Source organism: Leopardus geoffroyi, chromosome D2, assembly GCF_018350155.1.
Source record: "Leopardus geoffroyi isolate Oge1 chromosome D2, O.geoffroyi_Oge1_pat1.0, whole genome shotgun sequence".
In the NCBI taxonomy this organism is placed as follows: domain Eukaryota; kingdom Metazoa; phylum Chordata; class Mammalia; order Carnivora; family Felidae; genus Leopardus; species Leopardus geoffroyi.
The window spans coordinates 20,504,241-21,080,956 of record NC_059334.1 but is presented as its reverse complement, the minus strand read 5'-3'; the positions used below and the strand labels follow the sequence as shown (position 1 = coordinate 21,080,956).

General features: G+C 37.7%; 3 protein-coding genes, 1 long non-coding RNA gene and 2 pseudogenes across 5 annotated transcripts; 2 read left to right on the top strand and 4 right to left on the bottom strand.

Moving 5' to 3' along the window:
• Positions 1-115,915: 115,915 nt before the first annotated feature.
• Positions 115,916-403,135, bottom strand: BICC1 (BicC family RNA binding protein 1). The gene is made up of 21 exons (XM_045437456.1): positions 402,622-403,135; positions 295,591-295,637; positions 227,080-227,149; positions 155,361-155,440; positions 153,338-153,496; positions 151,437-151,490; positions 150,800-150,994; positions 150,327-150,578; positions 148,132-148,263; positions 145,903-146,095; positions 143,909-144,064; positions 143,111-143,307; positions 142,841-142,973; positions 142,149-142,305; positions 139,988-140,153; positions 136,870-136,909; positions 136,256-136,410; positions 130,359-130,515; positions 126,701-126,861; positions 123,754-123,853; positions 115,916-118,578 (listed from the first exon to the last, which is right to left on the bottom strand). The coding sequence occupies exons 1-21, from the start codon at positions 403,091-403,093 to the stop codon at positions 118,448-118,450; spliced, it is 3,207 nt and encodes a 1,068-aa protein (XP_045293412.1). The 5' UTR covers positions 403,094-403,135; the 3' UTR covers positions 115,916-118,447.
• Positions 234,739-240,542, top strand: LOC123576538 (N-acetylated-alpha-linked acidic dipeptidase 2-like). Its single transcript, XM_045437455.1, has one exon. The coding sequence runs from the start codon at positions 239,168-239,170 to the stop codon at positions 240,494-240,496; it is 1,329 nt and encodes a 442-aa protein (XP_045293411.1). The 5' UTR covers positions 234,739-239,167; the 3' UTR covers positions 240,497-240,542.
• LOC123576539 lies at positions 248,417-251,526 on the bottom strand (annotated as a pseudogene).
• A 49,240-nt stretch (positions 403,136-452,375) lies between the features above and the next one.
• Positions 452,376-482,273, bottom strand: LOC123576537. Its single transcript, XR_006701475.1, has 4 exons — positions 481,793-482,273; positions 481,447-481,556; positions 480,632-480,700; positions 452,376-453,834 (listed from the first exon to the last, which is right to left on the bottom strand). It is a non-coding gene; the product is annotated as an uncharacterized LOC123576537 (long non-coding RNA).
• A 23,806-nt stretch (positions 482,274-506,079) lies between these two features.
• LOC123576536 lies at positions 506,080-506,789 on the top strand (annotated as a pseudogene).
• Positions 506,790-554,397: 47,608 nt separating this feature from the next.
• On the bottom strand, positions 554,398-569,340 carry TFAM (transcription factor A, mitochondrial). Of its 2 annotated transcripts, XM_045437452.1 has the most exons (7): positions 568,875-569,335; positions 568,194-568,312; positions 566,647-566,717; positions 565,814-565,963; positions 561,664-561,759; positions 555,929-555,985; positions 554,398-555,462 (listed from the first exon to the last, which is right to left on the bottom strand). In XM_045437452.1, the coding sequence occupies exons 1-7, from the start codon at positions 568,973-568,975 to the stop codon at positions 555,316-555,318; spliced, it is 741 nt and encodes a 246-aa protein (XP_045293408.1). In that variant the 5' UTR covers positions 568,976-569,335; the 3' UTR covers positions 554,398-555,315. The 2 variants fall into 2 exon arrangements, with proteins under 2 accessions (XP_045293408.1, XP_045293409.1); XM_045437453.1 differs by lacking the exon at positions 565,814-565,963 and having other exon boundaries at positions 568,875-569,340.
• Positions 569,341-576,716: the final 7,376 nt, after the last annotated feature.

The following is a 576,716-nucleotide window of genomic DNA, read 5'->3' as shown; positions in this document are numbered from 1 at the left end:
GGAGAATGAATAAAAATAGAATGCAGAGATTTTTATCTCCAAGGTCATGAAGGTTCCACATAACATAACCTCAGAAGTACCCTTCCTGTCCTGATAAGCACTGAAGAACTCCACCTAGGAGCATTTTCATAGATTTAACTATACAACCTTTTATTAGATTGTAACTATGGACAATCAAACAGAAAAACATGATCCCAAAGATAAGCCAGAAAGCAGCGATTCAAAAGGTTAGCCTAAGAATTGGAATATTAAGACTCAAGAGGGTGTAAAATATTTTTTTCCAAATAAACATTAAAAAGACAAGAAGGAAGCTCTTTTTAATGTAAAAATGGTGGCCATAGAAATATTTATTAGTTCACAAATTTCAGTTGGCTTGTAAGAAAGTTTTCCAAAATAATATCCAAGTGCTTATTCTCTTCCTCTTCATAGATCCTAACTCATAATATTCTGGAAATGAAGCAGGCCAGAAGAACACCACTTTTATCTATATGTTTATCTTAATAGAGTATCCATAACCAGAACCATTCAAATATACCTAAAATTGTTTGACACTGCAGTCGCTCAAAGTCTTATTTGATTGTGGTCTTTAATTTATTTTATAAGGAAAGTGCCAGTGGAGGATGAAAAATTTAAATCATCAAAGTTAAAAACAGCTATTTTGAGTTTAGATTATTTATTCTGTAGTAAAAAAATCAGAATTTGCCTTTGGGAATAGCCATTTTGGGCAGGTGATTTTAGTTATCTAGATTTAACACAAGTACCCATTTCTCTTGGAGAACACTGCTTCTGACTAGCAATTCGTAAGTAATATAAACTAGATATATAATTGCACCTTCACAGATTAAAACCTTTTTTTTTTTTTTTGGTTTTTATCTAGACATCCATATCCGTAAAAAGAATAGTATATTGTTCTTGAGGGAATGTGTGTATGTAAGAGAGAGAGAAAGTGTGTGTTCTAAGGACAACCCACAAGAAATTAGAAGCTGAGACTGGTTGATGGCAGGAAGGTGAGGCAGCAAATCGGGCACATCTTTACCTCCTGCTGGTGGCTGGATCATAAAACAGACTGTATGGGACTTGCCAGCACCCACTTTCTACGAGCCTTCTGAAACCCTCAAAAGTGGCATACTTTAATACGACTATAATAACTCTTGCTGTCAATTATTTTACTTGTTTTAGCCCATGACTTCAGGGCCAGATCACATCCTATAAATAGAGTGGGATATTCTCCTAAAGAAAATTTATGGCAGGGTGCCTGGTGGGGAGCTCAGTCAATTAAACATCTGACTTCGACTCAGGTCATGATCTTATCATTTCCCTAGTTAGAGCCCACGTAGGGCTCTGTCCTGACAGCTCAGAGCATGGGGCCTGTTTCAAATTGTGTTTCCCTCTCTCTCTTTCTGCCCCTCCCCTGCTCATGCTCTGCCTCTCTCTCTCAAAAATAAATAAGTAAACATTAAAAACATTAAAATGAAAAAGAAAATTTACTTTTTAAAAAAATTTTTTTAATGTTTATTTTGAGACAATGTGAGAGACAGAGTGCAAGCAGAACTCTAAGAACCGTGAGATCATGACCTGAGCCGAAGTCAGACGCTTAACCGGCTGAGCCACTCAGGCACCCCAATAAAAAAGAAAATTTTTCAAAAAAATACAGAAAATGTATGTCTTCTCTATCAAATCATCTAAAAGAAACTGGGGTAGGCCTTAACCTGGAGAAGAAAATGGCATTCTTCTCCCTGGGGCTATGAGCTGTTGAGCCAGAACGTTGGGAATTTCTGGTCAAAAGCATTGTTTCTGACAGGGTTTGTGCTTAGCTCTGGAACCTGGTATTGGGCCAATGTCAAGTAAAGAAGGGTGTGAATGGGCATACACAATGGCTCAAGAAAGAGTGAGGTCTATATCCTGCTCTATCCTTTTTTCCCCCTGCATTGTAGTTCTCTTCTCAGGTGACAAACAACCAGAGCCTGGTTTTAGAGTATTTAAATGTTCCTTGGAAATTCCCAGGAAATAAGTGGAAAGTATGGATTCCATTAGAAAAAAAAAAAAAAAAAAGATTTCCCAAGGCTCAGCAGATAGGAACTTAGAATACTTGTTTGGGTAAGGAAACTTTCTGAAAGCCAGAGAACTCGTGGAAATCTGGGGTACTCTTAATTATGTGGAGGTTGTCAAATTAAGAATTCTGAAGTCCTGGGGCGCCTGGGTGGCGCAGTCGGTTAAGCGTCCGACTTCAGCCAGGTCACGATCTCGCGGTCCGTGAGTTCGAGCCCCGCGTCGGGCTCTGGGCTGATGGCTCAGAGCCTGGAGCCTGTTTCCGATTCTGTGTCTCCCTCTCTCTCTGCCCCTCCCCCGTTCATGCTCTGTCTCTCTCTGTCCCAAAAATAAAATAAACGTTGAAAAAAAAAAAAAAAAGAATTCTGAAGTCCTAAAGCCTCTATGCCTTATCGAAGAGGAGCAATGCTCACCAATAAGTCTCATCTCTGACACAAAACACCACCTCAGGGATAAGATCACTGGACAGATTCTATAGTCACTTTGTACCAAGTTTAAGTGTGCAACCCAAATTCTGTTAGTTATAATGGCATCATTAAAACAGTAACAAAACACTACTTCTCTGGTTCTGTCCCACTAGTGTTTATGCAATGCTAGCCTGTCCCAACCACTTCCAACTGCCTCTTCAAACTTCCTTACAGAAAGCATCATATGCTTATTAGCCTAAGCTGGAGGCAACCATTTAAGTTCTGTCCTCTTTCTGCTCCTGAGCATGCCTTTGAGGTAAACTCTCCTTCCTCTGACAGAGCTTCTTGTGTGGAAACTGCCCCATGCTCAACTCCCAGACTTTTTATCTCCAGTCCAGATATAAGCCTGTGTATTCCAGGTTCCAAAGGCCTCTTCAAGAAGATTCCTTTTATCCCCCACTGCACATACTGCTAGATAGTATAGCCTTTTACTCTCCTGGTTTTGCTTAGGTTTCATTAGAATTGGGTTATTTTTTTTTCTTTAAACTTCCTCTACAGAAGTAATCTGTTTCCAGAAACCATCCATGACTTTGCAAGACATAATCAAGAGGACATATTGAGAGTCAGACACTACGCTATACTCAAAATTACCTCTGCCCTCTGACTCCAACCTATTTTTCTTGGCTTGAACTTGAAAACCTGACTCCCTCTTCCAGTTGGATGAGTCTCTCCTTTTGGATGCCCTGGGGATTGGCCTTCCAGGCCCTCCAAACATGCCCAGACTCTAAGCAAAGTGAGGTTCTGATGGTTCCAGGAGTGAGAGCACTTTGGGTTGGGAGAGAAACGTGTAAAACAGCTACCACTCTGATTGCATGTCTCACTGTCTGACCATTAATTTATTTTATTGCATATGTCACATAGCTTTTTCTAGAGCTTTTTGATGAGAATCTTAAAAAATCATTAGAAGATAATGTTTTGGGGAAAAGTTTTCAGAAATGAAATCATCATCCTCCTTCTTCCCAAGCTACCCTTCTGATTTAAATTCATCTATATTCCAGACAAACAGAGCTTGATTCAAACTCAAAATCCTGCCATAAGGAACATAAAAGATTTTTCCTGATTGAGTTTCTCTACTACATTGGACTGTTCACTAAGGGAGGGTAGTAGGTGGTACATGTACCCTTCAACCCCCTGACCTCAGTATTCCAGAGAGTATATTAGTGTGGTTGGAAGTTGGAGTTAAACCCTCAGGTTACATGGCAGTCTTCAAAGCTTGAATCCAGATGAACTAAAGAAAGCATAAGAGGCAGAGAGGACTGAGGAACATTTATCATCTTTAACATTTTATTGACCATTTAAAAGAAATCGTGCAGTGCACCATTTAGATATTAACCCACTATTACATGAGTCAACTTGCATATGTCTACATTTACAGATGCACAAATAATTTATGCTAAGCAGAGTTATATATTTTATTGGCAGGGACACTCAGTAGATCCTGGGAAATCTAGAGGACAAATGTGATAATTTCAAAGACTTTTTTGTTGGACCTTGGAATAGAATTATCTGATGGTGGTAACAGTTGTAAGATTTTGTGAGATCAGAAGTTTCCAGAAGTGAAGCACTTCATTCCCTATGAATTTCTGGCAAAACTACATCTGAACCATATTTTTTGTTCTGATTGAAAAGAAACTCATGATCAGAGTAAAACACTTTGAAAATACATAAAAGTACAAAAAAATAGCTTCCAATTCCAAAATCTAGTGATAAGAATTTATTGATATTTTGGTGTATTTTATTTTGCATGTTCTTTTATTGATTGACATTCTCTTTCACTTTTCTAACATCTCTGAAACAAATGCATCTTATAATTGATGACTTGTTAAAATAATAATTGGAAGTGTTTTTCTCTTTCTTAAAGGTAGGTATGTGTGTGAAATAATGGTGCCTGTTAAAATCAATAATCACAGATTAGATGGTTACAATAACTTCATATAATCTGAAGTACAGAATATATATGCATTCATTTGTGAATTATATTTAGGAAAATTTATCATGGTTCTCTCTTATCACTATTTTGTATTCAAATGAAAACACCAGCAATTGAAAATAATAAAAATTTTTATTCCATTCTCTTTAAGAACACCAATATATAACTCTAATTTATTTCTTGAAATTCTTTCCCAATTCCATGCTTCCAAGTCTTTTTCTCAAACCCTCCTTATTCTCCCTTTCACCCACCCAGTTTTCCTCACTTCTCCTTTCTTCATCCTTTATCAATTTTCTTGAAATTATTGCTCCTGAGAATTAAACTGGCCATTTCTGATAACTCCCTTCTGCATTACAAAGACCCAGAAACTTAAGCTTTCAAAGAGAATTTTCATTAGAGGTCTGATGAGAGAGATAGAGAGAAGAGGGGTGAGGGAGAGGGAGAGAGAAAGGAAGAAAGAAGTGGGGGGAGGAAGGGAGAGGGAGAGAGACAGCAAGATGGGATGGACAAATATCAAAAAGTCTTCAGTAGGTGAGGGGCACCTGGGTAGCTCAGTCGGTTAAAGTTCTGACTCTTGATTTCAGATCAGATCATGATCTCATGGTTTATAAAATTAATTCCTGAGTCAGGCTCTGCACTGACAACACAGAGCCTGCTGTTTGGGATTCTCTCTTTCGCTCTTTCTCCCTGCCCCTCTCCTGCTCATGCACTCTCTCTTTCTATCTCAAAATAAATAAATAAACTTCTTTTCAAAAAAGTCTTCAGCAGGTAAGGGGAAAAGAGAAACATTTATTATTATTATTATTATTATTATTATTAGACAAAACAAATACACAGATACAGAGATTTATAGTAATAGCCTTCTTCATATAAAAAATATTTAGCTTATCACTTTGAAGTAGTAAAAATAAAAAAACAAAAACAAAAACTCTAGTTTATACATAAGGTTTACCTTTAATTTCCTTTAATTCTTGTTCTTGCACGTGGCTTGTGATCAGGAAATATAAGTTAATAAATATATATCCTATCCTGAAGCACCAAAGCAACTTTGAAAAATAAAAGCAAACCCGAAAGTATCCCAATTCCAGTCTTCAAGTTATATTACAAAGCTGTAGTAATCACAACAGTATGGTATAGCACAAAAATAGACACATAGATCAATGGAACAGAATAGAAAACCCAGAAATGAACCCACAACTGTATGGTCAATTAATCTTCAACAAAGCAGGAAAGAATAGTCAGTGGGAAAAAGACAGTCTCTTCAACAAATAGTGTTGGGAAAACTGATCAGCTACATGCAAGAGAAGAAGATTGGACCACTTTCTTACACCATACACAAAAATAAACTCAGAATGGATTGAAGACCTAAATGTGAGACCTAAAACCACAAAAATTCTAGAAGAGGATGTCTCTGATGTTGGCCATAGGAACAGTTTTCTAGATATGTCTCCTGAGGCAAGTGAAATAAAAGCAAAGATAAATTATTGGGACTACATCAAAATAAAAACATTCTGCACAGCAAAGGAAACAATTAACAAAACTAAAAGGAAACCTACAGAATGAAAGTAAATATTTGCAAATGACATATCTGATAAAGGGTTAGTATCTAAAATGTATAAAGAACTTGTACAACTCAACACACACACACACACACACACACACACACACACACACACACCAAATAATCCAATTAAAAAATAGGCAGAGAAATGAACAGATGTTTATCCAAAGAAGACATCCAGGTGGCCAACAGACACATTGAAAGATGCTCAACATCACTCATCATCAGAGAAATGCAAATCAAAACTACAATGAGCTCTCACCTCACACCTATCAGAATGGTTAAAATAAAAAACACAAGAAACAACAGGTGTTGACAAGGATGTGGAGAAAAAAGAAGCTTCGTGCACTATTGGTTGGAATGCAAACTAGTGCAGCCACTGTGGAAAACATTATGAAGTTTCCTCAAAAAGTTAAAAGTGGAACTCGCCTATGATCCAGTAATTGCACTACTGGGTATTTACACCCAAATACAAAAACATTAACTCAAGGGGATACATATACCCCTATATGTTTATAGCAGCATTATTTACAATAGTTAAGATATGGAAGCAACCTAAATAAAGAATGAAATCTTCTTGCCATTAGCAATGACATGTTTGGAGCTAGAGAGTATAATCCTAAGTGAAATAAGGCAATCAGAGAAGGACAAATAGCATATGATTTCACTCATAAGTTGAATTTAAGAAACAAAAAAAAATGAGCAAAGAAAAGAAGAATCACTGTATTGTACACCTGAAACTAATATAACGCTGTTAACTATACTGAAATTAAAATAGAAAACTTAATAAAATAAAAAAAATGTTTTAAGGGGCGCACCTAAGTGGCTTAGTCGGTTAAGTGTCTGAATCTTGATTTTGTCTCAGGGTATTATCTCATGGTCATAAGATCAAGCCCTGACTGAGCCCCTTGTAAAGCTCCACACTGGGCATGGAGCCTGCTAAAGATTTTCTCTTTCTCTCTCCCTCTGCCTGTCCCCTGCACTTGTTAAAAAAATGTTTAAAACATATTTTAAAATAATAAAAATAAGAAAAGAAACAGGTATCATTCTCTTAATATGTAATTCTTATTTTATATAAAAACACGTGAGAATATATCATAGCATTGCTGCTCTCTTATCTGCACCTGAATAGAATCTGCTCATTGCTCCCTTGGTACCTTTGATGTCTGCTACTTTAAAAGATATAAGGTTTTAGGGGCGCCTGGGTGGCGCAGTCGGTTAAGCGTCCGACTTCAGCCAGGTCACGATCTCGCGGTCCGTGAGTTCGAGCCCCGCGTCGGGCTCTGGGCTGATGGCTCAGAGCCTGGAGCCTGTTTCTGATTCTGTGTCTCCCTCTCTCTCTGCCCCTCCCCCGTTCATGCTCTATCTCTCTCTGTCCCAAAAATAAATAAACGTTGAAAAAAAAAAAATTTAAAAAAAAAAAAAAAAAAAGATATAAGGTTTTGAAGGAGTTAACCAATTTTCATCAGACTTGACTTGTACCTCTTATCTTTTTCTAAATGCTTTCTCAGAGTACCATCTTTATATACAAAATGAGAGATGAGAATCACAAATGTGAATGAGATTCACAGAAACTTCTGTTCATGTTAAGGTATAAATGTCTGATACCAGTTCCTTCCAAAAGACAGGAGTACCTTGGAAAAGGAAAGATCCCTATCTTTTATCTTAGAAAGAAAACATCAAGAGGAAGCAAACAGCCAGACCTATTACATCATTCTTTTGTGTTTGGTCACCTCCGACCTAGAGTATGGAGAGTTCATTATATATTATGGCTGATTACCACACCAGTACTTTATTCTTTAAAAACGGAAATTACATTCCAAAGTTTACACACAAGCCTGAATTTTACATTCAACACAAAATAAGGGAACCTTCTTCTATATCTATTCTACAAAGTATAATAATCCTACAGAAAAATCTCCAGACACATTCCTCTCCATCTTATTCTTCACCTTTGTTTCTTTTTTTCAGATAATTTTTTATGAAAGACACAAGAATGAGAGTGACAGAGAGAAAGAGAGAGAACTTTAATGAAGATAAATACCAGACAAGTCAGAGAGGAGATATAATGCAAGCAAAAAGGGAGTCAGCATGGTACAGCATAATTGCTTTGTACACAACAGCACACTCAGAAATAATAAACTTTAAACATTCTTGAATGTCAAACAACATTCTCCCCAGGCTTCTTTATCCTGCTGAGCACCAAGAAATTGGCATCAAGTCCCAGGTGACACAGTTTCTAAGGCTAAAAGCGGAAAGCAAGACAAAGAAGGAAGAAAATACCCAAGTCAAGGTTCTTGCTAGATACATTTCATTGGCAACAGTATTCTCCAATAATTTCAGTGACTAGGCTGGGAAACAGCTTTTCATATAATATTTTGTAAGCATCTGTTATAGCTACCAAAATTTAATAGGATTTTATTATCCATGGGGTTGCATATAAGAAAATAGGGCATTGTCCATCACATACTGTGAAGCTCCTTTTCCTAACTGATATCTGGGAAAGCTTAGAAAAGCACCTGAAACAAGGGCTGTGAAGAACTTACAGAAAATTTTATGAAAAAAATGGCACATTTGTCAACTGCTGGCTGATGTGGATAAGCAGATGGAGGTAAGCAAACTTGGGTAACTTAGGAAAAAGTCTCACTAAGGTCCATTCACCTATAGATTTCAGTCAGTTCCCCATTAAAAAAAAAAAAAAAGGACAAGGACTTCGTCAGAGTTAGTTGTAAGATGCAATAGACCCAAGCAAAATGTTTAGGTAAACTCTAACAAACATGAATAAGAAAATGAAATAAGAAAACAATGATAAACAAAAAGGAAATAAACTGTCAGTAATCCCCACCCCACAGTTATAAACACAATAGATTTTTTTTATAGATGGATCCATCCATCTATCCACCCACAACTCACTGTGGAGTTTTGTGTCATATTTTTGTAGTAAATTTGTCATTTATGACTGACCACCTGACCTGCAAAGTCACCTCATTCTCTGTTTGTCACCCCAAAATTATTCCTTTTTGCTGCCACTGCTGGTAAGACCATTTCCTGCTGGTAAATGTCTTCACATTTCCCTCCTTTCTTCAGCTACTCTTATTTATTGATCCCACAAATATTGATAAAGTACATATTGCTAGTATAAACCAGACACTCTTTCCAACAAAGAGCCAGACCACTACCCCCTGTTGATGATCTGAACCCCTTAACCTAAAGACACAAAAGGTCTCTGCCAAAGGGCTGCCTGCTGTCCACTGCCCATACTCAGACTGTGCAAATGAACACCATGCTACCTCCTTGAAGACTGAACTGCACCCTAGCATCTCTATCACTAGACTCCACCCCCAAGGGCACTGCCAGTTTCACCTTGTCCCTCAAATTCCCTAGTCACCATTTCACAGCTATACTTATAATAATAGGTACTACCACTAGACTTGCATTGGAATAACCCAATTGAATATAGTCAGGTACTTCCTCAACATATACATTTATGAGGTGGAATCAGACCAGAAACTCTAAGAGATTTCAGAAAGAGTGCACTAGTGCACATCATCACAGAAAAAGTCAACAGCATTTAAAATCATTTTAGCTTCTGAATTTGGTGGAACAAAAGTAGGATGAAAAGAGATCACAGTAGCAGAAGGCTGATGAATCAGGTCCGTTTACTTTTTTTGTGGCTCTAGTACCAGCAGGACCTTTATATGCCTGGAAGGTACGTGTGTTCCATTTGCCTGGTTTTTATTTAGAAAGACAAGAAGAGAAGGGCTTATATGGGCAGCAAGACTGACCTTGAGGGTCTGAACATGGGAGACAGCATAAATGGTAGTGAGAGCATCAGGGATCAAGGCCAGCAGTGTGACCTTGGGGAAGTGATGCAACTTTCCTAAACCTTCAAGTCCTCAATTATACAGCATGGATATAATAATAATAGTACTCATGTCATATGTTCAGAGGCAGCATTAAGTAACACAACACAAAATCAGTACTCAAACAATGTTAGATGATACTGTTATTGATGTTAATTAATGAAAATGACAATGTGAAGCAAAGGCTGGATAACTCCTTATCTGAAAGGCTTTGTGCCTCTTAAAAAGAGTAGGATTAGAAAATTTTGCATTGCTTTCAATTCTATGGTTCTCGGATTCCCTGTGACACTCTTTGTGTAGGAACAACCACAACAACCAAATTAGTGATCTTCTATGGAGCATTGGTGAAGCAAGCAATAGACTAGATTCTTTACACATGTTATTATTTTTTATTTCAGCCCAAACCATATGGAGTGTGCATTATTATCCTTATTTTACAGATGATAAAACCAAAACTCAGGAGAGCAAATAAAGTGCTAAAGGCTATACTTCTTAGAAGTGTCATAAGTTGAATCTTATCCTGAGTCCTTCAAACCTTCAAAGCCTGTTATGCTGCTCTTCTGTATGGAAACAGAAAATGAAACATTCATTTTCAGATTGATTTCCAGGAGTTGAGTGTCTTTCCTCTCATTGATCTACACCCATTTGTTGAATTCCTTTTGTGACCAATGATAAGGTAAAAATGGCACTCCTCTGAAAATTTGTTGACTCTGGTGGGGCTGCCAGCTATGGCCAAGGATCACATCAGCCTAGACACTCATCTAATGCACTAAGTAGTCCTAGGGAAATCCTACAACAGATACTTGGATGATGAAAAAAGTGAGTAACAATTTTAATACAGTGGGTTTAGTGTAGACTTATAACTTTAAAACTTCTGTGAAAATGAAGGAACAAATATCTTCAGTGTTCCTGAATAGGGAAAGAGTGACACTTGAATCCATATTTAAGACTGACTCTACTGTCTATATAGCCACATGTTTCTAGGCCTTGGAAGCTGGGGGGAGGTGGTCAAGGGGAGAGACAACAATGACAATGGGAAATATCTTTGACTAAGTCTCCATCAATTATAGTCGCTAGAAGCTGGGGTATCCTTCCTTCCTTTAGCATGGTCCCAAATGCCTCAATGTGCCCCTTGAGAACTCATTACCTTTGTTTACTATCAACCTTAAAGTCACATTTCACCAAAGTGCCTGTCAGCCTGGTTGTTAAGCCACCAGTTCTACCAATAATGGTCCTTCAGTGTCACAGGTGTGGCTCCTACTCCCATAGGACTGCTACTCCTTTAGAGGCTAGGACTCCCAGACTGGGGGTTTATGTGTGTTTATATTGGGCTCTCTAAAGGGTGGTCACCTGTTTTCTTTTAATCCATTCTTAAGGAAACGGGGACAAGTTTACTTAGGACTGGGTTGGATTATATTTGAGTGGCACATCCCAGATCACAACCAAACCTGTCCTGACAACCTAACCATGAGAGAGAGAGAACTCTGGTACTTCAAAGCAGGTCCTGATTCAATCAGAATATTCCTTCTGGAGCATGATTCTCGAAGTGTATCTGGCTTTCTTCTGGTTAGCTGAGCAAGGTCCTTCTGAGGAGCCAATAACTGATCACTCACTTTTTTATGGATAAGTAATGAAAAACTCAATGTACATCTTTAACATGTTTATGTAAAACTAATTGCTCTTTACCAATAAAACTACTGGCTAGTGTACTAAATGTTTGATATAGAAACTATTTTTCCCCTATAACAGAATCGTGAGAAAAATAATAAAAAGGCAATTTTCTTCATGCCCCTCACAGAAACGGATTTTGTGTTTCCTGTTCTGGGGTTCCTGGCTTCAGGCAGTGGCTAACAGCCTTTTTGAGTTTCAGGATATATATAGAATTGTGCCAACCTAAGACCACTCCCATTCTGGGCTTGGTTTGGTTAGGTGAAGGATCCCAGACCCAAATGTCTTCTAAGGCTTTGTGACTAAATCAGAAGAACATGGTGTTTAAGGCATTTTGAGGAGGGGTGGCATCTGTGGTAACCTGGGGTTCACAACTCCTTTTTAAAAGAAATATGCAGCTACCACCCAGCTTTAGCCTATTGTTTCCATTTACAAACATAGGCCCAATATTGCCAGGTCTTCAACTTAAAATAGAAATCTTGAAATAGGGATGATATAGGCAATATTTTAATTTTTAAGTGCTGTTAAGCAATGTGCTTTTTCCTAAGCACTTCACAAGCCAACAATTTCTGGAACAAATAAAATACATCTGTAAGCCAGATGTGGCTTATATAATTTGGGGGTCAGTCCTAGTCAATGTTCCCCAAGCTATGGTCCAAGGACCATCTGCATCAATGTCATTTTTTAAACTGGAGATTTACATGCCCATCCCAAACCTACTGAATCCAAATCTCAAATTAAGACCCAGTGATCAACACTTTTAAGTAAATATTCATGATAGAAATAGAAGGGGAGTGTAGCCCAACATTGAGGTATTGGATTTTCTGAGACTGGGAGATCTGAGAAATGGACATGCTTTCATATCACAAATAATACATCAGGACACTGATGAGCTTTCTATCCTCTATTTTAGGTATTCCCTATCCTCTTCCTCATCATCATCGTTTTGGACATTTGATCATTGAACAGATACATATTGAGCTCCTATTATGTGCTAGGTTTTGTCCTAGCCACTGAGGATGCAGCTTTGAATGAAAGACACTAAAACCCCTGCTCTCATGCAGCCTAATTCTAGTGGGGAGAGGTGGGGGGGGGGGTGGAGGTAAAGTCGGTAATAAATGAAACCTAGCAGGTCAGGTAGTGAGAAAAATAAAGAAAAGAGGGAGGAAAGGAATTGTGTGTGAAGAGGGTATGAGAGAAGGGAGTTACAATTCTAGAAAGGAATTTTCAGAGGCTTCACTGCCTTAAGCTGAAGGAGAGAAGGGGACAGCCTTGTGGAAATCTAAAAGGGAGAAGGCTTTCCAGACAGAGGGAATAGCAAATGGAAGGGCCATCAGACATTTGCAATGTGGTGAGTTCAAGGAACAACAAGGAGGAGAACAATGAGCAAGAGGAACATGAAGCCAGAGGGAAGGACACCAGACTATGTATGGCCTTATGGGTCAGGGAAGGACTTCAGTCTTTTTAATTTCAGGGATCCTAGAGGATTTTGAGCAGAGAATGGCAGGATGTCTCTGGATCCTGGAAAGGAGGTGCACAAAGGGGGTATTCCAATAGTCCAGGTGGTTTGAACCATGGAGATAGTGGTGGAGGTGGTGAAAAGTGGTTGAATTCAGATGCGTTTTGAATATAGAACTAACAGGACTTGCCGATAAATCAGATGTAGAGTATGAGACAATGAAGAGTTTAGAATGACATCAAGGTTCAAGGCCCAAACAACTATAAGAATGGAGTTTAAAAAAAAGAATGGAGTTACTATTTACTGGAATGGGAAAGATTGCAGGATGAGTAGGGTTTGGTGGAGAGGATAAATCTGAAGCTCAGCTTTGGACACTTTCGACTAATAATGCCTGTTAGATATCTAAGTGGAGATTTTGAGTAAGCAGTTTGATATGGGTTCAGGTAAGCCATCTGTATTAAGGTTCCCCAGAGAAACAGAACCAACTGTGTGTGTGTGTGTGTGTGTGTGTGTGTGTGTGTGTGTGTGTGTAGAGAAAGGTGGGGAAGAGATTTACTTTAAGGAATTGGTTCACACAATTGTAGAGACTTGATGAGTCCAAAATTTGACGGGGTAGGCCAGCAGGTTAGATACTCAAGGAAGAGCTATAGTTCAAGTGCAAAGGTAATCTGCTGGCAGAATTCCTTCTTGCTCAGAAGAAGTCACTCTGTTCTCTTACAGTCTTCAACTGATTGGATGAGGCCCACCCACATTATAAAGGGTAATCTTCTTTACTCCACCAATTTATTTATTTTTTTCAATATATGAAATTTATTGTCAAATTGGTTTCCATACAACACCCAGTGCTCATCCCAAAAGGTGCCCTCCTCAATACCCATCACCCACCCTCCCCTCCCTCCCACCCCCCATCAACCCTCAGTTTGTTCTCAGTTTTTAACAGTCTCTTATGCTTTGGCTCTCTCCCACTCTAACCTCCTTTTTTTTTTTTTCCTTCCCCTCCCCCATGGGTTTCTGTTAAGTTTCTCAGAATCCACAATCTACATAACAGTGAAAACATATGGTATCTGTCTTTCTCTGTATGGCTCATTTCACTTAGCATCACACTCTGCAGTTCCATCCACGTTGCTACAAAAGGCCATATTTCATTTTTTCTCATTGCCACGTAGTATTCCATTGTGTATATAAACCACAATTTCTTTATCCATTCATCAGTTGATGGACATTTAGGCTCTTTCCATAATTTAGCTATTGTTGAGAGTGCTGCTATAAACATTGGGGTACAAGTGCCCCTATGCATCAGTACTCCTGTATCCCTTGGGTAGATTCCTAGCAGTGCTATTGCTGGGTCATAGGGTAGGTCTATTTTTAATTTTCTGAGGAACCTCCACACTGCTTTCCAGAGCGGCTGCACCAATTTGCATTCCCACCAAGAGTGCAAGAGGGTTCCCGTTTCTCCACATCCTCTCCAGCATCTAGGGTCTCCTGATTTGTTCATTTTGGCCACTCTGACTGGCGTGAGGTGATATCTGAGTGTGGTTTTGATTTGTGTTTCCCTGATAAGGAGCGGCGTTGAGCATCTTTTCATATGCCTGTTGGCCATCCGGATGTCTTCTTTAGAGAAGTGTCTATTCATGTTTTCTGCCCATTTCTTCACTGGGTTATTTGTTTTTCGGATGTGGAGTTTGGTGAGCTCTTTATACATTTTGGATACTAGCCCTTTGTCCGATATGTCATTTGCAAATATCCTTTCCCATTCCGTTGGCTGCCTTTTAGTTTTGTTGGTTGTTTCCTTTGCTGTGCAGAAGCTTTTTATCTTCATAAGGTCCCAGTAATTCACTTTTGCTTTTAATTCCCTTGCCTTTGGGGATGTGTCGAGTAAGAGATTGCTACGGCTGAGGTCAGAGAAGTCTTTTCCTGCTTTCTCCTCTAGGGTTTTGATGGTTTCCTGTCTCACATTCAGGTCCTTTATCCATTTTGAGTTTATTTTTGTGAATGGTGTGAGAAAGTGGTCTAGTTTCAACCTTCTGCATGTTGCTGTCCAGTTCTCCCAGCACCATTTGTTAAAGAGACTGTCTTTTTTCCACTGGATGTTCTTTCCTGCTTTGTCAAAGATGAGTTGGCCATACGTTTGTGGGTCTAGTTCTGGGGTTTCTATTCTATTCCATTGGTCTATGTGTCTGTTTTTGTGCCAATACCATGCTGTCTTGATGATGACAGCTTTGTAGTAGAGGCTAAAGTCTGGGATTGTGATGCCTCCTGCTTTGGTCTTCTTCTTCAAAATTTACTTTGGCTATTCGGGGCCTTTTGTGGTTCCATATGAATTTTAGGATTGCTTCTTCTAGTTTCGAGAAGAATGCTGGTGCAATTTTGATTGGGATTGCATTGAATGTGTAGATAGCTTTGGGTAGTATTGACATTTTGACAATATTTATTCTTCTAATCCATGAGCAGGGAATGTCTTTCCATTTCTTTAAATCTTCTTCAATTTCCTTCATAAGCTTTCTATAGTTTTCAGCAAACAGATCTTTTACATCTTTGGTTAGGTTTATACCTAGGTATTTTATGCCTCTTGGCGCAATTGTGAATGGGATCAGTTTCTTTATTTGTCTTTCTGTTGCTTCATTGTTAGTGTATAAGATAGCAACTGATTTCTGTACATTGATTTTGTATCCTGCAACTTTGCTGAATTCATGTATCAGTTCTAGCAGACTTTTGGTGGAGTCTATCGGATTTTCCATGTATAAGATCATGTCATCTGCAAAAAGCAAAAGCTTGACTTCATCTTTGCCAATTTTGAGGCCCTTGATTTCCTTTTGTTGTCTGATGGCAGATGCTAGAACTTCCAACACTATGTTAAACAACAGCGGTGAGAGTGGGCATCCCTGTCGTGTTCCTGATCTCAGGGAAAAAGCTCTCAGTTTTTCCCCATTGAGGATGATGTCAGCTGTGGGCTTTTCATAAATGGCTTTTATGATCTTTAAGTATGTTCCTTCTATCCCGACTTTCTCGAGGGTTTTTATTAAGAAAGGGTGCTGGATTTTGTCAAAGGCCTTTTCTGCATCGATTGACAGGATCATATGGTTCTTCTCTTTTTTTTTTTTATTAATGTGATGTATCACGTTGATTGATTTGCGAATGTTGAACCAGCCCTGCATCCCAGGAATGAATCCCACTTGATCATGGTGAATAATTCTTTTTATATGCTGTTGCATTCAATTTGCTAGTATCTTATTGAGAATTTTTGCATCCATATTCATCAGGGATATTGGCCGGTAGTTCTCTTTTTTTTACTGAGTCTCTGTCTGGTTTAGGAATCAAAGTAATACTGGCTTCATAGAATGAGTTGGGAAGTTTTCTTTCCCTTTCTATTTCTTGGAATAGCTTGAGAAGGATAGGTATTATCTCTGCTTTAAACGTCTGGTAGAACTCCCCTGGGAAGCCATCTGGTCCTGGACTCTTATTTGTTGGGAGATTTTTGATGACTGATTCCATTTCTTTGCTGGTTTTGGGTCTGTTCAAGCTTTCTATTTCCTCCTGATTGAGTTTTGGAAGAGTGTGCGTGTTTAGGAATTTGCCCATTTCTTCCAGGTTGTCCAATTTGTTGGCATATAATTTTTCATAGTATTCCCTGAGAATTGTTTGTATCTCCGAGGGATTGGTTGTAATAATTCCATTTTCATTCATGATTTTATCTATTTGGGTCATCTCCCTTTTCTTTTTGAGAAGCCTGGCTACAGGTTTATCAATTTTGTTTATTTTTTCAAAAAACCAACTCTGGGTTTCATTGATCTGCTCTACAGATTTTTAGATTCTATATTGTTTATTTCTGCTCTGATCTTTATTATTTCTCTTCTTCTGCTGGGTTTAGGCTGCCTTTGCTGTTCTGCTTCTATTTCCTTTAGGTGTGCTGTTAGATTTTGTATTTGGGATATTTCTTGTTTCTTGAGATAGGCCTGGATTGCAATGTATTTTCCTCTCAGGACTGCCTTTGCTGTGTCCCAAAGCGTTTGGATTGTTGTATTTTCATTTTCGTTTGTTTCCATATATTTTTTAATTTCTTCTCTAATTGCCTGGTTGACCCACTCATTCTTTAGTAGGGTGTTCTTTAACCTCCATGCTTTTGGAGGTTTTCCAGACTTTTTCCTATGGTTGATTTCAAGCTTCAAAGCATTGTGGTCTGAAAGTGTGCATGGTATAATTTCAATTCTGGTAAACTTATGAAGGGCTGTTTTGTGACCCAGTATATGATCTATCTTGGAGAATGTTCCATGTGCACTCGAGAAGAAAGTATATTCTGTTGCTTTGGGATGCAGAGTTCTAAATATATGTGTCAAGTCCATCTGATCCAATGTATCATTCAGGGCCCTTGTTTCTTTATTGACCGTGTGTCTAGATGATCTATCCATTTCTGTAAGTGGAGTGTTAAAGTCCCCTGCAATTACCGCATTCTTATCAATAAGGTTGCTTATGTTCGTGATTAAATTGTTTTATATATTTGGGGGCTCTGTTATTCGGCGCATAGACATTTATAATTGTTAGTTCTTCCTGATGGATAGACCCTGTAATTATTATATAATGCCCTTCTTCATCTCTTGTTACAGCCTTTAATTTAAAGTCTAGTTTGTCTGATATAAGTATGGCTACTCCAGCTTTCTTTTGGCTTCCAGTAGCATGATAAATAGTTCTCCATCCCCTCATTCTCAATCTAAAAGTGTCCTCGGATCTAAAATGAGTCTCTTGTAGACAGCAAATAGATGGATCTTGTTTTTTTATCCATTCTGATACCCTATGTCTTTTGGTGGGCGCATTTAATCCATTTACATTCAGTGTTATTATAGAAAGATATGGGTTTAGAGTCATTGTGATGTCTGTATGTTTTATGCTTGTAGCGATGTCTCTGGTACTTTGCCTCACAGGATCCCCCTTAGGATCTCTTGTAGGGCCGGTTTAAGTGGTGACAAATTCCTTCAGTTTTTGTTTGTTTGGAAAGACCTTTATCTCTCCTATTCTAAATGACAGACTTGCTGGATAAAGGATTCTCGGCTGCATATTTTTTATGTTTAGCACACTGAAGATATCGTGCCAATCCTTTCTGGCCTGCCAAGTTTTAAAAGAGAGATCAGTCACGAGTCTTATAGGTCTCCCTTTATATGTGAGGGCACGTTTATCCCTTGCTGCTTTCAGAATTTTCTCTTTATCCTTGTATTTTGCCAGTTTCACTATGCTATGTCGTGCAGAAGATCGATTCAAGTTACATCTGAAGGGAGTTCTCTGTGCCTCTTGGATTTCAATGCCTTTTTCCTTCCCCAGTTCAGGGAAGTTCTTAGCTATTATTTCTTCAAGTACCCCTTCAGCACCTTTCCCTCTCTCTTCCTCCTCTGGGATACCAATTATGCGTATATTATTTCTTTTTAGTGTATCACTTAGTTCTCTAATTTTCCCCTCATACTCCTGGATTTTTTTATCTCTCTTTCTCTCAGCTTCCTCTTTTTCCATAACCTTATCTTCTAGTTCACCTATTCTCTCCTCTGCCTCTTCAATCCGAGCTGTCGTCGTTTCCATTTTGTTTTGCATTTCGTTTAAAGCATTTTTCAGCTCCTCATGACTGTTCCTTAGTCCCTTGATCTCTGTAGCAAGAGATTCTCTGCTGTCCTCTATACTGTTTTCAAGCCCAGCGATTAATTTTATGACTATTATTCTAAATTCACTTTCTGTTATATTATTTAAATGCTTTTTGATCAGCTCATTAGCTGTTGTTATTTCCTGGAGATTCTTCTGAGGGGAATTCTTCCGCTTGGTCATTTTGGATAGTCCCTGGAGTGGTGCGGACCTGCAGGGCACTTCCCCTGTGCTGTGGTGTATAACTGGAGTTGGTGGGCAGGGCCACAGTCAGACCTGATGTCTGCCCCCAGCCCACCACTGGGGCCACAAACTGGTGTGTGCCTTCTTTTTCCCCTCTCCTAGGGGCGGGATTCACTGTGGGGTGGCGTGGCCCATCTGGGCTACTTGCACACTGCCAGGCTTGTGGTGCTGGGGATCTGGCATATTAGCTGGGGTGGGTAGGCAAGGTGCATGGGGTCAGGAGGGACAGGCTTAGCTCGCTTCTCCTTAGGTGATCCACTTCAGGAGGGGCCCTGTGGCAGCAGGAGGGAGTCAGATCTGCTGCCGGAGGTTTGGCTCCGCAGAAGCACAGAGTTGGGTGTTTGTGCAGAGTGAGCAAGTTCCCTGGCAGGAACTGGTTCCCTTTGGCATTTTGGCTGGGGGATGGGCGAGGGAGATGGCGCTGGCAAGCGCCTTTGTTCCCCACCAAACTGAGCTCTGTTGTCCGGGGGCTCAGCAGCTCTCCCTCCCTTTGTCCTCCAGCCTTCCCGCTTTCCGAGCAGAGCTGTTAACTTATGACCTCCCAGATGCTAAGTCGCGCTTGCTGTTGCAACACAGTCAGTCCGGCCCCTCCGCTTTTGCCAGCCAGACTCAGGGGCTCTGCTTGGCCGGCAGGCTGCCCCTCCGCCCCGACTCCCTCCTGCCAGTCCGTGGAGCGCGCACCGCCTCACCGCCCTTCCTACCCTCTTCCGTGGGCCTCTTGTCTGCGCTTGCCTCCGGAGACTCCGTTCTGCTAATCCTCTGGCAGTTTTCTGGGTTATTTAGGCAGGTGTAGGTGGAATCTAAGTGATCAGCAGGACGCGCAGTGAGCCCAGCGTCCTTCTACACCGCCATCTTCCTTTTTCCCTCCTACTCCATCAATTTAAATGTCAATCTCATCCAAAAATACCTTCACAGAAAACACTTAGAATAATATTGATCAAATATCTGGGCATTGTGGTGCAGCCAGGCTGACACATAAAATTAACCATCACACCATCGATCACCATAATGATCATAGTTACAGTTTACTAGGTATCTATTATCCAGGTATGATGCAGCTGCCATATGTTATTTATTATTAAACTACTCCCCAAAACACCACAAGGTAGATATTATTCCCATTGTGTAGATGACAGAACTAGGCTCTCAGAGATTAAGCAATTTGTGTATGGTCACATGGCAGGATGCAATCCCATATCCAAATCTAGGGACTATAGTCTTCCCCCACTATACCATACTGTCTCCCAATCCACAAGCTTCTTTTTTCTCCAAACATGTTCTTCCTTCTGCTTGAAAAACTCATCCTCTCCTTCACCTGAGTAAGATTTACCTCTTCATCAAGACTCAGCTCAAGGGTCATCTCCCCTAGGAAGCCTTCCTTAATTCCTTCTCCTACCTGGATTTTAGAAGTTCTTCCTTTATACTCTCATAAACAGTGGACTTTACACATGTCTACAAAAGAAATCCTCAAAATACAATTGCTGGTTTCTGACTCTTTTTCTCTATGAAGCTGTAAACATCTTAACGGAGGGGAACCCACCTTATTCATCTTTGTATTTGTACAGCCTCAGCACTTAGCCTAGCACTGGATAAGTGCCCCCATAAATGTTTAATGAATGAATGAACAAATGGTGTGTGTAAAGGAAGAGAAGACAGCAGGGGGCCTGTGAAGAAGCATTAAGACAGGTTAAGGGGCCACCAAGAGAGGCCAGAATCATAGCAGACATGGGCAGAAAGATCTGGTGAACTGTGTTAAATTATGCAGAGATACTGATGAGACTAAATACTGAAAACAGACTATTGTATTCACTGGGGAAAACCTGATGAATTCCATAGAGTGCTTAGTGGCTTAGTGGTTTGGAAAAAAGTTTTATTTGTAGAAGTTTTAATGATGCTGCCTGGACTAGCAGAGATAGCATCAAAAAGATTTTACAATAGGATCTGGGACTTAGAGAAGGGGTTGAATTGAATCAGTGTATGTTAGGTGGACGGGGGGTGAGGGATTGCAATGAAATAACAGGGCCAGAAAGATCAAATTTTTAAAGAAATTAGGGAAAACTGCCCGACATCAGAGAGTAATTGGGTACCCAGGTGTAGAAACAAACAAAAAACTCAAAACAAAATATTACCCCCTCCTTGTTTCCTGGCAGGGTTCTTTTCCCCTTTAGCCAATAGGGAAGGGTAGATTGCAACTCTCTAATATTCAGATCACTGTGGTGTAGAATTTACGTGTCAATTCCTTCAATGAAAAGTGCAGTAAGAAAGTAATGAGTTTAGACACATTTCAAATGATGAAAATATCAAATCTGATAACAACTCATCTATTTTGCTTCTGTAATTTCCTAGCTAATTCATATGTGACCCAGACACTAAACATTTTTTTTCTCTGCCTATTTTGGAGCCTGAGAATAACTTTGCAATTGATAACAATGATAATTTTTCATTGAGAAATAAAATTAAATGGCACACAAGCAGTTGAGGCTAACCATTTCACATTCCTAAACTTCCAGTATAAGTGAATCATTATTTGATATCATAATTCTAAAGAAATGTGCTGCCTTAAATATATGCTCTAGCTTTTAGCTAAACCACTGCATTTCTTTAATACTCTCTAACACAAGCTATTTGAGCCAACTGCTTTTCATAAGAAGAGCAGTGAAAGACATTGGAGACCTTTGAGCCTTTTACCAAATTACAGGGCAGAGTTCAATCAATTCACAGTGCTAAGTGTGGTCATTTTTATGGTACTAAGAGAAATTATAGTGCTTTTTTCCTCCAGACCTGGTGTTTCCATGGTAACTGCACAAGATACCAACAACACACAGGTCATAGCATATACGGGTGTAGAATTTGTTTACTTCTTAGACAGATGGCAGTAGAAAATTTTCTGTTCAGAGGTTTAATGTTCTATGCATAATGCCCCCTGTGCTGCAAATATTGCAAAGCTAGAGTTCAGTACGCAAAATAGTGTCTAAATAATTTGCTAGATGTTGTGGTATAACTGCCAGAGCCCGGGAGACCTTTTTCAACTCTCTTAGTCTCTGTTGTTCATTTAGGAAAAGAGAACTTTAGGCTGAGCTTCCTTCATGCATAAATAGCCTGCAAAGGCCACAGAAGGTGCTCACAGAAGAATTCTTACCATCCAGGGTGACCTAATGAGAATTAGCACTTCTGCCAGAGCACCTTTGTTTTCTGGGGTATCTCTTCAGCCTGCTAGTAAATATAACTGGTGCCTGGTTTACTAAACTTGCAAACTGATGCCTTTGGGCAGAATTGTTTTCTACAGGCTTGATGAGAAATTCTAAGTGCAATTCACATTCCATATTCAACCATGACATGACATAATATTTAAAAGCCATTTTTAATACACAGTGACTTGCAAAAACCATGACTCACAATGACCTCATTTGCCCTGCACCCTACTAAAACCTTAAAAAGATGGAAAAGAATGCAGCTGCTTCTCATTATTTCTACTGTGTCTTCAGTTGAGGACTTGAGAGCCCAGAGCCACATGCTTTGGGAGTTCAAAATCATTAGATTTTTGGCTTTTACTCTAGTTCCCACACCTGTGCTCCCAGAACCCACAGGGTAACATACTGTCCAAGTAGCCTCAGCAGTTGGGAGAAACACAGGTGGCCCTTGCTGACATGAAATTATCAGAGGATATATATGCAGAGATTGGTTACCAGGGGACAAAAGTTTTAAAATATCCACCACCTCTGGTCCCATCTCCAAATAAATCAAGTTCCAACTTAATTCCATCCTAACCTAGTATAGAAGAGGAAAGATGTGGATGCGAATTAATAGACAGTCTTGAGTTCAAACCCTCACTTTCACTTACTGAATTTATGCTGAATTTTTATATTAAATATTATTGTGTTGAATGTACATTGAATTTTTATCTTGCTGAGGCTTTTTTTTCTCATCTTTAAAATCCCTTTCCCACCAAGGTGTTGGAAGGATTGAATGCCATGTATTGTATGCACCTGGAAATGTGGCATCCATATCAGATGCTAGATAAGCAACCAGGCCCATCTGAACCTATAGTAACTTGGGTGTCCACACTTGCTTATTAAGTAAGGAAGAAGAAACCACAGTGCCATGGCAACATCTAAACAAGGTTTTTATAGCATCTCAGAATTGGAAAACAGCTCAGTTGTGTTCTAGCCCTTTTTGATGAATGATTTGTCCCTACATCATCTCTGTCAATTACTACTCCTTCCAGCCTCTTAGGTATGAACATTTCCAATACAGGGAAATTGTCACTTCAAAAATCAGCCATTTAATTGTGAAAAATGAAAAGAAGAAAAATCAACAAGCTTGAGGATCAGCTGTATACCAAGTGCTATGTACATATTATTCTTATTCACATGACTACTCTGTGAAGTAGCTCCTATCCCAATTTCACACATTAGGACACAGGGGCTTAGGCAATAAGTAATTTTGCAAGCTCTCACAGATTTATGTAAAACAGCAGTGATCTCCAAAAGTGTTACTCTCACTGTAAAATGCCAGAGACTTGGGGCATCTGGGTGGCTTAGTCATTTGAGCATCTGACTTTGGCTCAGGTCATGATCTAACAGTTCATGGGTTCAAGCCCCACGTGGGGCTCTGTGCTTACAGCTCGCAGCCTGGAGCCTGCTTCAGATTCTTTGTCTCCCTTTCTCTCTGCTCCTCCCCCACTCACTCTCTGTCTCTCGAAAACAAATAAACATTAAAAGAATAAAATAAATAAAATAAAATGCCAGAGACTGGTCAAGTTTAGTAGAATTGTTCTCACCCCTTGCACAATTCCAACATGTCTGTGTTCTTTGTTTTTTTAATTGAAGTGTAGCTAACATATGTTAAATTAGTCTCAGATGTACAACACAGTGTTTCAACAATTGTATACCTTATGAAATGCTCACCACAAGCTATTCAAGCATACCATTACAATATTACTGACTATATTCTTTATGCTGCCCTTTCATCCCCATGAATTAGTTATTTTATAACTGCAAGTTGGTACCTCTTCATCCTCTTCACACATTTCACCATTTCCCAAACGCTTCCCTTTGGAAACAACCAGTTTGTCCTCTATATTTATGACTCTGTTTCTCTTTTTTTGTTTTTTTTTTTTTATTTGTTTGTTTTTATACTCCACATAGAGGTGAAATCATATGGTATTTGTCTTTGTCTGGTTTATTTCACTTAGCATAAGTGACAGACTGTAAGTCCATCCATGTTGTTGCAAATGACAAGATTTCATTCTATTTTTATTGCTCTTTTTATTTTTTTAAAGTTTATTTATTTTTGAAGGACAGAGAGAGACAGCATGAGCAGGGGAAGGCAGAGAGAGAGGTCGAAACAGAATCCAAAGCAAGCTCCAGGCTCTGAGCTGTCAGTACAGAGCCTGAGGCACGGCTCGAATCCACAAACCATGAGATCATGACCTGAGCTGAAGTCAGACGCTTAACTGACTGAGCCACCCAGGTGCCCCCATTCTTTTTTATTGTTAAGTACTATTCCATTGTATACATATACCTTATCTTCTTTATCCATTCATCTGACATTTAGGTTGCTTCCATATCTTGGCTGTTATAAATAATGCCACAGTAAACATAGGGATGCATGTATCCTCTTGAATTACTATTTCTTTTTCCTTGGGTAAATACTCAGAAGCTGAATTACTGGATCATCTGATACTTCTATTTTTAGTTTTTTGAGGAACCTTCATACTGTTTTCCATAGTAGCTGCACCAATTTACATTCAGTGCAGGAGAACTCCTTTTTCTCCATGTCCTCAACAACACTTCTTATGTCTTGTCTTTTTTAGCTATTCTGACAGATGGGAGGTGATTGACATATTGTGATTTTGGATATACAGTAAATAATAACAATTTGTAAAGTCTACCTAATAAATTCAGAGTAGTGTTTAAGCCCCATTGTGTTTTAATATAATCTTTTCTTAAATTTTTAAGCATGTCAAATTGCCTTAAAAAAAAAGAAAAAAGAGATTGGATACTTTGAACCAGAGCTGAGTTTTAGCTTTCTTTAGGAAAGAAATTACCTTCTCCCAGTTTTTTCTGGTTTGAAAGACACTGATTCAGATCCAATGGACTCTCACACTGTTATTCAGAAATCATCAATGTTTCCATACAGTTAATGAAACCATTTAGCTCTTAGCCCCTTATCTACTCAGTTCCCTGGCCTATAAAGAAAAAAATTGCTGAAAGGGTAAGTCTTATGTTAAGTGTTCTTATCACATAATAGTAATAAAAAGAGGCAGAAGGAAATTTTTGGAGGTGATGGATAGGTTTATGGCCTACATTGTGGTGGGTTTCATGAATGTTTACTTACCTCCAAACTCATCACACTGTATACATTAATTATGTACAACTTCTGTATGTCAAAAAATATTTTGCCCATAGTGGAAAAAAAGGAACTTCTTATTAGGTATTATTTCAAATAATGAAAAAATTTTCCATTATACTCAGGATCTGGGAAGACAAATTCTACAATGTTTAGCTTGAGGTTGATAAATATATACCTTGTTTCCTTGTTTCATCCTTGGGTTACATTTTCCATCACTCAAACTTCCCACATTTGTCCTACATGCTTAGGAATTTGGGGAGTGGGCAATCTGTGAGCACTTCTATTTGTGGTGAGCCTACCTTTCCTCAATCCTTTTTTTCTCAGCTCAAAACAACAAAATTAAAGGCCCTGGGGAATAACAAGTCTAGATATCTGTTTCCTTGTTTAAATTTTCTACAATATTTTCTTTGGAGAGGTCCTAGACCAAATCTTCTCAAGGCATTTCCTAACCCCTTGTCCTTTCCAGGCCTCCTGTTAGGGCAGGACCGATTTCTCTCACATAGGAATGAAAGGCTGACTCCTCGTTCTCATGTGGAGCAGTCTGGTTCTCCTGCTTCACAATTCACCACTCAATCCCAGCCACTCTCCCACTTCTTTCTTCTTACCTCTTTCTGATCTACTTTCAGTCTTGTTTCTCCCCTAGACAACATAAACCATGAGATTTCTACCAAGATGGGTTTGGCTTTAGGAATAAAAAAGGGTCCTACCACATTTCCCAGGGGATGGCAAGAATTCTTGAGCTCTAAGAAAGTGTATTGTTAACAGATATGTAAAGAGGGAAGATTGTGCTTTTTGAATATAAGGTTTGCACCTCAGAAAGTGAAATCAAATAAATCGTTGAAAAACAAAAAGTAGCTCTTTCTTATGTTAGGAGCATTTTTTCTTTCCCCTATGGTATAGTACATAAGTACAAAGGTTGGTAACAGTAGTATTAATGGGACCTTAGTAGTATTAATTAAGCCCTTTTGATTTATGACAGAACTATATATCTTTTCAAGTTTTTAGGTATATCCTGCCATTTTACCTCATAAGTAATATTTTTGTGAATCAGGATCAAGAATTTTTTCTCATCTCTTGCACTGGCCACTGGAAGACAGTAAGCTATTTATTCAATAAATATACACTGGATGGTTTCTATGTGCCAGTGAATATGTACAGAATGTCTTTGCATTGTTTCTCTGGAAACTACTTAAATAGTAGAAATGGGCACCTCTTATCTATCAACAGTGGTCCCACTATACACCAGTCCTGATTTAATCCTAAATTCTCCTATGTTTCTCTAAATATGCCCGTAGAGCCTATTTAGTGAAAAATAAGAAAAATTGAATAACCACAATCCTCAATGTTCCTTTGCAGCCCTGATATAAATCACTAGTCTGTATGGTAAATAGTTCAAAGACCTTGTTCTCACTTCCTCAAGCCTCTTCCACTTTCCCCTTCAATAGGAGAAGGAATCTTTGGTCAAAATCAAAGACTCCAATTCAGTCACATAGCCTAGTGACAAAGCTTTAAAAGGAGTTAAAATAGTGGTTCTCAAATTTGGTTGCAATTAGAATCATCTGGAGAATTTGTTTTTACTACATTATCGGAGCTTTATTTTATAAAAGATCATTGTGTACATGTCTACTCCTGTCCTTAGCATTCCTGGCCAATACTTTACCTGCTTGTTTTGTTGTCATTTTTGTTGTTGTTGCTGTTGTTGTTTTAATAGCATTTTGTTTTCAGACAATTTTAGATTTACAGAAAAGCTTCAGAGATAACGCAAAGAGTTCTGCCTCTGATCTGGTTTCAGTTTCCTGTCATATTATCATCTTACAATATTGTGGTACATTTGTCAAAACTATGAAACCAACATCAGTACATTACTGTTAACTATCATCCAAACTTCTTTCAGATTTCATCAGATTTTCAAGTACATCCTTTTTCTCTTCCAAGATCTAATTCAGGACATCAGTTTGCACTAAAATATTATGTCTCCCAATATCCTCTGGTCTGTAACCGTTTCTCAGTCTTTCCTTGTTTTTCTTGACAACCTCGAGGAGTGCTAGTAGGTATTTTGTAGAATGTCCTTCAATTTAGGTATCTGATATTTTCTCGTAATTAGACTGGTATGTAGATTTGTGGAGAGTGTGCCACAGAGATGAAATGTCCTTCTTACCACATCAGAGGATCCATGATAGTCACAAGACATTACAGGCAGTGTTAACCTTCATCACTTGGTTCATGTTTTTCAGATTCCTGTACCATAAAGTTACTGTTTTTTCCTTTCCCTATTTTATTCATTGGAAGCAAGTCACAAAGTCTGCTCATCCTCAGGCAGGTGAGGGAAAAATTAAGCTCCACCTTGTGAAAGGAGAAGTATCTATATAAATTACTTAGAAATATGCTGTAAGAAAGATCTCTTTCTCCCTATTTATTAACTAAGTCATTTAATTATATCAATATGGATTCATGCCTGATCATTTTATACTTTGGTTTACAATCAAATACTATGTTATTTATTTTGTTGCTCAAACATTTCCAGCTTCAGCTACTGGGAATTCTTTCAGATTGGTGCCTATGTTCTTTTGACATGACCCCATCATTTTTTTTTTTTTTTTGAACACTGCTTTATTACCTGGTAGTATAAGATGCCTCAAGCTTATTTTGTATTTTCCCTGCCTTGTCCCCAGGACCAGACATTTCTCCAAGGAGACCTTCTTACTTTAATTGAGGAATGGTAATTAGAAACCATGATCTAGGATCTAAGAATGGACAGTCATTGCTATTGGAATATCACTACTTTCAACAGAGCTAGGTAATATATATTTGCATATTAGCCTATGTATCAACACCTGTCTGTAATTCTATTTATCTCTGTGTGTGTAGCTAAACTTGAGTTCATACTGATGTCTCCAACTCTAGCACACAAAGTTTATTCTAGCTTTCGCTTCTTGTTTATCTATAATTTCCCTCTCTGACTGAGAAAACTGACTCTCACCAACCACCATTCATTTACTTATTTTTTGATTCTAGTATACAAAAGAAATAGTTTCAGAATTATTAATTCATATCCCAGCTAGGGAAATTTTCAAATGCCTAATATCCAATATACCTGAGAACAATTAAATCAATTTTCTGGAGATGCATCTCAGGCCTTAACAGTCTTAAAGTTTCCCAGACTATTTCAACGTATAGCCAGGCTGAGAACCATTGGGTTAATAGGTCAGCACACATGGGTGGGATATTTTTGCCTTTCTCTCGCTGCTGTTTGCTTCCATGTAACTGAAACAGGAAGGGCTAGGGATGGCTTCAAAGTGGAGGAGTTACAGGCAACTCACTATTACTGGTAAACTTTCCCTCCCTGCATCATTTTGGTAGGAAGGGAATTATTTCTGTTGGGCTCTGTCTCTAAGGCTTCAAATTCTCTGGTGATGACAGGTGTGCTTGGGATTGGACTTCTCTATTCCATCTGCGTGTATGATCTGAATTTGGCATAGGCAGGGAAAAACAGATGAAGTCTGTGTCACAGCCTGCTTGGCTGACTCCCTACTTATTTAGAAAGAAAGTGCCTACCAAATGTGTCAAGCCCAAATAACTAGCATCACCGTATTCGGCATGTTTCTCAAATAAAACCACAGATAAAACTAAAGTGCTATTTTGCTTTCTGTTTTGCCTCCTGGGTGCATATTTCATACGTGTGGACCCTAGGGGAAGAGTCATTGGTCAGGAACGAGATCTGGAGATTCCTGAATATCTGAGCCCAAATGAATATAATTTCTTAGTTAAAAATTGAACATAGGCAGGTGTTAACTAATATCATTTGTATAATACAAACAATATTATTATTAAACTAGGTTTAATTTTTAATTAAAGTAATACCTTGATGTGGTTTAAAAAATTCAAACCATGCAGAAGAATCTAAAATCTCCCTCTCTTTTCATCTTCAAATCCATGTCTCCCTGAAGTAGTTGCTTTAGACAGTTCCTGGTTTTTAGATTTTCTGGTATTGACTATTCAAGACCTGTTTGTGAAATGAAAGATTGACCCATTGTGAGCTTTACGTGAGTGGGACATATCAACAGGAATGGAGAAATCAGGCAAACCATGAACCCCAAAATTGCCAAAACAAAGAGCACTTTACTCTGTGGTAAAACAACTAAAAATATTTTACTCTTGAAAGGATTGACCTTAAAAATAAAAAATACAGTTTCTGACAGGTAGGTCTGAATTACCTTAAGTTTTGCTCTGCTTTCATTTTAGGCCAAAGCATCTACTCTAGAAATTCTCCTCCAGCTGATTAATCAATTTTTTTTAAAGAATAATCCTTCAGCTTTAACTTTTTGCTTAATAAATTAATAATGAGGACTTGTCCCAGAGGCCTTTGTTAAGGGTAAGTGAAAGGCTTCTCTGGCATGGCTTTTCAGGGTGGGAGTGGTATAGACTGAATGTGTCTCCCCAGAATTCATATGCTGAAACCTAATCCCCACTGTGCTGGGATACAGAGGTGGGGCCTTTGGGAAGTTATTAGGTCACAAGAGTGGAACTCATGAATGAGATTGATGTGCTTATAACAATGACCTCTGTGGGACACCTAGGTGGCTCAGTCGGTTCTGGCCACCATTTTGGCAAGATTCCAAAAGTCTCTTACTATCATTATCTATCTGTAAAAGCATCCACTTCCCCCCTTTCCATAATTTTAACAGAAATAACAAGCTATTAGCCAAATGACTGAACTAGAACACTTTTATATTAGATTGTTCTTACAATACATGATAACATTACATTGAGAAATTTTTTTTCATTAGTAGTAACAAGGCTAAATTGCTTTTACTTCCTTTGACTTTAGTGCAATACTCTTTATTTTAGCTAAAGACTGCCAAAGCCGAATATCTCCTTTCTTTCAAAATTATCTTACTTGGTATTTTCAGACATCTACTGTCTAATAATTTGTTCATGTTGGCCTAGACAAAAATGTAAGCCCTTTAATAAATCTTAAATCCAAGGAATACTAATCTATCTATACTGTAATTCAGCATCATTTTATATGTATTTTAGTATATTCTTATGTTTGGCAAAAATTCCAAATACCAGGTATATTAAATATGAAAAACAAAACTATAAAATTTTTATAATAAAGTAGTGAAACACATTAATGAACTGTAGATAGGAAAGTCATAACAAGTCATAAAGCACGTAAATTTTTTAAAAGATTAAAAATTTTATTATACAGGGGCACCTGGGAGGCTTAGTCGGTTGAGCTTCCGACTTTGGCTCAGGTCATAATCTCACAGTCTGTGAGTTTGAGCCCTGCGTTGGGCTCTGTGCTGACAGTTCAGAGCCTGGAGCCTGCTTCAAATTCTGTGTCTCCCTCTCTCTCTCTGACCCTCCCCCGTTCATGCTCTGTCTCTCTCTGTCTCAAAAATAAATAAAAACGTTTTTAAAAATCTTTATTATACAAAAGTTTTCTTTTTTAAAAATGTTTTTATTTAGTTTTTAGGAGAGAGAGCACGCATGGAGGAGGGGCAGAGAAAGAGGGAGACACAGAATCTGAAGCAGGCTCCAGGCTCAGAGCTGTCAGCATAGAGCCCCATGCGGGACTCAAACTCACAAACCATGAGATCATGACCCAAGCAGAAGCTGGACACTTAACCAACTGAGCCACCCAGGCGCCCTAGTACATGAAAGTTTTCAAATCCTATATGGCAAAAGACATACAGAATTAAGAAAATAAGCCACAGATTAGGAAAAGGTGTTTGTAGTAGATATTAGACATTTGGGGGTGTGTGTGCGTGTGTGTATATATATATATATATATTCTGACCAATCAATAAAGACAACAAAAATAATACAGCACAAAAATGGGCAAAGAATATAAGTTCAAAAAGGGGCATATATTACAATGACAAATATATGAAAATATGTTCATCTTCACTGGCAACCAGCTAAATGTTACTTTAATTATGCTACTTTAAAAATGTTACCTTAATTTTATTTTTTACCGGTTAAATTAGTATAAATGGAAAAGTTTGAGTATTGGGTCAGATTGAAGGGGAAATTAATTATACACCAGTATACTACTAGTGTAGTTTAATTGGAAATTTCACTCTAAAATGGATAATTCACATATACTGTGATCCAGAAATTTCACTTCCAGCTGTATACCCTTAAACAATGTTTCTCGAGCTTTGGTCAGCATCAGCTGGGTTATTGTTAAAAGCACAAGTTCTCAGGTTCTATCTCAGGTGTCCTAACTCAGAATCTCTAACAGAATCCTCCTAGGTACCTTCTTTTCACTCATCCAAAGCCACTCCCTACCTCACAAACCCTACTCCCTGTCCCAGAAGACTGGACTCCATGATAACAACAGAACTCCATTTCCCCTAGCTTCAGGGTTGGCTTGGCCAAATGGAGAGCCTTGGCAGGAACTCAGAGGAGTGGGGTTATATATTTAATTACTTTCTGAAGGGTCTCTGTAGGCTGGCTCTCTCACAGTCTCCTTCAAGCAGTGCACCTGACTCTAAAGAACATCCTTTCTCCTTTCAAGTCCTAGTAACCTCTCTCATCCTTCAGGTCTGAGGAAGGAAAAGTTCTGTTGCTACTAGCTGCAATTGACTGTACTGTTCCTTTCTTCACCAAACCAGGAGTCAGTGAACTACTAGCCTATTTTGTATACCCCTTAAGTTCAGAATGGTTTTCAGTTGTAAAAAAGAAAGATGAATATGCAACAGACTACATGTGACCCACAAAGCTTAAAATATTTGCCATTTGGCCCTTTTACAGAAAAGTTTTCCCAACCATGACCTAGTCTCTTGTAATTAAACTTGTTTCAATTATTTTGTTTTGAGTTCTTCAGGTTTCCAGCTTGCTCTTGACTCCTAGAGGAGCCTGGGAAGCTATATTTGTAATAAGCGGCCCCAGGTGATTTTACCTCTGGGGACTTAAAAAAAAAACTCTATCTTAGAGTAATTTGAATAAATATGCCTAAGGAAATGTGTATAGTGATATTAATTTTACTAGTCTTTATAAAAGCAAAAAATAAATAAGTAAACTAAATATCTATCGAAAGTGAATGAAAAGAAAATGGTATATATTCAGATGGAAAGTACCAATGAACAATATATCCAAATGAATAGGTTTCAAATATGTGAAAAAGAAAAATCAGCTTATAGAAACATGTCAAGAAAACGCAATGTATATAAATTTAAAATGTATGTTGTTTACAGATAAATATGTACATTGGTTACTTCTGGAAGTGGGAAAGGTTACAGGGAAAAGGGGCCAGAAGTAGTAGTCAAGGGACTGGAGAAAACACTGTTGATTGGCTGTTCCCTACTCATGCCCTCCCTTTCTGGTTTGTCTTGCACCTGGGATTCCTTACAGGGCCCAGGTTCTGCCAAGCAGAGACCTCCTGTAATTGCAAGAGGGAAGTGATCAATGTGAGATGGTGGTTCTGCCCAGGCACGTGCATGAGAGGTAAAGCACCTGATTCTTCTGAAGCATTGTGGCATAGTTTTAGCTTTCAAACCTTAGCACTGTAGGTGCTGAGTAATGGGTGGCAACAGCAGTGGTGCTTCTGCTACAAGAGCCCCACAGTATGATTGGTCAGGCCTTCTAGCTTCATTAATCCTGGCTGCGTAGCATCCAAACCTGGTTCTCTTCCCTCTTCAAGATTGTATGTATTATCTTTGTTACCTTTTTTAAAAAAACCCTTTCTGCTTAAACTTAATAGAGTAGGTTCTGTTGTTTACAAATAAGAACAGTGACATACATAAAGCCTTTTGTTTTACTGATATTTAATTTCTCTTAGAAAAGCAAATATGATAAAACATTAATTGTTAATTATGTGTTATGAAATAGTTTTATTTAACTGCTCTTTGTAATATTAAATTTTTTTTGATCCTCCTCAAAAAAATCTAATCTTAGGGCACCTAGGTGGCTCAGTCGGTTAAACGTCTGACTCTTGGTTTCAGCTCAGGTCATGATCTCATGATTTCATGAGTTCAAGCCCTGCATCAGGCTCTGTGCTGACAGCACAGAACCTGCTTGGGATTCTCTCTCTCCCTCTGTCTCTGCCCCTCCCCCACCCACCCTGTCTCCCTCTCTCTCTCTCTCTCTCTCTCTCAAAATAAATAAACAAACTTAAAAAAAACTAATCTCTATATGCAACCTAAATTAATTCTCTACTACTGACCTACTGATAAAACCATTCAGGACTGGAAGCTATTTGTCAACCCAAAACAGAAAACAACTATTATACTCCTATATTTAAGAAGTGTCCTAGATAATATCCATTTTTTCCCTGTCTTCTCATCTTTCCTGTACCATTTGTTTATTAATAATTTCTCCAAATTAAACCTATCCTAAAGATGTTCCTCTCTTATTGAGATATAATTTACATATAACACCACATTAGTTTCAAATGCAACAAATTGATTCAATGTTGGTATATATTGCAAAATGATCACAAGTCTAGTTAACATTCATCACCACACAGTTACACATTTTTTCCTGATAATAAGAACTTTTAAGATGTACTCTTAGCAACTTTCAAATATACAATTCAGTATTATTAACTATAATCATTATTCCATACATTATATCTCCAGGATGTTTTTATTTTATAACTGGAAGTTTGCAGCATTTTCCCATGTTCACCCGTTTCTCCAACCTTCCACCCCCCACTCCTACTTCTGCCAACAAATGATATATTCTCTATGAGTTCATTTTTTTGTTTTGGGGTTTGTTTGCTTTTGGTTTTGGTTTTTTTTTTTTTTTTTGAGATTCCACTTATAAGTAAAATCATAAAGTATTTGTCTTTATCTGGCTCATTTCATTTAGCATAATGTCCTCAAGGTCCATCCATTTGTTGCAAATGGGAAGATTTCATTCTTTTTATGGCTAAATAATATTCCATTCTGTACACACACCACATTTTTTAATCCATTCATCCTTCTGTGGACACTTAGTTGCTTCCGTGTCTTGGCTATTGTAAATAACACTGCAATAAATTTGGGGGGGGGGTGCTATGTTTTCTTCAACATAATGTTTTAATTTTCTTTGGATAAACTCCCAGAAGTGGAATTGCTGAATTGTATGGTAGTTCTCTTTTCAATATTTTGAGGAAACTGTATACTGTTTTCCTTAGTGACTGAACCAATTTTCTTCACATTCTCACCAACACTCATCTTTTTGGTAACAGCCATTCTAACAGATGCAAAGCGATATTTCATTGTGGTTTTGATTTGTATTTCCCTGATAATTAATGATGCATTTGTGTGCCCATTGGCCATCTATATGTTTCCTTTACAAAAATGGCTATTCAGGGGCGCCTTAGTGGCTCAGTGGGTTAAACATCATGACTTTGACTTGGGTCATGATCTCACTGTTCATGGGTTCAAGCTCCACATCCGGCTCTGTGCTGACAGCTCAGAGCCTGGATCCTGCTTCAGATTTTGTGTCTCCCTCTCTCTCTGCCCCTCCCCCACTCATGCTCTGCCTCTCTCTGTCTCTCAAAAATGAAGAAATGTTTAAAAAAATTTAAAAAAGAAAAAATGTCTATTCATATATTCTGCCCATTTTTAATCGTATTGTTTTGGGTGTTTTGTGGGTTTGTGGGTTTTGTTTTGTTTTTTTTTTTTTTGCTATGGAGTTATATGAGTTTTTTTTATATATTATGGATATTAACCTCTTATCAGATAAATAATTTACAACCTCCCATTTGGCAGGTTACCTTTTCCTTTTGCTGATAGTCTCTTTTCTGTGCAGAAGCTTTTTAGTTTGATAAACACTCACTTAATTTTTGCTTGTGCTGCTTTTGCTTTTGGAGTCAGATTCAGAAATTATCACCAAGACCTATGTCAAAGAGCTTGCTGCAGATGTTTCTTTCTGGGAATTTTATGGTTTCAGGCCTTAGCTTCAAATTTTTATTCTATGTTAGATTAATTTTTGTGTATAGTGTAAGACAATGGTCCACGTTCATTCTTTTGCATGTAGCTGTCCAGTTTTTCCAAGAGTGGACATCTTTGTCTTATTCCTGATCTCAGGAGAAAAGCTTTCATCTTTTCTCCATTGACTATGAGTTATCTGTGGGTTTTTCATATATGACTTTTATTATGGAAAGCAGCATTCCCTCTATATCCACTTTGTGGAGAGTCTTCATCATAAGTGGACATTGAATTTCATAGAATGTTCTTTCTTTATTCAAATGATCATATGATTTTTATTCTTCATTTTGTTAAAGTGATGTGTCACATTAATTTGAGAGTGTCAAACCATCCTTGTACCCCTGAAAAGAATCCCATTTGATTGTGGTACATGATCCTTTAAATATTTGTTAAATTTGGGTTGCTAATATTTTGTTCAGGATTTTTTCATCGATTTTCAAGGATACTGGCCTGTAAATTTCCTTTTTTGTGGTGTTCTTGTCTGGTTTGGTTATCAGGATAATACTGACCTTGTAAAATATTGTTGGAAGCATTCTCTCCTCTTCAATTGTTTGAGTGACTTTGAGAAGAGTAGGTATTAAATCTTCTTTGAACACTTATAAAAATTCACCAGGGAAGCTGTCTAGTTCTTGACTTCTGTTTTTTGGGAGGTTGTTGTTGTTGTTGTTAATTATTAACTTATTGGTTCAATCTCCTTACTAGTAATTGGTCTAGTTAGGTTTTCTATTTCTTCCTGATTCAGTCTTGGAAGATTGTAGGTTTCTAGGAATTTATCCATTTCTGCCAAATTGCCCACTTCATTAGCATATAATTTTTCATAGTAGTCTTTTATGATCTTTTGTACTTCTGTGATATCAGTTGTAACTAGTCCTCTATTATTTCTGGTATTTATTTGAGTCCTCTCTCTCTTTTTTCTTAATGAGTCTAGCTAAACTTTTGTCAATTTTATTTAGATTTTCAAAAGAAGTAGCTCTTAGTTCTACTGATTTTTTTCCTATTGTCCTTTAGCCTCTATTTCATTTGTTTCCACTCTAATCTTTATTATTTACTTCCTTCTACTAGCTGTGGGTTTGTTCTTCTTTTCTCTATTCCTTTAGGTACAAAAGTAAATTGTATATTTGAGATTTTTGTTTCTTGAAGTAATCTGTGTTACTATTAATATCCCTCTTAGAAACACTTTTGCTATATCCCATAGATTTTGGTCTACTATATTTGTTTTCATTTCATGTATTTTTTTATTCCCTCTCATTTCTTCAGTGGCCTATTGAAGTATTTTTGAGTACCCTGTTTGTTTTGTGGTTTTTCCAGTTTTCTTAATGTAATTGATTCCTTGTTTCAAATCCATTTTGGTTGGAGAAGATGCTTGATATAATTTCAATCTTCTTGAATTATAGAAACTTGTTTTATGACTCAACATTTGAACTAGCCTGATAAATGTTTTGTGTGCAGTTGAGAAGTATGTGTATTCTGCTCTTTGGGAGCAAATCTTCTGTATATATGTATTAAATCCATCCAGTCTAATGTGTTGTTTAAGACCAATATTGCCTTACTGATTTTCTGTTTGGATGGTCTATACATTGTTATAAGTGAAGTGTTAAAATCCTCTATCATTGGGGAGGATACTGGGAAGATGGCAGCGTAGGAGGACGCTAGGCTCACAGCGCATCCTGCTGATCACCTACATTCCACCTACACCTGCCTAACTAACACAAAAACTGCCAGAAGACTAGCAGAACACAGTCTCCAGGGCCAAGCACAGACGAGAGGCCCACGGAAGAGGGTAGGAAGGGCGGAGAGGTGGTGCGCGCTCCACGGACTGGCCAGAGGGAGCCAGGGCGGAAGGGTGGCCCGCCGGCCAAGCAGAGCCCCTGAGTCTGGCTTGCAAAAGTGGAGGGGCTGGACGGAGTGTGTTCCAACAGCAAGCGGGACTTGACATCTGGAAGGTTATAAGCTAACAGCTCTGATTGGAGAATGGGAGGGCTGGAGGTCAATAGGAGGGAGAGTTGTTGAGCCCCTGATGACACAGCTCAGCTTGGAGGGGAACAAAGGTGCTCGCCAGCACCATCTCCCTCGCCCATCCCCAGCCAAAATCCCAAAGGGAACCAGTTCCTGCCAGGGAACTTGCTTGCACTGCACAAACACCCAAAGCTGTGCTTCTGCGGATCCATCCCTCTGGCAGGTCTGACTCCTTCCTGGTGTCGCAGTGCCCCTCCCGAAGTGGATCTCCAAAGGAAAAGCGAGCTGAGCCTGCCCCTCCCGCCCCTGTGCACCTTGCCGATCCACCCTAGCTAATATGCTAGATCCCCAGCACCACAAGCCTGGCAGTGTGCAAGTAGCCTAGACAGGCCATGCCACCCCACAGTGAATCCCGCCCCTAGGAGAGGGGAAGAGACACACCAGTCTGACTGAGGCCCCGCCCACCAACACAAGTTATTCAAGACAGGACAGAGGAAGTGCCCAAGGTCCTACACCACTCCAGGGACTATCCAAAATGACGAAACGGAAGATTTCCCCTCAGAAAAACGCCCAGGAAATAACGACAGCTAATGAACGGATCAAAAATGATTAACAATATAACAGAAAGTGAATTTAGAAAAATAGTCATAAAATTAATTGCTGGGCTTGAAAACAGTATAGAGGACAGCAGAATCTCTTGCTACAGAGATCAAGGGACTAAGGAACAGCCAGGAGGAGCTAAAAAATTCTATCAACAAGTTGCAAAAAAATGGAGACAACTACGGCTCAGACTGAAGAGGCAGAGGAGAGAATAGGTGAACTAGAAGATAAAATTATGGAAAAAGAAGAAGCTAAGAAAAAGAAAGATAAAAAAAATCCAGGAGTATGAGGGGAAATTTAGAGAACTAAGTGATGCACTAAAGAGAAATAATATATGCATAATTGGTATTCCAGAGGAGGAAGAGAGAGGGAAAGGTGCTGAAGGTGTACTTGAAGAAATCATAGCTGAGAACTTCCCAGATCTGGGCAAGGAAAAAGGCAATGAAATCCAAGAGGCACAGAGAACTCCCTTCAGACATAACTTCAATCCATCTTCTGCATGACATATCATAGTGAAACTGGCAAAATACAAGGGTAAAGAGAAAATTCTGAAAGCAGCTAGAGATAAATGTGCTCTAACATATAAAGGGAGACCTATAAGACTCGTGACCGATCTCTCTACTGAAACTTGGCAGGCCAGAAAGGAATGGCAGGAGATCTTCAATGTGATAAACAGAAAAAATATGCAGCCAGGAATCCTTTATCCAGCAAGTCTGTCATTTAGAATAGAAGGAGAAATAAAGGTCGTCCCAAACAAGCAAACACTGAAGGACTTCATCACCACTAAACCAGCCCTACAAGAGATCCTAAGGGGGATCATGTGAGACAAAGTACCAGAGACATCGCTACAAGCATGAAACCTATGGACATCACAATGACTCTAAACCCATATCTTTCTATAAAAACACTGAATGTAAATGGACTAAATGTGCCAACCAAGGACATAGGGTATCAGAATGGATAAAAAAAACAAGACCTATCTATTTGCTGCCTACAAGAGACTCATTTTAGACCTGAGGACACCTTTAGATTGAGAATGAGGGGATGGAGAACTATTTATCATGCTACTGGAAGTCAAAAGAAAGCTGGAGTAGCCATACTTATATCAGACAAACTAGACTTTAAATTAAAGGCTGTAACAAGAGATGAAGAAGGGCATTATATAATAATCACAGAGTCTATCCATCAGGAAGAGCTAACAAATATAAATGTCTATGCGCCGAATACAGGAGCCCCCAAATATATAAAACAATTACTCACAAACATAAGCAACCTTATTGATAAGAATGTGGTAACTGCAGGGGACTTTAACACCCCGCTTACAACAATGGATAGATCATCTAGACACATGGTCAATAAAGAAACAAGGGTCCTGAATGACACATTGGATCAGATGGACTTGACAGATGTATTTAGAACTCTGCATCCCAAAGCAACAGAATATACTTTCTTCTCGAGTGCACATGGAACATTCTCCAAGATAGATCACATACTGGGTCACAAACAGCCCTTCATAAGTACACAAGAATTGAAATCATACCATGCAAACTTCCAGACTACAATGCTATGAAGCTTGAAATCAACCACAGGAAAAAGTCTGGAAAACCTCCAAAAGCATGGAGGTTAAAGAACACCCTACTAAAGTATAAATGGGTCAACCAGGCAATTAGAGAAGAAATTTAAAAATATATGGAAACAAATGAAAATGAAAATACAACAATCCAAATGCTTTGGGATGCAGTTAAGGCAGTCCTGAGAGGAAAATACATTGCAATCCAGGCCTATCTCAAGAAACAAGAAAAATCCCAAATACAAAATCTAACAGCACACCTAAAGGAAATAGAAGCAGAGCAGCAAAGACAGCTTAAACCCAGCAGAAGAAGAGAAATAATAAAGATCAGAGCAGAAATAAACAATATAGAATCTAAAAATCTGTAGAGCAGATCAACGAAACCCAGAGTTGGTTTTTTGAAAAAATAAACAAAATTGATAAACCTGTAGCCAGGCTTCTCAAAAAGAAAAGGGAGATGACCCAAATAGATAAAATCATGAATGAAAATGGAATTATTACAACCAATCCCTCAGAGATACAAGCAATTATCAGGGAATGCTATGAAAAATTGTATGCCAACAAACTGGACAACCTGGAAGAAATGGACAAATTCCTAAACACCCACACACTTCCAAAACTCAATCAGGAGGAAATAGAAAGCTTGAACAGACCCATCACCAGCGAAGAAATTGAATCAGTCATCAAAAATCTCCCAACAAATAAGAGTCCAGGACCAGATGGCTTCCCAGGGGAGTTCTACCAGACGTTTAAAGCAGAGATAGGGGCGCCTGGGTGGCGCAGTCGGTTAAGCGTCTGACTTCAGCCAGGTCATGATCTCACGGTCCGTGAGTTCGAGCCCCGCGTCGGGCTCTGGGCTGATGGCTCAGAGCCTGGAGCCTGTTTCTGATTCTGTGTCTCCCTCTCTCTCTGCCCCTCCCCCGTTCATGCTCTGTCTCTCTCTGTCCGAAAAATAAATAAAAACTTTGAAAGAAAAAAAATAATAATAAAATAAAATAAAAAAATAAAGCAGAGATAATACCTATCCTCCTCAAGCTATTCCAAAAACTAGAAAGGGAAGGAAAACTTCCCGACTCATTTTATGAAGCCAGTATTACTTTGATTCCTAAACCAAGACCCAGTAAAAAAAGAGAACTACAGGCCAATATTCCTGATGAATATGGATGCAAAAATTCTCAATAAGATACTAGCAAATCGAATTCAACAGCACATAAAAAGAATTATTCACCATGATTAAGTGGGATTCATTCCTGGGATGCAGGGCTGGTTCAACATTTGCAAATCAATCAATGTGATGCATCACATTAATAAAAGGAAAGATAAGAACCATATGATCCTGTCAATCAATGCAGAAAAGGCCTTTGACAAAATTCAGCAACCTTTCTTAATAAAACCCTTAAGAAAGTCGGGATAGAAGGAACATATTTAAACATCATAAAAGCCATTTATGAAAAGCCCACAGCTAATATCATCCTCAATGGGGAAAAACTGAGAGCTTTTTCCCTGAGATCAGGAACACGACAGGGATGCCCACTCTCACCGCTGTTGTTTAACATAGTGCTGGAAGTTCTAGCATCTGCAATCAGACAACAAAAGGAAATCAAGGGCCTCAAAATTGGCAAAGATGAAGTCAAGCTTTCGCTTTTTGCAGATGACATGATCTTATACATGGAAAATCAGATAGACTCCACCAAAAGTCTGCTAGAACTGATACATGAATTCAGCAAAGTTGCAGGATACAAAATCAATGTACAGAAATCAGTTGCATTCTTATACACTAACAATGAAGCAACAGAAAGACAAATAAAGAAACTGATCCCATTCACAATTGCGCCAAGAGGCATAAAATACCTAGGAATAAACCTAACCAAAGATGTAAAAGATCTGTATGCTGAAAACTATAGAAAGCTCATGAAGGAAATTGAAGAAGATATAAAGAAATGGAAAAACATTCCGTGCTCATGGATTGGAAAAATAAATATTGTCAAAATGTCAATACTACCCAAAGCTATCTACACATTCAATGCAATCCCAATCAAAATTGCACCAGCATTCTTCTCGAAACTAGAAGAAGCAATCCTAAAATTCATATGGAACCACAAAAGGCCCCGAGTAGCCCAAGTAATTTTGAAGAAGAAGACCAAAGCAGGAGGCATCACAATCCCAGACTTTAGCCTCTACTACAAAGCTGTCATCATCAAGACAGCATGGTATTGGCACAAAAACAGACACATAGACCAATGGAATAGAATAGAAACCCCAGAACTAGACCCACAAACGTATGGCCAACTCATCTTTGACAAAGCAGGAAAGAACATCCAGTGGAAAAAAGACAGTCTCTTTAACAAATGGTGCTGGGAGAACTGGACAGCAACATGCAGAAGGTTGAAACTAGACCACTTTCTCACACCATTCACAAAAATAAACTCAAAATGGATAAAGGACCTGAATGTGAGACAGGAAACCATCAAAACCCTAGAGGAGAAAGCAGGAAAAGACCTCTCTGACCTCAGCCACAGCAATTTCTTACTTGACACATCCCCAAAGGCAAGGGAATTAAAAGCAAAAATGAACTACTGAGACCTTATGAAAATAAAAAGCTTCTGCACAGCAAAGGAAACAACCAACAAAACTAAAAGGCAAACAACGGAATGGGAAAAGATATTTGCAAATGACATATCGGACAAAAGGCTAGTATCCAAAATGTAAAGAGCTCACCAAACTCCACACCCGAAAAACAAATAACCCAGTGAAGAAATGGGCAGAAAACATGAATAGATACTTCTCTAAAGAAGACATCCGGATGGCCAACAGGCACATGAAAAGATGTTCAACGCCTCTCCTTATCAGGGAAATACAAATCAAAACCACACTCAGATATCACCTCACGCCAGTCAGAGTGGCCAAAATGAACAAATCAGGAGACTATAGATGCTGGAGAGGATGTGGAGAAACGGGAACCCTCTTGCACTCTTGGTGGGAATGCAAATTGGTGCAGCCACTCTGGAAAGCAGTGTGGAGGTTCCTCAAAAAATTAAAAATAGACCTACCCTATGACCCAGCAATAGTACTGCTAGGAATTACCGAAGGGATACAAGAGTACTGATGCATAGGGGCACTTGTACCCCAATGTTTATAGCAGCATTCTCAGCAATAGCCAAATTATGGAAAGAGCCTGAATGTCCATCAACTGATGAATGGTTAAAGAAATTGTGGTTTATATACACAATGGAGTACTACATGGCAATGAGAAAGAATGAAATATGGCCCTTTGTAGCAACGTGGATGGAACTGGAGAGTGTGATGCTAAGTGAAATAAGCCATACAGAGAAAGACAGATACCATATGTTTTCACTCTCATGTGGATCCTGAGAAACTTAACAGAAACCCATAGGGGAGGGGAAGGAAAAAAAAAAAAAGGAGGTTAGAGTGGGAGAGAGCCAAAGCATAAGAGACTGTTAAAAACTGAGAACAAACTGAGGGTTGATGGGAGGTGGGAGGGAGGGGAGGGTGGGTGATGGGTATTGAGGAGGGCACCTTTTGGGATGAGCACTGGGTGTTGTATGGAAACCAATTTGACAATAAACTTCATATATTAAAAAAATATCCTCTATTATTATCGTATTAATTTCAGTTTTTCCCTTTAGGTCTGTTCATAGTTGCTTTATATGTACATAGTTGCATATGTATTTATAAATGTTACATCTTCATGCTGGATTGACTCCTTATCTGTATGTGGAAACCTTCTATATCTTTCATTACAGTCTTTCTTTTAAAGTCTGTCTGCTAGACAAAGTATAGTTACACCAACTTTCTTTTCCATTTTATGCAAAATTTTTCCATCCCTTAACATTTAGTCTGTGTGTATCCTTACTTCCTAAGTGAGTCTCTTTTCGACAGTATACAGACATGTTTTGTTTTTATCTATTCAATCACTGTCTTTTGATTGGCAAATTTAATCCACTTACATTTAAAATAGTTATTAATGGAAATATACATATTGCTATTTTGTTCATTATTTTCTGGCTGTTTTTGAAGTTCTCTATTTCTTCTTATCTCTCTCTTTCCTTATGCTTTGATGGCTTTCTTTACTTTTATATTTTTATTTTTTTCTCATTTTCCCTTGTGCATTTACTATAAGTTTTATCTTTGTGGTTACCATGTGGTTCACATATAACATTCTATATATGTAACAGTCTCTTTTAAGTTGAAAGCAAATTAAATTTGAACCCACTCCAAAGCTTTACATTTTTATTCCTTCCCCATGTTTTGTATATTTTTTAAAATTTTGTATTGAACTGTAATTAACATAAAATATTGTATTTCAGGTGCTCAACATATCAATTCAGCAACTCTATACATTACTTAGTGCTCACCAAATTAAGTGTAGTCACCATCTGACACCATACAATGTTATTATAATATTATTGACTTATATTACCTATGTTTTACTTTTCATCTCTGTGACTTATTTATTTTATAACTGAAAGTCTGTACATCTTAATCCCTCTTATCTATTTCACCCATTTCCCCACCCACCTCTCTTCTGGCAACCACTACTTTGTTCTCTGTATTTGAGTCTGTTTGTTTTTGTTTGTTTGTTTGTTTTCTTTTGTTTTGTTTTTTAGATTCCACCTATAAGTGAAACCATATGGTATTTGTTTTTCTCTGTCTGACTTATTTCATGTAGCACTCCATCCAAGGATGGACTCCAAGTCCATCCAGGTTCTTGCAAACGACAAGATCTCATCCTTTTCATGGCTGAGTAATATTCCAGTTTTTGTGTGTTTCTGTGTGTGTGTGTGTGTGTGTGTGTGTGTGTGTGTACACACCATATCTTCTTTATCCATTCATCTATCAATAGATGCTTGGATTACTTTCATATTTAGGCTATTGTAAATAATGCCACAATAAACAGGGGTGCATATATCTTTTCAAATTAGCATTTTTGTTTTCTTTTGGTAAATGCCCAATAGTTAAATTACTGGATCATGTGGTATTTCTATTTTTATTTTTTTGAGGAATCTCCATACTGTTTTCTACAGTGGTTGCACCTGTTTACATTCCCACCAACAATGCATGCAGGTTCCCTTTTCTCCACATCCTCACCAACATTTATTATTTCTTATATTTTTGATACTAGCCATTCTGGCTATGATAACCATAATGCCCATACTATCCAACACAATCTACAGATTGAAAGCAATCCCTATCAAAATACCAAAAGCATTTTTCACAGAACTAGAACAAATAATCCTAAAATCGTATGAAACCATAAGAAACCTGGAATAGCCAAATACTCTTGAGAAAGAACAAAGCTAGAGATATCCAAATCCTAGATTTCAAGATATACAACAAAGCTATAGTAATCAAAATAGTATGGTAGTTGTACAAAAATAGGCACATTGACCAATCCACACCTATATGGCCAATTAATCTATGATGAAAGAGGCACAAATGTCTTTTCCACATTGTATAGTCTTTTCAATAAATAGTGCTGGAAAATAGTGCTGGAAAATTGGACAGCTATACGCAAAAGAATGAAAGCAGACCACTTTCTCACACAATACACAAACATGAACTTAAAATGGATTAAAGACCTACATGTGAAATCTAAAACCATAAAATTCCTAAGGAAAAAAAAAAGTAGGCAGTAATCTCTCAGACATCACCTTAATAACCTATTTATGGATATGTCTCCTCAGGAAAGGAAAACAAATGCAAAAATAAACTATTGGGACTACACCAAAATACTGAATAAAGATTTTTCCAAAGAAGACATGTGAAAACATACTCAGTATCACTCATCATCAGGGAAATGCAAATCAAAACCACAATGTCACTTCACACCAGTCAGAATAGCTAGTATCAAAATACAAGAAATAATACATTTTGGTGAGGCTGTGAAGGAAAGGAAACCCTCATGTGTTGCTGGTTTGTATGTAAATCAGCGCAACCACTGTGGAAAACAGTATGGGGATTCCTCAAAAAAATAAAAATATAATCCTGGATATTTTTTGTTGGAGTTTATTACTAATTTAATTTCATTACTAGTAATCAGTCTGTTCAAATTTTCTATTGGGAAGGTTAGATGTTTCTAGGAATTTATCCATTTCTTGTAGGTTGTCCAATTTGTTGGCATATAATTTTTCATAATAATCTTTTATAATCATGATGTTGGCTGTTATTTATGCTTTATTTATGATTTTATTTATGTGCATCCTCTCTCTTTTTTCTTTGATGACTCTGGCTAAAGTTTTACCAATTTTGTTTCTTTTTTCAAAGAACTAGTTCTTGGTTTCATTGATCATGTCTATTGTTTAGTGTTTATTTCACTTATTTCTGCTCTAATATTTATTATTTTCTTTCTTATACTAGCTTTGGGATTTGTTTGTTTTTGTTTTAGCTCCATTCGGTTTAATGTTAAGCTGTTTATTTGAGATTTTTCTTGTATCTTGAGGTAGGCCTGTATCACTATAAACTTCCTTCTTAGAACTGCTTCTGCTCTGTCCCAAAGATTACAGACCAGTATAATATCATTTTTGTTTGTCTCCATGTATTTTTTATTTATTTTTCCATTTCTTGGTTGACCCATTCATTGTTTGATAATATGTTATTTAGCCTCCATGTATTTGTGATTTTTCCAGACTTTTTCTTGTAATTGATTTTTAATTTCATATCATTTTAGTCAGAAAAGATGCTTGATATGATTTCAATCTTCTTAAATTTATTGAGGCTTGTTTTGTTATCTAACATGCGATCTATCCTGGAGAATGTTTTGTATGTGCTTGAAAAGAATTTATATTCTGCTGTTTGGGAATGGAATGCTCTGTGTATATCTTTGAGGTCTATCTGGTCTAATGTTTCATTCAAAGCCACTGTGTCCTTGTTGATTTTTCTATCTGGATGGTCTATCTTTTGATGTAAGTGGCATGTTTGAGTCTCCTACAATTACTGTATTACTGTCAATTTTTCCTTTATGTCTGTTAATATTTGCTCTATGTATTTAGCTGCTCCTATGTTTGGTGTATAGATATTTACAGTTAAATTGTTCCTTTTATCATTATGTAGTTCCCTTCTTTATCTCCTCCTACAGTCTTTGTTTTAAAGTCTATTTCGTCTGATATTACTACCCGAGCTTTTTTTTCACTCCATTTGCATGATATATGTTTTTCCATTCCTTCACTTTGTAAGCAGCATATAGAGAGGTCTTAGTTTTTTATCCATTCAGTCACCCTACATCTTTTATTTGGAGCATTTAGTCCATTTACATTTTAAGTAATTATTGATAAGTATGTACTTACTGCCATTTTGTTAATACTTTCTAGTTGTTTTTGTAGTTCTTTGATCCTTTCTTCTTCTTTTGCTCTTTTCCCTATAGGTTGATGGCTTTCTTTAGTGTTATGCCTAGATTCCTTTCATTTTATTTTTTGTGTATTAAGGTTTTTGATTTGTGATTATCACTGGATTCACATATCACATTTTATGTGTTTAAAACTCTATATTAAGTGGAATACATTCTGAAAGCACTAAATTTTTATTTCCCCCTCCATGTTTTATATATATCATGCCATATTTTATACCTTTTAACTTTGTATATCCCTGATTTTTTTTACAGAATAATTGATTTTACTACTTTTGTGTTTTAAACTCCATATTGGCTTTATAAGTGATTAATCTACTACCTTTACTATATGTTTGCTTTTATCAGTGAAATTTTTTCTTTCATAATTTTTTTCTATTTATGGGCTTTCTTTCCACTTAAAGAATCTTTTTAACATTTCTTATAAGGTTGGTTTAATGGTATGAACTCCTTTAACTTTTGTTTGGGAAATTCTTCATCTCTCTTATTCTGAAAAATAACTTTTTTGCTGTTTTTTTTTTCCTTTCAGCACTTTGAATAAATCATGCCACTCCCTCTAGTCTGCACAAGTTCTGCTGAAAAATCAGGTGATATGGGTTTCCCTTATATGTAACTGCTTTCTCTTGCTGCTTTTAAAGTTCTCTCTTTATCATTACTTTTTATCACTTTAATTTTTATGCATCTTGATGTGGAACAACCTTAGTTTTATCTTGCTCAGGACTCTCTGTGCTTCCTGAATCTGGATGTTCATTTCCTTTCACCAGATTAGGGAAGTATTCAGCTATTATTTCTTCAAATAAACTTTTTGACCCCTTCTCGCTTTCTGTTCTCTTCCTGGGATCCCTGTAATGTGAATATTAATATGCTTAATGATCTCCCTGAGTTCCCTTAACCTATTCTCTTTTTTGCTCTTCAGCCTGTTTTTTTCCATTACTTTGTTTTCCATATCACTGAACCATTCTTTTACAACCTCTAATCTTCTGTTGGTTGCCCCTAGTTGCTGATTTTTTTTTTTTCAATTTCAGTTGCTGAATTATTCTGACTGGTTTTTTTAATGTATTTTCTGTCTCTTTGTTGAAGTTGTCACTGAGTTCATCCACTCTTTTCTCAAGTCCAGTGAGTATATTTATGATCATTACTTTGAATTATTTGCCAGGCATATTGCTTATCTCCATTTCATTTAGCTCTTTTACTGTGATTTTTGTCTTGTTCTTTCATTCAGGACACATTCCTCTGCCTCCTCATTTTGTCTAATTCTCTGTATTTTCTTGTATGTATTAAGAAGGTCAGCTACATTTTCTGGACTTGGAAATAGTGGCCTTATGAAGAAGTCCTGTGGTACCCTGTAGCACAGTCCCCTCTGGTAACCAGAACCAGGGCCTCCAGTGGTATCCCCCGTGTATGGGCTGTGTGTGCCCTACTGTTATGGCTAAACTGCAATTGCCTGCAGCCCAGCCAACTGCAAGGATCCACTTTTCCTGCCTGGGCACCTTTTCCAGTGTTTGGTCCCTGAACTGTTGAAAAGCCTGTCCTGTTTGAGAATACAAGAGGCTTTTTGATGGGTGGGGCTGGCAGTCAGACTAACTGTCTCCAATTAACCTCTCTGCCACAGTTGTGGGAGTGCCAAAGGCCAAGGTCTGCTCCCTGAGTGACCTGCGAAGAGGCTGGGCTGCTGGAATGGCAGGCACACTGGTGCATGGGGTTATCTGCTCCCTTTTCCCTGGGTAGAAATCACTTTGGATTGGTGCCAGTACCAATCTGGGGCTGCCTACAGGGTGTACTGGGGCAGGAAACACTTTGAAAGGATGCCTGTTGAGGTGAGCATGTTGGATGATGTGGCTCTGCAGTCGAACAGCAGAGCAGGGCCTGCAGTGCTGGCTAAGTAGATGGAGACTATTAATGCTGGCTCCAACAAGAATCTAGCTACCTTCCTTGGGCGGGGGAAGGGGGCACAGAAATGGCATCTGCCAGCACTTTTGTTCTTGGAGAAATCTAAAGCCCCTCCATTCCATGGTCTAAGATTAGTCAATAAGTCCTTTTGATGTATACATAGTTGTTGCTTCTGTGTTGTGTCTCCAGCTGAGTTATTTATTGTGCTGGCTTTTAAAGGGTGAGAACTCAATTTCCTATGGACCCTCAGTTATCTTGGAGTTAAGACTTGCTGATTTTTTTTAAGTTTATTTATTTATTTTGAAAGCAAAAGAGAGAGAGAGAGTGAGCTCCAACAGGGGCGGGGTAGAGAAAGACGGAGAGAGAGAATCCTGCTCCACATTGTTAGCACAGAGCCTGACAGGGGGCTCAAACTCATGAACTGTGAGATCATGACCTGATCTGAAACCGAGAGTTGGATGCTTAACCAACTGAGCCACCCAGGTGCCCCAAGACTTGCTGATTTTTAAAGCCCCTGAACTTAAGCTCCACTCTTTTACAAAGCCAGTTGTTATGGGGAATTGTCTTTCCATTGCAGGTTTCCAGAGCTAGGGGTGCCTGGTGTGGTCTGATCTCTCACTTTTCCTTGTTTGTGATGTCCCTCTCATTGGTGGTTAGTCTCACTGGGGGTTCCTGACCATGTCTCTGCCCCTCTTACCCTTTTCAGGCCTTCTGTCTATAATTAACTGTGTAAAGTCAATTCTTCCAGTTTTCAGAGTTAATTTTACAGATGTAGCTGTTATATCTGTGTGTCCATGGGATCAGATGATCTCAGGATCCTACTCTGCCATATTCCTATTCTCCCCCATATTTTATACTTTTGATAACCTTTTACATCTTTTTATTTTATATATCCCTTAACTAATTATCATAATTTTAGTTAATTGCACTACTTTTGTGTTTTGGCCTTCATACCTGGTTGATCCACTACCTTTACCATATATTTACCTATTCCAGTAAGATTAGTACTTTCATATGTTTTCTTATTAATTAGTGTCTTTTCTTTGCAGCTTAGAGAAATCCCTTTAACATTTCTTATACAGCTGGTGATGAACTCCTTTACCTTTTGCTTATCTGGACAACTCTTAAAACTCCTCTTCAATTGTGAATAGTAAACTTGCCTGGTAGAGAATTTCTTGATTAATTTTTCTTTTCAGCACTTTGAATGTGTTTCCACTCCTTTCTGGCCTTTAAAGTTTCTGGAAAATCTGTTGATTGCTTTACAGGGTTCCCCTTGTATATAATAATTTTTTTCTCTAGTTACATTTAAGATTCTCCCTTTATCCTTAAATTTTATCATTTTAATTATATTGTGTTTTGGCATGGTTCTGTATGGGTTCATCTTAGTTAGGACTGTCTGGGAATCTTGGACCTGGATGCTCTTTCCCTCCCAAGACTAGGAAAGTTTTCAGTCATTATCTTTTCAAATAATTTTTCTGGCTTTTCTCTCTCTTCTTCTTCTGGGACACCATTTCAATGTGACTTCCCTTAAGGTATCCTACTTTTTAAAATTCTTTTTCCGTTTTGCTGCTCTCTCTGGTTGAGATCCATTTCTTTGTCTTCCAGCTTGCTGATTATTACTTCCACTTCATTATTCTGCTGTTGAACCCCTCTAGTGCATTTTTCAGTTCAGTTATAACTTAGGTTTAGTACTCATATTTTCCACCTCTTTATTGCAGTTCTCACTGTGTTCATCCATTTTTCTTCCAAGTTTGGAATGCTCATGACCATTATTTTGAACTCTTTAGCAGATAGGTTGCATATCTCCTTTTCATTAAGGTCTTGGGAATTTGTTTTGTTCTTTGGTTTGGAAGAGGTTCCCCTGTCTCCTCACTTCACCTGACTCTCTGTGTTTGTCTATATATGTCAGGTGAAGCAGCTACCTCTCTGTCTTGAAGGAGTGATGTTGTGTTGGAGATGGTCTATGGGTCCTGAAGCACAATGTCCCCTGGCCTTCAGAGCCAGGCAGTCAAGTGGCATCCCTCATGTGGACTGGGTATGCACACAAGCTCCAGCAGGGATATGGCTATGGGATGGGTGGGCTGTGAGGCCCTTATCCTGTCTGGCTGTGGTTTGGCTACTGTGTGAGAAGGGTGGAGGCCCATGCACTCACCTAGCCCAGTAGTGGTGTGGCTGATACATGGGCAGGATATGGAACATGCCTAATGAGGCTAGCAGAATACAGGGAGGGAGGGCACTAAAAATGGTACATGTTATTTACCTCACCAGCAAGTTAAAATGAGGTTGCAGGGGTGCTGGGTGGCTCAGTCAGTTGACTGTACAACTCGATTTTGGCTCAGGTCATGATCCCAGGATCGTGGAATTGAGCCCCAGTGTGGAGTCAGGCTCCACACTGAACATAGAGCCTACTTAAGAAAGAATCTCTCTCTCCCTCTGCCCCTCTCCCCCCACTCATGCGTTCTCTCTCTCTCTCTCAAATAAAAAAAAATGAGGTTGTACCAATGGAATGGGAAAAGATATTTGTAAATGACATATCAGAGAAAGGGCTAGTATCCAAAATCTATAAAGAACTCACCAAACTCCACACCCAAAAAACAAATAATCCAGTGAAGAAATGGGCAGAAGACACGAATAGACACTTTTCTAAAGAAGACATCCAGATGGCCAACAGGAACATGAAAAGATGCTCAACATCACTCCTCATCAGGGAATTACAAATCAAAACCACATTCAGTTACCACCTCACGCCAGTCAGAGTAGCTAAAATGAACAAATCAGGAGACGATAGATGCTGGAGAGGATGTGGAGAAACGGGAACCCTCTTGCACTGTTGGTGGGAATGCAAACTGGGGCAGCCGCTCTGGAAAACAGTGTGCAGGTTCCTCAAAAAATTGAAAATAGATCTACCTTATGACCCAGCAATAGCACTGCTAGGAATTTACCCAAGAGATACAGGAGTGCTGATGCATAGGGGCACTTGTACCCCAATGTTTATAGCAGCACTTTCAACAATAGTCAAATGATGGAAAGAGCCTAAATGTCCATCAACTGACGAATGGATAAAGAAGATGTAGTTTATATATACAATGGAATACTACTTGGCAATGAGAAAGAATGAAATTTGGCCATTTGTAGCAACATGGATAGAAATGAAGAGTGTTATGCTAAGTGAAATAAGTCAGGCAGAGAAAGGCAGATACCATATGTTTTCACTCATATGTGGATTCTGAGAAACTCAACATAAGACCATGGGTGAGGGGAAGGGGGAAAAAAAGTTACAGAGAGGGAAGGAGGCAAACCATAAGAGACCCTTGAATACTGAGAACAAACTGAGGGTTGATGGGGGGTATGGGGGAGGGGAAAGTGGGTGATGGGCATTGAGGAGGGCACCCGTTGGGATGAGCACTAGGTGTTGTATGGAAACCAATTTGACAATAAATTTCATTAAAAAAATAAAATAAAATAAAATAAAATAAATGAGGTTGCAGAAATAGTACTGACTAGTCCTTCTGTCCCTGGATAATAAAGTCAATTCAGGTTTCTGTCTCTCTAGCAACCACTTTAGGTTTAGTAAGTAGATCTTCTTCTCTTATACTCTAGGTACTTTTCAAATTGTTACTTTTGCAATGAATCTCAAGATAAGTGCATCTGTGCACAAGCCTCCAGTCCCTACAGTTCTATGGTTACCCTGGACTTAATCCCTATTGATTTTCAAAAACAGACATTTGGGGGGTTCATTTTTCCAATGCTGGGCTCAAGGGTCAGGATGTTTGATATGAGGTGCTATACCTTCACTCATAAAGAAAAAATTACATATTTGAAAACCACTTCCCAATTGTGGGTAACCACACCTGGGATGGGATTTCAGGTGATACAAGTCTCTGCCTCTCTTATTCATTTCCATTTGTCTTTTGTATCTTTGTAGTGGAGGTGCTGTTCATCTAGCTCTCAGGTCCTTTACAGAGGACAATTATTCCATATGGAATAATACATGTGTATTTTCAGATTTGTTGTATCCAGGGGAAAGAGGAGAGTTCAGGGTCATTCTATTCCAGTGTCTTGAACCCGTCCACTCATAAGAGTACTTTACACATTGTAGATGCTAAGCTCTACAGTTAAGTAGAGCTCTACAGTTAAGCTCTAAGTTAAGTATATTTTTTTGCAAATATTTTCCCAAGGTTTATGGTTGGTTTTGCTTCAGTTCTTGGTGTCTTTTGATATGCAGTTCTTTGGGGGGTTTTTTAGTTTATTTATTTTGGAGTGAGTGAGTGAGAGAGAGAGAACATGAGTGGGGGTGGGGCAGAGAGAGGGAAAGAGAGAATCCCAAGGAGGCTTGACCTGAGATCAAACCTGAGATCATGACCTGAGCCAAAATTGAGTCAGCTGCTTAACTGACTGAGCCACCCAGAAGCCACCAATACACAGATTTTTAATTATATTTTAATGTAGTCAAATTTATCAACCTTCTGACATATTTTGTGCTTTCATCTTGTATAAGAAATATTTTCTCACCATTCCTAATATTGTAAAAATATTATTTTATATTTCCCTCTAACATTGTTCCCAATACCTTCATAATAATCCCATTTTCTACTTAAATTAGCCAGTGATGACTCTTGGAAAAGTCATCCTCACAGAACTTCAGGAGGGTTACTCATGGTATGAGGAGTGAGGAAGAGGACACGCCAGCCAGATCATTCACATCAACCCTGACAGAGCGCTAGCATGTACCACAGCTGTACCATCCTTAAGCTCTTATAATTACCAGAGGCCATCAGCCAGGAGGGAAAATAGTTTCTTCCCATTAAGGAGTTCTGGGTGCATAATGAAAGGGATAATATCTACTGAGTTCAGCTTTCCCAAATCTACCAGACTGTGTTTGGGAAACTATTTCACCAATGATAACAGGTAAGGGCCCACTGTTTTCAATGTCTGAACAGGAGCTGCTTGAATTTCCCCAGTTAGTATTCTTCAGTCATGATTCAAGGTGCTCCCTATTTTATTTCCTGACTCATCTTTTGGAGGTCATACTCAGTTCTTAATGTTCAGCTAGTCTGCTTACTCCTCTTTAAATAAATAGATAATTAGAAGAAGAGATGGAATCTTTACTTAGTCTCCAGGACAGACTCCAACAGAAGCAAAAGCAGACCAGAACAGGTTCTAGAGGTGCTGAAATGTCAGCTGTAACTATTACCTTAGATTGAGAACTATAACTATATTTTTGAAATCTCCTTTTGAAGTTCCTTGCAAATATATACTCCTTAATCTTTAACTGTCTCATTTCTATTTTCTTCTTGCATAATCCTACTGCCTTACATTTACAGCAGTTTAAACTTGTTATCCCAAGTGATTTTAGTGTTACTATCAAAATTATTGTGCAACATTATTTTGATTAGATTATTCTTCAAAAAGGAAATTATTTTTTCATCCACTGTTTCTTACTTCTATTGCTTAAAATAATTAGAATAGGTCTCAGTTACATAGTTTAGAAGTGCATACATTGGAAAAGGTGACTTTGACTAAAAGAAAAAAATTCCTTTAAATCATCTTCTCTCCTAAATTTCTGCTAATTATAATGTGCTTTATTTTATTTCTCTGTGTAATGGAATAAATTACATTTTTGTTTTGTATTTGAGTAGACCATGTACAAGGACAATATTTTAAATAATCACAGACAGTTTGTGGTTTTTGTTTTGAACTTTTCCTGCAGCATGAACTGAGGAGTGATGCAACATTTTCTCTAATTGGCCCTTGTATGAAATTCTAACACTGGACTCAAAATTCTATCCCAGCTCTGGATTTCTGGTAAGGTTATGTGAGGTTCTAAGACTCAGATAATGGTTAGTTATAGTCATAAACAGTCATTGAAAACTTGGCAAGAAGTTGGTATTAGAGAACTTCAGGCAAAATTGAGTCCCAGAGGACAGGGCCCCCCACCACCCCATCTGCTAGGCACATCCCTCTGCAGCTCAGCAACACTAAAACTTCAAACCCAATCAGACCTAGAAGACTGCATACAGTTTTTTAGTTTTCAAGGAACAATCGCTATTTCCAGAAAATAATCTCCTTCCCTAGAAAAAAGCTGGTAATTTGAATGGAAGTTCTTGCAATTCCACTACAAGTGTGTTTCTGTTGCTAAAGCATTCTTGTCTCCTGAGAGATGCTATGCCTCATTTCCTGCTGGCCAGAACAACTTAGCCAGTGACCTATTCAGAACCCTACAGAAATGCCCCAAGGCAGGCCAAGTTTATATTTAAGCTGCCTTATTGCCTTTATAAGCTCCCTCCTCCTCTTTTCCTGTATTCTCCTAGCATTCTGAGCCCTTATACTGTTCTCTGACTGCGCAGCCATTTCTTTTGCTATTTATACAAGCCTGAACTCTCCACACACAAAAAATCTTCTTCATGAAATTTGCTTGCCTTGTTCCCATGACTCACTGAGCAGTGCTGAAGATGAGGGTGTGAAGCAGTGTAGAAATAGTATGTATTCTAAAGCACAGAGATCCAGAGTAAACTACTCCAGCTATAACCCTAGTATCATGAGGAGTTGGTGGGGAACAAACAAAAACTAAAATTACAGGGCATGCTTGAATATAGGGTGGAGCAAAACTACCCTAAACAGTGAGTAACTGTTTTCTAAAGAACAGAGATTTTATTTTTTTTATTATACTATGGGAACCTGAAGGATTTGTATTCCTTTATGTGAAAGTTCTGGAGTCCCTAAGGCATAGAGATGTCAGGAATAAAGTACATTCTACAGTGACAAAAACAGAAGGGACAGAGGGCTAAGGGAGATGTGGGTCTCTCTTCCACCTGTCTTCATCTATCTGGTTTCTACGAAACACTGCTCCAGAGTCAGCATAGTGTGATTGTGTTCCAAAAGCTCTTCCTTGTTTTATCTTCCCCTGCCTTCAACTAGAATTCAATGTGATTCTTTCAGCATGCCTCTGAAATAGATTTTACTATGCGGTCCTCTCATCACCAATAAATTTCTCTCTCTCACCATAATGCAAATGTCACATGAAAATGGTGTTTCAATGGAGTACTATGTAGCAATGAGAAAGAATGAAATATGGCCCTTTGCAGCAACGTGGATGGAACTGGAAAGTGTTATGCTAAGTGAAGTAAGCCATACAGAGAAAGACAGATACCATATGTTTTCACTCTTATGTGGACCCTGAGAAACTTAACAGGAACGCATGGGGGAGGGGAAGGAAAAAAAGAGAGAGGTTAGAATGGGAGAGAACCAAAGCATAAGAGACTCTTAAAAACTGAGAACAAACTGAGGGCTGATGGGGGGTGAGAGGGAGGGGAGGGTGGGTGATGGGTATTGAAGAGGGCATCTTTTGGGATGAGCAGTGGGTGTTGTATGAAAACCAATTTGACAATAAACTTCATATATTTTTTAAAAAAAGAAAAAAAAAGAAAATGGTGTGTCTTATTTTGACCTGTTCTCACAGGGCTCAGCATAAGCATGGCATGCTGTAGGTAACAACAAATCTTCACCCAAAGAGTGGGATAAAGAGGCAATCTTGAGGCTGTAAACCAATTCCTCGGGGAGCTGGTAAACAATTTCCATAATTTTCATGAAAGTTTGCTTTTTTTTTAAGTTTATGTATTTATTTTGAGAGAGAAAGTGGGGGAAGGGGGAGAGAGAGAGAGGGAGAGAGAGAATCCCAAGCAGGCTCCAAACTATCAGTGTGGAGCCCTATGCAGGGCTCAAACTCATGAACCTTGAGATCATGACCTGAGCTGAAGTCAGATGCTTAACTGACTGAGTCACCCAGGCACCCCTCATGAATATGTTTTATTATGAAGTGAGGCTGTATCTTCTCAGGAGCTAAAGGGTTTAGAGAAATTTTTTAGTAGTTCTTGCCATTGAAGTTCAAAGAGACTGAATGTCAATTTCAATGAAGCATAAAGGTTAGTGCATGCTGCACCATACCAGGAATAATGACAACCCAAGGACCAGCTTTGATCATCCATTAGTGCCTTGTATGTATTTACCCAATTAACATGACTATATAATTCTGGCACCAAGTCTATGTTAACTTACTATGGGTGGAAAAAATCAACATCTGTCAAGCAAACAAGATGCCAGATATTTTGCTGAATATTTTAATTAGCTTTCTCATTTAGTTCTTATAACAAATATGAGGTATGAGTTTGCAGATGAAGAAAGTGAAGCTCTGAGGAGTGAAATTACCAACAACTATGTACCCAGCAAATAATAGGTGTATTTTAGAGCCATGTCTGCTAAATTCTTTTTACCTGCAACATTAATAGTAATAGTACTAATAGTAACAGCAAATGTTTATACAATGTACTCATTCTGTATTCTAAGTATTAGATATACACTCTTTGAGATGACATCTCACCAGCCTTCACCCCCCCCCCCCACCCCGCCACACACACCAAGATCAACAATTAGTTATCCACAAAGCAGCTCTGGGGGAGTTCTGGAGTTCACTTGGGAAACTTTAGCAACACAGTCGGAGGGAAAAAAGCTGAGGATAAGCACAGAAGAAAAGAAGAAAGACAGCTTCATTTTGCCTGCATTGTTATTGCATCCCCCAAGATGGCATTGCTCAAAGACAAGAAGGAACTTCCCAGCAAGAAAGAGTTCCCCTTGCCAAGGAAGTAAGAGCATGGTGAGCAACCTTCCTCAGCTTTTCTAGGCCCCAATTCATCCCACCTGGACTGGCAAAGATGAGATATATGGAGCCAGCCAGAACAAGGAAGAGAATCAGGAGTTACCAATAACAGCCACACAGTGGGAGCCATCTTGTAAACAGATTGACCGCTCTGCAGACACACCTTGCAGATTTTACTACTGAAGAAACTAATGGCCAGCACAGCTGATGTGGACCCCCTACAGATTTCACTATCTTTTGCCTCACAGATATTCACATACATTGATACCAGCTTCATGAGTACTTCTCCACTCCTTCCCTCCTGCTCCCATTAGAGTCCAGGAATAGTTCTTGCAGCCAGCCCAAGCCTCTGTGTCTCTGCAAATGCAAATGCCAGCTTAGACTCAATAGTTGAACCCTACTGCTATACATGTGCTTGGGGCTCATGCCTCCAGCTATGCACTGCCATGGTGCTGGCATAACAACTGTCACTGACCTCCACTACAATGTGCATACCTGAGGGGAGAGTGTTCAGCCAAGGGAGAGCATGCTGACAATTGCGTGTTGTCCCTGCAACTGCTTGTGAGCCCAGATCAAACTTTATTTTCTGTCACTGGCCAGTACCACCATGTTCACCTGTAGCTAGCCCCTCTAGCTGTGCACCTCAATGCCCCAGCCTAAACCTCCTCACACGTCTCCATTGCAGAGAAGATGCCCTATGGGATACTGTCTAGCCATGAGACAGCACATTGACAGCCAAAGCCTCCATAGTGGCCAGTAAGCCCATAGTAGGCCCTGGCCTTTGCTGAGTGTCCTGGCCTCCACTACTACATGTGTATCTGCAGCCAGCCCCTGCCACTGGATGGATACCTATGGCTGCCCCACAACCAAATATGTACATACCACCACCTCCAGCCATCACCACTTCCTGCTCTGGCCTATACCTGGAACCAGAGGTCCTCGTTTTTGGTGCCACTGAGAACCACAAAAGCTTGCTCAGCCACTGTAGACTCCCTGAAGTCCTCACCAAGAACCACCCAATTATCAATGCTGTGAGCCTCAACAGACTGAGAAAAAAGACATCATGCCCCTCCAGATCCAGTGCTGCCACTGCCACCACATATGGCACCCTGCACCATTAGACCTAATATCACAGTATGTTCCAGGATACTCCCACCTGAAAGTGAAAGCTTCCCTGTTCCAAAATCAGTCCATAAAGTCTGGAAGAGGCGACTACTTCTTCAAATTTACAGACACCTATTCCAAGGCTACAGGGATTATGAAGAATCAGGGGGAAAGGATTCCCCCAGAAAAATACAGCAAGCCTCTGGTAATTAGTCCCAAAGAAATGGAAATCTAGTTAGTACTCCCACAAAGAATTCAAAATAATTTTTTTACAGATGCTCAGATAACTACAAGAGAACACAAACAATTTAACAATATTAGGAAAACATTACAAGAACAAAATGAGAATTTCAACAAAGAGATTTTTAAAAAACATAAATAACTAAATCGAAATTTTGGTGCTAAATAACAGAATCATTGAACCCAACAATTCAATAGAGAGTTTCAACAGCAGACTTGAAGAATCAGGAAAAAAAAAAAATAGTGAACTAGAAGACAGGTCAATTGAAATTATCCAATAAGAGGAACAAAAGGAATGAAAAGGAATGTAGGAAGCCTATGGGACTTGTGTACATTTTTTTTCTTTTAATGGTGTTACATATCACTGGAGTCCCAGAAAGAGAAGAGAGAAAGGAGTAGAAGGCTCATTTTAAGAAAAAATGGCCAACTTCCCAAATGTGGAGAGATATTTGGATATCCAAGTTTACAAAGCTAATATATCACCCTAAGATTTCAATCCACAAGGTTTCAGCCCTCTCCAAAACACATTATAATAAAACTGTCAAAAATTTAGGACAAATAATTTGAAAAGCAACAGAAAAAAAATCTTTTGTAAAGGAAACCCCTACAAGGCTAAGCTCAAAGTTATCAAAAAGAAGGAAACAATGAAGATCAGAGCAGAAATAGAGAATAGGAAGACAATAGAAAAAGTCAATGAAACTAAGAGTTGTTTTTTTCAAAGAAACAAAATTTACAAACAATTAGCTAGACTAAGAAAAATAGAAATTTAGAAATGAAAGATTAGACATTACAGCTGATGCCACAGAAATACAGGCGATCAAAGAGACTACTGTGAACAATTATAGGTCAATAAATTGGGCAATCTGGATGAAATGGGTAAAATCCTAGAAACACATAATCTACCAAGACTGAATAATGAAACAATAGAAAATTGGAACACACTAATAATGAGTAAAGAGATTAAATCAGTAATCAAAAAACTCCCAACAAAAAAAAGTCCAGGACAAGTTGGCTTCAATGGTGAGTTGCATTAAATATTTAAAGAGTTAATGTCAATCCTTCTAAAACTTACTGAAATTTAAGAGGAGGGAACACTCCCCAACTCATTGTATGAAGCTAGCATTACCCTGATACCAAAGCCAGATAAGGACACTACAAGAAAACTGTGGACCAACATCCTTGATGAATACAGATATAGAAATTCTCAACAAAATATTAGCAAACTGAATTCAACAGCACATTAAAAGAATCATATACCATGAACAAGCAAGATTTATCCCTGGGATAAAAAAATGTTTCAGAATCCCAAAATCAATCAATGTGATACACATTAGTGGATTAATATGATCATCTCAATAGACATAGAAAAAGCATTTGACAAAATCAATATTCTTTCATGATTAAAAAAATCAATAGGTATAGAAAGAATATGGCCTCTTAACAAAGGCCATATGTGACAAATTCACAGCTAACAACATACTCAATGATGAAAGATTAAGATTGAAACTTTTCTTTTAAGATTAAGAACAAGACAAGGATGTTCACTCTCACTGCTTCTATTCAACATAGTTTTTGGAAGTCCTAGTAAGATCAATCAAAGAAAAAACATCCAATCAAAGAGGAGGAAGTAAAATTGTTTTTATCTGTAGATGACATGATCTTGTATAGAGAAAATCTTAAAGACTCAACCAAAACAAAGCTAGAAGTATGAAATCTGTAAAGTTGAAGTATACAAAATCAACATACCACTTGCATTTCTACACAATAACAATGAAACATCTGAAAAAGAAATAAAGAAAGCAATCCCCATCCATAGTAGCATCAAAATCAATAACATGTTTAGGAATAAATTAAACCAAGGCAGTGAAAGATATGTAGACTGAAAATCATAGAACTTTTTTTAAGTTTATTTATTTATTTTGAGAGTGAGAGAGAAAGCAGGGAAGAGGGGCAGAGGGAGAGAGAGAGAACCCAAGCAGGCTCCACACTGAGCATGGAGCTTGACACAGGGCTCAATCCCACAACTGTGAGATCATGACCTGAGCTGTTATCAAGAATCAGATGCTCAACTGACTGAGTCACTCAGGTGCCCCTGAAAACCATAGAACTTTAATGAAAGAAATTAAAGAAAATGCAACAAATGGACAAATATTCTGTTCTCATGGATTCAAAGAATTCAGATTGTTAAAATGGCTATACTACACAAACTATCTATAGACTTAACACAATCCCTATCAAAAATTCCAATGGTGTTTTTTTTAAGAAATAGAAAAAAACTATTCTAAAATTTGTTTAAAAACAAAACACAAGGGGTCCCTGGGTGGCTCTGTCAGTTGAGCATCCGACTTCATCTTGGGTCATGATCTCACAGTCCGTGAGTTCGAGCCCCGCATCAGGCTCTGTGCTGACAGCTCAGAACCTGGAGCCTGCTTCAGATTCTGTGTCTCCCTCTCTCTCTCCCCTCCCCCACTCTTGCTCTGTCTCTGTCTCTCTCAAAAATAAAGATTTTTTTAATCTAAAAAAAAAAACACACACAAAACCCCCTTAATAGAGCAATCCTGAGAAAGAAATACAAAGCTGGAGGTATTATACTTCCTGATTTCAAACTATACTACAAAGCTATAGTAATCACAACAATATAATACTAGCATAAAAATAGACACATAGACCAATAGAGCAGGAGAGATAGACCAGAAATGGGTCCTAACCTATAGGGTCAACTAATACTTATCAAAAGAGCCATGAATACTCAGTGGAGAAAGGATAGTCTCTTCAATAAAGGGTGCTGGGAATACTGGATAACCCACACACAGAAGAATGAAATTGGACCTCTATTGTATACTATTCCCAAAAAATTAACTTGAAATGGATTAAAGACTTAAACATAAGACTTGAAACCATAAAATTCCAACCAGAAAACATAGGAAAATCCTCTCTAACATTGATTTTTGGCAGTGATTTTTTTGGATGTGACAGTAAAAGCACAACAACAAAAGCAAAAATTAATAAGCAGAATACATCAAGTTTCTGCATAGCAAAAGAAACAATTGACAAAATGTAAAAGGTAATTTGCATAATGAGAGAAAATATTAAATATATAAATAACCCATTAAATACAAAAAATTCTGACTTAAAAATTGGTGAGGGAACTAAATAGACATGTTTCTAAAGAAGAAATACAAATGGCAAATGGGTACATGAAAAGATGCTCAACCTCATTAATCATCAAGGAAATGCAAATGAAAACCACAAGATACCACCACATACCTGTCAGAATGGCTATCATTGAGAAGACAAGAAATAACAAAGTGTTGGTGAGGATGTGAAGAAAAGGGAACCCTTGTACACTGTTGGGAATTTAAATTGGTATAGCCACTATGGAACACAGTATGAACAATCCTCAAATAATTAAAAATATAGCAACGTATGTTCCAACAATCCTACTTCTGGTAAATATTCAAAGGAAGTAAAACAGGATCTCAAAGAACTATCTGTATTCCTATGTTTATTGCAGCATTATTCACAGCCAAGATATAAAAATAACCTCAGTGTCCATCAATGGATAATAAATAAAGAACCTGTGGGGTGTGTGTGTGTGTGTGTGTGTGTGTGTGTGTGTATAATGAAATAATATTCATTCATGAGAACAAAGGAAATCCTGCCATTTGCCACAACATGAATGGACCTTGAAGGCATTATGTTAAGTAAAACAATAATATTCCATGATATCACTTATGTGGAATCTAAAAAAGCCAAATTCATAGAAACGGAGAGTGGAGTGGTGGTTACCAGGGACTGGGGTAGGAGAAATGGAGAGATATTGGTCAAATGGTACAAATGGTTTTGTGCCAGTCTAAATCTATCAATAACGAAAGTTGTGGCTGGACTGGCCCTCATAGTTCTTATGATTGTGAGATACCCTTTCTAGTAACCATCAGGAACCTTTGGAGAAAAAAGTTTATTACTCACCAGGCCTGGGAAGCACACAGCACACCTAGGACCATACAGCAAGGAACAGGTAGAGAAAAAGGTTGTGGGCCTGGGGTATTTTATTAGGATTGTGTGTAGAGGCTTAGGGCTTCAAGGACATACTCTGTTGGTGAATTTAAAACCTAGAATAGGAATTGAAAGTGTGGGAAGAGGAAAAAAAAACACCCCAAATGATCCATAACAGAAATCACTAAAATATGGGAGCCTGATTGGGGGAAGGGGGGATGGCACAGCCTGGCTCTTTATCTAGTCATGTGGCTGGCAATGTGTTTATTTGAGATAACTGACTTTGAAGTGGATGTCTCTTTGAAGTGGATGCCTCAGCAATCAAAGCTTAAGTAAGACCCTTGTATTACAAAAAAGAAAAACTGTTAGGGCTTAAACTACAGATACAAATTTCCAGTTATAAGATGAATAAATTCTAGAGAATCTAAAGCACAGCATGGTAGTTATTGTTAATAATACTGTATTATATATTTGAAACTTGCTAAGAGAGTAAATCTTAAATGTTTCAATCAAAAAAAGAAATTATAATTATGTGACATGATGGAGGTGTTAGCTAACACTTAGTGGTAGTCATTTTGCAATATATAAGTGCATCAAATCAACACATTGAATACCTTAAATTTACACAATGTTATATCAGGTTCATTTCAAGAAAACTGGAAAAAAAATGAAATTAATTTTTTTATTAGTTTTTAAGAGAGAGAGCACACATGCACAAAAGTGGGGGAGGGGCAGAGAGAGAGATGGAGACACAGAATCTGAAGCAGGCTCCAGGCTCTGAGATGTCAGCGCAGAGCCCGACATGGGGCTCAAACCCAGGAACCGTGAGATCATGACCTGAGCCCAAGCCAGATGCTTAACCAACTGATCCACCCAGGTGCCCCCAAATTAAAAATTTGTAGTTAAAAAATCACTTTATATATATTCACTCACTTTATTCTCACAGCAACTTTATGAAAAAGGCACTATTATTATGAAAAAGACACTATCCCCATTTTACAGGTAAGGAAAGTTCAGAGAGTTTGAGTAAATTGCCCACGGTCATACAATTAAAGGGGAAGAGTTAGGATTCAAACCCAGGAAGTGTGACTCTAGGCACTATATTCTCAATACATTCTACTGTTCTATTTTCAAATATTCTGAAACTAAGTGCTTTTCAGGACTTTGGACTTTCTAGACCGAGAATCTCACAAAGTCCAAAATAGCATTGGTAAGTTTCTCATGGGAAACATGCCTGAACAGAGTCCTAGGGATAAGAGAGGTGATAAACCTGAAAACTGAATGAGAAGATGCTGAAATGTCTTGCAGTATTATAATTGCATTACCCACTCCTACTGTGAAATCTCACTTCATCCCAATATCTCCTGCTGGAACTCCAGAGGTTAAGGACAGGCACCTGGAGAAGCCTCAAAGGACCTGGGAAAATCTTGTCTCCACTGTTGAGGCAGTCTCTACTTCCAGCATGAGCACCTATCGCACTGCTCTACTTGTTGCTTCCCTGATATAGATCTGAAAAGTGGGAAAAACACAAAATCTACAAACACCAAAAACAAATTACATAGGGAGAAGAGAAGTTCATATATAAGTAACTTACTTGGCTCTCTTATTTTCCTAAAATAAATCTCATGAAGAATTCAGCTATCTCTAAAGGGCCACTGTGGGAAGAATGTGAGTCAAGACTTTCAGAAGCCAAGTAAAGTGATCAACCATCTTGGTCTGCCAAGGACTGGGGAACTTCTAAAGACAGGATCTTCAGGGCTAAAACCAGGACAGTTCGTCACTCTCCACTCGTGTTAAGGTTAGCAAGAACCCTTGGGATTTTTCTTCATTCCAGTGTATCCATTCATGCCATGCTGTGTTGTGCACGGCTACAGAGGCATCTGGTCATGCAAATGTGTTCTGACTCAGCATTTTATTTTGACTCCCACTTCAGCTCTTACTGCTATAACCCCAACACCCATTTCCTCAGATTGGCTGCTTGATTCACTGACCTAGTCTGCTCAAATGAGAAAGGATTATTTTCACTAGTTGCTGCCTCACAAAGAAGAGGTAGAGCTTTCTGGTTTATTTAAAATTTAACCCCATCCCTTTGACCTACTTTCTGCTGCTTTTGACCTGGGATAGAGATGCCAGACATGAATAAGATGCATCTTACCATTAAAAAAAATGTCAGTTACAGGGGTACCTGGGTGGCTCAGTTGGTTAAGTGTCCAATTTAGGCTCAGGTCATGATCTCACAGTTCATGGGTTCAAGCCCCACGTGGGGCTCTGTACAGACAGCTCAGAGACTGGAGCCTGATTTGGATTCTGTGTCTCCCTCTCCATCTGCCCCTCTCCCACTCATGCTCTGTGTCTCTCAAAAATAAATAAAAAACATCTTTCAATTTTTTTTAAAAAATTGTCAGTTACAAAGCAGTACCTAGAACTGCCCCAGTGAAGAGTTTTGACTGATTGTTTTACATTGTTTCTCAATCCCTTACATAATTAGCTTCTCAAAAGTATGTGTCTTATAAGCTGAATCATCCACTGTTCCCTGGGAAACCTGAAGATGAGGTATCTTTGTGCATGAGCATTTAAAGTACACTCCATCCCATTTAAAAATCCTCATTATAAGCAAGGCTAAGCATGTGGTGAGAGGCACAGTCCCTGCCTTTAATAGATGCCGTGGTCTAATTGGAAAACTGCACATATGTGAACACACACACACACACACACACACACACACACACACACAATCTTGCAAACCACAAGGACTACAAATGTCAGGAGCTGTTAGTACAGGAACTCATTTCTGAACCACAGGGGAGGAGAAGAACCAGATGTGAGTTCAAGCACCAAAGTTCCTGGCAACTGCAGCTGTTCTCATCCAAATTGACCTTCTGACTTTTTGTCTCCTACACTCTGAAAGGCATCTGGGTACCCTGGTTGTCCCATATGGAGGAAAAGCTGAGTTAGCCTTCAAAGGTGCATGTAGTCCCCCACCTAATCTTTTACTCTGCTCATAGCCACCCATGCAGTTCAGCCCCAGGGACCTTGCTTCTCTTCTCTCTGGCAGAAGTGCCTGCTAGAGGTCTATAATATCTAATTAGATCAAAAGGATCCATTCCTGAACAGATGGCCACCACTCACAGTGGACTTCATATCTGGCCAAGATAGGGCATTATCTATCTAATGAGCAATATAGCAAATGAGGTTGAACATGCAAGCAGTACTCTTCATTTCAACATCCCAGCTGTTGGCTCTCAGGCCATGGGATATCAATCAGGCTGAGCTGAGCCTCACTGTAAGGTATTGGCATTGGAACAGCCTCTAAGAGACCAACCAGGGAACCAGATGGAGTGGGATAGCATTACACACATTTAGTTTGTGAAGGTTCAAAATCTCTGATGAACAAGCGGCTGGCTGGCCAACTCCCATCAGGGAAAAGCCATTATAGAGTGAATGTCCAGGGTCTAGCCATTTATATGCTGATGAGAACAGTGTTTGTTCATTTTTATAGTCTATTGAAGTGGTTCTCAAATTTTAGCTTTTGGAGGATCATGTAGGAAGATTTTTAAATACAGAATAGGTCCAGGTGGCACCAGAGAATTTGAATATCCAACAAGTTCCCAGGTGGGGACCACAGGTTCAGGGACCATACTTAAGAGGATTATATAGGAAATAATCCTATATAACAAATATAATACTATACTTTTTACATATAATGAGTACCTTCTTCAGGTCCAGCCCATATAGAAATTGTTGTGAAGTGACATATACCAATATGCCCAGATATTTGTTTGAAAAAAGAGGTATGGAAATTTACAAATAACAATCAGCCAACTACCAAGTATTTATTGAGCACTTGCCATGTGCAAAACTATATACTAAATTCTGTAACGATTAAAAAGAATTGTCAAATTTGATAGGAATCTAAATCCGAAAAGCCTTTCTTGAAGTCATTTAGTCCTTAGAGTTAACTTTAAAGCTGCCATTCTTTCACCAAGCAATTCCATGTCTAGGAGTCCAAGAAAATAAAGATTTTTTTTAGATTTTTTTAAAGTTTATTTATTTATTTTTGAGAGAGAGAGAGCATGAGAGGGAGAGAGATAGAGGGAGACAGAATTCCAAGCAGGTTCTGTGCCTACAGCACAGATGTGGGCTCAAACTAACAGAACTGTGAGATCATGACCTGAGCCGAAATCAAGAGCTGGATGCTTAATGAACTGACCCACCCGAGTGCCCCAAGAAAATAAAGAAAATAAAGATACTAAACTAAGGAAATTTTTTTAAAAAGCTTTTTTAAAGTAAAAAGGTAGAAGTATAAGTGATCAATAAATATAAATGTAAATGACAGATATATTTGGTTTTCTCTACTACTACTACTTACCACTACACACATTCTTCCCATATTTCTCTAGCCCAGTGGTTCTAAAAATATCTGGAGATATTTTTAATTGTCAAAGCTCAGGAGAAATGTATATAACTGGCATCTAGACAGTAGAGGCCAGGGATATTCCACAATGCACAGGACAGCTCTCACAACAAAGGATCATCTGGCCCAGAGTCAATAGTGCTGATCATGAGAAACAAAGCAGCCTGGAGATTCCTCCTCCACACCCCACCCCTGCTGCCACATTGGCCAGGCTAGTTCTGTTCTTTTGCCTTTACTTATCTTCCAATATAAGATCCCTCCACCTCCTTTCTGCCTGCCTAAATCTTACCATCTTTCAAGGTCTAGTTCTTATCTTCTATAGGAGGCTTTCAAAATCAGCTAAAATCCTTTGACTATAAGTGGTGACATTTTTTAAACAATTAGTGCTCTTACTACTTCATATAAAAAGCAGTGTGAAGATAGAAAGTTCCAGAGTTGAGCAATTTGACAACTCAGTGACTTCTCTCCAATTCTCTTGGTTTTTCTCTCATGATCACAAGATGGCTTCCACAGCATCTCAACATCATGAAAATCTCCAAAGGCAGGAAGCAAAAGGGAGTTTCCCTGTATCTCCATTGCTTGGGGCACAAGAAGGAATTTGACTGGAAGCCTTTCTTTTTTGGTCATGGAGGAAATTCTTTCCTACAAATCCCCAACAGATATATCTTTATGTTTTACTGGCCACAACAAAAATGATCATTGAGATTATTGTGATGAGCTTTAGTCATTCCTTAGGCCTAGAGGAAGGGCCCATCTTAGCACATTGAAAAGCATGAGTGTTTTGGCAGAAGGAGACTGGGGCTACTCCTCTAGAATGCAGAGTAGAGCTATACTATCTTAAATACTATGCAAAGTAAAATTCAGAATTTATTTGAACTTGTTGATGACGAGAACACATCAAGAGAGATAGGGATTTAAGTTCACCAAATTTTCCTTGCTCCTTTTCCATTGTTCATCATTTAACTCTCTCAGTGAAAGGCACCACAATGGAAACAGCAAAGTTAGGTTTGAGTCCTAACCTTGACATTAATAAATAACCTTGGGCGAGTCACTTACTCTCTCTGAATCTCAATTTCTATCACTCCTGGAAGTTTATTATTCTCAAATACAGAAAATGACACCATGCAGAAGCTGGAAGCTGAAAACAAGTGTTCTCCATGGGCTTTGCCTACTTATTTCTCTACCCTTCCTCAGCATTCCCCAGGATGGGAAGCTGTCATGAACCATGATCCTGTCTACTCAGAGTTTATGAGTCCCAACAGCAGAAGCTACAGACTCAACACTGAAGCACTGAATCCTAGAACTCAGGAACATTATACAGAGCAGCTACAAGGGCCTGCCAAGACTAGAAATATTTGGAATTTCTAAGCCACCAAGCCCAAGAAAATTACTATATTCAGGACATTGGTATCTTTTTAAAACTTTATCTTTTAGAGTAGTTTTAGGTTTACAAATTGAGAGGAAGGTAGAAAGATTTCCCATATACCCTTTGCCACTACATGTGAATAACCTCCCCCATTATCACTCATCAGAATGGTACATTTGTTACCAAGGATGAACCTGCATTGACACTCGTAATTACCCAAGATCCATAGTTTATCTTAGGGTTCACTCTTGGTGTGCATTCTGTGGGTTTAGACAAATGTATAATGATATATATCCGTCATTATAATATCATACAAGACATTTTTACTGTTCTAAAAATCCTCTGTACTCTATTTATCCCTCTCCCTTCCTCCCAACCCCTTCCAACTCACCTTTTTATTGTCTTCAGAAAGTCATATAGTTGGAATCATAGTTGGAATGATATGCAGCCTTTTCAGATTGGCCTCTTTCACTTAGTAAAATGCATTTAAGATTCCTCCATGTCTGGGGCGCCTGGGTGGCGCAGTCGGTTAAGCGACCGTCTTCAGCCAGGTCACGATCTCGCGGTCCGTGAGTTCGAGCCCCGCGTCGGGCTCTGGGCTGATGGCTCAGAGCCTGGAGCCTGTTTCCGATTCTGTGTCTCCCTCTCTCTCTGCCCCTCCCCCGTTCATGCTCTGTCTCTCTCTGTCCCAAAAAAATAAATAAACGTTGAAAAAAAAATTAAAAAAAAAAAAAAGATTCCTCCATGTCTATTCATGGCAAGGTAGCTCTTTTTTTTTTTTTTTAAATGAGAACTCAGGATTTATTCTCAACAGCATTCATATAGATCATATGGCAATGCCAACTGTAGTTATGTTGTACATCACATCCATAGTGCCTATTTATCTTCTCAGTGGAAGTTTGTATCTTTTGACAACTTTTCTCCAATTCCCCCTCCTAGCCTCACATCCCAGGTCTAGTAATCACAAATCTGATTTCTTTTTCAAGTTTGGTGGGTTTTTTGTTTTGTTTATCTTGTTTTATATTTTGCATATAAGTGAAATCAAACAGTATTTGTCTTTCTCTGACTTATTCTACTTAGCATAATGTCCTCAAGGTCCATTCATGTTGTCTCAAATGGCAGGATTTCCTTCCTTCTCATGGGTGAATATTATCCCACTGTGTGTGTGGTATATATATTAATACATATATATTACACTAATTATTGTCAGTGGTGTAAAATAGCAGGCTAGTTTCATATATATATATATATATATATATATATATATATATCACACCCATCTATATATATACCACACCTTCTTTATCCATTCATTTGTTGATGGGCACTTAGGTTGTTTCCATATGTTGGCTATTGTAAATAGTACTGCTATGACCATTGGCAGTGCAGGTATTTTTTTCAAGTTAGTGTTTTCATTTCCTTTTAATATATTCTTAGAAGTGGAATTGTAGGATCGCATGGTAGGTCTATTTTTAATTTTTTGAAGATCCTCCATACTATGTTCTATAGTAGCTGTACTATATTACAATCCCACCAACAGTGTACAAGGGTTCACTTTCATCCACATCCTTGACACATTTGTTATCTCTTTATCTTTTTTATTATGGCCATCTAACAGAAATGAGGTGGTATCTCATCATTGTTTTGATTTGCATTTCCCAAATGAGTAGTGATGATGTGAACATCTTTTTATGTACTTATTGATCATGATGTATCTTCTTTGGAAAACGGTCTATTCAAGTTGATTGCTAATATTTAAACTGGATTATTTTGGGGTGTTTTTTTTTTTGCTATTGAGTTATATAAGTTTTTAATACATTGTGGATATGAACCCCTTATCAGATATATGGTTTGCAAACATTTTTTTCCCACTCCATAGGTTGTCTTTTCACTTTGCTGTTATTTCTTTTGCTGTGCAGAGGCTTTTTAGTTTGATGTTGTCTCACTTGTTTGTGCTTTTGTTCCTTGTGTTTTAGGTACCATATTTAAAAATAAATAATTTCCAATACCTATGTCAAGGAGATTTTTTCCCATATTTTCTTCTAGAAGTTTCATAGTTTCAGGACGTATATGTAAGTCTTTAATCCATTTTAAATTAATCACTGTGAGTGGTGTAAAATAGCAGGCTAGTTTCATTCTTTTACATATGAATATGCAATTACAAGCATCATTTATCTTTTCACCATTGAGTATTCTTGGCTCCCTTATCAAATATTACTTGACCATACATATACTTGGTCTCAAACTTCTGATGGTTTGCTTTACTTTTTTTTTTTTTTTTTTTTTTGCTTTATGATGTTGCAAAAGTATACATATTCAGTAGAAATGATACTTCAAATTTTGAATTTTGCTTTTTTTCTTGGCCTAGTGGTAAACAGCAAGATACTGCCTCATGATGCTGGAAGGAGACCACCAGCTGCAGCTCTCAGTAGATAGATGATCATAAGACTAGACAACTGATGCACTTATAACCATTGTGCCCATGCAACCATTCTGTTAATTTACTATCAGTACAGTATTCAATAAATTGCATGAGATATTAAACACTTGATGATGAAATATCCTTTGTGTTACATGATTTTGCCCCACTGTAGGCTAACATAAGTGTTCAGAGATTGAGGTAGGCTAAGCTAAGCAGGTTAGGCATATTAAATACACTTTTGACCTATATTTTCAAATTTTTATTTTTCAAGTTTTTATTTAAATACTAGTTAGTTGACATATGTGCGAAAATTGGTTTCAGGTGTAGAATTTAATGATTCATCACTTACATATACTACTCAATGCTCATCACAACAAGTGCCCTTCTTAATACTCATCACCCATCTAGCCCATCCCCTGCCCATATCCCTCCATCAACCCTGTTTATTCTCTATAATTAAGAGTTTCTTGCGGTTTGTTTCCTTCTCTTTTTCCTCCTTCCCCTATGTTTATCTGTTTTGTTTCTTAAATTCCACATATGAAAGAAATAATATGGTATATGACTTTCTCTGACTGTTTTCATTTAGCATAATATACTCTTGCTCCATCCACATCATTACAAATGGCAAGATTTCATTCTTTTCGATGGCTGAGTAATTTTCCTGTGTGTGTGTGTGTGTGTGTGTGTGTGTGAAATACCACATCTTTTTTTTCCATTTCTATTTTTTTTGTTCATTTTCAGTTGTTTTTTTTTAATTTATCCAAATCAGTTAGCATATAGTGCAACAATGATTTCAGGAGTAGATTCCTTAGTGTCCCTCCCATAACGCTCAGTTTGTTCTCCATATTTATGAGTCTCTTCTGTTTTCTCCCCCTCAGGATTTTTATATTTTTTTGTTTCCCTTCCCTTATGTTCATCTGTTTTGTCTCTTAAAGTCCTCGTGAGTGAAGTCATATGATTTTTGTCTTACACTGACTGACTAATTTCACTTAGCATAATACCCTTCAGTTCCATCCACGTAGTTGCAAATGGCAAGATTTCATTCTTTTTGATTGCCGAGTAATACTCCATTGTATATATAACTACAATTTCTTTATCCATTCACCCACCGATGGACATTTGGGCTTTTTCCATACTTTGGCTATTGTTGATAGTGCTGCTATAAACATGGGGGTACATGTGTCTCTTCGAACAGCACACCTGTATCCCATGGATAAATGCCTAGTAGTGCAATTGCTGGGTCATAGGGTAATTCTTTTTTTAATTTTTTGAGGAACCTCTATACTGTTTTCCATAGTGACTGCACCAGCTTGCATTCCCACCAACAATGCAAAAAAGATCCTCTTTCTCTGCATCCTTGCCAACATCTGTTGTTGCCTGAGTTGTTAATGTTAGCCATTCTGATAGGCATGAAGTGGTATCTCATTGTGGTTTTGATTTGTATTTCCCTGATGATGAGTGATGTTGAGCATTTTTTCATGCGTCGGTTGGCCATCTGGATGGCCATCTTCTTTGGAGAAGTGTCTATTCATGTCTTTTGCCCATTTCTTCACTGGATTGTTTTTTGGGTGTTGAGTTTGATAAGTTCTTTATAGATTTTGGATACTAACCCTTTATCTGACATGTCATTTGCAAATATCTTCTCCCATTCTATTGGTTGCCTATTAATTTTGCTGATTGTTTCCTTCGCTGTGCAGAAGCTTTTTATTTTGATGAGGTCCCTGTAGTTCATTTTTTCTTTTGTTTCCCTTGCCTCTGGAGGCATGTTGAGTAAGAAGTTTCTGCGACCAAGATCAAAGAGGTTTTGGCCTGCTTTCTCCTCGAGAATTTTGATGGTTTCCTGTCTTACATTTAGGTCTTTCATCCATCTTGAGTTTATTTTTGTGTATGGTGTAAGAAAGTGGTCCAGGTTCATTCTTTGGGATGTCGTCCAGTTTTCCCAGCACCACTTGCTGAAGACTGTCTTTATTCCATTGGATATTCTTTCCTGCTTTGTCAAAGATTAGTTGGCCATATATTTGTGGATCCATTTGTGGGTTCTCTATTCTGTTCCACTGATCTAAGTGTCTGTTCTTGTGTCAGTACCATACTGTCTTGATGATTACGGCTTTGTAGTATAGCTTGAAGTCTGGAATTGTGATGCCTCCTGCTTTGGTTTTCTTTTTCAAGATTGCTTTGGCTATTCAGGGTCTTTTCTGGTTCCATACAAATTTTAGGATTATTTGTTCTAGCTCTGTGAAGAATGCTGGTATTACTTTGATAGGGATTTCATTGAATATGTAGATGGCTTTGGGTAGTATCAACATTTTAACAATATTTGTTCTTCCTATCCAGGAGCATGGAATCTTTTTCCATTTCTTTGGTCTTCTTCAATTTCTTTCATAAGCTTTCTATAGTTTTCAGTGTATAGATTTTTAACCTCTTTGGTTAGATTTATTTGTAGGTATTTTGTGGTTTTTTGTGCAACTGTAAATGGGATCGATTCCTTGATTTCTCTTTGTGTCACTTCAGTTGGTGTATAGGAATGCAACCGATTTCTGTGCATTGATTTTATATCCTGCAACTTTGCTGAATTCATGAATCAATTCTAGCAGTTTTTTGGTGGAGTCTTTTGTCTTTTCCATATAGAGTATCATGTCATCTGTGAAGAGTGAAAATTTGACCTCCTCCTGGCCGATTTGGATGCCTTTTATTTATTTGTGTTGTCTGATTGCAGAGGCTAAGACTTCCAATACTATGTTGAATAACAGTGGCAACAGTGGACATCCCTGTCTTGTTCCTGACCTTAGGGGAAAAGCTCTTAGTTTTTCCCCATTGAGGATGATATTAGCGTTGGGTCATTCATATATGGCTTTTATGATCTCGAGGTATGCTCCTTCTATCCCTACTTTCTTGAGGGTTTTTATCAAGAAAACATGCTATATTTTGTCAAATGCTTTCTCTGCATCTATTGAGAGGATAATATGGTTCTTGTCCTTTCCTTTATTGATGTGATGAATCACGTTAATTGTTATGTGGATATTGAACCAGCCCTGCATCCCAGGTATAAATCCTGCTTGGTCGTGGTGAATAATTTTTTTTAATGTATTGTTGGAGTTGGTTGGGTAATATCTTGTTGAGGAATTTTGCATCCATGTTCATCAGGGATATTGATCTATAATTCTCCTTTTTAGTGGGGTCTCTGGTTTTGGAATCAAGGTAATGCTGGTTTCATAGAAAGAGTTTGGAAGTTTTCCTTCCATTTGTATTTTCTGGAATAACTTCAAGAAAATAGGTGTTAACTCTTCCTTAAATGTTTGGTAGAATTCCCCTGGAAAGCCATCTGGCCCTGGAGTCTTGTTTTTTGGCAGATTTTTGGTTACTAATTCGATTTCCTTACTGGTTATGGGTCTGTTTACATTTTCTATTTCTTCTTGTTTCAGTTTTGTAGTGTATATGTTTCAGGAAATTTGTCCATTTCTTCCAGATTGCCCATTTTATTGGCATATAATTGCTCATAATATTCTCTTATTAATTTTATTTCTGCTGTGTTGGTTGTGATCTATCCTCTTTCATTCTTGGTTTTATATATTTGGGTCCTTTCCTTTTTCTTTTTGATCAAACTGGCTAGTGGTTTATCAATTTTGTTAATTCTTTCAAAGAACCAGCTTCTGGTTTCCTTGATCTGTTCTACTGTTTTTTTGGTTTCAATAGCATTAATTTCTGCTCTAATCTTTATTTTTTCCTGTCTTCTGCTGGTTTTGGGTTTTATTTGTTGTTCTTTTTCCAGCTCCTTAAGGCTGTAAGGTTAGGTTGTGTATCTGAGATCTTTCTTCCTTCTTTAGGAAGGTCTGGATTGCTATATACTTTCCTCTTATGACCGCCTTTGCTGCGTCCCAGAGGTTTTGGGTTGTGGTGTTATCATTTTCATTGACTTCCATATACTTTTTAATTTCCTCTTTAACTGCTTGGTTAGCCCATTCATTCTTTAGTAGGATGTTCTTCAGTCTCCAAGTATTTGTTACCTTTACAAATTTTTTCTTGTGGTTGATTTTGAGTTTCATAGCATTGTGGTCTGAAAATATGCACGGTATGATCTCAATCTTTTTATACTTACTTAGGGCTGATTTGTGTCCCAGTATATTCCATGTGCACTGCAGAAGAATGTATATTCTGCTGCTTTAGGATGAAATGTTCTGAATATATCTGTTAAGTCCATCTGGTCCAGTGGTCATTCAAAGTCATTGTTTCCTTGTTGGTTTTTTGATTATATGATCTGTCCATTGCTGTGAGTGGGGTGTTGAAGTCTCCTACTATTATGGTATTACTATTGATGAGTTTCTTTGTGTTTGTGATTGCTTTATATATTTGGGTGTTCTCACATTTGGCGAATAAATGTTTACAATTGTTAGGTCTTCTTGGTCTATAGACCCCTTGATTATGATATAATGCCCTTCTGCATCTCTTGATACAGTCTTTAAAGTCTAGATTGTCTGATATAAGTATGGCTACTCCAGCTTTCTTTTTTGACCATTACCATGATAGATGGTTCTCCATCCCCCAATTTTCAATCTGAAGGTGTCTTTAGGTCTAAAGTGTGCCTCTTGTAAACAGCATATAGATGGATCTTGTTTTCTTATCCATTCTGTTACCCTATGTCTTTTGATTGGAGCATTGATTCCATTGACATTTAGAGTGACGTTTAGAGTGAAAAATATGAATTTTTTGCCATTATGATGCTTGTAGAGTTCAAGTTTCTGGTGGTGTCCTCTGGTCCTTTCTAATCTTTGCGGCTTTTGGCACATATATATATATATATATATATATATATATATTCATCTTTCCTCCCCTCAGAGAGTGCCCCTTAAAATTTCTTGCATGGCTGGTTTAGTGGTCACAAACTCCTTTAATTTTTGTTTGTCTGGGAAACTTTTACTCTCTCCTTCTGTTTTAAATGACAGCCTTGCTGGATAAAGAATTCTTGGCTGCATATTTTTCTGATTCAGCACACTGAATACATCCTGTCACTCCTTTCTGGCATGCTAAGTTTCTGTGGATAGGTCTGCTGCAAACCTGATCTGTCTTCCCTTGTAGGTTAGGGACTTTTTTTCCCTTGCTGCTTTCATGATTCTCTTCTTGCCTGAGTATTTTGTGATTTTGACTATGATATGCCTTGTTGATGGTCGGTTTTTGTTGAATCTAATGGGGGTCCTCTGTGCTTCCTGGATTTTGATGTCTGTGTCTTTCCCCAAGTTAGGAAAGTTTTCTGCTATGATTTGCTCTCATAACCCTTCTACCCCTATCTCTCTCTCTTCCTCTTCTGGGACCCCTATGATTCTGATGTTCTTCCTTTTTAATGAGTCACTGATTTCTCTAATTCTTAAATTGGGCTCTTTTGCCTTAATCTCCCTCTTTTTTTCTGCTTCATTATTCCCTATAAGTTTGTCCTCTATATAGCTGATTCTCTGTTCTGCCTCATCCATCCTTGCCACCACTGCATCCATCCATGATTGCAGCTCAGTTATAGTATTTTTAATTTCATTCTGGCTATTTTTTACTTCTTTTATCTCTGCAGAAAGGGATTCTAATCTATTTTTGACTCCAGCTAGTATTCTTATTCTCGTGATTCTAAATTCTGGTTCAGACATCTTGCTTGTATCTGTGTTGGTTAAATCCTTGGCTGTCATTTCTTCATGCTTTTTCTCTTGGGGTGAATTCCTTTGAAAAAGGAATTAATGAGGTAGAAAAATTAAAATTAAAAAATATTAAAATTAAAAAGTATTAAAATTAAAAAATTAAATACACACACAAATCGAATAAATGATGCTAGATTCTAGGTGTGTTTTGGTCTGGGTGTTGGAAGTGGTTTGACAGATTAGAGAAAAAAAAGATGGGGAGAAAAAAAGGGAAATCATTTGAGAATTTGAAAAAATGAATACACTGAAGTAGGCTAAAATGAGATTATGGGAGTAAAATAGAATTTGAAAAAAAAAACCACAAAAGTAAAGAATAAAGTAGAAAAAAATTAAAGAAAATTTATAAAAATTAGAAATAAATTTGAATCTTTTCTTTTCCTGTACTCAAGAAAAAGAAAAGAAACAAAAAAGAGAAAAAAGATTTTAAAAAAGAAAAAAAGGAAATCATTTGAAAATTTTCATACAGTGTAGTGGACTGTAGTGGACTAAAATAAAATTATGGAAGTAAATAGAATTTGAAAAAAATTTACACAAAAGCAAAAAATATAGTAAAAAAATTAAAGAAAAAATTTTTTAATAGAAATTGAGAGTAAAAATGAAGTTTTTCTCTTTCTGCATTCAAGAAAAAGAAAAGAAATGAAAAAGAGAAAACAAGAAAAAGAAAGAAACAAAGGGAAATTGTTTGAAAATTTGAAAAGGTGAATACACTGAAGTAGACTAAAATAAAATGATGGAAGTAAAATAGAATTTAAAAACATTTTCACAAAAGTAAAAAATATAGTAATAAAAATTAAAGAAAAATGTTAATAAAAATTGAAAATAAAAAATGAGTTTTTTTCTCTTTCTGTATTCAAGAAAAAGAAAAGCAGTGTAAAAGAGAAAAAAAAAGAAAGAAAATTGAATAGATGGACCTGCTAACAAATTGAAGTAGGACTCAAATTACTTCGTTTTCCCCTAGAAGTCAGTCTATGTAGCACTTTATAGTCCATAAACTAAGCCGGCAGTGAGACTTTTCTTGAGAGCGAAAGTTGGCCCAGTTGGGCGGGGCTCAGTGTAATGGCTCCATTCTCCACTAGGTGGTGCTGCGAGACTACTGGGGTGGATTGTTGCAGCTCTTCTAGGTGCATATGCGCATGCGCAGGAGTGGTGAAAATGGCGCCACCCAGCCACCCAGTCTGTTCTCCCAGATCAGCAATCACGCACCTGTCCTCTATCTTCAGCTTTCATCCACTCCCCGCTTTTTCACTCTCTGTGACCAGGCCCCAGGCAGTACCTCTCTCCCAAGTTTTGTCTCAGATGCAGCTATTTTCCCTGGCCCCTTACTTCTGAAGGACTGTGGCTTTGACCTGTTCTGCCCCTCTTCGGGAGGGTCTCACCGAGCAATGGCCAAATGCACAACGGCCGAATGTCGGCTGCACCCAGGAACGCTTGCTGGACCCTGCTGCTGCCGGTGCCCCGAGACTACGGCCAGGTGCCAGCCCGCCCCAGAAAAAGTTCGTGAGATACTGTAGCAGCAGTGTTTCAGGGATTATGGAAAATCACAACACACATCTGGCACCAGGCTTCACCTGTAATGACCTTGTTCCAGCACCAGTGAATGTGGCTGTTTTCTAGGGTCTGCTGGGACCAGGTGGCTTCAACAGTCTCTACCAAGTGTCCTCCCAGCAGTGGAACTGCTTTTCCCCATGTGGCCCAAGAACCTCCTGGACCCCACTCTGTTCCTGGGTATTCGCCCTTCCCACCAGAGCACCTCCAGGTATCAAGCTGCGGAGTTGCAGACTGCACTCCCCCTGTGTACAGTCTTAATGGAATTTAAACCCTCTCCTTTCTCTTTTCTCCCTTTTTAGTTTAGTCCCTGCAGCTGTTTCCAATTTTCCACTTTCTCTCCAGCTGTTTTTGGGGAGGGGTGCTTTTCCGGTATTCTCCCCCCACCCCAGTCTCCGTCCTCTCTCCACTCACACAAGCACCTCCCTTCCTGCACCTTCTCGCTCCCCAAGTTCACTTCTCCGTGCCGTGTACTTGCTGAATTCGTGTTCAAGTTGTGCAGATTATTGTTTTAATCCTCCAGTCAATTTTCTAGGCGTGTAGGATGGTTTGGTGTTGGTTTGGCTGTATTTCATGGATGCAAGACACACAAAGAAATTTCCACACTATTCCATCTTGACTCCTCCCCTCCCCGAATACCACATCTTCCTTATACATTTATCAGTAGATGGATATTTGGGCTCTTTCCATAATTTGGCTATTGTTGATAGTGCTGAAATAAACATCAAGGTTGAAGTCCCTTCAACTCAGTATTTTTGTGTCCTTTAGATAATACCTAGTAGCACAATTACTAGGTCATAGGGTAGTTCTATTGTTAATTTTTTGAGGAGACTCCATACTGTTTTCCAGAGTGGATGCACCATTTTGCATTCCCACCAACAGTGCACAAGGGTTACCCTTCCTCTGCATCCTTGTCTACATCTGCTGTTTCCTGTGTTGTTAATTTTAGCAATTCTGACAGGTGTGAAGTGGTGTCTCCTTGTGGATTTGATTTGTATTCCCCTGATGATGAGTGATGTTGAGCATCTTTTTCATGTCTCTGGAAGTCATCTGCATGTCGTCTTTAGAAAAATGTCTGTTTATGTCCTCTGCCTATTTATTAACTGGATTATTGGTTTTAGGGTATTGAGTTTGATCATTTCTTTATAGATTTTTGGATATTAGCCTTTTATCTGATAAGTCATTGCAAAAATCTCCTCCCATTCCATATGCTGTCTTTTAGTTTTGTTAATTGTTTTCTTTGCTATTCAGAAGCTTTTTATCTTGATAAAGTCCGAATTAGTCATTTTTCCTTTTGTTTCCATTGCCTCTGGTGACCTGTCTAGTAAGAAGTTGCTGCAGCCGAGGTCAAAGAGGTTCCTGCCTATGTTCTGCTCTAGGATTTTGATGGTTTCCTGTCTCACACATTTAGGTCTTTCATCCATTTTGAATTCATTTTTGTGTATGTTGTCCTTTCTTATGAAAGAAACTTAGGAAAATTTAATTCTTCTGTTTGTTGCTGTCCAGTTTTCCCAACACCATTTGTTAAAGACACTGTCTTTTTTCCATTGGATATCCTTTCCCACTTTGTTGAAGATTAGATGAACATATAATTGTGGGTCCATTTCTGGGTTTTCTATTCTGTTACATTGATTTATGTGTCTGTTTTTGTGCCAGTTTAAGTCTGGAATTGTGATGCCTCCAGTTGTGCTTTGCTTTTTCAGGATTGCTTTGGCTATTTGGAGTCTTTTGTGGTCCCATACACATTTTAGGATCGTTTGTTATACCTCTGTGAAAAATGCTGGTAGTATTTTGATGGGGATTGCATTAAATGTGTAGATTACTTTGGGTAGCATAGACATTTTAACAATGTTTGTCCTTCCAATCCATGATCATAGAATGTTTTCCCATTTCTTTGTGTCATCTTTAATTTCTTTCATAAATATTCTATAGTTTTCAGAGTGTAGATCTTTTGTCTCTTTGGTTAGATTTATTCCTAGGTATCTTATGGGTTTTGGTGCAATTATAAATGGGATCGATTCATGGATTTCTCTTTCTACTGCTACATTACTGGTGTATAGGAATGTAACAGATTTCCGTACATTGATTTTATATCCTGTGACTTTGCTGAACTCATGTATCAGTTCTAGTAAAATTTTGGTGGAGTCTTTGGGTTTTCTACATCACATCATCTACAAATAGTGAAAGTTTGTCTTCCTTGCCAATTTCTATGCTTTTATTTCTTTTTGTTGCCTGATTGCTGAGGCTAGGGCTTCCAGTACTATAATAAATAACAATGGTGAGATTGTCTTGTTGAACAATGTCTTGTTACTGACCATAAAGGAAAAGCTCTCAGTCTTTTCCCTATTGAGTGTGATATTAGCTATGGGTCTTTCATATATGGCCTTTACAATGTTGAGGTATTTTCCCCTCTTTCCCTACTTTTTCAGGATTTTTATCAAGAAGGGATGCTATACTTTGTTAAAGACTTTTACTGCATTTAGTGAGAGGATCACATGGTTCTTATCCTTTCATTTATTAATGAGTATATCACATTTATTGATTTGTAAATATTGAACCACCCCCAGCAGTCCAGGAATAAATCCCACTCGATCATGGTGAATAATTTTAATGTATTATTGTACTCAATTTGCTAGTATCTTATTGAGAATTTTTACATCCATGTTCATCAAGGATATTGGCCTATAAATTCTCCTTTTTAGTGGGGTCTTTGGTTTTGGAATTAAGATAATGCTGGCCTTGTAGAATGAGTTTGGAAGTTTCCCTTACATTTCTATTATTTGGAACAGTTTGAGAAGAATGGGTATTAAGTCTTCTTTAAATATCTGGTAGAAGTCCCCTGGGAAGTCATTTGGCCCTGGACTTTTAATTGTTGGATTTTTTATTACTGACCTAGTTTCTTTGCTGGTTATGGGTCTGTTCAAATTTTCTCTTTTTTCCTTCTTCAGTTTTAGTAGTTTGTATTTTCTAGGAATTTGTCCATTTCTTCCAGATTGCCCAGTTTTTTGTTGTATAATTTTTCATAGTATTCTCTTATAATTGTTTGTATTTCTGTGGTGTTGGTTGTGATCTCTCCTCTTTCAATCATGATTTTATTTTTTTAGATCCTTTCTTTTTTTTTTATAAATCTGGGTAAGGCTTTATCAGTTTCATTAATTCTTTCAAAGAACAAATTCTTAGTTTAATTGATCTGTTCTACCTTATTTCTTTCTATATCATTTATTTCTGCTTTAATATCTATTATTTCCCCTCATCTGCTGGCTTTAGTCCTTATTTGTTGTTCCTTTTCTAGTTCCTTTAGGTGTAAGTTTAGGTTGTGTATTTGAGACTTTTCTTGCTTCTTGAGGTAAGACTGTATTGCTATATACTCCCCTCCCCGCAACCCCCAGGACTGCCTTTGTTGCATCCCAAAGGTTTTGGACTATTGTGTTTTCATTTTCATTTGCTTCCATGTATTTTTTAATTTCTTCTTTAATTTACTGGTTAACCCATTTATTCTTTAATAAGATGTTCTTTAATCTCCATATATTTGTGGTCTTTCCAAATTTTTTCTTGTTGTGGACTTCAAGTTTCACAGTGTTGTAGTCTGAAAATATATATGTATGACCTCTATTTTTTTTGTACTTGTTGAGGACTGATTTGTGATGCAGTACATGATATTCTGGACAATGTTCTATGTGCACTCAAAAAGAATGTGTATTCTGCTGCCTTAAGATGAAATGTTCTGAATATATCTGTTAAGTCCATTTGGTCCAATGTGTCATTCAAAGCCATTGTTTCCTTGTTGATTTTCTGCTTCAATGATCTGTCTATTACTGTAAGTGGGATGTTAAAGTCCCCTACTATGCTTGTTTCACTATCAATGAGTTTCTTTATGTTTTGTGTTTTCTTTATTAACTGATCTATATATTTGGTTGCTTCAAGTTGGGAACATAAATACCATTGTTAGATCTTCTTGTTGGATAGACCCTTTAATTATGATATAGTGCCCTTCTTCATCTCTTGTTACAGTCTTTGGTTTAAAACCTAGTTTGTCTGGGGCGCCTGGGTGGCGCAGTCGGTTAAGCGTCCGACTTCAGCCAGGTCACGATCTCGCGCTCCGTGAGTTCGAGCCCCGCGTCGGGCTCTGGGCTGATGGCTCGGAGCCTGGAGCCTGTTTCTGATTCTGTGTCTCCCTCTCTCTCTGCCCCTCCCCCGTTCATGCTCTGTCTCTCTCTGTCCCAAAAATAAATAAAAGTTGAAAAAAAAGTTAAAAAAAAAAATAAAATAAAATAAATAAAAATAAAACCTAGTTTGTCTGATATAGGTATGGCTACTCTGGCTTTCTTTTGATGTCCACTAGCATGATAGATAGTTCTCCATCCCCTTACTTTCAATCTGCAGGTGTCTTTAGGTCTAAAATGAGGCTCTTGTAAGCAGCATATAGATGGGTCTTCCCTTTTTTTTATCCATTCTGATACCCTATGTCTTTTGATCAAAGCATTTAGTTCATTTACATTCAGAGTAATTATTGACAGACAAGAATTTCGTGCCATTTATTATCTGTAAAGTTGCTGATTCTGGAGATTTTCTCTGTTCCTTTCTAGTCTTCATTAGTTTTTGTTCTTTCCAACACAAGGTGTCTTCTTTAATATTTCTTGCAGGGCTGGTTTACTGGTCATAAATTCCTTGAGTTTTTGTTCGGGAAACTCTTTCTCTCCTTTTCTGAATGACAACCTTGCTGAATAAAGTATTCTTGGCTGAATATTTTTCCCATTCAGCACATTGACTATATCATGCCACTCCCTTTTGGCCTGCCAGGTTTCTGTGGTGAGATCTGCTGTGAACCTGATTTGTCTTCCCTTGTAGGTTAGGGATTTCTTTTCCCTTCTGCTTTCAGGATTCTTTCCTTATCTGTATATTTAATTTTTTTTTACTATGATAGGTCTTGGTTTTAGCCAGCTTTTTTTTTTTTAATTTGAAGGGAGTTCTCTGTGCCTTCTGGATTTCAATGTCTGTTTCCTTCCCCACATTAGGGAAGATTTAAGCTTAATTTGCTCAAATAAACCTGCTCCTTTTTCCCTCTTTCTTCTGGGACTCCTATGATACAAATGTTATTATGCTTTATGGAGTTGCTGAATTCTCTAAGTCTGTATTTATGATCCAATACTTTTCTTTCCCTCTTCTATTCAGCTTCATTATTTTCAATAATTTTATCTTCTATATTATAGATTCATTTCTCTACTTTGTCCATACTTGTTGTCATTACATCCATTCAGTTTTATATCTCAGCTACAGCATTTTTTTTTATTTCAGCCTGAATAGTTTTTAGTTCTTTTATCTCTGCAGTAAGGGATTCTCTAGTGTCTTCAATCCTTTTCTCAAGCCCAGTTAGCATCCTTATGGTTATTGTTTTAAATTCTCTTTCAGGCAAATTATTTATATCTGTTTTGATTCAATCCCTGGCCACTGACCACTTCCTATTATTTATTTTAGGTTGAATTCTTCCATCTTGTCATTTTGTTTATGTCACTGTATTGTGTGTGTATGTATTTGGAAAGCCTGTTATATTTCCTGCTCCTGAGAGTAATGGTTATATTAAGAAGTCCTATATTTTCCAGGAACTGGAGCTTCAGGAAGTGTTTCAGAGTCTGCACTCTGCCATTGTTGTGGCTTCTCTTTTCCTTGGGTCAGTCCTCTGCAGAGTTTCTCCTTGTCTGAGGAGTGTTTGGACCTTGTCCACTGTATGGCAAGTTTTTACTAGGTGTATTTTGATCTGCTTATTAAAAGAGGCTAGATCCTATTTCATCTAGAGCTGAAGCTTTACAGCACTCCATGATCGGTAGACTTGGTGCATGCGAGGGGTTTATGCTGGTCTTCTGGAGGAGTGGCCTGATGCACTGATTCTCAGGCAGACTTGCCCTAGTAAAGATGCACCTGCAGGGAACAGGGGGGCGGGGCTTGGTGTAAGTGGCCCCAGCCTCCATTGTGGGTGCTGTGTTGCTCACTGATGTCTGTCCATGCTGATGCATAAAATGGCATTGCCCTGCTCTCTCACCTCAGGAGCAGGGAATTCATGCCTGCCACTGTTCAGAAAGCCCTCACAGAAGAATGAAGAATCTCCCTTCTTGTGTCCCCAGCTTCTGTCAAATCCTTACCTTCGCCCTGTCTGTGTCTAAACTGTCTGTCTTCCAGGCAGCACAGTACTCCTGTGTTTTATCTCGAGCACATGGCTGGGTTTCAAAACTCCAAATATAACGATCTGGTGTGGAGCAAACCTGTGCTAATCCTCTGGGGGAGGGTCATGCCATGTTGTCACTGGTGCCAGTTAGTGCCAGAATAGCAGTCACGTGATTGCATGGGGGTTAGAATTTATGATAAAGCACAGCAAAAAGCTGGCATCAAAGTTTGCTGCCTTCAGCAGGTGTCTATGTTCCTATGCTACTGAACAGGGCAACACATTGGCACCCGCCATTTCTTTTGCCCCCTGAGAGGCAGTGCTGCCTCTCCCAAATGTCAAATGCACTCCAAGAAGAGGAACTGTCTCTCCCAGAGCCGCCCAGATCCTCAAACCACACTGCCTGTTCCCAGGCCTCTGTTTTCCTTCCCCACAGGAGTACCACTATGCCCACCAGGTTCCATCTGGTGGTGGCATGGATTTCTAAGACTTTGGACTTTCAGCTCTGCTGCTTGTAAAAACTTGTGATAATCAACTACTCTCTCTCTCTCTCAAAATAAACTTTAAAAAAAAGAGTAAAGTGAAGTACAAGTGCTCTTGTAAGCAGCATATCATTGGATCTTGTTTTTTAATCCATTCAGCCATTTTGTGTCTTTTGATTGGATAATTTAAGATGTTTACATTTAACTTAATTATTAATAAGTAAGGACTAACAACTATTTTGTTAATTGTCTTCTGGTTGTTTTGTAGATCCATTGTTCCTTTTATCTTATCATGCTGTCTTTGTGTGTGTGTTGATATCTTTTGGTATCAGTATACTTAGACTTCTTTACCATGTTCTTTTGTGCAATTGCTACAAGTTTTTTCCTTATGGTTACTATGAGGATTACATAAAATATCTTAAAATATTTTAAGCTAATTACACCTTCAAAGAATTCCTAAACTTTATGCTTTTAATTCTTCTCCCCTTTGCATTTTAGATATTGATGTTACAATGTACATATTTTTTATTGTGTAACTAAAACAGATTATTGTAGTTATAGACATTTTTACTCTTTGTTTTTTAACTTTTAAGTTAGAGTTGTAAGTTAATTATGCACCATCATTACCACATTACAGAATCTAATTCTGACTGTATATTTACCATTACCAGTGAATTTTACACTATCTTCTTATGTTTTTATAATGTTAATTAACGTTATTTTACTTTCATTTAAAGAACTTCCTTTAGAATTTCTTGTAAGGCAGGTCTACTGGTAATGAACTCCCTCAGCTTTTGTTTATTCAGGAAAGTCTTTATCCTTCCTTTATTTCTGAAGTACAGCTTTAGCAGGTATAGAATCTTCTGTGGAATTTTTTTTTCTTTCAATATTTTGAATATGTCAGCCCTATTCTAACCTAAAATGTTTTTTGTTGTTTTGTTTATGAGAAATCCACTGATGATCTTATGGTTTATCCCTTGTATTTTCTCTCTTTTTTCTTACTGCTCTTAGAATACCTTCTTTGTCTTTGTCTTTTGACAATTGAATTCTAATGTGACTCAGTGAAGGCCTATTTAGGTTCAACCTATTTGGGGTTGAACATACTTCCCTTTCTTCTTCTTTTCTAGTCACTATAATGTAAATGTTGCTTGTTTTTATTGTATTCCAAAGGTCCTATAAACTCTCTTTGCTCTTTTTTTTCTCCTCTGACTGGATCATGTCAAATATCCCATCTTTCATGTCACTGATTCTTTCTTCTGAATAGTTAAGTATGTTTTTGAAGCTCTCCACTGAATTTTTTAGTTAAATAATTGTATTTTTCAACTCGAATTTTTATTTGTTTTGATGATTTCTATCTTTTTTTTGTTCATTCATGGTTTTCCTACTTTCATTTAGTTATTTGTGTGTTCTTGTAGTTCACTAATCTTTAATAAAATTATCCTGAATTCTTTGAAAGGCCATATATCTTCATTTCTTTAGGGACAGTTATTGGAGTTTTAATGGTTTCTTTGGTTGTGTTATATTTACCTGATTTTTTTTTTAATTCTTGATTCTTTACATTAGTATCTGTGCATTTGAGTAAATGGGCTCCTCTTCCAGACATTACGGGTTCATTGTGGCAAAGACAGTTCTTTACCATTCAGCTTAGTTGGGGTTTGGAGGCATGTCTGCCAGAAATGGTCTTTGGCAAGTGGGCCCAGCTATTAAGGTCTATTTTTGGACAAGGCAACTGTTTGAGCTTTCGGTCAGGGGTTGGGTGGTGTGCCACTGGTTAAGAGAAGCTAGGTAGGACTGTTGGTTTGTTCTCTGACCAACTAAAGCTGTAGGAAGGACTCTTCAATTGCCTGGATACTGTGGTCAGGCTTTCAATCCTGACTGGTTACTATACTCAGTAATAGGTGAGGCTGTGAATTAGCTTCCCTGTCTTGTCAGGGCAACAAAATAAGACCCAGGGCCAGCATAAGGGCTTGTTGTTTAAGGATTGGAATCAGGCAAAAATGTACACTAAATTTCCTGGTCAAGTGAGGTTACCAGTTTTGCTCTGCAGATGGGGAAAGCCATGGCTATGCTCTCTGTTCTAGTACCACTGTAATGAGAGTTGGAGAGACTACATAGCTTCCCATGTGTCCTGGTTAGGTTTCCTGGTCAGGTAGTCTGAAGGCTTATTCAGCAATAAGTGGGGCTATGAATTAGTTTCCTTGCCTGGGTACAGCAGGAGAAGGAGCTCTAAAGCCAATAAGGCTCTGTGTGCTCTTGAGCCACCCATGCTCCAAGTTCCCTCGCTGCCTAGGGCCACTGGCTTTGTACTGCATACCATCAGCTCTGCTTGTCTGCCTCTCACTTTGAGCATTGCTAGACTACAGAGCTTCCAGGTTTTCTCACCAGCCGTTCTGCTTATATGGGGCCAAGAGTCATGTTCCACAGCAGTACATGGAGACTGGGAATGAGCAAACCATGCTCTAGGGCCAGTAAAACTTGCTTGAGAACCTAAATCAGGCATACCTGCACCCCACTTTGTTCCCTGGTCACTATATACCACCAACTTGGTTCTGCAGATTGGTTGTTAGAAACTCCTCCCCCTTCTCTGTCATAGATTTTCCATGGTTGAAGCCACAGACTCCCCAGCAATCCTCATGGGTTAGACAAGAGTATGGGCTCCCATGAAGTGACACATAGCACTGGGAGGGGTCACTGGAATGCCCTCATTTTTCCCACTGGAGAAACCATAAGCTCTGGAGAGTCCTCTCCACATGGTGCTGTGTTGGCCATGGGGAGGGGCAATGCAGTCAGCCTGTAGCCACTTCTCTTAGCTTTCCAATGCAGGCTGTCTTGATTTCTGCGATGCAGGGTGCTTTAGCTTCACCTCCATGTTCTAGTTGTGTCTTGTCCATGACTAGTTGTCAGTTCTTTTTGTGAGCTAACACAAATTCAGGAATGATCTGTTTCACCCTCTGGTGATATTACTCTACAGCTCATTTTTTTTAGCACTAAATAATATTCCAAAAAATAATATTCCATTGTCTGAATGTACCACAGCTTATCTTAAAATGTTTTAGTGTTTATTTTGAGAGAGAGAGAGGAGGCAGGGGAGGGGCAGAGAGAGAGAAGTGCTGCCAGCACAGAGCCCAACATGGAGCTTACCAGCACAGAGCCCAATGTGGGGCTCGAACCCATGAACCATGAGATCATGACCTGAGCCAAAATCTAGACTTGGACACTTAACAGACTAAGCTACCTAGGTGCCCCTAAAAATTTTTAAAGTTTTCATATGATTAATTCATCTTGCTCTTTATGCCTCCCTCCAGCTCCCAGCTCATCTGTCATTCTGATACAATCAAACTATTATCACCATCACTGCTTACATTTGTTAGTGGCCTTCTATGTTCCAGACATTCTGTGGAAAGCTTTGCACACTTTTATGTTACATAATTCTTACAATTCTTTAAGCAGTATTCTGTTGCCATCTCACTTTTACAGATGAGAAAAAGGGCTTAGATATGGAAATCACAGTGGCCAAGTTCTCACACATAAAGAAGACTTGGCTAAAACCAAATACTATTTGACCTCAAAGGTGTCTGTCTTATTCATGTTTCCATTCCCAGAACATATTGAAGAGCCTGGCACACAGTTGCACCTTAGAAAATAACTTTGCAGTCAATGAACACAAATATTACTCTGGATGAGCCATTGTTCTAATAGAATTAAAGGCCAGAGGTTCTGAGAATATGAACTAGAAGAGAGTATCTTTTGTGTACTCTATATTCTCTGGGACATAGGTGCTTTGCAATATCTGGAAGCCATTTTGTAATTGGAAAAATGGAGACCAATTGAACCTAATTACTAAAGAAGATTAGAGCTATGAAAAGAACACAGACTTCCTGATTTCTAGTACCAACCTCTTCTCAGGCCAACAGAAGTTTTCACTACTAAGTACATTATTTAGCAGATCTGACTCCCAGTACACTCCAGAATGATCTTCAACTGTCAGCTAGTTCCCCAATTGCTCCTACTTATGTTTCATTTTTGTTCTAAGTGCCATTTCTCCCCTTCAATTTGAAGTTATTCTCACTAATTCATATCAGTTTTATCATTTGGTCTTTGACACACATGTCAGACAAAATATCAGAACAAGTGTGCACAAAGCAATTATAACAGACGGGTCATACTGTGAAATGGCACTGAGCTGCAGTAGAGCACGCTTTTTTCCCATTGCAAGAACAAGAAGCTCCACATTTACAAAAAAAAATAATAATAATTGGATCTCATAAGTCTTCCATCCTTCCACTTTCTGCCTTAATTTAGTCATCTCTAGGACCTCTTCCACATGACTGGGTATGAAGTGAAACATATTAAGCAGCAGCAGAAGAGAAATACTGGTCACTTCCACTCTGTAACCTTTCCTCGTTTTCCATACAATACCCTGGAATTTGATTCATGTTGGCAAATATTTGCCAAACTCTTACTATTCCACAGTCAATATCTTAGACATCATCTTAGGCACCAGTCAATACAAAGAAGAAATGAAAGCAAGCCAGCATCTCTCCTTTAACTGCATTATAAGGTAGCATTTGATCAACTATGTGAGAGAAGTAGACAGAGGTACAGGATTTCAAAGAATGAATAAGATACTTCCAATCATGAAAGCTGCAGGGTGGAGCTGCCATTTGAATTGGGCCTGCAGAGATGGATAAGATTTCTACAACCAGAGAGTGTCAGGGAGGACATTCCAGGCTGAGGAAATGGCATGAGAAAACTCATGGACATGGGGAATGTGCTCAAGGAAGGTCCAGCTGCTTAATTAGGCTGGTCGGAGCATGTGTCTTAGAAGATGAGACTGAAAATGGACTGTGGAAGATGTTGAAAATTATAGAAAGCTTGGATCTTGATCTGTAGAAGTGGGGAGTGTTGAGGTGGGAATAGTTTTCCTGTCACTTCATATTTCTAGACAGGCTCACATCTAAGGAAGAAGTGTACTTGCTTTCTCTTTTCCATTTGTCCATCCCTTCCTATGGCTCCTCCCAAGAGAAAATTTAGTTGTAAATTTAATTGGTAGAGCTTACAGCATTCAACCGATCTGCTTTTCCTAGTGGGATGCTACTAAGCCTCACAGACAGAATCCAGGCCTCAGACTACTTCCTAATCATTTCTTGTCCAATCCCAGTGGGCCCTCTTTCCACTGCCTCTTCCTACTTCCTTTGTCCATGTGATAAGTACCCAAAGTTTAGCCCTTAGGAATGAACTTAGACCATGCTCCAATCTAGTATTGCTCCAACCTAGACTGGCTCAACCCAGCTATCCACTGTCAATGGCGAGAGAACAGATTTCCCATTCTACCTCTTGGTTCAACCATGTTCTCAAACTCAGTTTTATATGAGAAGCCCTCTTTGGGAAGGGGAAATGGTGTTGACATTAGACACATAGCCAGCTAATAATAAAAAGAAACACTTCATTTCCTATTTTTTTAAGTTTATTTATTTATTTTGAGAGAGACAGAACAGACAGGGGAAGGGCAGAGAGAGAGGGGGGGGTGGAGAGAGAGAGAGAGAGAGCCCAAAGCAGGCTCCGCACTGTCAGTGGGGAGCCCGATGTAGGGCTAAAACCCACAAACCGTGAGTTCATAACCTAAGCCAAAGTCAAGCACTAGATGCTTCACCAAGTCACCCATGCACCCCTCATTTCTGACCCTTTTCTGGATGGGTCAAACCATTCTCCCAAGGAATAATAAAATCATGGAAAACCTATGCACCAAACACTGTGAATCCCATTGTCCTTTCACCGCACACAAGGGAAGAAGGTGTCCATCACGTCCTTATCCTGTGGGTTCTTCAGGTAGTGATGCTAAGTAGAACTGGGAAGAAATATGGGTATGCAACTGCATGATATATTTTTTAAGTTTACTTTTTTGAGAGAGAGAGAGCAAGTGGGAGAGGGGCAGAGACAGAGGGAGAGAGAGATAATCCCAAGCAGGCTCTGCACTATCAGTGTGGGGCTTGAACTCACGAACCATGAGATCATTGCCTGAGCTGAAGTTGGATGCTTAACCAACTGAACCACCAGGGATCCTACTACATGATATTTTTAAAAATTTTTAATGTTTATTTTTGAGAGAGAGTGTGTGTGAGTGAGGGAGGAGCAGAGCGAGAGGGAGACACAGAATCCAAAGCAGGCTCCAGGCTCTGAGCTGTCAGCACAGAGCCTGACATGGGGCTCAAACCCACAAACCATGAGATCATGACCTAGCCAAAGTCGAACACTTAACCAACTGGGCCACCCAGGCACCCCAGCATGATATTTTTAATATCTATCTTTACTTCTATGAAAGTGGTAAAAAAAATAAAAATAAACAGGCTATGAGATATACCCAGGAATCCTATGATCACAAAGGCTCCATAACTATTTGCAGAACTCATGTTTTCCCCCTTAACCTCATTTTTCATATCTGTGCCACTTGTCATGGCTCTATGTACCCCATGAAAATCGACAAGAGCATTCACCTGAAACTGTGGGAGAAATATGGGCACAAGATTCTATCCATGCAGAAAGGTGACCTGCATGTCTGTTAGGAACTTTTCAGACACTCCTGCAAATTCCTGTCACTTGCAGTTCCCTAGAGATGACAATGTGCACTCCAACTACCACAAAAAAAAAGCTTTTTGCAGCAGCTGAAGGTGTTTTATGATGAAGTGAAGGAGAGGGTTTAGCTCTCAACTGTCTGCAACTTCCTCAAGCTCTACACCCCATCCCTATTGCCTAGTTAATTGGCTTCCTGGACCTCATAGGGTAGGAGTTACGTATCCAGCTCCTTGCCTTCAAACACAAAATTAAAAACCTTGTGTGGACCAGTAACATCTCTTCCCTAAACAGCAAATTTCAGTCAGCTTCAAGGTTGACTTCTATATCGATAAGGACATGATCTACATCACAGACACCAAGGTCACTAGGCCTATGGGAATTTCTTCATCAGGCAGATACACAAATCTGAAGAGCTCAATCAAACCCTGAAGAAGTTAGGACAAAGATCTTGAGTATATTCACACTCTTGTGAATGTATTTCAATGTCTTTGTAGGTGGGACATATTTTTTTCACCATGAAACCCTGACCTAGATCAGACATCAACGATTCAGCTGAGTTGAAGTTTATTTGAATTAAGGACATTTCAGTTTTAAATAGGTCTCAGCAAAGGATCTTCTTTGGGAAAAAGAGAGAGAGAGAGAGAGAGAGAGAGAGAAGATTGGAAATGTATTGCCCTAGAACTGTACACTTACCATGCTCTCTAGCTCGAGCATCCCTAACATCGGCTTGCATTGTCCCTGTTGTCAAGGAACCAGGTCTCTGCTGCTGCCATCTCTCCTGCTACTGACTTCAGGTCCTGCTGAGTCAGCTGGTCCTGATCCTTCAGTATCTCTTGAACATGCCACAACAATATCTTGCTCATTCCCATACTGTATACCATCTATTTAGGGGTCACCCCTGAGGTATGAGATGCCAAAAGACTCTCTTGGAACCCAGAAGCATATGGGAATTGATATTCAGAGAAGCAAAAATGTGACCAACAACATACACGATGAGGATGAACTCCTCTTTCTTTCTCTGCCCCCTATCTCTAAAGGCTGGATTAGAGAGGCAGGAGATCCATATGGTCTCTCAAAGACTTTCTGTAAGACCCTTTGGTCATCTTGTTACAAAGCTGTGGTCAGCTTGGGAATGTACTACCTTGTCTTTTTCATCCTGCCTTCTCTGACTTTTATCTTTTTATCTTCACTCCTCCTTACCTGTGAATGCACTGCCAGTGAGGTATTAATAGATTTCCCTTTGTTTTGTAGGGAACCCAGGCTAAGAAAGGAGCCACAACAACCACTGGATATTTGGCCCTCTTCTACTTGTATTTTTACATTATTCTTACTGTAGTCATGAATAAGTGACTTCATGCCACATCCTTAATGATCCCTCCTCTAGGACTCCTATAATTTATTCTCAGGTTGGTCCTTAAATGAGGAGCATAATCATCCCAAAGGAACCTTTTCCATATATCTTTAGGTCTAATCCAGGAGGTTTCCATGTTGCATTTTGCAACTAAACCTTTCTTGTCCTTCTGTATTGACCTGAAAGCCTCATTCAGGATCATGATTCCAATTACCAGGAGAGCTATAAGAGAGGCTTCACTTCCCCCAAAGCAATTCAATGGCAACCCCTTATCCCAGATAATTATGTCAGAATTAGGGCACAACTTGACCTAAATCCACACAGCTCTCTATAAAAGTGTCTGGTTTCAGATATCTTTGGTGTATGTCCAATGTGAGTACTAGAGACTCTGTCAACTTTTGAACTGGCTGAAGTTAACACAATATTTTAGCTCAGATTGCCAAAGTATAAGGTAGAAAAGTCATATACTAATAAAAAGAAATTTGGATCACCAACATTGGTTACAGAAAGCACAGCAAGGACCAAACATATTTGTCCTGTGAGGACAGGATGCCCTGGAACGGAGGAGGGGCAAGTGGCACTCCCAGACACCAAATCCCACATGAATCTCTTACGTGGGATCGTAGCCTCAAGATCATAACCTCAAGTTTGCAGGTTGAATTACCTGAGACCAGTGTGCCATATGAGTAATAGCCAAAGTATGTGAAAAACAATTTAATAGATTATAATACTTGACTACCTTTCATTAAGCACTAACCATGAAATAGAATCTATGATAAGTACTTTACATATGCATTATTTAACTTGATGATCGTCAATCCTCCACAGAGGACACCTCCTATGAGGATTGAACAGGTACCCAGTTCCTTGGTACCATGCAAAGGTTTATGAAAATCAGATTGACAGTCTTTTCTAGGAAGGACAATAGTTGATGCTTGATATTCCAAAACTAGTTCTTCATCCCTTTGGATTAAGCCATTATTTCTGGACAAGATATTAACAGTCACTTTGAGAACTAAAAGCATTTCTTGCAGTTCACATTCCAACATGATTTGTTTGCCCTCTCTTCCCAAAGTGACTTTGACCGGAAAGCAAAACCAATTTGTTGAGGAAGGGATTCCAGGTTGGAGAGCCAGTGAAAGTATATCTAGGAGGGGAAATTGAATACTGAGGAAAAGCTGAGCACGGGGCCTGTCAAGGATTTTTTCCAACAGATAATTTTGCTTCTGTCTTATGACTAAGCCTGCAAAGAAGTGAATTAACTATAGCATGAGAGAATTAAGTGGGATATGAGGAAGAACTTCCTTCTAGTAGTTGCTACTAGATGGACTACTAGAAGGAAGGCAAGCTTTTTGTTCATGGATATTTTCCCTAAAATCAAACATCCTGAGTCTTTACCAGCTTTGAATTCATCTTTCCTATTTCCACATGCATTTGACATTTCCTTTTGGGTTTTTGTCTTCATTTTTTTGCCCTAGAGAAATACTACAGAGATTACTGATGGTTTTAGATTATAGCTTCAAGAAGAGTCTTAATTTTAATTCCTTTGGAGGATATACTGCCAAGAGAAGTGTCAACGAAAAAAGTGTCACTGTGTCTATAAACTGATCACATAGTGTTCTGCCTCTTTCCACTGTCTCTGACCCCAACATCCAAACAGCAGTAAGCATTTCATCTGCCAACATAATCCATCTTCCACTCTGTCCTAGAACTATTGTAGTGCTCTCTGGAATGTGAATATCTCATCCCATTTATTCAGGTGTTGACAACACAGAAATTGTTGTCAGCAGGTCTGTTACTTGATATGCCCTCAAGATTCACTATCTCCCTTGTCCACAACTAGACAGAGAGACAATGAAATAACCTGTCTCTTGCTTTGCATAAACAGATATCAGAGTATAGATTCTTTAACACAGGAGCATCAGAGAAGGGAGACTGCCCACAGGAGGCATGGAAACATTTGTATTACACACACACACTGTGTGCACACAGTAGGTACTCCATCAAGATTTTTTAATAAATGCAGAGAATCTGGGATCAATGATGGAATGAGAAGTGTCAAGAAGGAACAATTTTTTTAAAATAGCTTTAAAAAACCCATAAAAAACACTGAAGGCTGCCTTCTAGGACAAACACAATCCTGCCTTCCTTGGTATAGCATAGAAACCCTGAAAAGAGCCATATTGCCTGGGGTTCAATCCTAGCTCTGTCAGCCATGAGCTGTGTCACTTTGAGCAAGTTATTTTATCTGATTCTTAGTTTCCCCATTTATAAAATTAGGGTGATGAAAGTACTAAGTTTTTAAGGGTATTATTATTCCTAATGTCTGTGAAGCTCTCAGAACAATTCCTGTCATGTACTAAATAGTCAGTGCTATAAATAACTATGATAAAGCATATAACTAAAACAAAAAAAGAAAAAATCACAAGAAAGAGAAAGGTATCCCCTATCATCTGGAAGCTGGCTTGGTACTCATAGACAGATCTTGGTGTTCTCTTGTTGAACATAAACATCTTGTAAAACATCAACATCAGACAAGGCCATTCTGTGACCAAGATGGATCAAGACAAAAACAAGACCATCCCATAATCATATTTGAACACAGACAAAACATGAACATTATCCAAACTTCTAAATTCCAAATATCCCCCTCTCCTAGATAATATGAATTACTGCTTGTTGTTTCTTTACACATTACAGTTTTATCCTGTTCTATATCCTCTAGGTAAGATGTATTAAGAAGCCCAGTCAAAATTACCCCTGTTTCCTGACAGCATCCACTTTAGAGCAAAATCTCCTTTCCTTTGAAACTTCCCTCCAAATCACCTAACACTAGCCCAAATCCTAGAAGGCTTTCTAACACTCACTGAGACACCCTCACGGTTCTCCAAGCTGTGTCCTCTCCCTCCCTGCAGTGGAGAATAAATCCAATTTGTCAGCTACAAGTGTGTTCCCAGCAAACTCTGGCTGGAGGGCATCAATGACCACCTTCTGTGGAAAATTCATTTCAGGAGAGGCAAGGAACCCTGTAAGTCAGATTCTGAAATGTCATTTCTATGCAAATCACTTTAGCAATTGTTTTTTTCCAACTGTATTGCCCTAGAAAGATCACTGTACTGGGGCAAGAGAGAAGAAATCAACACTTATTGAGTACATATTAATTGAAAGACCCTGGATGAGATTGTTAATCCAAATTATTTTACTTAATCCTTAGGATAACCCTGGGCAGTGGATATTTGTTAATTAAATTTTATAGATGAGGAGGCCAAGTGTCAGAGAAGCCAAATAATTTGTTCACAGTAATGAAGATCTGATGAGTGAAGTAAATCCTACAGTAAAGCTTTAGTAGCAAAGCTAAATTCCCTCAGATCTCTAGGAGCAGCAGAGCAGAATATGTGTACACTTTCATAGCAATGCTACTGGAAGAATTCAAAGATACATGAGCGCGTCCCCTGACTGTGAAGAAGGGATGGAAATGGAGGGTAGAGATAGAAGTGGGATAAGGGAGACATGGCTCCTTCCCTGCCTTCTTTCCCTTTCTTGTGACAATTACAAGTTTTTCTTGACTGGTTGAGAAAGTCCACATAGGAACCAGAGCCTTACATTGTTTTCCATGCAAGACTTCTTTAGGTTCCATAACAATTGACAAATCAGAGCATGTGAATCCCTTAAGAGGGCTGAAGTGCCAGGAGAGCACATTTCCACATTTACTCCCCATGTGACACCCAAGCCAAGAGTTTTCAACACACAGTCTGGAGGTGCAGCACTTCTAAGCTTTGCACACTCAAGTATGACCCTCGTCTATACAATATGCTCTCATCAATACTTCTCAGCATTGCCTGGAATGGGTATGCTGCACAGAATTCCACCCACCTGTCTGCTCCCAGGGACAGAAAGATTGTTCTATTTTCAAGTCATTTTCCAATCTCTTGACCACAGCTCCCCTCTAAAAAGTTAATTCGTGACCAGCCTAATTAGCCCACATTGCCCCAGATCTTTTGCAGCTCAGCCTAGTGCAAAAGAGTTCCACTTCTAGAGTCAAAGAGCTTATATCTAAACCTCTCACTGCTATATGGCCTTCAGCAAATTAGGTAACACATCTCTGCATCCCCCATCTGCAAAAGGGGATGAAAATAGTGCCTACCTATATATAACAGAAGGTTTTTGTTGTCCTTACTGTCATTTATTCACCTTCTTCCAAAAACAGGCCCTCTTTTTCCTTTGGGTAACTACCCCTTCCCACTCATTCCATGTGGCAATCAACCTCAGAGGTAGGAACAACCATGCAAAATGAAAATGCAGGGTCTCTTATTCAAAGATTATTAAGAATGTCAAGACAGCGATAGCAAAGAATTAAACCAAGCCCAAGGCCCATCTAAGAATGGTATCCTGTGCAGCTGTACTGGTCACATGTCTATGAAGCTGGCCTGGCCCAGAATCAAGGAATCCATCAAGGTAGAAAGGATAACAAGAGTCACAATAATACAAATTCCCATCTCTACATCCTGTTTTTGAATGTTTGGGAACATACCCATCTTGGCTCAAAGAGACAGATTTAATGGTGGATGTCAGGTACCATGATAGTCCAGGAAGATAAATGTTTTCAGCCTCAGCAGGCGGACTCCCATATCTACAATGAGAGCTGCCTTCTTAGTGCATTCAGTGTCCAGAGCCCATTTTCTGCTATGGGTCACAACTAACATCTCCCTTCACAGGAAGAAAAGGAGAGAAAGAATATGGCTCTGATAGAATATAGCAAATCATTATTTCTACGATGAACCTAAACACATGGAGGTTTGAACTTTAGCATATAAAAAGAACTTCAGTAGCATGGACTTCAATTTTTAAGGGGGAGGAGTTTCACTGATTGGGCGAGGGGAGGCCAGTAAAGGGAAGAATTTTAATTATGTGATTTTTATTCCTTCCAAGTACAGTGTTCAACCTGCTAATCTACTCTTCAAACCACTATTTTATGCAAATCTTTAGGAAATCTGTGACTGGTTTTGGATTATTTTGCAACTAATGTATACATAGTAGTTGTTAGTAAAGCTTGAGGGAACATAAAGTATGTTTTCCTCATGATTGCTCCATTCAGAGCTCTTATTTGCCCCTTTTTATTTACACTTTGAAGAATGGATTTGCCAAACAAAAGCAAATTTGCAATTCATCCCCTGCCTGAAGTCTTTAAATAGTATATAAAAGATTCAAATTTAGAATCACAGAAAAGTGTTAAATTGAAAATAACACTTAACAGCAGTTCATTCAATGGTTCCAAAGACTGGGTTTCCAGCCCTGATGCCAAAAAACCATGCGGAAAGCTTTTAGGAAACTACAGATTGCCTCAACCTCCCCCCAGGAATTTTTCAGTCATTGGAGTGTAAATGGGGACTTTGTATTTCTATAAAACAGAGATTGTTTTAATTTAATAAACATTACAAATAAATATACAGGCAAAAACACCATAAGTGAAAAAGCCAAGCACAAATAGGCATTAATCTTTGTAAGTCACAGGCTGACCTGGGGCTGAGAGCCAGGAGTAAGAGCATCGTCATATTAAACCTTCCACTCAGAAACACACACACAACACACAGGCCCACACAACCAGGCAGAACTGTGGCTGCAGGACATGTATTTATTATAGAAGATTTTGTGTCCAGGCTCTGACCATGGCTCATTATCAAACTTGCCATGGCATCTCCCTCATTCCTCCCATTAAAGGACAATGGGGCTCTCATCTGTCCCCTCTCTTGCCCCCAACTAACTGGGGAAAATCCTGGAAGGCCTGAGTAACCCTTGGAAAGGAAGCCACTTCATGGAATCTCATTTCAGGAGTCTCTTTTGGGCTGAAGCAGTTCCCACTGCATTGCTGGAGGATCTGGGGAACCACAACATATCCAAGGTCCACAGACACAAACCCAAAGACTTCATTCCTTTTGTTTCTACGAATATAATTTATTGTCAAATTGGTTTACACACAACACCCAGTGCTCATCCCAACAAGGGCCCTCCTCAATGCCCATCACCCATTTTCCTTCCCCACCCCCACCCCTCCATCCACCCTCAGTTTGTTCTCTGTATTTAAGAGTCTCTTGTGGCTTGCCTCCCTCTCTCTCTGTTTGTAACTATTTTTCCCCCTTCCCTCCCCCAAGGTCTTCTGTTAAGCTTCTCACAATCCACATATGAGTGAGAACATATGATCTCTGTCTTTCTCTGACTGACTTATGTCACTCAGCTTAATACCCTCCAGTTCCATCCATGTTGCTGCAAATGGCATGATTTCATTCTTTCTCCATTGCCAAGTAGTATTCCATTGAATATATATTATAGCAGTGCTTTTAGCAATAGCCAAATTATGCAGATTTCATTCTTTTATGTTGTGACCTGTAGGTCTTGATGTAGTATGTTCCCCCAATTTCCCTCTTTTCCTTTTTCGTATTTTATTTGGTTCCTTTTCCTTCTGTGTGAATAATTGGTCCTCATAATCCCCAAGCAGCTTGTAGTTGGTTTGTTACCGTCACTACACATGGTTCCAGCAGGCACACTAGTTTGGACATCTTCTTCGCATAGCTGTCAACTCATTTCTCTGGGCTGTAAGCCGGAGTGGCCACTGTTTGGGATTTGGTTTCCTTTTTTGCTGCTGAAATTGTATCTTTATCATTGCCTGCTCTGAGTACTAGGATGATTCCTCTGCTTTAGCAGAACATTAAAAAATCAATTCCAAGAGCATCCTAAAAAAGGTGAAGTTCTCACATCTACTAATAAAGAATGGCTCCGAACAAAGTGGCCTGGATCAGCCTTGTAAGGGTGAAAATGGCAATGGGCCCACCTCCAAAATGCTATAATATTACATGCACATCCTGCTGGTCTCTGTCTTGGAACCCTACAAACCACCATCTTGAGAAGATCAAAGGAAATATTTTCCACTTCTAGAGCATGCCAGATCCTAGAGGTACTGCCACACAAAATAAACTCCCCTCCAAGTGACTGAAAATGCTATTTCCCCTCAATTGTGGGAAAGCATAAATAAATGGGACAGCGTGAGATGGAGAAACCAGAAGAGGGAGAATTTGATACATTAAACACACGGGAAGCAGCTGTAGTAGCCACAGGGCTGGCAAAAGAACAGAAATCAAAAGAAAAGCACATTTACATTGAGCACACATGTGAGGCACATTTCAAGATTTCTCCAAGAGATTTATACACAACTTACTGTATCTTAAAGACACTAGAAAGCACATCCAGGTTCTTTCTAGGCTGGTGCAGCTGATAAAACATGCGGATGACACTTGATAATTCCATGTATCTTTTAAAAATACATTTTGTAGCTCTTCTATTATGAAAAATTTATAATTGAGTACTCCTGTTAACAGTCATCTATGGACAGGTGTGAATACAAAAACTGTTCTCTGCAGTAAGTACAGGAAGTGAACAAAAGCATTTAGAAACTTTTATGACAATTCTATACTGCCATATCATTTTATCTTGCAAATGTATTAGTCAAATAAATTCATTTTTCAAGTGAATTTTTAAAAACTGGCTTTTCGGGGCGCCTGGGTGGCGCAGTCGGTTAAGCGTCCGACTTCAGCCAGGTCACGATCTCGCGGTCCGTGAGTTCGAGCCCCGCGTCGGGCTCTGGGCTGATGGCTCAGAGCCTGGAGCCTGTTTCCGATTCTGTGTCTCCCTCTCTCTCTGCCCCTCCCCGTTCATGCTGTGTCTCTCTCTGTCCCAAAAATAAATAAACGTTGAAAAAAAAAAATTTAAAAAAAAAAAAAAAAAAAAAAAAAAAAAACTGGCTTTTCATCACATATGGTTTGAGAAGTACTGGCATACCACCCAATTTTACATCACCTAGATTTAATTGTTTTTAACAAAGTGGCAGAAATATAGAATAACTCATAGAAAAATACTCTTTGAAGGGGACATAAAATTATGCAGCTAAAATTTTGCTTTTAAGTTATTTCTTTAACTAGTTTCTCAGTCTCATTAACTTTTCGTTGCTTTGAAAGTAGTGTGGCCAAAAAGTAATGGATCCATTTTGCATATTTCCACTTCCTAACATGGATATTCCATGGATATTCCAAAAAGTTTGTATTTACATTCGGCTTATAAAGATGCAAGGGAGATAAGTATTCTCATTCTGTTACCCTCTTTTCTAACTCAATTCTGTGTCCTCTGATATTTTTTAACAAGTCGGTTCTTTAATAATATCTTCATTATATTGCAGTGCTAATTTAAAGGTTATTACATGACAGGTAAGGCTAACTTTCCTTAAAGCCACTCTGTCCTCACATTTTCTGATGGAAATATTTAAAGTAGTTTTATGTGTTTTTAAAAGCTTTTAAACATATAAAGAAAATAATAAGATAGGATTTCCCTTCCTCATCTAGGAATTCAACTCAGCTTTGTAAAGCAGAAAGTGGTGTAATTTTTCATTGTGGAGACTTTTTCAACTTATAGGAAGAATTTATGTAGAGCAACTTCATGTGGCCCTTATTAATGTCAGCTTAAGATTCTGGCAAAGAGGGGTAAAAACAAAGGAAGTGTCACCCACCCACATCACCAAACTTAAAAAGCTGGAAAACTTTATCCATAGTTACTTTGTATCATATTGCATTGGCAGTTTGGACAAAGAGTCATTTGTGCTTCAGTGAAAAGTTTGTTTGAACATCCATTGTTTTCTAGATGTTTTGTTAAAGTCTTTTAATGTCTAATTCCCACAACCTCTTTATTAGAGATTGAGAAGCAGTGAACACTGTGAGTTAAGAATCATTTGTTTTCCCTGGACTTGGAGGGAAAAAAAGGCCACACACACCAAATTATTGAGCTACTCTTTTTTTTCCTCTTGTAACCCATCCAAACATTCTATTATGTAGTTGAAACATTTCAGTTACTGTAATTTTTTCCTAAAGGTTCTGGTTCCCACACTGAAATTCTGCCTCCAAAGTCAGATTCAGAATCCAATTCCCAAAATCTGCTCCAAAACACATTCGTGGCCTAACCTTTGAGAAAGAGATTTTTAAGCTCCACTTGTCTCTTTTCAGAATGAGTCAAAGCATTTTAAAAAGCAACAAAAATGTGAAATCCCCTGATGAAGTGTTTTTGAAGTGCCCTGGCCACATCTGTAGGAATAGTCAAATATTATCTAACTCAGTTCACTTTTTAAAGTGGAAAACAACTAAACTTAGCACAAATATAGGCAAATGGCTCCTTTCAACAGAAACTAAAAGCTTCTTATACACACACAAAGAAACGGGTATTAAATCCTGGGGTGGTAGACCCCCCCAAAAATGAGGGTGGGGAAAGTGAGCAGAACCACGGGGTAAGATTGAGGTGATCTTAGGAGAAATGCCATCTGGAAGTAATGACAACACTCCGAGAACATAACAATTAAACACAAAGTATATGACTCTTAGAATTAGCTACTAACCCTTTCCACAGGTGTGGGGAGCTTGGGTTATCAGTGTTCTAGTGAGTCAGAGATTTAAAAGAATCAAAATAAAAAGTAATCACAGTACAGATTTCTGTACAAAGTATGAGACCCTATCTATACCTTCACCTTCAGGAAAGTGTTCTGACTTTAACCCTATCAGTCTAGAGGCAGGCCCCTGAACTTGAGTTTACAATTCTCATGACTAATGTTCTGGCACGAGAAATGGGCTTCCCCTGTTGATGCAAAAGGCAGATGAACACAGTGACAATCCCTGATGGGGAAAAAAACTCCAGGCAGTGAAAAGAATAGCCAGTTAGTAATAATAGTAGCTGCTAATAATTCACTGCTCACTATGTGGGAGGATTTACATAAGTCCTCTCTCTACCATTTCAACCATTCTAGGAGGTATTATATCCATTTTACAGATGAGGATTCTGAGACACAGAGGAATTTTCCTGAGATCTAAAGACAAGATCTAAATGCACATTTGTCAAACTACAAATTCCAAGCTCTCATTGCTCAGCCAGATTACCTGAAAGGTATCTGAATGGCTGTTGGTGATGAGGAAAGGAGGGTGACTTACCTGGAGTAGGATTATAGGAGAAAACATAACCATGGCCTCTGGTATTGCCTGGAATTATATAATATTGAACAAATATCAGTTTATTAGCAAAATGAGGTTAAATGCACAATAACATATTCGAATATGTGTAGTTAATAAGTACTCAAGAAAAGGACAAATTCTGAGCTACTTTAATAATGTATGTCAAGATTTACATAGTCAAGCTCCCTTGGAAACAGGCAACTAAGGAGACTCCACTTATTACATTGTCCAATGTTTTTTGGGAGGTCTACTTTTGGAATTAATTTCCAAATATTATTACATTTTTTCCAGTTTTACTGAAACATAGTTGACATACATCACTGTATAAATTCAAGGTGTACTGCATAATGGTTTAACTTGCATATATTGTGAACTGATTACCACAACAATTTTGGTAAGCATCCATCATCTCACATAGATACAATAAAATGAAAAAGAAAAAATAAAAAATTTTTCCTTGGGATGATTACTCTTAGGATTTATTCTCTTAACAACACGTATATATATCACACAGCAGTATTAACTACAGTCTTTATGTTATACCTTACATTCCAAGTACTTAGCTAATCTTATAACTGAAGGTTTGTACTTTTTAACTACCTTCTCGAATTTCCCTTCCACCCACCCTCCAGGTCTGGTAACCTGGAGGTTACCAAATATAATCTCTTTTTCTAGGAGTGTTTGTTTGTTTTAATTAGATTCCACATGTAAGTGATATCATGCAGTATTTGTCTTTCTTTGGCGTTTTTCACTTAGCCCTTAGATTCATAGTGCCCTTAAGATTCATCTCGTGTTGTTGCAAATGGCAGAATTTTCTTGTTTTTTCTATAGCTAAATAATAATCCTGTGTGTGTGTGTGTGTGTGTGTGTGTGTGTGTGTGTGTATCACATCTTTATCCATTCATCCATCAATGGGCACTTAGGCTGTTTCCATGTCTTGACTGTAGTAAATAATGCTGTTATAAACATGGGGGTGCAGATAACATTTTGTGTTATTGTTTTCATTTCATTAGATGTATTCCCAGAAAAGGAATTGTTGGATCATATGGTAGTTCTGTTTTTAATTTTTTGAGATCCTCTGTATTTTTTCCATAGTGGTTGTACAGTTCACAATCCTACCAATAGTGCAAACCGGTTTCCCTTTCTCCACATCCTTGCCAGCATTTGTTTCTCTTGTTTTTTCCCTACCCATTATTATTATTCAGTTAAGGAACTGACTCTTGATTTTGGCTCACATCATTATTTCACGTTCATGTGATCGAGCCCTGCACCCAGCTCTGCTGAATGTGGAGCCTATTTGGGATTCCCTTTCTCCCTCTTTGTCCCTCCCCCGCTCATACTCTTTCTCTCTGAAAATAAATAAATAAATTCTTTATTGCTAAAAAATGCCAACCCTCATTTGAGCTTTCAGTGAATCCTAATTTTGCTGGTGGAGGGTCTTGTCTCAATGTTGATGGCTACTGACTGATCAGGGTAGTGGTTGCTGAAGGTTGGGATGGCTGTGGTAATTTCTTAAAATAAGACAGTGAAGTTTGCCACATCAATTGAATCTTTTTTTTCACAAATAATTTTTCCATAGCATATGATGTTGTTCAATAGCATTATACCCACTGTAGGACTTCTTTCAAAATTGGATTCAGTCCTCTCAAACCCTGCTGCTGCTTTATCAACTAAGTTTATGTAATAATCCTGAATCCTTTGTTGTCATTTCAACTATCTTCTCAGCATCTCCAGCAGGAGTAGATTCCATCTCAAGAAAACACTTTCTTTGCTCATCAATTGGAAGCAACTCCTCATCCACTGAAGTTTTAAGATGGCGTAAGATTGCAGCAATTTAGTCACATCTTCAGGCTTAGTCACTTCTATTTCTAGTTCTCTTGCTATTTCCACTACATCTCCAGTCAGACACACACAGTGTTTATTGATTAAGTTCACTGTCTTTTATGGACATAGTTCATGGCACCCCAAAAGGAATGACAATAGTAACATCAAAAATCACTGATCACAGATCATCATAACAAATACAATAATAATGAAAATATTTGAAACCTGCGAGAATTACCAAAATGTGACATAGAGACACAAAGTGGGCAAATGCTGTTGGAAAAATGGCACCAAAAGACTTGCTTGACCCAGGGTTGCCACAACCTTCAATTTGCTAAACACACACACACACACACACACACACACACACACAATCTGTGAAGTGCAGTAGAGCAAAGTGCAAAAAAACTAGATATGCACCTTTATCTCTTTCTTGGACCCCTGTAATGCAAATGTTACTCCACCTGATGTCCTGTAAGTTCTTCAAGTTGTTATTGTTCTTGGTCTTTTTTTCTGCTCTACCATCATAAGTTCTGTTGCTTAGTCTATCAGCTCTCTGATCAGTTCTGCTTTATCAGTCTAGGTGATTCTAAATTTGAATCTTTTATATACTATTTAAAGACTTCAGGCAGGGGATTTGACGTTTGTATATACTGTGAAATGATCACCACAGTTAATCTAGTTACTTCCTGCTGTCATATAAAGTAAATTCAATATTATTAATTATATTCCCCATGCTGTATATTATATCCCTATGACTTATTTATTTTATAACTGGAAGTTTATAATTCTTGATCCTCTTCACCCATTTTGTATTTCACTCAACCCCCCTCCTTTATGGCAACCACCAATCTTCTTTTTGTATCTATGAGTCTGGATCTTGTTTTATTTTGTTTGTATGCTTTATATTTTAGATTCTACATATAAGTGAAATCATATAGTATTCGTCTTTCTCTCTCTGACTTACTTCACTTAGCATAAACCCTCAAGATCTATCCAAGTTGTTGCAAATGGCAACATTTCATTCTTTTTATGGCTGAGTAGTATTCCATTGAATACATATAAAACATCTTCTTTATCCATTCATCCTTCAGTAGATACTCTGGTTGCTTCCATATCTTGGTTATTGTAATTAATGCTACAATGAACATAGGAGTGAATGCATCTTTTCAGATGAGTGTTTGTATTTTTTTTCAGATAGATACCCAGTAGTGGAATTGCTGGATCACACGGTAAAAATTTTAATTTTTTAAGGAACCTCCAAATGGTGTGCCATAGTGGCTGCATCAATTTACATTTCCACCAACAGCACAGGAGGATTCCCTTTTCTCCATATCTTAACCAACACTTTTTTGATAATAGCCATTCTGACAGATGTGAGGCATTACTTCACTTTGGTTTTGATTTGTATTTCCTTGATAATTAGTGATGTTGAGCATCTGTATGTCTTCTTTGGAATTATGTCTATTCAGATTCTCTGACCATTTTTAAATTGAATTGTTTAGTTTTCTGTTACTGAGTTGCATGAATTTGTTACATATTTTGGATATTAACCTCTTATCAGATGTATCATTTGCAAGTACTTCTCCCACTCGGTGATTGCCTCTTCATTTTCTTGATGATTTCCTTTGCTGTGCCAAAGCTTTTTAGTTTCATGTAGTCACGTGTTTATTTTTGCTTTAGTTTCCCTTGATTTTGTTGTCAGATATTAAAAACCATTACTAACACTGATGTCGAGTTGCTTACTGCCTGTTTTATTCTAGAAGTTTTATGATTTTGTGTCTTAATGTTCAAATTTTTAATTTTGAGTTAATTTTGGTATATGATATAAGAAAGTGGTCTTGTTTCATTCTTTTGCATATAGATATCCAGTTTTCCCAACACCATTTATCAAAGAGACTTTCCTTTCCCCATTGTCCATTCTTGACTCTTTTGTTCTAAATTAAATGACCATATATGCATGTGTTTATTTCCAGGCTGTCTGTTGATCTATATTTCTCGTTTTGTGCCTGTACCCTACTGTTTTGTTTACTATAAGTTTGTAATATAGTTCAAAATCAGGGAGCATGATACCTCTGGCTTTGTTCTTTCTCAACCTTACTTTGGCTATTCAGGGTCTTTTGTAGTTCCATACAAATTTTAGAATGATTTTCTAGAGTTCTGTGAAAAATGTCATTGGAATTTTGATAAGGATTGCATTGAATCTGTAGATTGCTTTGAGTTGTATGAACATTTTAACAACTTTAATATGTCCAATCTATGAACACAGTATATCTATTTGTGTCCTCTTCAATATCTTGCATCAGTGTCTTATAGTTTTCAGAGTACAAGTCTTCCATATCATTGGTAAAGTTTATTTTAGGTGTTTTGTTATTTTTGATATAATTGCAAATAGACTCATTTTCTTAATTTATCTGATAGTGTATTAGTGTAGAGAAATGCAACAAACTTCTGTATATCAATTTTATATCCTGCAAATTGACTCAATTCATTTATTCTAATATTTTTTAGTGGAGTCTTTAGGATTTTCTATATATAATATTACGTCATCTGCAAATAGTGAAAGTTTTACTTCTTCCTTACCAATTTGGATTCCCTTAATTTCTTCTTCCTGTCTGATGCTATGGCTAAGACTTCTAGTACTATGTTTAATAAAAGTGGCAAAAATGGACATCCTTTTCTTATTCCTGATCTTAGAGAAAAAGCTTTCAGCTTCTCACCATTACGTAGTTAGCAGTGAATTGGTCATATACAGTTTTTATTTTGTTGTAGTATATTTCATTGATAACCACTTTGTTGAGTTTTTATCACGTATGGATTTTGAATATACTCAAATGTTTTTTCTTCATCTATTGAAATGATCATGATATTTATTCTGCTATTGTTAATGTGATGTATCACATGATTATGTTTATTGAACCATCTTTGCATTCCTGGAAAAAATTCCACTTGATCATGGTGAATGATTCTTTTAATAATATTGTTGAATTCAGTTTGTTAATATTTTTTTTTAGGATTTTTGCATCTATGTTCATCAGGGATTTGGGCCAGTAATTTTCCTTTTTTATAGTGTCTTTGGTTTTGACATGAGGGTAATGCTGGCATTGTAGAATGAATTTAGAAACAGTTTTTCCTTTTCAGATTTTTTTTGAATAGTTTGAGAAAAATAGGTATAAATTGTTCTTTAAATGTTTGGTATAATTCACCTGTGAAACTTTCTGTTTCTGGATTTTCATTAGTTTTTGTTTTTTTTTAATTACCAATTCAACTTCATTATGAATATAATCAGTCTGTTTAGATTTTCTATTTCTTCCTGATTCAGTCCTGAAATATTGTATGTTTCCAGGGATTTATCCATTTCTTCTAGATTGTCCAGTTTGTTGGTGCATCATTTTTTGTAGTAGTCACTTATAATCCTTTGTAGTTCTGTGGTGTCAGTTTTAACTTCTTTTTCATTCCTGATTTTATGTATTACCTCTCTTTTTTTCTTGATGAGTTTGGCTGAAGGTTTATCAATTTTCGTTTATGTTTTCAAAGAAACATAAGTTTGTTGATCTTTACTATTTTTTTTAGTCTCTATAGCATTTATTTCTACTCTGATGTTTATTATTTCATTCCTTGTATTAATTTTGTGTTTTGTTTGCTTTCTTTTTTTGGTTCCTTTAAGGGTAAGCTTAAGTTATTCATTTGAAAGTTTTCTTGTTTTTTTTTAATTTTTTAATGTTTATTTATTTTTGAGAGAGAGAGAAAGAGAGAGAGAGAGAGAGAGAGCAGGGGAGGGGCAGAGAGAGGGAGACAAAGAATCCCAAGCAGGCTCCAGACTGAGCTGTCAGCACAGAGCCCACCACAGGGCTCAAACTCATGAAACATGAGATCATGACCTGAGTCAAAGTCAATGCTTAACCACCGACTGAGCCACCCAGGTGCTCCAAGATTTTTGCTTCTTAAGGTAGACTTGTATCACTATAAACTTCCCTCTTAGAATTGTTTTTGCTATGTCTCATAGATTTTGGAATGTTGTGTTTCCATTTTCCTTTGTCTACAGGTATATTTTTATTTCCTATTTGATTTATTCATTGACCCATTGGTTGTTTAGTAGCATGTTGTTTAGCCTCCGTGGTTTTTTTTCTAGGTTTTTTTCCTGTAATTGATTTCTAATTTCATAGCATTGTGGTTAGAAAAGAAGGTTGGTATGATTTTAATCTTCTTTAATTTATTGAGACTTGTCTGTGGCCTAACATGTGATGTATCCTGGAGAATGTTCCATATGCACTTAAGAAGAATGTGTATCCTGCAGCTTTTGGGTGGAATTTTCTCTATATATTAAGTCTATCTGGTCTAACATGCTGTTTAGGGCCAATATTTCCTTCATTTTCTGTCTGGATGATCCATTGATGTAAGTGTGGTGTTGATATCCCCTACTATTAATTATCCTCTACTATTAATATTCCCTACTACTGCTGTCAATTTCTCCCTTTTGGTCTATTAATATTTTCTTTATATATTTTGGTCCTCCTGTGTTAGGTACATACATATTTATACATGTTATATCTTCTTTCTGTGTTGACCCTTTTATCATTATGTATTACCCTTATTTGTTTTTTATTATAGTCTTTGTTTTAAAGTCTTTTTAGTCTTATAGAAATATAGCAACAATAGCTTTCCTTTCTTTTCTATTTGCACAGAATATCTTTCTTCATCCCTTCACTTTTAGTCTGTGCATGTCCTTCTGAAATGAATCTCTCATAGGCAGTATATAGATATTTTTTGCTTTTTCTCCATTCAACCACTCTGTGTCTTTTCATTGGCAAATTTGGGCCATTTAAAGTGATTATTGATTGGGGGCACCTGGGTGGCTCAGTCAGTTAAGTGTTTGAATTCAGCTCACGTCATGATCACACATCTTGTGAGTTCAAGCCCTGTGTCAGGCTCTGTGCTGTCAGCTCAGAGCCTGGAGCCTGCTTCGGATTCTGTGTTTCCCTCTCTCTATGCCCCTCCCCAGCTTCTCTCTCTCTCTCTCTCTCTCTCTCTCTCTCTCGCTCTCTCTCTCTCAAAAATAAATAAACATTAAGAAAAAAATAAGGTGATTATTGGTAGGTATGTACTTACTGTTATTTTTATTTTTATGTTTTAGGGCTGTTTTGTAGTTCTGTTTCTTCTCTTTCTCTCATCCCTTGATGAGTCTATTTAGTGCTATGTTTAGATATTTTTCTCATATTCTTTTGTGTAAAGTTTTGCTTTGCCGTTTGCAAAATTCACATATATCATCCTATGTATCTAACAGTCAACTTTAGGTTGACAGTAACTGAAATTTGAATACATTCCAAAACTCTACATTTGTATTCCCTCCCACCAACATTTTATGCTTCTGATGTCACTTTTTACCATCTTTTTATTTGATATATCTATTAATAGTTTTAGTTAACTTCACTACTTTTTTAAGTTTCATAGTACCTTAATATGTGATTAATCTACTATCTTTGTTATATATTTACCTTTTTCCAGTGAGGTTTTCTATTTTCATATATTTTCCTGTTACTTATTGGTGTATTAAGCTTTAAAGAAGTACCCTTAACATTTCTTATAAAGCCAGTCTAGTAATGATAAACTCCTTTAACTTTTGCTTATCTGGAAAACTTTTATCTCTCCCTCAATGATAATCTTTCCGGGTAAAATATTCTTGGTTGGAAGTTTTTTCCTTTTAGCACTTTGAATATGTCATGCCACCCTCTTCTGGCCTGCAAAGACTCTACTTAGAAATCTGCTGATAGCCTTATAGGATTTCCCTTGTTCATAAAAATTTGTTTTTCTCTTACTGCTTTTAAGATTCTCTCTTTAATTTTTGACATTTTAATTATACTATGTCTTGGTGTGGCTCTCTTTGTGTTCATCTTTTTTGGAACTCTTGGGACTTCCTGAACCTGGATGTCTGTTTTCTTCCCTAGGTAAGGGAAAATTTTAGCCATTATTTTTTCAAGTAAGTTTTCTGCACCTTTATCTCTTTCTTGGACCCCTGTAATGCAAATGTTACTCCACCTGATGTCCTGTAAGTTCTTCAAGTTGTTATTGTTCTTGGTCTTTTTTTCTGCTCTACCATCATAAGTTCTGTTGCTTAGTCTATCAGCTCTCTGATCAGTTCTGCTTTATCAGTCTAGTGTTGAAGCCCTCTAGTGTATTTTTCAGTTCAGCTATTTTATTCTTCAGCTCTGTGACTTATATTTGGTATTTCTTTATATTTTCTCTGTTGAAGTTATTACTGTGGTCACCTATTCTCCCAATTTTGTTGAACATTTTTATGACTATTACTTTCAGTTCTTTATCAAGTGCATTCCTTGTCTCCATAGCATTAAGGTCTTTTTCTTAAGTTTTGTCTTGTTCTTTTGTTTGGAACATATTTCTTGTTTTCTCGTTTTTGTTTGAGTCTCTGTATTTGTTTTTGTGTATTAGATAAAACAGCTACTTCTCTTTTTCTTGAAGGAACGGCCTTGTGTAGGTAATAAACCATCTCATTCAACCTTGTTCTTCATTGTTTTTGAACCTTTGTGATTGTGATTTATTCTTGATATATCCCTATTGCTGAGGTTGTGCCAAGAACGGGGGGTGTTACAAGGGGAAGAATCTCATTTAGTACCTAGTTTCAGGGTAATTGGAAGCCAGTCTCTCAGGGCAGCAGGTTTAAAGTATGCAAAAATATACAGTCCTGGAGGCTACAGTCAAAATTCATGCTGGCCTCCATTTCAGGAGATCATGAGGTATCCTCTAGGTGACAGCTGCAAAATTCTGGGTTCCGGATGAATGTATAAACTTTCTGGGAGGTCTCTTTGAGCTGTAGTGAGTCCAGGAGAGTGCACAACAATGGTGTCTCCTTGTTTACATTCCCTGGAAGCACCTCCATATGCTTTAGATGTGTGGGAAACCTGAAGTCTGCCTTCAGTTTGAAGTTTCAGGCTAATAGTCCTTTTCCTAGGTAGACTGGGGTTGTGTTTTAGTGTGCTGTCTGTGCAATGCCTGGTGCAGGGCAGGGTGGCCTGTTAAAAATTGTCTGCTACATTCCTATGGATCTCAAGCATGCCAGCTCCCTTGGCCACCAAGGCCAGGCAGTAATAGGGAATCTTTGTGTAGATTTTGCAAGCCCATTGGCTTTAGCTAACCAGCTGTGAATGTAGGTGGAGGGATTTACTGGCCAATTATAGAAAGGCAGTGGGAAAATATATTGACTGAACATATTTATGGGCTTCTGAAATGCAGCAGTAGAGTGTTTTGTCTATGTAGAATATCTGTATAGAATGCCATGACCACTCATACTCACCAGTCCAAGCCATCAAGCGGGGGAGGGTGACAACCACCTGTGGTTGCAGACTGTACCTAGGGAATGGGAGAATGCTACAACCATGCTCACCTGCCCCAGCCAGGAAGCAGGAGGTGCTACAACTGCCTGCTCTTTCATGCTTAAGCAAGATAGCACCATGACCTCTAACCCCTGACACTCTTAGCAAGCAACAGAATTGTGTGTCTGAACTTGCCAATTCATGCTACCGGGGTAAGTGAAGAGTGCAAAAATGGCATCCACTAACACCTCTTATCCAGAGTGATAATCAACTCTCCCCTCCCCCTCCAGCAGATGCTTTTAGACTAGCAAGTCAATCTCCTTCAAATATAGTCTAAGAGCTTTCAAACTGCTGGCTTTTTTTTTTTTACTGGGTCTCTAGGCAAGTGAGATCACATATGATCCCTTTGAAAGGGAAATATCAGTTTCCTATAGTACTTTGGATCCCTTAGACATTATCCCATTGTTTTTCTAAGCCAGATGTTTTGGGGGCTTGTTTCTTTGGTACAGACCCAGAAGTTGGGGTGCTTGATGTGGGATACCAGCCCCTTATTCCTCTGGAACAACCAGACTTGTGATATCCCTATTTTGTGTCACCAAACCAGGGGAGGGGGGTTGGCGACACTATCTCTGCCTCTCCTACATGTTTCAATGTTATCTTTTTATCTTTTGTTATAGAGAAAGAGTTCATCTACTCTTCAGGTCTTTTTTTTTCAGAAGGAAAAAGACATATGTAGCTATAGATTTGGTGTGTCTGTGGGAAAACTTGAGTTCAGAATCTTCTTAGGCAACATGGAAATCATCTTTCCTCTTTTTGAAGATGGACATTTTAACAGACAGGAGGTGATATCTCATTGTGGTTTTTATTTGAATTTCCCTAATGACTAGAGATATTGAGTATTTTTTGAGTATCTTTTGGCCATTGATATATATTTTTTGGAAAAATATCTATTCAGGTCTTTTCCCCTATTTTAATTGGATTTTTGTTTTGCTGTTGAGGGTGGTTGTTGCTACTGAGTCATAGTTCATTATATATGTTGGATATTAACCCTTTATATATGATTGCAAATATTTTTCCCATTCTCTAGGTTGTCTTTTCACTTTATTGGTCCTTTTGCTGCGCAGAAACTTTTTAGTTTGACGCTAGTCCCACTTCTTTTTGGTTCTGTTGCTGTACTGTGTTGACACTTAAAGGTGTCATACCCAAAAAATCATTGCCAAGACCCAGACCAACAAGCTTTTTTTCCTGTAATTCCTTCTAGGAATTTCATGGTCTTAAGATTGTACATTTAGTCCATTTAGAGTTAAATTTTGTGAGTGGTGTAACCTAAGGTTTCCTGCTTTTACTATGAATAACCAAATTTTTAAAGCACCATTTATTAGATCATCTTTTTTCCACTGAGTATTTTTGGTTCCCTTATCAAATATAGTTGACCATACATGCTTATGTTCACTTCTGGGCTCTAGTTCTATTCCACTGATCTGTATTTATGTTTTTATCCAGGACCATACTGTTTTGATTACTATAGCTTTCATAGCATAGCTTGAAAACAGAAAGTGTGATGCCTTCAACTAAATTCTGTATTCTCAGAATTGCTTTGGCTATTTGGGGTCTTCTGTTGTTCCATTTAAAATTTTAGATTGTTTTTTCTACTTCCGCAAAAAAATGCCATTGGAATCTTGATAAGGATTGCATTGAATCTAAAGATGTCTTTTAGTAGTATTGACATTTAACAATATTCTTTGAACACATGAACACAGAATACCTATTTATTTGTGTCTGACTTCTTTCATCAGAGTCTGTTGTTTTCATATTATAAAGCTTTACCTCCTTGGTTGTTTATTCCTAAGTATTTTATTGCTTTTGGTGCTATTGTAAATAGGATCATTTTCTTTTTCAGATAATTTGTTGCACATAAATAGAAACACAATTGGTATTTGTATATGAAATTTATATCCTGCAATTTTATTGAATTCGTTGATCAGATCTAAGTTTTTGGTGAAGTCATTAGGAATTTTCAAAATATAAAATCACATCAACTGAAAATAGAGAAAATTTTATTTGTTCATTTCCAATACTGATATTTTCTTTTTTCTTGCCTAATTGCTTGGACAAAGATTTTTCAGTACTTTGTTGAATAGGAGTGGTGCAAGTGGGCACTACAGTCTTGTTTCTGATCCTAGAGGAAAAGCTTTCAACTCTTCACCATTGAGTATGATGTTCTATTTCTCTCCCTTCCTTGGGAAAGTTTCAGCTATTTCTTTAAATACACTGTTCCTTTCTCTTCTTGAATTCTCATGTGTTTTTGTGTGTGTGTTAATATTGTTTTTATTGTGTTCCATATGTCCTCTAAGCTTTCTTCACTCTTTATTCTTTTTGCTCCTCTGACTTGATAATTTCAAATGTCCTATCTTCCAGGTCTCTGATTATTTCTTCTGCATAGTTGAATCTCCCTTTCCATCTCTTTCTTGAGAATTCTTCAGTTATTGTATTTTTCAGCTCTGGGATTTGTTTCTTATAGTTACTATTTCTTTGCTGAACATCTTATTTTGTTCATGCATTGTTACCCTAATTTTGTTTAGCTGTGTGTTATTCGAATTCATTACACTTCTTTAAGAGGATTATTCTGAATTCTTTACCTGATAGTTCATTGATTTACATTTCCTTAAGGTCAGTTATTAGTTTTAGCTTTGGGTTTCCTTTGGTGGTGTCATATTTACCTGATTTTGTGATCCTTACATTGGTATCTGAGTATTGAAGTTGTCTCCTCTTCCAGACTTCACAAGTTCACTTCGCAGAGACAGTACTACACCAGTCAGCTCACTTTGGGTTTCTGGACCTGTGTACTGGAGTAACATTCTTGGGCAGTGGGGCCTGCTATTGGAGTCTATTTAGGGGAAAGGTAATTGAGCTGTCAGTGTTGGGGTGGTGTGATATCGGTGTTCTAGGATTTTCTGAGTGGTGTCTTGTCCATGAATAGTTGTTAGTTGTTCTTGTGCGGGGGAGAAAAGTCAGGAACAATGTATGTCATCATATAGGTAGGCTCACTCTCTACTACTACATTCTCAGAGTGTCCTCAGTTGTAGCAGACTCATGTTCTCTCAAGGTGAACCTGACTTCTAAATATTGCAAAGTCACTTGGAGTCAAATCTAAGAAATTATGGGTCATATAACTATAAAGCTGTGGGTCATAACCCTTTGGCCACAATCCTTTTGAGGATCTCAGTAAACCTCTGAAAACACAAGGCAGATGACAGAAATACTGCATTTGAAAGCACAGGCACATTGCTACAAGATGGGCCCTTTCAGCAGTTTTATGAGACTCTGGGCTTTCTAGATGGATGCAGGAATCCTGGTGCCATAAACCTGTGGAGGTCTGTGTTGAAGGCTGGGGATAATTCATCCTCCAGTCCATTGGCTCCACCATTTTCCATTTCAAATGTAAGCTTCATAAGGACAAGGGTTTATGTTCCATTTACTGATGTTCCTAGAACAGGGCCTGGTACTGACTAATCCCTCTGTATATATGTAAAAAATGAGTAATTAGATGAATAATTTACTATTGGGTTTATAGGTAATATTTCAGTTTTCAAAGATTGTCTATTTTTAAAAAACCACTGGCACAGGTAATTCAAGTGGAGATATTTCTGGAAGCATAGTAACTGGAAGGTTAGGGTTTCTCTGAGAGTTCACAAATCTCAGGACTAGTAATAAGACACTGATTCCATCTGAGAATGAGTTCACACAGAATCTCAGGGCAAGGCGCAGTGAGTGTTCAGCGTGCAGTGTGACAGCACCATGATCAGTGTCTGGAACAGGAACCTGGGTCAAGAAGCCCAGCTGACTTTAGGAAGGAGCTCCTCTCCTGATGGATGAGATTGTCACAGTGGTCAGATATTTGACTCTTTATAAAACAAAGAAGAACAATAATAAAATCTGTTCTGTAATCTTACTCTTTTTGTATATACGTATGGGTGGCCAGAGAAACAATGATTGATTACTGGTCCTGGACTCCCTGGCTAAAATAAAGTACCTTCGCTTCTGGTTGAAAATGAGGATAGTCAACGCAAAACAACAGGAGAGAAAATGCAAACTCAATTCTACTGCAGAAACATCTTTCAATTCTGCTGAAAATGGGGAAAAAAAAAAGCTTTCTTAGAAAACAAAGACAGGCATAAGGTTTATGCATAAAGATTTTTTTCTTCTAAAGAAAGGCACATTTCATCTAGCAAGGGCAATACAAAGGAGTTATATAAATTTATTTTTCATATAACAATTGATTACTTTAGAAAAAATTCCCATTTTCAATGCTTAATTCCATCGCTCATTAAAAAAAATCACTAAAAGGACAAAAACCCACACAAAAATACAATCTGTATCTGTTCTCTATTTACAGATAACCGGTCACTATTAAGGCACAGACTGATTAAAAACTAACATTTATTCAAATAATCCAAATATTTTGTGCATCATATAACATTGACAACACCATAGACTGTAGTGTCATATTCCCTTCATTGCATCAAGAGAAAGTGAGAAAAGTAATTTCCAGTGTTTTTGTTTATTTTTAGCCACCCTATTTAATCTAGTTTAATTGGGACAGTTTTCTCTTTGGCATAGCATCAAAGCACTGTTCATAAAACCTGTATTGACTTAATACTGCAAATTCATTCCATCTTCCTCTATTGCAACTGCATGATAGAGAGCTTGGGAAAGAGCTCTAAATCATTAGGTTTTTTTTTTTTTTTTTTTTTGGAAGCTCTTATTAAGTAAAATTTAAGGCACTGAGTTGTTCAATAGGAAACAAATCTGAATTCCTACCCCGTGCTGAATGTGTGGCATGATGTGTTCATATAGCCATTTAAGGCAGGGAGCGACATGTTGCACAGGGTGATTCTGTTGTACTTGCAAAAGGAGCAACTTAGTTCTTATACTTAAGCACGTAAGATTTAGTTTAGAAATGGGCATCCCCTTGGTAATGTTGTAACTGACATAATTTTATGACAGGCCCATTATCTATACCTTCTAGGTTACCAATATTATTTTTTAAGGTGAAAATTTTTCTGTGTGCAAAACTTCTCTTCAACTCTTTTTCTTACTTTAATGGTAAGACTTAGTCATGGAAAAAGGTCTGGTGAATCTGTCTGATCCCACATTTGTATGAAAGTCGTCAATTATGTACGCTTATGTAATGCCTTCTGCTGAGAATATACGACAGTGGTTTATGTCCATGGAGAAAGTCTTGAATACTGAACATAAATAAGTCATTACAGTACAGGTAATTCACAACATTTCCTATGGGAAAGTTTTCCAACAAATTAATACACTTGGAAATAATATTGCTTTGAAGAAAGGAGAGGCACTTGGCGATTTTCTTCATGGATTGAAAACCTTTCATTCATCTACAATAAGATGTCTGAAAAGACCTAAGAAACAATGTTGCCTGATTTCTTGGACTTTCACAGTATAAGATAGTAACAATGAGTCTAGCCTCTTAGAAAACAGTCCTTTTTTTTTTTTCTTTTTTTTTTTTTACTTTTTGCTTTCCTTTGGAACTCAGCTGTTTTTATAAACTGTCACCCTGGAAACTTAAATAAAGCCTTTCTGTTCTCAACAAACACAAGTCTACTTCAAGCAGACAGATATGGTTTTAGAAAGTCCTGTGACCATATGGAGCACAGCTAATATGTACATGATAAGGATAGCAATTTATTTCTCCTCTTAATGGCAACAGTGCTGTCTTGTCAGATGATTATTTGTCTTTTTTAAATAAAGTGACAATCTAGGGCTCCAGTTATTGAATGCCGTCCATTCTCTACCATAAATCTCTAGTAGATATCAATTTAATCAGTTATGTACTGTATGCTTATAACATCTAAAAATAAAAGTTTGATATAAATAAGTGTCCTTTAGTGGCAGTATACTAAAGAATAGCCCTTTGCCTTCAGACAACCATTAAAATCATTTTAGCAATACAGGCAGCAGCTAAATATGATGACTGCAAAGGGTTAATATTGCAAAGTTCACTTGGTCTTTCTTTGCACCTGTTATGTGAAATAGGTTCATTGCTAATTGTTTCTAGGATGCTGACATCAATGAACAGAACTGGTCCAGAACCAAGTGGAGTCACTTGCATTTCCCAAAGTCACAGAATACTCAGCATAAAATAATCCAGTACCATTTCAAATAAAAATTTTACAGTCAGAAAAATATGACTAAATCTGATTTGTACCAATACATCAGGTGACATGAAAATGAGAGAAAGAGGGATAATTTCCACAGGACAAGAAATTAGAAAGTGTAAAGTGCTGAAAGACCTCAATAATTATTTTAAAGCAGTACCAGAAAATTCCATTTTGATTATTTTTTAAAATCCCCAAATGCCTAAACAAAACAAGCAAACAAAAGAACCTCTATGCTTTCTGGTATTCCAGATGTCAATTAATCCTTCATTTTAAGTAAAAAATCAGTGCATATGTTATTTAGGTAAATAAAAATAGGAAATAAAGCCCTACCCTCAAATTGCAAATTCTGTCCGATTGCCATTAAAAAAAAAGGCATCCAAGTGTGGCAGCCTGTATGATGACGTAAGATCATCTCCTCTCTTTTCTTCCTTTTTGGCACAAAGTTCAGGTGTGAATAAGATGCTTTGGTCCTGATACCAGACACCCAGAGTACTGAGGACGGTGTGCAGTGAAGGCAGTTCACAGATCTCCTGTGTCCAACTCGACAGAGGTGGTGGTGTGTACCTGGAGGTACGTACTGCTACCAGCGGCCACTGACGCTAGCAACATCTGAGTGATACTGACGGGGTAGCCTCCCACTTGCTCCGCCTTCCAGGAAAGAGGTGCGTGCAGTTGGTGGTTCAAAAAGCTTTCTTCGATTTTTATTCAGTTCTAGGAAGAAAAGGGGAGAATTGTTAGGAGATCAATGGAGAAGCTCAACGGGACATGGCAGTAGAGCTCAGAAAATGGTGACAGTAGGGTTTTGGAGGGGAAGTCAAATCTAGTATCAAAAGGAAAAGTTTTAGTTGCTGGTCAAAACATTTCTGAAATTGCTAGAAGGTCTGATATTAAATACAGCATTTTGGTAGCAGGAGAACCAAGGACAGGAAATCATTTTTATTGCAGTTTGTAAACTACCTGGGAGATGTCATTCTCAAAACCCTCTATACTCCAGATATACAAATTGAACAGTTTGAACTATCCCAAATGTCATTTCGGAGGCAAAGGGAGGGGCCCATCCAAGCTGGCAAAAGGCATAAGAGAGAATGTATTACCAACGACACAGAAAATTATTACAGCTATTGAACTCATCCATGTGAAACACAGCCATCACTAGATTATTGAAGTCAGACATGAAAAGAAGACCTCACACACAAACAAGAAAATAATGGAGGAGCACACTGAAGTGTTAAGCCACAGCCCAGTGGCTCCACTGATGCCTCTGCTCCTTGGGTCAGAAAGAGTTATATGAAGAAGTCTATCAGCACCAGTTTTCTTTGAATATAATAATCAACTTAGTAAAAATACTAACAGTTGAATCCAAATTCTGAGGAAAAACTAAGATGCTTTATTTTAATTGTAAAGAAACCAGAGTACTTAGAAAAAAAGTTTACTTTGTCTTTTGTCAAATAGAAACTGTTAATCAGAAAGGTAGAAAATTAACAGAGTCAGCCCATCTTGTTTATCCCTATGCAACATCACTCCTCCCCACCCTCTACCACATACATTTACAAATCCTCAAATAAACCAATGTAACTCTTGCTAATAAAGAGAACTGTCAGACTCTGGATATTAGGGTTCTGACAGCCACCAAACGCAAGTATCAAATAATGGGATTATATAGTTGATGTGCTTAAAGTTGTCTTTTTTTTTTCTTGAGGGGGTGAAGCCAATGGTTCAGCATGTGCATTTGCACAGTACTCAGAACTTTTTTAACCACACATACACACAATCTCCTTTTCCAATTCTGAGGTTGCATAAGCTATGGCTACATTAGTGCTGGAGCTGAAAACAACAGACTCAAGTTGCAGAGCAGTCACAGGTGGCTAAGGACAGCCATATGGCCAGATGTGCACTTATCTCCTGAGTTCTGGAACATGAACCAACACCCTAACACTTCACCCCACTGCCTTCCAAAATGTTAACATCTGCCCCATTGAGGTGATGCACGAGTGGAGATATCTCTCTTTTGTTCACAGTTAGGTCTTAGTGGAGAAGAAAAATAAGTGATTTAGTAGCGATTGTAACAACAAGCACTTTACAATTTGTTTTGTCCTATTTAAGTCCTCCTTAAGGAATAAATGATATTACCATTTTCCATTTTAGACACGAAAACTGAGTTTTCAAAATAGACAAGAGTAACCTATCCACACAGCTGTCAAGTGACAGGCTGAAACTCTGCCTGCCTATGCAAATGCTGTGCTCTGGGCCCTGAGCTCCAGTGATCCATCCATCGAGTAGAAAAGACCAACCAAGTCATTAGGAATACAAATCTGAAAGCTTGGTAGTTTCAGGTATGCCAGATAACAGAGCTGCACTTCATATTTTACTATACTAAATTTATTTTTTAAATAGAATAACATAGCTTTAAAACTCTGGAACAGCAAGGAAGGTATCTTTATAAGATGCAGGTATGCTTATAGATGGCTATTGTTTCAAATTTCTGCAAAAACACTGTAGCAATGACATTCCTACTAAAAGCTGAACACATGTATTGTTTTTAAAAAACAAACAGAAATTCATAAATCAAGACAGAATTTAATATATTTAAAGGCAACTGTAGGAAAGTTAAGAATAAATGAATCCCATTAAGCACACAGCCTGTGAAAGTTTTATCCACCTTCTAGTAAGAAGACTGTCTTGGCCTTCATTTTCTCCTGAGAGAGTAATGCATGAATCAGGAGAACATTCCCATGCTACAGAGAAGGAATAGGAATGCATCTACCCTAGCACACTTAACATGCACAATTGAAGAAATTGGGCCACTGAAGACATACACATTTTTTAAAAAGACATTGAAAACTTTATTCTGAAAAGTCACATCAACTAGATTTTTGAGAGAATAAAATGATCATGAAGGAATTCGGCCATTCCCTAAAGATATAATTTCTAAGGTGTATATTTCCAAATGTGAAGCAGAGATAAATCTACTAGAGAGACTATCAAAGATCAAGTCCTACTGAAGAGACTTTATTTTTGTTGTTGTTTTTTACATTAAAAAGTAAACTCCCTCCTGATTTTTTTTCAAGTAAGCCTAAGAGATAGTTTGGGAAAATACCAACCTTTTTCTTTGAAATTCCAAGGTTCACACAATCCTGGCAGCTCTCAGGATCTTGTTGCGGGTCTGAACAGAGTCACAAACTAAAAGAATAGGTCGGGAAATGTTAGATCTACCTGAGGCCGTGGTGGGAAGCTTGTCAATAGGATGTTAAAGTTCCTTTTACTTTGTCCCTGTACAATTTAGTTAATCACTCACTAAAATACTGAGAAAAATCAAAGAATTTTCAAAAAAATCACAGATTTGAAAAAAAAAGATCATTTTCTTCTCTATCTATACTAGAGATAAATCTCATCTCCTTCTATGACATTAAAAGAAATGTCTTCTGGCCCAAGATTAAAAACAGAATAAAACCTACACTGAAAGAACAACCCTGATCACAGATTAAAAATCTATAAAATTTTTAAAAGGAATTTTGAACAAACTCTGTACCTAACCAAACTATGTAACCACAAGACAAACGTGAGTAAAAGCTGCCCAGCTACCCTGCATCCACCCCTGGAAATGGAATTTTCTGAGACTAGAAATGGATGCCTTTGTGGTCAGATGAGCTGAACTGGAAAAAGAAGGCTTTTGATGAAGGGTTTCTCAATAAAAACTTATTACTTGCAGAGAAAACAATTTACCAGGTTCAAACAGATGCACTCAACAAAGTAAGGCAAAATCATCCTTAAAATAATCAAGTACTTCACACTGTGCAGAACATTCATAAGACATCTATTCAAAGCCTCTAATTCCCTTTAAAAGCAAGAAGACCTGTGAACCCCATTGAGAGAGGTGGTCTAAAGAAATAGTATGTAATCTCAACAGAACCACACAGAGGATGACTGGAGAAAAAAAAAAATTTTTAAAGAAGCTTCAAAACCCCTCCTTTCCAACTCTACTCCCCCAAACCCACCTGAAATACATCACAAATGTGTTCCAGAATAAAGATCCTGATGATTTAAAGAGATCTGCCTGTTGCTGGAGGCTTTACAAAGTTTGGGTGCACAAAGAATTTTCATTATATGGTCTCTGACATTCCATAAATCTCTAATGAAAAATTACCAAATTCTAAAACAGATACTTTCCAAATGTGTTGGCCCACAAGCATATTTTAACACTACAGGCTTGGTGATTATGTGAGTTAATTAAATTTCAAATAGTTATTTTTTTAATTAATAAAAGAATGTGAACATATACAAAGTTAATTTGGGTCTAGAAATAGCCCTTTAAGGCTGAGTTATAAACAAGTTGAAAACTATCCTATTGCTAGAGGTAGTAAAAAAAAGAAAGAACAAGAGAATATACTGCTAATAACCATACACTGTTAAAACTGTAGTTCATTTCCACTACATCTGATGACATACCATGGGGAAGGACAGACCTCAGAAATGGAAGGTAACCTTACACAATCATCTATTCCAATCCACCTTAATGCTTAAGAAACCAAAACCAAAAGAGGTTTGGAAACTCACCCAAGGACTAATGACTTGGCAGAGGAAAGCCCATATCTCTTTATCTGAATACAGTGCTCTTTCCACTCTACCAAGCTGATCTTATTAACAAGAAAAAGCATCCTCCCTGTGGAGTTCCATTAATGCAACCACTTGGTTGGAAGAAGGATGGAAGAAGACTCATCAAACTGATGCGTGTAGAACTCTATCCATGAAGAAGCCTAACAGGCTGCCCAATGGCTGAATTTCCACCCTTATTTCAAAGCTGTTCTGCTTATATCTGCTTTAGGTATTAGGTCTATATATAAGATATTCTTGTGGAGTTGGGAGGGGGATGCAATCTCCTGCTAAAATAAAATGGAAAACCAGTGGTTTCCATTTTATTTGCTGATCTGATTAGTGAATATTGTTTGGAAACGATTTGCACTTGGTTAGATGCCACTGTTGGCTTCACAAAGGCATAGCCTGCAAAATCAATGTTTTCAAAAGGCAAAGTCATTTTCCCACCACACCTGACACTTGGCTTCTGCCCTTGGTGTCTCTGTCTTTTTGAGAAACTGGTACATATATAACATTGACATTAATGAACTTTATCAGAACTTCTTCAAAAAGTAACCTCATTTTTTGCCCCTAAAATTTCTGTCATATTTTTCTATATACCATTTGGAAGTACATGGTTATGTACTTATCATGCAGCTCAATTCCTCATAAATGGAAGATACCCAGTAAATATACATAAAGCATTTTCTAATACCTAGAATATGCAATAAGTGCACCAAAAAAAGTGGTCTGGGACATTATTTTCCTTCATTCTGTGACTACATTCAGGATTCCATACCTTTCTGTGTCTCACAAATTCTATTAAAAGTTTGGGAAAAACTTAAAAGCATTAAGACAATACTACTAGATTCTAGCTATACCAAGGATCATTCTTTCTCTGGTGCAATTATCTTAGTTGGTATGCAAGGATACATGCATTTGAAACATGACAGCCAATCCAGAATAATTATTCACTAGTCCAATCATACTTGCTTAACACAACCACAGAAAGGAGAATTCAACTTCTCCCCCATTCTTATGTTCTGCAAAGGGCAACTTTGATTCGGTCTTTCTGAAGAGATCTGTTTTAAAGAACGACATTGTCAAGGCAGGTTTTCAGACAATGCCTTGAGGAAGGAGTAGGGATGTTCTAGGCATTTGTCACAATGTTAGTGGGAAAACACTCTAGAACCACAACCACAAGGTGCCAGCATAGTAAGCAAGTGGTTGATGGACAGAACCAGCCCCAGTGGCTGAGGCTACTGGCAGAGGTTATTCAGATTTTAAAATAGGAGTATGAGCATTTATATTCACCTGAGATTGCAAGCAGCATTTTCCTCCTGGCACCAAAAGTCGTAATTCCCAGCTCCTTCAGATCCTGATCTGTGAGAGTGAGGAATGTCTGCAGATCGATCTGTGGGTGAAAAAGTAATGTATAACCAATATATTAAGTACTTATTTTTGTGCATTAAAAGTTCAACTCATTACTAGACATATTTCATTTTCTAATTATGCTCTGCCTACTTCCAAAAAGGAATGATGGTGTCACAAATCTAGGGGACAAGAGACAATAAAGGTGGTGAAATGAAAGTAATGATTCTAGTAGGAGACTTAGTCTAAGCCAGTTATTTATTGCAATTGAGATTAAAACGTTAGGTCTTAGCATCCTGGCAGCCAGAGCAAAAAGGGAAACACAAATTCCACAGGTTTTGTGAACTGATAAAAGAATACATGCCTGTCCAGAAGATAGAAAACATTTCTTAGCTTTGGATTCTGAATTAAGTGTAGTTCTATAAAAAGAAACTGAATAATACCATAAATGCTATCCTCCATTGTGTTCTACATAAGAATGGTGGAAGAATTCCCAGACTACATGAGACCCATGATTCACTTGGCTCGGTCCAGCATGTTATCTCTGAAAGTGGCCTACAAGTATATATTGGTATATAATTGCACACTCTGGCATCAGCAACAAATTGTGAAGGGAGGAAGCCCAAGGATCCCACCCTTCCTTTGAAGAAAGGTAATAGGCTCTGAAGCCAGAGAGATTTGGCTCTCTATTCCGCCTCTGCTGTTACTAGTTGTGGGCACTCAGGGCTGACATACTGCACGCTGCAGGGCTGTAGTGGGCATGAAGTATGATCGCAGAGATAAAGCAGAGGGCTCACCACAGTGGTGAATAACTGGCAGTTATGGTTAGTAATTATGTATTTAGACATATCATCTGTGAAAGCGGCTAAACAAATCTTCAACCTGCTTATAGTAAACTAAATCCCACAAGCTCACTTAATAAATTCTTTTTAAGTCGTATTTGAGTATTAGAGAATATCCTACATGAAGGAAACAGAACCGAATTTATACTTTTCATTCAAATGATATAGAAATTAATTTGAGATTTTCTGTTTTCATTTTGGAAAGTACATCCAGATCTTGGAAAACCTTTTCATTTATCGTGTCTAAAGATATGCTTTTAGAAATTCTATTAAATATATATTCTTTATTTTAGGGATCCCCTCCTTTTAAAGTGCCAGAGATGAAATATTTTGGGTTTAGTGGGCCATACTATCTCTGTTGCAACTATTTGACACCGCTGTTTTAGCTCAAAAACAGCCATAGACAATATGACAATATGTAAATGAATGTGTGGCTGTGTTTCAATAAAACTTTATTAACAAAGGCAGGTTTGCAGGCTACAGTTTGCTGACCCCTGCTGTAGTGAATAAATATTAGATAAAGGCAGTCTGGTTTTATATTATGTTTTCTTCCTTCTTAGATTAATTCAATAAGAAGTACATTTAATATATTTATTTCTATGCTTCTTCAAATAAGAAATAAATATAAATTTTAAAAAATCCAGAATATCACTGAATAACACCCAGTCTTTTACTTCAAAACCTTCTTTTTCTGGACTAATTAAAATACTTCTGTCCTCGAGCTTCTCGATCAGCTACACTTGTCTAACCAGCAAAGCTAAATACGTAAATGCAATTTTTTAACACACTGATGAGTGCAACTTAGAAAATCCTCAGTTAGGGGCGCCTGGGTGGCGCAGTCGGTTAAGCGTCCGACTTCAGCCAGGTCACGATCTCGCGGTCCGGGAGTTCGAGCCCCGCGTCGGGCTCTGGGCTGATGGCTCAGAGCCTGGAGCCTGTTTCCGATTCTGTGTCTCCCTCTCTCTCTGCCCCTCCCCCGTTCATGCTCTGTCTCTCTCTGTCCCAAAAATAAATAAACGTTAAAAAAAAATTAAAAAAAAAAAGAAAATCCTCAGTTAAATGAACACTAATTCAGATTTCGGGAAAAGACAATGAAATCAATATGCTGAAATCCAATACACAGATGACAACCTTTTTTTGTGTTTGGTGTTAAAAAACAAAGTTCAGCAATTACACTTAATAAGTTATTGAACCATGGGCAATACATTAAATTTATGATACAAAGGCCTAACCTTAGATTCTTTTTGAGAGATACATGCTTGAGAATTATGGATTTAATCAGATGTTCTCTAACATGAAATAAGCCAAACTGGAATGAAACTTAAAAACCATGTCTGGACTTGAAAAATACATACATTTATTGAAGTGTTCTAATTTTATATTGCACTGGGTTAGCTATGCCCTAGCAATAATGACAGCATTATTAGAAAGAATTGTGTTCAGGGGCTCTTCTCTTTAAGTCAGTGCATAATAATTTGGCTGATCAGTTTGGTCAAAATCCATGGTAGTGATGTTTCAGAAAACATCTTATTTCTGTCTCAGTTCAGGCAAAACCCAAACAGTAAATTAATGAATAAATTAACATATATAAAAAGCACATTCTATTTTGTGAGAACAGATTCGGTAACATGACTAGGATGGGGTCAAAAACAACCACGGATATTTATTTCAGATGCTGTTATTTAAGAACCACAAATAAAGATAATACGGATTAAACAGTGAAATAATCTTAAATACAGACTTTGCTGTTAGGGGAGTCGTGAATCAAACGTTCCCATGAATCAATACACCGATTGGGTATTTTAGCTAAAACTAGTGGAGGTGTGTTTTTGGAAACACAGTTTTCTATATTTCTGCTAACCTGTGTTTACTAGTTGCACTAAATAAATAAGAAATGAGATGACATTTTTCTTAGCAGTGGAAACAAGTTATGAGGCTTTAATAAGTGCTCAGTGAAAGCACAGCCATAGGTCAGTAAGCCATTTCATTCTAGAAGTAGTCACACACAACCAAAACAAAGATGCCCAGGAAAGTAAATAATGACTGACCTCTTGTTGCTGGAAGACATCTGTGTATTTGCCCAGGCCCAGTTTGCTAAAGAGCTCAGGGAGGTCAGAGCCTTTGAAAGAGCTGTTCAAGTTACAGCCATTGCTTCCTGTCAGTGAAGAAATGCAGTCCATATAATTGCTACTGCTGAGATAGTGCTCCGCTGAAAGACAAAGGAGAGGCAGGCTTCAAGTGAAAATGCCCAGAGACAACACGGTCTAATTAAAAATTTTAATCACTCAAATATTTTAGATTTCACTGTTGGACTGAATAGAGCAGTAATTGCAGAAATACTGTAATTCCTTACTGAAACATTGGCTTTTCATTAATGAAATGCTGGTTATTGCTTTAGAGAGGCTCTTGCCATTAAAATGTTACACTTGGGAGGCAGCAATTCACCAACAGTGCCTCTGTAGTTAATAATCATTAATCATATTCTCCTGAGCATTCAGAAACATTTGCTCTTCATAATTGATTTGATGTGAATTAAATGAGAAACTGGAAGAAAGATCCCCAGGATACAATAAAGGTATGGGAAGTTACTGTGAGTCCAGGCTCCTTTTGGAAAGCAGGATAGCCCTCTGTGTCCACACTTGTGTTTTCCTGTGGTCAAAGGAATTGCCAGATATTGCAGCGTGTAAATCTCATCCCTTACAAAAATATAATTAGGCAGTGAGTTCACAAAACAGAGTGCTTCCAAAATTAAGAGCAAATGCAAAGTTTAAGAATGGCACTGGAGTTTCTGGATTATGACAGAAATGAATCTGTCTACTGAAAAAAATTCTAAGACAGCAAAACTAGACTTAACCTTGGCTCCGCCATTGATTTGGCGGGCAAAGATTTCTCCACATTGTCTGTGGTGCTCAGACCCAATAACACTCACTGCTGGGTGATGGACTGGTGAGTCATACCAAGTACTTGACCAAATATTGAATATTTGAAACACTCTCCCAGAGCTGCTTTGGAGAGCCCAGTAGAGCCCTGCAGCTATCCCTACTTCCCTGACCAACAACTAGCTCTTATCCATGTGGGAATTCTTCCCCTTATACCAAAGTTGCAGCTGCAGGAATGATTCCAAGGTTGATGAGGGCAGAGGATGCTCACCTAGCTAATCAGATACATCTTATCTCCTCCGGCCAATGCATTCTCCAGATCTAAGAATCCTGTTCTAGATTGTTTTGTTTGCCACTAATCACCTTCTCTGGTCATTTCATTTCCCAAATGACAGTACATATACTTTCTATATTTCAAGTGGAAGGAATTTCCTGATCAAGTTTCTCTTTCTCTTAAAAATAGGTGTTTTAGTGGTGCCTGGCTGGCTCAGTCTGTGCACCATGCAACTCTTGATCTCTGGGTAGAATTCAAGCCCCACATTTGGTGTGGAGCCTACCTAAAATAAAAATTTAAGGGATGCCTGAGTGGCTCAGTCAGTTAAGCATAGGACTTTGGCTCAGGTCATTATCTGGCAGTTTGTGGAGCCCCCAGGTCAGGCTGTCTGCACAGTGCCTGTCAGCACAGAGCCCGCTTCAGATCTTCTGTCTCCCTCTCACTCTGTCCCTCCCCTATTCACGCTCTATCTCTATCCTTCAAAAATAATAAAAAAAAAATAATAAAAACAAAAATTTTAAAATATACATTAAAAAACAGATGTTTTATCTTTTGTGGGGAGAAAGTGTAGATGAAAGAACCTAGGACCAAGCCCTGGAGCATTCCACCATTTAAAGGGAAGACCCAAAGTCATCAACCCAGTGAGGTATTGGCTCGAGGTTGACACAAAGCAAGAATGCAAAGAGCACATGGGAGTAACCACTGGAGTTGACAAGATGAAGGCTACTGAAAGGCTAACCATATAATTTACTGTTTAAACAATAAATTTACTTTCTTTGAGAACAGAAGAGGGAGTTACTGAGAATCACAATGGTACAACTCCTGTTAACAGGCTCTGAGAAAAACCTAGACATTGCTAACTTTGAAAAGGATGTCATGAAAAATCATCTACAACTGTGGTCTTCAATACAGTAACCACTGGCCACATGTGGCTACTGAATGCCTTGAAATGTGGGTAGTGGGAATTGAAATGTTCTGCAAGATTAGAAGATCTATTCGTACCAGATTTTAAAAACTTAGTACAAAAAAGAATGTAAAATATCTCATAAAAATGTCTTTACATTGATTACATGTTTAAATAATATTTTACATATGTTGGGTTAAGCAAATATGTTAGTAAAACTGGGGAAAAAACAGAGGTTTCAAAATTAAATGTTCTTAGTGATATTTATTATGACACATAATTTCCCTTATATTTCTTTTTATCATAACTATTTATAGTTTTTATAATCTCTTTTAAACTCCTTATGTTTTTAAAGCATCTCACAAAAGCCAAACACCTGTTTTTCCTTAATCATTCCTTTTTATTAATGAGTTCCCTATCTTAACTCTCATCCTGAACTTCAATGCAGCTAAGTTGTACAGTCAATTTTAATTATCCAGTGTTAAGTGAAGGGAAAGGAGATAAAGACTGAAAAAGAAGGACAAAACAAATTTATATTGAGCCACAGAACAGAGATCATTTCCACCCCTAGATCTGCACCTGGCACCAGCCTGCCTCACAGCTCCATGCTCTTGTCAGTGGTGAGGTGCCCTGCCCACACAAGTTTCCTGGCTACTACTGATAATACATTTGGAATGTGTTTTCTTTTTTAGAGCTGGCTGACACCATGACTGGCCTTTTCAAATCGGAGACTCTTGATAAAATGGCCAACCTAATTGATGGCAACAACTGACTGTTACTGAGTGTCCACTACACTCACTTAGATTGCCTTTCTTCAAGTATTCTTCAAATACTCCAAACTATGTTTCAGGATCCCAAATTCATCAAAAACCCTGAAAAACGCCACTAGGGGAATATCTTGTGATTACTATTGTCAATTCTTGTCTGCTTACCTATTTACACAGCCCAGAAGTGTGAGAGCTGTTACAGACAAAACCAATAGACGCATGCTGAGTCTTCACCACATTTGTTCAAAGCCAGAACCTGTATGCTTTAAACTTTTTCTTCCTATTTATGCCAACCTGGCTACATATTGTCATTTTAAAAAATTAAAACTTGCTCTTCACCTTTAGTAGCTACCCACTGGGCAGACTTTATTTTCCAAGATGCTAATTTGATCTCATTTGCCTCAACTCCTTTACATCCCTGTCTTTTCCTTATCACGTGGATGTTTGTGGGAGCATGACTCATCCATACATTCACTCAACAAACATTTACTGAGTGCCTATCTGTGTCAGAACTGCTAGATATTTGGGAAGAAATAACAAATAAGCCTCTGCCTAACAATGCTCGGCACACGGGCAGTTTGTAAGTTCTTACTGAATGGATAACTATGGTTGCTAGCTTGTAGAGTTCAAATTATCCACAGGTATAACAAGATGAGTGTAACAAGTGCTAAGTGAAAGCACAGACAAAACGCAGTGGAAACAGAGAACTCCACCATCTGCTTCACCTGGAAAAATAAGGAAGGCCTCATAGAGAAGGTGGCATGTGATGCCAAATACTTGAAGGCATGGGGTTCAGAGTTTATATTTGAGCATCACCCTAAATCAAATGGACAAATTCCAGACTGATTACATCTAAAAGTATGATGAAAAGCCAAAGCTCACTTGATTTGTTCTGTTTACGTTTGGGGCTGCCAATAGAACCGGCAAATTCACTAGGACTTGTGGGTCCTATTCCATTTCGGTCTCTCCAGTTATCAGATTCACCTCCACTTCCCAAGTGTTCACGACTGTTGGACCTCGAGAGGGACACTGATGAACCCTGTAGACAATCAAAGCCAGATGAGGAAATATTTAATAAGGTAGGTGTCCTGAGCTTTGAGGAGAAAAGAATGCACGTTACACCACCACCATTTACTTCTATTGTTCACCACTGCTGATTCTCAGGAAGAGGCCATGCCATCTGTCTATAGGCCTTCTATCCTCCAGCCACCAAGGACACCTGGTAATATACACAGTATTCATTCACTCCTCCTTCATTATGAGAGTCCCCAGCACAAAGACTGAGTCCTATAAGATTTGGAGCAATGGATACTGAGATTCCTCCCTATTATAGAGAACCACACAGTAAGTCTTCCATCTGGTAAAGCAGAGATTCTCTGCCTTGTATCACCTAAAAAGGACACATGGGAGGGGGTGTGCCTAGACCTAATGCTCTAACAAGAATACAGCTCCCAGGCTACTAGAGTCAGAGTGGAGAGAGGGTTGGCATTTCTTCCGTGTTACCCTCATCCAAACAATTATATGGTCTTTCTAATAAATTACAAATACCTGGAAATATTTTTAATTCCCCCAAATAAAAATTTAAAAGATCTCAAAGTTTGAACTGATTTGCATTTATTTATTCATTTAGTTAACCAAAGGCAATCTATTTTGTACTATATCTAGAGTTTTGAATTCAGGATTCCCCGGTTTTCAAAGTATCCTGTTTGTTAGATAAATTAAATTCTAATTAGTATATGTGCTGCCAAAGTGAGCACTGTTTGTTGGGGAATTCTAAGAGGATCTTTCACAATTCCATAAATTCACTTCATTCAGTCTCATAGCAGCGTAACCACAACTGGCCATGCCCTCCTTTTTTTTTTCTTCATCTCTGGCCATGCCCCCCTTTAACACCCTTTTCTTCAAGCACTCCCCATGTGTTCTGCCCACTTCCTGTAGCCTTGCAGGATCCTCCTCCACTTTTCCACTCTAAATATCACATTATCCTGGGGCTGGCCCTAACATGCCTTCTTGTCTCTCTCTACACTTGCTCATTAAATAATCTCAACCTCTTTCAGAGCTTAATGACAACCATGACTTTCAACGTTTTACTTCCAGATTTGACTTTTCTGTTGAAATTTATAATTGTGGAATTGCCTTGTAGGCATTTTAAACTTGGAATGCTTGAAATTTAATTGTTGATGACCCATTCCCACCAGCTAAACCCACACACACTCCTGCCCCAGAATTCCTACATCTCACCCAGTTGTTCAAGCCGAACTTCTGAGTCATCTTCATTCCTCCTTCCCCCAACCACAAACAATTCATCAGCAAATTCTATAATCTCTTAACATACCCCAAATCTACCTTCTTCTTGCCATCTCCACAACTGTAGCCAATAGTCAGCCTCCTTATGAACATTTTATTCTATTCTTGCCTCCCACCCCAATATCCATTATCCAGAAAGCAACTAGGCTGATTTTTTAAAAGCAAATTAGAACAAATGATACCTTCTGTGTAAAGTCTGATAATGCTTTTCCAGTACTTTGTCATGGGCTAAGATGCTCCCTAGCTGATCCTTTGCCTCTCTAACTCTGTCTTCCCTTCCCACTGCCCTTCCCACCCAACTTCTGCTCCATGAACTTACCAGCTGGTTCTGACTTCAGGATGATTATGCCAGGATGATCAAAGCCTATTACTGTTTCCCTAGATCTTCACAAAGCTGACCCTTTCCTGTCATCTAGGTCTTAGCTTGAATGCCATCTGCTCATTAAGGCCTGCTATGACTACCCACTCTAAAGCAGGCTCTGTTGCTTATTTATCAGGGACTTTTATTACCTAATGGCTTCTTGTTTGTTTTGTATCTCTCTGTACCTAACAAAAAGAAAGTTCTATCCATGAAACCAAGAACCTGTATTTAAGCACTGTATCCCTCAAATTGTGTCTGCAACACAGAAAATGCTCCATAAATATTTGCGGAATTACTGAATCTAGAGATACCTACCTTTTTATACATCTATGAAGAATTCTAATTCCCTTTGCTATGGGATGCCCTTTGTTGACTTTTGGGAAGGGGCAGAGGGAAGGAAAGCTCCTGAGACCAAAGAATGGTGTTTTCAGTTAAAACTATCTTTAACATCATACTTCAACCAAAATGAATCCAATGTAGCAAGGGAAATAAGAACATGCTCAAAACTGGCAATTACCAGAACGTCAATGAGATCATTATTATAGTATTTATATGTATATTTAAAATTCTACATCTAAACTCTTTGAATATTAAAAAAAAAACACTCATCTAAGATCTAAGCTGACTTAATGCACACAGCTATATCAGATCTGGCTAAACATGGTGATTTCTAAAACCATTAAGTAAAACATTCTCTTGTGATACCTACTAGTTCATGATCTACTCACTAATCCAAAGTGTCACAAAGCACAGCTCATCTCCATTCTTGGATTTGTAAAACTGAAAATAATCAGACAACTTCATTACTCTTAGTGGTGTAGAAATTAAAAATCATCTTTGATTCTCAAGGCATGTTTTTTTTTGGCTTTAGAGAACATGTAGCAGAGATGAGTGGCAAATAGAAAAGGAAAATCCCAGAGCTTTTGTAGATCTGTTGATGTTACAGAGATAATGCAGGTCAAAGCAGCCTTTTGTTCCACCTTTCATGTCTCAGTATATGACCAAGTGGATTGGGTCATATTTTTGAGTAGTGGAAAAAAAAAATGCCTCAAGCTGCCTGCTTCTTATCTAAAGGAGCTCTTTGGAACAGGCTCATTTCTCAAAGCTGCCCTCAAACTGGAAACAACTGCTTAAGTCTAGCTTCTCAGAAATCTGAATAAGAAGCTCAGAGCATCAACTTCTTGCCTCAAGCAAGCTTCCTAGAGCAGGAAATTCCATGAGCCTTGATCCCTGGCCCATACCCATCAGAACCTACTGGCTAAACAAACATGCTTCTCCTCATAGATCAGCATTCTACTTGTCTATTTGGGTTTGTTTTGTTTTCTTTAGAATGTTAAAAAAAAGTGTTTCATGTCATCTTCTAATTTCAAAATATTAGTGCTATATATAAGCAGAGAGGTGGTCAATCCTTCAATAAAGATTTTTAAGTTCTCTCTACTTTTCTTCTCTATCCCACCCTGTCTCCATGTCCTAACCCAAAGAAGCAATCCTCACTGCTCAGTTTTTAATCCTTCTGAGCTATAGCAGAATAAAGGGAAAGGCATGCATGTGCAGATAGCAACTGCTGCATAATATCAGATCATGCTATTGTAAAGGACTCTCTCATCCCCTTTCAATGGATTTGGGATGAATGAAGAAAAGTTCGAGTCCTACACAACAGGGAAAATCTAGAATGCTATTACCAAAGAAATCTTGGTTATATCTTTTCATCAGCATTGTTGAAGGGGCTATAAACAAAAACAGGTTATGAGGTGAAAGCCCATGCACTAATCTAGGTGTTCACACCCTCTCCCCCACCTTCCAGTGTGAATAGGTTGCTAGATATTAACTAGGAAGGTGGAACAGACTAGCCCAAGATAGCCAAAAGAAAAAGCTACAGGAGCCACTGTACTCAGCCACTGAGTCAGGACCCTGGCACATCCCTGCCCACAGAAGGTGGTCTATCCATCCTTTGACAAGTGCTGGAGCAGAAGAGTCTTTTAAGTTCTGAAATAATTTCTGCATTGTCCTCCTAGTGTTACATCTCTGTAAAGCAGTGTTTCCAGAAGGGTGTCTGCATCAGAATTGTACTAGGCTTTTCCTGAAAATGTAGATTCTTGGTTTTTGCTCCGCATCTAATGAATGAGATCCTGGAGAAAGTATCTTCATTTTTATCAAGCTCTCTAAAGAGAATCTTATGTCTGTTAAAGTATGGCCACATGGTTCTAGATCATTTACTTATCACCTTTGCTATGTACCCTCTTGGGTTAAACCATTAGGAAGAGAAGTATGAAGGAAATTTTTTAAAATAAATTCAAGTCTTTTCTGTGACACCTACTGCCATGATCTCATGTAAAACACTTAACTAATCAGGGCCATTCTTTCCTCACTGGGAGCTTGTAGGGACTGAATAAGCTTGAGGATGAAAATGCACCTTATTAACTACAAACAAATTATGTGATTTACGATAATTGTTACTAGCACATTATGTGTTCATATAATACTCCAAGGCATTCCTTTGGAAATAAAAAGCATATCTAGCTGGACATAATCTCAACTTTCAGCAGGTGGTTGGTCTTCTTCAGGGTAAAGTTCTCCAATTTGAAAGAATAGTACCTGTCAAATATTACTGAGAACTTACCACACACTGTGCTACATACTGGAGGGTTTCTTCCAGGTCATCTTCAAATTAACTCAAATTAGAAAACAAGTACAGAGGAGAGAAGTCACTCATCAAAGCTGAACATCTTATTAGCGGTGGGTGTCACATTCCACAGCCCCTTCACTTGACAGCTACATTATTAGAATGATCATCATTTCAAACTAACAGAGTGTTGGTCTTTAAGCACACATCTGAATTAGCATTTCTTGAGTAAAATATTTTATCTCTGAAACTAGAGAAACACGATCAACCACCTAACACTTCACTCTGCCAAAGGCACGCGTGAAAATTGGCCATAGGTGTATCAACTGAAAGCCTAAGAAGTAGCACAGCAGTTTTAAGTCTCTACCAACAAAAGGAAATGTTAATTTTCTGTCAGAACTATAATGGCAGAGAGTGGAGTATGCCTCATAGAACCTTGAAATTTTTCACAATGGTTCCTGTGTTCTAGCTGCTGACAGTAACTTCAACCTTTATATACAGCCTGCCAGGTTGCTACTAGATAGAAGTCTGACAATGAAATTCACATGAGACTGTTCTTTTTAGTATTTTCTTTTACACTAAAAAACAATGAAAAAATTGCATATTTCCTTTTGCCTTTCTTCAACAGTCTAATTTATTACAAAGAAAATTGGTGCAGAAAAAAGGTCAATCTACAATGGCTAATGATTTTGAAACCCTTAACCAGTAATTGTTTTGCAGCCTACAGTGTTCTGGTTGAACACTGTGATTCTTGAATTAATCATTTTTATCCACGTTTGGGTTTGCATTCTATCCCCAGTATTGTGTATGCATGTGTGTACTCTAATTCCACCCTGGCTCACAAAAGGCTTACAGCCAAAATCTGATACTGTCAGATTGAAAAGGCCTTGCTTAGCAAGTCACGTGGAGCCTGGCTGAGAAGTATGGAATGCTGGATCCTTTCCCCATGTGGCAAGGATGCCAGCTTCCCAGTCTCACCCTGAGCAGTGCAGCCAACATCTGGGAAACATAAAATTTTGGAGCTCTTGTTTATGATACTTCCTGCTGTGTTCCTGGCACATCTGAACATGCTGAATATTTAACTCATATCTGAAAACTTATTTTTGTTGAATATTTGCTTTTTCCCCCTTTGGTGCCTGCTAGTGATACTCTTAAATAAAGGGATTCTTTATATATTTTTATGGAATAGTACATCTGTCCTTTGGTTAATCTCAGCCCTGCTCTATCATTTATGACACTTTCTCCCCCTAACAAAAACACATTTATCCAAATTTACATCTCTGTAACAGCTTATCAACAACTTTTAAAGAAGGTATATAAAAATAGTAACATACTACGTTGAATCAATTTGATAGCAACATGTTCACAGGAATAGAAATTAGAACAAATCACCATTAACGACTTCTCTTTATGTAAATAAAGAATGGTACCTCTCTTGTTTGCTGAAAGAACAGACAGGAAGAATGGGTAGGGCACAACTGTACAAACCTCAAAAGTGGTTGTCATTGTGGGCTTATAGGACACATGGTTGGCCCTTCTCAGCTCCTTTATAGTTTCAGCTGGCATGGATTTAGAAAACCCAAGGCCACTCCAGGTATTTGTGGGTGTTCTGACCTCCGTCACCACTGGTTTCTTTAACATAGCTTTGGGAAACAGAACATAAAACAAATGTTTGGTATTTTTAATGTTTTTCTTAAATAAAATGTTGACGAATGTTGTTTCTTTGATAAAATGTAAAGAAATTATCACTGAAAATTATTTCTTAACATAAAATGCCTTAAAACAGCTTCATAAAACACTCAATACCAAGTAAACTGAAAAATGCTACATTATTTCTTAATTGATCTCATGCTATTCTAATCAACAAAATACATTCAACCTCAACAAAATGTGTACAACTTGAACCTAAACATTCTAAATTTCTTTTTATGAAGGTACAATTGCTCAATTCAACATGAATACTAGAAAACCTTTTATGGCTCTACTAAAAAAATATATATTATATATATATATTAATATTATTATATATAATTATATATTATGTTAATATATATTAATGTATATTAATATATATTAATATAGATCATTAATATAGCACAAACCTTTAGTTGCTAATAGTTTCTTTTGTTCATAGTCAAATGCCTGAAAATAAAACAGAAAGTATCTTTATTGCCAGTCTATCCAAATGTCATGCCAACACTCCATAATTACGAACAAAGGTTTTGACTATAGTCCATGAATCCGCCTGGGACACATGCTAAGCTTTGCACCACAATGTGAATCCAGTGCAAGTCTGATACATTTCAACATGTTTTCAAACTAATTAATTAGAATAAATTAACTACTTCTGACATGACAGTGATAGATTTAGAAATTTTCCTTCAAAAGAAAAAAATATCCTACTTACTGTGAGTATTTAATGCACTAGGGCCAATATATGCTAAAGTATAGTGAATAACCTAAAAGTATTAGGGCTAAGTTTCAAAACACGCATCTCCCAAATGCTTTCTGGTTATCTACTGGCCTCTTTGTTTCTGTACATCCTCTCCTCATTTAAGTAAAGGATGGCATGAAATGGGATGATGTTAAGATAACTTAAGAAATTATTTGGCCTAATTGGCATAGTCTTTGCTTTTGAAGTGGGATAAATGACTAATGTCTAGCTTTGATCTGTAATGACATTAAGCAATACAATAAAATTAAACCTAGTTACTTTTTATTGTACAGGACTAGGAGGTCATCATTCATTCTTTCCATTCATACTGAATAAATGAGTATTCAGTCAGTCATGCCTAGTAGGGACCAAGGCAGGGCATTTTGAAGAAATTAGTCCAGACATAGCTACATCTCAAATGCTACTTCAGTGTTCTCAGATCTCCAATTTAGGGGATAGCTAAGACTTAAGAATGTCTCAAAGGCCTACCAGGAGGGCCAAGAACCAACTAGGGAGAGTTCTTTTGACCCTTCCTCCAGGAGGACTATACCATCATATATAGGGTGCCCATGTATGTTGCAGTCTGAAACAGGATACTTCTGAGAGTGAAATGTGCTACACATAAAAATTAGGCCAGAATTATAAAAGTCAATGGGCTGATCCAGACAAACCAGGATGTGTGATTAACTCCAAGAACATGACAGTAAATCAGGAGAGCCAGGTTTTTAGATAACACAGGTCGATAATGTTTTTGAAATCCTAGGTCTAAAATGGCCTTGGGAATTAAAATCAACTTGTAATGATTAATGTCTATTGGTAAGGTGTGGGGAGATCTTAAATTCACTTGTTCAGTAAGTATTTATTGAGTGTCTTCTGGTTAAAGAGACTGTGCTGCTCTTTGTGGAAGAATATAACAATGCACCAAAAATTGTCTAGACCCTCAAAACATATAATCTTAAGTGGGGATGGGTAAAAGAAACAACTAAAATTAGGAAGTGAGAAAAGTGTGAAGAGAGAGCTGGAGATACAGCATTCCAAGAATGGTCAGGAGACAGAGATCATTTTTAGCTGCAGGAATCATCAGTTAAGTCTTCAATCTCTCCCTCTGTCAATGCTTGGTGACTATTATCATTCAGTTCTTAGTGACTTTAAAAGTTAGCTCTTCATTAATGACATACATAAATCTATTTAAGTTGAAACTCTATCACCAAGAACATTCTTATCCATCCCAAAAGAAAGGAACATGAAAATGATTCACTGTAGATGTAAACCTGACAGAAAAGAAGCACCAGATGGACAAAAATTAGAAAAAGGGATAATATAGGGGATTAGAAATTGCTTATGTAAGAAAATTTTAATTTATGTGAACTGAAAATAAATCCACCAGAGAAAATGTAAATGTTTTATTAAAACATTTATCTAAAAACTCATAAAAATGTTCAAATGTGAAGGATTAAAAAAACAGACAAACAGGCCTGAACTATAGCTTTCACTAACATCATAAAAGTATAATTTAGTTCCATGAGTTAATTTCTTTGACATACCTGTGATAGCTTGTTTTTAGGATTCTGTGAAAAGTTATGCCCTTCTTTGGGAGGTTCGGGGAGGGTTGTGGATAACACATCTTTTACTATGAAGTGTAGGAAAGTCTACCTAGCAATTCTGATACTGAAATAGGATGTTTATACAAATCTCTGAAAGCACAAAGTACAAAATCTTTACCTTTCATATCGTAGTTTATACGGAAATCAAATTTTCAACGTTTATTTATTTTTGGGACAGAGAGAGACAGAGCATGAACGGGGGAGGGGCAGAGAGAGAGGAAGACACAGAATCGGAAACAGGCTCCAGGCTCTGAGCCATCAGCCCAGAGCCTGATGTGGGGCTCGAACTCACGGACTGCGAGATTGTGACCTGGCTGAAGTCGGACGCTTAACCGACTGCGCCACCCAGGCGCCCCCAAATTTTCAAATTTCATGATCAATAGTCCACTCTGAATAACTAGCCTAATACTTTTTTTTTTTTTCAACGTTTATTCATTTTTGGGACAGAGAGAGACAGAGCATGTACAGGGGAGGGGCAGAGAGAGAGGGAGACACAGAATCGGAAACAGGCTCCAGGCTCTGAGCCATCAGCCCAGAGCCTGATGCGGGGCTCGAACTCACGGACCGCGAGATCGTGACCTGGCTGAAGTCGGACGCCTAACCGACTGCGCCACCCAGGCGCCCCAAGCCTAATACTTTTAAAATGGATAGAAAGAATATCCCTGCTTAGGAAATAATCATAAAATTCTCTCAACTAACATAGTCATCAATAATATTTAGCATTTACTTTCAAAAACCTAAAGCTTCAGATTAGTTATTTTTATAACTATCTAAATGACACTAAATTTATCATCTCCATTAAATAGATAGAAGAATATTATATTTACCCAAGACTAAGTCATGAGGCAGTAATACCTAAAAATAACAGCTTTCACATGTATGTAAACTTTTTTAAGTGACCGATAAGTGATGTCATTTGTGTAAGATACAGTGATGTAAAACATTTTATGTCAATTTTAATATTGTATTTTAAAGAATTCTTCTTGGTTAAGCTAACTCCTGCTTTTCATTTTTAACATTTATGGCATACCAATTCCTAACTATTGTGTATACATTTAAATTTAATTTTGACTACAATGCAGAAGGAACCCCTAATTCTGCTCTACTGTTAACCATTCACTGAATTTCCCATTCCCTAACCCAACCTCCTACATTTGGAAGACTCTCATTTTTTACCATTACCTGCATGTTGACATATGATGGCCTTGGGGCCAGGCAAGTCCTTTCAGAGTTCTGCTGGGCAGCTGCAGCCCTCTCAGCAGCACGCTCACTTCCAGGAGCCTTTTTGTCAGCCAAAGGGCTTTCTGTAGCACTTAGTTCAGGATCTGAGAGCAGTCTGTCAGTACTGCTGTGAAACAGTTTGGAATTTAACACTCCATATTTATATACAAATGTACTGAACATCCCCTATGTGCCACATTTACTATACATCTATACCACTGTCAGCTATTTATATGTATTATTTCATTTAGTCCTCACAATCCCTCTCTGAGGTAAGTAGTAGACAGATAAGGGAAGTACCTTACCCAAGGTCATACCTCTGATAAATGGTAAAGCTGAAATTTGAACCCAAGCATATGACTCTAGAGCTGCAGTTGAAATGATTTCATGATACACTTTGATAAACATTGTATGTATGGCATATTGTATATGGTACATACAGAATAGACACACAGACAAGATTTCTAATTTGCACATATCAAGAAGATAGCAATGAGTCATGCATGCGCAGTCTAAAAAGAGTCAATCTGAAGGCATGTAGATTATCCAATTTGTGTATGTGAAATGCATATGATATTGCTGACAAATCTAATAAGATACAGATAGCAGATAAATAAGTATTTCCAACACCTGTTCAGGGTGCATGGATGAACATAACAGGGCTCCGTAAAATAGGAAAAATGATCTGAATTACAAGATTGGTAATGCCCTATACCAATGCACCTCAAGTTCAAATCTAATTCCAGGTTAAGCTTAAGTAAAGGAGAAATAAGAAACAGTATTATTAGTCAAAGAGCTGATCTGTTCATTCATTCTTTCTTTTATCACTCACTATTATATCATGCCAGGGGATTCAGAAGAATTCATAACAGGCTATTGGAACAGAAGAGGAGGAGCAATGAACTCTGTTTGCTGACAAAAGTTCACAAAGGCTTCACATAGGACATCAGAACTGGAATTTAAAGGGCATCTGCAGGTTTACCAGCGTGAAGGACAGGAGAACAGCACAAGCAAAGGAAAGGAAGGAGGTAATGTGGACAGCTGGTGCATTTAAAGCCAGAGTGTAATAAGATGAGACTTGTGTGTTCAAAAAACTGCTGGAAGGAAATAAAGGACTGACTGAGCTGCTGAGAGGGTGGAGGAGGGAGACTGTTCTGGAGGTTGCAGCTTAATTCAGATGAGAAGTAAGTTCAGAACACACTTAATGATGAAAGGAAAAGGCATTCCCTTCAAATGCTTCAATACAGGGAAAAAAGCAAATTTACCTCTCTAACCTATGCTGAATAATGTTCACTGTGGCTCTTAGTACCATGTGAAGAAAAACACAGATAAAGCAGATTTGGACAAAATGGGAACAGTAATTAACTGACAAAAGGGTTTATAAAAGCAAAAAAAAAATTTGGTAAGAAAAAGAGGAAATAAAAATATAAAGGCTATATTTAAGATATTCTCCTGTAAGGATATACAAGAAAACTAGTAAGACAGTAGAGGAAATTGGGTGGATGGAGATGGATGGGAGCAAAACCTTTAAACACAGAAGCTTTCCACTGTATTTTTGAAGTATGAATAGATTGTCTATTTGAAGAAAATAAAGTAAATGGGAAAAGAAAATAAAGTAAGGATAACACATCTGTAACTGTGCTATGGTAAGGAGAGTTACAGTTAATACATTGTACTCACTGTGGTTTATAATAAATAAAATCATGAAACTGTCAAATATTTATTATCAAAATTAGCAATTAACTACCTTGAAATAAGGAAGCCATAGCTTAAGTTAAAGACTCAAAGCAAAATAGAAAATTCACAGCAGGAAAATTTCTAACAGAAAAATCAGAGAGTAAATATTGCCCTGCTAAAGTTTCAGAACAATAGGGATGGGTTTAGAAGACCCAGATATAAACCTAGCCAGTTACAGAGAAGACATGAGTGAAAATTACCAGATGCTATTCCTTAATACAATTTTTAAAAGGAAAAAGAAAAGTATAAAGAAAAATAAAAAACACTCTTGGAGAAGATCAAATCCACTTGATCCAAAGAACACAAACTACCAACTTTAAAACAAACTCAGCCCGTTACATTTTATTTCAAAGGATCAAGGGATTTTAAAGATTAAAATACATACTGTAAGTGTGAGTTTTTCGTGCCCTGTAATAGTTCTACTGTCTGCCTTTTGGCACAGGAAACTTTGGAGGGACCCATCATCTGTTTCAGGTCACCCGCATTCCCAGAATGGGAAGGACTTCGAGGCATGCCTACTTCAACAAAAGCATCGTTACAACCTGCAGAAGGGATAAAGTGAAAATCCAAGTGTCAGCTTATCGTCAACGACCACTTGTGACGGAAACAAATCAGAACCCAACTCTAGGAAGACCCAGGCATACCAGCTTTCAACTGCAAAGAAGGCAGCTTAAATTCAAGCTGTCTCAAATTTCACCCAAGATGAAATGTGAAGAGAGACCCTCATAATTTTTAAAGGATTATTAGGGGTGAAAGGGTTATAAAAAAAAAAGAAATAACTCTACTTGGAAAAAAATCACGTGTGTACATTTAGTAAATTGACGCCTTCCTCTTACATAATTACACTTCAATTTAGGAAGTTACAATGTAATGGGAAGTGATTTCTTTCTGTGGGAAGTGTTTTTCAGTTTATCTTTTCCATGTTCTTTGGAATTTTATTCAAGATGTCTTTCTGCATCCTTGAGGCAAGATGAGTCATAACTGGTTAGCAAAACCAACTTGAAATCACTGCAGAGACTTTTTACAACCCCCTTTATCCAAGTAACAGACCAGGCTGAAGTTCAGAAGGGAAGATACCTTCTGCAGGGTTTGATTTGGGAGATGTCTGCTCAGATCCAGTTGTTTGTCTAGATGGATCACTGTGATTCCCACTCAGTACTTTTTCTCCAAGTGATGAGGTGGATATTGCACCATATTTTATATTTGGAGACTAAAATAATAATAGAAAATAACATACAGATATGGTCACAATTCTAAAATTCATTGCAGGTGGAAGTTTAAACATATTACCAGTGGCTTATCTCTTAGAAACAGCATAGATCACACTACTCTAGCAAAGGACATTACCTGTGCATGTCCATTTAAAGAAGCAGAGATTTTTTTCCCTTCTGTCTGCATACTGTTGATATGGACATCAACAGGAGTCAAGCCAGGAGGGGGAGATGGAGCTGTGTGCCCATAGGTGGGCACTCCAGACAACAAAATATTGGTTAATGTGGCTTGGGCAGTAGATGGAATCATAAGATGTGGTATAGCAGAAAAACCTGTAACAACATTTCATGAAGACAGATATTAGACTGGAAAAAACTCAGATTCAACAAACATTACTTTATTATTTTCAGAAAAACAAAAAAACCCTCATTTTTTTGCTATAAATTCAGAAGAGAATTCTATTTTGATACCTTCTCTGTAAAAAGGTTTAACATTACTATAAAAACACAAAATAATGTTAAAATGGAACAAGACTTTAGAGAAAATTTAATCTAAGCTCTTCATAGTACTGATGAGGAAACAAGCTAGATTTAGCATGTCCATATGACTACCAAGCACATCTGTCCGAATGGAACCTACATTTCTTAATTACCAGGTCAGTGACCTTCTGGTGTCTTTGCCACTGCTTCCTGCTCATTGTACTCTTCTTCCTGATCTGCTTGTCAGGTCTGAAGACTGTATTTCACTTTTATGAAAAACTCACTGCTTTGTCATGCTTCATTTTAACTAATTTACACATTGGGGAATTTGTGTTTACCTGCAGTATGCTTTGAACCATAATTTTTCTCTAAGGAAACAGAGCCATTAGTGAATTTTACTTAAAAACTGATACCTAAGAATGCATGCCTTTGACTGTATTTGAATTATACTCACCTGTGGCACTTGAAGTGTTAGCAAGTGGGGGTGCCCATAATGTGGGACTCGGGGTGCCAGAACTTGGACTTTGCAAAGGACTGACTGAGCTATTAAGAGCGTTCAAGAGTGAGTTTGGGGTTGTTGATGTGTTTAGAGATAAGGTGGTAGGCCCAAAAGACCTGCAATAAATGAATGTAAAGTCAATATGCATAAATTCAAGATTTGAAAATACAGATGGCACCAATATTGCCAGTTGGAATGCACAGATATAATCTGATATTTTCCAAATATAAAGAACAGGTTACCTTCTTTCAAACATCCACGTGAAATATTGCATGATACAACTCCGACACAGAACTCAGACTATCTACAAACATATGCTGGTCAGAAAATGGGAGATAGGTGTGTGCAAACCAGGGAAACGATCAGGGTCCCTGAGCACTGCCAGCTACTCTGCATTCATCTCAACTAGCCAGGATGAACCAAATTCTGTTCAAGTGGAAGCTCATTTTTATTTCTCTGCATAACTCACTGTTTTTGGTTTCCAAACTAACTCTTTTCAAACCACCTGCAATTAGCAGAGAACAGGGGAATGTTCTCCTGCAGCAGAATAACTTCATTTGGCCCATTTGTGGATAGGCCAAGCCACTTGGAACAGTTTTCATTCATGTGTCAAAACAACCTCTCTGGTACTCCATCTCCATGTGTATGAAACTTTCCTCAGAAACGATTCTTTGTTTCTTGCTTGTTTAAAGGATTTAATGTTTGATTTAAGTAATGAAAATTTCCCTTCAGACATTTAAAATATATTCTAAAGTAAAATATGAAATTGTATACAATTTTCCAGGAATATTTAAAGTATTAAGTATTACAGGATAGGTACAGACATGAAAACATTTAAAAACCTGAGTAACTGAATCTTTGCTCACTTTTTTCTCTCTAGTGCAGGAACAACTTGGTTCCTGCTAAATTCTCTCACCGGCCACTTCCTGATTCACATGCATATGTTATTATGACTGTCCAGGTCTCCAGTGGAACGGACAACTTTGGGAGATTAGAGGCCAAGGGAAAAAGAGTCTGTCTTTACTGTAATGATGCCTAGACAGGGCTACTTGGAATCTTAATTATAACCATATTATAATTTTAAAAGCATGAAATAACCATTAGGAAAAAAGTTTACAGAACGCTGAGAGTATTTTTTCTGTCTCAGATCAACACTGAGTGAGGCAGAATGATTTTCTAGGGTTATTACATTCACTTTTTATATTAAGGCTACTGAAAAATGTGCAAGAAAGTAGTGAACTAGCATAACTGCAACATGGCAATGAACTTTAGCCTGTCAGATGGAAATCCATAAATGAGGTAGTACATATCATCACAACCACGAAACGCCTCACCTCACTTTATCAAAGAACTAAGGCACTGAGGGGGTGATGCTCCTTCATCTTCTATTTTTCTTTTTCATCTTCTTCACCTTAGATATAAATACAAGTCCATTTGCCCCTCTTGGTGGCCGCAGGCTAGATTTCCTCTGCATCTGGATGAGACAGTTCTGACCTCTGGGAGTGGGGGTTCTGCTCACTTTCACTTCCCCCTCTCCCTACCCCTTATACAGATCTGCAATTACTTTTTGAAAAGCACACTGGATAATCTTTACCTCTAGGGATGGATGGCAATATTGCAAATGCAAGAGAGAACAAACACATAAATTATAGTTAGCCTGCTCACTTCACTCTCAATGGCATTCTTAATTTAAAAGAACAAACACAGCCACTGAAAATGAAACAGTTAAACCTCGATTATTTATGCCGAAATAAAAAGAATCTGAGTAACAAAAATCTATATTCTAACAAAAAAACCCAAAATGGATTGATGTGAGTTTTGTTGCTTTTTCACTTGATCTTAGAGCCTGATGAGAGAAAAAGCCTTTAAAATGTAGCCCCAAAAGGTAGAAAGAAAGGGAACTGGCTAAGCAATCCCCCAGTGACTGAGAAGTGCTATAATAATAAATTTTATACCTAGTCCAGTGAGTCCAAGGCCTGCTGAAGCTAAGATGTCCAGGCTGGGACATGCCAGGCCGGCAGAGCACGATGCTGGGGATGGACTGGTTGCTATGGTAACCCCACTGCTTTCAAGTCCGAGGAGACATTTCCTTGCTTCATACATATTTAAGGCATTTCGCTCAACACTTTTCACAATCACAGACTATGAAAACACATAATGGGAAAGAAAAAGGTGATATGCAAGTAGTCTACAATGTATTGGGAGATGGGTGAGAAACGAATATGGTAAAAAGGATTCCAGTCAGGGAATTAATGCTGTTTTAAAATCAATTAAAAATTCTAACCGCTTATTTCTTATGTTTATTCCTTTTGGTAAAACCATAAAATGTTAGTGACATTTTATTGGGTATGTCCTGTGTGCCAGGCACTGTGATTGAAACTGCACATACATCTTAATGCCTGGCAGACACCTTCTGGGTGGGAATGAATATTCATATTTAGTGAGGATAAGGGACCTATCCACAGGCACAGCCTAGCTGAAGGGGCAGCGAGAAGACTGGACCTCAGGTCGTTCGCATCTACAGCCCATTCTCTTTATGTCCACTTGCCTTTTTTTACATTAAAGCTTTCTGCCCTTTATCTCATCTTTACAAAACAAATCAAACTAGTCACTACATACAGACTGCATAATAACAGTCACTTACATTTGACATTTATAGCCTACTAGTTAACTAATAGACCTTAAGGTACCACTATTCCTCACTGATATCTATGGCAAAGCTTATGGTAAAATAAATTTCTAAACAATATATTTTTTCTCAATGGACTCATCTAGAAAATTGGAAGTGTGAACTCAAGAGGGAGAGCCTCCAATGGGCAATAAAGAAAATTTGTGACTGAGAAAGCAGTTAATGCAGTAGTCAGCTTCAGGGTCAGCTAGGAAGAATTAAATGGCCCTGGGATGCTAAAAGGCTTTAGAATTCTCACAACCTATTTTCCCCTGATCTGTGCTCATTTCTTACTAAGCTCCAGGAATTTCTCGTGTGTTTGACCCTCTTTATATGCACAAAATCTCTTCTGTCTTTAGCTTTTAGTCCTGGTATCTACAGTGACTTCAGTCAACTCAAATTAGTCAAGCATGAAGCTTCAAGATACATAAAATTAATGTCCTGTTCTCTAACTCTAAACTCATTATATTAAGCTCACTTAGAATCAATCCTATCTTTTCCTTTAAAGTTTACTTTTGAAGAAGGCATGATTGTTTTTCTTTAGACACTGAACGCCATGTTATTTACATATATACAAAATTGTCCGTGATACATACTATACTTACACCATGATACACAAAACAAGATTAACAAAAATTAAAAAATGGAAAGCATAACTGTTACGTGTTTTAACTACTAGAATAAAAATTTTCATAAATGATTTCATTAGTACATGTTAAAAGAAGCAACTTGCTTCTTGTCTTCTGACATCTGGTACAAAGGTCTCTTCAGGGTGTATAACTAGGCATAAATACTGGGGGGTCGAGGCTATCAATATTTTCAGTGTGATCTGACAGTCGCTATTGTTCCTCAAAGTGGCTGTGCCAATTTACCAAACATTAATGTAGGAACATTCCTCTTCCCTCACATTCTCACTAGCATTTAACATCATCAGGTTTATCCTATTAAATTTTGACTATACATGTAATTATTGAAATTCTGCAAGATCTTAGAGGAGAAGTTCCAAGAAGGCTGAACTGGGAATACTTCATTATTTACTTTTGATCGTTATTATCACTTTATTTTCTTAAAGAGAACGGGCACCTATTCTTTAAATCTCCAGGGCCAGCAGAGTGGCCCACAGAGTACATAAGCTAAATATTTTTGAATTGCACTGGATATGTACACATACACATGCACACTTAACACAATGTTTAGCCTTATTTAACTCTCTGATAACTTAACAAAGCTGAAAGTTACCAGACTGCAAATTAATAAAAATGTATTTTCTCTTCTCATATATTTGTAAAAAATAATGGTCATTCAATATGGACTCCAAAACCAACCCATATTTAAATAAAATGATGATCAATAATGAATGGTACAAATTTATGCATTTAAATAAATAAGTATAATATATAATGATATATATATTATATAGAATATTTAATTCCGTGTATATGCAAATAACATTTATATGAAAACAGAACTAGCTGGAACGTGGTGCTCTGGGTCTGGACTCTGAACCCACCTTGCTTGGCTGTTTCGGCTTCGGTTTAATGCTGATGAAGACATCAAGCTGTTCCATCAGCTGGGCAGTGAACTGTGGGTCCACTTCAATTTCTTCCTTCATATCAAACATCAACACAAGAGGAAGACAACCCTACGAAATGTCACAAAAGAGAGTGTCAGAGGTAATAACATTACTCATTTAAACATCTGATAACTTAACGTGCCTACAAATAATGCAATATTCTATGGGCTTAAAGAATAAACCCAAGTATTAAAGCTAAATTACATACTTTAACAAAGCTTAGAAAACTGGTGTGGAAATAATACTGAGGGCACAAACTATTTTTTAAAAGACAACATTATACATGTCTGAAGTTTTCTGTTATTGGCTCTGAATTTTTTTACTCACTTTCCACCTTGGAAAACTCTTCCATTCTCTGACTTCAGTTTTGTTACAGATGCCAGAAATTAGATTCTCATCCACATCAAGAGTATGAATCTTGTGCTTTTGCTCAAAGACTTACAGTAGTGATTTTTTATCACCTTCTGAATGAAATCTAAACATGTATCAGTAGAGATGTCCACAATCTGGCCCTTTGCTTGTGCAATCACAGGTCTGTATGTCTATACATCTGTCCCTTCCCCAGGTTAGACCGGCCTCTTGACCACTGTTCAAACAGATACTGTACTTTGGTCTCAACTCACCAAAAGGCTTCTTCACCAACCAAAGTCCTACCTCTCTTCTGCTGCAGCTCCAACCTTATCTCCTTCCTGAGGTAAACTGCTACTACTGTTCCTTCTTTTAGCCTTCTCACTTTTTAGCACTGCACAGGTTAGCACTTGTTTCTTTCTCTGATGCTTTCTTCCTGGCCCCGAATCTACTACATATAGGAACCACATCCCATACTTAGTAATACTGATTCACAGGATGCTCAGTACTAGCCTGCCTAGTACTAGTTGGGTTCTGTATATAAGTATCAGGAGAAATAACAGCCAAATACACTGGAATTAAAGTGAAATTACTGTGCTTCATTTTCCTTGTGGATAAAAGTGATTTTTGGATTTAAAATATAGATTAAAAGCCTTTTAATTTACTCCTCTCTTCCTCACTTCTTTCAATATTGTACAATAATATATCTCATGGCACACTTGTATTTTTGACAGGTACGGTCAAAGCATGAATATGAACTCCTAACTGCATAGAATGCCTGAAAAAGGTCACTTAAAATAATACTTCAATAACTTAAAAATCAGAAAAAAAGAAAATTATGAAAAGTGATCATAATAATCTTTGGATACAAATATGCTACCTAACTAGTGATATTTTAAAAGTAGTCTGGTAAACTAAGCTTGGCTAAAAAAAATCATTCACAACAAAATAATTATGTATGCTTAATGACTGTAACAAGTTCTTATCTGTCAGAGGAATGGAATCAACAATAAAAATTTGGATTTTCTGAAAGTTTCTCAAAAACAAATTCTGTGAGTTAACAATAGCAAAGATCACACCCGAAGGTTACTGATTCAAATGTCATTATAGATCAAGTTCTTGAACAGAATAAAATGGTGTTTTTAATAAGAATATTTATGAGTCCACATTGTGTCAATCCACTTTGTTACTATGTATCAACCTACACACTGTGTTTTTAAATGAATATAGGAAGGACAGAAATATAGCAAATTTTAAATCGGAACCAGTATCAAATTATATAATTGCTATTCTCTTCAATGCGTTAAGACTCAAATTCAAGGCTTAAATTCCATTTTTTAAATTGTATCAGAGATTTTTGAAATTTTAAAATGTTTCAGGCCACTAAAATTTATGTCTTTGAGGGTAAAAAGTTATTTTTACTTTTCTGTTTAAACAGAAGACTTTTTTTGTCAAATGCAAACTAATATACTACGTGTCAGATGAAAATAATCACCTCCTACAAAATACAGCCCATTATTTCACTGTAACCTCTTTTGTGTTTAGTTTAAGTTAAAAAAAAATACAGCAAATAAATTACTCACCTATGCAATGAAATTAAGCTTGTGAGGTACTACATACTTTACTCTTATTTTATTTCCTTTTACCAAGAAACTTCCTTATCTGACAAGGCTTCCAAATGTTTTCATAAATACCAGTAGTATGGTATGTGCGCCAACATATACTGTACTCAAAGAAGTAAACGAAGTAAAATAAAATAGTAACACTAATATCAATAAACCTACCATGAGATATTGCCTTGCAAGACAGACAGACTCAATGGTGCCCTGGAGGTAGACGGTGGATTTCTTTTGTGGGTTACTGGGGTCAGGAAAGTGGATCTGAGCACCTGTTCTTTGCATGATATGTTTGATGTTGCTTCCATTTCGACCCATCATAAAGAGATGATGTTGAGCTGCAATATCTAGTTGTGTGCTCACAGGAATAGCTGATGCCAAGCTCCCAGCGAGATGTTCCAACAGCATAGCGGTTCCTTCCTAGGAGAAAAGGGTGGGAAATAATCCTATAAAATGACTGTCCATATACAAGGAAAGATTCTAGTGTACTTCTAATTGCTACAGAGAAATTCAAAGAATTCTATAACCCATAATGCAATACAAGGAAAAATTCTAGAAAATGGATTAGTCTAAAATCCTCTGAAAGTAAAACTTGCATAATTTGTACACTTACAATGTTCATAATTATCTCAATTACTTACCTTCACAGCGCTGGTGTTATTCTGAGACCCTCGTACTATCACAGTAGCACCATACATTCGGGAACGCTGTTTAAATGACACTGAAATGTTGTATGTTTGTGATATGTGCTGAATCGAGGGGGAGTTAGGATCGGGAACTGGCTGAAGAATCCCAGCGATTGGTAACTCAAACATCAGCACCAAAGGAAGCAGCTCCTAAATGAAAGTATTAGAGCCCGAGGCAGACAGTTGAGTCACTGCATGCTTAGATATATGCATAACTTGTTCTTTTTTTTCTGAGGATGGAATTCTAAAACATAAATTGCTTTTATTACAGATATAAGCTTGAGCAAACTAGGTAGTTTCTCGAATAAAAGGAGTCTGTGAAACCAGAGAGTTTGTAACCTAAACTGCCTGTGGTATTATTCTTCCTCGGGCCTCTTTCTGATCATCTCAAAATCATCAGAGAAACAGAGTCAGGTACAAAATGGAACATCACTAAGAAACATCTTCAACACATTAAAACAACTTCTGTCACTATTTCCTACCTATTGAACATATGATTTGGTTATAAACTGATACACTAAGATATTTTTATTGCCTTATGATGCAAACACTGCTGATACTGATTTACAGTATTAAAGTAATAAATAGTTACCCGAATTCTAACTCGGGCAGATTCTACTCCTGCTGGTTGTCCTGCTATAGATACCTGCAAAAATAAGAAAATACAGTAGATTTATTTTGAGCCCACATCTGCTTTTCCAGCTATCTACACCCTTGCCACTCAAAGTGTCATCCAGGAAAAACAGCACTGCCAATATCTAGGAGCTTGTTAAAAATGAAGGGTCTCAAGCACCAACCCAGACCTGCTTAATCACAATTTGCATTTTAACAAGCTCCTCAGCTGATTTGTGTCAACTGATTTACATCAACCCCCAGACTTATGTAAGCCTCACAGTCCCCATAATGCCATCCTGCTCCCCTTCTCATTTCTCGTTTACTGCATTTTCTACCTTTTGTTTAAACTCTGCATACTGTATATCAACTCTGTACAATATATCAATATACAATGATATTGCTGCAGTACTCAAAATATTGAACCACTTCATGCTAATTGGTTAAAAAAAACTATTTCTTCAACACCACCTCCAGCTCTCTCCTGGGATCCCCTGAACTTTCCCACGATCCATCAAGTAAAAAATTAATCTTGGTGGCGCCTGGGTGGCTCAGTCAGTTAAGCGTTCAACTTCAGCTCAGGTCATATCTCACTATCTCATGGCTCGTGAGTTCAAGCCCCACATCAGGCTTTGTGCTGACAGCTGAGAGCCCGGAACCTGCTTTGGAATCTGTGTCTCCCTCTCTCTCTGCCCTCCTCTGTTTGTGCTCTGTCTCTCTCTCTCAAAAATAAACATTAAAAAAAATTAAAAAAAAACAAAAAAAGAATTAATCTTGACATGAGAGTAAGGGTGTAGGGCTCCAGGACACTGCTCCTAATGGACCATGCCCCGTGCCATACCAATTGTCACATGTTTTGAATACTGCCCTTGCTTTCTATCTATCTTCCTTATGTGTGTGTCACCATCACCATTAGTCCTCATAGAGAAAAGACTACCCTATTCTTCTTTGAGGCTGACAGTTTCTAGTATTGTGATTAGAGAGAACACTTCCAAATAACACAAATAATTCTATCTGTTCTTCAAGTACTGAAAGTGCTTTGTATGGACAGGTAAGTTTCATTTGTTTTCAAATACAAGAACTAGAAAAAACGTGTATAAACTAAAGAGAAACATAATTCCACCAACGTGAGGAAGTCGGGCACTTGTGCGTGGCCTCTGAGCAGGTGATCTGGTGTACCCTGGAGAACCACGGGTATGATGCTACCAACAGAATCCCCACACTGAACAGGTTCTTGGACCAGGCAAGGCTGTAGGTCCTTTCCTAATGTAATGCTCCCTGGGTCTTTCCTTAGGGACTTCGTTTTATATTGCCATCGCATTTATGTTGCTCCCCTCTCTTCTACCAACCAGTTAGAGATAAGCACTTTATGGCCTACCTATAATTCATCTCTTTTAAAAAGTAGAGCACCTTCAATCTCCTGGGAAAGAGTCATACATTCTTATTTATTTTTATTTTTTAGTATAGTTGACACACAATGTTACATTAGTTTCAGGTGTACAACATCAGTGATTTGACAAGCTTATACATTATGCTATGCTCACCATAGCTACCATCTATCATCATATGTTGCTATTACAACACCACTGGCTATATTCTCTATGTTGTGCCTTTTATTTCCATGACTTACTCATTCCACTCCCCTTCACCCATTTTGCCCAATCCCCCCTCTCCTCTACGAAGCATCAGTTTGTTCTCTGCATTTAAAGGTCTGATTCTGGTGTTTGCTTATTCATTCATTTCTGTATAGTCACATATTAGTAAAATCAATATGGTATCTCCATGATTGTTTTTTTGCTTTCATCTCCCAAAAAAGATATGCATATGGAAAATCAAAGCTTTAATCTGTCCCATAACAGTTCATGTGAAAAGACAAAGCACCTGGTTGCTTTTTTCTGCTTGGTTATTCCTGTTGGAATCTGGAAAGTGGATGTGGCATCCTGTTTCTTCCATCACTTTTTTAATATTGTTGCCACCTTTGCCGATTACATGAGAATGTTCTGTATGTGAAACATCCATCTTCAAAGTGACTCGATTGCTCTACATGGAAATAATGTATTATTTCTTGATGCATGCAAAAGGAAGGAACAACTCCTTAAAACACATTTTATCCAAGGGGACAGTACTAAAAACAAGTGACCTGGTGGGAAATCTTACAGATTTTTTGGAATCATATTAATCTATAAATGTGCAATTTCTATCATTTCTCTTTGGCTATACAATATATTTATTTGGAAAATATCATTTAAATAAAGTCAGGCAGAGTTACAAATAAATTACTCATCTCATTTTTTTCTTTAACAGACATTATTCATGAAACATTTAATTCAAATAACTAAAAACAGATGAAAACAACTGCAAGACTGAATATATGTATGTTAGTAGGACTGTTGAACTGTGACAGAAAACAATAAAAATAAAACTCAAAACTAAAAAGGTATTTGTAAGCATTGTTTTCACAACCAGTCCATTACTATAGGCCAAACTACAGAGCAGATCTACTATTCTTGCTGGTAGGAAGAAGAGTGAGGAAAGGAAAACAAAGCACAGCTCTCTAGCAGTAACACGGCTTACATAAACCAATACAAAGTGTAAGATTAGTTATAATAAAGCAAAATGTAAAATTCTAAGACATAATGAATAACTGTGGTCATGTTAGAATCTATGTATTTAATTTTGGGAAATTCAGTATTGTACAATTATAAACACATGAAATATTTTCTCATTTATAAGACTAATATCGAAATTCTTCAGTCCTTCAGTTTTTAAAGTAAAATTAAAAAGTCAAAATAAGACATTAAAAATATCAATAGTTTTTACATCTTAATTCTTAAATTTTAAACATATCCATTAAATACTTTGGTCTTTAAACTTTGTTCTTCTTTTAGTTTAGCATTTAAAAAAATTTTTTTTTCAACGTTTACTTATTTTTGGGACAGAGAGAGACAGAGCATGAACGGGGGAGGGGCAGAGAGAGAGAGGGAGACACAGAATCGGAAACAGGCTCCAGGCTCCGAGCCATCAGCCCAGAGCCGACGCGGGGCTCGAACTCACGGACCGCGAGATCATGACCTGGCTGAAGTCGGACGCTTAACCGACTGCGCCACCCAGGCGCCCCTAGTTTAGCATTTTAAATACAGGGAACATACATTCTTTTTTGGGAAAAAAATTAGAATATATAATAATTAGAAGGTGAATAATTCCAAAAATTAAAAGAATAAGAAAAGGAAAAAAAAAAAAAGGAAGAGATCAGAAACTATTTCAATGGAATATCAGGTCGCAAAACACAGTGGTTAAGAACCAGACAGCCTGGATTTAAATCCCACTTCTCCATTTATTAGCTACAGATTCTGGGAAAATTCCCTAATATATCTGTGCTGAGTTAGTTATAAGCATTAAACAAATTAGTATTTGTAAAATGCTCAGCAAAGTGCCTGACATATACTAAGTGATTTAGAAATATTTACTAGAATAAATTCTCACAAGGGAGTGTATATTTTTACACATCTAAATTTCCCTATTATCTCTCTATACCTATACATGCAGAGAGAAAGAACTTACAAAAGAAACTGTCAGGTTTCATGCCATCACGCACAATTATATAGAAGATCATTCTGGCATCATAAAGGCAATATGCTAATTCTTCTAAACTTCATTATTTGCCCCACACTAATCAGGGTCAGTGTTGATTTCTGAAAATATCACTCAATTACCCAGCATGACAGAACCCATTCAAATTTTAAACAGAATTTTACATCCATTGTAGAAACACACATGCTTATTTTAAAACCCACCATTACTTTCTCCTGGTTTTTCTTCTCCAAATGGTTCTTTTCATAACAGCATGAAGTAGCCCTTGCAGAGACAAGGTTCTGACATCTGAGTGTCCTTAACATTCACTTACTTTTGTGTCTAAGACAGACATGATCATTTCCTTGGCCTCCTTAACATCTTCCTTCTTTCCAGAAACCTTAATATGGGGATCTATAAGAAATCAAAAAAGGGCTCATGTGAAACCCCTAAAACTCTTTGTTTTAAAATTGATGTTACAATATAAGAAAATAGATTCCATAAGAAATTCAATATTTGATTCATTCTAGGTGTGTTAACACTGCAATTAAGACAGGAATATGGAAAATCCCCAAGTTGTACATTTATCTGTGTGGTCTTTTCCTTCTGACAACTGGCCAAATCACTTACCTGCAAAGTAAGTTTATCATATAATTTTTTTTAAAACAAGAATCTATAAATTCAATTTATGACTACGTTCTTGCTATACTCCAAGCCCTTATCTAGGGCTTTAGATGCATGAGCTCATTTAATCCATAAGCTAATTTAATCACAGTTCTGTGAGGTTATTTCCAGAGGAAACTAAGGCATGGAGCAGGTTAGTAACTTGCCCTAGAAAACCACCAATAGGCTCATTCATTATAATCTCATGTCTTCCAACTCTGCATCCAGACTTTAAACCATGTGCTAACCTAATTCAGAAGGTATCTTTACAGGTCAAGGTTAACAGAATAAAACATAATCTTCATTCAGTAATATTTAATATTTATTCAGAATTAGTGTTAAATGGCTAATATATACTATATGTGTTATTTATTACAGCCACAGAATGTTATAAAGGAAAGCATTAATTCATTCAGCAAGTATTTCCTGTACCAGGCACTATTCTAGGGCCCAAGGGATATATTAGTGAAGAAAAAGACCTTTGTCCACATGGAGCTGACAGTCTTGTACAGGGAGACAAAACTGAATCAAATAAACAAATTATCTAGTGTATTATAACATAACTGTTATGAAGAGGAGAACGAGACAAAAGCATGAGGAGGACCAGCTGTGGGAAGGGGTCTGTGCATTAGGCCTGATTCAGAAAGCGAGGTCTGAGTAAAAGCTTTGAGGAGATGAGACAGCTGGCCAAGCTAGAATCTTCAGAAGAAGGGAAACATCACAGCTAAAACTCTCCGGTGAGGACGTGTCTCTTCTCTCTTTCTAAGTCTCTGCCATAATAAGGTGCTCTATTACCCCATGGGTAGCCTGACAGAGACCAAGACCATTTTGAGGTAAGCCAGAAGTTCCATACCACTAGCCTTATGATAAAGTGATATCACGAAAGCAATAAAGCTGGATAACAGAGCATCATCACCATCATCATTAGTGATGCCAATCTTACTGACTGCCTATAACACGCCACCTTCTCTGTGGAGTCCATCCTACACTGAACTACACCTCAGATCAACAACAGGGTCAGGAAATATTAGCTGAGAATTCCAAACCATCAATTCTCTAGGATAAGAAAAGAGAATCACCTGGTGGGAATTTTATCAAAGTACATGTACTTCCCTGGTATCATGACTTACCCATCCTCAACCAGCAGTCCATCTGAAAATCAATGCCATGATGAGCATGTCACATTAACAAGGTCAAAATGAGCAACTGAAGGATGGATGCATGGGTGGACGGATGGATGGATGGATGGATGGATGGATGGAAGGAAGGAAGGAAGGATTGATAGGAGAGATGGGAGAGATGGGAAGGAGGGAGGAAACCCTGTCCTAAAGCTACTGGCTCTTAGGACCGGGACAGAACAATCATAGTCAACAACAGTGCACCACCAAGCTTCAGAACTAAGGAATGCATCTGGTTTCCTGGGGAGACATTCCAGCAACTGTATTTTGAGTCAATGCCATCACCTCTAGCCCCCCACCAATCCCCCCAGACTGTCTCCTGGGAGCTGCCCTTGGCCTTAGACTCTTTTCCTTAACCCATTCTTTAATCCTTCCTCTGATACTTGCCATGTAACAGGGACACTGTGAAGATGAAAGACCTTACAATTTGTTTAAAGTATCAAGTATTATAAGGCAAGGGTCCTAAAAGTAGGGCAAAATCGATGTCCAACAAACTCAAGGTGGTATGGGATTGTGTCCACATTGCTTGCTCTTTGGTGCATTCTAACAGAAACCACTTGTTCTCTGTAGGATTATCACCAACTTTACCATAGTAATGTAAAAAAAAAGCATTTTCTTCAATAATTTTTATTATATGCATTATAACTCCTGTAGGCAATATTTATATTCCAAGCAGTCTACATTCAAAATTTTGATCTCAGCTATCTTTGACTTTGGTTTCAATTACGGTATGCTGATTCTGATGTTATTCTCTATTGAAAATGCTTACTCCTGGGGGATTAGAATCTGGCACTTCTCAAAACATACCTGATCACACTGAATTGTAGCACTTGCTAAAATATACGTTCCTGGGTCTCCAGGATCCAGTAATTGGCATTTTGTTTGTTTCCCAAGTCATTCTTCAATCAAATACAGGACACAACAGATGAAACCACATAAAAGATATAATTGTAGTGTCTTATGTATCAGGCAAGTATATATAACATAAAATGGTTCTACAGGGAAAAACATATATTTTCTTACTAACAAATTAACAGTTAAGTATTGAGTGGTATGCTAATCTGAAAACCTATTACTTTACACATTGGATAATCACATTAAAATTCCTATGCATCTCCAGGTGGACAAGGAGACTCAGATCCAATTTATTTCTACCATCTCTGTATGAACAAAACAATAAGCAAAATAAAAAGCAAAAGCCTCAATAGAAAATACATATTATTTCAGAGTGAAAGAGCACCATCTACTGACCAAAAATATAAATTATCAATGGACACAGAGCTACACACACAACACAGTCACCAACATGTAACATCAAATCGTATCCAGGACCCAAATTAGCACTTGTTTGGAAAATGGTTCTTTAAATAATCAAGTCTCATAAGTGTAGAGAAAAATAAACATGACAAAATTCTGGTTTATACTGCTAATGAACCAAAAATAGTGTCTTCTTCATTCCCTCCTTTGTCCTTGCTCAAAAGATATCTATAGAATGTGAACTCTGATTCCAAGCTGAACTTAACATGCTTATTTTAAATCCTGAAATCCAGTTCTCCACATTCAATGAATGTTCCATTTCACAGTTTAAATGTGTCCTACATGGGACTGAGGTTTTATTAAGACCCATTCTGGAAATACTTGATGGAGAAAAGCCAAAGAATTAACTATATTAATAAATATAAAAGTAAAGAAAAGTCCAGCTATAAAGATTGTTGAAAGATGGTACAGTAATAGGGAATAAATGTATAGTCTTCCCCTCCCTCAAAATAATTACTTTGAAGGACACCACCAATTTGGGCATGAAAATTTTAAGATATTTGCTCTAAAAATAATATTCATTGCTTTATAATCAACCCTCAAGTGCTCTAAACACAAGGATTGTCTTAATTGGTTTTATAACTTCCATGATGCCAGCCAAGTAGTAGATAATAAGTAAACAGTAGGTGAATGGACTGAAGGTGCCCCTATTTTTTGGAAATGGCTACCTATACAGAGGAAGGAGATGGAAATCGATAGGAAGAACCTAAACTTCATATCTAAGGTGATCGTATGTCCTGCACTTCCCCAGACGGTTTTGACTTCAAATATCCTGATCTCAGTACCTCTATAAAAATATAGAGAACTGTCAGATGTCCTTCCAGATTTTGGGGTTTTAGATTTCTGTCCCATCAATTTGTTCCCAAATCTGTGGTGTAACCCTATGGAAGAGAGGAAGACCAGAGGGTGGTCCAACCTTCAATAGGTTGTATGAAGCTGTATGAAGATGGGTATAAAATGGGTATTTTACATGTGCATACTGCAAAAGAGGTGAACCTTTGAGCAAAAAGGTTTCTATGACTTCCATGTGGAAATTCATAAGGAGTTGATAAGGCAACAATTGTTCTTATAAGAATACATGCTAAAAACCATATTTTCAGTAAAGATAAATATTTAAAAGAGTTGGGATGTTATATGAACTTAAGTGAAGTTTAGTAATGGTTTTAAAAGATTATCTCTTGGTACTCTGGTTGTACTCTCTTCTTTCCCATCCTTGGAATCATTCACGTTCCTGGAAACATCAGTGAAATTTTTATTGCCTTTTCCTTCTTTCCTCAAGTTTAAACTTCCTTTCCCTTTCATTCCTGTCCCAGAGCAAAATCTATAGAAAAGACTCATGTCAGCCATTTTCATTGTAGTTATAATGCTACAGAAAGTAATGAGGGGCGCCTGGGTGGCTCAGTTGGTTAAGCGTCCGACTTCAGCTCAGGTCATGATCTTACACTCCATGAGTTCAAGCCCCACGTGGGGCTCTGTGCTGACAGCTTGAAGCCTGGAGCCTGCTTCAGATTCTGTGACTCCTTCTCTCTCTGCCCCACTCTCTCTGTCTCTCTTTCAAAAATCAATAAACATTTTTAAAAAATTAAGAAAAAAAAGAAAGTAATGAGTTGTTGACATATGATAGATTTAAGCCATCACTGTTTCACCAATGATTTGTTTGTAGCTACTTTCTTGTCTCCATGATTGAGTACGGTTGAGAAAAGATTCAACACCCAAAATTCAATGCAATGCTTTCATTTCTCAGCATGTTCTCTTGAAGAGAGAAAACAACAGAAAATCCCTTGTTTAACTAACCTGACTCCTCCCACCCACAACACCCAAAATAAAAGATCATATTACAGTCATTTGTTTATGAAAAAAAGTTCCATATCATGGCCTGAAATCAAGATGGCTTTAGTACATTTTATGCATGTATATCAAACTAGCCTCAAATCCATAAGAGAAGAGTAGACAGAATTCACTTTCCTTTTTTTTTTTTTTTTTTAATGTTTATTTATTTTCGAGAGAGAGACGAGCGGGTGAGCGAGCATGAGCAGGGGAGAAGCAGATACAGGAAGACACAGAATCCAAAGCAGGCTCCAGACTCTGAGCTGTCAGCACAGAGCCAGATGTGGGGCTCAAATCCATCAGCCATGAGATCATGACCTGAGCCAAAGTCAGATGCTTAACAGACTGAGCCACCCAGGTGCCCCAGAATTCACTTTCTTTTGGCTGGGAGACCTCTTCAGTTTTATTTCAAGTTCTTTCTAAGAAGCCTTAGCCTTTAAAACTGTCTAAAAAGGAGGGCATTGGCTGGGACTGGATCCATCAACACCATCAGGAGTTGTCAGTGTTGAAAGGCAGAGAGGTATCTCCACCTTGCTCCAAAATTCCCCACAATACTGGGAATATATCCACAATTAGCAAGTAGTTCTAAAGCAGTAATGGGTCAATTTTTTTTCCTATAAGGAAGACTGTGACTGTAGGGTATGGATTTTATCAAACAGCAAATATAAACCAAAACTCTAAAAAAGCCCTGGACATCTGAAGGGTACTGATTGACTTGGATTACATAGGGAAAAGCCAGCAGATATCATGCAGGATGTATTAAAAGTTTTAATGACTGACTCTGCAAAAGTAAAAGGTTACGTTGTGGGGGGAAATATGTAAAGTCCACAATTATGATAATAAATTCTGAATTGTAAGTCATAAACAAGGTCTGTTACCTTGGAAAAGTCACTGAATCTCTGGAGTAGAGTTTCTTCAATGAGGGAGTTTGGTCAGAACATCATTATACTTCCAAATAAATCTAAATGTCTTCAGTGTAAAACAGTACTATAACATTCTTCAATAAAACTAACTTCATAAACAACTTTGTTCTCCAAGTTTTTGGTATTTCATGATAAGCAGCTTACCCAAGACATCATAATGTTAATGTTTCCAAGAGCCTTAAACTAGTAAGTAAACTATAGTTTACTTAAACTGGCAGTAAACACAAATGTGTGAAATAGTGATCTGCTGTGATCCATGACCGGCTTCAGAGTGGCAGCTTGGGCTTTCCTCTTGTTTTTCACACTCTAAGAATGCAATTAATTCTGCATCAATATAGGTGAAATTTGGTGTTCACTCCACTGAAATTTCGTGAATAATGTGCTTGTAGGCACCAAACAAATGCAGTGAAAACCCTCTATGGAGATGGGAGTCTACTTCAAACTCTTTCTGAGCCTTGTCACAGTTCAAAATTAGATACCACCCAATCCACGTGCTACTTTGATCACTTTTCCTTTAAGCTGGCAAATCACTGCTGATCAGCAAAAGTGAATTTGACTCATAATCATGGTGCCACAACCCACATTTTTCTGTGAAATAAAATTTTCCTTCTAACCTCTTGAGAAACAGACTTTCCTTTAAAAAAATGTTATAACAGGTCAAATAACATACCAATATCACATTTTTCAGTGAAGATATACTTTATCAACAGACAGAGAAAACCTGAACTGACTCATTAAATCTGACTAGAAATTATTTTAAAGGAATGAAACAGAATGACAGGAAGTCAACACACTTTAATTTTGAAGCCAGTAATACAGACTCCAGATTCTTTCAAGGAATGCTCTTTGACAAGAATTCTAATAAACTGAGTTAGAATAAAAAGGAGTATATTTGAAGAGTAGGTGAAAGAACTGAAGCTTTAAGTATTTAAGGGAAAATAGTGGCAAGCACCTATAACACATCAGATATTACAACTGGGATCAAGAAAAAAACAAATCTACCTGTTGCAGGCATTGCCCAAACTTACTGTGCTGCTTTAGAGTAAGGCATAAAATCATCCATATTTGCCTTATTTTAAAACAGAAAAAATCAATCTCCTTCCTAGTCAATTAGAAGAGAAGGGGAATGAAAAGAGAGAGAAGTGCAAAAGCAAATGTGTTTCAAAATAAAAACCTAGTTTTCATGAGAAAAATATGTTTCCATTGATACCCACAATCAGTTTACATGCCATGATGCCTCAGGATAACTTCCTATTCAAAATTCCATATGGCCGAATGAAACTTAATGCTCAACAGAGGAACTGTATTCTTTTTTCTTTAATGTTTGTTTATTTATTTATTTTTGAGAGAGAAAGAGATCAAGCAGGGGAGGGGCAGAGAGAGAGGGGGAGAGAGAGAATCCCAAGCAGGTTCAGCACTATCAGTGCAGAGCCAGATGTGGGGCTCAAACTCACAAACCATGAGATCATGACCTGAGCTGAAATCAAGAGTGGGATGATTAACCAACTGTGCCACCCAGGCGCTCCAGAGGAAGTATATTCTTGACATGATAGTGGCATACGTGACATGAACAAATCAAACAATAGAAAGTATAACCAGTTCCTGAAGACAATTCTCAGTTCAACTATTTGGCAATGACTAGGGAGGAGGTGCCTTCACACTATGGTAATGACAATTTTAGGCAGGTTCTTGCTAAATGAAAGAGTGTGTCCACATGCCAAGATGGAGCCTATGGAGCCTTTACCAACTAGGTAGAAAAGAGCTTTTAGCCAGAGAAAATTCACAGCTAGTTATAAGATATACAAGAACTTTTACTGATGGAATGCCTATATCTCCAATATAATCAGCAATAAAAGCATTCAAAATACAGTGACAATACACTCTTCTAATTGTTCTCTGTTGTTTTAACTTTAGGAGGAAATAAGGCAAGAGAGAAGGAAGAGGTAAACTGGCATATGTCTCTTCTCTGTTTAAGATTCCTATGTGCCTTATCAAAGCTTTTATGTAGTTAGAAACAAGTTTTATGGACTTAGAAACAATTATGGACTCTAGAAACAATTTCAGAGAAGAACAAAATGCAAACAAAGTATAAAACAAAATCAAGGCATAATAGGTGAAATAATCAAGAACAGATCGATTTAAGAAGTGTGAGAATTAGGAAAGAGTAAACTACCTTATCTTACAAACCACTTTATCTTATGCACTATAAACTAAACTCCAAGCATAACTGCAGATTTGCTGTTCAGGCAGAAAGAGGAGAGGAAAAATCCAAAGCACAAGAGAAATCTAGCTCTGGAACATGGAGCGTGGAAAAAGAAAGCTACAAACACAAAGCCTAACTCAATTAGTTTCTGAAGTCTTTTGCCATCTGAGCTTTATACTCCAGAGATAAGGACAAGGATTCTGGGAAGAGGGAGAAAAGGAAACTTAAATGCCAGGAGGAAATCTGGGATAGTCTGAATGATTTGTATGTAACAATTCTACAGAAAGCTTCTGCAGTGCTAGGTTACTGCAAAGGTGCTAGAGACGGAGGACACTTGTGACAGTGGGAACAAAACCCAAGACATAAGACATGACAAAAACAATAACCCAGTACCCAGGATGAGAAGGAGAGCCCAAATTGAATGCTGGCCCTCTGAAATGGAACAGGAGTCGCAGTGGTCAGTCTAATGAAGGAGGAAATGTTGCAGTGGGGATGAAGGCATGTGCCAAGATAAAGCCTTCCCAGGAGACTGTACTGAGATAACAGCAAGTTATGCAAGAATTTCGAGGAGCCAAATGTGACTAATTGTCATTCTCTCTCCAAGGAATACTGATGTTCACAGTGTACATGGCAGGTCCCCATGGTACGGCCTGTGGTCTAAACCCAAAGTGCTCTTATCTGTGGCCAGGGCAGACTGTTCTTTTTTACAACAGCTGGGACTATTCATGAACAATCCTAACATACAACTGCTGGCTATCATTACCAAAAGCAACTATGCATTTAAGGGTTCACACACATTAGACAAGGAAAGTCCTGTAAATGAAGACTTGACCACATCATACCACATGCACGATTTCTTTGTTTTATTTTTGGCCTACTAAGACAAGAAATTTAAAAACTAGAAATTCTGAAGATATTTGAGGTACAATTAAGAATGTATGTAAGAAACAGCAAAACTCTTAGGAATTCAGTTTCAATAATTTTTTAATGTTTATTTATTTTTCAGACAGTAGGGGAGGGGCAGAGAGAGAGGGAGACAGAATCTGAAGCAGGCTCCAGGCTCTGAGCTGTCAGCACAGAGCCTGATGCAGGGCTTGAACTCACAGACAGTGAGATCATCATCTGAGCCAAAGTCGGATGCTTAACCAACTGAACCACCCAGGCACCCCAGGAATTCAGTTCTAAAAGTAACTTGCCAGCCTGAGACTGGCATAAAAACTCTCCACCTTTCCTCTCTTCTTCGTTGTAAGATCTACTGAGAAATTTCCATAGCTTGCACTGAAGAACAGTTAATTAAGGGTAACTCTAGGTGTTAGACTATTCCCAGCTTGTTCATGGTATCAGGAAAGTTAATTTTTCATGAAAACTAAAAGTATCTAATAAGTCGGGGAGCCTGGGTGGCACAGTCGGTTAAGCGTCCGACTTCAGCCAGGTCACGATCTCGCGGTCCGTGAGTTCGAGCCCCGCGTCAGGCTCTGGGCTGATGGCTCAGAGCCTGGAGCCTGTTTCCGATTCTGTGTCTCCCTCTCTCTCTGCCCCTCCCCCGTTCATGCTCTGTCTCTCTCTGTCCCAAAAATAAATAAAAACGTTGAAAAAAAATTAAAAAAAAATAAGTAAATGAGCCTTAAATTATTTGGAAAATGCCTATCTGCCAATCCGTTCTTCTTACTCCCACTTTCTACAGAATAGCTGAATAGCTGTTAATAGTTTTTTTTTTTTTTTTAATGCAGTCACACATACTGAAGACAACTGTCATACCCCTGTCTTCAACTGCAACACTATTCTGTATATTATTTGTTTCTTCCATACTTTTTTGATGACTGTTTTGAGTAAGCTGGAACCAAGGGTCTTAATCTCTTAGTCCTAAGACATTTATATCTTCTGGGGCAAAAAAATATAAATTAAATTATCAAATAACTTCAAAATGGTCCTTTATTTTTCTTAAAAAAAATATCTAAAGTTACCTTGAAGTCTAAAAATTTTTAAATCAGGATTTACCAGACATTTATCCAAAGGTAATACTCCTTTGCCTCAGCCCACAGCAACCACCATTCTACTTTCTCTCCTCTATGATTCTGCCTAATCGAAGTGGAATCATACAGTATTTGTGAAATTGATCTTATTAAATATATTTGTTTCTCTACAAAGTGCTCCTATAAGTTAAAAACAAAACAACAACAAAAACCCCCACTAATTGTCCCATAGGAAAATAAGCAAAAGACATGGATAAATGATTCAAAAGAAAAATGGTCAATAAAATATATAAACTTAAATAAAGTTCAACCTTACTAAACATTTTTTATTCATAAAATTGGGGTGTGACTTTAAATTATAAGGCCAATGAAGATATAATTAGGCAAACTAACATAATTTTTATAACATATACTTTTTATGGAAATAAAAACTGGCACAAAATGTCTGGAGAACAATGAAGTACTGGAATTTTTTTTTTAAAGAGAGAACGACTGTGCGCAAAGGGAGAGAGAGAGAGAAAATCTTAAGTAGGGCTCCAAGCCAGCACCATGCCCAACATGGGGCTCGATCCCACAAGCCCGGGATCATGACCTGAGCCCAAATCAAGAGTTGGATGCTCAACAACTGAGCCACCCAGGCGCCCCACAATGGAAATATTAATAAAGAATCACAGTACCATAATTTTATTGTAGGGATACACATATATTGAACAGAATAAAAAGGAAAGCAACCAATAATGATTACTTCTAAGTAATAAGTTCTCAAGTCATTTTTATTTTATTTTATGCTTGAAACTCTTCTGTATTTCTTAACATGAAAAAGTATACATTTATAAGGGGAAAAAAAAACCTCATACTTTAAAAGAAGGTTATCTGTATCACTAAAGTCCTGAAATCAAATCACATTCTTATACTTTAAATATTAAGTCAAAAGTCCTTGTTTTCTAAGCATGTTTTAAGAATTCCCTTAAAAAATTTAGACCTTTACAAAGGTTAATGATAATGGCAAGTGTTTTTTCAGCTTGAAAAGTTCTTTCTTTCTCATCTACAATTCTGTGGCAGACTTTTTGCCATGCAGTTTATGAACTTTACCTCTTTTTATTTGTTGGGCCATTACTCTTAATATTTTATCAATGTAATTTGGCTCTGAACACAGACTTCGTCAATGAAAATGGAGCAGGAATATATAATGATGGGGTTCACAGCAGTTGAAAGACATGGTTGGAACAGAGTTCAAATACTTGGTGAAGGCCATATGTTTACAGCCACCACTAACTACACATGGAATTCTTTTAAACATTTATGGCCACATCTCTTTGTTTCTTCAGCAACTGTTTCCAAAATAAATGGAAATGACAACAATCCTGGTAATGGGAATTTAGTGCTCTTTCTTGAAAGAATTCTCCAACGTCCCCACAAGAAAAATATTATTTACATATCATTCTCAGGGTGTGATTAAACCACACATTAATATAAATAAATAATAACCTCAAAGCATGGTGCCCTCATAACAGTTTCACCAGGATGACAATAACACTTTCTTTGTCTTCTCAGCAGGGAAGTCCAAGAGTTGAGAATGTACATGGTTGTACTCTACTAGCCACTGTCTCAGGGCCATTCTCTCTCCATCATTGGCTTTGTCCCACTCTATGACCAGGAAGCTGAACCAGCATTTGCATGAGTGCAACTCCATTTGCTTGTCCCTTTACTCTGTCTGTCATTAGAGTTTATTTAAATCTTTTGGAGTTAATTCTATTTTCTCTCAGATCAAGACTGCTAACACCTTTCCCACCAATTCCTTATCTTCTCTCTTTTTTTTAAAATTTTATTTAAAAAAATTGTTTTTAATGTTTGTTTATTTTTGAGACAGAGGGAGACAGAGCACGAATGGGGGAGGGGCATAGAGAAGGGGAAACACAGAATCTGAAACAGGCTCCAACCTCTGAGCTGTCAGCACAGAGCCCGATGTGGGGCTCGAACCCACGAACTGTGAGATCATGACCTGAGCCGAAGTCAGACGCTTAACTGACTGAGCCTCCCAGGCACCCCCCTTATCTTCTCTTGATGACAAAATGCACAGAGGATTGGGCATGGTGAAGTAGAGAAGCTCCCATTCAATATTTGGGCTTGTTTCTTTTCTTCATAACAGCTCTAACTTTTAGAGGGTAGACTCCATGCCTTATATAGGTTAAAGAATACTATTCTTAGGTCTTAGCAGACACTCTTTTGAAAAGATTGATTTCTTCTTATTGTTCAACACAAGTCAATTCCACAACTATAGCAGAGACCTATAGTGCACTTTTCTCTCCCTTCCTTCCTCTCTTCTCCCCTCCCCTCCCCCCTTTCATCTTCTTTCTGGTCTTCACCCTGACCTCACAGGTTATTATGTAAATGTATTTTTATCTTATGGTCATGTTTATTCTGGTACATTACTGGAAGTATCTTGGCACCTTCAGATATTCCTTGATAAATGTGTTGTAATGTTTACAGGACCTTTGAGAAATATGTGCGGATTCAGCAGCATTGTAAAATTTCTTTAATTTTTTCTTGGCTTCCATATAACTTTTTACCTCTAAAGGCATTTGTTTGCATATTCCACCCCCCAAGAAAACCACCGTTTTAACTATATACATACATCTTCCTGTGCCAACTTCAAATCTTTGGAAGTGAGATTTCTGTAAACCATTAAATCCTTCTAAAGTCAGAGTTTCTTACTGAAGCAGGGGAACTCAATGGATCACCTTCGTGGGGCTGGTGAACTTGCCTGTAATTGCCTTCAAAGACTATTCACATACTCATTGGTAAATTTTTCTGAATGGATCTACAGATTCTCAAAAAGGCTGAAACAGCTGAGAAGTCTTCATCTAAGCAGTATGGAATTTCATAGAGACATTAAGAAGGCATATTTTAAAATACTTCAAGAATTCAACTTTGGTTTGGCATTACTGCAAGCTGCTGTTTGGCTTTTTTTCAGAAATGTTCAATAATTACATTTTTGGATATAATTTCAGCAATTATAATTAAAACATTAAAGTTGGGGCGCCTGGGTGGCTCAGTTGGCCGGGCATTCGACTTCGGCTCAGGTCATGACCTCATGGCTTGCGAGTTCGAGCCCTGTGTCGGGCTCTGTGCTGACAGCTCAGAGCCTGGAGTCTGCTTCGGATTCTGTGTCTCGCTCTCTGTCTGCCCCTCCCCTGCTCACACTCTGTCTCTCTCTCCTTCAAAAATAAGTAAACATTAAAAAAAGTTTAAAAAAAACATTAAAGCTAACCAAAAGGATGACAGCAAATTTGTGTTCATCATTACTTTCTTTCAGTTATTCTAAGAGACAAAGGAGAAAATAGCAACAGAAAGAATGAAAGGTCTGGAGAAGCAACAGTTGAATCAAGCAAACCCTTTTAAAAACAATCCTACATATTTTATTATAGTAAAAATCCTAGAACTTTTATCATTCTGCTACAGAAATGTATCTTTATTCAACAGATGAAATAAAATTTTGTTTCAGATCATCCCCTACAGTTGTATCAAAGACCATCAAAGATGTAGTCTTCCTTCATCAGGGTTCATGGAGTGCCCCCAGAATAGGCCAGGCACATCCCACAAAATACAGTCACCATGATGAGGACATGTCAGTCTGAGGCATGTAAGTGACCACAGATTTTAAAACCTTCCCCTTTCCAGCATGCCTCCTCCAAGTGTCATCTTGACTGCCACATTTTTAGTGACAGAAGTGCACCATTTTATAAAAAGCAAAACTTAGCTGTTAACAATAATTTCCTAAAACCATCTTTCTCACCATAAATACTCCATGATTTCCCAACCTTATAGAATTAAGAGTTGATAGTTTATTGTGGTCTTCAAAGCTCTCATGATCAGGACTGTACCCAGCTGTTCAGCTTTCACTTCCTTTCCTTCCCTTCAGATAGCTTGTGCCACAGCAAACCTAAACACTTCCCACTGACAAAATGTCAATGGCTTCTCACCTCCATCTCTGTGCCTGAAGCCAGCTGACACTACACTGTTCCTACTTTTGGCTCCATCTGTCTCATCCTCACCACCTTAAGGTCAACCCAAGTGTCATATTTTACCAGGTCCCTCCAGAGCAACATAAATCTCTGCTGGCTTCTCGTATCACTGCCCAGTCCCCAAACAGAAGACAAGCATCAGGTCAGTCCTCAGTCTCCTATCACAAGCTACCCTCCTGCCCACATACCTACTATTCTCCTTAAGTCTGCAGGTTTCTTGATCTCATGGCAGACACCGTGTCCAGTTTTTATATCCTCCACAGAACACACTATTTGTTGAATCTTCAAATTAGGTAACTATCTTCATTTCCCTAGAGTAACTGATATCTGCTTTCTGATCTTTTTATGCATTTATCCCCTCTTCCTCTGCACTGAAGAGCCACTCCCCCTGGCACACTCACAACAGCCCTTTGGACTCCAGCACAGCCATCAACTATGCTCCCAATCATTTTGTCTTTGGGAAATCACCCCTGCTTCCTTCAGCTCTTCCTTCTATGAACTGATTTTAAGTGAATCAACTTTAATTTTCTGAATCTTCAATCTCTGACACAGGCTATGGAGTAAAGGAGGTGTCCACACACACAGATAACTGAGAATTAAGTAACATTAAGTGGGATAACACAATGGGCTTAGCACAGTGTCCCTAACATAGTAAGTACTCCATAAGTGTCAGTTATTATTAATGAATGAAGGATTACCATTCTAGCTCTTCTCTAGACACATTCTTCTTTGCTCTTACTTCTTTTAGAGATGTGCTATGATTATCAGAGTCCAACAGGTCTACATAAGCTCTTGATCACCCTGATAAAGCTGTCTAAGACAGTGTTTGTCACAGTATCATAGACACTCATAGCTGGTGTACAGTGACTCTGAACAATGAAACCCTCAGAGCCTTCACATATCAACTGGTGTTAAGCCCTGCATTTCCCCTCTCTGGACTGTCCCATCAAGTGCAAACAACGTCTTTTTAACTATGGTTTTAGTATAAATTATATTAAAATGTCTTGGAGATCAGCTTTATTCTGTTAGTGTTTGTTGTTTTTTGTTTTGTTTTTTAATGGGAAACTCCTACTGGACATATGATAAGCGAGAATATGATCAACTGTTATTCTTGGTTTTTTAGGAGAAATTTTTATATGCTATTTGACATTTGATACGTTTATTTTTCCTCACTTTTTAAGGAGTATTAGGAATGCTCAACATATCAGCATGGTAACTCCTTGATGAAGATAGGTTTTCTCTGCAGCTCATGAGAGGAAAATATTTGAAAAGTTTAGAAAAGCAAGAATAAAAATGGAATGCATTCACTGTTTCACTTTGCCATCACCTCACTATTCCTTGAAGAAGAAGAAGAAGAAGAAGAAGAAGAAGAAGAAGAAGAAGAAGAAGAAGAAAGAAAGAAAGTAATTAATTAATTAATTAGATTATGGCCACAATAAGAATTCTAAAATCTAAAAATCAATAAAGACTAATTAAGCATAAACCTAACATCTCTACAATATTTATTTTCACAGCAGAGCCTACAAGTAATATTTCCATGTTAGAAAGTACAACAAAGGTATTTTAAGCAAGATTTCTAAAAAAATTAAACTAGGTCATATTTGCTAAATATTATAAAAGATTACTCAGAAAATGTTTTTCATCTTGCATTTTAATTTAAAACTTAAGAGAACTAATTTAGCTTTCAATAAACATATAATAAAGACACTTAAACTTGAAACACTTTGTACTCCTTTCAAACTTTTCTTTGGCAGTTCACACAATTTGGTATGTAAGTCCTCAACCCCCACTACTTAAATACTTCCTATTTTACTGCCTACTTGTAGGAAATGAGGCCCCAAATATTAATTATTTTAACTCCCTAGATGTTAAGATATAAACAGGGTGTAGTGAAGTACAATGTATGATGGGAGAACCTCAAACTGAATTGCCACCAATATTCACAAAAATATTTTCCAAGAAAAATAACAATTACTGAGTCCTTGAGTTCAGGACTGATCATGCAAATACGGTTGGGCCAACAACAGTTCAGAGAATACTAATTAAAATCAAAGAATACACACACAGGACATGGTACTTATATTCATGATGGTATAAAATCCTTCCCATATGAAATAGGAGCATGAAAGGTGGGATTTCTTTGAAAATGATGTACTTTCCTTGTTGAAAATATACCTTTATTAGTCCTTCAGTTGATAATTCTGAGATGATCCAAATTTTACTATGATTTACACATCACCAAAGAAATGAAAATGTGTATGCTAAGAAATTGAAACATTTCCTTGCCCTCACACCCACTTACTCTCCCCATTCCATTTTCAAGGGAATGATGAATGAAAACACTATGTACATGGGATCATTCTTCTACAGTGTTATCCCAGCAAGTTCCAGCTTTCCCACCTGGCAATGCCCCTACCATCACCCTCTACTCCCACCTCACAGAACTGTGTCCAAGACCAGATCTGGCCTTAATCTGGTTTACAGATTGAGTTTTCTTGGAACATAATGCAGCATGAGCCACTTCTGCAACTACTAGACAATAAGTGGTAACATAATTGGGGAGGAGTACCACTGCACTGCCAGAAATTATCAAAATTTTCAAATCTGCAGGGGCAGCTTTGGGGCAGGTGACTAAGAACTAAACTGAGTCAAATCAGAATATTTCTGTGCTGCAGCCAATAACACAATGCATACTCTAATATTATTATGGACTGGGAAGATTTCATATGCCCTGTGGACTAATTTATTGTGTGCCTGGAAAAGAGAGGGTATTTGGACTCACTTTCAGATTTCAACAAATCTACCCTTCCCTGTAACACCTGCTTTTGCTGATTAAATTTTAGTAAGATATTTTCTCTTAATAGGGTCAGTTCTTAATAGGGTGAGAGAAGAAATACAGTTGGCATCAGCTTTTCTGACATGATTATTAACAACTACAAAAGCATTAGAAGTATCCTTCTAGAGCAGGAGAGAAAGAATTTTCCCCTTGTGGGTCCTTATCTTAGAATCCAAAATTTTACTTGAAGAAAGGACGGAATGCTTCCCTTGACCTATGTGAATTGTTGCTTAGATAAGTTTTTACATTTTAGATATTAATGGAATTTTCATGCCCTTGATAGAGAACATGTTTCAGGATTCATATTGAGAGATTACTATGTGCAACCTCATTAACATGAATGTCACTAATTCACAACATGAAGGTTTTGAGCTATGCTGGGATTTAGCTTTTCTTTAGAAAGGAATAAAGTGCTTGATAAGTAAATGAATGTAAATAACATCTGGGCAAAAAGGTGCTATTCAAACACCATAAAGTCCCTTAGAAGCCAAATTTGTATATTTTAAACCACATAGTATCTATAAAATCATAATAACTAATCACGAACTGGTCTCCCCAGGAATATTAGGCCATAATATCCTTATGTAATCCAAGGGAGTGAAAGAAAGCTTTCTTTTAAAAAGAGCTTTTGCATTCAGATTTTCCTTAATTGACACAGATATCACTGATTATTCCAGATCAGTAATGATTTACTAAAATGTTTGTTCTCATATAATGTTGATTATCCTGACAGAACGTCAAACTTGCCTGAGTTCAGTATTCCATTTTCATTTTATCAGTGTCCCTGAATTTCATCTCACTGATTTTATGCTTTTATCTCCATCAGGAAAGGATTAAAGAAAATTAAAGGCATAAAATTTAAAACCTACCCCCTTTCCTGTTTTAAGAGGACAAAAGTGGGAAATGCTCAAACTGGAACCAAAAAAAAAGAAGACAAAAAAAGGAAATTACTGATCAATTTAAAGGCTGTGTGTTTCTCTCCCCTGAGCCTGGAGTGGGTTTTATGCTTACTCAGATCTTTTTCCCTTTCTGCTGTATCAGCATATACACACACATTTATCACCTTCTTCACTTTCTATATGATTTTATAGCCTTAAGCATTTATTTCTTTCCCTTTTTAACTACAAGTGAATTCCAGGTCCCTTCCAAGTTAATAGATCTCATTGCCAATAAGGTGTCCAGAACAGGATACAGCATTCCACATAGAGAATTTTCTCCATAGTCATATAAACCAGATTTTTTCCACTTCTGCTGCTCAGTCGAAGGTCTCTAGGTATGTAAGCTGAATTATTACGGATCCTTGATGGAAATGTGCTTCTGGCAATTTTCAGTAATTTCTAGCTCTTTTTGTTTGATCATTTATCTAATTAAACATTCAAAAGCCTGATGTAGGCAACTGGTTATTATCAGGTAGGAGTCCTTGTTCTGCTGATGTGAACTCAGCTTCCTCACTTAAAATGGTTTTGATAATATGGTCTATTTTATAATAAGTGCTTAGTAAACATTAGTATGTGTCACTGTACCTGTACCTTCTGGGGGCCCCAAAACAGCACTAAACTTAGACTTTGAGTCTTCGCTTGGTATTCCTTCCGGTGTCTTTTCCTGCTTCTCTTCTTCTGTTCCCAGGGTACGCCTTTGACATTCTTGTATGTCATTTACCTGAATAATCCATCTACTCATGTAGCTTTAACTCCCAACCAATACTCTGATGGTTTCCAACTCCAGGTTCCCAACCTTGACCTCTCTATACTTCCAGCCACCCAGTAAACAACTTCTCACTATCCTCATACTCTTCAATTTCAACATGGCAGGCCCCAAATCTGTTACGGTCTTCTATCCTTTTGGCAGCAATGGGGATCTCCACAGTTTAGACAGGTATATCCTTGTGCAAAACGCAATTCAAAGATTAACAGATCACCATCAGCATGTGATCCTGTCTTACTTTAATGCAAACACTAGTCTGTGCCCAGAACTAAACCCCCCCTGAATCTCTCCTATGTGAGTCATTCAATTTCAGTAGTACTGGTCAGGAAGGTATTGTCCATTATTAGGAATCATCATGGTTTCTTTTCTTTGAAAAATTCTAAAATTTATTGGGTTCACTTATATTTGAAAACATCTTCCTCCTCCATCTAACCCAGATTTAACCTGTCATTTGGGATGGTGTCTTGGGAAAAGCTCAAGGCTATACTCATGATTTTTAAATCACCTTTGAAGGTGGACCAGCCCACGCTATCGGCTACATGGTCTGGTGCCTAAACAATATTAAAAAAAAAAAAAAAAAAGGTAACATACTTTAGGCAATAACTTTTCCCAAAGTCTCTAATGTAACTACTACATCTTTTCAGGGCTTATTCATTATTGAAAGACTCTATTATTATTATTATCCCAGCTAGAGACGGTCAAGGTTGTACAAGTTTGAGGATTCCACAGAACTACATCTGCGTATTAAGAGGAAAATCATGTCACATTATCAGTTCAACACTCAACAGCTTCCCCTATCTTTTCCCTAAATCACAAAGGTAAAAGGTCACAGGGTCTTGAAACAAGCATAATAGAGCTGTCTCCATTTTACATTTAGAACCTATGAAATTCTGATAGACTTTCTATTCTACTCAATCTCACCAATATATGGAGATTTGCTTAGCAATGAAGACTGTGATGAGTGTCCTTTGTTCAGGAAGAAATTGCCCAAGTACTATGATGTACCTGTAAGGATAATCTAGAAAGAGATTAAAACTCTGTTTTTTTTAAGGTTTCCAAAGTACACCTGCAAGTCTGACCAATGCCTATTAAGTTCCACCTCACAATAAAAACTATGTCAATTGTCATGTAAAGAGAATGTACAGAAGCTTAATGTCATGTATGTCACCATTACCTGGCACTGAAATGGTCCGTTACAGTAACTAATCCTCTTCTGCAGCAGGGCTGACTCAGACTCCAGAGTCTGCAAAAAGAAATGCTGGCTACTTTACAATCTATTCCTCCTTCTTTTACCATATAGTGTAGAAAAAGAAAACAAAGTTGACTACATTTTTGGCCAGATTACCACAATATAATGTATCATGTTAAGACCTTATGGATCTTGATTTTGGCACTTCCACTGCATGCTTTAAACATTTTTTTTGCTGTATTCAGCAAACCTGACAACTACATTCCCTAATATGTCACAGACATTCCCATCAAGTTTGGCTTCAAATCAGGTCTCCATGTCTGACCCTGTTTCCTCACATCGGTGGCACCTCTTACACTCTCTCGTTTTGTTCTCTTCAAGTTTCTGTGATTTTTGTTTTTCTATGTTTGTACATTCTTCAGCTTTCACTTAGTTGGCCTCAGATTTGATCAGTCTGTGAGTTTCTGGCCACAAATCTCTATCAGAGTGAGAAGGAACTGGCCCACGTGAGGTTGGGTATGTAGCATGTGCAGGCTCTTTCTGGCATAAATCAACAACAAAGACATGTTGGGAAACTAGTGTCATGAGGGAATGTGGTGCCAAGCTAAAATGATCATTTAAAAAGGAGTCTAGTTTCAAACCGTAACCTGGATTACACCTACAGAACAAAGTTAACTTCTACAACTTGATCTATTTTCATTTAACTGTAGGCTCCCACTTTTTTTTTTTTTGATGGAAACGTTTTGTAAGCATTTTTTTCCTACAAAAATCATTATGGGAGTGGTTGCTTTTAATAGTGACTGATAGGAACTTCAAACAAATCAGTTTTTGAAATGTGTTCATGAGAAAGATTATACAGACACAGGCTTCCAGCTATGAAATGAATAAGTCACAGGAATAAAAGATATAGCATAGAGAATACAGTCAATGATATTGTCATAGTATGGTGACAGATGGTAGCTACATTTGTGCTGAGCACAGCACAGTGGACAAACTTGTCAAACCACTGTTGTACACCTGCAACCGATATAATATTGTGTGTCAACTATCCTCAAAAAAAAAAAAAAGGAAAAGGAAAAAAAACAGATTATATAGGCACTTACTCTAAACTCCTAGAAGATGAAGGCACACTCCCAAGAATCAAAGATTCCCATGCCAATGCTTGCTTTGCATTCCCCAGAAGCCCAAATCACCTCATTCAGTTATTTTTCTCTCTTACACAGACTTAAGAAATCAGCACCCTGAACTGTGTGTTAGTTGTCCATTCTCAACAACCTTTATCCAGAGGAACAGATCTCCCTTTCCAGCTGTATTATAATATTGAACCACAAATACTTCCACATTTTTCTAAGACATTTTATCAAGATAAATAGACAGAACTAATTAACACACATGGGAAGTCATAATAAATCATCTGTAAAACTCTAAATTGATGGGTATCTCTGCCAGTTCCTTTAAATGGAAGTTGATTTAGGCCTCATGGAGCTTAAAGTTCTTCACGGATTCATTTTGTAGTGTTTCTTGCATGTAAATTTTAAACTTTGTCACTGCCCCCTCATTGGTATACCTCCTCTTTCAACTAGAAAGGAATCAACTTTCTTCCCAGCACCATCCCTTTCCCTCTATAGACAGCTACAAAGTTAGAGTGACTTCATCTGTATCTCAGCATCCTCTAGTTTCACACAAACTCATCATCTCTTCATAAATTTCTAGTCTCTTATCTTATAAAATCTTAAATCATACCCTTAAAGAACAAACTTTACATATTTTATGAAAGTGAATGAAGAAGTCTTTGTCTGAAAGTAATTGAAATAACCTCTGTCTCTCAGGAAATAACTAAAAGATGACTATGCGTTACTTACTTCTCAACTCGTTCTTCTGGTACCATCAAATGTTCATTTATATCATTCATAACTAATGTAAGAAAATAAGCAAAGGATTACTGAATATCTATAATAGAAAACTACACATCATTTGGAAATATCCTTCCAGATTCTCTGATTCGACCTTTTCCATTCCCTTTGAACTATTTTATAACTCTTTTTTTTTTCCACGTTCACTTATTTATTGAGAGTGAGAGCGCAGGGAAGGGGCAGAGAAAGAGGGAAACAGAGAATCCCAAGCAGGTTCTGCACTGTCAGTACAGAGCCTGACATGGGGCTCGAACTCACAAACCATGAGATCATGACCTGAGCTGAAACCAAGAGTCAGACACTTAACCGACTGAGCCACCCAGATGCCTTACTATTTTATAACTGTTTAAATTTCATGTAACTGGGAGCAAAGCAAAATAAATGTTGCATGCAGACATGCAAATAAATTCTTTCCCTTGGTATTTCAATTGATTCCCTTCCCTTTTTCATTAGAAAAGGCCAGCTTTAGATCCATTTGTAAATTCATTTGACATTCCTTTACTCCAAATAAATTGATGCTTCTCCTTTGAAGGGTTCTATCATTCCCTGGTTTACTCATTAATAATGAGATAAATAAAATCCTTAACCTGTGTTCTTTTTTTTTTAATCTGTGTAAGAGTCATGATTTTCCATTTTTTGGGAAAATTATCCTTTAATACTAAAACAATTTTTAAAGCCATTAATAAGAACAGTTTAAATCCCATTACAATAAATTCCAAAAAGCCTTTTTTGGCTAACAAAAATTACTCTGCATTGAATATTAGTTTAAACAAATGGCTTAGAAAATCTATTCTCTGGTGTTTGGTGGTAATGTATCTATTGTAGCGAGATTTCACCTGCAATGAATATGGGAGCTTCTCTGTGGAAGAGATCATAATACATGAGTTCTACAGTTTAATAAGAAGCGTAACTATTAGGGATAGATACACTAAGGAGATGGAAAATAGTAGAAACTGTCATTTGGGGACTCAGCAATCTGCTGCATGAATGTAATTTACAGTAATTTAACACCTTTGATGGAATAAGGGTTTCTGGAGAAAACCATTCGCATTCTCAGACCTGGCAACAAGGAGGTTCCTTTTAACACCATTCGCTCTTTCCACAATATACAAATTCACCGTGGACTTATTATTAAAACCAAAAACAGAGCTAAGAATACGTTAGCTTAAAACGTATTTATGGAAAGCAGCTAACATTATGTCATTTTTCAAATGACCACAACTCCCTCCAAAAGTGACCAATTTTTCTCACTCCTTTGCCCTTCTTCTTAATATAATTCTATTTTTAGGTTTCACAAAGCAGAAGATCAACACTGAGTTTCTTTTACACCACAGAAAAGGAGTATGCAGAAAGCATTAGCTTAACAATAAAAAAACAATTTAGTAGTTTTAATTTCTTCCCTACTTTGATTTGTAATTTAGTGGAGAATGCTTTATGGCACTATACAAATACATACATTAATACCCAAAGCTGTTCATATCAATTAATAATTTCAATGTGCCAGCAAAAGAGCTAAATATTTCCAGATATTTAGCCTGATGTTCTTTCTCTGGAAAAGTTTGCAAAGATTTTAGATTTTACAGATTTTTTTTACTGAAATGTGCACAGTTCTTAAAATATTTTAATGACTGAAGCTGTTGTCCTTGGAATCTAAAATGGGCTTTCATAGGGGCGCCTGCGTGGCTCAGTTGATTGAGAGTCTGACTTCTGCTCAAGTCAAGATCTCACGGTTGTGAGTTTGAGCCCCGAGTCAAGCTCTATGCTGACAGCTCACAGCCTGAAGCCTGCTTTGGATTCTCCGTCTTCCTCTCTCCCTGCCTTCCCCCGCTTACACTCTGTCACTGTCTCAAGATAAATAAAAACTTTTTTTTTTAAAAAAAGGGCTTTCACCAAGTAACCAGCTTAAAAAAAAAATTGCTGGAATGAATGCTCATTTTTAATTTAATTTTAGTGCCCTTTCTCTGATCACAATTTACAGAACTTAATTGTTTTTATTCCCAAGGGCAACAGAAATTTTTAAGAAGAAATTTTTAAAAATCTGGTGCCATCTGTTCCATTATCTTGGACCTACAAATGGTGAGAAGAAATGGCTGGTAAAATTTTTCTGACACTTGTCAGTTTTGGGTAATGATCTATAGGGTCCAAATGAAATTACTATCTAATCTGGAAGTTTGGTTATTAGAATGAACCTTGTCTTTGCCAGCTGGAGGACAAGAAGGGATAATGGGCTTTTATGTCACAGTCCCAACAGGGGAGGGGAGAAAAACTAGATGAACTATGCCATGAAATACTTTGTTGCTGAATATCATACTCATGGTAGCAAGCCTAATTGCTTCTGCCAGGATCCAACACACATACCATTTTTTATTCAGTAGAATAGAACTGTCAGTTTGGCAGGGGAGGAGGGCATTAGAAATCATCTAGCAACCATGTAGCACCTACAGTGAGAGTTCTCACCTTTGACTATGTGCGACACACAAATTTATGAATAGGTTACATTCTACAGATGTTTTTGTGAATTGGTGTATGAAATACACAATGTTTTTGCAGCTCCCCCCCCCAAATTATTTACATGATGACTCTGGTCCTAGATTTGGCTCCCAAAGGCCTAATAATCCACGGAGTAAAAAAAAAAAAAAAAAAAACCTAGATACATATTTCTTAAAGATAGTAAACCTATTGCAATTTCATGTCAGTACATTTTGTGTTCCTCACAACAGCTTTAGAAACTAAGCACCTTTTCTAATATTGTTTGCTATGTGTTGTCTCTGAGCTAGGAGTGCAGGTCTCAGTGTCACCAAAATCCAAGGGCTTGAAACCTCTTGCTATGAGAATAAAGAGAGAAGCCTTTGATGTGTAAACCAGATGCATACACCTGCTCTGAGTTGGAGGTTTCAGGTTTAAGGACAAACTGCCCTGGTATTTATGGTATCTCTTGTTCTAACAAACTTTATTCACAAGCAACCTCAACATACAAACAATCACTGATGGAATTCCTACTGTGGTCCCAGTCCTGCCACATCCCTTATTCTTTAACTCAGAATACCTAGAATGACTGATGTGGATGCAGTTGTAGCCCTTCTGATAGGGCCAGAGATTACACAGGCTAAGGGAGTTAAGAAAAGGCCTGTGCCCTTCCTATCCCTCTTTGCAGACAAGACCTCTTAAAGCAACTGAAACAGTCAGAGACCCTGAATATATACATTCCTCATAACATCCATTTATTGATCATAAGCTACTCTTTGGCATAGACTCTCTGATATTTACTTTTGCATCTTGAATGCATAATGTGATGCTCACACAAGGCACTTTACTATTTGGTGTACTTTTGACCACCCAAATCTCAATTAGTAGAGTACAGAATGTAGAAATATAGTAATGTAACAGTTGGGCAGATGAATTGGTAGTACACCTAATGGTAATGTCAAATACTCGTCCTACAGGAAACATGCTATGATTTCAAAGAACTTATTGAAATTTGTGTTTCTCCACTGAGAAATGTCCACTTACTCATGAGCAAATATAAATCCACAGAACATAATAATATACATCATGCAGTATTAACATCCAACAAGGAGGCTGATTTTGTGCCAGAGCCATAGACCCCTTGCATATTCTAAAGTGATATATCGTCTAACTATACATATCAATTGTGTTCAGCATTGTGCATTTTCACAACATATGGTTATTTCTATGTATAATAAAATTTTTCCTATAATAACAATTAAAAATTAAAGCAGCAAGAAAATAAGTTGGAAATTTTAATGTCAGCACCTATGAAAATTCTTTGCAAATATAAGCACTCATCACTATCAAAGTCCATGATGTTGCTGAAATCCAACTGCAAAGGGTATGTTATCTGAATCTATTGGGTCCCTGAGTTTTTATTTTGATAGCATGATTTGCATAACACAGTACAAAGGCTAGAAAGTTATTTCTTTTGTGAAATGAAACCTTTATTTTTAGAGAGACTGAGAGACAGTGAGGGAGAGGCAGAGAGAGAGAGAGAGAGAGAGAGAGAGAGAGAGAGAGAGAGAACCTAAGCCGGCTCCACACCCAGTGTGGAGGCCAACATGGGGCTCAATCTCACAACTGCGAACTCATGACCTGAGCTTAAATCAAGAGTCAGACACTTAACTGAGTCACACAGGCACCCCAAGATAGATCCATTTTTAAAGCATCTCAATATTGTCAAAATACTAAATTGGAAATAATTGTTCAAATATAATTTTATGTATAAAATTTTCCTCACAAAGGAATTAACTGCTAACTTAATATGATACTATAGTTACTATGGAGAACATTATGGCAAAAAAGTGATAATAGGTGCTAAAAGAGTCCTGAAGACCAAGAACCTCCGTGAGAAGAGTGTGATCACATGGAAAACCTTTGGGGTGGGACCAGAACAAGAGGAAGCAAGCAAACAGGTCCCTTGGGTGTCCTGCCAGAAAGGGAATGAGAGGTGAACTCAGTAAACTAGCCCTAAATGTAGGAATAGCTTAAAATCAACAAAACGTTAATGGAAAGCCTGTGGGAGGCAAAGGCCAGTGACTCTAAATATTACCATGCCCCCCACATCAACCCACACACACAGAATCACAAAACAGGGAATTTAATTCCACACAGGAATGCTTGTGGTTTCTCAAGTAAGTGGCAATCCAGTCTACTTAGGAAAAGCGAAAAGCAGAAAAGCAAAAAACAGCCTTTCCAGCTGGTCTTAAAGTAAGAAAAGCTACTGTTTTCTAAGATATGAAAGGGAATAGAAAAAAAGTCTCCATCTTGATGATGTTGGAGCAGATCACATAAGAAAAAAGGAACATCTTTCAGAGGAAAATATGCAAAACCTCAAGACCCAAGTGAAAATGGAACAGGCAAAGGCATGATGTTCAAAGGGTAAGAAGAGGCAAAGGTTCAAAGAAATGTGAGGGGAACAAACCTGGAGGAAAATGAGAAAGCAAAGGTAGGTGAAAGCAGACACAGAGGGCTCGTGTGCACTGAAGGGCAATGTGAAATTATCTCATGGTGAAAATAGCAGCACTGAGGGGTGACTAATCACCAAGTAGTGGAAAATATCCACAAGCAGCATCTCTCAGGTTGCTCAAGAGAGCAGGTGTGGCCAATGGAGAGAGAAGCTTCCACTGTTCACTGTGGGATCTAATCCAGACTCAGCTGCTGTTGGAAAGATTTTCCCAAAACCCAATTTAAATCACCTTCCAGAGTGTCACTTAATACACCGAAAAGGAAAAAAAAAATTTTTAAAGAAAAAAAAGTATACACACTCACACAGGCACAATCCAGAAATATAATTTTAAAATTCCCTTTCAAACCTGAGGTGTTTCTTCATTTGTCCATTTCGAACTTTGGGGTTTCCACACACTTTGTGGAATTTTTCCTCAAGACCTCAGATGGAAAAATCCCTAACATAGAGAAAATGGTACAGAGTTGTCAGAGCTTAAGAAATAATTTACCAAATGTATTGTGATGTGAAAACCAGCCAAATGTAAACCAAAATCACATGAAGAGTCTCACTGCCCACCAAGCAACCAGCTTTGTTTTCAGTTTTTAATTTAATAGCCCCACTGACTTTGGGACCCTGGTGTGTGGAAACTATATAGTTTGATGATAAAAGCTCCATCTTTCCCCAAGATGACCAAAATCAAAACATTAGAGGTGGAATAAAAAATAAAAAGCAGGGTAGACACAAAAATGTGTGCCCTGGCAGTCAGAAAAAAGAGAAGGAGAAGGAGGAGGAGGAGAAAGAGGAGGAGAAAGAGGAGGAGAAAGAGGAGGAGAAAGAGGAGGAGAAGGAGGAGGAGGAGAAAGAGGAGGAGGAGAAGGAGGAGGAGAAGGAGGAGGAGAAAGAGGAGGAGGAGGAGGAGGAGAAAGGAGGAGGAGAAGGAGGAAGAGGAGAAGGAGGAGGAGAAGGAAGAGAAAGGAGGAGAAGGAGGAGGAGGAGAAGGAGAAGGAGAAGGAGGAGGAGAAAGAGGAGGAGGAGGAGGAGGAGGAGAAGGAAGAGAAAGGAGGAGAAGGAGGAGGAGGAGAAAGAGGAGAAGGAGGAAGAGGAGGAGGAGGAGAAGGAGAAGGAGAAGAAGGAAGAAGAAGAAGAAGGAATCAAACCAAAGTTCATAAGGCTAAAATAAGGGTGTCTATTTACTCCCTGCATTTGTACTTGGTTTAAATAAAACAGTCACCAAACCCAGAACAACTTCTCCACGGAAAAAAAAAAGAAAGAAGAAAGAAGAAAGAAGAAAGAAAGAAAGAAAGAAAGAAAGAAAGAAAGAAAGAAAGAAAGAAAGAAAGAAAGAAAGAAAGAAAAAATCTTGTGATCTGGACACAGTTGCTTTTCAAAATTTTCAGAGTCGGGCTTCAATTCACTAACAGTGATGGTTTACCAAGAAACTTTAAGAGAAAGCAGATGTAACCTATAATACAATGACTGCAATACAAACTGTAATTCGTCTGATATTGCAAGCAATAAACCTCAGGTCTGTAGGGGACCCATTTGCAATTTTGGTCTGCTAAAAGAGAAACATTTTCATGTTTGGAGTCCGTTTCCTGGCTTCCTCTTTTCTGTCCAAGTATTTGGAAGGTAAACAATTTTAGCTTGGAAATCAAAACTCAAGGAGAGTGTTGCACACTCACACACACTCAGAGGTCAGTCCCTAAAGCCGGTACGGTAAGACAGCTATAGAAATAAAATTTCCCAGTCACACCTGAGGTGCCCCTGGGGAGACCACCTGCTCCAGTCACAGATGAGACATTCCTTCTGTTCCCTGCAGTGTGGGACAGAGGTTGCCAACCTCTGGCAAGTTGTGAAGAAATCAGATAGAAATGCAAGAGACTCTGGACTTCTCTCCAAGAGGAAATGCCCACTTTTAAACTGCTGCAGGGTTGTTTTTTGTTCCTTCAACAACTTGTAACCAAAGGGGCTTTAATCCTCTGTGACCAATTTTTGCAGACCCCACGTTTTCAGCTTCAGAATTATCCAGTTTATTGATAGAGTTTACTAAGTTTATTCAGTCTCTCAAGTACTATTCACCTGAACAAAAAAGTTACTTTCTACTTGGAATAATAGAAAATAAGCTCTTCAGCTCAAAGTTCTTCACTCTAAATTCCCAACACACCACTTTTCAGTCAGATAAGGGGTGTAAGGAGACAAGAGCAGAAAACAGCAACATTGTACGGAGCTACATTACGGCAGTATGGTGAGGGCTCAAATTCATCTGGCAGTAAAACACAAAGCAAACCAACCCAAACCAAAAACTTCCATCATGGCAAGTACATTGTGAGTTTCATACTGCTGTGTTTAGGGCATTATTGTTGAATCTAGGCTTCTAATACACCTGACACCTCAACATTGGGTTTTAAACTGGTGATTGATGAAAGAGAAACTGAACAGTTAAGACCTGTCACATAGGGTGCAGTGATACCATCTACTACCACCCTGTCAGTGTAAAGATGGGAAAGAAAGAAAAAAAGGAAAGGACAAGGAAAAGAAAAAATGAGGACAGAACAGAATAGAAAATGGAATGGAAAGAAAGGAGCAGACAAGGACAGAAAAAGAAGAAAAAGTCTTTCCTACCATATATTAAGGTATATTTTACACACACACACACACACACACACACACACACACACACAATATTTACAAAGTCTAAGGCAAAAAAGAACAGAAATTCCAAGAAAATATGAGGGAGGGTGGAAGAGCAAGTGAGAGAGTGTGTATATACCAACTTTGTTAACAAGAGAAATGGTGTCACAAATTACTGGGATAAGATTATCTAGAAAGTGGTGGTGAAAAAACTGCCTCCTTTTAAGGAAATAAAATTGGATCCCAAACTCACATCATAATACAAAACTACACTGCAGGTAGAACAAAGATCAACACATGAAAAGTAAAAAAACAAACAGAAAAAAAAAACCAATAAACTGAGCCACTTCGGGGATAGACCACCAGAGGTGTCTAAATTTCCATCTGCAGAGGAAGGAGTGATGGGAGCACCATGCAGCCCTTCCCTCTCCCATTCTTCCTGACTGCTTAAAGTGGCAGCTACCATCCTGTGACCACATATTACAAAGCACAAAGAAAACAGTACATTACAGAGAGAATGAAAGTACCTAGGTCCCTGGCCTTGGACATCTCACATCAGTGGAACCAGCTCTGGGCTGCTGACCTCCAGATCTCTTGTGATGAGGAAAAAGTAACCTCTGCCTTTGGAAACTACTGCTAACTGGGGTTTCTGTTCTTTGCAGCTAAATGAGTGGAAGTCCATGATAAAGTAAATGGTGTCTACTCATGGGCATAAGACAATGCCTACTGCTGTTTTTGAAAATGTCTCCTAATGTACAGAACAGGTGTGCTCTTGAAAATGATCAAAACTTATTCTACAATCAACAGTGCCCATAAAATATTTAAGGGAGGATCTGACTGTCAGAGGGAGAGACATAAGAGACAGGGGTCTAGCAGCCAAACAGGATACGGATGTTAGAGACAACCTGTTCCCTTATCACCCCTTGTTGAGGTCTGGTTCAACTACTGCCAGTCCTGGGTCTGGGGGCATTCCACATGGGATTGGCCTTGGATGGACAGGAAGACAGTCAAGGAAGGTCTGAATCCTGCACTGTTATAGAATCAGGCCCATCCTATCTATTGAGATCTTCTGCAAGTAGATATTCAAACTCTGTCCCTGGGAACTTCTGATATCAGAAAATTGTATACCAATACACTGTAAATGCCAAGAATATAATGCTGATGACAAAAACTTAGGTTTATATGTTTTACTCAACAACTTCATAATAGCCCAGATGCCTCACACAGCGGGCCCACAATGCCTCAGGTAAGTTCTTTCAGACTCTTTTTGTGCAATTGAGAAATGCCTTAGATTCAGAAATATATACCAAATTGCTTTTTGTTTTTACCATTTTCCCTTCTTACTTGAAGAGGTATAAAAGAAAAAATGCATACAAATTCAATTCTATGTCTAAAAATAAGAAAAATTGAAAAAGTTCAATTGTTCATGCTAAATCATCATGAAGTATACTGCAGAGAAAGTTCAAATAGCAAAGGTGGCTTGTTTCCATTTTAACACTTTCTTTTTACTTGGTTTTCTCAAAAAAATAAATGCACCCTGTAGGCATTTTACATGTATAGTCTTAATTCCAAATGAATTAGATCACCTAAAATCATACAGCCTGTGGATTTTTGGTTCCAAACCTGCATGTGAATGAGTAAATGCTTCAGGCACTTTAAAAAGTGAATCTCAGTTGCCTCCTAGAAACAAAATTTGAAATATTCATAATTCAATAAAGGAAAATTAAAATACAAGAATATGCATTCTGACTAGGGGTAAATCCCGGTTACATTTTGGGCTATATTATTTCCTGGGCCTTGAATTATTCTTCTCTAGCAGTACTGATCTGCTTGCTTTAATAATCAAATATTTTGTATCTTAACTGATAAGTATTGCATCTCAGACACACAGAGAGAAAAAGATGAAATTATTCCTACTAGACATGTTACTTCATAAATATAAAACATAGCCCAGATATTATGAGTGAAAGAGTTAAATTTTAAGGAAATCTATGGTTGACATAGTTTTTATAGCTATATTTTCATTACAAATATTACCAATAACATCACAAAACTGACAGCACATTAGGCTGACACCAGTCAAAAATCACCACAGTGGAGACATTAAGAAATGGTTGTGATCAATGTTTTAGCAAGTATACCATATATGTCAGAATCACTTTACTAATACAGAAATAAGAAAGGAGACTTCAGGTAAGTTATAAGAATGAGTGATAAAAAAAACATGACAGAGAACAAAAACCAATCTTAATCATCTGGAGTCTGTGGCTCTTCCTGGTTTTCCTGATTAAGAATGGTTTCTGGAAACTCACAGCCTGTACATTTCATTGCTACTAATTTGGGTATGTGCATCTTCCATTTCAAACCTCTTCAATGGGCCCTATGATTAATAGTCTATTCTCTAGGGTTGTGTTTCATTTTCATAAAGTCTTAACATTTCTTTGGGTGGGGGAGAGAGAAAGAAAAAGGAAAAAAAAAACTGGGGAAGCAAAAGACTTTTCCAAAGGAAGAACATAAACATGAAATAGGAATCACAGGTTTTTTGTGTTCAATGAGAATCCTTCATGTAAGAAAATATCTGTGGCTTCAAAACAGTCAAGACTGATTCCAACTAAAAAGGATGTGCCCTTTGGATTTCTAGCACTTAGGTTTTAACAAAACTTTTCACTTGCAAGTGATAATAGGTGGATGGTAATGGTAGTTATGATCTAGCTGTTTAGCTTCAAATATCTTTTACTCAATCCAGTTTATCGGCAGAAGCATAATATCCAGCATGTAGAATTTTTCACCTATTGTATTTCATTGGTTGCAAGATGCACATTTCAACACCAATGAAAGAGTGATGGATCTTAAAATTGACAGCTACCATAGCTCTTAGTCCACTGGCAGTCCTGACAGTTCCACTGTCTGTGCATAAACAAGGACACAAATATTTTCACATTTCTTGTGTCAAAACATATCTAAAAGAGCTCTTATAAAATAATTCCAAATGATGATAAAGCATTGTGTCATAGTTTAAATGGCAGCATTTTTTTCTTTCTTGGTGCTACATTTTTCTAACATTCAATGGCACTGTAGATTAAATGAAATAGGGCATAAACATAATCCAGATACCTAATACTTGTCCATGACTGGTGTTTCAAGTTGCCTAACAAGTATTAAAGCTTTCCCACTAGCCATCGTGGCCCCACACCACAGAATCCCAAATAAACTTAACTAGGCTTTTCTCTCACTAGCTACTATTCTTGCTGTCCTGCTGCTAGAAAGTGTTCGTGATGGCCTCAATATTTGTTCCATCTACTTGCATTCAGTATTTTTTCACGCTCTCTCTTGCTAGGACCCACTACCCTAACGCTGTTCTAGATTTTGAACCCTTAATTCTCTTCAAAGTCCAAACCAAGTACCAACTTATCTAAACAACCATTTCTGATCTCTGCATCTGAATTTGTTCTCATCCCCCACCCTGTGAAACACTCCAAATACCATCTGGATGATCCATTTTGAGAATTACAAACTGAAGATATGATGTTGGAATTCAGCTGGTGAATACAGGTTTTGTTGGTTGATATTATGTTTTTGTTTTATTTTTAACTTGAGCAACATGTTTTAAAAGCTCACAAAAATCCAAAATCTTAGTACTGGGTGCCTGGCTCCTTAGACATTTGATTTTACAATCCCTGCCTTATCCAACAAAAGGTATGGAAGTCTCTTAGTGGTAGAAATTCTATCTTACATATTATCCTAGACCCATAGTAGGTAATTTATGAGCAGAAGTGGAAATGCATATTTACTTTAAATATTCTAATAATGTTAGAGCTTTGGAGGATGCTCTATAAGAGTCCAATTTAAACATTAATTTCTTGAGTTATACTGAAGTAACTGCATAGGTTATTTTTTGCAATGGAAAACACAATGAGCTTTTGTCTACCTTATTATGCTAGCTGTTTTGTATTTGCTTATTTGTTTTGCTGTATGTTTAGACTCAAGAGAGGAGACAAACTGAGTATCAATGAGCGGTTTTTTTGGTTTGTTTTTGTTTTTGTTTTTAGTTTCTACAAAAACAACACGACTACAGTTTTCAGGAACAGAGTACATGTTGTAAACAGTTTTAGAGTTTTGACCAACAGTGGAATTAATGCTTAATTCAGAATGGAATTTAATGTAAAACCCAAAGCACCTCAGGAAGATGACCATAAGAAGCATCCTGTCCCTCTTTAAGTTCATATCAGATAAACAGATCAGTTTTAAGCACCTACTGCATACCTGCATACTTGGGATACAAAAAGGAAGAAATCATGATCAATTATGGCCTCCACCCTTGGAATTTAGCATACTTCTTCCAAAGAAGCCATAAAACCCACTTAAAGGGTTTTATATGTAATCAAAGCAAATGTTTAAAAATTCTCATTCTTTGGAAGCTCTTCTTCACTAAACATCCCTGAATATTAAGCAGTCATTTGGGCCAAACTATTACTTAGTGGGATCTTCCTAGTCTAGTTCAAAGAGCAATAAGGTTTTTTCAGGGCGTTTAAAAATAATGGAGGAACTGGTAGGAACTAGAATCACCTAGGGAAGTGGTTCTTTAAGTGTGGTTCCCAGGCCAGCAGCACAGCTGACCTCAACTAGGAACTTAGACGTGGAAATTCTTAGGCCCCACCCAGACTCACTGAATCAGAAACTCAGGGGGTGGGATAGCAATTTGTATTTTTAAAAAACCCTCCAGGTGATACTAATGCACACTCTAGTTCAAGAAGCACTGATGGAGTGCTTCTGCGACCCTTGACATGTTGCAGAAAAAATTTTTGAAGGCCATTCAGCCAAAAAAGAGACACAGGTTTCCTGCTGCCCAATTAAATATTCTTCTACCATGGCAGAACACAAAATATATTATTTGCCACTCTGTATCAAAGTGTAATTTTGAGCCACATGTAAAAGCTCAGAGAAAGAATTGCTGGCTTGAGCTATTTCATTCTCCATTTGCTCCCTTTTAAAAAAATATGAAACTCATTGGAGATGAAGATACTTAGGAAAATTAATTTATTGCTAAAGACAATACCATTAGTGTGCTCTGGGCTTGAATCTCTCTCTATGTCATATAGCACATACCGGGCATTATACTATACATGTTCATCTCTTTATTACCTACCTGCTCCTCTAGGCTGTAAGTCCATAAGGAGAGAAATCTTTCTTCTTTGTTTACCTCTACATCCTCAAATGCTTAGAACACTGCCTGGCACACAGGAGGCACTCAAAACCCACTTAATTTGAGTCAATGAATAAATTAACCTAAAAATTAACTTGTGTTAGCACTTAAACTTTGGAATATCTTTTCTCCAACTATACCGTAAGTTATTAGAGACTCAGTCTTAAATAGTTATTGAACCCACATCAACCAGATAGTGATATATGCAAATGATGGATGGGCTGTATTTCAATAAAATTTTATTTACAAAAACAGTCAATGGGCCAGAATTGACCTGCAGAATGTAGTTTTGCTGACCCCTGATCAAAGCCACAAAAGTAACAACTATTATTACTTTTATTAGTTTCAAAATCGAATTAAGCTGACAGATACAAACAAGAGGCTATAAGCACCTTTCAAATACCTATTTTTAGAGAGAGCACATTAATGTTTATGTTACTTAAAATCTATACCATATCTCCTAAGAAAATGAAAAAAGTTGTGGAGACTTACTTATTAATATCAATTACTTATTTACTTATTTTCTTTAAATTGGTCAATATAAAGTTCATTCCCATATCTTTTTAATAAACAGATATAATCAAAGGGGATATTAACGAAAGGCTGCCTCCTTCATTCACTGACCTATACAATTCAGGGGCAATAAAGATAGTAGTAAAATGGCCATAGTTTATTAAATCCAAGTTTACTCTGGCATCCCAAGGCTAAAGTTAATCTTCTCCGTAGCATAGAAAAGTGCTTTAATAACAAACAGATATATCACTTTATATTTCTCTTTTTAAAAAAGAATACTTCCTTTGTGATTATAGCCACAGGAAGAAAGACCAGGCCCTACAACCACACTGTGTGGTCCCATGAACCTCAGCAGCTGACATAAGCAAGGATAAATCACGTGGTTCTGTTGATGGGGAGACTGTCCTTTGGAAATGGAGGGAAAGGAGAGAGCCAAGAGTTGAAAGTCATCCTCTCAAGCACTATTCTGTTGCCAGAATCATGGCTATTGTTATTGGCATTCATTTTTCCAAGAGAGAATGAATTATTTCCCTGCTGTTGACATATCAACTGCCTTAAAATTTTTTCTTTAGGAGTTTTATGAACTCTGAACATGTATCTCCCTCTACCTCCTTTTTATTAAATGCAACCATTAAGTGTGCTGGTAAATGTGCACTGTACTAGAAAACAATGGCTTAATATATTCATGGCCCATTTTAGGACAGGAAAAGAATGCCTCTCTCCCCCATCATGTTCCTTCAAACTGATTCACAGAAAGGAACAAACAGAACCAGACTGAGATAGAAACATAGCCACAACCAATGGGCAGCCATCACGTTTCTCCCTTAGTTTCTTTGACTGCAAAACTGGGAACTCATTTACTCATTCATTCCCCCCCCCCCCCCCCCGCTTCTTAGTAATCATACTTCTGCCAAATTCTTCTTTTTTAATGTTTATTTTTGAGAGACAGAGAGAGAGAGAGAGAGAGAGAGAGGCAGAGAAAGAGGCAGACACAGAATCCGAAGCAGGCTCCAGGCTCTGAGCTGTCAGCACAGAGCCAGACGCAGGGCTCGAACCCACAAACCACAAGATCATGACCTAAGCCGAAGTCAGACACTTAAACCAACTGAGCCACCCAGGTGCCCCACTTCTGCCAAATTCTAATTAAGGGAGAGGTAGGTGTTTTCATCTCCCTGTCCTCTTTAGCAGAAGAAATGAGCAAGCAAACCTCTGGAAAGACTTTGCTGTCCAAAGGATTTGAACTGTTTTACTTCTCAAAATGCTGATAGACTCCATAAAATAATTTTTATAAAAACATTTGTAAACTGTGAGATATGTCACAACTGCTAATATATTTTATTTCATTGTTTGAGTCTTTGCCCACTCTAAATCATAATATTTGATATAGTTAGTTCATATTTTATAGATATGAAAGCAAGAAAAGTAAGTTTCAGTAGGAAAATGACCTCTCATGGATAAATAGATTAAATGTTGTCCATATCTTCTTAACTGTTAGCAAACCTTCAGAGGAACTAGCCAAAGGGAAAGACCAATTTGGATGGCTATAAAAATATGAAAAAGGAATTATCTCCACAATTATGTGTGGCTGCAAAAAATAGCATCAGCACATTATTCTTCCCACTCCTCCCTCTCTTAGGCCCCTCTCATCTGTTGTGGTAACACATCTCCTCTAAAATAGAAGTATGGAAAAATACAAATATCTACCCTAGAACACTAGGGTAGAATGAGGTAAAAAGGGAAAGGGGACAAAATAATGGCCCTTCCAAAGACTTCCACGTCCTTTCTTCCTAGACCTGCTGAGTATGTTAGGTTACAAGGCAGAGGATATTTAAGGTTGCAGATGGAATTAAGGTTGCTAATCAGCTGATCTTAAAATGGGGAGATTATCCTGGATTATCTAAGTGGGCTCACTACAACCACAGGGGTCCTTAAAAGTAGAAGAGGGAGGAGAAGAGTAAATTCAGAGAGAGATGTGACTACAGAAAAGGCTTTGAGAATGAAGAAATGGGGCCATAAACCAAGGAATGTGGGTGGCCTGTTGGAGCTAGAAAAGGCAAGAATATGAATTCTCCCTTAGAGTTCCCTGAAGGGAACATAGTCCTGTCAATACCTTGATTTTAGCCCAGTCAGACCTTTGTTGTTCTGACCTACAAAGCTGTAAGACAGTAAATCTGTATTGTTTCAAGCCAATAAATTTATGGTAATTTGTTATAGCAACAATAGAAAACAGTCGGTATTTCTGGTATATGTTTTTTTTTTGAAAGAGAGAGAGCAATTGGAGGGGCAGAGGGAGAGGGAGAGAGAATGTTAAGCAGGCTCCACACCCAGCACCCAACTTGGGGCTTGATCTCATGACCATGAGATCATGATCTGAGCTGAAATCAAGAGTCGGATGCTTAATCCACTGAGCCACCCAAGCACCCCTCTGATATATTCTTATATAATCCTATTAAGCAGGTACTACTAGTCTTCCCATTTCACAGATGAAGACACTGTAACAAGCGAAGTTAGTAATTTGTCCAAGGTCACAAAGCTAGTAGGTGGTAGAGCCAGCATTCAAGCCCAGGTAGTCAGACCCCAGTGCCCACACTCTTAGCCAGTACTTGGCACCATGAAAGATACAATGCTGCAGAGAACTCCTTAAGTACAACCATATCCTGTGGTTAAAATGTGAAGTTTTGTCATGGAGAGTCATGGGAAGATTAGAGACATCATGTGGTCAAAGGAAATGAAGTGGTTTGTTATAACATTTACTCAGGAATATGGAGGTAGCAGAATAGTGTTATAATAGAGGACAAGAGAAAATCTAATTTAAGGCCTGAATGAAACTGTAAAAATAGACCAAAAAAAAAAAAAAGACCCACAAAAAACAAAAACAAAGAAAAACCTTGTAAGATCTCTCAAGACGAGTCAATCTTTCTAATTTCTTCCACACCATCAATCCTATCCACTTGCTATAATTCACTTCCGTTCCATGGTTCAACTCCTATAAAATTAGCCCTGTTCACCTTCAAGTGCCTTCTACCCAGCAATATCTTTTCCACAACTTCCTACATCTATTCTTCTTGAGCCACAGTCCAGAGGTGGATACTGTACTGAATACAGACAGACACATCTGAATTTAACAAGGGGGATATATCAGCAAATGATTTCTTGCCCAAGGTAAGGATAAAGATGTCAAATCAGAAAAAGTTTATCACAGAATTGAAGACTTTATGCTTTTGTCTCAATAGTTAATTAAATAATATATAAAATTTAACAATAAATACAAGAAAAATAATTGTCAGTTTTAGAAAATAAGATCTTATTAATATTCAAGTGATGCTGGCTAATGAATAATAGCTATTCCCTTAGATGGCACCAAATACCTTGGTGCCAGTTTAGTCCTCTACAAAGCTTTAAAAAGTATGTATTACAATGGCCATTAAACTAAAACACTGAAACTTTTCAAAATTACATCTTTAACAAATATATGGCTTCATCAGGTGTTAGCTTAAAAATGAAAATTTTCTTTGGCAGAAAAACTGGGGGGGGGGGGGGAGAAGGTGTATGCCAAAACTGAGTTTATTTATTACACTACAAAACAAGTGATATTAAAACAGCAATCTTCAGCTGTGCTTAAGAAATTTAAATTTTTCTATCATAAAACAGTATTATTTTTTCCATTTGGCAACTGAAATAATACTTCCTTGTTTTTGGTGAACAAAACATCAATTTAAGAATACGATATATCATCACTCAATTTTTTAACTGTTCACTTATAATTGCATTTTATTAACCTCTTAAAAATGATTTTGAAATATTCATCCATGTAACACCTTGAATAAGCTAAATTCTTCTGCCTGAGTTTATTAGAGTAGCTTTAAGGATGAAATGCATTTTTGTGGCATGACTGATTCACAGCAAAGATGATACTCGATACCTGCACTGAGTTTTGTTGTCATGGGGACCATCTTGGAGAAACCATTTAAATGCCAGAATTTCAAACTCCTTAAAACACTGCCTTCAAGTCTGGCTTCACTTATAACTTGGAAATCAAAACTGTAGTAACCATTTTTGTTTTTTAAAAATGCATAACCCATCTGCTTAAAAAAAAAAAAAGGTATTGACTTCACTCTTCAAAGCCTTGAATTTCCTTTCCATGAAAAATTCTGAGACTAGAGCATACCAGCCTGGGGGATTCTGCTGCCTAGCAGGTATCCATGGAAACAGAAGTATACATCATGAGCCTGCACCAAAGCTAGAATGATAAGACCATAACTGAGAAGTGTGGCATATGTTTTTCACAGCTGCTGTCTCCTTGTTTTATTATTGTTGGTATTTTAAAAGAAATTCAGCGAACTTCATCTTTTCCTTTATCAGAAAATCACCATCAAAATAGATGGTGATGCCCAAATGATGAAATTAAACGGTATCAGAGAAATAAAAATTCAAGTGGAAAGAAGGGAAGATCTGGTTCCCAATTAGTTGAAAGCATATGTACACATTTTATCAGCTCCAGTTTCACTGGCCTAGTAACCTCCCACTTGTCCATGGAAGGGTGATACCCAGAAGCACAAAGACACCTGAAGATTGTATTTTTTTAAGAAATCACAAATCACAAAGTCCTCCTCAACATGGTTCCAAGGTACCTTATTTTAATCCTGTCTCCCAACTCCACTATTCCATGAACTCTGCATCCAGGCCACCTGGGCCTGTTTGTAGTCCCATACATATGTTGTGTGCCCTTCGGACTTTCCCTCACCATACCCACCACCTGAATGCCCTTTGAGCCCTCATCCTGCAAGAAATAAAGGATCTAAAAAACCATGACCAACCCCCACCTAACAAAAGTGCCTTCTAAATTGCCATAATTATTTTATTTACATTGCTTACATTTACTTTATACTTTCTAGAGAATGCAGGTATCTCCCTCACTTTTCCATAATGTTGACCATTTGAGGGGAGAGAGGATTAAAGCTCTTAATCTAATAGCTAGTTCTCCAGTAACTTGATGACAATAATAATAGAAGGGATGGCAAAAAATTAAGGAATATTAACTTCAACCAACGAATATCTAATAATATTGAAGTATAAACCTTTAAGCAGATCAAACCAAAGTTGTAGGAGACACACTAATAGCAAAAAAGTTTTTTGTTTAAACATAGCTAACCTCATGGCAGAGGTGAACAGCTCTTGAGAATACTACTGAGATACAACAATTCATTCACATGGACACTTACTGGTGTCAAGAAATCTTTAAAATACTCTATAAGGGCTACTGAGTATAATTCTAAAGAAAATGATTGAAGATTTTTCTCCTAAAGTTTCTTCCAGACAGCTTTTTAATAAAACATACACACACATAATCAAATACAATAGTTGGGCATGAAGTAAAAATTGTGTCTAGAAAAAACCACAAAGTCTTTACAGTGACTACTTTGGCATTTTTGGACACCAACTTAGAAACATTTATTTGAAGCCATAATAAAACTGAATATCCAAATTTCAATGGCCCATTTTATAACAAAAAAGTTACAGTTCTGTCAAGTCCAAAACTATACTTTTCATTTTTTGCTATCCCAACTGCTCACTAGACATCTCCACCAAGTACCTCCATTGCAACAAGTCCAAAGCTTAAATGATTACCCATTCCATTCCCACATATACAAAACAAAAACAAAACTGCTCCTTCATTCATATTTTCTATTTTAGTTAAAAATGCCAACAACTGTGGTCATCAAAGCAAAAGCCTCTAAGTTAGTCTTGATTTGTTTCCTAACCTCAAGCCCTAAACCCAACAATTTCAGTAGAGAAACTATATCTTGTAATATAAACAGCATGGATTTAAATATAAAGGGCTTCTTATGAACTATAAAATCCTTGGACAAGATACCTCACAGTTTCCCAGTTTCTAAAGTGAGGTTATAAGAGTTCTCTCAATATGAGTCTTTTAAGAAATTTCTTTAAAAATCAAATGGGTTTTTTTAATATGAAATTTATTGTCAAATTGGTTTCCATACAACACCCAGTGCTCATCCCAACAGGTGCCCTCCTCAATGCCCACCACCCACTTTCCCCTCCCTCCTACCCCCATCAACCCTCAGTTTATTCTCAGTTTTTAAGAGTCTCTTATGGTTTGGTTCCCTTCCTAACTTTTTTTTTTTCTCTTCCCCTACCCCATGGTCTTCTGTTAAGTTTCTCAGGATCCACATAAGAGTGAAAACATATGGTACCTGTCTTTCTCCGTATGACTTATTTCCCTTAGCATAACACTCTCCAGTTCTATTCACATTGCTACAAAAGGCCGTATTTCATTCTTTCTCATTGCCAAGTAGTATTCCAATGTGTATATAAACCACAATGTCTTTATCCATTCATCAGTTGATGGACATCTAGACATCTAGGCTCTTTCCATAATTTGGCTATTGTTGAAAGTGCTGCTATAAACATTGGGGTACAAGTGACCCTATGCATCAGCACTCCTGTATCCAGAATTGGACCCACAAAAGTATGGCCAACTAATCTTTGACAAAGCAGGGAAGAATATCCAATGGAAAAAAGACAGTCTCTTTAACAAATGGTGCTGGGAGAACTGGACAGCAACCTGCAGAAGAATGAAACTAGACCACTTTCTTTCACCATTCACAAAAATAAACTCAAAATGGATGAACGACCTGAATGTGAGACAGGAAACCATCAAACCCCTAGAGGAGAAAGCAGGAAAAAACCTGTCTGACCTCAGCCGCAGCAATTTCTTACTTGACACATCTCCAAAGGCAAGGGAATTAAAAGCAAAAATGAACTATCGGGACCTCATCAAGACAAAAAGCTTCTGCACTGCAAAGGAAATAAATGGATTTTGAGATATACTTCCATTATTCTACATTGTTCTCTTGGAATTCACAAAACATATCAGATTAATGGCTATGAGAAAAAATATAATTATAGCAAAAACTATTTCATTTTCTTCAACCTACTCTTTTCCAATTGTATTCATTTTTTAAAATTAAAAAATTTTAATTCTAGTGTAGTTAACATACAGTATTGTATTAGTTTCAAGGATACAATACAGTGATTCACCAATTCCATATATTACTTGGTGCTCATCATTACAGGATACTCTTAATCCCTATCACCTATTTCCCCCATTGCCCTACTAACCGCTCCTCTGGTAACAATCAGTTTGTTTGCTATAGTTAAGAGTCTGTTTTTTGGTCTTTTTTTTCTTTTTTTTTCCTTTGTTCATTTGTTTTGTTTCTTAAGTTCCACATATGAGTGAAATCATGGTATTTGTCTTTCACTGACTGGCTTATTTTGCTTAGCACAATACTCTCTAGATCCATACATGTTGTTGCAAATGGCAAGATTTCATTCATTTTTATGGCTGACTAATATTTCTATGTTTGTGTGTGTGTGTACACACACATCTTCTTTATCCATCTGTCAAAACCACAGTGAGATATCACCTCACATCTGTCAGAATGGCTAAAATCAAAAGCTCAAGAAACAACAAGTGTTGGTATGGATATGGAGAAAGGGGAACCCTTCTATACTGTTAATGGGAATTAAACTGGTGCAGCCACTGTGGAAAACAGTATGAAGGTTCCCCCCAAAATAAAAGTAGAAATACCCTATGATCCAATAATTGCATTACTGGATATTTACCCAAAGAATACAAGAACACGAATTTGAAATGACATATGTACCGTGTTTATGGTTGCAGCATTGCATGGTTGCAGTAATGTTGCAGCAATATTTATAATAGCCAAAATTATGGAAGCAGCCCCAGTGTCCATCAATACAGTATTCCTGTTTAAGGAATGTATTAACATTTCTTCTTAAAAAAATCAGTCACAGAATACTAACCTATTTCATGGGGTTGTCATGAGGTTAAAGCTCATGTTCTACCACATATATCCCATTCATATTAATAAAAATCCTTTCTCCTGAAAATCCATTTTATTGCCTCAGTGTCACACTCCTGACCTCTTCTGTTCCCATTCTTATCACCACAGTTCATGTCTCATCTGGTTTGTGAGCAACACCTTGCAACATCTGATCTATTCTCTCACCTCTTCAGCTCATCCTCCACTCAGAAACCCTTCTAAAGTACAAACGTGAGCACTGTCTTCCCGGTAAAGAACAAATCCCTTAGAATACACACCCTTCTCAATGTGGCTCCAAGTCCTTTCCCAGCGTATTGATGTACCCTCTCCCATTTGAGGCCATTCCAGCACAGTTCTGGGGGCAGCATTCACACTGTGATCTCTTAGGGTCCCAGCAACTAGTTTCTCTGTTAATGAAATGTGTGTGCTTTCAAGGCTCTGCCTTTCCACATGTTACTTTCTTGGTCTATAAAAGCCACCCCACACCCATCCCCTTCTCCGTCTGGCAAACAATTCATCCTTCAAAGCCAACCCAAATGTCACTTCTTCTATGAGGTCTTCCAAAATGAGTTAGTCACTCCTGTGGACTCCCATGGCATTTTGTTCTCAACTCTATGCTGGGGAGCTATTAAAACTCAGGAATAAAAGTGAAAAAGACATAAACAGTGATTTAGAAATTATTAACTCCTAAAGAGATTTTTTTACCCAAATCCAAGCCACTGCATACTGTTCTCTACACATACACACACACACACACACACACACACACACACACACACACACGATCCAGAGAAATACTGGGAACAAAATCCTCAACATAATCAAATAAATTCAGAAACCATCAGATTCGTCCAAATGAATCAGACTTGATCTCATTTTGAAATACCTGATGGTGTCTCGACAACTTCTAAATGTCAAAGGAGTTTCAGGGAACAGCCAAAAAATTTTAAGACTCTCATAAGTTTCCAAAATATAATTTCTAAATTGTAATAATTTTTTCTTTATACATGTGCAAAACTTTTAGAATTCAATGGGGACATAAACCTTCATTTCAAAAATCAACTTTGAAATTGGGAAATAAAAACATATGCTATTTCCAGGCACTGGTCATAATAATAATAGCTACCATTCGCTAGGGGGCCTAGTGCCAGAACTCCTCAGGGCATTTCCTGCAGATTCCTGCATTTAAATCCTACAGCTACCCAATGAAATAGGAGCCATTATTCCTATTTTACAGACAAGGAATTTGGTCAAAAAGGTTAACTGAACTCAGCTAGACACTGTCTGGTCAGGACCCAAATCCAGACTTTCGGACTCCCTGGCCCACGTGCATATTCTATAAGCTACAATAGAGTATGAAAAAGCTAGGCTGATTGGATAACTTCTCTTCAAAGCAAATAACCAAAGACTTGCTCAGATTGTGAACTTCACAGAGGCAGCCTTCTTTAGCTAGAGGGATTTAACAGGAACTATTCACCTGAGACTTATATACTAATCTCCTACTAAAAGAAATTATCAGAATTATTTTTATTTCCTTATAAAGTATAAAACTTCCTTAAAGGGGATATATGTCTATTTTCTATTTATTTTGATAGACCTATAAACTCAAAGTAAGGAAGATTAGTTCTAAGAACACAGGAGTCTGTTAAGCTAAAATTTATCTATGATATCTCAAAAACAAACAGTAGGGGAAAAATCTTGCAGTTCATGTAAGAATTGTTGGACAGCAACTGAATTTGGAAATAAAGTATAGAAAATATTAAGCCAAGGTTTTGTAAATCCAGTTGTATTTTCTTCACTTCAACCAAATCAGTGTTTCTCATCCTGGCTGAACATGACAATTTTGATTTATATTTCCCTTGAACTACTCAACTCACTTCTCTTTGACAAGTACTGGATAACTGTAAACAAAGAGTACTGTGCTTTAATAAGTGCAAGAATGCTGACAGTACTAGCTCCATCTTCGGCCTTCCATCTTGTCCATGTTCACCTGATGACTTCTCTTGAGGCTATGTGTTCTGCACCCCTTGGAGATTAATATACATACCTTAGAAATGCCAACCAAGGCCAGGATGGGGAGTGGCCTGTTTTGGCCTCCCATGAATTTGGCAGAGATAACATAGTCTTTCTCCCTCCCGATGCACAGGTGGCGCCATGAGATCTAATTAAAGATTCGCTATCAATTAGGCCCATGCAAACTCTTTCAGGTGCATGTGAACCCTGTGATCTCACTACAATGAGATCTTCTATGTGTCCCATTGCTCTATAGAGTCTGTGGACTAAGGTTTGGACATTGCAGAGAATAGTTATTCTATTCTCAACTGTATCATCATTTGTCCAATCCCCACTGTAATAAAACTCTATTTTTACCCTGAATAAAATTCTAAGCAAACTGTACAGAGTGGCCTGCTTCCCGTTTCAAAGTGCCTTCTCAGTTTGGGTGATACTTTACTGTCCACCCCCACTTTCTAACATTAAGTCCTCTGATAACACAAGAATTCCACACCATAACAAGGACCTTGAATTTAACTATTTTGTACATATATATTTATTTTCATACAGTCTTTAATAAGAATGGAGATAATTTGAAGATAATGTCTGGTTGTTTATACTTTCTAAAAATGCATCAATAAATCACAGAGATTCTAATGGAAAGATAGCATTGCAGTGCTTCTCATATCTTATGGAAATTTAGTCAGTCATAAATACTCCAAACTGACCAGTGTTTTCACTTCTGTGATGACTCACCTGAGTTATATGGTACTTGATCTTTCACAAGAATAAGGAGTGCAAGCAAAAAATAGCATGCTACACTTGATGGAGTGCTGAATAAAGCAAGTATGAAAAGTAATCACAGATTTCTGCATATTGTTTAAATTGTTTTCTATGATAGGATATTTGGTAAGCAGAAAATAATTTAAAAATTTTTAATACTCTTACCATTTTAGTGAGTCAACATCTATTTGTTGAGTGCCTGTTATATAGACCACGTACTACTACCCCTTAGGGATGCAGTGGGATGGATATGTTACCACCATCCCTTCTCCTAAGGTACTCACATAGGGAATAAAGACAGTAAACAAATAATTGAAAATGTGATGGACACTAAAATGGAAAAGAAATATAGGGTGTTTGAGGCTTGCATAACAAAGAGTTTAGATTGTAAGAGCTTCCCTGTGGAGAGACCTATAAGATATGATCTCAACAATGAACAGGAATTAAGTAAACAAACTAAGGGGAAATAGTGAACAAGAAGTTTAAGTGAAAGAAATAACAGACAAGAAGGCCCAGAGGCTTCAGGGAGAAGTCAAGTGTGCCTGGAGAAAAGCACATATGGTGAGCCAAAGAGATCCTGTAGGATTAAAGGGCTCATTTTGGGTTGAAGGGCTCATCCCCCCAAGATTTCTGGGAGTACTGCCAGCCAACAGCCCTCAATTGTAACCCTCTTTTGTGGATTTCCTCTGCTAAAGAAATCTACCCTGCCTGGTCATGCCTCCTTCCAAGGGCATTTACGGACTATCCAATGCAGAGGTATAATATCCTGGCCCCTCGACTCAACCTGGAGCAGCTCTCAAGGGCCTCCCAACTCCAAAGCTTCCACTGGCGTTAAGGGAAAGCTGGACTTCTCCTTCTAGCCAGTTAGGCTTTCTTCTCCACCCTTCTTTCCCAAAAGTATTGATCTCAAGGGCACTCCCCAAACAAATTCTTACACAAGAAACTCCCTCACAGAGTGTTCTCCAACTCCGGGATCTAGTGTGAGTTGGAATGAAAGGCTGAAAGGCAGATAGAGGACAACTCATTCAGGGCCCCATCCGAAATTCAGCCCAAGGGTTTAAAATAAAGGTGTGACAAGATCACACAAGTACATCATTGTCCTCCAAAAAGAGGACAAGAGAAAAAGAAATAATCACCCACTATGGAATTTCTCCCTGAGCCATGAGGCCTGGTGGACACACCTAAAATGGGAAGGAAATTACCTTGAAATTCTGATATAATAGGACTATACCTCAGTTTGTGTCCTGGTAGTCATCCAACCCTGGCTGTCATACAGGTATTATGATGCTCCAGGCTTTAGGTTGGAAATACTAGAAGCATAAGATAGTATTCATTAAAAAATTCTTATACGGACTTACATGAGGATAAAACAGATCCCATTCAAAGCAGGTATTTTCTAGGGAAAACACTATAACAGAAAAGAAAAATAAAAAAGAGAAAAGAAGAACAAAGAAATCCTTTCATGTTGAATAAGGCTTTGGGATTTTAAAATCTTATGCAATGTAAAACTCACAGCAGAAAAAATTTATTGAGAATTTCTCCCCGTTGCTACTACCATTTGGTACGCTATAATTAATTACTTTGGGGGCTTTACTTCTCAGTGTACAAGTCACCTAAAATGTGTTAGCAAATAAGCCATAATTCTGGCAAAGATAGTTTCTTCAATATGACCTGTACAAATTCATTTTAAATATAGCCTTACTTCAAGATATACCCTACAAGAAGCAACTTTTTGATTTATTTGCATTTGTTTAATAAAGCCACCTTCTTAAAAATCAAAGGAAAACAAAGGTCTGAGCATAGTGGATGGATTACAGTGGAATGCCAACAGGGACCCACCGGTCAGATTACTGGCTGTGGGTGAAGAGACTAAGAGCCGCGATGGTGGCTGCTGAGGAGTGCTGTTCAGATCTCCCTTTAAGAAAGAACTTGTAGAATATCTGCAAGAGGGTAGCTAGTGGACTGTCTCCAGCTGCAGCATCTTCAGGATTCACCTCAACTTTTAAGCCCAGGCCACACTCTTCCCTAGCAGCCCCCAGAACAGCAGCATATTAGGATCTCATCATTTCTGCTCAAAACGGGAATTCTGTAAAGGCAACTTTTGCTCCAGTGCTCTTGCTGGACCAGCTGAGGTGCTGTCAAATCTGCATCATAATCTGGGGGTCTTGGCCCAGTCCTGTCCTACCTCTGTCCCTCCCCCACCATGTTTCCTTTCACAGGAGTCAGATCTGAACTGTGGGCATTCCTGCCACTGACACAGTGATGTTTACCATGGAGAACCATTAGTCCTGATGAAATGTGGGGGATGAGAGAAAGAGGGGTCAAGGATAACTCCTGAGATTCTGGCTTATGCACCTGAAATGGGTACACTGAAAGAAGAACAAATCTCTTAAGGAGATTCCAAGTCTACCCTGGGTCAGGCTAAGAATAGGGTATTTTTGAAAAATCCACCTTCATCCAGTGACCTAAGGGTACAAAGGGTGTAGTTTGGGAAGCAGACTGGAATTTTGTGAATTTCTTTCCAGCCTGACAATATTTACTAATGACTTTGAATATTTCACTTCAGTGTGAATTCCAGTCAGGTGGCTGATGTGGTATGTGGGCTTTAGATTCTAAAAGACACAGCTTTGAAAACCAGCACCTATTAGTTGGAGAGTTTCCCAATCATAATTGAGGGTAGTAATTCCTACTTGACTGGGTGACTGTGATCTAGTATGTTGACAGAGATATAGCTGGCACTTTTTTTATTCTTAAAGGTTTATTTTGTATTCTTTTTCCTATCTCAATAAACATGCTTGTTAAGCACAAGTAATACCTACCCCTTCATTAGATGGTCCTAAATGCACATGTAAGAACTGCTCTGTAAAACTTGGCTAGCATCAAAATGCCTTAACAGTGTGTAGCATGTCGCAATTGAAGGCGTCTCCACATAGGCCGCAGCTAAGGCAGAGAGGGTATTTCTAGTAACAAAAGCAAAAAGAAGAAAACACATCCTAACTATGGCATCCAAACAGGAGCCTACGTGTTCCAAGTAGTACCTACTGCAGTCAGAAATAAAAACAGCCACGAGAAGAACATAGTCCATCACATTATAGATAACACATATTTAGAAGAAACTTTTATTAAATTGTTTTTATAGCATAAAGGAAACAAAAAAGCAATTTACTTCTGCTTAAGAGTGAGGGTACTGTATCCTTATACTATTTTTCACTGTCTACCTTTGTCAGAAAGGCCACTGTGATTTATTTACTGGAGAACTAGAATTTGTATCAACCAATGAGGGAATGAAAATTCATTCCATAAGATCTGCTTGACTGACAGTTACAGAAACCAAATCTGCTGGCAGATGTGGAAATACACATGGCTGATTGTTTTTGTGCCCTTGCACTACATACCATATACTACCCAGCCTTCCTAAAATATTTATTTAATATTTAGACAAAGAAAACAATCTCTTGATGTGCCAGAAGGTCAAATAATGCCTGAAGCCGCTGCAGACAACTTGGCAGCAAATTCCCTTGAAAAAGTTTTTCCTATGAAAAATGGATCATTTGCCTCTTCACTGAAAATTTTAAGTCACTTTTCTCAGTTAGTATAAAGTTACCACCAATTTCCTGAAAATCCAAACAGTTTTGAAACCCCAAAATTATGATGACAAAGAAATATTTCCAATTCACTTCAGCATCAAGCTAAATGAAGAAAAATGTTCAGGATTCCCCAAATCATAATCATTCCTCTTCATCCAGTTCACATATACAGTAAGCAGAAGCAAAGTATTTATCGAGTCCATATGGACACTTGGAAATGTTAGCAATCTCGTTTAAACAAAATAAATTCAACTATGTCAGCATTTCAAGAATTTATAGCCAAAGACCACAATCAAAGCATGCCAAAAATCTCATTCTAACCAGAAAGCATTTTCAAACTTTTCCAGAATGGACATTTTTATCATAATGATCACAGACTCTGATGAGTTTAATTAAACACTGGCACCTGGATGGAAACAGTCACTTAAAGTCCTTGCCAAGCTGGCAACTCACAAAGAAAGGGTGTTTGCTCCCTAATAGTTGTAGATGATGAAAGGCAATGACAAATAGTTAAATATGGCTCTAGCTATGTGTTAAAATCTTCCTCATTTTTGTCTAGACCCCTGTGCAGATTAGTGACAACACTCAACAACTTTTCCCATGGATGGAAGAATAGTTTCTACTAAGGCAGACATCAATATAAATCCCCTAAGAAGTAACCATTATTTGTGTTCGTATTTTACAGATGAGGAATCTAGAAGTTTACAGTAAGCCCACTGTTTCATGGCTAGTCAGTAATAAGCCAGAAGTCCAACATATCCAGTTCTGGATCAAGACATCAGGCTCCTAACCATTACCTGTATTACAGTGAAAGATCTTTATGGCAGGAAAAAAGTCTTTCCAGGACAGTCAAGGCCAGCCAGATGTGTATTCACAAAGCCACAATGACTGACCCCGCAACACTCAGTGGCCAATTAGCCATTTTGACTTATTTAGCTTTAACTGAATCTTAAAAGGTGGGTAAAGCAGGTCATCAAGAGAACAAGCACTAATATCTGCATCAGCAGCAAGCCACAGAAACCAGACAAACCTTATGGCATCAGACTGTCTAGGGGGCTGAGGCGATTCTGGGCGAATTTCAGGCTATTCCACCAACACCACCCCCCCATAACATAAATCTCCACCAAAGTGTATCTGGATTTTAGGCCTGGGATTATCATTCTAGTTTTAAGCCAACATGTTCTATCAGCATGAATCTAAATATACCAGAATAAGGAGACAAGGAAGAGAAGAAGGATAGTTTGTTGCATATTAGAATCACAAGAAATTGCGATCGTAGCAAAAAGTGGTGTTAAGCTCATGGATTCATACATCAACTCAATGATCGAGGCATCAATCACACATGCTCTCATTCATTCACACATGAAAGACATTCTGAACAACTATTCTGCACAAGGCACTACTTCAAGGACTGGTGGTTGTTTCACAAAGTCTTATTTTCAGTGATTCATAAAAATGAGAATTATAGGTTATCCTTATTTTAGCTACATCATGATTATCTAATCTCCTTATACATTAATAGTTTGTTGATTAAGAACTTATTAAATGGTATGACTCAGGTGTGCTAAATGAATATAAATCTGTTTTTTTAAAGAATCTCAGGATGAAATTAACAGAACTTTGCTATGAATCCTCTTGCAATTCTAAAGTATGAAAACCACTATCTATCTGGTTAAACTTTGGACACTTAGGCATTAAGCTTTTTAAGGAGAAGTAAATGCATATAATATAGCCAGAATATAGCATTTTAATCATGTTTATAATATTTTGTTACTATCCCATAGAAAATTCCATTTTCTGTCTGTAAAATTCAGTGGGGTTTTATAACAAAAGAACACCAAATTCTATCATCTTTTAAAGGCCAACATTAACATTAGTGAGATACAGTTAAAGCTTTTTAAGATTAGCATTTAGACTTGCTTTTTTAATCAATTGCTTACATTTCTCAGTCAGCTTCTTCAGATTTCCTCCATATCCCACCCACAAACATACTTTTTTCCTCCTAGATTCAATTCTGCCAAATTCTAGGAGGAAAAAGTATCATTTTACATAACAATAGCCTGAAGATCTGATTTTCTCTGCCGGGGAAATTTGTTCCTTTGTACACAGACAAAAAGATATTTACCATCAACTGAGTAATTCAACCTTAAAAAGTAACTGCAGAACATTCCCTGATAATAGATGTGTGTTTTTAAGAGGACAACCTAAATAAATAAATACATACATACATACATACATACCGTGGGAGAGAGGACAATTCCAGTTGTTCAAAAGAAAATGCAATCAGTTAATTCCAGTGAGTAAATATTAGACACAGGACGGATGGGGGCTGCACATCTGCGTATGACATGTGATAAAAACATTATCTGCTAAATCAGAAAGATTTAAACTATTAAAGTGCTCAACACATGCAAGTGTTATCTGAGTACACATCAGGTCCAGGGTTCTAGTCCACAAGCTCTAAGCACTGTAGAAGAGGATGAACTACCCAGCCAAACGAAGAGTAACTGCAAATCCCTGTCCGGGAACCTGAAGTTGTATAACCATACAAAGTTCTCTGAGCCTCTGTTTCTGCAGCTGAGATGCTCACTCCAGAGAATTATTACTTGTAAGAGTCAGATAAATTATAAAACTCACATAATCCAATGCCTGATTTGGTAGGTGTCCAATCAGTGATAGCGGTTATTTTTTTGACTTTATTATTAATATTAGTATTATTGAAACAGGTTAAAAGATTCAACACATTAACATAGTCCTATCTAGATGAAAATAGGCATGCTTGTCAACTGATCTCATTTTATTTCTAATGCTTCCCATCTAAGTCTGCAAAGACTTAATTTTAATGGGAAGGGAAGAGTGGTCAAACTAGTAAATTTTCAGTCTAATTAAAATTATATTACACAAGGAACAGATTCTAATCCTTTGTGGATATGAAAAAATAGTAGAAATTTTTTAAGTAATTAAATTTTAGAAGTAAAAATAACACTGACATTACAGTTGGTCTTGGCATCCCCAATTATAAAGGGCATTTTTAATGCAGAGTGTGTAACCATTCCCCACAGTTGTTAAGAAACATCAGTTGAAACAACATGGCAAGTCCTCAATAACTTACAGCATAAATTTTTTTTTACTAACTTTTCCCTAAAGACATGTTTCTGAAAAGCCAAGAGCCTATATAGAATGTCTCCTCAAACAGTGCCACATTTATTGTATTAAGAGTAGCAATCCAGGCTAACAAACCTGAGGTAGCCAGGAAGGCACCTTGGATTAGACAGAGGACCACAGGTCCACAATGTAAAAGATTCAAGAATCATGTGGATTTGTAAAGGCAAAACAAGCAAATATACAAACACAAACACATGTTACTTAATTCCAAAAATAGCTTTATCCTGCCTTTCTTATATGATGTGCTCATACCAGTGATAGAATACATTTCCACCTTGCTCCTTTTAAAGACTGGCAAATGAGAGAGAAGATAATTTCACAAGCTAGAACCTAGAACAGATGATCTATACTTCAAAGAAGCCCAAATAGGGACCTGAGACAAAATGAAGGTAGAGAGATAATTTGATGTTTTTAAATGTCTGCTGAATTACACAGGGGCATAGCCTGGAGTCGGGGGACTACAGTAGGGTGGGGCTGCCAGAAAAAGTCTCGGACAGAAAGAGCAGTCTAAGCAAAATCGCTTGCTGCTGCACACATTTATGTCAGCCACAAATGCATGTCTTGTATGGTTGATGTTTGCAAGAAGAAAACTCAAAAGAAAAGGCTGTGTCCTTGTCTTTAATACATAGTAACAGGTACAGGACAGGAAATTAAGCCACACTTTACCTAAGAAGTGACTACTTGAAAGTGTCCCAAAACCTATCCTCACCAAATTGCTATAAAAGACTCCAATTCTCAGTGCAAATGGGGAGAGATTTGAGCAAAGTATATTTGTATTTCAAAGGGAGTTTCAGTGTACTCCAGCTTACACCTGCATCAGACAGAATTCTGAGTTCAAATGAGACTCTAGGCAGTAAAGGAAGAGAGACAGACAGTCCAGACAGACAACAAGATCCTCAGAGACTCTGTACTGCCCTCATCTCTTGAAAATCCTTCTCAAGGGAGGCTGGATCCGATGATGAGTAACTGGAGGTATAAAAGAATAAAAAACCTGAAGGTACACCATCTGCCTCACCAGAACAGAGGCAGCCATGGCTTTGGGCAGATCTGTTCTAGGGACTACCAGTCTGAAAGCCAAACCCTACACATCTTGGAAGCCACCAACAGACCCTGCCTCTTCAACCAATTCAGAGGATGAGCAAAAATGGCTACTCAGGCAGAGTCAAAGTCCAGGAAAAGAAAGAAAGGCTGAGAGGGTGGAGAACACTCCCTGTAACCCCAAGGAATCCTGTGCATAGCTTTGGGCTGACACAGGTCACAGCTTTTGATGTTGTGGAAATGAAAGGAGACCTACATGTTCACTGGGAAGCAGCCAAAGAGATGTCAGATCAACCCTAACTAGTACTTAAGTATTTGTGTATTTTCAAAATTACACACACACACACACACACACACACACACACACACACACACTTCTTTATCCAATCATTTCATTGAACTTCTATATGTATAACTTTTTTCCCTCTTGTAAGGAGCCGTGAGATTATACAATGACTTCAGATTATGTAACTAGGAAGTCATGAAATTCCTAGATTATGTAACATTCAAGAACCATGGATGCATTTATTTTCTTTCGACCTATGATGTAATTCTCACTGGAAAACATGCATAAGTTATGAGGTGGTTGCACATGTAACATTTTAAAACTGACTAGCAAAAGCACTGCTTGCTATTACATAAGTTTTTCTTCCATATGTGAAAGTCAATTACTACAGGAATACTAGCTTGGCTACTCAGCTTCAAAATCACATAGATTTTAGTAAACTGGAGTCATATCAACTTTAACTGTTTCCATCTTACTTGGTTTTAACTCATTAACAAGTTTCTTATTGCTTGTTTAAAGAATCCAATTTATTTTTGCTAAATCGTCCTAAAGGTGCTGAGAATTGCCAAATTGTAAAACTGGTCATACATTTGTAACCCACAAACCCAGCCTTGAAGCAGACCTTATTACAATCCCAACCATTCCGTTTTTAAGACTTCTAACTTGACACTTACTTCTGTGGCCACAACATCCTACCAATGCAACTCTTGAATACCTTCAACCCCGTTAAGTTCTTTAAGTTGGTATGACTCCCAGTTCCCTGCCTCTCTCCACCTTCCCTGCTGGCTTCAAAGTTCCCTGTGCCAGCACACTCCAAGATCAACCATTGTGCCCTCTAACCACATGCCCTAAAATTCCTGCTCTCTGGTTTTCTGACATACCCATCTTATCACCCTCCACCATAGGTTCCCCCTGTGTTTTCCATTGCTGATAAGTCAAAGAATTGGAAAAATCATATAACTGTTCTAAAAAATCTGACTACAAAGTCATATTATGCAGACTCAGCTGGATACTAATTTGGCTTGACAAGTTTTTTTTAATCATTTCTATTGCATTTTACATAAGCAGCTGTTCTGAATCTCTCCTAGTTTCTTCAAGTCTCCAAACCAACCCCCTATACTCCTAGGAGATAACTTTATTTCCAAATAGACTAATCAAAGTAAGGAAAGTTACACTCAGTTTTCTCCCCTTTACCTTAAATCTATCATAATTACTACTCTTCTTTCTTCTCACCAAATCAGGAATATATGTTCAAACCAGTTTAATAAACATTTTATGTAGTACATGCTATATAAGCCAAGCATTCTACTGAATGTGTACCTGGCCGAATCAGTGACCTCAGTCTTTAAATCCATGAGCATACCTGGCAGAGTCCAATGGGGACTATAGAAATCAGAAATTGAAATCGGAGTTATTTCACTAAAATGAGCACAGTGCCAGTAGAAGGACCCACAAAGTGAGGTCAACAGCCCAGGGCTAATTGACCCAGCCCCAACACCTGTTAAAGCCTGTATCCACCCTGCAAGAGGTAACTCGATACTAAGCTCTGCCCTATTTTCTCATCTCTATACTTTCTCCACTTAATTCACTCAAGTAACTTTTATTCTTATAAAAGAATATGAATATGAAACAGGAAAATAAAAGTAAACTTATTTCACAACGGTTTCAAGCAACCACTCCATCTGTTAACATTTTCTTTCATAGACAGGCACCCCTAAATATTAGTTGCTGCCTATTCCTTTCTAGATTCTGTTGTTCCCTCAGTGGTCATTAACGTGACCATGATTTTAATTTGATTTCCTGCATATGATGTTTTCTACAATGGAGGTGTACTTTTTCTGATTTTTTAAAGAATGTGCTCCTAAAAAGAATTCAAGTAAGTTTATTCCTTTTAATTCAAATGATGGATGAGACTATAAATAATACCTAAGAACTCTCCAAAATTAAATGGTGAAAAAAAAATACATGTTTTAAACTTGTTTCAACAGAATTAAGAATCTCTAATAGATTTTAGAAGGAAAAATAAACAAGAAACACTATTCTTTCCCTTCTAGAATAAAGTTTCACATACAACACAAGGCTCCAGAAAGCCATGGCTTCATTTCCTCAGAGAATGTAATGGACAGGACCACCCCTGTGTGGGCATATTTATAGTCAGGCATCAGTTCCAAATGCTGAAGAACACAGGTATGATTATTCATGGAAACCAGATGGATACACCGCTTCCTTTAGTTATAAGCAATTTTTGTGCCATTTATCTATAAAACTCCATCAAGTGCTGACTTTTAAAATATTTTGATGCTAATGTGATCATGAGGAAAAATAGGAAAAGAATGAAATTCTAATGCTTATTACTGTCAAGTAAATATTTCAGAATCCCCACAGAGCACACTTAACAACTATATTGTTAGTAACGGAAATATTTTTCCTAACTTGGCGCAAATCACCATGAGTTTCAGGAGAGTACAAGTGGACAGAAATAGGCCTATGGCTGGGTTCTTTCCCCTGTGATCAATAATCAATGCTCCCCTAACAAGGCAGAAATCACAGTATAGCTGCCAATGGCCTGGGATCCTTAAACCACCTGGATCATACCCAGGTGAGGGAGCCAGGGCTCCTGCCCTGCTTACCCACTGACATTCTTCTCCCTGACCTGCCAGAATCATGAGTTCTCAGACCTTTTCTCTCTTCTTGCTTCTCCCTTTGGTATACATTTTTCCTTTCGTTGACAACAATCTAATGTGCCTGGAAACTGCTTCAAGTGCCTATGTTACACTTGGGATCATTTTAATACTTTTGCAGATGGTTTGGAGCATTATTTTTTCTCAGAATGAGCCGTGAACTCTAAATCATTTTTGCCATATTTCTGCACTGACATATAAAATACACTTGGGATGACTGCAGTCATTTTTTCACTAAACAGTGTCGTTAATTAACAATGGAAAGGATACCGACTCCATTTGTCACAGCATAATGATTATCCCAATCATCCAGGAGACATATCTTAGTGTGGGTTTCCCCGCAAAAGACGCTGAGACAAGGACTTGAGTTAGCATGTATTACTTGAGATAGTTTACTTGGGAGGTGATCCCAGGGAGCACCAGTTAGGAAGAAAGGAAAATATGACTGAAGACAGGAAAGCCAGTGAAGGGAGTGGTATGGAGCAGTCACTACTGGGACTCAATCCCCCTGGGGGATTCTGAGGAGACATGAGTAATGTACTTCACAACTGTCCCACAGACAAAAGGGGGAAGTGGACATTCGTTTTCTGACTCCAGTCCTTCACTGGCTGAAGGCTGCCCCTGGGAGAGTTCACTTGCCAGCAGCAGCACCCGCACTTCTAGGCTGCTCTGAACTAGAAGAGGAAGCTCCCACAGTGGTGCATGAAGTGCTCTGGTGGAGAGGCTTAGGCACCCAGCACTTAGAGTGGGAAGCTGTCAATGTGAATGGGAAATGCCCACCCCCAGCAAACTCAGGGATGGGCAAAAAGCGTATCAACAGCGTCTGCTACAGCAGCCAACTCCTTGTTTTTGTCCAGCCACCACGTCCTGCTGTGCACTTTTTAATAAATCTCCTTGATTGCACCATCACCAAATATGATCTAAATACAATCTACTATACTCATCTTCCAGTCTTTACCCCATTCCCATGACAGCTATCAATTACCTTCTGTGACCACCCCTACCCCAGGCTCCCCACTGTCTACACAATGGATGAGGTTCTCATGAGGTCATGGCCCTCACTGACCTGCCCCCACCAGTCCAACCTTACTGGTCACCAACTCTTCCAACTTTCTCTCTTTCACCAAACAGCCTGTTCCCTTCCTCCATCAAACAATGATCCCTCTAAGCTTTGAGCCTTTCCTATACAAAATGCCCCACCCCTACCCATCCTTTTGAGACCCATACTAGGAACTATCAACTCCTAAAGAGTTTCTTTGGCTGTGGCTTGCACTCTCTTCCTCCTGTGAACTACTCTAGTCCTGATGTCAAACAATACTATTTAAAAAAAATGTTTAAAGTGAGTAGGGCAGGAAGCCCTGGCCAAACTCTAAGTATCCAACAGGCAGAAACTGAGATCAATGCTTCTTTCTTAAGTTCCACCAACACTCACTAGAGTGCCCACTAGCCAAATACCACCAGGAACACATTTGTAGTAAATAAAACAAGCTTTCTTTAGCTTGCTGCAGCAAGAGGAAGAGTTCACCAAAGGAACTGGGGCATCTTAAGAGGAAACTGCAAGAAGCTTATTGCAGAATTTAGATTCGTTCTGGGTGATTCCACAGATAGCCTAGGAAAGTAGAGGCCAGGTTTGGAATGGAAGCTATCAGGAAGTAGGGGCAATTCATTATCTTGGCAAATTTAATCTAGAAGACAGAGGATTGAAGCTGAGGTGGAGTCATCATTGGTAAAGCAGCAGCAATCACTTATAAGAGAAGGATGTTTAATTACTTCTTTGGGTTCAGTGTCCTTGTCTCCACCTTGCTTCATGTATACTCAAGGAAGTAGCCTTGTGTGATTATTTATACTCTGTGAGAGGCATTTATGTTCAATTGGGAACACTGTGGCCTAGCTGCCAGAGTCATTTTTCACTTTCTCACAGGTTATTCAAAAGATACCAGAATGACTTAAATCATTGTTGAATTAATTTCAAATTTATTCTAAACTTAAATGATAATGCTAGCTTTAACTTATAATGTTTAACTCCACCTTCCTGGCAGGCACCATGCACACGGAAGGGAATAAGACATCTTGGCCTTGGACACGGGTCTATGAGCTCACAGTCCAGAAGGAAAGACAAATATCTAGGCTGACACAACACAAGCACAAAAAGTGCCAAAATCTAAATATGTAGAAGGTATTGAGTTAGTGCAGGGAACAGAGTATTAAACTCCATCTGGAGGGTGAGTGAAGCTTTCCAGGAAGACATGTCATCTGAGAAGGATGTAGAAAAGTGACTAGGAGTTGATCACCTGGAAAAAGATGGGTGGAGGATGCCCTTCTGCAGCAGACACACCATGTATAAAGGTGTGAGATGGCATAATGGATTGGAAAACAGAATGCAAAGTCAGTGTTGCCGAAACAAACTTTACTCAAAACTAAAAAATATTTTGCAACGGAATTTAATGAATTTTCAAGCCTCGACTATGTAGATATTACATTTTGTAGGTGTGGAAAGAGAGACTATTATATAACTTATAACGTAAAAACTCAATTAGTCACTGACCTAAGGAGAAAACAGAAGAGGGTTAGAGTAGTATATATGCATTTGATGGTGAAAACAAAGGAAACAGGGACATACTGCTTGATTTCAAATATTTATATTTGGACTGAAAGTCCTCTTTCCTTTCTTCTCCCTCACTTTCCTAAATTCACATATACCTCCAAGGTAAATGAAATAAATCAGGCCTTCAGTGCTGGGTCAGATTTGAGAAAGAGCTTGGATCAGACTAAGAAAGGAAAAGGGTACTTCTGGAATACACAAAAGTGGTTTTCATTTTCTTAAGTAAGCTGAGTGTTGAAGAGGAAGTAAATTATTCCAAAACCTAAATACTCTTATTTACGGATACACTATAGAAATGTGTAGGAACAGAACACAACCTTCCCTTGACTATGACAGATTAGAAAAATTTTCAGAAACTTCTACTAATATACAAAACCAAAGCCCAATACACAGAAATAAAGTCAAACAATTTATAACATTATATAAGAATCACTGAATTAAGTATTTCTCATCTGCCACATAAACATACACAGATACATATATGTGTATATGTGCATATTAAATTTCCATACTGCTAATACTGAAGATATAATCTTTCAATAGTTTACTTTGTGGGTGCCTGGGTGGCTCAGTTGGTTAGGCATCTGACTTTGGCTCAGGTCATGATCTCACGGTTCCTAGGTTCAGGCCTGCACTGCGCAAAGCCTGCTTGGGATGCTCGCTCGCTCTCTCTCTCTCTCTCTCTCTCTCCCCCCCCCTCTCTCTCTCTGCCCCTCCACCACTTGAGCACGCACTTGTGCTCTCTCTCTCTCAAAATAAATAAACTTTAAATAGTTTACTTTGTAAATCCAATGTCCTAAAAGTTAATGCATACTTTTCTACAATCCTTCAAAAATTAATACATTATTACTATTTAAGGTCAATTCATTTCTTTCTAGTTTGAAATAGAAATGATCCACAAATTACTCATAAATAAATATTAATGGTAAGAAATGAGGTGTCTATACTAAAATTAGAGAGAAGCATTAACAATCTTAAACTTCTGAATACAAAAAATTAAAGAAAAAAATTCATTTGAAAAAATTATTTCATTAGCAAAAAAGATGAAAAACTAACTAGAATAGGGAAAGGATATTAATAAACCAAGGTTAAGAAAAACGATCCACAGGGGCGCCTGGGTGGCGCAGTCGGTTGGGCGTCCGACTTCAGCCAGGTCACGATCTCGCGGTCCGTGAGTTCGAGCCCCGCGTCAGGCTCTGGGCTGATGGCTCAGAGCCTGGAGCCTGTTTCCAATTCTGTGTCTCCCTCTCTCTCTGCCCCTCCCCCGTTCATGCTCTGTCTCTCTCTGTCCCAAAAATAAATAAACGTTGAAAAAAAAAAAATTTAAAAAAAAAAAAAAAAAGAAAAACGATCCACATAGTAGTACAAATAAATGTCCCATGAACACGTGAAAAAATGCACAGCTTTTCTATTAATTAAGGAAGCACAGGAGACACCATATTTTACACTATCAAGGCTGGCCGAGGATGGTCACAAATATGGGAGGTAAGAATCTTCCCTTTCCAGAATCCAGACCTTGCCTGTCAGGAGTTCAACAATCATTTGGAGGAAAAGGTGCCAACTGTAAAAAAATATTAAAGTTGTTCATTACCTGTGACTTAAAAATTCTACTTGTAAGAATGTTTGCAACAGAAAACCTTGTACAAGTAGACCAATACATTTGACATTCACTGTAGAAAAAGAAAAAACCCAATGTCTATCAAAACAGATTTGTCAAAATATACTATTGATATATCTTTACCCACACACACCCAATGGTATTTCTTACTTTACTTGTGCTTTATGGAAGATGTTCTATTACTTTTTAAGAGGAAAAATCCAATTGCAGAAATGTATACCTGTATAAAGTGAACCCATTTTCATAAAGTAATAAAATCACTATTTGCATAGACCAAACAGCCCAAAACATACATATGCTGTGTTCTCATTTTATTTTTATTTCAGGCAGGACTTATTTTGCTTTAAGAGTAATTTTTGGCAACAAGATATAAAGAGAATGTAACTCTTCATTCCTGAAATCTCTCTAATATCTTTTGATAAAATGTCTGTTAGTATAGTTGTATAAAACATGTTTATAAAAAGAGTTACAGTAAACCTCAAACCATGCCATAATGGCATAAAAAGGCCATTTGAAGAAATGAGGATGCCATCATGATTTAAGGTATTTCCTTTAGTCCATGAAAAAATGCCACATGGTTAGGTCATGATGTCTGCAAGTGCACCATCAGGGTGTTCAAATACAGTCACAAGTCTCAGACACCATCACAACATCATAGCTACACATTCCAGAAAAGAGGAATCAAAGACACAGGCAGCAAGAACTAGATCCATCCCCACAGCACTGGAGCCAGAAGGCACAACTGGGGATGCTGTTTAAAACATTCATGGAGAATAAACAAGCAGTTAAACATGTACAAACTATATAATTAAAAACTGACTGCCAAGTGACTTTCAAAATGTGTACACCTGCCAACCTAACCATGACCATGCTTTATCTTTCACTGGAATTCTGTCAGTTCACCTATGTTACATATGTGCACTGAACCTTTAGGGGTGACTATCCTATCTCTAGTGCTGTAAAAGGAAACCAGTTACACATGCACTGAGCTTCCTGAAATGTTCTAAGAATCCACTGTTATTCATACAGCAGTCCCCTGATGTCAAGCCTGCTCTTCCAGCTCAGTGTTTCTCAACCTCACACATTGACATTTTGTACCAGATTACTCTTGTGAGAACTGTCTGGTGCATTGTAGATGTTTAGCATAATCCCTGGCTCTGCCTATCAGATGCCAATAACACCACCTCCAAATTGTGACACCAGAAATATCTAGAGATATTTCCAAATGTATCTTGGGGGATAAAATTATGCTAGGTTGATAACCAATACTCCAGAAAAAAAAAAAGTATAAATTTGGGTAAAACCATTAATGGATTTAAAAAGAGGAGAAAAGGAAAGAAAGATGATGCAAAACAGCACAAAAAATGATTAAAATAAATCTAGATTGAAAGTTTTAAAAAGATGGACATCCAGTAAGCTTCTAAAATGAGGATAAGGAGTTAGGATTGCTTTCTTCTTGAAGCTAATTAAGAAACATTCTGAGTACGGCTAACATTAACAACTCAGGCAGCAACACATGTTGGTGAGGATGTGGAGAAAAAGGATCTCTTTTGCACTGCTTGTGGGAATACAAACTGGTGCAGCCACTCTAGAAAACAGTATGGAGGTTCCTCAAAAAATTAAAAATAGACTACCCTATGACCCAGCAATTGCACTATTAGGTATTTATCCAAGGGATACAGGTGTGCTGTTTCAAAGGGGCACACGCACCTCAATGTTTATAGCAGCACTATCAACAATAGCCAAAGTACGGAAAGAGCCCAAATGTCTATTGATGGATGGATGGATGGATGGATAAAGAAGATGTGGTATATATATACAATGGAGTATTACTCGGCAATCAAAAGGAATGCAATCTTGCCATTTGCAACTATGTGGATGGAACTAGAGGGTATTATGCTAAGTGAAATTAGTCAGAGAAAGACAAATACCATATGACTTCACTCATATGAGGAATTTAACATACAAAACAGATGAACATGAGGGAAGGAGAGCAAAAATAAGATAAAAACAGGGAGAGGGACAAAACATAAGAGACTCTTAAATATGGAGAACAAACAGAAGGTTGCTGGAGGCGTTGTGGGAGGAGGGATGGGCTAAATGGGTAAGGGGCATTAAGGAATCTACCCCTGAAATCATTGTTGCACCATATGCTAACTAACTTGGATGTAAATTAAAAACATAAATAAATAAATAGTAAGTAAGTTTAAAAAAAATTCTGAGTTTTCTTAAATGAATGTGTTGGTGAATATCCCTTCCTTTAGTGACCAAACACTCCTCCTTTAGCAACCTATGTGCATGCTATGGACTGACAGAAAACACCTTGATCTTTAAATCAAAGGTTATATGCTACTTCCATCACTTCAAACTCTATGACCTTCAAGAAGTTGTATCATCTCTCCACATCACTCACTAATGTGTATACTGAGGATAATAACAGTTGTTCATGTGGGTTATTATAAGGATTAAGAGATACAGATAACACATCTAGCACAATTCCTATTATAAGGTAGGCAAAGTATTTTCATCCTTCCTCCTCACAGGATTTAACAGAAGAAAGAACTGCAGATGGAATCCTGGGATGGTACTTTCTTCACTAAAGGAAAGGGACTTAAAAACATCTGTTCAGGAAAAAAAGGAAGACAGGGAGAGGATGATATCCCAAAAAGAAAGACAGCGGTCACAGAGGCAGGTGAGAGATGGAAGATCAAGATTTGGCTCCAGTCACCTTTCGAGGAATAAAAGAGTGGGATTCACTCTTTAACCATCTTTCTTTCTTGAGAGAGAGAATCCCAAGCACAGTGCATAGCCCAATATGGGGCTCAAACTGTCAAACCATGAGATCACAACCTGAGTCAAAATCAAGAGTCAGACACTTATTAACCAACTGAGCCACATAGACACCCCTAACCATCTTTCTTTCATTCTTAATTTCATAAAACTTTTCACTGGTTCTTCAGAGATTTTATGGTCCTTTTAAGCTCACACTTAAAGAGTTACCAGGGATCCTGTAACATTATCTTTTCATGTAATATACTTTAAAATGCTGATTAAAGTGTTGTGCCCAGGATCTAGGACTATTTTTTTTTTTGTAAAATATACTTTAATTTTTAAAGAAATTTCAGGTTCAGAGAAAAACTGAGTGTAAATTACAGAGAGTTTCCATATGCTCCTCCACACACACAGGCACCACCTTCCCCACCACTAATATCATATTGACATCGAAACATATTCTAGGCATTAAGGGGGCACTTGTGTTGAGTACTGGGTGTTGTATGTAAGTGATGAATCACTAAATTCTACTGCTAAAACCAATATGACATTATATGTTAATTAACTAGAATTTAAATAAAATTAAAAAAAAAACTATTCACTATTCTAAGGGTTTCAAAAAATACATACATACACATATACATAGACACACACACACACACACACACACACACACACACACACACACCATTTTAGATCACAAAGAATAGTTTCACTGCCCTACAAAATCCTCTGTGCTCTGCCCATTCACCCTTCCTTTCCCTCAAGCCCCTAGTGATCACTAATCTTTTCACTATCTCCATAGTTTTGCTTTTTCCAGAATGTCATATAGTTGGAATCATACAGTATGAGCACTGGCTTCTTTCACTTAGTAATATGCATTTAAGGTTTCTCTATGTCTTTTCATGGCTTGATAGTTCATCTTTTTAGTGCTGAGTAATATTTCTTTGTCTGGATGTACCACAGTTCACTTATCCATTCACCTACTGAAGGACATCTTAATTGTTTTCAAGTTTGGTGATTATGAATAAAGCTGCTATAAACATCTGTGTGTAATTTTGTGTGAACATAAGTTTTCAACTCATTTAGGGAAATATCAAGGAGTGCAATTGCTACATGGTAAAGAATATGTTTAGTTTTGTTAAGAAACTGCCAACCCTTCTTCCGAAGTGGCTGTACCATTTTATATTTCTACCAGCAAGAAATGAGAGTTTCTGTTGCTCCACATTCTGGCCAGCATGTGGTGTTATTAGTGCTTTGAATTTAGGCCATTCTAATAATGTGCATAGTAGTATCACATTATTTTAATTTGCAATTCCGTAAAAACATATGATGTGGAACATTTTTTCATAACCTTATTTGCTATCTGTACATCTTCTTTGGTGAGGTGTCTGTTCAGGTCTTTTGCTTATTTTTTAATTGGTTGTCCATTTCCTTATTGTTGAGTTTTAGAAGCTCTTTGTATATTTTGGGTAATAGTTCTTTTGTCATATAGGGCCTGTGCAAGTATTTTCTCCCTGTCTCTGGCATGTGTTCTCATTCTCTTGATGCTTTCACTTTTCCTACTTACTTTCTCACCTCTCCATTCCACTCCAAATTTGTTTCCTAATTAATTATAAATCTTTTAAAAAATTTTTCCAGATATGTTTGCTTATTTCAGGCTTAGAGAACAATTGAAAAGCTAAAACCACCTTCCTCTGTGGCGCTGGTATAGGAGAGAGAGGAGAGACTGGAAGCAGCAGCTAGCCTGTAGCATTTATGAGATGAATGAGTAAGCCAACTCTTGGGGGCTGCAGAAGGGAAGAAAGAGGAGCCAGTGAGAGGTCAAGATATGAACCCAAACTTGGGCCTTCAGTTATGATAATGTATCACACTGCATAAATCATTTCACTTGAAGGACTGTGTGTGTGTGTGTGTGTGTGTGTGTGCACGCACACATAAGTGTTTGTGTTGTGTGTCTGTGTGTGTGAGCACATGTCATATTCAGAAAGGATTTCAAAGTTGCATGTTTGGCACTGTCTACAAATAGGGTCATTCATGTAGAAAGAGATGTACTGATAAACTGTATATTTAAAATACACATTAATTTTATAAGCCTTTTATTAACTATACTGGGAACTTTAGGAACTAGAAATACCCAAGGTCTCCATCCTCCTCTGAGAAGTCCTAGTTAGACCATATTCTCTCTAACCAGAGTGACTATTAGTACACCGCATACAACTTATCTAGTTCTTTGGTTGAATTCCTACTCTTGGTTCCCAGTTATCATTGACCAACTGACGATCGGTTGCATTAACAATATATACAAATATGTTAAATACAAAATCTTTCTCCCCGGCAGAAATACAATGGCTACTGAGCAGGTCAAAGAAACTGCTATTGAAGACTGAAAAGCAAAAAAGCAAGCAAAAATCCTCCAAGGAATTTGTAACATGTTCTGAGATTATTTTCCTTTTAAGTTCATCTTAGAAGTTGTTTTAGTTTATTGACAAATCAAAAAGTCTCTTCCTAATGAAACAGCACATGAAGATATGAAATATAAAGATAAAATTCAGAAGCAGGCATTTTTAAAATATGTATACAGTTGTGAATGGTTTCATGTTTTTCTTAACTGTTAAATCTGACTCCTCCTGAAAAACAGGAGATGTTATCTACAAGAGTAAGGATAAGCCTAATTTAGCCTACTTTCAAATTACTGTAATTCCCAAGGATTGAGGCATTATGAAACTGATTGTTATCAGTACTAATTATAATCAGTTGTACGTGGCAATGGTCACCGAAGGAATACTATATCTAAGGAAACCCTGGAATAAGGAAAGGTATTAAGAAAGGTACACTCTCACCGAGGTGGATTTGGGCTCTGAAAATAGACCTGAGTTCAAGTTTGGGGTCTGCTACCTACTAAACATAAAACCTTGGGCAAGTTATTCTATTTCATGTGCTTTAGTTTGTTTACCTATAAACTGAAAATATCACCATCTAAGTCATAGATTGCTCTGATCATTAAATAAGATTATATATATAGAATATTCAGCACAGTATGTGGCCCCAGCCAGTCTCAACAAACAGTAGTATTCAATATTATTGGTGATATGTCAATTATGTAACCAAACACTAACTAAAACAGCCACAACAGAGGCGCCTGGGTGGCTCAGTCAGTTAAGCATCTGACTTCGGCTCAGGTCATGATCTCGCCGTCAATGCATTCAAGCCCGACTTCTGGCTCTGTGCTGACACTGTGGAGCCTGCAGCCTGAAGCCTGCTTTAGATTCTGTGTCTCCCTCTCTCTCTGCCCCTACCCTACTTGCGCTCTGTCTCTCAAAAATAAGTAAATGTTAAAATTTTTTTTTTTTTATAAACAAAGCAGCCACAACAAAAACAACTCTGGCTGGAAGACAATCAGGAGGCTGCATCTTGTTAAGTTTCATTTATAAGCTTACTAGGAAAGGCAGAGAGTTTCATTCAGGTGCCCCATGAATGACAAAGATGAGGTCATTTCATCGTTTCCCTGAAGTTTCCTTTTACTACTCAGAACCACTGAAAGGAGCTTTAGACACACTGGTGTCAGCCAAAAATTATGTCACATTCATTCACTTAAAAGATCTATAGGAAAGACATTATTAGCATTTTTCATAATAGTAAATGCCACTCCTGTGTAAAGGCCATGATTTTAAACCTTTCTACTACACAGCACAGCTTAGTGGCTTACAGCTCCATCTCTACCAGTGGTTTCACTTTAACCATGACTGAGCTGAACGGAGGTATCAGAAAATCTGCAAATACTTACTGAGTGCCAACTATGTACTGGTTACAGTGCTAAGGATACTCTTTACCCTTTGGGGAACTGATCACTTAGAACAGCATTCTCCAACCTGTCTTTGTCACTCATTTTACACCATGAGCTAGTAATATTTATATGTTTATATATACATGTAAATAGTGACATATATGACATAAAACAATACTCTTACACTCTGTTTTCTTTTCTAATCTAGTTGTATTTTTTTATATGCTGGTTGTGATGACTAAAATAATTTTTGAGACAGTAACTCACCACTGGAAACACTGTAGCATGGCACACCATGCCATGCCTCTTCTCTGTTCTCTGCCCCATTTGAGCAGTACAATGTTAAAAGCCTCAACTAGTTCAATGTGAATGCTCAACAAAAGTGTACATACATTCAACGTTTTCCTCTGGAAAAAATAAAATGAACAGTCTTCAATTTTTCTCAACCTAAGATTTCCTATTACATATCACTTGTTCTGATGGAATGCAACCAAAAATAATAAAACCTAATTTTGATGATCCTCTTGTTTATTCCAGGAGGAAGAGAACAGCCAAACTTGGTGCCAAATCGCCTCGAAACCAGGACACATCAAGCAATTCAGCCACACCTCTCATTCCTGATCATTCTGGGGCATCCTGAATAGTCATAAAAGAAACAGTTTCTATCACTTCAACTCTGTAAGATGACAACTTCCCAGAACAAAAGACAATAAAGCTTCACTAATGCTGGCCACATTTATTTGGAATTTGGCATAAAAACTTTAAACAATTTTCACCCACATTTACAACTTTGCCAGTCTAGGAAGAAAGAGACTGATGAGCAAATTACGGACAAAAAGAAGACCATAAGAAAAATGTTTACCTTAATTAAGAGAGAACAAACTCATCTAGCATTGCATGCCACACAATCATAACAGTGTGATAAATTCTCATTATAAATCACTTTTATCTATTAAGGCAGGTCTGGAAGGACTTCTAGTTGGCAAAACAGTCAAACTTGTTCAAAATGCTATCTACACTTTAATGAAGCTGCATTTACTTTAAAATAGGCTGTGATTCAGGGGCGCCTGGGTGGCGCAGTCGGTTAAGCGTCCGACTTCAGCCAGGTCACGATCTCGCGCTCCGTGAGTTCGAGCCCCGCGTCGGGCTCTGGGCTGATGGCTCAGAGCCTGGAGCCTGTTTCCAATTCTGTGTCTCCCTCTCTCTCTGCCCCTCCCCCGTTCATGCTCTGTCTCTCTCTGTCCCAAAAATAAATAAACGTTGAAAAAAATTAAAAAAAAAATAGGCTGTGATTCAGAATAGCATATTAAAAATTTTAATGTGTGCCTGAAGTTATTGTTAGTAAGGTTTTACAGTATTAAACACCTTAATCCTTAAGTGCTGTCCTCAGAGACATAAACCACTGATCTTTCTATTCAAAGCAGAATATTCTAGTACTCTGAACCTAAGAGTTGGAAAGATTTTTATTTTCTTCCACTCAAAATAAATGTATGCTATATAGAAGAAATACTATATATTGCTTTATTTTTCTTCTTCATGACACCCCCATTAGGACAACCCTAGAATTGCCTACTTCAATGTTAATTATATTGAATCTTAAATTCTTAGTTCTTTCTAGCTGTAATGAGAATCAACCTTCCAATAATTTCAAATGCTTATAAATTTTTAAAAGTTCCATAGTCCTTACTTAGTTTTGTATGACAAAACATGCCCTTTCCCAAAATGCCATGCTTACTAAGTGGAAATATTTCTAATACATTTTTTTCACTGTATTCTATATGGTTAAAGAGAATGGAGGAGTAAAAGGGAATGAGAGAAGGACGAATGAGGGGTAGAGAGAGGGACAAATTTTACTCAAAATTATTCTTCACATAGGCACTGCACAATGGTTCATCACTCTAAACTTATTCATGCTAACTACAAAGATGACAGAAACATAAAATTAATGAATCCATAAAAGCGCAGTTTTTGGAAACCAAGATGGACATTATCAAGAAAAAAAGGACTGACTGTTGAAGGACTTTTGCCTGTTTTTCAATAGCAATCATCACCCACTACCTTTCAACATGGTCTTCTCAGTAACTAAATCATAGTATTTCCAAGTCAGATGGTGAGATTTTGGCTTACAAAGTCAGCTTAACCATAAAAGCCACCAAAGGAACTTGTTAAGTATATGTTTCCTAATCTCACCATAGACGTACTGAACCAGAATCTCCAGAGAAGAATCTGAATTTCTGAAGTGATGGCAAATTCAGGTAGTTGGCTTTTTGCCTTTCTGCCAGGTAGCTCCCTACCAGCAATTCAACCAAAGTAGCCATACAGCTACTCATTTGGCCACTCTACTAAAGGATTGATGGCTTAAAACATAAAGCATAGGACTAAATTCCAATGGGGTAAAGAAAGGGGCAGACTGGTAGCAGTAGCCATGAAAAATGTATCTCTAGGCTTATATGTGCAACCAATAAGATCAAAAGTCTAGAGAGTGAAATACAACACAATCCATGGCTATATTCTCTCTAGCATCATCTGGGGATTGTCTGTATATTCCAAGTCATCACACCACCATGGGATTTAGAATTTAATAACCATCTAAAACATGGCATGAATCCCTAGATACATTTATATTCTTGGATATCTTGAGTAGAAATACTTTAGAAGAAAGAAGGTTTAAAACAAAGACTAACAACTGTTTTCTATACAACATTCAGAGGCAGATACCCACATCAAATGGGAGAATTGCCTTCAAAAGTACCTCCTGCCATTTTCATTTTATTTTTACTTATTAAAAATCATAATTAAACAAATTTCATCTCTGAATTTAAAAAACTTTAACTTAATATAGGAATACACATATCAGGGATGTTAGCCAAAACTGATTCAGCAGCTGTGTGTTTAAGTAACAAGAGCAACTCAAATTCTGAATAGCAAATTCCTCTGAGGAAAACTTTTGATTTTTTCTCTCTTCCTTGAGCTCAATCTCTCTCTTTTGGCACATTCTACTCATCATTCAGTACTGTGTACATTCATAGCACTTCATAAATAATAGAAAAATAAAATGATGTGTGTAGACATAGGCCTGGAGGGATCAATTCTTAGGCACAATTCCAATGGTTAACTTTAACCACGGGGAAATTATGCTAAACGCCCTCAAAACGTACTGCCGAAATACTTTTATTTTCAAAGAAAAATTTATAATCAAAATGTGGAATATAGTTGGCTATTCTGAATGGGTTAAGTGTGTCAATGACTGGAAACTAAGCTAAAACATTAACCTCATCTATTTTTCTCCATATTATCTAAAATCTCTAAAATTGTAACCACATTTTGAATAAAAAAATCAATTCCAAGTTTCTCATGATAATTGGGGGAAAACACAGCATGGGTAATGCAAGAGAATAAGCCATCTAAAATTATCTTAAATCATTTTAATATTCATGTTTCCTTGGGGATTTTTAGAGACTGATCAAATTACATTTTGATTAGGATAGTAATGAAGTTCATCACATTTTTTAAGTAAAAGTATCTGACAATAGGGAAAAAGAATCCAATTTATGCTCAAGTTCCAATTTATTCAAGTAGTAGGCTAGGAATTTTTAAATTGCCACAAACAACCAAACAGGTAGGTAATCCACTGAGTAATTTCTTCTTCAGCATGATGAGTATAAAACATCTCAACACACTGAAGATTGAGCATATATCCTACAGCACTTGGCAAATGCAAGGTGTATACTAGCTATGTAATTATACTTGGAAATTCACCATGCTTTCTTATGCTGGTGAGAACCCAGGCTTCCCAGCTCTTGCCACCACAATCAGTCCACTGAAGTCCCGCTAACAGTACTCACAACAACAACCGTAGGATAATTTACATTCCATGTGATGAGTAACTAATAAAATGAGATTAAAGGAAAGCATTCTAAACTAAAATAAGAAAAGAAATTGACAAATCCCGCAATGTTTATTATTATTTAGCAATAAAAGTAATAGGGAGAAGGGGAAGCAAATATGAAACCAAACAGCAACAACAAAAAAACTAGACCACAACAGATAATGTTCAGCTTGCATAATCATTGTTTTTGAATTGTTTGATGGTATCTCTCATTATCTCCTAATGACTGTATACACAACAAAGTTTGTTGAGACTAAGGTTATACTTTGGAAAACAATTCATAAAAACATATACTGGCAGATCACTTGAAACTACTATGTAACCTTGGAAGAAAACTCAAGGTGCCTATACTTCCATTCCTGACCATCCATGCATTGGATAGTGTGTTCTAGAATATAGCAGAAGAAAGGCCACCCAAGGGAAATTCTCAGCCTAAAAGAGAAATGTAGCACATTCATCACTGTTTGACAGATGAAAAGAAGAAGCGTGCAAGAAAGGAAATCTAAGGTTTGTACCACATTGGAAAGAAAAAAAATTAGCTATTAAATCTGTGTGGTACAAAAAAAGATGCCTACTGTATAAACACTGGAAGTTTATGTATTGAAAACACTTTATTACACGTGGAGAGTTACCATTACTTACGGCCACTGAATGAAAGGGCATCACTGAAATCATAATTTGCTATGGTATCTCCTATAAAAACATTTCCATTATAATAAAATACTTAATTGTTTTGGTTGTTGGATAAAAGGCATAATTTTCAATTATGATAAGCCTTCCAAAATATTGCTATTACACAAATATTTTGGGACATATGTGGTAAGAATAAAGGTTGATTTTCTCCCGGCAAACCTCCAGGGTTTTTTTTCCCAGTAATTCCAGTCTCCATTATCAAAGCCACCAATTGCACCATCTCTCATGATTTACCTTTCTTGGATTTGGCTCCAATCTTCAGTTTTGATGGCCAAGCAATCTGCGTATTTGTTTCCTCCATGATCTGTAACAAAAATTAAGAGAGAAAAATATTGATTCAATTAAGAGCTTGTATTTACAGTTAAGATTCTTCTAAAAAAATTATTTTCAAGTCTTTAGTCTCATGCTGATAAAGTGATCTCATCTGAAAATAATGCAAAAGAAAAACTTGGTGAAAAGAGATACTCATTTTTATAAGCCTTTAATCTATTAAAAATATTCAAGTATATTTTGTTACTCCCAGTGTTCCTCTCCGTGATGCTCCAGAATTTTAGCATAGAGACAACAAAACCAAAAGTACATGAACAAGTAATTGACCCCACTTGACGCCAGAACTCTCAGAGATGCTTGCGCTGAATAAAATTCCCCAAGACCATCGCCAACAGATTGCAACACACCAAATATAATCCTTGTAATACAAAACTACGTGGGCTAGGCCATACTAAATGAAGATTTTTTTTTTCTGGGAAAAAAAATAACAACTTGCTCTGGTCACATTTGTATTTCATTAAAACTGATGAAAAACCTCTAAATACGACATCATGTCCTAAGGCTGCATTCCCATCATCCTTCGCCTAGTGCAAAATGGCATCTCTGCCCCAGTTCTTTTCCGCTTCCATGTAGCTAACACAGGCCAGGGGGCCTTGGACCCAAATGTGCCAAGGTGCAAGAACAAGTGAGGGAAACAACAACCACAGAGCTAAGGCAGTAGATGGCAATTAAACAAGAATAACCAAAAAATGTTCATCCTTGTTCCTCTCTTATCACATGAATAAGACTAGATTAAGGTTTACTTTTGTACCATGAATACAAAATTCACCAAAGAAATTGATAGAGCAAACAACTAAACAAGTTAATAGGCAAATAACAGCAACTAGCATACATTAACCACTTCAAATAGTAGAGTAATATATACTTTTTAATATGGACTTAGTGTTAGTTAACTAAACAAACTAAAGGTGAAGACAACTAAACACAATGAGATTAATAAAAAATACCTTTATCCCTTCAGCACAGTCTATGTCTTACGTAGACATAAGGCTACATGCTTAACATGTTAACGTGCACTGTACTTCACTTCATCCCCCTTTTCACAGCATAAAAGAACTTTCAGCAGATGTTTCAAACAGGCAGCTCACAGATGCACTTTGTCTACCCATCGTAAGGTTTTTAAAATGTGAGCCAACATTTTTAACTCTGGGAATTTCACATAGAAATTAAGATTTCTGGTTCTCTGGAAAACTTGACAGATTAGCACCTGGAGCTCACATTCCCACATGGCAACACTTGGCTGGCACTGAGGACCAGATGCCCTCTTCCATCAGGTCCAGGAAGGTTCTGGGCTGTACCCCACAGCCCCCACTGGGTCTCTCACACTGAGGTCAAGAGCCACTTGCCATTATCATCACATTTGTGTTACTCACTTGCCATTTATCATGGTGTTTATACTGCTATTTTTCTCAGAGAAATATTTCTCTATACCTGTGTATCTCTATTAAAGACTGAAAAACAAAAATGAGGTCACACAGTCCTCACTAAGTCAATGTACTGGCCTGGCCCTGAAAGTAGGTGAACTTGTTACCTCGACCCTCTAAGACCTGGACCTGCTTCTTCTCCTCCCATCTCATGTTGTCCTTGTTAATGTGCTCTAATCCATATTTCAAAATTAAGTAAATAAATATTATCCTCTTCAGTTTCTTCTGCTTCCCAGGAACATGCCAGCAGGCTTTCCCCATAGGGCTTCTGTGCCCACGCTCACTCGCCCTTTCCACTCCTGCATGACCCCAACTGGAATTCTTCTTCCCATCTCTCTGTGCTGACTTCTCTCCTATCCCTTACTGTATTCTGAAATTCTCCTATTTTCTGTATTTACTTGTTTATAATCTGTCTCTGCAAAATAAAAGCTCTCTATCCTACACACAGCAAGCACAGGATATATTTGGGTAAATGAATCTTCATAGCATGCTTACAAAGCAGACTTCTTTATTCCTCACACAGGTAGGAAGCAGTAGAGTGGAGATAAAAATGCCAGGCTATTTGTAAAGACCATATTTTAATGACCAAACCATACGGAACATAGGATCTCTTTTTAAAACATGTATATATGCTTTAATATTTGTGCATAACAAGTGGCTTTAACATCCTACAAATATTTATCAACAGCCTACCTAGGTTCCACAAGTGCCAGGACCCACAGCTATGAATAAGATACAACTCCTGGCATCCACAAGCTTACAGTCCAGTCAAGGACACAGATAAAAAAGCCAACCGCTTAACAGTAAACCAGCTGCTAGCCCAGGATCTGCTCACAAGGGCAGCTCACAGCCACTATCTTGAAAGGGCCAGTTAAGGGAGGTGGTTAATAAAGGTTCCCTAAAATATAATCTATAAAATCACTTAAGTCCTGAAGCCAAGTAAAAGTAAATTTCTGGGTAAGTTCAACAGTCACTGAATGAGGGGAGGAAGCTCCAATTAGGAGGGACTTCTCCTATAGTCCAGCTATATAGTTCCAGCTACTATACGTACATATATCTTCAAAGTGACTAAAAATTGATTCAGAATTTTCCTCTAAGTTGCTTTATGCCAAAGACATAAAATGGAAAAATGAGACCATACTATATATAATGCTGTTGGTGGGGAAGCATTATAATTTGGATACTCTTCTTTTTCTGAATTAAATAACTTGGCCATTTAATCCAGTAAATTATGTTGGGTGCCACAATTATAATACTATTATAGAGAAGTCTCCTTGTCAACATATGGTGGCAAGACATAACTTTCTAAAATCTTAATCATCTGCAGAAGTTCCTAGAAATCACCCTGCATAAGTATTATCTTTTTATTAAATACCAATAGACGCTCCATGATAGAAAATAATATGCCAGAGATAATACCCTAGTAGTAAATAACAGCCATCAAGTCAAAATGCTACTTTACACACACTCCCTCTAAGCTTCCCACCAGTCTGGAGTCTCCACAACCTACCTGCCTCGACACTCTCTGTGAGGGGAAAAGAGACTATCCCAAGCTTAGTATCCCTAACTCTAAAACCGGAGTTTCATCTTCCACACCACATGCTCTCCAAAGTTCTATGACTGGCAGTCAATGTCAAACCTTACAGAGAAAACAAATTGCTAGTTATTGGAATCTAGCACCTGTAGCTGACCTTCTATGTTTAGGGGGAAAAAAACAAACAAACAAAAAAACCCGACTCCATTGAATATCATGTGTGGCCAGTCAATGCCACCCACACAGGTCATTCACCAGGCTGCAGTCCCCATACAGAGCTCCAAATGGATGCCTTCTCAGACATCCCTTTATTTGTTCATCACTGTGTGTAATCTGGTCATTAAGAGAAGGAGTCAAATACCAGCTCTGCCACTTTCTAGCTATCATTTTGGGCAAATAACTTTTATCAGCTTTTTATACTCTGTATAATTATAATTATAGTACCTACTCATAGAATTGTTGTGAGGTTTTGATAAGAAAATATGTGGAAAACCTCAAACACAGAACATGGCCCACAGTGGTTGTTAGATAATATTAACCCCTGTGTTAATTACACATACATTACTTTTGGTCAGGCACCGTCCTGGAAACTAGGGATATGACAGCAAACAAGATGGTGCTTCCCTCCAGGATCTCATGGTCTAACAAGGGAGAGGACAGGTTAATCCAACATTATGTACTGTGTGTCAAGTTTCAGAACGAGACAGGGCAATATGAGAGTATATAGAGGGAGTCCTAGCCCAGTCATGGGCAGTCAAGGAAAGTTACCCCAAAGAAATGCCTATTAATGCTGTCACCTGAAGTAAGAGAAACAGCTAGCTGGATAAAAGGTAGGAGAAAGCATCCCACATAGAAGAGTGCATGTAGAAAGGTCAAGGGGTGCCTGGGTGGCTCAGTCGGTTAAGCGTCCGACTTTGCCTCAGGTCATGATTTCACATCTCGTGGGTTTGAGCCCCGCATCAGGCTCTGTGCTGACAGCTCAGAGCCTGGAGCCTGCTTCAGATTCTGTGTCTCCCTCTCTCTTTGCCTCTCCCCTGCTCTCACTCTGTCTCTCTCTCAAAAATAAATAAACATAAAAAAAAAGAAAGGTCTAGAAGGAAGGAGGGTAGGTACTCCAGAGGATTTGAGGGTGATTCAGTGTGGCTGAGGTGCTTCAAGGCTCACTTCATAAATCCAGGACAGCAAATGTGTCTCACGTCTTCTCCTCCCTCCTATGGATGTGCACATGGACATGCTCACAAAGACTTGAAGACATGACATAAATCAAAGACATACAGGACCTGTGCTTGTCTACTGCTCACTACTCTAAGAACCAGGAAAGTAACTGCAAATAGGAAGAGGCAATACTTACTTCACTTTTAGGAAGTCAAAATTCCCCTTAGGAAGTTATCAATGAAGCTTTTTAAACTATCACCTCCAATGACTCCAAGTCAGTTCCTACAGCACAGTCACTGCATACTAACAGTTGGTTTTAGCCTCAGCCAGTTATGGAATAGTAAAGTGTGAAAGGGCCTCTAATCAGGGGGAGGAGGAAGACCAGTTCTCTGGTGGGAGTGTTGGGGGAGGATGGTCCAGGAAGGCCAGGACTGAAGCTGGATTACCAGAGCAGGGGCCGAAGCATGAGCCCCGGTAGAAGAGGACATAGACTGCAGGGTGCAGAGGCAGAAATCAGGGCACTAAGCAAGTGAAAGGCTCTGTGTACAGCAAGCTACTTTTTAAAAAGATGTCCTAAATGGACATCAAGACAAATAGGAAGGTAAATCAAGGTAAATAAGGGAGCTGGAAAAGGTGAGGTCCAGAAGCTGAGGCCTGAAATCAAAGAAGCAACAAAACCTCTGGGAAGAAAATGACTCTCTTATGTCTCAAAAAAGGAAAAAAAAAGAAATTCTAAAGTGACTTCCAGCTAGCTTTTTTAAAACAATCTTATTATGGCCTTGTTTCTACCTTCACAAAATCAAAGCCCAAAGAACACACTACTAATTTTGAATCATTTTCTATACACATTAAATCACACTTTAAATATTTTAAAGACTTATATTAACTCATTATTCTGGATGATGTACATTAATAAAGCAGCTAAAGGAGATCAGTGGAAAAACTGGGATTTCTCCTAGAGGAAAAAAGTGGCGGCGGTGGGGGGGGTGGGGGGGCGGGGAGCAGCTAGAAAGCTTACAGATGAGTTACATATATTTTTTAAGATGTCCCTGGGCTTCCAGACAACCCTGACGTAAGTGCTTACTTTCCATTTTAAAGAGGCCATGTCTGCCTTGATTAAGAGCTCTGGTGTAGATACAACTGATATAAATGTCACTGAGTAGACTGGGTTGTTGACCAGTGATGTTTAAAGTGTTAAAGTGATGTTTTTTAAAAATCACAGAAATGGGACCACTAAAGCAGTTAATCTTAAGGATCTCATAATGGATGAAAACACTGACACCTTTTCAAAAAAACATTATATACTTTCCACAATCCAATTAATTTCTACAAGGAAATCACTTTACAGAAACCCATGTTATGCCCTAATTCTTAAACAAGTCAGGATATTGTCCAAAATGTTCAATTTGCATTCATGGAATAATTCAATTAAGTGGCTAACAGTGACCAACCCCTCTCCAAAAAAAATAAGATGTGTGAAATTTGAACTGAAAGTTGGGAAACACACTTAAAATGGCTAATGCTTCCTTGTAGAGCAAGGACGCCATGCATTATCATGGCAGTTAAGCAAATGCTTTGGTGTGCAAACCACAAAATCTCCAAGAAGAAAATGATTATCTTCTGTCTCAGGAAGAAAAATCCTGGAGTGAGTTCCAGCTAGTTTTCTTGGTTTTGTTTTTAATATCATTGCCCTGGTTTCTACCTTCAAAAAAAAATCAAAGCTCAAATGTTTACTGAATCATTTTCAGTAAACACTAAATGACACCTTAAATATTTATTCTAACTCATAATTCTGGGTGCTATATGTTTAAGCCATTTCAAATATGTTAATTTCAACTTCAGGACACCTCCATTGTCAAGAGAGTATCTTCTCAATTCTGTCAATTTCAGCTAGGTTTCTTTATTTCACTATAAGCAGCAATTCTATATGTCATGAGGAGAGATGAGATTTTAGAGGAGCTTATCTAAAGATGAAATATTTTGAAAAATAACTATTTTAAGTTTAAGTTGTCAAACTTGCTAACTCATTACTCATTACTCATTACTAACAGAGGATTAATAATGGAAATGTAATTTAATTCTTATGCTAATTTCAGATCTGATGAACAGAAATATTTACAGTAACAAAAGTATTTAACCCAAGAATATCAATTTTGAAACATATAAAGCAATTAAGATTGTTGACATCAGAAAGAATATATACTTTTTAGTTCATCTTTAATAGTTACTCTTTCATGGGGCACCTGCTCAGTCAGTTTCAGTCAATTAAGCATCTGTTCCTTGATTTCAACTCAGGTCATGACCTCACAGTTCACGAGGTTGAGCCCTGCATTAGGCTCCTTGCTGACGGCACGGAGCCTGCTTGGGATTTTCTGTTTCCCTCTCTCTCTGCCCCTCCTCTGCTCATGTGTGCATTCTCTCTCTCTCTCAAATAAACTTAAAATATTTTTTTTAAATAAAAACCAAATAAAAGTTACTTTTTCATGATGAAAAATGTGATGAAGATAGTATCCTGTGGATATGTAACAGCTCTGTTAACATCTTTTTAATTCATATTTGTATTTTGTAAATAGGGCATAACGTACCCTGATCAAAGAGTAATAGTACTGCTTTTTTTATATTAAAAAGGTACCTAATAAACAAGGAATCATATATTCCTGTTTTGGTTTTAGTTTCTATGGGGAGTATGAGAAGGAAAGTTGGCAAGGGAGCATAATGTTTACATGGCCTGGAATTTTAAATTTTTTAATTGGAAGAAAGTTCTATCAGCTATTGAAAAAAATTTCATCACAGATTTATTTACAAGGGATAATTTAAGTAATTTCACTTAGCCAAAATATTTTTCCAAAATTAGAATAAAATAAATAAGTTAAAATCCAATCAAAATCTACATGGAGTTTCATCCATGATAAACAAAATAATTATTTATATTCTTCAATGCTCAAGTCATAATAAATGTTTTTTTCCATCTCCAACAAATTCCATATTAATACACCATGTGGAAAGAGAACATATCTACCAATATTCACTATACTACAGATTCTGCAAGTTTGCAGCAATTACAGGATAATATCTTACAGATGATGGAAACCTTTGCCAAACCAACAATTCTACTAACATGCTTATTTCACCAAATTCTTCAACCCAGACATAAAGTTAAAAATCCACAGGTAAGTAAACACAGCATCTCAGATCAACCAACGACAAGTCTATTTACGCTGACTTTACTCGAAATATTTATTCTTGGACCAGGAAAAGAACACTGAACACTCTAACTTGACATTTATACTCTAAACTATTGAAAATTCATCATTCAAAATGGCTACCAGCTGGGAGCCATCTGCAGCCTGCTTCCCCAAAAAACTAGCTCATCTGTGATTCTAGTTTCCTTTTATCAATAGAGAAATAGGTCTATCCTCATGGAGAAGGCTGTTTCAAGTTACTTCAGGTACTAATGGGTTGTGAGTCAATTTGCTGCATTTCACAATGAAAGGAGCTACGTGAGAAAAGAGCCAACTAGAAAGCCCTGAAAAGTGGAGATGGGAAAGTAGTGAACTTCTCACACGAGGGGGTGTCTAAAAGCTGGGATGTTTATTTTGCTGAGACATTAGTAGGCTCTGTTGTATTTCATTTTAAATCCACGAAATGCATCTCACCGATTCAGTTATTTGTCATCTTCAGAACAATTCCTCACATTTGTCTAATATTCTTATACATTTCCCATGTATTCCTCACAATAATCTTAGAAATCAGATAAGTGTAACCTATTTTGCAGATAGGCATGTGGCAAAGTCCAGTGAGAATCTAAATCACATGACTCCCTGGCAAGGGAAATTTCTGCCCCACTTGGCTTACAAAGTAAGTGAAAAATACCACATATTTATGGAGGCGGGGGGACATCTGAAAGCCCAACCTCCCAGAATTCCACCATGAAGTGCTCACTAGCAGCAGAGTGGCTGCCCCTCAACACTCTGATTAACTAATGACAGAATAATCCAGAGATAGCCCCAGAATGGTTCAATCCAGGAAAGGATCACCACCTCCATGAACATATGCAGCATATCGGATGCATTTTGGCTGTCACAATGACACAACAGAGGGCCACACTGGCACTCACTGGCCAGGGCTACAGAAGCTGAACTTCCAACAAAGAGCAGGACAAACCCATTCAAGATGTCCATATACACATCCTGGCTTGGCACAGTTCCAAGAGGCATAAAGTTGCCATAGCTTAGGTAAATGGTGCCAATCCCCCAACAAGACAAGATTACATTCCAGTTAACAAAGTACATTAATTGTGAGTAGTTGCATCAAATACACATTCTGCTGCCCTCTCTTTCAGGATACAAATCACTATCTTTATCACTGACCAGTCATGCCACTTCTTTCAAAGTCTGTGGGGGATTACTCACTGCACATCTGTAATCAGTTCATGCACAGATGGCAGACCAAGGAGTTGTACTGACTCCTTGTCTCCCAAGGTAAGAAACAATGATATTTTACAAAAAATAGATAATCAAAAGTGGAAAGTGGCCAACCACGATGAAAGTACAGCAAACAAACAGTGATATTGGAAGTGAAATCTGAGTCAAATGTCAGGGGTACAGAATCTGGGATGCTGGGAATGAAGACACCATCGCTATTAGAGAGGCTGTGATATGCAGCCAGAGGAAACTCAGTGCATACAAGCCTAGAGACATAAATAATGAAAGTGGTTGTGACAAAGAGGAGCTGATGCTGGCAAAATACTACACATTAAAGAAACTCTGGGAGATATTTCACAACTTTGAAAGTACAAAGGATGACGTGTTGGAGTCGGATCTAGACTTACGGTTACCAAGGCACAGAAAAGATGCTCCCTCAGTATCATACGCTATACAATAAAAAAAGCACTGTTTCAACTATTCTTTTTCCTTAATTATTTTAATGTGTATTTATTTTTGAGAGAGAGAGAGAGAGAGAGAGAGAGAGAGAGCAGCAGAGGGGCAGAAAGGGAAGACGGCACAGAACCGGAAGCAGGCTCCAGACTCCCAGCTGTCAGCACAGAGTCTGACACAGGGCTCGAACTCATGAACTGTGAGGTCATGATCTGAGCCGAAGTTGGACGCTTAACCAACTAAGCCATCCAGGCGCCCCAAGTTCCAACTATTTTTGACAAGTTTTTTACCAAAAAAAAAAATGAAATACGTTCATTCTCAATATTTCTAACATTTAAATACAGTGCATTAAATAATTGGCTTTAATATCTTCATTTTCCTATACATTTATCACTAACAGAAACTTTTAATATTTTCACAAAAATGTTTAGAAGTTTGAACATGTTTAGAACATGTTTAAAAATGTTTAGAACAATGAACATCATTCAAGTTTCCCAGTGATTACTGAAAGCACTCTGCAGTTTCAGCTTGCACAGTCATTTTTATGGTCCCACGTTGCTGTGCAAGTTGAGGACTACCTTTTATGCCCTATTGAGAATAACTGATAAGGGGCTTCACACTGTTCCAACCATAGGCAAGCTTAAATAACTCATTTCTAGAAGTTCAGAGAACTCCCCCTTATCAACCAAAATCTAGCTCAAATATACCCTCCACTCTGAACACTCTCCCAACCCTCCTGGCCAGAAGTCATCTTTCTCTCTCCCCTCCCCACTCTAACTTTGTTGTGGCAACATTATAGTACTTATTTCTTTGCTTGTTTTTCCAATCCCACCAATAAAGTGGTCTCCCAATGGCCAACAAACTGTATCTTGTTCACTTCTAAACATTTGAATCTAGCACTTAGCATCTAAGAAGCATTGTTAAAATACAGTGGAGATAAGAAAGGTCAAAAGGAGAGGCAACAATTATCTAAGACTTTCCAATTACTTGGCACTTGGTAAATCAGACAGAGTAGAGCAGCTCCATCTACACAGTCTCCTTTAACTCATACAAAAAATGGTATCTGTTAGGAATCTGCTTATCAAAATAAATGAACTAAGTCAATATTCCTTAAATGAAAGTAAATTCTGTATCACTGACAATTCATTCTCCCAGGGTATGTCTGCATACTAATGGATAAAGAAACTCTCCAACTAAAATGTCTGAGGTGGAGAAGTACAGTGAGTGGCAAGCTGGGCCAAGTATGGGTTGTGGACAGTGGGAAGCCTAAGTTCTGTCATTTCCATTCTAGCCTATGGCTGGCACAGGCTCAGGGGCCCGCATCTGCCCATTGTAAAAGATGAGCCAGATTTCTGTATTAAGTCTCCTGATTTTCTAAAAATTTTTTTTAATATTAATTTTTGAGAGACAGAGACAGAGCACGAGCGGTGAGGGGCAGAAAGAGAGAAGGAGACACAGAATCTGAAGCAGGCTCCAGCATCTGAGCTGTCAGCACAGAGCCTGAAGCAGGGCTTGAACCCATGAACTGCAAGATCATGACCTGAGCTGAAGTCACACACTCAACTGACTGAACCACCCAGGTGCCCTAAATCTCCTGATTGCTAAATGCGACCTATTTCAATTATTTAAAAAACACTGTGGGCCAGAGAAAGCATGGACCCTACTACTTTCTGACCTGTGCTCCAAACCAACAAGAATTTTCATGGGGTATGAGTGGGTTATTTGTAATGATCTATGTTAATGAAGAACAGGTTTCTTGGTTCCCCTGGGACATAAGGATCTGTAATTCTTAATGCTATTTCCTTCCCCAACTATCACTTTATTATAATTCCCCAGAAAGTTTAAATATATCTTTATCATATCTATTATCACAAGTGTATAATAAAAAGGTTAAACCTGAACTATCTAACTTGTATATAACTTGAATATAATGGTTTAATAGTACATATCTTGGGGAAAAAATGTAATAGTATTGATATCTCTAACAAAATCAAGTTACCAAACTTTGATTGTTAACTTTCTAGCCTCTAATTTTTCATAAGCCCATTATTCTAGTTACATGATTTCACATTATATGCTTTTTTAGGCAACACATTTTACCATCCACATCACCTTAATCTTCTTCAAGCAAACAAACCTACTTAGCTCAGTAAACCCCAGTAGGATTAATGCTGACTGGTAATGACAGATTAGCACAAAAGCAGATCTATAATGGCATCCCTAAGACATTAATAAGATAAAATTCTATGCAGGCTGTACTGGGTAAATAGGAAACGAAGTACTAGGTTTGACAGAAGTTTGCTTTAAAAAAGGAATAATGATGAGGTACATATTGGTTACGCTACTATTGTAACAACTCCAAATGTCAGTTGACGAACACAAAAGTTCCTCTCTCCTGTTAAATGGACTGCATAGGTCAGCAAAGGGCTTGGTTCTCCACAGTCATTCAGCGAGCCAAGCTTATGGAGGCCTTTCCATTTTATGGCTGCCCATCTAGAATCCATGGCCTATCTCCCTTTGGAAGAAAAATAGGAAGAATCCTGTGCCGAACTTTTACTACCTTGGCCTCAAAGAAAAACACATTACCTCCCTCACATTCCATTGACCATAACTACACACATAGCTCTACCAATTCAAAAGGAGCTGGGTCATGCAGGGGGCAATTAGAGTATTTGCTGGGCATTACTGTCTCTGCCAGATGGTTCTTTATTTTTTAAGTTTATTTATTTATTTTTAAATATATAAAAATTTATATATTGTACTCCGATCCAGTTGACTACTTTGCCCCTGGGGTACAGCCATATCCTAAAGGATGGAACCTTCCTGGAACTGCAGTGCAGAGAGGGAATGTGTTAAATTTGAATGGTGCTGGTGACCCGCTCACTCCAGGCTATCCAGCTAAAGAGTACACTTTTAGACTTGATGTCAAAGAAGGAGTGGGAATCCCCAAGATCCCTGTACATCCTATTGGGTATAACGATGCAGAAGTATTGTTACGTCACATGGGAGGAACTGCTCCACCAGATGACAGCTGGAAGGGAAGTCTTAATGTGGATTACAACATTGGGCCTGGCTTTGCAGGGCATGATTCCTTCAGGAAGGTTAGAATGCATGTTCATAACACCAATAAAATTACAAGGATTTATAATGTAATTGGAACAATCAGAGGATCTGTGGAACCTGACAGGTATGTTATTCTAGGAGGTCATCGGGACTCCTGGGTGTTTGGAGCTATTGACCCAACCAGTGGAGCTGCTGTTTTGCAAGAAATTGTCCAGAGTTTTGGAAAACTGATGGGTAGAGGCTGGAGACCTAGAAGAACAATCATTTTTGCCAGCTGGGATGCAGAAGAATTTGGGCTGCTGGGCTCCACAGAATGGGCTGAGGAGAATGCAAAAACACTCCAGGAGAGAAGCATTGCTTATATCAATTCTGATTCATCTATAGAAGGCAATTATACTCTGAGAGTTGACTGTACACCCCTTCTTTACCAATTGGTGTATAAACTGACAAAAGAGATATCCAGCCCAGATGATGGTTTTGAGAGTAAGTCTCTTTATGAAAGCTGGTTGGAAAAGGACCCTTCATCTGAAAATAAAGATTTTCCTAGAATCAACAAGCTGGGATCTGGAAGTGATTTTGAAGCTTACTTTCAGAGACTTGGGATTGCTTCAGGCAGAGCCCGTTACACTAAGAACAGGAAAACAGATAAGTACAGCAGCTACCCAGTATACCATACAATTTATGAGACGTTTGAATTAGTAGAGAATTTTTATGACCCTACTTTTAAAAAACAGCTTTCAGTGGCTCAGTTACGAGGGGCACTGGTTTATGAGCTTGCAGACTCTATAATCATTCCTTTCAATATTGAAGACTATGCAAAAGCTTTGAAAAACTATGCAACAAGCATCTACAATTTATCTAAGAAACATGACCAACGATTGAGAGACCATGGAGTATCATTTGATTCTTTATTTTCTGCTGTGAAAAACTTCTCAGATGCTGCTTCAGATTTTCATAGAAGACTCACAGAAGTTGATCTTAACAATCCTATTGCAGTGAGAATCATGAATGACCAATTGATGCTCCTGGAGAGAGCATTCATCGATCCTCTTGGTTTACCAGGGAGGCGGTTCTATAGGCACATCATCTTTGCTCCAAGTAGCCACAACAAATACGCTGGAGAATCATTTCCTGGGATCTACGATGCTATGTTTGATATTGAAAATACAGAAGACCCTCAATCAGCCTGGGCAGAAGTAAAGAAACACATTTCTATTGCAGCCTTTACAATTCAAGCAGCAGCAGGAACCCTGAAAGAAGTGTTATAGGAAGGTCTCAGCCAAATGGCCATTAAAAGTGTTACTGAAAGTCTCAAAAAAAAAAAAAAAAAAAAAGAGAGACAGACAGACAGACAGACAGACATGGATGGACAGGCAAGGAGAGGCAGAGAAAGAAGGAGAGAGAGAATCTCAAGCAGGCTCCGCACTATCCGCACAGAGCCCAATGTGGGGCTCAAACTCACAAACTGCAAGACCATGACCTGAGCCAAAATTAAGGGCTGGAAGCTTAACTGACTGAGCTACCCAGTCGCCTCTGCCAGATGGTTCTTTTAAAAGCTTCAACATCATATAGTAAAACCTACTCTTGCTCCTTTCAGAATCCAGACTTGTACACATAACCTCCTAAACATATCTCTGCCTTGATATCCCACCAGCTCCTTAGACATGTTTAAACTGTGCACAATCTTCTCCACACAACAGGACATTATAAGTTGTCTATCCAGGATCCAGGAATCAACCTGGTTATCTAATAGAGTGATGCCACTCCCAATGCCAGGGACTGGTTTAAGAATAGGCATGAATAGGCATGAACCTAAAGCTCAACAACAACAAAATAAACTAAGCAACTTGACCCCAAAATGGGCAGACCTGAATAGACTTTTCTCCAACAAAGATATACAAATGGCTGATAAGCACATGAAAAGATGCTCGACACCACTGATCATTACAGAAGTGGAAATCAAAAGTATAAACAGCATCTCACACCCATTAAGATGGCTACTATCACACACAAAAAAAGCAGAAAGTGCATGCTGACAAGGATGTGGATAAATTAGAACTCTTGTGCACAGTTGGTAGGAATGTAAAATGGTACAGCTGCTGTTGAAAACAGCAATGTGGAACATGGAACACCAAGAGCAATTCATCAAAAAATTAAAAATATAATTAGCACATTATCTAGCAATTTCACTTCTGGTTATACACCCAAAAACTGAAATCAGAGTCGCATAGAGATATTTATACATCCACATTCATAGTAGTGCTATTCATGATAGTTAAAATGTGGAAATGTAATACAAGTGTCCATCGATGGATGAATGGAAAAGCAAAATGTGGCACATGCATAGAATGGAACAGTATGTGGCCTTATAAAGGAAGGAAATTCTAACATATCTACAACATGGATGAACCTTGAGGCATTATGCTAAGTAAAACAAGCCAGTCACAAAAATACAAATACTGTATGATTCCATTTCATGAGAAAATTTACCTCAAGTTGTCAAAATCATAGAGACAAAAAGTAGAATTGTGGCTTGTTTTCAGGGGCTACAGGGAGCGGGCAATGAGGATTTATTAATCGGTACAGAGTTTCAGTTTTACAAGATGCAAAAAGCTATGGGGATGGCTGCTGGTGATAGTTGAACAACAATATGAATGTTTTTATTACCACTGGACACTTAAAAATGGTTAAGATGGTAAATTTTATGTTATGTGGATTTTACCACAATTAAAAGAAGAGGAGTGGCTGGGTGGTTCAGCCAACTGAGCATCCAACTCTTGATTTAAGCTCAAGTAATGATCCCAGAGTCATGGAATCGAACCCTGTGTCAGGCTCTGTGTTGAGCATGGGGCCTTAAGATTCTCTCTCTCTCAGGGCCCCTGGGTGGTTCAGTTGGTTAAGCGTCCAACTCTTGATTTTGGTTCAGGTCATGATCTCATGGTATGTCGGACAGAGCCCCTCATCAGACTGCACTGAGAGATGGAGCCTGCTTGGGATTCTCTCTTTCCTTCTCTCTCTGTGCCCCTCCCCTGCTCACTTGTGCTCTCTCTCAAAATAAATAGACATTAAAAAAAAATTCTCTTTCTCCCCCTCTCATGTGTGTTCTCTCCCTCAAATAAAAAAAAAATTTAAATTAAAAAAAGAAAGAAAGAAAGAATAGCCAGGCATGTGATGCAATTTGGGTGAAAGATAAATAAAAAAGGTTTGATGGGCACTTTTGAGAATGAAGCTTTCTGGCTTTTTAAAGAGAATTTCTGAAAAGGTTCTCTCTCTCCCACTAGATGGGAAACAAAGACACATGGAGCCCTGATGCTACAAGAAGAGAATCAGCTCTGGGATAAAACTGACAGGGTGGAAGACAGAGCTGAGTCAGAGAACATCTGAGTCCTGGATAACATCACAAAGCTTCTTGATCAACTATCCCTGAAGCCATTACCTGTGCACACTTCAGTAATGAGAGCAGGTACCTGTTCATGTTGGTGAAGCCAGCCTGTTACTGGAAATGGAAAGCATCCCACTGGATGCACATTCCAAACCTGGTCCTCCTTCTGACTTCCACACTTTTCTCTGATATGTGTTCAAAGCTGTCCTCTCACCTCCCATAGCTTCTCCCTCGCTGCCCACACTACTGTACCCAATCAGTTGCACAGACCTAGTGATTCTCTCCCCCAAACTGTGCCCAGAACCTAAAACAACCTTCCATCCAGGTAATTACCACTGCTGAGCATTTCCACAAAGGGCTTCACACGTGGTAGCAGCACTTCCAGCTCTCTCCCCTTCAAGTCATAAGTGCGGATATTTCCCTCCTCTAAATCCACCAGTGCTTATTCAATATCTCTTAAGTCGGGCACAAACTTCTTGGCCTAACATTAAGGCTGTCCATACCAGGTCACGACCCACCTCTTCGGTTTTACTTTTCCTCAGTCTCCTCTACCTTCATCACCACCACTATCCACTGTCCTGCCCACACCCAATCCCTATGGTTTTCTTACATTATGTAAGCAGTTCTATTGTTTCATGGTCTCCTGCACTCAATTTCTATCTGTTGTTCATCACAAAGCATAAAAGCACTTCAAGATCCCCTCAATTTAATACAATCTTTCCCTCCTCTGAGCTGCTATATTGTCTTTCTTATGCCACTTATATTTCTATTTTTAAACTGGATCAACCCCCTTCTAGAATAAACTATCTTTGAGGGAAAAGTCTATTTTACTTATAGTGAACTTGCCAGGTCTTGCAAGGCCTAATTACTGGTAAGCCAATGAAAGTTACACTTTTGACAATCACAAAGAGGATGTCTGGGCATTTCATTTGCAAGACAGTTTTAAGCTTCTAGAAGAACAATCCACTGCCCTTTGAGGAAACCAAAGGTAGAATCACATTATTTTAATAGGATCATATATCTAAATCAAGAGTCCCTGGCTCAGATGTCAACTGGAGTCAGGCAAGGAACAGTTAGGAATGGATGGGCAGAGTGCATACTTTTAATTCAAATATACATTACACACACACACACACACACACACACACACACACACACACAGACATACAAAGATTATTCATTGCCCCAAATACATTTTCTCTCATTTTCCTGAAATTCACCACCCCCTTATTCATATTTCCCCTTGATCTATAAATATGGGTACAAGAATTACTCCACCATGAGAAAACCAACAGTGCACTGACACCAACCGTCACAGAATAAGAGGGAGTGGAAGAGCATGTGGCAAACAGGGACACATCACTAGCTCCAACCAGCATGTGTAGACACTGGCCCAAAGTAGCCAGACTTTCTGACTTTCCAAGAAAAGCTATCAAACCAGACTGGCATGTAAAATCTCCTTAATTTTAAAACGCAACTAAATAATTTACTTAAAAATCACTATTTAGATAAATATGATATGGCCTAAACTAAATGTTCACATACCAAATACAACCAGCAAGCCATTCTCTTGTTTTCTGTTTACCTGAGATGGGTTAAAAGAGAAATAACAGAATGTGGTAATACTCAAAAAGTGAATAGATGGTGCTTCTATCAGAATCAGAAAATCCTGTGCCCCAGGCATTTTATAAAGAGCTGGGCTTTGATCTTAGGAAGAAGGAACAGGCAGCTTTACAAGCCAGCACCTGACTACGGGTCTAGGGCATTTGGTGGGGAGGCCCAGGGCTAAAGGCTGCTGGGAAGCTGAGATCAATTAAGCCTCATACAAGGTTATATGTGAATTCCCTTGCACTTGGTAGAAATTTTTAAAACCACTAAATTTTCCTGAATTAATGTTAAATTAACACTTCCAAGAGGATGCCAGAAAAATAAAGTATTACCCTGTTGAATTTGGTACAGCATGACAGAAAATATCTACTGTACTATAAATGTATTTTTCTGCAAAAGTAATTTTAAATATTTCTGATATAGGAAAAAGTATAGAGCTCATAAAAAGTTATGAGTAATATTCAAAGGATTTATACATTTCAAAAATTATTTTAATTGATTATGAAAATTTCCAAAGAAGCTACTCCGGAGACTTAAGTGCACTAACGATGTCACAAGGGAGACTTGGAAAGACAAACATACAGATATACTAAGGTTTCATTCATTTGCAAAAGTGTAGAATTAGATTTGGCAATATTTCAGATGCCTTCATGTGATTCTTAGAATAAAAGTTTCAAACAGTTTTTCCCTTGTGAATTTTCAGGTTCTTAACATCTAAAAAGAATCCAATTAAAAACCACCAAACTTTCCAAATGCTGGTTTCAAGAAATTAAGATTCTTTCGATACAACTCAAATTCCAAAACCTATTCACACCTGATAAAATGGCATAATTATCCTATATTATGAAATATGAACCAGTTGGTGAGGTATATTTTTATCATTATGCATTCATTCATTTATCAAACAAGGTAAGTATGAGACACTATGCTCAACCTACGAGCAACAACGATGGACAGCTATGGCCACTGCTCTCACAAGGCTGATATTATACTCAGGGAAACCAACAACCAACCCTTACACCCTTAACTACAAAGTGTAAGAAGTTTCATGAAAGAAACGTACATGTTGCAATGATCTCACCTAACATAGAGATGCCATGTAGTCTATTAATCAAGGGAAGGCTATGCCTTGATGAAATGAGCCACAATATGAAGCACAGTTACATCAAAGTGGGTAATGAAAATCATGCCTGGGAGAGGGAGCAACATTCATTCACTTTTAAATATATTTACTGCAGGGGCGCCTGGGTGGCGCAGTCGGTTAAGCGTCCGACTTCAGCCAGGTCACGATCTCGTGGTCCGTGAGTTCGAGCCCCGCGTCAGGCTCTGGGCTGATGGCTCAGAGCCTGGAGCCTGTTTCCGATTCTGTGTCTCCCTCTCTCTCTGCCCCTCCCCCATTCATGCTCTGTCTCTCTCTGTCCCAAAAAAATAAATAAACGTTGAAAATAAATAAATAAATAAATAAATAAATAAATAAATATATTTACTGCATGCCAGATATGTGTCAGTCATTGCAGTAAACATTAGGCATAAATAGTGAATAGAATTTAAAATAGTCCCTGATTACACTTATAATCTACTGGGGGAAATGAACAAGTATAATAAAATGAATCTACTGGGAGAAATGAAGAAAAGGCAGCAGGAAGAAATCATTTTTTAAGTGTGGTAGAGGTTAAAAAAGAACAGGATGCTCTGAGTCAGAACAGTAAGAGGGGCAGTACTTTATACTACATGAGATGATCTCTGAGAGCGTCACTGAAAGATGCCAAGGAAAACATAAAGAACATTGCAAGCTGAGAGTACAATACAGCACAAAGGCCCTGAAGCAGGAGGGAACTCAGTGTTAAAGGTCTGAAAGGCAACCAGAAAGCAGGAAGAAACAGCAATAGGTTAGGCAGAGAGGGTAGTAAGGGCCAAGTCCAAAGCCTGGAGAGCCACGATAAGGGGGTTGGATCTCAATATAAAGAGCTAGGAAGGCAATGAAGGGCTTTAAGCCTTGGAGGAACACGACCATATTTGTCTTTTACAGATCACACTGAAGAAGGCAGGACTGGGAGTAGAGAGAAGAGCTAGGAGGGCATTGCAACTGTCCAGCAAGAGATGATGGGAGCGTGGAGAAGGGTCAGGATGGCATAGACAAAGAAAAATGAAGCAAATCAACATATACTGAGGGTGGAACTGACAAGACTACTGATTGATTTGATTGGAGAGGAGTGATGAAAGAGGAGTTATCAAGTTGTCAATCAGGTTTCTGGTTCAAATAACTAGATGGCTCATGCAATCACCGAGACTAGAAGAAAGAAAGAGACCAAATGAGACTAAGAAAATAAAAGTTTTAGTTAAGTTACATTTTTGAAGTCTATGAGCCACTCTAGTAGATTTATAGCCAAGTGGAAATATCAGGGTAAGGTGATAAGAATCTAGTGATCAGAAGGAAAAAAAAATTAATTGGAACTATAAATTTGGAATTAGATATTTTAGATCATGGAATCTGAGACTCTCACCTACTAAAGACAGAAAAAACAAAGGTCCTCCCAATTTGGGTGTGAAACTAACCTTGAGACAAAGTAGAATGGTAAGTAGAATGGAGGTCAGGGGAATAGGGAATAGGTATTGTTTCATGGTCACGAAGTTTCGCTTTGGGAAGGTGAAAAAGTTCTGAACATGGATGGTGGTGACGGTTGCAAAACAGGGTGAATATACTTAATGCCACTTAAAAATGGTTAAGATAATCTTACATAGTGTGACTTTAATAAAAAAATAAACTAAACCTCAAGAATTCCAACATTTAGACATTGGGTAGAACATGAGATGCTGAAAACACCAGGGAGGGAATGAGCTTCCAGAATGGTAGCAGACAACGATGAAGTCATAGAGAACAAAGGGAAAACTCCAGACTAATCCCCACACAGGAGAGTTCCTTAAAGAAAGAAGAACTGAAAGCTCCTGAGAAATTAAGTCAAATGAAAGACTTCAAAGTATCCCTTGGAATTTTAAAACATCAGTGGAAGGGTAAGTGCAGGAGTTGGAGTGAGTTGAGAAGTAGAATATGATTAGATGACTTTTTTAAGAAGTTTTGACTCTGACAAAAAGCAGAAAAACAAGAGGGTGGCTGGAGAAGAATGTGATGCCAAGGGAGATATGACAGTTCTAAGGAGCCTACTCCAATGTCCGCTTTCTCCCAATTAGAACCCTCAATTTTCAGCTGGGCACATGGACACCTAAATTAAGTACTCTGATTTCCTCGAAGACAGGGATGGCCAGAAAACTAAGTTCTGCCTAGGGATGCTAGGAGATTCTAGGGAATCCCATGATTCAATATGTTCTGTCCCTTCTTCCATCCAGCTCACTAGACTGCGGTTCCAACTTGGATTATGAAGATAAGGGCCATAAACTAGGAGTGGGAAACTGTGTAGGCAGAAGCACCTTGATTTGCTAAGTCTTTGGGAAGCACTGTCACCACACCAGGCCTGTACTATGAGACGTAATCTTCCAAATTATTAAATAGCAATCATTTGGGTTTGCTTTGATTTTCTGTTTCCATAGACAACTCTAACCTCAACTAACATAGGCAGTTTTTATCTTTAGTATGTGAGCCAACAGAACACAATTGTGTGAAATGGGGATGGTCCAACTAGAAAGCCTGACTCGTGACAGAGGGGGGCAGGATCTAAAGAGGAAAGCATGAGAGAGATGCAAACCCAGCACAGCTAGAAAGATGAGACTAGGTAAGATGCAGGAGGAGTTCAATCATGCAGAGACTTGCAAAGTAGGATAAGGATTTTACTTTTTTATCTTAAGAGCACTGGGAAACTAGACATTTTTAATAGGTAAGTAACATAACCTAATGTGTATTTTTTTTCAAAGATCACTGACAATAATTTGAAGAAAGGAATGAAGTGAGGGCCAAGACAGGTGGCAAGGAGACTTAGGTAGGAAGTTGTTTTGACAATCCACCTGAAATACGGGGTTGGGCAAGATAATGATTATGGCCTATGGCAGAGTGAGTAAATGTGAAGACAGCACTGGCAGCACTTTGTATGTGCTATGCATGACAGATCAGGGACAGTAAGCAGTCAAGGATGACACCCAAGGTTACGACCTGGACAACACTGTGAATAGTGGTATAGCTCACTGAATTGGGGACTTGTGGAAAAACTAAACACTTGGGTAAGTTCAATTTTTAACATTCTAATTTTTAAGTTCCTGAGACAACCAAGTGTAAATGAATACCCAGCAAGTAAAAGACTTGTTCTCACTAGCTTATTCATAATAGTGAAAAACAGGAAATAGCCAGGTGTCCATAAACAGGGAAACAGATTACCTGTGATATGCAATGTAATCCAACTCACTATTAAAAAGGAACAAACTACTGATATATTAATGATAGGAGGAACCCCACAAACATAATGCTCAGTGAAAGAAGCTTTATACCATGAAGTACATACCACGTGTTTCCATTTGTATAATATTCTAGAACAATCATTGGTGAAAAAACTCAGAAAAGTGGTTGATACAGTAAGTTGGGGGTGGATCTGGGAGAGGGGATAGGAGGAAACTGTTTCAAGTAATGGTAATGGCTTATATCTGCATAAGAGTTTGGGTTACACAGATGTACACATTTGTCAAAAAACAATGAATAGTACATTTACTTTAACAACGACAAAACACTCCAAATATTGAATGCTGATTACTGGTATGCATGGTGAAGAGGTGAAGTGTGCTGATGTCTGCTTGCTAGTCTGAAATGCAACAAAAAAAATAAGGTAGATTGATAAATAAATAGAAGGATAGATACATCCATATGAGATAAAGCAAATATAAAGAAGTAATTGTAAAATTTAATTAGTGGGTATATGGTATTCCCTGCGTCTTACAACTTTTTTGTATTTTTATAATAAAATGTTAGAAAAGCTTTAAGTAACTAATCTGCACTTCTTTAAAAGCACTAACTAAAACTTAATAATAATAGATTCAAGCACACATCTTCCTCCTCCTTTTCCTTCACATCTTCACTATTATTGTGAATCTATAAATGTTCACTACTACAGAATTCATAACCAATTCAACCACAAAGAAATCTTATCATTTTAATACCATTTGAAATCATTACCAAGTATCTAAAATATGTACTTTGCAGAAAAATACTTAAATAGAAATATTTTACCACATTTTAAGCAATGAAACCATGATAATTCAGAATAAAGAAACGGGAAATTTTCAGCTAATACAGGGAAAATAATGGTCATTCTGAATCATGTAACATTTTAAGGGATACTGTTTTCTTACTTCCATACTTTGGTAGCTCTTTAGGACCCATTTAATAAGGAAATAACTATCACTGGCATACCAAATGTCACATTGTTATTCATTAATGTATTTTTAAATGTCTCCCTAGGAATACTGTTTATATCCTTAATTTCCACTATCAAACCCAAATTCTTTCCCTTAAAGAAAACCCCTAGGTCTTTCTTAGCAAAAATTAGCAACTAAAATTACTTAAAATTATTAGAGACTTAGTTGCATTTTACTAAAAATTTATCCTCAAAGAATAAAGACAAATTGTCTTTTTTTTCCCCTTGAAATGAGGCCTACTGAGGGTGATTCAACCAAGGAAGTATTTTAGGAACTGGAATCCTGAGGAGTGAGGCAGAACTCATGGGAGAGGTGAGGGGAGTTGATGACATTCAGTAACTTCTAGAGCGAAGTTCTGGGAACTACCTGGGTCCGGTCTGAAACCGCATGGAAGGACTGGGTTAAAAACAACAAGGTGGTTGCTGAGGCTAGGGGCTGGGATTGGATGAGCATGAGAGCCTGGATGGTTTCTAGAGGCAAGAGAAGCTCAAGACTGGGGTTTGTAGGTGGGCGTCTGAAGAAGTGTTCCAGAGGACAGTGACCATGATGATAAGAGGCCATAAAGAGCAGGCAAAGGTGGAAGCACAATGTCCATCCTGTGGCTGAACTACACTCCCAGGTGCTGCTTCTGAGCCTTGTGTTCCTACTGGCCCTTGCTGATGCAGAGCATCCATTTAACTCTGCTTCCTTGTTACCAGGAACCCTCCCCACCAACTCCACTGCCTCCTTCGGGCCAGGCAGGCAGATAGGAATGAGACCCAGGCCCTTACTTCCCCTCTGGGTTGCAGTGGGGCAGCATTTCTTTGGGCTGGTACAATGCAGAAACAAGCATTAGAGCCACCAACTCATGGGTGGTAGCTGGGTGGTAGCTGGGTGGTAGCCAGGTGTGTAGCAGGGAGGTGATAAAAATGGTCTCCAGTTGGCTGACCTGCACCATCAGAGAAGAACACAGGGCAAAGGAGATACTGATGAGGGGGATGCCAGTGTCTGGGAATAAGTCATTTGTCATAAGCAGAAAGACAGTGTAGTCTGGTAGCAGTGCTGTCTTGAATGGGGCATGATTCTCTTTCTGCTGGTAGGTAGAAGCTGAAGGCATGGATGACAGCCAGAAAGCCACTGGATACCAGAAGGATACCAGAAGCCTCATCATATATAGGCTGGGATTGTGCCTTGATGGCTACCTGTTGAGATGAAAGAGCTGAAGGTGAGTGTGCAGGTCTGTTCATCAAAGGGTAAATGGAAGATAGTCCATATTACATATGCTGATGACTCATACTGGTTTATCTAATCTGCTACAACCTTCACAGGTGACATAAGCTATGTGACCTGTAGGTACCTAATCCACATCTATGAACTCAATGAAGATAACTGGAAGTCATAGCTCCTTAGTTGCCATGCTGAGCTTCCTGATGCCCCCATATTCCTCTGGATTCCACCTGATGAATGGATTGTACCAGACCATAATTAGCCACAGGAATTATGTCATCAGTTAAAGCTATGCATCACCCACTTCCAGGATGTCAGACAGGGTGATGGAGATGTAGACATGAGTGGGGATGCTGTAGTTGATGGCTGGATGGAAACTTTTCTGTTAAACACTGCTTAGAAAATAATAGGGACTCCCCCCACTGCTGGTCAAAGCCTGAGTGATTGGTAGTAAAATGGTCTCCTCTTCCTTGAAGCAGCCAGTGGAGAATAAGGCAGAGGAGGTATCCTTTCCCATGCAGCCAATCTCTTTCCATCTTCCTTTCCTTGGCTCTTTTCTGGAGACATAGCAACAATATTGTTCTTAACAGACCACAGGCCACACCTTGAGCACTGGCTCAAATTATCCCTTTAATTAAAGCTTATGAAATGATTTTTCAAAACCAACTACCAATTAAAAAGCTCAAAATCAACTCTCATTCACTTATTATTTTCAGGTGATACAGAGAGTTTCTAACATGGCAAGCACAACTATAGATACTACTATAAGAAAAGAGTTTTCACTTAGTAGCACAAGTGTTTTAATTACATATTCATATACACTGTGCTTGGGATATTTTGTTGCTCATTTTCAGTACACGAAGTCTTTAACATACAGTCTGGTGAATATTCTAAGACAAGTAGCTTTCCTAACTGTACATGCCATCAACTTAGACTTTAACTGTACAAAACATTTTTTAATGTTTATTTATTTTGAGAGAGAGAGAAAGCATGAACCAGGGAGAGGTACAGAGAGAAAGAGAGACAGAGATAGAGAGAGAGGGAGGGAAAGACAGAGAATCCCAGGCAGGCTCCTTGCTGCCAGTGTGGAGCCTAACATGTGGCTCCATCTCACAAACCATGAAATCATGACCTGAGCAAAAATCAAGAGTCAGACACCCAGGCAACCCTATACTAAACTTTTAAAATACCTTTTAGGGGCGCCTGGGTGGCTCAGTCGGTTAAGTGTCCAACTTCGGCTCAGGTCATGATCTCACAGCCCTGTGTTGGGCTCTGTGCTGACAGCTCGGAGCCTGGAGCCTGCTTCAGATTCTGAATCTCCTTCTCTCTCTGCCCCTCCCCCACTCGCATTCTGTCTCTGTATCTCTCAAAAATAAACATTAAAATTTTTTTAAATAAATAAAATACCTTTAAACGTCAAAAGAAAGGTATATTAATCTCTCAAGTAAACATTTAGATACTATGTCTTTTTCAGAGCCCCACTGTTAAAGGAAAAAAGAAATAGCTAAATGAGCCTAACGTTGGTCCTAAGTCCTCAGTTTTTTTTTTAATTTAATTTTAATTCCAGTACAGGTAACATACAGTGTTATATTAGTTGCAGATGTACAATATAATGATTCAACAATTTCATACATACAACACCAAATGCTCATCACAAGTGCACTCCTTAATCCCCATCACCTATTTCTCTCAACACTCTACCCACCTCCCCTCTGGTGACCATCAGTTTCTTCTCTATAGTTAAGAGTCTGATTCTTGGTTTGTCTCTCTTTTTTTTTCCCTTTGCTTGTTTGGTTTCTTAACTTCCACATATGAGTGAAATCATATGGTATTTGTCTTTGACTTATTTCACTTAGCATTATACTCTCTAGCTCCAACCACGTCCTTGCAAATGGCAAGTTTTCTTTTTTTGTTATGGCTGAATAATATTACATTTATCCATTCATCTATCAATGGACACTTGGGCTGCTTCCATAATTTGGATATTGTAAATAATGCTGCTATAAATACAGTGGTGCATGTATCCCTCTGAATTCCAAGTTCTCAGTTTTTAAATTCTTCCCTGGCCTGATCAGAAAACATATTGAACTAGGTACAGCCACAAGTTTTAGAGAGGGAAGAGAAATCTTGTTTCATAAGTTGCTGGGTTTTGCTTTGCACACTGTAACCAGCCTAAAGCAAAATGCTTTCCATAAATGTGGTAAACAAACACCAAACTCCATTTCATCAATAAAACCAAGTTTTCCCAAATAAGAGAATGTCCACTCACTCCATCCATTTTAAACTGATGCAATCCTTGGAATGTGTGTTTGTTAAAAGGGCAAATGAAATGGTGTAAAGCTCAAATGTGACCAGTGGAATACAGGCTGTTGTGCTAAAGGAAAATTTTGAGTTTTTCAACCAGGGTCAAACAGAAAGGTGAGATGCAGAACACTGTAAATTTATCTGGAAAAAAATTGAGTGGAAAGTGTAAGTTTTAAACATCACTGATATTTTCCTTTTCTTTTATAAGGTCATTGAAGTGAGCATCAAAGCTCATATAAGAAAAATTCACAGAGGAAAAGGCAAGGAAATGTCTTCGAGGATGCTCTTTGTATAAATTGGTATATCTGACCCAAGGCAATAATGCAGTGACCAAAATCAGAGCATCTAAAGATAATGTAAAACTTCCACTTTTTCAAGCTAAAATGATTCAGGGAATCTTTTAAACCAAGTTTTACTCCCAGTCTGTACCCTGTGCATTCTGTTAAAAAGTGAAAGACCATAAAATTTTCAATTCTGTGTTTACTGGCAAACTTATTATTTATTATGTTCACAAAAAAAATAATTTACAGCAAACCAAGGTGATACAATGGGGGGAAAAAGCCATTTATTGAGTACCTGGTATGCACCAGCACTTCATAAACACAAATACACATGAGCTCCACTTTCTCCATACAACCTTATAAAGCAGGCATGATCCCCATTTGACACTTGAAAAGCACATTTGGAGAGATTAAAGAACTTGCTTAGGATCACACAGCTGAGTCTGGAGAGGCTTTTATTCCTGGCTCTACAATTAACTAGCTATATGTTCTTATCAGTATAAGTCACCTGACACTCATATGCAAAATAAAAGACTTAACTGAATATTTTAACTACATTAAGAGGTGATTTTGATCTTTTAGAGACTGGTAACAGATGGTCAGACTTCCTAATTTCCCTCTACCTCTACCCTTCCTTGTCTTTATCCAATTTTACTATTCCTCACTCATTCCACAAGAAGGTAGGGAAGGGAGTTGTGTCCTCCCTCTGCACCACCCCCCCCCAAAAAAAAGAGTACTTAAAAGTTTTGTTTTACTTAAAAAAAATTTTTTTAGAGAAAGAACACATGTGCGAGTGGGGAAGGGGCAGGGGAGAGGGAGAGAAAGAGAAGGAAAGGGAGAGAGAGAAAGAGAGAGAATCTCAAGCAGGCTCCACATTCAGTGTGGAGCCCAATGAGGGGCTCAGTCTCATGGCTGTGAGATCATGACCTGAGCTGAAATCAGGAGTTGGACACTTAACTGACCGAGCCACCCAAGCACCCCAAAAGTTTTGTTTTAGATAGCTGATAACACATCTAACTTTTAAAGGAGAAAAATCTCATATAGAGAAGTTAAAACTAATTCCTAAAACTAGAGCATTAAAGACTTTACCCTGTACTTTTTCATAATTACAGTGAACAAATGAGAACTGACTTCATAAAATTCCCTCAAATGCCTGACATCTTTGCTTAAAAATAAAAAAATATATATATTACTGTGCTCCCATAACAAGTTTGGTAAAGAACCATCATAGTAGCTAGTAAGAAACTGTGTGTCTAGACTAAATTTAAGTCATTCTTAACAAATTACCTTTTTTTTTTTGACTTAAGTACAGTTGACACACAATGTTGCATTAGTTTCAGGTGTATGACACAGTGATTCCACAAATCTGTACATTTACGCTCTGCTCAGCACAAGTGTTAGCTACCATCTGTCACCATACAATGCTATTATGATACTACTTTACAAATTAGCTTTTAAAGGACTAGAAGACCAAAGAGAGTTAAGTAATTCCTTCTATATCTTGTTTATAATCTACAGAGGTACAAACTCACAGCAATTAATTAGAAAGTAAAATTCTAGTTTGGTAAGTAATAATCTGTGCCTTCCTTGAAACTGACAAGCTGAACTGAACTGAGAATTTTCCATTGGCCCTAATCACAAACCTCTTACTTATTATTGAAAAGTCAGAAAAAGCCATCACTTCCAATATATTTGTCAAAGGGTGTTATTTATTAAATAGAGAAGAGAGATTAAACATGAGCAAATGCCTGAGATATTTTTACTGTTTTACTAATTCCTTGCAAGGGGGTGCCTAGGTAGCTCAATGGGTTAAGGATCCGACTCTTGATTTTGGGGCCCACAAGATCTCACAGTTCATGAGATGGAGCCCCTCATTGGGCTCTGTGTTGACAGCATGGAGTCTGCTTGGAATTCTCTCTATCCCTCTCTCTCTGCCCTTCCCCAGCTCGTGCTCCCTTGTACATGCACTCCCTCTCTCTCTCAAAATAAATAAGCATTAAATTAATTAATTAATTACAATAAAATTCCTTGCAGGGAATAAATCAAGGGAAAAATATAGGGAATAATTCGCCAGGTATTTAAGAGAGGAAGATGACATTAACATTTGAATGCCTACTATGTGACATGACAGGGAGGTTTTATGTAGATTGCTTAATCAGTCTATTTTTGTAATCCAGTACAGTTAACATACAGTGTTATACTGGATGCAGGTGTACAATAATCACACTCTAATTTAGTCCTAAAAAAGGTAGGAATTATATCGCATTCAACAGGTGAAGAAAAAGACTCAAAAACTAGGTAATTCGTTCAAGGTCACACAGCTAATAAATGCTGGTGTATTTCCAGCTCAAATATATTTGAATACATACTTAAATGAAAAGTCTAAGCTCTTTATACTACCCCCCCCCCACCTTCTCTGTGCTTGGTCAGGGGTTTCAAAAACTAAAAAGTCACATTCAGCAACCTATTAAAATTTTAGTTTTGGCTGAAGAAAAAAGAACCATGTAATTATGATACACTATATCAACTGCTACACCAAAGGTATGAGAAGATAGCATATACAAGTTGTGCTTGTAGAAAAGGGTAAGCTGGACATTCAGATAAAGCTATTTAAGTAGAAAACATCTTAAATAAAGATATATTTTGCTAAATAAGAATATTCCTTAGATCAGAAGTGATAAGAAATAAATAAGTGAAGGCTAGAGTCAGCATTTGCCATAGAAATGTCTCTTACCTCATGGCCTATAGTGTGGATTTTAACAACCAAGTTCAGAGAACAGAAAATAAATTTCACAACAGAAACACATAAAGCCCCACCCAGAGATTGAAATATAAATTCCCCCTTAGTGATCAACAGTAGAAATGAGTGTCTGGCTTTGCCTCAGTGGAACGAGAAAAAAGAAAAACGTCTCCTGAGAATTCCTAAATACAAGTCTATATTCATGCACTCTTGGTGACAGAATTAAAAAAATTTTAAAGCAATTTAAAAGTAGTGTTCAGAGAAGTCTCATGGATAAAATTCTAATGTACATGAGCTTAAAATAAAAAAAAATCACTACAGGTACAAGGGGAAAAGCCATGAGTAGTGATTTATTACAAGTATGTTGAAGGAACAAGATACTATCAAAACTAATCATGCAGATTTTAAAAATAATTAGTTATAAGGACAGGAACACTGAGTAAGTCCCTTTCCTAAAGCTCAGGCACATAAGACCTACCTAAACCTGAGGCTGGGGGAGAAGGGGGCATACCAATCCACCCACCACCCACCAAGAACCTTGCACCAAGTAACAAGCAGCAGCAGCAGCAGCAGCAGCAGCCGCCCACTGCTGGGGAAGAAGCAAGAACACGGAGAGAGCTGGGGGCCCAGGTATGCAGTGTGGACTGAAAACCGAGGGTAGATTAGGAATGCTGAGAAACCCCTAATACACTGAGACCTCCTACTAAGCTCAAGGTACTAGTAGTTTAATACTGGAGAAATGTGAAGTCTGTGTTGGACTCAAAGTAACTATAGCAGCAACAAAATTCAAATCTAGCTCAACTACTGATAATACTGACACAAATGCCTATATCAACAGCCTGAAGGAAAGACAGAATTGGCCATTTATGGGTATTACTTACCCCGTCTCTATTGTTCTTTAGGACACAAAACCTTATATTCAGTTAAAAAATTACTAAACACAAAAAGGGAAAATTAAACCATTGCTAACAGATGACCTGGTCAACAGAACCAGACTCCAATATGGCCCAGGTATTGTAAATAAAACAAGGGACATTTAAAATCATTATAAATATGATAAGAATCTAATTGAAAAAAAAAAAAGATCAACATGTGCTTATGGTGGTGAGGGATTTACCAGAGAGATGAAAACTATGTAAAGGATCAAATAAAAATGCTTGAAATGCAGAACAAAGTCATAGACTGGGAAAAAAAAAATACTTACAAATCATATATCCAATAAAAGACTTGTATCCAAAACTCTTAATATTCAGTAAACAACCCAATAACATAGTAGCAAAATTTTGAACACATAACAGAAGTCATAAGAATGGCCAATAGTCACATAAACAACTGTTCAACATCAATCTTCAAAAAAACATAAATCCATGATGAAAAACTGCTACATATCCACTAGAATGGCTAATCTTAAAAAGATAGACATTACCGAGTGCTGGAAAAGCTATAAACAATGGTAATTCTCATACATTGCTGGTGGGAATCCAAAATTGTAGAGCCACTTTCTGATTGAAATGAAACATATACTTCCCAAAGGAGCCAGCAATTCCATTCCAAGGCATTTACCCAAGAGAAATGAAAATATTTGTCCACAGACCTGTATGTGGATTTCACAGCACATTCATTTATAACAGCTATAAAATGTAAACAATTCAAATGTTCATCCACAGGTGAATGAACAACAAGAAATACTCTAGTATATCTACACAACAGACTACTACTCAGAACCAAAGCAATAAACTATTGGTACACTCAACAACCTAGATGAATCCCAAAGATTTAGTCTAAGACACAAAGGACTAAACACTGTGTGATTCTACTTACATGACATTCTGAAAAAAAAGCAAAACTGCAGCGAGAGAAACAGATCAGTGGCTGTCAGGTACTGGAAGTTTATGGGAAGGAAACTGTTCTTTTAATGAAAACTTATAAATTGCATTTTCAAGACGTGTAAATACAAATAAAAATATCTTTCATTTGTTTATTCAAAAAATATTTACTGAGCGCCCACAATGTAGCAGGCACTATTACAGACACTGTACCAAAAAAAGTTTCTTTTAGTTGCACAAGTATGAATTTTCAGAAGTGATGGGAACAAATGCAACAAAAACTCATTTAATACAAGTTTTCTACATGCTGATTGAATGTTGTCAGAACTCAATACTCCAGATTCTCACAAAATATCCTATATATTCGCATGCTAGTTTGTTACAAATTTATTAGGGTGAACCATATGAAACTGCAATGTAATCAACAAAACATTTCTTTCCTGTATTCCCATAGACAAGAACTAAGAAGTCAGGGGAGTCATCAGTGGTAATGTCACACCTTCTCCTCATTGTAATGCAAAGTACTAGCTTAGTTTCTGGTGAAAACACCTGATATTTTTGGTGAGTGTTTTTTGTTTTGTTTTTTCACTTGTTAAGAACTTTCCCAACATCTGGACTGAAATGTGTTATTCATCTTGTAAACAGAGATGATTGCTATGGAGACTTAACTGACCTCTGGTTTCATGTTTCTAACATAAGAACTAAAGGACAACAAAATTACTCCCATTTTTAGTTAAAAGTCTTATACTTAGCTTCCTTATCATTAGTGGAAAACATGAGGTTTAATTCATTCTTAATTCAGGCATTTTAAAATAGACTATTCCTATGAAAAATAAATACACTTTCCAGAATCAAAAAATGACATGAAATACCATTTTGTTAAAGAATCTATTTTAGATAGTATAATTCATGCAGATAATTTCAGGAAAAAAAATACAATTTTTGCACTTTAACACTATCTTAACTTTTTTTTATAACCCACTGGGACATTTATATCCTTTTGGTAGGATATTTTCATAACCTGCATTGATAGTATTCTGGCCTGTAGAGGGGCTAATAATTAATTCCAGAGTCACTAAAGTTTGCTTCAGACCCACTATATGACAGCTGCCACTCAGCATAAATGTACACACTATGGATGATGAGAGCTGCATGACCATCTGTGTCTCACAAAGGACCTCATTACAGAGAAAACAATGAACAGAAATTTAGAATGTAAGAGGTGGAACTTTTTATCCCTCATATTTCATAACAATTATTTATAATTCCAAAATATGAACGTTCTCAATGTTAAAAAGTATATTTCTCTACTTTTCCAATTTTTTTCAAACTCCACTCTAATTTTTATGCTTTTGCTTTCTTGATTTCAATCTTTCAAAACCCTAACAAATCAAAGTTACAGAATTTAATCTTTGGTCAAACGAATCATACTACAAAGCCTCATATTTAAAAATCCAAATCCTATCAGATTTTAAATCTGTATAAATTCAATAATATTTAATCCAATTTTTTAAGTAAGTGAATTTTTACTTGAAGTACTCAGTTACCCTCCAGCTGACTTCAGGTATTTTCCACTACGTAAGAGATTATCTAAGGTAAACCTGTGCCATTTAACCTTTGCATAAATGAACTTGTGCCAACAAATGAGTAAAATCTGAGCATGGCATACAAAGGTAACTCTATACCTTAATTTTAATTGTTTAAACCTAAACATTGTCGATAATAGCAACCAACTTAACAATCTTTAGAAAATGAAAAACAGATGAAAAGTCTTAGATCATCATGAATCACACAGCAATGGAATTTAGCTTTAGATCACTCCTAGGATTCTTCTAACTATAATGGGGTTTAGGCTTTGATATTTACAATCTAAGCCAGTGGCTCCAGACTACTTCTCCCTTCAGATTTCCTTAAGGCAATGAGGTTAGGATAAGGGGTGCAATTAGGGTAGGGGTGCCTGACCTCTTTAAATGCCATATCTAAGCTCCAGGGAGAAGGAACATGGAACCTCTTGATGACAATGCCCCTGAATTCAGTGAAGAAGCAGGAAGAAGCATGAGAGATTTCAGAAGCGAAAAAAACGTCCAAGATCAGTATGTGAGCCTTTTTAATGTCACACATTTGAAGAAAAGAATCTCCTCCTTAAAAAACCTGACAGCGCCAGGTTGCTACCAATAACTGGGTCATGTCATTTTAGAAACCACATCCTATTACCACCAAGGAAATTTAAAACATTAAAATAAAAATCCAGCTATCAATACCCCCACTATAGTCTCACGATTAGTAAAAATTTACCTCTACTCCATGTATGGGAGAAATGGACAAATTATAAAAAGAGAAGCTGATAATAAATATATATTTGTTAAATCTCAAATACTTCATGAAGAAAGAATACATGGCTTGAAATTTAAAAAGACAATGCATGTAACATGTTAAATACAGTGATCTTCAACTTGCAGCACATTAAGTCACTTAGACGGACCTTTTCTTTTTCCCTTCCCTTCTCCTCCTCCCTGGCATGAAGATGAGAAAGACTAAGGAAATAGCACCATGATGGGAGGGGGTGCTATGAAGAGGCATCTTAGGCAGCATGCCTGGCAGCTAAGGAAAGGGGTTAGGTGAGGGCAGCACAAAGGTGGCAGAGGAAGGAGGATTCCTGAGTGATTGGAATATTGATTACATGAAGCAGAATTAATTAACTGGACAAAAAAGTAATATATTGAGGATAATGGGAGCCAGCTTTCTCAATTTCTGAAGAAGAGGGAAGGCTAGAAAAAGCACTGGAGGTACTGGGTTATAATTTGAATTATCAGAATAAACATATCTTTCTAAAGTTATACAGATACAGGTATAGAAATAGCACAGATATACATGTGTGTATTATGTATACACATATACATCTCCTAGTTCTGTTTGCTGAGAGGGTGTAGGAGCAATGACAGCACTGAGACCCAGATTGTAATTCTAGTTACCAGAATCCACTCAAAAGAAGGAGGGTCAGGACAGGGAAGTAAAAGACAAGCCTGGAACATCTTGTCCCAATGCTCAAAGAATGATAGGAATGTGTCAAAAGCAAACAAACAAATAAAAACAGGAATCAATTAGGAAAGGCTCAAATCTAGGACAATTTTGAGTATCAAAATAATGAGATCATCAAATTATAATCCACTGAATAAAAGGGTAATTCATAAATCCATATTGATATGAATAAGCAAATGAATAAATAAATAGGGAAGAAAGTTCTTTCTTATAGAATATCAACTAACAGATGTGGCTGAAACATTGAAAATAATTATCATTCAGTAACTATCATGGTAGTCTTAAAAAAAAAAAAGCCAGGTGGAGATTTGATGAAGAACAGGATATTGGCATAATATGGGAACATCTCACAAAATACTAGTTCAATAGAAAGGGGATAATGGTGATAATGGAGAAAGTAGTGTTTACCAACTTGAGAAAGTGATCATATTTAATATTACTTACCAGTGGTGAAACAGATTGACACTCTATGTTTCCTGGTGTGATACACTGAAAAGAGCATGGTGCCATTCCTGCCAGGAAAGCATGGCCTGAATCTGGTCATGAGAAAACACTGGATGGTTCCAATTGAGGATTGTACAGAATGAAAGGCCTTTCAAAGACATGAGAAACCGGGAAAAGACAGAGGAATAGATTCTAAACTGAAGAAGACTGACACACATGATATCTAAATTCAACACATATTCTTGCATATGGTCCTGGACCAGGCAGGGAAAAAGAGACACTACTGGGGGCATTTGGTGAAATTGGAATGGGATGTGTGGATTGCATGGTGGTTTTGTGTAACACTGATTTCCTGACAATAACAGACAATTGTCCACGCCTTCCCATCTTCTCTCACTGTGCTGTCTCTGGTAACAGTACCAACCTCCTCATTTAGGGGTGATGGAACATGTCAGAAAAAGCCTATACAGATTAACAGAAAAGGGGGAGAGTTCAATAAAATATTAATAATTGGGAATCTGAGTCATAGGAATGCAAGAGCTCTGTGCAACATTTTTGGAAGTCCAACACTATTTTAAAATAAAAACAACGTATCATCTGGAGAATCTGCTAAAAAATCACAATACCCTGACTACCTCAATTAAATAAACCACTTGTGGTGGAAATCAGAGGCCAGTGTTTAATGCATCTAGGAGAATCCACCAAATTTGTACTCTACAATACATAGTAGTTGCTAAATAAATGGTTGATACTGCTGCTACATAAAACTTTTTAGCATAACTTCACGTCTATATGCAGAACATATTGAAATTTTTTTAAGAAGACAATCTTGAATAATTGTGACCTATCTGAAACTGCAAAGATCCACCACAAGCAATGAGGTTGATGATACTGTTACCAAAGACAGCACTAAAAAAATTATAAGTAAAATATTAATAATGATAGGAAAGCAAGTCTTTAATCTCTCAAATGTCTACTGGTATCACAAAACAGTTACTGAATTTGATGTCAAACAAGGATATAAATTATTACAAACATTAGCCCACAGAATCCTCAGAAATTACAAATATCAATTTAAATAGGAAACAAAATGAGCAAATATAACTGACAGCTACTTGTGTCAAATGTGTTTTTGAGTGTCTCTTTAAAACTTAAATTTTACTTTATTTGGGTGTTTGTGGTTTTTTTACTAAAAAAGAGAATTTATATAAAACAAGCAGGACCTTATTAAAACTGTCTCTAGGTTCAGAGAATATTCTCCTCCTAGTTCAAGATTTTATACCTCTTCTATGTTTTCTTTTTGTCTCCTCCTTTTGCAAATGGCTAAAAATTCATTTTTGTAAGAATAAACAGCTGTAAACAGCTAAAAGCCTCCCCAGCCTTTTAAGATTTTTTTGCTTTAAACTGCATCCACACAATATAACATGTAATATGCAGCAGGAAGAAAAAAAAATGAAGGTAACTTTCAGATTCAATTGGAATAGATTCCCATATATATTTTTAAAGTTAACAATACAGCAAGCTGCAAAACTAGAATGTGGGGAAGGGAAAAGAGACTAAAGATCATTTTACTTTGTACATCTGCTTTTGTATTATTTTGAATCCTGATTCCTGTTAACAGAACTAAGCAAAAATTTTAACTAACATATACATAAAACAATTTTGCAGCTCCTCCTCAACTTACAATGGGGTTACAACCCAACAAATCCATTATAAGTTGAAAATATCTGAAGTCGAAAATGCATTTAATACACATAACCTACCAAAATCAGAGCTTAGCCTAGCCTATCCTGAACATGCTTAGAACACTTACATTAGCCTACAGCTGGACAAAATTATCTAACGTAAAGCCACAAAGCCTATTTTATAATAAAGTGTTGAACATCTCATGAAACATTGAATACTGTACTGAAAGGGAAACACAGAAAGGACACATGGGTACAGAATCATTGCAAGTGTACCAGCTGTTTACCCTCAAGACTGCATGGCTGACTGGGAGCTGCGGATCACTGCCACTGCCCAGCATCACAACAGAATATTGCACCACTCGTCACCAGGGCAGTGCAGCCCCGCCCAGCCCAGGGAAAAGATCCAAATTCAAAATTCAAAGTATGGTTCCTACTGAATGCATATCACTTTTGCACCACTGTAAAGGTGAAAAATCTTAAGTCAAACCATTGTAAGTCAGGGACTGTTAGTACATTTGAGAAATCTTCCTACCCTAATGTAATTTCAGTGGCTCCAGACTACTCCCACTCTTCTCCAAAATCACTGTGTATATTAAGTGAGTGCCCTTAAATTATAGGAATGTTCATTCATTCAATTACACCGAGTCCTGCTGAGACACAAAAACTACCATAGGGCACTTTCCTTTGGAACATACCAAAAATGCAAAACAGCAATCCCTGCCTTTATCTGGATATAGCACATCTACTATACTACAATGCAGTGCTGCTTGCAAATGAAAACCCCAATGAGGAACAGATTGCACACAACACAGAGCATTTGAAGGATCACGTCTAGCTCCCAGTGATTAGGAATGATTTTATGAAAAAGATGGCATTTAAGATGGCCTTTCAAAAATAAGGCAAAAGTTGGGATACAAGGACATTCAAGATGGATGAAATGACATGACTCACTGATTTCAGAGAATAGCTAGCAGCCCATTTGGCACAGCACATGGTTAGTATAAAGAAGCTGAGACAGAAAAGGCTGGAAAGTGAGGCTAGGGCAAAAGGCAGAAGCACTTAAATTACCCTGGTCAGTGCCTGGCTCATAATAGATGTTCAATACATATTTAACACCGTAAGTCATGGAGACATTGTCAAGATTGTAAATTGTCAGCATGCCCAGATGCAGTTAACCATCTGCAATTTACTGAAGGTTTTAAGTAGTCCTGGCAGTATGTTAAGATGTCATTTAATTCTTTCAGCTGGTTATAAAAACAAAGAAATTAATAGAGTTGTATTCTCAGATCAAGGAACTTAAGAAATAAAAATTCTGGAAGACCAAACCTACTAGAACCTCTATGATTTAAACAATGATATCCTCTTACTGAGGTCAAATTCTGTGCCTGCTAAACATATACTTGCTGGAACAAAGCAAGGACAGTGACACTTCATAAAGGATAAACAGTACCCTGATTCAAACAGACCTGTGGACTGAACAGAGAGCCAATCAGGAGTAGACTTCATCAATTTTCCATACTGGACTATTTTGAGTTCAAACATTGCATACTTTGAAGAAATGTTAAACTACATTTTCAAGGGAAAAAAAGCCACACTTCAGCAGAGAAGTTTGATGCTTATGAAAGGGGCTTTAAATTTCTGCTACTGTCTTTGGTGTGCACAGTCTTAGTGTGAGTGTAATTTATTGAGTATTTATCCCACCAGCAGGGCTCAGTTTCAAAAAGAACTGAAAACAAACCAGGCCCATGAAGATGATGCAATATCCCTGGAATTTTGGAGACAACTCCATGAATCCTAAAACTATTTCTGGCTATTTGGCCAAACTCAGGGCAGTGTTTGTGTCTGCCCATCTCAGTGAAAATGCATTCTCTTTTGTGAAATATGGCAGCTACCATCAGCAAGACAAAACATCAAGGTTCACTCACCTTGACTAAATATGTTCCACATTTTAAAGAATAACTTGCTTTTTAAATACAATATTCTCACTCTATTAAAACTAATCAGTGATTAGGTTCTAAAGGCAGTAACTGTACGGCTGTGTGACTTCGTATATTAATATCTTTATTGGCATGGCCAAAATGTTCTAGTATATACAATAGGCTATCTGCTCAGCCTCCATTGTGTACAAATTTCAAATTATGAAGCCTTCCACTAACAGCAAAACACACTTAAGGAAGAAAAGAACTAACACTGAGCTCCAACTAAGCTTATTTTCTTTTATTATACATATAGAGTGCTTAAAAGTCCTGTAATCAAATAAACAAGTAAAAACAAGCTACATCCTGCCAGACAGTATCAATATTAAATACCCTTCTCCCAGAAATAACGAAACAAAAATGTTTAACAAGGTAGTACCCTCTGGTCCCTTCCAACTTTAAAATGTTGCATCTCTATAAAGTTTTTAAAAACTAATTCCAAAGTAAGGTAACAAGGCATTATATAACTGAACATTTTAAATGGATAATGCTGTAAAATACCAAGTCAAAACAATAAACCTTTACTGAATAACTATGATGGGCATATCAAAGCTCACCAAAAACATGACTAGGAGTAAGCAACCTTCCTGGGAAGGACTATAATCATTACCTTCATTAGTAAAGCACATATCATTACCTTCGTTAGCAAAGCAAATGAAGGTCCAATCATTGTGCCAAGAGAGGACAATGAGGGTCTGTGGATTAATATGTTAATTCAGCTACCAATAAGGGCCTCAAAACTCAGGACTCTCAAATTTTCACTTATGTAAGTAGTGATGGTCTGTTTTCAAGGTTCTATTTTAACTGCATTTGAAAAATCAGAAAACGTTAGAGTTGGCAGAATTGTTATATTCATTTAATCTAATTCCTTCACTTAATAGATGAGAGCACCAATTTATAAAAGGGAAAATGGTTTCTCAAAGTAACATGGCTAATTAACAGTTCTCTTCTTTCTCAATAGAAACACCTCTCATTCCGCTTTTCTCAACTGGTGAGTATGAATTTTAAATATATTTTCTGTCCCAATTCATTATTGCATTTGGAGTGCCCCTCTGGGTGGGTCCTTAAAACTTAGTATCAGGTGATTCTACTGAGTAATTAACATGGACTTTCAATTATCTTAATCTTGTTACCTCAAGAAAACTTCATTCTTCTTTTAGTTATGCCAAACTTGCCAATCCTAGAACCAGCTTTCAAGGTTTTAGAAAAGCTGTCGTCCTGCTCTTCCACCATACATTTTGAGACCATAATTTGTTTTCAATCCTAACCACTATTTAAGGCAGTAGATTTTTTTTAAAGGCTAAGGCTTTAAAAACACATGTTATATTTACTTGGCAAAAGCCCTCTGGATACAAGTAATTTACCATAAGGATTGTAGGTGTATTAAAAAACACGTAGGAAACAAAAGCATCAAATGAAAAACTGAGAGAATTGCAGAAGGAATATTAGGATAAGAGAATAGTAAGGCCAAACAGAAGACTGGAACACAGAATCTCACACATCAGGGCTTGAATGGTCACTATCCTAGGCTGCAAGGTAGATCCCTGCCTCTCTCAGAGAAACCACATCTGTACAGGATTCACAGTGTCCATAAGCTAAAAAGTAAGCCAGTTTCCCAGGGTGGAAGCACAGAGGTTGCTTGTAGTAAGCAATTTCTGCAAGCAATTTGCCCAGTGGTTCCTCATAAAAGTCCTGTCTGTGATGGGGTGGATGTCCTCCACAATACTGGCATGTGCTGGGACTTTCCTGCTCACAGTCTTTCTCAACACAGGCTGATGGCACAGTGCCAAATAAAAGAGAGACAACCCATCTCGCTGGGCTGTGGAAGTGCATGCAAGGGAGGCCAAATCTCCCTTGGAGAAGGGTCTGGCTTCACTCCAACTCCCAGACAAATGGGCGATTAAGGTCACAAAGCTGAGAGCCTGGTCACAATCATTTTAGTCTGGAAAGTATTCAAGGTAGGCATTCCTCCTTGCCTACAAAAGTCATTTGTAAGTTGGGGGTGGGGTGGGGTGAAGAGGGAGCCCAGTAATTTTTTAGTCTCTAGAAAGCATGATTCAACAAATTCTAACAGAAGTTTTGCCATTAATATTTGTACTTCTCATAAATTTTCAAGGACTAACTGCAGTTGGTTTCATCTTTTCCTGCTATGACATCTTTTCATCTTATTTAACAAAGGAAGCTCCAGGTTGACTATAAAATCTCATTAAAAGGATATACAGAGGCTTAGTTTTACTGAAAAAAATTCTACACAAAGGAGGAATGAATGAATACGATGTGTTGTAAGTAACAGAGTATAAATAAGTCCAAATTAGCAAAATAAGCCATTTCAATAAAACCTGCTCTGGGCTAATAATACCACATAGCTTGAGGTCTAAAATCAGAACCCAACAGCTCCAGTTTGACAGAGCGTGAGAAGAGTGCAACCATTGTTTCAAGGATGATAGGCACGATCCATGGAAGACAGGGTTGTCCTAGCTGGACTGCAACCCACATAGTCCAAACAATTGAAGCCTGATATAACTAGTCCACAATGGAATCACTATTCAGTGGAGATTGTAACATGAACCCCACCATCACTATTTTTAACTGTGCTCTCTGGAATCCCTCTTCCTTCCTCATCTCTTATTATGAAGTAAGAGTCCATAAAGGTTTGGTCACTTTCAGTATTAGAAACTCAGTCCAGTGCAGTGTAAGACTCCATTCTGACAACCAATTCAGAGTTAATCCCACTCTCCATGACCAGCTAGATTCACACACAGCTCAGGAAACTCAGGATAGCAGGGGAGAAGAGGGAGGAGAGAGGGACAGAGAGAAAGGCACACTGGGAAGGGCGAGCTATTCTTTCCCACCTTAAAACTTCTTCAGAGCTCCAGATCATCTATTTAGTAGGTGGTAACTAGCATTTTTTTTAACAGAATAGAAAATGGAAAAAAATCAGGTTGTAGAACATGTGTTATCTCATTAAACTTTTTTAACTTTTTATTTTTAGGTAGATGTGTAGTGGGTCAGGATGTAAGATGTTTTTATTGCTGGTTACAGTAAAAAAAAAAAAAAAATCCTTTCCTTCTATCTCAGATGGTGGGACAATACAATATGGTAGTTATAACATGGTCTTGGGAGCCAGACCACCTGGATCCAAATTCCAGGTACTAAATCTCTCCATATCCTAGTTTCCTGCATACATAAAATGTGAACAATAATAAAACCTATATCATGAAGTTGTTAGGAGGATTAGAGGAGTTAACACATGATAGTCTATCAAATATGCCAGTAGAGATCAGCTCTTGGGGTGGAGATGGAAATGGAAGAAAGGAGAAGGAAAGGATTGCAGCAGCAATCCTCTCTCCACTGCTTTTGAGTGCTTCTCTAACACCAACAAGCTACTAACAGCCTCTACAGGGAAGGTGTGCAAGAAGCTCTCTTGTGCAGAGTCTCTGAGTTTTTGAGAGGCACTCATGAGGGTTCCCACTGCACACTTCCCTGACATGAGAGAACCAAAATCCTCCATGTCTCCTTACCCCTGACACCAGCAGAATACCTAGTGGTTTCTAGACGCTGGCCTCTACTCACCTAGCAGTCAGGCTTCATGAGTGGGTTACTGGAAGGACAGCTCAAGACCAGCTACCCTGAGTGGTATCTACTTGGCTCACACTAACCAATGGGAGAGTTTCTCCCCAGTTTTCTTGTCCAGTCTCACACAGGCATTAGGGCACATCAGCAAGCCTGTTGCTTAAGCAGCTATGTCACTGGGTAATAAAACGCTGATCTCCTCTTTTTGAACGTGTGCCTAATCTTTGAGAGATTTCCTTGGAAAGTCCCTTCTCCCCAGGAATAATCTCTTAACCCATTTCCCACCAGCTCAATATCCCTAATGATATTCCACCTCTTTCTTCCCACTTCACTCTTTTTTTTTAATTTTTTTTTCAACGTTTATTTATTTTTGGGACAGAGAGAGACAGAGCATGAACGGGGGAGGGGCAGAGAGAGAGGGAGACACAGAATCGGAAACAGGCTCCAGGCTCTGAGCCATCAGCCCAGAGCCCGACGCGGGGCTCGAACTCACGGACCGCGAGATCGTGACCTGGCTGAAGTCAGACGCTTAACCGACTGCGCCACCCAGGCGCCCCCCCACTTCACTCTTAATTAGGGGTGGGGTTTGCAGGGAAGCAGGGTGGTTTGCAGTGGTGGCTATGGGTATCAGAGCAATTTCTAACACCCATTAGGAAATGTAACACACTCGGGGCGCCTGGGTGGCGCAGTCGGTTAAGCGTCCGACATCAGCCAGGTCACGATCTCGCGGTCCGTGAGTTCGAGCCCCGCGTCGGGCTCTGGGCTGATGGCTCAGAGCCTGGAGCCTGTTTCCGATTCTGTGTCTCCCTCTCTCTCTGCCCCTCCCCCGTTCATGCTCTGTCTCTCTCTGTCCCAAAAATAAACGTTGAAAAAAAAATTAAAAAAAGAAAAAAAAGGAAATGTAACACACCCAAATGTGTGCAGACTCAATACTGGCAGTTTTTCCAAAGCTCTCTTCAAAATACCAGGGCCATAGGCCCTTCGATCTGCATCCTAGTTGCCAATTATGGGGTAATAGAAAAGGTCCTACCCAAATCCTGTGTAGGGGAACAACCAAGGAAAAAAGAAAAGCAGAAAGGAAAGAGAGAGCAAGTGATTAGAAGTGGCCATGATTAGGAGAGAAAGGAGTGCCAAGTAGCCCTATGCTCAGATCATGGAAAGGATTTCTAATAATGGAGAGGAATCCTGTACCTCAGTGCTCTGGCAGTCAAAGATACAGGGTGTGTGAGAGAAAGTGACAGAGAGACAGAGAGACTAAACATGGTACTATTCTCTCCATACCATAGCCTTTGAAATCATATCTCTACAGTAATAACCTAAGTCATGGCACAGTGGCTAGCACACAAGAGTGTTGCACACACTACAACATAAAACTCTGTATGATAAATGCCTTTTATGGCTTGGATTCAAAGGCTTCTCTGGCAAAGGACAGGAGAAAATGGCATTTCCAATGGGTGAACACAAGAAAAATTTGAAGGACCTGTACAATATTGGGACATTGACTCCATGCACACTGTGATGCATATGAGAGCACAGCTCAGAAAAGGATAGTTGTTGGGAGTATTTTTGTATATTGTGAGCATCTAACATTGCCAAGTACCACAAGCTCCTAAAGCAGATGACTTCAGCCATTCTCTAACGTAGGACAGGGTCTCAGTCCTAAGTGCCAATACTACCCTTAGAGATGGCCCAGTGGCTAGCAGAAAAGCAAAGTAGTTTTTTTTTTAAGGCAGTTTAGTGGGCCATATTTACTTCAATTCAAATAAGGCATGAAAATACTAGATCAAGTTGAAAAAACTCAGCATGTCCTAAAGCTGGAAAAAAAAATGTTGTGATTTCTGGAAAATACATTGTTGAATGTAGTGTATCCTCTGAACACTTTACAACACTTAGAAAATCAGTCAATCATGGCAGTGCCTGTCAACTTTTCTCTGCATTTCTAGTCAAAGCTAAACACCAAAGGGACCTGGAAAACTTTAGCCAGTTTCTTGTTTGCAGAGCTATGCTACTCTCCCATGATTACACACACACACACACACACACACACACACACACACACACACACACACCTTTTTTTTTTTTTTTTAAGAAAGTTCTTGAATCCCTTAAGCACACGTTTTGTAATGGTGAAGGATAGTCCTTTATACCCCAGCAAGACAAAAAGTAGTTCTGAGTAGCCAAAGAAGGTTTCATGACTTGGAAAAGTCTTATTTTTCAAAGTGCTGACAAGCCAAAAGACACAGGTTATTGTGAAGACAATGGTTTTCAGGAGTGTGGAAAATCATCTTGGGAAAAATCAGTCCTTCAGTCTTTGATACTATAACCACTATGATTCATTCCTCTGGATTTCAGATAACTAGTATGTTATAGTATATTAAAATATTCCTTAAACCCTGAACTTTCCTTAATTTCATTCAAATTTCTGAATTAAGCTAAAGGCCAAGGATTCTGATTCTGTAAAGCAGCAAAGAGATTTTGACATTCGTGCTATTCCCTGAAACAATGTAATTTCAGTGCTTTATAAACTGGAATTTCTTTCAGCAAAAATTTGACATCTCCTCTTTTCAATGGTCACTACATATGTAGAAGGCAAATATTCAATGTTTAATGCTAATTTCCCCATTAAATAAAGGATTTTCACATTTTTATTGGGAAAATGATTAAATGATTCCATGATCACAAAGTAGAAAGTTATAAATCTATGTCTATGAACAAGAAAAGTTGGTGGCTAGCTAGCAGACTAGTTTACAGAGTAAATGGCAAACAAAGCTATATATACGTATATCTATCATAGGAAGAGAATTAGAGATGCTTCCAAACATGTGCACACTATCTTTGGGAGGAATTTAGCTATTCTTTATCTGTTCTGTACTTTCCTGTACTTTTTTTCAATGAGTGCATAACAAAAAAGCAATTTGTCCCAAATAGAATATAAAGTTATGGAAAGAAACATTTTCTCTTATATTAACATGTAAACTCACTACAACAGAGTAGTCAGCATTAATACAGGAGCTGGCAAGAGAGACCACATCTCCCAAATGCAGCACTACCTCCTGCATTTTTCACAAGAGAATTTACCCATGGCCTAGGATAACGCTGTTTCTTCCATTATTTCTCCTGTGAGTTTTCTAAAAAGTTCTGTGGAGACACGCAGATACCATGCTAGTCCCAAGCAAAATGTTCCAGATACAGAAGCCTAAAGAAAAAGGGTTATGAGCAATCAGAGTTTACACATCAGAAGGAAATCCATCTTTACAGTAATCACCACAACCTCATGTATATGTAATGATATTCAAACAAATAATGTAGGCAGCTTAAAACACCTTAAGCCTATTTGGAAGGATGTATGATATTCATATCTCAGTAGGAAACATGGTAAAGCTAATTCTGTTAGTGTATTATGGAGAATTTTAGCCCAGATATAGAATAGGTTACCAATTCCCATCACAGATCAAGGTAAATTTCATATGTCACCTTATTATTGCTATCCCAACTCTGCATGTTTATTCCATTTGGGGAAGCTGAAAGGAAAGTTATATTTATCAGCATTTTGCCCCTTACACAAAAGACACATTTAAAAGGTGATGTCTTTTAAACTTTTACACTTCATAATTAGTCTGCATTTCTCATCTAATAGTAAATGGCACAGTGCTATTCTCAGGAAAAGTTGGCCAGGGGAGGCGGTGCAAACCAAAAGAAAACAATGGACAGACCTATGGTTAAACAATTATTTTTTAAAACTTTGCCCATCTCATGGCTATTCCAGAAGAACATGTATTTCTTCAGTTTCACTGGCGCTGCTCCAAATTCATCTAGAAAAGTTATTTAAGCAAAGGACCGAATGTAACTGAGTGTGTGAAAATTCTGTACATGTGCCAGAAGAAAGAGAAAGATACAAAAAGCCAGCGTATACTCAGCAGGAAAATCCAGTAATCAGAAAGGAAAGCACCAAATGAAAAGGCAAGTGCTCCTGGAAAGATGGAATTGTTTTCTTTATATAGTTTCCATTCACCTTTAAGGCAGTTCAAATGACCTGGCCTGAGATCTTGGACAGCATGCCCTTGCTTTTAAAGTCAGTCACTGGCCTCCTGGGGAAGAAAACTTAACTTCATTCCTGCCTCAGAATGCCAGTAGGATTGCTAGCAAAATTCTGTATTCCAAGTTCAAATAGTAATAGAGTTTACTACATTTTGAGCCAGGATCACAAAATTTAAATTGAGAAACCAGCCAGGTTGGACACTTGGGTAGTGTCCTTTGTGTTTGTTGAAGCCTGCCTAGCAACTACTAGCCATTTCTGAGAGCACGTTCACCCTGGAAAAATAAAAAGCTGCCAAAATGCCAATATGGTTCTAACTACATACCTCCTCCCTTTTAGAACTTTACCTATCAACAGCTTCCCTGCCTTGACTGGGGTACAACAAATTGCATATGTTGGGGCGAGGAAGGATGCCTTTCTGTCCATGTAAAGAGAAAATGCTTTGTTTAAACACAGATGAAACTTTTGTTATTAAAAGTTGACATTTCAAAGTAACCTTGCCTGTGGTTTAAAATACATACAGGCGTACTAAAGATACAGTACTTTTGAACATACACTATACTGTCAAAATGATGGAAGGAGACAATCTCTACATTGTTTTTCATTTAAATTTTTAATCAAGAGGACATGGTAAAAATATCAGATTTCAAATATCTTTCGATGGAATGCTATTTTTTTCCTTTTTATGAGATTGCCCTTCCTGACAACATTAGCCAAATGAAATTCAATTATATATTCAAAGCTTAAGGATATTTTACAAGTCAGAGAAAATCCTTGTTCGTATCTAGTTCCAATCACTGGAATGTGGCCCTGGATGCACAACCCTAAAGGAGTCTTAAAGGGAAGCAGTTGCAGAATGCCACAGCTCGTATGTGACACGTGGGACTGAACCGAAAACAGGCATCCAGGGCACGGGGCGGCCAGGGTCTGTTTCTGTGCTGCTTGGGCTAATGTGAGAAAGCACTGTTCTCCAGACTGTTTATGAGATTTGGCTCAAATGAGCTAAACTGGCTCCCCCTGCACAACAATGTCTCAGTCTCAGGTGGTGGAGAATGCAAGGCACACAGGCAGCAACAGCCATGTGAACCTGGCCAAGTCAGTCAAATTCTCTGAGCCAATTTCCTTTCTCTAAAATAAGAATAAAGCTACGGGGTTTCTGTGAGGATTAAGAGATCTCTTCTGCAGCAAGTGTCTTCGTGCAATGTCTGACACACCAGAGGTACTCAGAAAAGGGTAGCTATGTGTTGTAAGCGCTGCTATTTTTAGAATTATTAGTAACAAAAATCAACAATAGTAAAAGCTAGAAAACTACTTTATCTAACTCAGCTGGGAGAAATAATATTCACAGGATATATATATATATATATATGCATACATTCATATATATATTCATATATATATATCCCTAATTGTATAGGTCATCCTAGATATTCTTAATTTCTAATCTTTGTAGAATTATTTTGACTCACATTAGGACATAAAAAGAAGCAACTTTATTTTTCCTATACTGAAACATAACAAGAAAGAATCATATTGCAGCTAGAATGGTTGCTGTTGACAACATATTCCACCAGACACATGCAGCAGTGTCTCCTTTAGCAGACTCACAGGTCTTCTGAGGTTTCCTGTAGCAAATAAGCCTGTGATCTTCCTGAGCCACTGACTCCATTTTAATCTTATAGACCTTGTGATTCTTATAACTTGTCAGTTTCCTTTTCAGCTCTGGCCATGAGGGAAGCTGACATTCTGATGCACTGTATATAAACTTATTGTTCCTCACATCAAACTATTTTCCAACCCTTACTTTCCCTTCACAACAATTTCCTCTTGGATTTATTTTTCAGTCTATGCTACTAATGCAGGTTACTAAGCCACTTCAAATTTGTTTTTGAAACAAGAGATAACATAATGTATCTTAAAATTTGACCATTCTGAATTCACACTAAAAATACAAGAATTCCACCTTATCCAGCCAAACTCAGGTTTGGCAGTAATGGAAAGGTTTCTCTGATGGACATATAGAGATAGACAACAAGGGAGCAAAGTGCTTCACGAAATATCTGGGAAGCTTGACAAAATTAGATGCAAAAGAAGAAGCCAGCAAAGAGCTATGCAATCAAAGGAGGATGCTTCAAAACAATGAATGTTGCCAAATGCTCATGGATGTATGCAGTCACCCTTTAAGGAAGAATACCATCCCTCCCTCAAATGCTCGTGTCCCAATCTGAGAGTGGTACCATCACAAAGCCTTCAGAAGACTGACAGACCGGGAGGGCTTTCAACTCCCCAGCTTTAAGTTGAGAGAGCCAATTTAGCTTCCCTTTCAATAATATTAGGTGAGAAAGCCAAAACTTCATTCAGTGGTGTCCAAGAGAAGAGAAACCTGGTTTATAAGCCCCATTAGTAAATATCACCTGGGAAACATTAAGGTATACGAATAATACAAATGAATGGCCCATATTTTTAGGAGCAAGAGTGTTTTTGCTGATTTGTCCAATTAAATGTTGGGCTGTGCACTCAACAACACTTTCCTGCAAGACCACTCACTGTACAGAGGACAACAAGATAGACAAGTGGAATCAAAATGGTGACTGTACAGCCCAGACATGAGGACAACGCTTTGCAGATAGTCTCAGGTCACCAGGAACTCATTACAGAAGTTCCACAGAGTTCCAGGAATAATGTCAGCCTAGAATTCATCTCTCTGACCTCCTCCTCTGCCCTACCAGAGTCACTATGTTCCATCCCAGGACACAAAACACACGGATACAATAAACATGTCAGGAAAGACAGGGTGTTTTCCATGTGATCATACTCTGTGACTGCCCACCACCATCTTTCACAATGTGGAACTAAGAAGTCACAGGGATCAGCTGCCATTCATGTTTATGCACCCCTGAAACGCAGAGCCTAGCCCACTCCTCACAAAATGCAAAGAACTCCTTTTACTTTTTTCTAAGCATTCAGCCACCTACCAACTACTTAATATTTTAAATGTCAGCTTTAGAGTGACCAGTTACTGTTCATTTAAATGTGCAACACTAGACTCTAAGAGCCCTGGCTATTCCAGTTTTACTGTAAATCTGCAACAATGTTACTACAATTTCAAAGTTTATCTTCCCAGTGAAGTATTTTGTACCTGTCATTCAAGTTTAGACTTTTCTCCCTATATTGTTTAATAAATATATGGCCACCTTGGGGCGCCTGGGTGGCGCAGTCGGTTAGGCATCCGACTTCAGCCAGGTCACGATCTCGCGGTCCGTGAGTTCGAGCCCCGCATCAGGCCCTGGGCTGATGGCTCAGAGCCTGGAGCCTGTTTCCGATTCTGTGTCTCCCTCTCTCCCTGCCCCTCCCCCGTTCATGCTCTGTCTCTCTCTGTCCCAAAAATAAATAAACGTTGAAAAAAAATTAAAAAAAAATAATAAAAAAATAAATATATGGCCACCTTAATGTCAAAATATCAATTCAGGTGGGATGCTATTTCACAGCAAGAATCTCTTAAAGTAGCACAAAAATGTTAATATACTTAACACCACTGTATTATACACCTAAACATGGTTAAAATGGTAAATGTTAATTATGTGTATTTTACCCAAAAAGAAAAAAAAAACCTTTAAGTGAGGTTCTCTCCATATAACCACATTATTAACCATGTGGCCAATTTATTCTTCATTGGAAAGTATAAAAGCTATTGGTTTCCTAAAATACAAGTGATAACCTTCACTGTACTATTAGAACTTTAAATTACAATTGATTAGTCTCTGTAAGACTAATCAATATTTGACTAGCCAGGGCATGAAGGCACCGCCATAACATTTCCTTTCAGATGCTGTCATTGCTTGAAACTATTCAACAACAGTGTTCATTCAGGCAAAGCAAAAAATCAACCTAGATGGCGCCAAATCACCCCCTTACATCAGGAAGACAAACATCTGCCTGAGAATTTGCAAAAAGCCCTAGAAAAATTCCAACATGAAGAAAGGGCATGACAGCAAAACCACAATCCAAGTGTTGCCCTGATTTAAAAGGCAAACAAAACCCTGATAATGAATAGCAGCCATCACATGACAGAGCTTTCGTAAATCATTTTCTGGGGACCAGGCTTTTTAGATTGGGCTAAATCTTTCCCTCCCTCCCTCCCTCCCCACCCACCCCCCCACCCCCCGCACTTTGGCTGCTCTGTAAAAAGAAATTATTTACCAACTGTCTTAACATCATAGGTAATGGAATAATATATCAAATGAGATGCTTCATTATTCCTGCTGAGGCTTAACTCTAAGGAATGTATTAGTGTTTTGGAAGAACTGTAAAAGAATTCCAATAAAGACAAATGAAAGAAAATATAATTATATCCTTAATGGGTAGGATTCCTTAAATGTATTGGTTTAAGTGGGAGGGTAAAGAATTGCTTTTGAAAGATGAAGTAAATAATTTAAAGTTTCTAGTCTATTCAAAGCAAATTATTAAAATTTAGCTGTCTCCTGAAATGCCTTTGTTTAAAAAAACTGAGTTCTTTTCTATTTGATGCATTCATCATTTAACGAGCCTTTCCCCCATTTCAGTACCTTGTTCCTTTCATAGTTGTTCAAAATCATTCATTAGTTGATTTGCTTATTTTCTTGTATTTTGTATGTATCCTTCAGTAAAATTTCTATTTATTCTATAACGGCAGAACTTATGTCTGATTTGTTCACCACTGTATTCCTAAGGCCCAATACAGTGGCACACACTAAAAGGCTAAAAAAAAAAATCTTTTTAATGAGTAAATTCATCACTTCACTCATTTGATCCACAATTATGTATTGAGTAACTTTACTCCATGGCTACAACAACCATATTAAGATTTCACAAATGTCTATAAGCATTTTGGTCTCTGGGATTCAAGAACTCCGAAAAAGCAGAGAAAGACAATCTGCAGTTTCTTTAGAATCTAATAAGTTATAATACCTTAAAATTTTACATGTAAAGAAGCCACAATACAGCTTTCCTTCATATGAATTAAGACTAGTTATTACATTTCATGATAGCCCTACCTGATACAGGTGAACATTTTAGTACAAACACTCTACAATAATGATTCTTTCTATAAAAACAATACCTTTCAATATCCAAATAGTAAACAAAATCTGTAAGAAATGTTGTCACTAAACAAAGGCAGGCATTGTGTTATGAGCCTAGAGTGAAAACTAAACTGTGGATTCTTTTTCTCACCCAATCCTTTCCGAGCCACTTATATTGCTTAACTTAATATATATTGCCTCTACCAGAAAAGGAAATACAAAATAATGTTTTCTTATGCTTAATTAGAAATTACTATTTCTGCTTAAAATTTAGTTAACAAGAATTAGTTGTGAGGCCAGGGACAAATCTTGAACCCTTTTTTTGTACCTGACCCCATTTCTCATTACCCCCATGGTTTCCAGGAAGATTAACCTGGATTAATTTCAACAGGGGGCTTGCTTATCAAAACTGCTTTAACAGTTGAAGGCCTTCCTGCTGCCCTATCTTACTGGGAAGTTTAGGAAAATAAAAGCCTTAGAAAATTTAGGAGTGCTACATAAATCTCACATGAAGAACAAATCTGTTTTGTGAGCTGCTACTTGGACCCTGCTTTGATTTACTGGGAACACTTACAATATAGATATGGCTCTTCTGTGCACTAAAAAACAGAGCATCATAGCTTTAGAGACTGGATAATTCTGGCCCTCCCTTAATGAATAAGGAACCAGAGACCTAGAAGAGATATCTGGCACTGGGATTATCTCCTCCTTTCCCCTCATCCAATGCTCTTTTCATAACAACTAGCTGTCAGTAAACGGGTACAGTAGCCTGGAGCCTCCTTTCTCATTACCACCATGCCACAAAAACACTGGGGAGGCTGATGTGACACACATAGCTATTGCAGGAAGGAACTTTCAAATCTATGAACTCTGGGTGACCACATATTGATGCATATGTGGCAGTAAGACACTGTTCTATGTCTTGGAAGCTCTGAGACCAAAAGGAGGGCAGGAGAGTTTGGGGAGAGGAGCCAGATGCAGGAAGAGAGCAGAGAAGGCAAGAGTGCAATAAATCAAGTGTTCTTTAACTGCAGCTTGAGTTCTTCCAAATTCAGAACCACATTTCTTATTGGATATTTTCTAGACATTTTTTCAAATGGTCTTTTAAAAACCTTGCCATACTTACTATAAAACACAACTGTTATTTTCTGGAATGTTAAGGAGATGAATAAAAACAAAAACTCCTAGCTTATAGGCAATTTTACATGAAGCACCTCACTATTTCTAGAATGCATGTGATTCTTAAAAAGGCACAATTTCTTCAGCCCTGATCTTTCTCCTGAGCACTCTACCTACATATCCACCATGACTTCAAGTCAACATTTTTCTCTAGAATAGCTTTCCTACTAGGTGTTACTACGTCTGTCCCTTTCATATTAGAAACCTTGAAGTCATCCTTAATTCCTGTGTTCTTCATTCCACCAGATCCTACCAATATTCCTCATTTTATTTCTGATTCCTATAAGTCATGGGGATGAAAGGCACAGCACAGGGAATATAGTTAATGGTATATAACAGCACTCACTATATGGTGACAGATGGTAGCTACACTTGTGAACACAGTATAACACAGAATTGTCAAATCACTATGTTGTACACCTGAAACTAATGTAACATTGTGTCAATGATATTTCAATCAGAAAAAAAATTAATTAAAAAATAAAAATTACATAAAAGACATTCTTCATTCCCATTTCCTCATATCCATCCCTTTATCTTCCTGCCTGTCTCATACCTCCCCAAAGTTCTCAGGCCTTCTTCCCCTTACAGATACTATTCAAGTGGCTTCCTCCAGCCACCACAACACTAAGTTACCTGACCCCCATCTAGTCAATTGTGCCTGTACTAATTTAATTGTCAGTTACAACATCCAGACCTATAGATTCCCAATAAGTACTGCCACTCACAGTCAACAACTAATAGAAGCTACTGTCTTAGCATGTCCCTGCAGAGGTATAAAAGTGTTTTGCATTCCATATTCACTAAAAGCCTACACACCAGTAATGATACATGCCTCCCACTACCCATCCCAGCAGGTCAATGGGCTATAGAATGGGGAGTTCATAAATAGTCTTCAAAGGACTCTCCCTGCCTCAGAGCAAAGGGCCATGAAGCCACAAGCTAAAAGCAGAGCCTGTGTGAGGAAGGTAGACAATGCACATCAGAACCAAGATGGCAGATGCTTGTGGCTGAGACATGAAATGTTCCTTGAGCCACAGAGAGAACTGGCAGCTCCTGAATCAAGCTGCTTGGATTTTCTTTTTATCCTCTTATGCCAAGTAAAACTAAAAGAGTTTTGGATCCAGAATCAAAGTTCAGCATGCCCTGATAATTCTTTATTGATAGCAAACCTTATCCAGCCACAGCCTATCATTCCCTGACAATTTTCATTTTCATAACAAAGGAATAACAGTATTTCTAACAGTAATGAACTATCCTATTGCATGAGAACTGAACACCATCAACACCACCACAAGAAAAAAATGAAAGAAAAAAAAAACTCCACTAAGGGAAGAAAACATTTACTGTAAAATGTAAAAAATATAAACATGTTTCAATAAACAAATGAAATCTTTTCTCAACATAAGAATCCAGAAAGTAGTATCCCCAAATAAAAGTTATAATCATTCAGTTCTAAACTAAGAAGAGTTGCCAACAGTATTATGGTTTTTTTTCCAAGCAACTAAAATCATGGAGTCCCATCCCAAAATGATAAAACCCTGCAGCCTTTCCTTAAGCACTGACATGGAAGGGTCTCTCTGAAAAATCACATAATCTCTCACCCAATGCTTTTCAATTTCAAATTATTTGAAACTGTTCAATTTAAACTTATTTTAACATCAAATCTATGAGGAATTGTCCCCATTTTGTAAGTAGGAGAATGGAATCTCAAATGACAAATGACTTGCCCAAGTCATTCAACAGATCTCATGGCTCCTGGTTTAGTGTTCTTTTTAATACTGATCTCTCTTAGTTGTTTCACTTGCTGACTGCTTCAAAAGGAAGCATGGCATGGCATCGAATCAGGGTAAAGAAAAAGGGATAAAGAGGAGAAGGTATGAAGAAATATACAATATAAGCACCTCTGGAACATTCAAATTTTAAAGACTGTCTATCATCTCAGACAAGTGCTCCCTAAGAACCTCCAAAGCATCTTTTTTTGTGTATGTTGGCAGAGTGGGGAATAAGACAGCTCTAGCTCTTATTGCTTTGATCTGTTTTAAATATCAATATTTAATTTACTGTGTTTTTCCACTAACAACAAAGACATGAGATTTTTATTTTTCCTGATGATCACAAAGATTTTTAAAAGATGTGACTTGTCAGTGTAACTAAAAAGAAAAACAAAAACAAAAAGAAAAGAAAGATGGTGAATTGAGTTTCCTCCCACGCTTCAACAATCAGACAGTTATAAGACTTGGACAAATTGCTTAAATTCTCTAGGCCTTTCCTCATTTGTATGCTAAACTAGGAAATCTCTATGGTCCCTTTCAGTCCTACAATTTCATTCATGATTCTAAGAAGTTACTCAGCTCCAACCATGCACACAAAGTAATGTGTTAGGCCCCAAAATACTTGAGTCTCTCATCAGAAACTAGTTGGACTATTAGTATACCAACTCAAGAAACAGGACAACAGGTAAGCAAATTAACTTCTCAATAAAATCCAAAGTGATGCAGATATATAAATACAACACGTAAACAAATGAAAACTGTCAATGTGCGATGGGCCAGTCCAGAGGATGCCACAAAATGGCGGGACTTTTAGCTATACAACTGGAAAGGTCAGAGATCAAGATGAGAAAATGACTTTCTAAGTGGGTGATATTTTGATCTATAGCCATTACAGTCAAGAATGATCATGGCTTGGGGGTGCCTGGGCGGCTTAGCCAGTTAAGCTGCCAGCTTCGGCTCAGGTCATGATCTCACAGTTCATGGGTTGGAGCCCTGCATCAGGCTCCAGCTTGGAGCCTGGAGTCTGCTTTGGATTCTGTGTCTCCCTCTCTCTCTGCTCCTCCCCTGCTCATGCTCTGTCTCTCTCCTTCAAAAATAAATAAAAACATTAAAAAAATTTTTTTTAAAGAATGATCATGGCTTGGGGATGCCAAGAGCTGATATCAACCAGTTAAAATTATGAAACTGGAATGGTTTGAGGAGCAATGGGAGACAAAATTAAATAAGTAGGAAAGAACCAAATATAATTAATATTCAGTGCCAAAGGTGGAAAGCTAGCTTTATCTGGGAGGCAATGGAGAAATGTTAAAGAAATTCAGAGCACAGATATAAAATGATAACAGTTGTGTTTTAGAAAAGAATCACATACTCTGAAATGATTTACACTCTCATCCTGCCATGAGGCCCACTGAGCAAAAATATTTTTTACTAAAAGTGAAAATATACTTAAAAAATATTTTTTAAAAAGTATAAACTATATCACGTCCAGTCCCAAAACACATCTTGGTTTAAAAAAAAAAGAAAACAAAAGAAACAAAAGGAATTTCCAAATGATTCACAGATTGCTGAATTCTGTAGACTAGATTTTCCCAAAAAAGTTTTTCATCAAATGATATTGTGAAGTGCTGCATATAAGAGATTTACCTAACAAATTCACAAAATGCAAATAACTAGCATATTAGAGGCTATAAGCAGTCTCAAAGGAAAGAATCTTTTTAACTGTCTATGACAGCATTCCTCAAAACTTATCATGGAACTTTTAAAAATATGATACTTATTAACATAATGCAGAACTAGTGTTTCACAGTACACCCTCTTGGAAATAATACCAATAAATAACAGTCCTAGGAGAATGATACTCAACAGAAAATGAAATCTATTAGTAACTGACACAAACACACACAAAACATACAATTACTTCCCTTTTATCAGCATTAGAGAACAACATGAATTTATAATTTCTGTTTGCACTTGTCATTCTCCACATCACTGGTTCCCAACTTTGGCTGTATATTAAAGTCGCTGGCAGCTTAAAAAAAAAATTACTAATGCCCTAGCTTTACTTACAGAACAATTAAGTCAGAATCTCTAAGTTTGAACATCAAGAGTTTTTAAAAGGTCCTCAGGCAAACACACACCAAGGACAGATAAGAACACTGCTATAGATTCAGTTTACCAACACTAAAATGGCTCAGAGTTTGGGAAATGAGAATAGGAACAAGAATTCCAGTTAATTCAACTAGAAAATCTATTCCTGAAAAACTGAGTATTGGCTATATTTATTCTGCATATGATACTGGATCTCAAATATTCTTGGCTTTCTCTTCTATTTGTTCATCATTATGTTGGTGGTTTCATGCTAATACTACAGAATGATAAATTGATAGTCAAAGATTTCTTTAAGGGTGTCTTTAATTTTATACAAATAGAATCAAATTTTCTATTGTTTGCCAAACTTGAACTGTTGGTCTCAGAAGTTTTAGTTTGATTTCCATAAAACACAGCCAGAATTAAACTGCAAAACCAAAACTTTTAACTGTCTTCCTGAAAAATACATTTTTAAAAAAATACGTATCAAAGAAGGTTCAGGACTTACTTAAATGATGCTATTTGTTTTATAGCCATCATTCCAAACTTAGAAATTTTATCACCCAAAATGCAATGAAGGCATTACAGTAGTCAAAACTTCATAGTTTCAAAGCATAGTTAAAAACTCATCTTCCTGGGAATGCATTTATCATCCAGGAAAGTAGTGGGAAGAAGAAAGTAATAACACGTCACTAAACCCAGCACTTACAAAGAAGTCAAAAGTTGCAAAACAATTTATATTGCAAAATGTGTAGTTATCTTTTTAAATTTCATCATCTTTCAGTAGACAATGAATACAGATAACAGGATCTCCTAAATTTAATCTGAATTTCAAATCCTTCTACTCACCCTCTCAACCTTTCACTTGGATCTGTGCATAACTAACTTAGATGAAATGATGTGATGATATATATATCACTTTCAACTCATTTGATTTCTGGACCATATGTCAGAGAAATGGTCTCCCCATCCTTTGTTTTGCCTTTGCAAAGGCACTTAGTTGGTTCTTTCTGTCAGGAATGACTTTCCATTTTGCTTCCATTAAGACACTGAAGTCATGAAATCACAGGTCTGGAAGACATTTTAACCTAATCTAATCCCTGCTCTCTGTCAGAAATTTTTCCACAAAGTCCTAATCTAATCTTACCCAATATACTCAACATACTCATTTCACCTATCCCTCATATCCTACTCAAACACTTTCTCCTCTAGATTGTGACCTTCTTAAGGACAGAAGCTATATGGCCACCTTTTCCCTCTACAGTCCTGCACATGGACAGTGCCTAGCTCCCAGGGAAGGCAGTAAGTATCTCATGAGTGGCATCCTATTGTAAGGCCAATACACAATCATTCACTCTAGCCCCTTCTTACAAGCATTTCCCCCCTTTGCTTGAAAACCCTTTGAAGGTGGTAATTATTTCTTCTTTAGCAGTCCCATGGACCCTAGAAGACAACAGGAAAGTTTTTAGATTCACAGATTATGAGGTAGCTCATCATATTTTTCATGTATGAGAGGGATACTAAAGTGGAGTGGTACTCAAATGAGAAGAAACACATATCCATGTTCCCAATAAGTACTGAAATACACTATTTCCTCAATTTTGTTAATATCTCCCTCTCAAGGTACTGACTGAAGACAAGAAAACAGGCTCTCCAAACCTGCAAACCTAGGGAATATACAGAGCTTCTCAAACAGCACCCCCTGTTGACTTACAACCATTGTCTTCAAAGATCTCATAGAAAACTTAACAAGAAGTTCTATTTAAGAAAACAACTTCAAACTAAGTTAAACGTTTTCTCATTCACAGGGGATTAAGGTTTCCTAGTAACTCTCAAAGTAAACAGGCACATGGGAATTGAAACTGGGTTTGTTTTTCTTTTTTCCTCTTAAAAAAAGTAATTGATGGTGAAGTCAAGAAAAAACTGAGAAAGCAACACTAAAGGTTCTATAGATTTGCCAATAGTTGGTTTCATCTCTAAATTCCTTCACTCCCCACCTATCATCACTTTAACCATTAAGAAGTAGAAAATTTGAATGACTGACCGATATTCTAGGGTGACCAAAGTACTAAAAGTAGTGAATGCTAAGAAAGAAAACACATATTTATTTACATACTTCTCCTAGCATTCTGATTACATCAAACAAAAGAAAAAAGAAAGGCTATGTAACCTATTTTTTTTTTTACCACTTAAAGTGTAAAGACAGCTCTTTCAAGAAGGAATTTATACCCAAAGAAATAAAAAACTACAAAAGAACTAGTTTAGGATAAGCCACAACTGCTAAACATACAAAGTAAGAGAATAACATTCAGAGGATTTAATAATTTAATTCAAGGATCATGTTACATAAAGAGATGTAAAGTAACAAAAAGTTCTTCTCAACCACAATTAAGAACAGAAAACGTTTCATGCTGTACTAATCCCTCTGCGTGTTGGCTGACTACAATTTCCCACAAATGGTATAATGTTGACTGAAACAATATTAACGTTAATGGCCAAGAAGAAGGAAATCCCACAACAAAATCTTTTTGGAAAACAGGGACAGCACAAGCTTTTTCCACCTAAGATATTAATAGTGGTGACCTTTCCTTGAATAATGCTGGCAACTGACTAGCAAAAAGAAACACCCTAAAGAAGAGTACTATTCATATATAGTACATATATAAAGAGTGTTCATCATACACTGGTGTAGTGTTTTGTTTGTTTTTTTCATGCTTTAAACACACTATGGTATTGCTGCTATATACATAGTTTAGTGACAGGTTTTAAGAAAATTTCCTTATGCCTCATCTAAAGAGCACTGCTCCTTTAAAGATAAATTTTTTAACATTTATTTATTTTTGAGAGAGAGCGACAAAGCACAAGTGGGGGAGAGGCAGCGAGAGAGGGAGACACAGAATCCAAAGCAGGCTCCAAGCTCTGAGCTGTCAGTACAGAGCCCGACACAGGGCTCGAACTCAGGAACCTGAGCTGAAGACGGATGCTTAACCAACTGAGTCATCCAGGCACCCCAAACACAAAATATAATTGGAACCATTCATTGAGGAGTTAAACTACTCTACACACACACACACACACACACACACACACACACACACACCAAATTTTGTTAAGTGTGAATGCCTAAACCTTTTGAAGAGAGGGCAATTGTACAATTATTCAAGTAACTGAATAGCTTTTATGCATTTTAATCCAAATCTTGATTACAAGGCCTCACTATTTCTCAACTACATCAGAAGGGGTGAAGCTACAAGTACACCTACAGATCAAAATCTAAGAAGCAGCACAAACTGCCTGCTCTCTGTAGGGGCTCTCTCACTTCTGGCCTATCTGCTTCTCTCTCTGGCTTTTGTTCCATGTTCCCTTCTGTGGATGGGCTTCTTCTGCTTACTCACAGCTGCTTCTCCCTTATCATTCCAGCTTTTAAATGTCTAACTCAGTCCCCCTGGATTCTCCCTCACCCCGTGCTAACATCATGACCTTTCCCATTCTGTTCCCACTATCACTCTGGGTCTTAGTTTCCCAATTTGTTAGAGATTAATCTCATTAGGTGAGTTTTCAGAGCCCACCACACTGGTCATGGCCATCACTGGATCCCACATCTAGACCCATCAGTGGTGGCTAGATGAGCTGGGAAGCAGAGTAAGGTAGTACAAAACATGGCTTGCTCCTCTTCTTTTCCACGGTAGGCTATGTAGGAAGGCAGGCATGTGATGAAGTACGATTCAGACATACAAACAAGGTTAAGGGTTGAATTCCCAAAGGATAAATTCCAAAAATAATCTACCTTTTCTAAAAGAAAACACAAAATATTAAACACATCAAGAAAAAAGTTGTTCTTAAAAAAAAAGAGTCCCAAAATTCAAAAAAGGGCTGATTCAGGAGATTACAACAAACCATTATTTCAAGTTTTATAATAGCAAAATATCAGAGATTCAAACTTCACAACAACCAACTTAATGTGATTTTGAAATCTGATTAAACAAGGTATAAAAGACTACAAAATCCATGCCATTTATTTTACTGCATTAATTTGCCTCCAGCCTTTTACTTGTCTCCTCTCATGCACTACAACAACCCTAACTCAGAACCCTACCTAGCAAAACTTGTAGCTTGACAGAACTTCTCTCAACTATAGAAGCATATAGCCCACCCAAGAGGGTATGAGAACTGCTGATTTAAAGAAAATCATTGATGTTTTACTAACAGGAGTCAAAAAAAAAAAAAAAAAACAGTCAAACAAAGTTGGAAAAGCACTCTTCAAGTGAGCTGCCACCAACTAGCTGCCTGACCTTGAAAAAAAAAAATCAATCCAAGACTAATCAGAGCACTGTCTAGAAGAAAAAAAATGCCATCACCACATCCAACTTTAAAATGTGCTAATTCTTCTGTGAGCCCATTTTAGGTCAACAAAGTTTAAGCTCTTTATTAAATATCACGGCATTCACTTGAGTCACACTAAATGGCACTACAATGACCCCATCAATTTTATGGACTATAATCCTTCCACTGAGTCCTTTACTCTAGAACAACCTTGAGTCCATAGTGAAGAAAGAAAATCATACAGGAGTTCTGACTAGTGAGTCACTGAAGCCAGGTGAAACCTTTCAGAGAGATGCTTTCTATAGTTCCATATGCTGGCCACCATAATGGCCACATCATCTCCAAGCCAAATGTTAGGTAGAGATAGTAGAGTGAGAGACAGAGCAGTAAGCAATACCTAAGTGGGCCTTGACCTGCCAGTCTGAAATCAAGTATCTTCATTTTATGTCAGCATAAATATTAGCTAGCAGTGAATTGGGGCCAGCCTTTCTTCTTCAATTGGGTGAAGAATAGCAATAAATGCCAATTCTTCATGTCTGTACCAATGCACAGCACCTGAAGATTATATAATCTTTAGCTACTTGAGGATCCTATCAATATCACAGATATTATGGCCTCACTATAACAGTACAGGGTATATCCAAAATGTTGTACCCAGATATCACTGTCAGATTTAAGATGGAACACTGATCCTGTTCCTGAAAGTGAAGAGAATGGTGAGAGGTCTGAAAATTAAGTCATATGATAAATCAGAAACTAAGTATCTTTAGTTGGAAGAAAAGAAGGCATAGAGATGTTGTAAAAAACCATCTTCAAAAAATTTTACACCTCCAAATAGCAAAACAAAAACAAATGAGGAGAGCCTTTCTAAAAAGTTAGCATTCACTAAAAATGATGTGCCATATATATGTATATATATATATATATATATAGTGTACAACTGTTGTGATACAGAAGGAACTTCAGTACTTGATGGGAAGCAGAACCAGATGACATCTCAGACTTCTTTCACCAATACTGTATATGCTATAAACTGACAACAATTCATGCGCAACCTCAAAGTTGCGCAAACCATGAGCAACCTCAAACTTTTAGCAATCATGATTTGTTTTGCTCCATGAGTTGGTAGTGGCTGATCTTGGTTTTAAAAGTATTAGCTGTCCACTGCAGGAAAGTAGAGAGAAAGAATAAAAATGAACCATAATCTCACAGCCAAGATAATCACTGTTAACATTTGGCATAATTCCTGCCCCAATCATTTTTCAAGGAATAAATATATGTAAGAAAATTTGAGTCAAGCTATACCTTTTGTCCTGATTTTTGCATTTATATGATCATTTTCTCAAGTTGTTAAATATTTACCAAAAAAAGCAAGATTTTTTAATGCCTATCTAGAAATATAAAGTTTGTATATAGCATATTAGCATATTTCAAGCATACATTAGGCACTTGGGTTATTTTTAGTTATTACAAATATTATCACAATGAATATCCTTTTAGATTGATCTTCAGACACATCTCCAATGATGCTGTATGTATATACAAGACTGAATTTGTCTTATGCTATCTTAGATATAAAAACAATTTGAATCATATGACAACCAAAGGACATAATTAAATATACACACAGATACAGACTACCACAGCAAAAGCAAGTCTCCTGTGACGAGAACTAATCAAACTTAATCCTTCCTCAAAAACACGTAATGCCACTATCTTGAAAAACTGCTTCTGACCCACACAAATATGCTTATATCCATTTTTTAGTGTAATTCTGGCTTATCTGTATAGTGTGAATATTGTCCTGAAATCTTAGTATCAACCATAAATAAAGAAGTTTGCATCTCAATATTTTAAGAGAAATGCTGACAATTATAGGAATTAAGGACTTTAATCCGTTCAAGGAGAACATTTTACAAAATAATACAAAAGCCTTTTTTTTACACTAAGACCAATAAATCATTTAATTGACCTTTCAATTGTAATTCTACTCCAGGTATGCTGAGTGTCACTATTTAATCCAGAGTCCTGCCTGGTGACCCTTCTTAAACAAACCTCTGTTCATGAATTCAACTGGATTTTCCATATGACCCAATGCTTTGAGTTTGGTTTCAAGAAGAAAGAAGAATATTTTTACTGGAAAAACCTAAACTCTCACCAGCTACTGATTTAAGATTATTATTCACTTAAAAAAAACTGTGGTAGTAATTAGGGCATATTGACTACCATCAACATACATTTTACAGGAATCTTAATGACATTCCCCATTCCATGGTTGCAGAAAGAGGAATAAAAAACAAAATACGGTTTTCATAAAGCAGTTGTATGAAATGGCAGCCAGAAATGAAAGCCAAAATACAATATGATGATGGAAATCTACAGGTAATTATACAGCATGCTACAAATATGGGCCCAACAGCTAAGCTTCTCATGCCAGATAAAACACCAAGGCAGACTTGAGAAGACCAGAAAAATGGATGATGAATAAGTCACTGAGATGGTCCTTTTCTTAATCTTTTCTCACCCACCTTTATCTGCTAGACAGAAGAGAGAGAAAATTATGAGGCATAAAAATAGGATTGATTCTTATCTTTGACAACTTTCAAAAAGATAACCAACCTGCTTTTAGGGGTTGTTCCGTTTTTCTAAGCCTTATACATGGTCAGTTATCCTTAGTTAGCCAGTAATAGGAGAGAACCATGATGACAAATTCTCTCACTGAAACTCACTCTCAAGGCCACTCATAATCTCTGAACATTAGCTTCAAGGCTTAACTGTCCATTAGTAATGACATCCATTAATGATCACCTTTGCATAAGATTAGAACCAACACTGTAACAGCCCTCTCCACATATCTTCAGAACCATGACACCAAATACTCACTGAATACACATCTTTTCATAACATTTGAATTGTGAGCCATATTAAAACATTATCTATAAGATTAGAATTTTAAAATATCCCAATTTTACTTAAATCAAATTTCAAGGGCACCTGGGTGGCTCAGTCAGTTAAGTGTCTGACTCTTGATTTCGGCTCAGGTCATGATCTCAAGGTTTATGGGATGGAGCCCTGTGTCTAGCTCAGCACTAACAGTACAGAGCCTGCTTGGGATTCTCTCTCCCTCTCCCTCCCTCCCTTCCTCCCTCCCTCCCTCTCTCTCTCCCTGCCTCCCTCCCTCTCTCTCTGCCCCTCCCAGCTCCTACATGCACACACTCTCTCTCTCAAAATAAACAAACATTTTAATTAATTAAATTTGATTTAAATTGTTTAAGTATAAAGTCTCAGTGTTAGAGAAAGTATATCATGTGTGACAGTTAATTGAATTCATTTTTAAATAATTAAACCCAAACTTATTTCTATTACCAGAGGAATATGATCTATTCAACATACACAAATAATGACCAGTCGAAAAAGTAGAAGCAATTCTTTAATTTCTGCCTTAGCCCCCGCCCCAGTAAAAAGATTAAAGAATTCCTCATCTAAGATCACCTGAAACACTCATTTGGTAGAGGGAAACAAATACTCCTTCCACAATTTTCCCCCAAAGACAACACTTCCTACTTTCCAGTCTCAAATGACAAAAGTAATCTGTTTGAATTAAAAGGATGAGTTTGAGGGTACTAAAAATACACCACATAAGCCACCAAATAGTATCTTATTTATGTTAGTCTTACTGTTAGCTCTCATGAAAGGCCATAGTTTATGGGTCATTTTTCCAAACTGACACATTTTAAGACTATAAAAATATCCCTACATTAAAAATGTGTGATGTATACTTTGGGGAGAAATAATGTATATAACCTGATGCAATGGAAAAGTTGGCTTTCAATTATGATGCTGACTGGATTTAGTCTTCTTCGGCCATTGGGACTCAGGATTCCTAAATAAAGCATGGTGCTTTGATGAGTCACATTTGCAGCACAATCACTACACTCATCCCCACCTAATACACTGTAACACATTTTCCCCTCCCAGATCTGGCCATAGTTATTTCACAAGAAAAAAAAAGCACTGATTAAAAGGAAACAGGACAGACAGTGAGTAAGCCATGAACAACTGCCCAAAGAGCTGTAAAAATCCTGGCAGAATCATTTCCATGTGTTTCAATTAAAGTTGCCATGAGAGGTGGAAAACGAACTAGAGAGAATATTGATAAAGTTGTATCCATTCCCTCCCTTTTGTAAGTATAGTTAGAGCCAAAGAATAAAAAGTACAATTATTGGAGATCTTGCAAAGTATTCATACAGGAAAACATTTGGAATGTATCCAATGAAAACATTCTGACTTATAATTCCATCAGCCAATCAGAGAATATTTTTGAAAAGCACTTTATATGCATTTTTAATACACACAGAAAAAATGCTAAGGGTTTATAAACAGTAGTTCTCTTTCAAGGATGGGATGACAGATTACATTTTTTTAATCCTTCTTGTGTGTTAATTATAGATTTGTTCTAGACAATTTAGAAATGACTTGTAATAAGGAAAAAAAACAAATTTAGTACAAACGACTAGGTAGTTAAATATACAGAGGAAAATGTGATAAATAACATTTATAGTTTTAGCAATTTTTTTCTAATTATAGTAAATTTTTCTACAGAATGATTTCCTCCATTAAGAAGTGTTTATAGGTTGAATTGTGCCCCACAAAATTTCTTATGTTGAAATCCTAATTCCCAGCACCTCAGAATGTGGCCTTATTTGGAAACAGGGTGACTGCAGATATAATTAGTAAGATGAGATCACTGGGGTGAGCCCTAATCCAATATGACCACTGTCCTTATAAAAAGAGAAAATTTGGATACAGAGACACACACAGGGAGGATGCCCGTGAAGACAAAGGCAGAGATAGAGATAACACATCTACAAGCCAAGGAACACCAAAGATGCCAAGCAACCAACCAAAAGCTCAGGGAGAGGAATGGAAGAGATTCTCCCTCACAGTTTTTGGAAGGAACCAACTTTGTTGACACCTTGATCTTGGACTACTACCTCCTGAGCTGTGAGACAGCCAATTTCTGCTGTTCAAGCCACCCAGGTTGCAGTACACTATTACAGCAGCCCTAACAAACTAACACAAAAGGTTTCAAAGCACACCACAGGAAGACATTACACTTTGACCACACACAAATAGTTTTGTCATAACTATTGGTCTTCTGGTAGATAGTGCTTGCAAAACCAATCCTCCTTCCATATGCTCCTCCTCCCCCCTGTCCATTGCTACATTTAGGGAAGGCTACATAACTAAGTTTTCTCCTTTGGAATATGAGAAGTAACATACACCACATTCAGGCTTTAAGACTGGGCCACACCCCCTTCATACTCTTCCTCTTTCTCCCAGCTCACATCTGAACATGGTACTCACCCAGATCAACCACAAAGATGAGATCCATGCCCTAAGGAGTAGCAGAGCTACTTCTTAGAAGGAATGTGGGTCTTTAACTGACAGCATGGGACAGAGCCACCCATGAAGCAGGAATATGCTCCTTACAATGTCACATGAAAGTAAAGGAAATAACTCTGTTCTTTAAGCCACTAAATTATTGGGGTTCTCTGCAATACCAGGTTAGTCTTTTGCTCTAAGAGAGCATCAGGGGAAATAAAATATTCCTAACACATGCAGTAAAAGAGCTTATAGAAAACCAGGTAAATCTCTGAAACAATAAATGTGACTCTATAGGAGAAATTTGAGTATAAACTGCTACAGCTCCAAATCTGAAACAACGTATGTGATGATCTTAGTAGTCGTTAAGCTACAATTGAAAACCTTTCAGGGAATCTGCCAATCCTTATCCTTAAAGGTTTTTTTCTTAATGATATTTTAAATTTATTTTTAATTTCAAATATTTTCATGAGAATAGATTTAGTATATGATTTTACATATATTTTAATGGTACAACAACAACAACAACAAAGTGACATATAAAAGTCTCATACTCCTCCAATCTCCTCTCTAGGGAAAGCCAGAATAAAGATAGGAAGGTAGCCTTCCAGACTTAGAGGTTATAAAATAATAAGCGTGGTCAAGTTTTAAAGTCAACTCAAGAGAGGTTTTAATTTGGGTTTGTGATACACACCTAGAGTCAAAACCAAAACATATTTTAATAATATGCATATGGAGCCTTCGTATCTGCCTTACTCTGAGAAAAGAAAATTAATTTCCCACAGATGCTAATGACCAGCAATATGGCCTATTTCTTGTTCTTAAATTCTTCCAAAATGCCATTATGTGAAACTGAAATACGTGTGAAACTAGAAGCAAGTTCTTGGAGAACAATTCCATACTTCTCCATTACTTCATTCTACTGTAGATGAACCACAGTGTCTACTTCTGTCTGGTCAAACACTGAAAAGTACTCTTCTGGAATTTGGAGTGTTTGCCTTTTATTAAAGTTACAGGTTTTTCTCCCTAGGGTGTTTATCCAAATCCTGTATGGACACTTATCAGGAAGACACGCTATTGAACTAAAGAAGAAAATGAAGAGATGTAAATTACTCCTATTTAGTTATTCAGGACCTCATTAACCTGTGACCAAGGATGGAATCTATGATTCCAATTCGTGGTTTGGTGGACGCACACATGTTCCTGGATTCAAACATGTGTTTCTATTTAAACTGCTGGAATGTATATATGGCTCCACAAAGAGTGATAAATATTAGCAAATCTTCTAAGAATGAAGGTCCTTTATGACCACATACACCGTATTTTGATTCAGCTTTTAAAATGTCTCAGTCACACAAAGCTCAACAATCTGCTTTTTCCATCTATCCACAAGTTAAAGAACAATGAAATAAAATCCTTCCACAGATCACATCTATCTGCACCTTCTCAGTCAACCCAAGGCAGATCCGTCATTTTTGCTATGTGTCTTCTTTGTTCTTCCTCACAGCAAGCCTGCCTTAGGTAAAAGGCGGGGCAGGGCATTCTGAAATGCTCAGGTACTGATATGTTGGATATTAATCACTAAGAGATAATGCCAAGTAAGGAGCTTCCGGTATAGTACAGAAACTTCAACAGCCTGAGCCTAAAGAAGGGCTGGAAAACTATTTCTGCCAGCACAGCATTTTTAAATTTTAAAAATTTAACTCCCTTTTGAAAAGGGCCCCCCATTCAAATAAGGAACTTCATCATATTATATCTCACCATGAACTATGAATTCCTCAGATGTCATGTGTGCAAGCCAAAGGTCTGAAGTGTGAATGCCACAGGAATCCTTCCACCCCTGTTTAGCCTTCTTACATTGTGTTTCTCTGCCTAGAATGCCTTCCCAAGCCTACCTCTTCTCTTAACTACTACTCATCTCAGGAACTCAAGAAATCCTTTCTCATCTTCTAAAGCCCCAGTCAAGTGTTTAACCCTCTATAGCCCCAGACTCTCCTGCTATTTATATGAATATTGTTAGACACCAGACTAATTTCTTTAAGGCAGAGACTATGCCTTGTTCGTTTTAGTCTCTTTTGTGTGTGGAATAGAGCAAGTGGTAAATAAATACTTTCAGAATGAAGAAATGCCAATACAAGCATCGGCTCTGAAAATATTTGCTTACATATTCCTGGAAGAGAATGCAAAAGTTAGCAAACAAAACATGTAACTCACACAGAGGCAAGAGAATAAAGAGGCCATAAAAGGCCACATCTGGTTACACACAGGTTGATTTTTACAAAGGCTGACGACCCTCCCCAGCGTTATTTAACTTCATCTATACTTGCTGCTTTATTTCACTCCAGGACACCTGTATATTTGTTTCTACATACATGCTTTCTGTATCCCAACAACAAAGACACAAATATAATAAATCCAAATAAATGAAAGAAGAACATGCACTTGAGTCAATTTCTTTGAAAGGACAGACATCTTCCCTTATATAAAGCACTTATTTTAAAACAGAGCTGACTAGAAATAATCAACTGCTATTCATAGTTTCCCATATTCCTTTTTCAGTCAGGTCCATTCTCATTTCCCTTTGTTATATATGACTAGCCAGACTGGCTTCACTGAAACTCAGAACTCTCAGAAGACAGGGACAGATTGAACATGGTTACCAAGAGTGAGCAAGCAGGTCTAAAGGTGCATCTTTTGTCGATTATATTATCCCACCTGTGGTCATGCTTACTGGAAATGAGGAAAGCTGTGAGGGATTCCTCGCCATGTCTCAGGTCAGGTATGTATAGGGGTAAAAAGAAATAGGGGGCAGCAGAGAAAGAATATAATCAGGACAGCCCACGTAGCAGCCTTCATTGCCTCTTTGCCTCCAAGCAAAAATGTCCTTAGATTTGCTCAGGAGGAGCAAGAAGTTAGAATGGTTATGTCCCAAAGAGCATCTCACCCTTTCTTTCCCCTAAACATCTCCAGCTGTCTCATGAAAATCTATTCCCCTTCATATGGAAGGGGAGTTTTTAGGAGTTTTGAGTATAGCCAATGCAACATGCTGATTTCTCCTTAATTATCACCAAGGCAGGAGTACAAAGCAACTTACCTTCTGAAAAAAGTCTTCCCCACTTTTGCCTTTTCCTTCAGCAGCAGCTGTAAATAAAAACATACACATTTAAAATAGTTTCTTTTTCAATCTCTGTATTCAAAAACCTCTCAAGTATCAGGTATGAGAATACAAAAGTAAGCAAGATGCTATTCTTGCTCAGTGACTGCCACAACAGGCTTCATTTCTGATGCAAAGCTGGTAAAAAACAAAACACTAATCCAATCAATTATACATCTTTAGATAATTTCACACTTTTTTTTTTTTTTTTTTTTTTGGTCTGGAAGATTCAGGTCTCTCTTTTCACACATTGATGATTATAATCTCATCCTTTCATAGTTAAGGAACTACATGAAGAAATGCAACTACCAATATAACCAACTATAGTGTTCATAGCACTTCCTTTTTGTTCTATGCTTTGCAAAGACTATATAATCTACTTGGGTTTCAGCTGGCATCGTACTACTTCAATTCACACTTTAATTCACATTTATAAGATAAAGACAAAACAACATGAGGATTAAATAGTAATAGTGAAGGTCACAGACAACAATAAAACTTCATGGGAGATTAATTAAAAGGTCATTACATTGAACAAATTGTTTTTATATGTAAATGGTAGCCTATAAATACATGAGAAACCCAGTTTTCTACATTCGAAAGTCTTACAACTCTGTGAACCTTTTTTTTTAAGTTTATTTATTTTAAGAGAGAGAGTGTGTGCGTGAACAGGGGAGGGGCAGAGAGAGAAGAGAGAGAGAATTCCAAGCAGGTTCTGTGCTGTCAGTGCAGAGCTGGATGTGGGGCTCAATCTCACGAATCGTGAGATCATGACCCGAGCCAAAATCAAGAGTCAGATACTTAACTGACTGAGCCACCCAGGCACCCAATGTGAACCTTTTTTTAAATCTGTAGAGAGGAGTAGGCAATTTGACTAAAAGGAAAGAGGGACCAAAGAGACAAAAGCGCCTTGCTCACAATAGCCTCAAATTGCATCTTTCAGAAGGCAAACACCAAACGGGTCTCAAATTCAGGTGCAGGGTGGAATAGTGGTTAACTGGAGAAGCCACTGGCCAAGACAAGGAAACAAGCTGGAGCAAGAACTCTTAGGCAATGAAACCTGGAAGACCATGGTACCCCAAACACTTACTGGTCAACACTATCAAGGGGCACTGCATGTACATGCATATACATGCATGTATGTGTGTCCAGGACACTTATAAAATTATTAAAGACTCTTGTGTGTCAACTATACTTCAATTTAAAAAATTATTAATGACCCAAGAAATGTGGCAGGTGATTCTGTTAAGTGGAAGACTCAAAACTCAAATAAATTCCCTCAAAAAAAAATAGCAAGTACTAAAATATACATTTTTTCACCAATTTTAATCTCACAGTTAAAGACACCTTCTACAGTCTTGCAAAATGTGTATTTTTATCCACATGTTTGCATCCAAAAAACAGAATTCAGAGTACACGTTTCTGTGATTTCCAAAGACATTCTGAATAAATGTATGACAAGAGCTAAAAAGAAATAAAACATTTAAAACTGTATTCTAATGGTAGGCTAAACAACAGCCTCTCAAAGATAGTCATGTCCTAATGCCTGGAACCTCTGAATATGTTACTTTAAGTGGCCAAAGGGATTTTGCAGGTGTGATCAAATTACATTAAATTATCTTGAGACAGGGAGATAATCCTCAATTACCCAGGTGGGCCGCATGTCATCATATGGGGTTCATTGTAAGAGGGAAGCAGGAAGGTCAGAATTCAAGAAGGCAATGTGACAACAGAAGCAGAGGGAGAGCAGGACATGTAACAAAGAAAGGAGAGGTCAGAGGAGAAAGGCATTAGAGATGCTATACTGCTGGCTTTGAAGATGAAGAAAGGGGCCACAAGCTAAGGAACACAGGTGGCCTCTAGAAGCTGGGAAAGGCAAGGAAATGGATTCTCCCCTGGAGCCTCCAGGAGGAGCATGGCCCTGCCAACACCTTGGTATATCCCAATGAAACCCATTTGAGACTTTGGACCTCTGGAACTGTAAGATAATAAATTTACGTTATAAACCATTATACTTGTGATAATTTGTTACAGAAGCAAAAAAACAAATACACACACAAACAAAACAAACCTAATACATAATGCCAATACTATTTTTACTTTCTGCACAAATACCATACTTTCTACAGCATGAACTGAGCAAAGACATGTGAGCATTTCAAGCACACATTTTCACAAATACATTCTTGGTAGTTAACTCTACAAATTATGATTTCTACTCTCTAATCTGGAAATATGTCAATATTAATAAAACTTTTAAAAATACAAAAAGCAAATTTGAACCAAAAGAGCAAAGCTCATACTTTCCAAATAAACTGGAAAATGTGGCTGATTGTAGCTAGAGGGACAACCTAGGCAAGATAAAATGACAGTGCCCAAACCTAATGACACAAACCTAATAACAAGTGCCTTGGGGGCATTTCAACTCAGCCATCTCTTAGGCTGCCTTTATCTCTAAAGCAAAAAAAAAAAAAAAAATTGAAGGGGCCCTACTCGATAACAAAATTGCTTGGCAATGAAAATTGCACAGCAGGGCACAAAGATGTGAGAAAATTCTAGTGACACCAAGGAAACTCTTCTTTGAAAAGAAACTTTAGAATCAAAGATATTTCCAAAACCCTATCAAGCAAGAAAGATTCACCCACAGGGAACTCCTTCACAACTTATAATTCATCACTTTAAATTTCCTATTACAATTACAGTTCATTACAGACATTTCCTTTAGGGCATTTATTTTGCTCATGATAAACTCATTATGTCACAACCTTTAAATCCCCCTTCATTTGAAGTCCAGCTAAATAGACTTCATAGAATGGCCTTTCAATCCCTGGATGAATAAAAAATGGAGGGGGTGGGATTTCCTTAGGCTCAAACTATAACTATGTTCCAGAAAAATATCTAAAATTTAACAGAAACCTGCACATGTAACCACCTTACGATTTCCAGGGGAAGAGGAGGCAGGGATACTCATTAGCACCAAAAATACTCATACCAAAATTCTTTGGCCTTTTTCATTCCAAGTGTTTATGTATAAAAAACTCCAAATCTGAGACAGATTTTCCCCTAAATCTAGAGTAATGTCCATTCCTGAAGCCCACAATTACCCTAATAAAAAGACTCTGGTTGGATACTTAATGAGATCACTGTCTTAGGTATAAACCATGGTTAGTCCCAGTCATTGGCACGTTACAGTGACTATTCCTTATCTCATTTCCGGGTTGCTGGGTCTCCTGAAGGACTTTTACTGACCCCATGCAAGCAAAGCTGCCAAGGTTAATATGTTCATTTTAGAGATGCAGAAAAGAACAAAAAGAAGTTCACTCTTTCATTCCATAAATATTTAAGTCCTGTGCTGGTGAATCAACATTGGCAAGGCCCTGACATTCAACTTACGATCTTGGCCTATATTTTCACAGCCTCCCACTAGTGAGATAAAGCCAAAATCAAAATTTAATTTTAGTGACAACTTTCCAAAATATCTTTTCACAATCACAACTCTATCCAAACTAAACTTATTAGAAATTTAACTTAGCTGTTCTCATTTGGGACAATGTACTAAAAAGCTACTCATTTTACTCTTAAATCCAACACTACAGCTGGGCAGCTACTGCCAGGCCTGAAGAGTGAAGGGTGCTTCTAGGAAGACCATCTAAGAATTGGATTGTAAGAAAACCATGAGATATGATAATATCTTGACTCAATGGTTGTCTTTTCATTATGGTTGGAGGGGCAAATGTTGCCTGTGAAATGAGCCAAGACATACTTGATGTCACAGCATCCCTTGACCTTTGAAGTCTAATTCTATTCTGTGGTATAACAGTTCTACTGAGTCCTCACACTCTTATACACTGATACACTCCTACCTTTTATATTCCATAGTAACAGGAATACACACATAATGACTTAGCAGGCTTTTCCTAATGTCTTTATAACAGACTTCTGCCTGATGTTCCAAAATGTAATCATTTGATTGTAAAATCCCTGGACTATACTTGCCAACGAAAGCAGTTGTCTTTATTTTCATGACATAGAATTCCAGGAATAGGGGCGCCTGGGTGGCGCAGTCGGTTAAGCGTCCGACTTCAGCCAGGTCACGATCTCGCGGTCCGTGAGTTCGGGCCCCGCGTCAGGCTCTGGGCTGATGGCTCAGAGCCTGGAGCCTGTTTCCGATTCTGTGTCTCCCTCTCTCTCTGCCCCTCCCCCGTTCATGCTCTGTCTCTCTCTGTCCCAAAAATAAATAAACGTTGGAAAAAAAAATTAAAAAAAAAAAAAAAAAAAAGAATTCCAGGAATAAATTACTTCAATACTACTGAAACATAGCTTCATAGATTGTGCAGGTAAAGCATTTCATATTTTAAGCTGAACAATTCATTTTTATGTTTATTATAATTTCTCCAATGTTTTGCCATATTTTATTTGATATTTTTGCTTCACAAGAAATATGGGATGGCAAAAGCCATAGCCAATAAAAACAGCAAAAGTTGAAACAGGTGTAAACTATTATACTCCCCCAAACTACAGGGCAAGTCTAGTTAATTACTGAATTAAAGGGTGGGGAGGGGGTAAGCTCGATTTTAAATTCTTTGTAGGGCATATGGAAACTTATTTAAATATCCTTTTCACTCTGAAATGCTTTTCCATTATAACATCTGATGCTTTCTGGAGTCAAATCTAAAAACACAAGGACTAAAAACAGTATGGAGTATCTTTAAACACTCCCGTGATAGGCAATGGGTTTTTCCCTCAACCCTGTGGAAACTGAGCCAAAAAAAAAGTTCAAATTATAAAATAAATGAGAAATAATACTTCAAATTTATAAAGATTCAAGGCATTCCTCCCTTTTTCTTAACACAAACCAACTGTAGCATATTTGCAACTAAGAAGGCTGTTGTATGTTAAGGTCACCTGAAAGATAAATGTAACCATGTAGGTAGCCTCATTCTCCCACAAAAATACTTCACTAAAATTTCAAAACATTCACTTATTATATCAACTTAATCAATATGCTTAAAGAGCTTTGCCAGATATTTTATTCTATATAACACAGTTTTCAGAAAACTTCCATGACAATTGGGCCAACTTCACTGAAAGAGGAATCACAAAAAGATGTAGAAGATGCAGTTGCTATATACTCCCAGAAAACTTTACGTGCATGATTCATATCTAACACTCTAGAGTGGCATAAAAAGTTCTGAGAATTGATTGAAGAAATAGACATTAAGCTTATTTTTAAAGTTTCTTTAATTCTCAAAGTCATTCAAATACCCTAGTCAACCAAAACACTCCAAGTTTAAACATCAGTAATGAATAGTGTCTTCTGAATGTTGTATATCACATTAAGAATGAGGAATTTCAGGCCTCATCTTTCCTAAAACTCCCTACCTGCTTTCAGAGTCCACAATTAACAAATCAAACTCACCTGCTCTAAAGACAAAACAAAACAAACAAACAAAAAACACATGTAGGCCTGTTAAGAAAAGGGAAACAGTCGAAAATATTTTTTTTTCTCAAAGCAGTGGCTGGTAATTTGAGGACAGTTTTCTTCAATGTTCTTCTTAAATACTGGAGGGTTTTCTTGTCTGAGTTTTTTGCAGTTAAAAATTCCCACGTTTAGGAGAGATGGGACAAAGATGGTGGCAGAGCAGGAGGTCCCTATGCTTACCTTGTTCCAAAAATTCAACTAGATAACTTTCAAATCATGCTAAATCCCCCACGAATCAACCTGAAGACCGTCAGAAAAAACTCCACAACACAAGGTAGAGAAGAGGCCACATCAAAGAGCACATGCAGCACACATTAGAGATATTCCTTGAAGCACGAGGCCCTTGGGAACAGGGGATACAACACTACAGGGCACTACAGGACCTCTCTGTCATAAGGTTATTACCTTCAAGAGTAGGATACATGGCTGAATTTTCTAACACACAGAAGCAGGCCCAGAGACTTAGACAAAATGAGAGAAAGATGAATTTGTTCCAAATAAAAGAATAGAACAAGGCCACGGCCAGAGATCTAAGTGAAATAGATATAAGTAATATGCATGATAAAGAATTTAAAGTAATGATTACAAAGATACTCACTGGACTTGAGAAAAGAGAAGAAGAAATGAGTGAAACACTTAACACAAAGATAAGGACTAACACAGCAGAAATAAAAGGCTCAATAAACGAAATCAGATACACTCTTGATAAAATAAACAGCAGTCTGGAAGAAGTAGAGGAAAAAATCCAATGACCTAGAAGACAGAGTAACGGAAAGTTATCCGAATAAACTAAAGAGAGAAAAAAGAATTATGCAAAATTAGAGTAGACATAGGGAACACAATGATTCCATCAAAAATAGTAACATTCATATTACAGGAGTCCTTGAGGAAGAATAGAGTGAAAACAGGGAAGAAAATTTATTTGAAGAAATAATAGGTGAAAACCACCCTAATCTGAGGAAGGAAACATATCCAGATCCAGGAAGCACAGAGAACACCCAACAAAATCAACAAAAACAGATCCACACCAAGACACATTGTAATTAAAAAGGCAAAATATAGTGATAAAGAAAAAAATTTTTTTTAATTTTAGAGAAAGAATGCTCAAATGGAAGAGAGGGGCAGAGGGAAAGAGAGAGAGAATCTTAAGCAAGCTCCAAACCCAGAGCAGAGCCTGACACAGGGCTTAATTCCACAACCCTGGGATCATGACCCAAGCCAAAATCAAGTGTTGGAAGCTCAACTGACTGAGCCACCCATGTGCCCCCTAAGAAAAAAAATAATTTTAAAGCAGCAAGACAAAAGAAGATAGTAACTTACAAGGGAAAACCAATAAAGCTATCAGTGGCTTTTTCTGCAGAACCTTTCCAAGGCAGAAGGGAGTGGCATAATATATTCAAAGTGCTGAACTAGAACAATCTGCAGCCAAGAATACTCTATCCAGCAAGGCTATATCATTCAGAACAGAGGAAGAGATAAAGAGTTTACCAGACAGGGGCGCCTGGGTGGCGCAGTCGGTTAAGCGTCCGACTTCAGCCAGGTCACGATCTCGCGGTCTGTGAGTTCGAGCCCCGCATCGGGCTCTGGGCTGATGGCTCAGAGCCTGGAGCCTGTTTCCGATTCTGTGTCTCCCTCTCTCTCTGCCCCTCCCCCGTTCATGCTCTGTCTCTCTCTGTCCCAAAAATAAATAAACGTTGAAAAAAAAAAAATTTAAAAAAAAAAGAGTTTACCAGACAAACAAAAAATAAAGGAATTTGTGACCACTAAGCCAGCCCTGTAAGAAATACCAAAGAGAACTCTGTGAGAAAAAAGGAAAGACCAAAAGTGAAAGTATGAAGGTAACAAACAAAAAAGCAGTAAAAATGAGTATTCCTTTTTTTTTATTTAAAAAAATTTTTAATGTTTATTCATTTTTGAGAGACAGAGCACGAGTGGGGGAGGGACAGAGAAAGAGGGACAGAATCTGAAGCAGGCTCCAGGCTCTGAGATGTCAGCACAGAGCCCAACATGGGGCTCGAACTCACGAACTATGAGATCATGAGCTGAGCCGAAGTTGGATGCTTAACTGACTGAGCCACCCAGGTGCCCCTAAAAATGAGTATTTCTATAAAAAATCAGTTAAGGTACTCAGAAAATAAAAGAATGAAAAATATGACAATATATACCTAAATGTAGGGAGGAGAAGAGTAAAGAATGGGTTCAAATTTAAATGACCATCAATTTCATATATACTGCTATCTGCAGATGTTATATGCAAACTTAATGGTAACCATAAATCAAAAATCACTAATATATATGTAAGGAATAAAGAAAAAGAAATCCATATATCTTACTAATGAAAACCAGCAAACCAGGAAAGAGAAAGACAAGAAAGAAACCAAGAAAATCTTTAGAAACAATCACAGAAGAAATAATACAATAGCAATAAATACTTACCAATAATTAAATGGACTAAATAATAATAAATAAATAATTAAATGGACTAAATGCTCCAATCAAAAGACATAGGGTGACAGAATTGGTTAAAAAAAAAAAAAAAAAAAAAAAAAAAAAAAAAAAAACAAGATCCATCTATATGCTGCCTACAAGATACTTATTTTAGACCTAACACCTTCAGATTGAAAGTGAGGGGATAGAGAAACATTTATCATACAAATAGAGGTCAAAAGAAACCCAAACTCACAATATTCACATCAAGCTAGACTTTAAAACAAAGACTAGAATAGAAAAATAAGGGCACCATATAGTAATAAATGGGGCAATCCAACAAGAACACATAACAAATGTAAATATTAATGCACCCAAAACATATAAAATAGTTAATAACAAACATAGAGGACTTTAACACCTCATTTACAACAATAGATCATCTAAAGAGAAAATAAACAAGGAAACAATGGATTTGAATGACACACTGGACCAGAATGATTTAACAGATAAACTCAGAACTTTCCATTCTAAAATAGCAGAATACACATTCTTTTTGAGTGCATATGGACATTCTCCAGAATAGATCATAGGCCAGCTACAAAACCAGCCTCAACAAATTAAAAAAAGATTGAAGTCACATCATGCATTTTTTTCTGACCACAAGGCTATGATACTAGAAGTCAACTACAAGAAAAATCTGGAAAGACCACAAATACATGGAGATAAAATAACATGCTACTAAACAATGAACAAGTCAACCAGTAAATAAAAAAACAAATAAAGTACATGGAAACAAATGAACATGAACCACAATGGTTCAAAATCTTTGGGATGTAGCAAAAGTCATTCTAAGAGGGAAGTTTATAGCAATACAGGTTTACCTCAAGATGCAAGAAAAATTTCAAACAATCTAACCTTACATGTAAAAGAGCTAGAAAAAGAACAAACAAAACCTAAAATCAACAGAAGAAAGGAAATAATCAAGATTAGAGCAGAAATAAATGATATACAAACTAAAAACACAACAGATCAATGAAATGAGGAGCTGATTCATTGGAAAAATCAATAAAATTGATAAACTTCTAGCCAAACTTCTCAAAAACAAAAGAGAAAGGGCCCAAATAAATAAAATCATAAATGACAGAGAAGAAGTAACAACAAACACTACAGAAATACAAATAACAATAAGGGAATATTATGCCAACAAACTGGACAACCTGGAAGAAATGCATAAATTCCTAGAAACTTATAACCTACCAAAACTGAAACAGGAAGAAAGAGAAAATTTAAACAGACCCATAACCAGCAAAGAAATTGAATCAGCAATTTAAAAAAACTCCCAATAAACAATAGTCCAGGAACAGATGGCTTCACAGGCAAATTCTACAAAACATTTAAAGAAGAGTCAACATTCTTCTCAAACTGTCCCAAAAAATAGAAAAGGAAGAAAAACTTCCAAATTCATTCTATAAGGCTAGTATTACTGACACCAAAACCAGATAAAGACACCACAAAAGAATTATTGCCCAATATCTCTGATCACCATATATGCAAAAATCCTTAACAAAATTCTACCAAGCTGGATCTAGCAGGCATTAAAAAATTCATTCACCCTGGGGCACTGGGGTGGCTCACTCAGTTGAGCGTCTGACTCTTGATTTCAGTTCAGGTCATGATCTCATGGTTCATTAGATCAAGCCCTGTGTCAAGCTCTGTGCTGACAGTGTGGAGCCTGCTTGGCTCTCTCCTCCTCTCTCTGCCCTTCCTTGTATGTTTGCTCACTCTCTCAAAGTAAATAAATAAAAAAAAAATTCATTCACCATGATCAAGCGGGATTTATTCCCAGGTTGCAAAGGTGGTTCAATATTTACAAAATCAATGTGATACATAATATCAATCAAAGAAAGGATAAGAACAATATGATCATTTCAATAGATTCAGAAAAAGCATTTGACAAAGTACAACATCCATTCATGATAAAAGCCCCCAACAAAGTAGGTTTAGAGGGATTATACCTCAACATAATAAAGACCATCTATGAAAAACCTACAGCTAACATCATCCTTAATGAGGAAATACTGACAAAAGAAGGATGTCCACTCTCACCACTTTTATTCAAGATAGTACTGGAAATCCTAGCCACAGAAATCAGACAACAAAAAGAAAATAAAAGTCATCCAAATCAGTAGGGAAAAAGTAAAACTTTCACTATTTGCAGATGACATGATACTATATATAGAAAACCTGAAAGACTCCACCAAAAAACTGCTAGAAGTAAACAAATTGAGTAGTCACAAGATACGAAATCAATGTACAGATATCTATTGCATTTGTATGCACTAAAAATGAAGAAGAGAAATTACGAATCCCATTTACAATTGCACCAAAAATAAGATATGTACAGATAAACCTAACCAAAGAGGTGGAAGAACAGTACTCTGAAAACTAGAAAACATTGATGAAAGAAACTGAAGATGACACAAAGGAATGGAAAGCCATTCCGTGCTCGTGCATTGGAAAAACAAATATTGTTAAATGTCTATACTACCCAAAGCAATCCACACATTTAATGAAATCTCTGTCAAAATATCAACAGCATTTTTCACAGAACTAGAACAAACAATCTTAAAATCTGTATGGAAAGGCAAAAGATCCTGAATAGCCAAAGCTTGACAAAGCAAAGCAAAGCTGGAGGCATTGCAATTCCAGACTTCAAGTTGTATTACAAAGCTGTAGTAATCAAAATAGTATGGTACTAACACAAAAATAGACATATAGATCAATAGAACAAAATAGAAAACCCAGAAATAAGCTAACAACTATATTAATAGTTGTTATTAATTAATCTTCATCAAAACAGGAAAGAATATCCAAAGGAAAGAGACTGTCTCCTCAACAAACTATTTTGGGGAAACTGGTCAGTTACATACAAAAGAATGAAACTGGACCACTTTCTTACACCATACCCAAAAATAAATTCAAAATGGATTAAATACCTAAATATAAGACCCAAAACCATAAAAATCCTAGAAGAGAGCACAGTCAGTAACTTATTTGACATCAGCTATAGCAACTTGTTTCTAGATAGGTCCCCTGAGGCAAAGGAAATTAAAGCAAAACTAAATTATTGGGACTACATCAAAATAAAAAGCTTCTGCATAGTGAAGGAAACAATCAACAAAACTAAAAGGCAACATATGAAATGGAAGACATAATTTGCAAACAACATATTTGATAAAGGGTTAGTATCCAAAATATATAAAGAACGTACAAAACTCAACACCCAAGGAACAAATAATCCAATTAAAAAATGGGCAGCACATATGAACATACATCTCTCCAAAGAAAACATCCAGATGGCCAAAAGACACATGAAAAGATGTTCATCATCACTTACCATCAGGGAAATGAAAATCAAAACTACAATGAGATATCACCTTATACCTGTCAGAAGGGCTAAAATCAACAACACAAGAAACAAGAGGCATTGGTGAGGATGTGAGGAAAGGGGAACCCTTCTGCATTGTTGGTGGAAATGTAAACTGGTGCAGCCACTGCAGAAAATAGGATGGAGGTTCCTCAAAAAGTTAAAAATAGGACTCTTGTGGAATCTAGCAGTCAAAATACTGGGTATTTACCCAAAGAATACAAAAACAGTAGTTCAAAGGGATACATGCACCCTGATGTATTATATAGCAGCATTATTTACAAAAGCGAAGTTATGGAAGCGGCCCAAGTGTCCATCAATTCAAGAATGGGTAAAGCAGATGCGGTGTATATACAGATACAATGGAATATTACTCAGCCATCTAAAAGAATGAAATCTTGCCATTTGCAATGATACAGATAGAGCTAAAGTATATTATGCTAAGCAAAATAAGTCAGAGAAAGACAAATACCATATGATTTCACTCATATGTGGAATTTAAGAAACAAAAAAAAAAGGCAAAGGGGGAAAAAGAGAAAGACAAAGAAAGACTCTTACCTATAGAGATGAAACTGATGGCTACCAGAGGGGAGGTGAGTAGGGGGATGGGGGAAATACGTGATAAGTATTAAGGAATGCACTTGTAATGAGCACCGGGTGATGTATGGAACTGTTGTATCCCTATATTATACAACTGAAACTAATATAACACCGTATTTTAACTGGAATTAACATAAAAACTTACACAAAAATCCCCACCTTTAAAAATGCAATAAGTTATTTTTAAGGAGACTATGAGACAGGATGTACAAAATTACCTCAATTCTATATCAAAACTGCATGCATATGCATAGAATGTACATGCTAGGGGAAAAAAGACAAGGATAAACATCAAAATATTAAAAATCATTATTTGAGTGGTGGAATTACTAGGTCATTTATCACTTTCACCTCTGTATTTTTCAGAATGCCTTTAAACAGCTTGAACTTCTTGGGGCACCTGGGTGGCTCGGTTGGTTGAGCGTCTGACTTTGGCTGAGGTCATAATCCCACAGTTTGTGGGTTCAAGCCCCACATCAGGCTCTGTGCTGACAGCTCAGAGCCTAGAGACTGCTTCAGATTCTGTGTCTCCCCCTCCGCCCTCCCCTGCTCACACTCTGTGTCTGTCTCTCAAAAATAAATAAACATTAAAAAATTTTTTAATAGCCTGAACTTTTTAATTATGCAAATAAATCAAGTAAAATATTTGAGATCCTTCTTCCTGTTTGTGAGTGAACCAAGGTTGCACTGGTTTGTCACAGCATCATTTTCAGCCCACAAGGTATAAACAATCTGGCAAAAGTCTGAAGGTCAAATGTGGATATAAGCTACCTAAGGGATGGAATGACTAAAGCAATTCCAGAGATGAATAATGGACAATGAAATCATACCAAAGATAGACTATCATAGGCCTTAATTAACCTACCACTTTCTAGATTGAAATACTGATTCTGTGCAATTCTCAGTGGAAGACTTTTAACAACTTATGCCACATTAAGAAACTTCACAGCTGAAAACGCTAAACAATCCAATACCTGGAAAACATCTGTGATTCACATCCAACTATAGTTCTAGCCTCAAGAAAGAAAGAGATACTCTCTGAAATGCATGAACCAAAAAAGAGAAAAATCTTTGTATACATTTCTAATTATAGACTGCTTAAAAGAAGGCCACTTTTACTGGAATGTCACATCAAATGAAACATGAAATAAAACACACAACACCTTATTAATTTACCACATTCTAAAATGGCTCAATAGCTAAGACTATGAGAGCAAAGAGAGGGGATCGTCTATAATTATTTGGGCCAAGAGCATGAGCCATTATTGGAACTACACCAATAATCCAATACATCCTGTGAGACCTTTTTTTAAAAATTTCATTTACCACCAAATTTTCAACCAGTCTAACAGGAATGACAAAGACAATGTTGGAGGTTGGGGGGCAGTCCTAATCCATTCTAACAATGGGACTGCTGTTGCCTCTTTAAGGTTTACATCTATTAACCCCAACAATTAACTCCTCTGTAGAAGTACACTTCTCACAATGCAGACTGCACAGGATTTTTTCACATGTTGAATCTGAGGGCAGTAAAGCTTTGCCTTCATTCCAGTGCTGGGGACAATCTAAGACAGTGGTGGCCCTGCCACACTTAGGACACAGCAGTAGCCTCAAGCAAAGGCCAACACTCTCTAGTCTATGGGCTTTTAGTTTCAGAAAGCATCTACTGCTATCAAGTGCAGGAAAACAAATATTCACAAAAATCTGAGAAAATCTAAATTACATTATTCATTGTTTCAAGCAACTTTTAATTTGAACTCTTCAAGCAACTCTGGCTAAGAGTTTACTCAGACTTCAAATTTATTGACCTGACAATGAAGACTTCCTTGTGGACTGATGACCCTAACATACGTCAACATAATCTCAGTCCAACTGATTAACAGAAACTTTGGTAATGTCAAATGTTTTCCTTTTAGGCTCTATTTCTTCTTACATAAGAAATTCCTGAAGCACCATTTAGTCTGGCCTGGGCCATAAACACTATTTGACAACTTTGAGTATTTACATATTAGGTTTTTCTAAATCAACACTCTTCTAGCTTTGTCAAAAGCTAAAGCATGTTCATGGCCTTTATACAGTTTAATGGAATTATGAAAACTTAATACACCACAGTAGGCTTATGCTGGTCTTCCCAGAGAGCTGCACCATCCAAAACAATAGCCACAGGCCACTTGTGGCTATTGAGCACTTCAGATATAGGTAATCTGAATCCAGATGTGCTGTAAAAGTAAAAAAACACATTGGATTTCAAAGACTTAGTACAGAAAAAAAGTAAAAATCTCACTAATGTTTGCCTTATGTATTGAAATGATACCATTTTTACATACGAGGTTAGAGAAAACTATTATTAAAATTAATCTCAACTTTTTCTTTTTCATGTGGTTATAAAATTTTAAGTTACATTTGTGGTTCACATTATATTTCCATTATACAATGCTACTACAGGGGATAATAACTTACTTAGCTATTACCCAAAGACAACTGAAAAAGGTTCAATAGAGAACACAGTGTGACAGGCTACAAAGAGTATTTCCAAACAGCAGGAGTCAGCAGCTTATAATCTAAGCTGTACCTGTCTTAACCTCCTGGAAACATTTTGAGGAAGGAAAAGATTGGTTAGTATGTTGGGGGTGAGGCAGTGGAGAGAGGGTTAAAGAATTAGAGTAGTTTGAATAAAATGCGTAACGTTAATAACCATTTCCTTAATATCTAGCTTTGGCCCAACCCAAAACCATGAAACTCTTTAAGAGTTTATGTAGATGGTTATTTAATGGAATGAAGTTTATATTTCTTTTGTGTTTGTAATAACATGGCACTGGGGCAAGCCAACTTGTTTTAAATCAAAACCAAATGTGTTCCAGGCATGCTTACAATTCAGTATGTGCAAAACTCTATGAAAGGGCAGCCTGTTTTGCTATTCTCCTTACCAATGTGTGAGGGTTAGGAGGGCACAAAGATAACACTGGCTTTCATCGGGGATACCCGAATTCATCTTAAAGCTAAAAAAAACTCATTTATTGATTCATTTAAACAAAACTTACTTGGGGCGCCTGGGTGGCGCAGTCGGTTAAGCGTCCGACTTCAGCCAGGTCACGATCTCTCAGTCCGGGAGTTCGAGCCCCGTGTCAGGCTCTGGGCTGATGGCTCAGAGCCTGGAGCCTGTTTCCGATTCTGTGTCTCCCTCTCTCTCTGCCCCTCCCCCGTTCATGCTCTGTCTCTCTCTGTCCCAAAAATAAATAAAGGTTGAAAAAAAAAAAAAAACTTACTTAGCACCTGAGGCATATAAAGAGGAGATAAAATTGTAGAGTCAGAGAAACCTGGGTTCAACTCTAGGTTTGCCAATTTACTAATGGGATAACCCCAAGCACATGATTTAGCCTCCCTAAGGCTCTGTTCTCATCTTGAAAAATGTGTAAATAAGCACTCTTTAAGCATTTGATAAATGGAAGCCATCAACCTTGACCTCAAAGAACTTACAGTCTCACTCAACCATAAATTCTCTAAAATGTTAAACATTACATAAGAGTCACAGATAAAAAGAAAACTCAAAGAATAAACATGGTAAGAAGCTTCAGAGCTGATTGCTTAGCATGGGAAAAGACTAAAACATGGGAAATGGGGAATGTGAATTCTGGGCAGAGAGAATATTCTGAATACCCATGTCTGTTTGTCTACTCAAAGCACTGAAACAGCACCTGTTCCTAGAAGGGGCCACAGGTCAGGACAGCAGAGAGAAAGGGGAGCTCTCCAGGGACTGGAGACATGAATACCTCAGGTTGGCTCACACTGATTCTTTACAAGGGTAAGCACCACTCCTCAGAGAAGCGTTTGGAAACACGTAACATGTTGTTGTCACAGGATGGGGGCTGGGGACAGTGGTGCAGACATTTAGTGTCTAGGGCTGGGGCAGTCAAAAAGAGTCTAGCTCAATGAAGAACTGTCCCATCCATCATGGCAATACCACTAGTTGAGCATTACTAATAGGGTGTTTCTTTTAACAATATCCTTTCTTCAGGCAATGATTTTCCAAATAATTTGTATCTATTCACTTCTTTCTACACTGTCAATGAACTACCAAATGAACAATTAGCATGATCCTTCCATACTCTTTTAGGTTGTCAATAAATTTAACTAGATCACAAAATTTATCTTTTTCATCAGATGTTCCCACAAGCACAAATAAGACAAAGCTGCTTAAGCAAACATACCAATTGGATAAGGATTATCTATTATTCCAGCAAACTGAAGGCAAACGAACTTGAAGATACAGTGGGAGAAAGGGATGCTCATGAAAAAAAAAATCACACTCCTGGGGTGTCTGAGGGACTCAGTCGGTTAAGCATCCAACTCTTGGTTTCAGCTCAGGTCATGATCTCACAGTTCATGAGTTTGAGCCCCGCATCAGGCTCTATGCTGACAGCACCAAGCCTGCTTGGTATTCTCTCTTCCCCTCTCTCTCTGCCCCACTAACCCTGCCCATCTCTCAAAATAAATAAACTTAAAAAAAAAGAAAAATCATATCCTTGTACCCACCCACAGATCCCACCAAATCTTAATCTTTGTGGGAGTCCAAGAATCTGCATTCTTGTAAACATACCAGAAAATTCTTATACAGTTAAGTATCAAAGCATCGTGATGTCACTGAAATCACATGGTGACAATGCCACACAATTTACCTTAACCCCAGGACCACAGAGAAATACAATTACTTTGAGGCAGGTAAAACGTTTAAATACAACAACACAACTTATATAACGTTACGTCAACTGTACATATATATCTACATAAATATGACAACATAAATCACTGTACACATTAGAGTCATGACATTGCTCTTGGTACTCCACATAATTCAAAACAACCTAGAAAAGCTGACTTTCAGGCTTAACCAAAGTATGACAGAAGCAGTAACTGACTCACATTTATTATTAAAACTGTTTCCTTCCTTTCCTAAACTTGCTCTACTCAAAGCCGGTTGAGCCAAGACTGCCTCACACTGCATGTCATTAGAAGAGGTCTGAAGTCACATAAAAATGCTCAACATCACTCATAATCAGGGAAATACAAATCAAAACCACAATGAGATACCACCTCACACCTGTCAGAATGCCTAACAACTCAAGCAACAACAGATGTTGGCGAGGATGCAGAAAAAGAGGATCTCTTTTGCATTGTTGGTGGGAATGCAAGCTGGTGTAGCCACTCTGGAAAACAGGATGGAGGTTCCTCAAAAAATTAAAAATAGAACTACCCTATGACCCACCAATTGCACCATTAGGTATTTATCCAAGGGATACAGGTATGCTGCTTCGAAGGGGCACATGCACCCCAATGTTTATAGCAGTACTATCAACAATAGCCAAAGTATGGAAAGAGCCCAAATGTCCATCAATGGATGAATGGATAAATAAGATGTGGTATGTATATACAATGGAGTATTACTTGGCAATCAAAAAGAATCCAATCTCGCCATTCACAACTACATGAATGGAACTAGAAGGTATTACGCTAACAAAAATTAGTCAGATAACGACAAATATATGATTTCACGCATATGAGGGCTTTAAGATACAAAACAGATGAACATAAGGGAAGGGAAGCAAAAATAATATAAAAACAGGGAGGGAACAAAACATAAGAGACTCTTAAATACAGACAACAGAGGGTTACTGGAGGGTTGTGGGAGGGGGGATGGGCTAAATGGGTAAGGGGCACTAAGCAACCTAGTCCTGAAATCACTGTTGCACTATATGCTAACTAACTTGGATATAAATTTTAAAAATTAAAAATTTTTAAAAAAAGAAGAGGTCTGAAGTGCTAAGACAATCAGCAGATATCCAGCAGTCCTGAAAGACTTATTTCTCCACTCAAGAGGACCAAGTCTATAATCTACAGGCTTAAGGAATGAGTGCTAACATGCAAAAGAAGGCAGCAAAGGTACTCATTGAGAAGGGATCTGACCTACAATCCTACTGGGTCCTGCTTCCATAGCTACCTGCACAACTCAACCTTCTGTAAAATGTGGCTCTGCATAACCAAGTTACTACCGATCAAGGCATCCTCATTCAGAAGGTCTAGGAAACATTTAGGGGAGCTCTTATTTCTTAAACTCAGCAGTTTGTTGCTGATAAATCACAAGTCTACTTTTATGAAATTAAACAGATTCCCTCCTCCCAAGACATTTAATCTGAAATAAATATAGACTCTTTGAGGGCCAACCATCAATTCTCATCTCTGAAAAGAATCATTTGTTTTTGTTGAAGCTGATCAAAATCTAACATCTGATTATAATTTATTTCATTTAAAGTCCTTGGTTTATTAACATGAATTCATTTTTCATCAGTAGGCAGAATCCACCTTTAAATGTGGTTTTCATCTCAAACAATGCTAGAAGAGTAATTTTAAGGTAATAGTCTTTGGCCTAGGATAAAAGTTGTAACAGACACTATTACCTCAATTTCCTTTCATAAAATATATGCGTATATTTATGATGCAAACACAGTGGTCACATTCTAAGCCATAGCTTTATTCTTATTCCCAGAATTTTAGCTTTGGTTAAAGAGTCATATTCTATCTCAATTGAAATAAATCTGCTATAACAGCATAGTGGCCTGTATGTATTCATTTTCTTAAACAGTTCTATCTTTTCAGCTGTTTTTTGTGCTCTGTTTACTTTGGAAAGTTTAACCTTATTTTTCTTAAGTTCAAGAAACTGAAATGTCTTAGGCCTAGATTATTCACCAGTCTCAAAACATTCAAGGCTTTCTAAAAAGGTAATGACAGTTGGCAATGCTCTATCAAGTTCTGAATGCACATGCTTGAGGTACCTATCCTGAAATATACAGTGTAAAAACTCTCTAAAATATCTTCCTGATTTTGCTAAACAAGTTCAGGTTAATTTCAGAAATATTTGAAAAAATCGCCTGCTCCTTAATGGGTCAGATACAATACATGAATCCATCCTTTTTAAAATGGTGTATTTATTTTTGCAGAGAATACAAAGATTTTATCTCAGCTGAAGGTTTTATGTAATTTATATAATTATACTACAATAACCCTGAAATTCAGTAATACCATAAGCACTAATAAGGATTTGGTGACTCTACAGTGGTAGAGGTGTAAATTCATGCAAATATTTTAAAAAGTAATTTGGCTTATATAAAGAATAACTATCGTTTCCATGTACTTTCCATTAATTCTATTTCTAGGAGATTAGGTCTTAAGACTATAACCCAAAATATAAGAGGAAAAACTACTGGCACAAACATGTTCACTTTCGTATTCATTTTCATAATATTTATAATGAGTAAGAACATGGAAAAAGCAATATGAGAATGAAGAAAATTTAGACACAGGCACTTATTCAAACATTTTAAGGTTATTTTAAAAGACAGTTTTGCTGATTTACAAAAGCTCTGATGCAGAAAGAAAAATGATTACAATAAACTATGCAGTTAAAAAAAGAAAAAAGTCATAAAATTCTATGTGTGATACGATTATAACTATTATCCTTTAAATACAGACACAAAACTAGGGACTTCATCAAAAGGCCAAAATGTATATGCTAGAAACGAGTATTATAATATATCTTATCTTTATTTCCCAAATTTTCTTGGGGTATAGCTATAATACTCTGAAAATGACCCCAAAAAAGTATAGACACATACATACGTAAAAGTAAAAAGAGCTTGAGTCTTTACCATGTCAAATCACTTTAAAGTATCTATTCATGAGAAAATAAGGACTCTACGAATTTGTGTTCACTTATGTATCTAATTAAACCCAGTAAGTTCTGATTTCCAAAGGATATTTTAAGATTAACAAAGTCAAAATGAATGTACAAAATAGTACTTTGCCCAAATTCTTCAATTGTCTATCCAAGCCAGAATGCTTGCCTTCTGTAGGTCCTGCCAAGCTTCTCCCACCATGCTATCAGAGAGACAGCCTGTCTCCTCACTCCCTGGCCCTGAATCCACACACACTCACCCTGTGTACAATGCTGTCAGCTTAAATGTACCTACTCAGTGGTTATAAACAGAACACTACAGCTGGGGGGCTTCCAAATAAGCACCTTTTACAAGCACAATCACAAGCCAACAAAAATGATTTTGAAAAATGGGGTGCTATGTTACATGCCTGTTATAACAGCAAGGGCTGGGAGTCAACTTCTCAAAATAGTGCTGCTGTGTGAACCATAAGAAATTCCCCTGACACTCATACACAGAGACAAACACAAAGCAAAAGGTTCACTGCCAGCAATTAGGAAAGAATAACTTAAGCTTTAGAGGATGCATCTTAAAGTAATCCTTGAGCAGTCTTCGCCCAAAGAACTTCAAAAATGAACCACAAAATATAGTGAAGTGCACTGTTTCCTCCCATCTCTCTTGTATTAGATCTTGCAAAAGACAACCTAAACTGCATTGGTTTGAGCAAGAGTGTTATTTGGTGGCTACAATCAGGTGGCTACCATTTATGATGAAATATTCCCATAAAAAAAAAAGTATCCCTTATCCATGACCCTCCTGTCCCCGAAATGGATAGAAACTGGTCTCATAATTTTGTTTTGCTTTGTTTTTAAGTAGGCTCCATGCCCAGCATGGAGCTCAACACGGGGCCTCAACTCACAACCCTGAGATAAAGACCTGACTGTGATCAAGGGTCAGACTCTCAACAGACTGAGCCACCCAGGTGCTTTGGTCTCAGAATTTTTAAATCGATGTCACAAGTCCTGCTGCCAGCTAAGGCCAGAATGATCATCACTAAGGTCAGAACTTTGTCTTTAGTCAATTGCTCTGCTGGTTTTAGAAATTCTATGTATAAAAGACCATGCCTTGATCAAGCAATCAACATGGACCTGGTACTGTGTCCAACCCTTTTCCCAGTGGGAATGAGAGGAGAGAGACAGGCAGAGGACAGGTAACTAAAAGAAAATTCAGAAGGTTCTTTGTTTTAATTATTTGAAGGACTTACAATAGGAAGAAAATCAACATCACAGCAGACTATTTTCTAAAGATATTAACTCAAAATCTGTCTCCAACATTCTCCACAGCCTCTCCCCCAACAAAAGGAAAAAACAACAAACTGACAAGGGCAAAGGAGAGGGCAAAGAATATTACCGCAATTTCAATCAAAACTAATATTCAGCCACACATGTAATACTGCTTGTATTTCTCATTACAACACCTAAAGAAAGGTCTGTGTCCAGACAAGGGCAATTAATATAATAAATGAGATATTTATTAGAGGATATTTTTCCTCTCACAAAGTTTTCTGTGGACGATTTCATTCTGGTAAGGAGAAGTTGAAGACATTATAAAATAACATTTATAAAATTATAAAGGGGGGTGTCTGGGTGGCTCAGTTGGTTGAGTGTCCAACTCTTGGTTTCAACTCAGGTCATGATTTCATGGTTCAATCCCTGTGTCAGGCTCTGTGCTAACAGCATGGAGCCTGCTAGGGATTCTCTCCCTCTCTTTTCTTTCTTTGTTTCTTTCTTTCTTTCTTTTCTTTCTTTCTCTCTCTCTCTCTCTCTCTCTCTCTCTCTCTCTCTCTGCCTCTCCCCCACCTGAGTGCACACGCATGCTCTCACTCTCTCTCCCAAAGTGAATAAAATAAATAAAAATTAAATTATAAAGGGTATGGAGAGAATACAAAGGTCTGCCATACTCTGGGAAAAATATATTCTACATATTCTAGAAAAATGATACCACCACCCCATATTGAGAAACGTTACAAAGCTCTACTTTATATGTGGTTACAGTAAACCTATGAAACTTGATGGCAGAGGCTAGAAACAGAAAGGAGTTCAAGAAGAATTCAGAGCAATTCATTCACTCAGCAATCCACAGAGGCAGTGTGTTAGGAAAAGCTGGCTGTCTGTGGGGTGAAAGAGCACCCACGTCAACTCCTGAGGACATACTAGCCTTTTTTTCTTTTTTTTTTTTTTTCAACGTTTATTTATTTTTTGGGGACAGAGAGAGACAGAGCATGAACGGGGGAGGGGCAGAGAGAGAGGGAGACACAGAATCGGAAACAGGCTCCAGGCTCCGAGCCATCAGCCCAGAGCCCGACGCAGGGCTCGAACTCCCTGACCGCGAGATCGTGACCTGGCTGAAGTCGGACGCCTAACCGACTGCGCCACCCAGGCGCCCCCATACTAGCCTTTTGAAAACAACTCTTGGAGCCTAATATTCAGAGCACCTGGAAAATACAGTTTTCCTGCTGCATCTTCTAACCTTCTCACCAGTTAGGCCACACTTCCATACTTTTCACCATGCACCATGTAAAATTAATCTCCTCTGAAGTCTCAACCACACATCCACACTGGATTGAGTCCTTCTTAGCAATTCTTATCTTACAACCCAACAGCATGAGAGCAACATGAAAGCGTACTCGTGTGTATGGCACCTTCAGAGTACAGGATGGGAAGCAGATGTGGAGCTGAAAAATGCAAAGCCAGGTGTGACAGTAAGGGGATATTTCCCAAAATTGGGGAGTGTGTTTTTAGATCCTTGAGGAAAGGAACAAGTGTACTAATAGAAAACACAAGTAGGGGTGCCTGGGTGGTTCAGTCAGTTAAGCATCTAACTCTTGATTTTGGCTCAGGTCCATGATCTCACAGTTTGTGAGTTCAAGCCCTGCATCTGGCTCTGCGCTGCTTGGGATCCTCTCTCATTCTCTGTTCCTCCCTTGCTTGTGCACTCTCTCTCTCTCAAAATAAATAAACTTAAAAAAAAAAGACAGTCCAGTAAAGGCAAGCCCATTTCAAATCAGAGAGAACACCTGTGGTCAAAGATCAGCTTCTCCAAAGCAAAATACTTCCCACTGATTCCTAAACATGGACATATGGTTATATTCTACACTTCTGCACTATCTTATTTTATTTCTGTGGATCATTCACCAGGCAGCTTTTTTAAAAAATAGATAATCTAAAGAACCTGTAAAATGACAATAAAGGATTGAGAACAATGGGAAAGAATCCTAACAGATCAGATAAGTGGAATCACTTCTACTAGAGAAATGTGGAGCACATTCATTTACACTGTGGGGTTTTGCAGCGAAAAAAATTATTTTTTTAATTCTGTTATAATTCCCAAGCTTCTTGCTTTCAAGTAAGAGGGAAATGCACTCACTTCCCAAAGTATCCATCTTTACAAGACTGAAGTACTATATTTCATCAATGCATACTTCATTTCTTGGCAGTAACTGGAACTGAAAACATCAAAATTCTTTAAGCAGAAATTTTAAAAGATGTTCTAAAACAGGGAGAAATTTATTTTTAATAGACTTCCTTATAATGAGTCATTTCATAAATAGAGACCTCGAGGATGACAGCCAAGAACAAAAAGACACAACTCTCAGCAGAAGCAGGCCATTTACATCCCATCCAGAGACATCACAAGTCCTACTTCCAGCTAAGGCCAGACTGATCATCGCTAAGGTCAGAACTGTGTCCTTAGTCAGTTGCTCTGGTTTTAGAAATTCTATGTATATAAGATGGATTTCTCCTTGATTAAAAAAAAAAGCAGCCCAAATCCTCTAAGAGGTATTTTCTGCTCTACGCTTAGTTCTCTGATGATGAATTCAGTAGGGATAGAATAACATACCATCCATAATCCCATGAACTGATGGTGGCCTATTGTTAATTACATATAAAAAAAACTGACCTTTAGGTTTTCTGGAAATAATTACAAATGGGGGGATGGGAACAAAAGCTATATATGATGTAGTAACTAGTATTCTTTATTAATTCTGCTAGCTGAACAACTTTGAGCAAAATGACTTAAGTTCCCAGTACACTTCATTTTCCTTATCATGAAATATGGTAAAAATAGTTCTTACTCATATCTTTCATTGGATTGACCCAAAGGTAGACTCTATGACAAGTACTTGAGTAAAAGTAATTTACTTAGAAGTTGATTCCAAGGGTTGCTGTTAGAGAAGTTTGGGAAAGACAGCAAGAGGGAAGTTTGCACAGATGTCTGAGTGGGGTCCCTCTGTGGACTTGGAGCCCATTCTGCATTGACCTCTCAGAGACTGTGGGGAGATGCTTTAGAGCTGTCCCCGGGTGGGGGGGGGGGCAGACGCTGCTATCCATCCACCAATTCCAGCGTGTCACTAGCTATGGACAGCATCTGCTGTGAGGGAGCGACTCTGGCCACAGAGCCTTTAGACAAGAGTCACAGGGGTTAGCAGTCTAATTCATGAACAGATTTTAGCACTGAGAGTCCAGCCTCCCAAGAAAACCTTCAGTCCCGGGAAAACCAGGAGACTTGCTCATCCTATCCAGTGCTTGAGTGGCAAGGGGTGTGGGAAGGGCCAGCTTCTGCTCTGCCCCTCAATGTTATGAGGATCAGATGAGCTCCTCCTTGCAGAGCACTTAGCCTGGGGCAGTCACTAATGGATGTTAGCTCTTTTTGTATATTTCAAACAACTTAAGAATCATGGATCTGTTCTCACCCCATAGGAAACATGCAACACATGTGCCATGCTGTGCCTGACAGGTGTCATGCCCTCTGGAGCCTGGGTCTACTGGAGGGTTCAGCTGCCCAGCCCTGCCTGCTTAAATGGCTCCCGAATGCCACAAATGAGAGCCGCTGATACAAGAAATGCCTTCTTACCTGCTCTGCCACTGACACGGAGCAGAGAATATCAGTATGAAATTCAAGTCAGACATAAAAGACAACTGAAGATGTTAAAACCAGGAGATTTCCTAATCATCTTCCACATCACCAACAATCCCTTTTTCTCCTGCAAAAGGAAGTGACCTATGCACAAGAGGACCTTAAAGCCTCAAGGCTGCAAGACACATTTGTGTACCCCCGGGATCCTTGGCTACCACCAGCTGTGTCAAGAGCCAGCTGCGTGTATTCCCAAATATATCTGTCAAATAAATAATCCCGAAAAATATGAATGTTTCTAATCAGACCCCCATATTCAGAGAAGGCCTTGGCCCTATAACAAAAAAGTGAATGTATATTTATATTTTAAGGGTATAACAAAGTATTTATAGTATTTTTTATGATTCCCCAAATTTTCCCAGTTTATTTGGTTTCAATCGCATTTTACTCTACACAGCCATCTCTCATACCACTTCTCCAGTACATATGGGATAGCTGGTGTGTCTGTTCAAGGCATCTTCTCAAACAATCTATGTGAGACCCTCTCTGAAGATGGTAGAGAAGACACCAAATCCTAGGTCCTTTCCTGACCAGTTATTAGTGAAATGGAACGATACAAAGAAAATACAAACCATCCTATCAATCACTGCCAACCTTAAACATGCCTTCAGATTATTAAAAAGCCAGGAACTTAATTAGGATCTGGCTCTTGGTCACAATGAATTGGAGCTTCTTAGCCACCTAAAACCTACTCACATTAGTCTGCCAGTTTATCTTATAAAATAACATTTGCATACATTATAACTTTGAATCATAACCATATCAAAAAAGTTTATAACACAGAGGAGTAAAACTGGCAAGTTCAAGTTCAAAACCCACAAGGCAGTAAGGAATATTAATTGGCAGTGCCTTCTCCTTCCACTAACTTAATGATACAAGTTTAAGCAAAACCATAAAGTAATACAAATTGCTCAAGAATAGTCTTTTTCATAAGAATTGCAATTTATTTTTGAGCTTTATTACATTCAAGGGTTTTTGTTTTTTTTTTTTTTTTTTTTGAGAGAGAGAGAGTGAGTGAGCACACGTAAACAAGGATGGGATAGAGGGAGAGAAAGGGACAGAATCACAAGCAGGCTCCATGCTCGGTGCTCAGTGCAGAGCCCAACGCAGGGCTCAATCTCATGACTCTGAGATCATGACCTGAACTGAAATCAAAAGTTGGACACTTAACTGACTGAGCTACCCAGGTTCCCCTATTATACTCATTTTTCTGAAAATTCCTACATTAAAAAATATATTTAAAAAAAAAGAGGGGCGCCTGGGTGGCGCAGTCGGTTAAGCGTCCGACTTCAGCCAGGTCACGATCTCGCGGTCAGGGAGCTCGAGCCCCGTGTCGGGCTCTGGGCTGATGGCTCAGAGCCTGGAGCCTGTTTCCGATTCTGTGTCTCCCTCTCTCTCTGCCCCTCCCCCATTCATGCTCTGTCTCTCTCTGTCCCAAAAATAAATAAACGTTGAAAAAAAAAATTAAAAAAAAAAAAAGAAAAAAGAAAAAATCTATGGGGCGCCTGGGTGGCTCAGTCGGTTAAGCGTCCGACTTCAGCTCAGGTCACTATCTCACCGTCTGTGAGTTCGAGCCCCGCGTCGGGCTCTGGGCTGATGGCCTGGAGCCTGTTTCCGGTTCTGTGTCTCCCTCTCTCTCTGCCCCTCCCCCGTTCATGCTCTGTCTCTCTCTGTCTCAAAAATAAATAAACGTTAAAAAAAAAAATTTTTTTTAAAAAAAGAAAAAATCTACATGTGTATTACTGACTTGAAATTCTGAAAATGAAAAATATTTTTCTTTTCCCTGAATCTCCTGGGCAGTAGGCTCGTGAAACTTTGTAACTGGAGAGCTGTAATGTACACTTGCTATGTTTAAGAAAATTCAATCCTGCTCAATAAGGCAGGAAATGCTGCTCAATAACAAAGGAAAATAAATGGACAGATGAAACTCATCAGGTGTGTTTAACACAGATACTTAATGGGATGTGATAAAGTGAGAACACAGAAAGGGATGAAAGAACCAAAAGGCACATATAATTCATGAAGCACTAACCATACAAGAGGCACCTAATATTCATAAGGCAACAAATATGCATGAGGCACCTGCAGCACTAAATATTCATGATGCACAAACTATATATGAGACATATGTCAATCAGTATTCATGAGATCTTAATTAGGCTACCCAGGGTAACATCCACTCTCTTCCTCTGCACAAGACATGCAAATAAAACCTATAGCTATCGACAGGCTAACTGGCAGACGCCTGTGACTCTCACAGAGAACAAGTGGACAAACCAGACCAGAGAAGATCCAGTCCACAAGTTAATGATATCGGCTGATGCCTAATTCCTAACTTCACTTCAATTCAGTGAGCTCACTGATTTACACACCTACACACACACACACACACACACACACACACACACACACACAAATATATGTATTTCCAAATGATATGCAAATTTTTATACGCTTTGTGACTATATATGTGCTTGCATGTGTGTGTATGGTGTGTGTGTGTGTGTATAGAGTCTGGTATATGTGTACAGTGCACATGAATCGCACACATATGTACTGCATGAGTGTGTCTATATCTATATACCATGTGAGGATAGGAATTCTACACAGCTCTTATTGGCATTGTATTCCAGGCACCTAACAACTGTGTCTGACACAAAATACTCAGAAAATATCTATAGCATTAACTGCTTGTCAATAAGAGGTCGCCAAAATACTCAATTGAATTCATCCAGATAGGAACTGGATCTTAATTACTTTACTTTTTTACCCATGTGTCCCCCAATCTATACCAATATCTGAAATGTAGCAGACATACAGTACAAATTACATAGATGGATGGATAGATGGCTTAAGAAATCAAGAATCAAATAAGTAGTATTCACTTATAATGGATTTATAATACTCAGGGAAAACTTCACATAGAAACTATCATTATCCAGTTGTAGAAAAATTTTAAAAAGGTGAAGATATCTCTTAAATGATAAAGTTTAACTAGAAGAAAATAAGCAAAGTTAGTATCAGCAATATTGTATATTTTGTGTATGGCTTACCAACCCCTATCCTTCAGAACAAAAGTTGTGTGTCTGTTAATATGTAGTAACAGACCAACTTAACCACTTCTCTGAAAGTACACTGTTATCTGTCACACTGGGAGAATAATACCTACACTACCTAAGTTTTTATAATTAAATGAACGACTTAATTATTGAGAAAACTGAATCATAGCTGAATTTTTAAAAATTGAATTTTAAATGACTAAAGAGTTGTTTCATAGTCCTGGATAAAGACAGACCACACAGACTACCTAATCCTTTTGTGCCAGTGAAAAACACTCTTCAAAACCAAAGGAAAAAAATAGCTAGGGGTGCCTGAGTGGCTCAATCAGTTAAGCATCCAACTCTTGATTTCAGTTCAGAATATGATCTTATGGTCCATGGGATCAAGCCCCGTGTCCAGCTCAGAAGTGGCAGCATGGTGCCAACTTGGGATTCTCTCTCTCCCTCTCTCTCTGCCCCTCCCCCACTCTCACTTGCTCTCTCTCAAAATAAACAAACATTAAGAAAAAAAGAAAAATAGCTATGCTACAATGCTATCTCCATTACTTCAGCATGTTAAATATCACAAATTACTGACTCAGGTCACACAGCATTAAGTCAACTGAATTCCACTTTCAGAATACTCTATCTCTGTAACTTCCCATTACCACTTGTCAAGTACACCTGTAAATTAGAGATCTAAAAGGAAAGACATTAGTAACTATCAGGTGAGGTTGAACAAGGACTACTTCTATTTATTCTGATTTTTATTAATGGAGAACAGAAACACAATTATTAATAAATTTATAACCTGCTTTGTTAGCCTCAAACTATTGTGCTCATTTATTCCAAACAAACATTTTATACGACCTTGTTAGTCACAATGCTAGGAAAACACTAAAGCAGTCTGGCCAGCATCCCAATTGGCCCAAGAATTCCCCCATTTTAGCACTGAATATTCTATGTCCTCAGAATCCCCTCACTCCTAAATAAACTGGAATAGTTGGTCACCCTACATTGTGAAATAAATGAAGAGAAAGAAGAAACAGGTATGGCTCTTACACTCATGAACCTTACTGCCCAATGATGGAAAGAGAAATGAATTAGCAATCACAAAGAGAAACTATGCAGTAGCATCACAGCAATGATCCTCCCATGCCAGAATTATGGCTAAAGCCCAGAACTAAGTATACCACAACACATGTTCATAGAGTAAGCCAAGTAGCACAGATATGGGGAACCCCCCTCCTCCCAGAGTTTATACTAAGAAACACCAGCCTGGCCCTAAGTCCACCACCCATTTTCCTGTCCAAACTCCAGTCAATACAAAGAGAGAACAGAGACACATGACAGATACCTTTTGAGGAGAATGAAATTCATGGGGGAAGAGCTTATTTCTTACCCTTCCAGGTTTGAAGACAGAGAAGCTAGAATGAATAGGATTGATTCTTAAACATAGAGATAGAAAGTTATAAAATTTGGCTGACTTATCATTAAGGGATAGGGTATATTCTACACCACAAAAAAGGAATTTCAACATAGCCCAGTTGAGAAAAATTACTTAAAATGTGTGTGTGTGTGCGCACATGTGTGTGATTATGAATATGACCATTTCACCTTTGCACTCAAAGGAGGGTTACTGAACTACTCCATAAAACTGTTACAAACAGTCACAACCACATGGGGCGCCTGGGTGGCGCAGTCGGTTAAGCGTCCGACTTCAGCCAGGTCACGATCTCGCGGTCCGTGAGTTCGAGCCCCACGTCAGGCTCTGGGCTGACGCTCAGAGCCTGGAGCCTGTTTCCGATTCTGTGTCTCCCTCTCTCTCTGCCCCTCCCCCGTTCATGCTCTGTCTCTCTCTCTCTCTGTCCCAAAAATAAATAAAACGTTGAAAAAAAAAATTAAAAAAAAAAAAAAACAGTCACAACCACAAACTGTAGCAACAGTTAGGAATGAAAATTGAAAGCATTCAACCAGGGTCCTTCTGCAGACCAACAAGCAAAAGGAAGTTTTCCCTGAAGAAGTGTATTGATCAAAACATGAAGAATGAGTGTAAACAAAGACAGCAAGGGGTGGGGAGATGAGAGGACTCCTTGGCAGAGAGAAGAGCCTATGCAGAGCCCCGAAGGCAGGCTAGAGACTGGGAGGAGGGCAACAGAGAATGGCAGGATAAGGAATAAAGGGTAGAACCTTGAGACCACATCAGGATTTTTTTTATCCCTAAGCTTTTGAGAAGTGACACTAGTATATTTGCATTTTTAAAAGATCTATGTAGCTAAAGTATGGAGAATACCTGAAGGAGGTCAAAAGAACATCTGTTGTACACCTTTAAAAAAATCATTTTGTGGGGCACCTAGGCAGCTCAGCCAGTTAAGCTTCTGACTTTGGCTCAGGTCATGATCTCATGGTTTGTGAGTTCAAGCCCCATGTTGGGCTCTGTGCTAACAGCTCAGAGCCTGGAGCTTGCTTCCAATTCTGTATCTCCCCCTGTCTCTGTTCCTCCCCAGCTTGCACTCTGTCTCTCTTTCTCTCTAAAAAATAAACCATTCAAAAAAATTTTTAAAAATCATTTTGTATGACCTAAACATATAACATTTTTGTGTTTCAATAATACCTCAGTAAAGCTGAAAAATAAAATATTCTGGGAGACCAGTTAGGAAGTTCCTATACATCTTGGTGTGGCAGAGACAAATGTCTTTGATTTGAAAGCTATCTTGGGAGCAAAATCCACCAAAGTTGATGACATTATATATGAAAAGTGAGGAAAAGAAAGAGTCAAGGATAACTCTGAGGTAGCAATGTAAACAACTGATAGCATCATTTACTAAGTAAGACACACAGCATTAAGGGAAAACAAAGTTTAGGGTGAAAAAACCATGAATGCTGTCTGGAGTATGAGGAGTTTAAACAGTATGGTAGGCAGAACTATGGCTCCTGTATCCTTATCCCTGAAATCCTTCAGTACGTTATGTTACATGGTTAGGGAGAATGAATGTGGCAAATGGAATTAAGATTGCTAACAGGTGACCTTAAAATAAGGTGATTATTCTAGATTCTCTGTGTAGGCCCAACACAAATCACAAGTGTCCTTAAAGATGGAAGAGTCGGTCACAGAAATATTTCAAGAGGCTTCACTAATGGCTTTAAAGATGGAAGAAGAAGCCACAGCAAGGAATAGCAGGTGGCCTCTAGAAGCTAGAAAAGGCAAATGGATTCTCCCCTGAGCCCTTAGGAGGAACACAGCCCTGCCCATACCCTCATTTTAGCCCCGTGAGATCCATTTTGGACTTCTGACCTCTAAAACTGTAAGACAATAAAATTTTAGAGGTCAGAAGTCCAAAATTTATTAACTGTAAGATAGTGAGTTGGTACTGTTTTAAGCCACTATGTTTGTGGTGATTTATTGCCAAAGGAAACAAATACAAGTGGCCTCTGAGACATCTAAGTGGATGGTAATTAAATAGGAATATAGAACATCATCTACACAAAGAATATAAACTGGAAAGAAAGGGGACTCCAAGAGTCTGGCAATCAAATCTATTATCTTGACAGTTAAAGATATTCTTTTATGTTTAACCTCCCTCGAAGGAAGTGCTAATTTAAACTTCATTAAAATACCATTTTGCCCTTATCAGATTAGAAAAGGTCACAAAGTTAGACTCCCTCATGCTGGTGAGAATGTAGAAAACTAAGGACTCTCCCTCCTTGCTGTGAATAAAAAAATGCAGTTTATGGAGAGCAATTTTGTAATATTTGAAATCGATATACACACAGCCTAAATAGACTGAAACAGAAATGTCCACCAATAGAGCACCAGCTAAATATTATTAGTCTATCCATCCAAACATTGGAAAGAATGAGTACTCATAAGAGAAAATCTTTGAGAAATTAGGTAAAAAATAAAAAGCTAGGTCAAGGGGCGCCTGGGTGGCGCAGTCGGTTAAGCGTCCGACTTCAGCCAGGTCACGATCTCGCGGTCCCTGAGTTCGAGCCCCGCGTCGGGCTCTGGGCTGATGGCTCAGAGCCTGGAGCCTGTTTCCGATTCTGTGTCTCCCTCTCTCTCTGCCCCTCCCCCATTCATGCTCTGTCTCTCTCTGTCCCAAAAATAAATAAACGTTAAAAAAAAAAAAAAAAAAAAAAAAAAGCTAGGTCAAGTGTGTAGAGAATGCTACAATTGTTGTCTGAAAACAAAACAGGTTATAGGAACATATGCTTATATATGAATAGATGGCCTCGGAGGGAAACATCATACAAACACGGTTAAAATGGTTACCTCAAAAACAAAGGAGGGAGGGGACAGTAACTTGATAATTAAAGGAATATAAAACAATTATGATTTTTAATGTATATATTTTTTATCTTTAGAAATCTGCCATGTGCATATATTACCCATTCAAAGCAAATAGATATGCTTTTTTAATTCTTCCCAAATGGGGAGAAGGGCGTCGGTTCCTCAACACTTTCCTCCTCCTTTTTTGCTTCTAATGATGAATAGCTGAAATCCATCATTTGATGTCAAAACCTGAAATATTTCTAGTATCTCATATCCATTTGCTCCTTCCTCCCAAAATGGAACTGAATCCCTGCTCATGTTTGTTATTCCCTTGTTTTTATTTTTTTTAAGAACTACAAAACAGGCACATGAAAAGTTGAAATGCCTTCTTTAAAAAACTTGGCATATTTTTATTACATTCTCTCAGACTGTACCCATCTAGATATGTGGATTAAGAAAAATAAAACACTTAAAAACAGTACTAAGCATGTATATGTATGGTAATAAAGATGTTGACCATGAATAACTTAATATGATAAATAAATATTCTGAATATAAATATTATTACCACTTAATTTTTTGTAGCTCTTCAGTACTATTTAGGAAAGCACAATTATTAAAACCAGTTATATAAAACTTTCACAATTAGGCTACATTATCTGAGACTTCAAACCATTCTTATAAAAAACAGGACTATATATGGGGTGCCTGGATCACTAAGTTAAGCAGCTGACTGTTGATTTCAGCTCAGGTCATGATTGCATGGTTTGTGAGTTCAAACCCCTGCACTGTCAGTGCAGAGACTGCTTGGGATTCATTAATTCTTTCTCTCTTTCTTTCTTTCTTTCTTTCTCTCTCTCTCACTCACTCACTTGCTATCCCCACCCCCACCCCCGGTCCTGTGCATTAATTCTCTCAAAATAAATAAATACACTTTTAAAAAAAGGAGTCTAGAGACATTCTTACTACTTCCTTTAATTAATGAGTACAGACAATAGAACGATTTTTCCTGCTTTCAAGACCCCTAGAAATAAAGCTGTCATTTATTTTTTTAAGGAAAATAAAATTCTTAGCTATTTCTAGCAACTTTTTTGCACATAAGTACCTTCAAAACTTGAATACCACCTCTCTTCACTGATTAAAACTTTTCCTAAAATCCTGTAGTTGTCAAATTTTTTCTGTTCTTAGTCCCATCATTAAGACATTCTTAGCAGACTTACCAAACACAGAAGTCTCTGATATTGTCTGATCTTGAAAAACCACCAGTTCTGTTATACACTGAGTTTAATTTCTCTTGTTTGTACTTCATTGGAAACTGAGGCTTTCAAATTTCATGGAAATGTTGCTTGATATTGGGAAGAGAAAGCTGGTGGCAGGGAGAGACCAAAACTCCAAAGCATAAGATTCAGGGAAAAAGAGAGTCAATTCTCACACAGCCATGGAACCAAACTGGTTCCATGGAGTGATTAGAGTAAACAACAGTGTATACATCCTGTTATCCAAAATAATAGCTAATCCAAAAACCTGTTCTTTTATACTTTGGAAAACATCCAGGCTTTCTTTGCCTTGTAGACTGACCTTTATAAAACAAATTCCCTTTAAGCAAAATTAGCCTGGATTCCCTCTGAAAACATATCAACTCAACCAAATGGGCAGAGTCAGCCAGAAACCATCTAGGTGGAAAGGGAAAAAGTGCTGTTCTTTACATTTTACAACTGGCTCAGCAAATGAGAAGAAAAAAAATCTCATTACCTCAAAAATTAGGAAGGATTAAGAATGAGCAGCCCCCCCACCCCTCCGGCCTCTCTCCTGAAAGAAGGAAATAATAACCTCGTAGTGATGACACCCAGCAAGAGCTCTGAACTTCTCTGCCCAGGGATGGACTGTAAAAGTAGACAAAACTATACCACCAGGAAAACACTCTTCCCCACCAGGCCAGGCTCTAAGATATGACCATTTACCTGTTCAGTAAGGTTATGACCTTACTGTTCAGGTGTTTGTCACCAATGAGTGCAAACTACTTCTTTAGTGAGGAAAAGTTAACAGAGGTTAACTCTGGCTGCAAGACCACCTCTGCACTAGCAGGAACGTAAGAGCAAGCAGCGTAACCTGAGAAAAAGGGCACAGAATCTTTTCCTCAACATGGAGTAGCCATTCCCCTGAAGACACACACTGAGCTTCACTTTCAAAGCAGCTAGAAGGAAAGTCCCAACAAGGCCAGGGGAAAGACTGAGCCAAGACATTAGGGCAGAAACTGTGAACTCACCAGGAATAAGACCTTAGGCCCCAGGAGGAGCACGGCAGGGCTCCAGTGTGGTTGACCATCAGTGGTACCACATGGGGAGAGCTCTGGGCCCTTCATCAGCCCAAACTTTCATGAGAAACAAACTCATAAGAAATCTGGTGTCATGAGGATTTCAAAATGGCCACTTCCTGGCCATTCAACCTATGCCAATTCTTATTCACAAGGGACAGGGGAGAGAGTACTAACTTTCAAGAAGGAGCAGCAGAGAGAATTTGGCACATATGCACACCAAGGGAGGCTGAACTCATGCACACACAGGTGGGAGAAGAGCACGTCTCAGACATGAATTCTTGAGCTTTTCTCTGATGCAGGGGAGGGAGGGCACAGCAACCAGATCCCTCGCCTCTCTGGAAATGATGCCAGAAGCTGTTTATCCCCAATCCTTCTGAATCTCCACTTACCACACATTTAGAAAGAAGTGGTATCTGGAAAAGTTGCTCTCAAACACTACAAGGTTTGCAGCCATCAGGAGGCAATCATTTCCACTGTGCTTACTAAGGAAGGAATGTGGGCTATTATTTTAGGAACATTTTCAACAACCAGAGTCAAAGAAAAAAAAAAGTTTCTGTATCATTCTTTATTAAGAAAAATAGATTAACTAGAACAATACATTCCCCTAAGCTTCCTATCAATTAAGGAAGTGACTGGAATACAACGTGGGCCCTAGACCGGGAATGTATGGATTTTATTGGGGAACAGAGGAGCAGACTGTGCTGATAGAAAAATAAAAAAGTAATTAGAAGAGACTGTTTAGCTAAAGTCTTAGGGAAAAAAAATAGTAACTTGAAAATACTCTCTAAATAAAGAGAAAAAGATTATCAAAACTAAAAGTAAAGTTAGAATATTTCTGAAAGTGCCATTCAGGAAAAGGATAATTAGGGATTTAAGACTACAAATCAATAGTCCTTATTATAAGAGAAAATTGTAATTGCCCTTATCCCCATCCACCTCTCTACATCTTCTACAGGGTAATAAGTAATTTTTTTTGCCTTACAACCAAATATAAAAGTTTTTGCTATCATTTAGGTAGAAAAATCAAAGACAGCTACAGGGAAATCTTTTAGCCTTCCATTAAGGAATAATAATTAAAAATTTAAGTAGAAAACATTCCATGTGTATGGAGTAAGAGAGTGCTAAATGTGATTTTTTTAAGGCAAAAACACAGCTTACTCAAGCTGAAATAGTTGCCAGTTCAGAAATATTTTTTCCACTTGGAATAAAATAATACTTTAAATAATCATTTGGAGTGATTCCTTCTGTGCTTCCAACATTGTTATTGCAAAGAATTTAGGGTTTTAAAAGCATATTTTGAATTAAATGACTATGGTTTCAAATTCAGGTACGTATATTTTTAAAACTCAAAGCAGCTTCAGAAAGATTGCAGAGAACTAGCAGAGATCCAGAAAGTATTGCAATGTAGCCAAAAACCTTTGGATAAATAACATCTGGCATTAGGGGTTTGCTATACTTGAGTTTCTCAACTTCCTCTCTGGAGAAATTTAAGTCCCTTTTGGCCTCTCTCTGATTTCCTTAAAAATGTTTCTGGAAACAGATACTCCACCATCTTCCATCTTCTTTATCTGGAGAAGTAGGGTAAAAACTGGTAGGAAACTACACTGTAGCGAGTGAGTACTGGACATGCTACAGCTCTCACCAGGGCCTATTTCAGTCTCAACCCCCAGTCTTTTAAATTTGCAGATCTGGAAAAAGCAAGAGGCTTTGGCATCTCAGTGAGGCTGCAATCCCAGCCTCACTATAGACTAGCTGTATGCCCTTGAACAAATATTTTACCTCCAACTGAGCCTCACTATCCTCCTGTCCTCCTTGGGTCCATTGTGAGAACTGAGGTTCTATGAAAAGGAACCAACCCCTGCCTGGCACATGGCAGGCCACAATAAATAGTAAGTGCTCAGAGAAACCCCAGCACTGACTGTGATAACCACAGGTCTAGCACACCTTTGGATAGGCTGGAAACCAACCACATCTGTTATAAAGTGGCTTTCCCTAGAGCTTCCTCCTCTGCCCCTAGCAGACTGTTTGTTTTCTCTCTCTTTCTCAGCTGCTATCCCTTCTGATTGGCTGTAGCTCTGTTCCCTAACCTACCCAAAAGTCTTCAGTGAAATGATTTGCAAAGGACCCCATAAAGAAAAACTAAGCAACCACTCATTCCTTCCCTTACTTCAAGCCATCTGGGATAACTTTCTCTTTCTCTCTACCTTGTTATTTTGTCTTCCTCAAACAAATAAGCCAGAGCTGCTCACCTTGTTAAGTGAGAAAATAAGGTTCAGAACAATGTTATTTGAACTTATGTTTCATTATATTTTTATAATAGTGATCCTTTTTAATATTATACTTTGAATACACATACCTTACTTTTATAACATAGTTTCCAATGTACAAACCTATTTAAGTATTATTTGAAAAAAAAACAGAAAAGAATAAATAAGAATTCCCTGGTTTAAACTGAAGTTGAAGATGGGAGGCAGGAAATAAAATGGATAAAAAAAATTCCAGGTTTGAATTACATGAGAAGGCACAGTGGATATAACAGGCATCAGGTCTACTCCAAGTGTGGTCTGCTGCCAGGATGTGAACTGTGTATTCCCAGACACCAAGGAGACAACACAGGATAATACAGGTAATACAGATAATGAGGGGAAGCACTTAGAAACTTTTTTTAAATTTTTGTTTGTTTATTTTTAATAGAGAGAGGCAAAGCTTGAGCAGGGCAGGGGCAGAGAGAGAGGGAGACACAGAATCCGAAGCAGGCTTCAGGCTCTGAGCTGTCAGCACAGAGCCTGACGTGGAGCTCGAACCCACAGACAGTGAGATCATGACCTGAGCCGAAGTTGGACGCTCAACCGACTGAGCCACCCAGGTGCCCATAGAAACTTTTACAGTAACTTAAAAAGAAGTCGTAAGTATATGGAATAAACTAATAAATATTGGGGCTTGTCTTTGTTGCTTTTCTAGTAATTTTCATTTTTCTAATTCATTCTCATTGAATATTATAGGAAAAGTACATTGAACAGTAAGTATCTGTCAACTGCAACTTTGAAATTTCAAAACATCAATCCTATACAACAGATTCATTCCTAAAAGACTTGGGGTGGGAGGATCCTGCTCTGACCTCCCCAGAGAACACAAGTTTGTAGAGAGCGTAAATAATTAGAGGCCAGTGACATTCTACCAAATCTTCTTCTAATGTGTGAAATATAATCCACATAAGGCAAAAAAATAAAAATGGCCCTCAAATAACCTATTTAAGATACACACCAGAAATAAGTAAATAAAATAGCAAATAGTTTCACTTACTCTTGTCATACATGTTCATCAAGCATTAAAATTTACAGTGAGAACTCGATATGAGAATGTTTGAAATATCACCTCCAAAGCTGTAAGTCTTTGCAAACAATTAATCTAATATCACAAAGTTGCATCAATTATGACAAATGCTTCCACCTCTCTGAATTCTCAGTTTGAGGTGGCACGAGTTAGGGTAAACAAAGACCTACACTGAAAAAGAACAATCACATAAGCAGAACCATCAAAAGACCTTCATTTAAAAACTGGCTGCACTAGTCATGAGGAAATTTCACAGCACTCAAACGCAAGCCTGCTAGAGTCTCAGCTTCTTCCTCAGTGATAGAGAGATCCCTTACTTCTCAGGGCTAGCTTAAGGACCAGATCAAATAATTGGTGCTAGAGCACTTTCTGAAACTTTGGAGCAGTGGTTCTCAGAGGGCCATCCAGGACCCTTGGTGTTCTCTGATACCCTTTAGGCCTTTAGGATGATCTGCAAGATCAAAATGGTTTTCATAATACTGCTGTATTCTTTGCCTTTTTCATTCTCATTTCCTCACAAGTGGACACTGCAGTTTTCCAAAGGCTACGTGTCGGGTGACTGCGACAGACTGCACACATAAGTCACACAAACCCAGTTGTCTTCTAGGACACCAGATACTAAAGAGATGTACAAAGACAGAAAAAGAGATTAACCTGTCTTACTGAATTTGTTTTAGAAAATATAGAATGTTTCATAAAAAATAATTTTCATTAGCCTGCAATGGGGTTAGTGTTATGTTTAAATGTATGACTATATTAAAATCCATTTTAATTCCTTGTAATATAATTAAGTCTGTATTTGTTAGTATGTATCACTTTAGTATGAATTTATATTTATGCAAAGAAGTTTGTTAGACTGTATCCTCTATTTTTACCTCACTTTCAAGTTGCCACCATCCAGAAAAAAAGCACTGAAAGGGTCTGTTCTCTGGCAACCATGTGTCCCAGGTTTCCAGGCCAGTCTTAACATCAAATGTGTTTCCAATTTTTCCCATCAACCACAAAAATGCTCTTTATATTTCAACATTTTTGTGCTCAAATGCATCTCCCAATCTGGTTCTCACATACAAGAATAATCACAAAACATCTTCCTATTGTGTTGTCTGTAATTATGTTTAACATATTTCAGCACAGCTCATGTGACAAATGCCTGTTGGTTGGTTCTGACCCATATCCCAGAATGGTTGGTTACTCCAGCTAAGAACACAGTCCAGGAGTATTAGTATCTGAAAGCTGCCACTCAGGACATGCTGTTGAAGAGTCTGAATTTTTCTGTAACTTTCATAAATATCAGAGGTTTTGTTAATTAGCAAAATGGATACTAAAAATTATTTTCATGGGTCAAATAGCAATGTTTTTAAAATGTGAATGACTGGAAATACTGTAGGGTACCCCTGTCCTTGAGTAAACAAGGTATATGCACTGAGAAAGTCCACTGGCCCAAGCCCTTTGGACTGGCAGCCCAGGTTTAGTATTTTCACTCTGAGGGAAGACCAAAGGACAATTAGGCAACTTCCCTTCTGTCTCAAGTGAACGTTTCCTACAAGGACAGCAACACCACCAAAAGGAGGGAGCTCACACCTCACTGAGCTTATGAAATAAACACATTGGACCCTTAGTAGTTACACACTACCCAGTAACAAGGCTGCTGAGTAGGAAATCTACAGCCCTCATCTATGCTATTAGGCTATGGATAACTACCAGAAAGATTACAAACCATCAAATTAGTTTAGTTTCAGAGTATTGGTAAAATGTCTTTCAGACCATCTGAACCTCAGAAATGCTTATTCTTTCTTGTCCAGGACTATCATTTAACAGCAAAGAACTCCCAGGACAGTTCAAAAGCTGCAGGATTCTGCCTTACAAAACCAATATCTTAAGTAATGACAAAGGCCAAATTTTAGTTTCCACTGAATGAAATACAGAACCTAGTTATCAGCCTTTTGTGAGGAATCTAGGTACCTCTTCTTCAAAAAAAAAAAGGAATTAAGGGAATAAACATTCACTGAATTCTCTAACATGCCAACATTGAGCTATACCTTTATAAGAATACTACAAAATGACCCAATGTCACAGAAGACAGCAATTCATCTCAAGGCAGCATTACACAACCACTAAGATAGCCCTACTTACAAGTAGAGGAAGCAGGGAAGGGAGAAAACAAAGCTGGTGGCAGAGGATGGGAGGGTAGTGGGGGGGGTGGTTGGGGAACACATGCTCCAACAGGAAAATTTGCAGCTTCCAAAATTCAAGGTGTTGTGCCATCATTTTGTTTGGGGTAAAACCTCAGATGATACGGAATCCATAGTCAAATATGAACTATCTGCTCTGGCTTCCTCCCATAAATATTGATGAACAAACTGTTAATAGTTAAGCACCAAATCTTCTCTCTCATTCCCTATATAACCAAAATGAACAAAATATCTATAATAATGGAATATCACACAACAGAAAATCATGATACAAAAAAACCCTAATGACAATGAAGAATGTTCACCACATTTCATACCCCACCAAGAAGTGGGAGCGCACACCAGCTACACACAGCATGGTGTTTTTCCTCTGGATGGCTGTTTTTCTCACACTCCCCAATACCAGGGATATTCCTTGTTGATATTTTGTCTCTCTAGCTTTTCTTCTATTTCTTCTTTTTATATTTTTTCTTTTATATATTTAAATACAAATATATGTGCTATATATTTCCACATATATAGATAGGGATAGAAATATGAGAGATAAATGTTTAAATATTTTTTATTGTTTATTTTTGAGACACAGAGTGTGAGTCGGGGGAGGGGCAGAGAGAGAGGGAGATACAGAATCTGAAGCAGATTCCAGGCTCTGACCTGTCTGCACAGAGCCCGACATGGGGCTTAAACCCATGAACCATGATATCATGAACTGAGCTAAAGTCAGACGCTTAACCAACCAGGCCATCCAGGGCACCCCATGAGAGATCAATGTTTAGAGGAGACTTCTACACTTTTCAGTTTTGTGCATATGTTAAGAATTATAACAATATTTTTAATGAAATCTGTTCAAAGCAACAATATTTTCACATTACATCAATAATGGAATTCCCATGGAAATAATATATCCTTAGCCACCAGGTAATCTCCATAAGTCTGGCCTCCATCATGACCATCTAGAAAAATAATGCACTGTTTGACCATATCCATTCAATTCAACAAGTATTTAATCAAGCATCTTCCATTAGGTGGGTACTTTGATAGGCTCAGTAAAATGACAGAGGTTCTTTGAAATAAAATTATACAAGTCTCTAAATTATCATTACTTCATTCAGAATAGTCAAACTGAATTTGGTCATACTGCCTTTCAAAAACTTGCAGTTGATGTAGCAGAAATAAGAAATCTGAGAAGTGGGACTTATAAGTCAAATTGTTTGATGTCTAGGATACACCGGATACACAGCAATGACAGATGAAAATAAAGGAAATGAGAAATTAGTGAAGTGGATACCTTTGCTGAGTACTGAAACAGACCAGAGTCAAGCAGATACTTCTACTAAGAACAAAAAAGGAAGATCAGTAGAACTACCTTTATAAACACAAAACAAAAATGATGTCATAAAACATTTCACTAACAAAGGTGATTAAGATCGTATATTATTTAAAGCTTAGAAGCATCTGGAAGCAAGAGCATCTGGAAGAATCTGACCAAAACTACACTTGCTACCCATTTATTTTTCTTTGGGTTGTGTCAATGCTAAATGAGTGGTTGGCTTACTAATTCCAGATTAAATGGGTTCAGGTCTGGGAGATACACACAAACAGTTTTGGTTTAATTTAAATATCCTATTCACACATAACTTCCCTAACCTTTAAGTTTCCAAACTGTATTCAGACAAATTAAGCACAAATTCCAAGTTCCGCTGGCTCAAATATATTATGGCTAGAAAGCTAAAGGAAAGATAAACATGCAAAGCCAAAGAAAGAAGCAGTTCTAAAAGTTGAAAAGAAGCCTACAAAGATGGGATCAATTGAAATATGTGAGTCTGCATCTGTTCCGAATAGCTCCACTTCATCCTCTATCAACACCAGACTCAGAGATCCAGTCATCTTGGCTGCTCCTGCCTTTGCAACCAGCCTATCATGCTCAAAGAGTTCATCATGAGGGTTGGCCAACTTGGAGAACCTTTAAATCTATGATGGCCGAACCTATAAGAGCAGCAAGCCAGGAAAAGCAGATGTTGGCATCATGCTACAGCATGCATTTCAATGTTACAAGGCAAGATGGAAGATAACCTTAGCCAAAGATAATTTCTCTAACCTTGACATTAAAACTAGACATTGTATCTATTGTTTTTAAGTAAGTTTCCTATGAGCAAGCTTTCAGCTTCCCAGAACCAAGAAATACATAGACATTCCTCTTCCTATTGCTCTCCAGCTAGGCAATCATGTTGCTTATTTACTGACTACTGCAGTTGATTAAGAAATCACCTTAAGGGGCGCCTGGGTGGCGCAGTCGGTTGAGCGTCCGACTTCAGCCAGGTCACGATCTCGCGGTCGTGAGTTCGAGCCCCGCGTCGGGCTCTGGGCTGATGGCTCAGAGCCTGGAGCCTGTTTCCGATTCTGTGTCTCCCTCTCTCTCTGCCCCTCCCCCATTCATGCTCTGTCTCTCTCTGCCCCAAAAATAAATAAACGTTGAAAAAAAAAAAAAAAAAGAAATCACCTTAAGGGGTGCCTTGGTGGCTCAGTCAGTTAAACATCTGATTTCAGCCCAGGTCATGATCTCATGATTTGTGGGTTCGAGCCCTGCATCGGGCTCTCTGCTGACAGCTCAGAGCCTGGAGCCTGCTTCGGATTCTGTGTCTCCTTCTCTTTCTCTGCCCCTACCCTACTTGTGTGTTTTCTCTATTTCTCTCTATCTAATATAAATAAATAAACATTTTTTTAAAATTACCTTAAGTTATAGTTCCCAAAACTACAGGCCTAAAAGAAATTCATGAAAGTAAATATTTCCCCCAAAAGGTTCCCAACATTCCATTTCAACTACAGTACAGAACCCTCAAGACATTTAATATTATAACACAGACTCATATTCCTTCGGTGAGGGGAACAGCAACAAGAAGGAAAATGAAACACTGTAATTAAAAAGGTTTGATACTGGAGAACCTCCAGGAAACTCTGTGCAGACAGAAAGACACCAGTTACACCATCTTCAAATGAATGTTATTGGCTGTATCATCATGAAACTTATTTAACTTGATGTGCTACTTTCTCTGTTCCAGTGTAACCTGAAAACACACCCAAACAGCACTTACACTGCACTTCTACCAAACCTATCCACATTCATTTCCCTGCCAATGCTATTTGGAGAAGGAAAAAAACTTTTAAAGCCCAAACTGAGAATTCTTAAGCATAACCTAAGAAGTGAAATGTCTTGATTTGTCTTTCTGCAAAAACCTTCCCTTAGGAACACAAAAGAGAAGTAGGGGAAGCCTGGGAAGTCTCGGCACTTCACTGCATGGTGAGCCAACAGCCCAGCAGCTTTGGGGCAAAATCCCACTTCCTTGGAAAAACCTGTATTTTCCTATAGTTCTTACAAAGGGTGTTCAGATGTGATTCTTACCTTGTCTCCTCTGATAACACACTAAGTGAAGAGAAGGCAGGGGAGATGGGGAGAAGAGGACAGAGCACCAGGAGTAGGAAATGTGTGAAGAGGTCCAAGATAAACATTGAACACAAAGGTCAGTCCTTACCTAAAAAAAACCCTGGCTGGATTTTGGGAATTGAGAAACCTCCTGCCTCCTTGGAGTGGATGTGGTGTGCTGATGTGGGCGATCTGTGCACAAGTTTCTCTTCTGTTTTTGCTGGCCAGCAACCCTTCTCCTTTCCTTTCATCCTTGCCAGAGGATTTCTCAGTTTAAACTTTGGGGTGAAGAGATAACCCGCTGAAACTTTTAAGTAAAGGCTACATAATGCAAAATTAGCTTTAGAAGGTCTTGGGGCAAATCTGACATGGGTTTAGGGTATGATGCTCTCAAGGAGAACTCCTCTTTGAAGGAACAAACCAGGGTGCCTGAGTGGCTCAGTCGGTTAAGCAGCCAACTTCAGCTCAGGTCATGAGTTTAAGCCCCGAGTTGGGCTCTGTACTGACAGCTCAGAGCCTGGAGCCTGTTTCTGATTCTGTATCTCCCCTCCCCATCCACCTCTCTCTCTGCCCCTCCCCCACTCGCATTCTCTCTCTCTCTCTCTCTCTCTCTCTCTCTCAAAAATCTCAAAAATAAAAACAAACATTAAAAAAAATTGAAGGAACAAACCAAATGTTGCTTATAAAAGGGCATTCTCAAGCCATACATTTCCCATCAAAGACCTGGAGCTCTGTTTGGCACCTGCCAGTCTGATCTGGCCTCCTGGTCACCAGGGGTGAGGAAAAGAAAGAAAAAGGGAAAAAAAAAAAAAAAGAGGAACAACCCCTGGAGAGCACTCAATTTCAGGTAGCATAATATACAGGCTTCTGTGTCTTGTGAGCTATTCTTTACAGAAGCTCTCCTAGAGACAGACACTATTAGTACCATTCATTGCACAGATGTAGAATCAAGGTAGAGCCACAGGGTAAATTACCTAAACTCACACGACCAAAAAGTTATTGGGATTAGAATGTCACTGGCTGGGGATGCCTGGATGGCTCAGTTGGTTGAGCGTCAGACTTCAGCTCAGGTCATGATCTCACAGCTCGTGGGTTCGAGCCCTGCCGAGGGCTCTGTGCTGACAGCTCGGAGCCTGGAGCCTGCTTCAGATTCTGTGTCTCCTTCTCTCTCTCTGCCCCTAACCCACTCGCATTCTGTCTCTGTCTCTCAAAAATAAATAAACATTAAAAAAAAAAATGTCACTGGCTGTAAAATTCTGACTCTGAAAAAGAAAATTAACATTTTCTTTCTTTCTTTTTTCTTTTTTTCCTTCCTTCCTTTTCTTTTTTTTCTTCTTTTCTTTTCTTTTCCTTCCTGTCCACATTCCATCCCTGCAGGATTTTGGTCACATAACATCTCTCAGTATTCTCCAAACAGACCACACCCTTTCCAAACTCCAGGCCTTTTTCTTCCACCTGAATAGCCTTAAGAAGCCTACTTCAGAATCGGATGATTTTATCTCCTCCCCTGTGAGCCTCTACCACCTCTCCAGGTACAGCTGGTCAAAGGATCCTTAGACACCAGGAACTTGAAAAATGCTATTATAAGTAATCTATTTAACTATAAGCAATTCATTTAAATCTCAACTTCAAACTGCCAGTGGCTATATTAATTCTTAGTTGGCTATGTAACTCTGGTCACAGCATTCAGAAAGAGCTTTAAAAGAATCAAATAAAACTTCTAACAGATCAATCATATTTTGAAGTATCAAGGTCAAATACACCAATTACGAGGTGAGAGAGTGAAAATCTATAAATATATTATTTTTTAAGGGATGACAAATCATTTTTCTTTCTCTTCATAGCTTTTATAAAGGGAGAAAAGTGAATTCAAATCATTTTTAAGAGTTTATGGTGAAGGCTGATTCACAAGATATGCACTAAAAACTCAGCTTTGGGGAACTTCTAGGGAATAGGTCATCATAGAAAAGTTTATACCCTTAAGCAAAACAACAACATTTAAGTTAACCATTAAGTGTGTAGTGTTCTAGGAACATGTTAAACACTTTTTCCATATCTTTCATAAGGTGTAAAGTCATCATCATGGACATTAATGACAATGCTATGTGGACTCCAGAGATGTGAGCATCAGCAGCCCCAGCCTATCATCAGTTTTTACACCTTTTTATGATTCTTCGCTCAGGTTTTCAATTGTACTTCATGTTGATGATGTCAGTAGTTGGCCTAAGTATCAACTCTCCATTTAAGTTGGCTGTGAACTTAAATGCCAGGTAAGAAAACTTGCTGAAACTGAGTAATAGAAGAATACACACAAGTTCCAAGTAAGTACCTTTCTCACAAATACATGGACAGGAAAGGGTTACCTGCCAACAAGACAACTACATGGCTGTCATTAAGAATGGCCATGCCAAGTAGCACCATCACCCATCAATCACTTCTCACAGAAGCCAGAATCTCACAGACATGGATGGTAACTACAGACACAGAACTTCTTGCTTAGGTAATTCAACTGACCTGTGAAATAGGAGAATGTGTTGAGAGTCATTTTTCCAACTAACGACACTGCTAGTGATCATGCACCAGCTGGCAATGAGAAAGTAAGTTCCATTCTTGATGTCTCTAGCCACTTCTTGGTAAGACCTGAGAAAATTCAGTGTCACAAGGAATGTCTCCCTTGAAAAATATGTTTCACTTTTTGTGCTGCTAAAGTGTTGTAAAAGATACAAGTATTTTTTTAAGAGAATTCTTCTTTGGTTTGATGTAATTTTTTATTTTTTCTATCACGTGTTCTACATTTTTTCAAATCTCCTGTACTGAACACTATTACTCTAATAATCACAAATATACAGTATTAAAAAAGGTGGTGGAAGTTGTTTGATGCTAATGGTTTGTCTTTCTTCCTTCTCATATAGCAGATGAGGCCAGGCTCTTTTGGTCAAATGTTAAAGAACTTTGGGTAAGTCTCTTGACAACTCTGAGCTTCAGTTTTTATATCCTTAAAATGGGAATATAGAATGGGAGAAGATATTTGCAAATGACATATCCAGTAAAGGGTAACAAAAATATACAAGGAACTTATAAAACTCAATATCCCAAAAAATGAATAATCTAATTAACAAATGGGCAGGGGGCACCTGGGTGACTGAGTCAAGTTAAGCATCCAATTCTTGGTTTCGGCTCACGTCATGATCTCAGTCATGAGACTGAGTTCCCAGTAAGCATGGAGGCCGCTTGAGATTCTCTCTCTCCATCTGTCTCTGCCCCTCCCCTGCTCACACACTCTCTCTCTCTCAAAATAAATAAACATTTTTTTTAAAAATGGGCAGAAGATATGAACAGATATTTCTCCAAAAAAAAACATCCAGATGGCCAACAGACACATGCAAAGATCTTCATTATCACTTACCATCAGGGAAAAATGCAAATCAAAACTCCAATAAGATATCATCGCATACCTGTCAGAAAGGCTAAAATCAACATAAGAAACAACAGGTGTTGGCAAGGATGTAGAGAAAGGGAAACCCTCTTGCACTGTTGGTGGGAATTTAAACTGGTGCAGCCACTATGGAAAATAGTATGGAGGTTCCTCAAAAAGTTAAAAATAGAACAACTCTATGATCCAACAATCGCACTGCTAGGTATTTACTCAAAGGATACAAAAATACTGATTCAAAGGGATAGATGCACCCCAATGCTTATAGTAGCATTATCAACAATAGCCAAATTATGGAAAGAGCCCAAATGTCCATCAACTGATGGATGGATAAAGAGGTTGTAGCGCACACACACACACACACACACACACACACATACATACACACAAAGGAATATTACTCAGCCATCAAAAAGAAAGAAATCTTAGCACAAAAACAGACACTCAGATCAATGGAACAGAATAGAGAACCCAGAAATGGACCCACAAACATACAGCCAACTAATCTTTGACAAAGCAGGAAAGGATATCCAATGGAATAAAGACAGTCTCTTCAGCACCATATTGACAGGTTTGGAAATCAGGATACACACATCTTGGGGGACCATTATTCAGCTTCCCACAGGAGACTGATGGAAATAAAACCAGAAATCTCAGCAGGATCCCACTCTTTCAAGTTTTCTCTCTGAATCTTATCAAATTTTAACAAAGTTCCTAAGAAGTTCAATTACCTACTAAAACCAGGTAACAGCACAAGTGAACCACAAAGTTGAAGAACAGAGGACAGTTTAGGGTGCTAACTTTAGGAGACGGACTAACATCAGAACAGGAAACATAAAAATAAAATGGCAGACACCTTAGAGTACAACATAGTGATCTTAAAACACCAAGAAGGTTAGTGATGTGTATAAAGAAGACAGAGATGTGTATAAAGAATTTTAGAAGCATCTAAAATAAAAATTTTAAATGCTTTGCAACATGACTGATTTTTATAGTACATGAGCATATGAATACAGTCATGGGGGAAAAAAGGCTACAAAGATAAAACCAAGAATTAACAGCAATTATTAGTAGTAAGTATTGCTGAACAGTTAAAATAGAGATAATTTTATTTTTTCTTACTACTTCTGATTTTTTCTATAATGAACATGCATTATCTTCACAACCAGAAAATATACACTGAAATATAATTTTCAATAATTTAGCAGTTAAAAGTACAGGCTTCAGTTCTCTGGAAATATTCAATTAAATCAAAATACTCCTTTCTGCTATAAGCCCATAATAGCTTAGTAACTATTCCTATTTTTTAAAGATCTGTTCTATAACATTACCAAGCAACACTGATTTTTTTTAATTATAATTTTTTGTTTGTTTTTTTAATACTGATTACTAATTGACCTCAGTTTCAGAGAAGTAGATGCGCTGGAATTAGTATTTCAATCACTGACCATTTATAAATGTTAAGAATGCATTTTAATATGATTATCAGACTTATGTACACATATATACACAATATTTAATAGTTACATGTTTATAAATCACAAAGTCAATTGATAGATATGGACCAAAGAAGAACACTGGTAAGCTGAGCATTAATATATTCACACCCTCAGGGTGTCTGGGTGGCTCAGACAGTTGAGCATCCAACTCTTGATTCAGCTCAAGTCATGATCCCAGGGTCGTGGGATGGAGTCCCACATCGGGCTCTGTGCTGAGCATGGAGCCTGCTTAAAATTCTCTCTCTCCCTCTGCCCCTCCCCCCCTGCTTTCGTGTATGCATGCACTCTGTCTCTCTCTAAATTATATATGTATTCACACCCTCAAAAGATATAAAATCAATACCCTATCTTTACACTCACTGAAATTTCATTCATATGTGCACACTTCCATTTATAAATGGGAAATACTGAACAGACAGCACACTTATTCATGAACTGCTTATCCCTCTTGTTTTATGGGGGGAAAAGGAGAGAGAGAAAGAAGGAGAGAAAAAACAGGAAAAGGAGGAGAAAAATGAAAGAAGAAAAAAAACAGAAAAATCAAGTTTTGCCCTGGACACTTATCTGGACCAGCCTAACTAACACTTTAATCTCTCATTTTAAAAATGCCATCTTCCCCCTTTCTTTCTAGATCAGTCAAAATAGCTAGCATAGACTCCTCAAGGATTTTCAGAACATTAGTCAATTTTACATCCTGAAGCAAAGAGAGATCTACTTACTATGACAAAGAGATCCCAGTTATTTTGCCTTTCTGTTATAATTGAGTACTGTCCTTCCAGGGCAGGCAGTGAGTGATGGGGGGGTCAGTAATGCCCAGCTACTCTGAAGATGAGGAGTGGTCTGCTTTCTCACTCAGAGGCGTGCCCGCTTTCCTAATCAACCCAAGGGACAGACTGCATAGAGACAGAGCATCCTGGCTCACTTAACTGACCAGCTCCCCTGCAGACAGGATGAAAAGAGGCTCTGCTCAACATCTGCTCTAAGTTTCAAAACTTGCAATCCTTGACTTTGGAGATGAGAGCCCAGCTCTGCCTTGTTCACACTGTTCTCCCTAAGCACAAACATAAAATAATGATCTAAGGAATGACTGGTAGAAGTCCTTCACATATGCCTATCTTTTGAATACTATATATTAAGCATAAAGACCCCATAAAATCCTAAATGTAAAATGCATCTATCAATTTGCAAATCATATCACCTAGAAAGACATAAGCAGAATATTCACATTATACCTAGGAAGTGAATCAGTGACTGAAAAGTTGTGGAAGATTTGGCTTATGATAAGTTTCTCCAATAGCTAGGTGAAATGAAGCAAAAATTATACATAGGTAAATCTGGTAAGAATCAAAAAAAAAAAGATGGTGTTCAAATGATCAGTACTCAGATTCTTAAATAAGTTCTTCTTTCCTATTCTCTTTTTATACCAATACTATTTAAAATGGGAAAGATAAAATTGTACATAAAAGTATGTCATTTCATGTATATTCTTTAATTATTCCTAAAAGTACCTCATTTCATAGATTTTTCTTAAACAGCCAGAACCATTCACCTCCACATTTACTAAAATCATATATGATGTTTTTAAAGCCCCTTTTAATAAATGAATGGTCTTCCCTATTGACTAGTTCAGGACTGTAACTGACAGCCCAGCGCTCCCCTGGATGAGGGTATGAACAGCTCTATGCCAATGGACAAGGGGCACCAGAACAGCCAGCAGTTGCTTCTGCCCATGTCCAAGGGGAAACAGTAGGAGACAGCATAATATTATGAGTGTTACAGAGTCAGCCCTTTGTTACCGGAATGACTTAAGGGGCAGCTTGCTGTGACCTCACTGAAAATCATGTCCATCATCTGTAACATGGGAGATAACTGCATGTCCCACAGTGCTTCTGAGATGATATAAAGTGCCTGCTGCCTGCAAAACGAAGGAGAGCCCCACTGTTTCAGATTGCCCCACTGCAATCAGCACTTCTGGCCTCACACAGGGAGCCAAAACCATCTTCTCATTTATGGACTTGATTTAGAACCATGGCAAATAAACAATAACTGAGAGCAAAGCACTTTGTAAAAGACTTTGCTTCAAAACCATTTAATTTTTAAAGCAGTCCACAAAGAGAAAAAAAGAAAACGACTGAAAATGACCCCAAATCACTATGCTGTGACTAGATATACAACAAAAATAAAGCTAAAACGAAAGGATTTTTAATTGAAATCAGCTTAAACTATGTCATCAGCTTTCATTCACCTCAAACTTTGATCACATAGTTATCACAAAACAGCACAGAGCTTTTATTTTTTTTCTACTTGAAAGCCAAAGGAAAAAGTTGTACATAATAAAATGTGGCACAGGATTCTATTAATAATTAAATGCATGCTTCCAAATGCAACGTGTTTCTTATAGCAAACAGTAGGAAAACTTCAGGCAACTTTTTTCAAAAAATTTCAAATATCTCACTGCATCACTAAAAATGTTATCACTTATAAAAATGCAATCCAAAGAAAACTAAGTGACACCAAAGTTTAAAATATTACATTGCTTCTGAACTTAAATTTCATGTATTCCAGGAAACAAATATATCAACACATCCAATGTGTTATTTCAATATTAAATTAAAACACGCACACAAAGTATGCTACCATTTTTCAGTTTTGTAAACCATTTAGAACTCAAAATTTAATATATCTCAGCATTATAACTGAACTCTAAACACTTTTACTATATTTTATACACCTTCAGATAAGCCATCATAAATCATCTTAAACATATATAAAGACATTATTTTTCAGGTCCCAAGTAAGACTAAAAGTCTGGGTATCTTTACTAAACAAACTGCACAATGAAGTTAACAACAAAAAGGTGGTCCTGAGAATGTTGCTTGGAAATAACTAAGATGTCATAGGCTGGAGACACCCTCTCCTAGCCAAGATAGAGAAACAGGCACCAGATTTACCTACACACTTGAAACAACTCAAGAATGAGCAAAATATTTTGAACAATAGTTTTAAAACATTGAACACTGAACAACAAAGGACAGTGAGAGATGGAAATGAACAAGGTAACCACACAATTGAACCAGCTTATTGCCTGGAGGGAATTTCAAGATTACAGCACAAAAAACCTGGAGCCAGGCAGAGCCTGGTGGTCTCCCTGAGCTGAGGAGATGGGTCTGGGAGTGCAAGAAGACCAAGATGCTGAGAGTTGGCAGGGCAGAGTACCAGAGAAAAGAAAGCTATGAAGACAGGGGAATTCTGAAGATATGCTGGGGTTCCACCTCCAGTCTTCCCTAATCAACCCATATATATAAGGAAACTACTCAAGAACCACCTGAAAGAATGAGAGTAAATGATATCCAAAGCTCACACAGGCTGGGAATGGTTCTTCCTCTTCCCATTACAGTGGAAAGTTTCATAATTAACAGGACATCAGGTAGATAATTTTAAAGGATTTTGCCTCAGTAGAAGGTAGAACTAAGAAGGTAGAACTAGTACTAGACTAAATGCTGCTCTGGTCCTACTTAAGAAAGCTTAAAAACAAGACATGAAAGGGTCAAACCCTTTCCAAGTGACTTAACTATATTCCATAACCAAGCTCAAGAATACAAAAATATGCAGCATTAAACAAGATAGGATCACGATGTCTGGCATTTAATGAAAAATTACTAGGCATATAAAGAAACAGGAAAATACAAACCATAATAAAGACATAAATCAGTTAAGTAAAGCCAACCCAGAACTGTCATATATTAGAAACAGCAGGGTCACCTGGGTGACTCAGTCGGTTGGGTATCAGACTTTGGCTCAGGTCATGATCTCACGGTCCGTGGGTTCAAGCCCCACATGAGGCTCTGTGCTGACAGCTTAGAGCCCAGAGCCTGCTTCGGATTCTGTGTCTCCTCTCTCTCTGCCCCTGTTTATGCTTGGTCTCTCTCTCTCTCAAAAATAAATAAACATAAAAAAATTAAATAGCAGACAAGAATATTTTTTAAAGGTTTCTGTGTGATCAAAAAAATGCAAAGAAAATTTGAAATTTTTAAGATATTAAAAGATTCTAACTGAACTTCTAGAGATAAAAACTACAATGAATGGGGTTTCACACTGGATAGGATTAAAAGCCACATTAAAATTTGTAAAAAAAAAAAAAAATAATAATAATCTAAAAAAGATAAGTGGATTTAAAGTCATAGTAACAAAGACTATCTAAAATGAAATACAATGATAAAAATAAATACTGGTGAAAAATGGACAAAACATCAGTGAGCTATGGAACTACTTCAAGCAAACTAGTATAAATATAAATCAAGTCTCCAAAGGAGGGGAACAGAAAATATTTTTTTAAATAATGGTTGAAAATTTTCTAAATCTGATGAAAAAATATAAGCCTATAAATTCAAGAAGCTCAATGAACTGTAAGCATAAGAAACATGAATAAAACAACACTGATACATATGCCATCATCACAGTGCTGAAACTAGTGTTAAAGAACAATACTGACATATATGCCATCATCAGTGCTGAAACCAGTGTTAAAGAAAAAATCTTTAATACAACTAGAGTAAAAAATACACATTTACAGAGCAAATTTAATTTATACTTAATGGCCAATTTGTCATTAGAAATCATGCAAGCCAGAAGACAGTAGAACATCTGTAAAGTAATGAAAGGAAAAAACTGTCAATCTAGAATTAGTCAATGAAAATTTCTTTCAAAAATAAAACCAAAATAAAAATGGTAAAGGATAAGAAATATTAAAGGGAATTCTTCAGGGAAGAAATGATTATCCAGTATAGTCTCCTGATCCTTAATTTAATCACATCTGTAAAGTTCCTTTTACAATGTAAGGTAACATTTCCAGGTTCTAAGAATGAGGACACGGATATCTTTGGGAGACTATTCTTCCAACCATGTGCCCCATATGAAGAAACTACTCAAGAAGACACTCCACTAACAAAAAATCATGAAAAAAAAATAGATTATTTTTTAAATAGAAACTTAGTATAACTGAGAAGAAAGAGACATGAGAAAAAATTAAGTGGGACTCCTCTGGACTTTGATGCCTGGATATTCTCCTTTGACCTGCAGATTTAGTAATTTAAGATTGTTTTCTTCCTAACCACTCCAACTATAATACTTATCTCTGCAAATACTATCCACATAATTATAACATTGCAATTTCTGTTTTTACAAAAATAACTCAGGGGCGCCTGGGTGGCGCAGTCGGTTGAGCGTCCGACTTCAGCCAGGTCACGATCTCGCGGTCCGTGAGTTTGAGCCCCGCGTCGGGCTCTGGGCTGATGGCTCGGAGCCTGGAGCCTGTTTCCGATTCTGTGTCTCCCTCTCTCTCTGCCCCTCCCCCGTTCATGCTCTGTCTCTCTCTGTCCCAAAAATAAATAAACGTTGAAAAAAAAAAAAAAAAAAAAAAAACTCAAAAATAATCAGAACAGTGATTTGAAAAAACCTAAGGTTCCTGCTGCATCAATGTTCAACCAAATTACTCTTAGTTTCAAGGACCAAATTTGGCATTTGAGGGGTTGAAATTATGCTAACTTAACTCTAGGTCAGTATGTTGTAAGTCATATTTCTTGATAAAGTTTCTTTTCCCCTTCATACTGTCAACCAAGTTGCAAACTTGAATGCTAAGTGAATTTATAGCCCATCAAGAATTCTAATAACTCTAACATTCTTGCCTTACATGAAATGCTTCAATGCATCACCAAATTGACTTATTATGATATTTATTTTAGAACTAGTAATGCAATTTCAGAATTTGAGAAACTGTAAATGATTAATATTCTTTTTCTACCTTGCACGCATACACCCATGCCAATAAAATTATATCAAGGTTTCCTGTTCAGCAATAAGAGATGCATTCTGCACACAACCTTGGAGATATAACTTTCATCCCAAGTTAATAGTTTGCCATAATATTAACAATCCCCATCACATCTAAATAGAAGTTCCACAGGCTTACAAATAGATTTTCTCATTCTATAATTTATAAATTACCTAAATAACCATAATTAAACAAATAAATGGAAGACATTTTTATAAAACATATAATTTCATATTACTTCTCCATGCAAATGCTACCTAACTGGGAATGACAGTTCTGATTCTTAGTGTAGAACACCATGTTTAGAGAAACTAGCACCATTTACCAAACTAATTCTCTTTAGTGATAACTCCAGTAGTGAAATATTTCACTTGACTCTCCTCCAACCAAAGTTAGGGGCTATTTAAAAACCAAATCAGGGCTTTGAAGCCACTGTATTTGTTCACCAATTTTATCCATTTCCATTTAATGATTAAAACTGTTTAACAGAGGCCAAACCCATTTGGCCATCATTTGAGTTCCAGAGATGCCAGACCAACATTGAGTTTCACATGAGAGACTTCACTGACCCATATTTTCAAGCACTCACTGAAACTTCCCTGAACAAGAGTTGCTAATCATTACCATAAGAGATGAAAATACTGATCTACCTCACTGAAAATTAACTGACTTCACATACAGAGAATGTCATTACCCAGACCTCAGCTTCCCTTTTTCGATCTTGATGATCAGAAGAGAAAATTGGCTTATTTATACTGATGTTTCTAGGATTCCTGCCAGGATTACTGATTACTTTTTAACTACCTGGGTGGTCAATTCTGTCCTCAACACCACACAAAAGCAATGCTGGAGTAACTGATTCAGTCAAATAGATGCAATGTCTAAGACCACAAGCTGCAACTTTTAATATGCTACTCATGTCCTAAGGCAATCACCTAAAAAAAAATCCAATGGCCTCCAATCTCTTCAGCTATAAAACAAAATCCTGACATCCATTAGGTTGTCACAACAGGAATCAAAAAAGTGCATCACTTTCTTACACCATTCACAAAAAATAAGTTCAAAATGGATTAAAGACCTAAATGTGAGATAAACCATTAAAATCCTGGAGGAGAACACAGGCAGTAACGTCCTTGACATGGGGCATACCAACTTCTTACCTGGTATGTCTCTTGAGAAAAGGGAGAGAAAAGCAAAAATAAACTATCAGGACTACATCAAAATAAAAAAGCTTCTGCACAGGAAAGGAAACAATCAACAAAACTAAAAGGCAATCTACTGAATGGGGAAAAATATTTGCCAATCACATTTCCAATACAAGGTTAATAACCAAAAAATACATAAAGAACTTACAAAACTCAACATCCAAAAAACTAATAACCCAATTTAAAAAAAATGGGCAGAACACATGAACAGACATTTCTCCAAAGACAGCCATATGGCCAACAGACATGAAAAGATGTTCATCATCACTTACCATCAGGGAAATGTAAATCAAAACTACAATGAGATATCACCTCACACCTGTCAGAAGGGCTAAAATCAACAACACAAGAAACAACAGGTGTTGACAAGGATGTAGAGAAAGGGAAACCCTCTTGCACTGTTGGTGGGAATGAAAACTGGGCAGCCACTGTGGAAAACAGTATGGAGATTCCTCAAAAAGTTAAAAATAGAACTAACCCTACAATCTAGCAATCACACTACTAGGTATTTACACAAAGGACCCCAATGTTTATAGCAGCATTATCTGCACTAGCCAAATTATGGAAATAGCCCAAGTGTCCATCAACTGAGGAATGGGTAAAGAAGATGTGGTGTGTACGCGCACACACGCACACACACACACAATTACTCTGCCATAAAAAAGAATGAAATCTTGCCATTTGCAACAACATGGTTGGAGCTAGAGAGTATTATGCTAAGCAAAATAAGTCAGTCAGAGAAGAACAAATACCATATGATTTCACCCATATGTGGAATTTAAGTAACAAAACAAAAAAGCACGGGGGGGGGGGGGGGAAAGAGAGGGATAAACAAAGAAACAGACTTTTTTAAAGATTTTTTTTTTATTTTAGAGAGAGAGAAAAAAAGTGGGGAAGAGGGGCAGACAGAGAGGGGGGAATAGAGGGAGAGGTAGAGAGATGGAGAGGTAGAGAGAGGGAGGGAGGGAGGGAGAAGAGAGAGGGAATCTTAAGCAGACTCCATGTTCAGCAGGGAGCCCTATGTAGGGCTCAATCCCATGACCCTGGGATCATGACCTGAGCTTAAGTCAAGAGTCAGACACTCAACTGACTGAGTCACCCAAGAGCCCCAGACTCTTAATTATACAGAAAAAATTGACGGTTACCAGAGGGGAGATGGGTGGTGGGAAGGGTTAAATAGGTGATGGGAATTAAGGAGGGCACCTGTGATGAGCACTGGGTGATGTAAGCAAGTGTTGAATCACTATATTATACACCTGAAATTAATATTATACTGTATGTTAACTAGAATTTAAATAAAAACCTAAAAAGAATGAAAATTAGAAAATAAAAAGCCTCTACCACCAAAAAAAAAAAGGAAAAGAAGGAAATAAAAGAAAAAGAATGTGCATTATACCAAGTTTCCAGAGTTTACACTATCTGATGGCAATTCAAGCAAAAAATCTCAAAAAGGCACTTTTTTCCCAAGTGATTTTCCTAGATCTAATTGACATGAACTAAGACAGTGATTTTCTCTCCCTCCCCATCATGTGTGAGTTACTTATTAGCTCTTTTTACTTTTAAAAAAGACTTTGAAGTATTTACCACAAAATCTGGATAAACATGAAAATTGAAACTAATGAATTCAGAGTTTACATATTCTTTTATATTCTTGATCAGACAGAAAGCCAAGAAAGAAACAAATGTAACTGAATTAAGCTTATGAAAAAATAAAGTAGTATGATTATAATATACATTATAGAAAAAGAGGTACATATAGAATTCATACCATAACCAAATATCAGTCTAAAAAAGCTGGGGAAGCAAAATATCCACATGTAAGTCATGTACGAATTTTAAAAATCTGATAGTTAAACCAATATTAATATTACATTTTAAAAATTAGGTCTTTCTTTTTGCCATATTAAATGCCCACATTATATGGGTCTAAAAAAGAAAATAATTCTTATCTTGTGTATGTTGTCCCAACAAACCAGCATTTTGTCTGATTCTTACTCTTTCTTTTTGTACTTTCAAAACTACTGCAATTTAGAATGGCATCACAGGAAAAACAAAAAAGTATGAAATTCAGAAACTGAACAATACAGTAAGAATGCCTGTTTGTCTATGATGTTTATAATGGCTGCTGTATATTAAAAGGGAATCTATATACTGCAGGCCTTTTATTAAAAGCACATAACTATAGAATTGACTGAATCAATGAAGTGCAACTCTAAGGCTTAAAACTTTCCCATTTTTACCTTACCTTTGTGTGCAGCAAGACAGGAAAAGACTGGATTTAGAACCCAGACCTATATTCTGCTCAGGGTAAACTAATGAGCTAATCCCTTACACTACCCTCTCTGAATCTCAGCATTCCTCAACCATGGAATTAGTGGGACATCTACAAATCTTCAGAGCTCCTTCTGATTCTAATAAGGGATTAGCAACTCTGAATTCAATCAAATCTTGACTTCCACTTACCACTCAGTAAGAAATCTGTCCATTTAAAATCTCAAAAAAATAATTGATTTTAATATTAACTACTTTTTAAATACAATTATTTTTAAAATAAAATCCTCATTCTAAATTACCCAAGAGTCCAAAATCACATATAAATTATTCAATGTTTTTAATTTTTTTAATGTTTATTTTTGAGACAGAGACACTGTGACCGGTACAGGGGTAGAGACAGAGGAAAACACAGAATGTGAAGTAGGCTCTAGGCTCTGAGCTATTGGCATAGAGCCCAACACGGGGCTCAAACTGACATACTGCAAGATCATGACCTGAGCTGAAGTCGGACATTTAACCAACTGAGCCACTCAGGTGCCCCTCAATGTTTTTAATTGTATAGGTCACCAATCCCCTCAAATACTGGAAGTAACAAGGAAGCTAAAACCATTATCACATGAACTCCCTTTCATCCAAACCCATTAGGCAGACACCTTCAAATTTCTTATAGGTTTTATACTTTATTGGCAAAACTACTCAAAAGCTAACCCCTGAAAAGAACACAAGAAGTTCTTGCATACAAAAATAGGATTAAAATCCTGATGTTCATTAAAGAAAGCTAAAAATAGGGAGACCCACTTCCCCCAAAATTATTTGTCTTGATATATTTTATATGTTTTCAGAACGTTAACTTTTGAAATTAATTTATACAGTGCTCTTTGCACTAGATATCTGTGTTTGTATTAGTTTCCTATTGCTGGTACGACAAACTACCACAAACTTAATGGCTTAAAACAACACAAATTTTGGGGCACCTGGGTGGCTCAGTAGGCTGAGCATCCGACTTTGGCTCAGATCATGATCTCACGGTTCAAGAGTTCAGGCCCCACATTGGGCTCTGTGCAGACAGCTCAGAGCCTGGAGCCTGCTTTGGAGTCTGTGTCTTCCTCGCTCTCTGCCCCTCCCCCACTCACATTCTTTCTCTATAAAAAATAAAAAAATAAATTAAAAAAAAACACAAATTTATTATACCACAATTTTTAAGGTCAGAAGTCTAAACTGAGTTTTACTGGGCTAAAGTCAAGATGTTGGCAGGGCTGCATTCCTCTGGAAACTCTAGTGTAGAATGTTTCCTTGCCTTTCTAGCTTCTGGAGGCCACCCACATTCCTTGGCTCAGGATCCCTTCCATCTTTAAAGCCAACAAGGGTCAGTACAGTTTTTTCCCTTGTACCCCTATGACTCTAACTCTCTTGCCTCCCTCTGTCACTTATCACCCTATGGTTACAATGAGCTCACCTGGATAATCTCCCTATTGATTAACAAATGAATCTCCCAGTTGATTAACAAATTTAATTCCACTTGCAACCTTAATCCACCATGCCCCCATGCCAGTATAACATATTCATGGGTTTCAAGGATTAGGCAGTGGGTAACTTTAGTAGGCCATTACTCCACCCACAACATCTGTCATACATTTATTGAGAGTGCCTACTAACAGAGAGCAGAGATGAACAAGCCCTATGGGACTCACTTTAAGGAGGATGACAAAAAAATAAGTAAAACTAAATTCAGGGAGAAACATATAGAGATAAACATAGGAACACTTAGTAATAAAAGGCAGATGTACAAGAGATTTTTTTTTAAGTTTATTCTTTAGTAAGCTCTACACCCAACATGGGGCCTGAACCTGAGATCAAGAGTCGCATGCTCTACCAACAGGGCCAGCCAAGTGTCCCTGATTTTTTTTAAGTAATTAAAAATACTGTCTGAAGCCACATGCTGCTATAGATAATAATTCTACACATAGGACTATCATCTTGAGGAAAAGCACCTGGTATGATAATCTACAAAGAATGAGTCATTATCAATCAAGTTCAGTACAGTTTAAGAAATAAGGGTAACATGCAATACCACTTTGAAACTACCAACTGCAGGCTTTTCCAATTTTAAATCATGTTTAGCTATTCTCCAAATTCACCTTTGTATAATTTCCTATTGCACAAGGGTGTTGCAAATATGAAACACTGTATTTCATTCACCTAGCTCACATTATATCGTTGAGATACTATACACCAGGAAAATCCTATGGCAAAGGGCCATAGCAGTAAACAACAAGAAAATTCCTGCTTTTGTAGATCTTCAGTTCTAGTGAAAGATAAAGGGAATACATGAAAAATAAATAAATACATCGCATGTCAGGAAGAGGTTATATTTACTATTACAGGGATATGAAGGAAGACCAGGGATGTGCATTCTCAGTATCACTTGAAAACAAACAATATGGGGCGCCTGGGTGGCGCAGTCGGTTAAGCGTCCGACTTCAGCCAGGTCACGATCTCGCGGTCCGTGAGTTCGAGCCCCGCGTCAGGCTCTGGGCTGATGGCTCAGAGCCTGGAGCCTGTTTCCGATTCTGTGTCTCCCTCTCTCTCTGCCCCTCCCCCGTTCATGCTCTGTCTCTCTCTGTCCCAAAAATAAATAAACGTTGAAAAAAAAATTAAAAAAAAAAAAAAAGAAAACAAACAATATGGAATGTTAAGAGTTTAAGATGGAGGGGTGCCTGAGTGGCTCAGTCGGTTGAGTGTCTGACTCTTGGTTTCAGCTCAGGTCATGATCTCAAGGTTTGTAAGATCAACCTCTGCACTGCGCTCTGCGCTCACAGCCTGCTTGAGATTGTCTCTCTCTCCCCACCTCACACTCTCTCTCTCTCAAAATAAATAAAACTAACTTTAAAAAAAAGGGTTTATGATAGATGAAGGAGATTCAACAGCTAATGCCTTAAGAACACTCAAACACACAAGCATTGTCATAAAATTGCACGAGAACCCCTTTCTCAACTCCTAACTGAAAATTAATACCAATTATAGTCAAACTCAATCAAGATAGTGGAATTGGCAAAGAAGAGACACACAAATCAATGGAACAGAACAGAAAGACACTCACACAAATACAGGCAATTGATTTTTGAAAAAGACACAAAGGTAACTCAAGGAAAAAGAATTGTGTTTTCAACAAATGCTGCTACAACAATTGGATATCCATATGCAAAAAAGAAAACATGAACCTAAACTTAGACCTTACACCTTAAAAATAATTAGCACAAAATGGATCATAGACCCACATGTAAAATACAAAACTATAAAATTTCCAGAAGAAAATCTATATGACCTTGGGTTCAGTGATGAGTTTTTAAATACCAAAAACACTATCTACAAAAGAATAGAGAAGTTGGACTTGATAAATTTAAAACTTATCTGTGAAAGACACTATTAAGAGAACAGAGACAAGCCACAGACTGAAAGAAAATATTTGCAAAATACATATCTAATAAAGAAGTTGCACACAAAAGATTTTCTGAAACTCAAGAATAAAAACACTACCCAATGTAAAACTCAAGAAGAAAAAACTACCCAATGCAAAATACATATCTAATAAAGAAGTTGTACATAAAATACACAAAGATTTTCTAAAACTCAAGAAAAAAACTACCCAATGTAAAAAGGGCCAAAATTACCAAAGAACTATTATATAGATGGCCAATAAACATATGAAAAGATGCTTATCATACATTATTAGGGAAATACAGGACAAATTAAAACCATAAGATACCACTACATATTTATTAGAATGGCTAAAATCCAAAACACTGACCATATCAAATGTTGGCAAAAATTCACAGCAACAGAACTCTCATTCGTTTCTGGTGGCAAGGCAAAAGGTACAGACACTTTGGAATGTGGTTTGGCAGTGCCATAAGGCTAAATGTAGCCTGAACATACAATTAAGCAATCCTGTTCTTAGGTATTTACCCAATTCACATGAAAATTTATGTCCACAAAAACACCTGCATGAAAATGTTTATAGAAGCTTCATTAATAATGGCCAAAATATGTTAACAATCTCAATAGGTGAATATGTAAACAAACTGTAGTCTTGCATACAATGGAATACTATGGGGGGGGGGGGGGGAGGGTAAAAAAAGCCGGGCAAAAGCAAGGATGATTTCTTCAAGGCACATACCTAAATAAAAGAAGCCAGTCTGAAAAGGCTACATACTATATCATTATTTCTATGTGACATTCTGAAGAGGGCACAAACTATTGCCAGAGGATTGGGAAGAGGTATGGAATGAACAGATAAAGCAAGTGAAATTTTTAGAATGGTGAAACTACTCTGTAAGGTATTACAATGATGGATACAGGACATTGGGCATCTGTCAAACCCATAAAACTTTACAGCATACAGAGCAAACCTTAAAGTATTCACATTTTAGATTATTTAAAAGGTTGAAGAGGGGCACCTGGGTGGCTCAGTCAGTTGAGCGTCCGACTTCAGCTTAAGTCATGATCTCACAGTCTGTGAGTTTGAGCCCCGCGTGGGGCTCTGTGCTGACAGCTCAGAGCCCGGAGCCTCCTTCGGATTCTGTGTCTCCCTCTCTCTCTGTCCCTAACCTACTTGTATTCTGTCTCTCTCTCAAAAATAAATAAACATTACAAATAAATTAAATAAATAAATAAATAAAAAGTTGAAGAATTCTAGGATGGAATGCAGACTGTCACAAAGGAATCTAACAAATGTATTAAATAAACTCACTAAAGGAGAAAGTGAGAAGGTTCTAAGTATCCTTAGAAGTAAGTGCAGTATGGGGGTGCCTGGGTATCTCAGTTGAGTGTCCAACTCTTGATTTCAGCTCAGGTCATAATCCCAGGGTTGAGGAATCGATCCCCCACATCATGCTCTGTGTTGAGTATGGAGCCTGTTTAGGATTCTCTCTCTCCCCCCTCCCTCTGTCCTTCCCCTCTCGCACATGTGCTCACTCACTCTTTTTCTCTCTCTAAAAGAAAATCAGTAATAGCAGTGCTATAACAATAGCCAAATTATGGAAAGAACCCAAATGTCCTTCAACTGAAGAATGGATAAAGAAGGTGTGGTATACAATGGAGTATACTCGGCCATTAAAAAGAATGAAATCTTACCATTTGCAATAATATGGATGGAACTAGAGGATACTGTGCTAAGTGAAATAAGTCAGAAAAACAAATACGATTTCACTCATGTGGAATTTAAGAAAAAAAACAAATGGACACAGGAAAGGAAGGAAAAATAAAATAAGATAAACAGTGAGTGAGGCAAACTATAAGAGACTCTTAAGTACAGAACAAACTGAGGGTTGCTGGAGGGGAGGAGGGTGAGGGGATAGGCTAAATGGGTGATAGGCATTAAGGAGGGCACTTGTTGGGATGGGCACTGGGATGAATCACTAAGTTCTACTCCTGAAACCATTACTACACTGTATGTTAACTAGCTTGGATTTAAATAAAATTTAATAAATAAATAATAAAAAAGAAAAAGAAAATATACACTGAAGTACTACTGTGTAAAGGGGCAAGATATATGCAACCTATTCTCAAATAGTTCCCTCAAAATAAATAATGGGCATAAAGAGAAAGAGAAATTCCACAAAATGTTAAGTTTTCTATATTGTTCTTGCAACTTTTCTGTAAATTTCAAATTACTTTAAGTCAATTAGTTTCTGAGCATATCTAATAAAATAGACCATAAGCCAAAATAGACATCAGTTTAAATTCTTCTTTTACCTATAGACTACCTCATTTCTATATCCTTAGTTGGATCAGGAAACAAATAGCAGATTTCAACTATTTTTTTGAAACTCTAAGGACCTTTGAAAGAAATTAATGGTACACGTCAAATGTTAAAACAGAAAATGGATTTCATGCTAACTTTGGCAAGCTTTGGGAATTTAAATTGATCGCAATTACACTTTGGTGAAACCTCCCTATAGAAAATGTTGCACTATGTGTAAGGTGTACTATAATGTACAAAAATGTTTAATACATTATCTATAATCACAAAAAAATAGTGAAAATATAAAAATCCACCACTACAGAAATAGTTATATTATGATACATCCATACTATAGAACACCACAGATTTTTTTAATGTTTACTTATTTTTGAGAGAGAGAGACGGAGCATGAGTGGGAGAGGGACAGAGAGGGAGACACAGAATCTGAAGCAGACTCCAGGCTCTGAGCTGTTAGCACAGAGCCCAACACAGGGGCAAACTCACAAACCACGAGGTCATGACCTGAGCCAAAGTCAGACACTTAACTGACTGAGCCACCCAGGGTGCCCCTAACACAACAGTTTCTTAAAAGAATGAAGTGTCTCATAAGCACAAAAATATGGATATACTACATAATACAGAATGAAAACCAAAAGTTGCTGATACATGCATTTGTACAAAAAATCAGAGTTATGTTAGTGTGCTTATGTATGTGCCCAAAAGCAAAAACCTAAAAGGATGCAGGAGGAATAGTTAACTGGTGACTACCCCTGAGAGATGGAGAGGAGGAGGAAAGGGTACAATTATGCTTTTGAATTTTTTTCCTAAAAGATCATGTACTACTTTTACAATTAAAACACACACACACACACACACACACACACACACACACACTGTATTCTTAGAGATGACTGAAATGTTCTTCGATGAAATATGATTCATGCAACCTTATTTCATCAAAGAACATAAAATATAACTCTGACAGCAGAACTCTAATATATTCTTATTACTCAACTGTAACAAAATCTATTTTTGTGTTCAAGTATCTTTGTGCAATTGGTTCCATGTTCTTAATTTTTAATTTAACAAAGCCAACAACTCCTTTTTGGAAATAGGTAAGATATCAATCCTAAACTGAAAAACCTTTACTTAATGACAGTAACAAAAACTTTAAAAAGCAAAACAAATATCCACACAATGTCTTTAAGAAAGTTTATTCTGAGAATATCAGTTGATCCAAACCAAAATATGATCTACACAACATTTTACAACTGTAAGTGATTTATGATAATAGAGAGACACAACAAACTCTTGAAATTTGAATTACTATCTTGTTATCCATTTTATGAATAGAGAAGATTAACATCATTCAGGTGTCCATTCACTAACACTATATGTTAGGTTGTGTACATAATTGAGAATTAAATTCAACAAAATATTTATTAGGTTGTTAGAACAATATGTTTGAAGCAATCCCTAGTCAAGAGAACCTTACAAAATTGGGGGGGGGAGAGGAGTTTATTTTAAATTGAATGCAATAATAAGTAAAATTAAGGACTCTATTTAGAACCTCAACTACTCCTTTAATCAAGTTATTTGGGTGACAAATTAACTCTTTTGGCCACTGTTTTGCAAAGTGGCTTAAAGTCACATTTAGAGTACATTTGTAAGTAGGGAATACGCAACAGGCCCACTATTACATACTTTGATAAGCAATGTTTACAATCTCAAATGACAATCACCATTGAGACTGTGTTTATGTTATGGGATTTTATTTTATACTCCTTTGCACAGAAGTCAATCTTAAGGGACCTTTAGGGAAACAATTATTTTTTTCAGGCTTCTAAAATGTTATTAGGAATATTATTATAAGTCATTAAAATAAAGCAATAAGTATGCAATATAAATCTATTAACAGTAATTCCATAATTACTCTCAAACTCTCATTACCAGAAGAGACACACACAAGAATGTCCATGCTAAGTATCTTAAGAACGTTGCTTCCTTACATCTAGGCTAAGCACCTTGAGAACTATACTTGCTTCCTTACCTGTGTATACTAAAAAAAAAAATGTCATTTTTCACTCTTTCAACATTTCCCAATTTTAAATCTTGTTTTTTTTTTATTTTTTTTAATATTTTATTTTAGAGAGAGAGAGGTGCAGAGGGAGAGAGAATCTTAAGCAGGCACAGAGTTTCTCAGCACAGAGTCCAACCCTGGCCTCAATCCCAGGACCATGCCCTGAACCAAAATCAATACTCAGACGCTAAACCAAATGAGCCATCCAGGCACCCCTCAACATTTAATTTAACTAAACCTCAATCCCTATACAAGGCTATGAAGATAAACAGATTTGGTCTCTAAATTCAAGGAACTCAAAATTCAGTGGGGAGAAAGTCACACAATCTACCTGGCATGATCATTAACACCTAACTTTCAACAAGAGAAAAGAAAGGCAAGTAAAATTGATAAAATTATTTTTCACAAGTGGTGTTAGTAAACAATTCTAAAACCAATAGACACTGCATACTGAAATTGAACAATTAAGTAAATGAATTAAGTAAATGGATCACAGAAACCAGATTTCCCTCTGTAGAGTGGGGATTTACAGACAACAGGAAAGCTCCAATGATCCATGTGGTAACAGATTAGGGTTGGAGGGAATTTAGCTGAATATAGATACACATGGATACAAGTGGAAACAGTTATAAATATGTGCATACATGTTGGTTACTATACACAACTTCTTGTTCTGTCAGCTTAAAGGGCCTAGAAGCAACGCATTTCAGTATCCATGAGGACACCAGATCTTGGTTTCTAATACCATTCTCCAATAAAAGAAACCAGCATTCTTTGGGAAAATGGCTGTTTCTAGAGCTGCGACAGGGAATATAAAGGATGGGCATGAGTATCATATGTAGTGCCACGAAGTACAAAGGTGCTTAAAAAAAAAAAAGCACAATGATGAGAGTATGTCAAAGGGACACAGAAGCCAACTGAAAGAGCTTTCAATGCTCAAAGCCAGAATAATCTGAGCAAGAAAATAAGTTAGTATTACATTATTACCAAAAGAATAAAATAAATACCCATGGTCCATACTGATATGGCCAATGCCCTACAAAGAAGGATTTCATCATATTGTGTAGATTCTCTCCTCTCAAGGGGGTATACAGCAGGACTCCCTACTGGTGTGGGCTGCACCAAATGACTTCCTCCAGAAAGTCTAGTACAGAAAAGCAAAATTTTAAGAAGAGTAACATTTCAATGGATAAACCTGGCCAACATTAAGTTAGTCAGGTAACCAGGATTACTATCAACAGTCATCAGTCATATTGGCAGTGTGTACCCTTGATATGGTGTACTTCTGATAGGGAAAAATCTGTTGTATGATGGCCGGCAGGAGTGATAAGGGAATTTCAATCTCTGCCTGAAGACTTCCCTTCCGGGTTCTTCTTCCAACCCTGCTTGCTTCAGCCACCAAATTACTAATAATGAGGAATGCGGAAGTAACAGACTAAATGGTCCCCTCTGTTGATGCTCTGGGCTCAGACCTCTGGAAAATGATCTACTCTGAGCCCACTGGTGTAAAATAAACCTCCTGCCTTCCAAGATCTCCGAGTGCTGCTTGGTTCTTCTGCTGGGTGATCCAGACTGGTTTCCGTAACACTTCACCCCTCTGGTCATCCTCCCCAAAACACATAACCCCAGTTGAACCATGAGAAAAACATCAAACAAATCCCAACTGAAGAACATTCTACAAAATACCCAACCAGTACTCCTCAAAACTGTGAAAATCATCAAAAACAAGGGAAGTCTGAGAAACTCTCAGCCAAGAGGAATCTAAGGAGACATGACAATTATGTAATATGGTATCCTAGTTGGAATCCTGAAACAGGAAAAGGACATTAGGTAAAAACTAAGGAAATCTGAAGAAAATATGGATTCTGGGTCATAATAATGCATCATTACTGGTTCATTAATTGTGCAAATATACCATACTAATGTAAGATGTAATAAGAGGGAACTGGCTGTGGGACATATGGGAACTCTCTGTACTATATTTGCAACTATTCTGTAAATCTAAAATTGCTCTAAAATAAAACATTTTAAAAAATTCTACTGGAATGAATTATAAATTCTTACCAGTGAAGAAAATAAGAATCTTCCATTATTTCTGTAGGTACCAACTTAACTGAGCACACTTGAAAATCTGATTCATTCCTTAAACATTAAAAAATAAAAGCTGATATATTCATAAGGCAAGAAGCCAATGTTATCAGTTTGTAAAGTCTATTATTTAAAAACAATAAAAACATCCTCTGGATTGCAAAACTGATACTTTGCTATTGATTTTTTTCTTAAGCATTTGAGACTGCTGATAAGACAGGATAACAAAATAAATTACAACAGTTAAGAGTTCATATTAGGTAATTACAACAATAAAGGTTTCACTTTAGGTAAAATTGTGGTCAACCATGCATGGGTATCATTTGGACCTGAATTTTTCCTGCAACTACAAGAGGCATTCACTACAAAACGCCCCAGGGCTGACTCCTACAAGGACTGGTTACCATGAAATCCCAGTGAAGGCAATGTTCTGTGAGTATCACCTGCTACCTAAAAGAGCAACAAGCTGGCTTCATATAAGCTAAACTGGAGGCTGAAAACAGATGGTATTTAATTTGGCCATAATTTTTTCAATCTGAACTTGTTGCCAACAATAAAATCTGAGAGACTACATACAAAAACTACAAATTTCTACCTCTTTATTTAAACCATAGGAAGATCTGGCCATGTCTCACCTGCATTCTCATAGGCAACATCTGATGTAGCAGAGCAAAGGTGGCCCCTTTAAGGCATGGCACAGCCTCTCCAACATGCCTTAACCCCCAGCACTTCCCTATTTTCTGTATTCCAGCCCACTTCACTGATTCTTTACATAAGCTAAGAATAGAATGTGAATTCCACAAAGGACATCATAAAGAGGCTTCTGGAGGAAAACAGGACTAGTTAAATGAGTAGGTGGGTTTGTCTTGTTAGATGGTGTATGCCAGCTTGGGCAGCAGCAAAATTTCTTGAAACACACACACACACGCACACGCATGCCTGGATCTGTCATTGGAAGGCTAACTTCATACAGTGCCTTGCCTCTCCAGGAAATGTTTGTCCAACCAATAGCTAAAGAGTGTGAGCCAGTGTTACCCTGAAAGGAGCACATACTTATCTAGACATTCTCTATTTCCATTATATAACTCTAAAAAGTCTAAGAAAAAATTTGAAGACAACCCAGTTCAAGCTAGTCACAACTATTCGAACCCAACAGACAGGATAATGAGCAAATCTCAGATTCAGGAAAACAGAACAAGTCATGTCAAATCTTATACTTTCATATCCAAGAAAGGAGTCATAAGATACCCCACACAATTCATGCCCATGGTGATATATACTCTAAACATAAATCAGTCAAAATTTCCTTTTTTTTACATTTTAAGTTTTTATTTTCCTTCCACTTAGTTAACACACTAGAACAAACAACGCTAAAATTTGTATGGGACCACAAAAGACCCCAAATAGCCAAAGCAATCTTCACACAGAAAAGCTAAGCTGGAATCACAATTCTGAACTTCAAGGTATATTACAACACTACAGTAATCAAAACAGAATGGTGCTGGCACAAAAAGAGACACATAGATGAACAGAACAGAATAGAAAACCCATAAAGGAACCCACAATTATATGATTAATCTTTGAGAAAGCAGGAAATATCTAATAAGAAAAAGTCTCTTCAACAAATGGTATTGGGAAAAAGTGAACAGCAACATGCAAAGGAATGAAATTAGACCACTTTCTCACACCATACACAAAAATAAATAGAAAATGGATTAAAGACATATATATAAAACCTGAACTCATAAAAATCCTAGAGGAGAACACAGGTAGTAACTTCTTTGATATTGGCTGTAGCAACTTTTTTCTAGATAGGTCCCATGAGACAAGGGAAATAAAAGCAGAAATAAACTACTGGGACTACATCAAAATAAAACACTCTGCACAGTGAAAGAAACAATCAACAAAACTAAGAAGCAACCCACTGAATGGGAGAAGACATTTGCAAATGACATATCTGATACAGGGTTAGTAACCAAAATATATAAAGAACTTATAAAATTCAACACCCAAAAATTGAATAATTCACTTAAAAAATGGAAAGACATGAACAGACATTTCTCCAAAGAAGACATCCAGATGGCCAATAGGCACATGAAAAGATGTTCATCATCACTTACCACCAGGGAAATACAAATCAAAACTATAATGAGATATCACCTCACACCTGTCAGAAAGGAAATCAACAACACAAGAAACAACAGGTGTTAACAAGGATGTGGAGATTGGGGAACCCTCTTGCACTGTTGGTGGGAATGCAAACTGGCGCAGCCACTCTGGAAAACAGTATGGAGGTTGCACAAAAATTTTAAAAAAGAACTACCTTACAATCCAGCGATTGTACTACTAGGTATTTACCCAAAGGATACAAAAATACAATTCAAAAGGATATATGCACCTCCAAGTTTAAAGCAGCATTATTTACCATAGCCAAGATATGGAAGTAGCCCAAGGGTCTATCAATTGATGAATGGTTAAAGGAGATACGGTATATAGATATGCAATTGAATATTACATAGCTATAAAAAAGAATAAAATCTTGCCATTTGCAATGACATGGGTGGAACTAGAGAGTATAATGCTAAGCAAAATAAGTGAGATAAAAGACCAATACCATATGATTTCACTCATATGTGGAATTCAAGAAACAAAACAAATGAGCAAAGGGAAAAAGAGAGAGACAAACCAGGAAACAGATTCTTAATTATAGAGAACTGATGGTTACCAGAGAAGAAGGGGGTAGAGGGTAGGTTTTTAAATAGGTGATGGGGATTAAGGAGTGCAGTTGTCCTGATGAGTACCAGATGATATATGGAATTGCTGAATCACAAGACTGTACACCTGAAACTAATATAACACTGTATGTTAACTAACTGGAATTAAAATATAAAATTACTTAAAAAACTTGGGGCGCCTGGGTGGCGCAGTCGGTTAAGCGTCCGACTTCAGCCAGGTCACGATCTCGCGGTCCGGGAGTTCGAGCCCCGCGTCAGGCTCTGGGCTGATGGCTCAGAGCCTGGAGCCTGTTTCCGATTCTGTGTCTCCCTCTCTCTCTGCCCCTCCCCCGTTCATGCTCTGTCTCTCTGTGTCCCAAAAAAATAAATAAATGTTGAAAAAAAAAAAATTAAAAAAAAAAAAAAAACAAAAAAAAACTGTACCATTGTACTATGTATGTTATGTATGTAGATATAACACATACGGTAACCACATCATAAAGGAGGGAGGATGATGGTAAATGAACCTACATGGTTGTAAGGGCTTTCCTTTCACATAAAGTAGTACAATAATGATCCTAAATAGACTGTGACAACCTGAAGATGTATACTGTATAATCCTACAGCAACAATTTACAAATTTTTTTAAAAAGCTATTATTAAAAAACTACTACATTAAGTTAGGTGGAAATTTTATAAGTAATCAATTAACCCAAAAGTAGACTAGACAGGAAAAATCAAAGAACATACCATATTTGTCCACACCCACAAAATGTATAACACCAAGAGTGAACCCTAACATAAAACTATAAACTTTGGGTGATTGTGATAGGTCGATGCAGGTTCAGCAGCTGGAACCAATGTATCACTCTGGTGGGAGATGCTGATAATGAATATACATGTGTGGGGACTCAGAATATATGAGAAATCTCTATACCTTCTGCTCAATTGTGTTGTGAAGCTAAAACTGCTCTAAAACATAAAGGTCTATTAAAAATTAAAATAAGATTGAAATAAAAACAGATGAGACAAACAACGTTTAATAAAATTACAGATCTAAATCCAACTATATCAATAATTACATAAAATATTTGTGAAGCTAAATGCTCCAGTTAAATGGCAAGGATTAACAGACTGGAAAGGATAAACTATGGTATGTTCATACCACAGAAAACATTCAGCAATGAAAACTGTAGCTACATACAACATGGATAGATCTCAATTTTGAGGGAGTAAAGCCAGACCTAACAGATTACATACTGTATAATTACATGAAGTTTAAAAGAAGGTAAAACCTACCGAGGTATATAGGGATTCACATAAGTGGTAAAACTACACAGCAAACTAAGACGTTAGCAGAGAAATTAGGAGAGCTGTGACCTTCAAAGCTGAGGTATAGAATGAAGAGAATGCTTCTATACCTTCTGAGGTATAGAATGAAGAGAATACTGACAATATTTTCTTTCTTGACCTCACTGGTGTAAATAATTCATTATTCATTATTCTGCTACATTTGCTGTATCTGTGTTATATGTCACAATTTAAAATGTTAAAAACAAAAACATAAAATTGAACAGACTTGATCATTTCATAACTAAAAACTGTGGGTTTGAAAATGATAGAATGGAGATAGTCATAAGAGAAGCACAAAAAGCATATGTATTTGAAAAGGGCATTTGTGGTGATAATACACAGAATAACTCTACCCCAAAATTAACTATCACAAAATTCTCATATTCATAAGCATAATAAATCATATAACGTCCCTTGATTAGCTATTTTCTAAATACAAAATTCACTTTTTAGAATAGATAACAAAATTTACCAATGACTAGGTCAATTTTTCCTAAAGGTTTGGGTTCTTCATTACTCCAAAATTTATAGTCTTACATTAAACATCAGTGTAAGACCTTTTAAAAACACCTTGGTATATTTTGAGTTACTGGAAATATTGGACAACTTAAAGAGCCAATAACATGATTTAAAGAATTCTAGCTTTGTATAATACAGTTTCTTTTGTTTGTTTAATTAAAAATTAATGTGAAAATCATTGGTCAAGCCAGTTTAACAGTCTTCATTATCTTAGTCTACAAAAGTCAAGTGGATATAGAACTTTTTTCACCCAAAAATTAACCTCTCCCAACCTCCAACAGCAACAACAAAACTACCTAACATTTAAAAATCTTCCCAATCACTATCTTTATTTTTTCCCAGAGGTTTGGGGAATGCTGGTATGTTCCTACATCGGTTGGACATAGTTAACTCAGGTGGGGTTTATTCGGATGTGTGGTATGGGAAGTCTGGGTCTGCCACGGAAAGGCAGAGGCAAACAGCTGAAAGAATGCTTATTCTTCCGCTTTTCCAAGCACTGAACTCAAGTGTCCCTTCTGTTGATGATAACATGAACACAATAAAAAGGCACTTACAGCTTAGGGCAGTGGAAAATCTGGTCACACGAACAATTTTATTTCTAATCTGCAGAAAACTTAAATCTCGTATGTGTAATTTCGAAGGTTTTGTTTTGGTTTGTTTTTTGTTTTTCCTTTTTGGTGCTAGATGAGGACAGGTTTATTTCTGATCCTGCCTCTCCAAATGATTAGGTCTCTGGTAGACTCTGGCACTGCTACAAATTGCACAAACTCATAAACTCATGATTTAAAAAAGGTCTGATTTATATTTATGCAAAGTAAGGTCAGAAGTCCTGGACCCACTTTCCAAATCCAATTGCTCCATCATCATGACCAACCTGAATTTCGTAAAAGTACTTACAAGACACAAAGTAAAAAATGTTAAACTGTTCAAAGACTACCTATTTCAGCTAAATGGGTATATCCTGATTTTCACAACAGAGAAATATACTGCATTAACTTATTAGTACTACCATAGCTAAATACCACAAACTGGGTGGCTTAAACAACCCAAATTTACTGTCCCCAGTTCTGGAGGCTAGAAGTCCAAAATCAAGGTGCTGTTGGGTTGGTTTCTTCGAAGAGCTATGAGGGATGGCCAGGTTCTCCCTATGGCTCTTCACAAAATCTTCCCTCCATTGTGTGTCTATGCCCAAATCTCCCCTTTTTTATAAATATACCAGTCACGTTGCATTAGGGTCCATCCTAATGACTTTGCTTTAATTTGACTACCTATATAAAAACCCTATCTCCAAACAAGCTCACCTTCTGAGATACTGGGGATTAAAATTCCAACATATGAATTTTTGGTGGACACAATTCAATATATAACATCTATACACGTGTGTATGTTATATATATCATGTATGTACATGTGTATATAACTAGAATCACTCCTAACAATTAAGAAAACAATTGCACTAAATGTTTTTCATGCCACTTCTGAATGTGTATTTGTAACATTCACAGAGTAACACATTTCTATTTCTTTTCTTTCTATACACATAACACAGATCACACATACAAATCCATGTTTTGTTGCTAAACAGAGGTATTTCAAGCCAAGGAGCCTGAAAACACAGAAAATAGGGCATATTTTCCAATGGAGGTAAAGATTATAGTGTAACCAATAGGAATGTGCAAGCCAGCAATAATTTAATTTAGTAGCTGAGCCAAACCATAGTAGTCCACTTTAAAAATATGGAAACTTGAGAAAGTGATATTGTTACAATTGTTAACGATGGAATGTAAGAACATTTATTTCAAACTTCAAGTCACACAAATCTATTTTGTGTATTTATTTTTTAAAAGAAATATCTATTCAGCACATTTGGGATTTGAGAGCTTGAAAATAACTGAATCCTTTTCCCTGTGTGTGCATGTTAACACCAAATGTAAATGCTGTTATGAGGTTCCAGTTACCGCAGGACTCTGCCTTCATGCCGACTTATTTTTATGCATCTCTCAGAAGGAAATACTCAGGGTTTGAGTTTCAACGGATGAGTGCTTTCACCCTTATGAAATACAGAAAGTGCTCTCCCTTTTAAACTATTAACGAAAGGTAAAGAACTACTATGACTTTTCAAATGCCTTTGCTCTTATATTTTTAAAACTTTTAAAAAGTTTTTTTAAAAAATTATGACTGTTCAAAAGGTTTACCTGAGGCAAATCTGTCCTATGGCGTAAAAATCAGAGGACAACACACAGGATTTTTTTTTTAATGTTTATTTACTTTTGAGAGAGACAGAGTGCAAGAGGGGGAGGGGCAGAGAGAGAGAGGGAGACACAGAATCTGAAGCAGGCTCCAGGCCCCGAGCTGTCAGCACAGAGCCCGACGTGGGGCTTGAACTCACAAACATGAGATCATGACCTGAGCCAAAGTCGGAGGCTCAAATGACTGAGCCACCCAGGCGCCCCTTTCGGTTTTTGTTTTAGACAAAAATATGTGACATTTCCCATCTTAACCATTTTTTTAAGTTTTTTTTAATGTTTATTTATTTTTGAGAGAGAGAGTGAGCGGGAGGAAGGAACAGGGAGAGACAGAGGCACAGAATCCGAAGCAGGTTCCAGGCTCTAGCTGTCAGCACAGAGCCCAGCACGGGACTCGAAGTCACTAACCGGGAGATCATCACCTGAGCCGAAGTTGGATGCTTAACTGACTGAACCACCCGGGCACCCCATCATCTTAACCATTTTTTAAATGAAGAGTACAATAGCGTTAACTATATGTACACTGTTGTGCAACAGATCTCTACATGTTTTTCATCTTGCAAAAGTGAAACTCTGTAACTGACCAAAGACTAGACTCTTCTATTCCACTCCCTCCAGCCACTGGCAACACCATTCTACTTTCTGTTTCTAAGAGTTTTGACTATTTTAGATACCTCATTTAAGCGGAATCATGTCATACAGTATTTATCTTTCTGTGACTGGCTTATTTTAATTTTCTCTTAGCTTAATGTTCTTAAGGTTCATTCATGTTGCAGCATATTACGAGATTTTCTTTTTTAAAGATTTTACCAAGCAGAGTTTTTTATGTATATTTTTTGAGAGAGAGAGAGACAGAAAGAGAGAGGAAGAGTGAGCAGGGGCAGGGCAGAGACAGAGGGGGTCAGAGGATCCAAAGTGGGCTTCACACGGACAATAGTGAGCCTGCTGTGAGACTCAAACTCATGAAAAGTGAGATCATGCTCTGAGCAGTAGTTGGATGCTCAACCAACTAAATCACCCAGGCTCCCCTAGATTTTCTTCTTTTTAAGGTTACATAACATTCCACTGTGCGTATATATACACCACATTTGCTTTATCCATTTATCAATTGATGAGCATTTAGGTTGCTTTCATCTCTTGGCTACTGTGTGAATAATGCTCCAATGAACATGGATATTCACCTATCTCTTTGAATGGCTGTTTTCAATTCTTTTATATATATACGCAAAAGTAGCACTGCTGGACCATATGATAATTCCATTTTTAATTTGACAAGGAAACATCATACTATTTTCCATCATACTATTTTCCATATTTCCATGTGCACCATTTCACATTCCCAACAGTGCACGTGGGTTCCAATTTCTCCACATCTTTGCCAACACTTGTTATTTTCTGCTTTGGGGATAATGGCCATCCTAATGGCTGTAAGGTGATACCTCACTGTGGTTCTAAACTGCATTTTCCTAATAACTACGTGATGTTGAGCATCTTTTCATGATTGTTGGTCATTTGTATATCTTCTTTGGAGTAATGGCTATTCAAAACCTTTATCAATTTTTTAACAATTTTATTTTTTGTTACAGAGTTGCAGGAGTTCTATAATATGAGATCCCTTATCAGATATACAGTTTGCAGATACTTTCTTCCGTTCTGTAGGGTACCTTTTCACTCTGTTGATTGTGCTCTTTGCTACACAGAAGTTTTTAAGTTTGATAGCATACCATTTGTCGATTACTGCTTTTGGTGCCTACGCTTTTGGTGTTATATCCAAAAATACTTGCCAAACCTAGTGACATGAAGCCCTTCCCCTATATTTTCTTTTAGGGGTCTTACATTTAGGTCTTTGAACCATTTCAAGTTAATTTTTGTGTATGGTGTAAAGTAAGTCCCCAAAATTAATTCTTTTGCTTGTGGATCTCTAGTTTCCCTAACAACACATGTTGAAGAGATTATCCTTTCCCATCATGTACCCTTGGCCATATAAGGGAAGGTGTACTTTTGACCTTCATAGGTCAAAAGTCAAAGATCTTTTGACCATATAAGGGAAGGTGTACTTCTGGGTTCCCTATGGTGTTCTTTTGGTCTATATGTCTGTCTTTATACCAACAACATACTGTTTGATTACTGTAGCTTTATAATATGAAGTCAGAAGTGTAAAGCCTCCAACTTTGTTCTTCTTTTTCAAGACTGATTTCACGACCTGGGGTCCTTTAAGATTCCATATGAATTTTAGAATTTTTCTTCTTTCTGCAAAATATGACACAGATTTCAATAGCATTTGCATTGAATCTGTAGATCACTTTGGGTAGTAGGGCATTTTAACAATATTAAGTCTTCCAACCATATATACAAGATGTCTTTCCACTTATTTGTGTCTTCTTGGATTTCTTTCAGCAATGTTTTGTAGTTCTCAATATGAAAATCTTTCACCTCCTCAGTTAAGTTTATTCCTAAGTATTTTATTCTTTTGAAGCTGTCTTTTGGATTGGTCATTGTACAGAACTGCAATTTATGTCTGTATGTTCATCCCATAACCTACAACTTTGCTGAATTCATTTATTCTAACAGTTTTCATGTGTGTGGAATCTTTAGGCCTTCTATATATAAGATCATGTCATCTGCAACAGAAATAATGTCACCTCTTCCCTTCCTATTTGGATGCCTTTTGATTCGTTTTTCTTGCCTGAATGTTTTGGCCAAGATTTTCAGTACTTTACTGAATAGAGTTGGTGAGAATAAGCATCCTAACCTTAGAGGAAAAACTGAAAGTTTTCCCCACTGATTGATGTTAGCTGTGGCTTTTCATATTTGGCCTTCCGTACATTAAGGTAATTTCCTTCTATTCTCAGTTCATTGAATGTTTTTATCATGAAAGAATGATGAATATTGTCAAATCTTTTTATTACCCATTTGAGATAATCATATCGGTTTTGTCCTTCATTCTGTTCATGTTGTATATTATACAGATTGATTTTCACAAGTTAAACCATTCTTGCATTCCAGAAATAAATCTCACTTAGACATAACGTATACTCCTTTTAATATGCTGTTGAATTTAGTTTCCTAATATTTTGTTGATGATCTTTGCATCAATATTCATTAGGGATATTGGTCTACAGTCTTCTTTTCTTGTAGTATCTTTGATTTCAGCATCAGGTGACCTCACAGAATGAGTATGGAAGTGTTCCAACCTCCTCAAATTTTAGGAAGAGTTGGAGAACTGGTATCAATTCTTTAAATGTTTGGTATGGATCTAGGCTTTTCCGTGTTGTAAGGTTATTATTGATTCAGTCGCCTTACTACTTATAACTCTGTTCAGACTTTTTATTTCTTCATGATTAGTCTTGGTAGATAATATATGTTTCTAAATGTACCCATTTCTTCTAGGTTACCCAATTTTTTGGCATATAATTCCTCAGTTTTCCTGTTTGATCTTTTTTATTTCTGTGCCATCACCTGTAAGAACTCCTTTCATTTCTGATTTTTCTTGAGTTTCCTTTTATTCACAGTCTAGCCAAAACTTTTCAAATTCATGAATCTTCAAAGAACCAACTCTTAATGTCATTTTTCTGTTGTTTTTCTATTCTATCATCAATTTCTGCTTCTAATCTTTACTTCCTTCTGCTAAAAATTGGGTTTAATTTGTTCTTCTTTTTCTAGTTCTTGAGTTGTTAGACTCTCAAACAGAAATTTTTGTTCAATATATGCATTTATCATCATAACTTTCCTTCTTAGTACTGCTTTTGCTGCAGCCCATAGTTTTATTATATTCTTTTCATTTTCATTTGTCTCAAGATAATTTCCACTTACCCCTGTGTTTTCTCCTTTGACCCACTGATTCATTCAGAAGTGTGCTGTTTAATTTTCACATTTCTGTGAAATTTCCAGTTTTCCTTTGCTATTGATATCTAGTTTCATTCCACTGTGGTCAGAAAAAGGTATTTGGTATGATTTCAATTCTTCTTAAATTGGTGAAGAATAGTTCTGTGGCCTAATATGTGACCTATATTGAAGAATGTTCCAGGTACACTGGAGAAAAATGTGTATTCGGCTATTCTTGGGTGGAGTGTTCCATATATGTCTATTAGATCCAATTGGTCTATCGTGTTGTTCAAATCCTCTGCTCCCTGTTAACCTTCAGTTTGTTTGACCTATCCCCCTACTGAAAGTGGGGTGTTGAAATCTCCCACTATCATTATGTTACTGTCTATTTCTCCCTTCATTTCTGTCAATGTAATGTTTGCTTCACATAGTTGGGTGCTCTATTAGGTGCATACAACTGTTACATTTTTTTTAATATGAAATTTATTGTCAAATTGGTTTCCATACAATACCCAGTGCTCATCCCAAAAGGTGCCTTCCTCAATACCATCCCCCACCCTTCCCTCCCTCCCACCCCCCATCAACCCTCAGTTTGTTCTCAGTCTTTAAGAGTGTCTTATGTTTTGGCTCCCTCCCTAATTTTAATTTCCTTCCCCTCCCCTATAGTCTTCTGTTAAGTTTCTCAGGATCCACATAAGAGTGAAAACATATGGTATCTGTCTTTCTCTGTATAACTTCTTTCACTTAGCATAACGCTCTCCAGTTCCATCCACGTTGCTACAAAAGGCCAGATTTAATTATTTCTCATTGCCAAGTAGTATTCCATTGTGTATATAAACCACAATTTGTTTATCCATTCATCAGTTGATGGACATTTAGGCTCTTTCCATCATTTGGCTATTGTTGAAAGTGCTGCTATAAACACTGGGGTACAAGTGCCCCTATGCATCAGCACTCCTGTATCCTTTGGGTAAATTCCTAGCACTGCTGTTGCTGGGTCATACGGTAGACCTATTTTTAATTTTTTGAGGAAACTCCACACTGTTTTCCAGAGTAGCTGCACCAGTTTGCATTCCCACTAACAGTGCAAGAGGGTTCCTGTTTCTCCACATCCTCGACAGTATCAATAGTCTCCTGATTTGTTCATTTTAGCCACTCTGACTGGAGTGAAGTGATGTCTCAGTGTGGTTTGGATTTATATTTCCCTGATGAGGAGCAACGTTCAGCATCTTTTCATGTGCTTGTTGGCAATCTGAATGTCTTCTTTAGAGAAGTGTCTATTCATGTCTTCTGCCCATTTCTTCACTGGATTATTTGTTTTTCGGGTGTGGAGTTTGGTGACTTCTTTATAGATTTTGTATACTAGCCCTTTCTCTGATATGTCATTTGTAACTATCTTTTCCCATTCCGTCAGTTGCCTTTTAGTTTTGTTGCTTCCCTTGCAGTGCAGAAGATTTTTATCTTGACGAGATCCCAATAGTTCATTTTTGCTTTTAATTCCCTTGCCTTTGGGGATGTGTCAAGTAAGGAATTGCTGCGGCCGAGGTCAGAGAGGTTTTTTCCTGCTTTCTCCACTGGGTTTTGATGGTTTCCTGTCTCACATTCAGGTCCATTATCCATTTTAAGTCTATTTTTGTGAACGGTGTAAGAAAGTGGTCTAGTTTCATCCTTCTGCAGGTTGCTGTTCAGTTCTCCCAGCACCATTTGTTAAAGAGACTGTCTTTTTTCCATTGGATATTCTTTCCTGCTTTGTCAAAGATTAGTTGGCCATACTTTTGTGGGTCTAGTTCTGGGGTTTCTATTCTATTCCATTGGTCTGTGTGTCTGTTTTTGTGCCAATACCATGCTGTCTTGATGATGACAGCTTTGTAGTAGAGGCTAAAGTCTGGGATTGTGATGCCTCCTGCTTTGGTCTTCTTCTTCAAAACTACTTTGGCTATTCGCGGTCTTTTGCGGTTCCATACAAATTTTAGAATTGCTTATTCTAGCTTCGAGAAGAATGCTAGTGCAATTTTGATTGGGATTGCAATCAATGTGTAGAAAGCTTTGGGTAGTATTGACATTTTAACAATATATTTTTTTTAATCCATGAGCACGGGATGTTTTTCCATTTCTTTGTATCTTCTTCAATTTCTTTTATAAGCTTTCTATAGTTTTCAGCATACAGATCTTTTACATCTTTGGTTAGGTTTATTCCTGGGTACTTTATGCTTCTTGGTGCAATTGTGAATGGGATCAGTTTCTTTATTTGTCTTTTTGTTGCTTCATTATTAGCGTGTAACAAAGCAACTGATTTCTGTACACTGATTTTATATACTGCGACTTTGCTGAATGCACGTATCAGTTCTAGCAGACTTTTGGTGGAGTCTATTGGGTTTTCCATGTATAATACTGTGTCATCTGCAAAAAGTGAAAGCTCGACTCCATCCTTGCCAATTTTGATGCCTTTGATTTCCTTTTGTTGTCTGATCGCTGATGCTAGAACTTCCAACACCATGTTAAACAGCAGCAGTGAGAGTGGACATCCCTGTCGTGTGCCTGATCTCAAGGGGGAAGCTCTCAGTTTTTCCCCATTGAGGATGATATTAGCTGTGGGCTTTTCATAAATGGCTTTTATGATGTTTATGTTCCTTCTATCCCGACTTTCTCGAGGGTTTTTATTCACAAAGGATGCTGAATTTTGTCAAATGCTTTTTCTGCATTGATTGATAGGATCATATGGTTCTTTTCTTTTCTTTTTTTAATGTGATGCATCACATTGATTGATTTGAGAATGTTGAACCAGCCCTGCAGCCCAGGAATGACTCCCACTTGATCATAGTGAATAATTCCTTTTACATGCTCTTGAATTCGATTTGCTAGTATCTTGTTGAGAATATTTGCATCCATATTCATCAGCGATATTGGCCTATAGTTCTCTTTTTTTGCTGGGTCTCTGTCTGGTTTGGGAATCAAAGTAACGCTGGCTTCGTAGAGTGAGTCTGGAAGTGTTCCTTCCCTTTCTATTTTTTGGAACAGCTCGAGAAGGATAGGTGTTATCTCTGCTTTCAATGTCTGGTAGAATTCCCCTGGGAAGCCATCTGGTCCTGGACTCTCATTTCTTGGGAGTTTTTTGATAACCGATTCAATTTCTTTGCTAGTTATGGGTCTGTTCAAGTTTTCTATTTCTTCCTGTTTGAGTTTTGGAAGTGTGTGGGTGCTTAGGAATTTGTCCATTTCTTCCAGGTTGTCCAGTTTGTTGGCATATAATTTTTCATAGTATTCCCTGATAATTGCTTGTATTTCTGAGGGATTGGTTGTAATAATTCCATTTTCATTCATGATTTTATCTATTTGGATCCTCTCCCTTTTCTTTTTGAGAAACCTGGCTAGAGGTTTATCAATTTTATTTTTCCCATAAAAAAACAACTCTTGGTTTCATTGGTCAACTCTCCAGCTTTTTTTAGATTCTAAATTGTTTATTTCTGCTCTGATCTTTACTATTTCTCTTCTTCTGCTAGATTTGGGGTGTCTTTGCTGTTCTGCTTCTAGTTCCTTTAGGTGTGCTGTCTGATTTTGTATTTGGGATTTTTCTTGTTTCTTGAGATAGGCCTGGATTGCAATGTATTTTCCTCTCAGGACTGCCTTCACTGCGTCCCAAAGCGTTGGATTGTTGTATTTTCATTTTCATTTGTTTCCATATATCTTTTAATTTCTTCTCTAATTGCCTGGTTGACGCATTCATTCTTTAGTAGGGTGTTCTTTAACCCCCATGCTTTTGAAGGTTTTCCAGACTTTTCCTGTGGTTGATTTCAAGCTTCATAGCATTGTGGTCTGAAAGTGTGCATGGTATGATCTCAATTGTTTTATACTCGTGTAGGGCTGTTTTGTGCCCCGGTATGTGATCTATCTTGGAGAATGTTCCGTGTGCACTCGAGAAGAAAGTATATTCTGTTGCTTTAGGATGCAGAGTTCTAAACATATCTGCCAAGATCATCTGATCCACTGCATCATTCAGGGTCCTTGTTGCTTTATTGATCCTGTGTCTAGATGCTTGAGCCATTGCTGTAAGTGGAGTATTAAAGTCCCCTGCAATTACCACAGTCTTATCAATAAGGCTGCTTATGTTTGTGATTGTTTTATATATTTGGGGCTCCTGTATTTGGCGCATAGACATGTATAATTGTTAGCTCTTCCTAATGGACAGACCCTGTAATTATTATATAATGCCCTTCTTCATCCCTTGTTATACAGCCTTTAATTTAAAGTCTAGTTTGTCTGATGTAAGTATGGCTACTCCAGCTTCCTTTTGACTTCCAGTAGCATGGTAGGTAGTTCTCCATCCCCTCACTTTCAATCTGAAGGTGTCCTCAGCTCTAAAATGAGTCTCTTGTAGACAGAAAATAGATGGGTCTTGTTTTTTTTATCCATTCTGATACCCTATGTCTTTTGGTTGGAGCAATTAGCCCATTTACATTCAGTGTTATTACTGAAAGATATGGGTTTAGAGTCAATGTGATGTCTGTAGGTTTCATGCTTGTAGCAATGTCTCTGGTACTTTGCGGGCCTTGCAACATTTCACTCACAGAATCCCCCTTAGGATCTCTTGTAGGGCTGGTTTAGTGGTGATGAGTTCCTTCAGTTTTTGTTTGTTTGGAAAGACCTTTATCTCTCTTTCTATTCTGGATGACAGACTTGCTGGATAAAGGATTCTCGGCTACATATTTTTTCTGTTCATCACGTTGAAGATTTTCTGCCATTCCTTTCTGGCCTGCCAAGTTTCAGTAGATAGGTCTGCCACTAGTCTTATGGGTCTCCCTCTATATGTTAGAGCGTGTTTATCCCTAGCTGCTTTCAGAATTTTCTCTTTATCCTTGTGTTTTGCCAGTTTCACTGTGATATGTCATGCAGAATATTGATTCAGGTTATGTCTGAAGGGAGTTCTCCGTGTCTCTTGGATTTCAATGCCTTTTTTCCTTCCCCAGATCAGGGACCTTCTCAGCTATGATTTGTTCAAGTACACCTTCAGCCTCTTTCTCTCTCTTCTTCTTCTTCTTCTAGAATTCCTATGATACGGATATTGTTCCGTTTGATTTCATCACTTAGTTCTCTAATTCTCCCCTCATACTCCTGGATTTTTTTTATCTCTCGTTTTCTCAGCTTCCTCTTTTTCCATAGTTTTATCTTCTAGTTCACCTATTCTCTCCTCTGCCTCTTCAATCTGAGCTGTGGTCGCCTCCATTTTATTTTGCACCTCATTTATAGCATTGTTTAGCTCCTCATGACTATTTCTTAGTCCCTTGATCTCTGTAGCAATAGATTCTCTGCTGTCCTCTATGCGTTTTTCAAGCCCAGCGATTAATTTTATGATTATTATTCTAAATTCTTGTTCCATTATATTGCTTAAATCGGTTTTGATCAATTCGCTAGCTGTTGCTACTTCCTAGAATTTCTTTTGAGGAGAATTCTTCCACGTCATCATTTTGGGTAGTCCCTGTGGTAGCTCCAAACTGCAGGGCACTTCCCCTGTGTTGTCTGGAACAACTTGTGTTGGTGGGCGGGGCCGCAGTCAGACTCAATGTCTGTCCCCAGCCCACTGCTGGGGCCACAGTCAGACTGGTGTGTACCTTTTCTTCCTCTTTCCCAGGGGCAGGACTCACTGTGGAGTGGTATGGCCCCTGTCTGGGCTACTTGCACACTGCTAGGCTTGTGGTGCTGCTTTGGTGGGATCTGGTGTATTAGCCGGGGTGGATCCACAAGGTGCACAGGGGCAGGAGGGGCAGGCTTCGCTCCCTTTACTGTGGTGGTCCCCTGTGGGAGAGGCCCCACAGCACCAGGAGGGAGGATGACCCATCGGAGGGATAGATACACAGAAGCACAGTGTTGGGTGTTTGCATGGTGCAAGCAAGTTCAATGACGGGAACTGGTTCCCTTTGGGATCTCAGCTGGGGGATGGGAGAGGGAGATGGTGCTGGCCAGTGCCTTTGTCCCCACTGACCTGAGCTCTGTCTTCCAGGGCTCAACACCTCTCCCTCCCGGGGTCCTCTCGCCCTCCCACTCTCCGAGCAGAGCTGTTGACTTATAACGTTCCAGATGTTAAGTGCCACTGGATGCCAGAACTCATGCAGTCCAGCCCCTCCGCTTTTGCAAGCCAGACGCGGGGGCTCTGCCTTGCCAGGCAGGCTGCCCCTCCACCGCCCTGGCTCACTCCCGCCAGTCTGTGTAGCGTGCACCACCTCGCCGCCCTTCCTACCCTCTTCCGTGGGCCTCTTGTCTACGCTTGGCTCCGGAGAGTCCATTCTTCTAGTCTTCTGGCGGTTTTCTGGGTTATTTAGGCAGACATGGGTGGAATCTAAGTGATCATTAGGACAAGGTGAGCCCAGCGTCCTCCTACGCCGTCATCTTCCCTCCTGTTCCAACTGTTACATTTTCCTAGGAACTGAGCCTTTTATCTTTACATAATCACCTTCTTGGTCCCTTGTGGCATTTTTTGCCTTAAAGTTTATTTTGTCTGATGTAAGTATGGTCACCTCTACTCTCTTTAGGTTGCCATTGCGATGGAATATCTTTTTCCATCCATTCACTTTCGACCTGTGTATGTCCTTATATCTAAAGTAAACTCTTGTAGACCACTATAGTTGGCCTTTTTTTCTTTTAAGCCATTCAGCCATTCCATGTGGGGAGTTTAATCTGTTTATGTTGAAAATAATTGCTGGAGTGCTGATTCCAGTAATGACGGGACTCCAATAATTACTGGCTCACTCAGTTAAGTGTCCAACTCCTGGCTAACAAGGTCATGATTTCATGGTTCCTGAGATCAAGTCCCACATGGGCTCCATGCTGACAGTGCAAAGCCTGCTTGGGATTGTCTCTCCCTCTTTCTCTGCCTTTCCCCCACTTACAACACACACATGCATGTGCAGTCTATCACACTCTCTCTCAAAATAAATAAACACTTAAAAATTAACTAAAGTGAAATAAAATAATTACTGACAGGGAAGGACTTTTTACTGTCACTTTGTTAACTGATTTCCGTATGTCTTATAGGTATTTTATCCCTCTTTCCTCTCTTGCTGCCTTCGTGTTTCATTGGTTTTTTTTTTTTTTTTACAGTGACATGTTTTGCTTCCTTTATCATTTCTTCTTTTGTGCATCTTCTATAGGTATTTTCTTTACCAGAGAGCTTTATATTTATACATGCTTTCATGTTCTGTCCTTTCCTTTCAACTTGAAGAACTCCCTTTATCCATTCTTGTAAGGCATATCCAGTTGTCATGAACTTCCTCAGCTTTTATTTATCCAGGAAAGTTTTTATTTCTCCCTCATTTCTGAAGGAAAGTTTTGCCACATATAGTATTCTCTTTTTTTTTTTCAACGTTTATTTATTTTGGGGACAGAGAGAGACAGAGCATGAACGGGGGAGGGGCAGAGAGAGAGGGAGACACAGAATCGGAAACAGGCTCCAGGCTCTGAGCCATCAGCCCAGAGCCCAACGTGGGGCTCGAACTCACGGACCGCGAGATCATGACCTGGCTGAAGTCGGACACTTAACCGACTGCACCACCCAGGCGCCCCCACATATAGTATTCTTGTTTGAGAGGTTTTTTTCTTTTTTTTTTTTCTTTTTTTTATAATATATGAAATTTATTGTCAAATTGGTTTCCATAAAACACCCAGTGCTCATCCCAAAAGGTGCCCTCCTCAATACCCATCACCCACCCTCTCCTCCCTCCCACCCCCCATCAACCCTCAGTTTGTTCTCAGTTTTTAACAGTCTCTTATGCTTTGGCTCTCTCCCACTCTAACCTCTTTTTTTTTTTTTTTCTTTTTTCCTCCCCCTCCTTCATGGGTTCCTGTTAAGTTTCTCAGGATCCACATAAGAGTGAAACCATATGGTATCTGTCTTTCTCTGTATGGCTTATTTCACTTAGCATCACACTCTCCAGTTCCATCCACGTTGCTACAAAAGGCCATATTTCATTTTTTCTCATTGCCACGTAGTATTCCATTGTGTATATAAACCACAATTTCTTTATCCATTCATCAATTGATGGACATTTAGGCTCTTTCCATAATTTGGCTATTGTTGAGAGTGCTGCTATGAACATTGGGGTACAAGTGCCCCTATGCATCAGTACTCCTGTATCCCTTGGATAAATTCCTAGCAGTGCTATTGCTGGGTCATAGGGTAGGTCTATTTTTAATTTTCTGAGGAACCTCCACACTGCTTTCCAGAGCGGCTGTACCAATTTGCATTCCCACCAACAGTGCAAGAGGGTTCCCGTTTCTCCACATCCTCGCCAGCATCTATAGTCTCCTGATTTGTTCATTTTGGCCACTCTGACTGGCGTGAGGTGATACCTGAGTGTGGTTTTGATTTGTATTTCCCTGATAAGGAGCGACGCTGAACATCTTTTCATGTGCCTGTTGGCCATCCGGATGTCTTCTTTAGACAAGTGTCTATTCATGTTTTCTGCCAATTTCTTCACTGGGTTATTTGTTTGTCGGGTGTGGAGTTTGGTGAGCTCTTTATAGATTCTGGATACTAGCCCTTTGTCCGATATGTCATTTGCAAATATCTTTTCCCATTCCGTTGGTTGCCTTTTAGTTTTGTTGGTTGTTTCCTTTGCTGTGCAGAAGCTTTTTATCTTCATAAGGTCCCAGTAATTCACTTTTGCTTTTAATTCCCTTGCCTTTGGGGATGTGTCGAGTAAGAGATTGCTACGGCTGAGGTCAGAGAGGTCTTCTCCTGCTTTCTCCTCTAAGGTTTTGATGGTTTCCTGTCTCACATTCAGGTCCTTTATCCATTTTGAGTTTATTTTTGTGAATGGTGTGAGAAAGTGGTCTAGTTTCAACCTTCTGCATGTTGCTGTCCAGTTCTCCCAGCACCATTTGTTAAAGAGGCTGTCTTTTTTCCACTGGATGTTCTTTCCTGCTTTGTCAAAGATGAGTTGACCATACGTTTGTGGGTCTAGTTCTGGGGTTTCTATTCTATTCCATTGGTCTATGTGTCTGTTTTTGTGCCAATACCATGCTGTCTTGATGATGACAGCTTTGTAGTAGAGGCTAAAGTCTGGGATTGTGATGCCTCCTGCTTTGGTCTTCTTCTTCAAAATTACTTTGGCTATTTGGGGCCTTTTGTGGTTCCATATGAATTTTAGGATTGCTTGTTCTAGTTTCGAGAAGAATGCTGGTGCAATTTTGATTGGGATTGCATTGAATGTGTAGATAGCTTTGGGTAGTATTGACATTTTGACAATATTTATTTTTCCAATCCATGAGCAGGGAATGTCTTTCCATTTCTTTAAATCTTCTTCAATTACCTTCATAAGCTTTCTATAGTTTTCAGCATACAGATCCTTTACATCTTTGGTTAGATTTATTCCTAGGTATTTTATGCTTCTTGGTGCAATTGTGAATGGGATCAGTTTCTTTATTTGTCTTTCTGTTGCTTCATTGTTAGTGTATAAGAATGCAACTGATTTCTGTACATTGATTTTGTATCCTGCGACTTTGCTGAATTCATGTATTAATTCTAGCAGACTTTTGGTGGAGTCTATCGGATTTTCCATGTATAATATCATGTCATCTGCAAAAAGCGAAAGCTTGACTTCATCTTTGCCAATTTTGATGCCTTTGATTTCCTTTTGTTGTCTGATTGCTGATGCTAGAACTTCCAGCACTATGTTAAACAACAGCGGTGAGAGTGGGCATCCCTGTCGGGTTCCTGATCTCAGGGAAAAAGCTCTCAGTTTTTCCCTGTTGAGGATGATGTTAGCTGTGGGCTTTTCATAAATGGCTTTTATGATCTTTAAGTATGTTCCTTCTATCCCGACTTTCTCAAGGGTTTTTATTAAGAAAGGGTGCTGGATTTTGTCAAAGGCCTTTTCTGCATCGATTGACAGGATCATATGGTTCTTCTCTTTTTTTTTGTTAATGTGATGTATCACGTTGATTGATTTGCGAATGTTGAACCAGCCCCTGCATCCCAGGAATGAATCCCACTTGATCATGGTGAATAACTTTTTATATGCCGTTGAATTCGATTTGCTAGTATCTTATTGAGAATTTTTGCATCCATATTCATCAGGGATATTGGCCGGTAGTTCTCTTTTTTTTACTGGGTCTCTGTCTGGTTTAGGAATCAAAGTAATACTGGCTTCATAGAATGAGTCGGGAAGTTTTCCTTCCCTTTCTATTTCTTGGAATAGCTTGAGAAGGATAGGTATTATCTCTGCTTTAAACGTCTGGTAGAACTCCCCTGGGAAGCCATCTGGTCCTGGACTCTTATTTGTTGGGAGATTTTTGATAACCGATTCAATTTCTTCACTGGTTATGGGTCTGTTCAAGCTTTCTATTTCCTCCTGATTGAGTTTTGGAAGAGTGTGGGTGTTCAGGAATTTGTCCATTTCTTCCAGGTTGTCCAATTTGTTGGCATATAATTTTTCATAGTATTCCCTGATAATTGTTTGTATCTCTGAGGGATTGGTTGTAATAATTCCATTTTCATTCATGATTTTATCTATTTGGGTCATCTCCCTTTTCTTTTTGAGAAGCCTGGCTAGGGGGTCATCAATTTTGTTTATTTTTTCAAAAAACCAACTCTTGGTTTCGTTGATCTGCTCTACAGTTTTTTTAGACTCTATATTGTTTATTTCTGCTCTGATCTTTATTATTTCTCTTCTTCTGCTGGGTTTAGGCTGCCTTTGCTGTTCTGCTTCTATTTCCTTTAGGTGTGCTGTTAGATTTTGTATTTGGGATTTTTCTTGTTTCTTGAGATAGGCCTGGATTGCAATGTATTTTCCTCTCAGGACTGCCTTCGCTGCGTCCCAAAGCGTTTGGATTGTTGTATTTTCATTTTCGTTTGTTTCCATATATTTTTTAATTTCTTCTCTAATTGCCTGGTTGACCCACTCATTCGTTAGTAGGGTGTTCTTTAACCTCCATGCTTTTGGAGGTTTTCCAGACTTTTTTCTGTGGTTGATTTCAAGCTTCATAGCATTGTGGTCTGAAAGTATGCATGGTATAATTTCAATTCTGGTAAACTTATGAAGGGCTGTTTTGTGACCCAATATATGATCTATCTTGGAGAATATTCCATGTGCACTCGAGAAGAAAGTATATTCTGTTGCTTTGGGATGCAGAGTTCTAAATACATCTGTCAAGTCCATCTGATCCAATGTCTCATTCAGGGCCCTTGTTTCTTTATTGACCGTGTGTCTAGATGATCTATCCATTTCTGTAAGTGGGGTGTTACAGTCCCCTGCAATTACCACATTCTTATCAATAAGGTTGCTTATGTTTATGAGTAGTTGTTTTATATATTTGGGGGCTCCGGTATTCGGCGCATAGACATTTATAATTGTTAGCTCTTCCTGATGGATAGACCCTGTAACTATTATATAATGTCCTTCTTCATCTCTTGTTACAGCCTTTAATTTAAAGTCTAGTTTGTCTGATATAAGTATGGCTACTCCAGCTTTCTTTTGGCTTCCAGTAGCATGATAAATAGTTCTCCATCCCCTCACTCTCAATCTAAAGGTGTCCTCAGGTCTAAAATGAGTCTCTTGTAGACAGCAAATAGATGGGTCTTGTTTTTTTATCCATTCTGATACCGTATGTCTTTTGGTTGGCGCATTTAATCCATTTACATTCAGTGTTATTATAGAAAGATACGGGTTTAGAGTCATTGTGATGTCTGTATGTTTTATGCTTGTAGTGATGTCTCTGGTATTTTGTCTCACAGGGTCCCCCTTAGGATCTCTTGTAGGGCTGGTTTAGTGGTGACAAATTCCTTCAGTTTTTGTTTGTTTGGGAAGACCTTTATCTCTCCTTCTATTCTAAATGACAGACTTGCTGGATAAAGGATTCTCGGCTGCATATGTTTTCGGTCTAGCACACTGAAAATCTCGTGCCAATTCTTTCTGGCCTGCCAAGTTTCAAAAGAGAGATCAGTCACGAGTCTTATAGGTCTCCCTTTATATGTGAGGGCACGTTTACCCCTTGCTGCTTTCAGAATTTTCTCTTTATCCTTGTATTTTGCCAGTTTCACTATGATATGTCGTGCAGAAGATCGATTCAAGTTCCGTCTGAAGGGAGTTCTCTGTGCCTCTTGGATTTCAATGCCTTTTTCCTTCTCCAGTTCAGGGAAGTTCTCAGCTATAATTTCTTCAAGTACCCCTTCAGCACCTTTCCCTCTCTCTTCCTCCTCTGGGATACCAATTATGCGTATATTATTTCTTTTTAGTGTATCACTTAGTTCTCTAATTTTCCCCTCATGCTCCTGGATTTTTTTTTCTCTCTTTCTCTCAGCTTCCTCTTTTTCCATAACTTTATCTTCTAGTTCACCTATTCTCTCCTCTGCCTCTTCAATCTGAGCTGTGGTGGTTTCCATTTTGTTTTGCATTTCATTTAAAGCATTTTTCAGCTCCTCGTGACTGTTCCTTAGTCCCTTGATCTCTGTAGCAAGGGATTCTCTGCTGTCCTGTATACTGTTTTCAAGCCCGGCGATTAATTTTATGACTATTATTCTAAATTCACTTTCTGTTATATTATTTAGATCCTTTTTGATCAGCTCATTAGCTGTTGTTATTTCCTGGAGATTCTTCTAAGGGGAATTCTTCCGCTTGGTCATTTTGGATAGTCCCTGGCGTGGTGAGGACCTGCAGGGCACTTCCCCTGTGCTGTGGTGTATAACTGGAGTTGGTGGGCGGGGCCGCAGTCCGACCTGATGTCTGCCCCCAGCCCTCCGCTGGGGCCACAGTCAAACTGGTGTGTGCCTTCTCTTCCCCTCTCCTAGGGGCGGGATTCACTGTGGGGTGGCGTGGCCCGTCTGGGCTACTTGCACACTGCCAGGCTTGTGATGCTGGGGATCTGACGTATTAGCTGGGGTGGGTAGGCAAGGTGCACAGGGGCAGGAGGGGCAGGCTTAGCTCGCTTCTCCTTAGGTGATCCACTTCAGGAGGGGCCCTGTGGCAGCGGGATGGAGTCAGATCCGCTGCCGGAGGTTTGGCTCCTCCGCAGAAGCACAGAGTTGGGTGTTTGCGCGGAGCGAGGAAGTTCCCTGGCAGGAACTAGTTCTCTTTGGGATTTTGGCTGAGGGATGGGTGGGGGAGATGGCGCTGGCGAGCGCCTTTGTTCCCTGCCAAACTGAGCTCTGTCGTCCAGGGGCTCAGCAGCTCTCCCTCCCTTTGTCCTCCAGCCTTCCCGCTTTCCGAGCAGAGCTGTTAACTTATGACCTCCCAGACGCTAAGTCGCGCTTGCTTTCGGAACACAGTCCATCAGGCCCCTCCGCTTTTGCAAGCCAGACTCCGGTGCTCTGCTTGGCCGGCGAGCCGCCCCTCTGCCCCGGCTCCCTCCCGCCAGTCCGTGGAGCATGCACCGCCTCGCCGCCCTTCCTACCCTCTTCCGTGGGCCTCTTGTCTGCGCTTGGCTCCGGCGACTCCATTCTGCTAATCCTCTGGCGGTTTTCTGGGTTATTTAGGCAGGTGTAGGTGGAATCTAATTGATCAGTAGGACGCGCGGTGAGCCCAGCGTCCTCCTACGCCGCCATCTTCGAGAGGTTTTTTTCTTTCAGTACTCTGGCCTGTAATGTTTCTGATAAGAAATCTGCAGACAATTGTACAGGAGCTTCCTTATATATTTTTCCTTGTATATTTTTCTCTTGCTGCTCTCAAGATTGTCTTGAGTTTTCACAGTTTGATTATAATATGTCTCAATGTGGACTTCTTTAGATTCATCCTAGTTGGAATCTTTTAAGCTTCTTGAATTTTTATGTTCATTTCTTCCCTTGTTCAGGAAGTTTCCTGGCATATGTCTTCAAAGAAGATCTCTGCTCATCTCTCTCTTCTCTTCAGGAACTCTGATGTTGTATAAATTGATCCATTTGACAGTGTCTCATAGGTCCCTAAGACTTTTTTTTTCACTTTTCATTTTTTTTCTTTCCATTCCTCTGATTTCAAATGAACTGTATTCAAGATCACTCATTCTTTCTTCTGCTTTATCAAGTCTGCTATTGATCCCTTCTAAATTTTTTTCAATTAAGCTACTTTTTCAGTTCCAGAATTTCTGCTTAGTTTTTTTAGTTTCTACCTCTTTTGTTGATATTTTCATTTTATTTATGAATTATTTTCCTTATTTTATTTACTTGTTTATTTGCTTGTTTATTTACTTGTGTTCCCCTGGAGCATATTGAGCCCCTTAAGCCAATTATTTTGACTTCATTGGTAATTCACCGATCTCTATTTCTTGAGTGTTGGTTTCTGAAGATTTATTTGGTTCTTTTGATTGGGCCATGTTTCCCTGCTTTCATGTGCCTTGTTATTTGCCATATTTTTTTGTTGTGATTTTTGCACTTTACAGAAGCAGCCACCTCCCCAGTGGCTTTGTATGTTGGAAGACTTCCATCAATCAGCCTGGCTAGAGATTCTCAAACGCTTTATAAGGATACATATTCTATGGACTTGTGTGTGTAATTTTCCAATTACAGAGGTTTTCCTGTTTCTTTTTCATGAGGGGTTAGTCTCTTTCACCTTCTGGTGTCTATCTAGAGTACTGCAGATTCTCTAGCACTACCACATACAGTTGAGCTCTCTTTGGTTCTAAATAGCCCCCAGCATCCAAAGTATGCCAGTTCCCCATCAGCACTCCAAGTGAAGCAAAATATAAACCAACCCCTCCTAGCCCCTCACCCCAAAAAAACCCTGGGACATTGGATACATGTTCCACTACTCTCTTTCCCTTCCAAGGGACAAGCAGCATATGGGGCTTTTCCTTTTAATTGCGAGTTTTACCGTCCTACAGGAAGGGCTGATGGAGCTTAAATGAAACCATTTCTCTGACCCATTTCAATGCAGATGCTCCTGTCTTTGAGCATTCTCATAATGGATTTTTGGACTGTATATTGCTAAGTCAGTGTTTCTGTAAGGGAGTGAATTCTAGAGCTGTCTACTCCACCATCTTTTTGAGAACAGACCAGTTATCTCTGTAATGTCACATTATAACAAACTCAGTGGAAACATACACAACAGCAGTCATCAAAAATTTATAGTGAAGACTGGTCTTTGATTTAGAAAAGGTATAACATATTTCAAACACCCACTTCTCTTTCTGAATTTTCTTGCACCTAAAATATACAAAATTATTATACTGTACAGACTATGTTATATACCATCTCACCTCCACCACACTTCATCTCCGACTCCAGTCAGCTATAGTTAATGACTCTGTGCAGGTGTCAACCTACTTTGTGCTAACAGTGCCTCATCTCAATCTTACTCCAAACAGACTTATCACTTCCTGTTCTCGAAGTTTGTTGGATGCATGCAAGGTCAAGAGGTATCACACATATGTAACCTAGAATTTCTGAGAAGGCAAACTTCATGGGGCAACCCTCAATCCTTTTGAAAGAGGGATAGAAACTTTTAAACAAATGGCTTCTCCTTTTAATCCCTCAGATGGGTGATTTAGGGATGTAGTCTCTGGGACTCACCAGAAATAATAGTCACCCTCATAAGTAACCAAGTCAATAATGTATCATTGTATTGGCTTTGGCTTCTTCTTCCCCATTTGACTCTCCTTATTCCCTCACCTCCTCTCCTTGACACTATTTCCCAAATAAACTAGCTGCTACAAGTACTAGCCTTGAGGGACAGAGGTAGGAGACCCCAGGCTAAGAAGCACATTATGTAAGCAGGGCCTTACTCCATGGGATCTACTTTTCTTTTCTGTTATTGAGTATAGGTGGGTTTCTTCTCTTCCACCTGACTGTATTCCTCTTAAAGGTAAAAATCCTTATTCACTTGTGAAGTCTCATAACATGACCTCATGATTTTTTTAACACATACAGTAATTTCCCATTGGGTTTTTCAGATGGCTCACTATTCCTAATGATTTATAATAAAAGATAATTTTTACAAGCTTGAAAGCTAATAATTTATGCAGAACTTCCTTCAAATTCAAATCCACTTTTATAATATTTGTTGCTCAAGACTAGATGTTTTGACTTGGTCAAACATATTTTCCATAGATAATGCATCTCAGAAGTCCATTCATCAATTGTAAATATATTTTTGAAAGCAATCTTTTTTTTTAGGTGAAAATATGACTGCCAGCAATGTTACACTAAATTATAAATCCCATAAAAAAATAAAAATTAAAACTTTAGATTGATGCTAATCTTGGGTTTCATTTACCAATATTAAAAAAAAAAATTAAGAAAAGCATTCCCCCTGGATTAAAATAAACATTCCATTATATGATTCCTCCTGCAACACTCAAGCTAAACATATATTTTTCTGGCTTTTTAAATTAGATCATTATAATCAAACAATTTAAAAGATAGCAATATCTAGGGGCACCTGGGTGGCTCAGTGGGTTAAGCATCTGACTCTTGATTTGGATTCAGGTCATGAGCTAATGGTTCATGTGATTGAGCCCTGTGTCAGGTTCCATGCTGACAGTGTAGAACCTGCTTGGGCTTCTCTCCCTCTCTCACTGCCCCTCCTCCACTTGAGCAGGCTCGCACTCTCTCTCTCTCAAGATAAAATAACCTTTAAAAAAAACACAAGAGATAACAATTTCTTGCCAAAATACTGATTTTGCCTAAATGGTACTTCAAAAGCTCAGAATATGATAAAGGGACCAACCCAAAAAATAAACAACACAAGCTATGGTGGTCTTCTGTACAAGAGAAATATTGTGTTAGTTCTCAATAATGAACAAGCAATTAAAATAATTCTGAAAATACTTAAAATTTGGACATACAGACAGATATCTTTTTAATTGAGATTTTACTCTAATGAACATTATTATATTCCCCTACTATACTTCTCTAGTGGTTTATATGACATATGCAAATCTTGGCACATGAAGCTTGATAATTGGACATTTTGGCAGAGAAGGAAAATGTGACCAGAATATGCTACTTAGGGAAGCATACAATATCCTTTGCTCATCTAACGCAAAACCTTAAATCAAAAACCTTAAACCTTACTATCAAAAACCTTAAATTAGCTAACATCTAGCCCATAGGCACTGTAAACCTGACTGCCAAGATGTCAACTCACAATCAGCTGTCTTTTGAGCAGTTGCTCCTCCAAAACCAAGATATTCCAAACATCTTCATTGTACCCTCTTCCCCCATTTGCTGTGAATACCCATGTGTGGTATCGTACCCAAACCACTCATGTATGTAGACTCAGCCTCCAACACCACATGCCAGGCACTACTGGGCTTGTAGTGTATGCTGTGCAAAAGACTCAGAACACTAAAACTGGAGGGCATTTGAGGGGGCATCTAATCCAAAATCCTGAGAGGTTAAATGATTTGTACATGGTCAATGGCAAGACTAGATCCTGAACTCAAGTTGCCTGACTAACCCACTCTTCTGAGAGGAATGGTTTATTTCCTTCTAATCAAAAGGACTTCAGTGAGTATCCTAGTGCAATGAGCAAACTAACATAAAAGACCACTTATGTCAAGAATGGATGGTCTCTTATCTGAGATGCTTTAAAATCATGTTTAAACAAGTATCTGAAGATGTATTCCTGTAAGAAAAAGATAATCCAGTATCTGCAAATAATTAGGCTAACCTTGATAAATTTCAATGTATAAAATTGAGATCAGATACAGATACAAATTATTCAACATTAACCTCCCTGAATTATTTTGCATATTCTCATTTAATACTCTTACTAAAATACTATCACTAACCATACAAGATTCTACACAGTCCCTAGAATAAAGGTAAAGTAAAACTAACTTGCATGTGGGCAATTACTATGCCTTCCTTGTTTAAGGCAGAACTGTTGGTATTTCTTAAGGCCAAGAACATGCCCTACCTTTAAAGTCCAGTTCCAGGAGGTCAATGCCAGGTCCACAGCCCAAAATAGAACAGTTTTCAATCGAGCCCCACCATGGGTCATTTATTCTATAAACACAGCACTGGACTAGATGCTGGAGATAATGGGAGATGAATTTGAAACATATAGGCCATGTACAGGGAACAACTGTGAGCCAACTTTGTATACATGATCATATAATCTTCACCACAGCCCTGGGAAAGAGATGTGATTACCCTGTTTCATGAAGAAGAAAGCAGAAGAGTTAACCAAAGCTACTAGAAGGCAGAGCTTTGGAACACATGCATTCTCACTGAGAATTCTAACCTACCTTTGCGCCTACCACCACATTCCTTTGCATTTCTGCAGGGATCTGGGGAAACATGAACCTATTCTGGAGTACAGTTTCTCATCTTAGATCCAGATGTGGTATGTCTCCACACTGCATAAGAGCTTCAATTCTACAACAACCCTAAGGAGAAAATGAGTATCTAAATCCACTAAAAACTCCAAAAAGAAACCAGGCCCCAAGTTTAAAGGGTTCATTATAGCCTTTCTGTCTGTAAAACACGGATCCCCACAGCACTGGTATCTCACAGATTGTAGCATAAGAGGTGGGGATTGCTGAACAGGCCTAAAGCACCAGAACAGTGTCTCACACATAAGTGCTCAATTAAAGTTGGCTGCTGCTTTCAAAATCACTACCATTCTTCGGTAACCATACTCCTCAACTTTTTTCCCTCAGAATACAGTTCCAAAGGGAAAAAAAAAAAAAAAAGCAATGTAATTCATGTTTACTATAAGGTGGTCTATAAAATTTTTTTGACCAAATGTATTCAACTATAAAATTTTAATTCTGAAAAGAATCAAAAAGAAATATAAAACATTATTAGCTTAAATGCTAAATACAAAATAGTTAATGCTACAGCATGAACTACATAAACTCTATGCAAATAGTCAAGGATTCTATGTCAAGACTATTTTTCAAGGCAGAAAAGTGAAAACAGCCATTAGGATAGTGAGATGATTGTTTTTATTCTTGAAAGTTCCCTTCAGAAACAATCAGCAAAACTAAAAGGCAACCAACAGAATGGGAGAAGGTACTTGCAAATGACATACCAGAGAAAGGCTTAGTATCCAAAATCTATAAAGAACTTATCAAACTCAACACCCAAAAAACATATAATCCAGTGAAGAAATGGTCAAAAGACATGAATAGACACTTCTCTAAAGAAGCCATCCAGATGGCCAACAGGCACATGAAAAGATGCTCAATGTCATTCCTCATCAGGGCAATACAAATCAAAACCACAATGAGATATCACCTCACACCTGTCAGAATGGGTAATATTAACAACTCAGGCAACAACAGACGTTGGCAAGGATGCGGAGAAAGAGGATCTCTTTTGCATTGTTGGTGGGAATGCAAGCTGGTGCAGCCACTCTGGAAAACAGTATGGAGGTTCCTGAAAAAATTAAAAATAGAACTACCCTATGATCCAGCAATTGTACCAATAGGCATTTATCCAAGGGATACAGGTATACTGTTTTGAAGGGGTACATGCACCCCAATGTTTATAGCAGCACTATCAACAATAGCCGAAGTATGGAAAGAGCCCAAATGTCCAACGAATTATGAATGGTTAAAGAAGATGTGGTATATATATACAATGGAGCATTACTTGGCAATCAAAAAGAATGATATCTTGCCATTTGCAACTATGTGAATGGAACTAGAGGGTATTATTCTAAGTGAAATTAGTCAGAGAAAAACAAATATCATATGACTTCACTCATATGAGATAAGACACACCAACAGATGAACATAAGGGAAGCAAAAATAATATAAAAACAGGGAGGGAGACAAAACATAAGAGACCCTTAAATATGGAGAAAAAACAGAGGCTTACTGGAGGGGTTGTGAGAGGGGGGATGGGCTAAATGGGCAGTAAGGAATCTACTCCTGAAATCATTGTTGCACTACATGCTAAATTTGGATGTAAATTAAAAAAACAAAATTTAAAAAAAGTTCCCTTCATATTGCTTTTTAAACTTCTGTAACAAAAAATGTGTCCTTTTAGATTATCTCATAATATATTAAATAGGTAGGTGTCTGTTACACCTAACTTAATGGGAGTCTGTAGGAAAATTAAATTTATTCTGAGACTCCTGTGCAATAATAAAGACAATATACCCCCCCAAAGGAATATATAGGCTTGGGCTCTTCTCAAGTCCCTTACAACAAGCCACCGTAAACGATGGTGTGCCAGTAACAAATTATGCTAGACTAAAATGCTTCAAGATGGTTTAACATGGAGAAAGTACTGGCTTCAAACATAAAGGAAATCAAAGAAAGAAAAGGATCTGGAGCTTTTTAATTCTGATCATCATCATCTATGTAGCAATGTTTCTCAAAGAGTACAAAGTCCTAGGATCACCTACATTAGACTCACAAGAGATTCTTTTCAAAATGCAGATTCCAACCACCACTACAATCTTCAAACCTACACAATCAGAATCTCCAAGAGAGGCCCAGAGTTTGCCTTTCTATGCATACAGATTTTTATGCATACAGATTTTAAGAACTATTGATCCAAAGACATGTTAATCCAGTAAAATAAACACCATTCAAAATGTTCAGTGAAGGAAACATACAGAGCTCTAACTCTAGATAGGTAATTCAATTACATCCTAATTTCTCACCACTATCAGCTCAAACAAGCCAGGTTGTAAGAGCACAAGCACAAGGAGCAGACATCCTGCAAATCTATTGTCTCTTCTTGCCTAACCTGTGAAACTTTTTCTGGAAAATAATTTTGCAAACTTTATCAAAAGTCTTAAAATGCCCATGCCCTTTACCCCCAAAATTTCACTAGTAAGAGTTTTTCCTATGTGAATAATCAAGGATGCAAAAAGCATTTTTAGGCAAGAGTGTTTAGGACAGCAGTATTAATATTTATCATCTGCAATTTTTTGAGTATATGCACTGCATCTGGCACTGGTAGGTGCTTTACACACAGTATTTCTAATCCTCACAACTTAGAAGATACTTTCATCCCCCTTTTAGAGATAAGAAGACTGAGGCTCAGAGAAGTTATTTACTGGTCCGGGCAGGAATTATTAATCTGCCCAGGATCTGAATCTTGGGCAATCTGAGTAAAAACATTAGGCTCTTCCCACTCCCAGACACACACAAAAAAATGCTATGTTTAAGCAAAGTATGATATGTCAAGGGGATAGTTCATATCCATTTAAAACCATGCTCTTCAAAATCTTTAATGAAATGGAAAATACTCATGACACAATGTTAAATGAAAACTGGGTGTGATCCCACTTTAGAATGCAAGGGACACAAGACACAGAAGGGTAGGGACTATATCCACCTTGGTTTTGTCTGCATCCCCAAAGCCTAACACTGTACCTGATATATAGTAGGAACTCAATATCTGTTGTAAAAATAAATTACGTGTGGACATATTTTTTAAAGACCAGAAAATAATTCCCAAAATACTATCAGTGGTTATTGCTAGATTCCCAAAATATTATCAGTGGTTATTGCTAGATTAGGAATGACATTTGGTTTCTCTCTTTTTTTTTACATTTGTTTGTACTTTCGAATATTCTATAAGAAGTTCACATTACTTTCATAATGAGAAAAAAACTGCAATGGCTAATTTTCAAATCCTAGATTTAAGCATCTTGCTACACAAGAGATGCAATTAAGCTTCACATAAACTCAATATGCAAACTAACATCTGGTTTATCTTATTCATTTTAACAGAAAAACTACTTTACAGTTAGAAAGTGAGCATTCTCTTTTTATATGCCGATTTAATACTGGTAACAACTAAATGCTTTCATCGCCTACAGTTATTAGTAGCTTGGGAGGCAGGAAATGTATTTACAAATGTATAAATAACATCTACAAAATGTTTCTATTAATGGTTTATGCATTTTGGATACTGCCCTAAATGTTAGTACCACAAGGATTAAAAATCAAATTTGGTGGCTTCTGCAGCAAAACAAGGGTTTCTTGCCAAGGTCATCCCCATGCACAGCAAAAGCCACTATAAGTTAGCATTACAATTGTGCCTCATCCCTGGTAGTTTATTAAGCATTTTACATAAAGGAATATATATGGTCACTGTTATCCCAAGCATTTTTAAGAACTATATTTAAAATAAACAGAATAAACAAGAATGAGCCAACTGGTATGTTTTAATAGCTCATCATTCTGGAAAATTTCAAACAGCAAAACATGGCACAAATCTGATGATAATTCTACTATCAAACTGCCTCCAAAATGACTTAAATCTTTCTGAACAAATTCCGGAATACTGCAGTAACCAATCTACAAAAACCCAAAAGGAGAGAAACATGAACTACACTGAACCTGTCGATTCCAAAAGCAATTTGAGATGGGTGACAAGCAGTAAGGAAAAGGGAAGAGAGAAAGGATATCTTGGGTAATAAAAGGGAAAATGGGCATTTGTACTGTTGTGTAATTATCAATCAAAAAAAGAAAAAAAAAAAAACAGTACCTGATATGGAGAAAACAGTAGAGGAAAAAGCTACAATACTTAGTGGCCTTAGGTCCTGTTTGTAAAAGCAGTAGCAGGATGAGAAGAGCTTTATATGATCAAAGATATTGTGTCTTTGGAATTTATGTTTATTCCTGGATTATGCCAAGAAAGAAACTCTACCTACCTATAATGCCACTAAATAATCTAAATCTCTAGGGATTCTCCATGCAGGCCAGTCTCCAAATACAAGCAAGCCTCTGCTGCTTCAATCACAACTTCGTATTTTGCTACAATTCCCCCTGCTTCATCCGCTGTAGGGAAATAATGGGTTGGATCCATTCTGGTTCCCTTTCTCCTTTACTTAGGTTAGAGAAGCTGGAAAAAAAGTTATAATTCCAGCATCTCTTGTAGCAAAGAGTGGCCAAAAAAAATACAAATGGAAGTTTCAGGAGAGAGAATTCTTTGACAAAATCTTAAATAGAAAACAATGTTTATTCTCATTTCCCCTGCACAGACCCCCAGATGCACCTCCAGGCATAGCTATAGCCAGTCTACAACAATGAGGCCAAAAGCCACTTGAGGGTGGAGAGGTGAGGAGAGTAGTCGCTGGGCTCCTTGATGCCCTTGGGACAACTATTGTAGGGCTGAGACCTCTTAGCTCCAGGTTTTGTGTCAGGTGGAGAAAATAAACCTCTGGCTTGTTTAAGCCACTCTGTGTTAAGTTTTCTGTTAGTCAGAGCCAAATACATTCCCACCCATTAAAATCATCAATATGACAAACCTTTCTGTTTTAACTTATCAATGATCAACTTCACCAAAACTCCAGTCTTCACAAAGTTAAGATTTACTGAGAGTCCATGCGTTTACTGAGTGTGTGTCCTCGATGCCCATGAGGGCAGGGACTTAACACCCATCTCCTTTTATCCTTACAGGAACCCTACTAGAGGCAAAGTGCAGACCCCAATATGGGCCACTCTAACAGCAGCTCCTGAGCTCTTTACTGTCAAGCTACACAACCACTGATGTACATTTTCATTGTTTATAAAGTGATCTTAACCTTCAGTTCTGCTCTCTGACTCCACTACAATTGTCCTAACTTTCTGATTGGAGAAAGACTACACCTAAATATTAAATCTCCCCTTCCCCTAAATAAAAGGGACTTACAGGCAGCTTTGAAAAAATAAGCAAGCAAACAAACAAAGAAACAAAACTGGCAAGCATTTGTTTTCTAAGGTTTTGAAATCTTTATCCATCACAGGGCACAGAGCTGCTGTTGCACTAACACCTACTAAGCACCACGTGTCTGGAACTAGGCTAAGGTTTTCACATGCAGTGTCTCATTCAGTGCCCACAACATTCCCAGAAGATAGGACTACTGCTGCCCCCATTTTACAAGTGAGCAAATAGAACATGTAAGCCCAGACACAGACTTTGAAAGAAGTGTCTTTCCAGATACCAACGAATGACAAATTCAGAGCAACATAAAACTAGAAGGGAGATTGATTTTTCATCTACTCTTTAGTAAAAATTTCAGAAGTGACTGGCCTAGGACCCTTCAAAAAATGAAAAATATTTAAGGTAAGGACAACTAAACAGGGTGTAAAGCCATCTCATCCTGAGCAAAATCTGGAATTTCACACTCATGTCTAATATAATTTTACTCAGTATATACTCAACCACCTTTACAAGAAGCTAATATACTCATCATACTGTGAGCTACCAGGAAGGCCAATAATATTTAGATAGCTATGATTATTCATTTATCATAAGACCATTTTAATTCATTTTCCAGTACACCTGATTTTTATTTTCAATATAAGAATGTTTATTTTATGAATTACGGTTTATAATAAATAGTTATTATCCATTTATTCAGCACTTCCAGCCCTATAATGTTTTACATACATCTTTTTTTTCTTAATTGTCACAACCACCTCAAGATGCAAGAACTATTAACAACTCCTTTTAGAAAAAGGAGTGAAGGTGATGAATTTTCCCTATTTCCCTATTAGAAGGCAGCACTGAGATTCAAATCCACATTGGGCCCAGAGCCTTGTGCTTTTAACCACTAAACTTCATTAGGTTATTAGATTTGCTCTTGTTGTATTAGCCTTAATCAAGCATTAGCTAGAAAACTATATTCAGCTGAGCTCGTATTTATCTTCCCTTTCAGTAGTCCCTAATTTTCACATATTTGTGCTTCGTATTTCTCACACAAAACATCTAAAAAATAAGACCATCTTCCTAAAGATTCATTTCACTTGCTGAATTAAAGAAATAACATTAATGCTGCTCTTACTTTTAATCAATGATGTGTGATAACCTGTTTTAGTGGCTAGTTCTGCTACTCAAGCAAGCAGAAGTAAATGATTCCCATTTTGCCTATCATTGTAAAAATGCAACATGGTTTTTAAAGTCTTTAACAGCAATATCCTAAAAGCCCACCAGATGTCAACCTCAGTTCATGAAAACAGGACATTTCCTACCTTGTAACACTCCACTCTTTCTATAATGAAACAAGGGATTTGAAATTTTGAAAATGCCTATGCTTCTAAACTATATGTAGGAATTTTTTTTAATTTTTTTGTTTATTTATTATTGAGAGAGAGAGTACCAGTGAGGGAAGGGCAGAGAGAGAAGGGAACAGAGAATCCCAAGTAGGCTCAGTGCCACCAGCACAGAGCCTTATGTGGGGCTCAATCTCAGGAACCCAGTCAGGAGATCATGACCTGAGCTGAAATCAAGAGTCAGACGCTTAACCAACTGAGCCACCCAGGCACCTATTGGAATTTTTAATTATATGGCACATGTGTTATGTTTTTCAACATAAAAAGAAAAGTGTAACAATAAGATGTAAAACAGCCCCAGAGACAGAAAGAGAGAGAAAAGTATAAATATACAAATTCTACATTTGCCTCTCAGGGTCTCTAGAAAACACCAAAACTGTATTTCTGACTCTTCTGACTTTACACCATTCTCCTCCATCTTTCTATACTATAACTCACATTTCCTTGACTTAAATGAATTAATACTATTATCTCACACAAGGCATGAAATCTAATTTTGAAAACTAGTAAATAAATTAAAAACAATTTTTCTTTATGATTAAACAGTGCTGTCCATGGTATCCATTCCAAGGCTGACCATTGACTTAAATAAACTTGAAAATAATTCCCATTTATAAAACCATTGACTAATAAAGTTGATAATCTTCATTTACACTTGAACAAAAATGTCAGATACTCTGCATGGCTGTTCCAAAGTAGTTATTAAACCAAAAAAAAAAAAAAGAAAAAAAGAAAAATTACTGATTTTTTCCCTACATTTTCAGCCTGGTAGTTTTTATGTGTATCAATTCTTTTGAGATTCACTGATCATTCAAGAATGGTATTTAATTTCTTTGATCAGTGCCCTACTGCCCATATTTTAACATCACTGAATTTTTGGTCCATTGCGTAGAAGAATTTCTCTACTAATAAAAATGCAACCCATTAAAGATTAACTTGCCCCCAGGACAGTCTCTCTAGAAACAAATTCCAAGCATTATAATCACCAATTTGCACTATGTAGACTTAAAGACAGATCATCTTATTTATCCTGATTTGAACTGGAATTCTACACATTATTTTAAGGCAATTATGGAAAGAAAAATGGCAAACCAAATTCACAATAATGAGAAATCCAACCAGGCAAATACTAATTTGGAACTTTCCAAATGAAAAGTTTTACACCCAAGAATATCTAACAATATTCGAATACTTGTTGACTTACCAAACTTCCTATCTTGGTGTATATTTTACTTCTACAATATGAAATTGCACTACAGGTCAGAAATTATAACAGGTGCTGGAAATCTTTTGAATCCATGCTGTAATACTTACTATTAATAAAAATAAAAGCAACTAATCTATATTAAGCTCTTATTTACCAACAGTGTGGCAAGTTTTTAGCTTATCAGGCATATCTCTTTTAATTCTCATAGTACCTACCGTAAAAGAAATACTAATTATCAGTCCCATTTAGAGATGAGCAAATTGAGACAAAGGCAAGCCCAGGAACTGTCCCAAGGTCTGTGGGATTCGAATCTAGGTTTGAGTGATTCTACTGCCCACTCTTGCTATAATCATCTGGTTTAAAACAAAGAGACACAGGATTGTGTTTTGTTCAGAAAACCAGTCTTACTCCTTCAAACACAGTAGTTCTACATAATTTAACACTAGGAAGCATGCATCACAAAATGCCTTGGTACACTGTGCACTAGGTTCTATTGTCAAACGTGTTCAAAATTTACTTTCTCGGAATGCATAATCCACTTCTTGATGATTTCTAGGAAGCTAATCAAAGCACTATGTTCAAGCATTAAAGAATTCTTTGGGGCTGAAATGTAAATATTTCATTATATACAGATTGTTGAATAAATATTAACTCTTTTAGGACTTTCTATAAAAGAAACTATCTCTGTGAAGCAATTTTAAACCATCTCATGTCAGAATATATCTACAAGGGGATAGTCTTCAAATTTAAGAAATGTATCACCCATATTTCATTTTATTCAAAATGAAAAAATTAATTTATTCAAAAAAGAAACCCACTTCTAGCCAGGGTGGCTCAGTCACTTAAGCGACCAACACTCGATCTTGGCTCAGGTCATGATGCCAGGGTCACAGGATGGAGCCCGGAGTTTGGCTCTGCACAAAGCATGGAGCCTGCTTAAGATTCATTCTTTTTCGCTCTCTAACCCCTCCTCTCCCCCCACCCACCCTGCTCTTTCACTCTCTCAACAAAAAAACAAAAAAACAAAAAAAAAAAAAAAAAACAAAGAAAGCCACTTCTAAAGCTCAAGTCATACACAAGGGTTTCCTAGAAACTAATATCACTGTCACTACCTGTGTGAACAGGTAAGGAAGATATAGTATTATTATAAGATCCACCTTTCACATCATTCCACATTCGTGTAGGAAACAAACTGGAAACTTGGTCAAAGGATGGGTATGGGTATGTACTCTATCAGTTTGATCCAAACAATCTCACAATATTTTTACGAATAAACTTAATACTTTGTTTTACAATCAGGAACTAGGAAAAAGAACCAGGGAACAAATGAAATAAAATGTATTACTGAAATACAACTTTAATTTCCAAATCTACTATAATTTAATTTCTAAATCTGCAATACATTATCCATATTTGAACAGTTTATCACAGAAGTAACTCTCTAGAAAATTATATAATTTAAAGCGGGGACGGGGGAGAGAACAAGAGAGAAAGACACATTAAGCACTGGGGATGTTTATCAATAACAATAAGCAACAAGGGAGATGAGTTTGCAGTTCATCCACAATCGCCAGCCAAACACTCCTGCCGTTTGTTTCTACCCAGTTATTGTCTTGGAAAATATGTTGTTCTCTCTTAAAATAACCTGCTCAATTGTTTTTAAAAGCCACTGGGGAGGCTAAAATCTCCAGGGAGGGCTAAAAATCTCCATGTTGTGATGCACTGACTGATAAAGTCAAAGTAGGTTATGCACAAAGCCACAAAAGATAGTTGGAAAGCTCCAATCCTCTAATGATATAAGGGTACTAGCCACTGAATGAACCCATCATACATCCTTAATCAAATTAATGCCTGGTCCTCTACAGAATCACAGTCATTCAAACTACTCTATTTTTCTGGAGAAGGGAAATGACCACATTGGTGGCTTTACAGGTAGGCTAGTAATTAACATTTTTAAGGAAGGTCAAAATGACCTTGGACATGTTAGCATTCACTCTGAGAAACCAACCATCTCATTAAAACTCACCATTTGTTTCCAGTCCGATATGGTTAAAGCTATTGTGCCTGGGAAAGTCCCAGAGAAACTAGGTAATTAAACACACACACACACACACACACACACACACACACACACACACACAAATTGTGTAAGACAGATACTCATAGTACAGGAAGATTTTCATGAACTGAGTGTAACTCAGGATCTGTTTTATAAGCCTATCAGGAGGTGAACACACGGTGTCCTCCAACCCAGCAGCATTGAGCTGACACAATCCCCACACTCTGGCTGCTTACCCCCATCCAGGCCCCTCTTTACCGCCCCGTGGAGGGTGGAGGGGAGGGAACTCCTATCTTAAATTCTGACACGGGCAGCGTTTCCCAATAGCTAAACAAGGCCCCTCAGCTGGAGGAAGTGGATACTGACAAGAGGAGAAACAGAGAGGGGCTCAGAGGTAGAATTCAAGGTTATCAGCGAGTGGGGATAGAGTCACGCATACTCTGTGCGGTCCTAGTGGGTCCTGATGACACAGCCCGGGTGTCCGGACTAAAGTTGGCATCTCCAAAGTATCCAAGAACACAACTCGGGCGCGCCGGTACAAACTCGGCCTTTGGCTTTTCTGAAGCCGGGTCAAGTTAGCACAAGGTTCCCGGTGCCTGAAGACCGGAGAGGTGTGGAAGGGTGAAGAGTCCCGTGAGGTCTTCACTCCTTGGGTGTCCTGCGGGGTTCCGCGGGGGAGGGGACCGGGGAACTAAGTCGGCTGTCCCTGGAGTAGGGAGCTGGGCGCGGGACAGGGATGTCCGGGAAGGAGTACGGGCTCCGACGGGGAGTCGGAGAACGCGGGGGATGCCTACCTTGTAACATGGCCTCAAGTTTCTTCCTGTCCACGCGGAAGCGTTCCTCGCTCCACTCAGGACTATGCAAGGGCGCCCCGGCGACCAGGTCGTCCTCGGAACCTGGCATGGGCGAGTCAGTGCTGCGCTCGCTGTTGGAGCCCGGGTCCGACTGAGCCGCCTGATAGCCGGGCTCTCCCTGGGCGGCCATGGTGGGCGCGCGGCGCTCGGGCTCCGGCCGCCGCTCTGCCTGCGCCGCCGCCTCCGCTCGCCGGCCCGGCTCGACTGGCTCCCCGCGCCGCGGCGCTAGCTCGTCCCCCGGCCGCCGCCGACGCCTCCGCCAACGCTGCCGCCACGGAGCCCCCGGCGCATCCCAGCCCCGGGAGCCGCCCGCCACCCCAAGTCCCGGCCCCAATCCCAGGCCAGTGACTGCGCCTCCCCCAGCCAGCAACGCCCGCGCGGAATGAACGCGCCTCGCCGCCCGCGCCTCCATCCGCAGGGCCCCGGCGCCCCCTCCCCGCCCGCTGCCCCTGCCGCCGCGCGCTCATTGGCCCCGCCGGCCCACGGGAAGCCGAGGCGGGCGGGCGCGCGGGCGGGCCGCCCCTGGCGCTCGGACACACTCGCGCGCGCACACTCACCACGTACACACTACCGCTTTTCTGCACTTACTTGCACAAGTCTTGTCCCGCACGCATACTTTAATAGTTCTTCACGCACAGACACTCGCCAGGTTTAAGCACAACACCTTCTGAACGCACACCAAGCGCCCTCACGATTCCCTTTTACTTACACTACACCCTGAAACTCACAGCCCCGGTTGGTTCCACGAGTTTGAAACAGGAGGAGGGAGAAAAGAGAAGACTAGCGGAAGAAACAATATCCATGGCTTGCAGACATCACTGTGGTCATTGCTTGCACGCAGTTCATTCCTTCACTGAAGTTCAACCCGATTACTCCTCTCATCACAGCAAAGTGGCCAGCTGCAAGAGAAGCGGACAAGGGGCTTAGTCTTTATTGTGAGGGAAGGGATTTTTTTTCCTGAATGAGATGAGTAAGAAGTCATTTTCTATGTGATTCTCAAGAAATGGATTCAGATGATTTAAAAGGGGCAGTGGGTGGGGGCGGATAAAAGAAGCTCAGAGATCGAAATGGTGCTTAGCTGGATCCAATTGGCATCTGGGCAGCCTCAGGGACGGAGGGCTTTTCTCTGTTCTCAGGGTCAGTCTCATAGATGAGAACCAGCAAATGACCCTATAATCCTAACTGCCCAGGCCGCCCCACCCACTGTCACCTTCAAACTTGAGACTTGAAGCACCAGAGAAGAAACTTCCTTGCATGACAGATGCCTTTGGGACTCTATTTTGCATTCGCACTGATTTATCCCTGTTTGTTTTCTGACCAAAAGCCTGGAATTTTTGTTTAACTCTTTTAGGGGGTGGGGGTTGGATGGGAAGGCAGTTTCTTACTGCGCCACAGAGGGAGAATTACTGGATTACACAAGGGGCAAGGTATACTTCAGGTCAATATAAACTCATTAGGCTCAGTTGCCTAGGTAACAACAATTGACTGTGCTGTGTACTGTGGTGTACTGACAGATGAGGTAACTAAGACTGTGGGAAGTCAAGTGACATGACCAAGGTCACACAGCATCAAATAATGGAGCCAAGAATCAAACCCAGGTCCATGTACCTGACATATAATTTCCACAAAATCCCTACTTTATTAAGCAGAAAACCCTCCTGCTCAGAGTCCCTTGCTGAAGAACTGGCAGCAGATATACAGCTTAACTGCTTGATTGACTACCATGCTTTCCTTCTCTGAACTTATTAATTAGTATGCAAAGCACTGACTTAAACACGGAAAGAGGTTATCAAGGAGCCTTCAATCAGGGATGTTTAGCATCTTTTTCTGTCAAGAACTATTTTGGGGGAAACTGGAATGTGCTGGATTTTGTGTTAGGCGGAAAGAAGAGTTAACAAAAACAAACACCATCCCCAGGCTCCTGGAGTTGACATTCCAGGGAGAAAGACTGTTGACCAAAATAAATCATTCAGAAAAATATAAAATTGTACCTATATGAAGCATTACAAATAAGACATTCAAGATATGAGCAAAGCTGTAAAGGAATAATTGGATTCGATCAGAGAGGTCAGTGGAGGCTTCTCAGAGAAAGTGACCCTGGGACTAAACAGAAGTTTGAGAAGAAATTAACTGGGCAAGAAAGAGGAGAGTGGGGCCTTCCCTGCAAATGATTATTTGATCATCCTAACATTCCTGACTGTAGATATTGCAATTATCCTTGTTTTCCAGTTGAGAAAACTGAGGCACGGGAGGTAAAATAATTTACCCAAGTTTACCCTACTAAGTAAGTTGTAAAATCAGGATTTGAACCCAGGAAGTCTCCCTTAAATATTAGACTTCAGGTGCTGTATGTTTAGCCACTAAACTATATTGGTTCTCAAAAGGATCAGCATAAGCAAAGGTCCTGTGGTTGGAGGAGACAGTGTACATTCCTCCATTGGACGACCTAAAAGAAAATCAGCAAAGCTGGCACAAGAAAACAAGGAATTAGATGGTGCTAGCTGAGGGACAAGAAGAGTAGAGTATGTAAGCCCTGTAGTTAAGTTTTGTCTTTATCCTTAGAACAGAAAGAAGCCATGTAGAGGCTTTAAGTAAAGCCTCTTAGATAGCATTTTAATTTTTTTTTCAACATTTATTTATTTTTGGGACAGAGAGAGACAGAGCATGAACGGGGGAGGGGCAGAGAGAGAGGGAGACACAGAATCGGAAACAGGCTCCAGGCTCTGAGCCATCAGCCCAGAGCCTGACGCGGGGCTCGAACTCACGGACCGCGAGATCGTGACCTGGCTGAAGCCGGACGCTTAACCGACTGCGCCACCCAGGCGCCCCTAAAAAAATTTTTTTTAACGTTTATTTATTTTTGGGACAGAGAGAGACAGAGCATGAACAGGGGAGGGGCAGAGAGAGAGGGAGACACAGAATCGGAAACAGGCTCCAGGTTCTGAGCCATCAGCCCAGAGCCGGAAGCGGGGCTCGAACTCGCGGACCGCGAGATCGTGACCTGAGCTGAAGTCGGACGCTTAACCGACTGCGCCACCCAGGCGCCCCTAGATAGCATTTTAAAAAGAAAACATGGCTGGGGCGCCTGGGTGGCTCAGTCAGTTGAGCAACTGACTTCGGCTCAGGTCATGATCTCACAGTTCATGAGTTTGAGCCCCGCATAGGGCTCTGTGCTGACAGTTCAGAGCCTGGAGCCTGCTTCAGATTCTGTGTCTCCCTCTCTCTCTGCCCCTCCCCTGCTCATGCTCTGTCTCTCTCTCTGTCAAAAAATAAATAAACATTAAAAAAATTAAAAATAATAAAAAATAAAAATAAAAAGATGACATGGCTACAATATGCAGAGTAGATTGAGGAACAAGGACAGAAGTACACCAATTAAGAGACTATCTAGGAAGTTTAGATAATAGATATTGGTAGCTTACCTAGTGTGGTGAAGGTGAGAAATCTGAGAGGATTTGAGAAATATTGTGATTGTAAATGTCACCAACTGATTGGTGATTGATTGGGCAAGAGGTGATAGAGAGAGAAATGTCAAGAATGACTCTCAAGTTTTGGCTAACATAATTGGAGAAAGATAGGTACCATTAGCTAAAATAGAAACACTGGAAAGGGATTGACTTCTCTGGAAGAAAGATGAAGTTGAATTGGGCATATTGAATTTGAGGTGCCACTGAGACCCCCAAGAAAATATATCAAGTGAGCAACTGGATATATGGTCCAGAGTTCAGAAAAGAGATCTCGACTGGAGATAAAAATGTTTTATTTGTTTATAGGTTAGTAATTAACCATACACATGGGTAAAACCGTCTAGGGAAAGAGAAGAATTAGAAAAAGGGAGAACCAAGGAAAGAGCCTTTCACAAATTCTAACATTTGTGATCAAGGATATGACAATGTAATAGAAAAGGAGCTAGAAGGAGTAGTAGTAAGAGGGGAAGGAGAAAATAAAAAATAAAGTTTTATCATGTAAGCCCATGTAAGCCATGATTATCATCATCATCACATCATCATCATAGGTCTGATGTCTGAGTTCCTTATAGCAGAAAATGTGTCCTTCCATCATTTTGTCCTGGTGGGCACCCAGATTTTTCTGATACAGGTTAATAAGCTTTTAACTATGCACCTAGAAATTTAAACCTAGAGATTATTTTGTGATACACTTCAGATGATTATGTATCTAAAGAGTTACTGAGGACCATCATAAAAAGTCAAAATTCTAATGCTGGAATTAAAGGTAGCTGAAAGCTAAAAACATTCTTTTCTCAATTTACAGCTGAGGAGACAGATGCCTGGAGAAATGAGACAAATTGATTGGAATGCCATATTCCATGACAATAATCTGAAAACCTAGAAAATCATAAATATTGAACCTGAAAAATTACTAGGTCCAGTCCCTTTACCTTGCAGATCAAGAAATTGAGACCCAAAGACTGAAAGAAAAATAAAGTTCTGCAAATATATGCTTAAATTTTATGAAAAACTGATTTTCAGCAAAGCATCATCCATAGAAACCATTCATTTCATCTTAAAATTTTTTCATTCTAACTTCTCACTCAAAACTTTTGGCTGAAAACCTACATAGCCATGTTATGGTGAATTATATTTTACAGATTAGTTTGCACTTAAGTGAACATTCTAAAATTATATAAATGTACTTTTGATGTCAAGATAAACGAGTAGCAGAGTATTAGATATTCTATTTTAATGCTTTGAGAATTGGTTCTAGGAGAAGCTTATTTGGAATAAACATAAATGATGTAATAAAGGAAGATTTGTATACCATGGATAAAGCCAATGTTTCTTCAGATTAATAATAATGCCTATCACATATTGCATATTTATGATTTGCTGAACACTGTTAACTATCTAATTTGGTTCTCACCACAATCCTATGAGACTGACACAGCTATTATCTCCATTATAAATAAGATAATGACTAGGTCCTTGAGAGGATAACATTACTGAAGACCCTCTGTAGGGTATGGTTATGATTCAAAGACAAGGACATCTGACAGAGATGGTGTTCTTAATCACACAGTGCTTTCTCACCAATCTGGGACTATCTGATTACATGTAGGTAACATAAAATATTAGAAGTGGAAGGAATCTAAGACTCATTGATGCTGGTAGTTTTCACATTTAAAACAATAGAAACCATCTTTCAAATAAACTCGAACACAGAAAGGCCCTACAGAAAACTAATAACAACAGAGTTGTTCAAGCTGAAAAAGGACAGAGGATTCTCACTAGCTCAAACTTTTTCTTCCATAATCTTAGGGTTTTAAAGGCTCAGAAAACTACTGATCTCATTTGCTCTCTGTTAATCTTTTTCCCCCAACACACACACATTTATACCTACGGACAAATGAAGCACATAGATCCAAAGTGACTTGCCCAAGTTCCATGACACAAAGCACAAGTCATGTTCAGGCTTTTATTGCTTTCTCATCAAAAGAGGAGCAGTTTTGTGTTTTCCAGAAGTCAAGAGCAGAGAATATCTAGTTGCCAGAAGGCATCCACGGGTTCTTTTACTATTTCAATAATATAGACTTCTGATAAAAAAAAAATATTTGGAAAAGTAAAAATTTTCATGGAGGTTTCAATACCCCAATGCTGAAAAGTAATAGAGAAAACGTGAGTCTTTGAAAAGAAAATAGAATGATTTGAATTGGAAGAAAGTTAAGCAGTAGGCAGAAGAATAGAAGGAAATTAACTTCCCCAGGCATTTACCTGAATTCTAACATTGCCCAACACTTCAACACTTAGCTTTGCCTAAGTGGAAAAAAAAAAAAAAAAAAGAAAAAGAAAAAGTTGATAGTACTATGTTGAAACTGCCACCCATGGAGATATTTCAGCCCCAGCCTCACAACTCCTGCAGTTGTCCAAGTTCCAAGGCACATGTTAATTGTGCTTTTGATCTACAGGATCAATATTTTACCCTGTCATCCAGGATACCTGGACTAACACTCACCTGTAAATTTATTCTCATGACTCCCTGGGATTGAGGAAGATGGAGTGTTTTGCAAAAAACAACAATATAAGCATGTGCATAATTGTATCTTCCTGCATTTTTTTTTTTTTTTTAATGGGCTGAAAGTCTGCTGGAAATGTGACTTTTAGCTCCATCCAGAAATGAAGTCTATGAAGCTATAAAAACATCCAATCTCAGGGATGTGAGAACTGGCTCTGCTTCTAACACTACATTCAGTTACAAAGTAAATTCCACCCATGCCACTTATATGCTAAAGCTCACCATCAAATGAGAAAAGAAACATTCCAGAAATGCAGGCCAATGGAACATTGAAAGTGACCCTTCTTAGGCAGCTAAGAAGGGTTCATAGGCAGGCAAGAAGTGTTCATAGCAGGAAAAGTGTGGGGCATCAAAGGAAGGACCAGGCTGCTAAATCTGCAGAAATGTCAATGGGCAAATACATGGCACATGCTCCACCACACCCTCAACCTCCTCCCATGGCTGACATTACTGATTGAACACAACCCCGTTCCACTCCAGCTCAGGAAATAACTTCTCAATGAACAGTCTGAAGAGCCAAGACAAATCATTTGGAGTTGGCTCTCGGTATGAAATTTCATTGCCATGTTGGATTCAGTGCTGTGGTTAAGGGATTGGAAGATGGACACAGGCTGTTGATCCCTCTTTCAGGGGAGGTGAGCCTAAGAGCAAAGGAAATAAATATCCTACTCATTATTTGTCAGCTGTTCCCTTAGGGATCCCTATGTTTTGTTACAGCAAAAATTAATGGGAATCACACTGAATCTACTCCACGTTCAGAATGTGGTAGTGAGCTATGACCATGTAGAACTATCAGCATGGACCTGCTCACAGCCCTAAACTGGATTTTCATCTGTAAAAATTAGGACCAGATTGATTTGGATTATGTGAATTTTCAGGTTCCTTCTAACTATAAATTTCCATGACTTAAAGGAAATACTCACTTATTACTCAGTTCAGGAACAAGCAGTTTCCAGTTAGAACAGTTTCTTTCAAGGGTGTCTAGGTGGCTCAGCCAGTTAAGCATCCAACTTCTGCTCAGGTCATGATCTCATGGTCTGTGGGTTTGAGCCCTGCATCAGGCTCTGTGCTGTCAGTTCAGAACCTGGAGCTTGCTTTGGATTCTGTGTCTCCCTCTCTCTCTCTGCCCCTCTCCACTCATGCTCTGTCTCTCAAAAAATGAATGTTAAACAAAAAAAGAAAAGTTTCTGAATAGATTGTTAAAAAAAAGTTTCTTTCAAAGAAGAATGAATAGAATCAAAGAACTGTAACATTGTCAAATTCAGTGTAGTAGAAATAGTGTCTTATAAAGGTACAGATTAATCAAAGTCAGTGTCACATACAGGTGAACAGACTGTTCACTGAAATCAGATCCCCTGGGTTCCAAGAGAACAGGGACATTTATTACTTTTATGACCTTTATGTTAGTTATCTCTTTTCATGTAACAGATTACTCCAAAATTAACGTTTGAAAACAACAAACATTATCTGTGGGTTTCTGTGGGTCAGGAATCCAAGTACAACCTATCCAGATGCCTCTGGCTCCAAATCTTTCACAATACTACAATCAGGTTGTCAGCTACAGTTGTGGTCTCTTTCAAAGGCTCAATCGAGGGATGATCCACTTCCAAGTCATTCACATGGCTGTTAGCAGGTTCCAGTTCCTCAATGGCTATTGGGTGAAGGACCACAGTTCCTTGCTGGCTGTTGGTTAGAGGTCTCCCTCAATTCCTTCCACATGGGCCTCTCCTAGGGCAAAACATAACATGGCAGCTGGCTTCCATCAGAATGAACAAACAAAAAAGCGAAAGGAAGAGAGAGAGTACTCAAGCCAGAATTTTTTTTTGGGGGGGGGGGGAGTGGCTAATCTCAGAAGTGACATAACATCACATTTTCCACAGTCTATTCATTAGAGGCAAGTCACTTGGTCCAGCCCACATGTCAGGAAAAAGGATTATACAAGGACATGATTACCAAGAAAGAAGGGTCATTAGTGCTATTTTAGAAGCTGCCTATCCCAACCTGGAACCAACTATTTTAACTCTCTAGACCTCAGTTATTCTTTATTTAAAATGGGCATAAAGTAGCTACATCCAAAGATAGTTGTAAAGATTATGAACATGTTATAAAGCATTTAATCCACTCAGTACATGGAATGTAGTAAGTACTCAATAAATAATGGATATTAGTTTTCATAATTGTTTTGTATATACCTAGAGAAATCGAGACATCACCTTGAAAAAGGAAGACATGTTCATATACGTGAAAAAGATAAATAAAGGAAGATTGAGGTGGGATTAGAAGTACATTTTCTGAAACTCTTTGAATCCTCCCCCTCCAAAAACACTCCAGACATAACAACTAGTTAGCAAACCCAAAAACCCGCAAAGAATGTATACAAGAAAAATAGATGACTACATATCCCCACAAACCTCAGAATAGAGGCTAATGGGAACAGTATCAGAAAAACTCCAAAACTTCCATCAAGTACTCCTTGGAAAGCAAAAAATCTAATCTGAACCTAGCTAAACCTAAGCAGGAGGCCTGCAGGATCAAATTTGTAGTTCAGGGCACGAGAATGACTGGTGCTGAACTCTCAAAACTAAGACACCAAAGCTCTCCTCATATACTGAGTAGAAACTCCTGGAAATAGGATCAGATTAAGTAGGACAGAGAAATAGTGACCAAGAGAAAATGTCAGGATATAAGTGAAGAAATAAACAGAAGAGGTAAACCTTAGAAGTATGGGGCCACATATTTCTTATCACTTTGCTAAGGAAATCTACTTGCATTTAAAAATGAGCAACAGAAAATGACACAGGCTAAATTATGGGGGAAAAAAAGAGGTCAAATAATGTAGAAGATATCCCTAGAGATCATGAAATCATGCCAGGAAGACATGCACTCCGACTTAAAATTTCAAAACAAGCAAAAACAAATGTTTTAAATAATAGAAACTATAAAAGAAGAAATAACTCGAATTGAAAAAAAAAAACTTTAATATGAATAGTGAAAGGGGATATTTAAAAAAGAGGATAAGGAACTCAGGAAAAAAGTAAACATGTTTAAGTAAGAAATTAACATTATGTTAGAAAATGCTTGGGGCGCCTGAGTGGCGCAGCCGGTTAAGCGTCCGACTTCAGCCAGGTCACGATCTCGCGGTCCGTGAGTTCGAGCCCCGCGTCGGGCTCTGGGCTGATGGCTCAGAGCCTGGAGCCTGTTTCCGATTCTGTGTCTCCCTCTCTCTCTGCCCCTCCCCCGTTCATGCTCTGTCTCTCTCTGTCCCAAAAATAAATAAACGTTGAAAAAACAAAAAAATTAAATAAAAAAAAAAAATAGAAAATGCTGAAGTGCAAGCAAACAGGGTGGAAAATACCTGAAGAGAAATAGAAAATGGAAGGATAAAAATATTTTAAGGCAAAAAGTAATTTTAAAAACATTTTTAAGACATTTGAGAGAAAGTAATAGCGATAGAATATAAGGAAGGGGACTTCTATCTAATAGGAGTCGCTGAAGAAGAAAATCACAGCAATGGGGCAGAACAAACACTAAAAACTTTACTAAGAAAACTTTCATGATATAAAGGATAGCATAAATCTACATTTTTTAATATGAAATTTATTGTCAAATTGGTTTCCATACAACACTCAGCGATGATCCCAATAGGTGCCTTCCTCAATGCCCATTACCCACCCTCCCATTCCTCCAAACCTCCATCAATCCTCAGTTTATTCTCAGTCTTTAAGAGTATCTTATGGTTTGCCTCCCTCCCTAACTTTTTTTGCCCTTCCCCTCCGCCATGGTCTTCTGTTAAGTTTCTCAGGATCCACATAAGAGTGAAAAAATATGGTATCTGTCTTTCTCTGTATGACTTATTTCACTTAGCATAACACTCTCCAGTTCCATCCACGTTGCTACAAAAGGCCAGATTTAATTATTTCTCATTGCCAAGTAGTATTCCATTGTGTATATAAACCACAATTTGTTTATCCATTCATCAGTTGATGGACATTTAGGATCTTTCCATCATTTGGCTATTGTTGAAAGTGCTGCTATAAACATTGGGGTACAAGTGCCCCTAAGCATCAGCACTCCTGTATCCTTTGGGTAAATTCCTAGCAGTGCTGTTGCTGGGTCATACGGTAGATCTATTTTTAATTTTTTGAGGAACCTCCACACTGTTTTCCAGAGTAGCTGCACCAGTTTGCATTCCCACTAACAGTGCAAGAGGGTTCCTGTTTCTCCACATCCTTGCCAGCATCTATAGTCTCCTGATTTGTTCATTTTAGCCACTCTGACCAGCATGAGGTGATATCTGAGTGTGGTTTTGATTTGTATTTCCCTGGTGAGGAGTGATGTTGAGCATCTTTTCCTGTGCTTGTTGGCCATCTGGATGTCTTCTTTAGAGAAGTATCTATTCATGTCTTCTGCCCATTTCTTCACTGGATTATTTGTTTTTCAGGTGTGGAGTTTGGTGACTTCTTTAGAGATTTTGGATACTAGCCCTTTCTCTGATATGTCATTTGTAACTATCTTTTCCCATTCCGTCAGTTGCCTTTCAGTTTTGTTGTTTCCCTTGCAGTGCAGAAGATTTTTATCTTGACGAGATCCCAATAGTTCATTTTTGCTTTTAATTCCCTTGCCTTTGGGGATGTGTCAAGTAAGGAATTGCTGCGGCCGAGGTCAGAGAGGTTTTTTCCTGCTTTCTCCACTGGGTTTTGATGGTTTCCTGTCTCACATTCAGGTCCATTATCCATTTTGAGTTTATTTTTGTGAACGGTGTAAGAAAGTGGTCTAGTTTCATCCTTCTGCAGGTTGCTGTTCAGTTCTCCCAGCACCATTTGTTAAAGAGACTGTCTTTTTTCCATTGGATATTCTTTCCTGCTTTGTCAAAGATTAGTTGGCCATACTTTTGTGGGTCTAGTTCTGGGGTTTCTATTCTATTCCATTGGTCTGTGTGTCTGTTTTTGTGCCAATACCATGCTGTCTTGATGATGACAGCTTTGTAGTAGAGGCTAAAGTCTGGGATTGTGATGCCTCCTGCTTTGGTCTTCTTCTTCAAAACTACTTTGGCTATTCGCGGTCTTTTGCGGTTCCATACAAATTTTAGAACTGCTTATTCTAGCTTCGAGAAGAATGCTAGTGCAATTTTGATTGGGATTGCAATCAATGTGTAGAAAGCTTTGGGTAGTATTGACATTTTAACAATATTTTTTTTTTAATCCATGAGCACGGAATGTTTTTCCATTTCTTTGTATCTTCTTCAATTTCTTTCATAAGCTTTCTATAGTTTTCAGCATACAGATCTTTTACATCTTTGGTTAGGTTTATTCCTGGGTACTTTACGCTTCTTGGTGCAATTGTGAATGGGATCAGTTTCTTTATTTGCCTTTTTGTTGCTTCATTATTAGCGTGTAACAAAGCAACTGACCCTTCCTACCCTCTTCGTGGACCTCCTGTATATGCTTGGCTCCAGAAATTCCATTCTGCTAGTCTTCTGGTGGTTTTCTGGGTTATTTAGGCAGATTTGGGTGGAGTCTAAGTGATCAGCAGGATGAGTTGAGCCCAGCATCCTCCTACACCACCATCTTCCCAACCTGTCCTAAATCTACATATTTTAAAGAAATTTCTTGAACTTAGAAAAATCAACCTATAGGCCAATGCTGAGACACATTCTAGTAAAAGGTATTAGATTTTAAGTAAAAAAAAAAAAATCCTATGGACTACCAGACAAAAGAACCTATTCATTTATAAGGAATAATAATACAATTGTCATTAGACTGTTCAGCAGCAACACTTTATGCCACAAGACAAAAGTACTCAAGAAGAGAAAAGTTAAGGTATTCCAGAAAAAAAAAAAATAAGAAAAGTCCCACATCAGGGATTTTATATAGAGCTAAACTTATTTACTAGTATAAAAAGGCTACAGGTAAACTGTTATGAATATACTTAGGAAATATTGCTCCCATGAGCCCTTCTTACGGAATCTTCTAAAGAATCTACTTTAAGCTTTCAGCATACAAAATGATATGGGAGATATCCAACATAAGGACCTAACATTAAATATATATTACCTATAGAGCTAAGTCTAAATGATGGTCATAAAGGAGATAGTATAGTATGTAATGTCTATACATACTGACAATGTAGACACAATACAAACGAAAGAGAGGAAGAATCAGGAGAGTGTATGAAAAATAGAAAAACCAGTTGGTTAAGCATCCAACTTCATCTCAGATCATGATCTATCGATCTGTGAGTTCAAGCCCCATGTCTGGCTCTGTGCTGACAGCTCAGATCCTGGAGCCTGCTTCAAATTCTCTGTCTCCCTCCCTCTCCACCCCTCCTCCACTCGTTCTCTCTCTCTCTCTGTCAAAAATAAATAAACATTTAAAAAAAATTTTTAAAGGAAAAATAGAAAAACCTGAAGAAAAAGAAAGGGAACACATCACCAACAAGGCCATACACAATCATCACCCTCATGTTTATAGACATTAAGTTAGGAAAGTCATCCTTCTTTAACTGAAATCACTGATAAGAATGTCTACAGGAACTGTTCCAAGAATTTTGCCTGCCAATAGGCCTGTATATGCACTATGAAAAATAAATTTAGATATGAAAAATTTTAGAAGGAAGAAATTTCTATGATTTTTCTTAAAATATAGTACAAGGGCATCTGTATTAGAATCACTTGGTGTGCTTATTTTAAAAATGCAAACTTATGGAACTTTTCCCAAACCAATTGAATCTGAATCTCACAGTGAAAGATGAAGGGAGAGTACTTGAAAATCTACATATTAACATGTTTTCCAGAAGGCCCAAAAGTCCTTTGAAAATCACTACCTGAAGTCTTACTCCAAAAAACAATCTCTATGTCCAGGTATAATCCCTTCCTCTAAAGCCCGGTCTTGCTGGCTGGAGATCAAATTGCAATGGAATATAGTCAGTACCTGCAATATGTCTTTCACTGAAGTAATAAGGTATCCAATTACGTATTCCTTTTTTTAATAAAAAGAAATGAGGGGCACCTGGCTGGCTCAGTCGGTAGAGCCTGTGACTCTTGGTCTAAGGGTTAGGAGTCTGAGCCCCACAGTGGGTGTAGAGATTACTTACATAAATCTTTAAAAAGAGAGAGAGAGAGAATTTAAACCTTTTGATGATGTTTTTCCTATTGAAAATCACTAGAAAACTCCCAGACCTATCCTTCAATCCATGCTTAAAGACGCTGTTCAAAAATCCAAACTACACAAACCCCACATATTTGTAATTGAATTTCTCCTCAAATGTTTCAGTTACTGCCATATTTTAACTCCAGCTAAATTTTACCATCAGTTATACAGCTCAATATTCTCTGATTATAGCACATACTACGTGAAAACAAACGGAGTCTGTATTTAATTTCTACATTAAAATTGCTGTTGTACAGTATAATTTGTATTTTATAAGGCCAAAGGCAAAATGGCTAAAATAACATTCAAAGGGGACATGTGATTAGCAAAGGGGACATGTGATTAGCTAAGCTGAATATGAAATAGTGTATTATAAGAGCTCAAGGTCAGATATACAAAAGCTTAGCCTATCTTTGGCTACTTCTTTCAATGCCAACAAATTTAATACAGAAATTTCTCAAACAATTTAAAAAACTTGTTCTTCTTGGTAAAGATTTTTATATTTCTGAATTCTTTCTTCTTCCTTTTGGCCCTGATACCACTGTGGTTTTCTTCTAACTCTTTCACCAGTAGAGTATCTCTGACATTTCCACATACAATATCTGATCACAAAGTAAAAAGAAGAATCAATTAAAACTATTTACCTTTATGTTCACTATCTACTTGATTTATTCTCAAAAAGTCACTCCTCAGTGGAGGCTTTCCTGACCATCCCCAACCCAAGACAGAATTGACCACTCCTCTAATGTCTTCATGGCACTGCCTACCTGACTGTATCATGGTATCTCTGATAATTCAGTTGCTGCACACATATCTATCTTCATCTATTAGGTCACAAGTCCCTTAAGTGCAGGGTCTCTTTATCTTCATATCTCCAGCACTTAAAGTTGCACTGAAGGTATTAAATAAAGTAAATGAGTTAATGTTCTAATTTCCAACAAAAATGAATAAAAAATTAAAAAGATAAAATAACCAAGAGTGCTGCTCAAGCACAAAGTAACATAAGATTTCTTTCTTGCCTTATTTTCAAGTTGCTGGCTGTTTTCATGGACTTTAAAAGGAAAGGTACCTCATGGAAGAAATAAAATAACAAGTAGAATAACAAGTAGATAAAAAGGAATAGCCTTTGGTATATGGTGCCTATTAAACTTTTTGGCCATTTACTACTAGCTTGATGTTGTTTTCTAAATATGTATGGTAGAATGCAGTGCTGGGCTAAACCTTGAAATTTTCAAGTCCAAATAATACAAACTTTCCCCTAATTTATTTAAAAATATTAAATTGATATATGAATTTCTTCACTAAATTTTTCTACCAAAAATGTTTTTTAAATTATTTTGGAAACTACTGCTATGGGTTTATTGACAAATCAATTAGATTTACTTACTAAGCACAGGTTAGTGGAGAACTCCATTACCATGAACTTATGTTTACTTAGACAATTTGTCTATTTCATAGTCTTCTTTGCTTGTGGCTGTGAATAATTCATAACCAGAGAAACTGGAATGTCCAGATCTGCTTTAGCACCCTGTGACTACAAAATGGGAATCCCATTTACATCCGAGTACTCTCTGTTCTGGATTAACCTATTTTCTCTCAGCTACAAACCTACCTTTTTCTATTCTACTCCAGGAAGCTGGGACCTGGGCTCTGCAAATGCCATTCTCTTTTGAGAGAGCACTTCCTTTTAGGTTCTGTAAATGGAAGCTATAGAGTGAGACAAGAAACCTGAAGGAAGAAGAGATTTTCTCTTTCCCTCGTGCCCCTTGTTCCTGTCATTGTTGCCTCAGCAATATCATTTTGCCCTAGTATCAAAGTGTAGTTCTAGTTTTGATCGTCTTCCATCACTGCTGGGACCAGCCTGATACTCAGAGATACCACCAGCAAGTGGTGGCATCCCCTCTATAGAGGTCTTATTCCCAGCTTTCAGGGACTCTCCAAGCTTGCATGTTTTGCTAATCTAACTCTTCCCTATGTTCTCCCAGGCACAGGGTTATAGTTGCTCCCTGCAAGTATTTATCTGCTTTACTTTAACGTCTGCTTTTTGCTTAAATCCAATACTGTTAACCAATTTTCTTTATTAAATACTCTGTTAAAAATAATTGGTATGGTTTTATTTGTTTCCTTGACTGGGTGCTGATGCCTTGTTTGATTGTGGTGGTAAATGTATATTTAATACATAAGGAAACAAAGATATCTGGTCTCCCTTCAGCAGATTGTGATGTAAACGGGGGTCACATTTATAAAGAAACACTTCCTCACCTGCTAAAGCAGTTTATTTGGACATTATAGATGGGCACATATGAATCTAATAGCACAATCCATTGTGAGTAATGTAATGTCCCAGGTCCCACTTATCCATGTCCACTTTTCACAAAACTGTTTTGAAGATATCTCAGTGCTAATGTCTATGCTAAGTTTATAGTAATTGGATGCGTCCAAAGCCATCAATATTCCTTGACCTTCTGGATCCTATACATAAGTAGGAAATGCCAAAATTTCCAAACAGTGACATGGAAACATGTCTATACCATATACTATTAGGTTTAAAAAGCAGCTTTAAGAATCTTTAAGCTTTAAGATATTAATGGCATCATGTTATAAATACATGCTATGGAGAGCTTGAAAAGATGGTGGAGTAGGAGGACACTAATCTCACTCTGCCTAATGTTTGCAACTAGATATCACTCATATCTGAGTAATTAAACCAGAAAGCATTTGGAAGAATGCTCTCATAACAAGCTACACAACTAAGTGTAGAGAAGAAGATGAATGCAAAAGAAAATTGAGGAATATCTGTAGAAATAAGTAAAGAGAAGCACAGAATAAAAAGATGTAAAATATGATACTAAATATTTGAAATGTGGAGGAGAGAGGAGTAAAACCTGAGTTCAAAATAAAGTGATCGTCACCTTTATATAGACTGCTATATGCAGAAGATATTATATATAAACCAAATGGTAACCATAAATCAAAAAATAGTAATAGATATGCAAAACATAAAAAGTAAGGAATCCAAGTATATCACTAAAGAAAACTAACAAACCATGAAAGAAAGAGATCATCAGAGAAAAAGTACAAAAACAACCACAAAACAAGTAACAAAAATGGATATATATATATGTGTTTATATATATATATATATCCATTATTACTTTGAGTATAAATGGAATAAATGCTCCAATCAAAAGACACTGGATGACAGAACAGATGAAAACACAAGACCTATCCATATGCTGCCTAAAGAAACTCATTTCAGGGGCGCCTGGGTGGCGCAGTCGGTTAAGCATCCGACTTCAGCCAGGTCACGATCTCGCGGTCCGTGAGTTCGAGCCCCGCGTCGGGCTCTGGGCTGATGGCTCAGAGCCTGGAGCCTGTTTCCGATTCTGTGTCTCCCTCTCTCTCTGCCCCTCCCCCGTTCATGCTCTGTCTCTCTCTGTCCCAAAAATAAATAAACGTTGAAAAAAAAATTAAAAAAAAAAAAAAAAAGAAACTCATTTCAAACCTAAAGACATCTGTAGATTGAAAGTGAGGGAATGGACAAACATTTATCATGAAAATGGATGTCAAAAGAAAGCCAGGATAGCAATACTTATTTTGGACAAAATAGACTTTATAACAAAGTCTGTAAAAAGAGACACAGAAAGACACTATATAATAATAAAGGGGACAATTCAACAAAAAGATTATGACAATTGTAAATATTAATGCACCAATAATGGAAGCACCCAAATACATAAAATAGTTAATAACAAACAGAAAGGAACTAATTGATAGCAATACAATAATAGTAGGGGACTTTAACACCCCTCTTACATCAATGGACAGATTATCTAGGGGCACCTGAGTGGCTCACTCAGTTAAGCTTCTGACTTTGGCTCAGGTCAAGGTCTCATGATTCGGTGGGACCAAGCCCTACTTCGGGCTCTGCACTGATAGAGCCTGCTTAGGATTCTCTCTCTCTCTGCCCTACCCCCCCACACACACACACACTTTCAAAATAAATAAATAAACTTAAAAAAAATAGATAATCTAAACAGAAAATCAGCAGGGAAACAACAGCTTTGAATGATACACTGGACCAAATGGACTTAACAGATATATTCAAAATATTCCACCCTAAAACAGCCGAATACACATTCTTTTCAAGTGCATATGGAACATTCTCCAGAATAAATCACATATTAGGCCACAAAACAAGCCTCAACAAATTCAAAAGAACAAAGTCATACCAGGCATCTTTTCTGACAACAACCCTGTGAAACTAGAAGACAACCACAAGAAAAAATCTGGGAGGACTACAAATACATGCAGGTTAAATAACATGCTACTAAACAATGAATGGGTCAATCAAGAAATCAAAGAAGAAATTAAAAAGTACATGGGAAAAAAACAAAACTGAAAATACAACGGTTCAAAATCTTTGGGACACAGCTAAAGCAGTTCTATGAAGTTTATACCAATAATGGCCTACCTCAAAAGCAAGAAAAATTTCAAATCAACAACCTTACCTTATACCTAAAAGAGCTAGTAAAAGAACAACAAACAAAACCCAAACCAGCAGAAGGCAGGAAATAATAAAGATTTGAGCAGAAATAAATGGTATAGAAACCAAAGAAACAAAAGAACATATCAAGGAAACCAGGAGATGGTTCTTTGAGGATATCAACAAAATTGATAAACCTCTATATAGACTCATTAAAAAAAAAAGGATAGAAAGGATTCAAATAAACAAATCACAAATTGAAGAGGAGAAATAACAACCAACACCACAGAAATACAACTGTAAGAGAATATTATGAAAAAACATAAGCCAATAAATTGGACAAACTAGAAGAAATGCATACATACCCAGAAACATAACATACCAAAAGTAAAATAGGAGAAAAACAGAAAATTTGAACAGGCCAATTACCAGCAAAGAGATTGAATCAGTAATCAAAAAACTCCCAAGAACCCAAAGTTCAGGACCAGGTGGCTTCATCGGTGAATTCTACCAAACATTTAAAGAATTAAAACTGATTCTTCTCACACTATTCCAAAAAACAGAAGAAGGAAAACTTCCAAATTCATTCCATGAGACCGGTATTACTGTGACATCAAAATGACATAAAGACACCACAAAACAACAGAACTACAGGCCAATATCTCTAATGAACATAGATGCAAAAGCCCTCAACAAAATACTATCAAGCCAAATCCAACAATACATTAAAAAAATCACTCACCACAGTCAAGTGGGATTTATTCCCAGCATGCAAGGTTGGTTCAATATTTGGAAATCAATCAATATAATACATCTCATCTATAAGAGAAAGGATGAAAACCATATGATGATTTCAATAGATGCAGAAAAAGCATTTGACAAAGTACAACATCAATTCATGATAAAAGCCCTCAGCAAAGTAGGTTTAGAAGGAACATACCTCAACATTTTAAAGGCCATATCAAGACCCACAGTGAACATCACACTCAGAGGGGGAAAAACTGAGAACTTTCTCGCTAAGGTCAGGAACAGGAAAAAGATGTCCACTCTCACCACTTTCTTTTTAGGTTTATTTTATTTATTTTGATAGAGACAGAGACAGCATGAGTGGGGGAAGGTTAGAGAGAGAGGAGAGAATCCCAAGCAGACTCCGTGGTGCCAGCACAGAGCCTGACATGGGGCTTAAACTCACTAAACTGTGAGAGCCTGACCTGAGCCAAAGCCAGGAGTCAGACACAAAGCCGACTGAACTACCCAGGCATCACAATTCTCACCACTTTTATTCTATATACTATCAGAAGTCCTAGTCACAGCAATCAGACAATAAAAAGGAATAAAAGGCATCCAAATTGGTAAGGAAGAAATAAAATTTTAACTAGGTAGAGATACCATGATATAGATATATAGAAACCTTAAAGACTCCCCTGAAAACTACTGGAACTGATAAATGAAATCCTGAAAGTCACAGGATACAAAATCAATGTACAGAAATTTATTGCATTTCTACATATTTATAATGAAGCAGCAGAAGACAAATTAAGAAAACAATCCCATTTACAATTGCACCAAAAATAAGAAAGTTAGGAATAAACCTAACCAAAGAGGTGGTGGGAAAAAAAACAGTACTCTGAAAACTATAAAAACATGAATGAAAGAATTTGAAGATGACACAAAGAAATGGAAAGACATCCCATGTTCATGGATTTGAAAAACAAATATTGTTAAAATGCCTGTACTAACCAAAGCAATACATACATTTAATACAATCCCTATCAAAATACCAGCAGTATTTTTCATGGAGCTAGAAAAAAAAATCCTAAAATTCATTTGGAACTACAAAAGACCCGAAATAGCCAAAGCAATCTTGAAAAAGGAAAGCAAAGTTGGAGGCATCACAATTTTGGACTTCAAGTTATACTACAGAGGTGTAGTAATCAAAACAGTGTGATATTAGCACAAGAAAAAAAAAGGACACATAAATCAGTAGAACAGAATAGAAAGCCCAGAAATAAACTCACAACTGTATGGCCAATTAATATTTGTTGAAGCATAGAAGAATATCCAATGGAAAAAAGACTGTCTCTTCAAAAAACTGTGTTGGAGAAACTGGTCAGCTACATACAAAAGAATGAATTGGACCACTTTATTATACTATGCACAAAAATAAACTCAAAATGGATTAAAGACCTAAATATGATACCTGAAACCTTAAAAATCCTAGAAAGGAATATAGGAGGTAATGTCTCTGACATAGGCTGTAGTAATATTTTTCTAGATACTTCTCCTAAGGTAAGGTAAATATAAGCAAAATTAAAATATTGAGACTACATCAAAATAAAAAGCTTCTGCACAGCAAAGGAAACAGCAAAACTAAAAGGCAACCCACTGAATGGGAGAAAATATTTTCAAATGACATATCCAATAAGGGGTTAGTACCCAAAATATGTAAAGAACTTATAAAACTCCAAACCCCAAAATTTAATAATCCAATTAAAAAATGAGCAGAAGACATGAACAGACATTTCTCCAAAAAAGACATCCAGGTGGCCAACAGACACATGAAAAGATGTTCATCATCACTTACCTTCAGGGAAATGCAAATCACAGCTACAGTGAGATATCACCTCACCTCCATTAGCTAAAATCAACAACACAAGAAACAACAGGTGTCAGTGAGGATGTGGAGAAAAAGGAGCCCTCATGTGTGTTGGTGGGAATGCAAACTGGTGCAGCCACTGTGGAAAACAGTATGGAAGTTCCTCAAAAAGTTAAAAATAGAACTACCTCACAATGCAGCAATTTACTCCCAAAATACAAAAACAGTTATTCAAAGAAATACATGCACCTCTATGTTTATAGCACCACTATTTACAATAGCCAAATTATGGAAGCAGCCCAAGTGTCTATTAACAGATGAATAAAGATGTGAGATATATATATATATATATATATATATATATATATACATATATATATGTATATGTATATGTATATGTATATATATATATTAATATGATATGGAATATTAGGCCATAATAAAGAATAAAATCTTGCATTAGACAGTATTATTCTAAGTGAAATAAATCCATCAGAGAAAGATAATTACCATATAATTTCACTCGTGTGTAATTTAAGAAATAAAATAAAGGAAGAAAGGGGGAAAAAAGAGAGTGAGAGACAAACCAAGAAAGACTCTTAACTATAGAGAGCAAACTGATGGTTACCAGAGAGCAGGTTGAGGGAATGGGTTAAATAGGTGATGGAGATTAAGGAGTACACACTTGTGATGAGCACTGAGTGTTGTATGGAATTGTTGAATCACTGTATTGTGCATCTGAAACTAATATAACACTATATGATAACTATACTGAAATTTTAAAAAGTTTTTTAAGTTAAATAAAAAATAAATAAATGCTATTTTTTAAATGGTGGGGGAATGAAGGTATAGATGTATATGTATTAAAATTAACCAATAACAGTGATTATCTCTGGGTAAATAAGATTATAGATTAAAAATTGGGAGGGTGCTTATTTGTGTTTTCTACTTTATCTTCTAAGAAAATACAGATTATCTGAAATTTTTAACTTTAAACATATACATATACATTTTGTCCCAGATGATCACTTTTTAAAATCATAATTATTATGCGTCTTCCTAGCAAAGAGAATTAAATTGACTTCAATTTTTCTCTCAAGAAGTTAAAAACAAACAAACAAAACCCTCAAGATATCAATGTCATAATTCAGAGACCCAACCAGCTCCCTATCCTGTTTTATAACTTACACAAAGATTAGCTTTAAGTTGGTTAGTATTTAAAGTCCTGAAAATAGTATCCCAAGTGTAGTCAATTTGTGCTGTTAAACATGTGACTACACAATTTCATGGAATTAAATATGTGATACTCACCCTTAGTACTTCATTTTTTTTAAATAAAGAGTTTGGATCTATTCATAAAGCTCATAAAACTGAAAGTAAAAGAAATTGCTTTCTTAAAATCAGCTAAATTCACTTGTCTAAGAATCTGTTTACCCAATGCATGGTTTCTGGTCTGCTTCACCCATTTTTCTGTTTTTGGCATCAGCAGAATTCTTTCTTGTGTACCACATAATTACAACTATTGCTAGCCAGCCAATACATAATATTTATGCCAAGTGAAAATAGATACCCTGGTTTTGTGTCATAAATGTAACAAGGTTTTTTGTTACATTTAAGAAATTTTACCCCAAATTTTCATCTTTTATTTTGTCAGGATGATACTGTTGTTAACCACAAATTTTTAGGTTCTAAAACTTGAGACATTATGTACATTTGAAATTTGTTTTCTATTTGCCTTATAATGGTGAAATTAATATATTTATAAGTATGCCCCTACTTTAAGACAACCTTTCACTTGGAAATTAAAATTGGAGGAGCTGGTTATTCTAATTCAAAAGAGATGCCCACATATCATGAACTTCTTGACAGAGAGAGAGGGTTAGTAGGTCACAAAATTAGAAAAGGGAAAAAACACTTTAAACCTTAAGTTTTAAATGTCTGTAGACAAGTAAAGTTATCTGAAACTATGTCTATGAAAAGGCAATACTGCACGTATTCCATTTAGTAAAAAAAATAATATATAGCATAAATTTTAGGAACATATATGATAGGAAATCAACATTCATCTGTAGTGGAAATTTGTCCTTCATTTATTAACACATTGATCAAATTCAGTGGCTGCCTTGTTCCATACATCATACAAAATAAATGTATTAAACTATTTAAAGTTCTTTAAATGGTGGTATTAGTGATACCCATGCGTTTTTAGTTCTTAGGCAAAGCTAACACTGGAGTTAGGAGACTGGGGAGCACGAATGGGCCCAGGAGCCAACAGAGTCTCCTGTTCCGACATGAGTCATCTTTTGTTTTGATTTGTTTTCCATATCAAATGTCAGAAGAGTATCTCCAAATGTATGGTCTAGTGAGAATCATGGAATTTTTACTGTGCATATGGAATGTTCATACTCAAAAACTCTCCCACTTTCAAATCGTCCAATCTATCTGCAATTTGGCAGTGAGAACTTGTACTCACTGCAAGGAAAACTTGAAATCACTGAAATAAAAAAGATGTTATTGATATACCACATTTTCTTTATCCATTCATCCATCGATGGAGTATTACTCGTCAATCAAAAAGAATGAAATCTTGCCATTTGCAACTACGTGGATGGAACTGGAGGGTATTATGCTAAGTGAAATTAGTCAGAGAAAGACAAAAATCATATGACTTCACTCATATGAAGACTTTAAGAGACAAAACAGATGAACATAAGGGAAGGGAAACAAAAATAATATAAAAACAGGGAGGGGGACAAAACAGAAGAGACTCATAAATATGGCAAACAGAGGGTTGCTGGAGGGGTTGTGGGAGGGGGGATGGGCTAAATAGGTAAGGGGCATTAAGTAATCTACTCCTGAAATCATTGTTTCACTATATGCTAACCAATTTAGATGTAAATTTTAAAAAAGAAAAAAGAAAATTAAAAAAAAAATAAAAAACATAAAAAAAAAGATGTTACTGAGTTTGAAAATGAGGAGTTAAAATCTGAGTGATCACTAAAACAGCAATGTCTAGTTCTTAATTAAATGTTATGTGCTTAAGGTCGTTTTAGTGTAATTAATAGAAAATAGTTATTGATAGCTTACAATGTGTCACTCACTATTGTATGTGCTTTATATTTATTACCTGATTTTTTTATTGCTCGCAGCAATTTTTTGAAATAGATTCTTTTATTATGATCCTCTTATAAATGAGAAAGAAGAAGCAATTTAAGCAACCATACACATCAAAGTTGACCCACTATATAGTGCAGTCTTAATAATTAGTGTGAGTGCTCTGTTTTTCCAATCCATGTATGCTTTAAGGTTAACTATATATTTTTAACTTGATTCAAGGTTTTTTTCTGCAACTTTAACAGATTTTCTCTGCCAGTTTTTCAATTGATGAGTTTCTATATATAGGCGTATCTTATGTATACCTCTCACATAGTTTGAAAAGTTTACTTCTAAGCAAGTGCAAATATAGCTATCTTCAGGACTGATTTGAGATGAATTTTTTTCCATAAGCTACTTTTGGAGCACATCGTGGATTCTCAAACTAGAATAAAAATATTAAAGTTTAAACACATTTGGGTAACAGAAGCTAGAAGTATGCATAACAGAGAATGACTTAGCTTTTCCTCTTTGTACACCTCAGAAAACATCTGAAAAGATTTAACCTCCAAAAATTCTCACCTTTGGGCTGAAACCAAGTAGAAAGAACTTCAGTTCCAAAGGAAGCATTCTTTTCTTAAATTTCTGAGTGAATTAGACGAGGCAATTACCTGGAATTTGGATGCATACAAAGCTACATTTTGTGCCCACACGTGCTCTAGTGTCTACTTCCTGTTCAGTCAGCAATGATAGTTATTATTCTATAAAATAAGTGTTTGCTTCCCAGGGCTATACATCCTGAGACCACCTCAGACTCTTCCGTGGACTTCGTTTCTTACAGCAAAGAGGAATACAGCGTCTTTTTTCTTTTGGTGCAGGACTTAAGGGGTGGTGGAAATAAGATAGCGGAATATTTCCCCACCTTCTAACCCAGCCCAATATCTAGTGGCAACTTTATTATGACCTCCATGGAGAGCAGTTGATTTTCTGTCAATAATATATTTGGTAATTCCTTGGTTTTAAAATCTCACCAGTTTAGTAATAGTTTTTGGCTGTCGGGGAGGAAGAAGGAGAAATACTACAACATAAACCATCAAATGAACACGTTGATTGTGAGGCATGACTGGATATCACATACATTAAATTTTGAAAAAAAAATTGAAAAAAGATGTCTTAGAATTGAAGAGATTTGATTATTTGTTGACTTGAATTAAAATAAAATAAAAACCCTCCAAAGAAGAAGTAGAACTAGAATATATAAAGCCCCATTTTATTTCTCTTAAGTTATATCAAAGATGGCAGCCATTGCTGCCACAACTTTTTCCAAGAGAATCTAGTTCCACTCCCAGTCACTACTGCACCTCTTATCAAAAGTTATTGGATGATAGATGGGCATTTGACACAACCTGGGCCAATCAGATTTTTGCATCCAGTGAATTTGAAATTGGGACACTGAAAGACTAGATTAATTAGCTGGGGAAACCAAGTTTCAGCTCATGGCCAGAGTGATCAACTACCTATAAGTCAAAATTCTGGGAGAGCAGAGATAACCAGTGTACAAAGTACAAAAATGCAGACCATGCTGCCTTTGAAAAGGTTTTCACTTTTGTTGCCTGTATGACTCAGTTGTTTTTAATTTGCTGCCCTTTGACAGTTTTAGCCCTAAAATAGTCTTTTTTCTAAAATAACTTGACTCTTTAACAAATGGTGCTGGGAGAACTGGACAGCAACCTGCAGAAGAATGAAACTAGACCACTTTCTTACACCATTCACAAAAATAAACTCAAAGTGGATGAAGGGCCTGAATGTGAGACAGGAAACAATCAAAACCCAGAGGAGAAAGCAGGAAAAAACCTGTCTGACCTCAGCCACAGCAATTTCTTACTTGACACATCTCCAAAAGCAAGGGAATTAAAAGCAAAAATGAACTATTGGGACCTCATCAAGATAAGAAGCTTCTGCACTGCAAAGGAAATAATCAACAAAACTAAAAGGCAACTGACGGAATGGGAAAAGATATTTTCAAATGACATATCAGACAAAAGGCTGTATCAAAAATCTATAAAGAACTCACCAAACTCCACACCCGAAAAACAATCCAGTGAAGAAATGGGCAGAAGACATGAATAGACACTTGTCTAAAGAAGACATTCAGATGGCCAACAGGTACATGAAAAGATGCTCAACGTCACTCCTCATCAGGGAAATACAAATCAAAACCACACTCAGATATCACCTCACGTCGGTCAGAGTGGCTAAAATGAACAAATCAGGAGACTATAGATGCTGGCGAGGATGTGGAGAAACAGGAACCCTCTTGCACTGTTAGTGGGAATGCAAACTGGTGCAGCTACTCTGGAAAACAGTGTGGAGGTTCCTCAGAAAATTAAAAATAGATCTACCCTATGACCCAGCAACAGCACTGCTAGGAATTTACCCAAGGGATACAGGAATGCTGATGCTTAGGGGCACTTGTACCCCAATGTTTATAGCAGCACTTTCAACAATAGCCAAATGATGGAAAGATCCTAAATGTCCATCAACTGATGAATGGATAAAGAAATTGTGGTTTATATACACAATGGAATACTACGTGGCAATGAGAAAGAATTAAATCTGGCCTTTTGTAGCAACGTGGATGGAACTGGAGAGTGTTATGCTAAATGAAATAAGTCATACAGAGAAAGACAGATACCATATGTTTTCACTCTTATGTGGATCCTGAGAAACTTGACAGAAGACCATGGGGGAGGGGAAGGGGGGAAAAAAAGTTGGGGAGGGGAAGGGGGAAAAATAGGGAGGGAGGCAAACCATAAGAGACTCTTAAAGACTGAGAATAAACTGAGGGTTGATGGGGGGTGGGAGGGAGCGGAGGGTGGGTGTTGGGCATTGAGGAGGGCACCTGTTAGGATGAGCACTGGGTGTTGTATGGAAACCAATGTGACGATAAATTTCATAAGAAAAATAAAATAAAATAACTTGACTGGACTTAAAAAAAAAAACAGTACCTTTTTCATTCTCAAGCCATTATTTGTTTCCTTCCTGGCAGCCACAATGTAATATTCATGCATAAAGATGATATCCTCTACAATATTACCCAGCAAGATCCAAACAACCAAGCCAAGTTTAATGACTTGCCCAAGGTTTTGTCATCTAAGCCAGAACTTGATACTAAGCCAGGTTTCTTTACCACCTAACGAAGTGAAATCTGGTCCAAATCTGGTCCTTTTCTGCTTGCATCTGACCAAAATCTGCATTCACTTGGAAGTAAATATTAACTGTTCCCAAATTATCTTCCAAAACTTTTTTGGTACACATTTCTTGCAGAAATAATATTTTAATGGTGGACAAATTTCAAGATTAGGCCCTATTTCAAGATTTCAACTAATTTCAAGATTCGTTACCTATTGTGAGTTTGAAATCCATTTTGTTTATTAAGAAAATACAATACAATACTGTAGTAGTGGTAATTATTAAACAAAACAGTAAATTGAGAAATAATTCTTTTTATGTATTTGAATGCTTGGTTGGAGGAAGAACAGATTTTATTGGAAGCTTTATGCTGATTTTTAAAAGTAGGTCTGGGCTTTTTGAAAGCCTTTTTAGAGTTTCAGGAAACCAACCGTTCTCCATTATGCTTAATTACACCTCTGAAGTTAACATTGCCAGAAAACAAACAAACAAACAACTGAACCAAAATGCCCCAAACTGTTATCAGTGGTTGTCTCTTGTAGGTGAGGTTATATGAGACTCTCTTTTCCTCAATACATTTTTATACTCTTCAAACTTTTAAAGCCACCAAGCATTACTGAATAAAAGTGATAAAAATACAAAAATCTTTGAAACTTCCTTTTCCTGGATACTGTTGTTTTATCACAGTCTCCTGTACTTATTGTTTATGATCCATATCATTTTAAAATTCATGAATAAAAGAAAAGAGTATGCTTTATTGTACAGAGGTGGAGAGAAAAAAAAGAGCATTAAAGAGCATTTTAACTATGTGAAAGGGTTATCTGAGATGGAAACATCTGAGTTGTAGTTTGGCTGGGGTACCATCATCAGCAGAAAGGAAGGAGGTACTAGTTAAAAAAGAAAGTTTCTCTGCCTGTAAAAGCCTAGAATGCTTTTCTAGAACAGAGGGGTTAAATGAGAGTGACCTTCAGGAAGACAAGAGGTAGAATCAGTGTACACAAGACTGGTATTGGCACAAGTGGAATTTAGAACCAGAGGAAAGCTTATGTAGACAATAGGATCAGCTTTAACTGAAGATGGAAGTAGGAGAGAACGTGGATATGATGACATTCCTCTGCACCTCTCCACCAACGCACCTCATGAAATTACTTCACATAACTTATTTCAATATAAAAAGGGTCATTACAGTCTGAAAAAAAATTGAAGTAAAGAATAAAAGCACTCTTGGGGGAGTAACAACTTAAAATCACACAAATACCACTAATTACTATTAAAAGCTATGAATATATATAGAATAAATTTGCTATACTGGTGAAAAATTATAATATTGCACTTGATGAAGGAGAAGGGTGGCTACCATAAGAAAATAATAAAAGTAGCTACCATTTTTTTCAATATTGGTTGTGTCTGACATCAAGAAATGAAAAGACTTTATGTGCATTATTACATTTAATTTACTCAAAAGCCCTATGTGTGATAATGCAAACTATGCCATAGTGCAAACTACAGTTCAAGATTCCCCAAATCAGGGCACCGGAGTGGCTCAGCCATTAACCTTCCAACTCTTCTGATTTTGACTCAGGTCAAGATCCCATGATCTGTGGGATCAAGCCCCACATTGGGCTCTGTGCTGACATCTGGTTGAGAGTCTCTTGCTCCCTCTCTCTCTGCCCCTCACCTCCCCCAAAATAAAAATAAATAAACTTAAAATTCCCAAAATTACATGGCTAAAATGGCAGTACCAAGGCTGAAAAAAGAGCGTCACTGAACAAGAGACCCTGAGGGCACTATTCAGATATATCCCAATTTGATGTGAGGATGATCAGAATATCATTCAAATAGGAGAAAGCAAAAATTGTGGGGAAGGGAGGATGCAATATCAATTGTAGTGAGAGAGCTAAAAATGAGATGGGACAATTTCATAGCCTTCAGGAGGGAAAAAGATGGCCATTCTGTCTCATTCAGGCCACTTGAACCCAACTCTACACTTAAATAAGTGCAACTCTGGCTCATCCCCACAAGTGTAGGGAGAGAACACAGGATAACAGTTATCTCTTCTGTGACCAAGAAGGCAAGAATCATACAAAGGGATAACTAAATTCACTATTTTTTTTATTAAACAAAATCTTTATTAATCTATTTCTCTGGATACCATATTGGTTTTTCTTTTTTTCTTCATAACCATACTGGTAGAAACAGAGGTCCATATTTGTTGCCTTTCTTTCCTCACCTTGCATTTATTCATCTACCAAATGCAATCTGCCTTCAGTGTCCTCCAATGCCACCAAATCTGCTTGTGTCCAGGTCAACATCGACTCCAAATTTTAAAAATCAAATGGAAACTTCTCAAACAGTATCTTACCTAACCTTTCTGACACATGAACAACTGCATCCTTTTGTTTTTTGTTTTTGTTTTTGTTTGTTTTTTCAACAAGAACATTTTTTACTTGAAGCATACTTAAGTTGGTCTGCTTGTGAAATGAGACCTGACACAATCTCCACCAGAATTGAGGCCCCACAGAACTCTCTGTTTGGAAGACACAGTGTGGACAGGGGCCCAGGTGATCTTCTGGGGGAGGGGACCACCACACTGGAACGGAGGTAAGCTTGACTAAGAAGGGCAGTCCTACCAGAGCACAGGGGAATGGGGCTGGGTATAAAGAAGTTAAGCAGCCAGTATCATGCTGAGCTGCTTCCCTCAGGTGGCTCTGTGTTTATGCTGAGGTATGGAGGAGGGAAATGATGCTAGCCAGCTCTCTTGTTCCAAGAGAGACATCTCTGTGAACATTGCCTCCCAGCGACTCTCTCCAAGATGAGTGAATAATTTCCTCACTATGTACCCCAGGTGTTCTGCAGATCACTGTTTCCACTCTGCCCCCAGGTTGTTTGCTTGCCTTCTCTCCGGAAGCAGGGCAGTGCCCTCTGGGCTCTATCCTAGCCAAGCCACTGACCTTTACACTCCAGGCTTTAAGCCCTGCTAGTTGCAAAAACTTACAAAAACCAGCCCCTCTCATTTTCCAAGCCAATGACTGTGGGGAAATGTTCTCTTTGTGTGTTCTCCTGGGTGCTCCTCTCTCTAGCTCTTCTCCACAACCACAGCCCCCTCTTCTCAACAGCACCTACAACCCATCTCTCCCCTAAACCACATCTCTGCACTTTCTACCTTCTTTGATGTGGCCTCTTCTCTCCCTTTAGCTGTAGAGTTTGTTCTGTCAGTCTTCAGGCTGATTTCTGAGGTATATAGGATTAATCTGACAGTTATCTAGTTGTGTTTATGGGATGAGATGAGCCTAGCACCCTCTTACTCTGCTGCCATCATTGATGCCTCTAAATTCACTATCTTATCATAACTCTCACAGACATTTAAGAAGAGAAAGAAAGAAAGAAAGAGGGAGGAAAGAGAAAGATGTCCAGTCAGAAAAATCAAACCACACTAATACTGATTGCCCTAGTCCATGATCAGTGTCTCTAGCCTCCATTTTCCTTCTTGTTCTGTGAAGTAAGTTACCAAGGGGCACTTTTTCACAGGGCGCAGCTCTCATCACTCTTGGTCCTTCCAGCTCTAAACATATGCCAATTCTGGGGCCCCAAACACACTGTAATTTGTAAATAATTTGTGGGAAGTGATGAACACATAGATGTGCTCTGTAAGCTCATTCAGACCACTGCTCCCCCAAACCGTGTGATGGGGACAAAGTAACCTAATACCTGAGGCCCATTTCTTCATCAGTGGAATGAAGACATTGGGTTCAGTGATCTCTAAGATACATTAAAAAAAATAAATGTAAAATAATTGAATAGCTTCTTTATTCACTCACTGTGTATCTCTTGATTGGGACATTCAGTCCATTTACATTTAAAGTAATTATTGATATGTATGTACTGATTGCCATTTTATTACTTGCTTTCTGATTTTTTTCTAGTTCTTTTCCTCTCTTTTTCTCTTATTCACTTCCTTGTGGTTTGATGCTTTTCTTTAGTGCTATACTTAAATTCCTTTATTTTTTTTGTGTGTGTTATAGGTTTTTGATTTGTGGTTACCATTACCATTTTAATATATAACAACATATGCATATAGCGGTCTATATTAAGTTGATGATTGCTTAAGTTTGAATATATTCTAAAAGCACTAATACATTAGTGATTAACCTATTACTATATATTTGTTTTTACCTGCAAAAATTTTCCCTTTCATAATTTTCTTCTAGTTATGGTTTTTTCTTTCCATCCAAAGAATTCCTTTTAACATTTCTTGTAAGAGTGGTTTAATGGGGGATGAACTCCTTTAGTTTTGTTTGTTTGGGAAACAGTTTATCTCTCCTTCTATTCTGAAAGGTATCCTTGCTAGATAAAGTATTCTTGGCTTCAGATTTTTTCCTTTCAGCATTTTGAATATATCATACCACTCCCTTCTGGCCTGTAATGTTTCTGCTGAAGAATTCAACTGATAGCCTTATGGGGTTTCCCTTATATGTAACTGTTTTCTTTTCTCCTACTGCTTTTAAAATTCTCTATCACTACTTTTTACTATTTTGATTATTATGTGCCTTGGTATTGACCTCCTTGGGTTAGTTTTGTTAGGGGCTCTCTGTGATTCCTGGATTTAGACATCTATTTCCTTCCCCAGATTAAGGATATTTTCAGCTATTATTTTTCAAATAAGTTTTCTGCCCCCTTTTCTCTCTATTCTCCTCTGGAATTCTTATAATGCAAATGCTATTACTTTTGATGATGTTGCTGAGTTCCCTTAACCTAGTCTCAATTTTTAGTATTCTTTTTGCTTTTTGCTGTTCAGCTTAATTGCTTTCCATTAGCCTACCAGATCACTGGTTAATTTTTCTTCATTCTCCAATCTGCTATTGATTTCCTCTAGTGTATTTTTTGTTTCAGTTATTGAATTATTCATCTCTGACTGGTTCTTTTCTATATTTTCTATCTCTTTGTTGAAGGTCTCACTGAGATCGTCCACTCTTTTCTGAAGTCCAGTATCCTTATGACCATTACTTTGAATTCTTTATCACACATATTGCTTACCTCTATTTCCCTTAGCTTTTTTGCTGTGACTTTGTCTTGTTCTTTCATTTGGGACATATTCCTCTCTCTCCTCATTTTGTCTGTGTTTGTTACTATGTATTAGGAAGGTCAGCTACATTTCCTGATGTCAAAAGTAGTGACCTAATGAAGTGGTCCTGTGGTACCCTATAGCACAATGCCCCCTGTTCACCAGAGCCAGTTGCTTAAGGCGTGTCTTCTATGTGGATTTCATGCAACTTAACACAGGCACCCTACTGTGCATTAGGTTTGCCTTCAGTTCAGTTATCTGCAATGGCCCACTTTGTCTGCTGTGGGCATACTGAGCAGGGTTTGGTCCCTGCACTGTTAAGGGGAAGGTTTGAGGCCAACATGGGCCCATAGTTGGATAATGTCATCCATCAGTCTACCTTTCTGTACTCTGCTGAAGTTGTGTGCACACCAAACTGCAGGGCACTCTCCTTGAATTGCTCCCTGAACAGTTTTCATTTGTTGGCAGAGCCTGCAGCTAGACCAGGTATCTGCTCTCAGTCCATCTACTGGGACTGCAGTTACACCAAACTGCAGGGCATTTTCCCTGTGCTTCCAGCTAAAAGGCTCATGTTCATTGGTGTGTGTGGTTATCTCCTCTTCTCCTTAAGGTGGGCATCACTTTGGAGTGGTGCCAGTCCCTGCCAGGGCTGCTTACAAGGTGTGCCAAAGCAGGGACCACCTTGACAGGACACATGCTGAGGCACACAAGTTGGATGGGGTGGGTCCCCAGGGAAACATGGGGTGAATCATGTGGTGTTAGCAAGATAGGTGGGAGAGTGTTCGTGCTAATTCCCAAAAGTGTTCAGCTATCTAGATGAAGGAGGGGAAAAGAAGGCATCCACCAGCACTTTTATTCTTAAGAAGTCTTATAAAAATCCCTGCCCATCCAGCACACGTTCTGAGATTAGTAAATAAATCTCCTTCACTTATACTTTAGATGCTTTTCAGGTTGCTCATTCTATGCTGTGTCTCAGGCAGGTTATGCTGGCTCTTTAAAGGCAGAGATTCAATTTCCTATAGTTCTCCCAGAAATAAGTGCACTGATTTTTAAATTATCCAGAGTTAAACACCCCACCCCCACCCAATTTTAAAAACACACAAAGTTAAACCCTAGTTAAATCCTAAATTATATGGAGACTTGTCTTCTCCGTGTGGGTTCCCCATGCCTGAAGTCCTGATGTGGGGTCTGCTCCTTTCGCTTCTCTGTGCTTGTGGTGTTCCTCCTGTTTATGGTTAGTCTCACCAGGAGTTTGGTTCCTGACCATGCTGCTGCCCTTCTTAGCCTTCTCAATGTGGTCTCCTCTCTACAATTATATGTGGAAGGTCTCTTCTGCCAGGCTTTGGGTCACTTTCAGGGTTAGTTATACAAGTGTAGCTGCTATCTCAATGTGCTCAAGGGACAAGGTGAGCTCAGGATCCTCCTACTCCACCATCTTGACCACAGTCCTTGTATATGCTGCTTACAGGGGACTCAGTTAAGAGCTAAAGACACATGCAGATTGAAAGTGAAAGGATGGAAAAATATGTACCATGCAAATGGAAGTGAAAATAAAGCTGGATAGCAGTACTCATATTGGTCAAAATAGACTTTAAAACAAAGACTGTAGCAAGAGACAAAGAAGTACACTGTGTAATGATAAAGGGAACAGTCCAACAAGAGGATGTAACAATTGTAAATATCTATTCACTCAACATGAGAGCACCTAAAGACATAAAAAATATTAACAGAAATAAAAGGTGAAATTGACAAAAATACAGTAATAATAGTGGACTTAAACACCCCACTTACATCAATGGATACATCATCCAGACAGGAAATCAACAAGGAAACAGCAGCTTTAAACAACACATTAGACCAGATGAACCTGACAAATATATAAAGAACATTCCATCCAAAAACTAATACATATTCTTTTCAAGAGCATATAGAATATTCTGCAGGATAGATCACATTTTAGGCCACAAAAAAGTCTCAATAAATTCAAGATGACTAAAATCATATCATGCATCTTTTCCTACCACAACAGTATGAAACTAAAAATCAATTACAGGGAAAATAATTTGGAAAGAACACAAATACATGATGGCTAAATAACATGCTATGAAACAATGAATGGATTAACCAAAAAATCAAAGAGAAAATCAAACAATACATGGAAACAAATGAAAATGAAAACACACTGGCTCAAAATTTGGGGGATGGAGCAAAGCAGTTTTAAGAGGGAAGTTCATAGCAATACAGGCCTATCTCATGAAACAAGAAAAAACATCAAATAAACAACCTAAACTTATACCTAAAGATGCTTAAGAAAATAACAAAGCCTAAATCCAGTAGAAGGAAGATTATATTAAAGGTTATAGCAGAAGGATATCAAATAGAGACTATAAAACAATTAAAAAGATCAGTGAAACCAGAAACTGGTTTCTTGAAAAGAGAAACAAAATTGATAAACCTTTAGCTAGACTCATGAAGAAAAAAGGAGAGGACTGAAATAAAATTGGAAATAAAGGAAGAGAACTAACAACCAACCCACAAAAATACAAAGAGATCATAAAAATTACATGCCAACAAGTTGGACAACCTAGAAGAAATGGACAAATTCCTAGAAACATATAATCATCCTAAACTGAATCAGGAAGCAATAGAAAATTGAACAGATTGATCACCAGCAAAGAAATTGAATAAGTAATCAAAAAACTCCCAAAAAACAAAAGTCCAGGACAAGATGGCTTCACAGACAAATTTACAAACAAAGAGGAATTAATATCTATTCTTCTCAAACTACTCCATAAAATAGAACAAGAAGGAAAGTTTCCAAATTCATTCTACAAGACCAGGATAGCCCTATTACCAAAACCAGACAAAGATACCAGAGAAAAATAAAACTATAATATTTCTGATGAACATAGATGCAAAAAACCTCAATAAAATATTAGCAAATAAATTCAACTATACATTTTTAAAAAATCATTCACCACAATCAAGTGGAATTTATTCCTGGAATATGATACATCACATTAATTAATTAAAAAATTAATTAATTAAAAAAAGGATAAAAACCACATGGTCATTTCAAAAGGTACAAAAAAAGGCATTTGGCAAAGTACATCTATTCATGATGAAAAGTCCACAAAGTAGGCTTAGAGGGAACACACCTTAACAGAATAAAGGCCGTATAAAAACCCTATGGCTAATATCATAGTCAATGGTGAAAACTGAGAGCCTTTACCTTAATATCAGGAACAAGACAAGGATATCCACTCTTACCACTTTATTCAACAGGTACTAGAAACCCTAGCTGCAGCAATCAGACAAGAAAAAGGCATCCAAATTGGTAAAGAAAAAGTAAAACTTTCACTATGCAGATGACATGATACTATATATAGAAAAGCTTAAAGGCTCCCCCCAAATACTACAAGAACTGATAAATGAATTCCAGAAAGTTACAGATACTAAATTAATATACATAAGTCTATTGAATTTCCATACACTAATAATGAAGCAGCAGAAAGAGAAATTAAGAAAACAATCAAATTTACAATTGCATCAAAAATAATAAAATACCTAGATTTAAACTTTACCAAGGAGGTAAGAGATCTATATGCTAAAAACTATGAAAAATGATGAAAGAAATTGAGAATGACACAAATAAAAAATATTTTGTGTTCATGAATTAGAAAAACGAATATTCTTAAAATGTCTGTGTGACGAAAAGTAATCCACAAATTTAATGCAATCCCCATCAGAATACAAAGAGCAACTTTCACAGAACTAGAACAAATAATCCTAAAATTTGTATGGAACCACAAAAGACACCAAATAGCCAAAGCAATCTTGTGAAAAAAGAACAAAGCTGGAGGTATCACAATCCCAAATTTCAGGATATACTACAAAAGTACAGTAATGAAAGAATTATGGTACTGGCACTAAAATAGACACATAGATCAACAGAAAAGAACAGAGATTCCAGAAATAAACCTGTGTTTATATGGTCAATTAATCTATGACAAAGGAAGCAAGAATATGCAGTGGGAAAAAGTCTTCTCAACAAATGGTTTGGGGATAACTGAAGAGCTACTTATAAAAGAATGAAATTGGACAACTTTGTTACACTATACACTAAAATAAACTCAAAATAGATTAAGGACCTAAATGTGAGATATGAGGTCATAAAACTCTTAGAGAAAAAAACATAGGCGGTATTCTCTTGATATCAGCCATAGAAACATTTTTCTAAATATATCTCTTCAGGCAAGGGCAAAAATAAACTACTAAGACTATGCCAAAATAAAAAGCTTTTGCACAGTGAAGGAAACCAACAAAATGAAAAAGCAACCTACTGAATGAGAGAAGATATTTGCAAATGATATATCCAATAAGGGGTTAATATCCAAACTATATAAGGAACTTATACAACTTAACACCAAAAAATCCCAGATAATCCAATCTAAAAATGGGGAGAGGACTTGAATAGACATTTTTCCAAAGAAGACATACAGATGGTCAATAGACACATGAAAAGATATTCAACATCACTAATCATCAGGGAAATGCAATTCAAAACTACAATGAGGTATCATCATTTTACACCTGCCAGAATGGCTAGAATAAAAACAAGAAATAAGTATTGGTGAGGATGTGAAGAAAAAGGAACCCTCAAGCACTGTTGTGGAAATATAAATTAGTGCAGCCCCTATGGAGAACAGCTTGGAGATTTCTCAAAAAATTAAAAATAGAAACACCACATGATCTTGCCTGCAGCAATCTTACTCAACACGTCTCTGGAGGCAAGGGAAACAAAAGCAAAAATGAACTACTGGGACCTCATCAAAATAAAAAGCTTCTGCACAGCGAAGGAAACAATCAGCAAAATTAAAAAGCAACCAACAGAATGGAAGAAAATATTTGCAAATGACATATCAGATAAAGGGTTAGTATCCAAAATCTATAAAGAACTTACCAAACTCAACACCCAAAAAACAAATAATCCAGTGAAGAAATGGGCAAAAGACATGAATAGACACTTCTCCAAGGAAGCCATCCAGATGGCCAACTGACACATGAAAAAATCCACAACATCACTCATCATCAGGGAAATACAAATCAAAACCACAATGAGAGACCACCTTACACCTGTCAAAATGGCTAACATTAACAACTCAGGCAACAACAGATGTTGGCGAGGATGCGGAGAAAGAGGATCTCTTTTGCATTGTTGGTGGGAATGCAAGGTGGTACAGCCACTCTGGAAAACAGTATGGAGGTTCCTCAAAAAACTAAAAATAGTTTTAGTTGCTATGACCCAGCAATTGCACTACTAGGCATTTATCCACAGGATACAGGTGTGCTGTTATGAAGGGACACATGCACCCCCATTTTTATAGCAGCACTATCAACAATAGCCAAAGTATGGAATAAGCCCAAATGTCCATCGATGGATGAATGGATAAAGAAGATGTGGTATATATATATATACACATATATATATACATATATATATATACACACATATATATATACATATATATACACATATACACAATATATATTGTATACAATATATACAATGGAGTATTACTTGGCAATCAAAAAGAATGCAATCTTGCCATTTGCAACTATGTGGATGGAACTGGAAGGTATTATGCTAAGTGAAATTAGTCAATCAGAGAAAGACAAAAATCATATGACTTCACATATATGAGGACTTTAAGAGACAAAATGATGAACATAAAGGGAAGGGAAACAAAAATAATATAAAAACCATGAGGGGGACAAAACAGAAGAGACTCATAAATATGGAGAACAAACTGAGGGTTACTGGAGGGGTTGTGGGAGGGGGGACAGGCTAAATGGGTAAGGGGCATTAAGGAATCTACTCCTAAAAATCATTGCTTCACTATATGCTAACTAATTTTGATGTAAATTTAAAAAAATAAAATTACAAAAAAAGAAATACCACATGATCCAGTAATTCTGCTACTGGATATTTACCCAAAGAAAATGAAAACACTAATTCAAAAAGATACATGCATCCCTACGTTTATTGCAGCATTATTTGCCAAAGCCAAGATACAGAAGCAATGGAAGTGTCCATTTGTAGATGAATGGGTAAAGAAGATACACACACACACACACACACACACACACAGGAATATTACTCAGTCATAAAAAAAGAATAAGATCTTGCCATTTGTGACAATGCGGATGGACCTAGAGGACATATGCTAAGTGAAATAAGCCAGACAGAGAAAGACAAATGCCATATGATTTCACTCATACGTGGAATTTAAGAAACAAAACAAATGAACAAAAAGAAAAAGAGATGAACAAAAAAACAAGACTCTTAAATACAGAGAAAAAATACAGGGGAGTTGGGCAGGAAGATGAGTGAAGTGGATAAAGGGGATTAAGAGGTACTTAACAAACTTCCAGTTACAAAAGAAATAAGTCATGGAAATGAAAAGTATAGCATAGGATTCGGATTCTGTGTCTCCCTCTCTCTCTGCCCCTCCTCCGCTTGCACTCTGTCTCTCTCTTCCTCTCTCCCTCCCTCTCTCTCTCTCAGAAATAAACATTAAAAAAATTATTTAAGTATAGAATAGGAAATGTAGTCAACAACATTGTAATAATGCTGTTGATGACAGATGGTGACTACCTTCATTTGGTGAGCACTGCATAATGTACAGAATTGTTGAATCATGTCATACATCATTATGCTTTAATATAACACTGTATGTTAATTATACTTCAAAATACATACATACATAAGGTTACCAGGGCTTAAGAGAATAAGGTGTTATAGCTTAATGATTACAGAATTCTGTTTGGAGTGATGAAAAGTTTTGGAAATAAATAGTGGGGAAAATTAATACCATTAAATTGTACATTTAATAATGGTACAAAAAAGTTGATAAAAGCAATTATTAAGGTAAGTGGAATAAGTAGTCAATATATTCTTTCAGACTTTTACTGTGATGAGATAGTATTCATTCTCTCCCTCTCTCTCTCTCTTCTCTCACACACACATCAAGTTGAAGATACTGTCGATTTTAATATGCACAATTTCTTTCCGTACCAATAATCAGGGAAAAGATGCTGTCAACTAAACCATGATACTCCATTGATTGGAAGATGCATCTCAGTTTCAGAGATGTTTAACTGCAAAACAAATGGGTCTTGAAAACAATGAAATGTAGTGCATATGTGTATATGTGTGCATGTGTGCGTGTATGTGAATGTTTGAGTTCTTTTAATTTTTTTTTAATGTTTATTTTTGAGAGAGAAAGAGGCAGAGTGTGAGTGGGTGAGGGGCAGAGAGAGAGGGGGAGACACAGAATCTGAAGTAACCTTCAGGCTCTAGGCTGTCAGCACAGACCCGAACTCATGGACCACAAGATTGTGACCTGAGCCGAAGTCAGTTGCCCGACCAACTGAGCCACCCAGGCACCCCTTAGAATGTTTGAGTTCTTGGGAGACTCTCACTTCCTGCATTATTGGCATTTTCTATGACATACCTATATAGCACTATCACGTGGCGCTAGGTTCATTTTCATTTATCCCTATTACACATCCCACTTTCCATCAATGGCTCTTAATACCTTCACTCCAGGCTCCCTGAAGTCTCAAGCTCTCCTTGGTTCTCAAATGTCTCCAAAACTTCTTAGAAGTAATCCGGATTCCAAGCATGATAATTTTGACTTTTCTAGCTCCCTTGTCCCTTTGAAAATAATTCAGTCCTATATCTCATTCTCATTCTCTTGCTAACTGACTGAAATAAAATTTATGAGTAATTATAGCTAGTGTTTTCGTGGTCGGCAATAAATTTTTTTTGTTAGATTTTCACCTTCACATAGGCTTTCTTACCAAACAAATAAACAACAAACAAAAGAGTGTGCATTTATTGAAGAACAAAAAGAACTGTATATAAAGAAGTGTTTTGTTCCCTTCAAATCATACTTGTTAATACTGTTTATTGCCTTAAATATGTAAATCTGGGTGGCTAAGGGGCTACCAAAACTCTAAAAAGAAACTTCACTTTCCTTTGTGTCCTACAGGAATGCAGAGACAAATTCTCAGAAATAAAGTAAATGTAAGCGGCTACTTTGACCCCCCAGACTTGCACTTTGGGATTATCTTCCTCTTTTTCCTCCCCTTCTCCATCATCATCATCATCATCATCCTTTTACTTTCATCTTTGATTTGGCTCCTAAAAATAAAACCTCAGTATGAAAGTAATTTTTTTCCAGGATCCATATAGGAACCTGGTGCTTACACTTTGAATACTAATCTTATTTCAGGCTGTACCTAAATTTTGGACCCTTATATACTTATTTTTATTTCTACATTATTTTGTTATAGTAAATATAATTTTAAAAGGCACTTTATGCTTTCTTTAAATAGAGGTGGCATTCGTTAGTCTGCCTTTTACACTTTTTAGCACTTATCCCATCTAAGAAGCCCTTTTGGGAACAAAAGTTGATAATATTTCTCTGGTGGGCAATGCATCCATATGTATCAAAAACCTTAATATTATGCAGGAGATTTAAACCCAGAAATTTCACATCTAAGAACTTATTTTAAGGAGAAAATTTACCATAAGTACAAAAAGTAATTTTTTTTAATTTTTTTTTCAACGTTTATTTATTTTTGGGACAGAGAGAGACAGAGCATGAACGGGGGAGGGGCAGAGAGAGAGGGAGACACAGAATCAGAAACAGGCTCCAGGCTCTAAGCCATCAGCCCAGAGCCCGACGCGGGACTCGAACTCACGGACCACGAGATCGTGACCTGGCTGAAGTCGGACGCTTAACCAACTGCGCCACCCAGGCGCCCCACAAAAAGTAATTTTTAAAGATATTCATTAAGTGCATCTCATAATTCAATCAGTATGAATTTGGTTAGATAAATGCCAGTGAATAGATTATTCAAGCAATGGACTATCAGGTGGCCATTTTATGTTCAGGAATATTATCTACACATGGATGTTTGTAATAAATTGCTAACCACAAAACACAAGCTACAAAATAAAATGTCCACTATTTACCATTTTCACATAGCATGAGGATTAAAATATTTGGAGTCAAAGACATCTTGGTTCAAACCTTGGTTCCAACATCCAGTTCTAACGCTGGCTCCTTAAATATGGGTAGGTTTTCCAGCTTCACAGAGCCTCAGTTTCCTCATGTCATTTATAAATAATAATACTTATCTCTTAATGTTTTTGTAAAGATTCATTTAAATAATGTAAGCAGAGGCCTAAGGACATGGCCCCATACATAATAAGCATTCCATAAATGGTTTTCCACATTGAATGTGTGACATGTGGGATTTTTGATTATAGGTAACAGAGGTAAAGTTTGGCTAACTCAAACAATGGCAAATTCATTAAAAATAATATGGAAACGTTGGAGAACCAGTCTTGGAAATAGGCAAAAACCAATTCAGCTTCAGGGGCTAGAAAGCAGGAATTATAGGATCACTCTTGTAGTGCAACAATCTGGTAGGGATGTTGGTACCCAGATAAAAGAATGCCAACCCCTTCCTCAATCACCAGTTTCACACACTCAAAAGTTAAAGTCCCAGCAGAGGGCTTCCATGGGCTGAGCTGATGCCACTGCCTACCTTCTGGCCACAGAAGGCATGGAAGGAAAAATCTGGGTCTTTGGGGCACAGCCAACTAGATTTTCCCTTTCAACAAGATTATATACAAAATGGTAGTAGGTCAACTCTCCTGAAACAGGGTTCTGTTGAAGGTGGATGCTGCTGAGTGCCATAGAATGATAGATGCTCATCTATCATATAAACACAAGGCAATTTTGAAATGGGAAAAACATAAATCAAAAATTTATTAAAAAAAAAAAACTCTTTCACATACATGTGACCATCATAAAACCCTGTGAGAAAAGCAGAAAAACAATTATTTTCATTTTACAAAGAGGAACCAAGGCTTAGGGAAGATAAAGGACCAACCCAAGGACACTACACTTAGTTTATGCAGAGCTGAAACCGACTCCTGAATCATAGTCCAAGGCTCTTCTGTAGGTACCCACTGGAAATTGTGAAACATCTCCCAGCCTTCTCAACCCTAAACTTCAAAGGACACAGATTACCAGTTGGTGGTATTTTCCTTTTCATATAACTTGTTGGTGTGTTCCTCCCACCACCACCACCCCCTACCTCACTGCTTGAAATTCAGCTCCCCCGCCACCACCAGCTGGATGCTCAGCTGGAAGCAGTACAGTTATCCTGCCTGAGGATGGCTGGGAGGCTTGGCAATCTGCCTCCACCTCCAACACATTTGAAGGAAAGAGAGGGTGGAGAACAGAGAGCTGAAAAAACACTGGAGAAAGAAAGGAGTCACATTGGAGGAAGACAAAAAGGCAGGGGCCAACCTGGAAAGGAAATGGTATGGAGGGCAAGCAGTGGGGAGACAGAAAGAATGATTTTTTTTAAGCCAAAGAATTAGGAAAATTGTTAAATCAGCCAGGAAGAGGTCCAGTGATTACTAAGATCTCATGCACCTAGCCAGAGAAAAAAGTTAAAGTCTTACAAAACTGCTGTCTCTGTCTCTCTGGAATAAATGATACTCATGATTTACCACAATATTTGACATCTAAGTTACTGAGGATTTGTTTTCTGCTCTGTATCTCTTCTTACAGTTTATAGAAGAGCCCACCAGAAAGAGCAAACCAATTGGAAATTCCCAGACTCTATGAGTTCAATGATAACTGAATACTTCTAGAAAGATCCTAAACATCTTATCTAATATATGCATTTTTCAGTTAGAGAAACTGAGACACAGAATTACAAAACTTGTCCAAAACTATTTATGTACTTTAAAACACTTAAAATATGACTCTCTATACCAGGGAATGGCAAACTTTTTTCTATTAAGGGCCATCTACTAAATATTTTTGGCATTGAGAGTCATATAGTCTTTGTCACATCTACTCAACTCTGCCATTATACACCAAACACAGCCATAGACAACATATAAACAAATGGATATAGCTGTTCCAATAAAACTTTATTTACAAAAACAGGGTGGGGGTCAGACTTCGCCAGTAGACTGTACTTTATTGATACCTTATCTGGACCTAGTTATTTATTAAACACCATGTGAACATCTCAGGAAAACATATGATCAAATGTGAAGCATAAATTAAATTCCCACAGGAATGATACTAACAATGGCTGCAAGTGATTAAGCACTTCTTATGCGATTTTCCTTATCTAATCACTCCACCAGTCCTGGACAATGAATACTATTACGCTATTTTTCTGGATAAGGAAAAAAAAATACATGTAAGTCAAATAACTTTCCAATGGTCATACAGTTAAAAGGTGGTAATGTCAGTATTTGAACCTTAATGCTGTCTCACTTCAGGACCAAAGTGCTTAACAACTACACCAGGTACAGGAATATAGACACTTGGAAGGCAGAATAGAAAGCCATATTAAGTTTCTCACAAAGGATTGAATGTTTTCATGTTATTCTGAAAGAAACATCAAATAGTTTAAATATTTTAACAGTGCATTCATATCAACTTGGATGAAGCATGAGTCAGTCTCTGTCTCTCTCTCAACCTTCATCTTCCCCTGAAATGCTCATTTTGTTGCCTTTTTCTCATGATCTGTCATGATCTGTCTGTTGGACTTTCTAGCACACACACTAAGATTTAAGGAAGGATTTAGGTGGAGCCCACCCACCTCAGATCCTGGGAAGTGAAGGGTCTCTAACATTCAGAGGAATTCAAGCCTGAAGGGGAAAAGAGGACAGCTCTTGATGATTATCCTAAATTGTTGAAGCCAAACCAGGGAAGACTTGAGGAAATGACTCACTGAACCCAGGAGAAAGAAAAACAGCCGAGTGATGGCAGGAGAAAATGAGGATAATATAACCTTACTGTTAAAGTGAGGGTTAGAAGTCCACAGAGACTCAGAAAGGAAACACTGAAATGGCTGAGCTACATTCCTGAAACTAACATGCAATATTGTTTTATCAGGCTTACAGCTGTTTGGGCCAAGAATGAGGCAGGAACAGATTTCTTCTTAACAGAGACATCATTTCATATTCTTTACTGTCCCCAGATTGTCTCCTCTGCTAGAGTCCTAAGGAGAAATCACAGCTATGTCTGTCCCTTCTATTCTTAAATCACAAAACTAGGCATTCCTGACTCAGAAGCTGAGATTGGTGTGAAAAACAGATGCACTATAGTGCAGCCATTAAAAATCTCCTAACATCTGTACTGAGCCCATGAAAGGACTTTGAGACATCAACATTCCAGTGTAAAAAATTTAAAAAAATTAAAAAATTTTTTAAAAAGCCTGATAGGAAAAGTTGGAGAATGTTTTCAAGCATGAATACAGTTAGCTTTTACTTAGTAGGTCACTAGAAACAGAAAGAAAACTATGAGAGAAGTAAACTCTATCCTTTGTCTTTTCTGACCCTTCTATCAAATTGTTACTGAATTAACATTCTTTTTTCCTTAAAGTTTACTTATTTATTTTGAAAGGGAGAGAGAGAGAGAAAGAGAGAATCCCAAGCAGGCTCCATACTGTCAGCAGGGAGCCCGATGTGGGGCTCAAACTCACAAACTGTGAGATCATAACCTGAGCCAAAATCAAGAGTAGGATGCTTAACTGACTGAGCCACCTAGCTACCCCTCTGAATTAACATTCTTATGTAAAACTCTGATCATGTTACTCCTGTGCTCACAAGCATGCAAAATTAACACACCATATTGGTAATGGAGCTGTGAAATACCCACTTAAAAAAAAAAAACAAACACTTTCATATATTGGTGGTGTAAGTGTAAATTGGTACAATCTCCAAGAGGAACAATTTTGCAATGTCTACCAAAATTACAAATGCACATATCTCTGATCTAAGAATTTATCTTATAACTGTACTGGCACTTGTATGTAATGGAGTATGTATAAGATTTTTTGATACAATATTGTTAGTAAGAATAACAGACTAAATACACTTTTGCTCCTGGATAGCAGGTCACAGAAGGTCAAAGTTCTTGCTGCAACAACTAAAAACAAATGGACAAATGGAAAGACACATGTTAAATACATAAAAGAGCCATGGCTAATTAGATGAACTAAAAGTTCAGAGGGAAAGCCCTTCTTAGGGCTGATAAGACATAGACACTCCAAGCTCTCAATAAAAAGCCTGGAAAGATTGTATCTAAAGAATAGAGACAAACCAGGGGTGTATGAAATCTTGCTAACATTGCAAATCAATATATGATTGAGTTGAGGTAGTTATCCCCTGGCCCCATTGGCCTCACAAAGAAATAAAGGATCTCTCTCTGGTAGAAGATATCATCATAAGTGTCTACAATTCTTATATACAATACCCAGCATACAGTAAAATGTACCATACATTCAAAGAAACAGGAAAGGTAATCAATAATCAAAAAATAAAATAAAATAAGCACAAACCCACAGATGATTGAAATAATGAAGTTGTAATAAAAGTATAATACAGTAAGTATTGTCAAAGAAACACACAGAAAATATTAAAAGATTTCAACAAAGAATCAGAATCTACAAAATAAAACAAAAGGATATTTTAGAATTGAAAAATGTAATTTCTGTATTTAAGAACTCATTGGATGGGTTTAAGAACAAACTGGACATAGAAGAGAGGATCAATGAATTCAAAGGAAGATTGATAACAACTATTCAAATTGAGCCACAGAAACTAACCTGGAAAGCAAGAGTATGTCCAAATGTGAGACATACTCAAACACTGTAATATACATATAATGGAGGTCCAAAAGGAGAGAAAGGAAGAGAGAATGGAGCAGGAGCATTATTTGAAAACGTAGGACTGAGAATTTCCAATAATGATGAAAGACATAAACCCACCATTTCCAAGAAGTTTAACAATCCCCAAACATGATAATACAATGAAAACCATAACTGACACATTATAGAAACTGTTACAAAACAAAGATGAGAAATTCTTAAAAGCAGCCGGAAGTAAAAATACCCATTGTATTAAGGAGAGCTACCATAAGATTGACAGCTAACTTTTCAAATGAAACTATATGTGGTGGCCATTGAAATGTGCCATTTAGATCTTCCTTCAAGTGATCCTGTTGCAGGCACCATATCTGATGGACAGCTGTTGCACTTTTGGATCCAATGAAATCTTCATGTCATATCACACTTCCTTTGGGCTGCTTCCAGCCAATGAATAAGCACAGTTAATAGAACCAGGTCAAAGAGTTTTCTAACAGCTTTGGCTTGGGAGATCTCCATTGGCCTGTCTAAGCATTTCTCAGAACTGTTCTATAGTCTGAGTTTCTTCTGACCAAATCCTTCCTCTCTTCTTTCATGGATGCCACAACTTCCTGGTTGTCTGAAGGTTCTCCTTACTCTACTCTTCCCTTTCTCATTTTATCTTTCACAGGCATTTTCCCTAAATACATCTGTTGCATTTTTAATCCTATCATTATTTTTCTTTTTGTGGAACTCAAACTGACATACCATCAAAGTCAGAAGACAATATAATGACATTTAAAGTGGTGACAGAAAAAACAAACAAACTGCTGAACCAGAATTGCTAGTGAAATTATTTCCTTCCAGCAGAAATAAAGAGACTCTGGAAACAATGCAGATATCTCTCAGTGGATACCATGGAATATTGTTCAGCAATAAAAAGGAATGAACTATGAACTATTGGTGCATCCAGTAACCTGGATGAATCTCCAGAGAAAATTAGGTTGAATGAGAAAAAACAATCCCCAAAATTTACCTGGTATAGGCTTCCATTATTATAACATTCTTGAAATAGCAAAATTATAGAAATGCAGAACAGATTGAGGGCTGCCAAAGATTAAGGAGGAGTTATGGATGGGAAGAAAGTGTGTATAGTTATAGAAGTGAAAATAAAGGATCTTTCTGATACAGAAAAAAAATAAAAAATAAATAAAGAGAATCCTTTGCCAGTAACACACCACTGAAGTAAATACTCTAAGGGATTCCTTATCTAAATGGAAAATTTTCTTGGTTAAAAACAGAAATTTGAAGGAAAAGAAAAGCACTAAAAAAAGCATATGTGAATAAATATAAAAATACTGTTTACAGCAACAATGAAATGTCTTTTGTTTTATTTTATTTGTGTGTGAAAGAGAAACTGGGGGGAAGGGGCAGACAGAGAGGGAGAGAGAGGAGAGAGAGAGATAATCTTACACAGGCTCCACACCCAGCATGGAGCCTGATGTAGGGCTCAATCCCATAACCGTGAGATCATGACCTGAGCAGAAATCAAGAGTCTGATGCCTAACCGACTGAGCCACCCAGTGCCTCGACAATAATGTCTTTTGAAGTGTAGAACATATAGCATAAAATATATGACAACAGTAACACAAAAGGTAAGACAGGGCAAATAAAATCAAGTTATCAAATTCTTACATTCTTCAGGAAATGTACCAGTAAAGTAGACTATAACAAGTGTAGGGTGCATGTTGAAATCTCTAGGTCAATGACTCAACTGAGAGCAATTTTTCCCATCAAGAGATATCTGGCAAATAAGTAAATAAATGACACAGAGAGAGATTAAGAGAAAGAAAAAGAGAGATTTGGCAATATTTGGAGAACTTTTTGGTTGTCACAACTATAAAGGAAGTATCAAAAGCATCCTCAATTGAGAAACACTAGCTAAAAGACAGAGATCATCAGAAAAAGACAGATTGTCAGATTGTCAAAATAACAACAAAAATGATCAAACTATATTCTGTCTCTAAGAAACTTATTTCAAATGTAATGATATGGTAGGTTAAAAGAAAAAGGATAGAAGAAGAGAGTCTTTGCAAACTCTGGCCAAAGAAAGCTGAGGTGGTTATATTAATATCAAACAAAGAAGACTGCAGAGCAAAATAATTCATTAGAGATGAAGGGAGCATTACATAATGATAAGAGTTTCATTTCACCAAGAAGACAAAACAATCCTAAATATGTTTTTACCTTTAACAGAGCTTCAAAATGCATGAAGCGAAACTGAGGGAATTAAAGACAAAGAGCAAAAATCCACAGTTATATCTGGAGACTTCAAGTTGCTCTCTCAGTAATTGACAGAACTAATAGAAAATCAGCAAGATTGTAGATGAACAGAATAACACTATCAACCAACTGGATCTCATTGAAATTTTTAGAACATTCCACTACCAACAGCAGAATGTACATTCTTTTCAAATGTACATGGCACACTCATCAAGACAGATCATATCCTGGGTCATAAAGCAAACCTTAACACATTTAAAAGAATTGAAATCATATAAAGTATGTTCTCTGATATAATAGAATTAAAATATAAATAATAATAGAACGATAATAAGAAATCTCCAAACTCTTGGAAATTAAAGAATACCCTTTTAGATAAATCCATACATCAAAGAACACCCTAGAGAAATTAGAAAATATTTTAAAATGAATAAAATACAACATATCAAAATTTATGTGATGAGTAAAGCAGTGCTGCAAAGGAAACTTATAGCATCAAATCCTTACAGAAAGAACATTAAGAAACTAGAAAAGGGAGAGCAAAATAAACTTAATTTAAGCAGAAGGAAGGAAATCATAAACATAAAAGCAGATGCCCATATAATTGAGAATAAACAAACAAAAAACAATAAAGTCAAAACAACCAAAATCTTGTTGTGTAAAAAGGTCAAGAAAATATAAACTAACCTATAACAAAACTGACCAAAAGACAAAAGAAGACACAAATTACAAATATCAGAAATGAAAAAGAAAATATCACTAGAGACCCTGCAGACTGTAAAAGGATAAAAGGGATACTTTGAACAACTCTACAGACAAAAATTTGACAACTTAGACGAAATGAACCAATTCCTCAAAAACCACAAATATGTATCCATGATAATAGAGATAATATGAATAGTCCAAAACTAATTTTTAATTGGATTTATAGTTTGAAACCTGGAAAAAAAATGTATCCAGAATTTCTTTCGGTCTATAGTGGGAAGATTTCAGGTTATTTTAGCTCACTGTATTACTAGTCATGGAACTCTTCTAAGTTTTTTGTAAGCCCGTTTGAATTGAGTTTTCTGTTACTTAAAGAAAGACTTCTTAAACATCATAGTTCTGTGACATTTGAAATAATATTGTAGTTGTTAAGTGTACAAATGCAATACCGTGATGACCTAATGTAGTAATTATAGAAATACTGGCAGTAGTATCATTATGGTGTAGTGGCATTAGTAGTTAAATAATAGTAATTACACCTAAGAGATACTAAGCACTTAACCTGTGGCACCCTGCAAAAAAAACTTTGCATTTGCAAAGTGTTGTAGAAGAGGAAACAAATATAGACATTATTAAGTAAAAGAGTAAAAACACAGTGAAATGGAGTATCAGGTGGGCCTTTCTGTAGATTAGTTTTCTTCCCAGCCTACTGTCTGGTTGTGATCCTTCTACTCTGGGATAGAATGGGACTAGAACAATTATCATTTTTTTCTACCCATGCGAAAATGCCTTAATGACATGCCCGTGGTCTTCAGGAGAATGCTTCCAGCCCAAGAAAAAACAAGTTCTGGCAGCATCAAGATCCTGCCAAGAAAGTAAGCCAGTTTTGTGTTTCTTCAGCCAGGATTTGCCCTTTCCACCAATTAGACCATAGAGTCATAAACTGTACTTGCTGAAAGCCTCCAGTGCCAGGTAACACACACACATACACACACACACACACACACACACACACACACACACACATACACACACACACACATACACACACCATGAACAGTGAATGAATGCAGAGTGCCTAAGAAAGCTCCCAGATTAATGGGAGGAACATCTCAATGGGGTGGTCAGTCTCTGACTAATATATTAATGACCTTCAAAAAGAATATGCAAGTTCATCTTGTTTACTTATTGAAATAAGAGCCTGAAAGGGCTGTTATGCAGTGTTTAGCAGTATTCCCATAAACTTGCTAACTTCAAGTAAGTACTTTTCATTAACCTGAAAGTTGAAAGAAAAACTTACATGCAAGTTAACTGCAAAAACAAAAAGATAAGCACCACTTATTTCTATGCTTTCTCCATTCTAATGAGGCAATAATCCAAGAAACCACATTCTTGCCCTTATAAATCAGCTACCAACATGAATGTGATTCTTCAGCTATGAGAAAATGTATTTTGAAGGATACAGGTTAGTTAATATTGGAAATTCTTGTGTACGTTGGGAGATAACACTATTTGCCCTGATAAGGACCAGTACTTTTTTTTCCTTGATAAAGACCAGTGCTTTTTTCTTCCTTTTTATCTGGCCTTGTCAAAAATCAGTCATGTCATTTTGCATTTTCCCTTTTTATCCTTCTTGCCCTTGCCAATTTGGGGGTTAATGCCAGTAACACATTTTCCTGATACAGTGGTGAATATAATATAATCCAGTATTCTTGTCCCATATGTTAAATACAATCTTGAAACAGGAAAAGTTTTTATTTAGGAACAATAAGTAAAAGTTACAATGTACAGCAGCTACAAAGCAAGAATATACTAACTGCGCCAGTGAAAGTATTTGGCTTTATGACTTTGAAATCTCTTACTGTAAATCAATTCACTGGTGTTAATGTTTATATTTCAGATGGAATTATGATGGATAAAAAGAAGAGAGGAAGGAAAGAAGGAAGGAAGGAAGGAAGGAAGGAAGGAAGGAAGGAAGGAAGGAAGGAAGAGGAAATTGGCAGATGGTTAGAAAAAAGAGAGGGAAGGAAAAAGGGGAGAAGAAACCCAGGTTGGGATTCGGGTACCTGGGAGAGTAAGCCAACTTTGAATCCTATTAAAGGAAATACAGCTAACCATGGAATTTCCAGCTACCTGTTCATTACTATTTGGAAAGCATTGCTGACATATGTAAATTTTCTCTAAGTAAAAAAGGTTCTATTCTGTGAATTCAGTGGGCTTTATGCCTGGGATACAGAGAGTTCTCAGTAAATATTTGGTAAATAAATAAGTGAACAAGGAAACATACAAGTTTCTTTTTATGTATTCATGAAACTGAAGCCTACTTGTTTAGTGAGTTGCCCAAAATCATAAAGAAAATCTTAGGTTCCTAAAGCATATTAGATGGAAAATGTAAGAAAGATAATCAATTGGGACCTAAGAGATATGGATTCTGGTTCAGGATTTGTTTTGTCATTTCACCTCTCTGGGGCTCTAAATTGCAGAAGGAAGGGACTCAACTACATTGTTTTCTGCTGTACCTTCAATGCTTAGCACAGTATCTAGTATATACCAGATGCTCAATAAACATTTAAATATTTAACATTTCCCCATCTGTAAAATCTAGTTTCCCCAATAAAAATTAAGATGTTGATACCAAGCCTTTCTGAGTGCTTTTTCCAATTCTATGTCACTGTGAGAAAGGTTGCTTGTTCCAGTCCTCATTTCATCCTCCACTTTCCAACTTCTGCTCAAGTTGTACAGGAAGGCAAGTACAGGTGAGTGAGGTTCCAACACCCTTTCTCCAATGTTATACCATCATCCTTCTGAGCTCTTATTTCTACAAGAAAAACCACAAAGATGCAATTTTAATTAAAAACAGTGAATCAATTACTTCATTGTCTATTCTGTAAAATGAATTCCAGAATCACCACAGACCTCCCAATCTCACAACCTCAGCAGTCAAAGATTTCCCAAACTTTCACATTAGGTGGTTCTAGTCATTCTTCCCTAGAAGGGAAGCCAAGGGACATTCTTTCTCCTTGTCTTCTGGGGGGTTCAATAGCAATAAACAGGTTGGAATAAAATAGCAGCAACAATGCTTCATGTATTACAGGATAGTGTCCTTGAGAGAGATGAATTCTCCCACACTATTATAGGCAGTCCTTCCTCCTCCTTTCATAATACTGCCCTAGTGAGAAAAATAGCAGAAAATCCTGAAGCATAGGCAAGAGAATCCATAGAATTGTCAGCACAACCTTCCCATTTGTCCAGAGAAGGAGGAGGACCCAACTGCCCAGAAGACCCACCCATGTTTCTCCTTTTTTGGGGACTCCTTTCCTGAGGAAAGAAAGCCCTGATGGTGGCTCACTCTCAGTGACTTTAGGGTAATGTATACTATTCTGAGGAGGGGCCTAGTCAAGGAGTCAAGAATTCCAATTTGACTTCTAACAAACTGTGTGACTGAAATAGTTCCTTTCCTCTCTGAGAATCAAATTCCTCAATTTTTAAAGCTTATTTGAACTTTTAAGTAGTTTTAAATTCCTTTATCAAAAATACCTTTCTTATTCTAGAAATAATACATAATATTGTTAAATTCTTTTAAACAAGACAAATTAAAAGAAAAAACACAATTATTCATAAATCTACCACCCAGTGATATTCACTGTTAACATTTTTGTGTATATTTTTGGATGAGACTGCTTGGGATTTTAGCATCATTGAATGTGTATCTCCTAGCGAAGGTTACCATTCAAAGTCTTCCTGAGGCTTCAGTTGTGCCAGTTGTGCCAGTTCCCTCAGTTACTGAGGGAATTACCCTCAGTAACCATAGACTATGACAGCCTTTTGATAAAATTTTTTTAACGTTTATTTATTTTTGAGACAGAGAGAGACAGAGCATGAACGGGGGAGGGGCAGAGAGAGAGGGAGACACAGAATCCGAAGCAGGCTCCAGGCTCTGAGCCATCAGCCCAGAGCCCGACGTGGGGCTCGAAGTCATGGACTGCGAGACTGTGACCTGAGCTGAAGTCAGACGCTTAACTGACTGAGCCACCCAGGCGCCCTTATGACAGCCCTTTGAATGCCCTTGGTGGTAAGTCATCTGAGTCTGCTTGTAAATATTGGAAAAGTCATTTGAAGACAAATCTGTATGATTAGAATGATCAAGTTGGGTACCTGTTTTGGAATTATTATCATTATTATCATTACTGTAAAGCTTAAAGACTATTTTTCACCTTCCTCTGGAATTTCCAAACTTTTGATGATTAAAGAAAAGAGACAGGGTAATGTATACTTTTGATGATTCAAGAAACGAGGGGCGCCTGGGTGGCGCAGTCGGTTAAGCGTCCGACTTCAGCCAGGTCACGAACTCGCGTTCCGTGAGTTCGAGCCCCGCGTCAGGCTCTGGGCTGATGGCTCAGAGCCTGGAGCCTGTTTCCGATTCTGTGTCTCCCTCTCTCTCTGCCCCTCCCCCGTTCATGCTCTGTCTCTCTCTGTCCAAAAAATAAATAAACGTTGAAAAAAAAAAAGAAACGGGGTACATTTCACTATTTTAGGGCAACATTTCCCAAGATGTTTTCTATGGCCCTACAGATGCTGGAGATGTTCCCTTGGAAAATAGAGTTGTATGGTCAAAACAGTTTAGCAAAAACTACGCAATTTACTCCCTTAAAGACTCACAGTGCATATTTAATATATTAAAGTCTCTGAGATTCCTCTGCTAATAAACCCCTTTAATTTTCATTAACTGTGTTTCCTAAACTTATTCGAGTTCAAAACACTTACTTGGGAATTTCACATTAGTTTGCCCATCAGTCAGTCATGACAGATAGTATAGTTTGGAGAGCAAGCATGCAGACTTCTATGGGCACATGAGCTTACCCTCTCAGAACCTGAGGCTCCTCTAAGATAAAGATTAAAATCTTACCTATATCACAGGACCTTTGCAACAAAATTAAACAAATCATGTGAAGAACATAGAGCAATACTGGCACAAAGCAAATGTTCAAATAAATGTGAGATTTTATTATTTTTGTTTGAAAGAGATGAGATGTTGAGGACAGGATGAGGATGGACAAAATTTGTGGAGGAGGGGAAGGGTAATGAACAGTGATTCCTCTTAACTATTGTAGCAAGTTCTTGTCCAGACATAGGAAACCATTTTTTGGCATTAAGGCAATCTGGCTTCCAGAGAAGCCATCCCGGTACAGAACATCTAATACATTTTTTCTAAAATATAACATTCATATTTTTAAATACAAGGCTGAACCAGCAGGAAAGAAGAGAAAATAACAAAAAAGTACAATCCAAAGAAGAAAGCAAGTACTAGAGGCTCATTTACAAGTCTCTAGTAGCTAACAATTTGGGTTTAATGGTTTATGCTCAAGTGGCAAAAGACAAATCCTGAAACCAGTACAATGTGGGAGGCTGTATTATAGACCACTGTATAAATTCAGTAGCCCCTAGAAGATAATGGAATAATGGGGAAAAATAATAAAGGAATGAGTGGTGGGAATACTGTGCTGTTTTACCCTTAGTTTTATATGGAGCAAAATAAGAGAGAAAAAAATTCCCCTTATAATTTGTAATTCACAATGAGCCCACCTTCACACAGGTTTGGAGTTAGAACCCATACTATTCAAGCACTCTCAGGTTGATGGTGCCATGAAACACCCAAGAGAAGCAAAAGCCTTTTCTTTCTTGAATTAAATTTTTAAAATCTTAAAGGCAGACCTCAAAGATACCCCAGAGGGATTTTAAAAGTCTCTAAGACTATTTGGAAACAAATAATCATTGTCATGATGTGAATATTCTACAGAATCATCCCTAAACAGACAGAAGATAATGGAATTACTAGATATCAAATATAAAATTAAGCATAAAGAACTTTACAGCAGTATTTAAGGTATGAACATTGGTAGGCCATTGGTAGGCCAGTGGAAAAAAAAAACAAATAAAATGTTTAAAGATAAAAAAATTAATAATTAAAAATGAACCTCATATGAAAGTTTAAACATTGGTTTAGAAACAGATGAAGAGAAAATTAGTGATCTGGAAAATACATTTGAAAAATTACACAGAATAAAGCACTTTGAAAGAGAACCCAACAAATCAATAATGAGAGATTTTAATGTACATTTCTTAGTAATCGGTAAAGAAGCAAATGAAAAATTGGTAAAGCTATAGAAGAATTTACTGAATAATCCATCAGTTTGGATTTTTGATGCCTGGGAGGGATAGCATCATCAGATGCCATTCAGCCCATAGTGGGAACTATTTTACCTGTTTTTTCCCCTGTGATAGTTAGCTTAACATGACTCTAGGGAAGGAGATTTTAAACCTCCTTTGTTCAAGAAGCCTCACTTTGTTCAAGAAGTCTTCCCACAAAACTCTCCTGGAATTAAGTATACCAGTAAGACATGTCTCTGTGACTTCTTGTTAATGTTTGTCATTTTTTTTTATTATATGAAATTTATTGTCAAATTGGTTTCCATACAACACCCAGTGCTCATCCCAAATGGTGCCCTCCTCAATACCCATCACCCACCCTCTCCTCCCTCCCACCCCCCATCAACCCTCAGTTTGTTCTCAGTTTTTAACAGTCTCTTATGCTTTGGCTCTCTCCCACTCTAACCTCTTTTTTTTTTTTTTTCTTTTTTCCTCCCCCTCCCCCATGGGTTCCTGTTAAGTTTCTCAGGATCCACATAAGAGTGAAACCATATGGTATCTGTCTTTCTCTGTATGGCTTATTTCACTTAGCATCACACTCTCCAGTTCCATCCACGTTGCTACAAAAGGCCATATTTCATTTTTTCTCATTGCCACGTAGTATTCCATTGTGTATATAAACCACAATTTCTTTATCCATTCATCAGTTGATGGACATTTAGGCTCTTTCCATAATTTGGCTATTGTTGAGAGTGCTGCTATGAACATTGGGGTACAAGTGCCCCTATGCATCAGTACTCCTGTATCCCTTGGATAAATTCCTAGCAGTGCTATTGCTGGGTCATAGGGTAGGTCTATTTTTAATTTTCTGAGGAACCTCCACACTGCTTTCCAGAGCGGCTGCACCAATTTGCATTCCCACCAACAGTGCAAGAGGGTTCCCGTTTCTCCACATCCTCTCCAGCATCTATAGTCTCCTGATTTGTTCATTTTGGCCACGCTGACTGGCGTCAGGTGATACCTGAGTGTGGTTTTGATTTGTATTTCCCTGATAAGGAGCAACGCTGAACATCTTTTCATGTGCCTGTTGGCCATCCGGATGTCTTCTTTAGAGAGTGTCTATTCATGTTTTCTGCCAATTTCTTCACTGGGTTATTTGGTTTTTGGGTGTGGAGTTTGGTGAGCTCTTTATAGATTTTGGATACTAGCCCTTTGTCCGATATGTCATTTGCAAATATCTTTTCCCATTCCGTTGGTTGCCTTTTAGTTTTGTTGGTTGTTTCCTTTGCTGTGCAGAAGCTTTTTATCTTCATAAGGTCCCAGTAATTCACGTTTGCTTTTAATTCCCTTGCCTTTGGGGATGTGTCCAGTAAGAGATTGCTACGGCTGAGGTCAGAGAGGTCTTTTCCTGCTTTCTCCTCTAAGGTTTTGATGGTTTCCTGTCTCACATTCAGGTCCTTTATCCATTTTGAGTTTATTTTTGTGAATGGTGTGAGAAAGTGGTCTAGTTTCAACCTTCTGCATGTTGCTGTCCAGTTCTCCCAGCACCATTTGTTAAAGAGGCTGTCTTTTTTCCATTGGATGTTCTTTCCTGCTTTGTCAAAGATGAGTTGGCCAACGTTTGTGGGTCTAGTTCTGGGGTTTCTATTCTATTCCATTGGTCTATGTGTCTGTTTTTGTGCCAATACCATGCTGTCTTGATGATGACAGCTTTGTAGTAGAGGCTAAAGTCTGGGATTGTGATGCCTCCTGCTTTGGTCTTCTTCTTCAAAATGACTTTGGCCATTCGGGGCCTTTTGTGGTTCCATATGAATTTTAGGATTGCTTGTTCTAGTTTCGAGAAGAATGCTGGTGCAATTTTGATTGGGATTGCATTGGATGTGTAGATAGCTTTGGGTAGTATTGACATTTTGACAATATTTATTTTTCCAATCCATGAGCAGGGAATGTCTTTCCATTTCTTTAAATCTTCTTCAATTTCCTTCGTAAGCTTTCTATAGTTTTCAGCATACAGATCCTTTACATCTTTGGTTAGATTTATTCCTAGGTATTTTATGCTTCTTGGTGCAATTGTGAATGGGATCAGTTTCTTTATTTGTCTTTCTGTTGCTTCATTGTTAGTGTATAAGAATGCAACTGATTTCTGTACATTGATTTTGTATCCTGCGACTTTGCTGAATTCATGTATCAATTCTAGCAGACTTTTGGTGGAGACTATCGGATTTTCCATGTATAATATCATGTCATCTGCAAAAAGCGAAAGCTTGACTTCATCTTTGCCAATTTTGATGCCTTTGATTTCCTTTTGTTGTCTGATTGCTGATGCTAGAACTTCCAGCACTATGTTAAACAACAGCGGTGAGAGTGGGCATCCCTGTCGGGTTCCAGATCTCAGGGAAAAAGCTCTCAGTTTTTCCCCGTTGAGGATGATGTTAGCTGTGGGCTTTTCATAAATGGCTTTTATGATCTTTAAGTATGTTCCTTCTATCCCGACTTTCTCAAGGGTTTTTATTAAGAAAGGGTGCTGGATTTTGTTAAAGGCCTTTTCCGCATCGATTGACAGGATCATATGGTTCTTCTCTTTTTTTTTTGTTAATGTGATGTATCACGTTGATTGATTTGCGAATGTTGAACCAGCCCTGCATCCCAGGAATGAATCCCACTTGATCATGGTGAATAATTCTTTTTGTATGCTGTTGAATTCGATTTGCTAGTATCTTATTGAGAATTTTTGCATCCATATTCATCAGGGATATTGGCCGGTAGTTCTCTTTTTTTACTGGGTCTCTGTCTGGTTTAGGAATCAAAGTAATGCTGGCTTCATAGAATGAGTCGGGAAGTTTTCCTTCCCTTTCTATTTCTTGGAATAGCTTGAGAAGGATAGATATTATCTCTGCCTTAAACGTCTGGTAGAACTCCCCTGGGAAGCCATCTGGTCCTGGACTCTTATTTCTTGGGAGATTTTTGATAACCGATTCAATTTCTTCACTGGTTATGGGTCTGTTCAAGCTTTCTATTTCCTCCTGATTGAGTTTTGGAAGAGTGTGGGTGTTCAGGAATTTGTCCATTTCTTCCAGGTTGTCCAATTTGTTGGCATATAATTTTTCATAGTATTCCCTGATAATTGTTTGTATCTCTGAGGGATTGGTTGTAATAATTCCATTTTCATTCATGATTTTATCTATTTGGGTCATCTCCCTTTTCTTTTTGAGAAGCCTGGCTAGAGGTTTGTCAATTTTGTTTATTTTTTCAAAAAACCAACTCTTGGTTTCGTTGATCTGCTCTACAGTTTTTTTAGACTCTATATTGTTTATTTCTGCTCTGATCTTTATTATTTCTCTTCTTCTGCTGGGTTTAGGCTGCCTTTGCTGTTCTGCTTCTATTTCCTTTAGGTGTGCTGTTAGATTTTGTATTTGGGATTTTTCTTGTTTCTTGAGATAGGCCTGGATTGCAATGTATTTTCCTCTCAGGACTGCCTTCGCTGCGTCCCAAAGCGTTTGGATTGTTGTATTTTCATTTTCGTTTGTTTCCATATATTTTTTAATTTCTTCTCTAATTGCCTGGTTGACCCACTCATTCGTTAGTAGGGTGTTCTTTAACCTCCATGCTTTTGGAGGTTTTCCAGACTTTTTTCTGTGGTTGATTTCAAGCTTCATAGCATTGTGGTCTGAAAGTATGCATGGTATAATTTCAATTCTGGTAAACTTATGAAGGGCTGTTTTGTGACCCAGTATATGATCTATCTTGGAGAATGTTCCATGTGCACTCGAGAAGAAAGTATATTCTGTTGCTTTGGGATGCAGAGTTCTAAATATATCTGTCAAGTCCATCTGATCCAATGTCTCATTCAGGGCCCTTGTTTCTTTATTGACCGTGTGTCTAGATGATCTATCCATTTCTGTAAGTGGGGTGTTACAGTCCCCTGCAATTACCACATTCTTATCAATAAGGTTGCTTATGTTTATGAGTAGTCGTTTTATATATTTGGGGGCTCCGGTATTCGGCGCATAGACATTTATAATTGTTAGTTCTTCCTGATGAATAGACCCTGTAACTATTATATAATGTCCTTCTTCATCTCTTGTTACAGCCTTTAATTTAAAGTCTAGTTTGTCTGATATAAGTATGGCTACTCCAGCTTTCTTTTGGCTTCCAGTAGCATGATAAATAGTTCTCCATCCCCTCACTCTCAATCTAAAGGTGTCCTCAGGTCTAAAATGAGTCTCTTGTAGACAGAAAATAGATGGGTCTTGTTTTTTTATCCATTCTGATACCGTATGTCTTTTGGTTGGCGCATTTAATCCATTTACATTCAGTGTTATTATAGAAAGATACGGGTTTAGAGTCATTGTGATGTCTGTATGTTTTATGCTTGTAGTATTGTCTCTGGTACTTTGTCTCACAGGGTCCCCCTTAGGATCTCTTGTAGGGCTGGTTTAGTGGTGACAAATTCCTTCAGTTTTTGTTTGTTTGGGAAGACCTTTATCTCTCCTTCTATTCTAAATGATAGACTTGCTGGATAAAGGATTCTCGGCTGCATATTTTTTTCTGTCTAGCACACTGAAAATCTCGTGCCAATTCTTTCTGGCCTGCCAAGTTTCAAAAGAGAGATCAGTCACGAGTCTTATAGGTCTCCCTTTATATGTGAGGGCATGTTTACCCCTTGCTGCTTTCAGAATTTTCTCTTTATCCTTGTATTTTGCCAGTTTCACTATGATATGTCGTGCAGAAGATCGATTCAAGTTACGACTGAAGGGAGTTCTCTGTGCCTCTTGGATTTCAATGCCTTTTTCCTTCCCCAGTTCAGGGAAGTTCTCAGCTATTATTTCTTCAAGTACCCCTTCAGCACCTTTCCCTCTCTCTTCCTCCTCTGGGATACCAATTATGCGTATATTATTTCTTTTTAGTGTATCACTTAGTTCTCTAATTTTCCCCTCATACTCCTGGATTTTTTTATCTCTCTTTTTCTCAGCTTCTTCTTTTACCATAACTTTATCTTCTAGTTCACCTATTCTCTCCTCTGCCTCTTCAATCCGAGCCGTGGTGGTTTCCATTTTGTTTTGCATTTCATTTAAAGCGTTTTTCAGCTCCTCGTGACTGTTCCTTAGTCCCTTGATCTCTGTAGCAAGAGATTCTCTGCTGTCCTCTATACTGTTCTCAAGCCCGGCGATTAATTTTATGACTATTATTCTAAATTCACTTTCTGTTATATTATTTAGATCCTTTTTGATCAGCTCATTAGCTGTTGTTATTTCCTGGAGATTCTTCTGAGGGGAATTCTTCCGCTTGGTCATTTTGGATAGTCCCTGGCGTGGTGAGGACCTGCAGGGCACTTCCCCTGTGCTGTGGTGTATAACTGGAGTTGGTGGGCGGAGTCGCAGTCAGACCTGATGTCTGCCCCCGGCCCATGGCTGGGGCCACAGTCAGACTGGTGTGTGCCTTCTCTTCCCCTCTCCTAGGGGCGGGATTCACTGTGGGGTGGCGTGGCCCGTCTGGGCTACTTGCACACTTCCAGGCTTGTGATGCTGGGGATCTGGCGTATTAGCTGGGGTGGGTAGGCAAGGTGCACGGGGGCAGGAGGGGCAGGCTTAGCTCGCTTCTCCTTAGGTGATCCACTTCAGGAGGGGCCCTGTGGCAGCGGGAGGGAGTCAGATCCGCTGCCGGAGGTTTGGCTCCTCCGCAGAAGCACAGAGTTGGGTGTTTGCGCGGAGCGAGGAAGTTCCCTGGCAGGAACTGGTCCCCTTTGGGATTTTGGCTGGGGGATGGGCGGGGGAGATGGCGCTGGCGAGCGCCTTTGTTCCCCACCAAACTGAGCTTTGTCGTCCGGGGGCTCAGCAGCTCTCCCTCCCTTTGTCCTCCAGCCTTCCCGCTTTCCGAGCAGAGCTGTTAAGTTATGACCTCCCAGACGCTAAGTCGCGCTTGCTGTCGGAACACAGTCCGTCAGGCCCCTCCGCTTTTGCCCGCCAGACTCGGGGGCTCTGCTTGGCCGGCGAGCCGCCCCTCCGCCCCGGCTCCCTCCCGCCAGTCCGTGGAGCGCGCACCGCCTCTCCGCCCTTCCTACCCTCTTCTGTGGGCCTCTCGTCTGCGCTTGGCTCCGGCGACTCCATTCTGCTAATCCTCTGGCGGTTTTCTGGGTTATTTAGGCAGGTGTAGGTGGAATCTCAGTGATCAGCAGGACGCGCGGTGAGCCCAGCGTCCTCCTACGCCGCCATCTTCCCTCCTCCCTCCAATGTTTGTCATTTTGCATAAGTTCAGTTGTTTTTTTCTTTTATTTCTATTTGGCTTTCAATGTAATACATGCACATTATAAGACAATTTGTGAAAATATATATAAGGCCCCCACCCAAAACAAAAAGAAAAAAAGAAAATTAAAATGATCCACGAACACATTATTCAGAGGTAAGCATTATTAGTATTTTATTATATTCTTGTCATTTTTCTATGTGTAATCTTGTTCACTCACTGTTTAACACTTATCACATGGCTCACACTTCATTTAAGCAGCATGGAGGTAGCAGTAGCGAAAAGTAAAGTCTCTGTCCTCTTGGCACTTACATTTTTTTCTGTACTTCCATATATGAAATATACATATTTTCAATTTAAAAATAAATGAAGATAAAAGACCAGATGAGATACTTAGTAATTATTCATGTTATTCTATCCCTTATTTCCTCAGTGACGAACTAGATAGCTATAATCATGGTATTCTTCATATCACCAGGCAGAGTATGGTAGATCCAAAAGTTAAGAGGGTCAAAGGGAGCAGGGAAAAGGCAAAAGGCAATTGGGATCATGGGTCTCTCTCAATTTGGGGCAGGTCTTAGTGTATTGGCAAACCTAATGTATTGGAGGAGCACAGGAAGCACTGACTTGTAGTGTTTGCTAATTTCCATGGTACAAATACTCCCATGTATCCAATTTAAAGCTTTCATGTTTTAGAAAACATACTTATTACTAACCTTCAAGAGCTAGTACAAACCAGCTCCAGCACAAAATGCCTGGCCCTGATAGAACCCTTACATCCTCTGTCTCTTAGTTCTGGTGGTGCCCTGGAGAATGGAACCTTCTCTCAGCAGGAAGAAAAGAAAGAAGGCTGGGATGCTAGAGATCAACCTCACCAAATCCTCCTTTTGGTCTAATCCACTTTGCTTTTTAGAATCCTGTTCTGCTCCCTGGCTAATCAGGGGCTTTGCCTAGAACAAATGGAAGACCTACTATATACCTACTATGGTATTGTGTGGAACACAGAAAACGCACAGTTGTGATCCTCACTCTCCACCAGCTCACCATATAGTGGAGTAGGGAATCAGAAATATTGCTAAGTGATTATTTAAAAATGCAGAGAAAATGAACCCACTTGGAGATATGATTATTTCCAAAAGTTCAGATGCAGTATAATGAGGTCTCTTACGTCAGACATGTGACATGAGAGAATCAAAGCCCTTACTCTGTCATTTGAACTTCTGTGGTTGTTTTTTGTTTTGTTTTTGTTTTGTCTTGTTTTTTGTTTGTTTGTTTTTTGCAGTTTCTATGGTCTTAAGCAGCTAATTAGTAACAAGAATTAAATAAGACAATGCATGGAAAGTCATCACATGGTGCCTGACACACAGTCAAGTACTCAATGCTACAGTTAATAACAGTATTGTTATCAATAGTATATATAGTACCACATGAACAAAGACAACAAAACAGAAAAGACTATAGCTATTTCATGGATTAGCCAGTAACTTGGTTTTTATTAAAATCTTTGTGATTAATGGAAGATTGCAAAATTATTGTAAGTGCATTAAGAACCATGCTGAGGAGTTTGCACTTGTTTTTTGTTTTTGTTTTTAAGAGAGAAGCTCATGCAAGTGCCTGAGTGAGGGAGGGGCAGAGGGAAAGGGAGAGAGAATTTTAAGCAGGCTCCACACCCAGTGTGGAAACTGACGCAGGGCTTGATCTCAAAACTGAAAAAATGACCTGAGCCAAAAATCAGAAGTCAACACTTAATGGACTGAATCACCCAGGTATTTCTGTATGTGGTTTTATAAATGATGACGAAGCAATAGAAATTCAGTGACATGATCTGAGCTGCATTTGGGGAAGATCAAGCTTGAATTATGGCTACTTTCACTGACAGGTTTGGTAGTTTTTGCTGATATGAGTAGATGAAGGCAATGCTGTTTGTGGCCACAGAACCTGGGCAGTCAGGAATTTGCCTTCAGAGATCTCCCTGCAGCCTCATCTCTGGGGATGATTTGCCTTCAAAGCAGACAGCATGTATTTTCCTGAAGCTACGCCAAGTCCTTTTTCCCTTTCTTACTTTGCTATTTTTTGGCTCATAGAGTCACTAAATATAAGCAACTTTTGAAAAGATCTCCAGCCCGCTCATTCCAGTGAGTGTAAGAGTTATCTAGGAATTGAAGATGCATACTAAAGTTCATCAAGATAGGCCTGCTTCCATGTCACAGTCTGTAATATCTTTGTCCAAGTTTTGGGGGTAACCAGGTCCTAACAATAGCTTTTCACATTTCTCATTATCTTACATAAGAGGCAATACTTTTCTCAAGTTTGTTGACATATGAAGCAAATAAGCTGTTGGAGAAGTTTGTTGCAAAACTGGAAACAAAATGTATCTCAAATAGTTTACAAAGGCTGTGAATCAGGGGTTGGGAGGTGGCCCAAAATTCCTGCTTCCTGTCGAAAGCACATTCAGCTCAGTGGGATGCATTTGTCTGGTTGTGATATGTAAATGATCTCCACAGTGTATTTATGCTTGAAAATTTCACTGATTCCTGTTATTTCAGACCACATACACCCACACAACTATGATTACTTGGAGTCCTTGACTGGAATATATCAGGAGTAATTGGGCTGGTATGCCATCTTTTGTTGATAATTGGAAACTTTTGGACACAACACAAGAAGTTAGCAGATTCCCCTGAACCTAGCCATATGTTTGAGCAGTTATAGCAACAACAATTTTCTGCATGCTCCTAGCTGGAACTCAAGAAGGACTTTATGACTACTGTACAGGTCTAGCCCTAATGGTCTCCAAAATATTATTTCATAAACAGAAACAAGATCTTTACCTGACAAATTATTAATAGACCTAGTTAGGACACCATGTTGCACAAAATCTATTCAAAGGGCCTCTTTTTTATTTTACTAAACTATAATCAAGACACAGGGAAAAGATAAAGGTTTCCATTGCAAGGCAAATTAAACACCCCAATGAAATTTATCATGTGGACTGATTTAAACTGGAGGACTCAATAGGATGTTAAATATTTTTTGCATCTAATTATAAAAGTGAAAGAAGGAACACACATGGAGTTGATTGTGCTTTGCATAATTTTGGGAAAAGAAGGGTTTTATTTTTTAATATACCACATTTCCATCCCCTAAACACTAGTCAAAGAGAGATTTCTCTAGAAAAATCCATCAGATCAAAGTCAGTCATTCAAAAGGAGGAGGCAAATTTGATTCACAGGATATGAAAACAAAAATTTAATTAAATAGTAAGAATAAACACAATAAAGGTTTTTAAAATACCCTAATATGATGTATATCAAAGAAAGCAAATTTATATGAAGAAAACATGGCATAGGAATTATTCAGATAGTATGAAATAACAGCACCAATATCGGATGAGGTTAAACAAAAAAAGCCAAGATGATGAAAACTTTAGCTGGACTTTGAGTAGGTCTGTAACTTAGTGGAAGGGAAGGACTATGATTAATTTAAACAACTTGGGAAGGGGAAGATGGTGGTGGAGTAGAAAGACCCTAGGCTTGCCTCATCCCATGAATACAACTAGATAACTATCATGTCATCCTAAATACCTCCAGAAATCTATATAAAGACTGACAGAACAAGCTCTACAACTAAAGGTAGAGAAGAGGCCACATCAAAGAAGGCAGGAAATGTGGAGACATGGCTTGGGTGAGAAACAGATCATGGCTGCTGTGGTGGGGAGGGAGCCATGGTTGTGGAAAAGAACAAGAGACAGACCGACAGAGAACCCACACAGGGAAAATGAATCCCCGTAACAATTTACTTGAAAAGCTAGAGGAGCCAAATTTCATGAGTTCTTGCCATCAATGGTACTTAGAGCCTGGAGTTTTAAAAGTGAGCATGTTTGGTCCCGGAAGAGTTTGGAGGATGTTGGGTTGCTCTTGAAGAAAAAGCAGGGCAAACATCCCACAGACATACAGTATGGAAACAGCAATCTAAGGAACACCTAAGGCACACAGTGGGAGCTTAGTCACTCATCTTGGAGCATCTTCCAGAGGCAGCATTCATGGAGAGGCCCCACCGGGTACAAAGGAACTGGCAGGTACCATTTCCATCGCTGCTCCACAGCATAAGCACAGGGTCACCTGTAGGAACCAGTGCAATGCCTACATTCACTACCTAACTTGTTTACACCAAGCCCTGCCCCCTGTGCTCTGGAAGAACTGCCCTTTCCAGTCACATTTACCTCAATCCCAGTGCAGCAGGCCCCCTACTCCAGAAGACTGGCCTGAATGCCTGCCAACACTATGTCTCCTTACCCAGAAGTTTTGTGAGGCCTCAGTTCCAGTGGCAGCAGGGACAGGTCTCATTTCACAAGCAGACCAGACAACACCTAGTTAAAATATGTCACATTCAGGTCAGGGACCAGACATTACCTACAGCAGGGAAAAAGAGCCTCTGCAGATGACTGGCCTGAAGGAGAAGGCAGCCATAACACAACAGCAGAGCCTATGCAGCACATAGTGGAGACATTCTCAGAAGTGCCAGGCCCTGAGGAAAGGGGGCACTACACTGCAGGACACTACAGGACCACTTCTTCATAAGTCATTACCCTCAAGAACAGGAGACATAGCAGACTTTCCTTACACATGGAAACGGATACAGAGACTGAGATAAAATGAAAAGACAGAGGAATTTGTACCAAATGAAAAACATGACAAGGCCATGGCAAAACAGGTTTAAGTAACATGCCTGATGAAGAATTTAAAGCAATGATCATAAGGATGCTCACTAGATTGGAGAAAAGAGTGGAGGACATGGGAGGACATGACTGAGTTATTAGCAGGTAACACAGAGATAAGAAATAACAGCAGAGATAAAGGGCTCAATGAATAAAATGAGAAACATGCTTAATAGAATGAACAGCAGGCTGGAAGAAACAGAGGGACAAGTTGATGACCTAGAAGACAGAGTAATGGAAAGTAATCCAACTGAACAGAAGACAGAAAAAAAGAATTATGTAAAATGAGAATAGACTTAGAGAATTCAATGACTCCATCAAACATAATAACATTCATATTACAGGAATCTCAGAAGAAGAAGAGAGAGAAAAGGGGGCAGAACATTTATTTAAAGAAATAATAGCTGAAAATTTCCCTAATCCGGGGGAGGAAACAGATATCCAGATCCAGGAGGCTACAACCTCCAACAAAAACAACAAAAACAGGTCCACACCAAGATATATTGTAATCATAATGGCAAAATATAGTGATAATATTAAAAGCAGCAAAACAAAATAAGACAATTGCATACAAAGGAAACCCCATAAGGCTATGAGAGGATTTTTCAGCAGAAACTTTCCAAGCCATAAAGGAATGGTATGATATATTCAAAGTGCTGAATGGGAAAGATCTGCAGCCAAGAATACTCTATCCAGCAAGGCTATCATTCAGAAAAGGAGAGATAAAGAGTTGCCAGACAAACAAAACCTAAAGGAGTTTGTTACCACTAAACCAACCCTGCAAGAAATATGAAAGGGGACTCTGAGTGGAAAGGAAAGACCAAAAGTGACAGTATGAAGGTAGGGAACATAAAAGCAGTAAAAATGAATATTTCTGTAAAAAATCAGTCGGAGAACTCACAAAAAAGGATGTAAAATAACACTGTATACATAAAGCATGGAGAGGAGTAAAGAATGGGTTTAAACTTTAAACGACCATCAATTTCTCACCAACTGTTATATGCAGAAGATGTTATATGCAAACCTAATGGTAACCACAAATCAAAAACCACAAATATGCAAAAAAATAGAGAAAGAAATGCAAATACATCACTAAAGAAAACCAACAAACCATGAGAGAGAAAGACAAGAAAGGATCAGAGAAAATCTTCAGAAATGACCACAAAACAATTAATAAATGGCAATAAATACAACCTTGCCTGCACCTGCCCTGAGCCAACAATTTTCTTTTTGCCCAGCATCCAATGAGGTGAACCACACACCCATGCAGACAGAGTGGACATGGCCAGAATGGTGGTGGCCAGCCTCAGACTGGGGTTGCTGCTTCTGGCACTGGTACAACACACATAGATTTATTCAAATCAAACAACTGTTGTAACACTTTCAAGTAACTGCTCCCAGCTAATGCCTGTCCACAGCAACTGGCAGTGCTCTGCAGTCCACAGCCAGTCTCTTCGTGATCTCATTCTTCCTTCTACATCTCTACTGCTAAGAGACTCAGGCCAAAAAAACATCTGTACCTCCCCATATTCTAAACCCAATCCAAATGGTGTCCAGATATCCAGTGTGATGATAAGGAAAAAACAGATCTTCATTGAATCTGCTAACTCCACATTTCAATAAATGTTGAGGATTCCAAATTTCATTGAAGAACATGTGAAGGGGTTGACTAGATGATGAATATCTACTAAATCTACTGGAATTTCATGTACAAGAAGACAACATCCAAGATTAGTTAAGAGGTGATTTCTTTAAATGTGGCTTAAGAAGTATGGACATACAAAATTCTACCTTGAAAATGAGAATAAATTTTATCTTACCTGTATCTAAAGGATAGGATATAAACAGATTCAGTTTTCATTTGGTTCATTAAATCTTTAAGACCATAACTCAGTTAGGTAATACAAAAAGCTTCCATGATTTTATTTATATGCACATTAGAAGGAACTTCCAGGTGTTATAGCAAATCCTCAATGCATTGTTTCAACATATTAATTTAATGCCTATTTACTCTAGATAAAGTTTTATATTATTAAGCTATTGTTCTTTCTTGGGAACTGAACTCTCTTCTCTGAGGCTTTGAATTTCACATTGCATTTGATTTTTTATATAGTAATTTACATGTGCCAGGGCAATGATGTGTTGGAATCCAAATTTTGCTTACATACTCATCACCTATTCCTATTCAACATAGTGCCAGATTCATTTAGCTAAACTGATTCCAAAGAGTAGAAGTACATTGACCTCAACTAATTTAAAAATGCTTTTTTAATTTTTGCTTATGTTGAATACTTTTTACAATTTAAAAAGTGATCTGTTTTGAAGATAAAATTGACAAATCTTAAAATTAAAAAGGCAAAATATGTGCAGCAGCCAAAATTGTAAATCAAGTATTTGTAAAGTGAAGACTGGAGGCTTACTCACATTAAATTCAGAAAAACTTTTATACTGTTTTTGCAAATACTTTTTTTTAAATTCTGAATTAGAATAACCACATTTGGAACACTTTCTGTTAGTCAATAATTTTAGGTAGTTAAAACTTGGTCTTAAGCCTAAAGTGGGCTTGATTCTGGAAAGTAACTCTTTTCACAACTGTCTCAGTGCACATAAAGCTTTTTATATAGATACTGTAAGGTCTTCTGTTCACGTGGTCACATATTGATGCTAAGATGCTCTAATATCTAATATGGCCACAGTAATCTTGATAACCAATGATAACCAATACTATTTTTTCCTATCTTTAGGAACCTACACCAGAACAACTATACCCAACAGATCCCAAGCTACTATTTGTGCCAATGAAAATTTCATTTTGTTTCCTACATGAATGCTGTATATCTATTTTGGATTGTATATTGTATTTCCATATTTCTGCTTTGATTCATCATACTTTCTCATGTTGTGAAATTGATTGTCATTGAACCAAAACTGTAATTAAAAAGAAATAGCTGAAAGAGGAAAAAAAATAGTAAATACATATCTATCAATAATTATCTCAAATGTTAATGGATGAAATGCTCCAACCAAAAGACATAGGTTGACAGAAAGGGTAAAAAACAAGACCTATCTATATGTTGCCTATGAGAGACACATTTTACACCTAAATCCACCTGCAAACCGAAAGTGAGGGGATAGACAAACATTGATCATGAAAATCAATGTAAAAAGAAAGCCAGGGTAGCAGTACTTATATCAGGAACAATAGACTTTAATTTTTTTTTTAACATTTATTTATTTTTGAGACAGAGAGAGACAGAGCATGAACGGGGGAGGGGCAGAGAGAGAGGGAGACTCAGAATCGGAAGCAGGCTCCAGGCTCTGGGCCATAGCCCAGAGCCTGACGCGGGGCTCGAACTCACGGACCGTAAGATCGTGACCTGAGCTGAAGTCGGACGCTCAACCGACTGAGCCACCCAGGCGCCCCGAGGAACAATAGACTTTAAAACAAAGACTATAACAAGAAACCAAGACTATATAATAATAAAGGGGACAATCTAACAAAAATATATGACAATTGTAAATATTAATGCATCCAATATGAAAGCACCCAAATACATAAAACAGTTAATAACAAACATAAAGGAAGTAATCAATAGTAATACAATAATAGTAGGGGACTTTAACACCCCATGTACATCAATAGATAAATTATCTACACAGAAAATCAACGAGGAAACAATTGGCTTTGAATGGCATGCTGGACCATATAGATTTAACAGATATATTCAGAACATTCCATCCTAAAACATCAGAGTACACATTTCTTTTCAAGTGTACATGGAACATTATCCAGAATAGATCACATATTAGGTCACAAAACAAGCCTCAACAAGTTCACAAAGATCAAAGTCATAGCTGGCATCTTTTCTGACCACAATACTATGAAAGTAGAAGTCAACCACAGGAAAAAATTTGGAGAAACCATAAATACGTGGAAGCTAAATAACATGCTACTAAGCAATGAATGAGTCAACCAAGAAATCAAAGAAGACATTAAAAAGTACATGGAAACAAACAAAAATGAAAATATAACAGTTCAAAATCTTTGAGATACAGCAAAAGTAGTTCTAAGAAGGAAGTTTATAGCAATACAGGCCTACATAAAGAAGCAAGAAAAATCTCAAAGCAACAACCTAAACTTACATATAAAGGAGCTAGAAAATGAAGAACAAACAAAATCCAAAAACAATATAAGGGAGGAAATAATAAAGATTAGAACAGAAATCAATGATATGGAAACCAAAGAAAAATATAACACATCAATGAAACCAGAGGCTAGTTCTTTGAAAAGATCAAGAAAATTGATAAGCCTCTACTTAGACTGAGAGAGAAAGAGAAAGAGAGAGAAAGGACTCAAATAAACAAATCACAAATAAAAGAGGAGAAATGACAACGAACACCAGAGAAATACAAACAACTGTAAGAGAATATTATGAAAAACTATATGCCAAGAAATTGGACACCCTAGAAGAAATGCATAAATACTTAGAAACATATAACCTGCCAATACTAAAGCAGGGAGAGATAGAAAATTTGAACAGGCTGATTACCAACAAGGAGATTGAATCAGTAATCAAAAACTCCCAACAAACAAAAGTCCGGGGCCAGATGGCTTCACAGGTGAACTCTACCAAACAGTTAAAGAATAGTTAATACCTGTTCTCCTCAAACTATTCTAAAAATAGAAGAAGGAAAACTTCAAAATTCACTCTAGGAGGTGAGTATCACCCTAATATCAAAACCAGATAGACACCAAAACAAAGAGAACTACAAGCCAATATCTCTCATGAACATAGATGCAAAAATCCTCAACAAAATACTAGCAAACCAAATCCAACAATATATTTTAAAAAAAAATCTTTCACCACGACCAAGGGAGATTTATTCCTGGGATCCAAGAGTAGTTCAATATTTGCAAATCAACCAATGTGATACATCACATCCATAAAAGAAAGGATAGGGGCACCTGGGTGGCTCAGTCAGTTAAACATCCGACTTCGGCCCAGGTCATGGTCTCATGGTTTGTGAGTTCAAGCCCCTCATCAGGCTTGGACAGGCAGCCTGGAACCTGCTTCGGATTCTGTCTCCCTCCCTCTGTGCCCCTCCCTAGCTCATGCTTGCTCTCTCTGTGTGTCAAAAATAAATAAACTTTAAAAAATATTTTAAAAAAAAGAAAGGATAAAAACCATATGATCATTTTAATAGATGCAGAAAAAGCATTTGACAAAGTACAACATCCATTCATGATAAAAACATACAACAAAGTAGATTTACAGGGAACATACCTCACCATCTATCAAAAACCTACAGCAAGCATTATGTTCAATGGGGGTGGGGGGGGGGAGTGAGAGTTCACCCTTAAGGTCAGGAACAAGATAAGGATGTCTTCTTTATCTTCCACCACTTTTATCGAACATTATACTGGAGGTCCTACCCAAAGCAGTCAGACAATTAATAAAAGTATTCAGTAAGGAAGAAGTAAAACTTTCACATTTGCAGATGACATGATACTATACATAGAAAACCCAAAATACTCCACCAAAAACCTATTGGAATGTATAAGTGAATTTGGTAAAATCACAGGATGCAAAATCAACGTACAGAAATCTGTTGCATTTCTGTACACCAGTAATGAAGCAGCAGAAATATAAATTAAGAAAAAAAATCCCATTTACCATTGCACCAAAAATAATAAGATACCTAGGAATAAACCTAACCAAAGAGGTGAAAGAATAGTACTCTGAAAACTAGAAAACATTGATGTAAGAAATTGAAGATGACACAAAGACATGGAAAGACATTACATGCTCATGGATTGGAAGAACAAATATGTTTAAAATGTCTATACTACCTAATGCTATATACACATTTAATGCAATCCCTATCAAAATACCAACAGCATTTTTGGGGCGCCTGGGTGGCTCAGTCGGTTAAGCATCCAATTTTGGCTCGGGTCATGATCTCACAGTTTATGAGTTTGAGCCCTGCATGGCACTCTGTGCTGACAGCTTGAAGCCTCAAGCCTGCTTCAGATTCTGTGTCTCCCTCTCTCTCTGCCCCTCCCCCTGCTCATGCTCTGTTTCTCTCTCTCTCAAAAATAAACATTAAAAAATTTTTTAAAATACCAACAGCATTTTTCACAGAGCTAGAACAAAGAATCCAAAATTTGTATGGAACCACAAAAGACTCCGAATATCCAAAGCAAGCTTGAAAAAGAAAAGAAAAGCTGGAGACCTCCCAATTCTAGACTTCAGGTTATATTACAAAGATGTAGTGAACAACACAGTATGGTACTGGCACAAAAATAGCCATATAGATCAACAGAACAGAATAGAAAACCAGGAAATAAACCCACAACTACATGGTCAAGTAATCTTCAACAAAGTAGAAAAGAATATCCAATGGGAAAAAGGCCGTCTCTTCAACAGTGTTGGGAAAACTGGAAAGTTAGATGAACAAGAATGAAACTGGACCACTTTCTTACACCATACACTAAAATAAATTCAAGATGGATAAAGACCTAAATGTGAGACCTAAAATCATTTTTAAAAATAGTAAAGAGCACAGTCAGTAATCTCTGACATCAGCAGTAGCAACTTCTTTCTAGACATGTCTCCTGAGGCAAAGAAAACAAAATCAAAACTAAATTATTAGGACTATATAAAAATAAAAATCTTCTACATAGAGAAGGAGACAATCAACAGAACTCAAGGGCAACCTACTGAATGGGAGAAAATATTTGCAAATGACATATCCAATAAAGGGTTAATATCCAAAATATGTAAAGAACTTAAACAACTCAACACCCCAAAACCAAATAATCCCATTGAAATGGGCATAAGCAGACATTTCTTCAAAAAAGACATACAGGGGGCACCTTGGTAGCTCAGTCGGTTAAGCGTCCAGCTTCAGCTCAGGTCATGATTTCACAGTTCACGAGTTCGAGCCCCACATCAGGCTCTGTGCTGACAGCTCAGAGCCTGGAGCCTGCTTCGAATTCTGTGTCTCCCTCTCTCTCTGCTCCTTCCCCGCTCATGTTCTATCTCTCTCTCTCCTTCAAAGATAAATAAAAACATTTAAAAAAAAAAGACACACAGATGTCTAACAGAAACATGAAAAGATGTTTATCATCAGTTAACATCAGGGAAATGCAAATCAAAACTACAATGAGGGGCGCCTGGGTGGCGCAGTCGGTTAAGCGTCCGACTTCAGCCAGGTCACGATCTCACGGTCCGTGAGTTCGAGCCCCGCGTCAGGCTCTGGGCAGATGGCTCAGAGCCTGGAGCCTGTTTCCAATTCTGTGTCTCCCTCTCTCTCTGCCCCTCCCCCGTTCAAGCTCTGTCTCTCTCTGTCCCAAAAATAAATAAACGTTGAAAAAAAAAAAAAAATTTAAAAAAACTACAATGAGATATCACCTCATATCAGAATGGCTAAAACCAACAATACAAGAAACAAGTGTTGGGAAGGAGACAGAGAAAAAGGAACCCTCGTATATGTTGGTGGGAATGCAAACTGGTGCAGCCACTGTGGAAAACAGAATGGAAGTGCCTCAGAAAGTTAAAACTAGAACTACTCTGTGATCCAGCAATCGCACTACTGGGTATTTACCCACATAATATAAAAACACTAATTCAAAGTGATACATTCATCCCTATGTTTATAGCAGCCTTATTTATAATAGGCAAGATATGGAAGTAGTCCAAGTATCCATCAATAAATTAATGGATAAGAAGATGGTGTGTGCGTGTGTGTGTGTGTGTGTGTGTGTGTGTGTGTGTGTGCAATGGAATATTATTCAGCCATAAAAGAGAATGAAATCTTGCCATTTGCAACAACATGGATGGAGCTAGAGAGTATAATGCTAAGTGAAATAAGTCAGTCAAAGACAAATTCCATATGATTTCACACACATGTGTAATTAAAGAAACAAAACAAACAAGCAAAGGAAAAAAAAGAATGAGAGGAAAAACAAGAAACACACTCTTAACTATAGTGAACAAACTGATGGTTACTAGAGGGGAGGTGGGTGGGAGGATAGGTGAGATACGTGATGAGGATTAAGGAGTGCACTTGTGATGAGCACCTGGTGATTATAATAAAAATTTTAATGAATGAAAGAATAGGTAGATAGGTAGATAGATAGATACATAGATAGATTAAGACTAAGAGGAAAGAGATAAAGCTTCCAATCTTGCTTTGCCACTAACAAGCTGTGTGATGTTGGGTTACTCACTTTTTTTTTTGGAACCTCAGTTTCCTTTTCTGTAAAATGAGGCTGGGGTATATTGCCTTTATTCTCTCTAGCCATGCTAAAATCTTACTTGTTGTATTATATCCCTTTCCTCACATTCCTGATGTTATCTCAGATGAAATAAATATTTTTAAGAAAATCAAGAATGTACCATTAATAGGATTTTATATCAAAAGTTATCTGCAAACAAATGACTTAATTAATTCTGCAACTTATTCATTCTTTCATTCATTCAACAAAATTGAATTTCAAAGTTGAGTACCTATTATGAACCAGATACTGTGGTATCCTATAAAGTCTTCCCATATAAAGTATAAAAGTCAAAAGGACATTTTACCTACCCTCAAGGATTTTATATTCTGGTGGTGGAGACAGGCACATGATTTTAATAAAAGGTAGAAGTAAATGATAGAGGGAAGCACAGCAAACTTTTGGGAGAGAAATGATATACCCTCTTAAGATGGGGAAGGCTTCCTAGAGGAGGAGACACATGACCTAAAGAATGAGTAGGAGGTTATTATTCTAGGTAGAGAAGAAAGACTGTCAAAGTATGGAAGAGTAGAAGTAGAAAGAATTTTGAGCTGGTAGTAGTAGCTAGAATGTAAAGCACAGAGTAAGGAACAATTGCATAAGAGGAGTAAGTAGTGGAAATTCTAAGGTACCTTTTAAAGGACCTTCATTTTGTCCCATAGATCAATGCTTTTCAAAGAAGCCAAGGATCCACATGTACCAGAATTACTCGAGACTTTTGTAAAAACCAAACAAACAAAATCTGAGTTTTGATTTTAAGCTAAATCTGCTGATTCAGAATCCCTTGGGATGAGGCCTGGGGATCTGTATATAAAAGAAATATTCCAGTATTTCAGATGCAACCTAAGGTTTGAGAATCATTTGTATTAGATATTTTTACATCCATTATTTTTACTTAATTTCCACCATGATATTATTAGTAATGGGAATTTGGGTTCCAAGAAAGATGCCATTCCCTAGGATAACTGATGAAAGCAAAATCAATATTATGAGCTGAATAAACATTGGGATCAATGAATAGATGACTATATCAGGAATAGAGAATAAAACTAGGACTTGGGTGCCAGAAGTATGTTCCAAATTGGGGATTTAATTTTTATAACAAGGCAGAATATCAAGGTGAATACTGAAGTATAAGATCAGACATAATAAACACTACAGTTTAAAACACTTTCTAAAATCTCAGTTTCTATCCTGTAAAATGGAAATAACATCTTTCAGAGGCACCTGGGTGGTTCAGTCGTTTAAGCCTCTGGCTTCAGCTCAGGTCATGATCTCGCTGTTCATGGGTTCGAGCATCACATAGGGCTTTCTGCTGTCAGTGCAGGGCCCTCTTCAGATCCTCTGTCCCCATCTCTCTCTGCCTCCCTCCCCCCAAAACAAATAAATATTAAAAAAAAAATAACATTCCCCACTGGAAGAACAAATATTGTTAAAATGGCAATACCATCCAAAGCAATCTACATATTCAATGCAATCTCTATCAAAATAACACCAGAAAACACCCCAAATAGCCAAAGCAATCTTGAAAAAGAAAAACAGGGGCGCCTGGGTGGCGCAGTCGGTTAAGCGTCCGACTTCAGCCAGGTCACAATCTTGCGGTCCGTGAGTTCGAGCCCCGCGTCGGGCTCTGGGCTGATGGCTCAGAGCCTGAAGCCTGTTTCCGATTCTGTGTCTCCCTCTCTCTCTGCCCCTCCCCTGTTCATGCTCTGTCTCTCTCTGTCCCAGAAATAAATGGACGTTGAAAAAAAGAATTTAAAAAAAAAAAAAAAAAAGAAAAACAAAGCTGGAGGCATCACAATCCTGTACTTATAAGATGTAATACTGGTACAAAAACAGACACTCAGATCAATGGAACAGAATATAGAACCCAGAAGTGGACCCACAAACATATCGCAACTAATCTTTGACAAAGTAGGAAAGAATATCCAATGGAATAAGGACAGTCTCTTCAGCAAATGATGCTGGGAAAACTGGACAACAGCATGCAGAAAAATGAACCTGGACCACTTTCTTACACCATACACAAAAATAAACTCAAAATGGATGAAAGACCTCAATACGAGACAGGAAGCCATCAAAATTCTCAAGGAGAAAGCAGGCAAAAACCTCTTTGATCTTGGCCGCAGCAACTTCTTACTCAACACGTCTCCAGAGGCAAGGGAAACAAAAGCAAAAATGAACTATTGGGACCTCATGAAAATAAAAAGCTTCTGCATAGTGAAGGAAACAATCAGCAAAACTAAAAGGCAACCGACAGAATGGGAGAAGATATTTGCAAATGACATACCAGATAAAGGGTTAGTATCTAAATCTATAAAGAACTTATCAAACTCAACACCCAGAAAGCAAATAATCCACTGAATAAATGGGCAAAAGACATGAAGAGATACTTCTCCAAAGAAGACATCCAGATGAGTAACAGACATGAAAAAATGCTCAACATCACTCATCATCAGGAAAATACAAATCAAAACCACAATGAGACACCACCTCACACCTGTCAGAATGGCTAACATTAACAACTCAGGCAACAACAGATGTTGGCAAGGATGCGGAGAAAGAGGATCTCTTTTGCACTGCTGGTGGGAATGCAAGCTGGTGCAGCCACTCTGGAAAACAGTATGGAGGAGGTTCCTCAAAAAATTAAAAATAGAACTACCCTACGACCCAGCAATTGTACTACTAGGTATTTATCCAAGGGACACAGGTGTGCTGTTTCGAAGGGGCACATGCACCCCAATGTTTATAGCAGTACTATCAACAATAGCCAAAGTATGGAAAGAGCCCAAATGTCCATCAACTGGTGAATGGTTGAAGATTTGGTTTATATATACAATGGAGTATTACTCAGGGTGAAGAAGAATGCAATCTTGCCATTTGCAACTATGTGGATGGAACTAGAAAGTATTATACTAAGCGAAATTAGTCAGAGAAAGACAAATATCATATGACTTCACTCATATAAGGAATTTAAGATACAAAACAGATGAACATAAGGGAAGGGAAGCAAAAATAATATAAAAATAGGGAGGGGGACAAAACATAAGAGACTCTTAAATATGGAGACAAAGGGTTGCTGGAAGGGTGGTGGGAAGTGGGGGGATGAGCTAAGTAGGAAAGGGGCATTAAGGAACCTATTCTTGAAATCATTGTTGCACTATATGCTAACTAACTTGGATGTAAATTTAAAAATTAATTAATTAATTAAAAAAATAAAGACAGAGCAGGCTGCAGGCTTGGAACATTCCAGCTACCTTACAAAGCAAAACTTCAGTTATACTGTTTAGTTTGCAATCAATTTATTTTTATGATTCCTTTCTAATGATGGCAAGTGATACAGGTTTTCCATGTGGGGTGGTCTTCAAATAAAGTTGTTTTAAGGGGAAAAAAACTCTTTCAAAGGACAATGTGGGGGTCTAAGATGCTACCCAACTTGCATGCTAATAGATTAGCCTGCTACAGTTTAATGGATGCTAGAAGACACAAAATCCCTGGTTCAGAGACAAAGAACAGTGTATGACTTATGGCAACAGCAGTAGCCACAGAGCCAGCATATCTGTGCTTAGTCTCCAAGGCCCATTTCCAAAAGGGAGCTGCAAAAAGAGGGTTCTTTACAAAAGGGGAACGCTGAGTTTAAGAAACCTGACAGAAGGGGCACCTGGGTGGCTCAGTTGGTTAAGTGTCCAACTTCAGCTCAGGTCATAATCTCACGGTTCATGGGTTCAAGCCCTGCGTTGGGTTCTGTGCTGACGGCTCAGAAGCTGATGGCTTCCGATTCTGTGTCTCTCTCTCTGCCCCTCCCCTCCTCACGCTCTGTCTCTCTCTCTCAAAAATAAAATAAGAACATTAAAAACATAAAATAAACAAATAAATAAAAGAAACCTGACAGAAGACATTATCTCTATCTCCCAAAACTATTTGCTGTACAAGCATCCTTCAAAAATTAGTCTGAAACAAATGGGAACCAGTGCCTGACTCACAAGATGTGCAGAAATGTAAGAGACTGACAGAGAACTGTCTCATTATGATATATATCTCACAGGCTGATATAATAATTAAATGGAGTAAAATATATAAATTACATAACAAGGTGTTTAGAACACAAAAATAGCTCAATAAAAGTAATTGCTATTATTACTGTTATAGAATTATCATTTTGGGTTTTGTTGCTGTTTAACATTACTCAAAGATTGTTTGTGGTTTACATATTAGCCTGCAACTTACCTTGACCAAGAGAATTGACCCAGAAGCCTGGAGTTGGGTGGGTCCTGAAGGTGGGACTAAATGGCATGACTGGGGAAAGAAAAGTTAAAAGGCAGAGTGGTCATTAGAGATATGGCCCTTGGGAACCTCAGTGGGGACCATATTGTCAGTCCTCTGCAATCTGTGGTAACAGTAAGTGATGAATTGGTAACTGTTGTCAGAGGCTTCAACCTCTGCTATTTTATTTCCTTCTCTACCCAAACAGAATCTGAAATTTCCTTACACAGCAAGCCTGTACCTGTAATGCCTTCCCTTCCCCTCTCTACCATCTGTTTTCTGGAAGGCAGCATATAATGGAAATAACCCAAGAAATCCTGGACTTAAATCCAATATTTGCAACTTACCAAAACTTTTTTTTAAAGTAGAAAACGGAATAAGTAACATTTAAATCTTTTGAATTTCCAGTGCCCAGAATAAGCTTACAGCAAAGTGATGAGTTTTTACATAGGACTTGAATTTCTTTGCGGTCCAGCCCCTACCCAGGGGATAGTTGACCTAGATCTGCCCTTCAAGATCTAGAATATAGGTTTTACTTCTCCTTTATCTTCCTAGGCTATTTGGAATTTGTAGTCTTTGTTGAGCTTCTTCACAGGATTTGATCTTTCACATTGAAATACCTAATGGTGCTTTCAAGTAGCTTAATACTCTGCTAATGGCCAAAACTTTCTATCTACCCTAGAAGCACAAATCCAGCTGCTTGGTTATGGGCTGGCCTATTTATAATTTAAAGACTATCCCAATGTATTATTTGTCACAATGTATTTCAGAACTTATACCTGGACATGTAAGTCATTTCCCAGGAGAAATGTTTCTTTCTTCTTGCTCCTCTTGATTCGTCATGAGATATTTGCTTGCTATCCATTTGCAAACAGTAGGGCCTGTGCCTCTGGAAGAGAATAACATTTAAAATGGCCACTAGGCTTGGAGACAGACAGTCTGGGTTCAGAACCCAGTTTTATGACTTTCTAGTTCTCTGGGAGGCAGCATCTAAGGAGATGAACTTACCTGCATCCAGATGGTTTTGAATCCTAGCTACTCACTAACTAGATGACTTCTGACTGACCACAAAAACTTTGTGAGTCTCACTTTTTCCATTTTTAAAATAAGAATGATAATACCTACCTGATGGAGCCTTCTGTGAGTAGCCAGTGAGATATCATGCTTACACAGTGCTCATCACATTATAGCAGCCACCTAACAAGTGTGACATCCACTCCAGCCATTCAAGGTCTCATCATCCTCTGAACTCAGAGCATGCGATGGCTCTGGCAGGAATGGAACACTTACATGCCTGTGGGCCCAGCACATAACTGAAGTCAATGAGTATAAGAAAAAGAACACTGCAATTTTCAGGATACAAAGCAGTTAAAAGTTGGCCTCAACATTGGGAAGAAAATAGTAAATGCTGAGGACTGTGGCAAACCAGGAAGTGTGTGTTTCATCTAACACACCTACCACTCCAGCCCATAGTTGCCCCATATTAACAGATCTGATTTTTCCTAAAAGAAGTCATATATTTGGATTTTTAGGTAAACGTTCTCAACTTTTAACTGTTGGCTCACTTAAACATACTCGGGGGCACCTGGGTGGCTCAGTCGGCTGAGTGTCCATCTTCAGCTCAGGTCATGATCTCATGGTTCTTGAGTTCAAGCCCCACATCAGGCCCTGTGCTGACAGCTCAGAGCCTGGAGCCTGCCTCAGATTCTGTCTGTCTGTCTCTCTCTCTCTCTCTCTCTCTCTGCCCCTCCATCACTCATTCTCTCTCTCTTTCTCTCCAAAATAAATAAACATTAAAATAATTAAAAAATAAATTTAAAAAACATACACAAACAACTTGGAACTAAAACAAAAAAAGCTTAGTCCAGACCACCAACTAGGAGACTCTATTTAACCACATTCACTCGATACCATTTAAGCCCAGAGCTTATATTACTCCTTGACTCTTTTTATTTTATTGTGTAATTTTTAGTGCTCAAGTTCTGTCTCCAATTATATTTTGTTAAGCTACTTGAGTAAGATATTTGAGAGCAGGGTTGGTGTCTTGCTCAGGAAATAGCCACAATTGGTAAACTCCCCTTTGGGTTATATGCTTTAATCCCTTGAAATGGCTTGCTTCCCTCCAGAAGAACTTATTGACTTCTTTGTGCCATGACACAGGAATACAACAGCTGGCTGCCTCTGGGAGGTTGAAAATAAACAGGTTCAGAAGCTCTGAGGACAGAAAATGGATATTGTAGGTGGAGAAACAGCCCAAAATAAATACAGCTGTTGAGGCAGAAAATTTTATTTACTTTGGCTCTTTTGAGGTCTATACTGGGGGAGGAAGAGTTGCAAATCCTGAGACTTTTCATATACTGATGACAGAGACCCCACTGAGGGACTGATCTCTAGTGCTAGGCACATTTATACTAATCATTCAGTGTATATTTGATGATTAACAGATTGACTAGATAGCTCAAATGATGGAGGACATTTTAACAAAATGAAAATGATGAATTAAAGGTCTCTGCATTGGAGGGCCTATGTTAATGTACATTCTAGTTTGGAATATAACTCACACTGAACATTCTTTAACAGCAAGCTTTTGTTTGCCACATAGACATAAGAGATAAGACATGACACTAGCTTCAAAGGCAGAAAATATGGCCTGTAGTCTTAATTTGCTAACTAGCCATATGACTTTAGTAAATCATCACAATATTGTGGGACCCAGTTTCTTCCACTATAGAGTGAAGGATTCAGAAAGAAGATCTAGAATGGGAGCAGTGGAAAAGTATGGGATGAAGAACCAGAAGGTCCACATTCACATCCTAGCTATGATCATTCATTCCTGTGAAAACTTGGATGGGAAAGAACATAATCCCCAAATCTCTCTCCACCTTTGCAGACAAGACAAATCACAGTCTTCTTCTGGTGTTGTAACCATGAATTAGAGAGTAGAATTTACATACAAGTGCTTTAAATGGATATACAAGCATAGACATTGGTATCAGACAGAATCGGCTTTGAACCCTGACCCCCCCCCCACTTCCATGTGCTCATAGAAAGGTGACTTAAGACTTTTTACCTTACTTTCCTAATTCAGAAAATGCACATAATGATATCTACTTCATTGGGTTGCTGTAATAATTAAATTATGTGTAGTAATATATGGAAATCACAAAACACCATAAATTGTAATTATTATAGCTGGTAAAAGACAAATGGCATTGATATAAGATCTCTATCGCATTATTACATCGTGCTAATTAACTAAATCCAAAAACAAACTAATTTTTTTACGTTTTGATCTCAATAAAAATTATTCTCCCTTTACAAAACAAAACAAAACAAAAACACCAAACAATGAAACAGGGTGATCTAGTTTAAGTTGATCATGAACCTAGTTGTTTTCTGAAGCCCAGGAGAGAATAAAATCCAGACATCCAAACATTGTGGCTCAAGTTTAATTTGCCCTGCAAGGGCCTGTTGCATTGAGGTAAAAAATAATGGGAAAGTTTCCTTTAGAAAGAAAAGATCACAGTCCATTTTTCAGAAAGCATCCCATGGAAATACTTGGGTGTGTAGTCGTCCAGAAAGCAAAAGCAAAAATCCCAGACAGTCACTGTTGCAGATTGTGTTCTCAGGGCAACATTCCAGACTTTTCTAAGATCCAGATCACAGGAGTCACTCTTTATCTTAATAGCTCTCCAGATCTTGCCAATATCATAGGGTACACTTGAATTCAAACTTCATCCAGATGGCAAGAAATGAATTGAAACTCTCTTTACAACTCTTTACAACTGAATTAATCACTCATTCATCCACTGATTTATTCATTTAAAACACAGCTATTATTAGTCTAATAATATGCACTATACTAGATGCTACAACCATAAACTAAGCAAAGTCCCTGCTTTCAGTAATGATCTGAAATACAAAGATTCTCACACACATAACTCCAAATGTTTTGTAATGCCAGGTCTATAATGAGTAAATATTAAGATACATGAAACAATATTAAATGTGTCTACTCTATCACAAATATCTTACTGCTGACAATCTATCCTCCACAAAAGGGAAAGACTATATATATAAACATGTTCATGGAACATTATTCATGGTAGCAATATAAATGCCTAACAAATGGAATAATGGTTCAAAAAGCCAAGGTACATGAAAAAAATGGAATGCAGGCATTAAGAAGAATATAATTATAAAGATCAGCAAGATAAAAATAGCCTATTCATGTGAGATGATAGAAATAATACAAAATTATGATGTGTCAAAGACATTTAACTTGGGGTATAATTACATCTATTAAAAATACACATTTGTTTCTGAGTAAGGTCTGAAAGAGAATATAAAATTTTGTAGTTTTATAAAAGTAGTAAAATTTTAGTGATTTTTTTCTACCTTCTATAGTGTTGTTACATGTGTAAACAAAGTAAGAAGTTAACACATGCTGTGATTTGAGTAACGGGAGAAAATGTTTCTTAACCTTATAAATATCTCCTTCAGTACCATTTCACCAAATACTGGCTTATCAGTTTTAAATTCTCTTTCAAATCTGGTCTCTTTCTGCATCCTCACTAATATGCTTTAGTTTAGCTTCTCAGTTCACCTGCTTCTTGCACCCATTAATTCACCCATGTCTCCATTTTCAGACTTCACAGGTGTTTGTCTATTCAACTAATATTTATTTTCCTTAAATATTCAGTCCTGGTAATCAAACAACCTTCCCTCAACCCACCAGACATGTACATGTATATCATGTCTGTGCCTTGGATTGCCATCGTCCCTGATATTAGAGATGCATGTATAAAACATAAGCAGCTTTATGTTTTTTTGACATGACTCATTCTGAAATCCTTCCATTTGTTCCTGGGAGATAGAAGAGTGTACTTGGTAAGACTTTAGGTTCCACACAAGAATAGATAAGACACTTCTGAAGAATTAGACTAAGGTGAGGAATTTGTTATACAAGATAGAAGACTAATTAACAAGTCAAAATAAATAAAATAATGTGGGTACTCTGCTCCCAGTAATGATTGAGTAGCTCCTATCAGGCTAACCCTCCACATATAACAACTAAAATTCTGTAAAAACTATTAAAGAAAAAAAAACTCCCTGAAATAACTGAAAAGCAACTAAAATCAGGTGGAAACTGGAGAGAAATTTACACTTAGATGAAGATAAATGAACTGAATTTTCCATTTTAAAATGGATTTTTATTTGAGGGCAAGCATTAGTTCACTAAAACTCAAGTAGAAGCCTATAATCTTAGTGGCTTGAAAACAAAATAACAGTTTGGGGCAAACACAGTAGCTGAAAAGTAAGGGGAGAAACCCTGGAAAGGGAAGATCCAGAAAGGGAGAGCCCCAAATTCTGCATATAAATTTTCCCCAAACCTCTGGCTGACCCTTAAACTGTGCATGTATGGAGGAGACTAAGTATTCCTGCTAAGGCTAAAGGGGTTAAACAGAGATTTTCACCTGCAAGGTAGACAGATTAGGAGTATGAGGTCAGCAAAATTAATTGCCTGCAAAACCAACAGTTTCAGGGGAATATAACAGAATTCAGAAACTACAAAATATCATTTACAGTGTCTAGGATATAATCCAAAATTATTAGACATATAAAAATAGAATAATTTAATAATGCATACTGAAGAGTAAAGGCAATTAGGGGAGACTAATAGATCAGATGTTGGAATTATAAAACATATTATTGTACCTAGAGGAAACTAGAAGAAACTAGAACATAGATGAAAACATATTCATAACGAATGAAAAAGTAGAAAATCCTCCAGCAGAGAAATAGTAACTATTTTTTTTTTAATAAAAAACTTTAGAATAGAAAATACATATGAAATTTAAAAATAAGAGATTTTTTTCTCAGGAATAGATGGTATGAAAAATAAAACAAAATAAAAAGCCCAGAAGCAGATTCATGAAAGTGTAGATACTTGATATAGAACTGAACTGACATTGAAGACCAGTGGGTAAAAAATAGATATCCACACTAAAAAAAAAAAAAAAAAAAAAAAGGATTACTCTCTCATACCACACATGCAGTCAATTGTATACTGATTAAAGATTTAAATGTAAAAAGCAAAAATTTAAAAATTTTAGAGGATAATATACCAGAAAATATTCATGACCTTTTGGCTGATAAAGAATTCTAAACAAGAAATAAAAGTACTAAACACAAAATTATAAACTGACAAATTTGAACTATTTAAAAAATTTTAAAGCTAGATATAAGAGAGTACACTACCATTTTTATAAGAAGAGAAAGTAGAGTGTATATACAGTTATTGTTGTAAAAGAAGCAGAGAAAAGATAACCAACAGATGAAAATGATTATCTATCTACATGGAGTAGAGTGGTTGGGAACTGGATGAAGAGTGAAGAAATAGAGATCATGACTTCTTTGAGCTAACAATTAATTATTAATGATTCATCTTATTATATATTGTTACTAATATATAGTAAATATATATATTCTGTCAACATATAAATATTTTTAAAGTTAAGTAAAGATGATTTTTTTTAAACCCAAACTCTAAAATTGAACACAAACAGAAACATATGACTCTACCTATAAGTCAAATTGATAGAACACTTAACCACACAGGGAAAATAATTCAAGTAAAATTTTTTTTAACTTTTGAGAGCGAGGGTGCAAGCAGGGGAGGGGGCAGAGGGAGAGACAGAGAAAATCTTAAGCAGGCTCCATGCTCAGTGCAGGGTCCAATGCAGGACTCAATCCCACAATCCTGGGATCATGACCTAAGCCAAAATCAAGAGTCAGATATTCAATAGACTGAGCCACCCAGGCGCCCCTCAAGTAAATTTTAAACAGAGTTACCTGACTGTTCTAGAGGATAGAGGATAAAAAAGTGCTGCAAATAAATTTGGAATTTGATTTAGTTTTGTTTTGAATAACGGTACTGCTCTAAAACTGTTTTGTGTGCAGTGTAGAATAGAGCAAATGTATAAATGTTTGTGGTGTTGCTTGGGAAGCAGGGTTTTCACTATGGAAAAAGAGACATACCAAAATGGAATGAGAGAAGATAGCAAGTAACCCTGTGGTATTAGATCTGAATTCGAAGTATCAGCAAGAACTCGGGATTTTTTTAAGGGAATTTCCTGGTAGCTAGAAACAATGAGGCCCCAGTAGCAATGAGCACACTTAGAGCCCAGACGTTATATACTAAATCTCAATCCCAGCTAAAAGGAACAGAGCTACATGGAGAAATGTCTGATACCGGGTCTAGGATAAGGAGTGTACAAAATAAACCTGAAATATCACATGGCGCCAGAAAGCAAATGCATGCTTAATGACTAGAGGATTCATGTTGTTAACAGCAACAGAGTTACTTTCCAAATGAAAAATTGTTTGCAACACTAATATGTGAAAGGGAAAAAGCAAAACTGCGGGCCTCAGATCCCTGGTCTTTCACCCTCCATCTTATTTCATATCTTCATTCAGTGGCAGCCTCTAAGACCAAGATTTTGAGAACCATTGGTGTATTGAAAAGAGCCTGGATTTAAATGTCCAGAGACCTGGACTCTAACCCATATTTGGCCAAACACTCCCATATTGTCTTAGATAGTTATTTAGTCTCTCTGGGCTAAATTTACATGCATTTACTTATATGTAAAGCAGGGCTAAAGCTACTAATTTGCCTATTTCACACTTGTGAGGGTCAAAGAAGATAATTGTGAATACTCTTTACAAGGTTAAATAGAATGGTTCTACACTAGTGTAATTTATTACACCCCATGGGACATTTAGACATATTCTTGTACACCATTTGGCAGCTGTCATTCTTAGCTGTTGCCAAATGGTAAGGTAACAATAACAGATATTTAATACATATCGGGGGAAGATGGAAGTTGCTCTTCACCCTTCCTTTCACCACAGCTTTACTAGTCACGTATGGTGTCAGGCATCTGACAGTACAAAGATAAAGATGCCATGGGTTCACTGTATAATAAAGGAAAAATAGCATAAATAAAATACTTGAATGTAGTATGAGGACGATGCTGGAAACACTTATATTACACTTGCAACCAGAAAACAATGCAATAGGCAGTGCCAGGATTCAGGGTAGAGAGGGGTGACAGGGAACAAACACCACATAGAAATGAAGGTGCTAGAGAAGCCAAGATGGCAGAACAGCATGGAAGCTTTTTGTGTGTCTCACATCCATGAAATAGAGCCAGACCAACACTAGCCCATCCCACACACATAGAAAACTGATCAGAGGATTAACACAACAATCTGCACAACCTGAACCACAGAGTTCAGCAGGTACACAGTGCAGAGAGCTGAACATGGGGAGCGAGAAGCCATGAAAGGTAGGGAACTGCTTTTGCGAGCGGAGAGAGGACTGAGACTGGGGAGGGGGAGAGAATACGGGAAAAGCACCCCTCCCCAAAAGCAGCTGGAGAGAAAGTGGAAAATTGGAAACAGCCGCAGGGACTAAACTAAAAATGGAGAAAGGAAGAAGGAGAGGGTTTAAATTGTATTATGACTGTAAACAAGGGGAGCGCAAAGGCTGCCACTCCACAGTTTGATACCTGGTGGTACTCTGATGGAAAGAGTGAATCCCCAGGAACAGAGTGGGGTCTGGGAGGTTCTCGGGCCACACAGGAAAAACCGGTTCCACTGCTGGAAGGACATTTGGTAGAGACTGTTGAAGCCATGTGGTCCCAGTAGACCCCAGAAAACAGCTACATTCACTGGTGCTGGGGCAAGGTCGTTAAGGGTGAAGCCTGGTACCAGATGTGTGTTGTGATTTTTCATAATCCCTGAAATGCTGCTGCTACACTATCTTGTGAAATTTTTCTGGGTTGGGCTGGCACCTGGCCGCAGTCTCAGGGCACCGGCAGCAGCAGGGTCCAGCAAGCGTTCCTGGGTGCAGCCAGCATTCAGCCATTTCTTGGTGAGACCCTCCCACAGTGGGGCAGAAGGGGTCAAAGCCGCAGTCCTTCAGAAGTAAGGAGCCGGAGAAAATAGCTGCATCTGAGACAAAACTTGGGAGAAAGGTACTGCGTAGGGCCTGGCCACAGAAAGTGAAAAAGCTGGGAGTGGACAAGAGCTAAAGACAGAGGACAGGTGCGTGATTGCTGATCCAGGAGAACAGACTGGGTAGCTGGGTGGCACCATTTTCACCGCTCCCGCACATGCGCATACGCTCCTACCAGTGCCACAACAATCCACCCCAGTAGGATAGCAGCGCCATCTAGTGGAGGGCGGAGCTGTTACACTGAATCCCACCCAACTGGGCCAACGTCGCTCTTCAAGAACACAAGTCTCACCGCCGGCTTAATTTACGGACTATAAAGAGCTACATAGACTGACTTCTAGGGGAAAACGAAGCAATTTCAGTCCTACTTCAATCTGTTAGGTTCATCTATTCAATTTTTTTTCTTTTTTTTTCTTTTTCCTTTAAATCTTTTACACTTTTCTTTTTCGTGAATACAGAAAGAGAAAAAATTCATTTTTGTTTTGAATTTTTATTAAAAATACCTTTCTTTATTTTTATTACTATATTTTTCACTTTTGTGTAAATTTTTTCAAATTCTACTTTACTTCCATCATTTTATTTAGTCTACTTCAGTGTACTCACCTTTTCGAATTTTCAAACAACTTCCTTTTTTTCCTTTTTCTTGAATGCAGAAAGAGAAAAACTTCATTTTTACTTTAAATTTCTATTAAAAATATTTTTCTTTAATTTTTTTACTTTATTTTTGCTTTTATGTAAATTTTTTCAAATTCTATTTATTTCCATAATTTTATTTTAGTCTACTACAGTGTATTCAATTTTTCAAATTTTCAAACGATTTCCTTTTTTTCTTTCTTTTTTAAAATCTTTTTTCTCTTTTTTGTTTCTTTTATTTATCTTGAGTACAGGAAAAGAAAAGATTCAAATTTATTTTTAATTTTTATAAATTTTCTTTAATTTTTCTACTTTATTTTTGCTTTTATGTAAATTTTTTCAAATTCTATTTATTTCCATAATTTTATTTTAGTCTACTACAGTGTATTCAATTTTTCAAATTTTCAAACGATTTCCTTTTTTTCTTTCTTTTTTAAAATCTTTTTTCTCTTTTTTGTTTCTTTTATTTATCTTGATTACAGGAAAAGAAAAGATTCAAATTTATTTTTAATTTTTATAAATTTTCTTAAATTTTTCTACTTTATTCTTTACTTCTATGTTATTTTTCAAATTCTATTTTACTCCCATAATCTCATTTAGCCTACTTCGTTTATTCGTGTATTCATTTTTTCAAATTCTCAAACGATTTCCCTTTTTTTCTCCCCCTCTTTTTTTCCCCTAATCTGTCAAACCACTTTCAACACCCAGACCAAAACACACCTAGAATCTAGCATCATCTAATTGATTTGTGTGTGTGTGTTTTTAATTTTTTAATTTTAATATTTTTTTAATTTTAATATTTTTTGTTTTAATTTTTCTACCTTATTAATCCCTTTTCTCCCATCAAAATGACAAAACAACAGAATTCACCCCAAAAGAAAGAGCACGAAGAAATGACAGCCAGGGATTTAACCAACACAGATACAAATGAGATGTCTGAACCAGAATTTAGAATCACGAGAATAAGAATACTAGCTGGAGTCAAAAATAGATTAGAATCCCTTTCTGCAGAGATAAAAGAAGTAAAAAATAGCCAGAATGAAATTAAAAATGCTATAACTGAGCTGCAATCACGGATGGAAGCAGTGGCAGCAAGGATGGATGAGGCAGAACAGAGAATCAGCAATATAGAGGACAAACTTATAGGATATGAAGCAGAAAAAGAGAGGGAGATTAAGGCAAAAGAGCACAATTTAAGAATTAGAGAAATCGGGGAAGCGAAGTGCGATCATCCCAAGCTAAGGACTTGTTGAGGAGGTCAGCATACTTAAAAGTGACACAGGTGCCTTTTACACTGCTAAGCACTGGAAATACCTGCAAGAGTCACAGTGCTGGCTTGAAGATGGCGGCATAAGAAGACGCTGGGCTCACCGTGTCCTGCAGATCACTTAGATTCCACCCACACTTGCCTAAATAACCCAGAAAACCACCAGAAGACTAGCAGAATGGATTCTCCAGAGCCAAGTGTAGTTGAGAGGCCCACAGAAGAGGGTATGAAGGGTGGAGAGGCGGTACGCGCTACATGGACTGGCGGGAGGGAGCTGGGGCAGAGGGGAAGTCTCCTGGCAAAGCAGAGCCCCTGAGTCTGGCTTGCAAAAGTGGAGGGGCCAGACGGAGTGTGTTCTGACAGCAAGCGGAACTTAACATCTGGAAGGTTATAAGCTAACAGCTCTGCTAGGAGAGCGGAAGGGCTGGAGGACAATGGGAGAGAGAGTTGTTGAGCCCCGGACAACAGACCACAGGTTGGCAGGGAACAAAAGCACTTGCCAGCGCCATCTCCCTCACCCATCCCCCAGCCAAAATCCCAAAGGGAACCAGTTCTTGTCAGGGAACTTGCTTGCACCATACAAACACCCAACCCTGTGCTTCTGCAGATCCATCCTCCGGGGGCGGGACTGACTCCCTCCCAGTGCCGCAGGGCCCCTCCCGAATCGGATCACATAAGGAAAAGCGAGCTGAGCCTGCCCCTCCAGCCCCTGTGCACCTTGACGATCCACCCCAGCTACTACACCAGATGCCCAGCACTACAAGCCTGGCAATGTACAAGTAGCCCAGATGGGCCACGCCACCCCACAGTGAATCCCGCCCCTAGGAGAGGGGAACAGAAGGTACACACCAGTCTAACTGTGGCCCCAGTGGTGGACTGGGGGCAGACATCAGGTCTGACTGCGGCCCCTCCCACCAACACAAGTTATTCAAGACAGCACAGGGGAAGTGCCCCAAAGTTCCGCACCACTCCAGGGACTATCCAAAATGACTAAACAGAAGAATTCCCCTCAAAAAAACCTCCAGGAAATAATGACAGCTAATGAACTGATCAAAAGCAATTTAAACAATATAACAGAAATTGAATTTAGAATAATAGTCATAAAATTAATCGCTGGGCTTGAAAACAGTATAGAGGACAGCAGAGAATCTATTGCTACAGAGATCAAGGGACTAAGGAACAGCCAGGAGCAGCTAAAAAATGCTATTAATGAGCTGCGAAATAAAATGGAGATGTCCACAGCTCGGATTGAAGAGGCAGAGGAGAGAATAGGTGAACTAGAAGATAAAATTATGGAAAAAGAAGAAGCTGAGAAAAAGAAAGATAAAAAAAACCCAGGAGTATGAGGGAAAAATTAGAGAACTAAGTGATGCACTAAAGAGAAATAATCTACGCATAATTGGTATTCCAGAGGAGGAAGAGAGAAGGAAAGGTGCTGAAGGTGTACTTGAAGAAATAATAGCTGAGAACTTCCCTGATTTGGGGAAGGAAAAAGGCATTGACATCCAACAGACACAGAGAACTCCCTTCAGATGTAACTTGAATCAATCTTCTGCACGACATATCATAGTGAAACTGGCAAAATACAAGGATAAAGAGAAAATTCTGAAAGCAGCTAGGGATAAACACGCTCTAAAATATAAAGGGGGACCAATAAGACTAGTGATGGACCTCTCTACTGAAACTTGGCAGGCCAGCAGGCCAAAAAGCAATGGCAGAAAATCTTCAATGTGATGCACAGAAAAAGTATGCAGCCAAGAATCCTCTATCCAGGAAATCTGTCATTTAGAATAAAAGGAGAGATAAAGGTCTTCCCAAACAAACAAAAACTGAAGAATCATCACCACTAAACCAGCCCTACAAGAGATCCTAAGGGGGATCCTGTGAGACAAAGTACCAGAGACATCGCTACAAGCATGAAACCTACAGACATCAAAATGACTCTAAACCCATATCTTTCTATAATAACACTGAATATAAATGGACTAAATGCGCCAACCAAAAGACATACGGTATCAGAATGGATAAAAAAAACAAGACCCATCTATTTGCTGTCTACAAGAGACTCATTTTAGACCTGAGGACACCTTCAGATTGAGAGTAAGGGGATGGAGAACTATTTATCATTCTACTGGAAGTCAAAGAAAGATGGAGTCACCATACTTATATCAGACAAACTAGACTTTGAATTAAAGGTTGTAACAAGAGATGAAGAAGGGCATTTTATAATAATGACAGGGTCTATCCATCAAGAAGAGCTAACAATTATAAATGTCTATGCGCCGAATACAGGAGACCCCAAATGTAGAAAACAATTACTCACAAACATAAGCAACCTTATTGATAAGAATGTGGTAATTGCAGGGGACTTTAATACCCCACCTACAACAATGGATAGATCATCTAGACACATGGTCAATAAAGAAACAAGGGTCCTGAATGATACATTGGATCAGATGGACTTGACAGATATATTTAGAACTCTGCATCCCAAAGCAACACAATATACTTTCTTCTCGAGTGCACATGGAACATTCTCCAAAACAGATCACATACTGGGTGATCATAAGTCCTTCATAAGTATACAAGAATTGAGATCATACCATGCATACTTTCAGACCTCAATGCTATGAAGCTTGAAATCAACCACAGGAAAAAGTCTGGAAAACCTCCAAAAGCATGGAGGTTAAAGAACACCCTACTAAAGAATGAGTGGGTCAACCAGGCAATTAGAGAAGAAATTAAAAAATATGTGGAAACAAACGAAAATGAAAATACAACAATCCAAACGCCTTGGGACGCAGCGAAGGCAGTCCTGAGAGGAAAATACATTGCAATCCAGGCCTATCTCCAGAAACAAGAAAAATCCCAAATACAAAATCTAACAGCACACCTAAAGGAAATAGAAACAGAGCAGCAAAGTCACCCCAAACCTAGCAGAAGAAGAGAAATAATAATGATCAGAGCAGAAATAAAGAATATAGAATCTAAAAACTGTAGATCAGATCAATGAAACCAAGAGTTGTTTTTTTGAAAAAATAAACAAAATTGATGACCCCCTAGCCAGGCTTCTCACAAAGAAAAGGGAGAGGATCCAAATAGATAAAATCATGAATGAAAATGGAATTATCACAACCAATCCCTCAGAAATACAAGCAATTATCAGGGAATACTATGAAAAATTATATTCCAACAAACTGGACAACCTGGAAGAAATGGACAAATTCCTAAACACCCACACACTTCCAAAACTCAATCAGGAGGAAATAGAAAGCTTGAACAGACCCATAAGCAGCGAAGAAATTGAATCAGTTATCAAAAATCTCCCAAGAAATAAGAGTCCAGGACCAGATGGCTTCCCTGGGGAATTCTACCAGACATTTGTAGCAGACATAATACCTATCCTTCTCAAGCTATTCCAAAAAATAGAAAAGGAAGGATAACTTCCAGACTCATTCTATGAAGCCAGCATTACTTTGATTCCTAAACCAGACAGACACCCAGTAAAAAAAGAGAACTACAGGCCAATATCCCTGATGAATACAGGTGCAAACATTCTCAATAAGTACTAGCAAATCGAATTCAACAGCATATAAAAAGAATTATTCACCATGATCAAGTGGGAGTCATTCCTGGGATGCAGGGCGGGTTCAACATTTGCAAATCAATCAACATGATACATCATATTAATAAAAGAAAAGATAAGAACCATATGATCCTTTCAATCGATGCAGAAAAAGCATTTGACAAAATTCAGCATCCTTTGTGAATAAAAACCCTCGAGAAAGTCGGGATAGAAGGAACATACTTAAACATCATAAAAGTCATTTATGAAAAGCCCACAGCTAATATCATCCTCAATGGAGAAAAACTGAGAGCTTTTTCCCTGAGATCGGGAACACGACAGGGATGTCCACTCTCACCGCTGTTGTTTAACATAGTGTTGGAAGTGCTAACATCAGCAATCAGATAACAAAAGGAAATCAAAGGCATCAAAATTGGCAAAGATGAAGTCAAGCTTTCACTTTTTGCAGATGACATGATATTATACATGAAAATCCGATAGACTCCACCAAAAGTCTTCTAGAACTGATACATGAATTCAGCAAAGTTGCAGGATACAAAATCAATGTACAGAAATCACTTACATTCTTATACACTAATAATGAAGCAACAGAAAGACAAATAAAGAAACTGATCCCATTCACAATTGCACCAGGAAGCATAACATACCTATAAATAAATCTAACCAAAGATGTAAAAGATCTGTATGCTGAAAACTATAGAAAGCTTATGAAGGAAATTGAAGAAGATATAAAGAAATGGAAAAACATTCCATGCTCATGGGTTGGAAGAAAAAATATTGTTAAAATGTAAATACTACCCAAAGCTATCTACACATTCAATGCAATCCCAATCAAAATTGCACCAGCATTCTTCTGAAGCTAGAACAAGCAATCCTAAAATTCATATGGAACCACAAAAGGCCCCAAATAGCCAAAGTAATTTTGAAGAAGAAGACCAAAGCAGGAGGCATCACAATCCCAGACTTTAGCCTCTACTACAAAGCTGTCATCATCAAGACAGCATGGTATTGGCACAAAAACAGACACATAGACCAATGGAATAGAATAGAAACCCCAGAACTAGACGGACAAAAGTATGACCAACTCATCTTTGACAAAGCAGGAAAGAACATCCAATGGAAAAAAGACAGCCTCTTTAACAAATGGTGCTGGGAGAACTGGACAGCAACATGCAGAAGAATGAAACTAGACCACTTTCTTACACCATTCACAAAAATAAACTCAAAATTGATACAGAACCTGAATGTGAGACAGGAAATCATCAAAACCCAGTGGAGAAAGCAGGAAAAGACCTCTCTGACCTCAGCCGTAGCAATTTCTTACTTGACACATCCCCAAAGGCAAGGGAATTAAAAGCAAAAATGAACTATTGGGACCTTATGAAGATAAAAAGCTTCTGCACAGCAAAGGAAACAACCAACAAAACTAAAAGGCAACCGACGGAATGGGAAAAGATATTTGCAAATGACATATCAGAGAAAGGGCTAGTATCCAAAATCTATAAAGAGCTCACCAAACTCCACACCTGAAAAACAAATAACCCAGTGAAGAAATGGGCAGAAAACATGTATAGACACTTCTCTAAAGAAGACATCCGGATGGCCAACAGGCACATGAAAAGATGCTCAACGTCGCTCATCAGGGAAATACAAATCATAACCACACTCACATATCACCTCACGCCAGTCAGAGTGGCCAAAATGAACAAATCAGGAGACTATAGATGCTGGAGAGGATGTGGAGAAATGGGAACCCTCTCCCACTGTTGGTGGGAATGCAAACTGGTGCAGCCATTCTGGAAAACCGTGTGGAGGTTCCTCAAAAAATTAAAAATAGACCTACCCTATGACCCAGCAATAGAACTGCTAGGAATTTATCCAAGGGATACAGGAGTACTGATGCACAGGGGCACTTGTACCCCAATGTTTATAGCAGCACTCTCAACAATCCAAATTATGGAAAGAGCCTAAATGTCCATCAACTGATGAATGGATAAAGAAATAGTAGTTTATAACACAGTGGAGTACTACGTGGCAATGAGAAAGAATGAAATACGACCCTTTGTAACAACGTGGATGGAACTGGAGAGTGTGATGCTAAGTGAAATAAGCCGTACAGAGAAAGACAGATACCATATGGTTTCACTCTTATGTATATCCTGAGAAACTTAACAGAAACCCATGGGGGAGGAGAAGGAAAAAAAAGAGGTTAGAGAGGGAAAGAGCATAAGAGACGCTTAAAAACTGAGAACAAAGTGAGGGTTGATGGGGGGGTGGGAGGGAGGGGAGGGTAGGTGATGGGTATTGAAGAGGGCATCTTTGGGATGAGCACTGGGTGTTGTATGGAAAATAATTTGACAATAAATTTATATATTAAAAAAAAGAATTAGAGAAATCTGTGACTCATTAAAAATGAACAACATCAGAATCATAGGGGTCTCAGAAGAGGAAGAGAGAGAAATAGGGGTAGAAAGGTTATGAGAGCAAATCATAGCAGAACACTTTCCTAACCTGGGGAAAGACACAGACATCAAAATCCAGGAAGCACAGAGGACCCCCATTAGATTCAACAAAAACCGACCATCAACAAGGCATATCATAGTCAAAATCACAAAATAGTCAGGCAAGGAGAGAATCATGAAAGCAGCAAGAGAAAAAAAGTCCCTAACTTACAAGGGAAGACAGATGAGGGTTGCAGCAGACCTATCCACAGAAACTTAGCATGCCAGAAAGGAGTGACAGGATATATTCAGTGTGCTGAATCAGAAAAATATGCAGCCAAGAATTCTTTATCCAGCAAGGCTGTCATTCAAAATAGAAGGAGAGAGTAAAATTTCCCAAACAAAAATTAAAGGAGTTTGTGGCCACTAAACCAGCCATGCAAGAAATTTTAAGGGGCACTCTCTGAAGGGAGAAAAGATGTGTATATATATATATATATATATATATATATATATATATATATACACACACACGTATATATATGTATATACGTGTGTGTGTGTGTGTGTGTGTGTGTATATATATATATATATATATATATACACCAAAAGCAGCAAAGATTAGAAAGGACCAGAGAACACCACCAGAAACTTGAAACTTGAACTCTACAAGCATCATAATGGCAAAAAATTCATATTTTTCAGTCTAAAAGTCACTCTAAATTTCAATGGATCAATGCTCCAATCAAAAGACACAGGGTAACAGAATGGATAAGAAAACAAGATCCATCTATATGCTGTTTACAAGAGACCCACTTTAGACCTAAAGACACCTTCAGATTGAAAATAAGGGGATGGGGGCGCCTGGGTGGCGCAGTCGGTTAAGCGTCCGACTTCAGCCAGGTCACGATCTCGCGGTCCGTGAGTTCGAGCCCCGCGTCGGGCTCTGGGCTGATGGCTCAGAGCCTGGAGCCTGTTTCCGATTCTGTGTCTCCCTCTCTCTCTGCCCCTCCCCCGTTCATGCTCTGTGTCTCTCTGTCCCAAAAATAAATAAACGTTGAAAAAAAATTTAAAAAAAAAAAAAAAAAAAAAGAAAATAAGGGGATGGAGAACCATCTATCATGATAATGGTCAACCGAAGAAAGCCGGAGTAGCCATACTTATATCAGACAATCTAGACTTTAAAATAAAGACTGTATCAAGAGATGCAGCAGGGCATTATATCATAATCAAGGGGTCTATAGACCAAGAAGACCTAACAATTGTAAACATTTATGCGCCAAATGTGAGAGCACCCAAATATATAAATCAATTAATCACAAACATAAAGAAAATCATCAATAGTAATACCATAATAGTAGGAGACTTCAACACCCCACTCACAGCAATGGACAGATCATCTAATCAAAAAATCAACAAGGAAACAACGACTTTGAATGACCACTGGACCAGATGGGTTTAACAGATATATTCAGAACATTTCATCCTAAAGCAGCAGAATATACATTCTTCTCCAGTGCACATGGAATGTTCTCCAGAATAGACCATATACTGGGACACAAATCAGCCCTAAGTAAGTATAAAAAGATTGAGATCATACCGTGCATATTTTCAGACCACAATGCTGTGAAACTCAAAATCAACCATGAGAAAAAATTTGGAAAGGTAACAAATACTTGGAGACTGAAGAACATTCTACTAAAGAATGAATAGGTTAATCAAGCAGTTAAAGAGGAAATCAAAAAGTATATGGAAGTCAATGAAAATGATAACACCACAACCCAAAACCTCTGGGAAGCAGCAAAGGCGGTCATAAGAGGAAAGTATATAGCAATCCAGACCTTCCTAAAGAAGGAAGAAAGATCTCATATACACAACCTAACCTTACAGCCTTAAGGAGCTGGAAAAAGAACAACAAATAAAACCCAAAACCAGCAGAAGACAGAAAATAATAAAGATTAGAGCAGAAATTAATGCTATCGAAACCAAAAAAAAAAAAAAAAAACAAACAGTAGAACAGATCAAGGAAACCCGAAGCTGGTTCTTTGAAAGAATTAACAAAATTGATAAACCACTAGCCAGTTTGATCAAAAAGAAAAAGGAAAGGACCCAAATAATTAAAATCAAGAATGAAAGAGGATAGATCACAACCAACACAGCAGAAATAAAATTAATAATAAGAGAATATTATGAGCAATTATATGCCAATAAAATGGGCAATCTGGAAGAAATGGACAAATTCCTGGAAACATATACACTACCAAAACTGAAACAGGAAGAAATAGAAAATTTGAACAGACCCATAACCAGTAAGGAAATCGAATTAGTAACCAAAAATCTGCCAAAAAACAAGAGTCCAGGGCCAGATGGCTTTCCAGGGGAATTCTACCAAACATTTAAGGAAGAGTTAACACCTATTCTCTTGAAACTATTCCAGAAAATAGAAATGGAAGGAAAACTTCCAAACTCTTTCTATGAAACCAGCATTACCTTGATTCCAAAACCAGAGACCCCACTAAAAAGGAGAATTATAGACCAATTTCCCTGATGAACATGGATGCAAAAATCCTCAACAAGCAATTAGCCAACAGACCCCAACAATACATTAAAAAAATTATTCACCACGACCAAGCAGGATTTTTACCTGGGATGCAGGGCTGGTTCAATATCCACATAACAATTAAGGTGATTCATCATATCAATAAAAGAAAGGACAAGAACCATATTATCCTCTCAATAGATGCAGAGAAAGCATTTAACAAAATACAGCATCTTTTCTCAACAAAGTAGGCATAGAAGGAGCATACCTCGAGATCATAAAAGCCATATATGAATGACCCAAGGCTAATATCATCCTCAATGGGGAAAAACTGAGAGCTTTCCCCCTAAGGTCAGGAACAAGACAGGGATGTCCATTGTCGCCACTGTTATTCAACATAGTATTGGAAGTCTTAGCCTCTGCAATCAGATGACACAAAGAAATAAAAGGCATCCAAATCGGCCAGGAGGAGGTCAAACTTTCACTCTTCACAGATGACATGATACTCTATATGGAAAACCCAAAAGATTCCATCAAAAAACTGCTAGAATTGATTCATGAATTCAGCAAAGTTGCAGGACATAAAATCAATGCACAGAAATCGGTTCCATTCCTATACACCAACAATGAAGCGACACAAAGAGAAATCAAGGAATCGATCCCATTTACAGTTGCACAAAAAAACCATAAAATACCTACAAATAAATCTAACCAAAGAGGGGAAAAATCTATACACTGAAAACTACAGAAACCTTATGAAAGAAATTGAAGAAGACACAAAGAAATAGAAAAAGATTCCATGCTCCTGGATAGGAGAACAAATATTGTTAAAATGTTGATACTACCCAAAGCAATCTACATATTCAATGCAATCGCTATCAAAGTAACACCAGCATTCTTCACAGAGCGAGAACAAATAATCCTAAAATTTGTATGGAACCAGAAAAGACTCCAAATAGCCAAAGCGATCTTGAAAAAGAAAACCAAGGCAACAGTTATCACAACTCCAGACTTCAAGCTATACTACAAAGCTGTAATCATCAAGACAGTATGGTACTGGCACAAGAACAGACACTCAGATCAATGGAACAGAATAGAGAACCCAGAAATGGACCCACAAACGTATGTCCAACTAATCTTTGACAAAGCAGGAAAGAATATCCAATGGAATAAAGACAACCTTTTCAGCAAGTGGTGCTGGGAAAACTGGACAGCGACATGCAGAAGAATGAACCTAGACCACCTTCTTACACCATACCCAAAAATAAACTCAAAATGGATGAAAGACCTCAATGTAAGACAGGAAGCCATCAAAATCCTCGAGGAGAAAGCAGGCAAAAACCTCTTTGATCTTGGCCGCAGCAACTTCTTACTCAACACGTCTCCAGAGGCAAGGGAAACAAAAGCAAAAATGAGCTACTGGGAACTCATCAAAATAAAAGGCTTCTGCACAGCGAAGGAAACAATCAGCAAAACTAAAAGGCAACTGACAGAATGGGAGAAGATATTTGCAAATGACATACCAGATAAAGGGTTAGTATCCAAAATCTATAAAGAACTTATCTAACTCAACACCCAAAAAACAAATAATCCACTGAAGAAATGGGCGAAAGACATAAATAGACACTTCTCCAAAGAAGACATCCAGATGGCCAACCGGCACATGAAAAAATGCTCAACATCACTCATCATCAGGGAAATACAAATCAAAACCACAATGAGATACCACCTAAACCTGTCAGAATGGCTAACATTCACAACTCAGGCAACAACAGATGTTGGCGAGGATGTGGAGAAAGAGGATCTCTTTTGCATTGTTGATGGGAATGCAAGCTGGTGCAGCCACTCTGGAAAACAGTATGGAGGCTCCTCAAAAAACTAAAAATAGAACTACCCTATGACTCAGCAATTGCACTACTAGGCATTTATCCATGGGATACAGGTGTGCTGTTTCGAAGGGACACATGCACCCCCATGTTTATAGCAGCACTATCAACAATAGCCAAAGTATGGAAAGAGCCCAAATGTCCACCTATGGATGAATGGATAAAGAAGATGTAGTATATATATACAATGGAGTATTACTTGGCAATCAAAAAGAATGAAACCTTGTCATTTGCAACTATGTGGATGGAACTGGAGGGTATTATGCTAAGTGAAATTAGTCAATCAGAGAAAGACAAAAATCATATGACTTCACTCATATGAGGACTTTAAGAGACAAAACAGATGAACATAAGAGAAGAGAAACAAAAATAATATAAAAACAAGGAGGGGGACAAAACAGAAGAGACTCATAAATATGAAGAACAAACTGAGGGTTACTGGAGGGGTTGTGGGAGGGGGGATGTGTTAAATGGGTAAGGGGCATTAAGGATTCTACTTCTGAAATCATTGTTGCACTATATGCTAACTAATTTGGATGTAAATTTTAAAAAATGAAAAATAAAATTAAAAAATAAATAAATTGATATAATCACTTAAAAAAATAAACAGACTTATCATTTAGAAAAAAAAAAGAAATGAAAGTGCCAACATAGTAAAACATCTGGCAAAAATTAATAAGTATTAACCTGTAGGTAAATATGGCAGACTGAAAATAGGCACTTAATTTCAGTCACCCTTGAAATCCTACTAAAATGGCAATTTACACCTGGCAGTATAGCAAAAGAATATAAGATAAACAAAAATGTGTTTAAACCAGCAAATCAAGGGGAGTTTAACAGTTTAAAAAAAGTTGATCAATGTAATTTGCCATGTTAAGAAGTTAAAGAAGAGGGGTGCCTGGGTGGCTCAGTGGGTTAAGCAGCTGACTCTTGATTTCTGCTCCGGTCATGATCTCACTGTTCATGGGATTGAGCCCCATGTGGGGTTCTGAACTGACAGTTAAGATCCTGCTTGGGATTCTCTCTCTCCCTCTCTTTTTGCCCTACCCTGATTTTCATGCTCTCTCTCTTTCTCTCTCTCTCTCAAAATAAATAAATAAAGTTAAAAAAAGAAGTTAGGGGCGCCTGGGTGGCGCAGTTGGTTGAGCGTCCAACTTCAGCCAGGTCACGATCTCGCGATCCGTGAGTTCGAGCCCCGCGTCGGGCTCTGGGCTGATGGCTCAGAGCCTGGAGCCTGTTTCCGATTCTGTGTCTCCCTCTCTCTCTGCCCCTCCCCTGTTCATGCTCTGTCTCTCTCTGTCCCAAAAATAAATAAATGTTGAAAAAAAAAATTTAAAAAAAAAAAAAAAAAAAAGAAGTTAAAGAAGAAAAATTGTACAATCAGTTCAATAGATGTAGAAAAACATGTGATAAAATTCAACACACTTCATGATTAAAAAGAAAAAGCTCAGGAAACTTAAAACACAAGGGATCATTTTTATAAAAAAATAAATAAAAATCAATCTTAACCCACAAGCAAACATAATTTTTAATGCAGAGACACTGAAAGTTATCTTTTTTTTTTTTTTAACGTTTATTTATTTTTGAGACAGAGAGAGACAAAGCATGAACGGGGGAGGGTCAGAGAGAGGGAGACACAGAATCCGAAACAGGCTCCAGGCTCTGAGCCCAGAGCCCGACGTGGGGCTCGAACTCACGGACCGCGAGATCATGACCTGGCTGAAGTCGGACGCTTAACCGACTGCGCCACCCAGGCGCCCCGAAAGTTATCTTTTTGATGTAAGTAACAAAATAAGGATGCCTCTGTCCCATTTCTTGTCAACATTGCCCTAAGGGTCCTCGCCAAAACTATAAAGCAAAATGAAGAAATATAATGTATAAGGGTTAAACACAAAATACAACTGTCATTATTTGCAAGTGTTATGATTGTGTTCCTAGAAATACAAAAATAATCTAGTGATAATTAATTCAGTTTAGCAAGGTTGCTAGATACAACATCAATATAAAATTTATTTCTATATATGAGCAACAAACATTTAAAAAACAAAAGTTAAAATAATATGCCATTTATTATATTATCAAAATTTAAGTAATTAGGAATAATTATAGCCTAAGATTTGTAAGGCGTATATGGCAAAAGACTATGAAATTTTAATAAAGAAAGTTAAAGGAGACCTAAACAAGTACAAAGACTAAGCACATGGATTTGGGGGCTCTCTATTATTAAATAACAGTTCTCCACAAATGTATCTACAATTTCAATGCAATTGAATAAAAATCTCAATAGGTCTGAAGAAATAATAACAAGCCAATTCTAAAATATATATATATAATACAAAAAAAAAAAAAACCCAAGACTAGAATACACAAGAAACAATTATAGTAAGGACTTTGGCTCTACCAAAAATAAAGATATTAAGGTACAGCACTTAAAAGAAGGTAGTGGAGAAAGAATGAAATCTGGCCATTTGTAGCAATGTGGATGGAACTGGAGAGTGTTATGCTAAGTGAAATAAGTCAGAGAAAGACAGATACCATATGTTTTCACTCATATGTGGATCCTAAGAAACTTAACAGAAAACCATGGGGGAGGGGAAAGGGGAAAAAAAAGTTACAGAGAGGGAAGGAGGCAAACCATAAGAGACTCTTAAATACTGAGAACAAACTGAGGGTTGATGAGGGGTAGAGGGGAGGGGAAAGTGGGTGATGGACATTGAGGAAGGCACCTGTTGGGATGAACACTGGGTGTTGTATGGAAATCAATTTGACAATACATTATATTTAAAAAAATAAAAATAAATTAAAAAAATAAAAGAAGGTAGTGGTGCAAGGACAGGCCAATAGACAAATCAAATAAAATATGTGTGCTCCAGAAATTGACCTACACGTATATGGGTACTTGACTTATGACAAGTCATAATAATAATGTAGAGTAGTTAGAAGTGGGTGGTCTTTTCAGTACATAATGACAGGAACGTTGAGCATCCTTTTGGGGAAAAATGATATTGGAACACTTACTATGCAACAAAATCAAAATCAATTCCACCTAGCTCATGGCACTGAATAGGAAAGGCAAAATAATAAACCCTTTTAGAAGATAATATAGGTGAATATTTTCAGAACTTCAGGGTAAGGGTATAGTCCCAAACAAAACACACAAAAAAAGTATAAGGCTAATATTAATAAAAATATTAATAAATTTGACAAAATTTAAACTAAATACTTCTGTTCATGAAATTACACCACCAAAATAAACAATGACACTCCAGGAGTAATGAATGCCCTTTGTATCTAGATTGTAATCTCATTATACTATTTCTCCAAAAAGAGAACCAGAGCACCTTTTAGTGATGGCAGTTCCAAATCTGTAACACCAAATGTACAGGATGAATCAGAGATATCTTGTCCAGCCTGAAAGCAAGAAAGTTATCAATGGCTACTAGTGTCATACTGAAAGAACACAGGAGCCAATTAGAAGGGGCTCATACTGACCAAAGATGGGGCAACTTAAGCATCTAAAAAAATAATGGCTCCAATGAATTGAAGTATATCAAATATATACAAATCCATTTTTCATAATGATAGTCCAAAAATAAAAACTCAAAAATAAAAACTCAAATCTAAGAATTACTATGAGTGGGAAAAACTGGCATTATGTGCCTCCAGACATGATGGAGAGGAACTATATAGCATTACACCTATATACTGACAACAGAGATTTGGAAATTGACATTAAAGAGGATTACCACTTATGACAGCAACAAAAATAACAAATACTTATGGTGACCTTGGGTTAAGCAAAGATTTCTTAGATATGATGCCAAAAACAATTCATAACAAATTCATAAATTGGACTTCAACAAAATTTAAAACTTTTGCTCTGTAAAAATACACCATTTTTCTTTAAATGAAAGAATGAAAATTAAATAAAAGAATGAGAATGAAAAGGCAAGCGACATACTGGGAAAAATCTTTGCAAAGCATATATCTGATAAAAGACTTGTATCCAGATTATATAAAGAACGCTCAAAGCTCAGCTATAAGAGAAAAAAACAAGACAATTAAAAATTAGGTAAAAGATTTAATCAGATATTTCACCAAAGAAGATCTATAAAGGGCACATGCAAATGAGTTCAATATCATTGGTCATTAGGGAAATGCAAATTAAAAGCACAATGAGGTTCCACTAGAATGGCTAAAATTTAAAAGACAGACTTTATGAGTGTGGGTGGGATGTAGAAAACTGAAACTTTCATACACTGCTGGTCTGCATGTAAAATGGCACAACAACATTGAAAAACATTTTGGCAGTTTCTTTAAAAGTTAAACATATACCGCTTCTGCCAATGTGTTATTCTGGTGGTGGTTGTGGATCACCCTTTGCCTGGCAAAATGGACACTGAGGCCATGAGCAGATACACCAACCCAACGAACTTTGGTTGTCCTCTCCCGTCTGACTGTGGTGCTGTTGACCATTGGCATGTTCTTCACTGCCTGGTTCTTCATTTATGAGGTTACCTCCACTAAGTACATTTATCTACAAACAGCTTCTCATCTACTTGGTGGCCTTGCTTTTCATGGGCTTTGGAGTCCTCTTCCTGTTGCTCTGGGTTGTCATCTATGTACAGGCTCCCAATGGTTCCAACCAGGTGGCTTCACTGAATATCTGCTTTTGCAAATTAATTTTTTTACTATTGCTGGAAGTGTCCCATTTGCTGCTCACAATAAAGGCAGATGTGTGATCAAAAAAAAAAAAAAAAAAAGTTAAACTATACCTATAATACTATCCAGTCATTTAATTCCTAGGTATTTACCCAAGAGAAAGGGAGATACATGTCCACACAAAGACTTGCACATGAAGCATATGGCTTTATTTTTAATAGCCAAAACATGGAAACAACTCAAATGTCTATCAGCAGATGAATAGATAAATTGTGGTATATCCATACAATGGAAGGCTCAGCAATAACAGGGCAGGAACTAGTGATATAACAACATGAATGAATCTTAAATTACTTATGCTGAATGAAAGAATCACTGTGTGATTCCATTTACATAAAATTCTAGAAAATTCAAACTCATTTATAGAGATACATAGAAGATCAGTGGTCACGTAGGAAGAGTAAAGTGGAGGGATTAACAAGGGTCATAAGGCTGGTCACAGGCCCATTGCATGGTGTCAGAGCACCAGTAAAATGATGACAGCGTAAAAGTGGGAGAGGAACGAGCAGCAGTGATGGGATTGCATAAAAGAAATTGATCAATTGGGTAAATCTGTTAAGGATAATGGAATAAGTTTCCTGTTGGGAGAAAGGGAGTAAATGTGTGGAAAGAAGGAAAACTAGAATGAACCTTGTGGTGCTAAAATAAACTTAGAGTTGTCACTGTAGATTCATAGTTTTCAACACATAGATTGATAGGTAAATATAGATGTAAATGTGTATTGTTATATGTGAATATATTTTATTTTATTATTTTATTTTGTTTATTTAAATCTAAATTAGTTAACATATAGTATAATAATGGTTTTAGGAGTAGAATTTAGTGATTTATCACTTACATATAACAGTGCTTATCCCAAGTGCCCTTCTTAATGTCCATCACCCATTTAACCCATCCCCCCATCTAACACCCCTCCAGCAACCATCAGTTTGTTCTCTGTATTTAAGAGTCTCTTAGGGTTTCTCTCTCTGTTTTATGATATGTTAAATAAGCCAGTCAGAGAAAGACAAATATCATATGATTTCACTCATATGTAGAATTTAAGAAACTAAACAGATGAACATAGGGGAAGGGAAGGGAAGGGAAAATAAGATAAAAACAGAGAATGAATATTATATATATGATATATATGCATATATACATACATATATACATATAAATGTATACATACACATACATATATTCTCTAGCTATGTCCACTAAGAGAACATGTGAGCAGTAATACCTTCAAAAGCAATAAGCACATCTAGTATCCAGATCTTATTCTCTAAATCCACTAAGTGGAATCTTGGAATTAAATTTCTTGTAGAAATAGTCAGTTTCAAGATAAGGTCAGGAAAAGTAGAACATGATCCTGGAATATTCTTTCTTTTTGTGCCAGAAAATAAGGAATGGCTTAAAGAATGATGGTGATATGTCAAAATGGCAAAGACCTGTCTTGAAGGGACTATCCCACACATCTGGGATGATTTAAGCATCACAGTAAATGATATGTTAAAGCACTATAATCCTTTGAATAAAATTGGAAACCATGACTCAACATAAATTTAAAAATTAATAAGCTGAGTTTCATAAGATATTTAAATGAGGTACTTCAATATCATCAAAGAATCTCCCCACAAAATACCTGTTAATTATAAAGGACAAAAGAGTAAATTTGCAGCTGAGAAGGCTAGCAAACTTAACTACCTTAATCAAGTGATCAAAACTAACAACATCAATAACAGAACAAATAGAAACTATATGCCACCTGGTAGAATGCAATGAAAAGAACATAACATCACTTTTTTTTAATTTTTAAAAAATCTTTATTTTTGAGAGAGAGATAGAGAGACAGAGTGCGAGCAGGGGAGGGGCAGAGGGAGAGGAAGACACAGAATCCGAAGCAGGCTGCAGGCTCTGAGTTGTCAGCACTGAGCTCAGTGTGGGGCTTGAACCCACTAACGGGGAGATCATGACCTGAGCTGATGTCGGACGCTTAACCAACTGAGCCACCCAGGCGCCCCATGAACATAACATCACTTTTATAATTTTCTTGGCAAAGATGCATAAAGTAAATCTAATCAAGAGTAAATATCAGATAAGCTTAAATGGAGCGACATTTTACAAAATAATTGACCTATAATCTGCAAAAGCTTCATGGTTATGACAGTCAAAGAAAATTGGAGGAACTGTTTTGAATTGAATTGAAGAAGCCTCAAGAGTGTGTGATTCTGAACTGGAGGTTTTGAATTTTGAAATTGCAAATTAGGGAGTAGGTATAAAAGACACTATTGAGACAATGTGCAAAACTTGAATGGAATCTAAGGATTAGATGGTATGGTACCAATGGTAATTTCCTGCTTTTGATAGTTGTATTGAGGTTATACAATAGAATGTTCTTGTTTATAAGAAACACATACTAATCTACTCCTGAAATCACTGGTTCACTATATGCTAACTAATTTGGATGTAAATTTTTAAAAATAAAAAATAAAATTAAAAAAAATAAATTTTTAAAGAAAAAAAAAAAAAGAAACACATACTAAAGTATCCTAGAAGTAAGGGGCATTATGGAGAATTATATGGGACATATTAGCAGTTTATTCTCGTATAGTGTAAATAAAATTATGTACCATATTTTCAACTTTTCTATAAATTTATTTCAGAGAAATTTTATTTTTTTTTAACGTTTATTTATTTTTGAGACAGAGAGAGACAGAGCATGAACAGGGGAGGGGCAAGAGAGAGAGAGACACAGAATCTGAAACGGGCCCCAGGCTCTGAGCTGTCAGCACAGAGCCCCACGCGGGGCTCGAACTCACAGACCGTGAGATCATGACCTGAGCTGAAGTCGGACGCTTAACTGACTGAGCCCCCCAGGCGCCCCAATTTCAGAGAAATTTTAAATGGAAAATTAAAGTCAGGCACTATATGTATGTGTGTGTGTGTGTATATATATATATATATATATATATATATATATATATACATAAAATATAAATATATATATTGTGGGTGTGATTTAATTTATCTAAAGTTAAAAAACAGACAAAACTATTTGTTTAGGGATGTGTAATTTGGTGGCAAAACTGAAATGAAAACCAAGAAAATTAATACATAAAAGTTAGGTTAGTGGTTACCACTAATGGCATGGGAGAGGATGATGATTGAGAAGGGAAATGCTTGGAGCTTCTTGGGTGCTGGGAATCTTGTACTATTTGACCTGGGTGATAGATAGTTAAACACACGTTCATTTTACAAATATTCATTAAATTGTACACTTATGTTTTATGCACTTTCCTGTAAGTTTGTTGTATTTCATAGTATAAAATTGTGAAAAGGAATTTTAAGAAAGAAAACAAAATGAGACAATCACTTATCTGAACCCTTTGGGGAAGGATATATTTCAAATTTTAGATTTTTTCAGATTTTAGAAATATGGTGGATAGATATATTTTCTATAACTCCCCAAGTGGATCACTTGCTATAATCACTATAATCAAACACATCAAAATTTCTTCAGCAAAGCATCTAAATAATCACACCAGGAAGCATAAGTAAGAACTATAAGTAGCCAGATATGTTCAAATCAGATGTTGCTGTCAAATGAATTTTCTGCCAATGTAAAATTTTGTTTTATTTTGTTTTGGTTTTGGTCTTCAGAGCTTTTTGAATTTTGAAATTGTAAATTAAGGATTGTAGATGTGTATTAACTTTATAAAACGTACAGAAAAGGAATAGAAATCATCATATGCTATGCAGTTTAGCTATGAAAAGCACTTATATACTAAATGACATGCATAAACAGTGAAAATTATTCAACTGAAAACAATGGTATAACCATATTGCAAGATTGTACTGGGAAGCACACATTAATAATATAACTTTTATTTCCTGAAAATTGCTAGTCTGTATGTATGTAAAGAGAGATAAATCCCTACATAGATACCGCCTAAAACTGAAAAAAGAGGCAGCAATACAGGCATTATTTAGCAACATAGAGTTAAACACCAAGACATTCTAAAAAAGGTAAAAATTATTGTTTCTACATTCTGGAAAATGGGAGAGTGGTAAGAGAGAATCATAACTCTGTTACTTTTCATAAGCCTCAACGGTTTTATTTGGCTCTTTAAATTGTGTGGAAGAGGGGCACCTGGGTGGCTTGGTTGGTTAAGCGTCCGACTTCAGCTCAGGTCATGATCTCATGGTCCGTGAGTTCGAGCCCCGTGTCGGGCTCTGTGCTGACAGCTCAGAGCCTAGAGCCTGTTTCAGATTCTGTGTCTCCCTCTCTCTCTGCCCCTCCCCTGTTCATTCTCTGTCTCTCTCTGTCTCAAAAATAACTTTTAAAAAAAAATTAAAAAAAAATAAATTGTGTGGAAGAAATATGTAAACCTTTTTAAAAAAGTAATTGTTAAGTACCTAGTATGTTAAGGATACTGTACATAAGTAAGATATAAAAACCATTCTCAAAGTATTCTATTTCGGGTCAGCCATGTATCCATAAATAAAATGACTAGGACTGCCAAATGTATATGATAACAGTCATTGGAGGTTTAGCCAACAGCAGTTCAGAAGAGGGCAGAGAATGATTATTAAAGGAGTATGCCTGAGATGAGACTTAAAAATGGGTAGAATCAATATTTGTGCTCATGTTACACCCTTGCTAACAAAAGGGCTTCCACTCTGGTCTGAGATTTGGATATCTGAAATGAAGACTTGGGGAAATGATACTGTTGATGGGGTCTTCAATTGGCAAAGAAATGGAAATGCCATTAAATAAAATCCAAAAGGAAGGCAAAGAATCACAACAAAACAAAAGTATATCTTTCTAACATTAATTCCAGAAATAGGTGGTTTCCACTTCATTCTACTAGAGCAGTGGTTCTCAACTGGGGGCTATTTTGTTGCCTTGAGTATATCTGACAATGTCGAAAGATGTTTTTCAGTGAAGTGCTACTGGCAAAGTGGATAAAGGCCAGAGATGCTACTAAACATCCTACAATGCACAGACAGCACGCACAACAGAGAATTATCCCATGCAAAATGCCTGCAATGTTGAGATTGAGAAACTTTGTCCTAGATCATCCAATCCTGTTCCCTGTGCAGAGGTGGCCTTAGAAAGAGGGGAACAGGAATTGGCACAGGTATTATATCTTAAAAGATTACAGGAAAACCTCCTAAGCACACTTGCCTCCACGGGTTGATTACTGGTACTCTAAAGTTTACCATTAAAAGTATCCCTTTGGGTTAAAATATTGCATATCTGGAAGTTCCCAATTAAAAGGAAGAAGTAACCCACTAAAGCAGCAATATCAAATGAGTTTCATCTTAACACTGAATCTGACCAACTGGAAGGGGTTACCAAGAATACTATGTTAAAAAGATTCTGAAGACTCATTTAGGTTCTGTATAGGAAAGGACCATGGCTGACTCATGATATGTAAACAGACACAGGAGAATAAGTGGGGACATGTCCTACATGTTTGCCTTTAACATCTTCTATTGAGTTCAATTATCAGGTCTGTTTTTCAGCTTTGTAGGGAATCATTGGAGAAATAAAATTCTTGACTGCAAAATTAAAGACGAGTATGGTAAAGACTCTAGAAAGATGTTCATGTCTTAATTTCCAGAACCTGTGAATAAGTTACGTTACACAGCAAGAGAGTGAAGACGAAAGAAGGAATTAAGGCTGACCTCAAAATAGGGAAATTATCCTGGGTTATTCAGGTGGGCCCAAAGTGATCACAGACATAAAAATTGAAAGTAAGGGGCGCCTGGGTGGCGCAGTCGGTTAAGCGTCCGACTTCAGCCAGGTCACGATCTCGCGGTCCGTGAGTTCGAGCCCCGCGTCGGGCTCTGGGCTGATGGCTCAGAGCCTGGAGCCTGTTTCCGATTCTGTGTCTCCCTCTCTCTCTGCCCCTCCCCCGTTCATGCTCTGTCTCTCTCTGTCCCAAAAATAAATAAACGTCGAAAAAAAAATTAAGAAAAAAAATTGAAAGTAAAAGGAGGAAAGTAAGAGTCAGAGTGAAATATGATGACAAAAGCAAAGTCAGAGAGATATATAAGAGAAAGCCTCCACCAGCCACTGCTGGCTTTGAAGATGGAAGGGAGCCATAGGCCATGAGGAAAGCACGGAAAAAGCAAGAAAATGGATTCTCTCCTAAAATCTCCAGGAAGGAATGCAGCCCTGCTGACACCCTGATTTTAACCCAATGACACCATTTCAGACTTCTGACCTTCAGGACTGTCTGATAATAAATTTGTGCTGTTTTAAGCCCTAAGATTATGGTAACTTGTTGAAACAACAGTAAACTAATGTAGTGGGGAAGCAAAAAAAATGGGGAGAATTATCATTAGCAATATTGGGCCAAATAGGGAAAACCAAAGTAGGGCTTCAATGTGGTGAACTTTGAGCCTCTAGAGGGTAGCAGTATAGTTCTGAGAACTGGCAGATAGGAGTGATAGACCCCAAGGGGAAAGGGTCCTGAGCGAAAACAGTTTATGACAAACCTGACTTCTTAATTGTGTTCCTAAATACAAGGTCCCCAGGGAAAGATGGGAGTAGAGCAAGTTTTCCTTGTAGAGTCTGGCAGGTAGATTCCTGAAGGAGGAGTAGAGACTTGCTGAATAGCCCAAGGGAATCAGGTCACTTTATTTTTCCCATCAGGCACTCTAGTTTCCCTAACATAAGCCTGGCCAGCATCTTACCTGAATTAACATGAGGGACAGCCTTCCCAACCAGCTCACAAGTTACAAATCTGGGACATTTTTGAGGTTTGACTTGAAGTTATTCCTGCAATCCTTGAATAATTGCCATCTCCACTCAAGCCCAATGCATGTTTTATTTGTGTAAAAACTCTTAGCCAGAGTCCTTTATTACTTTCAGTTATATGACTGATTACCTTAAACCACACTAGCAGTAGCACAAAGGATCAAAAACAGAAAAATCTGCTTACGCAGTCTTTGGACCTGAGAACCAAGTGGAAACATTAATACCTTAAAGCTGAAAGCAGTTACTGGATAAAACTCCTAAGGAACCTCGAACAACCTATTCAACCAAAACAACATCCTGTCCCACAAGTGTTTCAATTCATGTTGTGAAATAAAACAGACATTATGTTTTTACCCTTGGAACATAAAACATGGTATTGACCTTCCAGTGCTATGAAAGAGATATACAATTTCAGAAAGTAGAATAGGTCTACAGTTTTGTTGGAAAACATTTATGGCTTCATGTTTGTTTTTTTCAGGTTGAACCTATTTCCAGATAATTATTTCAAAATGAATCTCTTTCCCAATCCTCTGAAAAAGAATGCCTGGCATGTTTTGATTGGTCAGTGTGCCATCATGCATTTTATAAGCTCTTCACTTAATCTGATGTTAATGTATGCTTTTTAGGCAAAGGAGAAAGACTATGCCCAGAGGTTATAGTAGTAACACCTGAATTACTCAACACATATTTACTTGGTTTAATATGCCAGAGAAAGGAAGGCAACTCTGTCTTTTTTTTTTAAATCATATTCTTCTATAAAGCCTTCCCTGACTAGCTTGAAAAGCACCATGCACTTCTCCATCATAACTCTCACTGCATATATTCAATGTCTGAATGAGTAATAATCTATTCAATGTCTTCCCTGTTATATATTGTAAGTTCCAAGAGAGTAAAGACCATGTTGGTTTTATTCTATGTCCTACTTCTATTGCCTAATACTGTGCTTTTACAGTAAATTTTATTTGAACTTATTCTAAGTTAATAAATGAACAAGCAATTACTTCCTTCCCTAAAAGATGAGAAGTTTAATCCCAAGACATCTAGGTGCTCTCAAAATAGCTCTTTCTAGACAAATATAAATGACATGGAAATTTTCTCAATATAGTGTTTTTTGAGGAAACATTTTACTTATTCTGCCACACTATGAAAACACTCTTATCTGGCAATCTCTTCAGCACATTTACATTTAGTGTGTATTTGGTATTTCTTCTTTTCTAACTTTTTATTATGCTTATATCTTATCAAATCATATTGTTTATGTCTTTACTTTGCATGCTCTTAGACTCCCTCTCTGCCTGCTCTAGTTTTTGGATACATCAAGTAAAGCACTTTAGCTATCCTACTTCAGGTTCAATGTTAAATACTGGCCTTAGCCCATCCCAGCCCCTCAAGAAAAGTAGGTGAATTTACAAGGGGATGACTTACTGGTTTATGTTTTCAGGTTTCAAGAAATACAGCCTCCAGGGGAAAGGTGGGTCTAAGCAGAATTATATCTGTGCTCAAATTTGTTGTTCATTTTGTACCATTTCAACTCTTTCCTTCCTCCAGTCTTCAAAAAATGTGGATTTTTTTGAATATAGTCTGTTAAAAAATGCTCAAGTGGTGCCAAAAGCATTATTGTGTGAGAGTTCTCAACTTTGCCCCTCTGTGACTATGTGCTTACCTCCTGGCATTGGAAGATAATAGCCTGAGGATATTTATTTTTTAATCTTAAAAAGAGGAAAAAAAAAACCTTCTTTGTTGTGGGGGGGGGGGGGAGCCATGGGGGAGGTGGGGCGTGGAGACCAGAACTCTGAGTGTATATAGGGATGATAAATAGATTTGGTGGGCTGAGAGAGTCTTTGGAAAGAACTTTAGAGTGGGTAGGGAATGGGACGAGTGATGAAGTAATTTTAAGGAGTTCTCCTAGATATTATTTTGTCATTCTTTGAGAGTCTTGTCAAATATTCGAATTACCTTCTGATTAGTCACTATTGTCAAACTTGTATTTATTTGAATGTGATGCATCATACAGACTGTATCAAATGGGGCCCAATATTTAAATGGGATCTTTCTCCCTTGTTCCCCTCATCTCTAATTATAAGGAAACCACTATAAGTGGGAGACAACCAATCAGAATTTTCTAAGCTAATTTAACCTTTATTTTCCCAGAGGACTCATAGGAGACACAAATAAGTGAAAGAGAGTTATTCTGTTAGAACAAGAAATTCTGTTAGAACACACATACACACAACTGTTGGAGGATAGATACATTTCAATCTTTAATACTTTCTCCATCTACAGCTCTAATCTATAAAAGATGAGCACTCAGCTCAAGCTCAGAATGATGACCCTGAGATACTATTAAAATCTCACTTTTTGTACATACTAAAGAAAGAAAAATAACTAGAAGAGATTTTGACATAAGACACAATCCTTTCTAGCCCTGAGCATTGTACTTAAGGGCAGTTTGCTGCACACCTGTTTGGCAACCTTAAAGACACAAACAATTCAAAAAGGGATCAGTGACTTGTGATCATATAGATGAGAATGAAATCCCACCTTAACACACCAATAATTTTTGTTCTGTTTCTTCTTTTCAAAAGATGGGACAATATGAGCAGCACCTCAAAGAAACACACTGGAACCTCTATGTCCTGAGGAAATTCTAAACCACTGAAGGGCAAAACCAGTAAACCTTTCTTTTTCCCTCTGGAAACTTTTCCTCAAAATGACAAATTTCTACCAGTTTTATTTATACTTCCTGAACCAGGACAAAGAATCAGTCCCTCACACTCGCACAGCATTTATAGACATTACTGTGGCCAACTTTTTTGGCCTCCTTTCAATTCTGTTGAGAAGAAAACCCTGAATTCCAACCTCTGTTGATGGCTCTCATCCCAGGCCACACAATTGGCAAAACTCTGAGTCCCGAGACCTCCCAAAAAGATGCTTAGGAATCTGAAATAGGTACCCACTGCTTATTTTAGCAATAGAGATTTGTGTTTCATTTGCCACTGTTACTTAAACAATTCTTTAGACATGACTTTCAAGTCCCTCACTTGATCTTTTTTCCATTGACATATTTACCCCAATTCTCTCCTCTTCTTCTCAGGCTTTCACTCTTGACATCTCTGCTAGTACTGATACCAACACCATGGTTGTGTTTAGTCTCCCCCTAGTGCCAGGCTCACTGATGTGGTGAGTGGAGTTCTGGAAAGTGGAGCCGAGGGGGTTGAGTCATCAGTCAGCATCTCCTGTCTCCCTGGATCTGACCACAATGACAGAGGCTCATCTCACTCAAGTGTCACTGGGAGGCCACAGCCAGAAGGAGGTGGAGGACTTCTCCCATTGGACTGGAACCACTTTAAGAAAGGATACATTTTTGGCACAGCAATGGAGAGATGTTAGTATAGAAATATCAGTGCAGCTTCCACTCCCTGTTGTCCTTCAGGCCACAGCTTAAATGTGACTTTTTTTTTTAAATGTTTATTTGCTTGTTTGTTGTTTTTATTTATTTTGAGAGAAGGAGAGTGTGCACAAGCAGGGGAGGGACAGAGAGAGAAAGAGGAGATGAATCCATGCTGAGCATAGAGCCCAACATGGGGCTCAATCCCAAGACCATGAGATCATGACCTGAGCTGAAATCAGAAGTTGGATGCTTAACCAACTGAGCCACCCAGGCACCCCTAAATGTGCCTGTTTCTAAATGCATAAACCATTTTGGAAAGCAACTAAAGCTAAACATATATATATATATATATATATATATATATATATATATATATATGCCTATTCTGTGACCCAATGTTTCCACTTCTGACTACATATGTCTAGGTATATATATAATATGTTCACATTATATATTCAGGTTATATACCATATATTCAATAAACTATATATGCATATAAGTAATATAAATTTTTTCATGTGTTCACCAAAAGATATGCATAAAAATGTTCAGAGCAGCACTATTTATAATACTAAAGACAGGAACTATCTAAGTATCCATCAATAGTTTAATGGATAAATTGTGATTCTGTTACATCAATAGAATATCAAAATATTCTTTGATAGAATAGTATAAAGGACTGAGAATTTTAAAAACTATAAATATGTACAATTAGGATGAATACTACCAAATATAATAAAAAAGAAAGCATATCAAAAATAGTAAATACTGTGTGGCTTCATAAGTTAAAAAGTAGGCAAAATTTATACTCGTAAAAGTTAGGATAGAGGTTACCACTGGGGGTTATGACTGGAAAGGAGTACAAGGGGGTCTTCTGTAGCACTAGTAATTTTAGATTTTTTATCTAGGTGTTGCTTACCCTGATGCGTTTAAGTGGTGAAGGAGTTATCAACTTTTCTCTTTGTATGTGATACTTCAATTAAAAAAATTTTTAGGGGAACTACTGGGACCTCATCAAAATAAAAACCTTCTACACAGCAAAGGAAACAATCAGCAAAACTAAAAGGCAACCGACAGAATGGGAGAAGATATTTGCAAATGACATACCAGATAAAGGGTTAGTATCCAAAATCTATAAAGAACTTATCTAACTCAACACCCAAAAAACAAATAATCCACTGAAGAAATGGGCGAAAGACATAAATAGACACTTCTCCAAAGAAGACATCCAGATGGCCAACCGGCACATGAAAAAATGCTCAACATCACTCATCATCAGGGAAATACAAATCAAAACCACAATGAGATACCACCTAAACCTGTCAGAATGGCTAACATTCACAACTCAGGCAACAACAGATGTTGGCGAGGATGTGGAGAAAGAGGATCTCTTTTGCATTGTTGATGGGAATGCAAGCTGGTGCAGCCACTCTGGAAAACAGTATGGAGGTTCCTCAAAAAACTAAAAATAGAACTACCCTATGACTCAGCAATTGCACTACTAGGCATTTATCCATGGGATACAGGTGTGCTGTTTCGAAGGGACACATGCACCCCCATGTTTATAGCAGCACTATCAACAATAGCCAAAGTATGGAAAGAGCCCAAATGTCCACCTATGGATGAATGGATAAAGAAGATGTAGTATATATATACAATGGAGTATTACTTGGCAATCAAAAAGAATGAAACCTTGTCATTTGCAACTATGTGGATGGAACTGGAGGGTATTATGCTAAGTGAAATTAGTCAATCAGAGAAAGACAAAAATCATATGACTTCACTCATGAGGACTTTAAGATACAAAACAGATGAATATAAAGGGAGGGAAACAAAAATTAAAAAAAAAAACAGGGAGGGGGACAAAACAGAAGAGACTCACAAATATGGAGAACAAACTGAGGGTTACTGGAGGGGTTGTGGGAGGGGGGATGGGCTAAATGGATAGGGGGATTAAGGAATCTACTGAAATCATTGTTGCACTATATGCTAACTAATTTGGATGTAAATTTTAAAAAATAGAAAATAAAACAAGTTAAAATTAAAAAAAAATTTTTTAAAGCCATCTTCTCACACACGCTATGACATGGATGAAACTTGAAGACATGCTGAGTGAAATAAGCCACTCGCAGAAGGACAAATATTGTATGATTCCACTTCTATGAGGTACCTAGAATTGGCAAATTCATAGTAACAGAAAGTAGAATAGCAGTTACCAGGGGCTGAAGGGATGGAGAAATGGGGAGTTATTTTTTTAATGGGCATAGAGTTTTGTTTGTGATGGTTCTCTGAGGCTCAGACTCCTCAGGAATTAGCTTTAGGGAAAAACCAACAGACAAGTCACTGAGGCCAGAGAAGTGGTAGCTAAGGAAGGGGAGGATTTAGAACAGTCACTGGAGGACGAAAGACAATGAATATCAGCTGGAAACTGTGACTTTTTCACTAGGAATGGAGGCTCATTAGAATCCTGGAGGAGCTGCTGCCAAGAAGCATGAAGGGTGGCCTGTGCCAGCCATGGATGCTGACTGCTCAGAACTCCCTTCAAGAAAGAACTTGCCAGCAGCTTCAGCTATTAATGCTTTCAGGATCTGCCTTAACTTTCAAGTTGAAGCCATATTCTTCTAAGGCATTCCCGGCCAATGACAACACAACAGAGACACTAGTGCCTCACCATTAATGCATACTCTAAAAAGCAATCTTTGCTTTAGATGTCCCCACCAGGTTGGCTGATGTTTTGTCAGATCTGAGGCTCTCCCTATCCATTCCTGTTTTCCATTTCTCTTCCTTTGCAGGTGTCAGAGCTGTATCATATTCTGAAGGCTCTCCCTGCCAAATCCCACTTCTTTCCCCTTTTACCTGTCACAGATAATATCTCCCAATAAATCTCTTGCACTTCCAACTTTGTCTCAGGGTCTGCTTACTCTAGGACCCAACTGACACAAATGGTTTTGAGTACAAACTCCAAATTTAATGCCACAAGGGCAAACACAAAAATTATAAGCATTCATTCAGGAAAGGAAAACTTATTTACAAGCATCAAAAACTCTATGTGGTGGGCTCCAGGTATGTTTTTTATTTAATGATCATAAACAATTCCTTTGAGAAATGTAAGAAAGGCCATCCAGAAATAAAATCATAGTTGAAATCCATTGAATAGTTACTATGCACCTAACTCTTGACATACAACTTTCCACCTATTTCTCACAATGCCTTATGAAGTGTGTAGTATTTTTATTATTCCCTTATACAAATGAAAACAAATGGAGGTTAGTTTTATTGCCCAATGACATAATTAGTAAGTTAAAAAATCAGAATTTGTACCAAGGTAAGCTTAAGCTATTAACTTCTATACTGTTTCAGCTACCCAGCATTGATTTGTATTGTTAATGACTGAAGAATCCTAACAGATAGGAATATGGATCCGGGGATCAAATTATAGGGTATAGAGCCATAAGAGAATTGTGCACTCAAAGAAACAAATTTAGCCCCATCTGAAAGTATTATCTCTGTATCTGAGCCAAATAGCCTCAATATCTATTTCTAAAAAGATTGCTTTTTTTTTTTTTTTGCTAGTTGAGTTTGCCAATTCCTGTGATGTTTTCAGAAATTTCTTTTGAAATGTCCAGTTTTGCACATGACCACAGGGAAAAATAGGATGTGGTCCGAGTCCCTAGTCTCCTGACAGTAGATGTAGCATGAAGGGGATTATCAGCTTCCTCCTGAAAGAGAGCTTTCAGTGTAGCAAAAAGTATAGTTTCTATAAACGAGGAAGACAGAAAGGCTTCCTTATGCAATGAAATTTCAATGGTGGTGGTGGTGGTGGTGGTGGTGTGTGTGTGTGTGTGTTTTAAAGAGGGATTGGTTGCTTGGAAATCTTTGATTCCTTCTTCAACTCTTATAGTAATCTCAGCCCTATAGCTATAAGAGATAGGGATTCTTGCAGCATGCTGATCATAAAAAACTAAGGAATTTTAGTTTGTCTCCTTGAAAATAAAACCCTGAGTTTGATCTTCTAGATTATAGAAGGTTGGATTTACAGTCTTGTCAATTATCTTATATAAAAATCCTGGACATTTATTTTTTTTTTTTAATTTTTTTAACGTTTATTTATTTTTGAGACAGAGAGAGACAGAGCATGAATGGGGGAGGGTCAGAGAGAGAGGAAGACACAGAATCTGAAACAGGCTCCAGGCTCTGAGCAGTCAGCACAGAGCCGGATGCGGGGCTCGAACTCATGGACTGTGAGATCGTGACCTGAGCCAAAGTCGGACGCCCAACTGACTGAGCCACCCAGGTGCCCCTGGACATTTATTTTTAAAGAGTTCCCTTACCAGAGACTCTATTCAATATGCCCACTAGAGCATCATGTCATTAAGAGTGGCTGGTATACTGGGAATTCATGTAAAGGAATAGTTTAAATACCCCAATAGTAGCCGTTGGAAACATGAATAAGTAGAACATATTTGTTTAGGATGTATCTTGTGAGGTCAAATAGGTTTAGATATTTCTCATGCTAGCATGTGAATAGTGTCAGGGAACATATCCAAGCTATGCCTCATACAAAAGAAAGGTATATAGAATAGCTGAGGAAGTTGGCAGGCATCCTTAGATATGTGGATTCCTCAAGCCAACTATATCAATATCCTCCAGCCAATGTGTCTTTTGAGGGTCAGGGAAGCTACACTACGCTAACGTTAGGGTGGTTAGTTCCTGATAACCCTTTCTAAACTATCTTGCTGTCATCTGCTAAGTAAATGTTTAGTGAGTGAATTATGGCTGTGAGCTTAATTGCCAGCATGCAATCCAAGAGATCCCCACTTCAAATCCATTATGTTAGTGGCAGCAGTAGAATCATAGTAACTTACTTTAAAAGTGGGGCAAGACACATGGGAAGAAGTAATTTTTATTCCCTAGATTTCATGGTGGTATTTCAGTTCAGTTCACCGGATGGCTACAAAGATCATAGAAATATGATTGGTACTGTACTTGAGCTGGAACTTTTGCTTACATCCAGCCAGTGCATCATTCAGGGGTCAGTTATAGAAAACAGAAACCACATTCGCTATTTTCAGCAGAAAGGAATGTAAGAAATGCAGAGAATTGGGTGTATATAAAATATTGGAAAAGATAGGGAAACAAATTTGAGGCAGGGCCTCCAGGAATGACTCCCAGAAGACAGAACTGGCCTGCCAAGAAACCAGCTACCATGGCATAATCAAAAAGGTAGAGAATCAGGAAACTGCCATGGAATTCAGCCTACACAGCAATCCGGAAATCACAATGCCCCACTGATATAGCTCTTGTCTCTGAAGTTACACTGCTCCTGCTTGACCGGCATCAGCAAAACCTGCATGTCCAGTATCCCATGCCTTGAGCCCAATGGAGCTAGTGACTAGATATTGTGATGCTACTACAGAAAGCCCAACCCCTCCACACCATGCTTGCCTGCAGAAACAGAAACAACAGCACTCCTCCATACTTATATCTGTCTTCCAAATATCCCACAAGTGCATCCCACAAGTGATTGGCCAAATTTAAATCACATTTGCAGCCCTAAACAGAGATACAGTTTTTGGTTTCCCAGCCTATGAGGTACAGACAAACATCCTAAATGGAGGGGCAAAGGATGAACCTCAGCCAGCCGGCTCTGTCCATGGAGGAAGGAGAGAGCAGTGAGTAGTGAAAAGCCACAGGTGAAGGCATTTGCTGGCTTGCAAAGAGCAGAAATGGAATCAGAAGAGAAGTGAGAAAAGCATAGCTCAATGGAACATTCAGACAGGTTTGATGTGGAGAATTTTTTCTGTGTTTCTGGAAAACCTATCAAATGCTGCCCTCTGATGTTTGTGGAATAAACTACTCTTGAGAAACACTGAAATATAACCAGATGATGGAATGCATCTAGCTGTAGTTTTCTTGGATGAGTAGCTATAGATGTCTAAACTTCTTGGAAACTGGGAAAAACCCACTGGACACCAAAACTACTTCCAAATTATTTGGCCGATTAACATCCAAATCAAACTTTGCCAAGGTGTTACTGACTCAAGCTTCTAGGTATAGGTTATTTTTCCCTTTATAATCAGAATGGGGAAATTTTATTCCTTTTGGTAAATTCAATGATCAGAAAAGCAGATGATCAATTAATTTATGAATGATTTATACAAATTATGGACCAAAGTGAAGACTTCCAGTAAAATAATTTAATTTATTGTCAGTGTCATTAATTTGACATTTCTTGGTTTGTAATCTATATTTACAAGGTCTTCCCAACCACAGTTAGGAAAAGAGTGACATCATTGATTTTCAGAATTTTAATTTAATTTTAATTTATTTTTATTTTTTATTATTCTTTTATTTTAGAAAGAGAGAGAGAAGGTGGGGGGAGAGGGGCAGAGGGAGAAAGAGAATCTTAAGCAAACTCCACACTCAGCATGGAGCCTGACACAGGGCTCAATCCCAAGACCCTGGTATCGTGACCTGAGCTAAAATCAAGAGTCAGCTGTTCAACCAACTGAGTCACCCAGGTGCCCCATGATTTTCAGAATTTTATATGCCAGTAGGAACAAGCATATGTCAACAGATGAAAACAGAATTCTGAATAAAGTATTGTTCAGTGCATCCAAAAAATGAAGGCTACTATATTTAAAATTATTAAATCCAAAGCCACCAACTGTAATCCAAAACACTTGCCAGAATCATAAATTAAATAAATCCATGGATCAGGGGCTGTCCCTTATACACACCAAGAATGCTCCTGCTTCAGTGCCTTTACTTTCTCCCTGCTTGGAGCCTGGTTTCCTCCAATATGGCATCCATAGGAGTGTGATTCTCTCATCTTCCTTCCAAGCTGATATAGATCCAGGGTCCATGTTCACAGGAAGTAAATTGTCATAACCTCCTCACTTCCCTCTTCTTTCCTTAGGGCCTTTTTGTGACAAACCAGAACTATGGTTCGGGATCTTTGGGTGAAGTTGTATTAGAATAGGTACTACCTAAAGGAAGCTTTAGAAAACTTTAGTTGTGTATATTGGGGTTGCGGGGTCAGAAGCACATTTATCAATCATGCGTTACTTTGTATTCCTTTGCTAACCTTTCTTCCTTGTATGTCTTTCTTGGCTATTCTTTGGTAAGATTTAAATCTTCATGGGTCTCTGGCTACAGTAATTTCTAGTATCATCTCTCTCTCACTCTGATTTCTAATTGGATCCAGACTAGAAGAGCCTAGGAGATTAATGACAAAAGGCCATCATGGCTGGAGTTGTAGCACTTTTTTCTGAGAACTGTTTCTACTCCAAGACCACCATCTCTGAGAACCTCTAAATATGTGGGAACTCTTTAACAAACAGTAAGAAACCATCCAAGTTTGAGGCTAGAGCTGAACTAAAATATGACAAGCTGGAGATGCTCAGCATAAACCACTTCTTATATTGCTTCATGCAGATTAACCTTCAGTTTCCAGGTGCCAGAGCTGTCCCCATTCCCAGTTCTCTCTTCAGTCCTCTGGCACTAAAGGAAAGAAGTTGTTTGCAAACAAGTCACTGCAGAGATTAGAGCCATCTGCACAGCCTGGGGGACAAGCATCTTGCTCTTCCCACTCCACTGTTTGCTTTCCCACTGGGGAAGAGATGGACTGAAGGATGCAGGGATGAAAGGCTGCAGAAAACAACAAGCTTGAAGCTGTGTGGGGTCAGGGCTGTGTGTATTTAGTCAGTAAGGGGTCCTGATCTGCTGATATGCTTCAAAGCTTTGGAATTTAACTTAAGGGATGTCGTCCCGCTGGGTTCACTGAAGAAATTCCCAGAGGCTAAGGTGAGGTCTGGCCACAAAAGTGAGATGTAGATGGAGAAGCACTTTGAAAAGACTTTGTAGGGCTGTTGTTAGGATAATGACAACAATAAGCACAAGGACCCTCCCAAGGCTGTCAAATCCCCCATGTTGATTAGTTTAGTCATAGTACGACAAAATAGTGTGGCTTTGAGATCAAAATGAATGTAGGCTAGAGAAACAAGTTCAATGCTCACAAACAAAAGACTGATTAAACAAATTATGGTAATCTCTACAGTAGAATAATAAGCAGTCATTAAAAAGTTATGCAGTGCTCACATACTGCTAGGGGTGTGTAATTGGCACTACTTCTGTGGAAGGCAACTTGGCACCACAGATCAAAATTACAAATGCATATACCTCCAATTGGCATTTTCACTTTAAGGAATTTATCTTATATATGTTCACAGAGGTGCTAAAGACATGTGTAAACATGTACAAGACTATTTATGGCAGCATTTTTTTTTTGTAACAGCTGAAGTTGAGAAACAATCAATCATTAGGGAATCTGGTTTTGGTTTTTTTGTTTTTTGTTTTTTGTTTTTTTAAGTTGTGGCTATAGCCATGCAATGGAATACAGCACAGGCTTAAAAAACAAAAAGCAAAAAAAAATCAAAAACAAAAACAGAAGCAGTTCTCTATGCTTCTTTTTCTTTTAGATACACTGCTAATGTAAAACAGTAATAATAACAACAAAATCAAAAACAGTATGTATATTACACTACCATTTGAGGTTAACAGATTGAGTGAGAGAGCCTGGGAAGAATATATGCTGAATGAAACACAGCCAGAGCCCAATCCAGCTTGCTTCAGCCTCTATTGCCTTCAACCTCAGCCATCTGGGCACTGAGCTGTTCCTGAACGGGGCAGCCTGAGTTGAGAAAGCATATGTATGTATGCCAATGCAGTAGATTTTAAATTTTAGTAGGCATAAGAATCATCTGGATTGCTTGCAGAAAATGAAGATCCAAGTGGTCTTTCCTCAGAGATTGTGACTCTATAGGTCTGGGATTAGGTGCTGGAATTGGTGGGGTTTTTTATTTTGTAAACAGACTATTTTTTAGAACAGTTTTAGATTCAAAATTGAGAGGAAGGTACAGAGATTTCCAATATACCTCATGCCCCCACACAGCATAGCCTCCCCATTATCAACATCCCCCATCAGAGTGATGCACTTGTTACAATCAATTAACCTACACTGACAAATTATTATCACTCAAAGTCCATAGTTCACATTACAGCTCACCTTTGTTGTACATACTATGGGTTTGGACAAAGGTATAATGACATATACCTACCATTATAATATCACCCAGAGTAGTTTCACTGACCTAAAAATCCTCTATATTCCACCCTATCATCCCTCTCTCTCCACCTACCTCTGAAAACCACTTATCTTTTTATTGTCTCTATAATTTTGCCTTTTCTAGAATGCCATACATGTAGTTGTAACCTTACAGTACATAGTCTTTTCTGATTAGTTTCTTTCACTTAATAATATGTATTTAAGTTTCCTCCATGTCTTTTCATAGCTTGATAGCTCATTTCTTGTTTGAGCTAAATAATATTCCATTGTCTGGTTATACCACAATTTATTTATCCATTCACCTACTGAAGCACATCGTGGTTGCTTCCAGGTTTTTTTTTGTTTGTTTGTTTTATTATTTATTTTTGAGAGAGAGACAGAGTGTGAGTGGGGGAGGGTCAGAGAGAAGGGAGACACAGAATCCAAAGCAGATCCAGGCTCTGAGCCATCAGCACAGAGCCCAACACGGGGCTCAAACCCACAAGCTGTGAGATCATGACCTGAGCCAAAGTCGGATGCTCAACCGACTGAGCCACCCAGGCACCCCGGTTGTTTCCAGGTTTTAGCAATTATGAATAAAGTAGCTGTGAACGTTCAAGTGCAGGTTTTTGTGTGGATGTAAGTTTTTAATTCCTTTGGGTAAATATGATTAATGGATTGTATGGTAAGAGACGTTTATTTTGTAAGAAAATGTTAAATTGTCTTCCAAAGTAGCTGTACCATTTTGCATTCCCACCAGCAATCAATGGGAGTTCCTGCTGTTCCACATCCTCACCAGAATTTAGTGTTGTCCATGTTCTAGATTTTGGCCTTTCTAATAGGTATGTAGTAGTATCTTATTGTTGTTTTAATTTGTATTTTATTGATAGGATGAAAATCACCTTTTCATGTGCTTATCTGCCATCTGCAAATCTTTGATGAAGTGTTTCCTAAGATCTTTGGCCCATTTGGTATCTTTTTTATCAAGCACAACAGGTGATTCTGATTCAGCAGGTCCTTGGACCAGTCTTTGAGAAACAGAGTAACCACAGAACTCATATCTGGGGTGAAATAAGTCTTCTCACTAAGTTGAAGTCAGATCCAGGATCTATGAGAGGGCAATCAAACCATACCATTTAGCAAGCTCAGCCTCAAAAGGGCCCTGAAATTTGGCTAGTGTTCATGGGCAAATTTGTTCACAGAAGCAAGAAGTCCTCCACAAATATTCATATTTTGGTACTTTTGAGCTTGAGGCTATCTATATCATTTTCTAAGAACTATAATGGAAGTACAGTAAAGGTCATTCCTGGTCATCCAGAGTTATTCACAGATGGAAAGATGGATTTATGAGCACAAAACACTTGGCTACCCAGTTGATGACTTAAGAATGTTTTATCTACTTCAATTTATATGGTGACACATTTCTTCTCAGAGAGCAACATGAGATAGACATCCTTTAAATGATAGTTCATACAATTTTATGCAATTATATGCATTATATATACTATGTGATCATATAGTTTATTTACACACTACATAAGTATTGTAACTTCACTGGTCTGTCAATATTCTGGTAGTCTAACTATTAGTTGTCTTTTGCCACTTATTTTTCATTTACTTCTTTTGTTATTTTTAGATGTCATTCAGGTAAAGTAGAAGTGCAAATACATGTGTAACACTCATACATTTTTCTTATACCACTATTCTTTTCATCAGCTCTGCAATATTTTCCAAATCCATCAATATTCAGTTCCATTTGCAATTTTAAAAGTTTACTCAAGAAATTTCTAAATTTACATTTTTTTTCAGGAAAGTACAACATAACCTTTGTTACATACTAGGTGGGTGAGAACTTAGGCACTGTATTTTCAGAGAATTATGTTCTATTATAAGACACATCTCCTGATAATGTAGTGCTTACTATGTAAGGTACTATTCTAAATGCAGTATAAACATCACTAATTTGATCTTCAAACAAGACTATAATGAAAGTGCTATTCTTACTGTACCATGCTGATTCTCAATATTGAGAAATTTTGTAAACGTTAGTCTTCTGACCCTAATTGAAATTCATCTTGAATTGCAATCTCCCTATCCTACATAAATTCTAAGATTAAGGGGTCTCAAAAGGTGAATGCTCTGTGGCTTCCTCGGAGCTCTCAGAAGAGAGAGTTTTCCCTACATATTTTACTACTCCAGGTTAGTCCCCCAAACTGCAACGTGTCTTGATAGTTTCTGCTTGAACTGGGGTCCTTGTTTGCACCCTGCCCTTCTTGCCATGTTGCCCAGCCTTTGTGCTAGAAACCTTCTCTTGTGTGTTTGCTTATCTGGCCTCATCCTGCTTCCTGAGGCATTACTTGTTTCTACTTACCTGAGCATTGCCTGTTGTTTACATTCCCTCTGAACACTGCACATTTCACCTTCACCCTACCCTTAATCAGGCCACTGGATTGGACATCCTAAAGACTATTGTCTTTTTGATCTACTTCACAGTTCAGTAAAAGCACTTCAAGCACTGACAATAATCCCACAACTGGGCCAGTTTCTCCTGACCCAGTTCTGACTTTCTAACTCCATTTCTTTGGGTGCTAAACATATGTAGTACAGAAATCTACCTAAGCTATGACACTTTTGTGTCAAAAGTAGACATTCCTTTGAATTAGGAATGATAAAATCTCTGAGAAACTAGGTTTCAGTGATGTGACTGAAAGCATAAATCTCTGTCATACAAGAAGGTTGTTATACATGTTATACACACTGTAAGTTTTTTGTTTTGCTTTTTTATCAGAGTACCCTTATAGAAATCCCTAGAAGGGTTTAAAATGTTTAATGATGGATCTTAGTGACACAAATATATACCAACTTGAGAAGTCTTCAGTTTTAAGTCTACTTTCATTCATCTTTTATTCAACATTTACTGAGGGCTGAGCATATGCCAGGCACAGTTCTAGCTAGGTATGGCAGAGAACAAAACAAAGATTTCTGCCATCATGTAGTTTACGTCCAAAATGGCAATAAATCCTAAATATAATGAGTAAATTATATAGTGCTTAGAAGATGTTAAGGCCTATAGAAAAAAGAAAGAGTGAAGTAGAAGAGATCAAAGTATAGTGAGGAAGATATAGGTTGCCATTTTATTTTTTATTTATTTTTTTTCAATATATGAAGTTTATCGTCAAATTGGTTTCCATACAACACCCAGTGCTTATCCCAAAAGGTGCCCTCCTCAATACCCATCACCCACCCTCCCCTCCCTCCCACCCCCCATCAATCCTCAGTTTGTTCTTACTTTTTAAGAGTCTCTTATGCTTTGGCTCTCTTCCACTCTAACGTTTTTTTTTTCCTTCCCCTCCCCCATGGGTTTCTGTTAAGTTTCTCAGGATCCACATAAGAGTGAAACCATATGGTATCTGTCTTTCTCTGTATTAGGTTGCCATTTTAAAGAATGTTCAGAATGGCCTTTAATAAAAGATGACATTTGAAGAAAGACTTGAAGGAAGTTATGGAGAGGAGCATGCCCCAGAAGTGGACCTATGGTCTGGTGGGGGAGAAGTGGGTGGAATGAGGTGAGTTATAGATAGAATAGGAGATGAAGTCAGATGATGAATTAATCACAGCAGCACTATTTGCTTTGGTTCAAAAGTGAGACAGACTTTACTACTTTGTGTAGGGATTTATTCTTCTGTATATTCCCAATAAAATTTTATTTTAATATTTATAAAAACTTTAAACATATTTTATCAACTATATGATATATAAATGGTACAATTCAATTAATTCTTTACATTACACCTATGAACTCATCACCACATGCAAGTTACAGAACATTTCCATCATCCTTATGAGCTTCCCTAAAACCCTTTGTAGTCCATCCCTCTCTTCACTGGCAGCCCCAGTCACTACCAGTCTGATTTGTGTCCATATAAATTGGTTTGCGTTTTCTAGAATTTTTATATAAATGGAATCATACAGAATATACTCTTTTATGTCTGGCTTCTTTCACTCAACACAATGCTTTTCAAATTCATTCATCCTAATGTATATATAAGTACATCATTCGTTTTTGTTGCTGTGTATAAACATACCATATTGACTTTTGGGGAAGATGGCAGAGTAGGATAAGTCTAGGCTCACCTCATCCCACAGATACAACTAAAGAACACCCAGTAGCAGTCTAAATAACTCAGAAAATGGCAGAATAAACTCCACAACTAACTGTGGAGAAGAGTGCACATGGAAAAGGGTAGGAGGGTGGAGACACAGTCAGGAGCTAAATGACTTAACACCTGAAATTAGAAAAAAAAATCAGTGGGCTCAGCTTTGGGAGAGTAAGGAGGGTGAGAGGACACTGAGTCCTCCCCACCCCCTTAAAAAGACAGCACAACAAACAGCTGGTGGATATAGAGCATCTAAGCAGCAGTTTGAAAGGTGCCTGGGGCATATGGGAGGAAGAGTCATTTACTCATCTCAGAGAGTGTCTGGAGACATAGAAATCACTGGGGAAGTCCTCTAGGAACAAAGGAACTGGCAGGCACCATTTTCCTTCCCTGTCCCCTACCTAACTTGCTAACACTGCCACCCTGCTTCTACATGCTGTGCTTCCACCAATCCACCCCTCTGGAAGGGCAGCTTTAGTCCAGTGTAACAGGGCCCCTTCTGCAATGAAACAGTCATGTACCACCCCCTTACCGCACTGCTGCCATGCACCGTGTTTCGGTGGAGACTGATGGATACTTCAGTGCTGGTGCTACAGGGCCCCTCCCATGACCTACAAGCTTGAAGGCATCTCTCCCACCCCCCTTCATGACACTACCCCTGCACTGTGCCTCGAGGGAACCACCCTCTCCAAGGGGCACTCTTGAACACAGTTACAGGGCAATGCTGCAGGTTTGGCAGTGTGCAAGCAGCCCCTATGGTGGCCGGCACAACTCCAAAGTGACTCCTGCTCCAGAGAGAGGGAAAGATAATCACACACACCCATCAGACAGAGACGTCAGCAGTGGGCTGGAGGCAAACTACTAGTCTGACTGTAGGTCCCGTTCACCAACGAAAACTTCTCAGGGGATAACACAGGGAAAGCACCCAACAGTTTGGTGTTACTGAATCTCAAATAAATGCCTGGTCTGATTCAACTCAAGCCCAAGAAGTCCCCAGATTGGCTCACTAATACTGCAAGGAAGCCATTACAGATGACTGCACTGAAGGAAAAAGTGACCCAGACATAATAGCAAGGCACGTGCAACACACACAAGAGAACTTCCTGAAGCAACAGATTCTTGCAAACATGGGACACTACACAGCAGAGCACTACAAGACCTCTTCTCCATAAGGCCACTACTTTCCAGTGCAGGAGACATAGCTGATTTTTCTAACACACAGAAAAAGACACATAATGTTAGACAAAATGAGGAGACAGAGGAACATGTCCTAAATGAAAGAACAGGACAGAACCACAGCAAGAGACTTAACCAAACAGTTATAAAAAATATGCTTGATAGAGAATTTAAAATAATGATCACAAAGATACTCACTGGACTTGAGAAAATAGGGGAGGACATCAGTAAAATCCTTAACAAAGAGAGAGAAAAAAAATATCAGAATTGAAGAACACAATAAATTAAATTAAAAATACACTTGATGGAATACACAGCAGGCTAGAGGAAGCAGAGGAACGAATTAGTGATCTGGAAAACAGGGTAATGGAAATTAATCAAGCTGAGCAAATGGGGGGAAAAAAGAATTATGCAAAACAAGAATAGCCTTAGGGAACTCAGTGACTCCATCAATTGTAATGATTTTGCATTATAAGGATCCTAGAAAAAGAACAGAGTGAAAAAATGGCAGAAAATATGTTTGAAGACATAATAGCTGAAAACTTCCCTAATATGGGAAGGAAATAGATACTAAGATCCAGGAGGCACAGAGATTCCCCCCCAAAATCAAACCAAGGAGATCCACACCAAGATACATAGTAATTAAAATGCCAAAAAGTAGTGACAAAGAAAAATATTTAAAAGCAGCAAAAGAAAACGGTCACATACCAGGGAAACCCCATAAGGCTATCAGTGGATTTTTCAACAGGAATTTTACAGGCCAGAAGGAAGTGGCATGATATATTCAAAGTGGTGAGAGGGAAAATCTGCAGCCAAGAATACTCTATCCAGCAAGGCTATCATTCAGAATAGAAGGAGAGATAGAGACGTTGTTGGATAAACAAAACTAAAGGAATTCATGACCACTAAACCAGACTCACAAGAAATGTAAAGGGGATTCTATGAGTGAAAAGGAAAGACCATAAATGAGAGTATAAAAAATAAATATATCTGTAAAAATCAGCCAAAAGATACACAAAATAAAAGAATGTAAAATATGACAACATATACTAAAATGAAGGGAGGAGAGGAGTAAATAATGGGTTCAAACTTAAGCGATCATCAACTTAATATAGACTGAGATATGCAAAAAATGTTACATACAACCCTATTGATAACCACAAATCAAAAACCAGTAATAGATATGCAAAGAATAAAGAAAAAGGAATCCAAGTATATCACTAAAGAAAACCAGCAAACCATGAAACAGTACAAGAAAAGATCAAAGACAAACTATGGAAACAAAACAAGTAACAAAATGGCAAGAAATACATATCTATCAGTAATTACTTTGAATGTAAATGGATTCAACAATCCAATAAAAAAAAATAGGATGACAGTATAGATTTTAAAAAAATCCATCTATCTGCTGCCTACAAGAGACTCATTTCAGACCAAAAGACACCCACAAACTGCAAGTAAAGGGATGTACAAACATTTATCATGCAAATGGATATCAAAAGAAAGCCAAGATAGGAAAACTTATATCGGATAAAATAGACTTTAAAAAAAAAAAAAAAACAGACTGTAACAAGAGACAAAGAAGGACACTAATAATCAAAGGGACAATCCAACAAGAAGCTATAACAACTGTAAATATTTATGGAACCAATATGGAACATCTAAATACATGAAACAGTTAATAACAAACATAAAGGACTAATTGATAGCAATTCAATAATAATAGGGACTTTAACAGGCCACTTACATAAATGAAAAGATGATCCAAATAGAAATGGAACAAGGAAACAGTGGCTTTGAATAACACACTGGACCAGATGGATTTAACAGATATATTCAGAACATCCCATGCTAAGACAGCTGAATACAAATTCTTTTCAAGTGCATATGGAACATTCTCCACAATATCTCACATATTAGGGCACAAAACAAGCCTCAACAAACTCAAAGAGATTGAAGTCATGCCATGCATCTTTTCTGACCACAATGCTATAAAATTAGAAATCACCCACCATAAAAAAAAAAATCTGGAAAGACCACAAACACATGGAGTTTAAATAACATACTACTAAGCAATGACTAGGTCAGCCAGGAAATCAAAGAAGAAATAAAAAGTACATGGAAACAAATGAAAATGAAAACACAAGGATCCAAAACCTTTGGGATGCAGGAAAAGCAATTCTAAAAGAGAAGCTTATGGCAATACAGGCGTACCTCAAGAAGCAAGAAAAATCTCCAATAAACAACCTAACTCTACACCTAAAGGAGCTAGAAAAAGAACAAACAAAACCCAAAACTAGCAGATGGAAAGAAATGAAGATTAGAGCAGAAATAAATGGTATAGAAACTAAAAAAACAAAAATACAGATCAATGAAACCAGGAGATGGTTCCTTGCAAATATCAACAAAATTGACAAACCTCTAGTTAGACTCATGAAAGAAAGAAAAGAGAGAAAAGATTCAAACATAACCACAAATGAAAGAGGAGAAATAACAACCAACACTACAGAAATACAAACAATTGTAACAAAATATTATGAAAAGCTGTATGTCAACAAACTGGACAACATAGAAGAAATGGATAAATTCCTAGAAACATATAACCTAACAAAACTGAAGGAGGAAGAAATAGAAAATTTGATCAGATTGATTACTAGCAAGGAAATTCAATCAGTAATCAAAAAACTCCCAACAAAAGAAGTCTAGGACCAGACTGCTTCACAGGTAAATTCTACCAAAGATTTTAAGAATAGAACCTATTTTTCTCAAACTATTCCAAAAAACAGTAAAGGAAGGAAGCCTTCCAAATTCATTCTATCAGGCCAGCATCACCCTGATAACCAAACCAGTAAAGATGCCATAAAAGAAGAGAACTACAGGCCAGTATCTGACTAACACAGATGTGGAAATCTTCAACAAAATACTAGCAAAACAAATCCAACAATATATTAAAAATCATTCACCACAGTCAAGTGGGATTTATTCCCAGCATGCGAGAGTGGCTAAATATTTGCAAATCAATCAACATAATGCATTTCATCCATTAAAGAAATGATAAAGCCATATGATCATTTCAATAGATGCAGAAAAAGCATTTGAAAAGTACATCCATTCATGATAAAAACCCTCAACAAAGTAGGTTTGGAGGCAATATAACTCAACATATTAAAGCGTATACATGAAAAACCCATGGCAAACATCATACTCAAAAGAAAAAACAAAAACAAAACTGAGAGCTTTCCTGTAAGGTCAGGAAAAGATAAGGATGTCCACTCTCACCACTTTTATTCAAGATAGCACTGGAAGTCTTAGCCACAGCACCCAGACAGCAAAAAGAAATAAAAGGCATCCAAATTGGTAAGGAAGAAGTAAAACTTTTACTATTGGCAGATGACATGATACTATATAGAAAACCTGAAAGACTCTACCAAACAAAAAACAAACAAAACAAAACAAAACAAAACCCCCAAAACTGCTAGAACTGATCATGAATTCAGTAAAGTCACAGGAATACAAAATCTTTACAGAGATCAGTTGATTTCTATGTACTAATAATGAAGCAGCAGAAAGAGAAATTAAGAAAACAATCCCATTTAGGGACACCTGGGTGGCTCAGTCAGTTAAGCATCTGACTTCAGCCCAGGTCATGATCTCACAGTCCATGGATTCAAGCCCCACATTGGGCTCTGTGCTAACAGCTCAGAGCCTGAAGCCTGCTTCTGATTCTGTGTCTCCCTCTCTCTCTATCCCTCCCCTTCTCGTGCTCTATCTCTCTCTCTCTCAAAATAAAAAAAACATTAAATTTTTTTAAGAAAAGAAAAAAATCACTTATAATTGCACCAAAACTGGAAAGTACCTAGGAATATACTCAACCAAAAAGATGAAAGACCTATACCCGAAAACTATAAAGCATTGATAAAAGAAATGGAAGATGACACAAAGAAATGGAAACACATTCCATACTCCTGGATTGGAAGAACAAATATTGTTAAAATATCTATACTACCCAAAGCAATCTACACATTTAATGCAATCCTTATCAAAATATCAATAGCAACTTTCACAAAACTAGAAAAACAACCCTAAAATTTGTATGGAACCACAAAAGACCCCAAATAGCCAAATCAATCCTGAAAAAGAAAAGCAAATCTGGAGGCATCACAATTCCAGACTTCAAGTTATACTACAGAGCTGTAGTAATTAAAACATTATGGCACTGGTATCAAAATAGACACATAGATGAATGGAATAGAATAGAAAATCCAGAAATAAATCTACAGTCACATGATCAATTAATCTTTGACAAAGGAGGAAAGAATATGAAATGGGAAAAAGTCTCTTCAACCAATAGTGTTGGGAAAACTGTAAAGTTATATGCAAAAGAATGAAACTGGAGCACTTTCTCACACCTTACACAAAAATAAATTCCAAATGGATTAGAGACCTAAATGTCCTGAAACCATAAATATTTGTGAAGAGAGCACAGGCAATAATATTTGTAACATTAGCTGTAGCAATATTTTTCTAGATACATCTCCTGAGGCAAGGGGAAAAAAAGCAAAAATAAACTATTGGGACTACATCCAAATAAAAAGCTTCTGCACAGCAAAGGAAACAATCAACAAAACTCAGAAACAATCTACTGAGAGGCGCCTGGGTGGCTCAGTTGGTTAAGCATCCAACTTTGGCTCAGGTCATGATCTCATGGCTCGTGAGTTTGAGCCCTGCATCAGGCTTTGTGTGACAGCTCAGAGCCTGGACCCTGCTTCAGATTCTGTGTCTCCCTCTCTCTCTGCCACTCCCCTGCTCATGCTCTGTCTCTCTGTCTCTCATTAATAAAATAAACATTAAAAAAATTTATTAAAAAAAGACAATCTACTGAATGGAGAAAGTATTTGCAAATGATATATCCAATAAAGGGTTAGTACCCAAGATATGTAAGGAACTTCCACAACTGCACACCCAAAAAACACATAAAACAATTTAAAAATGGGCAGAAGACATGAACAGACATTTCTCCAAAAAGACATCCAGATGGCCAACAGACTGATGAAAAAAATGCTGAATATCAGGGAAATGCAAATCAAAACTACAATGAGATATCACTTCACACCTGTCAGAATCGCTAAAATCAACAATACAAGAAACAACAGGTGTTGGCGAGGATGTGGAGAAAAAAGGAACCCTCATGCATGTTGGTGGGAATGCAAATTGGTGCAGCCACTATGGAAAACAGTATGGAGATTCCTCAAAAAGTTAAAACTAGAACTACCCTATGATCTAGCAATCATGCTACTGGGTATTTACCCAAAAAATAAAAGAACATTAACTTAAAGGGATACGTGCATCCCTATATTTATAGCAACATTGCTTATAATAGCCAAAATATGAAAGCTACCCAAGTGTCCATCAATAGATGAATGGATAAAGAAGATGTGGCATATGTGTATACACACACACACACACACACACACACACACACACACAAACACATTTACCAATGGAATATTATTAAGCCACAAAAAAGAATGAAATCTTGCCATTTGCAACATGGATGAAGCTATAAAGTATAATGCTAAGTAAAGTAAGTCAATGAGAGAAAGATAAACACCATATGATTTCATTCATATGTGGAATTTAAGGGAAAAAAAAACAAATAATCAAAGAAAAAGAAAAGGAGAGACAAATCAAGAAATAGACTATTAACTATAGAGAACAAACTGATGGTTACCAGAGGGGAGGTAGGTGGGAGAGATGGGTGAAATAGGCGATAGGGATTAAGGAGTGTGCTTATCATGATGAGCACTAATGTATGGAATTGTTGAATCACTATTTTGTACATCTGAAATGGTGTTAACTATATAGGAATTAAAATTAAAATTTAATAAAAATTTTAAAAAGAAAATATTTGCCTTTTAAGTTTCACTAACATGGAATAACTGCAAAGACTGCCTATACCCATGAGATTACTTGTTCAGTGTTTGTTTTATCAAAACAAATCATGTGGTTCAAAAAAAAGGTATATATATACTTTTTAACATAAGAAGTATATATAATATATACATATATATATATAATTCAGTTTATCCTTAATATATTGTTGCATTTATTAATTATATTCTAATAGTAATTATAATGATCCCACGATCCAGAAATTCTAAGTACTTAAAGTCTGTGGATACAGGAAATTTAAAAGCTCAATCCAGGGGCACCTGGGTGGCGCAGTCGGTTAAGCGACCGACTTCAGCCAGGTCACGATCTCGCGGTCCGTGAGTTCGAGCCCCACGTCAGGCTCTGGGCTGGTGGCTCAGAGCCTGGAGCCTGTTTCCGATTCTGTGTCTCCCTCTCTCTCTGCCCCTCCCCCGTTCATGCTCTGTCTCTCTCTGTCCCAAAAATAAAATAAACGTTGAAAAAATATTTAAAAAAAAAAAAAAAGCTCAATCCAAATTTATATCCATATTTTTGCTCTACAGAATTATGATAAGGTAATAAACAAAAGACATTTAAGGATGAGAATATATTACATTAGTAGGATAAAATTCTATGGAGGGTGTGGAATGGAAATAATGGGAAATTTCCCAGTGAAATGAAGTTATAATGTTACACTATGGTTTTTACCCCCCATTTTATCCATTCAAAGAAATGATGACTTATCTTTTTAAATCAATATTTATGATATGCTAGAAATTTAATACTTTACAACTCTTTAAACTCTAGTTTAAAGTATAGTATAAAATTCTATATGCTAATTTTAAAATGTGAATGTGAAAATTAAAACATAAAGCCAAAAAGTTTGAGTACCCCTTCTCTCAGGTCCCATCCCTAGAGGATGATCTTTAAGTAGCCTGGGGTGTGCAGGAACATCATGGGGTTTTTTAAGTTCCCCAGGTTATTCTAGTGTGTAGCCAAAATTGAGAAAAGCTGTAGTTTAAAAACAGTAGTCTCTCTCAATAAGATAACTCTGGACAAGAAGCAGAAAAAATGAAAGTTGCAAAGTTTACCACTTGCCTGAGAGTGTTAGTTGCCTGGCAAGTAATGATTTGCAAGGTTTATAAAAACATCAAATCAATTGTCCTTATAGAACTTAAACACAAAAATGTTAACTGGCAGCTGTGGCTGATAATTATGGTGTCTTGCAATGATGAAATGCTATTATTTGTAAGGCACTGTGCCAACTATTTTAAGTAAATGACATTATCTCCTCTGTAGATAATCCCAGGCCTAGAACACTGAACCATGGGAGGTGTGGTGACAGAAAAACCCCAGAAGGTAGTAATTCAAGTATACGTTAACTAACCATTGCTCCTGGGTTCATCTATTAGCCTTTTTTTTCCACAGCAGTATTTAGTTTTGCTACTCTCCCAAATCTTGAGTTAGCAAATTAACTTTGTTTTCTACTTCCCTATTTCTCCTCTATTCTTGTTTTCTGCCTTAGCTTTTTTTCTTCTCTTATTTCTTGTTATGATTTATTGTTAAACAATAAATGTATGTATATTGTTAAACAATGGGACTAGGATTTGGCCTCAAAGGCCAAATTCCACAATTCATTAGCCATATAACCTAGTAAAATAATGCAAAATGAGGGTCATCATTACCCTGCACAGTGGGCTGAATGGTAGAGATTCCAGAAGAATATGTTCACATCCTAATCCCTAAAACCTGTGACTATCACCTTATGTGGCAAAAGATGTGATTAAGTTAAGGATCTTGAGAGGAGAATCTTATCCAGGGTTATCTGAGTGGAACCAAAATGCAATTACATGTATGCCTGAATGAGAAAGGCAGAGGGGGTTCTGAGACATATACACAGAAGAAAAGTGATGGGAAAACAGAGCAGAGAGAGAGATAGAGCTACCACAGCCAAGAAATGCCAACAACCACCGGAAAGCTGGAAAAAACAAAGATTCTCCCCTTCAGCCTTTGGAGGGATTATGGCCTTACTGAACCATTGATTTCGGATTTCTGGTTCCCTATACTATTAGGGAAATAGTTTCTATTGTTCTAAGTCACTGAGTGGCAATTTGTTCCAGAAGCCATGCTGCTTACCTCCCAAGCCAAAGAACAAGCTAAGGAATGTACAAGTATTTTGTAAACTGAACTGCTATACAAATACAAGCTCTTCTCACTGGTCACTTTTAGAAGGACCTCCAAGACCATGCAAATAACCATCATCATAAATCAGTCTTCATGGAACAGAGGTATGAAGAGTTCCTGGGGCTTTCTTATGTCTTTGTATACCCTTCCCTTTAATTCTTCTCTTCCCATAAGCTTAGTATTTCTTTTGGTGGTTGTGTGGATATTGCTAATGGTAGCAACTCCTAAAGAAAATAAATTAGAACTACCTTAGCTATGTCTCTTAAATCTTGCTAGCTATTGTTCTTCTCTTTATTCCAATATCTTATGATAGTCCAGAATTTAGAGCAGGTTTTCTCAACAGCAGTAAGATTGACACTTCGAACTAGACAATTCTTTGTTGTGGGGACTATCTTGCATATTGTATGTTTAGCAGCAGCCTTGTCCTCTATTCATTTAATGCTTGTAGTATTGCCCCCAGTTGCGGCAATCAAAATCCCTCCAGACAAAAAGGCCAAATATTCTGAGGGGCAAAATTGCCAGCTCTCCCTCCAATCCCCACCATATTAGAACCACTTATTTAAAGAATGATCACACAGACTGTCCAAAGATCTATCTGATATGGCTCTATTCTTGGTAGATTACCCCAATCTCCTTTCATAAAATATTAAGATCTGTTATAGACCTAAAGAAAGGATGTATCTCCTAGTAGCCTGCTGATTCATCATTAAATTAATCTTTTAGATAATTTCATCAGTGTTTTTCAAAGTATAATCAATATTCCATTTCTGACAGAATCATTTGAGCTTCTTGTTGATCTATTGAGATGCCCCCAAACTTGCATTACATGTTTTGCAGATGATTCTTATTTTAATTTGTTAAAGACTGATTTTGATGAACTTCAGATTCCAGGTGTGTGATGTACTTTATTCCCCTTTCTTGGTTCTAGAACATGACTCTGGTTCCCAAAATAAAGTCCTTCACACATGTGGTCAGTTGAACACCAGATTTCATACACTACAACCTAGCCTCTGCTTATTCAGACACCTCAATTGATACATCAGTACTGTGAGTGAAGATATAGGATCTGCGTAGTATGATCTCCTTAGGTGTACTCTCAAATTTCCTCAGATACACATTCAAGGCTTGGTATTGAGAGTTTAGCTAAACTAGTCCCTAATATTGCTGCCTCAGCAACCAGCCTCAAGCTGACACTAGCCCCTCCCTTGAACTCTTGCCTTAGCTAACAGCCTTCAGAATTACAAGTAAATATAAGTTCCTGATGTGACTCCCTCAACCACCCTCATAATAAACATTCTCCCCCACCTCCCAGGACCTTCATCTTGTGTGCCCTTCAGATAAGACCCCCAGAATTTTACCAAAATCCACATTTTCTGGTTTGAGTTGACCAATCTGAATTTAGCCTGGGAACCCCATAGCACTCCACCCAAGGACCCTAATAAAGGTATGTTCCCAGGACCTGTATTACTCTTTCTCTACCTGCACCCTGTCTTGAACTCCCTGAATGGCCCCTCTAGACATTTGGAGTACCTCCTTCAGGACCTGTGAGTAATATACATCTCTATTTCACTTTCTTTTCAAGTATTTTGTTGAACTTTGGCTTACTATCTGACACCCCAGAGCTCTACTTAACAAATGTTAAGTGAATAAAGTCACACTATGATTATCTCTATACAAATTAACCCTTAGCTTTATCCATTGTAACAATGTAGCAATGTAGCAATGTACCAATGTATCTCTCAATCCTCCCGATTTCACCATTTTTGTGTAAATGCCTACAATCTAAATCCTGGCCTTGTCCTGCCTCTTTGACTATGGAAACAATAACTTAGAGAGGTAAGAAATCCACAGATGTAGGCAGAGAAATGGCTAAGTTGAAGGAACAAATTCTTCAGCATTCCCATCTTGGTTGCTCAAAGAAACTTGGGAATAATTTTTTAAATATGTTTCTCTGTTTCATCTCTCATATATCATCAATTACCAGGTCCTATGAATTCAACCTATTGAATATGTCTTGAACCAACCTAATTATCATCATCCCCAATATAAGGCTTTGGATGTGCTGTTTCCTCTGTCTTTCTACTACAGAAGACTACTAGCTACATACTGGCCACATCACTGTTAGGTTAACCAATAATCATGCTCCAAAATTGTTCCAAGAACAAATTTATGCATCTGCCAAATGCAAGTTAATATGAAGATGTCATTGATAAGACAAAATAATAGAAATATCAAAAAACACCAATTTTACCACAGATTCGGTGCAATCCCTATCAGAATCCCAGCCAACTTCTTTGCATAAGTTGCCAAGCTGATCCTAAAATTCACATGGAAAGAGAATCCAGAATAGCCAAAACAATCTTGAAAGTGCTGAGCAGAGTTGAAAAATTCACACTTCCCAGTTATAAAACTTACTACAAATCTACAGTAATTAAGACAGTGTGGTACTGGCAGAAAGACAGACATACAGATTAATCTGTTAGAACTGAGACTTCAAAAATAGACCTGTATATTTGTGGCAAATTGATTTTTCACAAGGATATCAAGATAAGCCAATGGGCTAAAATAATCTTTTCAACAAATAGTGCTAGAACAACAGATATCCACAAGCAAAAGAATGAAGTTTGACTCCCACCTCACACCATACACAAAAATAAACTCCCTGTGTAACCTTAATACAAAAATTAAAAATGGATTATAGATCTAAATGTAAGAGCCAAACTATAAAACAGAAGAAAATAGAGGGTAAATCTTCATAAATTTAGATTTGGCAATTGTTTCACAGACATGACACCAAAACATAGGAAAAAAAAGAAAAAATAAACTGGACATCATCAAAATTAAAACTTGTGCTGCAAGCGATATGTTATCAATGAAGTAAAAGACAACCCCCAGAATGGGAGAAAATATTTGTGATTCACATATCTCATAAGGGACTTAAATCTAGACTATAAAGAACTTTTTAAACTCTATAATAAAAAGATAACCCAGTCTTAAATACGTCAAAAAATCTGAATAGACATTTCTCTAAAGAAGATATACAAAATGACTAATAAACACATGAAAAAATGCTTGATATCTTTAGTCATTATGTAAAACACAAGTTAAAATCACAAGGATGGCTATAATAAATGATTAAAAACAAGTGTTATACAGAGAACAGATAGGTGGTTGTCAGAGGTGAGTGTTGGGCGGGTAGACAAAAGGGGTGAAAGTGGTGGGTAAAAGGTACAAATTTTAGTTATAAAATAAACAAGCCCTCAGGATGTAATGTACAGCATGGTGACTATAATTAATAATACCGCACTGCATATCTTCTGAGAATAGATCTTCATATCACAAGAGCAAAAATCTTTGTGTATGGATGACAGACGTTAATTGGACTTATTTGGTGATCATTTTGCAATGTATACAAACAATCATTATGTTGTACATCTGAAAACAATGTAATAGCATATGTCAATTATATCTCAATAAAAAAAAAGAAAAAGTGGTAGCAAGAATGTGGAGAGGTTAGAAAGAACCCTCATACATTGCTGGTGGAAATGTAAAGTGGTCATATAAGCCAGCACTTCCTAGGTACATACTCAAGAAAAAGAAACATAGAGTGCTCACAATACCTGTAACAGTTAGCACTCAATAATTAAAATGGAAGACAGTACATATAATTGTTAAGAGTCAAGTCAGTGTTTGAATCCTGGCCAACCTCCCAAGAGCCCTAGGAATATGAAATCTTATTCATAGTATTCTCTTTCTTTCCTCAAAATATCTGTGGGTGTTTTGGTTCTCTACTTAAAAAGGAGTTACGATGGCAGAGGAGTGGGAGACCCTAGGCTTGCTTTGGTCCTCAAACACAGCTAGATGAAAAACCAATCAGTTTGAACTCCCAATTGATCTGACGACCAAAAGAAGAAAAATGCACAAGTAGAGGTGAAAAAACTACCACATAGTGGAAGGTAGGAGCTGCAGAGAGTTGATTTAGGGGAGAGAAGAGCTGCGGGTTCTGTGGAGGAAAGGGAGATCTGATCACAGAGAGGAGTGAGAGAGAAAAAGTGAAAGTACACAGGGGAATTGCACAAGAAAAACTCTTCCCCAAAACCACTGACTGGGAAAAGGAGAGGGACTGAATACCACAAGTTTTTATAAATAACAATGTAGATTCTGAAGTTTTGGAGGTCTGCACCATCACCAGGGTTGGGCTTAGTGGGCTTTAGCAGTACTCCAGTGGGGAAGGAGGGCAGAGACCCTGGAGCCAGCAACATGTTCTGAGCTTCCCCTGAAATGCACAGGGAGCAGTTTTCCTGCTTGGAGTGCATTTGGGAGAGGGCATGGCCTCTCCCAGGGGCAAAAGACCCAACAGACACCATTGAGCTAACCCATTCACTAACATAAGAATGGGACACTGGTTGAGGGCAGCATGCCTTGGTGCCAGCTTTCTGTTGCACTTTACCATAACTCTGAACCTGCATTGTTGCACAACTGATTTCTGGGATAAGCAGGGATTGGCCACAGCACTGTGAGATCCTCCCCCAGAGACCAGTGTGGATGCACTGCACAGATCTCTAAAATTTGGAATTTTGAAACCTAGCCTTGTGCCTGAGATAAAACACAGAACTGCTGTGCCACCTGGCTGGCAGGCAGACAGCTCAGACACAGGCAGGGTGAAGGTGGGGATCTGATGAAAGCCAGGGACACTAGAGAGGTGATTGTTTGCTCTTCTGTGAGGGCTTAGAGAGTGGTAGGCATGATCTTCCCACTGCAGGGACAAGAGACAGGGGTGACATCATTTTCAGCTCACCCATCAGCACTGACCAACTTCAGTGAGCAAAACAGAACTACCAAGTGGAGGCCAGAGCAGCTTACACCAAGCATTGTCCCCCTGCTCCTAGAAGGTGCATCTCCACTAGGGCAAGTCCACCTGAAAATCAGTGAAGCAGGCCCGCCTCCAGAAGACTAGCACAAACCCCTCACACACACCAAATCTACTGATCGTACAGTGCTACAAAGTTTCAGTTCTAGGGGAAATAGGATCTAGCCTCTTTGGTTTGGGGGTTTGTTTTTCTCTTAGGATACAAAAGAGCCAATTTTTTTCAATTAATTAATTAATTAATTAATTAAATGGATCTAGCTTCTTTTAAGAAGCAGACCAAAACACACATAGGATCAAGCTCTTTGTTTGTTTGCCATGACAAATATGACAAGATGGAGGAATTCACCCCAAAAGAAAGTACAGGAAGAAGTGACAGCCAGAGATTTAATCAATACAGATATATGATGTCTGAACTAGAATTTAAAACAATTATAAGGATAGTAGCTGGTCTTGAAAAAAGCATAGAAGACACTAGAGAATCCCTTACTGCAGAGACAGAAGAACTAAAAAGTAGTCAGGCAATGGGTGCCTGGGTGACTCAGTTGCTTAAGCATCCAACTCTTGATTTTGGCTCAGGTCATGAACTCATGGTTCATGAATTCGAGCCAGCACATCTGTGCTGACAGTTCAGAACCTGCTTGGAATTCTCTTTCTTTTCTTTTGTCTCTGTCCCTCCTCCCACTCTCTGAAAATAAATAAATGAATGTTACAAAACAAAAACAAAAAAACTAGGAAGGCCAAAATTAAAAATGCTGTAACTGAGATGCAAACCCAAATGGATGACATGACAATGAAGATGGATGAAGCAGAGGAATGAATCAGTGATATAGACGATAAAATTACACAAAATAATGAAGCTGAAAAGAAGAGGGGGGAAAAAAGGTTTGGATCATAAATTAGGCTTAAGGAATTCAGTGACTCTTTAAAGTGTAATAACATTCATATCATAGAAGTCCCAGAAGATGAAGAGAGAGAAAAGGCGGGCAGAACGTTTTTTGAGCAAATTATAGCTGAAACCTTCCCTAATCTGGGAAGGAAACAGATATCAAAATCCAAGAAGCACAGAGAACTCCCATTAAATTCATCACCAAGACACAGTCAAATTCACAAAATACACAGACAAAGAAACAATCCTGAAAGCAACAAGGGAAAAAAAAATACTTAACTGACAAGGGAAAACAGATCACATTTACAACAGATCTGTCCAAAGAAACGTGGCGGGACAGAGGGAGTGGCACAATATATTCTATGTGCTGAATGGGAATAATATGCAGCCCAGAATACTTTGTCCAGCAAGCCTGTCATTAAGAATAGGAGAGACAAAGTTTTCCCAGACAAAACCTAAAGGAGTTCGTGACAACTAAACCAGCCCTGCAAGAAATATTAAATGGAACTATTTAGTGGTGAAAAAAAAGGACCAAAACCAAAAAAAGACTAGAAAGGAACAGAGAACATCATCAGAAACATCACTTTGCAAGTAACACAAGGCACTAAGTTCATATTTATCAGTAATCATTCTGAATGTAAATGAACTAAATGCTCCAATCAAAAGACATAGGGTATCAGAATGGATAAAAAAAAAAAAAAAAAAAAAAAAGACCAAATCTATATGCTCCCTACAAGAGACTCATTTTAGACCTAAAGTCACCTGCAGATTGAAAGTAAAGGGATGGAGAACCATCTACCATGGTAATGGACGTCAAAAGAAAGCTAGAAGAGCAGTACTTATATCAGACAAACTAGATTTAAAATTTTTTTTAATGTTTATTTATTTTTGAGAGAGACAGAGCATGAGCGAGGTAGGATAGAGAGAGAGAGGGAGACATAGAATCCAAAGCAGGCTCCAAGCTCTGAGCTGTCAGCACAGAGCCCAAGGTGGGGCTTGAACCCACAAACCGTGAGATCATGACCTGAGCCAAAGTCGGATGCTTAACTGACTGAGCCACCCAGGTGCTCCCAGAAAAACTAGATTTTAAACAAAAGACTGTAAAAAGAGATGAAGAAGGCCATTATGTCATAATTAAGGGGTCTATCCACCAAGATCTAAAATTGTAAACATCTGTGCCCCAAACATGAGAACACCCAAATATATAAATCCATTAATCACAAACATAAAGAAACTCACTGATAATAATACCATAATAGTAGGGGAGTTCAATACCTCACTTACAACAATGGACAGATCATATAAGCAGAAAATCAGCAAGGAAACAATGATTTTGAATGACATACTGGACTAGATGGACTTAACAGATATATTCAGAACATTTCATCCAAAAGCAGCAGAATACACATTCTTCTCAAGTGCACATGGAACATTCTCCAGAATAGCTCACATACTGGGACACAAATCAGCCTTCAACATGTACAAAAAGATTGAGATCATACCATGCATGTTTTCAGACCACCACACTATGAAACCTGAAATCAACCACAAGAAAAAATTTGGAAAGATTGGTGGAAAGACCACGAATACTTGGGAGATTAAAGAACATCCTATTAAAGAAAGAATGGTTTAACCAAGAAATTAAAGAGGAAATTAAAAAGTACATGGAAGCCAATGAAAATGATAACACAACCCAAAACCTCTGGGATGCAGCAAAGGGGATCATAAGAGGAAAATATATAGCAATCCAGGCCTTCCTAAAGAAGGAAGAAAGGTCTCAGATATACAACCTAACCTTACACCTTAAAGAGCTGAAAAAAGAACAGCAAATAAAGCCCTAAACCAGCAGAATACAGAAAATAATAAACATTAGAACAGAAATCAATGATACAGAAACTAACTAACAAATAAACAAACAAAAACAGTAGGACAGATAAAAAAACTAAGAGCTGGTTCTTTGAAAAAATTAATAAAATTGAGAAACTGCTAGCCAGACTATCAAAAAGAGACCCAAATAAATAAATATTCCAAATGAAAGAGGAGATCACAACCAACATCACAGAAATCCAAACAATTATAAGAGAATATGATAAAAAATTATATGCCAACAAACTGGGCAATCTAGAAGAAATGGACAAATTCCTACAAATATACAAACTACCATAACTGAAATAGGAAGAAATAGAAAATTTGAACAGAACTATAACCAGCAAAGCAATTGAATCAGTAAGCAAAAACCTCCCAACAAACAAAAGTCCAAGCTGATGGCTTCCCAGGGGAATTCTACCAGACATTTAAAGATGAATTAATACCTATTCTTCTCAAACTATTCCAGAAAATAGAAATGGAAGGAAAACTTCCTATTTCATTTTATGGGGCCAGCATTACCTTGATTCCAAAAACAAAGAACTCACTAAAAAGGCCAATATCTCTGATGAACATGGATGCAAAATTTCTCAACAAGATACTAGCAAATTGAATTCAACAATACATTAAAAGAAATATTCACCACAATCAAGTGGTATTTATTCCTGGGCTGCAGAGGTTGTTCAATATTTGCAAATCAATCATTGTGATACACCACATTAAAAAAAAAAAAAAGGATAAAAACAATATGATTCTCTCAATAGATGGAGAAAAAGCATTTGACGAAAATACAGCATGTATTCTTGATAAAAAACCCTCAACAAAGTAGGGATAGATGGAACATACCTCAATACCATAAAGGCCATATATGAAAGGACCAAGGTAATATCCACAACAGGAAAAAATGGAGAGCTTTTCTCCTAACTTCAGGAACAGACAGGATGTCCACTCTTACCATTACCATTTAATATAGTGTTGGAAGTCTTAGCCTCAGCAATCAGACAACAACAACAACAAAACCAAAAGGCCTCCAACATGGCAAGGAAGAAGTCAAACTTTCACTCTTTGCAGGCAGTATGATACTCTGTAGAAAACCCAAAAGACTCCACCCAAAAATTGCTAGAACAGACACACGAATTCAGTAAAGTTGCAGAAATAAAAATAGCGTACAAAAATCTATTACAATTCTATACACCAATAATGAAGCAGCAGAAAAAGAAACCAAGGTATCGATCCCATTTAAAATTGCTCCAAATACCATAGATACCTCAGAATAAACCTAACCAAAGAAGTAAAAGATCTACACTCCAAAAACTATAGAACACTTATGAAAGAAATTGAAGAGGACACAGAAACAGGAAAACATTCCATGCTCATGGACTGTAAGAAAAAATATTGTTAAAATGTCTATACTACCCAAAGCAATCTATACATGTAATGCAATCCCTATCAAAATACAACTAGCATTTTTCTCAGAGCTAGAACAAATAACCCTAAAATTTGTATGAAAAACACAAAAGACCCCAAGTAGCCACAGTAATCCTGAAAAAGAAAAGTGAAACTGGAGGCATCACAATTCCGGACTTCAAGATACATTACAAAGTTGTAGTCATTAAGACATGGTATGGTATTGGCATAAAAACAGACACATAAATCAATGGAACAAAATAGAAAACTCAGAAATGAACCCACAACTATATGTTCAACTAATCTTTGACAAAGTAGGAAAGAATATCCAATGGAAAAAAAAAAAGAGTCTCTTCAACAAATGGTATTGGGAAGACTGGACAGCAACATGCAGATGAATGAAATTGGACCACTTTATGACACCATACCCAAAAATAAGTTCCAAATGGATGAAATACCTAAATGTGAGAAAGGAAACCATCAAAATCCTAGAGAACACAGGCAGCAAATTGTTTGACCTCAGCCATAGCAACGTCTTACTACACAAGTAAGCAACGTCTTACTACACAAGTCGCTGGAGGCAAGGGAAACATGCAAAAATGAACTATTGAGACTTCGTCAAGATAAAATCTTCTGCATAGCATAGGTAACAATCAACAAAACTAAAACGTAGCCTATGGAATGGGAGAAGAATTTCCAAATGGCTTACTTGATAAAGGGTTAGTATCCAAAATCTATAAAGAACTTATAAAACTCAACACCCAAAAAACAAATAATCCAGTTAAGAAATGTGTGGAAGACATGAATACACAGTTTTCTAAAAAAGACATCCAGAAGGCTAACAGACACATGAAACTGTTCAACATCACTCATCATCAGGGAAATACAAATCAAAACCATGATGAGATACCACCTCACACTTGTCAGAATGGCTAAAACACAAGAAACAAATGTTGACAAGGTTGCAGAGAAAGGAGAACTCTCTTTTACTGTTGGTGGGAATGCAAACTGGTGCAGCCACTCTGGAAAACAGTATGGAGGTTCCTCAGAAAGTTAAAAATAGAACTATTCTACAACCCAGCAATTGCACTACTAGGTATCTACCCAAAGGATTAAAAAATACTGATTCGAAAGGGTACATGTACCCTGATTATATAGAAGTATTATCAACAGTAGCCAAAGTATGCAAAGAGCCCAAATGTCCATCAACTGATGGATAAAGATGTGCTATATATGTACAATGGAATATTACTCAGCCATCAAAAGGAATGAAATCTTGCCATTTGCAATGACGTGGATGGAGCTAGAGTTTATTATGCTAAGTGAAAGAAGTCAGAGAAAGGCAAATACCATATGATTTCACTCGTGTGTGGAATTTAACAAAACAGATGAACATATGGGAAGGGGAAGAAAAACAAATGCGAGAGAGAGAAACAAACCGTAAGAGGCTCTTAACTATAGAAAACAGGAGTGCCTGGGTGGCTCAGTCAGTTAAGTGTCCTACTTTAGGTCAGGTCATGATCTCACAGTTCCTGAGTTCAAGCCCCAGGTCGGGCTCTGTGCTGACAGCTTGGAGCCTGGAGCCTGCTTGGGATTCTGTATCTCCCTCTCTCTGTCCCTCTCCCCACTCATACGCAAACTGAGGGTTGATGGAGGAAGTTAGGCAGAATGGGCCAGATGGGTGATGGGTATTAAGGAGGGCTCTTGTGTTATATGTGATTGATCACTAAATTCTACTCCTGAAAAAAGTATTACTCTACATGTTAACCAATTAGAATTTAAATAAAAACGAAGTCCATCAACAATCAATTCCCATTTTCCATTTAAAAACGAACACTACACATTTGAATCCAAGATAATACTGTCAGTAATAGTATTAGCTAACGGTTATGACATCTCACCATTCAAATTGTCATTCAGGCTCTTATTACAGAAGACAAATAGGAGCTTTGCAAAAGTAAAAACTGAGGATGGAGATAACTTTTGGGGAAATGTCCTGAGTTGTTTAGGTCTAATTTATATTTACACATAATCAGATTTATTAATGTCAAAATTAAGAGAAAACTTTTGGGGAAATGTCCTGAGTTGTTTAGGTCTAATTTATATTTACACATAATCAGATTTATTAATGTCAAAATTAAGAGAAAACTGCTATGTTTTTAACAAATCTCCACTCCCCCCACCTAAGTAGTCTTGTAGTCAGGGTATAAACCTTAGTTACACAACTACTAAGGTCCTGTTCTGATGGGTGAATGAGGAAAAAAAAAATCCAAAACTCATAGAAAATGCTCATAATGCTTCAATAATTTCTGAAGGATTAATAAACAAATTTGGATCCCTCCTCTCATCATTAATCCCACCCAATTCAATGCAGTAAATTTCCAGTTTAAACAAGTAATTTAAACAGGACCTTGAGATGGGTACAACCAAATCAAGTTTTCTAATGTGAAGGCTGGTAGTTGGCAGCCTGTATAATAAAAGGTCACTGTGTCAAAACCATGCACTCCCTTCCTTCTGTCCATATTTTATACATGATTTGGGGCGGGAGGAGAAATGAAATTGGATAAATTCTAAATTCAGCAAAAAAGAATTAACTCAAGTATCTTCTTGTACATCACATATGTAAATCAGAAACCATTTTATATAAAATATTTCGAATGATGTTAAGGTGAGAAAAATGTTTAGCTTATTCAAAATTCTTGTTTAGGGTCAATTTTAGTATTTAGATCCTTATCCAGTAAATTTTTTTTAATATTTTAAATGTATTAGAAAATGGTTTTGCATTTTATGTATTATCCATTAAATGCAATCAATGATTTAATCAATTGTCAGAAGCATTCTATTTGTGAAAAATGTGAGAGACTGATAACAGCAGCTTTGTATAATTTTACTTTCTGTTTGGAGTTTTACAAATTCAAAATAATAAATGTTTATTTTCTTATTCTTTCCAAAGCTTCAATTTAGAAAAGAATATTACTGCTTTAAAACTGCAAAACACACAGAATCTGTGCTTAATAACATTTTCAAATTTGTCTGTAAGAGCTTGGTGCTATGAAGAAAAGAGTAGTAGAGAATAAAAAAGTAAGGAAGAGAATTTTCTTAAAGTGAATATTGATAACATTAAGAGAAATAATGGATACCATCAGTTAACTATACTAAAACTTCCTGCTGTTTTAGCACAACCTGGTGGTGATTAATTTTAGGTGCAGTAAATGTCAGAAAAAAATCAAAATTTTCTGTTTACTTTAAATCCACTTATAGTAATACCTTTTTATTTACAAATTAAATATACACATTTAGACCCATTATAAAAACATATGGCTTATCTCCTAAAATGGCATTTCCAAAAAAGGAGTTAGCCAAAAACAATAGCAAAACTACACAATTACAGTAGGCTGAATGTGCACACAATATCCTTTAAGTAAATGTCAGAAAGTAATCACACCGCCCCCTCTCCTGTCATCAAATTATTTCAAGAACCCAACATTGGTACTCCAACGAACAAAAGTACAAAAATCTCTTTATGACTAACTGCTTAGAACAGCATGAACACTACTTTGTTTCATTTCTTCAGCATCTTTCCCTCTAGCACTTCCTGTACCTCCTACAGCAAATACTTTGTTAGGGCAACTTAAGAAAAGCCCCAAAAGTAAGGCTTTGTATGAGTGGCCACTGGTTATTGATCAGTAAGAGCCTGTTCTTTATAATAGAAACTTTGTGGGGCACTTGGGTCGCTCAGTTGGTTAAGCGCCCGACTTCGACTCAGGTCACGCATGATCTCACAGTTTGTGAGCTTGAGACCCGCATGGGGCTGTCTGCTGTGAGCAAAGAGCCCACTTCGGATCCTCTGTCCCTCTTTCTCTCCCCCTCCCCCACTTGCTCTCTCCTTCTCTAAAAATAAAAAAAAATTAAAAGTTATAACAGAAACTGTATACTGTGAATCTAGATTGCATTTGGTATATGGCACTCCAGTCTTCCGCATGTACTGAAGTTTATTAAGGTGTGGACTCAGATATTCCAATATTTAAAGTATTAACAGTAACATTCTTTTAGAAATGAAGAAAACCCAATAAATTATCATTATTTTATAATGATACCCAACTTTATCAATACCCAATAAAGTATTATCATAATGTGGTTCGGCTCTAGCCACTGTTTCATACTTCTTTTTCCAATATGAGAGTGTAACTACTTGAGAACTTACCAGATACTGGATTTCCCAATATACTTGGAAAGATATGATTTGAATGTGTTCTGTATAAAATACCATACGTAGGTAGTTAAATGTTAAAAGCGCCCAGAAGGGAATTGTGAAGATATGTTTTGTACTACATTTGTCCAGGCAGATATTTACAAAATTCATTTCTCTATCTTACCCATTCTACAATGAATATTGTACTATCAACACGGACTCATATGTGCTCCTTGGGCTCATGTGAAGCTCAGAACATAGTAAATCATTTCACTGATGACTTTCTCCATTCTCAAGATGGTACATAATCAGTACCTTTCTAGATGCCACAGGGAATGAGGGCTTAATTCTTTCCTGGAAACCCTAATGATAAAGACTGATAGACACTAGTAGTGTACCTCCTCTTCTTTCCCCAAATCCTTCTAGCCTCAGAATCACGCTATATCTATTTTTTTTTCATGGCATATCCATTTAACTAATGGCAGACCATCCTGTATTTGTAACCATAGGGGAAACTTTGAAAACACCCAACTTTATATGTTTAAATCTTATTCTTCCTCTTAAGTTCTATTTTTCTCTTCAGTCCCTACTTTTGTCAAGCTTATTATATACAAGTTATCTTTTCATGACTTTGTACTGATTTTCTATATAGAAACTACAAAAATCTTCAGAGTTTTTCTGGAGATTTAGAAGCTACAATTTTTCTCCATATTTAGCATAAATTTAAGTGCATATAAATTTTGAGTTATCCTGTTCCTGTGAACTATGGTGAAAGATGAATGATTTTAATCAAAAGGTGGTATAGCTTTTGAAAACCTTTGCTCGACTCCCCAGAGAGGATAAACAAATGCTAAAAGTTGATAAGGTATGTGGTATATACTAACTGGAAAGCTCATGAAGCTTTTACTAAGCCATAACAAATAATTTAAAAGAATCTCATCCCACACTATAAGGACCTTTTTTATTATACTAATATAATTTGAAACTAAAGAGTATTTTCCTTGCTAACACTGTGGAGCAACTTTGCTTAGCTTCTTCAGTGATTTGATTTCTTTCCTCTTAAGATAATGGTGACAAAGATTCTAAAACAAGAACCTCCGAAAAGAGTTTTATAGAACTATTACTAACAATTATACACTGGACACTAGTAGTTTACACATAGAACACTAGTCACACTAGTCTATACTAAAGGCCACAGGTTGACAAACTTTCTTTGTAAAGGGTCAGATAGTAAATATTTTAGGCAGGCTTTAGGGAGGCTACACAGTCTCTGAAATAACTATTCAACACTGTTCCACAAAAGTAGCCATAAACCATGAGGAAAAGAGTAAGTACAACTGTGTTCCAATAAAATTTCATTTATGGACACCAAATCTCTTTTAATTTTTGTGTGTTTTGAAAAATTGTTTTTAACCACTTAAAACTGTAAACACAATCCTTAGCCCACAGGCCATGAAAAGCAGGCATTGGGCTGGATTTGGCCCACAGACCAGAGTTGGCTATACCTTATATGGGCTTTTATATGTTACACAAAATGTTTAAATTCCAAGTCTAAAGACATTGGAGACTTTTGTTTTTTAGATCTCTCATTTTAAAACTTATGCTAGACAAGTTGTCTACTTCCTGGATAAATACACTCATGTGAGACAGAGAAAATAATTCAGAATACATATCCCTACTTAAAAAAGACAGGAAAAATTTTTGCAAAATGAATCTTTCACCCTAAAACATATAATTAGGAAACATTTAAAATTTTTATTCTATGCAATATAAAACAATATGCATAGATTTGGTACACAATTTCTTGGTTTTTACTTTAGGAAACAAGGCAATAAGGAAAACGTTTATAAATCTCTCCATCCCTTTTATAAAAAGTTGCAACTGAAACCAGCAATTCCTTGCAAGTACAACTATCAATTCTGAATATATGAATTATACCTAGGAATTGGCATTTACATAGATGAGTACTGGGTGCTCTTTTATTTTGAGAGAGAGAGAAAGAGAGAGGGTACGAGCGGGAGGGTCAGAGAGAGAGAACAGGTGAGGGAAGGGCGGGGGCGGGGGGGCGGGGGGGCCGAGAATCCCAAACAGGCTCCACACCATCAGAGCAAAGCCGGATGCAGGGCTCAAACTCATGAACTGTGAGACCATGACCCGAGCCGAAACCAAGATCAGATATAAAACCGACTGAGCCACCCAGGCACCCTTCTTTTAAACATGTACAACTGTATCATAAAACACCATGACTTCTACAATTTGGGGCACTTTTGAATATGAAACTCCTGCCTCCATATATATATATAAGGAAACAAGAATACTCTTTCCAGTCATCAAGTATGAAAAACTTCACAGTCTGATTTACCTTTATCAAAAGTAAAATGATTCACTACTGCATTTCATGGATTATTGTGATTCTCAGTAGTTCCTTAACACAAAGTAAATTTCACATGAACTTTTTATCTGTTTGGGTTTTCCAAAGCAAGATACTAATACAAAATGTATTGAACTGGCAGAAGTCCATGGGCTAAAGAAAAAGGAATTAAATATAAAATGTTCACCAACTTTATCCTTTCTAATTTTCAACAGCATCAGATATGGAGACCTAATTGGTTTCTTGTGTCTATCCATTATGAACATAACTCAATCTTCTATTTTAATACTCTTCAATGCCATTTTTTGCTTGGTGCTTTACTGTGCGACGTAGAAGATCATTTCGTCCAACTTCAAGCATCTGTTCTTCCCAAGATTTCATTTCATTATAATAACGAATTTTATCATCATTAGCAAGTTGAATATACACCTGAGAAAAAGTGTAACTGTTAAAATAATTTCTTTTAGAAGAATCTTTACAATTAATTTCTGGAATGCTTCCATATACTCTAGAAATCACCTATTATTCTACATATATAATGGGGGACTAAGGAAGGAATTTTTTTTTGATATAAAAGATGAGAAAAAGGTTGAGATAAAGATAATTAAGTTGTTACAATTTCAGGGTTTGGGATGTGGGAAAGGAGCTGAGGCAAGGTGAGATTTTCACTGGATAGAGTGAACACTTTAAGTTATGAGTGACATTGTTTTTTATTTGTAGTTAAAAACTACCAAAAGAAAAAAGCTGAACTGGTCCTAAAGATACAAAAATAATTTTAAAATACTTTGTGATACTAGTGATATAAAGTTGTTTTCACATGAATAGAGCCTTGCCCTAATATATTCTCTCACAGATATTCCAACTAGACACTTGAGACTAAAACCATACTACTTACTTGCTTTTGAGAACTGGAGAGATTTTTCCAGTTTTCATTTATAGTCTTCAGCTTTACCTGTAAAACACATATGTTTAAGTACCAGATACAGAGACTTCAGTGGTTAAAGAAAGATCTTTATTAATTCTTGATTCCAATAATAAAATCTGATATCAAGAATCACAGGCAAAGTCTTATCAATTCCTTACTTCCCTTTTTTAAAAAATTTTTTTAATGTTTCTTTATTTTTGAGAGAGAGAGACAGATGACAAGTGGGGGAGGGCAGAGAGATGGAGACACAGAATCTGAAGCAGGCTCCAGGCTCCAAACTGTCAGCACAGAGCCTGAAGCAGGGCTCAAACCCACGAGCCATGAGCTCATGACCTGAGCCAGAGTCAGATGCTTAACTGACTGAGCCACCCAGGGGCTCCTTACCCTTCTTTCTAAAAAAAAAAAAACAAAAAATTTTTTTAATGTTTATCTTTATTTTTGAGACAGAGAGAGACAGAGCATGAGTGTGGGAAAGGCAGAGAGAGAGGGAGACACAGAATCTGAAGCAGGCTCCAGGCTCTGAGCTGTAAGCACAGAGCCCAACGCGGGGCCCAAACTCGTCAACTGCGAGATCATGACCTGAGCTGAAGTCAGACGCTCAACCGACTGAGCCACCCAGGAGCCCCATCTTTCTAAATAAGAACTATTAAACTTAAAACATACAAAAAGTGAATAGGATGTAGATATTATCCTTTTTTATTGATATATAATCAACATATGACATTATTAATTTCAGGTGTAAACTTGATTCATCATTTGTATATCCTGTGAAATGATCACCACCCTAAGTCTAGTTAACTAATCTGTCACAATACATAGTTACAAAATTTTTTTTTGTGACAAGAAGTTTTAAGATTTACTCCAGGCAACTTTCAAAAGTGTAATATGTCATTTAAAAAAAAATTTTTATGTTTATTCATTTTTGAAAGACAGAGAGAGACACAGCACAAGCAGGGGTAGGGCCGAGAGAGAGGGGGACACAGAATCTGAAGCAGACTCCAGGCTCTGAGCTGTCAGCACACGTGGGGCTTGAACTCACAAACCACAAGATCATGACCTGAGGCAAAGTCGGATGCTCAACCAACTGAGCCACCCAGGCGCCCCTCAAAAGTGCAATATATTATTTTTAACTATAGTCACCATGTTGTTGTTTTTTAGAGGGAGAGAGGAGAGAGAGAGCATATGCATACACGTGAGTGGGGGAGGAAGAGACGAGAACTTAAGCAGGCTCCACGCTCAGCACGGAGCTCACCTCACGACCCTGAGCCAAAATCAAGAGTAGTATGCTCAACCGATGAAGCCACCCAGGCACCCCTACAGTCACCATGCTGTACAATGTATCTTCAGGACTAATTTAAAATTAGAAACTGGTACACTTTGACCATTCTCACCCATTCTGCATCCCAACCCCAACCTCTAGCAACCACCAATCCATTCTATTTATGAACTTGGTTGTTTTGTTGTTGTTTTCAAGATTCCACATATAAGAGAGATCATACAGTTATTTGTCTATTTCTGACTTATTTCATTTAGCATAATGCTCTCAAGGACCATCCATGTTGCTGCAAATAGCAAAATTTTCATTCTTTTTGATGGCTGAATAATGCATGCACACCAGTTTCTTTATCCATCATCCATCAATGGACAGTTGGATAGCTTCCACATCTTGATTATTGTAAATAATGCCCAATGAACATGGGAGTGCAGATATCTTCTCAAGTTAGTGTTTTTGTTTCCTTTGGATAAATATCCAGAAGTAGAACTGCAGGATCATATGGCAATTCTATTAATTTTCTGAGGAAACTCCATACCATTTTCTACAGTGAGCTGCAATCTACATTCCCATCAACATATGCACAGCGATTCCCTTTTCTCAGCATCTTTGCCACCACCTGTTATTTTCTTATCTTTTTGATAACAGCCATTCTAACAGATATGAGGTGATATCTCATTTGGTTTGCATTTGCCTGATTACTGATGCTGAAAACCTTTTTATGTACATGTTACTCATCTGTATTGTCTTCTTTGGAAAAATGTGTATTCAGATTCTCTCCCATTTTTTAAGTCAGCTTGTTTTTTTGCTACTGAGTTGTACAAGTTCTTTATATATTTTAGATATTAACCCCTTTTCATATATATGATTTTCAAATCTTTCCCCTCATTCAGTAGGTTGCTTTTTCACTTTGTTAATGGTTTCCTTTGCTGTGCAGATGTATCTTTTTTGATTCAACAATACTTATATTCAACTATATTCCTATGATAGACTAACTTCAAAGACTTAAATGTTTTATTTCTTCCCTGTATCTTAATGTTTTATTCTAAAATTTGTACCTAAGTATTCAGGCATACTCATAGGAACAATACAACACTGGTCCTTAATTCTACTTAGCTGAACTTAAATTATATGACCTGGAAAAAGTCATTATTACCTCTCTTAGGCTTGGTTCTTCATTTATAAAATTAAAGGATGCAGGAAACCCAGGGATGGAGGAGAGTTAGAGAGGAGAGTCAGCACACCTCACACAGTATGTGCTGTTGCTCCCAGAAAGCAGAGACTGAGGCAATAAATGGGTGGGTGGAGAATGAGGGGCATAGGGGTTGGAGAAGGCAAGTGTGAAGAAGGGAGGGAAATGGTCTGAAAAGAATCTATTTAAATCTAAGAGGAAGTCATCAGTGATTTTAAACAGAAGCAGAGTGAGAATAATGAACTTTACTGTTCTGACCAGAACTCTGTATTTTATCCTACCAACAAAAATAGAGATATAGACAGTATCTGAGACTACATAACCATCATGTTTTGGAACACTTTAATACTTACACCTTTATAAACACATCTAATATATTCAGGGACATTTACTCACTAAATAATTGCTCTCTTAGCTCTGGAAGGAATTGCTTCAATCTTTCATAGCTAAGCTTTTTCCTTATATTTAATCCATAAACTTTTGTATTCACTGAGTTCAACAATAATTTATAAAGTTGCATGCATAAAAAAATCTGATCTTTCACCTTAATAAAGTAATTCATTAAAGAAAATTAAAGAGATGGAAAGATGTTTAGTTTTGCTCCTTCCTAAAACTCATTAAATAAGCCCTTCCAGCATGTGAGGACACCGTGAGATGGTACCAGCTATGAACCAAGAGGGACCTCACTAGCAGACAACCATGACAGTGCCTTGATCTTGGACTTCCCAGCCTCCAGAACTGTGAACAATAAATTTCTATTATTTTTTTTAAGTAAATGAATAAACAACATTTTTTAAGGCATAAACCCAGATGGACAAAGACAACAAGAGAGGAAACTACCAACACAAAATTTTAGCAGCTAAAAAGTAGGTGAAGAAATGGTAACTGACTTACTTAACCAAGAAGGCAGATTCCCAACCTGGTACTGGGGAAAGCCATAAAGCAAACCAATTTACAATGCAGAATTCCCAAGCAGCTCAGGAATTGGCAGCACCAGGTAGGTAGAAAACGGTGGTGAAAGGTGTGCTTAAAACAGTAAGACTGACTGAAATTCTCTTGAAAAAGAGATTAAATCCCCACCATGGGCAGATTCTAGGACTTATCCCCTCAAAAGGGTAAAACAGAGCTACTCTGTGGATACCAGGTACAGTTGGGGCCAGTGGTACCACACTGGAAACAAGGAGATTAAGTAAAAATGTACGTATACAGTATCCCAGAAAGAAAAGCAAAAAAGGTTAAGAGAAAAACAACACAGAAAAGAAAATGAGAGGACCAGCTCAGAAGACACAAAAACAAGTATGAGGTCTTAAAGAGAACACAGCGGGGGAAGGGGGGGGGAGGGAGGGGAGAGAAGAAAAAAGAAACCAGATCACATTCAAAGGACCAATAATCAAAATGGCTTTATACTTCTCAAAAGCTATTTACAAGAGAAAGAAGCAATATTTTTAAAATTCTGAAAGAACATGATCTCTAGACTCTATGCCTAGAATTCTATGCCCAAACTATCAAGCAAACATAAGGTTAGAGATTATTTTCAGACAAGCAAAAATTCAAAAAATTGATCTTCCATGTACTCTCACTGGGGAGATGCTGCTATAATAAAATCAGTAAACCAAGAAAGACAACAGCAGAAGCAAAACCACCACAAAGATGAATGTCAACTGTGCACTAGCAATAAAAGGCTACAACCAAAGTGGAACAAAACAGAGGTTCCAGATTGAAACTGACAGAATAGCTAATGCATCTAAATGCACTGAAAGCTGGTAAATATTTAAGGGTTTGGGGCTAAATTACTGATAATACATAAAAACCTAAGGAAACAAAAACATAAGACATACTGAACTTCAGTGAAAGTTTTGCAATTAAAAAAAAAATAGTCATAGCAAATGGCATAGCAAATATCATACTCGATACTTCTCTAACCAAAATTGTAAGTATACTGGGAGGCAGGAAAATGGAAACATGAACAGTGGGATGAGAAAGTAATAAATGCTCATCTTAAATAATGGGAGATAATGCCTAAAATATAGGTAATGCTGAAAATTGAAAAAAAAATCAAGAAGTAACAATATAAGGCTGTTATTTACAGATATGAAGATAAACAGCACAAGAATGAGCTAACAATAAAAGGTATTCACTTATATGACAGGGCTGTGAAAACTGGTTATCTTTTATAACAAGTCTTATTTTGATTCTTTTAACTATAAGGATATATACCCAATATTTTTTAAATGAATAAAAATGATAGTTGCATTAATTTTAATATCCTGAGATAGGGTCCCTCAGCCATTAAGCTTTCTAGGTGATTCCAAGGTGCAGTCGAGTTGAGAACCACTGATTTAGGAGCATTCTCTAGCATATAACCTTTTTACACTGATAAGAAAACTAAATCCAAAGTCATTTAGTGACTGAGCAAATTCCAACTAAAAAAATAAACAAGCATATATTTTTAGTAATTTAAGGCCATAGACACAATTTTAAAATCCCAAGGAGTAAATAAATGAAAGTATACAGCCAGGGAAGACCATATCACATATACATATTATTTAATCAAGTGTCAAACAGTACTTATGAAATGAACTACCGATCCTAATAACCCAAAATGTGGCACAGTGGCAAAAACCTTCATCTCAGATTGACAAAAGTTAGATATCTGAACGTATGCTCTTCTTACCCTATCATATTATAAAAGGAAAAATACAATTGCCAATTTGGAGCTTCTAACAAGGAAATAAGGAAAGAATAAGCCACAGCAGGAATGACACACTTCTTTTCTTCTTTGACATATTCATATGGTGATACTCATGGGCGTAATACATTCTCATGGGCATAACCAAAATTTTATTAAAGGATATAATATGAAGCAAGGTTATACTCAAATCCCAGTACAAAGTATTATAATCCCACTCTCATTCTTTCCCAGTGATGGTAAAACAGTCCCAGGACTGACTGATAAGAAGTCTCCAGAACTTTAACACCCCTAATAATTTGAAAATGTTATTATTTTAAATTTAAAAAAGCTGACAATATATATATTGGCCGCTAAGTACTCAAATTGTATGTGGCAAGAAAATGTGTTTTCCTTTAAAAGATACAAGAGGGCATTATTTGTATAAAGTACTTATTTATAATAATTTACTACTTTTCTTCACATCCTAACATGACACCCCTACAATTTTCTGTCTAAATATTTTAAAAATCAAAACAAAAATTTAAAAAACAAATCTAATTCTGTTTTACCTGTGATGTACCATCCTTATGTTCCTGGAACCTTTCAGCTATATAAATGTTGTAAGCTGAGCGAGGTCTTTTCGGTTTTCCAAGCATTGTTAACTCCTGAGTAACAAAAATGGAAGAGTTAGATATAGTTTTAACTTCTGTAAGACTTTACCTACAGAAACTTTATTCACTACTATGCATTACAGGAAGTTCCTATAAGTGAATGTTTTGATTCTTTGTATATACAAAATGACTACTCACTCGGGATCAGAATTATTTTTGTGATAGCACTAAGTTTTGAAAATTGTAAAAGGTTTTATGAATTATTTTCCATATAAAAACTTTTCCCTTACATATTATTTTCATGGTCTCCATGAAGTGAATAACTGAGCACTTAGGTACAAAATCTTTTTTAAAGGTTAAAACAATTTCAGTTTCATCCTTCCAGAACACTACCATCTCCCAGCCACTATATGCCTCTACCACAACTCATAAACACTAGAGTATCTGTTTAATAATCTCTCATTTCATTTCCTTCCTTGGTATCTCTCAACTTTTAAACTTCAACAGATGTGTTAAATTCAATTCTTTTAACTAGGTACCAAAGGACAGAGGAGGCAAGAAATAGCAAATACATGTATCCCTTACTGCTTAAGTTAGTTTAGTTTCAAGGGGCACCTAGGTAGCTCAGTCAGTTAAGTGTTCGACTTCAGCTCAGGTCATGATCTCACAGCTCTTGAGTTCGGGCTCTGTGCTGACAGCTCAGAGCCTAGAGCCTGCTTCAGAGTCTGTGTCTCCCTCTCACATTCTGCCCCTCCCCCACTCACACTCTGTCTCTCAAACATAAATAAAAACATTAAAAAAATTTTTTTTTAATGTTTAGTTTCTGAGTTTCAGAGAATAAAGGATGCTGCACTATTCTATTTAGTTTTTGAATTTGGATAGTAGTACTTGTAATTCATAAATTATGTGGTTTTGAATGGCAATTTGGTTAAAGTCAATAACAAACCCAATTTTATTTCATAAATAAAGTACAGCCCCTGTGATTAACCTCATTCTTCCTGGACTTCTCAGACATAGAACTACTATAAAACTACTGCAGACTCCAGGTACTTCATAACGTAACTGTTTCCCCTTTTGTTTCTAGAGCTTGGAATTCATCATCCTTCCTAACAATAAGTATACAGCTAAACAGACTGAAAAATCAACAACCCTCTTGGATCCCTAAGGGAGAGAAGTTTGTTTCAAACTGCTGCCCCCTAGACTGGAGAGACACACAAGTAAATACAGGGAGTCGAAGCAACCCCTGCTGGAACCAGTGCTGGGGTACCAAAACCTCTACTGTAATTAATGAATTGCTGGATGTTCTGGCTTCAGGGGAAGCCAGTCATAAGAATGTCCTCACAGGACGCCTGGGTGGCTCAGTCAGTTAAGCGTCCGCCTCTTGGTTTCAGCTCAGGTCACTATTAGTGAGTTTGAGCCCAGCATCGGGCTCTGCAATGATAGTGTGGGATTCTCTCTCTCTCTGCCTCTCCCCTACTGGCTCTCTTGGCCTCTCAAAATAAATAAACCTAAATTTAAAAAAAAAAAAAAAAAAGACAGTCCTCACAGTATTGTGATATACTTCTAGGAGCTGAACCAGATTTCCACAATTAATACCAGAAAAAATATTTCCCCTGCTTCTGTAAGAAAGGAAGAGAGGAAAAGAAACTATTTTGAAATGCCTGAGCACTCAACTATTAACAAGGCCTGCCTTCAGGGGAAACTAGTTAACCAGAGCCTAACTTACCTGCATGAAGGGAAAACACCCAACTCCTGCACACTCTAGTCATCCTGACTCACACCTAATGGGGAGGGGGAGTGTGGAAGAGTGAACTGAGAAACTCTTGTGAAGTTCACAGACCAGTTGCATAGGCTCTCTAAAAGATCGGGACCTAATTGTAGGACTACAGAATGCTTTTCTTGACCCCCACACCTCACCACCACATTGCTAAGGCCTATTTACAGCAGTTCCTTTTACTCAATACATTACGTCCATCAATCAAGAACAAACTTCCAAGGCATACTAAAAGGCAAAAAACATAATATGAAGAGACAAAGCAAGCATCAGAACCAGATATGGGAGGGATGTTGAAATTATCAGACGAGGAATTTAAAACAACTAGATTAGGGGCGCCTGGGTGGCGCAGTCGGTTAAGCGTCCGACTTCAGCCAGGTCACGATCTCGCGGTCCGTGAGTTCGAGCCCCGCATCAGGCTAGGGGCTGATGGCTCAGAGCCTGGAGCCTGTTTCCGATTCTGTGTCTCCCTCTCTCTCTGCCCCTCCCCCGTTCATGCTCTGTCTCTCTCTGTCCCAAGAATAGATAAACGTTGAAAAAAAAAAAATTTAAAAAAAAAAAATAAATAAAACAACTAGATTAGTATGCTAAAGGCTCCAGATTGCATGTAAGAACAGATTAGCAATGTAAAACTCAGAGATGGAAATCCCAAGAAGTAACTAAAAAAAACCAAAAAACAAAAAAAGTTAGAGATCAAAAATGCTGTAACAGAGGTGCCTGGGTGGCTCAGTCAGTTAAGTATCTGACTCTTAATCTCAGCTCAGGAGACTGGGCTCCAAGCTGGATATGGCACCTATTTAAAAAAAAGAGAGAGAGAGAGAAAGGAGAGAGAGGAGAGGGACAAGAATGTTGTAATGAAATGAAGAATGTCTTTAATGGGTTTATTAGTAGACTGGACATGGCTGAAGAAAGAATCACTGGGCTAAAGGATGTAATAATAGAATCCTCAAAAATCCAAAACAAAGAGAACAAAGACTGAAAATAAACCAAAAACTGAAGACTATCCAAGGATTATAGGACAACTTAGAACAGGTGTAACAAACATAAAATGGGAATACTAGGAGGAGAAAGAGAAAAAGAAATATATGAAAGGGAAATCCTGTATTACTGCCCAATCCTCATTTCTGGTCTCTCCACTCTTACATTGGATGGGTACATTAAAAAGGAAGGGAGAATAAAGGAGGGAGAATAAACTTCAGTACCCAGCCCTCCAAATACTTACCCCTATGCAGACACTGTATTTCTATTGTCTTTTCTAGCTCCTTTTTACTAATTGGATCAGAAGACTAGATTGCTATATAGATTACTGACTTAAAATAGGTGAGTCCAGGGGCGCCTGGGTGGCGCAGTCGGTTAAGTGTCCGACTTCAGCCAGGTCACGATCTCACGGTCCGGGAGTTCGAGCCCCGCGTCGGGCTCTGGGCTGATGGCTCAGAGCCTGGAGCCTGTTTCCGATTCTGTGTCTCCCTCTCTCTCTGCCCCTCCCCCGTTCATACTCTGTCTCTCTCTGTCCCAAAAAAATAAATAAACGTTGAAAAAAAAAAAAAAATTTAATAAAAAAATAGGTGAGTCCTGAATTCTGGTGCTAGGAGAGCTCAACAAGAGTCAGGGAGACATATGTTGTCATCGCACATTAAAGTCTCAAATTTACTTTTTCAAAGAAATAGTTTTAACTCTGATGACCATTTTCTACAGTATATGTACTGGACCAGCAAGCTGACCATCTCATACCTAATACTGTTCCTACAGAAAAATGTAGTCTTTCAAGCAATAGTATTTATGTGGATGAATAACCTTAAACTGGGACCAGACTACAAATCTGAACCATGTGGGGTGTTTAATGAGGAAAAGTAGTTCATCCTATAGGACTTCTTATTTGACTAGATACAATAAAGGCATTTTTTCCTGATGTGTTAATGAAATCAGTCTATTTAGCAACATCCTTAATGAAACTCATCCATAATCAAACTCACCATTACCTATAAAACAATTCAAATCAGCAGGTTATCCTAGACAAGACACAGACACAAAGATTCTTGCTATTCCTGATTTGGCTGTTTCATAACTCTGTTCCTTCAGCTTTCATTCTAGTCCTAACTACATATCTTAAATTTGGATACATTCAAAAGTAGTAACAAGGGGTTCCAAGACAGACTCAATGCCAAGTGGTCCTAGTGGCAGAAAAGAGTTATCCCATTTTTTCCTAACTGGGGTACTCCTGATGACATTCTACCATTTAGCCACATATATCAAAATAAGAAAAACTCCCAATATTCATTGTTCTATAAATTTCAGTTCTTTGCCAAAGGAAAAAAGTATTTCACTGATACTCACTCTCTTTTTTATTAATGCTTTCTTTTTTAAACGTTTTTGCTGGATTTCTTTTTCCAAAGATACAATCTGACTTGGAGTTAATTGTTCTTGAATTCTGTTTATCTCTTCTTTGTATGCCTGCCAGTCTGCCCTGTAAGCATCTTCATATATCTATAAATAAAAAACCCAAACATGAAGTCAATAAATTACTGCTGATAAATCAAACACAGCACACCCACCAGGGAAAGACAATTGCATGACTTCAGATAAAGACAGACTAGGGGCACCTGGGTGGCTCAGTCAGTTGAGCGTCCGACTTCAGCTCAGGTCATGATCTTACAACTTGTGAGTTTGAGCCCCACATCGGGCTCTGTGCTGACAGCTCGGAGCCTGGAGCCTGCTTCTGATTCTGTGTCTCCCTCTCTCTCTGCCCCTCCCCCACTCATGCTCTCTCTCTCTCTGTCTCAGAAATAAATAAACATTAAAAAAATTTTTTTTAAATAAACATTAAAAATAAATAAAAATTAAAAAAAAATAAAAAGACAGACTGAACCACCAAGTGAAACATGTGCTCTGGAATCACATGTATATGGACTAAAAACATGTTTTTTTCATAAAAATGTTAACAAAGGTGAGAGTCTAACAACTAGTCTTCAGTTTCAGATATTGCCAACCCTTTGTTGCCACTGCCATACATCCATTTTCTAATCATTATGAATCAGAAAGTATGAAGTTCCTTTATAGGTAACAGATATTAAAAAAATTTTTTTAATCATCTAGTCCCTTAAATGACATGACTATTATTCTTAACTGCAGAATAACTGGTCAGCAATACTGAAAACCAATATGCTTACTTTTTTCTCTGAATCAGGAAGTTCCCTCCATAGCTGGGCAATTTTTCTAATTAGTTCTGAATTTTTCGCATCTATAGATAGAAATAAAATGAAAAAGTCACAATTTTATGTCTCAGGATTAATTTCTAAAGACTTCTAGGAAGTCTAGCTTTAGCTCTAAGTTTTATTACAGACACCTCTATACCACATATAATTTAATACAATGATTTAGGTTTTCTTTAATTTCATACTTTATCCAGAATTGTTAAAGTCTGTTACCTAATTATTAAGAAATATGTCACATACCCCCCCAAAATTATTAGTTTAAGCAGTTGGGTAATCACTGTCTTCAAGCTTTTTACTTCATATTTCAAACAAAAAATTTTTTCCCATCTTTCAGGAATTATTAAGTTCATAAAACCTGACTCAACAATAAAATATAATCTTGATTCATGTAACACTGCCTTGTATTTCAGTTACAGAAACACTACTTGCAACAAGCTATTCTAAAATCAATTCATTATTCCCCATTTCCTTCTTCATCTTAACTGATCATTATTCCCCATTTCCTTCCTCATCTTAACTGATCAAGTCATTATTCCCCATTTCCTTCCTCATCTTAACTGGAGTGGCATTTTAACAAACCACTTAGTTTGAATTACAACATTTTAAAACATGTGAGTACTTCTTAAACATGTCTCTTAAACCAATTCTTTATAATGTAGGAATTTTCATTACAGTTCATTTGGTTTTCACAAGTACCCTGTGAAAGGGCTCTAGAAATCATAAAGTTGACTATTCTTAATTTAGTTATTATCTTTACACTACTATAATCACAAATGAAGGCCCACAGCCTTTCTAGGGAGTCAACAAAAATCCTACCTGGAAATCTTTTTTTTTTTTCAGGAAGTCAACTGATTTCCAGTGAAAAACCTCTTGGAATTAGCGATTTGTATAGAGCTTTACAGTTTACAGAACACATCCACATAAGTTATTATTTCATTGCAACTTCATTAACAATTCCCTGAAGCAGGAGCTAAAGCAAGTAATAAAATGATTCATCAATGGTGCTCCAGGCCAATGGCAACTAGACCCCCAAAATTCAGCTTTTTCATCTTCTTCCCTGGGTGCTTCCACTCCACATGCTGCTATTTTTAAAATACTTTTCATTAAATGAATAAGTCAGGAGGATAAAGTCAATAGTATTGTAATAGTCTTGTATGGTGATTGATGGTAGCTACACTTGTGGTCAGCATAGCATAATGTATACAGTTGTCCAGTCACCACTATGTTGTACACTTGAAACTAGTGTAACACTGTGCTTCAACTATACCTCAATAAAATATACACAGTAATAAGAAATAAATAAAAATACCTTTCATTAGCTCAATTATTTATAAGGAATTTGTACTTGGTAAAAAATGTCATACTTTACAGACCACTAAACGTTAATGGTTATGTTTCCGCAGTCACTGGATGCTTTCAAAGTGCAAATCAAGTTTGAAGTAAAACTGTTTAGTGGCTTCTTTATTACATCAGAAAACAGTAAATGCTCCAAAACTCCTTACCTGGGTTCTGAGCTTTAAATATGGGTAGCTGTTCTTTAGAAAATCGAACGTATGAAGTCAGAGGCTTCTTTGGATAACTATTCACGGTGGATGAAAAACATCTCGGTACATACGCAAAACTACGTATAAAGAAAATAACCAATATCAAGTATTTAAGTGCCAATATTCACTTTTAGATGAACACAGATTCCCCCCAAAAAGACGCCATCAGGATGCTATATATGGCACCGTGTCAGTAACTTTTAAAACCCTGTCCTAACCAGAGAAAAGACCTGCAAAACTGAACTCTCAAAGCTCCATCTATGCCTGTTAAGAAGGGCAGAGTGGAGGAAAGCATCAGCACTTCAGCTCCTGGACCCTGCCTCCTCAACGCCTCTACTGATGGAGGGAGACTCTTTGGCGCGCGACTTCGCAGAGAACTCTGAACGAGGGCTACAAGGTTGGACAGCGCGGAGCGGCGGGAAGGAAGAGGAAAGGTGGAGGGTGGCCGGAAAGTAAGACTGCTGGATAAGGCCTGGTCGCAAAACCACCAGCCCCTTCGCAAAGTCGAGGCATGATTCAAAGCGCCACGGTGGCCCGGACCACCTAGGAGACACAGAAAAGTGTACGAAAACGTCTACACTCCAACCCAGACCGTCCTGAGCCGTGCCGCCTCCTGAAGTGCAGGCGAGAGGTCCTTACCTGAAGGGAGAGCGCAGTCGACTTCCACAGCCCGCGCAGAGGTCCGCTCCGGACTTTCCCAGTGCACTCAGCACGCTCCACACGCCCCGGAAAAGCGCCATTGCACCAACTTACAAGGCAGCGACCAGGCGCCAACCTCCTACAGCCCCGCGGCACAACAGAACTCCAACAATGACGAACAGAACCCGCTGGTGACCCTCTGTAGTTTACTCTCATGCCCGCCACTCGCAAGGCACTATGGGAAATCGGCTAACATCCGGTCAGTAGGAGGGGAACTAAGGAGGGCAGAATTGACGCAGGCGCTGTAGTAGCTTCCCGGTGGGTGGGGCTGCAAAGGAGGAGGGCTCGGGGGCGGAGAAGGAAACCGCAGCCCGGCTTGCCTGCGGAGGGCCCTGGCCTAGAGGAGGCGCAGCTGAGCCACCTCTGCCCCCGGCCCTCCCCTCCGCATTCGGTTCCTCCGCCCGGCCTGGAGGCTGATGGAGGCACTGTGGCCACCTCACCGCGACAGTGCGGGGCTGGCTGGCGTCCGCCTGTGACGACCGAAAGGACCAGTACGTAACAGTTTTACCGCGAGGACGCGGGATAGCTGTGCGGCCTGCGCTGCTCCGAGGTCAAGCTGGCGGGTGCTGCGCGACCAGCAGAGCCGCTGAGTTCAGGCCCCAACTGACGCTCAGTATCCAAAACACTGCTGGGGCGGGGGAAGTGGGGCACGTTTCAAACTTAAAAATGCAGATTTCCTGGACTTGCTGCAGTGCCTGATTCAGTATATCTGTGAGGCCCGTGACTCTGTTTTCAACAGGTTCCTCATTGTTTAACAATTTCTGATGCCAGTGGTCATAGGACCACATTTAAAGCAATACTGAACTAGACCCTCGTCCCCTCCACTGCAACTATCCCAGACCCAGTCTTCAACCCTGACATCCAACCCTGCTTAATTAGTAGGGAGGAAACTTTGGCTGATTAGTCGTGCAAAGACTCTATTCCCATTATTAACGTTAAAGTCTTGATCCGGAAATGTAGCATTCCCTAAGACTCACTTTCCCCCATTGCAGATGAGGATGTTAGACTAGATTAGTTCTTTCGAAGTCCTGAGAAAGTGTGACAAATATGCCTTGAGATATTGATCGATATGCTGTATAACCATTTTCTGTGTCGGCAATGACATGAAAAAGATTGGGAAGACCTAAACTAAACGTATATAAGGATCAGCTTTTATATTCCAATTATTTCCTTCTGAAACAGCCTCTATTGGGTAGCTATATTTGTTAGAAAATTCTTACCACTGTAATATTAAGCTGAGAGTCAACTGCTTTCTGTAGCTTTGAAACATTGGCCCTTGATGCAACAAAGGAAAAGCCCACTTTTAAGTGGTATGTAAACAACTATCACTACTCCCTTTTCTTAGTCTCTCAGGGTTGAAAGGAACTTTCCAGGTCATCTGTTCAAACTTCTCATCTTGACATGGAAAAACAGCTTTTTTTTTTTTTTGATTACATAACTATGTACAAGGCCCCAAACTTAGGTAAAAGACACAACATTCCCCCACTCCCAATAAAGTCTGACAGAAGGAAATAAACAATTATAATGCACTGCCAAGGCAGAGGTAAGTATAGAATATGCTTCCTTATAACATTTTAGCTGGGCTCTGAAATAATTTGTTTTCTCTATATTTTCTAGAATATTTTTGTTCTTTCAGTTATTTGCTAAAAAAACTATTGCAGGTTCGGCTTATCACATTGGGTCACCAATTGCAGGTTTAGCCTATCATCAGTTGTGGGTTCAGCAGAAAAGATTACTCAAGACTCCATGCAAGTCAAGAGAGATGAGAGGGAGGCTAAGGGAAATCTCCCCGACCTGATCTCCAGCTCCTGTATATATTAAGCATACATTATAGGGAGAACATTGCACAATATGTCTTTGGCTATGTGCCAGTAAGATCTATAGAAAGTGTGCACAAAAAACAAGGCATTCCCAAGACCACCAAAGAGCAGATGCAGAAAGCAGCATGGAGAACAAGATAAGATATTCCATAGATAACATGGTCTAAGGAATTCATGAGCACAGGAAAGACCCAACCCCTAAATATGCACTAACTAGATACTGGTCAGCTGTTTTCAGCAGGGCCAGAAAGCAGTGTAATGCATTCCCTATAATCTCCTTAACCAAGACATAGCTATTTGATTTCCCACAAAACTTCTTTTGGATATTTAAAAAATCTTTTTGTTTTTTTAGAGTGTCATTTTGATCTTACTGTAAAGGTCTTATAAATCTGTTCTATAATATTTGTTTTCAGCAAATACCAATATTCCTTAACAGTCATTTACATTGCAGCAAAATTTTATTCCAAATGCAGCATTTACAAAGAAAATATAATTCTACCTGCTTACACAAACTATCTTTGAGTTTCACTTATGAAACATGAAGACTTACCACAGCCCTTCCTAGGGTTCTGTTCTTTTATTTTGTTTTAAAAGTTTATCTGCTCCCATGACTTCAGCTATCAGTTATATCCTCATGGTTCCCATATCTTATATTGAATCCATTTTAGTCCCAAATCTACATAAACACTGTCTTCTGGACATTTTTACCATCATGTCTCACAGATACTTCAATTTTTCATTAACAGAATTCACTATCTTTCTCCTGTTTTGAACAACTTCTTAAATTTTTTTTTTTTCTTCAACGTTTTTATTTATTTTTGGGACAGAGAGAGACAGAGCATGAACGGGGGAGGGGCAGAGAGAGAGGGAGACACAGAATCGGAAACAGGCTCCAGGCTCTGAGCCATCAGCCCAGAGCCCGACGCGGGGCTCGAACTCACGGACCGCGAGATCGTGACCTGGCTGAAGTCGGACGCTTAACCGACTGCGCCACCCAGGCGCCCCAACAACTTCTTAAGAAGCACCTGTATCCCATTTGAATCATCCAAGCTAATAACTTGATAAATCATTTTATAATATCTCCCATTGACACTGTAACTGAACTAACATGAGTTTGGTCTTTGGCGAGTCACAGATAGAAACTATACTAGATGGAAATGTGACACAAAGTAAACTTATTTGCAGCAAATAAGGAGATGATGGGGAATAAACTTCCAAAGCTATGACTCTCTGAGCAAGGGTGAATGAGTTCCTTTTATTTAGGGTTAGGATGAATATTTAGATAGGGAAGCTTTGTCATTGTATGTAGAGGTGGGCATAAGGTCGTGCGTGCACCTTAAAGAAACATGCCTATACATACATCATATGTAAATGAGATTTGTGTTCCTCCTTGGATGGAGATTTTAGTATTATAATGAGGTAAAGGTAACTGTCAGTCATTCCATGGTCCATCTGTGCAGGTGTGAGTTGGGGTTCATCTCAAATTAGTCTGGGCTGACTGAACTCTTTGCCCAGGCAGTTGTCATTGCTTGAGGGGTAGTTTCGGTTTCCTTCCCCTTGTGTCTTTTGCCTGAATTAAGAGAGAAGCTAGAAAGAAGAGCTTAAGGAAAAATGTGGGACAAAGGTCAGTAGGTACTAGCAGATGAGCAGTAAAGGTCAGGGGTCTAGCTGGTGACATAACTTCTCCCCCATCAACCAGCTAATGATAAGTGTTGATGACTCTACCTCATTAACCCCTCCAGTAAGTATTCCTTCTTCTCCAGTCCAATTGCTGCTGCTTTTGTTCAGGACAGTAATATGTTGGTAAGTCAGGTCTCAAAAAGAAAGCCCTAATTTGTGTTTGCTGAGGTCTGTGATATAGACACTCCTACCATGGCTGATTTCAAACTACCAACTTGGTATCATTACTCCTGAAGTTGGGAAAAGATATATATATAATTGATTGTCCAGGCCAGTACCAGCCAGCTCCTATGTGCCACTCACTGGTTCAGGCTCTGACATCTTTTCCCAAACTCTTACAAGTACTTTTCCTACTTTCAGGCTTACTTCCCTCCTAATCATATTCCACTCTGTCACCAAGTCAGTCTTTCTAAAGGGCAAATCTCATTTATTCACTTGTTTATTAAGACAGACTCCATGCCAGGCAATGATCATGCTTCTATATTTGAAACCTTCAGTGGCTTCTGATTGCCCATGGTATCAAGTTTAAGTTCTCATACATGGCATACAAGTCCTCCATGAACTGGCTTTTTTGTTTCCCCTATAGCTTCATTTCTCACTTCACCCTTGCTTAAAAATAATTTATTATTTAAACATCTATTTCTTCTGACTGAAAACACTTCATTTGGCTCTGAGTTTACCATTGCATGTTGTGTGATATGCCAAAGTTATGGAAATTACTGGATAAGAATACAGACTCAGAAGTTAGATCTAGGTTTGAATCCTGCTTTTGTTATTTACTAGATGAGTGACCTTGCCAAATGACAATTTCTGTGACCCAGAGTTTTCCCTTCTGTGAAATGAGGATAATAATGTTTGATTCTTTGGATTGTTACAAAGATTAAATTAGAAAATGTACAAAAAGTTCTTAACAGAGTCCCTGGGACATAGTAAGAGGGTCAACAAACAGTGGCTATAATTATCCTTATATTACTCATAACAATTATTATTAGCTTTTAAATAATTATAGGTATAGTATGAATTTTCCCCAAAGTCAGATTTGCATCACAAATCTGTCATTACTTTGTCATTTTCTGTCTCTATTAAATTACATACACTAATTAGTAAGTTTTGAATGTGAAAACCTGGTCTTCCAATTCATTGTCTTAATGCTTCCCCCATTGTATAAGACTATCCCTCAGACTCATTCAACATACATTATTCCAGCCCCAAATATCTTCTTTGAATCTTCTATAGTGTGTGAGCTTGTATTATTTACTTGTGACATATACTGCTCTGGTGTTTAACCTTTTTTTATGTGCAGATGTTTTTTTTTCCTCAATAGATGGTAAGCTCTTGAAGACAAGATCAAGTCTTATACTTCTTCCTATCACTTATCAGTTGTAGTACCTAAGCATGACAGATGGGTAAGAGGGAGGAAGGGAGGAAGAGCAAGAAAGAAAATGTAAAAAGATTTGTATCTGCACAAATTACCTATATGCAAATTTGGCCTTGTAGAAAATAGCAACTACCTGTTAGAAAATAGCAGCTGCCAATAGAAGGGACAGTTATGTGTGGAGATAGGAACCATGTAAAATTTTGGAAAATATATATGAAAATAATGATCACGGTTTATTGATACTTGGTAAAGTTGAAGATAGCAACAATAAATAGCAGCAGCAATAAATAGCAGCAGAGACCAAGATAATTCCCTACTGAATAATGGAGTTAGATACAGTGATATCACTCAAAGAAAAAATATTCCTAAAAGAAAGCAGTTTTGCTTTTGTAATTATAATGAATAAATAAACTCACTAAAATAAGAGCAATCACCTGATAGGTTTAGCACAAGGAATAGATGCATTCTGAACTCATAAGTAAATGTAGAAATAAGAAATAAGATTATACTGTAAACACCACATGTAAAGACAATTTACTCAATTAAATAGCACTGCATAGGTATTGGAAGTAGCACAATAAGAATAAGACATTGTTCCTGTCCCAAGGAGGTTCACTCTGATTAGGAAAACAAAGCAACAACACATGAAAATTATAAAAGTATAACAATTTAATGCAGCAAGAGGGAAAAAGCTTATCTTTTCTATAAATCAAGATTTTAATTAGTTACAGTAGAAAACTGTGTATGTAAGTTTTTCCTTCAAAAAATTTCCATTTGGGGCGCCTGGGTGGCTCAGTCCGTTAAACATCCAACTTCAGCTCAGGTTGTGATCTCACAGTTCTTGGATTTGAGCCCCACATGGGGCTCTGTGCTGGCAGGTCAGAGTCTGGAGCCTGCTTCAGATTCTGTGTCTTCTCCTTTCTCTGCCCCTCCCTCGCTCACACTCTCTCTGTCTTAAAAATAAATAAACATTGAAAAAAAAATTTTTTTAAATACATTTTCATTTACTTAGTGTCTATTATGACCACACTTGAGTTTGCCTTAAAATAGTATACAAAAGGATAGAAGGGAGAGAAAAATTAGAAAGAAAGATCTATTGCATATTAACAGTTCCCAGATATCCAAATTGGTTTATAAATTATTTCTCAAGTAGAGCAAAGTGTAGATGCAGCCTTAATTATTAACAGCATATCAAAGTTATTTTTAGCCATTGCTGTGGCAGCATTATGCAAAATAAATATAGCTTTTCTATTTTAAAGTTGATTCTATGAGTCAGCAGGAGGTAGGACAAGTAAAACAGGATAGCTATAATTTTATGCAAATTATAAAACTCAAATTCATATTGCTGGATATTCCTGAAAGCTGACATAAAGAGTGGAAGAAATACAGAATGATTATATTGATGGAATAATGCTATTAATAAACAGGATAACTTAGAGTATTTGCCCTCACATTATTATAAAACACCTGATCGATTCAAATTATAATTTATTGCTCAAATATGTGCCAAATGTTTTATTTCTTGGCTATTTACATACTTTTTTTAAGTTTTTATTTTAATTCCGGTTAGTAAACATACAGTATTATATTAGCTTCAAGTGTACAATATAGCAATTGAACACTTCCATACAACATCCTGTGCTTATCACAACAAGTGCACTCCTAGGGCACGTGGGTGACTTGGTTGGTTGAGCACCTGACTCTTGATTTCTGCTCAGGTCATGATCCCAGGGTCATGGGATTGAGCCTCGTGTCAGGCTCTCTACCTGCTTAATATTCTCTCCCTTTCTCCTCTGCCCCTCTCCCCTGCTCACACTCACTCACTCTCTGTCTAACATAAACTAACTAACTAACTAACTAACTAAATAAATAAATAAAATAAAATCACAACAAGAGCACTCCTTAATCCCCATCACTTATTTAACCCAACCCCCCACTCACCTCCCCTCTGGTATGTGCCAAACATTTTAATACATTATCTCTAATCATTCAAAATCCTACAAGTTGGAATTCTTTGTATTATACAGACATGAAAACTGGTATTCAGAGAGAGAGAGATAGGAAGAATTCTTGTTCTTGTTGCATCTTATTAAAAATTTCCACCTATGAATCCATAGTTTGCAACTTTCAAATTATATTTTATTGTATGTAAGGACAATATAAGCTAGTGAGTCATCAAGTTACAGTAGTTTATTTTTTCAATACTCATATACTGTTCTTTTCTATCCCCTTAAAGGCTTTCTTGACTTCTTTAACTAATGAGTAGACTGTTAAAATAACATCTTGCAGTCTGTGGGTTCGAGCCCTGCGTTGGGCTCTGTGCTGACAGTTCAGAGCCTGGAGCCTGCTTCAGATTCTGTGTCTCCCTCTCTCTTTCTCCCCCTACCCCACTCATGCTTGTCTCTCTCCATCTCTCAAAAGTGAGTAAACATTAAAAATAATAATAACATCATAAGTTCCTTTATTCACTCATTCATTCAAAAACATTTAGGCTTGAATTTTTTTTGACTATGCACATGCATCCACATGTGTGTGAATGCATTAAAAAGTATGCAAAATAATACACACAAAATTGGGCTTACTGGTGATTATACCTGAGTATTGCATGAGTGTGTATATGGTACTCACTTTTTACTGTATATAAATCTGTATTGATTTACATTTTTTCCCCAAATATAACAGTAATATTAATCTTTTATAATATTTTTTTAAATACTGCAATAACTTCTAAAAATACAAAGATGACTAAGGCATTATCCATCTGTTTAAATCTCCCTGGGGGAGGAGGGGATGGCTTCATAAAGCAGGTGACATTTGAACTGTTTTTCCAAGTCGGGAAGGGTGGAAGTGCATTTCAGAAAAAGGAAACAGTAATTTTCAAGTCACAGATATACATGAGAGCAT

Bases quoted from the DNA above. Each gene is read 5' to 3' on its own strand.
- LOC123576538 (XM_045437455.1), top strand. From the start codon at position 239,168: ATGGGAGGAACTGCTCCACCAGATGACAGCTGGAAGGGAAGTCTTAAT.
- BICC1 (XM_045437456.1), bottom strand. From the start codon at position 403,093: ATGGAGGCGCGGGCGGCGAGGCGCGTTCATTCCGCGCGGGCGTTGCTG. The intron at 144,065-145,902 runs AATTTATTATTA...ATTGCAGGTCTT, and splicing joins ACTCACTGGACTAGGTATAA to TTGGGCCTACCACCTTATCT. The intron at 118,579-123,753 runs GTGAATATAAAT...TTTTCTTCCTAG, and splicing joins AATGCTGCTTGCAATCTCAG to AACTGAATAAAAATCGAAGA.
- TFAM (XM_045437452.1), bottom strand. From the start codon at position 568,975: ATGGCGCTTTTCCGGGGCGTGTGGAGCGTGCTGAGTGCACTGGGAAAG. The intron at 566,718-568,193 runs GTAAGGAGTTTT...TTCTATCTATAG, and splicing joins ATTTAAAGCTCAGAACCCAG to ATGCGAAAAATTCAGAACTA. The intron at 561,760-565,813 runs GTGAGTATCAGT...TTTGTTACTCAG, and splicing joins AAGCATTAATAAAAAAGAGA to GAGTTAACAATGCTTGGAAA.